Source organism: Homo sapiens, chromosome 15 (assembly GCF_000001405.40).
Source record: "Homo sapiens chromosome 15, GRCh38.p14 Primary Assembly".
NCBI lineage: Eukaryota > Metazoa > Chordata > Mammalia > Primates > Hominidae > Homo > Homo sapiens.
In genome coordinates, this window is record NC_000015.10 from 84,874,896 (window position 1) to 85,353,363 (window position 478,468).

Below are 478,468 nucleotides of genomic sequence, written 5' to 3' on the forward strand. Positions count from 1 at the left end.
ATAGGAACAGGAGTTTCAATGCTCTTCACCCTATCTTACCTCCATAACCAATTCCAAAAACCCCTCTTATTTCCTGGGAAAAGGAGAGAGTCCATGTCCTTTAACATCTTCCCTATGAATGTCACCATCAGTTACGGTTCTCTGACTGCCAGCAATAAACTGGCTCTAACTTAAGTAAGAACAAAAGGATGCCAGGGTAACCCACTGGTCTGAAAGAAGAATTGAATGACAAGCCTAGGGTACAATGGTAACCAGGGCAGCTCTGAGGACTTTGGCCTGAGGAACTTGCTGACCATCACCCTAAGTGCACCCTTCTCATGACTCAATCCCAACTGCCTTTTGTTACTGTGTGTCTCTACTCAAGAAAGAGAATCTGATTGGCCTGGCTTGAGTTACATGTATCCTTGAGGCCTGGGGCAGCAGGGGTACTGTGGGAAAGAGGGGTGATTTCTGCCCACCCACCACCAACCAAAAAACCAAAAAAAAAAACAAAAACCGGAGGGGGGTGGTAATGTTACCGGGAAAACTGTTAGCACAGAATACGAAGTAAGAGAGTCCTAGCTCATTCCGACCCCAGAGAGCAGCCACTGGAAATGTGAAAGATGGCTCTCAGCACAAGGGTTATCACCATGGAGAGGCCTTCAGGCTGGGACCCAAGAGGCCTTGATGAGTGGCACTAAATTGATAAATTTACCCCAGGGCAGGGTCTGGGTTTTAGTTTTGTAACTTGATACTTCCCATACCCCTGAGTTGATCACTCAGGGAGGCTATCTCATTCTGGTTAAATTTACAGTAAAATGGAACTTAAGCATGAAGAATTCACCTTGCTAATTTTCTTTTTTTTTAAATTATACTTTAAGTTTTACGGTACATGTGCACAACGTGAAGGTTTGTTACATATGTATACGTGTGCCATGTTGGTGTGCTGCACCCATTAACTCGTCATTTAACATTAGATCTCCTAATGCTATCCCTCCCTCCTCCCCCCTCACCTTGCTAATTTTCAGTGAGAGGATCACTTGAGCCCAGGAGTTTGAGACCCTGTCTCTATTTAAAAAATTAAATTTGGCCGGGCACGCTGGCTTATGCCTGTAATCCCAGCACTTTGGGAGGCCGAGGTGGGTGGATCACCTGAGGTCAGCAGTTTGAGAGCAGCCTGGCCAACATGGCAAAACTCCGTCTCTACTAAAAATACAAAAATTAGCAGGCCGTGCTGGCACGCACCTGTAGTCCCAGCTACTCGGGAGGCTGAGGCAGGAGAATCGCTTGAACCTGGGAGGCAGAGGTTGCAGTGAGCCAAGATTGTGCCACTGCACTCCAGCCTGGGCAAGAGAGAGAAACTCTGTCTCAAAAAAAAAAAAATTAAAATTTCTTTTCAATGAGAAATTTAATCATCCAATAGACTGGACACTGTGTTTACCTGATAGTCAATTCTCCTCTTCTTCTGAAGGGAATGGTTCAAGAAAATGCAAATTCTCAGATTTGGTGAGCTTAGGACAAGTCAGACAAGTCTCAGTTCAAATCCTGCTTTGCTGGCTGTGTGAACTTGAGCTTGTTGCTTAACCTCTCTGAACTAAGATACCTCTTTTTTTTTTTTTACAATCCTTTTTTTCTAATATTTATAGACTGCCTATTATATTTGCTGTGTTCATGAGAGTGAACAAAACAGACATAGATTCCTCCCTTATGGAGCTTACAGTCTAGTGGGGGAGACAAACATTTAAAAACACAGCAAAAATGTATTAATGGCAAATATGTAAGTATGAAGTCTTGTGAAGCAGAAGAATAGGAGATAATGCCAGCCGGGGACGGGACCTAATTTAGATGGGCTTAGGAGCCTCTCTGAGGCTTGACATTTTTTTTTTTTTGAGATGGAGTTTCGCTCTTATTGCCCAGGCTGGAGTGCGGTGGTGCGATCTCAGCTCACTACAACCTCCACCTCCCAGATTCAAGTGATTCTCCTGCCTCAACCTCTCAAGTAGCTGAGATTACAGGCGTGTGCCACCATGCCCGGCTAATTTTGTATTTTAAGTAGAGATGTGGTCTCACCATGTTGGCCAAGCTGGTCTCCAACTCCTGACCTCAAGTGATCCACCCGCCTCGGCCTCCCAAAGTGCTGGGATTACAGGCATGAGCCACTGCGCCCGGCCTTCACATTTGAGCTGAGATGGGAGGAAGGATGTTGGTGAGAGGAAGTGGAAGGAGAAGAGCATACCAGGCTGAGGAAACAACTGGTGCAAGAGCTTCCAGCCTGGTTACTGAGAGGCAAGGGATGGAAGCTCGTACCTGGGGAATAAGAGGTGTTGCAAGCCGAGGCTCAGAGGCAGGGCCAGGTCATGGAAGAACATTTGCAAAAATCGTAAGAGCAGTGTGTATCAGCCAGTATCAGCCACAACAGGAAATCACAGAGCCCTGAATGACAGTGATCTTAAATAAGACAAAGTTATTTCTTCCTCAGGATGAAGTCTGTAGGCAGTAGGAGATCTGTACCTGGTCCACCCAGGGCTGGCACGGCAGCTCCAGGATGTCATCGAAACAGGCTCCTCCAGCTCTCTGCTCTGCCCTGCCAGCCGACACAGGAGGAATAATTAATCCCCAGTGGAATATTATGAGGAGAAGAACTGAGAATAGTAATATAAAGCTAAATCTTTGTTATATAGAGAGTCAATAGATAATGTCTAAAGTTGAAAATAAAGGCTGGGTACTATGGCTCATGCCTGCAATCCTAACATTTTGGGAGGTTGAGACAGGAGGATCACTTGAGCCCAGGAGTTTGAGGCCAGCCTGGACAACATAGTGAAACCCTGTCTTTGCAAAAAATAAGTTAGCCAGGTGTGGTGGCGTGTGACTGTAGTTCCAGCTACTTGAGAGGCTGAGGCAGGAGGATCACTTGGGCCCAGGAGATTCAGGCTGCAATGAGCCATAATCACGCCACTGCACTCCAGCCTGGGCAACAGTAAATGAATACATGATAGATAGATAGATAGATAGATAGATAGATAGATAGATAGATAGATAGATAGATAGATAGAAGATAAGTAAATTAATAAAAATAGTACCTATATTGATATTTTAAGATCTATCATCTATGTATCTATTATCTATTTTATGTATAGAAGTTGCTACCAGAGGCCAGGCACAGTGGCTCATGCCTGTAATCCCAGCACTTTGGGAGGTTAAGGCAGGAGGATCACGAGGTCAGGAGTTCGAGACCAGCGTGGCCAGCATGGGGAAACAGTCTCTACCAAAAATACAAAAAATTAGCTGGGTATGGTGGCACGTGCCTGTAGTCCCAGCTACTCGGGAGGCTGAGGCAGGAGAATTGCTTGAACTCAGCAGGCGGAGGTTGCAGTGAGCCAAGATCGCACCACTGCACTCCAGCCTGGGTGACAGAGTGACACTCCGTCTCAAAAAAGAAAAAAAAAAAAAAAAAAGAAGTTGCTACCAGAAGTGGAAAAACAAGAATGACTTGTTTGTAATTGGTGGGATTTGAGGGACAACGGGGTTGGCCTCTGGCTTCCTGGGCTCTGGTCTCCCCAAGCCTGTCTAGTGGTGAGCTTCTGTTCAACTTCCTTTGCTGGTCCATTATTTGGACCTTTCTTAAAATGGAAAGGCCAGCAGAGCGACTCCAACCACCTCCTTCTGCTTCAGGAGCTGCCTTAGTGGATTGGGTCCCTCTCAACCAAGGCAAATCTGAGCTGCGTTGTTAAGTTTCAGTGGCGGATGCAAGATGTCTGGAATTCAGTGGGATGGCAGTGTCTGTCTTGAAGAGGCTCTTGGTGTTTGGGCTGGAGCTACCTCTGGACAGGAGGCGCCCCCTACTGACACCCAGAGGCCCTGGAAACTCACTTCCCATGAGGCACTGTCTGATCTCAGAACTGATGGGGTTCAGAGATGGCCCTTTCTCATTATTTCCAAAGGGCCTCAGGGGACACAGCACACACAAGGGTGAAGGACCCTCAACCTGGAATTTGAGACACATTCCTCATGGTAGAGTTTCAACAGGACATGACCACATGGATTTCTGGGCTGAGGTAGTGTCCAGTCAACCGCTCTGGCCACTGGACTTTTTTTTTTTTTTACGAGATTGAGTTTCGCTTTGTCACCCAGGCTGGAGTGCACTGGCACAATCTCGGCTCACTGCAACCTCCACTTCCAGGGTTCAAGCAACTCTCCTGCCTCAGCCTCCCGAGTACCTGGGATTACAGGCATGTGCCACAATGCCTGGCTAATTATTGTATGTTTAGTAGAGACAGGGTTTCGCCATGTCGGCCAGGCTGGTCTTGAACTCCTAACCTGAAGTGATCCTCCCACCTCAGCCTCCCAAAGTGCTAGGATGACAGGCGTAAGCCACCGTGCTCGGCCTGGCCACTGGCTTTTGAGTGGTTGGAGTAGTTCATCCAGGCCCAGCTTGGGACACTTTCCCGTGGAGTCCAGCCAGCTGACAGTTCTAACCAAATTAAATACTCTGGTTTCACACTAAACTGCCTTGGTTCCACCAAACCCCTGATAAAGATTCTCATCGGAATGAAGCTGTGGACAAAGCCAGGGTCCTCCCTAAGACTCACCCACTTTAAGGCAGGCAGAATGCCTATGGGGGAGAAGCCCTGCCTGGTCATGGGCCCATGCCTGCAGTGGTCCACAGGAGCCTGCACCTGGCTTCCAGCCAACAGAAGCAATCTATTCCTACCTGTAGTGGATGCTGCTGGTGCCCTGCCCAGATGCCCTTTACCGCGGGGAACCCATCCCCCAGGCGCTGTTAGTTGGTAGCAACTCACAGCTGCCCCTTCTCTGAAGCATGCTGGGGTCGCTCAGAGAATAAGAATCAACTGCTCCAAAAACATACATTTTGAAGCATTGTCCTGAGCCAAATGGAAGCCACCTCACCCGGGAGGCAATCCCCACTTCCACTCTTAATCCTTGCCCCCATCCTTGGCCCATGACTAGCACTGCTACGAAAGGCTGTCCTTGCTTCACCTCAAAGTGGAACTAACTCCATGGGAGAGTTTGGGCTCTAGGGTGTCTCTGTGGGATCAGACTAAAGCCAAGCCCCAGCCGAGACCACACTGCTGCTTCTTCCCTTGGCCCTATTCTGCCTCCCTTATCCCCTTCTCCCAAGAACACTCCCCCAATAAATCACTTGAACAGAATCCCCATCTCAGGCTAAGGAATCTGCATAAGATCCATCAGGCATCCTGCTGTGTTGGCTCTCGCTGACAGAGAAATTTCACTGGGACTCTTCTTTTCTTCGCTTTCTTTCTCTTTTTCTTTCCCTCTCTCTCTCTCTTTCTTTCCTTTCTTTCCTCTCTTTCTCTCTCTCTCTCTCTCTCTGTCTTCTTTTTTTCAGGATCTTGCTGTATTGCCCAGGTTGGAGTGCAGTGGTGTTATCATGGCTTACTGCAGCCTCGAACTCCTGGGCTCAAGCAATTCTCCCACCTCAGCCTCCCAAGTAGCCAGGACCACAGGCATGTGCTACCATGCTGGTGGCTCATCTTTTCTTTCCTTTCTTTTTCTTTTCTTTCTTTCTTTCTTTTTTTTTTTTTTTTTTTGGAAATAGAGCCTCGCTCTGTCACCCAGGCTGCAGTACAGTGGCATGATCTTGGTTCACGATAACCTGTGCCTCCTGGGCTCAAGCAATTCTCCTGCCTTAGCCTCCCGAGTAGCTGGGACTACGGGCATGCACCATCATGCCCACCTAATTTTTATATTTTTAGTAGAGACTGGGTTTCACCATGTTGATCAGGCTGGTCTCGAACTCCTGACCTCAAGTGATCTGCCCGCCTCAGCCTCCCAAAGTGCTGGGATTACAGGCGTGAGCCACTGTATGAGGGCTCATCTTTTCTATCATGGCAAAATGTATATCCTTGGAGCAGTTGGATTCTTATTCAGGATATGGGGCTGACTGCCCAGTAAATCAATCCTTGCAGAATTCACACTGGGTCTTACCCAGGAAGTCATTCAGAGACACCATAACCCTGATGACACAGAGTCTGGCCAGAGAACACAGTCCCCAGCAGTAGAGTCCAAGCGGGGGTCCAGAATCCATCCTGCCTGTCAGGCAGCCGATGAGATGGTCACATGGGGCAGACACCTCAAGAGCTAGCTCAGATCTTCCAAATACTAGCACGCAGCGCGGTGGCCCCTGGCTTTACCTCAGGTTGGCCAGCTTCTCAATAGTTGCTCCCTTTCTGGTACTGGCTGCCCCGTCATACTCCCCCATGGAGGACAGGTAGGGGAAACAGTGGCCAATGCCTACCTCACTGGGTTATTGTGAGGGTTCCTTGAGATAGTGCATGTAAGGCTCTTATCACAGAGCCTGGCATCTGCCAAGCTCTTAAGTGTGCCAGCTGGTACCATTGTTGTCACCATCTCCTGGAACTACAGGATCCATCTCAGGGCCCCTCACACACTGCTCTTCCCCTCCAACCTGGGAGCTCCAGTGCCTCTCCGTTTCCTGAGGTTGGGGTGGTTAAAAAAGCTCTCTGCCCAAGCCCCTGAGTACTACCTTTCCAGCTCTCATCCCTGTGGGGACCAGCACTGCCCTGGGGAAGGAGACTGATGGGAACCAACAGGAAATGCTACAGCTGAGGCTCCCGGCCCATGAGCTGGCCAGTATTGAGCTTCTGTGATGGGTCAGGTCTCCACGGCCACAGAACTGAGGGAATTGGACGCAGCCCTTGGAATCAGGAACCTTGCTTCTACAGGTGTAGTGAAATGGAAAGGAGTGTTTCCAAGTGAGTCATGGCGTCTGATTGGCAGGCCCATCCAGGAACAACAGTGAGAGTACCAGTGAGAGTAGAGTGAAAGACACAGCCACGCCTTTGACTCCATGGCAGGACACTAGTGGTGGAATTCCACCTGGGGGGTAGGGGACGAGATATGCTTGGAGAGTTTCAATGTCTGAATATGGGACGTGACATTCACAGGTGTCCGTTTTTGTTCTACCTAACAATTGTATTTAATTTGTGGTGCCCTACTTGTCAGCACTTCTCTATGGACCCTGCTGGTCTTTGGTAGATTTGTTTTCCTGGCTCCTGCCAGGAGGCCTTAAGTCCTCTTCATGATTACTCCTGTAAAAATATCTGGCTTCGCCCTAAGTCTCAGTGAGGGCCACATCAGACCACTTCTATGACAGGGGGAGAAGATGGAACAATCAAGGAATTATTTTTGTCTGTATAGCGAATCGGCTTATCAACTGTGACTTGATCAATAAGGCAATGGAGATCCAAATTAATAGTCTCCACAGCCCCTGCCAATAGCTGGAGGAAGTGTACTTTAGAAGGAAGATATAGCCTTTAGTATAAAACCTATAATAGACAGGGACATCACCCCTGAACCCAATAGCATAACATGAATTAAGACCCTTGGTTTGCAGAACATCTTGATCTGGATCAAACTGAAAAGGAACTATCTCAATTTCTCACTATATGAAAAGCTGATATGAGGCTGGGCACAGTGGCTCACACTTGTAATCCCAGCACTTTGGGAGACCGGGGCAGGAGGATCACTTGAGCCCAGGAGTTCTAGACCTGGGCAACATGGTAAGACCCTGTCTCTACAAAATAGGTAAATAAATAAATATTAGAACAACCAGGATGAAATTTTTTAAAAAAGAAAAAAAAATTAGCTGGCGTATGGTGCACATCTGTAGTCCCAACTACTCTGGAGGCTGAGGTGGGAGGATTGGTGGGAGGTCGAGGCTGTAGTGAGCTGAGATTGCGCCACTGCACGCCAGCCAGGGAGACAGAGTGAGACCCTGTCTCAAAAAAATAAATGAATAAATAAAATGCTAATATGAGCTGGAGAGGCAAGAGGAATAGAAGGTAAAAAGAACAACAAGGGAAATACACTTTTTAAGTACAATCAATTAAATATTAAATATTTGGGAACAGTGAGCTCTGAACTGCTTGGGTAAAATTCGCCCTGCCTGGTGGCCTTAAGCACTCCTGCAGGTGGGACCCGGCATCCTAATTCTACCAGGCCTCTTGTTGCTGCCGTAGATGAGCCCCAGACTCGGCCTTCCATTTTGTATTGGATGATGACCACATGTGCCCAGATGTTCTCAGTGAGTAGAGTGGGTCAAGGAGTAAACTATATCGGAAACCGTTGGATAATCATGCCAAGCAGGCTGGGGGCTTCCAGCCTTTGGGGTACTGGAATGCTTTCTTCCCCTGGGACCAGCTGAACTAGCTCTGTAGTTGCCGGGAGAGCAGTGTGCTCTAACACTTGGGCTAGTCCGTTCCCACAGGAAAACTAGAAGAGTCACAAGCAAAGAGTATAAAAGCCCAAGATATTTCTTTAGTCTTTGTATTTAGCTCTATGTCATCAATTTTTTTTTTTACAGGGTCTCACTCCTGTCGCCCAGGCTGGAGTGCAGTGGTGTGATTATGGTTCACTGCAGCCTTGACTTCCCAGGCTTAAATGATCCTCCCACCTCAGCCTCCTGAGTAGCTGGGATTACAGGTGCACGCCACCACACCTGTCTAATTTTTTCTATTTTTTGTAGAGACAGGGTCTCCCTGTGTTGCCCAGGCTGGTCTTGAAGTCCTGGGCTCAAGCGATCTACCTGCCTTGGCCTCCCAAAGTGCTAGGATTATTGCTACTTTCCAATATTTCTACTACAGACTACGGGAAGTCCATTTTTCAATGCCAAATGCAGAAGAAAAAGTTGTATGGATGCCCTTTCTGCCAATCATCCCAGGTTTAGGAGAGAAGAATGATGAGGTCATGTTCATGGAACTTGACGAGTGATAAGCCTCTTTATTTGTCCAGTGCTTGGATACACGAATCGATGCAATGAAAGAGACCTCGCCTGTGAAGAGCTAAGAAATGAGTGTGGGCAGAATCATGAGAAGAAAATAAAGAGATTGCTGAGCAACTCTTCTGACAGTTCTTGTGCTTTTTGAATGTTTCACTCACTACTTATAAAATAACCTATTATGTCAGAGCCTGGCGAGAAGGGATCCTCTCCAACTCTTTGACTAATAATTCCCTAAAACAGGAGGTGGCCTGCAGAAGAACTAAAACCAGAAAAGTTAGGTGGTTGCCTCTGAGGAATGGGATAGAGTTGGAGGGGTGGAGCAGCCCCTTTACTGTCAACCCTTCTGAGCTCTGCTGGATGGTGAGGGAAATTATCTATGTATATTTATGTGGTCCTCTCCCCACTCTGCCCTGGCCTGGCTCAGCTCTAGGTCTCACTCAGCGGGCGTCTGCGGGTGTGCCGGGCCTCAGAGGCTGTCTCCTTAGGAAACAGGCCACCAAGAAGCCCAAGGACATGCTGAGGTCCCACAGCTGGAGGGGCACAGCCGGGACACCTGAGGTCCTCCAGCTGTTGGTCTTTCCCTGGGGTCTCCACCCCAATCTATCCAGCCTCCCAACTCCCCAGCCTGTGGCTTTTTGCCACATTCCACCTGAAAAGACCGCTTGGCTTCTGGGGTCTGGGATCCCTGCTGGCCATGCCTCCTTGAGAGGAGGAGCAGGGGAGAAGCCCGGAGTCTCCTGGCCTGGAGGAGGGGAGCAGTGTGTCAGGACACCCCGGATGGGACCTGTGACAGCAATGACACCTGCCAGCCTGATGCCGCTTGACTCCCTGCCAGGTACTTCCTAAGCAGGAGCACGCTGACTCCTCATGTGCTCTATTACCCACCACCAGATGAGGCAGCAAGTTAACTTTGGCAGTCAGGAGTGGAGACCTTTGGGCTCCAAGCTCAAGGTCCACCCCAAGACACACAGCCCATTAAATCCTTGTTGTAGAGATTAGGGCCCACAACGATGTGAAGGTTATAAGCTGCACTGCATGGTTGCTGCTGGATGTGTTGTGTTCCTGGCTTCCCTCTGGATGCTGACAGAAACAAGGGTGAGAGAAAAGGACAGTAGGAGAGGAGGGAAGGCGGGACTGAAGAAAGGAGGGGAAGGGGGTAGCACAGGGCAAAGTGGAAAAGCAGGTAGCGTCCTTTTTTTCTTCACTAGGGCTTGGCGAAGACCCCTTCGAGGACAGCTCCAGGCCCATCCCTGTGGTGGCCACCCATGGAGACAGTAGTGCTGCTCAGAGGCATTTAGTTTTTGTTTCTTTTCTGTTTTTGAGGTAGAGTCTCGCTCTGTTGCCGAGGCTGGAGTGCAGTGGTGTGATCTCTGCTCACTGCAGCCTCCACCTCTCGGGTTCAAGCAATTCTCCTGCCTCAGCCTCCCGAGTAGCTGGGACTACAGGCACCTGCCACCATGCCTGGCTAATTTTTGTATTTTTAGTAGAGACGGGGTTTCACCATGTTGGCCAGGCTGGTCTCGAACTCCTGGCTTCAAGTGATCTGCCCACCTTGGCCTCCCAAAGTGCTGGGAGTGCAGGCATGAGCCACCGTGCCCCCCCTCTTTTTTTTTTTTAAAGGTAGAGTCTTGCTCTGTGGCTAGTTTTCAATCAAGGTAACACATGGGCTCTCAACAGTGTGCGGAACTCTGCTAGAAAAATCAAATTATGAGAACACTGTTACTGTGTGATCCCCTATTGGAAAATGAATAACATAAAATAACATACATTTAGGAAAAAAAAAGTGGAGAAAAGGCCAGGCGCGGTGGCTCATGCCTGTAATCCCAGCACTTTGGGAGGCCAAGGTGGGTGGACCACCTGAGGTTGGAAGTTCGAGACCAGCCTGACCAACATGGAGAAACCCCATCTCTACTAAAAATACAAAATTAGCCAGGTGTGGTGGCGCATGCCTGTAATCACAGCTACTTGGGAGGCTGAGGCAGGAGAATCGCTTGAACTTGGGAGGCGGAGGTTGCAGTGAACCGAGCTCGCACCACTGTACTCCAGCCTGGGCAACAAGAGTGAAACTCCGTCTCAAAAAAAAAAAAAAAAAGGAGGAAAATGCCACACAAACTCAATAGTGGTCATCCCTGAGGGCTCAGATTCCGGGGACTTTAACTTCCCTCATTCTGTATATTTCTCTAATGTTTAAATGTTTAATGATACACTTGTAATGCTTTGGTAATTCAAATGACAGATGAAGAAAAAATGTTTTCAAAAAGAGGGGGTGTCCATCCACCATCCTCTCCAAACTTCCAAAACAACCAGGAGGTGCCGGTACTAGCAAGTATTTATGCATCATAGAGGATTTTGTCCTGAGCGCGTACCATTAATTATTAAAGAGATGTTGTGAATCCCGTCAGATGAGTTTAATGTTTAGTGTGAGGACTGGAAAACTAAAGCATTCAGCCCTTCGCTTTGCACACCGTTGGCTTAGGTATTCATTTAACAAAGATGAAATGAAGGGGAAATGGTGTGATTTGGTTTTGTTTTCTTGACAGACCTGAAACACTTTTACTATTTCTCACAGCTACACTGCTTTCCTCATTTTCCAGCACAGGAAAATTGGTTGCTGTTATAATAAATCCCCATCTAGTGAGAAAGGGAGATAGAGAAAGATGCAAAATGAAAGATAAAATGCAAAAAGCTAACAGCCTGGCTGGGGAAAGGAGGCCATGGGAAGGAAGGAGGGGGAGGGAAATAATCACATAGGTGGCTTCCTGGAAGAAGCGGCCCTAATAGGCCTGGAAGAGGTCAGTTTGGGAACTGGGGAGAGGGCAGAGGAGGGCATCTCTGATGGAGAAGCAGCAGCCAGTGGGCAGGAGCTGCAGGGAGCCAGGTTGCAAGTGGGCCTGCTTCCTGTATCCCTGAGACCGTGTTGGGGTCCCCACCCTGGCTGTGGCCCTGGCCTCTGGGGAGGCGCTGGGCAGAACTGGGTGGCAGGCCCAACCTACTCCGACCCTGGACTCTGCCCAGGAATTTCTGCTGAAGTGACAAGGCAAGCCAGAGCCAAAGCAGGTTGGACCCAGCTTGTCCCCACAGAGACGTGTGCTTCCCTCTCTCTCTGAGAGCGACCTGTTAACCGCAAATACGTGAGTAGAAACAGGGCCCCGCTTCTGTGTGCGCTGCTGTGCGTCTGTGTGTGAGCCAGGGCATTCCCAGGCTCTGCCTGTGTGTGTGCACGCACATGCACGGGTCTCTGAGTATGTCAGCCTAACTGGGCTGGCATTTGGATGGAGTAGGGCACCACCCAAGGGGAGAAAAAGGAGCGGGAACAAGAGAAGGGAGAGAGGAGGTGTTAGTTACCACTCTTATTTACAGATGAGCTTAAGCCTACGAACTGAGCTTCAGCAAAAAATGAACTATATTGATTCTTGCAATGGAAAGTCCAGGAGTAGGATTGGTTTCAGGTATAGTTGGATCCAGGAACTGGAATGATGCCTTTAAGGATGTTGCACCTCCATCTTTCAGAGATGGAAAAGTAGAATACACTGAAGATCTCACTTAATGGTAATAGTTTTAACCAGTTGTAGGGAGTGATGAAAGCTAGGTCCTCTCTTCAGAAAAATGCCTGTATCAGATACATATGCAGGCTGTATATAATTCTTTACTTTCCTTCCCTATGAAGTGGGCAGAATTTGCTGTTTCTGCCTGGAACTCCCAGAGTTCACAAGGACTTGCCTCTTACAGGTTCAGATGTGGGTGCAGGCTGGGGTGGTGGCGCACGCCTGTAATCCCAACACTTTGGGAGGCTGAGGTGGGAGGACTGCTTGAGCCCAGGAGTTGGAGGCCAGCCTGTGCAACACAGGGAGACCCAGTCTCTAGAAAAAGGAAGAGGTACCTCCTCCATGTGCTGAGAAGTCAAGGTTGCAGTCCCAGTCACAAGGAGGGGTGAGCTCTGGGATGGCATAGGTGGCCCCCAGGCAGGGCTCTGGCTGTGCCAGGCATCTGCTCCCCCCACTCAGTCCTCTCCCCTTTCCCCGGGCCCCTAAACTGGGCCCTGCCCGGCCTCCCTTTCAGCGTTGGGCGCTCCCTGATTTGTCTTTCAGCTGGAAGGTCTGGGACATGGAGAACGACCCCTCGAGACGAAGAGAGTCCATCTCTCTCACACCTGTGGCCAAGGGTCTGGAGAACATGGGGGCTGATTTCTTGGAAAGCCTGGTCTGTACCCTTCCCCATCAGTCATCCTGACCCCTCAGCCTCTTTGGCTTGAGCCCGGCTGCCGAGGTGATGAGGCTTTTGCTCACCACCTTCCCTCATACCCCATTCTTCTGCCCCCTTCTCACCTCTTTGCTGGCACAGTTATGAACCTCCCAGTGTGTTGGCCTCCTCAACACAAGGCAGACCCCTTTATTTCACTCATTAAACATTGACTGAGCACGTACTGTGTGCACTATAGTCTGAAAGTCCTAGTCTGAAAGGGCAGGGCAGGCCCCAGTGAGGAAGTGACATTAGAGCTGTGACCTACAGAATGAGAATCAAAACCAGATGATGGGGGAGGGGGGTCTCTAAGGAAATCTCAGCCTTCAAGGAGCCTTGTCCTTGCTTTCAAGTGGCCAGGTCAGGTCGAGGCACACCACCCAGAACTCGGAGCCTGGTAGGATACCCTGCACGCTCCCAGGCTCCTCTGACAAAGCCCCCTCCCCTTCACTGCCCTTGTCTCTTGGGGTGCTCCTTTCACGCTGTCATATGCAAGAATACCCACCCCCCACCCAAAACAGCTCCACAGACGGTGGGTGCATGGTGCCCTGAGGTCATGTGATGAGGTAGCCCTGCCTGGGGCCTCCCTTACAGGCCTCCCCTCGGCCCCTCTCAGTCACAGCTGGGCCGCAGGTGTCTGTCCCTGCGCAGACCATGAGCTCGCTGAGGGCAAGATGTGTCTGGCAGAGCCCTGCACACAGTAGGTGCTCAGTGCCTGCCTTGCAGAATCCAGTTTAGTAGCCTTCTAATTCCTCCCTGTGCCCCAGCCCAGTCCCCTCCTCAGCCAGGGTCTCACCGTGGCCCCCGACCCCCAGCTGTAAGTTCCTGGGGGTGGGTAAGGGGCAGGCCGACCTGACGGCTCCCTGCGGGCTGTAGGAGGAAGGCCAGCTCCCTAGGAGTGACTTGAGCCCCGCAGAGATCAGGAGCAGCTGGAGCGAGGCGGCGCCGAAGCCCTTCTCCAGATGGTAGGTGATCTCTGGAGAGACAAGGGCGGGCCTGGGGTGGAGGCTGCTTGGGAACAGGATGGGGAGCCGGGCCTCCTGGCGGATGGGAGTTGGGGGGACGTGAACCTTTGTTGAAGGGAGGAATAAAGGCGCTTTAGCCAACACGCACAGGCACATGAGCCTCGAGGGTGAGCCAAGTCACAGGCTCCCCACCTGCTTTTGAACAGCTGAAACGAAATCCCATCAGGAACCCCAGTATGTACCGTGGGGCCTGCCCTGAACCAGCCAGGCCTCCCTCTCAACCTCCCCCTTCTGCCTTCTACCCCCATTCAGTCTCTGGGGTACCTCGGGGAGTCTGAAGACTCCGGTTAAAAATCCTGAACTGGGCAAGGTCCCTGATTTTACACAGGGAGGTAGAAGCCCAGAGAGGGGAAGGGACCAGCCAGGATGGCATAGGCAGCGAGTGTCTGAGGTGAGCATAGAACTCCACCTCCTGATGCCTGGGCCATCTGGGTCCTTGTTGGCCAGATCCGGAGCTGAGGACACCGTGATGGGCAGGGGGTGGTGGTGGGGGAGGGATTCCGTCTCTCTGCCTGGGCAGGGGATATGGGAAGAATGCCTCCTCCACCCTCTCAGGAGGAGGTGGGAGGTGGGGACTGAGAGGAGGTGAGGCTCCTTAAAATGGCAGCTGGTGGGTGGATTCCAATTAGCATTGAGTGGGCGTCTACTCAATGTGTGTCCCATGGGCAGGTGGATGAACGACAGGGGAGGGGAGGCAGCCATCCATGTTTTTCTTTTCTTTTCTTTTCCTTTTTCTTTTCTTTCCTTCCTTCCTTCTTTCCTTCCTTCCTTCTTTCCTTCCTTCCTTCTTTCCTTCCTTCCTTCCTTCCTTCCTTCCTTCCTTCCTTCCTTCCTTCCTTCCTTCCTTTTCTTTCTCTCTTCCTTCCTTCTTTCTTTTCTTTTTTCTTTCTTTCTCTTTCTTTCTTGCTTGCTTGCTTTCTCTTCCTTCCTTCCTTTCTCTCTTTTTTTTTTTTTAGGCAGGTCTCACTCTGTTGCCTGGGCTGGAGTGCAGTGGCACGAACCCTTCCTGGGCTCAAGAGATTCTCCTGCCTCAGCTTCTTGAGCAGCTGGGATTACAGGCGCACGCCACCATGCCTGGCTAATTTTTGTGTTTTTGGTAGAGAAGGGGTTTGTCATGTTGCCCAGGCTAGTCTTGAACTCCTGGGCTCAAGTGATCCACGCTCCTGGGCCTCCCAAAGTGCTGGGATTACTGGTGTGAGCCACCGCGCCCCCCCACCGGCCACATTTCTGTATGTTGATGAGGTTCTGCCTTTTCAGTGAACTTCCTCCTGAGCCCTGGAGGCAGGGACTATCACTGGGGTAGTGGGGCCTGTGGGTGCTGCCACAGAGGCAGGAAGGCCTGAACCATTTCTACATTTGCCCTGGGCTGGGGTTGCCCTGCAGCCCTGTGGGGATGTCAAGGCAAGCCCTGGCTTGCCCCTGTTGCCACTTTACTGGGGACATACCTGAGTGGAGGTGCTGAGGATCTCCCCCAGATGGGGTCTGCTCATGCACTCATGGACCCTGCTGGTCTTGTTCCCAGGAGGAACCTGCAGCCAGCCCTGAGAGCCAGAAGCTTCTGCAGGGAGCACATGCAGCTGTTTCGATGGATCGGCACAGGCCTGCTCTGCACTGGTGAGCCTGGGGCCCAGCACTACCCAGGACACAATGACTCCTGCCTCAGCTATCCATGTCTCAGGGCAGGGTCATTCACTCACCCAGTCATTCAACAAATGGTTGTTGAGCACCAACTCAGGTCCAGCTCCCTTGCTGGGTACTGAGGCATCTGTTAAGCCAGGCCAGATCTTGTTCCCAAGGCACTCCCTCATCAGTAAGGGAGGCGGAAGAAATAGTCCCACATAATGCAGCATGTCATCTGGGAACACCAAGGAGGAATGGGGGATGATCAGGGAGGACTTCCAGGAGGAGGTGACATTGGAGTCTCACAGGCTAAGTAGGAGTTAGCCAGGTGGAGGTGATAGATACTAAGGAGGGCAAAGGCACTCCACACAGAGGAGTCACAGGAGCAAAGGTGAAAACTGGCAGGGTGTGGGTTTCGATAAAGTTCGACGTCTGCACTGTAAGGTCTGGAGGGTAAAGTTCTAGACAAGGAGTGTCAGGGGATGGGGCTGGAGAGATAGGAAAGGGCCCAGGATGGGGAGTGGGTAGGGATATGGGAGGATGCTCAAGGACTTGGATTTTACCCTCAAGGCCAGAGAGAGCCACTGAAGGTTTTGAACAGGGAAGCGTCAAGGTGGAATTCACACGGTGGGACCCTGGAAGGAGGGCAGGAAAGAGGGGGAGATGGAGACATTGAGGACTGCAATGCCTGTGTGAGAATGAAGCTGTGGAAGGTGGGCGGGGGCAATGGGAGAGGTCCTTGGGAAGCAATGCTAGCTGTACTTGGCAATGACTGGGTGTGCAGCATGAAGGAAACCCTGAATTAGGGCTGCCCCAGGGGCCTGCTCGGGTGATAGGAGGATGATGGTGTCTTCCACAGAGCTAGAGAACATGCGTGCAGAGGGAGTCTTGGCAGGAAGGGGGATAATTAGGATAGTTTGTTGGAGGTACCACTGCCAGGCCATCTGAGGGAGAGAGGAGGCTCCCCAGGCACACTTGGAGAATGAATTGAGAAGTGGGTCAAGGACAGAAGCCTGGAGACCAGCCACACAGAAGGGGTTGGCGGCAGCCAAAGGAGCAAGGGTTTCAAGGAGGGAAAGATCAGCAGCATCTCTGCAAGACCCGCAGGACAAAAACTGAGCCATGTCCACCGATTTAGGGACAAGGAGGCCACTGGTGACTTAGGGTGTAGGTGCAAAAACTGAATTGGAGCGGATGGCAGATGAGGCTGTGCAGACAGCAAGTGTAAATGGCTTTTTGGATCAATTTTTATGAGATCAGGCGGGGAGGCTGAATGGGCAGGGTGTGACCCAGTGTCAAGGATGGGCATGAGTTTGGGGTGGGAGACACTTTGTTTGTACGAGCTGAGGTGGGGAGTTTGTAGAAGGAATATGAAGGAATGGGAGATGAAGAGATGTCCGATGGAGCAAGGTCCCCTGGCACGGAGTAGAAAAGCTCCCCACCCCACCGGGAGGGGTGGGTCTTTGCAGGAGCAAGCTCACCTCATTCTGACAGGTTGGAATTAAAGAGGGGCCAGGCATGGCAGGTGGTTCATGCCTGTAATCCCAGCACTTTGGGAGGATGTAGTGGGAGGCTGTAGTGGGAGGATTGTTTGAGCCCAGGAGTTTGAGACCAGCCTGGGCCACACAGCAAGACCCCACCTCTACAAAAAATTTTAAAAATAAAAATAAATTTTAAAAAAAGAAAAAGGAGGATGGGTACAGATGCAGAGTCATTATAGGTGCTCTGGAGGGGAGGGGCAGTGAGAGAGGCGACAGCAATGACCTGGTCTGCTTGGTGAACTTGAAAGTAGGGTCATCTGCTGAGATGGGGTGGGTCCATGTCCCTCACAGCTTCCTTCTAGAGATGGTGATGTCCACCTTTGGCAGGGTCTGAAGCCAGGGCCATCTCTGTTTCCTTGGCTGCCTCCTTCACTCAGATCTGATTTGTTTCTCTTGAAGAACAATTGAATTCTCTCCAGTAGAGAATGAAAATTACCCCACTCATCCTATTTCCATGTTTGCCATGGCTGTCAGGAATGCAATCTGAATCATTGAATGATCCCTTGCAATGGTCAGCAGTGACTTTCTCTGTTTCTGGGTGACTTTGATTTCTCTGGCTTTTCAATATCTTTATTACATCACCTCTTTCCTGGGGAGGCTGTTCACAGACGTTCTGGGAATAGCTGTGATAGAGAAATGAGGCTCATATTCTCAGGACTTGGCTCCTGAGCTGCGACAGTGGCTTGCTTGCCTTAGGTAGGCCTTCTCCATGGGTGCAGCGACAGCGCTGGCACCATCAGACTAACAAGGATGGCCTTGGTGTCCCCAGTCTTAGAAGAAGGAGGTGCCTCTTGCCCGCTCTCCCAGCCAAAGCCCAGGGAGGTCTTCAAGGAGCTTAGCTCAGGTCCTGCCCGTCCCCAAACCAATCCCTGTGAATGGATCCTAGATGAATAAAATACTTCCAAAAGCACTTCTGTCCTTGTGCCCCTCCTGGAGGACCCCTCCACACTGCCCCCTCTCCCTGAGTCCCCATCCTGGCCTGCCCAGACCCCCCCAGCCTTCCTGGCCCGCCCCGACCACAAAGCACAGGCCCTGAGGCGCACAGACCTTCTTGGCCTCCTAGCCCCATGCCCTCCCTGTGTGAGGCACTCATCTCGGCTGGCCTCAGAGGCCTCCCTCTCCAAGTGGGCATCACTGTAGACCCCACCTTGTAGGGGTCTTGTGAGGATTCATTGTGAAAATGCATCTGAAGTGCCAAGCTCACCTCCTGGCGACCACGGAGCCTCTCCCTGGCCAGGTCCCCCTCCCCTGAACCCCCATGGCCGGTGCCAGCAGCCCCAGCACCGCTCTGTGGGGCTCCACCCGTGTGTCTCAATGACACCCGTTCAGGTAGGAACTCCAGCCCACAAGCTTCCATGTGAGAGAAAGGTCATTTTATTTTTTATAACTCAACTTATCTTCTCCCTCAATGTTATCATTCCAGTGAGTGACGGGAACTCAATTTCTGTCCATTTGGAACCTCCCTTCATCCCTTCCTCTGGGGGTCACCGGGGGGGCTTATCTATCATTACTCCTCAAGTGTCTCCTGACCTGTCCACTTCTCCAGCTGGTCCTGGGTCCTCTATCCTTGCAGGTGGCCATGGCGACCCCCTCTTCTCCATGGTGGGCTCATTCTGGTCTCCCGCCTCTCTTCTCTTCAGGCCTCTCGTGGAGACTAGTTCCGCTGTTTTGGTGCCTGCAGAGCCTCACTGGCTTTCTAGGGCCCTGCTTGCCACGCACCACACGGGCATTCCTCTCTCTGCAGTCCTGGGACCTCCCTGGGACTCGACCAGGAAGCCAGTCACAGGGCTTCACTGCTTGCAATGCTGCAAACACACCTGGCTTGGCGGCCTTGCCAGGCTCAGGCGCTTTCTCTGTGATACCAGTGTCCTTGTTATTGCCTGTACCAGAGGGGTTGGGTAGAACTTACCTTTATTCGTGATGTTTCAGATCACATTTTTTATCCATGGCTATGAGTCCTTTCCATTCTTCGAAGATCCTGGATTCTGAAATTCAAAAGCCAGGGAGAGGCCGGGCGCGGTGGCTTACGCTTGTAATCGCAGCACTTTGGGAGGCTGAGGTGGGCGGATCACTTGAGCCCAGGAGTTCAACACCAGCCTGAGCAATATGGCGAAACCCTGTCTCTACCAAAAATACAAAAATTAGCCAGCCATGGCGGTGGGCAACTGTAATCCCAGCTACTCGGGAGGCTGAGGCAGAAGGGTTGCTTGGACCCAGGAGGCAGAGTTTGCAGTCAGCCGAGATCATGCCACTGTACTCCAGCCTGGGCAACAAAGTGAGACCCTATCTCCAAAAAAAAAAAAAAAAATCTAGGGAGAGACATCTCCCCCTCTGCTATCCATTCTTATGTGTCTTTCCTGATGGACTGGCTGAGTGGCTCAAAGAAGAGAAGGGCAAAAGGGGAAAGGAAACTCCAGGAAGCATGCTCATTGATGAACATTTCAGAACGCAGTCCGAGCACACATGTGTAAACTCCTTCACGGAGTAGCTGATGGGCTCGTCTCCTTCCTCCGTGGGGCCTAGCATGGCGCTGGACCACAGCAGATGCTCCACTGATGCCCAGCGCCTCTTGCTGTTTGGCTTCACGGCCTCCTTACACATCTCCCTCACATTTGGTAAGCACTTTACAGTTTGCAAGGCCCTTTCACAACACTTTCTGCCAGTACCTCCTAACTACTTTTTGGCACAGTAGCGGTGGTTGTTTTCATTTCCAGATGAGGAAACAGGCTCAGTGAGGTTGGGTGACTTTCCTGCCCTCCACGCTCTGGGTGGAGTAAGGTGGAGTCCGCGGGCGGGGCTGCAGGGTTCTGAAGAGGTGGTGTCCTGGCTGTTGACCCCTCCTCTGTCTCATCCCCCAGGGCTCTCTGCCTTCCTGCTGGTGGCCTGCCTCCTGGATTTCCAGAGGGCCCTGGCTCTGTTTGTCCTCACCTGTGTGGTCCTCACCTTCCTGGGCCACCGCCTGCTGAAACGGCTTCTGGGGCCAAAGCTGAGGAGGTTTCTCAAGCCTCAGGGCCATCCCCGCCTGCTGCTCTGGTTTAAGAGGTGAGTGAGCTCACAGCCCCGAGGCAGGGCAGGGGAGGGCCCATGAGCTGAGGGGTTGGCTCCAGGGTTATGGCCAGGGCTGGAGGAGGAGGAAGGCTCTGTGTCATGGAGAACTCTCTGGCGCCCCAGGGCAGGAGCCAGTGGGTGGCTTCAAACAAAGCAGCATCTTTGTGGTGTTTCACCAGTTCTTAGTCCCAGTTACAGCAGGTGACTGTGGTGGACGAAAACTGGACTCAACAGTTTCCTCCATTCAGGGATCCCAGGCCATGGAGCAAGGAGGGCCCGAATCAGTACCTCCCTCAGATCACCTGGACAGTGTGAGACAAAAAGCCGCAGGGACCATCCCTGGAGGGGGATTCAGCAGGCTCGATCGGGGTCCAGGTGCTGGTATTTTTCATTAGCCTCCAGGGGATTCTGATGTAGCCAGCAGCGTCCTTGGACAACAGTTTGAGATCTGCTGCTTTTCAAACTGGATTCCTTGGAGCGCTGGAAATCTCAGCGATGTCACAGGGCAGGAGAGGGAGGTTGTGGAGGGAAAATTCAGACTTCCCGCCCAGCCCACCATTTCACCAGGCAGCTCTAAATTTATGTGTTTTATAAGCCAAGGTTCACACAAAAAAGAAAATTCGCTGGGGGAAAAAAACAGTTTCTATGGCTTAAAAAAAAGTCTGAAGACCACCAGTCTATTTCAATACTCTATTTTGTTGATGAAGAAGCTGGTGACCAAAGATACCCAAAGACTAAGTCAGGGGGATGCAGGGGTACAGGGGTGCCTCTCACTTTCCCAAAGTGAGATCCACATACCACAGCAAAATGATTTGAGCCAGCCTGTGGATGAACACATTTAAAATTTTATTTATAAATACATTTACTGTTACATTTGACTTCTCTTTATTAAATACATTTGTGATTTATTTTTGCAATGGTCTTCTGTGACAAGTCATTGATAATGGTTTTCCGCTTGAGGGACTGATAGGAAGTTTCCTTTAAAAAATGCATGCAGATAAACTGGACTTCATAAAAGCTAAAAACTTTCTGATGCAACACACACTATCAAAAAAGTGAAAAGACAACTCACGGAATGAGAGAAAAGATGTACAAATCATATGTCTGCATAAAGAAACTGTATGCAGAATTACAACTCAACCATAAAAAGACAACCCATTTGATGAATGATAAAAGGTTTTGCTTTAGCCAAAAAGCTCATGCAAATGTGCTCAACATCAGTAGCCATCATGGAAATGCAAAGCAAAGCCACAATAAGATACCACTTCATATTCAGTCAGATGGCCATAATCAATAAGACAGATGATAACAAGTGATGGCAAAGATATGGAGAAATTGAAACCCTTAGACACTGCTGGTGGAAATGCGAAACAGTGCAGTTGCTTTAGAAAATGGTTAGGCTGGCCGGGCACGGTGGCTCATGCCCGTAATCCCAGCACTTTGGGAGGCCGAGGTGGGTGGATCATGAGGTCAGGAGTTTGAGACCAGCCTGGCCAACATGGCGAAACCCTGTCTCTACTAAAAATACAAAAATTAGCCAGGCATGGTGTTGGGCGCCTGTAATCCCAGCTACTCTGTAGTGAAAACTACCCATATGTCTATAAACTGAAAAATGGATAAAGAAAATCTATATATCCATACAATAGAATATTATTCAGTCATGAAAAGGAATGTAGTATTGATAAATACTGCAATAATGATAAACCTTGGGAACATCATGCTCAGTGAAAGAAACCAGTCTTAAAGAACCATATACGGCATGATTCCATTTATATGAAATGTCCAGAATGGGCAAATCTGTGGAGACAGAGAGTTGATTAGTGACTGCTAGGGCGGATGGGAAGAGGAGGTGGTGACCACCAGTGGTTTGGGGTTTCTCTTTGGGCTGATGAAAATATCCTAGGATTATGGTAATGGTTGCACAAATCTGTAACTATACTAAAAACCATTAAACCATACACTTTTGGCCAGGCACGGTGGCTCACGCCTGTAATCCCAGCACTTTGGGAGGCTGAGGTGGGTGGATCATGAGGTCAGGAGATGGAGACCATCCTGGCTAACACGGTGAAACCCTGTCTCTACTAAAAATAGCAAAAAAAAAAAAAAAATGGCTGAGTGTGGTGGTACGCGCCTGTAATTGCAGCTACTCAGGAGGCAGAGGCAAGAGAATCACTTGAACCCGGGAGGCAGAGGTTGCAGTGAGCCAACATTGCACCACTGCACTCCAGCCTGGGTGACAGAGCGAGACTCCGTCTCAGAAAAAAAAAATCCAAACCAAACAAACAAACAAACAAAAATACACTTTTAAAAATTGCTGCATAGTATTATTAGATTGGTGCAGAAGTAATTGTGGTTTTGCCATTATGCAAAAAATTTTGCACCAGCCTAATAAATGTGCATAGTTTCAGGGTATATGTGATAATTTAATACATTCATATAATTTGTAAAGATCAAATCAGTGTACTTGGGATATCCATCAACTTAAATATTTGTCTTTCTTTATGTTAGAACTATTCAAATTCTCCTAGCTATTTTGAAATATGCAATACATTATTGTACACTGTAGCCACCTTACTGATCTATCTGTCACTAGGTCTTATTTCTTCTCTCAAACTGTATATTTGTACCCATTAATCAACTACTCGTCATCCCGCCTCCCTCCTCCCCTTCAGAGTCTCTGGTAACCACCAAACTACTGTCTATCTTCATAAGATGTACTTTTTAAGCTCCCACACATGAGTGGGAACACACAGTATTTGTCTTTCTGTGCTTGGCTTATTTCACTTAACATAATGACCTCCAATTCCATCCATGTTGCTGCAAATAACAGGATTTCATTGTTTTTTTATGGCTGAATAATATTCCATTGTGTATATACACCACATTTTCTTTATCCATTCATCTGTTGATGAGCACCTAGGTTGATTCCATAGTTTGGCTATTGGGAATCATGCTGCAATAAACATGGAGTGCAGGTGTCTTTTCAATATATTGATTTCCTTTTTTTTTTTTTCATATATACCCAGTAGTGGAATTACCGAATCATATGGTAGTCCTATTTTTAGTTTTGTGAGGAACTTCTATCCTTGAACCATGCACTGTAAATGGGCAAATTGTATGACATGTAAATTTTGTCTCAATAAAGCTGTTAGAAGATGCATGCATTTGGTCGGGTGCGGTGGCTCACGCCTGTAATCCCAACACTTTGGGAGGGCGAGGTGGGTAGATCACGAGGTCAGGAGATCCTGACCATCCTGGCTAACATGGTGAAACCACATCTCTACTAAAAATACAAAAAAATTAGCCAGGCGTGGTGGCGGGCGCCTGTAGTCCCAGCTACTCAGGAAGCTGAGGCAGGAGAATGGTGTGAACCCAGGAGGCAGAGCTTGCAGTGAGCTGAGATCTCGCCACTGCACTCCAGCCTGGGCGACAGAGCAAGACTCCATCACCAAAAAAAAAAAAAAAATACATGCATTTGATTTTGGCTCCCAGTTAAGATGTGGTAACAGAGACCAGGTTTATCCTCCCAGTTGAAACAGCTAAAAAACTGGAATGAATACATGAGACAAGAGCTCTTAGATGTTGGACATCAGGCAATAAAGGACACTGATCCTTGAGGATTAGGAAACAAATGAGTTTAGCCCTACGGTCTCCCCAGCTGACTGCCTGGAGAGCGTTTCCAGACCACAGCACAGGGAAGGAAAACTGAGGTGGGACCAGGAGATTCCCTAAGTTGAAGAGACAGAGCTGGAAATCCAGGGAAGCCATGGCAGGCAGGGTTCACGTTGCAGAGCACAGAGACACAGTTGAGAGATCACAGAGCAAAGCCCAGAGGTATGCAGAGAATCCTTGAACATGCAGTTGAGTTCTGCTCAGAGAATACAGACAAGGAAACTACCCTAGGGCTAGGAAAGAACCACCCAAAAGGAGAAGAGGGAATCATACCTGGAATCACACAGGGCCAGGAATAGTGTCTATTCCTGACAGGTGAATAAACCTCAGAATTCACAGGGCATTGTTTAGCGTACTAAGAAGGTTTTGGCTCAGTAGCAGAGAAAAAAAAAATCAACTCTAGAATAAATGCTTCTCAGGCCCTGCCTAACACATCTTAAAGACAAAACCTGAAAAAATTCAAACAGAGCATCAGTTAACCACGGCACAACTTCAGTGGCAAATATACACAATTGAAGTCTCCAGAGGAGAAGGAGGGCAGAAAAAAAATATTTGACGAAATTATGTCCAAAAAAAAAATCCAAATAGGATGACAATTGGACACCCAAAGATTAAAGAAATTTCATGAACCCCCAGCACAAGAAACATGAAGACTATACCAAGGCAATAATCAAATTACTTAAAATCAGTGATAAAACCTTAACAGCAACTAGAGAAAAAAGACGTGCAGAGGAGCAGAAATGGATTACTAGCAGATTTCTTGTCAAAAATGAGTGAGAAAATAATGGAACAGTAAACAATAGCAAATACCCAAAAGGCTGTCAACCTAGAATTCTTTACCAGTGAAATGTATTTCAAAAAAGAAGAGGAAATAAGAACTCTTTCAGTCATACAAAAGCTGAAATAATTTTTCAGACATAAAAAGCAGATTTACGCTACAAGAAATGCTAAAGGAGTGGCTCACACCTGTAGTCCCAGCTGCTTGGGAAGCTGAGAAAGGAGGATCGCTTCAGCTTGGGAGACATAGGCTGCAGTGAGCCATGATCGCGCCACTGACTGCTGCCTGGGCGATAGAGGGAGATACTAAGGCAGAAAGAAAGAAAGAAAGAGAAAGAGGGAAAGAGGGAAAGAAAGAAAGAAAGGAAGGAAGGAAGGAAGGAAGGAAAGAAGGAAGGAAGGAAGGAAGGAAAAGAAAAAGGCAGGCAGGCAGGCAGGCAGGCAAGCAAGCCTGCCGGCCAGGTGTGGTAGCTCGTGTCTATAATCCCAGCAATTTGGGAGGCCGAGTTGGACAGATCACTTAAGCCCAGGAGTTCAAGACCAGCCTGAGCAATATGGTGAAACCCTGTCTCTAATAAAAATATATATATAAAAAAATTAGCCAGGCATGGTGGCATGCGCCTGTAGTATCAGCTATTACACTTGGGTGGCTGAGGGACAAGAATTGCTTGAACCTGGGAGGTGGAGGTTGCAGTGAGCCGAGATCACGCCACTGCACTCCAGCCTGGGAGACAGAGTGAGACACTGTCTCAAAAAAAAGGAAAAAAGGAAGAAAGAAATGCCACTGCACTTCAGCCTGGGAGACAGAGTGAGACACTGTCTCAAAAAAAAAAAAAAAAAAAAAAAGAAGAAGAAGAAAGAAAGAAATGTTAAAGGAAATTCTTCGAAGAGAAGGAAAATGCTACTAGACAGAAACCTGGTTCTACAAAAAGAAATGGGGTCAGGCGCAGTGGCTAATCCCTGTAATTTCAGCACTTTGTGAGGCTGAGCTAGGAGGACTGCTTAAGCCCAGGAGTTTGAGACCAGCCCGAGTAACATCATAAGACCCCATCTCTACAAAAAAATAGATAAATAAATTAGCCAGGTATGGTGGTGTGCACCTGTGATCCCAGTTACTTGAGAGGCTAAGGTAGGAGGATCACCTGAGCACAGAAGGTCGAGACTGCAGTGAGCTATGCACAATATGCCTATATGTCACTGCACTCCAGCCTGGGCAACAAAGCAGACCCTGCCTCAAAAAAGACAGACAGAAAGGGAAGGGGAAGGGGAAAGGGAAGGGGAAGGGTGAAAGGCAAGGAAGGAAGGAAGGAAGGAAGGAAGGAAGGAAGGAAGGAAGTTAGTTGATTAAAATTTAATTAACTTAGGCCAGGTGTGGTGGCTCACGCCTGTAATCCCAGCACTTTGGGAGGCTGAGGCAGGCAGATCACGAGGTCAAGAGATTGGGACCAGCCTGACCAACAGAGTGAAACCCTGTCTCTACTAAAAATACAAAAATTAGCTGGGCGTAGTGGCGCACACCTGTAGTCCCAGCTACTCAGGAGGCTGAGGCAGAAGAATCGCTTGAACGTGGGAGGCAGAGCCACGGTGCCTGGCCTTGTCATAAATCTTTAATAAGAAAAATAACCTAATTTTAAAATGAGCTCAAGGCCAAGAGCAGTGGCTCACGCCTATAACCCCAGCACTTTGGGAGGCCAAGGGTGGGTGGATCCCCTGAGGTCAGGAGTTCAAAACCAGCCTGGCCAATATGGTGAAACCCCATCTCTACTAAAAATACAAAAATTAGCCAGATATGGTGACGGGCACCTGTAGTCCCAGCCACTTGGGAGACTGAGGCAGGAGAATTGCTCGAACCCAGGAGGTGGAAGTTGTAGTGAGCCAGGATCTTGTGCCTCTGCACTCCAGCCTGTGTGACAGAGCGATACTCCATCTCAAAAAAACAAAAAACAAACAAACAAACAAAAAACAAAAAAAGGCTCAAGATATGAACAGACATTTAAAGAAGATGCCTAAGTGGCAAATAAGTACATGGTAAGATGCTCAACATCATTTATCAGTAGAGAAATGCAAGTTAAAAGCAGAAAGAGATATTACCATATGCTGATTAGAATGGGTAGAATTCAGAAGACTAACCATATCAAGTGTTGGCAAGGATATAGAGGAACTGAAATTTTTATATACTGCTGGTGGGAATATAAAATTGCACAATTGCTGTAGAAAACAGATTGGCACTTTCCAGGCCTATCATGTAATCTACCTATTTCACTTATAGGCATTTACCCAAGAGAAATAAAAGCATATATCCACACAAAGACTTGCACATGAAGTTTTGAATGTTCATAGCGGCTTTATCTGCAATAGCCGAAAACTGGAAATCACCAAAATGTCCATCAATAGGTGAACTGATAAGCAAAGTGTGGTATATCCATATAATGGAATACTACTCAGCAATAAGATGAAACAGACTAGTGAATCATGCAGAAACCTAGATAAATCTCAAAATAATTACACTAAGTGAAAGAAGTCAAACAAAAAAGGACACGTACTGTATGGTTCTATTTATATAAACTTCTTTCTTTTCTTTTTTAAAAATTTATATAAAATTCTTAAAAATGCAAAGTAGGCAGGGTGCGGTGGCTCACACCTATAATCCCAGCACTTTGGGAGGCTGAGGCGGGCAGATCACTTGAGGTCAGAAATTCAAGACCAGCCTGGCCAACATGGTGAAATCCCATCTCTTCTAAAAATACAAAAATTAGCTGGGCATGGGGGTGCATCCCTGTAGTCCCAGCTACTTGGGAAGCTGAGGCAGGAAAAGCGCTTAAACCCCGGAGGTGGAGGTTGCAGTGAGCCGAGATCGTGCCACTGCACTGCAGCTTGAGCAATGGAATGAGACTTTGTCTCAAAAAAAAAAAAATGCAGACTAATCTAGTGGCAGAAAACATATCAACTGTTACCTGGGAACGGGGAGGGAGGCAAGGATTACTAAAGGTGTGATGGATACGTTCACTCTCTTGATTGCGGTGATGGTTTCAAGGAGTATACGTATGCCAAAACGTATCAAATTGAACACCTCCAATATGTGCAATTGATTATATATCAACCATACCTCTAATAAAGCTGTTAAAAATAAAAAATCTGAGACAAGCATTTAAGTTTTTTTTTTTTTTTTGAGATGGCGTCTTGCTCTGTCACCCAGGCTGGAGTGCCGTAGTGCGATCTTGGCTCACTGCAACCTCTGCCTCCCAGATTCAAGTGATTCTCCTGCCTCAGCCTCCCAAGTAGCTGGGACTACAGGCACCCACTGCCACGCTCGGCTAATTTTTGAATTTTTAGTAGAGATGGGGTTTCACCATGGTGGCCAGGCTGGTCTCGAATGCCTGACCTCAGGTGATCCACCCACCTTGGCCTCCTAAAGTACTGGGATTACAGGCATGAGCCACTGCGCCCAGCCACATTTGAGTTCTTATAAAGTCAGTTAACCTCAAGAGAAATAGTAAGTAAAGAGAGGTACAGTTGGCACAAAAACAAGGCAAAGATTGTGCATGTTGAACTGGAATGAGAAGAGTTTAAAAATATGAGCAGAAAGAAAAGCAGTAGGCTCTGGAATTAGCCTGCTTGAGTTCAGCTCTTCGATCTCCTGCTTATCAGCTAGGACCGGCCTGGATAAAACTGTAGTTAAGTGAATAGACCTTGCTTCCAGAGTGCCTGGGTTGAAATCTCAGCTCTGCCACTTTCTAGATGAGTGGCCTTGGGCCAGTTATTTAACCTCTCTGTGCCTCAGTTTCCTCATCTCTATCAAAAGAACATGTCTCTCGCATCGGTATAGTACCTGGCATATAATAGGTGCTCAATGAACGTTAACTGTCATTAGTAGTACCCAGTGAATTGATGACCGGATTGGGGTGAGATCTTGAGTACCTGATGCCAAAACCTGAATTCTCCCACCCTTCAGGGTGCATCCTGGACAAACAAATCCCAGCCCCAGGGAGGGAAGTGTTGCTGTTAAGGTAGGATCCGTTCCTTGGTCTCAGGTGCTCAGCTTGGAGGTCCAAACTCACATCACATGCTTCTAGGCATTTTGCAGTCATGGCTGGTAGTGTTGAGTCCTGGGTGGCACAGGTCCTTTCTCCCCCAAGGTCAGAGGCTGAGCTGAGCATCACTGCAGCGGTGAGATTCCTGTAGCTGGATGGAGCCAGGTGCTTGTCACTATGCTCAGCTTGGTACATATATCCCCTTATATAATCCTCTCAACAACCTTGAGAAATGAGGGGTCTCTGGCTTCATTTGACCCATGAGGAAACTAGACTCAGAGAGGCAAGGTGATCTGCCTGAGGTCACACAGCGAGGTCAGCCCTTCCCAGCATGTGGTTCCAGAGCTGGTGCTCTTTCCACTCTGCTGTGCTGTTTCTCCTCCTCCCAGCCCTGAGCACCCTTTCTCTGGGTCCCCGGGTGCTATTGTGTGTGGGTGGGGTGGGGGTGCAATGCTGAGGGTAATGGCTTTCTGTCTCTTGCCTGCAGGGGTCTAGCTCTTGCTGCTTTCCTGGGCCTGGTCCTGTGGCTGTCTCTGGACACCTCCCAGCGGCCTGAGCAACTGGTGTCCTTCGCAGGAATCTGCGTGTTCGTCGCTCTCCTCTTTGCCTGCTCAAAGCATCATTGCGCAGTGAGTGCTAGTTGTGGGGCCCAGGGCTGGAAGTGTTTGCCTCTCTCTTCTGCCCCTAGGCTGGATCTGGGAGCTGGGGTATAGGCAGATGTTCCTGTTGGGAGAGCCCTGGAGGCTCAGGGCCTGGAGAAGGCCTGTGTGTATCAGGATAGGCTTCCTGTGAAGAAGAAGTCTTCAAAATCCCCAGCAGGGATGTCTTTCCAGACTCAGAGGCCACCAGGACATTTGTTTCCTTGGTGACATGTCCTCTGGTCAGTCTAATCCTGGTCTTCAGGTCTGTAGGCTCAGGAACCACCTCCACCCCCAACCACAGAAAACACAGGCCAGAACTCCAGCCTGTCTGCAGAGCCAAGGGTTTCCTGGAATCATTAGCTTAAAATAGTGCTTCTCAAAGTCTGCTCCCCAGTCCAGCAACAGCGGCGCCTCCATGGAACTTGCCAGAAATGTAACTTCTTAGGCCCCACCCTAGGCCCACTGCATTAGAAACTCAGGGGCAAGGGCAGCAATCATCCTGTCAGCAAGCACAATTCTGATGTGTACTAAATTCTGATGTGTACTAAATTCTGATGTGTACTAAATTCTGATGTACACTCAGGCAGCCACGCACCCATTTGGGAGGGCCCTGCCATAGGCAGATGGAATCTTCTCTCTCTCTGCCTCCATAGCATAAGATCCCTCCCTGTTTCACAGTGTGGCTACCACCTTCCCCAGGCTACAGCCAAGCCTCCCAGGAGCTTATGATACACACCTGAGCTTGGACTCACTGCTAAGGAATTATTAAATGCTCATCAAGGAACAGCAACCTGAGGAGCCCAGCTCTTGTCTGCTAGGAGGGGCGTGGGGTGTGGGCATGGAGAGAGTCGGGGTCGAGGCGGCTGGGAGTCCAGCCTATTGGAGGAGAGATTGGAGACGGTCAGGCAGACAGGGTTCACACGAGCTGGGAGGAGCTGGGCCCAGAGTAGTCTGGTGCTGATCCTGAGGCCAGACCCCCAGGCCACATCTCTGGCAGTGATGACCAGGAGACGAAGTGCCATGGCATGCCCAAGGCTGGTCCGGTTTCACCTGAGTTCTTGGTTAGAATCTTGGCCCACCCCTCCTCACTGCCCAGGCCCATTCCTACCAAGCACATGGCCTGTTCTGAATCCCAGGGAGGGTGTGACCACTGGCAACAGGCCTAGTACTCTGCCTGGCTCCAGCCCCATCCTCTGGGCAGGGCAATGCCCCCTGCTCTCACCCCCACCCGGCTCCCTGCCCATCCCTCAAGGAACTGAACTCAGCTTTCTGTTGGGTGGGGTGGTAGGTGTCCTGGAGGGCCGTGTCTTGGGGACTTGGACTGCAGTTTGTACTTGGACTCCTCGTCATCAGAACAGAACCAGGATTCATTGCGTTCGAGTGGCTGGGCGAGCAGATCCGGGTAGGTATGTGGGGTCTGGCTGCCCAGAGCATCTTAGATTACTGGGAGTAGGGGAGAAGCCACTTGGCAGGGGGAAAAGTGGGTGGTGAGGCCATAGAGAAGGCTTGGGACCTGGAGGGTGGGGTGGACTGGGGCCCCAGACCAGGTGGGCAGCTGGGGACCAGGCAGTGCAGCTGCCACTTCCCTCATGCCTGGTACTGAGGTCCCAATAGAGTAGTCTTTCCAGAGGCTGGGTCTGCAATCAGCAGTAACTTGGAAATTGTAATAGTTAAAAGTGCTAAAAAAAAAAACCCAAATCTGCAAATGATTTACTTCTGTGTGTGTGTGTTTAAAAATAACGTTTATTGAAGTTATACATTTTTGTTCTTTTTTTTTTTTTTCTTTCAAGAAGGAGTCTCGCTTTGTCACCCAGGCTGGAGTGCAGTGGTGCAATCTTGGCTTGCTGCAACCTCCACCTCCCTGGTTCAAGCAATTCTCCTGCCTCAGCCTGCCCAGTAGCTGGGATTACAGGCTCCCACCACCATGCCTGGCTAATGTTTATATTTTTAGTACAGACAGGGTTTCACCATGTTGGCCAGGCTGGTCTCGAACTCCTGACCTCAGACGATTCGCTTGCCTCGGCCTCCCAAAGTGCTGGGATTACAGGTGTAAGCCACCACACCTGGGCCCATTTTGTTTTGTTTTGAGACAGTCTTGCTTTGACATCCAGGCTGAGTGCAGTGGTGTGGATATGGCTCACTGCAGCGTTGACATCCTGGGCTCAAGTGATCCTCCCACCTCAGCCTCCCCAGTATTGAGTAGCTGGGACTACAGGTGTAAGCCACCATGCCAAGCTAATTAAAACATGGTTTGTTTGTTTGTTTGTTTGTTTGTTTGTTTCTTTCTTTCTTTCTTTCTTTCTTTCTTTCTTTCTCTTTCTTTCTTCCTTCCTTCCTTCCTTCCTTCCTTCCTTCCTTCCTTCCTTCCTTCCTTCCCTCCTTCCTTTCTTCCTTCCTTCCTTTCTTTTTTTTTTTTAGGTACAGGGTCTCCCTATGTTGCCCAGGCTGGTCTCAAACTCCTGGGCTCAAGTGATCTCACCTTGAGCCACGGTGCCCAGCCAATTCTGTTTTTTATTTTGGTAAAATATACATAACATAAAATCAACCATTTTAACCCCTTTAAGTATCATTAAATTCATGCACACTTGTTTTGCAACTATCATGATTTACTTTTGTCAAAAGAAAATTAGAACAAATTTAGTTTAAAGATCTTAATTGGCTTTTATTTGTGATTTTAGAATTAGGCAACACCTCATTCTATAAAAATAGAGTGGGTGTTCCGATGAGTTGAGTGGAGGAGGTTGGCTTTATAGACAGAGAAAGGCTGAAGAAAGCAGAAACAGAAAATAAATAGCAGATTGGTTGTTTCAAGGTCACTTTCCTTATAAAGGTCACAGCTGAGGGGACTGCCTGTCATGCTGCATTTGGGGATTTGGCTATCTGTCTCATTCTCCTGATTTTTTGGAAGGTCAGAAGACAGCTTAGTTTTGACTTGTGATGTGGAACTTTATAGCATGAGTGATTCCATTGTGGTTTGGTCTGTTGGGAGTAGTGCAGGAGCTCAGTCTAAACTAATGGTCTCCTTTATTTAACACTTAGAATTTTTTTTAAATCTATTTATTTGTTTATTTATTTTGAAACCAGGTTATGAGACTAGCTAATTTTTCTATTTTTGGTAGAGATGGGGTTTTACCATGTTGCCAAGGCTGGTCTTGAAGTCCTGGGCTCAAGTAATCTGCCCGCCTTGGCCTCCCAAAGTGCTGGGATTATAGGCATAAGCCACCATGCTGGCCTTTTTTTAATTTTAGTTTAGTTTAGTTTAGTTTAGTTTTGAGACAGGATTTCACTTCCATCACTCAGGCTGGAGTGCAGTGGCGTGATCTTAGCTCATTGCAGCCTCGACCTCCTGGAATCAAGGGAACTTCCCACCTCAGCCTCCCAAGTAGCTGGGACTCTAGGCATGAGCCACTACACCTGGCTAATTTTTGTATTTTTACCACTTTAAAAAATATAAATCATCAAGGACATAGGTTAAATATGTTAATCTACTCACCTCCCTCTCACCAGCTTGCAGTTCCCTGTGCTCTGTGCAGGGTGGAGCATGAGAACCCTGCCGGTCCAGGAATGTGCACACCTGCTGGCCTCACTGACAGTAACTGTACAGGGTGTGGAGGAAAAGACAGAGAGTTTCTTTTCTGGTCATGTCCCCATTTTATAGATGGGAACACTGAGGCCTGAACAAGAGAAATGACTTGCTGCCCCTGCAGTCACATTGCAAGTTCAGGATATAACACAGGTCTCCTGTAGAAGCATGGCTGGGCTCAGACTCCAAGGCCACAAGCCCGGGATGGGGACAAGATGAGGGGAGACTTTGCCGTTGGTTGTCAGGGGCCTGAGCGGCACAAGAGGCACTGCCTTCTTCACATGTCTCATGGTTACTTCTTCTGTTATCTCTTCTTTATTGTCCTAATAACTCCCAGAGCATTTCTTTTTTTTTTTTTTTTTTTTTTTGAGACAGAGTCTCGCTCTGTTGCCCAGGCTGCAGTGCAGTGGCGCAATCTTGGCTCACTGCAACCTCTGCCTCCCGGGTTCAAGCGATTCTCCTGCCTCAGCCTCCCAAGTAGCTGGGATTACAGGTGCCCACCACCATGCTCAGGTAATTTTTGTATTTTTAGCAGATATGGGGTTTCACCATGTTTGCCAAGCTGGTTTCGAACTCCTGACCTCAGGTGATCCGCCTGCCTCAGCCTCCCAAAGTGCTGAGATTACAGGTGTGAGCCACTGCACCCAGCCTGCAGAGCATATCTTTAAAATTGACCAAAAAGGTGTCTCTTTGGCAAATATGCTTAGGAGTGAGTGCCCGTGACAGCAGCTTTAACGCACCTTGCCAGGTGGTGCCCCCCCCCGGATAAGGGCCTGGGGGGACTACGTCCCTGGGCCAACCCGCCTGTCTCTGGCCGCTGCTTCCTCCCTCCTCCCTTCCCAGCCTCACTGCCTGTTTTTGTTTGTTTTGCTTTTTTCTTTCAGATCTTCCTGAGCTACACGAAGGCTGGCTCCAGCTTCGTGTTTGGGGAGGCGCTGGTCAAGGATGTCTTTGCCTTTCAGGTCAGCTTGACTCAGGGTCCCAGAGGCCTTTAGCAGCCACCGCCCAGCGACTCCAGCTAGAGGGGAGTCTGGGCATGGTGGGGGCCCAGGTGGAGGGGAGGAGTCCTGTGGGCAGAGGTCGCCGTACTGGGAAGTTAGTGAACCTTAAGCCTGGGGCCCGGGAGGAGCCCAGCAATGTTCACCTCATGAGATGTTTTTGCTATATTTTGTAAAATTTGCAAAAGTAAGATATTTCTGTATGTTTTTTTTTTTAGAGATGAACCTCCAAATTATAGAATTACTGAGTAGCTGAGGACAAGAAGTGGGGGTAGGGGTCATGGGGACAGCTCCTGCTGAGACCTTAGTCCCTGATGTGCTGCAGAGACTCTGGGCCCAGAAAGAGCAGTTTCCAGGAAGGCTTAGGCTCAAATGATCCTCTCAGGCGCTCCTCCTTCAGGGCCCCTCACAGGCCACCTCTGCCAGGAAGCCAGCCCTTACTAGTCCCGCTGCAATAGCTCCCTCCTTTGTGACCTCCTCAACCTACGATCCCACTTTCCCTCCCTCCCAGCCTCCATCCATCCTTCCTTTCTTTCTTCCAACAAAAATCTATTGTACATTTACTGCACTGCAAAATATTATAGGGGAAATGGAGATAAAGGCACTGTTCTGTTTCAAAGACCTTATTGTCTAATGGTGGAGCCCCAACCCTAATTTAAAAACAGGTCAGCCTGTGCGGAGGATGAGGATGCTACTGGTGGGACTGCTTCACTGTTCTGGGTGGAGCTGTGGTTGTATTCTTTTTTCCCTAGTTCATTGTTTAAGCACCGAAATGGCTTGTTTAGTAAGAACTCTAGTGTAGCCCTCCTCTGCCTGTCTTACACTCCAACTGTCTAAGACCAGCTTGCTCTAGGCTTAAGCTCCCTTGCCAGGCAGAAGAGAGAGACCTGGGCCCCACTCACCCAGTAGTTGGCCCCAGTTTTCTGCCACTGATGCGTGGCACTGAGAGGGAAATCAGGGCTGCCCACTCTGGTACATCCGGGACCGCCATCACCATGGAGCTGCTATGCAAGACCCCATGTGCAGGTTCCAGAGGTTTCTTCTGTTTTTCATTATGCTGGCCACTGTTCCCAGAGTCTCCCCACCCTGCTGGGGGTCTTGGACCCAGGAGACTTTTGGCCCAAGCCATGGACTTAGCTATGGACTTCTGGGCTGGCGTTGAGCCAGATCATGAGTTCAGACCCTCCTGCCTACCCCTGACCCTGACCCTGACCTCTGGTGAGCTCCCCTTGGAGCCTTAGCATCTCTTGTGCCAGCAGACTCCTAGGGAATGTCCAGTCTAACATCGTCAGCCCTAGGAGGAAAGGGAGGGGCCCAGGTTCCTATCTTCTCTGAAGTCTTCTTGCCCCCTGGGCAAATTTGCCCATCATGTTTTCTGAGACCAGTTCTGCATAGGGAGAATATTGGGAGGGGGAGCCTATGTCAGCCCCGCAAAGGCCCCTAATACCATATTCCTTTAGGGTAACGAGCAGCTGCTCCCTTACCTTTGCATAACCAATGCGGGGGTACCCGAAGTTTCAGAAAAGACAAGTAAGGTCTGCTTCAGGGTGACCTCTGGCGTCCACCCAGGCAGGGAGGCTCCCGCAGCTTCTTACACTTTAAAACACACACACTCAGCTGGGCGCGGTGGCTCATGCCTGTAATCCTAGCACTTTGGGAGGCTGAGGCAGGCGGATCACTTGAGGTTGGGAGTTTGAGACCAGCCTGACCAACATGGAGAAACCCCATCTCTACTAAAAATACAAAATTAGCCAAGTGTGGTGGTGCATGCCTGTAATCCCAGCTACTTGGGAGGCTGAGGCAGGAGAATCGCTTGAACCCAGGAGGCAGAGGTTGCAGTGAGCTGAGATCATGCCATTGCACTCCAGCCTGGGCAACAAGAGCGAAACTGCATCTCAACAAAACAAAACAAAACAAAACAAAAACACACACACCCGACACTCTGCAGTTCAACCTCCCCAGGCAGCTGCGTTCAAGTGCAGTAACGGAGGGGCCTGAGGAGTGCGTATAAGGAGAGATTCTTCTAATAAGAGACCGTGAGGGAGACTCCTTGAGGAGGCAGCATTTGACATGGAGTTTAGGACAGAAGAGATTTGGACAGACTGAGCTAGGCAGGAAGAGGAAATGGCATGGGCAAAGCATGGAGGTGAGAATGTGCTGGCGTGTCCACAGTGCAGGGCAGAGTTCAGTGGATAGGCAGGTAAGCTGTTTCCCAAAGGGAAATTAAAGCCTCGTTAGCCAAAAAGCAGGGGAAGAGGTGCCCGGCGGGCCACGCAGCTGCTGTCCGCCAGAGCGCCTTCCCCCGCCCACCACTGGCCCGCGTCTCTCCTGCGTCATTGCTGGGCTTGCCTCTGTGTCTGCCCCCTGGCCACATTAGCTATGTCTCCTCCCAGCCTGCCTCCCTCTCTGGAAGGATGTGTACACACCTGCTGCTTGCATCTCTCCCTGAATCACCCTTTAGAATCATGGATTCCTTGACCATTGGTACCAGGAGGGAGCTCAGTGGTGTTGCGGCCTCCCTTTTGTATTACTGATGGTCCAGCCAAGCTCCAGACAGGAGCAGTGTGTTGGCCGCAATGGCACAGTGAGTTGGCGCAGAGCCAGAGCTAGAACCCCTCCACTGGACTTCTGGTTAAGGGATGTATTCTTCCTCATACTATCAGCAGAAATCAACGGCCTCATGTCTCTCCTCCAAATACAAAAAGCACTCTGAATAACAAAAATGATCATTTAAAAATGTATCCATTAGGCTGGGCGTGGTGGCTCACGCCTGTAATCCCAGTACTTTGGGAGGCTGAAGTGGTTCGATCGCTTGAGTTCAGGAGTTCGAGACCAGCCTGGCCAATATGAAACCCCATCTCTACTAAAAATACAAAAATTAGCCAGGCATGGTGGCGGGCGCTTGTAATTCCAGCTACCCAGGAGGCTGAGGCAGGAGAATGACTTGAACCTGGGAGACGGAGGTTGCAGTGAGCGGAGACTGCACCACTGCACTCCAGGCCAGGCAACAGAGTGAGACTCCATCTCAAAAAAAAAAAAAAAAAAAGAAGAAGAAGAAGAAAATAAAAATGTATCAGTGGTGGCAAAAAACTTTGAAGTTGAATGTTCGGTTAAGACAAAAATGATAGTGAGGTGGGTTTATCATTAACCAGCCTCAGCATTTCCCAGCGAAACACCAGCAGTTTCCTGGCCCCTGGTAGGCCCTGTCCTCTGGACAAATTCCTGGACCGTGTATTGGCTGATGCACCATCCATAGCAATGCCAGGAAAGAGGAAGGAGGACTAGGATAAATGCTCTGTGGCCACAGAATTCTCTTTCTCACTAATCACAACATTTTATTCAGCCTCCCCCTCTCCCCTATATCACACACATATTATTGGGATTTGCCCTCAAGGTAGGGGTGGTTTTGTTGAATGCTGAGCTGAACAGAAGACTCAGGAAGTTCTCTCTATTCTTTCTATGAATCATACAGACCTAGTCCAAGGCCTTTGGCCAGTTTCAGTCTGGGGAAGTCTTCTCTGAGCTCACTCAGATTTTCAGAATCCAAGCTGCTTCCTGCTGGGCCATGGTCCAGCTGCTCTCTTCTGGGGGGAAGTAAAGTCTCTCCCTAGGGCTTCTTCAGCCCTCAGCTTGCCCTGGACCTGGAGTCCAGCACAGTGGACGTGGCAGTCACCCCTTGGCTGTATCAGCTGGATTAGTCATTCCACCTTGGCTCTGTCTCCCTTCTAGTAACTTTCCACCCGCATGATCATACTCCCCTGGGTCTGGCTGACCCGGGAGCAGACTCTCATTCTTTCACTATTGTTCTAGCCTCTGGAACAAGCACCCACTGCTAAGCTTAGCAGTGCTGCTCAGATTTTCTCTGGAGGAACCCCTAGGGTCAAGGAAAATGTCTTCATCTCCTGAGAGTTTCGGGATGTCTGATATAGACTCTGCAGTCCCCAGTGGTCAACAGTGCCAAATTTTGCGCGCGCGCACACACACACACACACACACACACACACACACACACACACAGATCAAATAAGGACCAAAAGGTATCATTGGATTTGGTAGTTAAGGGGTAACTGGTAACCTTAGTGAGCATGGTTTTCGGTGAAGGGAATGGGAAGTAAATGAAGCCTGGGGTGGGATGGCTGAAAGAAGGGAGATGGGACAGCCGAGGCAGGAGGCATCTTGTTGAAAACCCAGGATCCAGGCAGAAATGGGAATGAGGGGCAAAATGCTGAGGCCATTCTGGGCAAAGGGATGGCACAAACAGGAAATCAGGAGGCGTAGCTAGGTTACAGCCAGAAATGCAGCTACTCTGGACTTGGAGATGAGTCCCTTCCACTTTCTGGCGGTGGTACTGGTACAGTGTGCACCACAGCTGCTGCCCCGAGCATCTTCCAGCTTTGGGTTTTAGTGGCTCACTGTGGCCTGGGGCTGGTGACAGGGCACTGTCGACAGTGCTCAAGCCTTGGGGTCTGGAGACATGAGGGTTTGCCCAGACAGCCTTAGAAAGTCAGCAGGAGCCCTGGCTCAGCTTCCTCCAGGGAGAGGAGGGGGCAGGCCATGTCCTTAGTGGGGTTTATCTGGCCTTCAAAGCCTGTTTCTTGGCCCAGGTGATGAAGTTTGCTCAGAGCGTCTAATCTAGTCTCCAGGGCTGTGGTTGTCAGAGTGTGGTGTCCAGGTCAGCTGCACCAGCAGCATCTGGAAAGGCCAAACATCAGGCCCCACTGTAGACCTATTAAATCCAAAATATTTTTAGCAAATTCTCAAAGGATGCTGCTGGTCCACGTGCTGAGAACCACTGGCCTAGAAGAGCTAGAATTTCCTTCTTCCTTGAGTTATGGTACTAGCAGGACCAGCCTCCAAAGCCATTTCTACAAGGCAGTGGTCAGGACTTACTTGGCTCTTCCTTGAAGGGGACTGCCTTAGTCCATCCAGGAGGCCATAAACTGGGTGGTTACAAGCAACAGAAATTTATTTCTCACACTTCTAGAGGCTGGAAGTCTGAGATCAGTGTCCCTGCAAGGTTGAATTCTGTTGAGGCCCACTTTGCTCTCTGCCTACTTGGTCGTCTGTGTCCTCACATGGTAAAAGAGGTGAGGGAGCTCTCTGGAGCCTCTTTTATTTTTTATTTTTATTTTTTTGAGACAGGATCTCACTCTGTTGCCCAGGCTGGAGTGCAGTAGTGTGATCACTGCTCACTGCAGCCTCCATCTCCTTGGCTCAAGTGATCCTCCTGCCTCAGCCTCCAGAATAGCTGGGACTGCAGGCACATGCCACCATGCCCAGCTAATTTTTTTGAATTTTGGTAGATACAGGGTCTCACTATATTGCCGAGGCTGGTCTTGAACTCCTGAACTCAAGGGATCCTCTGGCCTCAGCCTCCCAAAATGCTGGGATTACAGGCGTGAGCCACTGTGCCTCTTTTACAACGGCACTAATCCCATTCATGAGGGCTCCACCCTCATAACCTAATCACCCCCAAAGGCTCCACCTCCTAATACCATCACCTAGGGAATTTGGTTTCAATATATGAATTTAGGGGGACACAGACATTCAGTTTCCAGCAGGGATGCATGCTGCCCCTGAAGGCAGAGAAACAAGCCTCCAGGACTGTTCCCAGGGCAAACCTCCCAAGGGGCATGGCAGGACCTTGGCAATCTGCATGGTGGCTGGGAAATGCATCTGCCTCTTTGCAGGTGTGTGACCTCGGGTGGGTAGCCAAGATCTCACAGCCTCCGTGTGCCCATTTGTGAAGTGGCGACAGTTACATCCACCACAGATGCTATGAGGATTCATGAGTCCCCACATATTAGGGACCTGGCCCAGGACAAGCCCTCGTGGTTGGCACACAGTGGAATTTAATGGCACTTGCCTCCCCTTTCCACAGCAGCACTGCCTCGAGCTGCTGCCCTGTTCTGCCACCTCACATCCTGCAGGCCCCAGAGGTGTTTCCTGGGCTGTAAGATGATATTGGCCACAGGGACCTTATTTAATATTCTATCCTACCTTAGAAAATTGGGGCCACCTCTTTTCTCTTTCATTCCCCTCCCCTCCCTAGACAGGCCCCACTTAATCCAAAACATAGCTTCTCTTCTACCATTCTCCGTCTCACAGATAGAAAATCTTTTGATTGCTGGCAGGAGAAAGTCCCAATGCTGCAGTGGGGTCCTGATGCCCCGGGCACTCTCCTTCCTGGCGTGGGCCCATCCCTGCAGGCCTGCTAGCTGCCCTGCAGTCCCTCTCAGGATCCACTGGACAAGCAGTCTAGACAGTACGTGACTCTCTCTGCATCTCAGTCCCAGGAGTGTGGGATGATGTCATCCTACCCGTGCTGGAGGTGTTTCTAGCCCCAGGCGGGAGGAGGAGTCACGGGGCACAGTTCTGGTGTTCTCTGTCGGGTGACTTCCCCACCACAGGGAAGTTGGTGACAGATGACAGCAGAGCAAGTCCAGATACAACCTGCAGCATTGGTCTGGGAAGGGACAGGAGAAAGAAAAGGCCTCAGCAGGGCTTGCCTCCCAGCTGCCCGGGCAGAATCTCCATTCTCTTCAGGGTCCATTCTGTAATCCCAGTTCACTTTGAACTAGAGCCTAAATTTGGTTGCTCAAGACTCTCCCTCCTTAAAAAATAAAAGCAGCCCTTGCCGGGCCCTCACCAGTCTCCGGCAGTGAGCACAGTGCTGCTTCTTGCAAGGGCTGTCCATTCTTGTGGTCTCCCCTTCTTCATGTCTCACTTCCACCTTGGCTCACTGACATCAGCCTCAGTCCCCACGCTTCCTCTGACACTGCTCTCACCTAGATCATGGGTGCCTCCAAGTTGCTAAGTCCCAGGGGTCTGGCTCAGTCCTTACCGTTCCAGAGTTCTCTGATGCCCCTGACACAGTGCTAGTGACTATCCCTTCTTGAAAAGCTGCCCCTCGGTTTCCATCCTGCCTCTCTTCTGGCCGTCCTCCAGCCCTTGGCTATTTCTTTGTCTCCTTCACAGGCTCCTCCTTCCCCTCTCACCCTTTAATGACACACTGACCACAGGGCCCTGTCCTTAGCTCCTGTTCTTCTCACTCAGGGCTATTTCTGCAGTGAATTGCATCCACCAGCCACCTCAACCTGTTGTTGTTGTTGTTGTTGTTGTTCTTCTTCTTATTATTATTATTATTTTAGACAGGGTCTCACTCTGTCACCCCAGGCTGGAGTGCAGTCGGATGATCTCGGCTCACTGCAACCTCTGCCTCCCGGGTTCAAGCGATTCTCATGCCTCAGCCTTCCGAGTAGCTGGGATTACAGGCACCCGCCACTACCCCTGGCTTATTTTTTTCTATTTTTAGTAGAGATGGGGTTTCACCATGTTGGCCAGGCTGGTCTCGAACTCCTGACCTCAAATGATCCACCTGCCTCGGCCTCCCAAAGTGCTGGGATTACTTTTTTTTTTTTTTTTTCAAACATGGGGTCTTACTCTGTTGTCTGGGCTGTAGTGCAGTGGCATGATCATGACTTACTGCAGCCTCGAACTCCTGGAATCCAGTAATCCTCCCACTTCAGCCTCCAGAGCAGTTGGAACCACATGTGTGTGCCACCATACATAGCTGTTAAAAAAAAATTTGTTTATGTAGAGATGGGGGCCTTGCTTTGTTTCCTAGGCTGGTCTCAAACTCCTGAGCTCAAGCAATCCTCCTGCCTCGGCCTCCCAAAGTGCTGGGATTACAGGCATGAACCACCATGCTGGGCCAACCTGTACTTCTTATGAAAGAGCCCCAAGCCAAAGCCTGGCCCAGATGTCCCTAACCCTTTTATCCAGCTGCCCACTTGGTATTCCACAGGCATCTCAAATTCAAAGTTCAAAGCCAAACTGATCTTCCCACAAACCTCTCCTGCCTATGCTCCTTCCCTTGAGAAATGTCCACCTATTATTGAAAATTCTAGGAACAACTGGGCACAGTGGCTCACGCCTGTAATCTCAGCACTTTGGGAGAATGGGGTGGGCAGATCACTTGAGGTCAGGAGCTCGAGACCAGCCTGGCCAACATGGTGAAACCTTGTCTCTACTAAAAATACAAAAATTAGCTGGGTGTGGCAGCAAGCGCCTGTAATCCCAGCTACTTGGGAGGCTGAGGCAGGAGAATCACTTGAACCCAGGAGGCGGAGGCTGTAGTGAGCCGAGATCGTACCACTGTACTCCAGCCTGGGCAACAGAGTGAGATTCTGTCTCAAAAAAAAAAAAATAAATAAAAAAGGTAGGAACAGATGAGAAATTCAGAAATAAAGAAAAAAGAAAACAACATTTCCATAGCCCCAGCACATAGAAACAAATCCTTTGGCTATTTGGGAGTGCTTCTTTCTATAATTTTAATATTCCAATTTTCCCATTTAACATTGTAGCATAAGACTGCTCCCATGCTATTACCAGTTCTACATGACTATTTTAAACTGTTGGGAACACAGGACACAGAATAGAGCAAACATTCCAACACAAAAGGGTATAAGGTAAAAAAGAAAACTTCCTTTCATCCCTGGCCCCCAAGGCACTCAGTTCCCTCCCCAAGGCACCTGCTGTTGCTGGCCTCTTGCACATCCTTCTAATGATTCCTGTGCCTATACAAGATCACACACAACGCCCCTCACACACATGCTTTTGGAGAGGTAGGGGACCTTACGATGTTGCCCAGCCTGGCCTTGAACTCCTGGGCTCAAGCAATCCTCTTGCCTCAGCCTCCTGAGTAGCTGGGACTATAGACATGTGCCATCATGCATGGCTACCCCCCACCCCCTTCTTAAACCCACATAACAGCATAGCATACACTCTTGTGGTACACCTTCTCTTTTTTCATTTAACAACATATCTTGGAAATCAGTCCACAGCTGCCCATAGAGAGCTTCTGCATTCTTGTTTCCTGACCTTTAGTGCACTAGGGTATGTCTGTATCCTAGGTGATGAAACTAGTCTTCCACTAAAAGACCTCTCCATTTTTTGCCAGTTTGTTACTAAACATCAGACTACAGTAAAGAAAGACTAGGGTGCAGAAAAGCAACCTCCTTTTCCATGGGCCTGGAAAAGAGGGAATGGGTGTGAGAGAAATTCTAAAGGGAGAATGGGTGAGCTTGGAGTGAAGGAAGAGGAGTGTTAAGCCTGGTACTAATAATAGGAAATGGGGTGATGGGAGGAGATGCTGGCTCAGGTCCGGGATAAGCCTAATTCTGAGCATGTTGGTGCTGAGCAGAAGTGGAGCACCAAAATGATGAGGGTCCCCTCATTCAGGCCCAAAGCATGAGAGGGAGGTTAAGGCCAGAGTCTGAGGCCAAGGATTGAGCTCATGGAGAAGGGTGCACACTGCCACCTTCACAACGACCCTCAGATGTGGGCATTTTACTCCCCTTTTAGAGACAAAGAAGCAGGAGATAAAAGTGGTACACTCAGGCCCCACCCTACCACAGCACAGGCCTACCTGTGCTGAGGAGAGGGGGTGGTCTGGCGGCTGGTCACTATTTAGAGGGGAGCCGAGAGGACAAGGCTGCCTCCAAAGAGGCCCTGCATGTGGAACCCTGGGACTTCATGCACTGATCTCAGAGCATCTTCCCGGATCCTGTCAGGCATCTGAGTGGCAAGGCCTGGGATGGAGTGGGCTGTCTGGGGTCTCCTGGGCCCCGCCTGGCACCCTGCATCCTGCCTGCCTCTAACCTGCGGTCCTATGATCTCCTTCCCGGCAGGTTCTGCCCATCATTGTCTTTTTCAGCTGTGTCATATCCGTTCTCTACCACGTGGGCCTCATGCAGTGGGTGATCCTGAAGGTAAGTTCCCAGTGCCCATGGCCAGGGCTCTCCCAGAGTCACCAGCTCACAGGGTTCACACTGTCCCAGAATGCCTTGCTCCCAGAGCCCAAACCTCCCCAGACACACTGCTCCCCAAGCCCACACCCTTCCAGAGTCCCCTGTTCCCAGTGCCTCCACCTTCCCAGAATCCCCAGCTGCCAAGTTCCACACCTTTCTGGAATCCTTTGCTCCTGAGGCCCATACCTTCCCAGAATCCCCAACTCTTAGAGTTCACACCTTCCTAGAATCCCTTGCTTCTGAAGTCCATATCTTCCCTGAACCCCTGGCTCTTAGAGTTCACACCTTCCTAGAATCCTTTGCTCCTGAGGCCCATACCTTCCCTGAATCCCCTGCTTCCAGGATCTTCACCCTCACAGAATCTAGTGCTGACCAAATGTCCTTTCCCAGGGTCTCCTGTCATGATACTAAAGAGAAATAGCACCAAAGTCTAATGTGGTCCTTGCTAGAGGAAAGGTTGCAGTTTTGAGGCGGCACTGAAAAGGTGTAGAGGGAAGAAAATAATTTATACCGAAAAGATATTGAGAGACTGTAGCAGTGGACCATGTTGGCCAGACTTAGCTGGTATAAATGTCAGATCCTGTGCTTATGTTCATAAAATATGCTGCACAAAACTAGGATGTAGGAGATAGCATTGGACAGCAACAGATAGCATTGGACTTGGCAAAAGATTCCAAGGTTTTAGCTGATTGAGCTCAGAATAAATCAGCAACATCAGATGGCTTCCAGAAATGCAAAAACAACCTGTGGTTATTATCTTTGTTCATTTTCTGTTGCTATAACAGAATATCACAGACTGGGTAATTTATAAAGAAAAGAGATTTATTTGGCTCATGGCCAAATAGAGGGTATGGTTTCAAGATTGAAACCTTGGCTGGGAAGGCCAAGAGCATGGCACTGACATCTGGTAAGGGCCTTCTTGCTGTGTCATAACATGGTGGAAGGGCAGAAGGCAGAAGTGAGCACACAAGACACAGAGAGATCAGGGCCAAACTTATCCTTTTTATCAGGAGTTCACTCCCATGATAACCAAACTACTCCTGCAATAACAGCATTAATCCATTCATGAGGGCAGAGCCTTCATGCCCTAATCACCTCCTCAAGGTCATGCCTCTCAACATCGTTACAATGGCAATCAAATATATATATATTTTTATTTGGCAATCAAATTTCAACATGAGTTTAGGTGGGGATATTCAAACCATAGCAGTTATGTTAAGAGCACACACAGCATAGCATAAAGGAGGTGATTCTCCCCAGACCTGGAGACTGTGTTCAACCAAGAGGCTATGACAAACTGAACTATAAGCAGGATAGTGAAAGGGATTGAAACCATGCCCTCCACAAAATGGTTGAAGGAATAGGGAATGAGGAGCTTGGAGAAGAGGAAGTTAGGGGAGGATAGCTGTCTCCAAATACTTACAGAAGAGAGATTAGGCAAAGGGCAACCTGAGAGGCACCAGCAGTGGAGAGAATTCCAGGGAAGCAGATTTCATCTTGATTAAAAAGAAGAGCTTTCTAGTTGGGCGTGGTGGCTCATGCCTGTAATCCCAGCACTTTGGGAGGCCAAGGCAGACGGATCACCTGAGGTCAGGAGTTCGAGACCAGTCTGGCCAACATAGTGAAACCTCATCTCTACTAAAAATACAAAAATTAGCCGGGCATGGTGGCGAGTGCCTGTAGTCCCAACTACTCAGGAGGCTGAGGCAGGAGAGTTGCTTGAACCTGGGAGGCAGAGGTTGCAGTGAGCCAAGATTGTGCCACCGCACTCCAGCCTGGGTGACAGAACGAGGCTCTGTCTTGGAAAGGAAAGGAAAGGAAAGGGGAAGGGGAAGGGGAAGGGGAAGGGCTTTCTAATAGAATGTTTCCCAAAACCTTTTCCACAAAACTCTAGTTCCACAGCATGTTAGTAAATGTTACCAGGTAAAGGTAGCCTAATCCCATGGTCAAATAATTTAGGGAAACTAGGCTAGACATTATGCTATGAAAATTTAAATAGGCTTAATGCAGGACTTCTCAGAGGCTTTACTAAGCTAATGTGTATTGGTAATCTCCAAGGGGTGTGTGTGTGTGTGTGTGTGCATTTCACAATTCTCAAATATATTGGGCCAGGAAATCCTTTCTGCATTCCTACGGTGAAATGAATGGCCTTGGGAAGGGGTAAGCCCCCATCAATGAAGGTGTGGAAGAAGAAGATGAATGGACCTTTTGGGAAAATGTAGATGAAGGGGTCCTACACTGGGCTGGGAGTTGGGAGGAAACTGTGTAAGGTCTTCCACTCCAGCCCCCTCTGACTCTGGGGTTTGCTGATGTCAGCCCACAAAGAACATTCTGCTTCCTTCTAGATTGCCTGGCTGATGCAAGTCACCATGGGCACCACAGCCACTGAGACCCTGAGTGTGGCTGGAAACATCTTTGTGAGCCAGGTGGGTATGGAAGCCTCCTACCCTCATGCTCATCAGCAGCTTCCCCAAAGAGGGCAGTTTCCCTGGATCCCCAGAGCTCTGATTCAGTCCAAGGAAGAGCCATTTGAACCTTCTCCCAGGGTCATCAAATTCTGCTGCTCCAGGGATACTCTGTTTGGGGGATGCCTGGGTCATGCCAGGGAGGATGTCATCTGTCTGGCTTCTCTTACCACTCTAGCCCTAGGCGGTCTTCATCAGCCCAAAGACTCACAAATCCTCCAGATGGATCCAGTTTCTCATTTTACACATGAGGAAACAGGCTCAGGGGATGGGAATCCCTTGACCAAGATTCCACACATATAAGCCACGGCTTCAAATCCAGGTTTTCTTCTTTCTGGTCAGAGTTTTTTCCACTGCATCATTTTGTCTTTTCTTTTCTCCCTCTTTCTTAAAATGTGTTTTCCAAAGTAAATGTGACTCTGAAAGTACCCTTGGTGCCGAGTCCCTTTCAGAAAGCCTGATCCCCCTGAGGATGGCCCTCTGGAGACTCTGCCAAGGCCTGTCCTGGCCCATCTGCCTAATGTTTGAGTCACCAAGAGACACACTGGTTAGAAGATGCCATATTTCACTGGACAGTTTAGGAAACTTTGGAGAATATTTTTATCTTTTTTGCTACGGTGCATGTGTGTTGATTTGAAAGTTTTTGTTCTGGTTATTTTTTGTTTAGTTTTGTCTTGTTTTTAGCCGATGAAGATAGACGTGCTCTCAGATAAACTGTCAAAAAAATCCCTTAAGGTGTTCAAAATGAGGCAAAAGAGGAAAACACTATTAAAATGCAAAGCAGTTATTCTATATGAAAGGCTGCAAATGTGTTCCATGTGTTTTGCTGGGAAAATATGTAGGTGAAAGTGACATTGGGCGATGTGAAGCGCTGCCAAGGTGAATTCACTTTGGACAAGCTGTTGATTAAGCTGACCTAGATGCCGGGGTCTACGCCTCATTTCCCCCAAGAGGGAGGGATGGGGAGCCTTCAGGGATCAGTGGCATCATTTGAACCTCTCTACTTGTGGCAGGCCTGGGCCCTCTGCTCTTGTCCATCCACACTCCCTCCCTGCAGGATCACATTAGCCCCATGGCTTTAAACACTTTAAATGTCTCTCAGGTCCTGCTCTGCAGTCCTGATCTCCCATGAACTCAGGACTGACAGGTCAACTGGCCCCTTGACCGTCCACTTGGAGATCTAAGGGGTGTCGCACATTAAGACGCTAAGTCCAAACAACCTGAACTGTTGCTCCCCTCCCTCATCACCCCTGCCCCTCTCAAGCCCTTCCCCTCTTGGCAAGTGGGAACATCTTCCACAGGATGGTTCAGGCGGAGCTGGAAGAGCTGCCCTGCCTTCCTCCGCTTCCCCCACTGCGGCATCCAATCTATCAGCATTCCCACAGCGCTGCCTCTGTGGCCCATCTACAACCCCCCGCTGCCCGGGCCACCTGCCTCTCACCTGGACACTGCCGTCTCCTCCTACCTCTTCTTCCTTCCCGTACTATCCGTCCTTCACTCATACACCCGAGTGACCCTTCAAACACACAAAGCGGATCATTCCACTCCTGCCTAAGCAAGCGTGCCCCTCACCGTGGCTTCCTAGCCCCTCTGTGGCCCACCTGCCCCCTCTGCCTCTGTCTCAGGCGGCTCCCCCGCGCCCATCTGCAGCAGACATGCTGACTGCTATGGCTTTTGGACCTTGCAGAGCTTCTTGCTGCCTTAGGGCCTCTGCTATTCGCTTGCCTGGAATGCTATGCTATCAAACCATGTCACTGGCTCCTTCAGGTCTCAGCCAACCCTAACCTAATGTCACCTCCTCAGAGAGGGCTTTGCCGATTTCTCAGTTTCTTTGTTTTTGTTTTCTGAGATGGAGTCTCGCTCTGTCACCTAGGCTGGAGCGCAGTGGCACAATCTTGGGCTCACTGCAACCTCCGCCTCCCGGGTTCAAGCGATTCTCGTGCCTAAGCCTCCCTAGTAGCTGGGATTACTGACATGTGTCAGCATGCCCGGCTAATTTTTGTATTTTTAGTTGAGACAGGGTTTCACCATGTTGGCCAGGCTGGTCTGGAACTCCTGACCTCAGCCAATCCTACCACCTCAGCCTCCCAAAGTGCTGGGATTGCAGGCGTGAGCCACTGTGCCTGGCCTACTCAGTTTTAAACACCCCTAACCAGTAGGCATTATCACACATATCTTCATAGCTTTCATCACCATCTAAAATGACATTGCTTACCTGCTTGGTTGCTTGTTGATTATCTATATCCTCCCACCCTCCACGGCTCCCAGGATATAAGCCCTATGAAGGCAGGGACTTTATCCTGTCGACGCCATGTTCCTATTCTATATAACAGTGCCTGGAACACAGTAGGCGCTCAACAACTAGATACTGAATGAGTAATGAAGGGCTTCGGGCTGCCCAGATGCCCAGAAATGCACCCCTCATCCAATGCCCAAGCTCCTTTCTTTTTGGCCACCGCTGTGGCTGCAGGAGAGCTTGGGCCTGCAGCAGGACCTGCTTCACATCCTTTTACATGAGCAGGGGTCATTCCTGGAACCCCACCGAACCTCTGTTGCTCTCCTGGAAAACGGAGATACCCAATTCTATCTCAGAAGGTTGTGAGTAACAAAGGTGACGTGCTTAGCGGGGTGCCTGGCACGTGGCAGGACATCAACACAGGGGAGCATTGTCAGGCCGGGAGGGAGGGATGGGGGTCCTTCTGTAGAGGTAGGCAATGCTGAGGTTCAGAGAAGCTCAGCCAAGTACAGACCCTGGTCCTTACCCCATCCTGCTGCCTCTTACCGTGGGACTCCCAGCTGCTCACTGTGACCTGTGAAGGGAGAGGATGTGCCCAATCACCCCCACCCTGCTTGTCTGACATCTTTCCTGTTTGCAGACCGAGGCTCCATTACTGATCCGGCCCTACTTGGCAGACATGACACTCTCTGAAGTCCACGTTGTCATGACCGGAGGTTACGCCACCATTGCTGGCAGCCTGCTGGGTGCCTACATCTCCTTTGGGGTAGGTAGAGCCCTCCTTCTGCTTGGCTATGTTGAGGACCTGAAGCCCATCTTTGTGGGAGCCCCACACAGCTCCTGGCCAGAGCAGCCCTCAGATCTTCTCTCTTGGGCCTGCTGTGCTGGCAAGAGGAGTGGCTTCCCCTGAGCCCAGTGGGCTGGACCATTTGCTCGGGCTTTGCGCATGGCCACCTGGGGCAAAGCTTCCTGGTGTTCCATTTACTGAGTGCATGCTAGGTACCAGGCAGTATGCTAGGTGTTTTAATATCCCCATTTTCCAGATGAGAAAATTGAGGCTCCAGAGTAAGTGAGATGCCCAAACCCAGATCTGTCTGACTCCAAAATTTGTGCTCATTTCTCCAGTCTCACACCTGGGCTGTCCCTAGAGATCCGTCCTACTCCTTCCCTCCTCCCTTTCCCCACACTCTCTCTGGGCTCAAGTCCTGCCTCTGCTCCTAAATTATTGCCTGTGCAGTTTACACAGCACAAAGAATTTGTAGGTCAAATTCCAGTGGTGTGAATTAGGCCCTAAAAGCAATCACAATGCTACTGCATGGTGGGCAGAGGGAAATTCTCAAATGCATCCCTCACATAATGCCCGGTAATAATGCTTTACATTCATAAAACACCTTATGCTTTCACATTTGTGCTTTCACAGGCAAATCTTCAAAGGTCTCAATTTTATTTCCTTAATGATCAAAGAAATTCTTGCTTATTGCAGAAACAAATAAGTTTTTAAATCTCTTTCTTAACCCCACTTCCCATGGGTAACTGATTTTATTTTTTATTAATTTTTTTTGTTTGTTTGTTTTTGAGACGGAGTCTTGCTCTGTTGCCAGGCTGGAGTGCAGTGGCGCAATCTTGGCTGACTGCAACCTCTAGCTCCCTGGTTCAAGCGTTTCTCCTGCCTCAGCGTCCTGAGTAGCTAGGATTACAGGCACGCCCCACCGCGCCCAGCTAGTTTTTTTTTTTTTTTTTTTTTTTTTGTATTTTTAGTAGAGACAGGGTTTCACCATGTTGGCCAGGATGGTCTCGATCTCCTGACCTTGTGATCTGCCCACCTCAGCCTCCCAAAGTGCTGGTATTACAGGCATGAGCCACGGTGCCTGGCCTGGTAATTGCTTTTAATAGCGTAGAACAGCTATTCTGAAAGTGGGGTCCATGGACCAGCATTGTCAGCATCACCTGCGAACTTGTTAGAAATGCAAATTCTTGGGCCCACCCTAGACCTGCTGAATCAGAAACGATGGGGGATGCCAAGGCGGGTGGATCATCTGAGGTCAGGAATTTGAGAGCAGCCCGGCCAACATGGTGAAATCTCATCTCTACTAAAAATACAAAAAAATAGCTGGCCGTGGTGGTGGGTGCTTGTAATCCTAGCTATTTGGGAGGCTGAAGCAGGAGAATCACTTGAAACTGGGAGGCGGAGGTTGCAGTGAACTGAGATCGCACCACTGCACAGTAGCCTGGGCAACAGAGTGAGACTGTGTTTCAAAAAAAGAAAAGAAATGATGGGGGTGGAACCAGCATACTGCGTTGCAACAGGCCTCACAGGTGATTCTGATGCCCGCCCAATTTGAGACCACTGACCTAAAATGTCATTCCAAATCTTTCTGTGTAAGTAGGCTTTTAGGTATATACACCTGAGTACTCACATACTTTCTCTCTCTTTTTTTTTTAATAAAAGTTGAGAATCATTGATCAGGAGAAAATAGTTCACAAATTATAAAAAGATATTCAAGCTCACTGATGTTCAAAGGAATTAAGACGATAATAACTTATCTTTCTTCTAAGTGATATGAAACCCTTTACGTGCCCCCAAATGGCAAGTGTGTGGTACTCACCCACTCATGGTAACAGTTTAATTTACTGTAACCTTTTTTGGTGAAGGCCTATCAGTCTATTTATTTTTTATTTATTTTATTCTATATATAATATTTTGTTTTTTTATTTTATTCTATATATAATATTTTATTATTTTATCATATATCACTTTTAATTTTTTTATTTATATAATAAAATATTGTATTTTATTATATAGAGCAATTAAAAATATTTATTTTTTGTTTTTTAACTCCCCACATGACACCAACATGTATTTATATAGAGAGAGACAGAGTTTCCCTCTGTTACTCAAGCTGGAGCACAGTGGTGCAATTACAGCTCACCATAGCCTCAAACTCCTGGACTCAAGCAATTCTCCCACCTCAGCCTCCTGAGTAGCTGGGACTACATACGTGCGCCACCACCCCTGGCTATTTTTTTTTTTTTTTTTTGGTAGAGACGGGATCTTGCTATGTTGCTCAGGCTGGTCTTGAACTCCTGGGCTCAAGCAATCCTCCTGCCTTGGCCTCCCAAAATATTAGGATTACAGGCATGAGCCATTGCATCCAGCTTCAATCACTTTAAAAATATTCTTTCCCTTTGATCCAGCTAGAAAAATTGTGATATAGGGATATTCTCACAAGTGTTCAAGAAATGCAAAATTCCAACATTTGCAAAAGCAAGAAAACTGGACAGCCTAAATGCCCAGCAGTACAGTCATAAGCTGGGTAAGTTGCCCCACACAAGGTGGTAGCATTCAGCATGAGAGTGAGGTGGCCTGTATGTGCTGATTTGGAGATTGACCCTGCCCTGCCTTCTGGCTCTCTGCCCCTGCCCCAGGCTCTCTGGATGCTGTGTGGGGGGTGGGGGGAGGGGGGGGGTGGTGGTAGGCGGTGACCAGAAAATGACCTACATTGTCCCCTTCTTTAATCCCAAATTCCACCTGTCTCTCTCATCTCTGTCCCTGGGGATGATGAGAGATGGGTGAACAAACAGCCAGCCTGCCCCTCCATCTCTCCTTCACTCCGGATGCCTGGACCACACCAATAAGCTCAGCTCTACATGCCACAGAGCTGTCTGGGCAGGGCCAGCTGTTGCGTGACTTTTCAAGAAGTCCCCTTGGGCTCAGGGGCTTTGGTTTCTGGCCTGGTACCCTCCCATCTAGAATTCTAGAGACTGTCATCTGGTTTGCACCTGTCTTGCTGAGGCCTAGAAAAGGGCTCATTAAAACTGGTGCACCCACCCACCCCACCACCAATTGTTTTTGGAAGTGTGGAGGCCAAGGGAAAATTTCCCCTACGTCCTCTGAAGGTTCACTGAAAAATCAGCTCACAAAAGGGAGATTAACAGGAGAAAGGCACACAAATTTATTTAATGCATACACACGGGGGCCTTCAGAAGGAAGACCCAAAGATACAGGGAAAATTGTCCATTTTTACGCTCAGGTTCAACAAAGTATGGATAGCCACATAGAAATAGAATTGGACAAACAGAGTGTGATCTAATACTAATCGACTGAGTGGAGGAAAAACAGCAAAGCCTGTCTGTGTAGACTCTTCTTGGGCTCTCTGAGCATTTTTTCCTTCTGGGTATGGGGCAAGATCCTCTCTGGAAGGGGGGGTCTTATGACCTACACTCAAACAAAGTAGGTCAGATAATTTCTTTATTGCCACTTTTTACCCAGAAAGGCAGAGGGAAGTTAAAGCAATGTTTTTAGGCTTTATGGCTGGCTTTGGGGAAAAGGGCTTCTGGTCTCCGTGCCCTGCCTTGGAGAAGGGGAATTCTAGTTTTTATGGCTAGCCTTGAAGGAGAATTGGACTGATAAATGGGAGGGCAGGACAGAAAAACTTCTTCTGAGGCTACTTCTGAGCCCTTTATTCTAGGTTTTGTTTTAAGAGTCCCAGCAGAAGGAATTTGATATTTCAAAAATGGAAACCCAAAACTTTGTTCCTGAAACTTTTTTTCATGGCAGGATATTGGGGGAGGGGGATGCCATAATATTTTCAGAACTTAGGGCTTTAAATGTCTTAACCTTGTTCTGGTCCCCTTAGACAACGAAAAGAATAACGCTGGTGTTCCTCCTAGTCATTACTTAGAACTTAAACACTGGAAGAATGCTCGCCCATTTCCACAATCTGGCTTAAAACTCAGCCCTCTTTTCTTCCCTTTCTCAGGCAAAAGTCCAGGCCCAGCCCTGGGCAGTCTGGCTTCCCCATTGACAGGGCCTGGGTACCCACTTCCCTTTAGCTGCACAGAATGGGCAGAGGCAGCCAGGATCATCCCTAGGTGCCCTTGAGCCTCCATTTTACAGTCTCTGGTTTGAAAGCCCCAGACTACAACTATAGCTGGCCCAGAGGAAAAGCACCTAACAAACAAACCTTCCTTCCCTTCAATCTCTGGGTCTGCCCCAGTCTTTTCTCCAGAGCAGCTCTCTTTTGCCCCCACCTGGCTCATGACAGTCACTGCACCAGCCCTGTACTGCACGCCCTCTAACTTCCTTCCCCAGTCAGTTCCTCAGTATCTTTGGCTCTGCCCTCAGCCTCTGAATCCCAGAAAGGTCTCTCTTGCCCTTTCCTTCAAGCTCCCAGGTTCGTTCGTTCTTTCTTTCTTTCTTTCTTTCTTTCTTTCTTTCTTTCTTTCTTTCTTTCTTTCTTTCTTTCTTTCTTTCTTTCTTTTCTTTCTTTCTTTTCTTTCTTTCTTTCTTTTTTTTTGAGACAGAGTCTCCCTCTGTCGCCCAGGCTGGAGTGCAGTGGCTCAATCTCGGCTCACTACAACCTCCACCTCCCAGGTTCAAGCAATTCTCCTGCCTCAGCCTCCCAAGTAGCTGGGATTACAGGCATGCGCCACCAACCCAGCTAATTTGTGTATTTTTAGTAGAGACAGGGTTTCACCATGTTGGCCAGGCTGGCCTTGAACTCCTCACCTCAGGTGATCCACCCGCCTCGGCCTCCCAAACTGCTGGGATTACAGGCATGAGCCACTGCGCCCAGCCTCCAAGCTCCCAGATTCTTAAAACCACTTTGTTGCTCAATCTCTGGCTCCCTTCTCCGCACATCCCTCCTATTGCTAATATCTGGATATTTCTAGATCTCCACGGTCCAGTACAGTAGCCACCAAACACACATAGCTATTGAGCACTTGAAATGAGGCTAGTCGTATTGAAAAACTTTTAAGATGTTTTATTAATTTTAAATTTTTATTTTGTCATCCATATTGATAGTTTTATATTGATTACATGGGTGGAAAGAAAATATTTTGGATATATTGAGTTAAATAAGACATTATTAAAATTAATTTAACCTATTTCTTTTTCCTTTTTAAAATGTGGCTATGGCCGGGCGCGGTGGCTCACACCTGTAATTCCAGCACTTTGGGAGGCCGAGGCGGGTGGATCACCTGAGGTCAGGAGTTCAAGACCAGCCTGGGCAACATGGAGAAACCCTGTCTCTACAAAAATACAAAAATTAGCCAGGTATGATGTCAGGTGCCTGTAACCCCAGCTACTCAGGAGTCTGAGGTGGGAGAATTGCTTGAACCCGGGAGGCAGAGGTTGCAGTGAGCCGAGATCGCCCCATTGCACTCCAGCCTGAGCAACACAGCAAGACTCTGTTTCAAAAAAAAAAAAAAAAATGTGGCTTCTAGGCTGGGTGCAGTGGCTCATGCCTGTCATTTCAGTACTTTGGGAGGCCAAGGCAGGAGGATGGCTGAGACCAGGAGCTTGAGACCAGCATGGGCAACATAGGGAGACCCCTATCTCCACAAAAAATTTAAAAAATAAAAAATTACTTGGGCATGGTGGCACACATCTATAGTCCCAGGTACTGGGGAGGCTGAAGTGGGAGGATCACTTGAGCCCAGGAGGTCAAGGCTATAGTGAGCCATGATCATGCCATTACACTCCAGCCTGGGTGACAGAGCGAGACCCTTTGGGTCAGAGAGAGAAGGGTTATGGGCAGGCGTGGGCCCTGGGATGCTAGGATGGAAGGCTCTCCTGACCAGGTGCCTGGGAGGCAGGGCTGGGGAATGTCACAGCCCTGCAGAGTAGCTGGCAGTGGGGAGGTGGGTGTGGGCTGGCCCAGTGCCCAGGGAGCCCTGCCTGTGCAGGACTCAGCCCTTTCCATGATGAGCTGGAAACTAGCAACTGCAGCATTTGAGGCTGTGACCACAACTGGGTCACCCAGGGGACAGTGTGCAGGAATGTGACAACTGCAGGGTGTGTTCTCTGCCGTGACTCAGGTTTACAAACCAGATGTAATCTACAAGTCAGAGGAAGGGTCAGGGTCCTGCCTGGTGGAGGGAAAATCCCAAGATTCCAGGTGTGGCACCATCCCAGCTGGGGCTGAGCAACTGAGGAGGAAGCAGGGGAAGTCCCAAAGCCCAGCCCAGAAAGTCCAGAGAGGACACCTGCCCCAAGTGGGTTTCATCCAGCAAGGGGCAGGGGCCCAGGCTTGCACACCCAGTGTCCACACAGGGCCCTGGGGAGGTATCAGGCTGCTGCCAATTCTTGTTCACATTTTAAGAAGTTTTGTCGATCTTTAAAAAGAAACAACTGGGGTTTAGAAAAAGAAGAAGGACACAATACCTGGGATTCAGAGCCTGAGAGGGTCTCCAGCCTGGCTTCTCAGCAGCAGGCCTGGCACTTCCCTGAGATGGTAATGAGGGGTGCCCACGATCTGCCCTCTGCTTTTTTTTTTTTTTTTTTTTTGAGATGGAGTCTCACTCTGTCGCCCGGGCTGGAGTGCTCAGCTCACTGCAACCTCTGCCTCCTGGGTTCTACCCATTCTCGTGCCTCAGCCTCCCAAATAGCTAGGATTACAGGCACCCACCACCACACCAGGCTAATTTTTGTTTTTTTTTGAGATGGAGTCTCGCACTATTGCCTGGGCTGGAGTGCAATAGTGCGATCTCGGCTCATTGCAACCTCCGCCTCCTGGGTTTAAGTGATTCTCCTGCCTCAGCCTCCCGAGTAGCTGGGATTACAGGCACACACCACCACACCCGGATAATTTTTCTCTATTTTTATTAGAGATGGGGGTTTCACTAAGTTGGCCAGACTGGTCTCGAACTCCTGACCTTGTGATCCTCCCACCTCGGCCTCCCAAAGTGCTAGGATAACAGGTGTGAGCCCCACGCCCGGCCTAATTTTTGTATTCTTAGTAGAGATGGGGTTTCACCATGTTGGCTAGGCTGGTCTCAAACTCCTGACCTCAAGTGATCTGCCCGCCTTGGCCTCCCAAAATGCTGGGATTACAGGCGTGAGCCACTGTGCCTGGCCTGCCCTCTGCTTTTATCAGCCTGAGTGTCTGTCTTCAACTTACCTCCCTCCTCCTTTTTATTTTTATTTAACACTTTAGAATGCAGTTGGCTTATTACAAACTTTAAGAAGAAACATCTATTTTGCTTTTTGTTTATTAAAAAAAATATTGTTGTGGACATTTTGAGAGATACCAAAACACCTGTAATCCCAGCACTTTGGGAGGCCAAGGCAGGCAGATCACAAGGTCAGGAGATTGAGACCATCCTGGCTAACACAGTGAAACCCCGTCTTTACTGAAAATACAAAAAAAAAAAATTAGCTGGGCGTGGTGGTGGGCGCCTGTAGTCCCAGCTACTTGGGAGGCTGAGGCAGGAGAATGGTGTGAACCTGGGAGGTAGAGTTTGCAGTGAGCCAAGATGGCGCCACTACACTCCAGACTGGGCGACAGAGTGAGACTCCATCTCAAAAAAAAAAAAAAAAAAAAAAAAAATGAAAGAAAAGAAAGATACCAAAATGCAGAAAGAAAAGAAAATCGGCCGGGGATGGTGGCTCATGCCTGTAATCCCAGCACTTTGGGAGGCCCAGGTGGGCAGATCACGAGGTCAGGAGTTCGAGACTAGCCTGGCCAACACGGTGAAACGCCATCTCTACTAAAAATACAAAAATTAGCCGGGCGTGGTGGTGCACACCTGTAACCCCAGCTACTCTGGAGGCTGAGGGAGGAGAATTGCTTAAACCCAGGAGGCGGAGGTTACAGTGAGCCAAGATTGTACCGCTGCACTCCAGCCTGGGCAACAGAGCAAGACTCTGTCTTGGAAAAAAAAATAAAGCAAGAAAGAAAATCACCCCTGGCCCCAGCAGCCAGGGACAGTCAATTCATTGCCATTTTGGTGTATTTCTTTCTAATCTTTTCATGCGCCATTTTGGAGTTTGTTTCCCCACTGCCCCTAGTTTTGGTTCTTCTCTACCTGCAATGTTGTGGGCCCTTTCCCACTTCACTGTGAGGCCTTGATGACCATCATTTTCAATGACAGCCTGACGACGCTTAGCCGGTCTCCCATTGTTAGATGTCTGAGTTGGTTCTGATTTCCCTGCTTGGTAAATGACACAGTGATAGGGGGAAACGTGTCATATTTCTCTGTGGAAAAGAACAGAGAAGCAAAGGGTTTGGGGTCCCAGTGAAGATAAAACTTCAGGAAGGGAGAATCCCAGGGGCTGACATTGCTCTGCCATCTTGCTGGGAGTGGTTTTCACAGCGTGGCTCCCAGAAGGAGACTGAGGGTCAAACGGTGGCTGTCATAGAGGCAGATTTCCTGAGAAGGAGTTCTCAAACTGCAGGACTGGATGTGATGGGTTGGCTTGCAGTGGTGAGTTCCCCGTCACAGTAAGCATTCAAAGAGAGAGCCTAGAGAGGGAGTACCTTCCTACGCTAGTACATACCTACACTAAGGTGGAATTGGTTTAGCTCTTAAATCCATTTCATTTCAACTCTTAGGTTCTAGAGCTTTGTCTGAAAGCATTACAAATTCCTCCACTAAGGGGGAAACCTCAGCTAACGGGGATTAGTGGTCAACAGTGACAGCCTAAAAAGGAAGAAAGAACCTTGAACTTGGAGCCAAAAGATGTGATAGGCTCTAATTCCTTCTCTTCCTTTATTTTGGGAAGCCATATTTAATCCTTTGGAGTCTCAGTTTTCTTGTCTGTAAAATGAAGATAACAATATTTGTCATTCCTAACTTAGGGAGCACCAGGAAGAAATAGAAGGTCCTATACATATAGCCTGTGACCTTCTACACATAAAAGGTATTATTATTATTAGTGATGACAGCAGTTATGACAATGAGGACATATCAGTGGGACAGACTACACATGTGCCCTTGCTGCCCTGGGCCGCACTCCTTGGTCGCCAGCATTTCTTCTGACTGTCCACCTAGAACCTGCACTCTCACTCTTGCAGATCGATGCCACCTCGTTGATTGCAGCCTCTGTGATGGCTGCCCCTTGTGCCTTGGCCCTCTCCAAGCTGGTCTACCCGGAGGTGGAGGAGTCCAAGTTTAGGAGGGAGGAAGGAGTGAAACTGACCTATGGGTGAGCACAGCAGGAGGTCCTGCAGACAGGGTAGTGGTACAAGGTGGGGGGAGCAAAGCAGAGGGTCCCGTTCTCTCTGTCCATCACTGTCTTCCACTAGCCTGGGCCCATCTCTCCACTTTTCCTGCTCTGGTTTGGGCTTCATTTGCTGTCTTAGTCCATTTTCTGTTGCTTATAACAGAAATCCTGAAACTGGGTACTTTATAAAGAATAAGAATTTATTTCTTACAGTTATGGAGGCTGAGAAGTCCAAGGTCGAGGGGTTGTATCTGGCGAGAGCCTTCTTGCTGCTGGGGATTCTGCAGAGTCCCAAGTTGGCACAGGGCATCACATGGCGAGGGGTTGAGGGGTGCCAGGCAGGGAACTGAGCATGCTAGCTCAGATCTCTCTTCTTCTTCTTAAGAAGCCACCAGTCAAGTCCAGGTGCGATGGTTCATGCCTGTAATCCCAGCACTTTGGGAGGCTGAGGCAGGCAAATCACTTAAGGTCAGGAGTTCAAGACCAGCCTGGCCAACATGGTGAAACCCCATCTCTATTTAAAATACAAAAGTTAGCCAGGCATAAAGGCTCACGCCTGTAATTCCAGCAACTTAGGGGGCTGAGGCACGAGAATTGCTTGAATCCGGGAGGTGGAGGTTGCAGTAAGCCTAGATCGCACCACTGTACTCCAGCCTGGGCAACAGAGCGAAACTCCGTCTCAAAAACAAAACAAAAAGCCACCAGTCCTACTCCCATGATAACCCATTATCCCATTAATCCAACATTCAGGAATGGATTCATCCATTCAGGAGGGCAGAGCCCTCATGACCCAATCACCTCTTAAAGGCCCCACCTGTCAATACTGCCACATTGAGGATTAAGTTTCAAAATGAGTTTCCGAAGGACAAACATTCAGACCATAGCATTTGCAAAAATGCGCACTCCAGTTCTCACATCTTAATGTCCAGTCTCTGACCAGCAGGAAACAATGGACCAGGCAAGGCTTGGGAGTGTGGCCTGGTTCTTGGTCTGTGGCCTGGTGTGTGTACATGTTGAGGAGGGTCATAGAAAGGCCCCATGCCCCCATCTCTATGTGCCTGAGCTCTGACTGCCAGGGTGTCAACCACACATTGACATGCTGAGTGCCATCTTTGATTTCACTCACCTCCTAACATCCCGTCATAGTCTTAATAACTGTTAGGTAACTTTTAAACCTTAAACAATGTTGAAAAGGCACCACATTGGACACATGTGCTTGGGCACAGCGGATGACCCCAACCTCACAACTTTCTGAGGCACTGGAGCAGCGCTGTCCCATGGAAATGTAATGTGAGGCGCCTGTCATTTTCTAGTAGTTGTCTTTTAAAAAGTGAAAAGAAATGGGTGATTTTAATAACCGATTTTACTTAACCCTGTATACCCCAAAGTATTGTCATTTCAACATGTAACCAGTATAATAATTATTGAGGTATTTTGCATTTTTTGGTACTAAATCCTCAGAATCTGCTCTGTATTTTGTACAACACAACTCAATTCAGACAGCCTCCTGTCATGTGTGGCTGATGGCTTCCATCTTGGACAGTTCAGCGTTAGAAACCTGGATCTTATCCCGGTGCTTTGACCAGCCCCTTTTTCTCTCTGGGTCTCAGGGAAAATTAGGATTTCCCGCTCTGAAATGCTCTTCCAGGGTTCCTATTTGAGCCTATAGGATAGGGACCCTTGCTGGTTGTGGAGACAGGCCAGTAATGATCATTCTTGATCCCAACAACAGAGATGCTCAGAACCTCATAGAAGCAGCCAGCACTGGGGCCGCCATCTCCGTGAAGGTGGTCGCCAACATCGCTGCCAACCTGATTGCGTTCCTGGCTGTGCTGGACTTTATCAATGCTGCCCTCTCCTGGCTGGGAGACATGGTGGACATCCAAGGGCTCAGCTTCCAGGTGCGTTTCTGGCCACCACACTCAGTCTGTAGAGAGGATGGCCCCAGGTGGGTGGTGAGTGGTGGCTGGAGACCTAGCAGAGCCCAGGCCCAGCCCTCGGTGCCAGCCATACCGTTGTGCCCTCAGCTCATCTGCTCCTACATCCTGCGGCCTGTAGCCTTCTTGATGGGTGTGGCGTGGGAGGACTGCCCAGTGGTAGCTGAGCTGCTGGGGATCAAGCTGTTTCTGAACGAGTTTGTGGCCTATCAAGACCTCTCCAAGTACAAGCAACGCCGCCTGGCAGGGGCCGAGGAGTGGGTCGGCGACAGGAAGCAGTGGATCTCCGTGAGTGTCCCAGTCCCTTCCCTGCAGCAGGGGGATGACACGGCACAGCCACTCCTCAGGGCCCCTGGCAGCTGCTCTCCCGCTCCCTGGGCCTGGCTGAGACACACTGAAGTGGTGCTTCACCTCCTACATCCTGTAGTCCTGGGAGACAGGACAGCTTCAGGCTTCGCTGCCATCTTTCTCAAGGCCTTTTAGGAGGCTGAGGTGCGGGGAGAGAGCATTGTTTGGGATGTCTGAAAGCTGGCTCTAGATGGGTCGTTTTTCACTGTGGCCTTAGGCCAGCCACAGTACCTTGCCTCTTCTGTTGGAAAACGGGGTGAGATGACTGCCACATCTACTCCAAAGGCATACACATGTGCACCCAATGAGCTGGGAGAGTGAGATAAGGAGGCTTCACTAACACCCTCACTGTTTTGTTTTGGTTTGGTTTTTGTTTTTTTTTTTTTTTTTTTTTGAGACGGAGTCTCACTCTGTCGCCCAGGCTGGAGTGCAGTGGCTCGATCTCGGCTCACTGCAAGCTCCGCCTCCCGGGTTCACGCCATTCTCCTGCCTCAGCCTCTCCAAGTAGCTGGGACTACAGGCGCCCACCACCGCGCCCGGCTAATTTTTTGTATTTTTAGTAGAGACGGGGTTTCATCGTGGTCTTGATCTCCTGACCTCGTGATCTGCCCACCTCGGCCTCCCAAAGTGCTGGGATTACAAGCGTGAGCCACTGCGCCCGGCTGTTTTGGTTTGGTTTGGTTTGGTTTGGTTTTCTGAGATGGAGTCTCCCTCTGTCACCCAGGCTGGAGTGCAGTGGCACATTCTTAGCTCACTGCAACTTCCACCTCCCGGGTTCGAGTGATTCTCGTGTCTCAGCCTCCCAAGTAGCTGGGACTACAGATGCCTGCCACCACGCTCAGCTAATTTTTGGATTTTTAGTAGAGACGGGGTTCACCATGTTGGCCAGTCTGGTCTTGAAATCCTGACCTCAAATAATCCACCCGCCTTGGCCTCCCAAAGTGCTGGGATTACAGGTGTGAGCCACCATACCCGGCCATCACCTTCACTGTTAGTATAGTGGATTCAGTGCAGGGGTTGGCTCTTTCTGTTAAAATTTATTTTTAAAAACTATAAAAGTTCTATAAAATTAACCTTTCTAAAAGAATAGTAACATTATTGAGAATGAAAAAATTACCTACAATCTCACCATCCCAGATAATAGTTATTGTTGTTTCTTACATTTTCTTCCATTCTTTTAAGAGAGAGTTTAGGTCAGGTGCAATGGCTCATGCCTGTATTCCCAGCACTTTGGGAGGTCAAGGTGGGAGGATCACTTGAGGCCAGGAGTTCAAGACTAGCCTGGGCAACATAATGAGCCCCTGTCTTTACTAAAAATTTTAAAAATTGCGGGGTGCAGTGGTGCATGCCTGTAGTCCCAGCTACTTGGGAGGCTGAGGCAGGAAGATGGCTTGAGCCCAGGAGTTTGAGGCTGTAGTGAGCTAGGATTGCATCACTGCACTCCAGCCTGGGCAACAGAGCAAGACCCTGTCTTTAAAAAAAAAAAAAGGGAAAGCAAGAGAGAGTTTACATAGTTTCTGTCGTAGCAGCCAAACCGTGCTGTAGCCATTTTTGTTTTTTTGTTTTTTTTTTTACTTAGTATTACAACATAAGCATCATTTTGTATATGTGTCCTAACATATTTACCCAATCCCCTGCTGTTGGGCCATTCAGACAATTCTATTATTTGATTTTTATCCACATGTTGAAATGAGTATCTTTGTGCATATAGCTCTTCCTTCCTCTCAGATCATTTCTGCAGCGTTCCCAGGTGTGGGCTGACTGACTCCCACATGAGTCTTCACGTGGCTGCAGCAGCTGAAATCAGCAGCACCAGCTGTGCCTGCGAGCATTTATTTCGCCACACAACTAAACAGCATCGGGTAGCTTCTTTTTAAAAACAAGGTTCACTACTTCAATAAGCAAATAATAGCTCATTGTTTTCATTTGCATTACTTGGGTGACTGGAAACTTTCAATGGGAAGCCCTTTCTCTTGTCTTTTTAATTATGTTTTAAATTGTAAAGGAAGGGACTCTAGGTTTTTTAAAAAAGAAAGTTTGTGGCCAGGCACGGTGGCTCACACCTGTAATCCCAGCACTTTGGGAGGCTGAGGTGGGTGGATCACTTGAGGTCAGGAGTTTGAGACCAGCCTGACCAACATAGCGAAACCCCTTCTCTACTAAAAATACAAAAATCAGTGGTTGTGTTGGAATGTGTCTGTAGTCCCAGTCCTTGTGCTGAGGCACGAGAATTTCTTGAACCTGGGAGGAGGAGGTTACAGTGAGACAAGATTGTGCCACTGCACTCCAGCTTGGGCAACAGAGTGAGACTCTGTCTCAAAAAACAAAACAAAACAAAAAACCAGGCATGGTGGCTCACACCTGTAATCCCAGCACTTTTGGAGGCAGAGACTGGAGGATCACCTGAGGTCAGGAGTTTGAGACCAACCTGACCAACATGGAGAAACCCCGTCTCTACTAAAACTACAAAAATTAGCCAGGTGTGGTGGCAGGCGCATGTAATCCCAGCTACTCAGGAGGCTGGGGCAAGAGACTCTCTTGAACCCAGGAGGGGGAGGTTGCAGTGAGCCAAGATTACACCATTGTACTCCAGCCTGGGCAACAAGAGTGAAACTCCATCTCAAAAAAAAAAAAAAAAGGTTTCTATAGAGTAAAAAGCACAAGTTTCCCCTCACTGCTTACTGTCACCTCTGGTCTCACCCCCTCCTCAGAGATTAATAGAGGGCACGCCCCTTCCTGTTCTTTTTTTTTCTTATTTATTTTGAATTTCTGTGAGTACATAGTAGGTGTATAGATTTATGGGGTACATGAGGTGTTTAGATGCAGGCACACAGTGTAAAAATATAGAATGCTTCATGAATTTGCACATCATCCTTGCACAGGGGCCGTGCTAATCTTCTCCGTATCGTTCTGATTTTAGTATGTATGCTGCCGAAGCAAGCACTTCATGATCTTTTTTTAATGAACTTCATTCCTTCAGCAAGTATTTGTTGAGACCATTTAGGTGCCAGGCATTCTGCTAGGCACTGGGGATAAAAAGGAGAATTACACAGACATGGCTCTGGTCTCATGGAACCGACATGTAGTGAGAGACACAGGCAAAACACAAGAAAGCAAAGGAACAAAAATTAAAATAACCACAATTCGTGGTAAGTTCTATGAAGAAAACAACAAGAAAAAAAAAAACAGGGCAGGGTCTTCCTTGGCTGGACTGGTCAGAAAAAATATCCCTGAGGTGTGGCATTTAAGCCAAGACTTGGAGAACGGATGAGCTAGGACAAGCTGGGAAAAACATTCCAAAGGAAGAGGCATGTGCAAAGGCCCTGAGGTTGAAAAGCACTTGGTGTGCTTAGAGAGCAGAGGCAATGGATACAGCTAGAGCAGGTGGTAATCACAGGCCAAGGAACAGTTGGAAATCACTGAAGATTTGACATTTTGAATTTTAAGAAGATGACTGGAGGCTGGGTGTGGTGGCTCATACCTGTAACCCCAGCACTTTGGGAGGCTAAGGCAGGAGGCTCACTTAAGACCAGGAGTTCAAGACCAGCCCTGGAAACAAAGCAAGACCCTGGCTTTACAAAAAATTTAAAAATTAGCCAGGTGTAGTGGTGCACGCCTGTGGTCTCAGCTACTTGGGACACTGAGGCAGGAGGATCGCTTGGACCCAGGAGACTGGGGCTGCAGTGAGCTATGATTTTGCCACTGCACTCTAGCCTAGGTGACAGAGTGAGACCCTGTCTGAAAACAAAAGACAGAGAGAAGGAAGCAAGAAAGGAAAGAAGGAAGGGACAGAGGGAGGGAGGGAAAAAGACAGCGAGACCGAAGGAAGGGAGGGAGCCTGGGGCTGCTCTGTGGAACACAACTGTAGGTGGGCAAGCAGAGATGCAGGTACCTTCATATTTTTTCCAATAATATTTGTATCAATGCTTTATGTTATAAAGGCATTAACTTTTTTCTGATATATTTTCTACATATACTTTTCCTAGCCTTTTCTGTTATTGCCCTTTATGTTGTATAAGGAAATTTATTTTTTGGTTTTTAAATGTAGAACGCTTCATGAATTTGTGCGTCATCCTCAGGTAGGGGCCATGCTAATCTTCTTTGTATCATTGAAGTTTTAATATATGTGCACAAGAAGCAAGCACAGGAATGTGTTTTTTTTTTAATTAAAAAAATTGTATTTACTTAGAAGCATTCAGAATGTCAACAAAACAGCTGTAACTTTTGAGTGGTATATATGTATGTATTTATTTATTTATTTTTGGAGACTGGGTCTCACTTTGTCACCCAGGCTGGAGTGCAGTGGTGCAATCACAGCTCACTGTAGCCTCTGCCTCCTAGGCTCAAGTGATCCTCCTGCCTCAGCCCCTGTGTAGCTGGGATTACAGACGTGTGCCACCACACCTGGCTAACTAACCTTCGCATTTTTTGTAGAGACGGGGTCTCGCCGTATTGCCCAAGTTGGTCTCAAACTCCTGACCTCAAGCAATCCTTCTGCCCTGGCCTCCTAAATTGCTGGGATTACAGGCATGAGCCACCACGCCCGGCTCCAGTGGTGTTTAGTTAACAAAACAGCAACTATTTTGTGTAAGCTGCATCAGAGACAACTAAAGATGAAGGCACTACCATCCACATACATAACTAATGTGTGCTGTGTGCCAACAAGAGCCTGCTTTAAATTTCCATGCCAATTTATAACCCCCATACTGCACCAGGCAAGGTTGGTGGCTATTGAAAATACCACCAGGACAGAGTTATCTAAAGACACATTGGGTAGTATGTAACTATGCAAAAAAAAGGACACTGTACAGTTTAAAAACAAATCTTACATGGCCTTACATTTTAATTTATTTCTTTAAAAGGAATGAATTTAGTGTGGGGGGGTTAAATACATTATATACAAAAAAAAAGCTACTAGAACTAGCTTATTCATCATCTTCATCTTCCCCATCTTTCCTTCCCCCTCATCCTCTTCCTCTTTCTCATGTTTCTCCTATTCTTTCTTTTTCTTTCTTTTTCAGCCTTGACAGCTCCCTTATTTTTGCTACATCAGGCTTTCCTTTAGCTCGGTATGCAGCAATATCCCTTTTGTATTTTTCTTCCAGCTTTGCAGGTGTCTTTTTCTAAGGCTGCTTATTCTCCACAGCGGTTTTATAACCACATCTCTCCTACTTTCTTTGCAACATCAACAACGGATAGGCTGGGATGTTCTCCTTTGATTTTTGGGTGATGCTTGGAATAGAACAAGAAGAGGCCAAAGGAGGCCTCTTGGGCGCATTGGGATGCTGGAACTTCTTTTTTGTTTTCCCTTTAGGAAGGATGTAAGTTTTCATTTCTCTTTCCTAGCCAGCCTTGTCCGCCTTTGCCACATCTTCAAATTTTCTTTTCTGTTTAGTTGACATGGTCATCTGCCTCTCTGGCACTTCTTTGAAAGCTCTGAGGAGTTGCCTGAAGCATCTGGGTGCTTCTTCTCGTGTCCCTCCCAACAAGCTTGGACAGGGAGTGCATATAATCACATTTTGCCTCTTGGCTTCTTAGGGTCTCTTCTGCCCATGTTTAGTTATTTTTCCTCAGTGAGGCACAGAGTCACCCAGTGCCTGTCAGCTCTCACTTGACCCAGCATTTGGGATTTGTTTTTTTTTTTTGAGACGGAGTCTCGCTCTGTTGCCTAGGCTGGAGTGCAGTGGTGTGATCTCGGCTCACTGCAAGCTCTGCCTCCTGGGTTCACGCCATTCTCCTGCCTCAGCCTCCCAAGTAGCTGGGACTACAGGCACCCGCCACTGTGCCCGGCTAATTTTTTGTATTTTTAGTAGAAATGGGGTTTCACCATGTTAGCCAGGATGGTCTCGGTCTCCTGAACTTGTGATCTGCCCACCTTGGCTTCCCAAAGTGCTGGGATTACAGGCGTGACCCACTGCACCCGGCCGGGATTTGTTTTTTTTTTAACATAGATTTTATACCAAATATTTTCTTTTGTGATTTCTTCTGTTATTTCTAAACTTATAACGTTATCTGGAAAGTGCGGCTGGGCACGGTGGCTCATGCCTGTAATTCCAACACTTTGGGAGGCCAAGGAGGGTGGGTCACTTGATGCCCGGAGTTTGAGACCAGCCTGGCCAACATGGCAAACAGGAAATAGAAAACTTAGCCAGGTGTGGTAACACACACCTGTAATCCCAGCTACTTGGGAGGCTGAAGCATGAGAATCGCTTGAACCCAGGAGGCAGAAGTTTTCAAAAAAAGGAAAGAAAGAAAAAGAAAGTTATCTGGAAAGTGTTAAATTCGTGAAATAACGTGATGAGATAATTCAGACCATGAGCTTTGGAGTCAGAACTGAGTTCAAATTCTGATACAGCTACCTTCTTGCTGTGTGAACTTCCTTAGTTACTTAACCTCTCTGAGCCTCGGTTTACTCCTCTCCAAAATAAGAGTAATAATAGTACCTTGTAACTATATTTATTATCCTATATTTTCTATCATTCTATACTTAAAATATTAATATTTATCTAGAATTAATTTTTATATAGTGTGAGGGGAGGCTCTATACCAATTTTTTAAATAATTTTTAATTTTTGTGGGTATATAGTAGGTGTAAATATTTATGAGGTACATGAGATGCTTTGATACTGGCATGCAATGTGAAATAAGCACATCATGGAGAATGGGGTATCCATCCCCTCGAGCATTTATCCTTTGTGTTACAAACAATCCAATTATACTCTTAGTTATTTTTAAATGTACAATTAAGTCATTACTGACTATAGTCACCCTGTTGTGCTATAAAATATTAGCTCTTATTCATTTATTCTAACTATTTTTTTGTACCCATAAACCAATTTTGTTTTCAAATTATTTCATTTTGGCTCTTAAAACTTCTTTCTGGGAAATAGGACAGTTGTTAAGAACAAAAGCAAATAACTATTGTGTTTGAACACTTACTGTCTGCCTGGTGTTTCCCATACATTATATAATCCTTTTTACAGCCCTCCCAGGCAACTACTATTATTCCCCTATTCCAGACAGGAAAACTGACACTGAAAGAAGTGACTGACTTCTCAAGCTGATCATTGGTGAGACAATCCTAGAAGCCAGGCTGGCTGGGCTCCAAATCCCTTACTCTTTCCTGTGGGCCATACTCCCTCTCTCAGCCTGAGAGCATTCACAGGAGTGCTGTGAACTGGAAGCCCAGGACTGCGGGGTCAGGGAAGGGGCTGTCCACCAAATGGCCCCAGGACAGAGCTTAGTAGGGCCAAAGCGACAGGACTAACAAAGGCTGAACCCCATCCAGAAAGGCTGGTAATGAAGATTAAAAGGTTGAAGGACAGGCTGGGTGTGGTGGCTCACACCTGTAATCCCAGCACTTTGGGAGGCTGAGGTGGGCAGATCATCTAAGGTCAGGAGTTTGAGACCAGCCTGCCCAACATGGCGAAACCCCATCTCCGCTAAAAATACAAAAAGTTAGCCGGGCGTGGTGGCGGGCACCTATAATCCCAGCTACTCGGGAGGCTGAGGCAGGAGAATGGCTTGAACCCAGGAGGCACAGGTTGCAGTGGGCTGAGATTGTGCCACTGCACTCCAGCCTGGGTGACAAGAGTAAAACTCCGTCTCAAACAAAAACAAAAACAAAAAAAGAAACAAAAAAAGTTGAAGGACAGATAAGAGAGGGGGGCTATGTTTTTGATGTGGTGCAGTTTGAGCCAACTTAGAGGTGGGATTGCAAGGCTGGGGAAGCGGCAGCACAGAGGACTCAAAGGTCAATTACATGTAAGAAGTGGGTAAAATTAAGGCCAGGGAGCCTGGGTGTTATAGGGGTGCCCCAGGCCCATCTGAGGGGAGCCCCTCCTCATGCATCTTCTGTATTTTCAGGTCAGAGCTGAAGTCCTCACGACGTTTGCCCTCTGTGGATTTGCCAATTTCAGCTCCATTGGGATCATGCTGGGAGGCTTGAGTGAGTCTAATCAGGGCCTCACCAGTGTCTAGGAGAGTCTGGGACTTGAACTTGCTCGGGACATGTAGGCCTCAGTTGTCTCATTTGTCTAAAGCAGGACCCAAACAAGATGGCCATAGAGGCCAGGTGTGGTGGCTCATGCCTGTAATCCCAGCACTTTGGGAGGCCCAGGTGGGTGGATCATTTGAGGCCAGGAGTTTGAGGCCAACCTGGCCAACATGGCAAAACTCTATCTCTACTAAAAATACAAAAATTAGCCAGGCGTGGTGGTGCACGCCTGTGATCCCAGCTACTCAGGAAGCTGAACCCAGGCACGAGGATGAGCTGAGATCGCACCACTGCACTCCAGCCTGGGCTACAGAGCGAGACTCTGTCTCAAAAAAAAAAAAAGAAAAAAGAAAAAGATGTTCATAGAGTTTCCTCCTAGCCCTAGAATTCCGATTCTCTGCTGCTGCTGGTGGCCCAGGAAGTTAGCACCTGGGCCTTGAAGGCCAAGCCTGGCTCAGGGGTGGGAGGTGTGGTGCTTGCCTGTCCCCAAGGCTTTGGCCTGCCTGTTCCCACACCCACAGTGGACAGGCAGGCAGGCCTGGTGGGGCCTAAGGTCGAAGGGTCTGCACAGTTCTCAGTTCTTTACAAATAACATTTCCAGTCCTGGCAGCTACACTGCCTGGTGGTATAATCACCCCATTTTACAAAGAAGGAAACTGAGTCTTCATGAAGTGAAGTGGTGGCCCAAGTCACTCAGCTAGTGAGTGGCTGAGCTTGTATTTAATCCCAGGTCTGCCTGACTCCAAACTCACATTCTTTTCCTGCATCTGCCACTCATGGTGTGTAGGGAGATGTGGGGCATTGCCTAGGGGTCCAAGCCAGGCCAAAGAGAACTCCTGAGCTCAGCAAGCTGTCAGGAGGACAACATCTGTCCCTCTGGCCATCTATTAATAGAAGAGGAAGGGAGGTCAGCAGATGCAGCCCGAGCTGCGGAACGCGGGCAGAGAGGGACACAGCTTCCCAGGCCCTGAGCACTTCTGTCCCCTTGCAGCCTCCATGGTCCCCCAACGGAAGAGCGACTTCTCCCAGATAGTGCTCCGGGCGCTCTTCACGGGAGCCTGTGTGTCCCTGGTGAACGCCTGTATGGCAGGTGAGTGCAGGCCTGGCAGGCTCAGAAGGTGGAACCCTGACTTTCTGGCTAGCCCGGGGGCCCTGCCCCACCCACCACTTTCCCTCTACAGGGATCCTCTACATGCCCAGGGGGGCTGAAGTTGACTGCATGTCCCTCTTGAACACGACCCTCAGCAGCAGTAGCTTTGAGATTTACCAGTGCTGCCGTGAGGCCTTCCAGAGGTGAGGGCCTGGGCTGTGGGACCTGCAGGGCACCCACAGTGATAGACAGAATGCCTGAGCGCTGGGGGGGATGCCTTTGGTACCAGGGTGAGGGTAGAAATGTTACGGCTGCAGCTAATGGGGAGGTGAAGGCTCGAGGACCAATGGAGGAAGGGTGGACCAGAGACTTGAAACAGTGTTCCCGGTGTTGCACAGCCTGGTGGTGGCCCGCAGAACCAGGCCTGGAGCTCCCACTGCGATCTTTGCTTTCTTTTTAGCGTCAATCCAGAGTTCAGCCCAGAGGCCCTGGACAACTGCTGTCGGTTTTACAACCACACGATCTGTGCACAGTGAGGACAGAACATGCTTGTGCTTCTGCGCTTCTGAGGGCTGTTCTCCCCCGGGAACCATCTGTCCCCACCTTCCCTTTCCCAGAGCCCTCTTCAGGGAAGCCACAGGACTTAGACCCAGCTCAATCCCACAATTGGGAAGGGTTCATGGAGTGAGTGTGCAGAGAGTGAGTGAGGACATAAGGAAGGACATGTCCCACTCCATCCCCCTTCCTGCTCCCCCATTTCCTAACTCCCCCAGTGTGAATTCTCAGGGTCACTTCTGCCTCCTCCCGTTTCCCCTCCACATCCAAACAGCACCCTGGTCCTCTCTATCCCCCCTCTCCTGGGGTCCCTCACATGCCCCTTCCCTTCTGTTGTGGGCTGCACACCAAAGCCTCCTCCCCTCCCCACTTCCTAGGCACTAGGATCTCTCTGTGGCTTCCCCTGCTGGGTGGTGTCACCTCTTTCTCTGCTTTCAGAGAAACCCTTCCCGCCTTTCCTCAGAGTGCTTCCCAAACTGAGGTCCCATGGCACACTGTCCTGGGAGGCGTTCAGAGGGTTCCATGATGGACTAGGTTTGGAACCACTGGGTTAAATAAACTTAGAGAGGGCTGTTTAGACTTTTGTTTGTTTATTTTTTTGTTTTTTTAACTGTGAACTTGTCAGAGCTTGGTGGTTTTTTCCACATTTACTTGACCATAAAAACCTTTTCACTCTGTCACCCAGGCTAGAGTACAGTGAGGTGATCATGGCTCACTGCAGCGTCAACCTCTCAGGCTCAAGTGATCCTCCCACCTCAGCCTCCTAAGTAGCTAGGATCATAGGCATGTACCACCATGTCCAGCTAATTTATATATAAATACACACATATATATACATACATATATATATATGTGTGTGTATGTTCATATATATATATATATATATATATATATTTTTTTTTTTTTTTTTTTTTTGGTAGAGATGAGGTCTTGCTATGTTGCCCAGGCTAGTCTCAGACTCCTGGACTCAAGTAGTCTGCCCACCTTGGCTTCCCAATGTGTTGGGATTATAAGCATAAGTCACTGTATCTGGCCCATAAGAACCTTTTTGATGGAAGTGTCTCAGTTGAAGATTTTGTGGAATACAACTTGGGAAATATTGGCTAATGTTCAAACTGCTTTACTCTAGGCAACTGTAATGTTAGCAAATGCTTATGTGGCACTGTGTGCCAGGCACTGTTCTCAGCGCTTTATATATTTTAACTCAATCCTTACAACAACTTCATGCAGTAGGTGTTATTATTGTCACTAGTTGAGGAATCGGAGTCGCGGACAGGTTAAGTTATGTGCCTAAAGGGACAGAGCTGGGAAGAGGCAGAGGCAGGATTTGAGCCAGGCCACCTAGTTCTGGGTGGTATAGGGGTGCCCCGAGCCCATCTGAGGGGAGCCCCTCCTCATGCATCTTCTGTATTTTCAGGTCATAACACAAACTGCGATGTGGGGCCTCTCTGTTGGGCTGCTGGTGTTCAGGGAACCCTGATGGGTGGCCCGCCCTCACCTCCCTCGCTGCCTTTCCTCCCCACCCCAAGCCCTCTGTGCCACTAGGTGAGGCCCGATGTCCCTCCCCTGCCTTCATTTCTGGAGTTCCTATCACCAGCATGCCCTCTCCATCTCCCTGCCGCCTGCCCTGCTCCCATCTCAGTTCTCATTTTCCCCAGCAGCTTTGGCTTCCAGGACCTGCGATGCACCCTGCCCTTGTGGCTGCTGGGGCCCTACACCCTCACCCCTACCTGCCAGGTCCAACTTCTTTCCTAGCTGGGGCTGACCCTGACCTAGGGCAGTGGGAGGGTGGAGCCCTGGCCAGCAGTTATTCAGCTCAGCCCCAGTGAGCCAGGTCCTGTTTCTGTTCTGCCACAGACTTTGGTTCCAGTGGGCAGCAGCCTTGCTCCTTGTGAGCCCCACAGGCTGACCTGGGTCCCCATCCTCAGGGCCTGTGTCCTTCCCTTAGCTCCACAGAGTGGAGGCTTGGCCTGACTCCTGTAGCTCCAGCTAGGCTCTTGCCTTCTCTCTGCAGCCCTCCCTCAGTCCTTGCTACCTGCTCCAGCTGCCCTTGGGCTGTGGGCAGGGTGCCCTGTTGATATGGACAACACAGTCCTCTCCCAGGATTGGCCCTCCGCCCCTTCCCTGCCCATATGTTGGCCTCAGCTCCACTAGCTGGGTCATGGAACAGCCCAAGGACTGCCCTTGACCCCCTTCTCTGGACTCCCTGCACGCTCATTCTGTGGCCAGTGGCCTTCCCTAGAAGACTGCAGGCCACTTGAATATAGGGCTCACACTGTACCCTTCTGTCTTAGTCAGTTTTGGCTGATAACAAAATACCATAAATGGGATAGCTTATAAACAACAGAAATGTATTTCTCACAGCTCTTGAGGCTGGGAAGTCCAAAATCAAGGTGCTAGAAGATGCTGTGCCTGGTGAGAGCCAGTTTCTCATAGGTGGCACCTTCTCCCTGTGTCCTCACATGGCAGAAGAGGCTAATGAGATCCCTGGGGCCTCTTGCATAAGGACACTAATCCCATTCATGTGGGCTTTACTCTCATGACCTTATCACCTCCCAAAGACCCCCCCTCCTAATACCTTCACCTTGGGGGCTAGGATTTCAGCATATGAACTTTGAGGAGACATGAACATTCAGACCATAGCAAATAGTAGTGTAAGCTATTAACAAGAGGGGAAAATGGGTGTGGGATATATGGGAGCTCGGTAGTATTGGTGCAACATTTTGTAAGTCTAAACTATTCTAAAATTTAATAGTTTATTTTTTAAATGGCATGGGGAAAAAAAAACTGCGTGGACACAGATGCTGTATAACTTGTAATTCAGCCCATGGGTAACTCTGTCCTAGACAATGCATGTCCCAATAGGCAACATGCCAAGGTCTGTGAGTTGACTAATGGGCTACATTGACCCCCCTTCTGCCCCTTTCTTCCCATGGCCCTGCCCTCACCTCTGCTGCCCCCTCAATTTAATTCAAGCTCATGCCTTCAGCTGAATGTTAATTAGTCCTGACCTCTTTGCAACCACATGAAGAATATCATCTGCTTGAAATTACTTTTGACTTGGGATTAGTGAGCCCTGAGGTTGGACAGGACCTTAAACATCATTTTGAGGGTGTCTACCTCCCCATCCAGCTTTTCTGAGAATGTTTATACCCACTGTATGGATGGCCTCTGTCAACATGTTTTTATGTTTGAGTCATGAGACTCCATTCCCATGAGTGATTTGCTATTGAACCAGGATTGAATGCCTGACTCAGGGCAGGCCAAATCTGTACTCTTGCCAATGGCCTTTTGGATTCTTGGGAAGGAATATGAATTATAAAACCCAGAAACAGAGCTGGGAGCTGAGTCACCACGGTGGGGCTATGGCTTGGAGCTGACCTCATTCCCTCCCTTACTGCAGCCCAGTTGTTCTGCTTTTCCTTGGATTCCATGACAGCCAAATTCTTTCCAGAAATCCCCTCTAACCTAAACTAATTGAGAAGGTTCCTCTTTGTAATGAGAAGGACATTGCCTAGGATAGTCACTTTGTTAACCCCCGATTCTGCTTGAAATCAAGCAGTCATTCATCATTTGCTTAAACCTCATCAAGATAATAACCTCACGCCTCTCATTGCTACTCCACATTGGAGAGCTCCACTTCTGAGAAGGTTCTTTTTTGATTTTGCATCAAAAAGTGTTTTGCTTTGATCCATCCCAGTTTTGCCATTCTGGGCCACTCTGAATGGGTCTCATCTCATATGTATATCTTTGTTGTCCTTTTTCCTACTTACCAAAGTAATACTTGCCCATTAGTTTTAAAAAGTCAAATCTTAAAACTTATAGAAATGGTTTAATCCCTTTTCCACATGACAATCCATCAAGTATTTGAAGATGATGCCCATCCAGGCTTCCCTTCTCTGAGCCAGGCACCCTTAGTTCTTTCAGCTGTTCCTCACATAACACATAGCAGGGTTTCAAAATTTGCTCCAGACCTGATTCGAAGCTGTTCTGAATTTGTGTGCAGACAGTGCATGAGTCAAGAGCAAGTCGAAGATGAAGCCAGAACACAGCATGGTAAATATGATCTCATGGGTGGAACCAAGATGCTGTGATGAGACTAAAGATTGGATATGGTCTTAGGAGGATATTTGAAAGAGGCAGACTTATTAGGAAGGGTGTTTTGCTTTGTTGTTTGTTTTGTTTGAGATGGGGCCTCTGTTGCCTGGGCTGCTGTGCAGTAGTGCAAAAATCCTGGCTTGCTGCAGCCTGGACCTCCTGTGCTCAAGGGGTCCTCCCACCTCAGCCTCCCACCTCAGCCTCCCAAGTAGCTGAGACTACAGGTGTGTGCCACCATGCCCGGCTAATTTTTTTTTTTTTTTTTTTTTTTAGAGATGGCGGGGACTCTCTCTATGTTGCCCAGGCTGGTCGTGAACTCCTGGCCTCAAGTGATTCACCCATCTCTGCCTCCCAAAGTGCTTGGATTACAGGTTTGAGCCACTGTGCCCAGCCTTAGGAAGGGTGTTAAGAAGCTACATGCCTGCTTCAGAAATCCTCAAATCCGAGGGCTTGCATGTTGAGGGTATAATTTGAAGAGCAGTTGTCATTTAGGAGAGAATGAGAGAAAGTCCTGGCCTGGATCATAAAGGCACTATCTCTAGGACACAGCAGGAATGGGGTGGGAAGGACTTATCTACAGGGGTATCCTAATTGCCCACCACCAAGGAGTGCAACAAGTTCCTACCTTGCCTGGAGGTTGCTTTCCATTTCCTGAGTGAGAGAAACTGCAGCTTTGGATGAAGTTCTGACAAAGATATGGAATGGTGGAATGGGGACAATTTGCCAACAGAGACTTTGTCACTGGCAGGGATGGGGAGGCAGCACAGCCAGGCGATTGTCCCACACTTGAGAATAAAGCCATTTAGGAAAGAGACTCTGCAAGGAAAGGCAGCGCTTGGATTGAACCCTGTCTCTGCTGGGCAAAATATCCTAATGAGGAAGGAAAGGCAGAGGCAACAAAAGAAATCAACGTGGCTATGAGTGAATAGCAAGGATCTCATTCATAAACTCAAAATTTTAAAATATCAGGCACCAACATCAGGCTGAAGAACACTTGACCCGTGTAGAAAGACAGCTGGCTGTCCTCCAGTCGCCAGTCTCCTTTTTTTTTTTTTTTTTTTTTTTAGTAAAAACTGACAATCCAGCTGGGCATGTGGCCACTTACAATAAAAACTACATTTCTCAGCTAGGCGCGGTAGCTCAGGCCTGTAATCCCAACACTTTGGGAGGCTGAGGTGGGAAGAGTTCAAGATCAGCCTGTGCAACATAGTGAGACCCTGTCTCCATAAAAAATAAAAAATTAGCTGGGCATGACGGTGTGTGCAAGCAGTCCTAGATACTCACGAGGTTGAGGTGGGAGGATCACTTGAGCCTGGGAGATTGAGACTGCAGTAAGCTGATAGCACCACTGCACTCCAGCCTGGGTGACAAGAGTGACTCTGTCTTAAAAGAAAAAGAAAAAGGACTACATTTCTCAACCTTCCTGGGTTAGGGGTGGCCATGGTCTGGCCAGTGGGGTGTGAGCAGAAGTCCAGTAGGCAGCCTCCCATCATGCCCTTGGAAGAGGGTTCTGTTGACTTTTTCTTAAGGGTCAGATAGTAAATATTTCAGCTTTCGTGGGCCATATTGCCGTGTTACGACTACTCAACTCTGCACTTGTAGTTGAAAGCAGCCATAGACAAACAGAGTGGCTGTGTTCCGATAAAGCCTGTTTACAAAAACAGGAGGCCAACCTGCAGGCTGTGGTTGCTGACCCCTGCCTTAGATAAATGGGGGCATCCCACACGTTCTTGGTATATTTCACATTTTTGCTCCATGCTAGTTGGAATGCAGATGGGAAGGTGAGCAAGCTTGGACCATGAAGACAAAGGCAACACCCGAGAGATGGAGCAGCTTCAAGTTGAAGGGAGCCTGAGGCCGTGGCTCGCCTCTGTAGTCCCAGCACTTTGGAAGGCCAAGGTGGGCAGATCTCTTGAGCCCTGGAGTTTGAGACCAGCCTGGGCAAAATGGTGAAACCCCTTCGAGAAAAATTAGCTGGGAATGGTGGTGGGCACCTGTAGTCCCAGCTGCTTGGGAGGCTGAGACAGGCTTGAGCCTGGGAGGTGGAGGCTACAGTGAGCCATGACCCACTGCACTCCAGCTCAGGTGACAGAGCGAGACCCTGTCTTAAAAAAAAATAATTAAAAAAAAAAAAAAGAAGGAGTCTGGGGTCCTGATGTCTTTGCAGAGCAAGACTGCCACGACAGCACAAACTTTATGTGAGAGGGGAATAAGTTTCTATCTCCTTTATGTTATTATTTGGGATCTCTTATATGAGCCTGCTAGTAGACAGGAAGAATAAGATAGGTGGCAAGAAGGAGCAGATTTGCCTCTTTCCTGCGGGGATCCTGATGAACAAATGGGAACAAGCTATTATTAACAAAGTGCCCATCATCCCTGCCTGGCACTCCTGGTTCTCTGGTAACATGGGGCTGGTACATTCACCTGGAGTCCTAAATGGGCCCGCTCCTTCTGACAAAGTCTAAATCTGAAACATACCTCCCACTGGCCACCAAGACTTCAGAGAAAAAAGAGAGACTCCTGATACATATCCGAGGGGAAGTGGAAAGAGAGCCAGATGGCCAAACTGCAAAGTTTTCCAATTTAGCTTCATGATGGGAAAACACCAGAGACAGAAGGCAAGGCGAGGCAAGGGAGGCTCACAGCAGTTTCCAGCCTCAGGCTTACAGAAGCAGGAGTCGGCAGAGGTCCATGTGCTGTGTATAACCTTTCAACACACAGTGACCTGATCCACTGGTAAGTGTGGCCCAGTCTACCCACTAAGATCCGTGTTCCCTCCCCTTGAAGAACAGCAAGGAACTAGAACAGGAGCTAGAAGAAGGACAGGCTTCTCAGGTCCCCATCCTGCTCCCCTCCCACCTGCCAAACACTGCAAATTATGTTGAGAGCAAAAAAGAACAAGGAAGAGATGATCCCACAAGGACTGCTTGGAGCAGTTTTCTCATCCTCACACAGGCTGTGTGGCTATCTGCTCTCTATACAGACATCTTTCCTATCTTTCCAAGGTGGGACTCATTTCTCATCTACAAGTAAGAAGGCAGTAACCCACAGATCAAGACTGCCAACCAGATGGACACACGAAATGCTGCTACACACTCTCCTACACGTCAGTAAATTCCTTGCATCCAATGACTCCATGTGCTTCAGTGACGGACCATGAGTGAGCCTGACCAGGCTGGAGATGCCACCACGCAGGTTACTTCCTCCACTCAGCCCCAACTGACAAAGGACACATTTTTATCCCAGCAAAACTTCTGTTTTTCTTTTTCCAAGAAAACAGAAAAGTCGCCGGGCACGGTGGCTTACGCCTGTAATCCCAGCACTTTGGGAGGCCGAGGCAGGAGAATCGCTTGAGCCCGGGAGTTTGAGACCAGCCTGGGCAACATGGTGAAACCAAGTCTCTACAAAAAAATACAAAAAAATTAGCCAGGTGTCGTGGTGCACGTCTGTAGTCCCAGCCACTCCTGGGAGGTCGAGGCTGCAGTGAGCTGTGATCGTGCCACTGCACTCCAGCCTGGAGAACAGAGTGAGACCCCGTCTCAAAAAATAAAAAAAATTTTTAATAATAAAGTATAAAGAAAAGTTATTTAAAGATAGAAAATTCACTTTATAAACAAAAGATTGCTTTTATCCCTTGAAACTTCCTTCCTCAATAAGATTCTTTTCTACTTTTAGAGGAGTCCATTGTTTATATTACCAAACTATTCTTTTCAATGCCATCGCATCAATTAGAAGACAAATAAGCTCCATCAAAGCATACAGCTTTCAAGGGATCTTTTCTTGGGCAGTGCCCAGAGGGCAGATATTTCTAATCTCTAATCCTTTTTGGATCTGGGGCATGTCATTATTTCAGTGTCAGCTGCTCTGAGCCAGAGTGTGGCCCGATGCTGCAGTCTGGGACCAGGGTCCTCCAGGTAGGCCCAGAACCCAGAGGTGAGAAAGTCTAATGGCTGGTATGGAAAAGACAGGGCCTCCTTCTGAAAAGTTCCGTAACTCGGTGAATCATCTTCAATGACTTAAACTGTTAGGAGTCTCAGGAAGTTCATGTCAAGAGCTCTCAACAGCTGGTGGGTTTTATCACTTAGAGGTGTGTCACTGTAATTAATTGATTCCTTTATAACAGTGGAAAGCCTGAGCCAGGTGGCTCACACCTGTAATCCCAGCACTTTGGGAGACTGAGGCTGGAAGATTGCTTTGAGCCCATGAGTTCAAGACCGGCCTGGGCAAGATAGCGAGACCTTGTCTCCACTAAAAATTTAAAAATTAGCCCAGCATGGTGACAAGCACCTGCAGTCCTAGGAGTCTGAGACAGGAGGATTGCTTGAGCTCAGGAATGTGAGGCTACAGTGAGCTGTGATCACACCACTGCACTCCAGCCTGGGTGACAGAGCAAGATGCAGTTTCAAAAATAAATAAGAAAAGTAGAAAAATATAATAGTGAAAGTACTGGAGTTTATGAATGATTTACCTCATTTGTAAAAAATGTATAAATCAGAGGGGTATATTACTTAGGATTCTTTTGGTTGCAAATGACAGACAACAAATCAAATAGCTTAGGAGAAGAGGAATGTATGGGCACCAGGAGGGATGAGGGTGTAGCTGCAGGCAGCTGGGCCTGGGGACTTCATGACTCTAGGGCTCTGCCTACCGCTGAGTTCCTGCTTTTGTTGTGTTTGTGTCTTCCTGCACTGTGACCTCCTTCTACTGAATTGGATTTCTCCATAAGACTGGACCATGGCCATCAGAAAATCATGGGTTCATATATTAGCTTGTTTTCCTGATAGCTAGTTGTGGCAAAGAAAGCAAACCTCCAAGAATGTGATTGATCTGTCAGGGACGTGTGCCCTCCTCCAGACCCATTGTTGAGGCCTAGAAAATGGGATAGGGTGATCAGTGTGGCCTGGCTCTTCTGCCCACCCCTGAAGCAATCACTGTGACCAGGGAGGTAGAAGCTGGCAGCTCCTATTTGAACAGAAAGGGAAGGAGGAGCAGTTTCCCACGAGATCGGGGGTGTTGTTTCCTGATGAAAGCAACCATTCTTTCCATTTATCTATAAAGATTTCAAATGATAGCATATCTTCAAAAATCTGAGATAATAGAAATAATGGAAATGTAGCGCTTGAAATAATTTAGGGAAAAAGGGACTAACGTTTTCTGAATGCTTATTGTGAGACAAGTTATTTGCATATGCTGTCCGTGTAATCCTTAAAAACAAACAAACTATGTGAGGTAGATATTATTATCCCCATTTTACCAACAAGGCAACTGAGACGTGGAGAAGTGAAGTGGTTTGCTCAAGGGCACACAGTTCAGCGGCTGAGCCAGGTTTTGAACCCAGTTCTGTTTGGTTTTAATGCCAGATACTTAACCATTGTAGCACGTTGGCTTCCTCATTGATCTGCCTAGTAAACAGGTATATGATATGTGTAAAATACTTTACATTATTTTTATTTTAATTAATAATACTGAGTCATTGTGGTATTTTTATGACATGGCTGCAAATTTTCTAACACTCCTCCCATGAAGCAGTCAGATCTATGTCCTCTCCCTGTTAATCTGGGCAGGCTTGTGACTGCTTTGAGAAAGACGGCATGGTAGGAATGATGCCATGTGACTTCTGAGGCTGGGTCATGAAAGCCCAGGCAGTTTTGGTCTTGTTCGCTGGGACACTCACTCTTAGCACTCTGACCCACCACAAAGAAAGAGTTCTCCCTGCTCTGTGGCTGCCACGCTGTGAGGAACCCAAGTCATCTGGAGGAGTAACATGTAGGCACCAGGTCAACTGTCCCAGCTGAGCCCAGCCTGCAAGTCATCATAGCCCAAGTGCCAGACACGAGCGAAAAAGCCTCTGGGTGGTTCCAGCCCACAGCCATTCGAATCTTCCCCACTGAGGCCTCAGACATCATGGAACTGAGACAAGCCATCCCCTTTGGTGCCCATCTAAATTCCTGAGACAGTGAATCCGAGAGCATAATGGATGGTAGTGGTTTTATGCAACGGGTTTGGGATGTTTATTCCATAGCAACAGATAACTGGAAGAGCCTCAGAACAGCAATCAAAGATGTCTGACCGTGAAGCATCTGGAATACAAGAAGATGAAACTGAGGAACGCTTTGCATCAGTAAAGTAGCAAAGTCATGATTTTTCCCAATACAGAAGCTCTTGGAACACTCGCGCTGCAGTCTCCCTTCTTCCACCAGGTGGGGTGGATGCATTGGTGGCTGCCTCCACAGCAGTTCCTCACGGAGCAGTGGAAGACTGGGTTTCTTTGGTTCAGCGGGACTGTGGCTGACCCCACCCCAGCTGGGATCCCTGGCTGCGAGGCTGCAGAGCACAGAGCCCCAGGAGGGCTTCGTTTTGGCTGCTGCTGGGAGCCTCTCCCTTTTGTGGGGGAGGTCGGTGCCTCTGAAGGAGGATAGAATCTGAAAACATATTCTCCTGGCAGGCTCTACCATCCCACTGCACTCCTATCAGGGTTGTGGACAGGAGGAGTCACTCTCTGTGTAATGCAGCCCCCTAGGTGCGGCTCAATTTTCCCTCCCATTGGACCTGAGGTAGGGGCATTGACCCCAGCCTTCCTGATCAAGGGATAGGATCCACAGCGAACCCCCAACTTCCTCCTTCCCTCTCCACATTTCCTTTTTCCCTTCCATTCAAATCAAAGTACAACAGATACTTGATTTTTAAAGTCAAATGGTACCATAGTTATATCAGCAACAATAACAGGAAAACATTTCGGTAATTCCCTCCCCATCCCTGACTTCTCCCCTTCAAACTCTTTCAGTCATTTCTGTTACTTACATCCATATTTCTAAGTAATGCATCCATACTGCTATTTTCTCAAATTAGTGATTTTAGATAGTGCCTTTTTACTCCCCATTACAGAAGATGAAGCATTAACTCTTTCATACCACCCCATATTCCATTTGTCCTCCCTTTCTCCTCCCAACATGGTAATATACAACTTTCAGAAAAAGCTGTATTCCATTAATGTGTTTCTGTCTGATTATGGCTATAAGACTTGTGCATTGGTGAGCCATGGAGCATATTATCATTACATTTCCTATCTTGCGCATTTTTCTCTCTCCCTTCCTTCCTTCCTTCCTTCTTTCTCTTCCTTCCTTCCTTTCTTTCTTTCTTTCTTTCTTTCCTTCTTTCTTTCTTTCTTTCTTTGTTTCTCTTTCCTTTTTCTTTCGACAGGGTCTCACTTTGTCACCCAGGCTGGAGTGCAGTGGCACAATCATGGCTCACTGCAGCCTCAACCTCCCAGGCTCAAGAGATCCTCCCACCTCAGCCTCCTGAGTAGCTGGGACTACAGGCGCACACCACCACACCTGACTAATTTTTACTTTTTTTTTTTTTTTTTTAATAGAGATAAGGTCTTCCTGTGTTGCTAAGGCTGATTTCAAACTTCTGAGCTCAAGCAATTTTCCTGCCATGGCCTCCCAAAGTGCTGGGATTACAGACGTGAGCTACTGCACCTGGCCTCTTGCACATCTTGTTCCTTCTGAACATATCACCATAATTCTTCTAATTTAAGACAGTAAGATGTGCCATTTTTTATGTACCACTAAGAAAGAACACTCCCAACTAAACTGTGACACTCCATTGTTTGTAGGATGCATCTCCATATCAGAAATGTTAAAATGTGAAAAATTTATGCATTTTCAAATCCATATACCTTGTTTTTTTGTTTTTGTTGCTTAGATTTCTTTTTAACTGTCATTATTTCTTCCCAAATTTGTTAAGAAAATTATTTTTAATTTTTAAACAACTTTATTGACATATAATGATATACTATAAAATTACCCTATAGTGTAAAATTCAATGGTTTTTAGTATATTTAGTTGTACAGCCCATCACCAGAATCTATTTAAGAATATTGTCATCACCCGAGAAGTCATTCCCCAACTCCATTCTTTTGCACGTAGTTTTTTGTTTGTTTGTTTTGTTTTGTTTTGTTTTTTGAGACAGAGTCTCACTCTGTTGCCCAGACTGGAGTGCAGTGGCGCAGTCTCCACTCACTGCAACCTCTGCCTCCTGGGTTCAAGCGATTCTTGTGCCTCAGCCTCCTGAGTGGCTGGGAGTACAGGCGAACGCCACCACGCCCAGCTAATTTTTGTATTTTTAGTAAAGACAGCATTTTGCCACATTGGCCAGGCTGGTCTCAAACTCCTGGCCTCAAGTGATCCACCCATCTATGCCTCCCAAATTTCTGGGATTACAGGCATGAGCCACCATGCCTGGCCGACAACACTATTCTCTCTGATTGAATTGTTTTGGCACCGTTGTCAAAAATCAATTGACCATAATATGAGGGTTTATTTTTGAGCTCTTAATTCTATTCCATTTATCTGTAGTCTATCCTCATGCCACTACCACACTATTTTGATTACTGTAGCTTTGTAGGAAGGTTTGGAATCAGGAAGTATGAGTCTTCCATCTTTGTTATTCTTTTTAAAGATTGTTTAAGCTATTCTAGTTCCCTTGCATTTCCATATGAATTTTAAAATCACCTCATCAATTTCTGCAAAAAACCCAGCTGAGATTTTGATAGAGATTGCATTGAATATGTAGATCAATTTGAGGGGTACATCCAGTTTAAAATATTAAGTCCTCTGATCCATGAACATGGGATGCCTCTCCGTTTGCTTAGATCTTCTTTAATTTCTTTCAACAATGTTTTGTAGTTTTCATTGTACAAGTCTTGCACTTCATTTATTAAATTTATTCCTAAGTACTTAGAATTTCTGAAGAAAACAGAATTGTTTTCTTCATTTTGTCATTGGATTGCCCATTGTAGAAATATACTTGATTTTTGTATATTGGTCTTATATCCAGAGAAAATTGTTTATATATATAAATCCGCAAGCTCTGAGAGCTATTTTCTATAAGGTCCTATATCTGATTCCCTCTTTTCCCGAGATGTTCCTTCTGGAACCCTGTGTTATCTTATTCCACCTGGTTCTCTTCAGGCCTGCTGCTGCTCAGCTGTCACCCTGGGACTTGCTTACACCTCTCTTGGGTGGATGTCCTATTTTTGGAACCCTTGTCTTTCTCTTTCTTGGGTTATTCCCTCATTTTGGTAGAACACCTGAGAAAGTATACACAAGAGATCAAATTTTGTGAAAAATTGCATATCTGAAAATGTCTTTATTCTACCATCACACTTGGTTAATAGCTTAGTAGGGAATATAATCTAGGTTTGGAAATCACTTCCTCTTACAGTTTTTTGTTTGTTTGTTTGTTTGTTTGAGGCAGGGTCTCATTCTATTACCCAGCCTGGAGTACAGTGGTGCAACCGTAGCTTACTGAAGCTTTGGTCTCTCAGACTCAAGCCATCCTCCCACCTCAGCCTCCCAAATAGCTGGGACTACAGGAAGGCACCACCAAACCTGGTTAATTTTAAAATTTCTTTTATAGAGATGAGATATCATTATGTTGCCCAGGATGGTCTCAAAATTTTTTTTATTTTATTTTTATTTTTTGAGATGGGGTCTTGCTGGGCATGGTGGCTCATGCCTGTAATCCCAGCACTTTGAGAGGCTAAGGTGGGTGGATCACTTGAGGCCAAGAGTTCAAGACCAGCTTGGCCAACATGGTGAAACCTCATCTCTACTAAAAATACAAAAATTAGCAGGGTTGAGTGGTGCACACCTGTAGTCCTAGCTACTCGGGAGGCTGAGGCAGGAGAATCGTTTGAACCCAGGAGGTGGGGGTTGCAGTGAGCCGAGATTGCGCCATTGCACTCCAGCCTGGGTGACAGAGTGAGGCTTCATCTCAAAAAAAAAAAAAAAAAAAAAAGAGATGAGGTCTCACTCTGTCACCCAGGCTGGAGTGCAGTGGCATGATCACAGCTCATTGCAGCCTCGACCATCCCAGGCCTAGGTGATCCTCCCACCTCTGCCTCCCAAGTAGCTGGGATTACAGGCCTTTGCCACCATGCCCAGCTAATTTTTGTATTTTTTATAGAGATGGGGTTTTGCCATGTTGGCCAGGCTGGTCTCAAACTCCTGGCCTCAAGTGATCTGCCCACCTCGGTCTTCCAAAGTGCTGGGATTACAGGCATGAGCCACCATGACCAGTCAGGGAAGTTTTATATCCTTTCTTTGTTAATTTTCTCTCTTTCATTTTCTCTATTTTCTCTTTCTGAAACTCCTTTTTTTTTTGTAATGTTAGACCCTCCGAATTTATCTTCGAATTTTTTTACCTCTCTTCTCTTATTGTTCTTTCTTTATAATTTTGTTTGCTTTCTGAAAATTGTCCTTAAGCTTGTCTTCCAACTTTTCTATCAACTTGTTTCCTGCTATCATAATTTTAACTTTCCAAAGCTCTTTCCTCATGGTTGGGTTTTCTTTGTTTCTAATATGCCCTTCCTGTTTCATGTGAGTAATATCATTTCCTGTGTCTCTGAGAATATTAATAGTTTCAAGGCATTTTTCTTTGTCCATGTGCATTGTCTCTGGACCCTCCATTCCTTTTTGTTTTGTTTGTTTTGATCTCTGTCTTCCATATTAGATTCTGTCCTCAAATCTATGGTGATCCTTTGTTTTACGTTCATACGTAACAATGAGTCCCTGAAGAGTTGCTTAAACACTGAGGAGTTGGGGAGGGATAAGGCTTATCAACTAGTGTATCTTACTGTGAGATAACTGGGCTGAGACCATCTATTTCAATGGGGGGAACTCTTGGATTTCAGTACCTATAAATCTATTTTCTGGGGTCATGATATTTCTCCAGAGAAGAATCTTCCAGTCTCCTGCCTGGAGAGGGCACACATAGGGTAGAGAAAATTCCAGGAATACAGTGGCACAAAGAGGGAGGAGGTGGTGCTGAACATTCAGTTTATAAACTCTCCCGTAATCTTTCTTTAAAATACAGAACATTTTCCACTCCCCTGTGCCTGCCTGCTTTTTTTTTTTTTTTTTTTTTTTTTTTTTTTTTTTTTTTTTTTTTGAGACAAGGTCTTGCTCTGTCGCCCAGGCTGGAGTACAGTGGCGCAATCTCAGCTCACTGCAACCTCCGCCCCTGCTGAATTCAAGAGATTCTCCTGCCTCAGCCTCCCAAGTAACTTGGATTATGGGCATGTGCCACCATGCCCGGCTAATTTTTGCATTTTTAGTAGAAACAGGGTTGCACTATGTTGCCCAGGCTGGCCTCGAACCCCTGTACTCAAGCGATCCACCTGACTCGGCCGGCCAAAGTGCTGGGATTACAGGCATGATCCACTGTGCCTGGCCTGTGCCTGCTTTTCTGATTCAATATCTCCATAGGATAAAACTCCAGTTTCCTGTCAGAGAAGAAAGAGCCACCTGGATGTGGGTGATGGGCAGGTGGGCCTGGGGCTCTAGGCTTTCAACTCCGCTTCCTGTTTTCAGCCCCACCTTCGCCCTCGCTTTTGCAGTAATAGGTGCCTCCAGTTCCTGAGCTTCACAGTTCAGCTTTATCAGCTCTGCTTCCAAAACTGTGTTAACATTCCTTATCTCTCCTGTTGCTGCTCTCACTCTCTTAGTCCTTATTGCTTTATAAATCTTTTCTTTCTTTCCCCTTTTTTTAGTGGAGTTTTGAGCGACAACAGTGCTAACTACAGGTGCTCTCAATTCAGCATGTTTAACTGGCTGATCCTGAATTGGCTTTGCAGGGACAGAATAGCAGGGTGAGGGAAAGCCTGGGCTTTAGAGCCAGACACATACATGGTTGAGTTCCGGCTCCACTTCTTCACATCCCTGTGTGTCCTCGGGCAAGATAATTTCAGGTTTCTCATCTGTAAAATGAGAATATCACCTCCGAACTCGTAGGGGTGTTGTAAGCATTAACTCTGATAATGCAGGCATTTTTGCCTAGCCTTATCTGAATGCAAGGCCGTGCTCTGAACCATCCAAGCAGCCTGCCTCTTTTGAGAACAGCGTGACTCAGAAAGGGGCTTCTCTTTTCAGCCTGGATTTCAGGATAAAGAAATGCATGGAATAGAGCCGCAGCAACCTCAGGTGACTCATTCTGTGAGTGAGAGAGAATTTTTTTTTTTTTTTTTAGAGACAGGGTATCACTCTGTTGCCCAAGCTGGGGTACAGTGATATAATCATGGCTCACTGTAGCCTCAACCTCCTGGGCTCAAGGGATCTTCCTACCTCAGTCTCCCAAGCAGCTGGGACTACATGTATGTGCCGTCACACCTGGCTAATATTTTATTTTATTTTATTTTTTGTAGAGACGAGGTCTTGCTATGTTGACCAGGCTGGTCTTGAACTCCTGGCCTTAAATGATCCTACTGCCTTGGCTTCCCAAAGTGCTGGGATTACAGGTATGAGCCACTTTGCCTGGCTGAGAGATAAATCTTGATGGTCGTAAGACACTAAGATTCCGAGACTGTTACGGCAGCATCATTTAATGACAGTTAATTAATACAGCAGCAGTTTAAGGTGGTCCAAGTACTCCAAGATGTTGGGTGAGAGAAGCTCATGCCAGGTAAAGTCACTAACTAGGTGAGACAGCCAGGAAGAGTTTGGGATTCACAACGGCAGCACCTACGACAGAGATACTGCCCTTCATCAAACCACTGGGGCAAGATGATTCATTGAAATGTTACCCTGTGCTCATTTGGTTTACATTTGCTCCTCCCCTGGCTCTTTCAAGCAGAGAGTGAGTCCCTTGGTGTTTCCTTGCCTTGGGTATTTCTGGTGGTCAGAGCATAAAAGCTATCGGAAGTTGGTGGGTCTTTCTGTCTTTTGCAATAATCTTGACCTAAATTTTTTTTTAAATTTCTTAATTATTTTTAGAGACAGGGTCTCACTCTGCCACCCAGGCTGGAGTGCAATGGTGTGATCATAGCTCACTGAAGCCTCCAACTCCTGAGCTCAGGTGATCCTCCCGCCTAAGCCTCCAGAGTAGCTGAGACTACAAGTGCTCACCACCATGCCCGGCTAATTTTTCTTTTTTGTAGAGACAGAGATCTCGCTATGTTGCCCAGGCTTGTCTCGAACTCCTGGCCTCAGGTGATCTTCCCTTCTCAGCCTCTCAAAGTATTAGGATTATAGGTGTGAGCCACTGCACCCAGCCTTCGTTGACTCTTTATAGAGACTCTGTAAGGTGTCCTGGAAAGAGAAGAAAGAAAGGGTGGGCCTATGATTTTTTGTTTTTTGAGATAGAGTCTTGCTCCGTCGCCCAGGCTGGAGTATGGTGACATGATCAGGGCTCACTGCAACCTCCATCTCCTGGGCTCGGGTGATCCTTCCACCTCAGCCTCTGGAGTAGCTGGAACTATAGGTGCATGCCACCATGCCTGGCCAATGTTTTGTATTTTTAGTAGAGATGGGGTTTCACCATGTTGCCCAGGCTGGTCTCAAACTCCTAGTGCTGGGATTACAGATGTGAGTCACTGCACCAGGCCAAGGGTGGGCCTTTGAGAGCAGGAAGAAGGGAGAGGAAAAGATTTTTACCCCAGAAGGGAAAGGGGCAGAGTGTGACTAGGGCTGGGGGTAGGGAGGAAAGGTCTCAAACCTTGACTCTAGGCAGTGTCCAAAGGTGACAAGGCCTTAGAGGACATGGCTGCCTGGTACACTCAGGGAGAGTGGATCTGAGCACAGAGCTTTCGCCCCTCCCTCACAATTCCCACATTCCAAGGGTGACTCCAAATCAGCAGAGCCACCAAGCCTGAGGTGCCACAAGGCTGGGATGATGGATGTTCTGCATTTGCTAGTGTGACCAGTGGAGCCAGCCTGACGCCTCAGCACTGCCTAAGACCCTGGGACCTTGGCAAAATCTTGAGAATGGGGGAGGGAGACTCAACGATATGCCTGAGATTGAATTTCTTGCCAGCTCAGTGGGATAGTGGCTTAGAGTCAGATTTAAATTGAATTAGAAAAAATCAAGAAACAGGCCAAACCACTCCAGCCTTGCAATCCCTCGGGCTATCCCTAGCCACACCCCTTACTCTCATGCTCACCAACAAGCAGTGCCTACCACCACTGGATGCCCCATGTGACCCATAGCTGAGGATCTTTATACACCCTCTCCCCAGGAGTGGGCATCCACTTGTGTTTCCCTGGACAGGGAGCTTCCAATCTTCCATCCTGAGGTCCTGCTAGAATGGGCTGTTAGAATATTCCCTCACTAGATAGAGGGGTGGGGAAGCAGGAGTCCAGTTTCAGAAGCAGGGAAGGGACTACAGTCATAGCGAGTGGTGGACACGTGGCGGAGGGTGGGACACCCTTTCACAAAGTGGCCCATCACACCACAACACAGTATGGGACAGGGCTGGCTTCTCTTCAGCTCTGGCATGGCCAGGGAGGGTACCTACCTGGGGTCCAGCTGCCCCCCCGAGCCTGTCTATCAGCCATTGTACACCAGGCCAGTCCATGATGGGGTTCACCCAGGATGAGACCTGGACAGCAGCTGAGCCATGCAGAGCAAGTGGGTGGTTAAGAGGCAGATGGTCCAGTTGGTGCTTTCAGGCAAAGTGCCAGCTCCTCATCATGGCTCATGAGGATGCTTAGATCCAGCCCCTGATGACCCCCTATTTCACCTCTAGCCATTTCCTAGCACAGCGCCTCCTCTGTCCTAGCTCCAGCCTCACTGAGCTGCTTTCAGTCCCTTGAAGGAGTTGCACTCTCCTTCCTCTCGGCTCTTCCACAGGCTGCTCCAGACGCTTGACCACTCCTTTCTTTCATGTACCTAATTCCTACTCATCCCTCAGGACCCAATGTGGCTGTCTTCTCTAGGAAGCCATCTGAACTTATAAGTTGAGTTAGGAGTCTGTTCTGGACCTCCCACAGCACCCTGATTCTCCTGTCTTGGCCCCTGTCATACCTTGTGAAGTCTTGTTTAATCATCTATCTCATACATGTCAGTATGCTTCTGGGGGAAGGAAATGTGTCCATCTTGTTTAAAACAGTATCTTTAGGGCTTGATGTCTAGTGAGGGAGGAAGGGAAGGGGAAGGAAACGATAAGGGCATGGGAAGGAAGGATGGAAGGAAGGAGGGAAGGAAGAAGAAAAGAAGAGAAACAGGGAAGGAGGCAAGGAAGACATTGAAGGAAGATTGCCCACTCCTTTCAGGGCACTCATTGCCCCAACAGATCTTCCCAGCAGGAGCAGCTGCACAGAGATCACCTATTCCTTCCTCTCACTCAGTAGGAGACATGCTCTTTATTGGTTAGAATGATTGACATTACCCAATATCAATTGCAAGTAACAGTGCATTCAATAGAAAATGGTTTACATGATGTGAGATTTTTAATATCTCACATAGTAGCAACTCCAGGGGTAAGTGGCTCCAGGGTTAATCCAGGCATCAATGATGGTACCAGGGACCCTGGCTCTTGCCACCTCTCTGCTCTGTTATTTTGATTTTATCCTTGGATTGACCCCTTGTGGTCACAAGATGGCTGCTGAAGTTCTGGACATTACACCCAGACAGGGCCATGACTAGTAGAAAAGGCTTTTCCTCCCATGCATTCATTAGATGGGAAGAATCTTTCCACAGAAGCCCCAGCAGATATTTCTTTCTATCCTGGGATTAAGCCAGAGGCCCATGCTGTAGCTGCAAGGGAGGCTGGAAAAGCAAGTGCGTCTGCAGCTGGAAGCAGACTGCCAACATAGGAGCAGGAGGGAATGATTGATGCTTCCCTCTTTGTCTTACCTGTAAGGCTTGAGACTTCCTTGCCTTTGAAGATCCTCAGTATGGAATGCCAGTGCTTGGACCTTGATATGGTTTGGCTGTGTCCCCACACCCAAATCTCATCTTGAATTATAGTTCCCATAACCCCACGTGTCATGGGAGGGACCTGGTGGAAGGTAATTGAGTATTGGGGGTGGTTACCCCCATGCTGTTCTCATGATAGTGAGTTGAGTGAGTTCTCACAAAATCTGATGGTTTTATAAAGGGCCTTTCCCCCTTTGCTTGGCACTTCTCCTTCCTCCCACCATGTACAGAAAAATGTGTTTGCTTCCCCTTCTGCCATGATTGTAAGTTTCCTGAGGCCTCCCCAGCCCTGCAGAACTGTGAGTCAATTAAACCTCTTCCCTTTATAAATTACCCAGTCTCAAGTATTTCTTCATAGCAGTATGAGAATGGACTAATACAGACCTGCAAGGCAGTTTTTTGGTGGCAATACATGGAAGTCTCCTCTCTGGATTTAGGCTGGAGACTGCTTGTTGATTCCAATAGCCATTTTCCCTTCTTTTCTTATAAGTGTATAGTTGGATATATGGCCACCCAGAATAAAATCAACATGTCCTGGCCTCCTTTGCGGTGGATGGGGGCACATAACTAAGTTTTGGCCAATGAGATGAAAGCAACATGCTATATAACTTCCAAAGTATACCTAAGAGAGGGCCATGCACTTCTTCTAGGATGACCAACTTGTCCTGGTTTGCCTGAGACTTTACTGGTTTTAGCACTAAGAGTCCTGTATCCTAGGAAATCTCTCGGTCCTGGGCAAGCCAGGATAGTTGGTCACATTCTCCATCCCTTCCTCTTTCCTTCTGGCTAGAATGTAAGTGTGATAGAGGCCATTGTGGAGCCCCAAGTGGAAGCCACATACTGAGGATCTCACAAGATTAGGCTGTTAAGCTGGAGGGAGGCGGGGAGGGGGGGGAAATATTAGGCTGCTGGAATGGTGCAGGCACATTGATTTTAGGTTACTCAAATTGTTTCTATAGAGAGGGGTCCTGAGCCTAGATCTCTGATTAATCCCTTTAGGTGTCAGTGATCTGAGAGAAAAACAAACTTCTATGTTGTTGGTATTTTTTAAATGTAATTTTATTCATTTATTTATTTTTGAGACAGAGTCTTGCTCTGTCACCCACACTGAAGTGCAGTGGTGCAGTCTTGGCTCCCTGCAACCTCCACCTCCCAGGTTGAAGCGATTCTTCTGCCTCAGCCTCCTGAGTAGCTGGGATTACAGATGCCCACCACCATGCCCAGCTAATTTTTGTATTTTTAGTTTCACCATGTTGGCCAGGCTGGTCTTGAAATCCTGACCTCAAGTGATCTGCCCGCCTCAGCCTCCCAAAGTGCTGGGATTACAGGTGTGAGCCACTGTGCCCAGCTTATTTATTTTTTCTTTAGAGTCAAAGTCTTGCTCTGTCACTCAGGCTGGTGTGTGCAATGGCATGATCACAGGTCACTGCAGCCTCGAATTTCTGGGCTCAAGCAGTCCTCCTGGGGGTCTTGCTATGTTGCCTAGGCTGGTCTTGAGCTCCTGGTTTCAAGCAATCCACCTGAATTAGTCTGTTTTCATGCTGCTGCTAAAGACTTACCTGAGACTGGGCAATTTACAAAAGAAAGAGGTTTAAAGGATTTACAGTTCATATGGCTGGGGAGGCCTCACAATCATGGCAGAAGGTGAAAGGCACATCTCACATGGCAGCAGACAAGAGAAGAGAGCTTGTGCAGGGAAACTCCTTTCTAAAACCATCAGATCGTGTGAGTCTTATTCACTATCACGAGAACAGCACAGGAAAGACCTGCCCCATGATTCAATTACCTCCCACCAGGTCCCTCCCACAACGTGTGGGAATTCAAGATGAGATTTGGGTGGGGACACAACCAAACCATATCACCACCTGTCTCAACCTCTTGAGCACCTGGGACTACAGGAACATGCCACCATGCCCAGCTAAGTTTTTTATTTTTATTTTTTTTAAGAGATGGGGGGTCTTGCTATGTTGCCCAGGTTGGTCTTGAACTGCTAGTTTCAAGTGATCCTCCTGCCTCAGCCTCCTGAGTAGCTGGGATTATAGGCATGAGCCACCATACCCAGCCCTTCTATGTCATTTTAGCTTCTGTTATTTTGGATTATCTACGACCTGCAGCTGCAGCAAATCCTAACAGATAGAGAAACAGGTCTAAAGCCTTGGAGGATGCTGGGGTGTTGGAGATCCGCTTTGTTACGTTGCTACTTGTGCACATTGGGGAGCAGGTGTTAGTCCTGAAAAGTTAAATTGTTTTCCACACAGGTGCTTCAGGGGCTGCCTTGGGGGATGAGTGGCTGACATTATGGTAAACTTTCTACCCCCCACCTCACCAAAGGCTTCAGCCTGAGTGGTTCCTGCTCTCGCTTCTTTTAGCAAAAGGGTTTCCTTCCTAAAAAACAATTTGAAAGCCACTGGTTCTTAAAGGAATAGTGATGGCCTGACCCCCTGTCATGCTCTGACCCTCCCCTCCCAGCTATTTTGCCACTTCTTGCCAATTTACATATGAACTGCACAAATTCATTCAGACACAGACATAATAGTGAACTTAGAAACCAAAAAGAAACAGGAAGTTAAATCCTAGAAAAAGTTGCATCAGCCTAAATCCCTAGGAGAGACTTGGCAGCAGACGTTGTCCCTTGTAGCAGCCCCGTATGGGACTTGCTGCTACAGGGACCTCTCTGGGGGCCATCACCTTGGAAAGGGAACCTACGAGGCCCTGGGGTGTTGCATTATGTCCCAGGTGACTGTTGTTTCTAAGAAAGTGTCACTGTTCCTGGAAATACTGGCTTCAGGTGCACCTGTGCAACCCAGGAATTGTCTGGGTTTGTGGGTGAGTCTGAGGGTAGGCTGCCAGGCTAGGGAATGAATATGCAGGCAGGGTTAGGGACAGACGCACTAGACGCACTTCAGAGGCTCGGGCAAAAGAAGGGCTAAGATTTAGTGAATCTTGGAGTCAGGATTTCCTATCTGGTCCACTGTTGGTTGGTATGGAAGATACAAGCAGAGCCCTGTACTTGAGGAATCACTGGGGACCAAGACACCCAGGACAAGGGGCATAGTTTAGGGGATTTCTGAAGCCTGTACAGGTAAGCAGGGCTGGGCTATCTCTCCCAAACTCATCTGGCTAGAACCCATGTGGCCCATCTAACCCTTGAAGAGAGGACTTGTTGTTTCCCATCTCTGCCACTTCCTGGTTGAGCCTCAGTTTCCTCTTCTGCAGCATGGGGTAATAATAAAGCTTGCTTGATGGGTGTTGTGAGGGTGGGATGCAAAAATTCAGTCTGATGCCTGGTTTGGTGTGGCTTAGCTGGTTGTTCTGGCTCAGGGTCTCTCACGCTGCAGTCATCTGAAGGCCTGACTGGGGCTGGAAGATCTACTTCCAAGATGGCTCACTCACAAGGCTGTTGACAGAGGCCTCAGCTCCTCTCTACATGGGCCTCTCCTTAGAGCTGCTTAAGTGTCTTCACGACATGGCAGCTGGCTTCCTCCACAATGGGTGACCCAAGGGAGAGAACAAAGTGGAAGCCACGATGTCTTTTATGGCCTAGCCTTGAAAGTCACATGCTGTCACTTCTGCAGTCTCCTATTGGTTACATGAGCCAACACTTTCTAACATGGGAGGCAAGGCTACCAGGAGGTAGGCAGCATTGGTGCCATCTTGGAGGCTGCTACCACAATGACCTAATTGAGCTGTGGAACCAATCTTGAGAACGATCTGTTGCCTTCTTGTTAAGTGATGTAAGAAGTCCTGCTGTTATGTTACTTGTAACTGAGAACATTCTGATATCTCATCCCCAAAGTTCTTTTTCTTGGTTAAGGTAGCCAGAGTCAGATTGTGTGACTTACAACCAAAGCCCCTGACTGATCCCAGAGAGTAAGCCCAGCCCATCAGCCCGGGTAAGGGGAGAGGGAAAGGAGGATCCTGAGCTGGGGCACCCTCTGGGACACTCACTTTGAACCTGAAAAACCTGACCTGGTCTTCTAGGATCCAAGAACAGGCACTGTGAAGGGAGAGAAAATGTGGCTTTTATATGCACAAATGGTCATGGTTAGTTAAAAAGAAAAAGAAAAATGCTTGTATAGTAATGATATGACTCTGGTTCTGCCAGCTTCTACAGCTGGCTCTGTGGCTGAGTCTCTGCGGAAGGACAGAATCCTTCTCCTTTCTGATTCCCTGCTTAACTTTGGTATTGGACTAGTTCCAGCAGAGATTCCTAGCAACCAGGAGAATTGCTGAGGTTGCCACCACGGGCCAGGAGAGCACCGAATTTATACAAGTCAGGTCTCCTACCAAAGATAGGCCAGAAAATCAGGATTCACTCAGTCCTCCATCGCCTTCATGTGGGCCCTGGCAAGCCTTCACGCTGAAGAAGGAAGAGAAGCCTGTGTGAACTCAGCCCTCTCTGATCTTCTGGATCAGCTGCAGCTGGGAGCACAGTGGCTGGGTTGTCCACAGATGCTGGCATCACCATTGCTGCCAGGTCTGGTAATTATGTGCTGGGAAAGGGAGCACCCTGCCCCCCGACTCGGACTTCTGTAATTTGCTGGATCCCAAGAGCACACATGTAGGGGGCAGACTGCAGGGTCCCAAGCACAACATGCAGAGGGGCAGGCTGCAGGAAATGACCCAGGGTCATCTTCATCCAATACTGTAATCTTTTGTATCTGTGAGAAGCTGTAGGCGGGTGAGACACTGAAGCATTTCTTAGAAACAATAACTATTTAGCAATAATCTCCATCGCTATGTAAAGGGCTTGGGCAAAGGGGTGTAGTGGGAGAGAATGCAGGATCCCAGGGGTCCTGGCTATGCCACACATGTATGGCATAGCCTTCAATTATTTCTCTCTCGTCGAGCCTTGATTTCTTTCTTTGAAAACAGAAGAAGTTGAATCACAAAATGTTACATGTAATAAGGACAGAGGGATTTGACTAATGGCCTAATATGTAAAGTACAATGCTTCTGGCTGCAAGTGACAGAGGACCTAACTAGAAATAGCTTAAACAACAAAGATGTATTACACCAAGTAGCAAAGAGTTCAAATGTTGGATGGTTCTAGGGTTGGTGAATTTCAGCAGCTCTGTGATTACACTTGGGACAGGGACGCAAGTTCTTTCCATCTTTCCATTCTGCCATCCCCAGGTGCTAGCAGCTTTGCTCATGGATGGCTGAAACAGCTCCAGGTATTGCTTTCTCACCCAGTCATTCCAGAGGCAGAAAATGGTTAGGTATCTTTCTCGAGTCTCTTTTTTAGAAGGAAGGAGACTTTCTCAGAAGCCCCTCTCCACACCATCCTCCAAGACCACCCCATACATCTCATTGGCCATGGTTGCGTCACATGCCCGTGACTAACCAATCTCTCACATGTGGAAAGGAGTGACCACAGTTGGTTGAAACCAATCAACCTTGACCCTTTGTGCATGGGAAGGGTCTATACAGGACAGGAAGAAAAGTGGGAAGTAGGTGAGGGGGGAATAGATGTTGGTTGGACAGAAAACGAACTGTGTCTTTTACGGCTCAGCTCCTCCCCTCACAGATGGGGACCTGAGCTTGAGCGAGATTTCCTCAAGTCAAGTGCCACAGGACTTGGTGGCAGTCGGGGGTAAATTTGGTTCTCACCTTTTGCTTATGGCCTAGAGCAACTCGAGCATGGAACTAAGAATCTGATTCTCTGTGAAAACTTTCCCTTCTAAAATCATCTTAAGGGTCGGGCACAATGGCTCACATCTATAATCCCAACACTTTGGGAGGCAGAGGCAGGAGGATTGCTTGAACCCAGGAGTTTTAGACCAGCCTGAGCAACATGGTGAGACCTCATATCTACAAAAAAAAACAAAAACAAAAAACAAAACAAAACAAAAAAATATAAAATCACCTTAAGTCCATGGCCAGTCTGAGATGTAATTTTCAGAGCTGACTCAAGCCTTTGACGTCTGTTATGCCTCCAGCCCCAGTGGAATGCCAATGAGAAGTTCAAGGGCACAGTGGGCAAGTGCTCTCCTGGCCGGCTGCAGGTTCAAATGCCATCACTGCCTTATCTGCTGTTTGTTGATCTCAGCGAACTATTCTGGCAGCAGCTGGCAGTGATACCATCTGCAAATGACAGTAGCAACCCCTATCAGGCATCCCTGTCAATGAGACTGTATCAGTCAGTGGCCAGCCAGGAAAATGGAAACCACAGAGATATTTCAAGTTTTAATGAAGAGGATTGGTTACAAAGCTGTTGAAAGGGCTAGAGAACAAAAATATGATAAGGGGTGCCATAGTCTGAATGTTTGTCCCCCTCAAACCTCATGTCAAAATTTGATCCCCAGTGTTGGAGGTGGGACTGAAAAGGAGGTGTTTTAGTCACAGGGAAAGATCCCTCATGAATGTGTTGGTGCCATCCTCATCCTCAATGAGCGAGCTCTTGCTTTATTAGAGTGTTCTCACAAGAGCTGGTTAAAAAGAGCCTGGTCCATCCCCATCTCTTTTACTCCCTCTCTCACCATGTGATCTGCACACACCGGTTCTCCTTCCCCTTCCACCATGAGAGGAAGCAGCCTGTGGCCCTCACCAGAACCAGATGCTGGTGCCATGCTTCTTGTACAGCCTGCAGAATGTACACCAAATATACCCCACCCCTCCCCTCCCCTCCCTTGTTCTTCTCTTTTCTTTTTGACAGGGTGTCACTCTGTCACCCAGGCTGGAGTACACTGGCACGATCTCAGCTCACTGCAACCTCCACCTCCCAGGCTCAAGCGATCCTCCCACTTCAGCCCCTCAAGTAGCTGGGACGCCAGGCACGTGCCTCCATACCCGGCTAATTTTTGTATTTTTATAGAGACGGGGTTTCATCATGTTGCCCAGGCTGGTGTCGAACTTCTGGGCTCAAAATCATCCCGCCTCAGCTTCCCAAAGTGCTGGGATTACAGGCATGAGCCACCACACCCAGCCCTCTTTTCTTTATAAATTAGCCAGCTTCAGGTATTCTTTTACAGCAATACAAATGGACTAAGACATGGATGTTTCCCAGGGATTAGGAAGCTGCTTTATTCCAGGCACCCATACATGTCATTGCTGAGCTGCTAGAGGGGCTGCCCCCACCCTACACAATAATCCAGCCCCTAATCCAGCCAGAACCACTGGCACTGCCAGAGCCAGAATGGCTTTTCCCTTCCTCCAGCCTTCTCATCTCTTCAGTACTTCCACTGGCCAGACCCAATTAAAAACCAATTGGTTGGAGGAAAGGGATGGAAAGAAATGGATTGAGGCCCCAACAGATCATATGTGGAACAGAAACATGTGAGATGATGATCAATAGCATAGATTTCAGACTCAGAGAGGCCTGGGTTTGGGTCTTCACCCTGTGACCATGGGCAAGTCACCTCCCTGGTGTAAGACCTAGTTTACTCATCTATAAAATAGGAATGATGATATACCCATTTCAGAGTATTGTTGTAAAGGCTCAAGAAGAAAATTATTATAAAGGACTTTAGCAGTGTCCAGCATCTTAGAAGGGGCTAAACAAATGTCAGCTGCAATTGTGTTCATTACCATCTTCATCATTATCATCATCACCTTCACAATAATCTCAATACTTCTAGCCACAGCCTTTGCAACAAGCTCCTAGGCCCCCTTGCATCAGGGTCCCACTGTACCCTTCTAGGGGTAGCCAGGGCTTTCAAAGAACTTTTACTAAGACTCCTTTGGACTTTCAAGACATTCTCCAATTTCCACGGAGCTACATTGGTAGCTATGCTTCTATTCTCCCAACTGAGAAAATGTGAAATAACAAATGCCCCCATGAATTCAATAACACCTTTGAATGACCACGTAATTTACCAAACACAAAGGTGTATACACACATTTGAAAAATAGATCTCTCTTTTTCTGTGGGAGGGGTTATTTTTCTTGTCAGCCAATGATGAGGATGAATGGACTCCTCCCAGGAGCCTCCTCTCTGACCTGGGGCTACCTCCTTCACACTTAGAGCCTGTCTGCTTGAGTGTGGACTCGTATTACTCCAAGGCTAAGGACCAAAGTCCTTGTCATGGCTGACAAGGCCCTGCATGGTCTGACTTTATGCCTTGTCCACCTCTTCCACCTCATTTTTCCACTTAGCCCCTTGTTTTCTGTTCTTAGCTATCCTGGCCCTCTTTCAGTCCCTGAATATGCCCTGCTCCTTCCTCCCATTTCAAGGCCTTTGTACTTTCTTTTACCTCTGCCTGGAATGTTCTTTCCCCTATTTTTTAATCTCATTACTTCAGACTTATCCCCCTAGTCCAGGCGGGATATTTTTGGTTGCAAGAGACTAAAAACCAGACCCAAAGTGACTTAAGCAAAAGCAGAAATTAAAAGTCCAAGCATAGTTAGTTCTGACTTCAGGTATGTCTCTATCCGGGGCTCAACCATTGACATCAACACCCATTAACTCTAGATTGGCTCATGTGTCCATCTCCAAGCCAATTGCCATGGCCAGGGAAGCGGCACATGCTAAATATCCCACTCATGAGTTGAAGAAAAATCAGATACAGTTCTAAGAAGGATGAGTGGGTGCTGGGCATGCAGACAGTGATCCACTCATGTCTTACTCAGTTCAGGGAAGTGCTCTTGGTGCCCACCCTCCACCCTCCAAGATTAAGTCAGTCCCTACTGCGATACACACTCAGAGCTTCCTGTACATCACAGCACTCATCATCTTGTAATTATACGCTCGCGTAGTTGCATGATGTCTGCTTCCTGCACCAGATTATGAGCTCCGTGAAGTCAGGGGCTGTTTTGTCATCACTGTATTCTCAGTGATGAAAAAGGCATTCAATAAAGAGTACGCATTTTAAGAGATTCATCTGCGACCCTGGGTGTGTCTAGGCCCAGCCTACTGCCTTGACTTTTCCAGCCGCACCACCATTAAGGTCAGAATCTTCCCCTCCACAGTCTTCTCTTCAAGCAGGCTTGGGGACGCTCACACAGGACACATCTCCCCTGACAAGAGAATGACAATTTTCCCATGGGACCTGGCAGGCCTGTGTCCTAGAACTTGGAGTGAATGATTCAGGCCAGCAGAGGGGACTTGAATCAGGAGGGGAGCCAGGGAGAAAAGGAGGGTCACTTTGGATTAAGAACTTTAAAAAGAGTGATTCACGATCGTTGCGGCTGACATTTAAAAAGCCTCACATACTTTTGGTAACCAGTGTGCTGCTTTGCATTTTGCCTCACATTTACCCTGGGAATGAAGCAGCCCTCAGTTGCTCTGAGGTAGATCGTATTTCGTTTTCTGCTTCTCAAGTATCGGTGATGTTTGGCTCCTCAGTTTCCCATATTTAACTTATTGCCAAAGCTTATTTTCATGGGAGCTCTTGCACAGTGGAGACATTCTGGGCTTTGGTGTCAGGCAGGCCACGGTTGGCAACCCAACTTTGCCATCTGCTGCATGACCAAGGACAAATTACTTAACCTCTCTGTCTCCATTTCCTCTCCAATCAAGTAACGATGCTAATGCCAACCTGGCAGGGGTTTGGGGAGGTGTAGATGGGGATGATTCTGTGCAACCTCCAGCTTTAGCCAAAGCTATGGTGGGATTGTGGAAGGCAGGGGGAGAAGCATGTCTTGTGTGAGGGAGGAGAATGGGGATGCCAGCAGGGCTCAGGTTTTGCTCTGTCCTACCCTGGTGCAAGTGTTAGTCTGAGTCCTCAAGAGAAAGTCTTGGGCTCCTTGTCCAGATATGGATTCCATAAGACACAGGGCACAAATGGTGTAGCTTTAGGATGCAGGAGACAGTGTGGAATGCTCGGTGTGTTGGGGAGTCGGGGATTGTGAGGGAGGTCTTGGAAAAACCAAGACTCGGTTCCCTGGACGTGTGCTATTTCCCCACTGAGGCCTGAAACCCAGAGGAACTTCTGGGGCCTCAGCATTTCCCATACCAGGAGTCAGTGCCTGGGGCTCAGCCATTAACATGGTACAGGGCATCAGGGTAGGGATAGTGATGGGGTGATCTCACTACCTCCCCTTAGACACCCCCAGATATAACAGGGTGAAACCTTGTTGGAGGCTGGAGGCCTGTGTTAAGTAGATAGAGGAAGAACCAGAAAAATATGGGTTCTGACTACTCCAGTAATCCCAGGTGAGGCCTGGGTGACTTAGGTTCCATATGAGGGCCAACATAGTACTCAGCACTTACTGTGATTTTTGTTATTTTATTTCCCAATTGAGTATTTCTAGAATACAGTAGCAGTGACACATACTTTTTTACTTCAAATCTGGCCACTTTAAAGAACTGTTTCGTCTTAATGACTTTTGAGTTGATTCCCAGGCATCTTTGACATAAAGTCATGTCACCTGCAACTAATGATGTTATCTCCAGCCCCAACATCTGCGTTCCAGTTTCTAACTCATGTCTTATTGCACTTCTCAGAACATCTCGACAACATTAGATAATAGCAGCGATGGTTGTTGCCCCTCATTTTATTTCTAGTTCCATTAGTTATGTTCCAGTAACGTGTTTCTTGCTCTTAGGATATTCAAAAGTACACCTGCCGAGTCCCAGCCCTGAGGAGTGTTTTCGTGCTTCATTGTTAAGTATCTTGGAGGCTCTCAGCTGGAAATAAATGCTCTTCATTTATTAAAGAAGCATCCTTATATTTTTAAGAGTCTTTGAAAAGAATGAGTTTTGTGTTTTATTAAGGACATCAGCTCTGGTTCTAAAACAAAACAAAACAAACCAACCTGTGTCTTTATCTGTAAAATGAGCTAAGAGGTATGGAGGAGCAGCAAAGGTAATAGTAACCACAGACATGTTGAGGGTTAAATGAGCTAACACGTGCCAAGTGCCTGGCAGGGAGTCCAGTAGCATCAGGCTGGCAGGTGTCATCGCTGTCACAGGTCCCATCCGGGGCTGTCCTGACACACTGCTCCCCTCCTCCAGGCCAGGAGGCCCCAGGCTTCTCCCTTGCTCCTCCCCTAAAATGACATGGCCAGCAGGGATCCCAGGGGCCATTAGCCAAGTGCTCTTTTGGAATTTGGCTGAAAGCCACAGGCTGGGCAGTTGGGAGGCTGGATAGACTGGGATGAAGACCCCCAGGGAAAGGCCAAAAGCTGGAGGACCTTGGGTGTCCTGGCTGTGCCCATCCAGCTGTGGGACCTCAGCATGTCCCTGGGCCCCTGGGCAGCCTGTTTCCTGAGGAGATAGTCTCTGAGGCCTGGCCTACCCGCTGGGACCCGCTGAGTGAGACGCAGGGCTGAGCTGGCCCAGAGCACAGTGGGGAGAGGACTCTTGTTATATAATAGATAACGACATGGCTTGCTTGAGCAGATCCTGTGAATTTCTCCAGAGCCACCATATTACTCCAACACACTCCCACACTGCTTCTTTCCTCTACATGCACCTAAATGGTGTGCTTTTTAGGGGGACAGGGATGGGCAGGACTAGCTGAATAACGTGTGGGACCCATTGCAAAATGAAGTGTGTGGGGGCCCTTTGTTCACCAATGATTAATAATTTCAGGCAGGGCGCCATGGCTCACGCCTATAATCCCTGCACTTTGGGAGGCTGAGGTGGGAGGATTGCTTGAGGCCAGGAGTTTGAGACCAGCCTGGACAACATAGTGAGACCTCATGTCTATTTTTTAAAAAATTTGGCTGGGCACGGTGGCTCACGCCTGTAATCCTAGCACTCTGGGAGGCCGAGGCGGGTGGATCACCTGAGGTCAGGAGTTCAAGACCAGCCTGACCAGTATGGTGATACCCCGTCTCTACTAAAAATACAAAAATTAGCTGGGCGTGATGGCACACATGCCTGTTATCCCAGCTACTCAGGAGGCTGAGGCAGGAGAATCGCTTGACATGGGAGGCACAGGTTACAGAGAGCTGAGATCACACCACTGCACTCCAGCATGGGTCACAGAGCGCGACCTCTGTCTTAAGAAAAAAAAATCAAAATGGTGGCCTCAGAGCATTAAACCAAGAGTGAGACCCTTGTAGACACAGGCCCTGTGACTGCAGAGGTTTCACACTCACGAAGCCAGCCCTTAGGGTACGAACAGACACCCCCCAGAACACTACCTATTAAGAACTTCGGACAAGAAACTTCCTTGCTGTCGTAGAAACCAACAGTGCAGTCATGCGGCTGTGAAGGTGGAAGGTGGGGAATCCCAAAGGCCTTGGTTTCATCATCACAGAAAACCTCATCAGGAAGGTCAAGTTGTCGGGACTGTGAGAGTGCTAGTGGCATCTGGGTCCATGTTGCTGAGTTCATCTTGACCTTCCTGTATTTTGGGTAGGTGAACCCCTAAGCCCCTAAGTACCTACCTTTGCTAAGCTCAGTGAAATTGGATTTCTGACATTTAAAAATATAGCAGTGTTGAGAATCCTGGACTTTATCCAGTAATTGGGAGAGGATTTGACTCCCTTGCCTGGTGGGAAGCAGGGTGGAGTCAAGAGGAGAGGGCATGCGGGGTGAGTATTGGGGACAGAGCCATTTGTTGGAAGATAAGTCTGAGACTGTGGCAGTTAATAAGGTCATTTTGAGAAAGGGAGTCCATACTGAGGTGTTAATCCAGGGCTCCAGCTGAACTACAAAAACCAAGGTCTGGAGGGAGATGGATACAGGTGCACACCTGAACTCTGGAGGTAGAACGAGGGTCCTCCCGGGGTTTTACTCCTTTACTATTCTGGCCCCAGAGGTGCTGCTCCCTCTAAACTTACAGTTTTCCCTTAAGGGTGGTCACTTGGTCCCCCCCTTATCTAAAAAAGGCTGGAACATTCAAGAACACTTTACTAAAGGCTTGGAAGTACCAAGAGAAATAAAGATAAGGGTGCCCATGAATCTGGAGATGACCGAGAGGCCTTTATCTGGAGATGGCTGGACCCCCCTTTTCTAGGAGCAGAGAGGGGATCCAGGGAGTTCTCCGTTTTAGTCTCTCAGCTTCTGGTGGCCTCTCTCTCTTTCATTTCCCCTCATCCATTCTGGAGCTGAGGGGGTGAAGGGGATAAAATACCTTTAGATCAAGCAATTCCACTTTTAGTTCATCCTACAGAAAAAGTTACATTCAAGGATGTTCACTGTAGCTGTAATATTGTAATAGCTGTGCGTGTGCAAGTGTGTGTGTGTGTGTGTGTGTGTGTGTAATATATTTTATGTAGAAACAGGTCTGGAAGCATACAGTCCAAACTGTTAACAATAGTTACCTCTACGGAAGGAAGGGAGTGGGGAAGGAAGAGAGACTTTCCTTTGCCTCTGTACACTTTATATACTTCTGCTTACTTCGGATTTTTTTTTTTTTTTTTTACCATTTTTCCATTATGTATTCATGTGTATAATTATAAAATGTGTAATTTAAAAATAATGAAACTTAAAAATCATATTATACAAAATTTTGAAAGTTCGAGGAAAGAACATGAAGTCAGATACCATAGATTTGTAGGGCTGTTAATCCCCATGGTAATTTCATTTTTTCCACCAGTTTTCAGCAGTCTGGGGGCAGGACTGGAGGAAGGTGATGTTAAATGGACCCGGGAGAAGGCAGCTAAGGCACAGGGGCCTAGTTGTTGTTCTAGGCATTTGACATCAGTGAGCCCATTTACTCTCTGAGGTAGATAGTAGTCCTAGATTTACAGTGGAGGACAGTGGCTGGGAGAGATGAAGTCAGGAGCTCAAGGTCTAATAGATGGCAGAGCTGGGATTCAGACCTCAGGGTGTGGAGCTCTCTCACTTGTGGCTGCCTCCAGCATGGTTCAATGGGGGAAGGCAAGGAAAGGAAGACAAAGAACTGGGTGCAGGTGGCACAGTCTTTGAATGGCTGACCCCTGGGTGGAGACGGAGATCAAGCCAGGAGGGAGAACTGGCTGTACAGAGGCTCAGGTTTAGTAGAAGAGGTGTGGAAGCAGAATAGGTTTGGATTTTAGACAGGCAAAGCTGTGAGGGACCCGGCATCTGCATGCCTTTAATGAACAGGTGAGGGGGGCCATGAGGGCTAAGGAGTCTCCTGGGAATGGACTGACCTATAACCCACAAATCTGTGCCAGTCACAGGGGTAGGAGGGAGGCTGGGCCTAGGTCCTTTGGTTTATCTCCTTTCCCAGCCCCATTGACCTCATGCTCAAGTCCTGGAGTAAGAATTGAAGCAGACATTCAGCTACAAGTCTGAGTCTTGTGGAAGTCAAGCAGTTCGGGCTGGGGGTCCCTATACCCGGGCAAAATGGATTGGGGCAGCTGGTGAAGCGTGTTCCACTTTGTGCCACGGAATAGTGAGGCTGAACATGGCTGGTGTGGTGGAGGCAGCCTACCTTCCAGCAGTACTGGGATTGTTCATGAGCCCTCTAGACACCTGGTAGGGATAGGATTCTTTGCAGGGGCCTGGGAGTCTTGGGTGACTTTGTGGGTGGCACACGCCAGTGAGGTTTGGGTTACTTCTGTCAGTGTGACCCATTTTCAGTCCACTGTCACAGGGTACAGAAGTGTTCAGGGACCTCAAGGTGCAGGTTAGAGCCAGGGGAGGAGGGGTGGGGTGGAATTGATGTTAGGTGGTTGGAGCTGAGAGGAAGCCTGTGACTTCCTGGAGTGTCCCAGGCTGAGGTTCTGTGTATGGGAAAAAGTGGGCTGAGACTCCAGAAGCAGGCAGATGACTCCTATTTTTCCTATCTGCTTCTGCATCATTCATAGCCCCAGGTCTCTAAGTCTAGGGTCCCAAAATTGCAGAACTGGAAATTAGTTACAGCTTTCCGGGAACAGAGAGGGTAAGTGACCAGCTCAGGACAGCACAAGGCAGTCCGGGCAGTCAGCAAGGTGTGGGGCGGTGCACACGGGGCTTTTCAGGCCAGCTGATCCCCCAGCCCTAGTCCCCAACTCCTTCATTTAGTGCATGGCCCAAGGACCAACAAGGGAGGCGGGACGCCGAGGTCCTGCCTAGGAGGGGAGGGCCGAGAGGACTAGAGCTGCTTGGAGCCCCAGAAGCGGCAAGGTCAGCGCCGGGAGTCGTCAAGGCCGTACTTCTCTGCAGGGCGGGGAGGAGAGGTCGCGCTTTAAACTTCCATGAACTCTGTTGGTTCCAAGCATTTTCTCCATGAAGTATCCTTTATTTACAAGAGCTCCAGATTCTACCTGGAAAAAAGACCTCTTAAAATTGCAGAGCAAAGGCAGAAAAAAATTATACGATTTAGGCGGAATAAAGAGTGATGTTTAAAAATCTTTTCCTTTGTTTTTTAAGACATCTTCACCAAGCCAGTAGTACTTTTATAAGGCAGAGAAGCATAAATATTAATATTGCTTAATGGGCTTAAACTTGGTAATAGAGCCACGTGCCAGTGGTTCGGGGCAGTTTCGCCAGTAACGTGCTCTCGGGTTACCCTGCTCGGGCCAGAGATCGAGGCTCCGGGGACCCGGCACCTGAACCTGTGCTGCAGTCCCAGCGCGACAGCAGGGAATCCAGCCCGCAGCACGCCTCCGGGTCTTTGCAGTAGCCGGGCCAAGGCGGGAGCGGCTGCCTCTCAGGGTCGCTCCAGGGCCGCGCTAGGAAAGGTGTGGACGGTCGGAGAGGACAGGAAGGAGCCGGCTGCACCGCGCCAGGGTCTCCGCAAACCGGGAGCCCAGGGAGGGCGGGAAGACTGGCGGGGGTCCGAGGCAGCCCGCTACAGGATACGTGATGGACGCCCAGAGACACCGCCCTCCAGCTGGTGGGGGAGGAGCCCCAGCCACCAAGAAGTTAAGTGACTGGCCCAGTTCACACAGCAAGCTAGTGGCTGTGTGCGTGTCCGGGGTCCTCATGGGCCCCAGGCCTGCAATGCGTACGCCCCTTCCCCTGGCTCTGCCTTTGGGGTCTCGGACGCCCGACTAGCACTTTGGTTAAAATGAGAGGAGGACGGGCGCCTGCAGCCTGCCCGGTGCTGTAGCTTTGCGGCCGCCCCGGCGCCTGTGTAATCCGAGGCGTGGCGCGCCAGGTTTTGGCCTGCGAGGGAGCGCACGTGGGCTGCGGCTTCTCGCGGACGCCCAGGCCCCACCCACCCGGGACCCGGCGCGCGGCGCCCCAGTTTGACTTTCACTACCCCCAAAGGAGGTCTTTCCACCGGCCTCTTTTCTGGGTAACAGCTCCAGGGCTCACACTTGGTGACCCCACCGAGGTCAAGTAGCCGCTAAGTTACGGAGCCGGAATTCGAATTTGGCGGTCGGGCTTCTGGTGGCCTCGGGACGGAGGTGGCTGTGTGTCCCTGGGCAAGTCTCTTTCCTTCTCTGGGTAGCCCAGTCGGGCGCCCCGCCTGTCGTCGCCGCGCATGCTCAGTTGCGGGCGGCGTCCGGAGGAGGTGGCGGGCGCCCCAGCTGCTTTGCATTGACGCCAGCACCCGCTGGAGGTCACCGCTGGGGGCTCGGCGCGGCACGCTGCCGGCAAAACCCGGCCCGGATCACGGAGCCGGAGCCGGAGCCGTACCGCCAGCAACTCCTGGGTGCGCGCAGCCGTTTCTGCGCTTCTCGACGGTGCGGCCCCAGGCCCCGCTGGAGCCGAGCTGCTCCCCTCCCTACCCTGGCGGACGTGGCCCGGCCGCTCCGAGGGGTTTCCCTCGGACCCCGCGCCTAAACCCCGGCCAGCGGGAGCGTCTAAGGCTAGCCTTGTACCCCACCGGCACTCGGCCTGGGGGGGCTTTTCCGCGAGGCGGCGGCCCAGCGGGCGGAGCGGCGTGGGTGTCCACATCTAGGCGGAGTCTGGAGCCGGGGAGGCGGCGGCGGCGGCGGCGGGAGCGGGGCCGGGCGCGGCCGGGAGCTCGCCTCCCCCGGGGGTCGTGCCGCAGCTCGGCGAGGGCAGCGTGGCTCGCGCGGCGTGGACTCAGCCGCTCCTGGGTAAGGAGAGCGCAAATCTCCTCCCCCTATTTCCCCGGAAGCGCGGCCGAGGCGAGCCCGGCGATGTGAGAGGCGGCCGTCGGCTCCTGCCTCAGGAAGGGCATGTTCGGAGGGGCGGCCTCGGCACGCCACCCGCCTAAGCGCCCCCTTCCCACCGCAGCCGCCGCCGCCGCAGCGCCCGCACCGCGATAAAAGGGGCGGCCGCGTTTCCTGACGCGAGATCCGCGCTCGCCGCCGCCCGCCCAGGCGGCGATGACACGGCGCCCGCGGCGGCCCGGAGGCGCCGGGTGGGCCGTTTGCTGACCGGATCGCGGCTACCCGCCAGCGTGTCCGCGGCGCCGCCGCCAGCATGGGCTGTGCCCCGAGCATCCACATTTCCGAGCGCCTGGTGGCCGAGGACGCGCCTAGCCCCGCGGCACCGCCGCTGTCGTCCGGCGGGCCGCGCCTCCCGCAGGGCCAGAAGACGGCCGCCTTGCCCCGGACCCGCGGCGCCGGCCTCTTGGAGTCGGAGCTTCGCGACGGCAGCGGCAAGAAGGTAAGGGGCGCCGGGCACTCTGGGGCCGCCGCGAAACTCGGGCCCGGCCAGTAAGCAACTTTCCCGCAGGGGCCGGGCGGGGTCCCCCCCACCCGGCCTCGGTGCCCTCTTGTCCCGCTTTGGATGGTTCTGATTGACGCCAGTCTCCCGCCTTGCCGGGGCAGCGTTCAGAGAAGGACCGACCCAGGTCCCGCGACCCTGATTTCCTAGGGTTGCGATTAGGACGCCGCCTGTGTCGCGGCGTCGGTTTTTTGGACACATCCGACTCCCGGAGCGGCGGGGCCCGATGTGAAGTTGACTGAGGCGCTTGCATCAATTTCCTCTCCAAGAGCGGGTGTTTGAGGGAAACCCCCAGGATATTCTGGCGCGCCCCTGCAATGTTAAATCAGTGTGAACTTTGTTCTTTTCCTGTGGTAGAAAGGGAAGGGCGACTGGCCTCACCACTCTTTTCCCTCTGTCAGCTTTGCACATGCAGTTGCAGGTTACCATTTTCTTCGGGACTGCTAGAATGTAATCTGGAACATCAGCTTTGCTTCATTGCACATGTATTTGAGGTCCACGTTTATTAGCATACATACTGTATTTAAAGCATATGTAATTAGAAAATACTGTGAAACGCGATTTTTGAAGCATTCAGCAGAACAAAGTTAATCTTTTATTAAGCCGACTTACTGGGACATTTTGTGACTGGGGTTTTTTGTTTTTTTACATTGCGTGTCTTCTCCAGCGCATGTTGCCTTGGCTTATGTTTTGTCAAAGTTTCTGGGCTTAGTCTTTGTTGAGGTTTTCTAAAGGAAAGTTAAAAAGGAAAAAGAAAAACGTGATCATTAAGGCACACAGCAGCAGCTTTCCAGTTCTCTCATTTCAGAATTTAAAGCTGGAACTCATGCGTTGGTTTATGTTTTGTTAAACCAGTAAAAGACAACAACAACAAAATTCGTGCATGGCTGCAGATTGTTGGCTGTCATCCCTCTCATCACGACCAGTTTTTGAAAGAGTAATTTGCAAAATTTGTTTGATTTTTCCTTGCTTGCTGAGAACTGCTGAACCTCCGAAGTTTGAGGGATATAGTTTGATGTACTTTCTGTCTTACATTTCTAGCAGTCGTCATGATACTTTTTCTGTACGAAAGGGGAAAGTCTTTTTCAGTGTTGCATAACAGTTGATTTCCCCACCATTCCCATACCCTAAGTGAAAATTCAACTTTGTTCTGATTATCAGAAATTGAATTCCTTCTCCTATAGATTCTTTAAAGAAACCTCTGATGGTTTAGGCTTACTAACTCAAGGTGCTCTTAATATCAGTGTTAAGCTGTGTGTTAAGCCTACTTGGCTTTAAAAAAGTGTTACACAGGTGCATATGGAAACTTTAACAGCTTTCAAGTTTTCAGTCCAAATCTAACATTTTGCAGACTAATGTGATAATTTCAGATTACCAAAGTAGCCCTTTTATAGTGAGGGGCCTTTGTGTCTTACAGGCTTTTTTTGTGGTGGATTGGGTGTCCTAAAATTCACCTAGGTGTCTTGTAAGCCTCCCCAGTGCAGCAGCAGCTTGCTCTTGTGCTATCGCAGTGCCGTTAGGTCCCTGAGTTTTTAAGTACTTACTTCAACCATTCTTCTGTATTGGCAGACCATTGTCTTGTGTTGGGGGCTCAGAAAATACTTTCATCCTTAAAGTGCCTAACCCAGTGGCATACACATAGTAGGTACTAAATAAATGTTTACTGATTTCTTAAAAAATTGTTAACTGATTGATGAAACTTTTTCAGTCATTGGAATTTGATTTCATAAAGCCTCCTATGTAGACTTCAAAATAATAGTATTTCCAGAGCAGGAGTCAAATTATAAATTATAACACCACAACCACAGAAATAATAGCCCCATACTTGTTATTCATGAACTGTACATGTTGATATCTCATTTACAGTTATTTGCATTTAGGCATGTCAGATAGTAGAGCAGAGGTAAATGTCAGCATTTTTTCTAGTCTAATATTTTTTCTTTGAAAATGAATCTTTTTAAATTTTAAGATATTAACTATGCTCTGGAAATTCATGTTAGAGAAGGCAAACTGCTAGCAATTTAGCAAAATTAAATCATAAAATTAGTTTCTTTGTATTATCTCAAGATGCAATTTAATTCATTACAAAATTTCTTATTAAAACTGTAAGTCAGCATATCTTTAAGTGAATTTCAACAAGAAATTCATTGGGGGATGCTTTTATAGTCCTACAGCATTTAGTAAATACCAGTTTATCAGTGTGGGTGGGAGATTGATAACTAATTGCATTTTTAGGTTAAGCAGTATGTACTTTGCGTTAAAGTGTATCCTGCATGTGTTCTATGGAACAATATGTGGACTGTTAGTATTGTATGAGAAAAGAGTTCCGTGGTCTGGTAAGTTTTTGGGAAATACAGGTTGAATATCCCTAATCAGAAAATGAGAAATGTTCCAAAGTCTGTTTTGAGTGCTGACATGATGCTCAAAGGAAGTGCTCAATGGAGCATTTCAGAGTTTGGATTTTCAGATTAGGGATGCTGAACTGGTAAATATAATGCAGATATTCCAAAAGCCAAAAAAAAAAAATCCAAAACACTTCTGGTCTCAAGCATTTGGGATAAGAGATATGCGGCCTATACTGGCTCAGACTAAGTTCAACAGAGTTCTTTTATGTAGGGCTTGTCAGAGAACCTAATTTCTGAAAGTAATCTGTGAGTCTCCAAGTGGTTTTTAGAGTGTGCATCATTTCCTAAACTAGTTGATTGTGGAGCCCTTTTCTTGAGGTGTATGTCAGGCAGGCCACATGTTAAGACCTGATTCTTTATGTGAGATACCAATATTCAAAGTACAAGAAATATAATTAACAGTAAAACTCAACGAATGTAATTTGCTTCTTAATGATTCCAAAGGTACTTTAGATCTTGCAATATATTAGGCTGGGTTGTCTGTATGAACTTATTTAAGTATTACTAAAAATACCCTCTGTCTGTTTATTCCTTTCGGGAGTTTAAGTTTATGTGGTTACAGATAATGAATGCTGTGTTCAGTTTGAACACTTAGAGTTTTGTTTATTTTTAATCAGTGTGAGTGAGCCTTAACTGTAACATTTTAATATTTTCTTGCCAGTCTTTGGATTTACCCCATTTCCACTTTCCCTAGCCAGGACTTGAGTTGCCCTTGAAAGATTTGCATGTAGTGTTAGAGACCCTATGCTCACCCCCTATCTTCCTTTTTGCAAACACCCACTGCACTGCTAATGATTGATGCTCCCCACACCCCAACTAATCAACTCTGTGAGATGGCAGTCATGTTTGTTTTGTTCACTGCTGTATCCCCCAGGCCTGATGCACAGTAGGCCTTCCGTAAACGTATGTTGAATTAGAGAATTTTGTGAACCAGGCTGTCAAGTTGAAAATCCACCCAGGCCAGGTAAGTAGAAATAGAAGCCAGTTTTAACCAGAGTAGAGGCTGTAAAGTTTGGATTTGGTTTTGTGGAAATCTCTGGTTATTGCTCTTCAGAGCACTGTACCCAGGGAATAATATATTTCTACCCTGTTGAGCAGAGTAGATTTCCCTGTAAAGAAAGATTAAAGAGGCTGGGCGCGGTGGCTCATGTCTATAGTCCCAGCACTTTGGGAGGCCAAGGCAGAAGGATTGCTAGAGCCCAGGAGTTTGAGACCAGCCTGGACAACATCTCAAGACTCTGTCTCTACCAAAAAATAAAAAAAATTAGCTGGGCATGGCACCGCACACCTTTAGTCCCAGATACTTGGGAGGCTGAGGTGGGAGGATCACCTGAGGTAAGAAGTTCAAGGTTGCTGTGAGCCGAGAGTGCGTCCCTGCACTCCAGCCTGGGCAACAGACAGAAACCCTATCTCAAAAATAAATAATAAATAAAAGATGTAAGGATTAGTGCAGCTAAGGTGATAGATAATAGTACAGCTGCAAGCCAACCTCTAATCGAGTGTTACTGCTGTCAGCACTCACTTAAAATCTCAGACATTCTCTAGTTGGTCCATTTCTGTTTCCCTTTGCTTCTGTCATTCACTTCCTTCAACCTCTTTTCTCTTACTTTGCATCACCTCCCGTCCCACTTCCATCTTCCTCCTTGCTTTTTTCTGCTAGCCCACCTTCCTGCACAAAACTGGCCACTCTTGCCATCTTAGTCAACTAAAGTTTAGTGGTTTCCAAATGTTACTTAAGTAACATTTGGAATGGAATAAAATTTATTGCCTGCTCCTAGTTTACAAAGTGGATTAGTCAAAACTTTTTTTTTTTTTTTAAGACAGCGTCTTGCTTTGTTACCCAGGCTGGAGTGCAGTGGCACAACCATGGCTCACTCAGCCTTGACCTCCTGGGCTCAAGTGATCCCCCCACCTCAGCCTCCCAAGTAACTGGGACTACAGGTGCGCACCATGCATGGCCAGTTTTTTAAACTTTTTTTTTGTCGAGACGAGATCTTGCTGTGCTGCCCAGGCTAGGCTCAAACTCCTGGGCTCCTGTGATTCCCCCAGCCTCAGCCTACCAAAGTGCTGGGATTACAGGTGTGGGTTACTGTGCCCAACTGATTACTCAAAATTTTACATTTGGCTAAACTAAAGCAATTTTCTCTTTGTGTGTGACCTGACTGATTTTTTTCCTCCAGTAGGGGTCTTTGACCCTTGCTAGATTATATGGAATTACTGAAAGTTTCCTTTGAAAGTGTAGTTGAGAAAAATGAGACCAAACTTTCTGCTGCCATAGTAAGTGACTACAGTTTATCTCTAGAGCTCAGGGGTTGTGAGTTCCCTCATTGTGTTCTTGTGCTTTTCAGTATATAGAAAGATATTTCTTTATTCATTTTCTTGAATTCCTTTTACATACATAAAATACTTTGCATTTATAGCATATGTTTTTTAGTACTTACTGTCATTGCCACCATAACTTTAAGTGTGATTCTTAAGATAGACATTGTCACAATTCTGTTACCTGAAACCTGTCCCTGACCAGCTTTGACCCTCGCCTTGCTGAGGTAAGGTTTATGATAGGGCCTGTGGTCCCTTCTGGCGCAAATGTTTCCTGTGAAGTGGCTTATGACTGGTTTTCCCTTGGATAGCTTACCCATTTGGATTGGTTCCTTTTTTTTTTTTTTTTTTTTTTAAAGACAGTTTTTTGCTCTTGTTGCCCAGGCTGGAGTGTAATGGTGCGATCTCAGCTTACCACAACCTCCGCCTCCCGGGTCGAAGCAATTCGCATGCCTTAGCCTCCCGAGTAGCTGGGATTACAGGCTTGCACCACCATGCCCGGCTAATTTTTTTTTTGTATATTTAGTAGAGATGGGGTTTCTCCATATTGGTCAGGCTGGTTTTGAACTCCTGATCTCAGGTGATCTGCCCACCTCGGCCTCCCAGAGTGCTGGGATTACAGGTGTGAGCCACCGCGCCCGGCCTTGGATTGGTTCTTAAATAGGAGAAGGTTCATGATGTGAGGACACAGGGTGAGGCAGACATCCCAGAGTAACCTTAAAGGACAGAATATTTTAAAAAATTTTAAAAAAAAGAACAGAGGGATAAGTACTTAGGACATGAGTAAGCCCTCAGTCTTACCCAAGCTTAGTGGCTTCATCCTGGTTTCTCAGTACACTGAGGCAGTAGGAGGTGATGGATTCTGCAGTTCTTAGAGTGCAAACTATTCATATTAATAATAGCCACCATTTCTTGGATGCCCTCTGTGTTGCAAGCACCATGTTAGATGCTTTAAAGATGTTATCTCATTTAATCCTTTCAACCCTGTGAGGTGGCAGGTATCATTTCCCTTTAGCAGATAAGACACCAGAGGTTAGAAACTTGTCCGAGGTCATACATTTAAGCTGAGATTCAAATCCACTGGTCCTGGCTCTCACCTGTTAGGTTGTTGCTCTCTGTTAACTAGCTATGTTCATTGCATTTCCCATTCTTTGGTCTTCTGCTAAGCTACAGATTTCACAGGACAACTGGGTTTTAAGCAGGCATCTTGAATCTGCATTATCAGGATTTTGTTAAGTTTCGACTTACTGTGGAAGTTGGTTACAGCTCTACCTTAGGTTCCTGTGTTTGAGGAAGTTGAAGTCATCTTCAGCCCTGTGCCAGTTAACTCCTGAAGCTAGATATTTTGTGACGCCCTCTGAATCTGCCCTCTTTGCTGTCTGAAATGAGTTGGGAGGGCATCCCTTGGGAGTTTTTTTCCTTTCCCCTTTCTCCTGCTCAGGTTTCAGGCAGCCTGCCCTACCAAGAGTTCCCCAGGAGCTGGTTCTTTCCATTGCCCTTTGCCTAGAGTGCTGTTCCCCCACCAGTGCTGCATGTACCTATCTTCTCAGGAGTTAGTCAAGGCCCAGCTGAAAGCTTCCTTGAGCCCTTGGCTGGCTTGCACTCTTTTCTCTGCTCTTGGGACCTGCTCCTGTATCCGTGTGAGCCTAGGATTTCTGTCTTCAGCCTTCTGCTGGATTATATGCTGCTTGAGGGCAAGCACTGTGTCCTAGTTTCCTTATAGTTCCCAAAGTGCTTGGCACACTTGGTAAATATTTGGATAAGTACACCAGTCTCTAAGGCTGAAAGGGCTTTTATTCATGTTCCACGAGTCTATCTCACCTTGTTTAGATTTAACAAAAGTTGTTGGGGTGTATTCTGTGTTTTAACAGAAAGCTAAAATACCCTTAAGCCAGTGATTAATCTGTGGGGTGATTAGTAAAGCTTTTGCCTCCAATTTTGTCTGAGTTAGGGTTAAGCAATGTTCCTGAGTCCCCTCCTTCTGTTCTACTTTTGTTCTGCTCTGTGTGGTAAAGAGTGGTAGAGTATCATGTCAGAGAGCTGTTTTGACAAGTTTATATTGCATGTCTTAGCTACAGGCACCATGTGTAGTTTGCCCATCCACACAGGAAGGATGTTGCAGATTTCCCAGAACTTTGAGGGTGACCTCCAATAATTTGGGATGGGGGGCTTTGCCAGTGCTTTTATTCTGTATTGGTTGGAAATAGACCTTTGCTGTTTTGAATTCATCCTCTTTCACTGCTTGCCTTCTCCCTTTCATGTCCTATTAGGGAGTACAGGAGCTGCTTCACTTCCTCTTACTCTGCTTATAGGATAACCCAAAGCGCTGGTGGCACATCAGCAGTTCCCAGGTTGTCTGCAAAGGTTTGGTGTTGATGGCAGCTCCCTAGTGAGGTGTTAAAAGACTATAGGAGGAGGAGCCAGAAGATGTGTGTTTTGGGTCCAGCTCCATCAGGCTTTGGCTATGTGATACTTGGCAACTCCTGATCCTGAGTTTTCTCAAGTACAGAGTGAAGCTAGAATACCTGGGTTCTGGTAAGGATAACTAAAAATAATCTGTGTGAAAGTGTTTTGTAAACTCCAAGACACTATCGCATGTAAGGATTGACCATTTTCTTATGAGAACCTTTCTCAAAGGCAAACTTGGTTCAAATATATCTATTTTTTAACGCAGATCTCATTTTTAATATAGTTTTTCTCCAATATTTTGTGAAAATTTTCATAGAGCAAAGTTGAGAGAATTATGCACTCATATGCCTGCCATCTGGATTCTGCAGTTAACAGTTTTCTATATTTGTCTTATATCTGTCCACTCCTTTATCCATCCATCAACCCATTTTATTTTTGGATTCATTTCAAAGTAAGTTCCACACATCAGTATACTCAACCCCTAAATATTGCAGTATGTATATCAAGTACTAGAGCGCAAAATTTGAACTTTGGGCATGGTAACACACACCTGTAGTCCCATCTACTCAGGAGCTGAGGCAGAAGGATTGCTCGAGCCCAGGTGTTCGAGACCAGCCTGGGCAATATAGCAAGACCTCATCTCAAAAAAAAATTAATTCAAAATTAAATAAATTCAAAGTTTACATTTTTAAATGTGAAATGCCATAAAGTAAAATGTGTAAATTTTATGTGTACCATTTGTGAGATATGACAAATGTATATGTCTATGTACTATGAATCTCTGTCAAGATACAGAATTACACAATATTATAATCACCCCCAAAAGTTCTATTGTGCTCCCTTTCCATTCTTACCCCCAGCCACCAGCAACCACTGTTCTGAATTTTTTCCATTATAAATTATTTTTGCCTATTCTAGATTTCATGTAAATAGAACCTTACAGTCTATTCTTTTTTTATAAGGCTTATTTCACTCAGCATAATGTTTTTGAGATTCTTCTATGCTGCACGAGTCAGTAGTTTGTTCTTTTTTCTAATTAAAGTAGTCTGTTACATGAAGAAACCACAGTTCACTTATCTATTCTTTTGTTATTGGATACTAGGGCTGTTTCTAATTTTTGGCTATTATGACTAAAGCTACTATGAATATTCTAGTACACATTATTTTGTGGACATGTGCTTTCATTCCCCTTGGTTAAATACCAAGAGGTGAAATTGCTGGGTCATAGGATAGGTATATGTGTAGCTTTTTAAGAAACTGCTTGACCTTTTCCCAAAATAGTTATCCAATATTACACTCATGCCAACAATGTATAATAAAAGTTCAGTTGCTCTACATCCTTCCCATCATTTGGTGTTAATCAGTATTTTAATTTTAGCCATTCTGGTGGGTGTGTAGTGGTATCTCATTGTGGTTTTGATTTGTATTTCCTTGATGGCTGATGATTTTGAGTACTTTTTCCGTGTGCTTGTTGTTCATTTACTGTATTGCTGTCTTTTTAAAGTTTTTATTTTAATACTTTTTTATTAAAAGGAAATATAAACATTATGACCTCTGGGTAGGGAAGGACTGATTAAGCAAGTTACACAAGGCATTTACATAAAGGAAATGGTTGATAAATTCAACTACGTTAAAATAAAGAACTTCTCATCAAAAGAGAGTGAAAAGGAAAGCGGCAGACTGGAAGAAGACATTTGCAATGCATAGTACCAATAAAGGATTAGTATTCAGAGAGGTCCTAAAAGTCAATAAGAAAACAACCGCCCAGTTGAAAAATTGGAAAAGGTTGGGACAGGCACAGCACTAAGAGGAAACCAAATAGCTAATAACTATATGAAAAGGTTTTCAACCTCATTGGGGAAATGCAAATTAAACCCACAATGAAATAACATTTTATACTCATCAAATTGGCAGACATTTAAAAGGTTGGCAGTATTTTGAGGAACTGCTCAACATTAAGTAGAGGTGTAAATTAGTTCAACTACTAGGGAAAAACCCATTGTCATTGCCAGGTAGAGTTGAATATGTGACCCTGTGACATAGCAGCTTCTCTTCTAGAAACTCTTATATATCTTTACTGGAAACATGTACGAGAATTTTCAGAGCAGCATTACTTTTAATTCCAAACTTTCCTGTAAAACCCAAATGTCCATTAACAACATAATGGATAAAAAAGTTATGATATGTTCAAAGAAAGGAATACTTCACAGCTGTGAAAAATGGATTATAGTTTTAGATATTAACTTTGATAAATCTCAGTGGAGAGAAAGAAGAAGCCATCAAAAAATCTGTAAGTTATGATTCTTTTTATTTAAAGATTGATAGGCTGGGAGTGGTGGCTCACACCTGTAATCCCAGCACTTTGGGAGGCCGAGGCAGGAGGATTACTTGAGGCCAGGAGTTTGAGATCAGCCTGGACAACATAGCAAGACCCCATCTCTAACAACAAAAAAAAGATTAATAGCTAAACAATATATAGTAATACACACATAGGTGTTAAAACTTACCATAAAATCAGTTCAGGCAAATAAAGTTTATTTTAAGGACTTAAATGTTTAGCATGTTAATTTGAGTGCCTAATATAGAGGCTGTAGGAGGATAACAGGCCCTGCTCTCAGGGAACAATTAGTCCTTTCTGGAAAGGTGGGGTAGGTCTCTGACCTGGAAGTGATGATGGCACCTTGGGGGATGGATTGTGGAGGCAAGAGCTTGGTCTGGATTGGTCATAAGGTATAGAAAGAGGAAAGGAGGGAGAGGTTTGACCTGGGCTTAAAAGACTGGGAGGATGTGGATAAGTGGAAAATATATCTCTGGATAAGGGGAAGGAAGGGTACGGGGGTTGGGTGCATGTTCCAATTATGAGGAGGCTGACCAGAGATAGGACGGGAGGTCTAAAAGCCAGGTTGAGGAGTTTGAAGTCCATCCTATAAACCTCAGAGAACTCCCAAAGGCATTTCATTTTCAGCGGGGTAGTCAAAGGATAAACATGTTTCATGAAGATTAGGTTTCAGGCAAAAATTGCAGTAGGTGGGGTGAGGGACAGCTAGAGGTGGGGCACTATGCAGGACCTATTGCAGTGGTTCAGGCACAAGGTATGACCAGGTATGACTAACTTAGTGCAGTAGTTTGGGAGAGGAGGGAATGAGAGAAGGAAAAACTGACTAGTGACAAATTGGACTTGGTGAGTGAAAGGGCGGAGAGTGGAGGGTGACTCAGAGGTTGGGGTTTACCAGCTTAGAAGGACTGTGATAACATGCCACAATTTGTACAGTGCTTTATGGTTTACCAAATGCTATTTTTGTACCTCATCTCATTTGATGTTCCCCAAACCATGGGGAGGTGGAAAGGAGGGATTTTATTTTCCCTGTTTAAGGCCTAAAGAAGCAGAAATTCAGAGATTGAATGACTTGTTCAAGTTTGTGGTGACCACTTACAGAAACAGGTTCACTGTAATAGCATAAGGGAGAAGTCACAGGAAAGCGAATTTAGGGAGTTTTTAAAAAACCTTTCTTGTCTTTTGGTTCTGAGTTCATCTTATAAAAATAAACTTTTACTTTTCCTGATTGTAAAAGTCATATTCATTGTAGAAAACTTGAAACATATAGAAAAGAACAAGGATCGGCTGGGCGTGGTGGCTCATGCCTGTAATCCCAGCACTTTGGGAGGCCAAGGCGGGCGGATCACAAGGTCAGGAGATCAAGACCATCCTGGCTAACACGGTGAAACCCCGTCTCTTCTAAAAATACAAAAAATTAGCCGGGTGTGGTGGCAGGTGCCTGTAGTCCCAGCTACTTGGGAGGCTGAGGCAGGAGAATGGCATGAACCCAGGAGGCAGAGTTTGTAGTGAGCCGAAATCGCGCCACTGCAGTCCAGCCTGGGCGACAGAGCGAGACTCCATCTCAAAAAAAAAAAAAAAAAAAAAAAGAACAAGGATCACTTAAATTGTACAATCACTTAAATTGCACAGTCAGGAGATAATGTCTCTTAAAATGGTGGTGTGTTTCCTTCCATCCATGTAGATTGCTTTAAATAACTATAATTAAAAACTTTTTTGGGCTGGGCGTAGTGGCTCATGCCTGTAAATCCCAGCACTTTTGGGAGGACAAGATGGGAGAATCACGTGAGGCCAGGAGTTTGAGAACAGCTTGGGAAACATAGTAAGACCCCCATTCTCTATAAAAAAAAATAATAATAAATAAATTAGCTGGGCATGGTGGTGCACACCTGTAATCCCAGCTACTTAGACTGAGGTGGGAGGATTGCTTGAGGCTGGGAGTTTGAGGTTGCAGTGAGCTATGATTGTGCCACTGCACTCCAACCTGGGTGACAGAGTGAGACCCTGTCTCTTAAAAAGCAAAAAACAAAAATATTTTTTAAGCAGTTTTGTTTTTTAGTTCTAGGAAACATTTAACTATTATTTATTTAAATGTTGTCCCCTTAAGTTTTCTCATTTTCTCTTCTGCAGCTCCCTCCAAAAGATAGATTGAGACGCATCTTGATCTGTCCTCCGTGTCTCTTCACTTTTCTTTTACTTCCCCTCTCTGTGCTATCTTCTGGGAGGATTTTTTAGCTCAATATTTTAAGTCACGAATTCATTCCTCAAGGTCTACTCAGCTCTTTAGCCCACTGAGTTTTTAAATTTGAGTTTTTGTCTTCAGTCTATGGTTTGCTCTTTTTTCTTAATTGCTTATTCATGTTTTATGGTTGCAGCATACTTCCTTATCTCTTTGAGGATATTAATTACACTCACTTTAAAGTCCTATTCTGATTGCTGTATTAAAAACACTTTTTATTGAGTTATAAATGTAATCAGCCAAGGTGTACAAAATCCCTAAGTGTACAGCTTGATGAATTTTCCTCATGCTCCCATGTAATCACCAGCCAAATCAAGACAGAACATTTCCAGCATTCCAGAAGGCTGCCTTGTGGCTGTTTACTGTTTTTTAGTATTTTTAACATTTTATGAAAAATCTCAAAATACAGCAATCTTGAAGGATTTTTCACAGGGTACCCCTGTGTACCCAATGCCTGTATTTTACATTAGCATTTTACTGTACTTGCTTTATCACATATATCCATGTATCCATTCTTCTACCTATCATACTCCTTTTTCTTTGATATATTTTAAAGTAATTGCAAGTGAGGACGGGAGCGGTGGCTCACGCCTGTAATCCCAGCACTTTGGGAGGCTGAGGCAGGTGGATCACCTGAGGTCAGGAGTTCAAGACCTGACCAACATGGTGAAACCCTGTCTCTACTAAAAATACAAAAAATTAGCTGGGCATGGTGGCAGGTGCCTATAATCCTAGCTACTAGAGGCTGAGGCAGGAGAATCGCTTGAACCCAGGAGGCAGAGGCTGCAGTGAGCTGAGATCACACCATTGCACTCCAGCCTGGGCAACAAGGGCGAAACTCTGTCTCAAAAAAAAAAAAGAGAGAAAAAGCAATTGTAAATGTTAGTATACTATACTTCCCCTTAAATATTTCAGCATGAATTTGATATTTGCTTAGGTTTTTTCCTTTTGAAGCAACATTTACACACAGTGAAATGCACAAATATTTAGTGTATATTTGCTGAGTTTTGACAAACGCATACATATATCTGCGTAATCCAAACCTCTATGAAGTTATAGAACATTATTTTCATTCCAGAAAGTTTCATTATGCTCCTTATTGGACAATCTCTTCTTGCAACCACCCTTCTGATTTTTTTCTTACCACAGATTAGTTTTGCCTGTTCTAATTTTAATATAAGTGGAGTTACACAGTATGTACCTTTTTTTTTTTTTCTGAGGCAGGGTCTCCCTCTGTTGCCTAGACTGGAGTGCAGTGCTGTGATCATAGTTAACTGCAGCCTTGACTTCCCTGGCTCAACTGATCCTCCTCCCACCTCAACCTCCTGGGTAGCTGGGACTACAGGTACGCACCACCACTCCTGGCTAATTAAAAAAATTTTTTTTGTAGAGACAGGGTCTCATTATATTGCTCAGGCTGGTCTCAAACTCCTGGGCTCAAGCAGTCCTCCTGCCTCAGCTTCCCAAAGTGTTGGGATTACAGGTGTGAGCTACCACGCCCAGTGTATGTACTTTTATATAAGACTTCTTTCCCTAAGCGTTATGTTTTTGGGATTCATCTATGTTTCATGTCTCAGTAGTTCATAATATTACACGATTAACTTTTAAAAGCTCACGATAAATATTGTTAAATTGCCCTCCAGGAAAATGTGATGAAATTTTGTAATTAAAAAATCCCTGAGTGGCTGGGATTATAGGCATGCACTACTTTACCCTGCCTTGTGGTCAGATTTTTATTTCATAAGGAGCATGTGAGAGTGCTTTGTGGTGCATTCATCAATCTGACTGTGAGAGGTGGTATTTTATTGGTATTTTAGTTTAAACTTACTTCATTTATTATTTGTTACTCTTTATTTCTCCCTAGTATGTTTTGGACATTTGAATGTCCTCTTCTGTGAATTTTTCATGTTTGTTGCCTATATCTCTATTTTGGTTTTAGAAGTTAAATTATTACTTAAAAGAACTTTTTAATAAGTTTGAATGTTAAATTTTGACCTCTCATGTGCATTGCAAATTTTTTTCCTCAAGTATCTTTTTCTTTTTTTTAGATAGTGTTTTTAAAATTTTTTTTAATTTAATTATTTTTAGAGCCAGGGTCTTGCTCTGTTGCCCAGGCTGGAGTGCAGTGGCAGCCTCACTGCAGCCTCAAACTTTTGGACTCAAGTGATCCTCCCACCTTAGCCTCCTGAGTAGCTGGGGCTATAGATGTATGCCACCATGCCTGGCCGATTTTTAAAATTTTTAAAAAAGAGACAAGGTCTCCCCATGTTGTCCAAGTGGTCTTGAACTCCTGGGCTCAGAGGATACTCCTGCCTTAGCCTCTCAAAATGCTGAGATTACAGGCATGAGCTACCGTGCTTGGCAGGTATTTGTGTATCTAAACATAGAAAAAGTATAATAAAAATACAGTATAAAAGATAAAAAATGGGCTGGGCATGGTGGCTCATGCCTGTAATCCCAGCACTTTGGGCGGCTGAGGCGGGCAAACCACCTGAGGTCGTAAGTTCAAGACCAGCCTTGCCAACATGGTGAGACCCCATTTCTACTTAAAAATACAAAAATTAGGCGGGTATAGTGGCACATGCCTGTAATCGCAGCTACTCAGGAGGCTGAGGCAGGAAAGTCGCTTGAACCCAGGAGGCAGAGATTGCAGTGAGCCGAGATCGCACCACTGCACTCCATCCTGGACAACAGAGCAAGACTCTCTCAAAAAAAAAAAAAAAAAAAAAAAAAAAGGTGGTACACTTATATAAGGCACTTAGCATGAATGGGCCTTACAGGACTGGAAGCTGCTGAGTGAGTCAGTGAATGAGTGGTGAGTGAATGTGAAGGCCTACGATATTACTGTGTACTACTGTAGACCTTATAAACACTGTACACTTAGGCTACACTAAATTTGTTTTAAAAATTTTTATTTCTTCGATAATCTCAGCTTACTGTAACTTTTTTACTTTATAAAGTTTTTTTAACTTTCTGACACATTTGAAGTAATACTTAGCTTAAAACGTGAACATATTGTATAGCTGTAGCTAAGTATTTTTTTTCTTCACATACTTACTCTATAAGCTTTTCTCCATTATGTTTTTTTTTCTTTTTGAGACAGGGTCTCACTCTGTCACCCAGGCTGTAATGCAGTGGTGCGATCTTGGCTTACTGCAACCTCTGTCTCCTGGGCTCAAGTGATCCTCCCACCTTAGCCTCCTAAGTAGCTGGGACTGCAGGTGTGCACCACCATGCCTGGCTAATTTTTTGTATTTTTTTGTAGAGATGGGGTCTTGCTATATTGTCCAGGCTGGCCTTGAACTCCTGGGCTCAAGCAATCCACCCACTTTGGCCTCCCAAAGTGCTGGGATTACAGATATGAGCCAACGCACCCAGCCTTGATTTTTAAATTTAATAATAAATTGCAGCCATTTTCCCGTTTTATTAATTTCTTCAGAACATTTATATGATGGTACTAATGCTGCCATGTACATCTTTTTTTGTTTTTTTTTGAGACAGAGTTTTGCTCTCGTTGCCCAGGCCGGAGTGCAATGGTGCGATCTTGGCTCACCGCAATCCCTGCCTCCCAGGTTCAAGCAATTCTCCTGCCTCAGCCTTCCGAGTAACTGGGATTACAGGTGCATGCCACCATGCCAGGCTAATTTTTTTGTGTTTTTAGTAGAGACGGGGTTTCTCCATGTTGGTCAGGCTGGTCTTGAACTCCCAACCTCAGGTGATCTGCCTGCCTCGGCCTCCCAAAGTGCTGGGATTGACAGGCATGAGCCACTGCGCCCAGCCATGTATATCTTCTTACAACAGGTTTAAGATGGGTACAATTTTATAAGGCTTTGTGCACAAAGACTTGGATTTATTCTTAGAATCTACTTTTAAGTCTTAATTTCAGGTTTTAAAACATTTTAGGGTAGTCTGTAATGAAAAAGCCCTAAATTAAAAATTTTTTATGTATAAACTTGGCTTTAGATAAGTTACATTTACTTATTGAAATCTTCCATTTTCTTAAGAAATCATTCCTGAGTGGGACCTTTGACTTTACCATATCCAACTTACTTTCTCAATTTATGGAGGAGGAAATCGAAACCCTAAGGCAGTTGTGAGACAGGTGCAAGATCACACTGCAAGTATTGGTGAAGCTGGGACAAGAACCCCAAGCTAACTCTTGTCCTTTATCTCATGGCACCTTTTATATTCATGGGAAGTGAACCAGTTACTTCACTCCCTTTGGTCACTGAGATGGCCTGGCCTCAGACTCTGCATGCTCTTCTAATTCAGGTTTGCAAAGTGTAGCCTTGTCCAGCAGGCTTTACTATATCAGAAGCAATAAAGAAGTTGAACACTTGGAATTTCTAAACTTGGATGTCATTAGAGGAGTTGCTAGATTACTGCAAAATGGCTCTGTTTTCATTTTGAATGCATGTACAGATACCTATTTTTTCATCTCAGTTTGTAACCCATGCATTTGGGGTTGGAGTTGGCATGCAGTGAAACCTACAGTATTTATCAATATGTAGTCAGTAACTGTATTTTTGATCAGCTTCCTTTACTTCCCTAACATTTTTAGGTAAAAACAGGAAGTCTTGTTCCTTTTTTCTCCCCAAATCATTATGCCCTGTCTTTTTGTTATTCTAGAATTAAGAAATAGGGTCTTAAAAAGCCAAAAACTTCCCATGAGGTGAATTATAGTAAAGGCTTTCCTTGGGATGAAGAAGTCAGGGTTAAAACCTGTGGGCCAGCAGTATTTTCAAAAGGCACAGAACACCTCTATGGAGATAATTGATAGTTGACTATATGAGCAAACATATACTCGTTTTCAATATTGCTAAAAATCAGTTCTTCCATTAGACACTAATCTCTAATGAGATTAGTTTTCAGACACTATGAGTTAGAAATTATTTTAGTGGTTTTCTAGTCTGACTTCTTGAACTCCATAGTAGGTATTCTCTTGTCAATTCTCCCATCTACACAGAGAACTCCAGTTTGGTAAATTTTCCTGATAGGTCACATTCTTTTTTTTTTTTTTTTTGAGACGGAATCTTGCTCTGTCACCTAGGCTGGATTTCAGTGGTGCAATCTTGACTCACTGCAACCTCTGCCTCCTGGGTTCAGGCGATTCTCCTGCCTCAGCCTCCCAAGCAGCTGGGATTATAGGCACCTGCCACCATGCCTAGCTAATTTTTGTATTTTTAGTAGAGATGGGGTTTCACCATGTTGGCCAGGCCTGGTCTTTGAACTCCTGACCTCAGGTGATCTGCCTGCCTCGGCCTCCCAGTGTACTGGGATTACAGGCGTGAGCCACCGCGCCTGGCCCATATTCCTTATTGAACAATAAAATATTCCCTCATTCATTCAGCAAACCTTTGGTGCTTACCATGGGCTAGGAACTGCACTGGACACTTGCTGGTAATGTGATGATGAATAAGACATGGCCTCCCTTTTTTGTTGTTGTTGTTGTTGTTGTTGCTGTTTTTTGTTGTTTTTGAGACGGAGTCTCGCTCTGTCGCCAGGCTGGAGTTCAGTGGTGCAATCTTGGCTCACTGCAACCTCTGCCTCCCGGGTTCAAGCGATTCTCCTTCCTCAGCCTCCTGAGCAGCTAGGACTACTGGCGGGCACCAGTACACCCAGCTAATTTTTTGTATTTTTGGTAGAGACGGGCTTTCACCATGTTAGCCAGGATGGTCTCCATCTCTTGACCTTGTGATTCACCTGCCTCGGCCTCCCAAAGTGCTGGGATTACAGGCATGAGCTACTGCGCCCGGCTGGCCTCCCTTTTAAGATGATAAGCTCACAAGACCACAGGCTTGCCTCTAATTGTGTGTGTTTCCACTGCCCCCTTGATTTTATAAAACCTGTATAGAAATCTAAACATATTGTTGCTGCAATACAGTTAAAAAGAGCGGGGGAATTGAAATCTGAAAACTTGCGTTCAAATTCTGGGCTTTCTCTTTGGCTTTGGTACTTATTTAGCTGTGTGAGCTGGAGCAAATTGAATAACTTGTCTGTGAGCCACGGTTCCTTGTATATAAAATGTGGACATGAGAGAAGGTATAGGAAGATACCTTCTAATCTGTTAATGCACCTTAGAAGTGACAGACTTTTCTTGTTTTTCTTTGCCTATTAACCAGAATTTTGTTTTCTCACCAGTGGGTCACTGGAGAAGGAAGCTGTGTTATAATCCTTTCAGTGCTGCTGAATATACTGATAATGGAAAAATAAACAGGGGTGCACTGGTTTTCTGGCCTGTAAACCAAAAAACAGTTTTCAGTGCCAAAAGCTGTGTTTGTCTTGCAAGGCCAAGAATGTTTCTGCAGTGTAGGACAGCTTCAGATCCCACTGAATCTCTTGGGTAATCACATGGTTTTGGTTTAGGTTCAGTTGTTTATAGGGCTAGCTTTGCTTACTGTGCTCAGTTTCTGCTGTAGTAAAATAATGTAGGCTGGCTGGAGGTGGTCTCTGTTCAGGGTTATTATGAACTGGCCTTGTTCTTCCAGTGTGCAGGCCCTGGCTAATCAGAGAAGTGTACCTGTCCCATAGCTAGGCTCTGGAAAGACCTTCAAGCATGGCATGTGAACTGGGCCCTGGCTCCTCCCCACCAGGTCCATTTGGAGTCAGTGGTTTCTAAATGGTGGCAGTGAGTGCTTTGCTCTGGCCCTCAGCCTTCTTAGCTTTCTTTACCACTGTAGAGCCAGGTAGCTAAAATAATCTGCCCTGTTTTTCTTCCTTATGAGGACATTTTCTGGAATTTTTATCCCACCTTATCCATTCTTCTGAAAAACTTGTCTTCAGACCTCATTTTTCTAACTCCCAGATAACCAGAACCTACATGCAGAGGTCTAGGAGATCTCTACCCTGCAAGCAGAGGTTCAGAAAAGGAGCAGAGTGAGCAAATGCAGATACCATTGTTCTGTTCCCCTGTCTAACACCCCCTGTAACTCCCAGTTGCCAAATTCAGACTCCTTTCTTTGGTCTGTAAAGCCCAGCCTGATGGGTTCCTGCGCCCTCTCCAGCTTCTTCCTGTGCCTCACACACTGAATGCCTCGAGTACTCACATTTCCAGGGACTTGATAACCTCTGGACTTTTGACGGTGCAGTTTCCTTGCCAATGCTCCGCAAGAATTTCTTCCCAATTTAATCAGTGTAATTAACCAAAAAAACCTCGATGAAGGTAGAGCACTAAGAAGGAAGTAGGTAACTGTTAAAAGATTTTATGTCTGGAAAAAATGCCCCCTTTTTTTTGTATTTGCAATATTCCATTACAAAAACAAAAACAAAAAAAGGCAAGACTAAGATATGATAAAGGGTTCCAACTGTCAAAGTCATGCATGCTCAGAGGATGGAGAGGTTCCTGTGGTCTGCTGTAGGACAGTTTTTCCCTCCTGACTGTTTCACTATGGCCTTGAGGACCCAGAGAGTGGAAGAAGGTCACGGAGAATGGATGGATATCCTAGGGACTGGAAGAGCATGGTGGCTGGTACTGGGTATCCTTGTTGAACTCCAGGAGGGATCTGAGGTTGTTGAAGTGGCTTCACCTTGTTGGGCACCTGAAGACGTCATTACAAATCAAAGATCTTCTGGATTTGATGGTGCACTGCTGAGTGTTGGATTATGAGATCACAGTGAGTGTGTGGCACAAACACACTTTCTATGATCAGCTTGATACGTTTCTAGCTGTGACACCTTATTAAAGCGTGGGTCACTAGCCTGGAAATAACTAAGACTGGTATAACAATAAAGCTGTCATGTATTGACTGTTTACTGCATACCAGGCACTGTTCTAAGTACTTTGTGCATGAACTAAGTTAATCTTATGACAATCCAGGGGGCTTGAGGTTACCTTAAAGGTTCACCTTTTCAAAATTCTACCTTTTTTTTTAAGAGATGGGGTCTCGCTATGTTGCCCATGCTGGTCTTGAATTCCTGGCCTCAAGTGATCCTCCTGCATTGGCCTCCTAAAAAACTCCCACACACGTAAAGCAGCTTTTCAGTTTGTGGACACCAGCTTGGGTGCCCTAAAGTTCAATTCAATTCTGACTGGAATTAGTGTAGACCCCCCAGGTTAAGGAGGCTGCCCCCCCAGTTCAGATGCCAATCGAAAGTAGTAGGTCTTTAGGTTGCCCCTAATTGTTGTCTGACTTGGCTACGAATTGGAAGTTCTCATGACCACCCTCTTGGGATTGATGATTTGCTAGACTGGCTCACAGTTTACTTACTAGATTACCAGTTTATTAGGAAGGATATATTTATTAAAGGATACAAATGAACAGACAGACAAAGAGGTGATACACAGGGCTAGGTCTAGAGGGTCCCAAGCACAGGAGCTTCAGTGCCTGTAGAGTTGGGTGCGCCACCCTCTGGCATGTGGATGTGTTCTTGTTCACCAACCTGGATGGTCCCTGAACACATCTTTCTGGATTTTTATGGAGGCTTCATTACATAGGCATGGTTGATTAAATCATCGGCCATTGGTTATCAGCTCAACTCTCAACCCATTTCCTCTCCACTTGATCTTAGCCAAAAGGCCGAGAAGCGATTCCCATTTCCTCTCATCTTTCCTGGGGGAGGTGGGGGAGGTATGCTGAAAATCCCAACCCTTTAATCCTGTGGTTGCTTGCTGTGGTAACCAGCACCCCATCTTGTGGTTATCTAGGGGCTTTCCACAAATCACCTCATTAGCATAAACTCCGGTGTTGTGGAAGGGGCTTGTTAGGAATAACAGAAGTCACTTCTTTCACCTTTATTGGCCTGGAGCTGCTCCAGAGCTGTTTCAGGACAAAAGACCAAATATTTTAACAAAAGATAAGCTATGAGTGAGGAATTGTGGAAGAAGACCAAAATATGTATTTCTTATTATATCACAACTATACTTTGGTATTTCTGTGTTTTTCATTTTACTTCTTTGAGTTTAGTGAGATGTCATGAATTTTTTTTTTTCAGTCAAGTTTCCTGATTATATTGGTCAGGTTTCTTTTGACTGTAAGTGACATAATGCATTCTAAACTAGCTGAAGCCAGAAGTGGAATTTGTGGATCACCATATTCTGGCTTACATAACCAGACCAAGGGAAGGACATGGGTATGCTGGCCTCTGGTACAAATGAAACCAGGACTTTTTTTCCATCTTTCCCTGTCATTGGTGCCATCTTTGTTTCCTTGGGCTACTTTTTGCTGTTCAACAGGAAACAATGTCCATCAGTAGCTCCTGGCCTCACATTTTATAACTTCATCAGTAGAGAGCTTCTTCCCTTAATTCCAATTTGAAAATCCTGGGGAAAAACCAAGATGGGCCTGGCTTGGAAACACCTGCCCACCCCAGCAGCCAGTGGACGACCTCTGCGATGGGCAACAACTTTCACAGAACAGGATAGTTGCAATGAGGGGGAGCGCCCCTCAGAGGAGGTGAGGGTACTGATCAGAACAATAGCTGTCCCTGCACTGGGGTTCAGCCAAGGCCCCAAAACGCTTTTTCAGCATAAGAATTAATACTACTTTTATATGTAATGATAGTTTTTATTCCTAATCTTACCCTGAGGCAGTTTGTATTCTGAATTGTTAGAGAACTTTTCCACTTACTCTGTTTGCTAAGAGAAGAATAGGTAATTTGTAGGAAAATTTCAACAAGGCTTCCCAGTTGACGTTCTCCCTTACTTCGTGTAGCCTGCCTAAGAGATATTTAATTACCCTGCATTGCTCATCACTTCTCATTTTACCCTGTCCTTAGAGAAGAGTGGAAGACTGTTCTCAAAGCAGTGATTCAGGGACTAAGGCTCCTTCTATCTGTGGCTCTTTTATCTTCAACATATGGTTGCCAAGGTTGCCATGCTTGTCTATATGGACAAGCTCCCAAAAGGAGAAAAGAGCATGGAGGGTCATGAGTGAGAGGTTTTTAACGGCCAGGTCTAGAAGTGGTCCATGTCAGATTACTTACTTTCCATTGGCCACATGGCCACACTTCACTGAAGGCTGGGAAATATGATCTAGCTGTGTGCCCAATAAGAAGAGGAACTGAGTTTCAGTAGCCAGCAAGCCAGCCTCTGCCACAGCTTCTTTGGTAACATTTGTTGCTTCCCCTTTTCCCCTTTGCCATGCATAATAGTTGTGTAGTTTGGGTGGGATTGAGCTCATTTCCAGCTCTAGGGTGGGCCCCAGCAACATCCTTGCCTCATTTATTGGTTCAGTAATAGATACATAACCCAGGCCCAAGCTGAGCAGGACATGGAATTCATCTGGTCCCAGTTACTAATTCAGGGGCAGGCATGTCATAGAAACTGTCCCAATCAGACTATGGAGTGGTTGGGGGAAGATGTTCCTCCCACCTCCCTCACAGCCCCCCACAGTGAGGACAAAGCCAACTCCTGGGTGAGAATAGGCTTAGAGAATTGCAAACCCGTATTGTGAAGTCCTACCAAACCTTTCCTGAAGCTCGCAAGAGCTGACCCTGGACTCTGCGTTAGCATGAGGCAGTAAATCCACTCTATCGCCTAATACTTTAAGATTAATTTTCTTGACTTGCAACCACAAGCATCCTGGCTGATACAACCAATGAAATGGAAGAGGAATAGGGAGAGAGAAAGGATACAATCTGAATCTCTAAGTTCTGCTTCCGTTCATTGCTGTCAGTTCTATGATGTTTCTTTGAATACTTGAACACAACCAAGTTGGGTCTGAATGGATGTATCTTAGTTTCACTTCCCCATTCTCTGGAATTAGAGTGGGGATAATTACATTTTTTAATATTCTTTTTTTTTTTTTTTTACCTTTAGACAATGTTTTCTCTCTGGATTGAATGATACATAGTTTCTTTGAAGAATACATTATGACATTTTATTTCTCTTCCACCATAATGGAATCATATGGACTCAACATAGTCCATATGATTTTTTTTCCTGTTTTGTTTTAGTGACTTTTCTAAAGTTTGTCTTTTCATCTAGGAAGTATATAGAATACATTTATCTTACACATTGCAGTATGCATTTGTTTTATAGCTGGGTATTATCTCTATATTACTATAGGACTTTTTTTTGTTTTTTGTTTTGAAACAGGGTCTTGCTGTGTCACCCAGACTGGAGTATAGTGGCATGATCACAGCTTGAGCTCCTGGGCTCAAATGATCCTCTCACCTCAGCCCCCTGAGTAGCTGGGACTGCTGCCATGCACCACCACATCTGGCTAATGTTTTAATTTTTTTGTAGAGAAAGGTTCTCACTATATTGCCCAGGCTGGTCTTGAACTCCCGGACTCAAGCAATCTTCCTGCCTTGGCCTCCCAAAGTGTTGGGATTACAAGTATGTGCCACTGTGCCCAGCTGTTATTACAGGAACTTTTAATATTTTGAGTTAAATATTCCAGGCCATTTTAGAATTTGAATAGCTTGTCAAATTTGTTGATTTTATAGCACCTCCGTCTTGAAAAATATGCCCCCTGGTGTTCCTAAAAGAACATTTTGAGAGAATTATATGGTATTTAGTAAGGCAATTAGAAATCACCAAGTATTTAGGGACTATTGCTTAAGAAGCTAATTTGCACAATCAGAATTCATTAGCCCAGGACACAGACACCTTATACACCTGTGGTGACAAATGAAAACTGTGAAAGTCCAATCTGATTCATTCCTCTCAGAATATGGAGGACAGGAGAGTGGGGACAACCTCAGCATTAGGACTGCCCTCTCTCGTTTTGTTTCAAAAAGAGTTTAAGTAACTTAAAAAATACATATAATAAGTTTAAAAAAAAAAGGAAATTGGGCCAAGGGAACATGGCGAGAACTGACCAATTAAGTCAGGAGTGAGGTCAGTATGTGGAAACACATGCCACAGGGGCATGCATGATTGCCATGGGGCTGGGTCACACGTTCGGCTCTGAGCTTCCACAGCCTCACCAAATACGAAAACAGTTGCAGAATTCTGGAGATTTAAAAATGGCAAATGACTCAGGAGAAGTACAGTTTCTGAGCTCAGACCTAAAGAAATTATTCTCTCAGGAAGGGGAACATCACACTCTGGGGACTGTTGTGAGGTGGGGGGAGGGATAGCATTAGGAGACATACCTAATGCTAAATGACGAGTTAATGGGTGCAGCACACCAGCATGGCACATGTATACATATGTAACTAACCGGCACATTGTGCACATGTACCCTAAAACTTAAAGTATTATTATTATAATAATAATAATAAAAGAAAGTATTCTCATGGGTCCTTTCAGAGGGACAAGGTTCTGAACAATGTTGCCATCATAAATGTGGTGGTGAATGTCTCTCAGTGCAAGCTGAGGGCAGGATGCCATACACAGATTCCAGGTGGGGCTAAAGTACATGGTCCAGGCACTCAGTTAGTTTGATTTGGGAATTAACATTTAGTCTACCTGGAAGAATGTGGTATTACCCATTTTTAATCTTGGCCAATTTTATTTGCATTAAGTTGATTTGAAACGGATATCAGTCTTTGTCCATATGTTTATCAACCATTTGTAATTTTTTTTATATTGTCTATTACTTTGGCTGTTTTCCTATTGGAGAAATAGAGTTTTTCTTCTTGTGTAGATTTTTTAAAAGTTAAGAATGTTAATCTTTTTGTCATGTGTGGTGAATAACTTTTTTTTTTTCCCTGGTTTGCCTTTTAAACTTACCCCTGGTAAACATTTTTAGGATTGCTCACTGAAATAGGAGGGAATTAGGCTACTGTATTGCGAGTGGGAGGATGAGATTAGGGCATGTATATGATGTCCCTTCTGGCATTAGAGACTTTTGACATGTACTTGAGAAGAGGGAATATTTGGAATTTGGACTAGTCCCTACGAAGAGGAGAGGAGGAGTGGTTGGGGACATGGAGAAAGCACCTTCGGCAGCACTTGGTGTCCAGCTGTGGTGGGACATTGTGCATTTAATTACCATTCTGCAAGCTGTGTGATCTTCAGCAGTGTTTGGCCATTCTTCTGTACATGGGTGAAAGATAGACAGTTAGATTGATCTGGAATTGGAGTTTTGCATTTCGCAGAATGTCCAGTAGCTACTGATGAGAGAGCAAAAGTGTGGGATGTGGGTTTGGGTTTGATAGAAGGGAAAAGCATTAGAGGGGGACTAGGAGAACAGATGATATAGGGCCAGGCAGTGTCAGTTAAAGGGGCCAAATGATTATATGCTTAGAGCAGTGCCTAATAGGTGGAGCTTCTCAACACGATTCAGCATGGGTGGTGGTGGTAAGTGAAGACTGAAGAAGCAGCCAGCCACAGTAGCACAAAAGCAGGCAAAACAGATCTGTGCTGTTAGAATTCAGCACAGTGGTACTGGGAGGGGACACAGGGCGGCTTCTAGTATGCCGGTAATGTTGCTTCTTGATCTGGGTGCTGGTTATACAGGTACGTTCAGTTTGCAAAAATAAATCTATTAGTACAGTTACGCTATATGTACTTTCTGTGTATGTTCAATAAAATGTAAAAAATAATGAAAGAGAGCACATACTTCGGTGCCCCACCACATTGTTTTCAGATCTCAGCTCTGCAACTTTATAGCTGTGAGACCTTGGGCAAATTACTTAACCTGTTTGTGCCTCAGATTTCAAGTCATATAAAATGAGAATAATACGTACATCACAGGAGTGCTGGGAGGATTAAATGAGTCTCCCAATAGTGTTGAGTACATAGTAAATACTCCCAGAGTGTTGCGTATTATTATTTTTTAAATAATTATTATAAATGCGAATATGTATGAGGGAGAACTGATGAATTGGAAATTTGTGGTCAGAGAGAGCTCTTGGACATTCTGCCAAATGACATTCCTAAGTATGGCCATACAGTGGTGCCTGTAGTGGAGTGGGGTTGGACTGCAGCTCATAGTCAGAATTAAAGGGAAGGGTGAGGTGGTTGTGTTGCCATATGAACCTTGACCTTGCCCAGGGTGATGGTAGTACTTGGAGTGAGCTTGAAGCACTGAGGTCCTTAATGTATGTGAGTGACTTAGAGGTCAAGAGAAGGTGGCAGGGGTGGCATTGCTGTGTGTTATGAGCCTCAGGGTATCTAGGAGTGACAGTGGGAGAGTCAGAAGCTGGCTCCCTCTAATAGGGAGTGGTCTGGGCAGCTGTGGCCTTTGCAGAAAGTCCTATTCCAGGACTTTCCCTACAGTGTCTGTGCCTGCATAGTCAGTGGCTCAGGGAGGGATCAGAAGCCAGGGAACTTTGCAATGTTGTGATGGTGAAATATGGGTTAATTATATTTGCTTCAATATATTTTCAGAATTCCACGTGCTGATACCCGTAATACTCTGTCAGACCCCATTACTGCCTTTCTCCTTGAACCTTAGCTATATCTGCTTCCCCTCACCAGACCCTTCCTCCATACTGTGTAACTCATCCCCCACCCCCAGTTCAGTTGGAGAAAGTTGAAGTCATTCTAGTTCCACACTCTGGGCCCCATTTTTAATAACCGGACCCTGTGGCTGTGGACACATTCCCATTTTAAATTCTGCTACCAGGTATAGGTCTTGCTCTTATACCTTATCCTGGCTACCTGCCAGTACTCCAGCTTCCCCACAGCTGAGGTCTTCTTTGCATTCGGCCAAACCCTTTTCTGACTCCAGGCCCCAAGGGTGCGAGCCTATCACCTGATATGAACTTCCTCCCTCCTCTAGTCTGCCTGAATCCTCCATTACCACCTTCATCCCACCCTATTCCACCTTGCCCCTGTCTGCTGAGCCATCTGCATTTGCTGAACCTCGCTAAGGCATAGTCTGCCAACATTGTCTGCTGGGGGTACAGAGAGAGCCTCCCTCTCCCTGTGTCTCGAGTTCAGCACCTATTCCACCTTAGTAAGCCTGTGAGGCTTTCCAGGCATCTCTCCCAAGCTGGTCTGTCCCTTGTCTTCAGGGCTCCTGTTCTGACACTGGGCCCATGGGAGGTACAAGTTTTGAGTCCTGTAAAAAGAAAAAAGAAGGAAGTGTCCTTCACACAACTTCTGACCTTTTTCTTCACTTCCTGGTGTGTTAGTGTGTGAGAGAGAGAGAGAGAGAGAGTGTGTGTGTGTGTGTGTGTGTGTGTGTGTGTGTGATGTTTAGGGTCTGAGGATATTCAAAGTGGAAAAGGGTATAAGAGCTAGGTAATTTTTATTTTGTGACTAGGCAAAGGCAGTCTAAAAAACTGACCTATGGAGACAATTTTAGTTCTCTTCTACCTGTTAATGTAAGAGATGTAAAAACTAAAGTCTTTCTTTTCAAAGTGACTACTAGAAAATCCTTTTGGACTGTAGGTAATACAGAATGTTTATAATCAGACCAACAAAATACTATTCCTACACATTGTTTTCTATGACCTAGAAATAAGGATGTTACAGATCCTTCTTTGTAATGGAATTTGTTGTCCTAAGATCATACCCATTGTAAAATTTAGGACTTTTCGTTGGTAAATAATAAAATTTGTGGAAAGAAGTACTCACAAGGATTTCAGGCTGGAGAAGGGACTATTGGCCATTGTATTTTTCCTGGCCAGTTTTCATCAAAAGTTTAGATTTTCTCCGGACTGTGGTAGGTTATCTTGTCTGTTATGACAAAAACTAACCAAACAAAAAACAAATGTCACATGCTGTTAGCAGGAATGTAAATTAGCAAGATTACTTTGGAAAACTGTTGGCAATATTTACTGAAGTTGAAAATATGCATGTTCTCTCACCACCAGTTCTACTTCCAGTTATATAGCCAGCAGAAATGTGTAGATATGTTCACCAAAAGTCACTACTAGAATGTCCATTGTAGTATTAGTCGTACTAGCTAAAAACTAGAAATAACCCCATAGTTCATCAGAAGAATAAGCTGTAATATAAGCATATAATGAAACACTTTATAGCAATGGAAATGAAAGATCATTGCTACATGCAACACCATGCATGAATTTCATAAGCATCGTGTTGAGTGAATGAAGCCAGACAAAAAAAGATTACATGCTATATGATTTAGTTTATACAAAGTTCAAAATCAGGCAGAACTATGGTGTTGGCAGTTAGGACAGGGCTCACCTTTGAGGAAGGGGAGGGGTAGTGATTTGGAGAAGGCTTGAGGGCTTTTGAATGTTCTATTTTTGACCTAGGTGGTAATTATATGGGTGAGTTCACTTTGTGATAATTAACCAAGCTGCACACTTAGGGTTTATATTCTTTTCTGTAAGTATGTTAACCTTCAATAAAAATGTCCATCAAAAAAACTTTCAGTGTTTATTATACTTGAGCCACATGTTCATATGCACCTGTCCCTTCTGGTCTTAGGGACTTAGCATGTGCTTTAGCCTCAGTCTCAAACAGTTTGACTTCCTTTTTGCAAAATAATACTCATCATTTTGGAAACCTTATCTGATAAGCTGCTTCCCTCTCTTCCTTACACACAGAAGGGAGTGTGTAGTTTCCCTGTTATATCCTCTGTGGGCACCATGTCCTGAACCACAGCTAGGAGTTCACATGTCTGTATGTATTTGATTGCCTCTCCTGATGTTTAAACTTGAGGACGCTGGGCCTATTTATGCCAGTCATTATGTCTCTAGGGACCACTACAGTGCCTACACTCATTGGTATTTGTCAAATGAATGAACTGACTTCAAAGGGAACAGTCTTTTTTTCTGTCACCCATTTCAACTTTTAATTAGGGTTAGTAGGAGGTTGGAGCCCCTGTGAGGTTGCATGGAACATTTTTGAGATAATAGTGACTTTAATAGCCTTAAAGTATGACCTGTAGGAAAACTCAGCTGAAGGAGGGGAGCAGTTATTGGCTAATCAGTGTCCCTTAACCTAGTTCTGTGTTTCCCCCAGTCGTGTTCCTGAGAGTGAAGTTTATATATGATGACTTCATTTGTTCTGGCTTTTCTCATGACAATCCTAAGGTCAAGTCTATTTTAAGTCTGAGAAATATGTCCTGGAAGTTAGTTTCAGAGTCCCTATTTCCTTTTTCTCTCCTTTGTATTGAAATCTTGGCTGTCCTCCCCATTCCCTCCTTCCAAACTGTTCTTAGAAACGACTTTGCAAGTATCATAAATATCCTCTATGTTGATTTTTCTCTGAACTTTAGCTGTTCTTTTTCAGTTAGATATGGGGAAGTGGCACGTTCTCACTCACCATTCTAACCTGACAGAATTAAGCCAAAAGCAATGTTCAGATTGGCCCAGTAGGAAGACGAATTGAAGATGAGACATTTACATTACACTTTATTTGCTGGATGATTTTTGTAGGGTTTTTTTCTTCTTGTGTAATGTTGTTAGAAGACAGGTTTGGAGCCAGAGAGTACTGGTCCAAAACTCAACCCTGTCTCTCCCTGCTTTTTGACCTTTGGCAAGTTTCATAACCTTTCGGGGCCCTAGCTTTTTCTTATTTGTAAAGTGGTGGTAGTTGTCCAGTTTTAATTAAATTTTGAATGTAAAATGGTCTGTCAATGTGTAAAAAATTATAAAACACTCAATAAATTGCAGTTGCCTAAAAGGGAAGCTTCAACTTTATTGTTAGAAAAATAATGGTTTTCCTAGAAGAAAACCTAGGCATTACCATTCAGGACATAGGCATGGGCAAGGACTTTATGTCTAAAACACCAAAAGCAATGGCAACAAAAGCCAAAATTGACACATGGGATCTAATTAAACTAAAGAGCTTCTGCACAGCAAAAGAAACTACCATCAGAGTGAACAGGCAACCTACAAAATGGGAGAAAATTTTCGCAACCTGCTCATCTGACAAAGGGCTAATATCCAGAATCTACAATGAACTCAAACAAATTTACAAGAAAAAAAACAAACAACCCCATCAAAAAGTGGGCGAAGGACATGAACAGACACTTCTCAAATTAAGACATTTATGCAGCCAAAAAACACATGAAAAAATGCTCACCATCACTGGCCATCAGAGAAATGCAAATCAAAACCACAATGAGATACCATCTCACACCAGTTAGAAAGGCAATCATTAAAAAGTCAGGAAACAGCAGGTGCTGGAGAGGATGTGGAGAAATAGGAACACTTTTACACTGTTGGTGGGACTGTAAACTAGTTCAACCATTGTGGAAGTCAGTGTGGTGATTCCTCAGGGATCTAGAACTAGAAATACCATTTGACCCAGCCATCTCATTACTGGGTGTATACCCAAAGGACTATAAATCATGCTGCTATAAAGACACATGCACACGTATGTTTATTGCAGCACTATTCACAATAGCAAAGACTTGGAGCCAACCCAAATATCCAACAATGATAGACTGGATTAAGAAAATGTGGCACATATACACCATGGAATACTATGCAGCCATAAAAAATGATGAGTTCATGTCCTTTGTAGGGACCTGGATGAAATTGGAAATCATCATTCTCAGTAAACTATCACAAGGACAAAAAACCAAACACCGCATGTTCTCACTCATAGGTGGGAATTGAACAATGAGAACACATGGACACAGGAAGGGGAACATCACACTCTGGGGGCTGTTGTGGGTTGGGGGGAGGGGGGAGGGATGGCATTAGGAGATATACCTAATGCTAAATGACGAGTTAATGGGTGCAGCACACCAGCATGGCACATGTATACATATGTAACTAACCTGCACATTGTGCACATGTACCCTAAAACTTAAAGTATAATAATAATAGAATAAAAAAAAAAGAAGAAAATAATGGTTTTAACATACAGTATTGTTAGACTCCGAAAAGTAGATTAGGGCTTTCTTTTTAAGAATTTATTTGGAAATTAATTTTGATGATTTATAAATGATTATATAATACCCAGTTATACAATTTACCCTTGGGAACAAAGAAGGAAATATAATATTATATTGGCTTGTATAATCACCCTCTTACTTTGGAAACAAAAGAGTGGGAGTGGGAGAATTTTGGAGAACCTGATCCACTGTTAACTCTAATAATCGTTTCCTGAAGAACAGCCCCATCCACAGTTAAACAGAAATCTGGGGATATTAAATGGAGCTTTGTACTCTTGTCACTTTTTTCTTTCTTCATCAATTTCTAGTTGCTTAGAATTAAGGGCTACACTAAATGACCCTGCATTTGTTGGTGAGAACAGGGGAAGCAGAGAGATGTTTTGTAAGGGATGGAAGGTAGTATTTACATACAAAATTCACAGATTTGGACCTTAGCAACTTTGATCCTGATGGGCTTGATAGAGAAATTACAAGGTTAAAAGGGCTTTGAGATGTGGTGGAAAGAACAGAGACTTCCTATACCCTGCCTCTACCACTGTGCACTTTTAACAAGTTATTATCTTCTCTGAGCATCACTTTTCTTATCTGCAAAATGGGAATAATGAATTCTATCTTTTAGAGTTTTTGAGATTAACTGAGATAATGTGATAAATGATACTTTTCTTAAGGCAGTGAGGTAGAAAAGCAACAAATTTTTATTAGCTCTTTCTTCCTCTCCTTCAATTTAATCTATTATATGTGTTTGCCAGAATAAAGGAATTGTGTTTAAAGGATTGTCTGTAATTACTCAACTTAGTATTTTGAAATATTTTATTGTGGAGAATTTATAACATGTACAAAAGTAGAATTATGTTGTATTTGTTGCATAACAAATTACCCCAAAGTTTACTGGCTTAAAACAGTAATAAGCATTTATTTCTCACTGTTTCTTTGGTTCAGGAATTTGAGAGAAGCGGGGCTCAATAGTTCTGGCTCATAGTCTCTCTTGAGGTTGCAGTCAGGTGTTGGCTGGGTCTTTGGTCATCCAAAACCTTTAGTGGGCCAGCGGATTCACTTCCAAGGTGCTTCACTCATATGATTGGCCAAGTTAGTGCAGGATGTTTTGGGGTTTGAGGAAAGGCCCAATTCCTCTCCATGTGTGTCAGCTTCACAGGGCTGCTCAGGTACCCGCTGGCTTCCCGCAGAGAAGTGATCCAGGAAGTCAAAGCAGAAGCTACAATGCCCTGTTTGACCTAGCCTAGACTACATATTGTCAGTTCCACTGTATTTTATGCATTACATATACCAGCCTTGATTCAGGGTGGAGATGATACACGATCTTGTGATGATAATCACATCTTTCTTTCTTCCTTTCTTTTTCTTTTTCTTTTTCTTTTTTTTTAAAGTCAGGGTCTTGCTCTGTCCCCCAGGCTACCAGGCTGGAGTGCAGTGGCATGATAATAGCTTAATGCAGCCTCGAACTCCTGGGCTAAAGCTATTCTCCTGCTTCAGCCTCCCGAGGAGTTGGAAGTACAGGTGCGGGCCACTAGTCCTGGCCACAGTCATCACATATTTCATTCATTAGTGGTGATATGGCGGCAAATGGTGATATTCTAATTCTCTCATTACTTTTTCATTTAATACTGAATACCTCTATAAAGAGAAGCTCCTCTCATTAACTATGTGATAAAGTTTGAATAGCATAGGCAGGATAAATGCTTGTTTCTTGTTCTCCATTTATTATACCAGTTTTCAGAATAATGGTTTGACTTCCTAATATCCTCCAAAGGGGACCTGTTAAATGTTATTTGTATTACTATGAAGTTAAGTATTTTAATGTATTTGATATGTTTCAGTCAATTGCTCTTATTACCTATATTGATGTTCATATATTTATACCCCTTTTAGAGAAATGGTGGCATACTGTACATAGTACTCTTGATTTGCTTTTCTCGCTTCACAGCATATCCTTGGGATCACTCCATAGTTGTCTATGGAGGAATTGTTCATTCTTAAAAAAATTGAAATATAATTCATATACTCGCCCTTATAAAGTAGACAATTCATTGGTTTTTTAGTATAATCAAAGTTGTGCAACCATTACCACTAATCCTAGAATGTTTTCATCAAAGAAACCCTGTACCTAATAACAGTCCCTCCCCATTGCCTCCTGCCCCTTTACCCGCTACACCCCCAGCCTCTGGCAACCACTAATCTATTTTCTGTCTCTCTGAATTTACCAATGAACGTTTGATTTAAGTAAAATCATATAATTTCTGGCCTTTGTGTCTGGTTTCTTTCAGTTAGCATAATGTTTTCAAGGTTCATCCATGTTTTATTAATAGTTTGAATCAGTTCCTCCTTCCTTTTTTAGCAGCACAGTGCTCCACCGGCTTGATCTGTCTATACCTTAGCTAACCAGCTCATGTTGGTGAACATTTGAACATTTGAGTTGTTTCCCTACATTATTATATGACCTTGTGCATAAGTCTTTTTTTTTTTGGACAGGGTTGCCCAGGCTAGAGAGCAGTGGTGCAATCACAGCTCACCGGAGCCTCGACCTCCCGGGCTCAGGTGATCCTCCTGCCTCAGCCTCCTGAGTAGCTGGGACCACATCACGCCTGGCTAATTTTTGTAAAGATGGAGTCTCACTATGGTGCCCAGGCAGGTCTCAAAACTACTGGGCTCAAGCAACCCACCTGCCTCAGCCTCCCAAAGTGCTGAGAGTCATCTTTTTTGTTTTTTAATGTGAATTTTGCTAGGTGTTGTTCAATTTCCCTCTATAAGGGTTGTACCATTCTGAATTTTTACCAGCAGTGTATCAGAAAGTATTATTTCTCTACTGCCTTGCCATAGAATATTTTGTGATATCTCACTATGGTTTTTAGTTATCATTTTACTTCTCATATCGTGATTGAGATTGAGCATCTTTTCACATGTTTAAACTCTGCATTCCTTTTTTTGTTAACTATCTGTCCATATCACTCTAGACTCTCTCCAAAGGGTCGTTTGTATTTTCCTTCCATTTTTGGCATCTCTTTCTATATTGCAAATATTCTTTCCATTTCTTTATTTCTCCTTTTGTTTTAAGATGACTTGTCGGCTGGGCGTGGCGGCTCACACTTGTAATCCCAGCACTTTGGGAGGGTGAGGTGGGCAATCACTCGAGGCCAGGAATTGGAGACCAGCCTGGCCAACATGGCAAAACCTCGTCTCTATTAAAAATACAAAAATGTGCTGAGTGTGTTGGTGCACATCCGTAATCCCAGCTACTTGGGAGGCTGAGGCATAACAATCACTTGAACCCGGGAAGTGGAGGTTGCAGTGAGCTGAGGTCGCGCCACTCACTGTACTTCAGCCTGGGTGACCAAGCAAGACTTGGTCTCAAAATAAATAAATAAATAAAATTTAAAAAATGACTTGTCATTGCAAATTTAAATTTTTATGTAATTAATTCTAACAATATTTCCCCTAATATCTTCTGGAGTTTGAGTCATAATGGGAAAGCTTTCCATACTCCATGTTATAAAATATTTACCCATGTACTCAATGGTTTTATTTTTCACATTTAAATCTTCAATCCATTTGGAATTTATCTTGGTGTATGATATGAGGAATAAATTCAGTTTAATCTTTTTTTCCATATGGCTATGGAATTATTCCCAGCACCACTTATTTTGTTCATTCCCCCACACTAATTTGAGATAAATTCCATTCATAATTGAGTTCATTTCTGGATTCTCTGTACTGTTCCATTAGTCTCTCTTTAATTATGTGCCACTACCACACTGTTTTAATTATAGAGCTGTATAAGAATTATCTTGCAAGGCTATTCCTCTCTCTTTTCTTTCCCTTTTCAGGGTCTTCTGGCTGTTCTTGCTTGTTTGTTTTTACAGATGAACTTTATAATTAGCTTGTCTAGCTGTGGGAAGAAAACTCAAAGGTTTTTTCTTTTTATTGAGGTTGTATTATATTTACAAATTAGTATAGGGAGAACTGACATCATTGTGATGTTGTATCTTCTTATACAAGAACATGGTATGTCTTTTTACTTGTTTAAATCTCTTGTGGTTTTTTGGGAGTGTTTTTATGACTCTCCTCATAGAGTTCCTTATTGAGTTTATGCCAGATGTTCTATTATTTTTTGCTTTCATAAGTAGGATTTTCTCTTCCATTATGTTTCTAACTGAATTTCCCTTTTTTTTTTTTTTAATAAATGAAGCCTGGGCCGGGCGCGGTGGCTCACGCCTGTAATCCCAGCACTTTGGGAGGCCGAGGCGGGTGGATCATGAGGTCAGGAGATCGAGACCATCCTGGCTAACAAGGTGAAACCCCGTCTCTACTAAAAATACAAAAAATTAGCCGGGCGCGGTGGCGGGCGCCTGTAGTCCCAGCTACTCGGGAGGCTGAGGCAGGAGAATGGCGTGAACCCGGGAAGCAGAGCTTGCAGTGAGCCGAGATTGCGCCACTGCAGTCCGCAGTCCGGCCTGGGCGACAGAGCGAGACTCCAAAAAAAAAAAAAATAAATAAATGAAGCCTGTTGATTTTGATATGTTTCTTATATAGCCTGCTAAGTTCTCTGATTTGTAATACATAGCACATAAATTCTTTGGGGTTTTCCAGACATATCATTATATTATTTGTAAATAGAGTTTTACCTCTTTTCCAATTTTTAGACCACTAATTGCAGTCTCTTATTGCATTGGATAGTATCTTTAATACAGTGTTAAAATAATAAAGAAGATAATGTTTTATACAAAATAGTGTGTCTTGTTTCTAACTTTGTCAGGAAAGTTCTAGTTTTTCCCCATTAATATTTAGCAGACTTTTACACTTTTATTAAAGGAATAAGACCGGACACGGTGGCTCACGCCTGTAATCCCAACACTTTGGGAGGCTGAGGCGGGTGGATTACTTGAGGTCAGGAGTTCAAGACCAGCCTGGCCAACATGGTGAAACCCTGTCTCTACTAAAAATATAAATATTAGCCGGGTGTGGTGGTGGGCACCTGTAATCCCAGCTACTAGGGAGGCTGAGGCAGGGGAATTATTTGAACCTGGGAGACAGAGGTTGCAGTGAGCCGAGATCGCGCCATTGCACTCCAGCCTGAGCAACAGGAGCGAAACTCCGTCTCAAAAAAAAAAAAGCAATAGTGGGAGGAAATTATGTGGAGAAAGTTTTTGTGTTTTTTGCTTCTTTTCAAAGTATGGATGAGATATGCCCAGGATGGTGGTGGTAGATATTGTGATTATTTCTACTCTCAATTCTGTAGTTATAATATCCAGAATAAGTATGGTTTGATGAGCGTTTCAAAACAACCACTTTGGCTATCAAGTGAAAAGTAGATTGTAGAGCAACAGAAGTGGCAGTAGGCTAACTACAGGACTTTTGCAGCTCTTCAGAGAAGTAGTTTGGATTTCATGGTAGCAGTAGATGTAGAGGGATATAGGCAAACTTGGGATATATTTTGGAAGTAGAGTCTGTAGTGGTACTAATTAAAATAGTCATGTAGATAAACTGTTTCTTACTGTTTCAGGACAAGATGAGTCTATGCCAGATGTAAGTCACCACACTCATTTACTGATTTCTTCCTTGAGGATTTTTTGTTGTTAAAAAATTTTTGTGGTTGATCTGCATTCTGTCTTAAACTCTTTATTTCATTGTGGATTATTAACAGTTGGTCCACGGGCCACACTTTAAGCAACGTCAATCTCTAGTATCCATCTTAGGGGCAAACCATGATCTATTTAACCAGTCTCTTACTATTGGGTAGATGGTTAACCCTCACATCATCTTTTTTTTAGTATTAGGAATAAGTAACATTGCCATGAAATGCTTGTTTCTATAATTATGTGTATATATCTTATGCTTTCTTTAGGATAATTCCTGGAAATAGAGTAAGGATTTTGGAACATAATGACAAATTGTTCTCCATTTTACACACTTGCAGAGCCACATTTTTACCAGTATGAATTCTTTTTTCAAAAAAATCTTTGCTAATTTGGATGACAAATAGCAAGTTGTTATATGAATATGTACTTATTTGATTACTAGTAAGAATATTTTAAATGTATTTTTTGGAATTGATACATCCACCTTTGCCATTTTTAATGCTCTTGGATCATTTTTACTTTGGGGTGTAAGTACCATTTACATTAAGGTTATTTACTCTTTGTATAATGAAAATATTTTTCCTCTGTTTTAAAAATGGATTTTGGTATTTTTGCATCATGTAGAAATTGTCCTTTTTTATAGACTCTCCTAGCAGTATAGTTACTTGGGAGGTGTAGTTGGTCAAGCCTTGCTGCCTCCCTGCTTCCATCTCTAAAGAGGTTGCCCTTTGGTGGTAAGGGCAGTTCACTATTGTGAACTTGCTGGGGTAAAAGGTTTTGGTGTGAGGAACTTAGGAGTTAAAAACTCTTCTGTAAGGGAAATGTATATGAGTGATGGATGATATTAAGAGGTTATTTTTAAATTTTGTTAGGTGTGAAAATGGAATTGTGGTTGAGTAGAAAAATCTGCATACACACATAGATGTATTTAGGGGTGAAAAATGTGAGGGATTTTCTTGAAAATACTACAGTCAAAAAGATAGACATAGCAAATGTATCAACATTTAAAAAATTTTTGATTTGAGTGATGGGTTTATGAGTGTTCTTAACACTTTTAAAATTTTATTTTAAAGAAATGGGGTCTCGCTGTGTTGCCCAGGCTGGACTAGAACTCCTGGGCTCAAACGATCCACGTATGTCAGCCCCTACCGAATAGCTGGCATTACAGGAGCACTGTGCTTGGCTTCTTAATACTATTCATTATTTTTGTGGGGTTTTTTTTGTTTTGTTTTGGAGTCAGAGTTTCGCTCTTGTCACCCAGGCTGGTGTGCAATGGCATGATCTTGGCTCTGCAACCTCTACCTCCCAGGTTCAAGTGATCCTCCTGCCTCAGCCTCCCAAGTAGCTGGGACTACAGGCACCCACCACCACACCTGGCTAATTTTTGTATTTTTAGTAGAGACGAGGTTTCACTATGTTGGCCAGGCTGGTCTCAAACTCCTGACCTCAAGTGATCTGCCCACCTTGGCCTCACAAAGTGCTGGAATTACAGGCATATGAGCCACTATGCGTGGCCAGTGTGTATGTTTCGAAAAGGCTCTTGGGTCTCTGGAGAACTTTGGGGGAGTTTTTTTTTGGTTTTTTTTTTTTTTTTTTTTTTTTTTTGGCTTCCTGTGACTAGGATTCTCTTCTTAGTCTCTCTTCTGGCACTTTGCAGGCCGGGTGGTTGGTGATCTACATTACAAATGGAGCCACCAGTAAAGTCAGAAATGAGTCAAAGAAGGAGGTTTATGGTTGCCCCTTTATTTAAATGATCATGGTCATTGGCAAATAATAGGTATTCTTTCTTAGGCACAAGATTACTAATCTTCTCAATTCTCTGTCTGTGTTTATTTTTTATGTGATCTGTCTGCCAAAGAAGGAGAGTAGTGTTTTGAAGTCCTTCAGTCACAGTTGTGGTTTTGGCGAGTTTTTCCTCATACTTCTCACAGCTCTGGGCATTAAGAAAACAACAAGGGCCCGGCGCAGTGGCTCATGCCTGTAATCCCAGCACTTTGGGAAGCCAAGGCGGGTGGATTACCTGAGGTCAGGAGTTTGAGACCAGCCTGGCCAACACGGCGAAACCCTGTCTCTACTAAAAATACAAAAGTTAGCCGGGCATGGTGGCGCGTGCCTGTAATCCCAGCTACTTGGCAGGCTGAGGCACGGGAAGTGCTTGAACACGGGAGGTGGAGGTTGCAGTGAGCCAAAATTGTACCACTGCACTCTAGCCTGAGCGAGACTGTGTCTCAAAACAAACAAACAAAACAACAACAAAAAGTTTTTTTAATTTTGAAATAATTTTAGACTTAGAGAAAATTTACCAAAAAAAGTACAAAGAATTCCTGCGTAGTCTCTACCCAGATTGCCCAAATGTTACTAATATTTTACCATGGGCTTCTATTTATTGCCTGTATGTATCCATATTATTATTATTTTCTTAATCATTTAAAGTAAGTTGCATACCCGATGCCCCTTTACATCCCTTCAGTGTGTTAATTCCTAAAAATAAGGACATTCTCTATTATCAATACTGTTACCAAGATCATCAAATTAACATTGTTACAGTATTGTTAGTACCACAGACCTTATTCATGTTGTCCCACTAATTTCCTTTGTAGCTGCTATGGTCTCAATGTTCGTATTCTCCCAAAATTCTTGTTGAAACCTAATCACTAATGCAATGGTATTAAGAGGTGGGGCCTTTGGGAGATGATTAGGTCATGGGGGCAGAGACCTTGTAAATGGGATTAGTTCCCTTAAAAAAGAAGATTGAGGGAGCTTGTTCTCCTGTCCGCCTTGTAAGAACACATAGCAGGTGCCATCTATGAAGAGTAGGCCCTCACCAGACACTGATCTTGGACCTCCCACCCTCCAGAACTGTGAGAAATAAATTTCTGTTTATAAATTGTCCAAGCCTGGTGTGGTGGCTCACACCTGTAGTCTCAGCAATTTGGGAAGCTGAGGTGGGAGGATTGCTTGAAGCCAGGAGTTCAAGACCAGCCTAGGTGACATAATGTGACCCCGTCTCTAAAGACAAATTAAAAATTTAGCTGGGCATGGTGGCCTTTGCCCGTAGTCCTAGCTACTGGGGTTGGGGGTGGTGGTAGTGCAGAGGTGGGAGGATTGCTTGTGCCCAGGAATTCAAGGATGCAGTGAGCTATGATCGTGCCACTGCACTCCAGCCTAGGCAACTGAGCAGTACCCTGGCTCTTAAAAAAAAAAAGTTACCTAGTCTAAGGTATTTTGTTATAGCAGCTCAAACTGACTAAGACAACAGCAGAAGAAAAAAAAATACTGTTACTTTCTGATCTCATATCCAATCCAGGATCACACATTAAATTATCATGTCTCTCTAGTCTTCAGCCTGAGGCAATTCTTAAGTACCTGTCCATTGAGATCTAGATGTTTTTGAAGAGTACGGAACAGTTATTTTGTAGGATTTTCCTTATGTTTGCTTTGTCTCCTGTTTTCTTGTGATAGATTCAGGCTGTGCACGTTTGGCGGGAATACCACAAAAGGGAGGTTGCGTGTCCTCCTTACTGCATCATATCAGAAGGCACATTCCATCTGTTTGTTCCATTACTGGTGATTTTCACTGTGATCACTTAAGGTGGTGCCTGCCAGGTTTCCTTAGTATTTTCTGCTTTGAAATGAATAAATATCTTATGGGGAAGTATTTTAAGACTATATACAAATTCTCTTAATCATTAAGCTTTCACCAACTAGTTTTAACATTCATTGGTCATTTTTGTCTGAAATAGCTAATACCACGGATAGTTGCCAAATGGTGAATTTTAACTCATGGGTAGCATGTTTTGACAGCTTGTTATTCAGCCATTTGGGGTTTGTCTTAGTTCTTTTCAGCTGAGATGTACAGCAGCTTTGTAGAAAAGGGCAGCTAGATCTCAGCATTGGTCCAAAGACATGGGTGCTTCACATTTTGTTATATCTGTTTGGACAGGACCTGGATGGGTCGAGTTCTCACCCATGCTGGACGGGGCACCCTGCCTCTGCCTGTCTGCTCTTCTCTAGCTCTAGCACCAGTCCACCCAGGCAGCTTTGTCTGGGTATTGGAAGTGTTTTTTTTTTTTTTTTTGTAATGTCTGACATAGATCATATTAACTAGAATAAACCAGGCAAGGCGGCATTTTTCAGAAGGGGCTATGGCATGGTAGTGTCATATATATGCAAAATTTTTTTTTTTTTTTTTGAGATGGAGTCTTGTTCTGTCACCCCTGTCGCCCAGGCTGGGGTGCAGTGGCGTGATCTCAGCTCACTGCAACCTCTGCCTCCCGGGTTGAAGCAATTCTCCTGCCCCAGCCTCCGGAGTAGCTGGGATTACAGGTGCATGCCACCACACCTGGCTATTTTTTTTTTGTATTTTTGGTAGAGACAGGGTTTCACCATGTTGGCCAGGCTAGTTTCGAACTCCTGACCTCTGATGATCTGCCCACCTTGGCCTCCCTAAGTGCTGGGATTACAGGCGTGAGCCACCGGACCTAGCCAGATTTATATCTAATGGGATCAAGAGAATATTTATTTTGTTGAATGGAAGATGAAGATATATGAACATGTTTACATGCTAAAGGGACAGAGTCAGTAGGAGAGATTAACGATCAAGACAGAGGGGACTGTTAAGGGAGTTTCCCTGAAAAGGTAGACCTAGGTAATGGGGTTAGCTCTTGGCAAGAGAACGGACACTCAGGAGGAAGTTGGAAGGAATGAAGGGAAGGGAACAGTACTGTTTTTCAGGTTATGAGTAGGCAAACATTTGAAGGAGTTGTTCCCTAATTGCCTCATTTTGCTTTGTGAAATAGGAGTGAGATTATGTCCTAAGAGTTAGCAGGTACACGTCTTGAGGACGTCGCTGAATAGGGAAAGTGTTGTGGGGAATAAGAGCATTGTCTGGGGTTCACCAAAGGATTTCTAGGCTTCTGGTGGTAGAGACCATGAATTCTTGGTGGCCTCAGTCTGCAAGGCTCTGTTATTTTTCTCCCGCAGTGGTTATCAGCTCAGGTGGAGAAGCATAGGAAATAATTGGGTTGGTTGGGGATGGGGCTTTGCCACATATTGTGGTGGGAAGGCCAGGGAGGTAGGAGAACAGAGAGTGGGACAAGAGGGTTGGACTTTGTTTGGAGACGTGGTTTATGACTCCATGGTGGTCTATACAGAACTGGGGAGGTGGGATTGGAGAGAGGGTAAAAGAGTGAATGTCTTGAGAAGGTCAGAGAATTATTGGAGGAGGAATTAGGTTCAAGATTGCTAGCAGCATAGGAATATTAGAGAGTAGAATATTGGAGTTTAGCATTTTCATCATGGGACAGTTCTGGCTGATGAGGGGCTGGAGTGGAGCAGGGTAAGGTGAAGATCACTGGGTTGTGAGAAAACTTGAAATTGGTGGATGGGTTATTTATGTGGACATTGACACCACCAGGTTGATGGGAGGACATTGGTGGAGGGGGGATGACAGTGTTCCAAGTGTTCAGGGAAGGAGGGAGAGTTGAGCAGGAATGAAGTATTGAGGCCAGATGGCATGAACACACTTAAAAGATGGCATTTTGGTTGCCAAGGGATCAGGGATGGTTTGGACCTGGAGGTTTGGTGGAACTGGCTGTCCACAGCCTCCAAAGATGTCTTGATGCTACGAAGAGTGGAATTTGCTCAGATTTCCAAAAAAAAGTTGGTCATTGGGCCTTTGCTTGTATTTCTTCTTCCTGTAGCTCCCTTGCCTACCTTCTCTACCTGGCTAACTCCTGCTGGCCCTTTAAGACTGAGCTCTGAGATCACCTCTTCCGGGAAATCTTTCTTGAACCCTCTGATCCGTCTATCTGTCCCTATGTTCCTTATGCTTATCTCTAACTTAGCAGGTATCATACCATATCATCGTCTGCTGTCCTTCCCTCCCCTAGACCATAACTTCCTTGATGAAAGCAGGGACTGTATCTTTGCATCCCTGGCACAGTACCTGGCATATATTTGGTTGAACTATATGAAATTGCCATTTAAGAAGTGAATTTGGTCTAGTTTGTAATTTCTCTCCTTAATAGGTGACTTTCTTTTGTCAGCTCATCTTGAATCTTTTTCTGAAGTTACAAGCCCCTTTCTTAGTTTGGCCTTAGCCAAGTTCCATGCAGGTTGTTTCTCTTTTAGTGACCAACTAATTTCTATGTGGGCCAGTCAGTCTTTCATCTTGCTTAGGCTTTTTTTTTTTCTTTTCACCCTCTATTACTCCTACTGCGTAGGCTTTTTGTTACATTAACTTCCCTTTTGCTTTTCTCTACCCTCAGCAGAGGGGGTCAAAAGAAACTTCTTTGTTCTTAGTCTTCCTTAGCTGCCCAAAATTTCCCAGTAGTTTGCCCATGCATTTCATTCCCCTATTGACTCTTACTGAGTGACCTATGTGCCAGGCAAAAATTCGGACTTGTTCATTCTAGTTTCTCTGCTTCTAGTGTGTCTCATGCTGGTGTTTGTTGGCTCAGATGTGTTAATGGGGCTGCCGCTGCTGTTGTGGTTGTTAGTCATTCTTTTGAACAGCGGCTTTAGCTTACCAATGCTCCAGATACAGTTTTTCAGAAACTCAATGATCTGTGTGCATTACACATTAAAAAGTGCATTGAACAACAGCATATCCAGATTAAAAACAAACAAATTAGATTTATCTGGTGTTTTTCCATTATGGGTTGGAGCAAACATGCTGTGTATAAATCAGATAAACCTTTTCTTTCACTGTTTCAGACTGAGAATTGTTTGTTCTTGCTTTTGTGGTCACCAAGAATGTAATATAACTATGCTCTTCACATCCTAAGGCCACCATAAGTCCTGGATCAGACCTGTTTTTTTGAAGTCACCTGAATTTTGACTTGAGGCTCCCCCAACCCTTACTCCCACTACCCCTTTGAACTGGATCACTTTGCTTTTAAGGGGCACTCCCTTGAAGCCAGTTCCCTGAAGTGACCTACTTTCTTGAGGTGCTTGAAGAGCTTCCCTTTCATTTGGGAGGCTTCCTCAGTGCCCCCATTCCCAGGCGTTTTTTCCTGGGAGTCCTGTCCTATTCATGAATTTCCTGTTTTTTCCAGGGGGGTGGGTAGGGGGTGTGGGGGCAGGCAGTACTATGTTATTATCGTAACTAGTGACATTTAAAGAAAGAAACCCAAAGCCCAGTTAACCAATTACACTTAAATTCTCTGGGCCCAGGCCTGCTGGATGCTCTCCATCTACCAGAAATGCTTCTTATCATCCCCCCTCTTTTTTAGACTGCTAATCCTTAACAGATTAATCTGAGTTTATATTTAGATGAAAGTTATTCATTAATAGAAAAACCTGAAACTGTAGTGAGGGCTGACAGTGTTGAAGTGGATAGAGGTACATAGGCCACCTTTAGACCAAAAAGTCTTTGTAAGGCACTGGAGTCTTTAAGTGTCTGCTTTGGCACAAGGACATCAGGTTATCCTTAGGAAGCCAGGAACACCTTGAGACTCGGGCCAGAACAATGTGGCCCACCTTTGAGCTTCAGGTTTGGTCCCAGTGAGTCTCACGCCTTTTTGATGCTGACCATATATATGGGGCAAAACACTCTGTAATCTGCTTTACCCCACTACACCCATCCCATCCATCCCTAGTTGCAAAAATTTCAACTTGTATGAATATGCACAGATTCAATAGTGGAAACTCAGCACTGTTGAGTGCCAGGCTTCAAATATGGAATTAGTGACCTCTGAACCCGTGTTTGTCAAACTGCCTGCTAATGGGTCATGACATCAGTTTAGCAGATTATGCCTAGCACTATTGTTCCAGTTAAATTGCTGTGAAACAAACCACCCCAAACTTAGTGACATTAAACAGTAACCGTTTATTATGCTCATGGATTCTGTGGCTCAGGAATTGGACAGGGTACAATGGGAGGTGGCTTGTCTTTGTTCCATGATGGCTGGGGGTTGGGATCATTTGGAGGCTCTTTTACTCCACATCTGATGTCTGGGCTGGGGTGCCTTGAAGGCTAGTGGAATCAGCTGGGACCAATGACCAGAACACCTACATGTAGACTCTCCATGTGGTCTGGGCTTCTCACAGTGTGGTGGCTGGGTTCCAAGAGAGAGGTTCCCCAGAGGAAGCATTTAGAGAGCCAGTGTTCCAAAAGAACAAGGACATTTGATAACCTTGCCTCTGAAGTTACATGGCATCACTTCTGTTCCGGATTTGTGGATGCTATCTCAAGCCTGCACAGATTCAAGGGAGGTGGAGATAGAGAGATGGAGATCTATATCCCCATCTCTCAATGGGTAGAGAGTCAAAAGATTTGTGGCTGTTTTTAAAACTACTACAAGTTCATTTTAAAACAAGATAGATGCTTGAGCCCAAAAGTTTGAGGCTGCAGTGAACTGTGATCATACCACTGCATTCCAGCCTGGCCCTGTCTCAAAACAAAAAACAAAACAAAACAAAAAAACTAAATTTAAAAAATAAAACAAGTTAGAATATAGAACAACAGAGTGCCTCATGTAGTCAAAAAAGGCATTGTGAAACTTGTGTTTCAGTTATGTGTGTCTGTGTGTTCTGGTTTATGAGGTAACGTTTTTCTTTCTGTGGTCTACAAAAACATTTTTTAAAACACTGCTTAACTGTAGTAACATCTAATTTGGTTTATGAACACCAAATTTTATCTCTTAATACCTCAGTTAATAGGTTACTATTGTGTGGTTCTTTGTTATAAAGATGAGAACCTAAGGAATTGATTGTCCTTTGCCTGTAAGAACAAAAAGTCCTTTGGGACCTGTTTTCTTTGCCCTCCAGGACTCCCTGAAGGCCTTGTTGGACTGTGGACCAGACTTGGAGAGTCAGTGTGCTGCAGAATGGGCTGTGGTCTGGGCCAGGAGTCAAAACTTCCTTAAAGTTTTAGTCCAATCTTTGCCAGTCAGTTTCCTAGAGTAGCAAACAAATGTGAAATGAAGAGGACATACTTCTTTTTAGAGACAGTCAGAAAATATTTAGCCATCTGGAAGCCCAAGAACTATTCATAATAATAAAGAGACAGCTACCTCGCCTGAGCAAGGTGGTGTCTGTGGTAAAGCAATCTCAGGAAAGGCTTTCTACCTTCAGTGTTGAAATCAAAAGGAAATACTGAGATTGGGGTCTGCAAGAAAAGACATGCTATGTGTGTTGCCAAAACAATCTGCCTTCCTCCCCTTGCTGTGACTTACTGCGTTTAGTTATTCCTACCCTTTCAAGGAAATGTGCAAAGATGACTGAGCAATGGCATTTACTGTCATCTTATAAAACACTGCATTGCAAAACAATTTTTGGGAATAGTGCGATTAAATGGTAAATTTTGCTCACGTATGTTAGGAAATTTACACAATTCTGTGCTTTTATTTCTTCTTATTAAAATGAGACATGTTTATTCTAGAAAACTAGAAAATACAGATAACTGTTATTTTACCACGTAGAGGAGGGTATTATTTACCACTGATTTTTTTTTGGTTGCATATCCTTCCTGTCATTTTTCTGATATGTATACATTTTAAAAAACAAATGGGCTGTTGCAGTACACTGTTCTGAAATCTACTTTTTAAACTTAGATGAACACATTCCATGTCAATTAATGTACTTCTATTATAAAAACTTCATAGTGTTACATTGTATAGAGATAGTATTTGAACGCTTAACGTTGCTGGCAACATTTAACTGTGGTAAACGATGCTGTGGTGAACATCTATTAATATATAACTAAATCTTTTTTGTAATCATGATTCCTAAAATTTTTTAAAAATCTTTTTTGAATATATATGTACATGGTACACAATGTTATGATTTTCCTTAGGAGATACCTATGTAATTTGATCTGCTAAATCACAGAGCATGAACCTATTTTATTTATTATTTTATTAGAGACAGAGTCTTGCTCTTATCACTCAGGCTGGAGTGTAGTGGTGTGATTATAGCTCACTGCAGCCTGGAACTCCTGGGCTCAAATGATCCTCCCTCCTAAGCCTCACAAGTAGCTGGGACTACAGGTGTGTGCCGGCACAACTGGCTAATTATTTTATTTTTTGTAGAGACAAGATCTTGCTTTGTTGCCCAGGCTGGTCTTGAGCTCCTGGCCTCAAGTGATCCTCCTTCCTCAGCCTCGCCAAGTGCTGGGATTACAGGTGTGAGCCACCACGCCCGCCCAGCATGGACATTTTGAAAACAAAAAATTTTTGTGCTGCTAAATTGTCCTTCCCAAATGTACCAGTTTATACTCCTACAAAAGTGTTATCTATTCCTTGTATTTCGCAATTTGATAGAGAAAAAAGTCACTTGCTTTCTTAGTTGGGTGATTTATTTGCATTTTAACTTCTTTAGCATTTTACCTCTGAAAATCTTGCCTGTTTTTTAATCCTCATCTCAAATACCTCCCACCCGACCCCTCCCGAGCACCTCCCAGCACAATGAAGACTTCCCATCTGCTCTGTCTTGTGGATTTTTCTTGTCCTTTCCAATCACCTGTGGTTTACTTGAGAGCATTAAGCACTGTGTCTAACTCACTTTTTAATCTTCTTTTGCATGCAGCATATTTCATTGCATATGTTTAAGACTCAGTAAATATTGAGTTAAATTGCAGTCCAACAAAAAGGATTGATGGCAGCACAAAGTAATCTGTCGAGAGAGAGAAATGTAAAGAAAAGAAATGTTCGTCAAGCTGAAGACCATGTGAAGCTACTTTGGAGAGGGCATTTAGTATTTCATTTAGGAATTCTTATTTGCCTGTAGTAAAAAAAGAAAGGCCTCTCCTTTTTTTTGAACCATTTTTATTTATAGCTAATACTTCCATTAGGCAGCCCAGCCCTGAAATTCTTGTTTAATAATAGCCGATGTTTTGTCAATATTCTTATGTTAACCGTAGGTAGTAGGATCCTCTGAAGCCAGGACTATTTTTTTAATGACCCAACTTATTGTTAAAATATATTTTCTCAATAAGTTAGTGTTGGCTACCGTCGGAAACTTACATCTCTTTCCTGTTTTCAATGCCTTTCCCTTCTGCCATTGTATTTGGTTCAGACCCCTTCAGATCTGTTTTGTCCTCACGGGTCTTTTTTTTTTTTTTAATGACTTTATTTAAACTTGGAGCATCAGTCACAAATTTGCAGAGACAATGCTATTTTCTACTGAAGGCTTTTGTCTGAGCTTATTACCTCTCTTATGTTTGCCTTATATCCATCTTCTTCCCAAATATACATTTTACTTCTATTTATTTCTTTTCTACATGAATTTGTATATATGTGGCGCTGAGTGAAATTACAAGAAAATGCAATGGTAACACACAGTTTATAAAACCCTGGAGATAGAAACATTTTCTGGTGCCTGACACTGCTGGACTGGACCCTTTTCTGAAGCTGCACATTCTGCCATTATTCATCTCTGAGTGTTAGATGGTATCAGTTAGGACCCTTCAGCTGCAACTAACAGCATTCAGAACTAAAAAGCAACTTACTTTTCTCACATAAGAAGTCTAGAGTCTGGAAGTCAAGTGTCACTCATATGACAATGTCTAAGGCAGGTGGGAAGGGGGACACTCTTTTAACTGGGAGAAAGAAGTCTCCACCTCTCCCCAGCGGGCTTCCCCTCAGGTCCCACTGACCAGGGGTTCTGTGTGCGTCTGCTCTGTTCTAAAGAGGGTTGCAGAAGGAACATCTAGTGGCTTCCACTGCTGTCAAGGGAAAAATGATGTTGAGAATGTGACCAACAGGTGCTGTTAGAGGCATAATTCTCACTTGCATTGAGCTCCAACCTCCCTTTGGTTACTTCCATAGGTCAGCTCTAGCTGTACTCTAAATTAGAGTCCCACAACCATTTTATTTCTCTTTCTTTTTGTAAATTCCTAGAAGTGTTGAAAACAGAGGGTATGATTCTGCCTGAGTTTTGTCTCCTGCTTGTGGAATATCTTCAGTTCCTGGAACCTGAGGTTGTGTCTTGCCCCCGTAGCCTCCATTGAATCTGGCCCAGTTTGGTATGATCTCCTAGCCACAGCCTCTTTGTCTCCCAGCCACAGTCACTAGTTTCCTTTTCCTGTGAGAAGTGAGAATTAGTCACTCACTTCCAGTGCTAAGCATAATCAGAGTGAGGAATGTAGGAGCAGCTCTAAAAACCTGAGAGCTATTGGTGTCTGGAATTAGTTTTATTGTTTTTACCTGGTATTTGTTCCTGGGCACTTAAGTGCTTGCCTGGCTGCAGCACTGTTAATTGATGAGACCCAACTAGGCCCTCTGTCATCTGACCCTGACCCCTCTGCAGCCTCATCTACTGTGGAATCCTCCATTTCAACCATACTTAGTCATTTACTATTCCTTAACATGCTTGGTGGCTTCACACTTCCATGCCTTTTTGCACATAATATTTTCTCTTTCTAGAATGTTCATGTCCCTCTTCTTATCTGGCAGAGCCCTACTTTTCCTTCAAGATTTAACCTCAGCAGGCATCACTCCACTCCTTTGGAAAACTTTTGTGATTTTTCCCTTGGACAGAGTTAATCAGTTACTTTTCAGTCACACTCTCTACAAGTTCCTGTTGTTAAACATTCACAAAGTGTTGTAATTATCTGTTTATATTTTTATATCCTTCTATATTTAGCTTCTGGAAGATGGGATTTATGTTTTTATTTCTATAACATCAGTACTCAGTATACGTTTAGCGCATAAAAGGTGCTTTGTAAATGTTGAAATGAATAAATGACAATTTTACATCTAAACCTGCTGATTAATACCAACTTCATATCCTTCTTGTAAGAAATCTGTATATATTAGAAGATTATAAATTATAAAATACACAAGCTACTATGTTATCTAAAACTGAATCTGATAGCCCATCACATTTCTTATTTGGCAGACTAGACTGAGGCCTGGAGTGGATAAGTGACTAGCCTAGGCCACATAATGATGAGAGGCAGAGATAAGACTAGACTTCTATGTCTTTGTCTCTCACATAGCTTGTCTTGTAGTTTCTATAACACCATCTTACCAGATAGGTGAGGGAGATTTGGGATTAGCATCATCTGTGTGCCGTCAAAAACCCTGCCATTGCTCTCCTCGCCTGTATGCTTTTGTTCACGTGGACCTTTGGCTCTCTGCTTGCCTGAGTCCTGCCCTGTTGCTCCAGACCTACCCTGATTCTTGCCTTTTCTGACCATCTCAGTCAGAATCACTTAAACCATCTTCTGAGTTTCCATAGCTGTTTATAGCACACGCAGCAATACCATGCAGTGACTGAGTACAGCCCTCAGTCCACACCCCTGCTTCCTAGCTGTGTGACTGACAAGTAGATTAACCTCTCTGTTTCCAAATCTATAATTAGGAATAATAATAACAGTTCCTACTTTATAGAGTTGATGTGTGAGGATTAAGATGTTCTGTGGTACATAGTAAACATCCAAATGTTACATGCTGTTATTGGTGGTGACGGCCTGATTACTATTCATAAATCGCTAGAGGCTGATTACTGGCTGCCTCTAGTTTCAGCTCTTCCTGTGTCTGACTGCTTATTGCTGAATCCAGGGTTGCCCAGTTTTGTAAGGGGTATATCCTAACCTGCAGGTTACCCTCAGACACTTGTTGGAATATTTTTGCGAATAACATTCACTTAGGAGTTTTGTTCCCTGGCACACACCAGTGCTTTGTCATGTAGAGGTTCGCTCATTTGTATAGGTGATGTTACTTTGAAAAAGTTGTCTCTAAGGTCTGCTCAGTGAAAGAACAGGATGTTTTCTCTCTTTACTTCACAGCCATAGCCAGCTTTGAGGTTCAGTGTTTGTATAGCTCTAAGTCTCTGTTAATTAAGGAAATGGACTAGAAAAGACAGTTTAATGAAAACTCACAGACAGTAGACAATTTGCACACATTCCATTGTTTGACACCATAGTAGAAGCTCACCTCTAGATGTAAAGGAGCAGTCTGTAATTCTCTTGACCCTTTTCCTGATTAATAACCTGTAGATATTGTCCATCCATGGTATAAGAGTTGGATAGTTTTGTTTGGATTTTCTCTATCTTGTAAATGAGAAACCAGGGAAAGAAAATACAGTGTATTTATTATACTGGGAACAAAGGTCATGGAAACAGTAACTTTTAAAAAGAACCCTTGGTTACCTAGTTTTTAAAGACCTAGACTTCCTTGTTCTATTTCTAAAAGTCTGTGGAATAAACCCCTCATTTTCTCTGATTTACAAGGAAACTAAAATGTGGAAAATTTGATCTTTAAGGGGCATGACTTCTGGTTTATGGGATTGTTTATTTTAAAGTTTAAACATTTCAGTGTCTTATGATACTCTTAGTTAAAAGGAAGTTCTCTTGAGTATCATATAACTATTAAAATTATAATTTAGATCTGTATTTTCAAGAAAATACTCAGTTTTAAGTGGAAAAATGCATGGGAAAAGGTCAATTTAAATGCATTTTAAAAAATCAAAGAATATGTGCTTATGTTAATAAGGATTACTTTAGGGTAATGAGATTTCGGGTAATCACTTTTTACTTTTTTCCTCTGCAGCCTTTCTATATTGTCTGGATTTTGGAGTGACCATGTGTTACTCCATATTCAAAAAAATTTTTTAAGCCATTTTGTTTATGGAGGAAAAAAGTGCAACTTAAGATTTGAACATGGTAAAGTCAGCCTTTTTCTATCTTCCCCAGGGAAGTTATCCCCAGCAGCTAGGAGAGAAAGAAACAGAAATGAAAACTCCATCTTTGAAGAAATTGGGAGATATCTGAAACCCCAAACCAGAAAATGAGTAGAATAAGTTCTTCAAAGATTGAACCAGGGTATGAGAGGAAGTAGACTGAAGGCACTTGGGACTACAGATCTCAGGAAAAGAGAGAGACATTTTCCAACGTAAGGGACACACCCTGGGATTCAAAACCAAATGCTTCATTTGAAATAGTGGAAATGAGCACACAAGCTGATGGCAGGAGCTTCCCTGCAGTTAGTTTGATTCCAGGATGCAGAAGAGGCTGGATTGAATGAGGACTTAGACAAGTAGTACTTGTAGGGAGAGGTCTGACCTTGTAGCAGGAAGGAGAGACTACACTGTGAACAGCTCCACAGCTGCCTTTTGCTTTTGGTTGATGGGGGAGAGAGGCTCAAGAATACCTTCCCCAACCCTGTGTGCATATATACACACAGGCTTGCAAGTAAAAGAAAGAAGACTTCTACTCTCCTGAATATGGCCCTGGCTCCTCTCCCAAATGAATCTTCAAATAGCTGGTCCAAGCCAGGCGTGGTGGCTCACACTTGTAATCCCAGCACTTTGGGAGACTGAGATGGGCAGATCACTTGAGGTCAGGAGCTCGAGACTAGCCTGGCCAATATGGTGAAACCCCGTCTCTACTAAAAATACAAAAATTAGCTGGGCGTGGTGGCGGGCGCCTGTAATCCCAGCTGTTCGGGAGGCTGAGGCAGGAGAATCGCTTGAACCTGGGAGGCAGAGGTTGCAGTGAGCCAAGATTGTGCCGCTGCACTCCAGCCTGGGCGATAGAGCAAGACGTGGTCTCAAAAAAAGAAAAACAAAAACACAAAAATTCCCTAAAGAAGGAAACAAATAGTGGAGAAAACAAAAGTTTTGTAGTACAAATCAAGAAGTTTCCAGAAATAAGAGAAAGCTTGAATCTACAGTTTGAAAAGACACACTGTGTTCTGGAAAAATTAACATAGAGTGGCCAGCCTTGCAACATCTCCCAGTAGGGTTATTAGATTTTAAATGTAAAGAATCATTCAGGCAGCCAGGCCAAAAGATCAAGTCACTTAGTAAAGGAGAAATTTTGACTCCTCCGTATTATTAACGATCATGGGAGGACACTGGAGCAACAGTGAGAAACTCCGTAAGGAAAGTCAGTGTGACTCAAGGATTTTATATTCAATGAAATTGTTTTTTAAATATAAAAACAACAAATGCATTTTTCTATGTTAGAAATCAAGAAAGAATATTCTCGTGAACGCTTCTTGGAATCTAGTCGAAGATAAACTTCAGTCCACCAAGAGATAACTGGAAAAACTACAGCAAAGTAGATGGCAATGAGTGTTGACCCTCTAACTGTAGGTTAAAACAAATGTGGAGATTGATACAGTAGAACAGAATGTAAAGGTTATATGACCTGACGGTGTGTGGTCATATAACTAACCACCTGTGGGAGGAGAGGGGAAAGAAGATTGTAGGTAAAGTAAGAGTGCTGTTCCCTCATCGTTAATAGCTAAGGTTCAAAGGGTACCATGTAAAGCTGACAATGAACTAATAGAGGTATAGGGTCTATTTACAGCTACAAAGCTAAACAGTAAGAGTTAATATAACTGACTAAAATAGGTTAGCAAAAGAATGGTGCAGGAGAAGAAAATATTTTATTTATTTAGTTTTACTAATTTTAGAGACAGGGTCTCACTATGTTGCCTAGGCTGGTCTTGAACTCCTCCTGGGTTCAAGTGAACCTCTCACCTTGGCTTCCCAAAGTGTTGGGATTACAGGCATGAGCCATGAAACCTGGCCCAGAAATATTTTAATTTCATCATTTTCATGGGGGTTAAATAGATACTATCTAAATAAATAAAGGTTGATAGATATTTATAAATAAGTGACCATTAGACAAAATATCAGTTATCTTAAATATCAAAATACATGCACAAAGGAAAGTAGCCTCTACAAGGGGTAACAGAAACAATGGACAGATACCTGACATACCAATAAATATAAATGGGAGTTGGGGTTACAACAGTCTTGGTCATCAAGAAGTCGGACCTTATATTCCACTAATATGTTTCTCTGAGCAACTCAAAACCTGGTATTTCAGAAGCTTTGGGGTCAGCAGGAGCAGGACCTCACCTCTGGGTATTTCCTTTTTTTTTTTTTTTTTTTTTTTTTTTTGAGACAGTGTTTCCCTCTTGTCACCCAGGCTGGAGTGCAATGGCACAATCTCAGCTCACTGCAACCTCCGCCTACCAGGTTCAACCGATTCTCCTGCCTCAGCCTCCCAAGTAGCTTGGATTACAGGCGCCCGCCACCACGCCCAGCTAATTTTTTGTATTTTTAGTAGAGATGGGGTTTCAACATGTTAGCCAGGCTGGTCTCAAGCTCCTGACCTCAGGTGATCCGCCCACCTCGGCCTCCCTAAGTGCTGGGATTACAGGCGTGAGCCACCGCGCCGGGCCCTGAGTATTAACTTTAAAGTGATTTTCTTTTTCCACTCAGCCAACTATAGTGAAGGTACTTAGTGTTTTGTTTAAGGTGATTAGTTTCACTCCTCTGAAAAAATTAAAAATTCAAAACTAATAAATAAATGAATGAAACTAAAAAAGGAAAGACCAAATTATTATTTATTTTGAATAGTTATGTTGGAGTTTTTGATGGAAGTTCTTTTCTCAAGAGCTATTCTCAAGGACCAGGAAAATATATTTTGTTTTTGGAAGTTCTTGGAATATAAACAGACCAACTTTCTGAAGTGTCATAATATGTGGTCCCCTAATATGTGTATTTAATGTTCTCCTTTGTTTCACCCTCAGAACCAAAGCTGCCTTCATTCCTTGGTTTCATGGAAATAGTGTGCATATGTAACAGACAATAATAGCACACATGGAGATTCTAGTTTAAATGACATCTAGCAGTTGCTAATGCCACCTTTCCAAATTTTCAGCAGATCTGAGGTTGAAACTGACAACACCAAAAAACAGTCCTAGTGGGGCACATATTTAGAAGTTATGGAACTGGATTGAAAAACATATTTTAAAACAGGAATATCACCCTTGGCAATTTGATAGAAAATGGGAAGACTTAACTGCCTTCCTCATGGTCCACTCCTCATTAACCCTGGCAGCCATCCAAATTCCTCTGTTTATGTGGATGCTACTTTTAACAGCAGTCAGGTACTGCATTCCCTGTCTTCTTCCTGCTTCCTCTTGGTACTACTCTATTCTACATCAATTCAAAGACCCTGGCTGCCAGCATATATCTGAGCAGTGAATGTGATGCTGTCTCAGAGGCTCCCATGATTAAAATGGGGGCATAAACAGGAAACACCCCAGTAGTTGACCGTGTTAGAGACATTGAAGGACAGAGTACATACGCCAGGAAGCAGAGCCACTTTATTCCTAAAGCCTAGTGGACTTGAACCTGTATACATCAACCCTTCCCTCCCACCAAACAAAACATTAGTGCTCAGAGAGTAAAGCTATGAGCCCACATACACTTTGGCTATGGGCAGATGCAGGATCCAGGTAGAATGTTGACCTGGGGTCATTCTTAAGGAGTTCCTGCCCAAGATGTTAGCTCATCAGGCTGAGAGGACTCCAGCAGTAAAGGTTGTGGGATCTATACTTTGGTAGAAAAGGAGAAAGGACCAAGAAAAGCCAGCTGAGGCACTGCCTCAGCTGCCCATCTAAAGGAAGTTGCAGCAGGAGGGACACAGTAGAAGAATCTCTAGAGACATCACAAAAATGCTTTTTTAGAGAAAGAGCTTTAAACATCCATCAGGCCCCAAGAATGAGAAGTCGTCTTCTAACAGCACTGGTCAGGGACTTCTCTGACCCTTTCCTGTCCTCCCTGCCTCAGAAACAGCAGCTAGCAGATTGGGGAGGAAGTGAGGGAGATAGAACAGTCCCCACCCCCAGCTTCTTCCCCAGTGGCAGGCTGCCCCTGCAACTGGTCCTGCTATTAGAGAGAGGTCTTTTCTTCAAATGAAGGTTGCAGTGCTCTTAAGATACTGGACTAATTTTTTTTTTTTTTTTGGAGACGGAGTTTCTCTCTTGTCGCCCAGGCTGGAGTGCAATGGCGCAATCTTGGCTCACTGCAACCTCTCCCTCCCGGGTTCAAGGGATTCCCTTGCCTCAGCCTCCCAAGTAGCTGGGATTACAGGTGCCCACGACCACGCCCAGCTAATTTTGTATTTTTAGTAGAGACAGGGTTTCTCTATGTTGGTCACACTGGTCTCAAACTCCCAACCTCAGGTGATCTGCCCGCCTCTGCCTCCCGAAGTGCTGGGATTACAGGCGTGAGCCACAGCACCCAGCCTGATCACTTTCTTTTTGCAAATGTAACCATCCAGATTAAAAAAGAGCATTCCAGGACCCCATGAGATGCCCTTGTATTCCCTTTTGATTACCTCTCACCCCACAAAATATACTATAGATTAGTTTTGCCTGATTTGAACTTTATTTAAATTGATCATTTTTAATTACTGAACTGAGCCTTAATTATAATGTGAAATGAGCAGAAAGATATTTCAAAATGTTTCATGATGGTTCTTTATGGCCAGTATTTTTGTATATCCTGTAGAAATATGTCATTCCCTTTATTTTCAAACCTCATTTGTGAGATTTTAGGGATACGAATGCCTTTTTGGGACTGGTGTGGCTGTGTTCTTCTTATTAATTATTACTGAAGTAAAGAGGAAATGATATCAGCAGATGTGCAGAGCTTTTATTTGCACTGAATACACTATTCATTTAGACAAAAAGATCATTTCTCAATTCAAATCAGAATATTCTAATTTAAGGCTGAAATCAGTTGTGTCATAATCTCTATGGAAACAAAGCTTTCTACTGTGTAGTAGTTGCATAAGTAACTCATTTCCCCTTGTAGATATACAAATTGTAGATGCAAACACTTCTTTTTCCATTTTCTCCCAACAATACTCTTGAAATAGAAGATACTTTAGTCATATTTGTTACGTTTTACAAAATTTAAAATATCTGTTCAAATTTCCTGCTGACATACATTTTAATAAAATTGTTAAAACTTAAAAATTGTTGATGAGCTCACTTTCTTTTGCTAGTTGAATTCAGAAAAAGAAGATTGAGTTATCCTTCTTAGCTCTTGCGTATTAGTGTCATCTAACTCTGCAAGGCTCTCTCCAATTGGGGGGTGTGTGTGTGTGTGTGTGTGTGTGTGTGTGTGTGTGTTTTACTAATCTGCAGGCATTCTTCGTATATTGTGGGTATGAGCTCTTTGTCAGTTTTACGTTTTGCAGATACTTTCTCCAACTTCGTGGCTTACTTTTTCATTCCTTTACATGGGTCTTTTGATGACCCAAAGTTCTTAATTTTGAAATCTAACTTATCAGTCTTTTCCTTTATGATTAGTGCTTTTCGTATCTGGTTAAGAAATCTTTGCCTCAATGAAAGCAAAAATAGAAAAATGAAATTGCATCAAACTAAAAAGCTTCTGTACTCGGCAAAGGAAACAATTAGCAGCATGGAGAGACAAGCTGCAGACTGGGAGAAAAGATTTGCAAATCACACATCAGATAAGGGGCCAATATCCAAAATATATAAGAACCGCAAACTACTAATAACAAGAAAACACGTAACTTAAAAAATGGCCAAAGGACCTGAATAGACATTTCTCAGAAGATATACAGATGGCTAACAGATAAATGGAAAAAAATGCTCAACACCTCTAATCATCAGAGAAATGCAAATTAAACCATAATGAAATATATCACCTCATACCTTTGGATTGGCTGTTATCAAAAAGGTGAAAGATAAGGCTGAGGCCGGTGGCTCACACCTGTAATCCCAGCACTTTGGGAGACTGAGGCAGGCAGATCACCTGAGGTTAGGAGTTTGAGACCAGCCTGACCAACATGGAGAAACCCCGTCTCTACTAAAGATACAAAATTAGCCAGGCGTGGTGGTTCATGCCTGTAATCCTAGCTACTTGGGAGGCTGAGGCAGGAGAATTGCTTGAACTCGGGAGGCAGAGGTTGCAGTGAGCCGAGATTGTGCCATTGCACTCCAGCCTTAGTAACAAGAGCGAAACTCCATCTCAAGAAAAAAAAAAAAAAGAAAAGAGTGGGTACAGTGGCTCATGCCTATAAGCCCATCACTTTGGGAGGCTGAGACGGGAGGATCGCTTGAGCTCAGGAGTTCCAGACCAGCCTGAGCAACCTAGTAAGACCTCATTTCTATAGAACACAAAGTAAAAATTAGCTAGGAATAGTGGCACATGCCTGTAGTCCCAGCTACTTGGGAATCTGAGGTGGGAGGATTGCTTGAGCCCGGGAGGTTGAGACTGCAGTGAGCTGTGATCGCACCACTGTCTCCCAGCCTGGGTGACAGAGTGAGATCTTGTCTAAAAAAAAAAAAAGATGGAAAATAAACGTTGGTGAGGATGTGGAGGAGAGAAGGGAACTTCACACGCTGTTAGTAGTATTGTAAATATATACAGTCACTTTGGAAAACAGTATGGAGGTTCCTAAAAAAAAAACTAAAAATAGACTTAGCATGCCATCTAGCAATCCCACTTCTGAGTGTATATCCAAAGGAATTGAAGTCAGTGTGTTGAAGAGATGTCTGTCTGTACTCCTGTGTTCGTTGCAGTTTTATTCACAACAGCCAAGATGTAGAAACAATCGATGTGCTGATCCACAGACAAATGGATTAAAAAATGCAATATATACATGCAGTGGAATACTATTCAGCCTGTCATTTGTGACAACATGGATAAACTTAGAGGACTTTCTGCTAAGTCAAATAAGCCAGGCACAGAGAGACAAATACCCTATGATTTCACTTATGTGGAATATACAAAAGTTGAACTTAGAAGTAAAGAGTAGAATGATAATTACCAGAGGCTGGAGGGTAGGGGAGTGGTAGATGGGAAAAGAGGATACACTGGTCAGAGGGCACAAAGTTTCATTTAGATAGGAGGAATAAGTTCTGGTGGTTCATTGTATAGCAAGGAGATTGCAGTTAATAATAATGTATATTTCAAAATAGCTAAGAGATAGCATTTTAAATGTTCTCACCATAAAGAAATGATAAATATTTGGGGTGATGGATATGTTAAAGAAAAAAAAGAAAAAGAAGCTGAGTGTGATGGTGTGCGCCTATAGTCCTAGCTACTTGGGAGGCTGAGGCAGGAGGATCACTTGAGCCCAGGAGTTCCAGGCCAGCCTGGGCAATATAGCAAGACCTCTTCTCAACTCCTGACCTCAGGTGATCTGCCCACCTTGGCGCCTCCCAAAGTGCTGGGATTACGGCGTGAGCCACCATGCCCAGCCAAGACCTCTTCTCTAAAAAAAAAAAAAAAAAAAAGAAAAGAAAAGAAAAAACATTTTTGCCTTAAGTCTCCTCTTTTTGTTTTATTTCTGATTATGTACACCCTTTTCCTTTCTGTCTTCTCTAGGCACCTGTTCTAGTGTGTTTAATGTATGTAGTTTTGTTTTTCTGTGTTCATTTAAAGTATATATTGTTATGTGCTTATGTATTTTTTTTTTTTTTTTGAGACGGAGTCTGGGTCTGTCGTCCAGGCAGGAGTGCAGTGGTGCAATCTTGGCTCACTGCAAGCTCTGCCTCCCGGGTTCACGCCATTCTCCTGACTCAGCCTCCTGAGTAGTTGGGACTACAGGCGCCCACCATCATACCCGGCTAATGTTTCTATTTTTAGTAGAGACAGGGTTTCACCGTGTTAGCCAGGATGGTCTCGATCTCCTGACCTTGTGATCCGCCTGCCTTGGCCTCCCAAAATGCTGGGATTACAGGCGTGAACCACCACACCCGGCCTTGCTTATGTATTTTTAATTTATGTAAATGGTATTGTATTGTAGATCTCATTGTCTTTATTTTTTTAATTTGGCATGTTTTTAAGATTCATCATATTATTATCCCCTAGTTAGATATACTGAGAATGCTCGTAACCCCCTGCCACCACACATAACCCTAGACAGACATCTTTTCATATGTCCCCTTACAGATCTTTGTGAATAGGCCCAGGCTCATCACTTCTGGGTTGTAGGGTAATGCAAGTGCAGGCATTTTAGGCCAAACCTCAGTAATTGGTTCCTGAACATCAGATGCTATACATGAAAATGTCAACCAGAAGCAATTTCTTGTTACTTTTAATGGGAAAAAATACGATTCATTACAAGTCAACTCAACCCCAAACCTATTTCCTACAGCATGACTGAAACTTAGTAAAGTAGTAGTCTAGTCTGGTAGGATGTAAAATGCTTAAAACATCATTTTCTGTTATCAGACATTGCTTATTAGCAAGTGTTTGCTTTGAACGCACCAACAAGAACCGTTTGCCTGCTCTCTCGTGACCTGCCATAGGAAGGCCAAGAGCAGCCCCACAGAGGATGGTGCTGGATGTCCTCTGCACCAGCAGCTGTGGAGATGCACATCCTCTTTGACAGTCTGTGCTTTTCAAAATGTTTATGCACTTATGACTACTACGATGTTCTAACAAGTGTATTTGGATTATAATTTGAGACTTTCCGCCCACCATTTTGTTAAAAATGTATTCATTTTGGGGCACATAAATACACATTTTTTTCTTATATAAACACCAGACAACTTCTGGTCAAGATTTTGCCTTTAAACCCTTAGGAAGATGCACCCCTAGGAAGAGACGGTCTCCCTTACAAGAGGTTTAGGTTTCCTAAACCTTCAGCCTGGGCTGTTGCTGCTATTTGCAATGAAGGGGCAGGCGATGATTGTCCAAGGCTGGGGCCTCACCTCCATCCCCATCCTAATGTCCCCCATCCTTGATCTGAAGGCCTTCATCTGCCCCAGGAGTTCTCACATTCTTTGTTGATGTTGTTAGTTCCTTTACTATATACTTACCTCTCGTTCCAGTAGTTTCTCCTCTGAAACCCCAAGTTCCGTTTTCTTTTGAACGTAAGCAAATGACTTCCTTGATTTTTCTGAGATGATTATTTGAAATTTAGAATTAGACATAATTAGTAGTAAAATTCCAAAAAGAAACTTTAAAGAAACCAATTTTTTTTTTTTAATAAAAAATAGTATAGGCCAGTTGCTAGTTGCTGAGATACTTGTATAGCCCTCTTAAAAGAAGACTCAGAGGTTTGTTTTTTGTTTTTTTGTTTTTTGTTTTGAGGGGACAGGGTCTTGTTCTGTCACCCAGGCTGGAGTGCAGTGGTGCAATAATAGCTCACTGCAGCCTCAAACTCCTTGGCTCAATTGATCCTCTCACTTCAGCCTCTCTGGTCTTAGACTACAGGTATGTACCACCGTGCCCAGCTAATTTTTTGTAGAGACAGCATCTCGCTATGGCTGGTCTTGAACTCCTGGGCTCAAGTGATGCTCCTGCCTCAGCCTCTCAAAGTGTTGAGATTACAAGCATGAGCCACCATGCCCAGCCAAGAGATGGTTTTAACAGTACAGCCTCAGGTTGAGGACAGCATTCAGAAGGTCCGATGGTTTAATACAAGAAGGAGGCTGGGGTTAACAATTTACTCTTTGTTGCAGATTTTTTTCAGATAGCTTTCAGTCTCAAAACTCACTTTCTACCCAAAGCTATGACAGAGATAGCATGTTTAGCTTCCCTACCTGGTCAAGGATGCCTTCTTTGTTCTAGAACCAAAGTAGGGGCTTTATGAATGGTTGTGCATCCACTTCCAGTAGTAATGGCTATACATTATGGAGCACTTAACTGTGTGGCGGGTACTGCACAGAGTGCTTCATATCTGTTACTCATTTAATCTTCACAATCACTATTTTCCAAGTGAAGCTTAGCAAAGTGAAGAAACTCACAGTTTTTCAGAAAGGGTCACAGTTCAAACCCCATATCTGTCTAACCTCCAGAATACGGGTTATGGGAACTGTGGGTGATTCTAGATAATTCGATTGTGTGGATTGTCATTCTCATTGTAATCTCCTTAAATCTCATTAAAGCTCATTAGCCAACCCAATAAAACCTAGGCTGGCCTTTGCAGTCAGGATGCTAGTAGTGATCAGGTATGCAGGCAAACAGCTGTAGAACCTCCAGACAAGGCTCTCTGTCTGAATATACAGTGTGTTACAGAAACATGATTGACAAATGTAAATATTCCTGAAATAGATTCATCTGAGAGAGAGGCATGCTGCTAATTTGTTAATCAATTGATTTGGTATCCATATCACCCATGCCTGCTGAATTCAGTTTTTCTTTAGAAGGGAGTTAAATAAATAGCACTGAGTTCTCAACCTTTGGCTCCCTGCTCCCTGGGGCAGCCTGTAGACCCCCCTTTTCATTCTGACAGATGAATAGGCAAGTGATCAGTTTTGTCTTTTGGGAGGGTGGAGGGAAGAGGTAGATTCTAGTCTGGCCTCCATGATTTTATACCTCAGATTGCCACATTGGATTTGAGGATCCTCAGATCTCAGTGACATGTTTGAAGAAGATCTCGGATTGGGTTATCTCTCCTATAGTTGACTATTCTCATTTTTCTATGGGTTAATTCTTACTAGTTTTACTTTCAAAGGTAATTTTAACATTTCGGGAAAACTTACATTTGTCCCCTGTATTTAATACGTTAATACGATATTTAAGAACTAGATCCTACTTTGTACAGTATTTCAAGGTATCATGAAATTAATGGTTTTTTGTTTGTTTGTTTGTTTGTTTGTTTGTTTTTTTGAGGCAGGGTCTTACTCTGTCGCCCAGGCTGGAGTGCAGTCGTGTGATCTTGGCACACTGCAACCTCTGCCTCCCGGGTTCAGGTGATTCTCCTGCCTCAGCCTCCTGAGTAGCTGGGACTACAGGTGCCCACCACCACGCCAAGCTAATTTTTGGTATTTTTAGTAGAGACAGGGTTTCACCATATTGGCCAGGCTGGTCTCGAACTCCTGACCTTGTGATCCACCCACCTTGGCCTCCCAAAGTGCTGGGATTACAGGCGTGAGGCACCACACCCAGCCAGTGTGTTCTGAAAGAAATAGTGCTTTGGAAAAATACAGTTTAAAAAAATGCCTTGTAATATGTATGTGCATTATAGAATTATAATTTCATAGCAAAAGCTTCTTGGAAAATATTTGCTGTAGATATTTAGAATTTATTGGGCATTTACTCATTGTCAGGCATTGTGGTAACTACTTGAAATAGCTTATTTAATCTGGATATCATTTTTTGCCCAACACTACGGGTTTGGGAAAAAAGGATGTGCATGATTTCACCCCAGTATATAACTAGAATTTGCAATCAGTCAGGGTAACATACACAAGGTTCACAGTAAATATTTACTGTTTAAATCGACTGATGGGAAAATCAGGAACAGGTAGGGGGAGGAAAGAGACTATGACAGTGGGGGACAGATAAAGAGTCTGGGAGAAGAACCAGGGAAAGCAGCTGAGAACTTTGCCTCAAGAGTAGACCTTGGTGCCATCTTGTGGGTGGATCTGGAAAGGACCAAGCAGATGCACATCAGTTGCTACTAAGATGCCTTGCAGAGCCCCAAATTTCCATGCCACAATGATAGAAAACTGCAAATCAGATAATCAGAACTCTGGTCTAGGAATCAGTGGATCTTAGTGATGGAATCAGTGTCCTGTCCATCAGCAAGTCCTGATCACTCTCTCCAAAACACATCCTAAATCTGTTTATCTCTGTGGCCGGCCCCAGGCCAAGCCACCATCTTCTCTTGTTTGGACTACTGCAGAAGCTTCCTTATTGGCCTTGCCTCTACTCTCATCCTCCCGTAGTTCATTCTCCATTGGCAGCCAAAGACATCTTTTTTAGAAAGAAGAATCAGATTATGTCACTTCTTTGTATAAAACCTTTAAGCGGCTTTTCATGAAATTTAGAATAAAATTCAAATGTCTTGTCCTGCCTTAGAAAACTCTGCATCGTATGACCCCTGCTTAGCTGTAACTTCATCTCATGACCTTCTTTGTATGGCCCCTGCTTAGCTGTAACCTCATCTCTTGACCTTCTTCCTCTTTGTTTCCTCCAGTGTCCCACCTTATTTCCACTGTAGGTCCTGTGCACTAGCTGTTCCTCTGCCTGGTACTCCTTCCTCCACCTCTTGCATGGTTGGCTACTTCCTGTCATTCAGATCTCACCTCCTGCATTGCTGCCTCAGAGGGGCCTTCCTTGACTCTGATTCAGTTACTCTCCATCACATCTTTCCCTGTTGTTAATCAGAGATATTGTCTGTCTTGCTGTCTATTGAATCCTCAATGCCTAGGAGACCATTTGGCACATAGTGGATGTTCAGTAAAGATCTGTCAGAAGGATAAATGCTGTTTTCCAGTTTCTTGATCTTTTTCCAGCTAGATACAGATTACGGCCAGGTTATTTTAGACTTTTCCTAATAGAGCATGAAAAGATCACAGGAATTAAATTCAGACAGAACTGGGTCCCATTCCTGCAACTACTGCTTACCAACTATTTGACCATACTTCTCTGAGTGTCAGCTTCTTCATCAATAAAATGGAGTTAATGAGCTTACCTTGCTCATAAGGTAAGAACTAAATTGGACTTAAATATGATTGGATCCAAAGTATTTACGTGTTAGATACTTTTTTCTATTAAAACTGACTGGACCATGTTGTTATTTGCATTTTCCTCTCCTGCTACCCAAGGGACAGGATTAGGTTCTTTGTACTCCTAGTATCTAGCACTGCACTTGTCTTACAGTAATAGGTGGTCCACAAGTGTCTGGATTTAGACTCTTCCACACCTAAGAACTGGTATCTCCTGACTCTTTCCAGGCTGTGTCCCTTTGATCACATTATTTCTCTTTGTCCAGAGAGAGAAACAGATGGTCACTGGTTGTACATGGAAAGCCTGAAGGGATAGTATGGTTCAGACCAAAATTGGATTTATGTCTTTACTGCAGTTCCTGGGTTTTGTATACAATTAATGTAAATTGACCCCAGGATAACTTTCTGTTTCTAATAAAAGGATGAAGGAAAAAAAGAGATCGATCATATGATTGTTTTGTAGTTCCTAGGACTTAGGCTCTTCGTAAGATTCTTCTTTCTGTTTCTTTTTTTTTTTTTTTTTTTTAAGACAGAGTCTCGCCCTGTCACCCAGGCTGGAGTACAGTGGCTCTGTCTCAGCTCAGTGCAATCTCTGCCTCCCAGGTTCAATCCCTCCTGAGTAGCTGGGATTACAGGCACCCACCACACCTGGCTAATTTTTGTATTTTTAGTAGAGACAGGGTTTTACTATGTTGGCTAGGCTGGTCTTGAGCTCCTGACCTCAGGTGATCTGCCCGCCTCGGCCTCCCAAAGTGCTGGGATTACAGGCGTGAGGCACCACGCCCAGCCATTCTTTCTGTTTCTTAATGGAATAAAGTACCTATGAAATTACTCTGAAAACTACAAGTCCTGTATTACATACATATATTTATGTAATAAGCTGGTATGAGTATAATTTCTAGATAAATGATTGGTTTAAAAAGATTAGCTGTTGACTGCACATTAATTCCAAAATATTTTTTGAATACCATGTACTAGACACTGTTTTGGGTGTTGGGAATATAGTAATGAATAAAGCAGGTAAATCCCTGTTGTTATAGAACTCTGTATTCCAGTGGGAGAAACAGACAAAAAAGAAGATAGATAATAAAATATGTAGTATACCAAATGGTGATTGGGAGCTAAGAAATAAAAACAAAGCAGGCAAGGGATAGGGAGGGTAGAGGGGAGTAGAAATTTTACAGAGGTTGGAATTATATATCTATTTTCTTTCTCACCCACCCCTAATCAAGATTTGTAACATAATAACTTTGCCTTCTAATACCACATCTAAATGATGTTAGATCAGTTAGGCAAACGAAATCAAAACTTCTAATAATTTGTTTCATATATCTGTAAACCATATTTACAAAAAGTTTTACTTTTCAATATTAAAATGCAAATCAACACCATCATATTGTCTGATATCCTAATATTATAACCTTTTTAAATAATCTTAATACATTCACAAATATTTAAAAGTATAAAAGATTAAGAACGTGTATAATTACTGATATCAGCTATTGAACATACTTTTGTTTCTATATTGCTTAAAAATGTCAGTTGCTTTTAAAGCTGAAAGATAAAATCAAAGCTATGCTATTTAAATTTATTTGAAATGATTATTCCCTTGTAAATATTAATGTGAAAAATAAATTATTATTAAGAGGGCTGTGACCTGAAACCTTAGGTCAGTTTGATTATGATTTCCATACATAAAGAAAGGATGGATACAAGAATTCCAGAAGTTCCAGTCCTCTTTTCTAGAGCAGTCAGGAAGTTGTTTACTCTTTGAGGGCCCACTGCTGACGTCTGCTCACTGAGTAATGTCATCAGATTTCCTGGTGGTGGTTATTTTGGGGGGAGCAGTGGCAAGTAGTTGTCCGGCTGTTAGGAGACTCTGCTCCATAGAGGTCCTGAGAGCCGGATATACCCCGTAGACAGGATGTAAGGTTAAATGCAATCTAGTTAAGTAAATAAAGTAAGCGTTCAGTGGTAAAAAGGAATTGCTGAAACATGAATGTTTTAAAATGATATTGCTAAAATTTTTACGTGGCAAAATTCATAGTCTTAAATCTTTTAAAAGTGAACCCATAGCTGCCTTTATTTCTTAAAATAAATCCAAAGGTGAGTTACTTTTATAAGTTCACATCATAAATTTATGCTGTCCTTTGTCTGTACAAATCAAGTTATTTCACCAGCTTTTGGTGTAGACCACATATTCAGGATTGTTTACCTAGGAGGGATGAGCCTTTTGCCCTGAGCTATCCAGACTTTTATCTTTTCCCTCAGCTTGTGACCAACACTATGTAAATATGTATATACATACTTTTTACTCATGCTGGTCATTAATATTTAAACAATTCATTATTGTCTTTATATTTATTTTCCTTACCGGTTTCCTTAAGTTTGTACTGTTGATTTTCTCAAACTTAATGATTTGAAAGCTTAGTGTACTTATTTTGTGACAAAAAGGTTTTAGACTATAGATTTTGCCTCTCATTATAATTTAGCAGTAGTATCCTGTAAGTCTTACTACATAATATTCACTTTTATTTTCCAAGTTAACTGTAGGCATAGTTTGCATATCTCTCTTTGATTCATTACTTTTGTGAGTTAATATTTTTAAGTTTTCTAAGGAGGCAGGATTTTTTGTTGTCGCTTAAACTTAAGTTTTTAATTCCTAGTTTGCTTCGTTGAAGGATAAAAACTGTACAGTTTTTACTTTAGGAATATATTTTAAGGGTTTTTTTCTGGTAACCTAGTATATCATGTTTTTCTAATATTTATAAATATTTTCTTTCTTTCCATTCAGACTTTATTTTTTATCTATTTGATCCTTCTTAGTAAATTTCATGAGTATTCTGTCAGAGACTGAGACACCAATTCATATAAAGGACCCAGGTGGCTCTCTGACCCTGCTTTATTGTGGCAGTAGCAGCATCCCTCCAGTTTATGCTTTTTCTGCTTTCTCTTACGAAACTGTGCCCCATACTGTAGGACATAAGCAAAATGATTTTCTTTCTCTTCTTCCTGTCATTTTCTTCCTTTCTTCTTCCTGAGCAGTTCCACTGCATTCTCCAAGCAATAGGTCAGTCTCATTCATTTGCTCATTGCTTTAAACTTGTTCATTAAGTGCTGGTGCCACAAACAAAAAACTCATCGTTCAAACTGGTCTCTCAGAGCCTCTTGCTTTCCTTCTTCCTGTACCGTGAGAGTATGATGATTATACAGACCATTTCAAGCACTTGAAAGTTGATTTTAAAAAATAACAAAACAAAGCCGGGCGCGGTGGCTCACGCCTATAATTCCAGTACTTTGGGAGGCCAAGGCAGACAGATCACTTGAGGTCAGGAGTTCGAGACCACCCTGGCCAATATGGCAAAACCCCGTCTCTACTAAAAATAACAAAAATTAGCCAGGCGTGGTGGCTCATGCCTGTAGTCCTGGCTACTCGGGAGGCTGAGGCAGGAGAATTGCTTGAATCTGGGAAGTGGAGGTTGCAGTGAGCTGAGATCGCGCCACTGCACTCTAGCCTGGGCGACAGAGTGAGACTCCATCTCAAAAAATAAAAAATAAAATAAAAAAGAAAATGATTATACAGACCAGATGTCTCCTTTTTTCCTGATTTTAAAAAATATGGTAAAATACACATAACGTAAAATATACCATCTTAACCAGTTTTAAGTGTACGGTTGAATGGTATTAAATACATTCATAATGTTGTGCAACTGTGATCACCATCTATCTCCAGAACTCTTTTCATTTTGTAAAACTAAAACAATATATCAATTAAACAAGAGCTTCCCCATTCTTCCCTTCCCCTTGTCCCTAGCAAACACATTCTGCTTTCTCTCTATATATTTTGACTACTCCAAGTACCTCATGTAAGTGGAATCATATAGAATTTGTCTTTTTGTGACTGGCTTATTTCACTTAGCATAATGTTCTTACAGTTCATCTGTTCCATAGCATATATGTCAGAATTTCCTTTTTATGGCTGAATAATATTCCATTTTATGCATATACCACATTTTAAAATACATTTATTCTTTATTTTTTAAAGGAAGAAATAGGATCTCACTGTGTTGAGCTCACTCCCAGGCCCGAGTGATTCTCCTGCCTTAGCCTCCCAAGTACCTGGGACTGCAGGCACACGCCACCACTCCTGGCTTTGTTTATTTGTTCATCTGTCATTAGACACTTGGGCTGTTTTCATGTTTTAGAAATTATGAATAATGCTGTTATGAACATGTGCATACAGATATCTGTCTGAATCACTGCTTTTTATTCTTTTGAATATATACCCAAAAGGGGATTGTTGGATCATATGTTAATTCTATTTTTTTAATTTTTTGAGGAATTGCCATTCTGTTTTCTGCAGCAGCTATACCATTTAATATTTCCATCAACAGGGCACAGAGGTTCCAGTTTTTCCATGTTCTCATCAGCACTTGTTATTTTCTGGTAGTAGTGTGAGGTGGTGTCTCATTGTGGTTTTGATTTTCATTTCCCTACTGGTTATTGATATTGAGCATCTTTTCATGTGCTTATTGGCCCTTTCTTTTATTAATATATCTTCTTTGGAGAAGAATGTGTATGTTCAAGTCCTTTGCCCATTTTTGAATTGGGTTGTTGTTGGATTATAGGGGTTCTCTATATATTGTAGATATTACTCTCTTATCAGATATATGATTGGCAATTACTTTTTCCAGTTCTGTGGATTGCATTTTTACTCTGTTGATGTTGTCTTTTTATGCACAAAATTTTAAAATTTTGATGAAGTTTAATTTGTCTCTTTTTTCTTTTGCTGCCTGTGCCATTGATATCATACCCAAAAAAATCATTGCCAAGTCTAGTGTTGTGAAGATTTTGCCCTATATTCTCTTTTAGGAATTCTGTGTATTAGGTCTTACATTTAGGTCTTCAATCCATTTTGAATAAATTTTTTTATATGGTGTTAGATAAGGGTCCAACTTCATTCTTTGGATGTGGTTATCCAGTTTTCCCAGCACCATTTGTTGAAAACACTCTCCTTTCACCATTGAATGTTCTTGGCTCCCTTGTTAAAAATTATTTGACCCTATACACAAGGGTTTATTTCTGGGCCCTTTATTCTAGTTCGTTGGTCTGTATGTCTGTCTTTATGCTAGTACCACATTATTTTGATCACTGTAGCTTTGTAGTAAGTCACAAAATCAGGAAGTGTGAGTTCTTCAGTTATGTTCTTTTCAGGATTGTTTTGGCTATTCGAGATCCCTTGAGATTCCATATGAATTTTAGAATGGGTTTTTCTGTTTCTTCAAAAAACATATTTGGGATTTTGGTAAGGATTGCATTGAATCTATAGATTGCTCTGAGTAGTATTGACATCTTAACAATATTAAGTATTGTAATTTGTGAATGTGGGATATGTTTCCATTTATTAAATCTTTTTAATTTTTCAGCAATATTTTGTAGTTTCACTTGTACAAATCTTTCACCTCCTTGGTTAAATCAATTCTTAAGTGCCTTATTCTTTTTGATGCTATTGTAATTGGAATTGTTTTTTGTAATTTCCTTTTCAGATTGGTCATTGTTAGTGTATAGAAATGCAGCTTGTTTGGTGTGTTGCCTTTGTGTCCTGATACTTTGCTGACTTTATTAGTTCTAACAGGCTTTTGTGTATGTGTGTGTGGAATCTTTAGGGTTTTCTTACCTATAAGATCATACAAATGAATAAAGATAATTTTACTTCTTATTTTCTATTTCGACTGTCTTTTCTTTTTCTTACCTAATTGCTCCGGCTAGGACTTTCTATGTTGAATAGAAGAAGTAGGCATCCTTGCTTTGTTCCTGATCTTAGAGGAAAAGTCCTTTACCATTCATTATGATGTTTGCTGTGGGTTTTGTTCATACATGGCTTTTTAAAAAATTTGTTTAAAAAAATTTTTTTTCTTCAATTTTTAAGTCCCGGGGTACTTAGGGATGTGCAGGTTTGTTACATAGGTAAATGTGTGCCATGGTGTTTTGCTGCACAGATCAACCCATCACCCAGGTATTAAGCCCAGCACCTATTAGCTATTCTTCCTGATGCTGTCCCTCCCTCCGCCTGCCACAGGCCTCAGTGTGTGTTGTTCCCCCCACATGTCCATGTGTTCTCATCATTCAGCTCCTGCTTAGAGAACACACAGTGTTTGGTTTTCTGTGCCTGTTAGTTTGCTGAGGATAATGCTTCCAGCTCCATCCGTGTTTGTGCAAAGGACGTGATCGTTTTCCTTTTTATGGCTGCACATACATGGCTTTTTAAAATTATTATTATACTTTAAGTTCTAGGGTACATGTGCACAATGTGCAGGTTTGTTACATATGTATACATGTGCCGTGCTGGTGTGCTGCACCCGTTAACTCATCATTTACATTAGATATATCTCCTAATGCTATCCCCTCCCCCCTCCCCACACCCCACAGCAGGCCCCGGTGTGTGATGTTCCTCACCCTGTGTCCAAGTGTTCTCATTGTTCAATTCCCACCTATGAGTGAGAACATGCAGTGTTTGGTTTTCTGTCCTTGCAATAGTTTGCTCAGAATGATGGTTTCCAGCTTCATCCATGTCCCTACAAAGGACATGAACTCATCCTTTTTTATGGCTGCATGGCATTCCATGGTGTATATGTACCACATTTGCTTAATCCAGTCTATCATTGATGGGCATTTGCGTTGGTTCCAAGTCTTTGCTATTGTGAATAGCGCCGCAATAAACATATGTGTGCATGTGTCTTTATAGCAGCATGATTTATAATCCTTTGGGTATATACCCAGTAATGGGAGGGCTGGGTCAAATGGTATTTCTAGTTCTAGATCCTTGAGGAATTGGCACACTGTCTTCCACAGTGGTTGAACTAGTTTACAGTCCCACCAACAGTGTAAAAGTGTTCCTATTTCTCCACATCCTCTCCAGCGCCTGTTGTTTCCTGACTTTTTAATGATCGCCATTGTAACTGGTGTGAGATGGTATCTCATTGTGGTTTTGATTTGCATTTCTCTGACGGCCAGTGATGATGAGCATTTTTTCATGTGTCTGTTGGCTGCATAAATGTCTTCTTTTGAGAAGTGTCTGTTCATATCCTTTGCCCACTTGTTGATAGGGTTGTTTGATTTTTTCTTGTAAATTTGTTTAAGTTCTTTGTAGATTCTGGATATTAGCCCTTTGTCAGATGGGTAGATTGTAAAAATTTTCTCCCATTTTGTAGGTTGCCTGTTCACTCTGATGGTAGTTTCTTTTGCTGTGCAGAAGCTCTTTAGTTTAATTAGATCCCATTTGTCAATTTTGGCTTTTGTTGCCATTGCTTTTGGTATTTTAGTCATGAAGTCCTTGCCCATGCCTATGTCCCGAATGATATTGCCTAGGTTTTCTTCCTGGGGTTTTTATGGTTTTAGGTCTAACATTTAAGTCTTTAATCCATCTTGAATTTTTGCGTAAGGTGTAAGGAAGTGATCCAGTTTCAGCTTTCTACATATGGCTAGCCAGTTTTCCCAGCACTATTTATTAAATAGGGAATCCTTTCCCCATTTCTTGTTTTTGTCAGGTTTGTCAAAGATCAGATGGTTGTAGATGTATGGTATTATTTCTGAGGGCTCTGTTCTGTTCCATTGGTCTATATCTCTGTTTTGGTACCAGTACCATGCTGTTTTGGTTACTGTAGCCTTGCAGTATAGTTTGAAGTCAGGTAGCGTGATGCCTCCAACTTTGTTCTTTTGGCTTAGGATTGTCTTGGCAATGCAGGCTCTTTTATGGTTCCATATGAACTTTAAAGTAGTCTTTTCCAATTCTGTGAAGAAAGTCATTGGTAGCTTGATGGAGATGGCATTTAATCTATAAGTTGCCTTGGGCAGTGTGGCCATTTTCACGATATTGATTCTTCCTATCTGTGAGCATGGAATGTTCTTCCATTTGTTTGTGTCCTCTTTTATTTTGTTGAGCAGTGGTTTGTAGTTCTCCTTGAAGAGGTCCTTCACATCCCTTGTAAGTTGGATTCCTAGGTATTCTATTCTCTTGGAAGCAATTGTGAATGGGAGTTCACTCATGATTTGGCTGTCTGTCTGTTATTGGTGTATAGGAATGCTTGTGATTTTTGCACATTGATTTTGTATCCTGAGACTTTGCTGAAGTTGCTTATCAGCTTAAGGAGATTTTGGGCTGAGACAATGGGGTTTTCTAAATATACAATCATGTCATCTGCAAACAGGGACAATTTGACTTCCTCTTTTCCTAATTGAATACCCTCTATTTCTTTCTCTTGCCTGATTGCCCTGGCCAGAACTTCCAACACTATGTTGAATAGGAGTGGTGAGAGAGGGCATCCCTGTCTTGTGCCAGTTTTCAAAGGGAATGCTTCCAGTTTTTGCCCATTCAGTATGATATTGGCTGTGGGTTTGTCATAAATAGCCCTTATTATTTTGAGATATGTCCCATCAATACCTAGTTTATCGAGAGTTTTTAGCATGAAGGGCTGTTGAATTTTGTCAAAGGCCTTTTCTGCATCTATTGAGATAATCATGTGGTTTTTGTCTTTGGTTCTGTTTATATGCTGGATTACGTTTATTGGTTTTTGTATGTTGAACCAGTCTTGCATCCCAGAGATGAAGCCAACTTGATCATGGTAGATAAGCTTTTTGATGTGCTGCTGGATTCAGTTTGCCAGTATTTTATTCAGGATTTTTGCATCGATGTTCATCAGGGATATTGGTCTAAAATTCTCTTTTTTTTGTTGTGTCTCTGCCAGGCTTTGGTATCAGGATGATGCTGGCCTCATAAAATGAGTTATGGAGGATTCCCTCTTTTTCTATTGATCGGAATAGTTTCAGAAGGAATGGTACCAGCTCCTCTTTGTACGTCTGGTAGAATTCAGCTGTGAATCCATCAGGTACGGGACTTTTTTTGGTTGGTAGGCTATTATTGCCTCAACTTCAGAGCCTGTTATTGGTCTATTCAGGGATTCAGCTTCTTCCTGGTTTAACCTTTGGAGGGTGTATGTGTCCAGGAATTCATCCATTTCTTCTAGATTTTCTAGTTTATTTGTGTAGAGGTGTTTATAGTATTCTCTGACGGTAGTTTGTATTTCTGTGGGATCGGTGGTTATATTCCCTTCATCATTTTCTATTGTGTCTATTTGATTCTTCTCTCTTCTTTGTTAGTCTTGCTAGCGGTCTGTCGATTTTGTTGATCTTTTCAAACAACCAGCTCCTGGATTCATTGATTTTTTGAAGAGTTTTTTGTGTCGCTATCTCCTTCAGTTCTGCTCTGATCTTAGTTATTTCTTGCCTTCTGCTAGCTTTTGAATGTGTTTGCTCTTGCTTCTCTAATTCTTCTATTTGTGATGTTAGGGTGTCAGTTTTAGATCTTTTCCTGCTTTCTCTTGTGGGCATTTACTGCTATAAATTTCCCTCTACACACTGCTTTAAATGTGTCCCAGAGATTCTGGTATGTTGTGTCTTTGTTCTCGTTGGTTTCAAAGAACCTCTTTATTTCTGCCTTCATTTCGTTATGTATCCAGTAGTCATTCGGGAGCAGGTTGTTTAGTTTCCATGTAGTTGGGTGGTTTTGAGTGAGTTTCTTAATCCTGAGTTCTAGTTTGACTGCACTGTGGTCTGAGAGACAGTTTGTTATAATTTCTGTTCTTTTACATTTGCTGAGGAGTGCTTTACTTCCAACTGTGGTCAATTTTGGAATAAGTGTGATGTGGTGGTGAGAAGAATGTATATTTTGTTGATTTGGGGTGGAGAGTTCTGTAGATGTCTATTAGGTCTGCTTGGTGCAGAGCTGAGTTCAATTCCTGGATATCCTTGTTAACTTTCTGTCTTGTTGATCTGTCTAATGTTGACAGTGGGATGTTAAAGTCTCCCATTATTATTGTGTGGGAGTCTAAGTCTCTTTGTAGGTCTCTAAGGACTTGCCTTATGAATCTGGGTGCTCCTGTATTGGGTGCATATATATTTAGGATAGTTAGCTCTTCTTGTTGAATTGATCCCTTTACCATTATGTAATGGCTTTCTTGGTCTCTTTTGATCTTTGTTGGTTTAAAGTCTGTTTTATCAGAGACTAGGATTGCAACCCCTACTATTTTTTGTTTTCCATTTGCTTGGTAGATCTTCCTCCATCCCTTTATTTTGAGCCTGTGTGTGTCTCTGCATGTGAGTTGGGTCTCCTGAATACAGCACACTGATGGGTCTTGACTCTATCCAATTTGCCAGTCTGTGTCTTTTAATTGGAGCATTTAGCCCATTTACATTTAAGGTTAATATTGTTATGTGTGAATTTGATCCTGTCATTATGATGTTAGCTGGTTATTTTGCTCGTTAGTTGATGCAGTTTCTTCCTAGCCTTGATGGTCTTTACAATTTGGCATGTTTTTGCAGTGGCTGGTACTGGTTGTTCCTTTCCATGTTTAGTGCTTTTTTCAGGAGCTCTTGTAAGGCAGGCCTGGTGGTGACAAAATCTCTCAGCATTTGCTTGTCTGTAAAGGATTTTATTTCTCCTTCACTTATGAAGCTTAGTTTGGCTGGATATGAAATTCTGGGTTGAAAATTCTTTTCTTTAAGAATGTTGAATATTGGCCCCCACCCTCTTCTGGCTTGTAGAGTTTCTGCTGAGATATCAGCTGTTAGTCTGATGGGCTTCCCTTTGTGGGTAACCCGACCTTTCTCTCTGGCTGCCCTTAACATTTTTTCCTTCATTTCAACTTTGGTGAATCTGACAATTACGTGTCTTGGAGTTGCTCTTCTCGAGGAGTATCTTTGTGGCGTTCTCTGTATTTCCTGAATTTGAATGTTGGCCTGCCTTGGTAGGTTGGAGAAGTTTTCCTGGATAATATCCTGCAGAGTGTTTTCCAACTTGGTTCCATTCTCCCCATCAATTTCAGGTACACCAATCAGACGTAGATTTGATCTTTTTACATAGTCCCACATTTCTTGGAGGCTTTGTTCGTTTCTTTTTACTCATTTTTCTCTAAACTTCTCTTCTCACTTCATTTCATTCATTTGATCTTCAGTCACTGATACCCCTTCTTCCACTTGATCAAATTGGCTACTGAAGCTTGTGCATGTGTCACATAGTTCTCATGTCATGGTTTTCAGCTCCATCAGGTCATTTAAGGTATTCTCTATGCTGTTTATTCTAGTTAGCCATTCGTCTAATATTTTTTCAAGGTTTTTAGCTTCTTTGCAGTGGGTTCAGACATCCTCCTTTAGCTCGGAGAAGTTCGTTATTACCGATTGTCTGAAGCCTTCTTCTCTCAACTCGTCAAAGTCATTCTCCGTCCAGCTTTGTTCCATTGCTGGCGAGGAGCTGCGTTCCTTTGGAGGAGAAGAGGCACTCCGATTTTTAGAATGTTCAGCTTTTCTGCTCTGGTTTCTCCCCATCTTTGTGGTTTTATCTACCTTTGGTCTTTGATGCTGGTGACCTACAGATGGGGTTTTGGTGTGGATGTCCTTTCTGTTTGTTAGTTTTCCTTCTAACAGTCAGGACCCTCAACTGCAGGCCTGTTGGAGTTTGCTGGAGGTCCACTCCAGACCCTGTTTGCCTGGGTATCACCAGCGGAGAACCACAAATACTGCAGAACGGCAAATGTTGCTGCCTGATCATCCCCTGGAAGCTTCGTCTCAGAGGTGCACCCAGCCGTATGAGGTGTCAGTTGGCCCCTACTGGAAGATGTCTTCCAGTTAGGCTACTTGGGGGTCAGGGATCCGCTTGAGGAGGCAGACTGTCTGTTCTCAGATCTCGAACTCCGTGCTGGGAGGACCACTACTCTCTTCAAAGCTGTCAGACAGGGACGTTTAAGTCTGCAGAAGTTTCTGCTGCCTTTTGTTCAGCTATGCCCTGCCCCCAGAGGTGGAGTCTATAGAGGCAGGCAGGCCTCCTTGAGCTGTGGTGGGCTCCACCCAGGAATTCCCTGACCCCTTGTGCTTCCCGGGTGAGGCGATGCCCCTCCCTGCTCTGGCTCATGCTCCATGGGCTGCACTTACTGTCCGACAAGCCCCAGTGAGATGAAGCCGGTACCTCAGTTGGAAATGCAGAAATCACCCGTCTTCCATGTCGCGCACGCTGGGAGCTGTAGACTGGAGCTGTTCCTATTCGGCCATCTTGGAACCTCCTGTGCTCGTACATGGCTTTTTAAATGTTGAGGTAGTTCCCTTCTATTTCTATTTTGTTGAGTGTTTTTATCATGAAAGGATATTGAATTTTGTTAAATGCCTTTTCTGCATTATTTGAGGTATAATGAATGAGGCTTTTGTCCTTTATTCTGTACAATAATGTATTACACTGATCAATTTTCATATGTCAATACATCCTTGCATTTCAGGAATACATCCCACTTAGTCATGGTGTATAATCCTTTTATTATGCTGCTGAATTCAGTTTTCTAGTATTTTGTTGAGGATTTTTGCATCAGTGTTTATAAGGGATATTGGCCTGTAATTTTCTTTTAGTGTCTTTTGTTGTTGTCGTTGTTTTGTTTTTGAGATAGAGTCTCACTTTGTTACCTAGGCTGGAATGCAGTGGCATGATTGTTTTGTTTTAAGGGATAGGGTCTTGCTCTGTTGCCCAAGTTGGAATGTAGTGGCACAGTCTTGTCTCACTGCAGCCTCGACTTCCTGGGCTCAAATGATCCTCTTCCCTTAGCCTCCTGAGTAGCTACGATTATAGGTGCATACCACCATGACCAGCTTTTTCTTCTTCTTCTCTTTTTTATAGAGTTAGGGTCTCGTTATTTTGCCTAGGCTTGTCTTGACTCCTGGCCTCAAACAGTCCTCCCACCTTAGCCTCTCAAAAGCGCTGGGATTACAGGTGTGAGCTACCACATCTGGCCCTAACTTTGGTATCAAGGTAATACTGGCGTCATAGAATGAGTTAGGAAGTGTTTCTTTCTCTTCAATTTTTTGTAAAAGTTTGAGAAGGATTGTATTAGTTCTTTAAATGCTTGGTAGAATTCACCTGTGAAGCTATTGGGTCCAGGGGTTTTCTTTGTTGGGGGATTTTTGATTACTGATTCAGTCTCCTTACTAGTAATAGATCTATTCAGGTTTTCTGTTTCTTTATGATTTGGTCTTCGTACTTTTTGCGCTTCTAGGAATTTGTCCATTTTATCCAGATTATCCAATTTGTTGGTGTATAAGTGTTAATAGTACTCTCTTAGAATCCTTTTTATTGCTGTAGAATTGGTAGCAATGTCCCTACTTTCATTTCTAATTTTGGTAATTTGAGTCATTTTTATTTTTTTCTCCATCTTGCTAAAGGTTTGTCAATTTTGTTGATCATTTCAAAGAACCAGCTTTTGGTTTCCTTGATTTTTCTGTATTATCTATTCTCTATTGTATTAATCTTTGCTCTAATCGTTATTTCCATCTGCTAGCTTTGGGTTTAGTTTTCTCTTTTTCTAGTTCCCTAAATTATAAAGTTATGTTGTTGATTTGAGATCTTATTTTCTAGTGTATTTATAGCTATTAATGTTCCCCTTAGCCTGTTTTTGCTGCTACATCCCATAAGTTTTAGTATGTTGCGTTTTTGTTTTCATTCATCTCCAAGTATTTTCTAATTTATCTTGTGTATTCTTCTTTGATCTGTTAGTTAAGATTGTGTTGTTTAATTTCCACAATTTTGTGAATTTTCCAGTTTTACTTTTGTTATTGATTTCTCACTTTATCCTTAAGATACTTTGTGTTACATCTATCTTTTAAAATCTATTGAGTTTTGATTTGTGGCCTAATATGTAGTCTGTCCTTGAGAATGTCCCATGTGCACTTGAGGAAAATATATATGTTGTTATTGGGTAGCACATTCTGTATATGTCTATTAGATCTTGTTGGTTTATTGTGTTGCTTAAGTCTAGCCATTATTGAGAGGGGGGTGTTGAAGTCTTCAACTATAATTTTAGAACTGTCTCTTCCTTCAATTCTGTCAGTTTTTACTTTATATATTTTAATGGTCTGTCATTGGGTAGATAATTGCTTATAATTGTTACATCTTGTTACTCTGTTGAATGTTTAACATATAGTGTCCTCCTTTGTCTCTTATAGCCTTTTTTGGTTTAAAGTCTATTTTGTCTGCTGTTAGTATAACTTCCCCTGCTCTTTTTTGATTACTATTAGAGTATCTTTTTCCATCCTTTCACTTTCTATTTTTGTCTTTGGATCTAAAGTGAATGTCTTATAGACCACATATAGATGGGTTCATTCTGCCAATCTCTGTCTTTTGATTGGAGAGTTTAATCCATTTATATTTAAAGTAATTACTGAGCTTGCACAACAAAGCAAGGCTGTGTCTCTACAAAACATTTAAAAATTAACCAGATGAGGTGGCATATACCTGTAGTCTCAGCTACTCGGGAGACTGAAGTGGGACGATCTCTTGAGCCCAGGAGTTCAAGGCTACAGTGAGCTATGATCATGCCATTGCACTCCAGCCTGGGTGATAGAGCAGGACCCTGTCCCTAAAAATAAATAAATAATTACTGATAAAGGTGGACTTAACTTCTGTCATTTTGCTATTTGTTTTTCTGTATGTCACATAGCTTTTCTGTCTTCCATTTCTTTAATTACTGTCTTCTTTTGTGTTCAGTTGATTTTTTGTAATGCAATATTTAAATTCCTTTCTCATTTCCCTTTGTGTATATTCTGTAGCTACTTTCTTTATGGTTAGCATGGGGATTATAGTTAACATCCTAATGTTATATAAATATTTAATTTGAATTATGCCAGCTTAACTTCAATAACATACAAAAATTCTACTCCTATACTGCTTTATTCCCACCCTTTTCAGTTATTGATGTCACAAAATTAAAGCTTTATGTAGTTGGTCCTCCATATTGGTGGGTTCCACGTCCATGGATTCAGCCAACTGAAGATTGAAAATATTTAGGAAAATAAAAATAAAACATGTAAAATAATACAGCATTAAGAACTGTTTACATAGCATTACATTGTATTAGGTATTATAAGTAAGTAGAGACAATTTAAAGCGTAGAGGAGAATGGGAATATGTTATATAAGGTACTTGAGCATCCATAGATTTTCATATATATGGGTGTTCCTGGAACCAATTCCCTGCAGATAACAAGGGACAACTGTACATTGTGTGCCCAAAAGCGTACACTAATACTTTCAAATGTCTCTTATTTAGGAAATAAAATGCAAAATGTAGTTACCCACAAAAGTTACAATAATACTTCCTTTTAGACCAATGATTTTTTTTTTCCACCAAACTGTATTCATCTCTTAAATCATGTAGGAAACAAACAAAAGGAGTTATAAGCCATTTATACAATAGCAATAGCTTTTATAATTATCCATGGTTTCACTTTTATTGAGATCTTTATTTCTTCAGACAGCTTTGAGTTACTGTCTAGTGTCCTTTTATTTTACCCTGCAGGACTCCCTTGAACATTTCTTGCAGGGCATATCTAGTGGTAATGAACTCCCTTAGTTTTTTTGGTTTGTTTTATTTTGTTTTTGTTTTTGTTTTTGTTTTTCATTCTGGAGATGTCTTAATTCCTCCCTCACTTTTGAATGAAGTTTTGCCAAATATAGGATCTTTGATTGACGATTAGCTGACCTCCAAAGTTTCTGATGAGAGATCTATTGATAATCTTATTGAGGATTTCTTGTGTGTGACCAGTTGCTTCTTTCTTGCTGCTTTCTTTTTTATTTTTCTTCTTTTTTATTTATTTATTTTTTTTGAGATGGCATCTTGCTCTGTTGTCCAGGCTGGAGTGCAATGGTGCAGTCTCGGCTCACTGCAACTTCTGCCTCCCAGGTTCAAGCAATTCTCCTGCCTCAGCCTCCTGAGTAGCTGGGATTACAGGCACCCGCCACCACACCCAGCTAATTTTTTTTTTTGTATTTTTAGTAGAGACGGGGTTTCACCATGTTGGCCAGGCTGGTTTCGAATTCCTGGCCTCAGGTGATCTGTCTGTCTCAGCCTCCCAAAGTGCTGGGATTACAGGCGTGAGCCACCACGCCCAGTTCTTGCTGCTTTCAAGATTCTCTTTTTGTCTTTGAGCAGTTTCATTATAATGTGTCTTGATATGGGTCTCTTTGAGTTCATCTTACTTATTGTTTGTTGAGCTTCTTTATGTCCTACATCAAGTTTGGGATATTTTCTTCATACATTTTTTCTTTCCCTTTCTCTTCAGCATCTGGGACTCCCGTGATGCATATATTAGCTTGTTTCATGGTGTCCTTCAGGCACTGTAAGCTCTGTTCACTATTTTTTTAAAGGTTTTTTCTCTTTCCCAGACTCGATAATTTCAATTGTCCCCTCTCTAAGTGTGCTCATTCTTTCTTTTGCCTGCCCAAATTTGCCTTTGAATCTCTTTAGTGAATTTTTCATTCCAGTTATTGTACTTTTCAGCTCCAGAAATTATTTTTGGTTTCTTTTTAGTTTTTTTCATCTCTTTACTTAGATTTTCATGTTGTTCGTACATCATTTTCTTGACTTTCTCCACATCTTTCTTTAGTTCTTTTAGCATCTTGAAGTTGTTGTAAAGTCTTTGTCTAGTAGATCTGCCATTAGGTATCTTTCAGGGATGGTTGCTGTTGATTTAGTTTTTTTCATTTGAATTGGCTGTACTTTCCTGTTTGTGTGCTTTGTGAATTTGTGTTGAAAACTGGACATTTGAATGTAATAATGTGGTAACTCTGGAAATCATTCTCCGTCTTCCCCAGGATTTGCTGTTATTGTTTTGTTTTGTTTTGTTTTTAATTGTGGTAGGCCATCTCTGTGCCAAGGATCAGTCTAATGTGTAAACTCAAGGTCTTCTCAGGCATTTTCTAAGCCTTTCCCTAGGCTTGCATAATCACTTTCTAGTTTTCCCTGTATATGCCATTGCTTTTCAATGCCTTAGTCCCTAATGTCTGACTCTCAAAGGGGATAAAAGAGAAAAATGAAAGGAGAGGAAGGGCACTAGCCCTTTAAATCTCCTAGAAGTCTCTTCAACTGGAGGGGGAATGGCTTGCAACAATGGGAGAAAGTGCAACAATGCACCCCTTCTTTGTCTGCACCTCTGTATCAGTGATCAGAGCACAGATCCCTGATATTTGGAGGACATGGTTGTTTTTGCCTTCCCTGGGTCCTGCAAGTTGTGTTCAGGTTGCTTTAGGAACACATGCACAGCTGCCCACCATGGGCCTGGGTACCTGCTATGTGCTAAGAGCTAAAATTAACTGCGGTTTACCATCCAAGCCTTCCCCTGGAAGTTGCACGTCTTCAATTGTTCCTAAAATAGTTGCATCAGACATATTCTGCCAGTGCAATATTGTCTAGGTGGGGAAACAGATTCCTGGTGCTTCTTACTCTACTGTCTTCTCTAAATCCATCTTTTAAGACTCTCCTGTGGACCTCTTGGACCATCTTCCCTCATAAAAATTCTGGCTTTGGCATCCAGTTACACCAGTATGAGACTGGCCCATAGTTACACAACTCAAGAGAATAGGTAATAACCATGCACTGTCTGTTCTGACTCTTTCACCCTACTGAAGAATCTTCCTCCTCAGTCTTTGGTCTAGAATATTAGGGACCCTCATTCTTTTTATGCCTTCTGAGAGATAAAATTATTGCAGAGCAATGCAGAAACTGAGCCAGTGGCCCATAATTACTAGACATCAGCTTCTCATGGTTAAAAATATATGTGGATTTTTCTCCCATCACTAAGCAAACTTCGTAATGTGTTTACTAGAATAGGTCACTGTTTGAGGGGAGAGATTGGAGGAGGGCAGTCAGTTGGGAAACATTTTGTAGGAAGTCTTATGGATCTAGTTCTTCTGTTGCTGTGACGAATCATACCATCACACAGAGGCCCAGATTGGGATCTCATCAACACCTACAGAGTCACTGGGCAAATTACAAAATGTGTCTCTTCCCCTGGGTAGCAGCCCAGTGCCAGAATTCATCACCTGGAGCTGGTTTTCAGTCCCACCTTCTCCCTTCCTTGGGCCCCTTTGTGTTGTATACAGGCTATTCAAATCTTCTGGTGGTCCTGAGTTTACAGCACAGTGTATGGAGCTAAACAAACCTGGGTGGAATCCCAGCACTACCACTTGCTGTGTGGTCTTAATGCAGGGTACTTAGAACTTCAGTTTTCTAGCTATAAACTCTCACCACATTACTATCAGATTCAGTGAAATAACATGTGCAGCCCTTAGCACAGTAACCAGAACACACTAAGTCTTCCATTGGTGCTGTGATTGTTATTACTCACTGGGGTTTGGTTATGATATTACATTTATCTTTGATTTAGCATTACATTCTCAAATGGATAAGTACTTACAGTAAGTGCTATTATGCTCCTCTGTAAAATAGAAAGTGTCAACCATTTTTCAATGACATTCCATGGTTCTGACTGCTGGATTGCATTATTCATGTGCCATTTGGGTGTAAGATTTCATTGTCCATCAGGAAAAAAATGGAAATAGGCACAGAGGGAATCAGCGTTTATTTAGTATCTATTATTGGGGGGCTCTCTATATTGTCATCTCATTTGGCCTTTAACAAATGAGAAGTTGAGGCTGAGGAAGATTAATTCACTTAAAGTCACATGTAGCTAGTAAAAGGCAAAGCCAGAATCACATTCATTTTATTTGTTCATTTTATTTCTCCTTTCCTGCTCCCCACTTTTCCTGGGGGCTATAAGGAGATCCTTAGGATTCCTCATAATCATTTCATTTATCTACTATTTACTTTATTTGCCTCTAGAATAGAAATTTTGCTTTCATTTTTGGCACTGTTTAGAGAGAGAAAAAGTTAAGCTTCTCTTTCTCCGTTGTCTTTTCATTTTTAAGCCAATCTCTTTCTTACAGGTAGCAGTAGCTGATGTGCAGTTTGGCCCCATGAGATTTCATCAAGATCAACTTCAGGTAATAATGAACGATGCTGTATTTTTCACATGCTGATTTTCTTTAAAAAGGGTGGAGGTGGAGCTAAATTTACACATTTAAAATAGTCTTTCATTTAGATAATAGTGTTTGGACCAATGTTAAATTCCCTGAACTCTGTAACAGTATTATAGTTATATAAGAGAATATCCTGTTCTTAGAAATACACATTGTGGTGTTTAGAGATGAAGAAGTGTTTGTAGCCTACTTTCATTGGTTCAGCAATAGGTCAGGCACGGTGGCTCATGCCTATAATCCCAGCACTTTGGGAGGCTGAGGCAGTAGGATCTCTTGAGCTTGAGGAGTCCTTGAGGAGTTTGAAACCAGCCTGGGCAACATAGGGAGACCCAGTTTCTGCAACAACAGCAACAATAAATTAGATGGACATGGGGGTGTGTGTGCCTGTGGTCCCAGCTACTTGGAAGGCTGAGATGGGAGAATCACCTGAGCCCGGGAGGTCAAGGCTGCAGTGAGTCATGATCACACCATTGCACTGCAGCCTGGGCAACAGAGTGAGACCCTGTCTCAAACAAACAAAAGAAAAAAAATTGGTTCAGCAATAAATAAAAAATGTGTATAATTGTATGTATGTACATGTATGTGTTTAGAGAGAGAGAGAAAGCAAAGCAAAGGTGGCAAAATGTTAATTGATGAATGTAGAGAAAGGGCATGTTTAGTGTTCATTTTCATTCACGTTTCTGTAGATTTGAAATTTTCCAATATAAAAAGTAAAAAGATTGTCTTTTCAATGTTGCTGAATCAGCTCTGTCAGAGAGAAGATATCTGTAATTTATCTAATTCAAAATATGAGACAGAAAACAACCAATTGATGAACAATGAGATCACATGGACACAGGAAGGGGAATATCACACTCTGGGGACTGTGGTGGGGAGGGGGGAGGGGGGAGGGATAGCATTGGGAGATATACCTAATGCTAGATGACGAGTTAGTGGGTGCAGCGCACCAGCATGGCACATGTATACATATGTAACTAACCTGCACAATGTGCACATGTACCCTAAAACTTAAAGTATAATTAAAAAAAAAAAAAAGAAAACAACCAATTGAAATTCAGCGAAGTTATCCATGCTCCCCGCACATGAACATGTTTCATTCACTATTACATTTAAAAATATATGAGAAGTGCTGACAGAAATGTGTGCTCTTAGTTCTTTGCATGTATGGTCTTTGTGTAGTTGAGTAAACTCGGAAGAAATAAGCCTTAGGAGGGTTTCTGATAGCTTTGCAGTCTGTTTCACAGGCTGCCCATCTCCTCCTTACCACTGTTGCCCCATTTTCAGTCTGCTTCTGAAGGGATGGAGCACGGGTGCTCCTGAACCAGATTGGGAGTGGGAATAGCAGGGAGAGAGAGGGAAGGAGGCTGGCTGGATAAGGAAGACGCTATGGATACAGGCCTCGCTTGCTCCAGGCCAGGACTGACGTGATTGGGGCAGCCAGCCACTGTCCTGGGCAGAGGCACAGATGCTACCTCTTGCACCTGGTGACTGTGTCACTTAACTGATAGGCTTTGAAGTGTCACATTTTGGTCTACTTTAAATCTTTCTTCTTTTAATCAAAGCAATTTTTTTTTTAACTTGGAGGAATTACATAAAATCTTGAGTCAAACATTTCAATACATTATTTATAGGATTAAGTATTCTAATAATTTCACCAAGATATTAGCATTCACCATCTGAGAACTTACCCAGTTAACTTTCTTTCAGCTAAAATAAATATTAATGTGTTTTAATTCTTTTAGTTTCAAGATAAAATGCTTAACTAAATCTTTGTTGAGTTCTGCCAGTGGGTTTCTTAGCAAAAAAGTAGGCATATGGCCAGGTGCAGTGGCTCACACCTGCAATCCCAGCACTTTGGGAGGCCACAGCAGGTGGATCACTTGAGTCCAGGAGTTCTAGACTAGCCTGGGCAACATGGAGGGACCCCATCTCTACTGAAAATACAAAAATTAGCCGGGCATGTGGTGGCGCACACCTGTAATCTCCCAGCCACTGGGGGCTCTGAGGTACAAGAACACTGGAACCCTGGAGGTGGAGGTTGCAGTGAGCTGACATCACACCACTGTACACCAGCCCATGCAACAGAGGAAGACCCTGTTGCCCACCCACCATCCCCCCAAAACACACACACACACACACACACACACACACACACACACACACACACACACACACACACAGAAATGACGATTCTGACCAGGCGCGGTGGCTCACGCCTGTAATCCCAACACTTTGGGAGGCTGAGGTGGGAGGATTACTTGAAGCCAGGAGTTCGAAATCAGCCTGGCCAACATGGCAAAACCCCGTCTCTACTAAAAATACAAAAATTAGCTGGGCATGGTGGCATGTGCCTGTGGCCCAACTACTCGGCAGGGCTGAGGTGGGAGAATCACTTGAACCTGGGAGGCAGAGGTTGCAGTGAGCCAAGATCATGCCATTACACTCCAGCCTGAGCAACAGAGCAAGACTCTGTCTCAAGAAAAAAAAAGTGTAAGAAATGACAATTCTAACATCTTTTTTTAAAAAAAGTGTTTGTGCTCTTTTGATTCAGGTACTTTTAGTGTTTACCAAAGAAGATAACCAATGTAATGGATTCTGCAGGGCATGTGAAAAAGCAGGGTTTAAGTGTACAGTTACCAAGGAGGCTCAGGCTGTCCTTGCCTGTTTCCTGGACAAACATCATGACATTATCATCATAGACCACAGAAATCCTCGACAGCTGGATGCAGAGGCACTGTGCAGGTAAGCCCAAGACTCGGGCCTAAATAGTCCCATTGGCCTTTCTGACAATACATGCAGCCTAGAAATAGATTAAATTAGACTCACTCTCTTTTAAGTTGCTTTCCATGCATGTGAAATAAACAAAATATTAGAACCTCACTATTTATAGGACTGATGCATATCTCTTTTGTTTTGTCTTGCTTCACTTTACTTGAAACAGTAAGAAAATGTGAATAATAAGAATTATTAAGGGTCAAAGTGAAACCCAAAATGTAATTAACCACAAGTATCACTTGTATATTAGTGCAGTAAGAATTATAATTTTTCAGATTGTTTTCAAAGTTTTAAAAATTTTGAAAATTGTCTTTTAATGTTCGATGAATGGGCTTTATTTATTATACTTGCACCTTGTCAATATTATGAGAGAATTCTCTGTAGTGACCTAAACCTAAAAAATGCCTTTTAAAGAAAGTTATTTGTTGCTGATGGAAGCAAGGCAAATATAAAATTTTATGACATATTAATTTTAAGGACATTTAAAATCTTGACTTTTAAGAGAGAGAAAAGATATAAGCTAAGTAGATTAAAAACCCATGGGTTAAAAACCGAGGTGACAAGCAAATGACAACATATTAAAAGATTATTTATGGGGTATGTGGTGACGTCAACATGGGTTTGTTTCCTTGGTGTTGAGAACTCTACACTCCTGGTAGTCAGACTAGGTAGCGTTTACCCTTCCATGACTTGCCTCCAGTAGTTTCTCCTGTGGCCTTGATCTAGTGCCTGAAATGTGCCTGTGTTCCTCATCTGTTTCAATCTGCATGACTTCACAATAAGCCATCATCATTGTAGCCCAGATTTCTTTTTTTTTTTCTTGTGACGGAGTCTCACTCTGTAACCCAGTCTGGAGTGCAAGGCTCGATCTCAGCTCACTGCAACCTCCACCTCCAGGGTTCAAGGGATTCTCCTGCCTCAGCCTCCCAAGTAGCTGGGATTACAGGCGCACACCACCATGCCTGGCTAATTTTGTATTTTTAATAGAGACGGTGTTTGACCATATTGGCCAGGCTGGTCTTGAACTCCTGACCCCAAGTGATCCATCTGCCTCAGCCTCCCAAAGTGCTGGGATTACAGGTGTGAGCCACCGCACTGTGCCCGCCCTACCCCAGATTTCTTGACATGTCATTTGGCCAGTCACCCAGCACATTCATGGGGGATTGCAGCCCAAAAGAAATGGAGAGAGCTCCGGCCAGGAAAAAGGGAGGTCCAGGTCCTTGTTTGGCTCTTCCTGGATAGCTGCTTGTCTCTGGGTAACTCTGCCTTCTCTGGGGATGTTTTAGCTCAGCTGTAAATTTGGAACACTTGGTTTCCAGTATCCCTTTTATCCCTAACATTGAATAGATACCACTCAGAGGAAGGGAAGATGATATCTAAATTACATGGTGCTTGGTAGTCATGGTGGAATGTTGCAAGGCAGTAGAGGTGTCTAAGGTGGGCCAAATGGCTGCCGAGATAGAAGAGGGAGGACAGGGTGAGGGGCTGGAGAAAATTTGGCCTCTTTCCTAGTCTTGTCCAGGCCCAAGCCTAGCCACAGGTATGTGCTAGGCAATGAAAGTTCATACTTTTAAAGGTGACTACTAGAGCATCTTGTATTGTAAAAGAAAATTTAAATTGTGTTGGTTACGCTCCACTGTTAAAAATTGTGGTAAAAGAAACATAACATTAACTTTATGTTCCACTTTTTAAGGGAAGAAAATGTACTATTGCTGTACATTTTAGGAATATTCTAAACAAATAGGGTTAATTCATTCAGCAGATTTTTATTGAGCTATGTACAAGAGAATGTTTTAGACTGAAAGTTATAAAATGAAGTTCTTGTCTTCTATGAGCTTATAGACTAGAGGAGCTGAAATATTTCAATGAAAAAAAGTAATGTTACGTGCTCAGTTAAAAACTCACACAAATACCAAATTCCATAAGCACTATAGTTAATCAGAGTTCTTTCGTCATGTAAATAACAATTTTATATAGTTTTAAAGTAAAGAATGGGAACTGGATTGCTTTAATATATGGTTTTAGAGAAGCAGAGAATGTCAGATGTGCCTCTCCTCTATGAAGTGCCTAGCACTCTCCATCCAGCCTCTCCTCAGGACCTGGGGCTCACTAAGTGAAACCCTGAGATTTAGAAGCTTTGCTTTATATTGAACCCAACTTTGTCCACAGTTGGCGCACAGGATTGCTAGAACAGAGCTATTATTCCTCTTCCCCAGAATGGACTTCCAACACTGGAGGACAGGAATTGTGTCCCCCCACCCCAGACATCTTTCCTTTTCTGAACTGAGCACACCCTTACTGCTATGAGTGGCTCCTAACAGATCCTGGTTTCATATTCCCACCACATCAAGGGTGCTTCCCCTGAGTACCCTTTTCTGATTGATAGACCTTGTAAGCATGGCTCCAGAACCGAAAAGCTCACACTAGGTTTAGGGGAACCAGTGACAAGTAAGCAGAACAGTCCCCTCCACTGTGCTAGCCAGAGAGAGCAGGCCTTTACAAATGTAATCCCCGATCACATTTATTTCCTGATGGCCACATCACAGCCTTGGTCAAGAATCTCAAGTGTTTCTCACAAGCTGTTTTCTACCACGTCATCTCCATCTTGTTGGGTGAGGATTTGGGGTAGGGATGGGTCCTTGTGCTAATCGTAGTGAGTTTTCTAGAGGCAAGAGCAGACCCTGATTTATTTTCCTAATCAGTTTTGTCTTCATTCTGGCCCTTACCTGGCTTATCTCCCTTAAGATCATCCCTTTAAGGATGCCCGCCCACTTTGGACTGTTCAAGAAATCTTTCCAGGCTCCCCACCCCCGAACCAGCTTGCCCTGTCTCTGAGCTGACTTACATGGCTCTTGAGACCTTAGCCCTGCAGAATTCTGTCCTTCCCTTCATCTTCCCTTTTGGGATACCTAATCAACACTGCCTATGGAGAGCTTTTCATCGGTTGTTGACCTGTCTAAATGACTAGCATTCACCTGTATCTCTCTGTTGGGGGCATTTGGAACTCCTTACACTCCTTATGAGATGCCTTGCTAACAGCAAATATTCTATGTCTATTATATTTCCAAATCTACCAGTTTAGGAACCCTACGTTGTAAGTCTCCTCAGGTCTGGGCACTGCATTTGGTACTAGAGCTACATAGATGAGTAAGATGTGCTTCTTGTCTCTGAGGAGCTAATACTTTAGTTAGCAGGGAAAGTGAGTGATTTCGGTATAGGCTTGTAAGTGCCCGCAGAAGAGGTTTACGCAGAGTGTTGTGGGTGCCTGTGTCAAAGAGGGCTTCGCAAGAGGATACTTGAGTTGCATCTTAAAGGATGAGCAGGAGTTTTGAAAGGAAAAAAGGTGGAGAAAATGTTCCAGGTAGAGGGAGCGGCATGTGTAGAAACAGGCAGGACATCCGGGCACCTCTGCTCAGTGCTAGATGGCTGCTGGTCAGGCAGATGTGGAGTAGGTGTCAGGGGAGGTTGGAACAGCAGACGTGAACCAAATGATGAAGGCCTTGTGTGCTAAGCCAAAGGCTGTGGACTCTACCCCGTAGGTAGTTGAAACACTGATAGATTCTGCGCAGGAAAGTGTTGAGCAGGATAGAAAAATAACTTGGCTGCCAAGTGGAGAATGGAGTAGAAAACTGGAGGAGATGAGGCAAATCAATCAGTTGTGAGGCTGCTAGAGGCCATCCAGTAGTTCCTAACAGAGTATAGCTTCATATTCCCACTGTAGCACTTGATATCAATGTCTCCTCCCAACTTCCTATCAAAAAACCCATGAAGAGGGAAAAAGAGACAAAAATTGACCATAGCAATAATAAATAAAAACCCACAAAGATAAGATGATAGGTCAGAAGCTGAGAGAACAGAAAAGGATAGGAATCTCTACTGTATCTGTCGTACCGTGGAGACTAATAAAGAAGCCTGTTTCTGAACTGTGCCTCAAGCACTTCAGTCTTTGAAGCTGAAATACCAGTGGCCATAAAGGAAGGCAGTGGAAACAGGCTTTGCTTTACTCCCACTGTGTTCTGCCAAGCCTGGGATGCTGGAGTTGCTCTAACCAGAGAAACAGATGACTGAGCCCCAGCAGAGCAGCAAGGCTTTATGAGCTGGGCAGAGGCCTGCACTCTTGCCCCTGCCATCCCTGCTGCCCCTGATTCTTTACTTTCTGCATCTACTCAGAAACCCAAGGTAAGGAAGAGAGGGATATGGACAGAGACATGGTTTTTCCTACTATGTTTTAAGAAGGGACAGAGGTATAAGGAACCTGAAGACAGTTCTCCACATACTGCAGTTTCAAAACAACAAATTGCATCAGTTCTCAGGTTCAGTTTGAGAATCAGAGAGAACAGGCCAGGAGCCCCGCTCTGCAGCAGACCTGTGCATGCCTGCTGGCAGTGTTCTCCAAGCCCGAACTGTGCTTGTTGATGTGATCTACCGCCCAGACCTAAGAGGAGGACAGCTGCTGACACCAAGGGTTCAGTGAAGAGGTGCTAAGGAAACTCTTGTGACCCTCTTTGTTGGCAAACTCTTAGCCTGCATAGATGCGAATTGCATTCAGGGGTGTGTAAACAGGATGAGAAGGGGGGCCTGTGAAAAGTGCCACCACATAATGAGGGGGGAAAGAACAGCCCTGAAGACTAAGAAAATTATTTTTTATAAGACACTGTAGAACCTTTTGAAGACATATGCTTAGTGGACTCAGAAGAGGTGCAGCAGTATTTCTTGGTGCAACAGGAGTAGGTCTCTGTAATAAAAGGGAAGATCTCATAAAGGGATATAGAGGAAATAAAAAAAGTACTACTTGAAAACCCAAAACGCATTAACAGAATTAAAATCTATGTTGAATGCAGAAGCAAGATTGAACTCAGAGCACCAGATGCTTTTATACAATTTCTTGATTCACCTTGGTGTGCAGATCCTTTATACCATTATAAATCCCATTCTTTTTCATCTGAAACTCATTCCACATGGCAGAGAAAAATAGCAAAGCACAAGTAATGGAGTTGTGCTTTTGTGAAACTTAACTCATTAAAGGGCTGGGCTATGTTCTTATAGTGAGCCTCCATTATGTGGCCTTTTTTCCAGTGTTGTGTTGAGACCATTATCAGAATTATTTGTAGTTGCCTAGAGTAGCTTGAGTCTGGTAGTTGCCCCCAGTATCCATTTCTATTCTTTTCCTAATAACAGAATCTCTGATGTGTAGCTGGGCATATGGCTACCTAGAAAATAGATTGCATTCCCTAGTTTTTCTTACAGCTGGCCAATGGACCTATCATGTGTATCTTCTGGAAAGTATACTTAGGGAAGGAGCATTCCCTTTTTCCTGCTATCTGGAATGTGGACATTATGGCTAGTGTTCAGTATCTGTCTTGGACCATGAGGAAGAAACCTCATGTACAGACAATAGTAGAGAAACACTGGTAGGAGCTAGGTTCCTGATCCTGCAGAGTCCATGGCAGCCCTGGACTGTCTCCTCTGCACATTTTTGATGTGTGAGACAGATACTGTTTAAACCACTCTTCTCTGGTGTTTTCTATCTTGTGTGGCCAAAAGGATTCCTAATGGTAAACCAAGTAGCATGCTTTTAAGACTTTCCCAGTGAGGCCGGGCTTGGTGGCTCACACCTCTAATCCCAGCACTTTGGGAGGCCAAGGCAGGCAGATTGCTTGAGCCCAGGAGTTCGAGACCAGCTTGAGCCACATGGTGAAACCCTATCTTTACAAAACATCAAAAAATAAACCAAGCATGGTTGGCACTTGCCTGTAGTCCCAGCTACTTGAGAGGCCGATGTGAGAGGATCACTTGAGCCCAGGAGGTCAAAGCTGCAGTGTGCCATGATCACACCACTACACTTGAGCCTGGCCGACAGAGCAAGACCTTGTCTCAAAAAAAAAGTGGGGTGGGTGGGGACTTCCCTGAGTACTTAACACTGCTTTCAGAATCTCATTCTACAGGATCGCACTCCATCTTTTTCGTGACCTTCTTGAATTCTGACTTCCTGAACATTCAGGTATACATTTCAATAATGCCAAGTAATTTCTTTCCTAGTTTTCATGAATTCCAATGCAAGGATGTTATTTTTCAACTCAGTTTCCTGACATTTCTGTTTTCTAGCCCGTTCTTCCTTCATATGCACCAGAAAAGGTCCCAGTATGTCTCTACCTTTTTATACAGTTTTAGAGCTGTTTTTAAGGGCTTATCTCCAGGTAAACAAGGTCCTCCCTTCCACTTTATCCTTAATCCAGTGCTTCTCATTCTTGTGTCTCCAGATAGGAGTAGTTCATTCAAAGCTCCTTAGTGAGATCACCTACCTACTTGCCTACTTGCCATTACATCACTCCCATCTTGATTTTTCTTCTAAAAAGCTGAAAGCTGGTTTGAAATGGCTACATACTTAAATTTGCCCTTTCTCCTTCCAAATCTCTGTGATATGATGGAAATGTAAACACAGGACAGATACAGTGTCACTAGAAGTGATGAAAATACCATTTGTGAGTCACGCCTTATTCCCTGTTTGAGATCAGTGTTAGGATGAGTATTAGTCAGCAGGTGTGATGAGTGCACTAGCTGTGTCTGTGAGTGTCTGTTGTGCCAGTGACCCCTCCAGGCCTAAGCAGCCTTTCCCATAGCTCTTCCCCAGGAAGCTGAGCCTGCCTGCTCTCCCCAGTCAGGGGGACCAGGGTTGAACTGGGGATTGACACCTGGCCAGTAAGCCCTGAGGTGGCGTGTCTGCAAGGGGTCTTCCAGCAGAGCCATGCAGCACCCTTAGGTTGGCTCCCTCTGGAGAGGATAGGCAGGTGGATGCTAGAGGAGTACAGAGTGAACACAGAAAAGCAGGGATGTTGAGGGGGTGGGGAAGAAGTGAACATGAGAGAGACTGGCTGGTCGCTAGAGCTGCTTTTCCATTCCTGAGCAACTTCCCTACCCCTGGCCTATTCTGCATGTGTTGTTAGATTCAGCCTTTCTCAACCTGGATTCCATAAGAAAATGAAGCCCGAATCCCTACAGGCAAGAATGGGCAAAGGAGAACACAGTCTTGCCCATTCATTTGTGTATTATGTGTGACTGCCTTTGTGCTACAGTGGTAGAGTTGAGTAGTTGTGACAAGAGTCCATATGGCCTGCAAAGCCTAAAATATTTATTCCCTGACCCTTTACAGAAAAGTTTGCTAAGACTGGGGCGGGGGCATTTGGCTGAGTGTGCTGGCTCACGCCTGTAATCCCAGCACTTTGGGAGGCCAAGGCAGGAGACTGCTTGAATGCAGGAGTTTGAGACCAGCCTGGGCAATGTAGTGAGACCTCGTCTCTACAAAAAATAAAAAAATTAGCCAGTGGCATGTGCCAGCTGGTCGCAGCTACTCATAGCTGGAGCCCAGGAGGTCAAGACTGCAGTGAGCTGTGATTGCACCACTGTACTCCAGCCTGGTGACAAATAGGAACCTGTCTCAAAAAGATGGGGGCATCCATCGTGCATGATGAATCTCTTACGCATCTGGAATGGTTATGTTGTATACCATCTTTGAGAGACTTGAGAACTAGTCACTCAAATTATTTTCTGGATTTTGTGATTCAGAAGTGGCTCTATACCTTGAACTAACAGCTGAAGCAAATGCAGTCAGTCTTGACTGGTTTCTGTGCCATCCTAGACACATTCTCCAGGAGGCCAGCTCACCTTTGACTTGACTAGGGCAGTCTGGTTATGTTCCTCTACATTCTCCTCCTTTTAGAGTCCCTCTCCAACATAAGTCGTCTTCCTCTGGGTCTGGGGTGAGTTCCTTTCTTCTCCAGTGGAGTTGTTCTTCTCTAGAGTCTGCTCGCTTCTCCCAGTGTAGGATGAGTTCAAAGCTGTTGCATATCTCCAGTGGAGCACTTCTTTTCTTTCTTTTACTCTATGTCACATTTATTTCTGCTCTGATATTTTGGCTGTATTTTCATTCCCCATGGCCTCTAAAGCTGCTTCTGCAAAAGGGTTGAATTTACTCTGTATGGGAAGTCTTGTACTCTTTGGGTAACTTTAGTCGAACAGTCTCTTGTACTTTTCTAGACCAGTCCTCTGTTCTTAACCTTTTCATGAGGTGTTGATGCTCTTCTTTCTGACCGATTACAATATCTTGCATTTCCTAGTTTTGGATTATTTTTGGTTATTTAGCCTCCATTTTACCTAGTAACTCTTCATCCTTTGTGCTCCTTAGAATGCAGTGGAGCCAGCCCTTGGGCTCCTTTATCCCCGTTGTAAGCATAGCCATCATCTTGTGGTAATAGACATAAACTTGCATTTTCCTTTGGAAGAAGAGACCAACGGCTTCTTTCATGTAAGCACAAAGCAGGGAAAATACTCCGCCTGAAACAATGCAGGTTAACAAAGATCAGAACAAGTAGAATACATGTCATCTTAGTTAGCTGTTAATTCATACTCCATAATCATTACAGTTAACACAGTCCACTGAGTGGGAGTTTGCCCCCAAAAGAGAGAAAGATCAAGTAGTCAAGAAGGTGAGTGAATTCAGAGAGTGAGGGGATCATTTACTCTCCCTTCTACCCCTCTTCCAACTTTAATTGTTGTAATTGTTTAAGTATATTTGGTTTTTAAGGATTATTTTTATATTTATTTTAAAGTTTTGTGTTTTTTTTAAGGTCTATCAGATCATCAAAACTCTCAGAAAACACAGTTATTGTTGGTGTAGTACGCAGGTAAACTTTCATTTTTTTAATGTTGAAATTGAGGTACCAGTGTAATACTTGCTCTTAACAGATGGCCAAATAACAGCTTGCATGCTGTGTCAGGCATGCCCCTTTGTAGTGTGGCCTTCTCTTCTTTATTCTTTATTTTATTTTGCTGCTTCAGTTAACTTCCTGGAAGGACTTTGTGCTCTCATGCTAGATTTTTGTGATTTTTAAACTGCCTTTCACTTTAGAAACAGGCGAACTATGAGAGAATTCCATTCCTAAAAGTATGAATGTTTTCCAGGGGTATCTTCCTAGGGCCTTCTAACTCCAAATATCTCTGAGGGGGGAATCTTAGGTTTTGTCTTTAAATTGGAGGTAAGGAAAGAAGAGAAATATATTAGGAGAAGGGCAAGTATTCAAATTAATGTTATTTAGCTTATATGTTTTTATACATAGAAGAAATGTTTCTATGTACTTTAAAGTTTTTTCCTGAGCTGTAGGGGAGAAAGGAATTAAAAAAAAAACCTGGAAGTAGAAGAAAATAGGAGTAGTTTAAATTAAAAATTTTATATATTAAAAAGATATATGAACACTCCTGTATTCCTGCTATTAATGTAGTTTGTGTATTTCAAGTATTATAATATATAATTCCAAAAAGCTAAATGTGAAATTGAAACAGAAAACAGTTTTCAACTTTATCCTTTAAATTTGTATATTAATCTGATTCATCTAAAAGTACTCATTACATAACGAAGTATTATTTAAATTAGTAGAGTAAAAGAGGTGAGATGTAATTGATAAAAACTATGTCTATGTTCTTTACTGTGTTATTTTGAAGGGTGGATAGAGAAGAGTTGTCCGTAATGCCTTTCATTTCTGCTGGATTTACAAGGGTATGTACTCACTTATTTGTTATACAAGTATAATTCAATTTGAGAAATTATTTTATCTCAGTTCAGTACCCAGCAAAAGCTTTGTATTAATTTGAAGAAAAAAAATTGTCTGGCCAGGCGTGGTGGCTCATACCTGTAATCCCAGCACTTTGGGAGGTCGAGGTAGGAGGACCCCTTGGGCCCAGGAGTTCAAGACCAGCCTGGGCAACATAAGGAGAACCTGCCTCAATCGTACTTAAAAAAAAAATTACTGTCCTTGTTTTACAGTTTGGTTTAACTTTATAATCTGCTAATCTAATCTATAATAGTTCATAGTCTCTCAAAACTATGCCTGCTAAGGTCATCTAAACATAATAAAATCTCCTTTAATGGCATTTTCACTAAAAATTATACCACAGGATGTATTGTTATGATGCTGACATGTATACATGCAACTTTTTAAGCTAGTTCAAGGATTCTGGAAATAAGGCAGCCCAAACACAGCTCTCTTTCTCTCCACTCCCAGCTTCAATCTCTTGGTTTCCCTAAGCCAAAAGGTTGCTTGGGGCTTTGGTCAGCTGGCTGCAAATGAGGCCTTAGGAATCATACAGAGAGAACTTAAATAAGGCTGACCCTTGGGCAGATTTGTAGCCCAGGTTAGTATAAGAAAGGTAGTCAAGAAATCTCAAGCCATGAATTTAGTTTCAAGTTTTCTGGATGAGTAGGACTCCTAAGTGCCTGGCAGAAGCAAATATAAATCCTCCCCAGAGGAAGACAGCTTCATCTTTGCCCGCAGAGGATCTCCATAAATAATTGCTCAAGGGCAGCCGGCAGCAGTCAGTCAAAGCTGGAGTCAATCCACCAGGTGACAGGGCATCCCAAGGAAAAACTAGGAGGGAAAAAAGCCTAGTAACAGACCCTCACACCCCTCAGAGATTAGTTATGAGATATGAATTATAAAGCAAGTATGCTTACTATAGGTAAAGAAATAAAAGATAAACCAGGAAATATCTGCAAGGAATAGGAAACTATTAAAAGTGGCATAGCAAATTTTATGAGGAACAAAACTGAATTGTAAGAAATGAAAACACAGTAATTGAACAATTTAAAACTTAGTAAGTCACATGTAGCACAGAAATACAATGACAGGAAATAAGTTAGACAGGTGAAGAAATGTGGAGGATAGTGTGTGAAGTTTTAGTTGTGTATATGTAACTGGAGTTCCAGGAGAAGAGGAAGGATAGAACAGAGGAAATATTTGAAGAGTTACTAGCTGAAAATTTTCCAGAACTGATGAAAAACTAATTCATAGATTCATGAATTCTGACATATCCAAAGTAGAGTAAATTTTAAAAGAGGACACATCCTAGTGAAACTGCAAAAAAAAAAAAAAAGAAAAGGACTTAAAATCAGCCACAGGTAAAAGATTACCTTCAAAAGACTGACACACACACTAACAGCTAGCTTCTCAGCAGCAACAAGTGGAAAACAAGACAGTGGAATAACATTTTCAATGCAATAAAAGAAAATAACTTCCTTGGGAGGCCGAGGTGGGCAGATCACGAGGTCAGGAGATTGAGACCATCCTGGCCAACATGGTGAAACCCTGTCTTGACTAAAAATACAAAAATTAGCTGGGCATGGTGGTGCACACCTGTAATCCCAGCTACTTGGGAGGCTGAGGCAGGAGAATCGCCTGAACCAGGGATTTGGAGGTAGGTTGCAGTGAGCCGAGATTGTGCCACTGCACTCCAGCCTGGCAACAGAGCGATACTCCATCTCAAAAAAAAAAAAAAAAAAAAAAGAAAGAAAAGAAAAGAACTTCCTAGAATTTTATACCTAGCATACATATCTTTCAACAATGAAGGTGAAATAAAGACTTTCAGAAATGTGGACATTGAGAGAATTTGTAACTAGCAGATCCTCACAAGGAAATGCTAAAGGATATACTTCAACCAGAAGGAATGTGAATTCCAGGTGGAAGGTCTGAAATGCAAGAGATGAGTAAAGAAAATGGTCTGTATAGGGTAAATATAAATACATATTTACTGTATGAAACAATAATAATGTCTAGTTTGATGAGAGGATACAGGGAGAAAGAGACTACAAACTAATCATATATCTAGCCAAGTTATTGTTTAACCTTTCTTTTGGGGATATACATAAAATTCAGAGATATAGTTCCCCAAGGAAAATAATTCAGAAAAGGACTCTAACCATATAAGAAATGAACTACAACAGAAATTTGAAGAGGAGAGGAGGGAAAAGTAGTGAGCTATAAACCCTGCCATGTGCATACTCCTTCATGGTGCCTCCTGCTTTCTCTGGCTCTCTGTCTTTCTTTATAGATGTACCCACACTTATGCATATATGTATAAGATTAGTCCCAAACAGATAAACATAGACTAGAATATATAATATTCTTTTAAAAGAAGGGACATACTCAAAGAGGAATTTTAATAATAGCTCACTTTTAAATTCTAGACTATCTTAGTCAACGCTAGGTGTTTGTAAGGTTTGTGGGGAGGATGCAGGCATTCTTACAGACTTATCTAAGAGGTAGAGTGAGAATGAGCCCAAGAAGTATTCATCTTTGTGGGAAATGTTCTATGTGGGAAATACTTTATTCTGGGGGTAATTGGTATCTTGTTTTCAAATAATAGTAAAGAAATCTATGTCTGCTTTTGAGATGATGAAAAGGAGGGTAACCGCTGATAGAACAGGAAACTTAAGTAAAACTTCCAAAATAACAAGAGGAAATAGGGAGTTTACAGCAACTTGATCAAATTGAGAAGCTGAAGAAAGATGAAACAACAGTGTAAAATCAGTGAGAAACACAAAGTCAGATAGAAAGAATAGAAGCAGGCTGGGCACGGTGGCTCACGCCTGTAATCCCAACACTTTGGGAGGCTGAGGCAGGTGGATCACCTGAGGTCAAGAGTTCCAGACCAGCCTGGCCAGCATGGCGAAACCCCGTCTCTACTAAAAATCCAAAAATTACCCGGGCATGGTGGCGCACACCTGTAATCCCAGCTACTCAGGAGGCTGAAGAAGGAGAATCCCTTGAACCCAGGAGGTGGAGGTTGCAGTGAGCTGAGATTGCACCACTGCACTCCAGCCTGCACAGTGGGAGCAAGACTCCATCTCAAAAAAAAAAAGAAAGAATAAAAGCAAATGTATATGAATGGGCTGAATTCTTCCTTTAAAAGATAGGCTGTTAGATTGGGTTGAAAAAGTACAATTCTATAACAGTTACAAGACACTTAACATGATAAAAGGAGCTTAAGTAAAAGAACATAGAGGTAGCAAGTAAATGCAGACAAAAAGAACACAGATATTGATATTGATATTAATATCAGATGAGGTGGAATTTAAGATTTTAGTTTATATGTAAATACAGTTTTATATAAAAAGCACACATTAGGTTATTGATTATATAGCTGTGGCTTTCTTGTGTTTCCCCCTTTTTGGACAACCCCCACAACATACATACACATCAGCACCTACCTCCATTCCCTGACCTCTAGTAATTCCTGTTAAATTGTATGAGAACAGTTTACTTAGCCAGCAGTAAGGCGTCCCAGGTTGGAAGTCAGAAGTCCCCTATGGATCTTTATGTCATCCCTCCCTAAGCTGCTTGCTTTTGCAACTAAGGCCGCAAAACTGGCTATTCCTTTTAACAAGAACCTTAGAAGCTTCCACTTTCTAGTGAAACTTAGGGGATAGATTATTCCCTCTGCCTTGGGTTATTTGCTTACCTACAGCCGCATGAGGTCATTAAGGCTTGTGTTTGTTTGAGGTCTCTTTGAAAGTACATAGATGCACTGTTGGAAATTTGTGCCTGGTGACTGCCGTGTTTGAAATTCTGCCCAAGAAGTCTATCAGCATAGTTCTGTGGACCAGAAAGAGCATCCTGGTAGAAGGTCAAGTAAATCATGGTCCTTATATTTTCTTAGTATTACTGTGTTATCATGGAGCTAACTTGAAAAGTAACTGACACACACACTCTTGCTGCCTCAAGCCTGCACACCTTAATCAAAATCAAGGAACCCCCTGAAGACTTCAATGGAACCACTTTTAGGTGCACGCCCCTGTGAGGACACGTCCATGCAAAAAGCCCAAAAAGCTTTACAGTAGTCACTTTAGAAGCACCTGACTTAGGAAATGTAGAGGTAGTGGCAGGCTCTCCATTTTGTAGGTGAGGAATTCATGCGGTCAACCAGTCCTCAGAGACCACTAACTAATTAGTGCTAACTAATCTCATCCAGAGTCTCTTACTTTTGTGTGACAAAAGGATGCTCAGGTTACTGAGAAGAAGAGTTAGACCTGGAGGAAGGGGATTCTCCCAGTCATGGCTGTAGGCGGTGGTGCCAAGGCTTGAATCTGAAAGCTAACACCATAATGATATCTCTGGTACAGGGGATGGGGCATAGGAAAGGCCATGAGCTATTTTGTGTTTTAGCCATGTTTCAGGATTGAAAAGTAGGTGGAGGACCTGCTAGCTTCCTCAATTGGATTTGGCCATTGAGTCGGTAGACTCACTGCTGGGTGCACATTAGAATCACCTGAATAACATCCCTAGGGAGTCTGTTTCAGTTGGTCTGGGGAGGGGCCTGCATGCTGGTGTTTTTTCAAATTGCAGATAATTCTAATATGCAGCTGAGAGTTGAGAACCACTGGGAGAGGCCTAGCAAAGATGGGCTCAGGTCCTAGCCGTGGGTGTGATATGCTTTGGAGAAAGTGAGGTTAAGTTAGCTTAGAAGTCTAGGATTTGTAGTCCCAGCCCCTTTCGTGGAAGAAGGTTAAGGGAGAGGAGACTAACCGCTGTTTAAGCAGAGGGAATAAGCTTGCTTTCTGAGGATCCCTGGACCTGATTCTTCACCCTCCATGCCCTGTGGGATCCTTGGGACAGAAACAAAAGTTGGCAAGGGGCAGGAAAGATGAGATGTTTAGATAAAGAGAACAGTGTTTAAACACGCATAGCAAAACAAAAGTTTTGAGGGAGGGGGCAAACAGGAGCAAGATGCTGTACATTTGGTCACATGCTAGTTTTTTTTACCTTGATTTCTGCCTTTGGGGTAAAAAAGTTTGGTGGATACATAACATTCAGACCAATTAAAAAGTCTGATTGCATGCATGGGAATCCATTTGTGGAAATGGATAAATACACATTCCCTCCACAGCCCTCACATCCCCTCCACAGCCCTCACATCCCAGAATCTTACCTGCGGAGGAACTGAGGACCCCTGTCTATCTCAAGGCCCCGATTCCATGTCTCCTGGAGTGGCACAAGCACTATGTCAAGAAATCTCTTTTCCCTGTCCCTGCCCAATCAGAAGTGGGTTCCTGTCCAGTGTTTTTGGGTGTTCCCATGGGGTCTTGGCTGATGGAGGTGTGGACAGCAGGTCTAGCATACTCCTCCCTTCTCAGTCGGTGGGAGCTGGCAGGCATGTCACCTCTGTCAGACCTCTGGGTAAGAAAGGGGCTCTGTTTTGGCCTATAGGTATAAGGTTTATCATGCTCCTGGTCAACAGGTCTTGCCTTCCCCTGTGGGGGTGACAGTAGCTGTTCTTTACATTTATGCAGCAGTTTGTACTTAAAATGCTTTCTCCCATCATGTCTTTTTATTCTCGGTGACCTTCATTGGGTAGGAACAGTATTATTTTTCTTGCTTTACAGTTGAGGAAACAGGCTCAGGAATGTTAGGTGCCTCATATACAATCATACAGCTTTTAAGGCACGAACCAAGGGCTAGATTTTTAGGTTGCTTGACACCCAGACAAGACCCTGATCACAGTTCAGACGGGTCATTTGCGTTCACCGTGGTAGTAGAAGGAACTCTTTAAGGGGACCCCTGTCCCAGATTGGTCTGGCTGGGGCTTATAGATAGTGATATGCAGAGGCTCTGCCTCTTAGGCATCAGCTTCCTCTTCAGCCAGGTAGAGTATTGTCCACTTATTGTGCAGGTAAAAAGCAAGGAGCTCTTTAGAAATGGGGGAGTAATGTTCACAAATATTTTTACATTTGAATAGAACTATATGACAGAACACAGTGGCTGCTAAGATGTCTTTATGGAGTATTTAATTTGATGGTGGAATGGGTCCATCTTCTCAGAACTATGTAATTCACTTTGTCGTGAGATATTTCCACTATGTAAAGGTTATACAAAATACTTAATGTCCACGGCTATAAGAGACACTGGGCAAATCCATCCATGGCTTCTGCCAGTGCCTCTGCTGTGGAAGATAATCCTCTGTCGGCTTCACTGAGCCACTGTTGGAGGTTAGTTCAGGAAAATGTTGCCCATGTTGGGGTTCCCCCTGTGAAATACAGGCGCAAATAGAAATGCAAGTATATTTTCGCTTATTGTAAACTTACATGACTTTAAAGCGGACCAAATACTGTTGTTGAATATACTCTGAAAGCCTAATATAAGTAGGACTTTAGTTAATGAATTTCCTCCTCCACATGTTCTAGCCTTGCTTTGTCAGTGACATGAAAACAACCAAAATGCTCTTAACGGAAGATGCTGAAAGAAAAGCCTTTTTTTTTTTTAAAAAAATGAAAGGCTACTAAATGATAGAAGGAAAAGCATTCTTAAACCCTATTTTTTAAAAAGCTAATCTGGTGCCCATAAAGTTTCTCTCTTACCTTCTGTTCATCATTAATGATAAAGTATTTTTTAGATTTCAGTTGCCAAGTTGAGAAGTTTGTTTAAAGAGTTATTTTTATTGGCACAAATAAAGAAGCACTTTTGTTTATCCACAAAATTCCTCTTTCTGTTTGTAGAGGTATGTAGAAAACCCCAACATCATGGCCTGCTACAATGAACTGCTCCAGCTGGAGTTTGGAGAGGTGCGATCACAACTGAAACTCAGGTAATTCTACCACTTCTGGAAAGCCCTCCAGGCCATACAGGGCAGCATGGCAAGTGAGAACTTTGGTTGTGGGGAATACTTTTGAAATGGCCTCTTGCAGAAATGGGATTGGAGAGAATGGAGTGGCAACTCCCCTCGTACAGACTTTCTGGAGTCTGCCTGGATGTCTAATAAGGGGTCATTTTAGTGATTAGAGACTCACATTTAAAGATGGAGCCCCCAAATAATAGTAAGTTTAAAAAGCAGAATACAAACTGCATATGCTGGATTATCTGTTTTGTTTTCTAAGGGGACAAAAACGGTTTTAATATACACCCCCCCAATCTATTAACATTAGTTATCTCTGGTAGGTGACATTTTTTTCTTCTCTACAATAAGCATTTTATCTGCTCTTGATAAACAGGGTTTTTTGGTTTTTTTTTTTAAGTGACATGAGTAGAGGCCTCATTCTTTGTAGAGTAAGAAAAGCAGAAAAATTAATATAATTTTATCAGCTTGACAAAAGAAAAATAAAGTCAGCAGCTTCCTATCATTTTAGGTTTCTTCCTTGGGTGTTCAACTATTCTTTAACATTTCCTTTACTAGGGATCAAAGAGAGAATTGGATCATTTCATTTGTATGTGCCCAAGACAGTCAAAGGGGATCGGAATGAGAGTACCAAGATTAATAAGGACCAGTACAGGGTTCCACGTGTAGGGAAGATAGGTACTTTATAGACAAAATGAAATGAATGATTAGCGGGCAGAGTGTGAGTTAGCAGAGAAGTGCTGCTGAGCAGAGGTGTTTGAAGGCTGGTGTGGTATACAAAAGAGATTTTTACGCTGCTAGATTTTGCAAGGAAACTTAAGGTAGATGGTTGCCCTTGGGCCTGCTTTTTTCCCACTCCTGGGTCATCTCAGCCTGGCTGCAGCACTCCCACAGTGAATTAGGCTACTACCCTCTCTCAGAGGAGAGTAGAATTTTGGAGCAGTAGGTGATGTTGGAGCTTATTTTATCCAATCAAGAATCAGAAACTGAGACCCAAGGAAGTTAACTGACTTACACCCAAGATCTTGTAAGCAGCAAATGGCAAAAATAGTGCTTTAAACTGAAATCTGCATTTTCGAAACTGCATTCATTCTTTCTTCCATCTCTAAATCTGACTGTAACCTCAAACCTTTTCCTCCTGTGTACCTTAGCTGTCATCTACCTTGTGGTCCTAAACTAAAACCCCTGTCTCTTCTACATACGTCCCTAAATCCAGTCACTGACCAAGTCCAATTGATCTTACTAATTTTTGGAATCTGTCCACTTAATCTTCATCTCTACTGCTACTCTTAGTCTAGGTCCCTCTCTTTTTACCTGGATTATTGAAACCACCAGTTAGTCTCCCTATGTCTAGTCTTGACTCCTTCTTCATTCTCCACACAGACGTAACACAATTCCATTTGTGTTCCTGTTCTATGACACCCCAGATAGGCACCCACTGCGTTCAAGATGAAGTCCAAACTCCAAAATGTAGCCTACAAGGGTCTCCATGGTCTGTACACTGCTTACCTCTCTGTCCTCATCTCCCATCATGCCCTGCTTTGTTCTCTGTGCTCCAGCTGGCAGCCAAATTATGATGTCCATTATACAGGGAGATATAAAAATATAAAGGGAAAGGAAATGTGAGGCTAGAGAATTGGGAGAAATAGAGTCTTGTTCTTTCAGATACTAAAATGCACTAAAAAGCTGTAACAAGCAGGGGTGTTACTGCTAGATTGGTAAACTAGAATATAAAAACCAGAAACAGGCCGGGCACGGTGGCTCATGCCTGTAATCCCACCACTTTGGGAGACTGAGGCGGGCGGATCACAAGGTCAGGAGTTCGAGACAAGCCTGGCCAACATGGCGAAACCCTGTCTCTATTAAAAATACTAAAATTAGCCGGGCATGGTGGTGAGCACCTGTAATCCCAGCTACTCAGGAGGCTGAGACAGGAGAGGTTGCAGTGAGCTGAGATCGTGCCATTGCACTCCAGCCTGGGCAACAAGAGCAAGACTCTGTCTCAAAAAAAAAAAAAACAGACTTGGATATATTTAAGAATTTAGTAGATGATCGGCTGGGCAGGGTGGCTCACGCCTGTAATCTCTGCACTTTGGGAGGCTGAGGTTGGTGGATCACCTGAGGTCAGGAGTTCGAGACCAGCCTGGCCAACATGATGAAACCCCGTCTCTACTAAAAAAAATACAAAAAATTAGCTGGGCGTGGTGGCGCATGCCTGTCATCCCAGCTACTTGGGAGGCTGAGGCAGGATAATCACTGGAACCCGGGAGGCGAAGGTTGCAGTGAGCTGAGATCGAGCCACTGCACTCCAGCCTGGGCAACAAGAGCAAAACTCCATCTCAAAAAGTAAAAAAAAAAAAAAAAGAATTTAGCATATGATTACATGGCATTTTAAATCAACACGGGAAAAAGTGGACTTTTCAGTGACTAGAGTTGTGATAGTTGGTTGACTAGCTGGAAAGAAAGTTAAGCTACGTTCCAATCTCATGTCCTACCCGCAAAATGAACTCCAATGAATTAAAGACTTAAATGTGAAAAAGTAGGGCTACGTAAGTACTAAAAAATAAAAGTGGACATACATAATTGGATGACGAAGTCATTATAAACTAACACTTATAAAAGCCACATTTTATAAAGGAAGATAATCAGATTAGACAACATAAAAATGTTAAGCTTATCTACAGTTAAAATAAACCTTAAATAATGTTCAAAATTTAGACAAATGACTAACTGGGAAAAATATGTTTGTAACATATAGGACAGACATTAGGTTAATATCCTCATAAATACATGAAGAGCTTTGATTAATCAATTGAAAAATGATCAATTAAAAATTAGAAAAATATTAAAAGACATGTTCAAGTGGTTCACAAGAGATATTAATGGCCAATAAATGTGAAAAGATGTTCAACCTCACTAATAAAGACATGCAAATGATTTAACATTTTTTTATTTACCGTATCTGCGAAAGTTAAAAAAAAGTATGATAAAACCCAGTAGGGCTTCTCACAGATCCATCTCCGCCAAGCTTGTTATATTGGAGGTGAGAACTTCTTACTGTTTTTTGCTTTTTTTATTTTTTATTTTTTTATTTTTTGAGATAGAGTCTCACTCCGTTGCCCAGGCTGGAGTGCAGTGGCATGATCTCTGCTCACTGCAACCTTCACCTCCCAGGTTCAAGCGATTCTCCTGCCTCAGCCTCCCAAGTAGCTGGTATTACAGAGGTATGTGCCACCAGGTCTGGCTAATTTTTTGTTGTTATTGTATTTTTTAGTAGATACGGGGTTTCACCATTTTGGTCAGGCCGGTCTCAAACTCTGACTAGTGCTAGGATTACAGGTGTGAGCCACCATGCCCAGCATGTTTTTTGCTTTTTTTTTTTTTTTTAATAACAACTTTATTGAGCTATAAATTTACATATTATCTCCTGGTTTTTTTTACATGCTAAAAATGAGCTAATTTTTATTGGCTAAGCTATTGTCTTTAGTGAGACAGTTTAGTAATACCAGCAATAATGTAAAGGCATTGTTTTTTTTATTTACTTATTTAGAGACAGGGTCTCACTCTGTTGCCTGGGCTGGAGTGCAGTTGTGTGATCACTGCTCACTGCATCCTTGACCTCTTGGGCTCAAGCAGTCCTCCCACCTCAGCTTCTCAAGTAGCTAGGACTACAGATGTATACCACCAGGCCAGCTAATTTTTTATTTTTTGTAGAGACAGGGTTTTGCCATGTTGCCCAGCTGGTCTTGAACACCTGGACTCAAGCGATCTGCCTACTTCTGCCTCCCAGAGTGCTGGCATTACAGGTGTGATCCACCGTGCCTGGCCAGCATTGTTATTTTTAGAGTTTACTTAGTAGTATCTCTGCACTTTATAAGCAGGCAGTTTTCTTTTTTTTCATCTTCTGAGGCCAGAGAATCTTAAAATCATTCTTTGGGAGATTACTTATACAAGGAAAAAACCTGGAAGCAACCTAAATGTCTAGTGATAGGGGATTTATTGAATAAATCATAATATAATCTTAGAATATTATATAGTTATTTAAAGTGATGATAAAGAATGAAAATTATTGATATGGAAAGATTAATGTATAGTGTGCCAGTGAGAAAAGCAGATTATAAAACTGTAGAGTATGATCTTGTTTTTGTATGCATATTACATATGCATTTGTACAAGTTAATGCCTAGAACATTTTTCAATGCTTATTGAAAATAATTAGATTTTTTTCTATAAAATAGAATGTTGAGACGTCTGGGTATTGGGATTTCAGGTTATTTGATCTTATTATTTTTAAACAGCCTTATTAAGGTATAGTCAAAGGATTTTAGTATATTCATAGAGTTGTGCTTCAGTCATCACAATTTTAGAACATTTTTATTATCCCCAGCCCAGGCTGTAGTGCAGTGATGCAATCTCGGCTCACTGCAACCTCTGCTTCCTGGGTTCAAGAGATTCTCCTGCCTCAGGTTCCTGAAGTAGCTGGGATTACAGGCGCCTGCCACCATGCCTTGCTAATCTTTTTTTTGTATTTTTAGTAGAGACGGGGTTTCACCACGTTGGCCAGGCTGGTCTTGAACTGCTGACCTCAGGTGATCCACCCGCCTCAGCCTCCCAAAGTGTTGGGATTAGGGGCATGAGCCACTACCCCCAGCCCAATCTACTTTCTGTCTCTGCAGATTTGCGTATTCTGGACATTTCATACACTGTGTGATCCTTGTGACTGGCTTACGGTTTTCAAGGTTCATTCATGTTAGGGCATATATCAAGACTTCGTGTCCTTTTATGTCTGCATAATATTCCATTGTATGGATATACCACATTTTGTTTATCCATTCATCAGTTGATGGACATTTGGGTTTTTTCCATTTTTTGGCTTTTCTGAGTAATACTGCTATGAACATTTGCGTATAAGTTTTTGTGTGGACATAATGGGGCTGTTTCCCAAAAAGGGGCTGCACTTTTTTACATTCCCACCAGCAGTGTAGGAGGGTTCCTCACTAATACATGTTATCGACTGTCTTTTTTATTATTCAAGTGGGTGTGATATAGTGTTCCACTTATTTTTGTTAATGTTTATTTTCTAATTTTTTTCAATAAACATTGTCACTTGTATAATTTTAAAAATGTTTTCAAACACGAAGGATGTGAGAAAATGCTCACAGAAGAAGGCTAAGTGAAGAAAGCAGGAAGCAAAGCTAGTCTTTCCAGATGCCCTCAATTTTGTGAAAATAATTTGTTTAAAATAATAGGTAGAAATGATTGCCTTCTCTTTGCCAGGCTCTGTGCAGTATTCTTGACTCTATTCTCTTATTTAGTCTTCATGAAGACTCTAAGGTGGTGAAAGGGAAGGCTTGATGGGGTTCAGTCACTTGCCCAGGGTCCCACAGCTGCTGAAGAGCTGTGATTTGACCGTGGTATGTGGCCACCCTGGCTCACTGGCCCAATGTGTCTTTCCTTCATATTGGAAGGAAAGATACCGCAGTGTGTACATAGTGGTGATTCCAGTGGAGGGGCTTGCAGGGGGGTGTTTATTTCTTTTTATGTTTTAAAATATTTTCTCCCTTCCTTATAAATCGGACAAAAAATACATTTAAATAATGTAATAACCCAAGATTTTATTTTGTAGTATTTACATTAATCATTCCTTTTTTTGTTTACTCATAAAGGGCTTGTAACTCAGTATTCACTGCATTAGAAAACAGTGAAGATGCAATTGAAATTACAAGCGAAGACCGTTTTATACAGGTTTGTTATTTTGGAAATCTGTCTTTCTGGATTTCTTGTTTTGCTTTTTCCAACTTTTAGGATTGAACCTCTCCAATATGATTTTTTTTTTTCTTTTTGAAGTTTAGGAGACCAGTTTTTCCTTCGAGGATTATCAGAACAAAATCAAATATGTAATTTAAAATAAGCTCTCTATAGATTAGAAAACATACTAATAATTAAGGTGCTAGAAAATGCCTGTAGAAATGCCACATTTGCATTCATTATTTCCACTAGTTTGTTTATTTAACAAGGAGAGACTCACTGAAAAGGATGATTGCTGGGGGCTTGGGGGTAGTGCTGTTGTACGAAGGGGAATGCCCTGACCATAGGTCTGCAAGTACAAGTCTTTCACCTTTCTCACTGTTTTTGAAGATAATTTGCACTTACAGAAATATACTAGAAACAACTAAAAGTTTCAGAAATAACATACCTAGTAAGTGCTGAATAAATTACACATTATTAGCAAAGTGGGTTTATATGAGTGACTTAAGGCAACATAGCTTAATGTTTTCAGATAACAGCAAAAAAGGGAGTTGCACCAGAAAAAGACATTCATTTTGTCTGAGAATTAGCTCCACTTTGGAGCTCTCCAGTCTTTCTTACTTCTGGGCTCTCCAGTCTTTCACTTTAATATGACTTGTGACTTCCTTGTTGAAGAGGTGATGGTGTTGACTTTGAGTTGGTGCCCTGAGAGGCAGCGTGGGCCAGTGTTTGAGGGCACAGGCTTTGGTGTCAGACGGGCCTGGGCTCCATCCTGCTTCAGCTGAACAACTTTGGGCAAGTTGTTTAATCCAGCTGAATCTGCTTTCTCATCTGTGGAAATGGAAATAATATTAGTAAGAACAACAGCCTGCCTTTTGTAAGGATGTCATGAGGACTAAATGAATTAATGTATGTGAAGTGTTTACTATAGTGCCCAGTGAGGAAAATGGACCCTGACAGATAGTATCAATTATTGTTTTATCATCATCATCATTAGCACGTGCACAGTTTTCCCATGTATTTTCTGCTTATCTTACAGTCATATCTGAAACTTAACCATAAAGCCTTACATTTGTAATTACTTCTTAGTTCATAGCCTGCTTTCCATACACATCATTTATTCGAACCATATGAAAGAGACAAGAGAACTGTTTCATTCCCATATCCGGATAAGAGTCTCAGAGGGATTAAGTGACTTGCTGAGGTCAATGTGTGGAGGGGGAGGACAGCCTGAGTGTTTTGCACTCTACCTGGTGCTTTATTCCATCATCCCCCCACCCCCACCCCCATCTAAACAGCCCTGTTGTAGCAGCTCCTGGTTTGGCGCTGTGCACATCCCTTCCTCTGCCCCTGTTGAAGTGGGAGTGGGCCTGCTGCCCTCCTGGAGCCTCAGGAGAACATAGCAGAAAGCCCAGCCGGGTATCACCCAAGCAGAAGCTCGTCTGGGCTCCAGAATTCTTCGTGGGTTATGTGCTTATGGCTTCACAACTGCCACGGTGAGGTCCAGGCTCCTGAGCTTTTTCTGGGGAAAAACCTGAAGGGCTTAGGTCGAAGACCTTTGATTGTCCTCTTTTTCAAAATGACTTTTAATTCACTTTATGTTTTTTCTTTTGTCTCCCTTCAGTATGCAAATCCTGCATTTGAAACAACAATGGGCTATCAGTCAGGTGAATTAATAGGGAAGGAGTTAGGAGAAGTGCCTATAAATGAAAAAAAGGCTGACTTGCTCGATACTATAAATTCATGCATCAGGATAGGCAAGGTAAGTAAGAGGTCAGTGCCTTTTTTAACTTTCACAACACAGAGAGAAGGAAGACTTAGTGTTCATTGAGTACTACCAGGTAATCTTAATCTTACTCCTCCCAGCAGCCCAGGGAAGTATAGGGAATGTTATCCCTGTTATATCCATTTTGCAGGTGAGGAAACTGGGGCCAAGAAAATATATAATATGATTAGCCAATAAGCAAAGTAACTTGAATTGACACTTAACAATCATTGTTTTTATCTTTGTAGTAAGTTAATAACTTGATATTTCTAATAATTGGTCTTCTTAGTTGTAGATGTTGGCAAATGGTTCTGGGTAAAGAATTGCCAGTAAGGCAACACATTCTCAGAAAACATCTGAGCCCAAGATTTCTCCAAGCCTCGTTAATTCATTGAGCATTTTAAAAATGCCTTCTGTTAGCCAGACACTGTGCTAGATTCTGGTATGGAAAGAAGAGCAAAACAAAAATTCCTGCCTTAGAGAGCTCATATTCAGGGGTTGGAAACAGACAAATAAAAGTAACTATTATTCAATAATGTAAGAAGTCACATAATCATGGTGCTGAAGGAACAGGCAGAAGAAAGGCAGGCTCAGTCTGAAAGGTTATTTCTGTGAACCACAGCCTCTGATAGTGCCTCACTGTGACAGATTTTAAAATATGATGAGAAGGAAAAGGCTACTGCTTTTCACAATCATTCATGGTCCTTTCTGCTGGACTTTTTTTTTTTTTTTTTTTTGCTTTTGGAAGTTGGGTAGAGACTATTAATCTGATTATTTCAAACATTTGAAAAATTGGTGACTTGTGCAGCCTGCTCTGTGGAGGCACTGATGGAAGTGATACTGTCTCCCCTATGGCATTTGGCTAGTTCCTATCTTGTAGCACAAAACAGCAGCTTACCACAGGGGCAGGGTGCTGTGCAAAGCTTATACTCCGCTCATCTTGGACCCCATGAAGACACCATGAATGGGCCTGTTTTTCTTGCCTTTCCTATGCCTCTGAGCACACAACATTGCCTTGAAGTGAGAACAAGGAAATAATAGGCCAGCTGCAGGGGCCCAGTGAAGCCCTGCCAGGGGAATGACAAAAGTAGGCACTGCTCTATTTTGCCTTCAACTTTTCTGTCAAGGATTTTTTTTGTTGTTGTTTTTTTTTGTTTTGTTTCGTTTTTTTACTAGAGGGAGTGGAAGGTCCTCTAGAAAGAGAGGTATGAAGGCTGAGATGGATGAAGAGACCCTCAGGTGCTCAGGTGCACCATGTAGGTGAGGGCAAGTATTCCTTTCCATGGTTGAGAAGAGCATACTCAGAAGGAGGCCACAGAGCAGCAGTCATCCGAGACCACAGCAGCCATGGTGGGGGTGTTACCATGACCACCTCAATCCTGGCATTTAGGTTCCTTGCTGCTACTGGATGAGCCAGTGGTTTTGTTGTGAGGTTCAACTGGGTATGAACCAGGATGGGCCTTGTACACCTTGATGTGGCAGAACTTCCACTGAGGCATTCCATGTCCCTCTCACTGAGGAGGCAAGTAGAGGTAAGGAAGGGATGTGCTATAAGTGCTGGGCTCCATCCAGTTCTGTGTGAACTGTGTCTCACCTTTGCTGGGGTTGTGCTCTTGGGCACCAGGTAACAAAAGCCCTCAAACTTGAATAGCAAGAGACCTGCTCTCTAAAATTATACTTATTGTGAGCAAGGAATAGGAAACATCATCAAATTATTGACCCCTATACTGCTTTCCTTTTTTTTTTTTTTTTCTTGAGACAGGGTCTCATTCTGTCACCCAAGCCGGAATGCAGAGGTGCAACAGCCTTGACCTCCTGGGCTCAGGCAGTCCTCCCACCTCAGCCTCCTGAGTTGCTGGGACCACGGGCACATGCCGTCATGCCTAATTTTTTAATTATTTGTAGAGACGGGTTCTCTGTATGTTGTCCAGGTTGGTCTCGAACTCCTGGGCTCAAGCAGTCCGATAATCGGCCACCCAAAGTTTTGGGATTACAGGTGTGAGCCACTGCAGCTGGCCTGTACTGCTTTATTTCTAAAAAGAGCCTGGGTATTTGTTTCGTTTTTCACAGTTTTTGGGGAGCATGGAAAAGCAACCTTTGTCCTTTGTCAGGAACCTGCTGGTCTATGGGCAACATGGCAGCAGGGCAGGCCGCTGAGCTGGCCTGTGTTTTGAGGTGAAAGAATCCATAATTCCATCTCCGGGGAACAGGGCTTGTTGAGGGGTCAGCAGGCCTTATGGAACAGTGGCACTGTGATCAGGAAGGGGAATTCAGGCATCTGCTGGAGACCAGCATTGCAGAATGGAGACTTAGGAAATGGCCAGATGGCTAGGAGTTGGGACCTTGGAGTGTCAGATGCTAGGTGTTGGATATTGAAGTTTGACCTTGGGGCAGAAGAGAAATTTTGCTGATGTTCAAGCAGGGAATATTATAAACATTTTCCATCTCCACAAACCCTGCTGCCCATTGTTGTCAGTGGCTCCTCTTTTGGGTAAAAATAACAGGTATGTTGATTTCCAGCCCCCGCACTTAGGCTTCTTTGCATCCTATATGTATATCCACCTGACTCTTCTCTTTTTTCTTCTTCCCCAAGACTTGTCTATCAGGGCTTTAGAACCCATAGTCTCCCATCTTCTCAGATACCTAAACTTTATATTGTCAATTCTCTTTTAGAGATCTTTTTTTTTTTTCTTGAGACATGGACTTGATCTGTCACCCAGGCTGGAGTGCGGTGGCACGATCTTGGCTCACTGCAGCCTTGATCTCCCAGGCTCAAGCGATTTTCCCACTTCAGCCTCCCAAGTAGCTGGGACCACACGTGTCTACCATCACACCTGGCTAATTTTTTAAGCATATTTTTTAGAAATGGGGTCTCACTGTGTTGCCCAGGCTGGTCTCAAACTCCTAGGCTCAAGCAGTCCTACTCCCTCAGCTTCCCAAAGTACTGGGATTACAGGCGTGAGCCACCATGCTTGGCCTCTTTTAAAAATCTTGATTTTTTTTTTCCCTCCCTCAGAAACTGTGTGTTCTTCTTTTGTCATTTAATGGGTACCAAGTAAATGGTGGCTACTTAGATGCCTAAGATGATGATGTGCAGCTGCAGAAATCTTCAGCATTTCAAAACTTTTACCTTCATTAGCTCCTGTGCCTTTGCTTTCCTCTCACTGTCTCCCCTTTTCCTACTCTTCTTCCATTTCCTCCCAGATTTACCAGAACTCTGGCCTTTGCCCCCTACTGTTGTCCCTCAGAATGTTCCTTTGTTGTTGAAGTATCTTTTCTGCTCTGTGTAGAAATCTCACACTTCTCTGGTTTTAGTGTCAGCCTCTTTTCCAAGGTCTGGTTCAGCATCCTACTATCATCTTAATTGTCTAGCAATGGTTTTCTCTCATCTCCCAAAAACCCAATCTCTCTTCCAAATCCTGCTGTCTCTGCTCATGGACCTACCTCACAGTTGCTTTGACTTAGATTCCTGAAATGGTTTTGATCCCTTCCTCCCCGTTGGTCCCCTCCATCAAATCCACAAGCATTGATGGCTGTTAAACCCCTGTTTTGAGGGTCCATTGCCTGGGCCTGACCTTGCTCAGGGCCTTCTTCCCACACTCTGGAGTTACAGTGTGTAACTCTGTCTCCTTGTCCGGAATCCTCCATCTCCACTCGGTCCACCATACACTACTGCCTGATTAGTCTTACTGAGTCATCATTTTGTCATGTTGCTTCCTCAGCATAGAGCTCATAGTCCTCAGCTTGGCTGCCAGGATTCTATAGTTGAACCTCAGCCTACCTTTCCCATTCAGTAACAAAAGCCCCAAGTGTTCTTTGACAGTTTATCATGTGCACACACTGTGCCCACCCTGGGGATAGGATGGCTGGATGATGATGATTTAATTCTCAAGACAGCGGGTGCCAAGAGGGACTGCATCAATAGCTTGGTGCATAGCTTGTAGCAGACAGAAGGGAGGTAATAGTCTTACTCCTGTTCTGAGGGGAGCTTGGCCTGGAGAAAGAGGCCTATGCAAACCACCTGCACCCAAACCAGCTCATTTACTGAATGTTTACTGTTATGTCAGGACTTTGCTAAGAGTTTATGTGAATTACCCAACCTAATCTTCATGGTAGTACTCTAAGGTTGTACTATTATTATTCTCAGGAACTAAATATATATATATTTTTTTTCCTCAAGACAGAGTCTCACTCTGTTGCCCAGGCTGGAGTGCAGTGGGGTGATATCGGCTCACTGCAACCTCTGCCTCTCGGGTTGAAGCAATTCTCCTGCCCCAGCCTCCTGAGTAGCTGGGATTACAGGCGCCTACCAGCACGCCTGGCTAATTTTTGTACTTTTAGCAGATACGAGGTTTCACCATGTTGGCCAGGCTGGTCTCTCAAACTCCTGACCTCGTGATCTGCCTGCCTCGGCCTCCAGAAGTGCTGGGATTACAGGCGTGAGCCACTGTGCCCAGCTGGAACTAAATCTTATATGATATTTATGTAAGTAAATATTTTTTGTTTCCTCTGGTGACTGGAAAACTTATTGACTCTGTTACCCTAGCCAAGCCATTGCCTAAATTGTCCTGCTCCTTTAGATGGACTGTGGAACTTTGCCTGGAATGGCCTGTTAGCCTTGACTTGGGATCGCTCAGTCACCCAAGTCTATTCAGAAAGGACAAGAAGATCCTGAATATATATATATATATTTTTTTTATATATATATTTTTTGTTTTTGTTTTTGTTTTTTGAGACGGAGTCTCGCTCTGTCACCAGGCTGCTCACTGCAACCTCTGCCTCCTAGGTTCAAGCGATTCTCCTGCCTCAGCCTCCCGAGTAGCTGGGACTACAGGCACATGCCACTACACCCAGCTAATTTTTTGTATTTTTAGTAGAGACAGGGTTTCACCACGTTGGCCAGGGTGGTCTCAATCTCTTGACCTCGTGATCCACTCGCCTCAGCCTCCCAAAGTGCTGGGATCACAGGCGTGAGCCACTGTGCCTGGCCTGAATATATTTTTTTAAATGCTGACTGATTGAATTGGTCCCTGTAATTTTTTTCTCTCTCTTTTTTTAATGTAACAGTTTTATTGAGATGTAATTTCTATGCCATACAAGTCACCCATTGAAAGTATACTATTTGATAGCTGGGCATGGTGGTATGTGCCTGTGGTCCCAGCTACTTGGGAGGCTGAGGTAGGAGGATCACTTGAGCCTGGGAGGTTGAGGCTGCAACAAGCCATGGTTGTGCCACTGCACTCCAGCCTGGGTGAATGGCGAGAACCTGTCTCAAAAGATAAAGAAAGTATACTATTTGGTGGTTCTTAGTATATTCACAGTTTTGCAAATGTCACAATTAATTTCCCATATTCCCCTTGATAGTGAGCTTTAGAAGTAACCCTTAGACCTGTCTGCTGAAGCCTTCCTTCTAAGGTAGACATGCAAGTTGTGGACATGGAGGACAACCCACTTATTTCTGCCTAGGGAACCCTGTTTAGTCCTTGGTGGCTTTGGACTACAAGCCTCGTCCTGTGGGCTGAGCTCCCCCTCAGAACTGTACCAAGGCCCATACCTCCCTTCTACTCCAGTGTGACCTAAGGACTCAGCTGGGCTTTCTGGCTGTTTTTTGATATAGCCCTTTTTTGGTGCCCATTGTTTTCAGAATTATATCAGTAAGCATCAGTAATCATCCTTTGATTCTATCGGAGTATTCTGGTTTCTTTTTGATCTGCTTTCCCAGAGGAGTCTGAAGATGAGCTCTTATCATTGGTATTTGGATGCAGGTTGCCATGTACCAAACAAGAATATTTCAGAATTGACCTGGAGTAGGGCTCTGGATAGCAAACCTCAGCTAAGCCAACAAGGCTGCCATGGTGCTTAACACCCAGCCTGGGTCAACTCTAGGTCCTGAGGGACTCTGGAAGGCTAAGAAAGGTTATGGAATACCCTAGGGGTTCAGTGTCCTGTTGTGGGTTTTAGGGATTTCCATAGTTTAAGGGCCTTGGTGATTTTCTTGGAGGAATTCATAACATTTTAGGACGGTGACAAAACCCAGCTCCATCCTGGCTTTCCCTACCACCCCAAGATAAAGGGAGTCACCACAGCCCGGTTCTCTTGCTGTGGTCTTGTTCTGTGTAGCCCTCTTTCCCCAGGCTGCACTTCCTGTCTGAAAGAATCCCCACGTTCTGTGTCTGATCAGGAGAGCACAGCTAATGTGATTTCAGCCCTGGGTTTTGAGGTCTCGTCGTTTGTTTTACTTGAGCTTGGTCCTGGCTGTTATCTCATCCTCCACACCCTATATACAGGGGGTGAAGCCTTCACACATCCCAGAAGGGCCTCAAGCCATTTAGTTCACCTCAGAAGCCGGTAGTGGCCACATAATGGTCCCTTCTGGCCCCCAGTCTGGCTATTCTTCCCCTCCCAAACACAGGGGCAGAGGCTAAGCCCCCTCTTCCACTTCAGCAGGTGGGAGTTATGAGAGGAGGAAGTAAGGGGGAGTGCCCTTTATTTGGGGGTCCAGGACCCCTCTTGTCTGCAGATGGCCACTGAAAATATATGACCACTTAGACTATGGTGACCTGACTTTTGTCAGCAACTCAGAAGGAGGTGGACTTTGGAAGTTAAGAAAGAATTGTCCTATTACCTGAAATCAGTTTGGGGTTGGGATCATTTTTTATCTTAATTGCTTTAGCAATGTAAGTGAATCAGAACTGAAGTGGAAAATGTTCTTGGGTTTATGTTTTCAACACAAAGTATGACGATGCTTACATTCCATTTATAGGAGTGGCAAGGAATTTACTATGCCAAAAAGAAAAACGGAGATAATATACAACAAAATGTGAAGATAATACCTGTCATTGGACAGGGAGGGTAAGTGGAAAAAACAAGTACATCAATCAACATACAGTGTTTTGGGTTATTGCAGAATTTGCTTTGAATATTTAAGTTAAGGACTGCTGACAGAAGTGTCAAGGTCAGGTGTCATCACAGAATGGCCTTCCAGCATAGTGTTTTCTTGGTGACTTCCTCATGGCTACAGTCTGACCCTCTACTTGCAGCCCAGAGCCAACATACTCTGGGCAGTCTTGTTTAAGCTGCGTGGATACACAAGAAACTGAAGTATTTGTTTAAGTCAGAATGTCACTTTAGTAAGTTGTGTGATAATACTGACTGGTAGACTCCCTATATTGAAAAGATTTTTTATCTAATTTGATAGGCTATGTATTATTTCTGCAGAGACCTATCAAATTAGATAAAAATATTTTAAATACTAACAGTTATGGACATTCCTATATAAAACAGATGTGACTGTAGATTGGAAACCAGTATATATCAGGAGCCTAAAACTTTCAGACAGTTTATCTCAGAAACCTATCTTAAAGAAATAATATGGTAAGATGAAAATTATGAATATGAATTATAGAACACCTAAAATATTGCAGCCATTAGAAATGATGATCATATTCACAGGTTCTAAGATGAGGGCCAAAAAAAGTAGAAATGATGATCATAGAAAATTAAATTACCTCATGCCTGTAATCCCAGCACTTTGGGAGGCCAAGGTGGGAAAATCCCTTGAGCCCAGGAGTTTGGGATCCGCCTGAGCAATATAGTGAGACCCCCATCCCTACAAAAAATGTAAAAATTAGCTAGGTGTGGTGACACACACCTATCAGTTACTTCAGGGGGCCGATGTGGGAGAATCGCTTGATCTTGGGAGGTCGAGGCTGCAGTGAGCTATGATCATGCCACTGTACTCCAGCCTGGGCAACAAAGTAAGACACTGTCTCAAAAGGAAAAAAAAAAATAAAATATGAGAAAGGTTATGATACAATGTTAAATGCAAAAAGTAAAATGTAAAATGATAGCTAGTGTTTAATCTCAATCATGTAAAGAAAAGAAGGAAAAAAGAACAGGAGAAAGTATGGCAGTGGCCGTTGTAGTAACCGCTGTTGTTTAATTGAGCCCCTCCCTTCCTGGCCAGTTCTCAATGTGTGGTAAATGCCACTTCATTCCATCCTAACTGCAGCCCTGTGAGGTTGGGACTGTGATCGTCTCCACTTTACAGATGAGGAAACTGAGGCTTAGAGAGGTCAGGTTTCTAGCCCAGGGGTCCAGCTGCCAGCGTGAGGCGCAGCCAGGCTGCAGACCTCAGCACTGACTGCACAGCTCACGTGCTTTGTCACCAGGCTTTGCTGCCAGTTGGTGATCGCCTCAGGGAGATGGATCTGTGTGGGTTCTCTGTTCTGATTCTTTGCCCTTTTATGTCCTTTCCAATTTTTTTGTGGTAAGTATATAGGGATTTGATTATCAAGGGGAAAAAGTGAAAAAACTGAAGGAACAATAAATAAATGAGAAGAGTCAGCAGCCTCTGAGCTAAGCCCTCGTTGCTTTGTTTTAGACATCTAGCTAACCACGTTCAGTGTGAACCTCAACTCCCAGTGTGGCCCGCGGCTGTGGCCACCAGTGACCGTGAGCAGATTGTTTGTTGGAACTTGAAGAAAAGCATCAATGTAAAGGGTTGTGAAAATAAAAACATGTTAAGGAACTAAAGGCTCTCAGTTGGTTAACATGCAGTTCATTTTAAAAAATATGTATATTTGATTGTCTCATGATTAATTGGGAAGAATTTTGTCATTTTTACTGAAGTCACTTGTACAGAGACGCCAAAGGATGTTTGTGATCTCTTCTTTATTTATTGGTGGCCTTGGTCACAGTGAGAAGAAATGTTCTCAGAGCGTTTTGTGTATTGCAAAAGGGAGGTGCCATTTTCGTAATGAAAAATTAACGACATATCCATCAAATTAGAGACTCAGAAGAGAAATAATGCATTGTTTTTTACTTGCAGAAAAATTAGACACTATGTGTCCATTATCAGAGTGTGCAATGGCAACAATAAGGTACGTAAGGAGAGCCCCCCGGGGCCCCAGGAACACCCCAGCAAGATTTTCAGCAATCAGAACTAATGGCTTTTAAAATTCACTTTTAGGCTGAGAAAATATCCGAATGTGTTCAGTCTGACACTCATACAGGTACGGTGCCCCGTATTTATTCTTAGAGTTCATTGAGTTTTTGGAGAAAAAAAATAAAAACAGATCTTTAACTAGCTTGCCTGGTGTAATGGTGGGATTTTCCTCAGACTGTGGCAACATTTCTCTCCTTGACTCCCCAGGCTGGCTTATGAGTCACTTGTACAGAGGACTTGAGCGCTTGTGAGCATTCTGATGGGTGCCCTGGGGCGGGTCTCTGAGCCTGCGAGGGAAAGAAATGGTCAACTGAAATGCATGAACTCATGTGAAGTGTGGTTTTATAACCTGATTTATACTTTAAGAGGGTTGAGTGTTTATCCCACAGTCCTTTAACAGGGATGTCTTCATCTGTCCTGACACTTACCACTGCCAGCCTGCAGGGAGGTAGCCAGGCCCCTCGCACTTGCCTCACCTCTATGTTTCTTAACCATGCCTTGGACACCATCTGTTCTTCCCCATAGCTTTCTTACTGCAAATGCATTTCCCTGGTTTGGAGTCACCTGTTTCCTTCAAACGTGTCATGACTTCAGCAAGCCACTTCCTGTTCTGGCCCTCACAGATGAAGGGGCTGGGCTGGGATGGTGAAGCGCCACTCCAGCTTCAGGCAGGAGGTGCTCCGTCAAGTGTCTGTGTAGACACTTGGCGTGCCACCCTGCCTTGCCTGAGTAGTGTGCTCTGCTTGCCCATGTGGTCTGTAAGAGCCTCTAAGGAGAAGACTTCCCTTCATGCTGTTGGTGACATGCTTTCTGCCTTACCAGAACAGTTCATTCTTTCATTCTAGAAACACTTACTACATATTTTTGTGAGCACTTAATGTGTACAAGATACCTGTCCTAAGTGCTTTAGGTACAGCTTATTTTAATGAAGCCTTAGAATAACTCAAGGAGGTAAGCATTTTTAGGTGAAATTCTCTTTACAGGTAAGGAAACTGAAAGTTTAAGTAATCTGCCCAAGGATCTCCATTTAGGAAGTGGCAGAGCTAGCACCTGAATCCAGGAGGACTGACACTAGGGCTCTGAAGCACAGTTTTTATGGGTGCCCCAGGAGCAATCAGAGATTTAGTCTGAAAAGAGAGACACATTGACACAAAGGAACACAGCAAGTGATAAGAAGTGATCCCCAGGAATGAGAAAGGGCAGTGGGTAGTCTTCTAGACAGGGAGAGGTGGATTTGAATAGAAAAGAAATGTGAGCGGGAAAGCATTCCAGCAATAAAAACAGGCATAGAAGGGGGAAAGTACAGGGCATGTTCCAGAAAAAGCAAGTACTAAATTTTGACTTGTATAAAAGGTCAATGGGGAAAGAGGTATTTGGGTCAATAAGAATCCTTAAATGCTAGGTGGGAAGTTTCCATTTTCATCTGTGGACAGTGGGAGTCTGAGGATTTGTGAGTCAGGGAGCAGCGTGATGACATCTGAGCTTTGAGAAGCTCTTAGAGCATGTATGTAAGATTACATGGAAGGAGACACCAGAGAGAAGAATACCAGCATTGCCATGGTCGAGAGGAAAGAAAACAATGGCCAGGGAATAATAAGGTGATGACAGTAGGAAGAGAGAAGAGAGACCAGATGTGATGATGGTGTGGGACTAGAGAGAGAAAAGCAAGAAAGTCCTTGAAAAGGTTGTTTCTGAGCCTGGAGATTCAGGCAGTAGCAGTAGGGCTGGGGAGGATGAATGTGGAGAGCTCTACCTGTGAGGTCCTGGTGGGCAGTCAGGTGGGTTTGTTTGTTCACCCCTTTGCCCATTTATTCTACAGATTTCTGTTGAGTACCTGCTGAGTGCTGGCTTCTGTGTTCTGCAAAGAGGTTAGGTCTAGAGATGAAAATGTTTCTGGCCAGCCAAGCATTAGCAAGTAGCACAGATGTGGAAGTGATGGAAACCAGGGATGGTAAAGGGGAATGGAAACTTTGAGATTACAGTGGAAGAGAACAGCAAGAAAAGGAGAGGAGGGGTGAGGTGGATTCCTAGAGACCACCCACCTCCAGAGAAGGAGGAAACAGAAGCAGGAAAAGAGGGGTTAGAGGGACGAGGGAGTCTGGAGAGCGTTGCTGAAGCTGAAGGCGGGGAGAACGGGAAGCATCAAGACTGGTCAGGGCTGAAGCACACATAGGGAGGGAGGGGGATATGGAGCCAGAGATGGATAAAAACTTGTGCTTTGCATTCAAGAGCTCGTGTGTGACCTGCAGACATGCAGTTTCAGGAGAATGGCGAGGGCAGAAGCCAGATTGCAGGGGCTGGAGGAGTCAGAGTAGAAAGCAGCATGTGTGGGCCTGTTATGGAGAGTCCTACACCACAAGTTCACAGGGGGCTTTTACTTGGTTGTAAGCATTTTTTTTTTTTTAACTCTTAAGAAGAGTACCATAGGGCTGGACGCAGTGGCTCACACCTGTAATCCCACCACTTTGGGAGGCTGAGGCAGGCAGATCACCTGAGGTCGGGAGTTGAGAGCAGCCTGACCAACATGGAGAAACCTCGTCTCTACTAAAAATACAAAATTAGCCAGGCGTCGTGGCGCATGCCTGTCATCCCAGCTACTCAGGAGGCTGAGGCAGGAGAATCACTTGAACCCGGGAGGCTGAGGTTGTGGTGAGCCGAGATCGCGCCATTGTACTCCAGCCTGGGCTACAAGAGTGAAACTCCATCTCAAAAAAAAAAAAAAAAGAATACCACTGTAAAGTAGGTATGACTATTATTTATATTCCTTTATTACAGAGGAAGAAACTGAGGCTCAGAAAAGTTCAATGAGCCAGGTGTGGTGGCTCACACCTCTAATCCTAGCACTTTGGGAGGCCAAGGCAGGTGGATCGCTTGAGCCCAGGAGTTTGAGACCAGCCTAGGCAACATGGTGAAAACCTGTCTGTACCAAACATACAAAAAATTAGCCGGGTGTGGTGACACGCGCCAGTAGTCCCAGCTACAGGGGAGGCTGAGGCACGAGAATTGCTTGAACCTAGGAGGCAGAGGCTGCAGTGAGCTGAGATCGCGCCACTGCACTCCAGCCTGGGCGACAGCAAGACTCTGTCTAAAAAAAGAAAAAAGTTGAAAGACAGCCTAGAGTTGGGCAGCCGGGATATGGCAGAGCTGGGACTGAGAGGCAGAGTCAGTGATGCAGTCAGAGGAAATGTTCGGCAGGGGGAGCATCTCCCAAACTGCATTTGTACCAGGGCATTTGGTCGTTTTACTTGGTCACCGTTGACTTAGGAGTTTTACCCATCCCACCCAGGTGAGCCACTTGCCCATCCTACCTACCCCCTTAGCAGCATAACCACCTTTATGTCCAAAGGTCTCAACTGGCCATCTTCACTTGAGAAGGCAGGGTGGAGCTGTTATAGGCCATGGGCCAGCCAAAGTCCTTGGTTATACACAACAGAAATCAATTCTTCAGCAGAAAAGGAGTTTTTTCTGGAAGGAAATAGGGTTGCTTATAGATTGGACAACAAAGCTCTAGAACTAGTTTTGGAAAAGGAAGCAAGAACCTGGGGAAGCTGAGCAATTGTCCCCACTGCCGTAGGCATGCCATAGGAGCACTGTGCTTAGGGGGCCACTGCTGTCACTACTGAGCTTTGAGCACCACTGGCCCTGTTGAGATCTGGTTATAGGGTGTTGCTGTTCTCACCACGGGTAGCATAGCTTCTTCACACCTCGCTTCCTTACCTCACTCAAAAGCAGACTCTTGGAAGGAAGCACTCATTTGTCTGGGCCTGTGTCACCTACTCTGTCACTAACTGGGTATGGAGCAGTGGAGTCTCTGGCCTTCTCCCTCCCCTACTGAGAGGACTTAGTACTCCCAGACATGGGAAGGAAGGTTCAGGGTCTGGGCATCCAAAAGAGTAATAAAATCCCAATACATGCTCCCTTTTCCCTGGCCCATGTGTTGTTTTCACGTGACACTGTCTCACTGAGGACACCAAATTGTAGTGACAACTGTCCAGTCTATTGACTTGTTCTAGGTCAGGCCCTGAGCCTGACTGTAAGCATACAGAAATGAACATGAGTTTCGCTGTCTGGTGGCAGGAGAAAATAATTTGAATATGCTGTGGTTTGTAGTACCACACTGGAGAAAAGCTGGGGAATGCTTCCCAGCAATGATGATGATGATGGTTGACCTGGTGTCTGAAGAGAAGTAGGGGTCATGCAGAGGACAAGATGGGAGAAGCAGCACCCATAAAGGCATCGCGAAGCGAGGCTGGGGCAGGCCAGTTTGGATTCATCCTGTAGGCAGAGGAAGACCAAGGGAATCTTTATAAATAGGTAAATGGGAAAGGGTCAGGTCTTAGGAAGACAGTCATGGAGAAAAGAGATTGAAGACAAAGTAACTCCTGAATCCAGCCTCAGGAGCCCAATCAGAGACTGGATTCAGGAGTTACTTAAGTATAATCAGTAGGATTTGGGAACCAGCTTACTGTGTGGGATAAAGAGAAGACTTCAGAATGACACCAAGATATCTAGCTTGGCCACTGGATAACATTAGTTAAAATAACAAGTGCAAATAAGATCGTAAGAAAGAGCAGGTTTGTACAGGGAGTGGATAGTAAGTTTAGATTTGAACTTACCACATCTGAAGTGATAAGCCAAAACTTTTGGCCCTGGGCCAACTATTCTGAAGAGAGAAAGTGAGGCAGGAAGACTGAGTACCAAGAAAGGAGTCCAGCAATAATAGACGTGAATAATGGCCAGGGGAGCACTGAGGAGCAGGATGAATTCATTCATTCATCATTCATCCAAACTCAGTGCAGTTGTGTCTCTGCTTGCAAGATATGTTTCTATCTGGGGGTGAGGTAAACAGTAAGCAAATAAACATACAGTATATCAGATGGTGCTAAGTTCTGTGGAGAAGAATAAAGCCAGGGGATTGGGCATGCAGGGGATGAGGAGGTGGTCAGGACATGCCTTGCCAGTAATGTGACAGGCTCTGGTTCTTGTTCAGGTGGTATGGAATGGAACCCAGGCCTCATACTTTGCAGGTGTTCTCATGGGCTACCAGGGTTGGGGCCATTGTTAGAGGCCTCATAGATGATTGAAAAGAGTTGGGAGATTTGGTCTGTGCCTGGAGAAAGTGAGCTTTCTTGGGAGGAAGAGGTAGTTACCAGAGGCCCATGTGCAGAGAGTCCTGTGGGCTTGGCAGTTTGGAGGTGGCCCTGTTGCAGAGTAAGTGCTCTGCAAATGCTTGTTGATAGTGCCTGAGGAGATGTTCCGACAGTCAGCTGTGGTCCCGGCAGAATGACTTTTGGGCAAGTCACATAAAATACTGGGGTCTGGACTTCCTCATATCCAAACTGGAACTCATACTTCCAGGCTGCAGGGCTAATGCGAGTTGGAGGAAGCTGCTGTTTTTGAGGGGTACTGATTGGTTATCCTCTCTCATCACCCCCACTGTTTTTCCAGGGTTTCCTGGATTTACCCAGCAGGTCAAGGAAATGCTATTAATTTTTCTGTATTGAAAGGGTGGGCAGAGTTTATGGACCCTATTTTACAGAACAGGAAGCCAAGAGCAGAGACATGAAGTTGCAGGTGATCCTGAGCCCAAGCCCTGGCTATGGAGGCCTAGTTAGTGTTCTCTCCACTGGCAGGCCGGATACCTCAGGATGAGTATGTGTTTTCTGAGCACCCAGTAAGCATGAGGCCCTGGGCGCAGCACGCCTTCAGGAGCTGGTAGTCTCATTGGGATGTAAGCCTCACACTTCATCTTCAACCTCTTGGTGTTCCCTGAGGAGAGCTTCTGAGAGCTGGGTGCTGGGGTGACAGGGTGGAGACGTGGTCCATCTCTACCCACTGGGCGAAAATTGCTAGAATCATCTATAACGTGCTACAGGGACTAGGGGAGCAGTGAGCTTAGCAGGGCTTTTGGGAACAAGAGGATCTTGTATTTACATAAAGTAACTTTGAAACAGTCAAGTAGAAATTAAAGCCTGGTTAGTCTCCCTCCACTTTTCACAGTGCGTCCTTCATACACCCTCTGCTGCTTGCTCCTCTCCAGCCACACTGCTCCATCTGCACAAGCAGTTTCCTCCTCCTGGAAATGCTGTCGTCCTCCTCCTCATCTTGGCTGCAGCTACAAGACTCCATCCATCTCCTTTCTGCCCCCACTCCCTTGAGAATCTGCCACTTCCCCCTCCAGGCTCCTCCTGAACTTCAGAATTATTACTGTAACTCCTAGTTTACCCACCCTTTTCCCCACTGACCATCTCCTTTCGAGTTCATGGACTATACCTCATTCATTTTCACCTCCCTAATGCCTAGCTTAGGGCATCACACATGGTGGGTGAAGGTTTGTTGAGTGGAATAAAAGAGAGAAGAATGAAGGAACAAATAATCATAAGTTCTCAGTCCAGGCTCATCAGGTGGCTATGTGGACATTACTCATCATGAAGCTCAGAGGAAGGAGACACATTTCCAGCTCCATGTGGTTGAGAAGAGGGGAAATTTGAAGGAATGAACACTTGGAGAGGGTGCAGTGTTGTGTCTCAGACAGAAGGAGCCGGTGTCAAGGCTGTTCCAGAGATGGAAGGCGGAGCAGTTGTGCTGATGCAGTACATTCATGGGAAACAGTGAGAGATGAAAGGCAGGCTGCTGCAGGCCATCCTTACCTGCCCTTGAATGCCAGGAAGTTCTTTATCTCTGAGACGCTGAAGGATTTTGAGCAGGGGAGCCACAGAATCAGAGTGGCTGATTTAACAGAACTTTGATTTGTGCACAGGAAGGTGCAGGTTTTTGGTGAAGCAGATGTGTATTTATTGAGCTTCTATACACATATGCTTCTTCCAGCAGATGGTAGGCACAGAGCTGGTCACCTAGGAAAGACAGGAAAAACTGTCCCTGCCCTCAAGTCATTCATGTTAGCAAGGAAGGCAAGAAGGCAAGACAATAAAGCAGGCTGTTACCCAGCACTGTTGGGGTGGTGTGGAGAGACTTTAAGGGAAGGTTTCCCAAAAGTTAGGATACCTGAACTGCATCTTCAAAGAAGATCAGAGGTAACCAGGCGAAGAAGGTGGCAGGGGAGAGGCACATTTCCAAGTAGGTGGTTTGTACCAAATCATAGAGGTTTGGGAGGCAAATTAACAAATCATAAATAGTTCAAGGTGGATAGAGATAGGAGGTGCAGACCTCATAGGACTCTGGGTGCCACACTGAGGAGTTTGAATCTTATCCTAAAGACAAGGATGAGCCATTGAAGTGTTTTGATTGAGAGATCTGGTTGGATTTTTGTTTTACAACGATCGCTTGGCTGCCTGCAGAGAATAAGTTGAAAGGGATAAGGTTGGTGTTTTAGAACCAATCTGGGAGGCCATTAATCCAGGGAGGATGACAAATGTCTGAGCTTGGACAGGGATAGAGCAGGGGATAGACTGGAGGTGTTTAGGAGGTAGAATCCTTAGATTTGGCTGACCCAGTGGAAGGAGAGGGGAGGGGGAGAAGTGATGGATGACTTCTGTCTACCTTATGGTACATGCTGTTCAGTGATCTGGGTTAAAGAGCAGATTTGGAGAAAGATAAGGACTTCATGGTGGATAATGAATTCATTTGCAGTGCCTGAGGAGTGTCTAAGTGAGGTGGTAAATGGTAAGTTAAGATGTAAGTCTGGAGCTCAGGAGAGAGGCCTGGGGTAAGATGGCAACATAGGAATTAATTAAAACTATAGGAAGAATGAGATCTCCCAAGGAGGTTTTGTTGACTGAGAAGGGCTAAGGATAGAACCTTTTGAAAAACCACCTTTGGAAACACCAGGGGTACTGAGGAAGGAGGAAATCATGAAAGAAACTAGAAAGGAGTAGTAAGAAGTGGAAGGAAAACCAGGAGAGTGTGGACTCTGCAAACAGAAGTGTCCAGAAAGGGATCAGTTGTGTCTAGTACCACAATCAAGTCAGGTCAGGTAAGGATTGAGTTGTAGCCTTCAGATTTAGCAAAAAGGAGGTCGTTGGTGACCTTGACACATTCACTCTTTAGTGCCCACAGAGAAGAGGATTTAGTTTAATTGGGCAAAGAAGCAAAGAGCAAGTGAAGAGCCTTTTCGATGGTGCAAAGGAAGTGCTAAGGGCCTACATTCGGATCCTGTACATGAGCAGGGAGAGAAGTTCCAAGTGAGGAAGCCAAGACAAGGCAGAGAAGCTACTCCATGGCTGTGGGAAGAGCTGAGCTCAGCGCCCACCCTGCTATGCACTCATCTGCAAAGCAGCTCCTAGTTTCCTTGTCTGTGAAATGGGGATGCATGGTACCCAGCAGGTGCACAGAGAAGGGGTCAGGAAGGTAAGTCAGAGTTGCCTTGTCAGTGATTGGTTTGGGGGTCAGGATTAGAGAAGAGTCAAAGACAGTCCCCGTTTGAAGCCTAGGAGAGTAGTGTGTCCTTCGTAGAGAAGAGGGGGTGAAAGGGAGGCAGATGAGCTATCATTTGAAATATACCTCAAACAGTGTTCACCATACTACCCTAGGAAAGAGAAGAATGTTTTCCCTGGGATATTGTAGTCCTTATTTTGTAGAGAAAATAAAAGATTTTTTTTCTTTGGGGCAAGATGAGTGGGGATCAAAATTTTCCCATCATTTTATTCAATTATATAGAAATATAATAGGAGAAATTCTCCTGAGGTCATTTCTATCAGTTGTCACTTTATGTCTTGGGACTCTGTAATTACATAATCTGGAACTGTAAAGCCCTTGTTTATCTGTGCACCTGGTGGGACATTTTGAGAAACTCTACCCCCATAAAACTGGTTTCTCATAGTCTTCATCTCTGTACTGTGTTTACTTTTGTGGCATTTAAAACATTTAAAGTTGAGAGTTTTAAAAAAATTTTAGATTGGTAACCTTCCTTAATATGTTGTTTAAATATCTTTGAAGAGGTGATTTATCATTTGTTTCTACAGATAATCAGACAGGCAAACATAAAGACAGGAGAAAAGGCTCACTAGACGTCAAAGCTGTTGCCTCCCGTGCAACTGAAGGTGAGTGACAAAGACAAGAGAAAAAAATGTGATCAAATCACTGTTGAACACATGGAGCCCTGCCCTGCCTTGCCCAGGCTCATCCTGTCTACCTCCAATTCTTGGGAGAGGAGGGAACCCTCTGGAAACTAGTGTTCCCTTTCTCCCTCTCTGTGGACTCCTGCCAATGGGCTCCATTCTGAGCCTTTTAATGGAATCAGAAAATAAAGAAAAGGAAGAAGATACATTTCCCATATATTCTATAGTTGCTTTTCTAAACTGTAACAGCAGAAGATGTCAGTTCATCTGCTATAATTGTTTGAATTTGATAATTCTTAAAGATCTATCCCATCGTGGTTTGCAGTTTGCCATGGAAACTTTTAGAGAGAGGTGAGCTCGATTTTGGAATTGTGAAAGACCCTTATTCAGCAAATATTTAAGTTCTAATTGAAATATACTTTTTAAAAAGAATATGTAAGTGCATGGTCTGAATGACTTAGTTTTTGAAATGTAGTCAACATTGTTTATACAGAGTGTGGAGGCAGGTATTGCTGCTAGCTGTATACATTCTTTGGCCCAAAAATGAATACAGAAGGATACAGAGCTGGTTGTACTGGTTCAAAAGACAAACTTTTCCAAGGTGATATCAGCTAAGATTATACAGTAGGGATCAAATGCTACCCTCTCATCCCTCACAGATTTGTGGTAAGGCCCAGATGACATGCTGTGTACTCCTTGCACTGGAAAGACCATACAGATTACACCCCTGCTTTGAGGGCAGGATTGGGGTGGTGCCAGTGAGGAAGCGGTATGGGGTTATGGGAAGACTGTAAGCTTTGGTGTCAGAATGACCTCAGTCCAAGTCCCAGCTTCATCTACTCTCTGTGTAGCCTTGAGGGTGGACTTCTGTGTTTCCATTGCCTTATCTGTAAAGTGGGGATAATTTGCTGTCTGCAGAGGATTGTGTGAGGATTCAATGAGTGTGTATGGTGCCTGGTAAGTAAGGGTAGGGACTCAGTTAGTGTTAGCTGCCATCGTCATCTTCATTGTAGCTGTCGTGATTACAGTCCCAGACCCTCTGCAGTCCTGGAGCAGCACAGAGCAGGGCTGAGGTCCCTGCCCAGAACAGTCTTCACTCACCACATGCTAATGTTTGTTGATCCTTTGGATTCCTTGGTATATTTCTGTGTTTTAATAAACATCTTTTTCTTATAACTTTTTATGATTTTTGAGTTATAATTTATATACAATGAAATTCACTTAAGTTTCATTTCAGTGAGTTTTGACAATTCTGTATGCTCATGTAGTCACCACCCAAAATAGATATAGAAAATCCACACACACAAACACATTATTAACCATGCAGAAGCAACCATTGATGGCTAGCACCGTAAATTAATTCGGCCTCTCCTTGTGCCTCATAGAATTGGAATCGTACAGTATGGCTTGTTTGTGTCTAGCTTCTTGCACTTTCATGTTTTCGAGGTTCTTCCATGTTGTTAGGTATGTCATAGTTCCTTCCTTATTGCTCAGTAGTATTCCGTTACAGGAATATACCACAATTTGTGTGCACATCTTCTTCTTGTTTCCATTTTGAGGCTGCTAAGAATAAGAATGCCATGAACATTTTTATGCAGGTCATTTTTTGTGGATGTATATGCTCATCTTCTCCCTAGAAGTGGGATTGCTAGGCCTTAGAGCAGCTGCAAATGGTGCTCTCCAGTTTTATTCTCCAATAATAGCTCCAACATATGGCACCATGTTACTCTCCTCACTCATCTGTGAGAGTTCCAGTTGTTCCATGTTTTCCCACACTTGGTAATACCAGAATTTAAAATGTTAGCCACTCCAGTGGTTTTAATTTTAATTTTCCTTATGACTGAAGTTGAGCACCTTTTTATTGGTCATTTGGATAATCCTCTTCTGAAGTGTCATTCAGGTCTTTTGCCCATTTTTATAATTGGGTTGTATATCTTGTTGGTTTGTAGGGATTCTGTATATTGTCTAGATATGGGTTATCTGTGTATCACAAATATATTTTTTTAGTCTGTTGTTTGCCTTCTCCCCTCTAAATCATATCTTTTGATTCTTAATCAAAGAGCAGAGGTTCTTAAGGAAATTTATTTTATCAGGTTTTCTATTATTACTTGCGCTTTTTATGTCCTATTTAAGAAATCGTTCTTTATCCCAAGATCGTGAAAATATTCTCCCTTGTTTTCTTCTAGGAGTTTTATTGTTTTATCTTTTGTTTTAGGTCTTTGATCCATTTAAAATTATTTATATCTGGTGAGGGTAGAGATCAAGGATGACTGCCCCTGACCCTAGGGAAATCCAACTCGTCTATCACCATATTGAATAACCATCTTTTGCAGTAGCACCATTATTATAAATCAGCTTACTACGAATATGTGATCTGTTCCTGGACTCTATTCTGTTCCACTGTTCTGTTTGTTTACGCTTGTACCAATATCACAATCAGTTACTTATATAGTAAGTGTTGATATCTGATACCTGGTAGTAGGTAGCTGTTCTTCTTCAGTGCCTTGGCCGTTCTAGGTCCTTTGCATTTCCATGTGACGCTTAGAATGAGCTTCTTAGTTTATACACACATCCTCCTGGGATTTGTTTTCAGAGTGCCTTAAATCTGTAGATCACTTCAGGGAAAATTGAAATCTCAATAATGGTGAGTCTTTCAAATCATGAACATGCTATGTCTCCATTTATTTAGGCTGTCTTTGTTTTCTCTCAGCAGTGTTTTACATTTTTGTTGTAGAAATCATACAAATCTTTAATTAGATTTATTCTTAGGTATTGATGGTTTTTTATGCTATTGTAGTGGTGTTACTTGTTTAAATTTCCAATTGCTTATTGTATATAGTTATAGAAATACAACTGATTTTTGTATATTGACTTTGTATATCTAGGAGCTTGGGTAAACTTACTCACTGTAAAAGAAGAGGAGTGCATTTATAGATTCTTCTGGGCTTTCTGTATACACAGTCATGACAATCTTTATACTTTTTTTCTTACCTTATTGCTCTGTTTGATTTTTTTCTAATTCCTTTATTTTTAATTGACAAGAATTATGTGTATTTATCATGTATATGATGTTTTGACCTATCTGTACATTGTGAAATGACTAAATCAGGCTAATTAACGTGTATTACCTCATACACTTTCATTTTTTTGTGGTGAGAACACTTAAAATCTACCTTTAGCAATTTTCAAGAATACCTTGTTATTAATTGTAGTTACCATGTTGTACAATAGATCTCTGTTGTTTGTTACAAGCATATATCAATTATTTTTAAATGAAAACAAGTCCTTTTATGACAGTGATAAAATAGGAGTTTTTATTTTTGGTTTAATGACCTTGTTGGGTAAAATGGAAAGTTGGCAATCCTATAATCACCAAAATTTTAAGAAGTTTAGTTGGGCCCCCAAATTTAAAACATTTGAGACCCCCTGAATTGGTTAACTTTGGACGGTGTCTCTCCTTGGGCCTCAGTTTCTTCATTGGTAAAATGAGGTTGACACATCAGTCTCTGGGACAGCCCCTGGTCCTGTAACGTCTTTGGGAAGCAGCATTTAGCCTGATAGGATTGTTCGTGGAGATACCCAGGACTGGATGTTAACGTTTTTTCTGCCTATATTGCCTGGGCTTCTCCTCACCCCAAAGGAACCATATCTTGACAGGAACAACAGAAATTAACAAACTTTAGAGCCTAAGAATTGCTGCCTGCCTCATTGAAGATATTTACCTAATCAGTCCAGATTAAACATAACAGTGGGAAGCACCAGAGGGTACCTTGAAAAATTTAACCAGAAATTTGTGTATTTCAGTTATTGGTGAGTTGAATGTATTGCTCCTGCCATATATGAAACAAAGAGCATTGTGTGGCATTGTCTTCCGGAACATTTTTACTCCTAGAGAATGGCAAGCTAAGTAATTATAAAGGCTTATTGTCATAGACACAAAAAGAGGCTGTTTGACTTGGGCTTGCTAGATTGTTTCCTCTGTTTTCTCTCTGGCCTGTGACATCAGAAGTTCAGTCCATGGGGGCATATGTGCATTCTAGTGCCTAGAACTGAAGGAAACAGAATTGGTTATGCCAGAACCCCAGGCTTGTTAGGATGGGAAGGAAGCTCAGCAAACTCAGTTCTATCCTGCCCCTTCATCATGCAGCCGAGCACACTGAGCCCTCTGCTGTCAAGACAGGTGCCCAGAGTTGTGCATGCCCTGATTTGTGCATCCCTTTCTCCACAGTTTCCAGCCAGAGACGACACTCTTCCATGGCCCGGATACATTCCATGACAATTGAGGCGCCCATCACCAAGGTGAAGCAGTTTGTGGTCTGTCTCCATTGAGCACACATACTCCTTGTTCTCCCCAAGGATCATTTCCAATGAGAAGAAACAGGGACCCGCAGTAATGAGCATGCTGTCATAGTTGTGTGGTGCTAGTAGCCTCCTCTGAAGAGAGAGGATGTGTGACATGGGCATTTTAACTAGTCTTAAGTTAGTATTAAGTACTATGGCCAGACTGAGTCCTGTTGGGTTTTGTTTTGTTTTTGCTGTTATTTGTTTTTTAGAGATGTGCTCTCTCATTTCTGTTGCCCAGGCTAGTCTCAAACTCCTGGGCTCAAGTAATTCTCCCACCTCAGCCTCCTGAGTAGCTGGAATTACAGACACGTACTGCCATGCCTGGCTCTCCCACTGTTTTTAAGGTTATGAAACTCAAGTATTTTCTTTCCATAATGTAGGTAATCAATATTATCAATGCTGCCCAGGAAAGTAGTCCCATGCCTGTGACAGAAGCCCTAGACCGTGTGCTGGAAATTCTAAGAACCACTGAGTTATATTCACCACAGTTTGGTGCTAAAGATGATGATCCCCATGCCAATGACCTTGTTGGGGGCTTAATGTCTGTAAGTATATTTGACTAGACTCTTGGCTAGAGCCTGTCTGTTCTTGGTTGTTTTCTCAGAGGTTATTCACTTAAACAGATATTGAAGAGGCAGGCAGGGCTCTGTAGGGTTCAGTCAAGACCTAAACTCTCCTCCATTGCCTGGGTTCTGCTATTCTCTGGCCAAGCACCCACCTGCTGCCTGCCTCCTAGGGAGAGCTTAGCTTGGAGCAGAGCAGGGAGGAATGTAATCCTGACAGTCTGCTGAGCACCAGTTCTCCAGTGTTGCTTAGGGCTTCTACAGTAGTTTATCTAAATAAAGCTTGTTTAGTTGTATTAAAGATCTTCAAAACTGGGACAGTGTAGAACAGAAAGATTGTCTTTCTCCCGCCATATGTATTTAAAATGGTGCCGGGGGTGCAACAGTTTGGCCTTCAAAGCATCCCACACACATTTAGATGACTGTAGGAAAGAGGGATTTGGGAATCTTTCACTAGAAGGGGGCTTTGTGTCATAGACTCTTGAGGGGTCCTGGATGCCTCCTTCAGCATGTCTGGTGTAGAGCTCTCACAAGAGAGGGACAACTTTGTGCAGCACAGATTATTCCATTGCTCTCTGTCAGCTTTTGTCTTGGTCAGAAGCAAAATCCACCTCCCTCCCAATTACTGCTTTCTGAAGTCACTGGATTTTATAAAAATAAGGTTCCAGGCAGAAATCTAGAAGGTAGAGTGTTTACAATGCTGATAATATCTCACTGTGGTCTTGCCTATTTGAGACAGGGTCTCCTCCAGACTGCAGGTAAGAGGTGAAAATGATGAGGGATGGGGGTAGGATAGTGTCCTGGAGGCGAGCAGATGAGAATAGCCACAGGACTGGAGAAAAGGGGCTGCTGAGAGTACGGGTTTGGGCCAGGTGGTCTGGAAGCAGTGGTGAGGAGCCCAGGAGAGTCAACTGTGGGGAATGAGGTCACTTATGAGGTGAGAGAGGAGCTAATGTTTCCAGGAAAGCCTCGTGTCCTCAGAGTGAGGAGGGTTGCACGAAAATGGAGGAGAAGGACTGAGGGCAGAGCACAGTTGTCCCTAAGAAACCAAATGGTCCTGGAGTGCAAGCAAGAATGCTGGGCTTAAAGACCACCCACCCCTCAAAAGATGCAGGCTCACCTCCCGGGTGTTGACCTTGCTCCTGAGTTTAGCTTCCAACAGGGCCAGGACCATCCTTCCCAGCATTAGCCTGTTGTGCTCTCCAGTAAGTGACTGAGGTCAGTGGTCAATCACAGGGGTGGACCTGCTGGGCCCAGGGCAGCCTTGAGTGCATTGGTGGAGAGGGCTGCCCTGAGTTGTCCTGTGGGAGGACCACCTGGAGTTTCCAGGAAGGAAAGAATAGTTGTGACTTTTCTTTTTCTTGTTTCCTTGATTTTTATCAGGATGGTTTGCGAAGACTATCAGGGAATGAATATGTTCTTTCAACAAAAAGTAAGTTTTTCCTTTTTAATTTCTTAGATCACTGTCTATAATACTGCAGTCTAGCTTAAGTGATGAAAATAATTTTTCACCTCATTAAGAAGTTTCTTGGTATGTCATAAAGCCTCAGAAACAAAGCAGCTGTCCCTGAGGCGGTACTGTCCTCCCTAAGAAACAGTTAATCCTGGCCGGGAGCGGTGGCTCACACCGCCGAGATGGGCAGATCACAAGGTCAGGAGTTCAAGACCAGCCTGGCCAACATGGCAAAATCCTGTCTCTACTGAAAATACAAAAAATTAGCCAGGCATGGTGGCAGGTGCCTGTAATCCCACTACTCAGGAGGCTGAGGCAGGAGAATCACTTGAACCCGGGAGGCGGAGGTTGCAGTGAGCTGAGACTGTACCACAACACTCCAGCCTGGGCAACAGAGTGAGATTCCGTCTCAAAAAAAAAAAAAAAAGTTAATCCTTTAAAGCCTATTTGTTCTCCAAATTACATCACTTTACAGACACTCAAATGGTTTCAAGCAATATAATCACTCCCATCTCCCTTGATGATGTCCCACCACGGATAGCTCGGGCCATGGAAAATGAGGAATACTGGGACTTTGATATTTTTGAACTGGAGGCTGCCACCCACAATAGGTGAGTTCATGCAGAGCTCAGCAGCGGGAGAACTAGATTCCCAGGGCCTGTGTGAGGAGGCTACCTGAGGAGTATGGATTGTGCACAAGCCTGGTACCTGGTCAGGGTGGGGCCCTAAGGAAGGAGTAACAGGGCACCAGGTGGCTCTGAGTCACCAGGGCCTGGGGGAGAGTCTGCTGGCCACAGTGATGGCACATTCATGGAAAGCATGCAACTGAGCCAGTGACTTCTCCAAGTAGCACAGGACTTTTTTCTGTGAAATAAAGGTATTTCTCCTGTAGGTGGTAATATGTTAAGATTGCTGTAAGAGATCTGCTCAGAGCCTAGAACCAAAATTTATTAGAAACACATACACATGTGATAAGAGCTGCTCCCAGCTTTTGGTTGTTCTGTTGGTGATAGGCATAGGGACACCCAAAGCCCCAGTCATCCTCATCTGGGTGTGATCACAGAGAGTGGGAGCAGGAATGGGGTTTTGCCTTGAGTTTTTTCCCTTGCGGGAGAAGAGCTGTTAACCAAAGGTGGTAGTTGGCTGGGCACACAAGAAAGGGAGGTCCACAGAGCTGATTCCAGCCAGGACTGCCCACTAGGGTGTCTAGGCAGAGGTGTGCTCGGTTGGGCCATGGGATGGCTCCTCAGGTCTCATCTCAGTCTGGGTGACCTGTCCCCAAGATAACTCCCTGACTTTTTCAGGCTCCCCTTGAGTTAACCTTCTGATACGTTCTACTTCCCTATCTCCCAGCACAGCCAAGGAGAGTTGAAAAGAATACTCCCTGGGCACATGAGTCTTTGAGCATCTGGTTTACATGCTAGTGACATTACATCCATGTGAATTGGGCTAAGGCAGGTCAGTTTAAGTCCTGTGATCACTTCTGGATACTGCCTCAACACAGCCAGTTTCTTGGCCTTCACAGGCAAGGGCCAGATGCTGGGTCAAGGTGATTTCTCAAGTAAGAACCTAACTTGGTGGCCAGCTGGAAACCTCAGGGGAAATCCCCTCATACTTTTAACGCCCACCTCCAGAAAGGTGGGTGTTGAGAAAATTCCATTGCATACGGCAGTGTCTGGCTTATATGACATTTTCAGGAAATGTTTTCTTATAGGCAGGATGTCTGGCCAATGGCATGGGTCCAGCAAGTCCAAAGGAGAGGATAGTGTTCAAGGTGGTACAAGCTTAGCCTGGAGAAAGGGTTATTTTGAGGAACCCACTAGTGCAAGTAGGAAGCTGAACCTGGAAGGACAGAATGAGCAAACTCCCCCCAACAAATCGGGAGCCCCAACGAGGCTGAGGTCAGAGCTGCTGTGGGCAGCCAGCTCTCACCCGTGCATCATGGTCCCCTGAGGGCAAGAAGTGGAACCAGAGTTGGTTGGCCCCACCAGAGAGAGGCCAGCACAGCCCAAGCAATCTCCACTTTGCTGCCCTGCACTCTCTGAAATTTGGCTTGGAACCTATTCAGGCCTTAAACACTTGGCCTGTTTGTTTGCTTTGTTCTAATATTGTGGGGTTTTTTCTGTCTATAGGCCTTTGATTTATCTTGGTCTCAAAATGTTTGCTCGCTTTGGAATCTGTGAATTCTTACACTGCTCCGAGTCAACGCTAAGATCATGGTTACAAATTATCGAAGCCAATTATCATTCCTCCAATCCCTACCACAATTCTACACATTCTGCTGATGTGCTTCATGCCACTGCCTATTTTCTCTCCAAGGAGAGGATAAAGGTGAGCTGTTGTTTACCTGCCACATTTAATGGGCAGGAGCAGTGGGGAGAGTCTAGTGCTTCTGCCTCCACTAAGATACATAGCATGACTGCTCACGTGTGCAGCCTGGCACAGGAAGGGCAAGGTCATACGAGGAATCAGGCAGGAGGCCACATTAGCTTTGGGAAATTGATGTGTTAATTCATGACATAATCCCAGCTATTCCATGAGGGTACAAGAGGCAGAATTTGGTCCCGGAGGAGAAACCTAACAAGGACAGGATAGGGCTATTCTTCTGGGGGTCTCACTCCAAGCCTGTACACTAGTAGAGCCAAGTAACTGTTGGATATCCCCACTTTAGGGCCTCCATCTGTACATGAAAGTCTGCAGGGCTCTAAGGTCAGGTTCATCATCTCTGTTCCCAGCACTGCTCCCACCCAGGGTTATCTACCTAATCCAGGGTTCCATTATCCAACCGGATACCCAGATTAGAAACCGAGAGTCATCCTTGGTTCTTTCCACTCCTCAACCCCCCACATCTGGTTGATCATCTGACCTTGCCTCCTGTCACACCTAAATGTTCTCAGATTCATCTCCTGCTGCTGTCCCAGTGAGGCCCCCCGCAATCCTTTCGCATCTGGGCAGTTCCAAACTAGAATTCTTGCCTGCCCTGCCTCCCATGGAATGCCCTTACCCTACTGCCAATGTGATCTTTCTGAAACAGCATACCTGATATTGTCATTCCCAGGAGCAGCTTCCCACCTCCCTCAGGATTTAAACTTTAAACTCTACAGCTCTCCACACTCACCTCAACAATGAGCTCCTCTCATCATTTCTTCTCCTTTGTCCCAGTCACAGGCCACTTTTGGGCCATGCCAAACCACTTTAGTTTCTGAAGCTTCTGCCCTTGACCTGTTGCTCCCTTGACTGGGGCCTAAGATGACTGCAGTCATGCAGGGCCAGGGCAAGTGGCTCCTGGCTGCATTTCCTCCTCTGTATCACGGGACTAGCATTTGGCAGAGAGCAAAGCAGAAGATGACATCTGGCACACACAGGGAGTGAACAAGTGTTCATTCCTCACCTTGAAGGGTAAACCTTCTCAGAACTTTCCGTGCTCCCTCTGGTTCTTATTTCTGTTTTTGTTTTTTGTTTTTTTCCAGAAAAAATCAAATCAGACTGTAGGTAAAATAGGGTGTCCAGAGAAGGGGACTGTTTTCTAAATTATGAAAACAAGTAACAACAGAGGGACATCTGTGTCAATATGGCTCAGCATATAAAGAACCCAATTTTTGCTGTATTGCTTTTAAACTACTCTATAGACAACATACAAATATATATTTAGAGAGCTAACTGAAAACAGTTTATTAGAGCATTTATTGAAATGTCATGGTGGCTCACACCTGTAATCCCAGTACTTTGGGATACCAAGGCAGATGGATCAGGAATTCGAGACCAGCCTAGCCAACATGGTGAAACACCATCTCTACTAAAAATAGAAAAATTAGCTGGGCATGGTGGTGCAGGCCTATAATCCAGCTACTTGAGAGGCTGAGGCAGGAGAATCACTTGAACCCAGGAGGTGGAGGTTGCAGTGAGCCAAGATCATGCTATTGCATTGCAGCCTGGGTGACAGAGCAAGACTCTCGTCTCAAAAAAAAAAAAACATTTATTGAAATGTAATTCACATACCATACTATTTGCGCACTTAAAATTTAAATTATTGAATTTTAATTTAAATCAATTTAAATAAATTTGCAAGGCTGATTTATTAGCTATACATCTCAAGAGTCTGTAGGGTATTTCCAAAAATGATCTTATACTGGGACATAATGTGTTGAACTTCTAAACTTCATAGGCTATATTTTCTAACCACAACACAACAAAATAGAATAACTAATGGTTAAATTTAAAATATCAGCTACAACAAATGAGAAAATATTCTGAATAATTTGGGAATCAACAAAGAAATAAAACCAAAAATGACATTAGTTAGAAAATAACAAAAATGAGAAGCTTATCTGTCAAAACCTATAGAATGAAGCCAATTATATAGTTAAAGGTTTATGTTTTAAATGCCTTAATTACTTTTAAAAGGGAAGAAAAAAAACATGGGAAAAGCAAAATGATAATCCAGTGTGGCTCTTGGAAATAACCAAGAAAATAGGTGAAGTTCTAGCCAAACTAGTTAAGATATAAAGACACAAAAATATACAAATTTACAGCAGAAAATAGAAGTACTGCACACATATGTACTAAATCAAAAGCTTTAAAATAGTTTTAATGGAATGTTTTAAATTAAATTGATGTAAGAAGTAAAAAAACAAAAAAAAAAAACAAAAGAGGCCAATAACATGGAAGTAATTTTAGTAATTTTTAAATTATTATTTAATTTCTTCAAAAGTTGGCTCCTGACCCAGATGGACAGGTGAATTCTTTAGCCCTTTAAGGAATTTTTCCATGTTACATAAAACTTTTCAGAGTCTTGAAAAAGATGGAAAACTTCCAGATCATTTTGTCAAACTCACAAAACTCTGACATCAACCTGACAAAGATAGCACTAAAAGGGGGAAGAAAACTAAATCAATTCCCAGTTAATGTAAGTGGTGCCTATTTTAAATTTTATTTAAAATTGTTTCTCTCCTTTATTAATATTAGTTTATGCTGGTCTAAGTCAATATCTCAGACTAAGGACTTTTTTGGTGATGGGTCTAGAGAAAGACTGGCTGAGGAGGTGACTCCTATCTGTTGAGAACACCTGTATTTTGGTAAGTCCTTAACTTGTGTGAGACTAACAAATATGCAGAAATATAACTGTTTCAGGGTGGAGATAGGAAAACTAGATTTGCTCACGTAGTATGCTTTTCTTAGAAATCTGAAATATTCTTACCTGAAAGTAATAGGGGAGAAAGAAAACTATACAGAAGGCTTCCTTGCCTTCAGTGTCATACCCCAGTTTTTAAAAGCTCTCTTGTTTTCAGGAAACTTTAGATCCAATTGATGAGGTCGCTGCACTCATCGCAGCCACCATTCATGATGTGGATCACCCTGGGAGAACCAACTCCTTCCTGTGTAATGCTGGAAGTGAGCTGGCCATTTTGTACAATGACACTGCTGTGCTGGAGAGCCACCATGCGGCCTTGGCCTTCCAGCTGACCACTGGAGATGATAAATGCAATATATTTAAAAACATGGAGAGGTAAGAACAATGATTGGGAAGTGTGTTGATCCCTCTCTTTCTTTTTTAAACAGCTATATTGAGATATAATTCACATCTTATACAGTTCACCCATTTAAAGTGCACAAAGTATACAGTGGGCCGGACATAGTGGCTCATGCCTATAATCCCAGCACTTTGGGAGGCTGAGACAGGAGAAATCACTTGAGCCCAGGAGTTTGAGACCAGCCTGGGCAACGTAGGGAGACCCTGTCTCTACAAAAGGAAAAAAAAAATTAGCCAGGCTCGGTGGTTGTGTCTGTAGTCCCAGCTACTCGGGAGGCTAAGGTGGGAGGATTGCTTGAGCCCAGGAGGCTGAGGCTGCGGCTGCAGTGAACCGTGATCACACCACTGCACTCCAGCTTGAGCAACAGAGCCTTCCCTGATCTCTCATGCTAAGTTAAACCCTCTAATTATTCAATCCCAGATTTCTTCATAGCACGTATCACATTTCTTATTTAATAATTACTTTTTAATTATTTGCGTAATGTCTGATTAGATTCTTAAGCTCTGTAAGGTCACAAGGGTCATATGTCACTGTGCCCTCGGTGCCCTCAGTGCCACAGTGCTTGGTACATACTAGAGCGAGACCCTGTCTCAAAATAATAATAACATGTACAGTGGTTTTTAGTATATTCATAGTGGTTTTAGTATATTCATAGAGTTGTGCAACTCATAGTATATTCAATTTTAGAATATTACCCCTTCGATAGAACCTCAAATTTATGAGCAGTTCCTTTCCATTCCCCCTCAACTCCCCTAGTCCTAGACAACTACTGTGATCTACTTTCTGTCTCTATAGATTTGCCATTTCTGGACATTTTATGTAAATGGAATCATACACAATATGTGATCTTTTGTAACTAGCTTTTTTCACTTAGCACAATGTTTTTAAGATTCAGCCGCTTTGTGTCTGGATGTTTCAAGGTGAAGTATAATGCTGATATCTTGAGCTCTTAGAGACTCAAAGAAGCAGTCATCTATCTCTCTCCCTGAAGCACTCCACTCTGCCCTCCTGTGCTCAGCATACATCTCCTTGGCATTGTCTCTGTTTACATGTCACTTCCTTGGGGAAGCCTTCCCTGATCTCTCATGCTAAGTTTAACCCTCTAATTATTCAATCCCAGATTTCTTCGTAGCACGTATCACATTTCTTATTTAATAATTATTTTTAATGATTTGTGTAATGTCTGATTAGATTCTTAAGCTCTGTAAGGTCACAAGGGTCATATGTCACTGTGTCCTCAGTGCCACAGTGCTTGGTACATACTAGGAACTTAGTGAATATCAGTTGAAGAAAGAAAAAACATTGTGTCATGAAGAATACTTATTAATATGGATTTTTAAAGAAGAGGATTTTTGATTTTGTAAAACTCCTTTCTGCCATGTTCTAGGATTTCAGAGGTGGAGTTAAAGTAGTTTCTATTCATATTTGCTTATAGTTACATCAGTTATCAATGGAAAACTACATGAGACCCTATTAACTTTCCAGAGAAAGTTTTCTACTCAACTGCAGAAAAGGGATTGAATAGAGACTTTGTTTCATATTCATACCCCTTCAAATTTTGAATTACATGGATTACCCCTTCAAGAAATGAATTTTTTAAAGTACTAAAATAAAAGCAAGGGTTAGAGGTGGAGGTATCAAGTACTCCCTATGATTTCGCAGCTTTCAGAAGATCGGTCCTCACATTCTATGGGCACTAAAATGGTTGGGCCTCAAGACACCTCCATGTGGGGTATATTCTTTCTAACCACAGATTTCTATCTTCATTGACAAGATAAACACTGCAACTATAAGTTTTGCCTATAGCTTTTGGTTTTAACTTCTTTTGAGGTTCTCCTTGCTAACGATCTAGGCACTAACCCCTAACTTCCATGTCTTTTTAAAATGTGCCTTGTGGCTTTCAGTGGCATTAGATTTATAGCTGCAGAGGACACATACCTGGATAACAGATTGTTTTCAGGAGTACCTGTCTGGTCTGGATCAGTAATTTGTAGCAGCCTCTAATTTGTCATCGAAAACAGGAATGATTATCGGACACTGCGCCAGGGGATTATCGACATGGTCTTAGCCACAGAAATGACAAAGCACTTTGAGCATGTCAACAAATTTGTCAACAGCATCAACAAACCCTTGGCAACACTAGAAGAAAATGGGGTAAGGGAAACTTATTGCAAAGAGAACCTGTGTTTGGGGTCCTTGTACTGTTGTGTTATGGAGACACATGGGCTATGATATCAGCCACAGAAGGGTTCCCTCAGTGAGTCTATTAGACTCTTACAGGGACAGAACTAATGGGATACACACACACACACACACACACACACACACACACACACACACACACACAAAGGGGAGTTTATTAAGTAATAACTTACACGATCACAAGGTCCCACAATAGGCTGTCTGCAAGCTGAGGAGCAAGGAGAGCCAGTCTGAGTCCCAAAACTGGAGAACTTGGAGTCTGATGTTCAAGGGCAGAGAGCATCCAGCATGGGAGAAATGTAGGCTGGGAGGCTAGGTCCATCTCTCCTTTTCATGTTTTTCTGCCTGCTTTATATTTGATGGCAATTGATTTGATTGTGCCCACCAGATTAAGGGTGGATCTGCCTTCCCCAGCCCACTGACTCAAATGTTAATCTCTTTTGGCAACACTCTCACAGAAACACCCAGGATCAATACTTTGTATTCTTCAATCCAATCAAGTTGACACTCAGTATTAACCATCACAGTGGGCTCACTGAATTTAGTTTTTATTGGTTAAAAAATTATTTAAAGTGCAAAAACTTGGCAGGAAAAAAATTAGCACATCCAACTAGATGGGAAAACTCGAAAGGAAGGTCAGATTTTAGATAAGCTAACTTTAGACAGACTATTCCTGCACCCTTCCTCACTAATATCCCCCTCCCTTCTTCTCCATTCTGTGATCAGTTGGAGCCCTTGATATATCTTTCTAGCCACTCCCACTGGGCACATATCATGGTAGCAGCAGCTATCCTCTCTTGGTCCTCACTTAGAGGAGCATGTGGATTGAGAAAGACACTGTATTTGTGTCACAAGGGTGACATTATTGTTGCCCCTGTTTCTACATTTGAGGCATGGAGTCCACAACAACTGCTGGGCAAGGATAACATTAACCCTCTCACCAGGCAGGAGTCTCCAGCTGAGGAAGCATACAGGCCCAAGTTCCCATCATTTGCTTATCTGTAGAATGGGGATAAGAAGTCTCAAGGCATAGGACTGATGAGCATGGTACATGGTAGGCACTTAAGAACTGGTGCCTATTATACTAGATTCATTGTGTCATCAGCAACTTAAAGAATATGTTCTTTCATGAACCTCTTCCTTTGAGGCCCACATTTACTGAACATGTTGGCAGCAGCTCACAGTCTTCTCTCCCACCCTCCTCCCCAGCTCCTATCACCATCCTGAGATATTTGCCACACACAGGGATGACTTATCCTCGCAGGCTAGGATCATAATTCCTTGACTTCTAACTCCATTTTACTTCTGCAATTCATTTGTTTGGCCATGGCCTTTGTCTGCCCCCTGGTTTTCTAGCATATTACCCCATGACACTTACTTTGGTTTAACCTGATGTTGAGAACTGTTTCTTCACCCTTTCCTGTTCTCTCAATTTGTCAGCCTGCCCCTGACTTCACTCTCTTTCCAAAGACTTTTAACAGAGGTGCCTGTACCAGCCTGTTTTATTGGCTCCTGCCCTGCCATTCTGGATAGGGCTCATTGTCACCTGGCCACCACTCCTGGCTGACCTCATGCCACAGAAGGAAACCATACACCCAGCAGACTTGGTTTCCTCTGTCTAGTCTGGACAGCCCCTAGAGCTGAGTTCTCTGCTCCACTTAACATTATGGTTCTCATCTCTGTTGTCGGTACATGGGGTTACTTCTGAGAGACTGAAAATCAATATCCAGTGGGTCAGAGCAGGAGAAAGGAAGATGAAAGAGAATAGTTTCCAGGCTGGCAGTATGAAACTATAGTCACACTGCAGGTATTAACGGATCTGAAGAAAGAAGGGTCAGCACAGAGCTGGTCACAGTGGAAACCTGGAGTGAGGAGAGCTACTGAAGTGTCACCGGTGTAGTATTCATTTTGGCACTCTCCAGGAAGTGTGGGAAGCCTAGAGTCAGGATGCCACCCGTCCATCTTGATGGCAGTCTGTTCCCTCTGAGCTGGGACCATCAGGGCTTCTTAGGCTACTGCTATTGCATATTGAAATATATGACTAACTCCTTTGGAATGTTGCTTGATGGGCACAGAATCAGACTGAGGAGACCTGCTTGCCTTTAGTCTTTTTCATTGCTCTCTGCCCCAATACCCTCTAACCTGAATTCTCTTCAGAGAGCCTACAAATAGTGGTTCTATTACATCATAAATTGATCCATATCCAGTGGGGATCCTTGGATGCAGACAGCATGTGGTACTGTGAGTGGAAGGCATGCTGGGACTAAAGGCAGAACTGAAGTTCTTATCCTGGCTCGGCTGGTTGCTTTGGACAAGTCACTTCACCTCCCTGAGTCTCAGTGTCCTCATTTGTAAAATGTAATAAATAATACTTTTCATGCTTACCATTAGATCTTCTTGTGAGTGCAGATCAACAGAGAATGACTGTTAAGTCCTTTATCCATCAAATATGTTAGGTGTTATCTTGGGAATCTGCCCTATCACAGGACTGGGTTGAGAAGTACGGAGGCTGTTGGGCTGCAAGAGCCCATTTGTTGTGAGGGCAGAGAAATTTATTTTTTTCAGCTCATACTCTTTTTTAATAAATATAATAAAAGACAAAACCAGTCTTTGAGTTCTTACCAAGGGGGAGAGAGAGAGTGGAACAGAAAAAAAGGCAACTGTGAGAAAGATTTAGTGAGAGGAAGAGAAGAAAGAGGCAAGGAAAAGGGGAAGGGCAGATATACCAACCCCTAGTGCTACCCTCCACTTCTAGGTCCTGTTGCAATCTCACTGAGCCTCGGTTTTCTCCTGGGTAAAATGAGAGGCCAAGCTCAATGCTCACAGTATCCTTGGCACTGTTTTGTGAGATCCTTATAGATCCTGACTAGTGCTCTTTTTATGCTTACAGTGGGACAGACCAGTAAGAGAGGGCTTGGCACCAAGGGATCCATTTTGATTGCTTTGAATTCCACTCATGTTTCAGGAAACTGATAAAAACCAGGAAGTGATAAACACTATGCTTAGGACTCCAGAGAACCGGACCCTAATCAAACGAATGCTGATTAAATGTGCTGATGTGTCCAATCCCTGCCGACCCCTGCAGTACTGCATCGAGTGGGCTGCACGCATTTCGGAAGAATATTTTTCTCAGGTAAGTTGCTGCCTCTTTTAAGTTTCTAGAGAGAGAGAGAGTTAAAACCCATAAAATCATACGAGATAATGGACTTAACACTAGGAAATAGGGTTCTAAAAAAATTCTGTCCTTGTTTTGCAAGGTAACAAATGGTAACTGGTAACAAATTTTTTTTTTCTTAAGAATATTTTATTTTCCCTTTATTCTTGCAGGATATTTTTGTTAGATATAGCATCCTGGGTTGATGATTTTTTTCCTGAAAGTACTTTTAAGGAGTCATCTGGTCTTCATATTCTTTCTGAGTAGAAAAAACCTCTCTTGGGGCAGAAAAAAATATTAGGAAATATACTGGCTAAGATTTTTCCAGATTTGGTGGAGGGCATATGCACATGCATATGCATACAGATTCAAGAAGCCCAGTGAACCTTAGCCCATGTCAGATGTGTCATAGTCAAGCAGCTAACAGGCTAAAGATAAATCTTGCAATCAGCCAGAGGAAAAGCGACACATTACTTATAAGAAAACAGTGATTCTCATGTCCTCTGACTTCCCATCAAAAACTATGAAGGCCAGAAGACACGGGAACATCTTTAAAGTGCTGTTAGCTTTGGGAGGATCACTTGAGCCCAGGAGTCTTAAGAGCAGCCTGGGCAACATGGTGAGACCTTGTCTCTACAAAAAAATTAAAAGTTAGCCGGGCATAGTGATGCACTCCTGTAGTCCCAAGCTACTTGGGAGGCTGAGGCAGGAGGATCGCTTGAAGCCCAGGAGGTTGAGGCTGCAGTGAGCCATGATCATGTCACTGCACTCCAACCTGAGCGACAAAGTGAGACCCTGTCTCAAAGAAAACATACAGCTAACATTATATTTAATGGCATGAGATATTGAATACATTCTTAAGATTGGAAACAAGGTAAGGGTGCCCATTCTTACCTCTTCTGTTCAACCTTGTATTGGTGTTCCTCATCATTGCAATAGACAAAGGAGAGAGAGGTTTAAAGAACAAAAAGTAAGACATACATTTGCTTCTGTTTGCAGATGACATGATTTTATGCAGAAAATTCTAAGGAATATACAAACAATTATTAGCACTAATAAGTGGATTTGATTTACCAATGTCATAGGACACAGCTCAATATACAAAAGTGAGTTGTATTTTATGTACTAGCAACCAACAATTGGAAAATGAAACCAAAAGCCCAGTCCCATTTACAGTAGGAAATAAAATTTAAAAATTAAAATTAGGAAAAAATTTAATAAGAGATGACCAGAACTTTACAGTGAAAACCATAAAACATTGCTGAAAATTTTAATGAACACTTGAATAAATGGTGAGGCATATCATGTTCACATACTGGAAGGCTCAGTGTTAACATTCACTTCTACCCAAATTGGTGTTTCAATTCAAAAATTTCAGCAGGTTTTTTTTCTGTGGAAGTCTACAGACTGTTTCTAAATTATATATGAAAATGAGAAGGACCTTGAATAAGCAAAGCAAACTTTAAAAAGTTGGAAGATATGCCCTGTTTGGCTTCAAAACTTAAAATAATCAAGAAAGTGTGGTGCTGGCATAAAGATAACAAGTACAACCATGGGACAGAATAGAAATCCAAGAAACAGATCACATTTATATGATCAGTGGCTAATGTGAAATTTTTGCAGTAAGTGGTGTTAGGATAATTGGATATTCCTATGCAAAAAAAAAAAAAAAAAAAAAGAACCACAACTCCTATCTCATACCATAGAGAAATTCATAGACCTACATACAACAGCTAAAACCATAAAGCTTTTAGAGAGAAACATACCAGAATATCCTCAATGACTTGAAAGTGGACAAAGATTTCTTAGATGCAGAAAGCAACAACCAGCCAGGTGCAGTGGCTTATACATGTCATCTCAGCACTTTGGGAGGCCAAGGTGGGAGGATTACTTGAGTCCAGGAGTTCAAGACCAGCCTCAGCAAGATAATGAGACCGCATCACTAGAAAAAAAAATTTTTTTAATTAGTTGCCTGTGGTGGTGGCACGTGCCTGTGGTCCCAGTTGCAGGAGGATTGCTTGAGCCTCAGAGGTTGAGGCTGCAGTGAGCCATGATTGTACACTGCACTCCAACCTGGGTGACAGAGCAAGACTGTGTCTTAATAAAAAGAAAAGAGCAACAACCATAAGAAGAAAATTTGATAAATTAGACTTCTTCAAAATTTACAAAGTTTGCTCATTCAAAACACAGCTAAGAAAATGAGCAGGCAAGCCATACTGGAGGAAAATATTTACAAATTATATTTGAAAGGACTGTATCCATAGATATATAAAGAACTATAACTCAGTAGTAAAAGATAAACCACCCAATTTATTATAGGCAAGTATTTGTCCAGACACTTCCCCAAAGAAGCTATTATGAAAAGCCAATAAGCACATGAAAAAAGTGCTGAACATCATTAGTCATCTGGGAAATTCAAATTAAAACCACAGTGAAATACCACTACACACCCAATGGGATGGCTAAAAATGGGAAAGGCTGACAACACCAAATGTTGAAGATGTGGAGCAACTAGAATGCATGCATTTGTGATAGATGTGTAGAATGCTACAGTCACTTTGGGAAGCAGTTTAGCAGTTTCTTTTTTCTTCCTTTTTTATGGTAAAATTTACCATTTTAGATCTGGGTTTTCTTCCCTTCATTCTCTTCATATGGTATATCACACTGATCTTCATGTGCGGAACCAATCTTGCATTTCAGAAATAGATTCCACATAGTCATTGTGTATAATCCTTTAATATGCTGCTGAGTTTGGATTGCTAGTATTTTATTAAGGATTTGTGCATCAGTATTTACAGGGGATATTGGCCTGCAATTTTCTTGTAGTGTCTTTGTCTGGCTTTATTAGGATAATGCTGGCCTCATGGAATGAGTTAGGAAGTACTTCCTTCCTTTTCAGTTTTTCTGGAAGAGTTTGAGAAGGATTGATATTAATTCTTCTCAAAATGTTTGGTAGAATTTAACCAGTGAAACCATCCTTTCTTGGGAGGTTTTTGATTACTGATTCAATCTCCTTGCTAGTCATTGGTCTATTCAGATTCTGTTTCTTTATGATTCAGTCCTGGTAGGTTGCATGTTTCTAGGAGTTTATCCATTGTGTTGGCATTCAGTTGTTCATGGTACTCTCTTATAATCCTTTTTATTTCTATGAAACCTGGAGTAATGTTCCCACTTTCATTCTGATTTTGGTAATTTGGGTCTTGTCTTTTTTTCTTAGTCCATCTAGCCAAAGATTTGTCAATCTTGTTGATCTTTTCAAAAAATTATCTTTTGGTTTTGTTTTTTTCTGTTCTCTATATACCTCTGTTCTTTATTATTTCCTTCCTTTTGCTAGCGTTAGGTTTAGTTTATTCTTTCTGTAGCTCCATAACATGTTAAGTTAGGTTGTTGATTTAAAATCTTGTAGGCATTTACAGCTGTTAATTTCCCCCTTATCACTGTTTTTGCTGCATCTAATAACTTTTGGCATAGTGTGCTTCATTTTCATTTGTCTCAAAGTATTTTCTAATTTCCCTTATGATTTCTTCTTTGACCCCTTGGTTGTTTAAGCGTATATTAGTCCATTTGCATTGCTATAAAAGAATACCTGAGGCTGGGTAATTTATAAAGAAAAGTTTATTTTGGCTCATGGTTCTGCAGGCTGTGCAAGCATAGAACTAACATCTGCTCAGCTTCCGGTGAGGGCTCAGGAAGCTTATGATCAGAGCAAAGGAAGGGGGAAGCAGATGTATCACATGGCAGGAGAGCAGGGGGAATTGCCACACTTTTAACCAGATTACCTGTAAACTCAGAGCAAGATCTCTCATTACCATGGGGAGGCCACTAAGCCATTCACGAAGGATCTGCCCCCATGACCCAAACACATCCCACCAGACCCCACCTCCAGCACTGGGGATTATTTTTCAACATGTGATTTGGAGGGGACAGACATTCAAACCATATCAAAGCATATGCTATTTAATTTCCAGATACTTGTGAGTTTCCCGGTTTTCCTTCCATTACTGAGTTTTGGTTCATTTCACTGTTATTAGAAAAGGTACTTTGTATGACCTTACCTTTTAAAATATATACTGTTTGTTTTGTGGCCTATCATATGTTGTATCCTGGAGAATGTTCCATTTGCACTTGAGAAAAAAATGTATACTCTACTGTTGTTGGGTGGATGTTCTATACATTCTGTTAGGTCCAGTTGGCCTAGAGCATTGTTCAAACTCTATTGTCTCATTGTTCTATTCATTATAAAAATGTAGTATTGAAGTCTCCAGCCATTATTTTAGAAGTATCTGTTTCTTCCTTCAGTTCTATAAATGTTTGCTTCATATATTTTGGAACTCTGGTATTTGATGCTTATATGCTTATAATCATTATATCTTCCTGATGAATTGACCCTTTTATTAATGTCCTTCCAGGCTGGAGTGCAGTGGCACAATCTTGGCTCACTGCAACCTCTGCCTCCCAGGTTCAAGCAATTCTCCTGCCTCAGCCTCCTGAGTAGCTGGGATTATAGGCACGTACCACCATGCCTGGCTAATTTTTGTGTTTTTAGTAGAGACGGGGTTTCATGTTGGTCAGGCTGGTCTCTAACTCCTGACCTCAGGTGATCCGCTCACCTCAACCTCCCAAAGTGCTGAGATTACAGGCCTGAGCCACCGCGCCTGGCCTGTAACAGTTTTTGACATAAAGTTTATTTTGTCTTTTAGGATACCCACCCCAGCTCTCTCTTGGATATTATTTTCATGAGATATCTTTTTCCATCCTTTCATTTTCAACATATGTATGTCTTGAGAGCTAAAGTGATTTTCTTGTAGATAGAATGTAGTTGGATCATGTTTTCTTATCCATTCTGACAGTCTGTGGCTTTTGAGTTGAATCTATTTACACTTAAAATAATTACTGATAGGGAAAGACTTTTGCCACTTTGTTAGTTTCCTGTATGTCTTACAGCTTTTTTGTCCCTCTTCCTCCATTACTGCCTCCTGTTGTGCTTATTTGATATTTTGTAATGGCACATTTTGATTCCCTTTTTCTATAGATAGTTGCATTGTGGATACCATAGAGATTGCATAGGACAACCTAAAGTTACAACAGTTGGTTTTGATGTCAACTTAACATTAATTGCATACATGAACTCTTATATAGCTCTACCACCCCACTCCATTTTGTAAATGTCACAAGTAATATCTTTATACATTATATGTCCATTAACATTTAAAATTATTTTTATGCATTTTTAAAAGTAAAGTTACAAAACAAAATTGTAATAATGCTGCTTTTTATATTTTCCCATGTATTTACCATTATCAGAGATCTTTATATCAAGTTACTGTCTAGCTTCCTTTTATTTCAACCTAAAGGATTTCCTTTAGCATTTTTTGTAGGTCAGGTCTAATGGTAATGAATTCCCTTGGCTTATGTTTATCTAGGAATGTCTTAATTCCTCTTTTTTGCAGGACAGTTTGCCTGAATCAGAATTTTCAGTTGACAGTTTTTTATCTTTTAGCACTTCATATATATAATTTCACTGCCTTCTGGCCTTCAAGGTTTCTGCTGAGAAATGAGCAGATCATCTTATTATCTCCTATATGTGATGAGTCTTTTCTTTTGCTGCTTTCGAGATCCTCTGTCTTTTGACTGTTTGGTTATAGTGTGTCTCAGATAGATCTCTTTGGGTTTATCCTACTTGGAGTTTATTTAGCTTCTTGGATTTGTAGATTCATATCTTTCCCCAGATTATGGCATTTTTTGGCCAAGATTTTTTCAAATATGGGGTCTCACTATGTTGCCCAAGCTGGTCTTGAACTCCTGGGTTCAAGAAACCCTCCTGCCTTAGCCTCTCAAGTAGCTGAGGTTACAAATACTGTGCCTGTTGGCTATTATTTCTTCAAATAATCTCTGTCCTTCTCTTCTCCTCTTCTTTTTGCTGAACTCATAAGATGTGTATTGGTCCATTTGATGGTTTCCCATAAATTCATTAGGTTCTATTCACTTTTCTTCATTCTTTTTTCTTTCTTCTGTCTGCCCATATCTGATACTGAACCCCTCTGGTGAAGTTTAATTTGTTTTTTGTATTTTTCAGCCTTCAAATTTGAGATGGAGTTTTTGCTCTGTCGCCCAAGCTGGAGTGCAATGGTGCCATCTTGGCTCACTGCAACCTCTGCCTCTTGGGTTTAAGTGATTCTCCTGCCTCAGCCTCCCAAGTAGCTGGGATTACAGGTGCCCGCCACCATGCCCAGCTAATTTTTGTATTTTTAGTAGAGATGAGGTTTCGCCAGGCTGGTCTCAAACTCTTGACCTCAGGTGATCCACCCACCTCAGCTTCCCAAAATGCTAGGATTACAGGTGTGAACCACCGCACCTGGCTTGTTAGGTTACTTTTCATAATTTCTCTCTTTGCTGATATTCTCACTGTGGTGTTCACCTGTCATTTCCTATAGTTCCTGGTCTGTGTGTGTGTGTGTGTGTGTGTTTTTAGGTCTTTGAGCATATTTAAGACAGTTGTTTTCAAGTCTTTGTCCAGTGCCTGTACATCTTTAGGGACAGTTTCTTTTCTTCCTTTGAGTGTACCATATTTTCTAGTTTCTTTGTATGCCTTGTGATTTTTGTTGAAAATTAGGCATTTTAAAAAACAGCCACCTCTCCTAGTCTTTGAAAACTGTCTCTCAGCCTTACAATTAACCCATCATGAAAGTTTAAAGTTTTCTCAAACATTTTCTGAGCATGTCTTGTCTGGGTCTGCATATACATACTCTTCTTAATTCCCCTATATACACAGCTGCTTTCAGATGTCTTAATTTCCTGAAGTGTCTTGTCTGAGGTTATCCTCAGGGCCTTAGATGATCTGTTGTTGGTCTCCGCTCATAATCTCTTGTCTTCAGGCATCCATATTGGTCATCCCCCTGCAGCTTTCCTGAGCAGTAGTCATTGCTTTTCTACCTGGGAGCTAAGTGAAACAGAGACCAATCCTTCAGGCAGCCCACAGACTTGTCAGAATGTTGCAAATAAGGTCTGCTCTGCTCCCTCCGGTTCAAGGGACACAGCTGGAAACTGGGCCGCTGCCTCCTCCAGACCAAGATTGTACCACACTGGGGAAGTGTGGTGCAAGGTTGAGTGAAAATACCCTTAAGTTTCCTGCTGTTTTGAATGTGGCTTTTCTTGAGTGGGCATTCACTTGGTTGCTGTAGACTTTTGACTGTTTTCCAGAGTTCCTGTAAGGTTATTTTAGCCAGTCTCTCATTTCATGGAGAAATGAGGACTTGGAGCTTCCTAGTCCCCCATATTACTGATGTTACTCCGGTGCTCAGGCTTTGATTTTAAAGTCATTAAGACATTAAGATACAGTTGCTTCTTGTATTCAGTGGGGTTAGGTTTGCAAGTTCACCCCTTATAGCCACCCTGTCTCTTGAATAGCATGGATACTAAGAGTGCCAGGGCCTGAAGCAAGGTGAAGAGGCATCTCTGGTTTGTCTCTGGCTGGGGCTGCTTGACTTCATGGGGAGTGGGGCTTGAGTACCACTTGCCTGGCTCTGTGCCAGGTGTTGTACAGTCTTTTATTTTCGCTTGGGGCACAGCGGTGAAATGTGAAACTTGTAGACCCTGCCTTGCAGGTGGGGTCACAGAAAGGAAGCATCTACAGGTGTGGAGTTCTCACTGGTGACTTAGATGAGGGCATGGGCCACAGTTTGCTGGTCTCCAGGAGGGAACGGGGGCCCCTGGACGTTCCATGCACTTGTCACATTGGGCCAAAGAGAAGAAATCTAAGCACGAGGGTCTTCACTGACCTTCAGCCAGCCAGCTGCTTACATGTGAATAGGGAGGGCAGGCCCTGAGAGCAGAAAGACAGAACAGCCTCTGGATGACTGAGTGGCTGAGCTAACGGAGCCTTTGCCATGGCTGCCCAGAGAGAGCTGGCTTAGGGTCTAGCGTGACCAAGGGAGGGCACATCAGGAGAGCGCCCCGCCCAGGGCACTGCTGTTTGAGCTGGACAGGCCCATGGGGTGTGAACCCAAGGCCCTCCCTGCGCCCCCACCCCTTCCTCTCTATACCATGGCAGAGACTCGTGTAGGGCTGACTGCTTTTCTTAGACAGCAGTGGGGCTGCCAACAGCAGGGCCTTCACCACAGCCAGCGGATGCTGGGCCAGCGTTCCCCACTCCTCTTACCAAAGCACGTGAATCCCATATGCTGAACCACCAGAACAGCAGGAACTCTTCTGACTTTTGCTCAGTCCCACAGTCTAGCACTGTTCACCTGACTTTCTTGGCACTTGTCCCCAGCACCGTCAACACTTACCTAGCATACACGCACCTCTGGGCACTGTGCTAGGTATGGTGCCATCCTAGGAAAACCTCCAGAGGTTCGCCTGCTTCTCTCAAGTAGAGAGCCCATATGGAGAGCCGGAGTGAGTTGTTGTGCACAGGGCAAGGTGCAGAAATACTTGGTAGAGCCAGGCCTCTGGGTGTCACTCTGGGAGAGCCTGAGGTGCTGGGCCAGGTGTAGTAAGGAAGATGGGAGAAGGGTGACTGAGTGCACAGAAAAAAGGCAATGGAGTCAGCGACTTTAGGGAGCTCCACGCAAGTGCCGGAGCTGGTGCCGTAGAGCTGCGGTGGGGGGAGAGAGATGCTGGGACGAGAGAACTTTCTGACCTGGCATCCCCTGGAGGGCCTGTGAGTGCAAGCATGGGAACGTTCTGGGCGAGGTGCTGCAGCCATGGTGAGGCCCTGTGGAGCAAGGGCTAAGGGGAGGAGCTGCGAGTGAGTTCTGCCAGCTACCAGAGCCTGGCTGTGATGGGGTGAGCTCTGCTGGCCATTTGGGAGCTGGAAGTTCGGCTGTGAGTGTAGAAGACACGTCTTGTGAGTGGCCAACAGTGGGACGAGACTTCAGTGGTTAGCAAGTGGTTAGCCTTTCTTCTGTGCACTCAGCTACCCTTCTCCCTTACCACACCTGGCCCAACACCTCCTCAGGCCCTCCCAGAGTGACCCCCAGAGGGCTGGCTCTACCCCCTCCAGCCCTGGCACTGGGGAGAAAGGCTAGTGTTCAATACAACAGCCACCATCCCTTCACCCGGCCCCACACATGTACTAGGGTCCCATCTAGAAGAGCTGCTCCCCCCAGCCCACTCCTACCTCACTCCATCTGCGCTCACCCTGTTCTCATCCTGCCCCACTGTTTGACTTGACTCCCAGCACAGGCGCCCTGGCACAGCAGGGATCTTGCAGCGATTCCGGTTGCACATCCACAGGGGCTTCTAAAGAATGCACTCAGGACTTCTGGCCTCATTCCCACCCCATGGACCTTACCTCACCCTTTTCTCCAGCACCATTGGGCCAAAATGAGACCTTATCAAAGAAAGAACAGGACGCTTGCCTTTTTCCTCAGGTTCTTAATTATGTTTTTAGTTTTTTGCGAGTCTCTCTGAAATCCTGAAGATGTGGAAGAGTTTGACTAAAGTACATAAATACTCAGAGCTCTTTTTTTTTTTAAACATCCAGGATCTCAAGGGTGTTCAGAACCTTTTCAAAAAAATAATTTAGCCATAGATGAGAAGCAGCCACTAGGCCCTTCCTTGTAAAGTGGCCCCTGTGTGGGGATGCTTCAAGCCAGGTGGAAGGACGGCTGGACTGTGATAGGAGTGAGAAAAGAACAGATCTTTTTCTTTGAGGGATGTGAGCCCCCTTAGTTGTCAGACCCAGAGAGGCATTGAAATGTGACAGCAGTTACGTCTCACTCCCCACCCTGACCTAAGTAATCGCCTGCTCTGTGGACTCTAGGCCAGTAGCCTGTAAACTCTGTATATTAATTTTGCCTCAGTTTCTTTAGGTCAATACGAACAACAGAGCGGTGGCTGACTACACATAATGTTTGGGATCTTACCTGAAGAGCTTCTGCAAGGAGGCTTCCAGATGTTTAAAGTTTGGCTTGAGTTGGGGTGTCCTCAGACCCCACTGACATGGAGTAGTCCTCATTCTGAGAACTTGGTATCTGTTATGAGACATGGTTTGGCTGCGTGAGGTGGTGATTGGCTTCTCACCATGACAAGCCACCTTAGGCTGCCAGGAGAAGCTCTTCCTGGGGGAGGGGCTGCCCCTAGGTGGAGTGGAACCAGATGTTGGGGTCTCCTGATCACATTTTCTGCTTTACAGACTGATGAAGAGAAGCAGCAGGGCTTACCTGTGGTGATGCCAGTGTTTGACAGAAATACCTGCAGCATCCCCAAATCCCAAATCTCTTTCATTGATTACTTCATCACAGACATGTTTGATGCTTGGGATGGTAAGAAATCTTCCTTAAAATAGCATATTTTCCTCTAAATAATGGGGAACCGCGTATGAAAGAGCAGAGTGCATTTGACTGTAGAATATGATTTGGGGCCTGGGCTTTCAAGAACAAGAGCGAAGTGAACCATCACCGAGGGCCCCTGAGGGCTAGGTGTTCTTTCTTAACACTCCCCGCAGGCATAGGTGTCTTTATGCCTGTTTTATAGATGACGGGATTGAACTTGGGGCCCCACAGCTTGTAGTAGAGCAGCTAGGGTTCAAAACCAATCGTGCTGGCTCCAAAACCCATGGTGTTTCTACAGCAGCCCTTTGCCCTCCACTGTCCCCTGCTTCTCCCAGCCTCACTCTACACAAGACCAGAAGGACTGGTCTGTCTCTGACTGATGCATGTCACCCTCCTTTAACTTCAGGTGGGGCACAGGAGTCTGTCAAATAAAAGAATATCGGAGAACTGATATTCCACGTGCATCTTCGTCCTGAGGGCTGCACCTTGAAGGAGGGGCTACAGGGCTGATAAATGTCCAGATCCAGTCAGGAAATAAACCCATGTCTCAAGAAGGCCGTAGAACAGGGGTAGGCGGCTGGGGAGAAGGACTGAAGCAGTGGAGCTAGATAGCTGCAGCTTTGGGGGACACTGCATACTCTGCAGCTCACTGCTTCTGGGACTGAGACCAGACGCGTGTGTCCCCAGGCTGCACGTTCTTCATGTGGTGCAGGTGAAAGGAGATGCTGGTGTATGTGAAGCATGCGTGAAGGGACAGTGAGCACACAAGGGCCAGGCCATCGGTTGGGGCGGGGGGGCAGGGGCACACTACATACTGCTTTCTGACACCCCAGGCCCAAAGGTGCTGCTGGTTTAATGGTAATTAAGCAGATTAGCCACCTTCTGTTTTATTTACCACAGTTACCAGCTCAGCAGGTGGTCACAGAGGAGGTGCTGGCATTGAGGACAGGGTTTAACTTCAGTCAGCCACGGCTCGTTGAAGCTGCTGGGTGTGTTTGCCCGGGTCTGTTTAGCCTCACGCAGATGCCTGCTCCCATCTGTCACTCTTTAAAATGCTCTTAGTGAAAGCCTAAAATGTAAACAGAGGCTGTGAAAGCATATCACATTCCTATCTTTCTCTCCAGCCTTTGTAGACCTGCCTGATTTAATGCAGCATCTTGACAACAACTTTAAATACTGGAAAGGACTGGACGAAATGAAGCTGCGGAACCTCCGACCACCTCCTGAATAGTGGGAGACACCACCCAGAGCCCTGAAGCTTTGTTCCTTCGGTCATTTGGAATTCCTGAGGGCAGCCAGAGCTCCTTGGTCCTTTCAGTACTAGGCAGAACAGCCCCCGATCTGCATAGCCTGTGAAAGCCCACGGGGACATCAGTAACCTTCTGCAGCCACCATCCAATGCCATTACTGTCAAGTGAGACTTGGCCACTGTAGCCTGGGCCTGCTGCAGGAGCTCTTCAGAAAGGCACATGAGGACCACGGTTTGCCTCAGTTTCTGGTAAAACACAAGGTCTGGAGTGCCCCTGCAAAGGGTATTGATGGACTTCCTGCCAGTGACAGAGCATGTCTATTGCAAACAATTCTCTCAGTTACGTTCAGCACTTAAGAACGGCTAATGGCAATAGGATCTTTAGCAACTTTTTCACATCATAGAAGGTGCAATCGCTCACTTGGGAACACTACTGAGAGTGACTTCTCTTTTAAAATTGAGTAGCAGATGAAAAATTAAAATTTGAACTTGATTATTAATATCAATTAAAATGTTTTATTTATTTTATTAAAAGCTCAATATTTTCTATGAATTCAAAAATACTTCAGAGCCAAAGCCAACTTCAAATACCGTGACCAAATTTACATGATTCATATTCATTATGCATTACTTGGTATACAGACTTATTTTCATAATGCAAATTAATAAAATGACACTTTTACTGCACTATAGAAATATTCATGTATGTTAAACTTTTCTGATTGAGGCTAACTGGAAAAAGCTGGGGTCGTATTCTAAGTGCTAAAGAAGGCTGCTTCTACTGTATAGAACCCAGGGCTCTGAAACAGCTCTAGCCGCCTAATGCACTTCACAGGTAACTCCCCAAGGTAAAACTAGACTCTCTTGTTGGTTCGCAAAGAAAAGTTAGGACTTAACACTTTTTTCTAAAATTTTATAATTCAATTTCCAAAAGTCTACTCTATTTTATACTGTTTCTACAAAATATTCCTTATAAAAACAAAGAACAAAAATTGAATATTTAATGAATTGACATTTTATAACCAACCTGTTTTTATCTACGGTGGGAATCTTTGATGCCAGAAATTTATAAAGAGGTTCTGTATCTTCACACCTTGAATAAGCATAATACCATAAAAAATGACACTTGACATGTCAATGTATTTGTCATTTCATTTTAAACTCGTATTTGTGGTTTTTTTCCCAGATAAAAATGAAATTAAACCATTTCTTTTTAAGAAATCATGTTTTATCATCTTTTTGGAGAGTTCTTTGTCTCATAATACTTATAATATTTTTTTTTTTAAATAAAGGTCAGGCACAGTGGCTTATGACCGTAATCTCAGCACATTGTGAGCCTAAGAGTTCAAGACCAGCCTGGGCAACGTAGCAAGACCTCATCTCTACAAAAAATTTAGCATGCACCTGTGATCTCTGCTGCTTAGGAGCTGAGGTGGGAGGACTGCCTGAGCCCAGGAGTTCAGTGCTGCAGTGAGCTATGATCATGCCACTATACTCCAGCCTCGGCAGCAAAGCAAGACCCTGTCTCTAAATCATAAAGAAAAGAAAGAATATTCCTTACTTTACAGAAAAGACTGGTAGTTAAATGACTTTTTCAAGGTCACACAGGGCCAGATGAGTATGTTGAGAAGTTCTCAGAATTAACCTTAGTTCACTGCCTGGTACCTCTGAATGGGAATTGAGAGATAAGAGGCACACTGGAGAACTGACAGGGCTCTCAGAGATGGGTCCTGGGCACGAGGTGCCCATTCAGAGATGTCAGGGCACTGGAGGGCTGACAGGGCAAGCCCTTTGGAGTTTCTGTTTAAGGAAACAAAGGCTTTGTCCTGTGTTAAGATATTTGGCCTGAGATGGTAATTGTGGACTGAGCGGGGAAGACAGTTCTGTCCCCTCCCCAGGTGCAAAGAAAAAAGGAAACAAACCACACGAAGAACTCGACCATCTTGAGGCAGAGATAGCAGTGTGTGCAATATATGGAATTTGCATCACCAAGAGCTGGTAATAATTATCAAATAATCTGAAAGAGACTTTAAGATGAGTAGGCTTAACATGCTTAAACAGATAAGCGAAAAAGAAACTAAACCAGGCCAGGCTCAGTGGCTCATGCCTGTAATCCCAGCACTTTGGGAGGCCGAGGTGGGCGGATCACGAGGTCAGGAGATTGAGACCATCCTGGCCAACACGGTGAAACCCCATCTCTACTAAAAATAGAAAAAATTAGCCGGGCGTGATGGTGGGTTCCTGGAGTCCCCAGCTACTCGGGAGGCTAAGGCAGGAGAATGGCATCAACCCGGAAGGCAGAGCTTGCAGTGAGCCGAGATGGCGCCACTGCACTCCAGCCTGGGCGACAGAGCAAGACTCCGTCTCAAAAAAAAAAAAAAAAAAAAAAAAAAACACACAAAAACCTAAACCAAGACAGACAGTTTAAAAATAAAATAATAGATTTGACAAAAAAACATATTAATAGACATTCTAGAGATGATGACTATAGTCACTGAAACAGACAAAAAACTTCAATGTCTAGGTGTCACAGAAGACCAGACGTAACTAGAGGGAATTAGTAAATTGGAAGACAATGAAGGGACTCAATTAGAATACAGCACAGAGAGAAAAATGGAAAAGAAAATATGAGAGCAGAAAGAAACACTTCAAAATATGTCCAATTAGGAGATCCAGAAGGGAGAGCAGGAAGAAGCACCATCTGGAGGAGTGCAGAGTCCTCCAGGATTTGATAGACGCAAGTCCGCAGATTTAAAGGCACAGCGAATCCTAGGCAATATGAATAAATCCATACAAGTGAAACTAGACCAGTGAGCACAAAGAGAAATACAAAGCTGAGAAAAAACAGTCCGGGCACAGTGGCTCACGCCTGTAATCCCAGCACTTTGGGAGGCTGAGGTGGGCAGATCACGAGGTCAGGAGTTCGAGACCAGCCTGGCCAATGTGGTGAAACCCCCGTCTCTACTAAAAATAGAAAAGTTAGCCAGGCGTGGTCACGGGTACCTGTAGTCCCAGCTACGTAGGAGGCTGAGGCAGGAGAATCGCTTGAACCTGGGAGGCAGAGGTTGTGGTGAGCCAAGATCGCACCATTGCTCTCCAGCCTGGGCAACAAGAGTGAAACTGTGTCCAAAAAAAAAAAAAAAAATCACAGGAAAGCAAAGAAGAAATAAAGTGCAACTAATGCAACCAATAAAAGACAAATGGAAAAAGAAAATGCATGAGTTAGAAAAGACAGTGGCAGAAATAAGTATAAACTCATACACAAAATCAATTGTAAAGATCTACATGTAAAAAAAAGTAGCATATGGTGAAACCCCATCTCTACTAAAAATACAAAAATTAGCTGGGCTTGGTGGCGTGTGCCTATAGTCCCAGTTACTTAGGAGGCTGAGGCAGGAGAATCGCTTGAACCCAGAAGGCGGAGGTTGCAGTGAGCTGAGATCGTGCCACTGCACCCCAGCCTGAATGACAGAGCAAGATTCCATCTCAAAAAAGAAAACAAAACAAAAGTAACATATGACAAAAGATACAAATCAAACTAGGTAGCTCAAATCAATGTAAATTTATTGTCTTATGTTTCCTGGGACTGTAAGGCTGGAGGTCAAGGTGTCCACAGGGTTGGTTCCTTCTGTAGGCCCAGAGAGAAAAACCATGCTGTGCTGCTGACATGTTCCTTAGCTAGCAGATGCATTGTCCCAATCTCTGCCTCCATCTTCACATTGCCTAATGTGGGACTTGTGTCCTCCCTTCTATTTATAAAAACACTGGTCCATGCTAAATCCAGGCTGGTTTCACTTCAAAATCCTTAACTAATTACATCTGGAAGGACCCTATTTCCACATGAAGTCACATTTTGAGGTTTCAGGGGGACACTGTTCTACCCATGACAGATGGTGATACCACATTCTTGTTTGCTTACTCTGATGAAGCAAGCTGCCATATTGTGAGCTGCCTTGTGAGACACACATGGCAAGGAACTAATGTTAGCCTGCAGCTCACAACCAGCAAGGAACTGAATCCTCCCAGCAACCACGTGAGTAAGGTGGAAGTAGATCCTGCCCTAGTCAAGTCTTTAGATGAGACCACTCTCCCAGGAGACACCTTGATTACAGCCTTACAAGAGAATCTGAGCCGGAGGGCCCAGCTAAGCTACACCTGGAATCCTGACTCACAGAAACTGAGATAACACATGTTTTAAGCCATTACATTTTAATGCAATTTGTTACACAGCAACAAATAACTAATGTGTAAACTGTAGAGCACTGAAAAAGACTGAAGCAGAGCTACAGATGTTGACGGGGAAAAATTAATAATATTGGATGAAAAGGCAAAATTGCACTAAGATGTAGTTTATGTAAATTTTTTGAATACCCAAAACAATACACTAATGCTCATGTAAAAATAAATAGTAGGAACATTAAAATTCAAATATTCAGGAAGTTTACAAATACTGTGAACTGGCTTGTACAATACTGCCTAGCTTCCTGGTGAACACACAAAGTAGAGAGTGAAAAGCCTTTCTTCCAAACTCCTTTGCACCAAGGTTTTTATATCTAATTTAGGTTCACTTGTCAGATGGCATTTGTCCAAGACTCTGATTTAGAACTGAGTCATAAATGGAAAAAAGCAAAGGTCCGCATTGGGGCATCAATTTTGAATGTCAGAAATGCCATTCTAGACCCAGCAGCTATAATGACAGCTTCCTGATTGTGGTAGAAACAAGGCTCTGGAGGCACGGCAATAACCATGGCAGCCCAGCCTGAGGTGTGATCTTAAGGAGACTTTCCAGGAAACACAGTCAAGGGTCTTATTTCTTCAGCTCTTGCACTGATAAATCCCTTCAGCTTAAACCAGCTAGAGGAGTTCTCCAGTCTCAAAATTAAGGACTCTGATCAAGACCAGAAGTATATACTCCAACTTGACAATGGCAGTTACCTATGGAGGCTGGGGAGGGGTCTGGTGCTGGGAAAACATTCAGAGGGAACTATGTGTATTTTCTATTTTTGAAATAATACATAAAGCAGAAGCAGGGCATGGTGGCTCATGCCTGTAATCCCACTACTTTCGGAGGCCGAGGCAGGCGGGTCACCTGAGGTCAGGAGTTCAAGACCAGCCTGGCCAATATGGTGAAATCCCGTCTCTACTAAAAATACAAAAAAAAAGTAGCTGGGCATAGTGGCGGGCGCCTGTGATCCCACTTACTTGGGAGACCGAGGTGGGAGAATCGCTTGAACCCGGGAGGCAGAGGTTGCAGTGAGCTGAGATCGTACCACTGCACTCCAGCCTGGTGACAGAGCAAGACTCCATCTCAAAAAAAAAAAAAAAAAAAAAAAAGGTAGACACAGAAAAATGTTAATATTTATTAAGTCTAGTGGTGAAGTACATTGATTTTTTAAAGGCAGCTAGGGCCAAGGCAGCTAGGATATTTTTTCTTCTTTTGAGACAGGTCTCTGTTGCCCAGGCTGGAGTGCAGTGGCGCAATCAGGCTCACTGCAGCCTCTACCTCCCAGGCTCAAACAGTTCTCCCACCTCAGCCTCCTTGAGTAGCTGGGACTATAGGCACATATTTTAAGCAGAGAAAGTAGTACACAAAACAGAAGCCATATGAAAACACAATTAAAAAATCAACAATAAAAATCAAAATATTTTATGTGACAAATGACAATATGTCAAAAGCAAGGAAATGTTTATAATTCATTTTATAAAAGCTTACTTCCATAATACTGATTTTTAAAATTTTTATATGAGAAAATGAACAGTACGGTAGAAAAAATTTAAAAATGTTATGAACAGAAAGTTTGTAGAAAAACAAAAGGTTCTTAAAGTTTATACTACACTGATAGTAATCAAATGCAAATTAGAACCAATTTGAGATATTTTTCACCTTTAAGATGAGTAAAGAATAAAAAGTTTGATAATATAGTATGTTAATAAGAATGTGTGGGCCGGTTGCAGTGGCTCACGCCTGTAATCCCAGCACTTTAGGAGGCCAAGGCAGGCAGATCATAAGGTCAGGAGTTTGAGACCAGCCTGTCCAACATAGTGAAACCCTGTCTCTACTAAAAATATAAAAATTAGCCAGGCGTGGTGGCGGGCACCTATAATCACAGCTACTCCAGAGACTGAGGCAGAAGAATTGCTTAAACCCAGGGGGCAGAGGTTGCAGTGAGCCGAGATGGCGCCACTGCACTCCAGCCTGGGTGACAGAGCAAGACTCTCTCGGGGAGGGGGCGGGGGTGGGTGGTAAAAAAAAGAAGAATGAGTGGAAATGACATGGCAGGTGAGTATAATTAGTACAACCTAATTACAAATTTGCCAAATCTATCCAAATTGCAAATGTACATGCAGTGTGACCTGGCAATTCTACTTCCAGGATTTTAGCCTAAAGATATTTACACGTGGGAAATAATAGTCTACAAAATTATTTATTATTTACTACTTATATTAGTAAAAGACTGGAAACAAATTGTCTATCATTTAAGAAGAGTAAGTAAACAAGTTACAGGTATGACCATACAACAGAATACTATGCAACTGTAAAAAAGAATGAGGAGACTTATTTTCCAGATCCGCATGTAAGGAACTTGAAAGTCGCCACTTCATTCTAACAAGTAAAAAGCTAAACAGCCTGAAAAATCAACAGCTCTTCCTAGATCTGTAAGAAAGGTGAGGATACAAGTCAAACTGCTGCCCCTAAGATAGGAGAGACCAGCAGGCAAATACAGGAAATTATATCTTACTGGAGCAGAGATTCATGAGTGGAAACCACCATGGGAACCAGTGCCAGGGTAGAAGAACCTGTCAGTAATTGAAGAATTGGTGGAGGCTCAATGTGGACAGTCTAAGAATTAAAACTCCTGGGGAACCCAGTTATAAGGGGTGCCCCCCGCCTGCACTTTCGTGAATTTTACCTCCAAGAGCTTCACAGTTCTCACAGTAAATATAACAGGAAAATTCCCTCATACTTCCAGCAAAGAGAGGAGGAAAGCACTGTTTTGTTTATAGCAAAAACACTGCGAATGAATGAAAAGTGCTTTTGATGGGCTCATTAATAGGCTGGACATGAATTAGGAGTGAATCTCTCAGCTTGAAGACATGTCAAATAGAAACCTACAAAACTGAAAATTAAAGAGAATAGGACTGAGCAAAATATCCAAGGACTATGGAGCTAAAAAGTTGTAATATACATGTTATAAGAATAGCAGAGGGAAAATACAGAAAGAAAAGAACAGAAGAAATATTTGAGGCCAAATGTGGTGGCTCATGCCTGTAGTCCCAGGGCTTTGGGAGGCCAAGGTGGGAGGATCACTTGAGGCCAGGAGTTTGAGACCAGCCTGGGCAACATAGTGAGAGCCACACCCATTTTTAAAAAAAAGCCAGGCCGGGCACGGTGGCTCAGGTCTGTAATCCTATCACTTTGGGAGGTAGAGGCAGGTGGATCACCTGAGGTCAGGAGTTCGAGACCAGCCTGACCAACATGGAAAAACTCTGTCTCTACTAAAAGTACAAAATTAGCAGGGTGTGGTGACACATGCCTGTAATCCCAGCTACTCGAGAGGCTGAGGCAGGAGAATCGCTTGAACCCAGGAGGCAGAGGTTGTTGAACCAAGATTATGCCATTGCACTCCAGCCTGGGCAACAAGAGCGAAACTCTGTCTCAAAAAAAAAAAAAAAAAAAAAAAAACCCAAAAAATGAAAAACACATAGATTAAATGGATGGAGAAAATATACCACACTAACACTAATCAAAAGAAAGCAAGACCATCCTAGACAACATGGTGAAACCCTGTCTCTACTAAAAATACAAAAATTAGCTGGGCGTGGTGTTGCACACCTGTAGTCCCAGCTACTCAGGGGGACTAAGGCAGGAGAATCGCTTGAACCTGGGAGGCAGAGGTTGCAGTGAGCCAAGAACGCGCCACAGCACTCTAGCCTCATGACAGAGCGAGACTCTGTCTCAAAAAAAAAAAAAGAAAGGAGTAGTTACATTAATTGCAAACAGAGGAGACTTAAAAGCAAGGAAAGTTATCAAGGATAAAGAAGGTCATTAGATTATGATAAAGAGATCATTTCTCCAAGACATAATAATCCCTAACATGTATACACCAAACAACATAATATCAAACTACATGAGCCCCAAACTGATAGAACTGTAAGGAGAAAAGATTAATCCACTATTACACTGGGAGATTGCAACACTCTTTTATCAGAAGTAAACAGATTCAGCTGGCAGAAAATTTAGTAAGGACATAGTTGAATCCTACAACACTATCAGTCAACTGGATATAACTGACATCTATAGACTAGTTCAGCCAACAACAGCAGATTACCCTTTCTCCTCAACCCCACATGGAACATTCACCAAGACAGACCATATCCTGGGTTATAAAACACACTTTAACACATTTAAAAAAGGAAATTAGGCCAGGCGCAGTGGCTCACGCCTGTAAACCCAGCACTTTGGGAGGCCGAGGCGGGCAGATCACGAGGTCAGGAGATCAAAACCATCCTGGCTAACACGGTGAAACCCTGTCCCTACTAAAAATACAAAAAAATTAGCTGGGTGTGGTGGCGGGCACCTGTAATCCCAGCTACTTGGGAGGTTGAGGCAGGAGAATGGTGAGAACCCGGGAGGCAGAGCTTGCAGTGAGCCGAGATGGTGCCACTGCACTCCAGCCTGGGTGACAGAGTGAGACTCCGTCTCAAAAAAAAGAAAAGAAAACAAAAAACAAAAAAAACAAATTAGGCCAGGTGCAGTTGCTCATTCCTGTAATACCAGCACTTTGGGAAGCCAAGGTAGGAGGGTCAACTTGAGCCCAGGAGTTCAAGACCAGCTTGAGCAACATGGTGAGACCCTGTCTCTACAAAAAATTCTAAAAATGACTGGGTGTGGAGGTACACACCTGTGGTCCCAGCTACTTGGGAGGCTGAGGTAGTAGAATCACATGAGCCCAGGAGTTCGAGACTGTAAGAAGCCACGATTGCACCACTGCACACCAGCTTGGGTAACAGAGCAAAACCCTGTTTCCTAATTAATTAATTAAAAATAAAAATCAGACAGTATCTTCTCTCAGAAGACAATGGAATTAACCTGTAATCAATAACAGAAAGACAATTGGAAATATTCAAAATATGTGGAGATTAATGAACATACTTCTAGGGCCGGGCACCATGGCTCACATCTATAATCCCAGCACTTTGGGAGGCCGAGGCAGGAGGATCACCTGAGACCAGGAGTTCAAGACTAGCCTGAGAAACACAGTGGGACCCTGTCTCAGCAAAAAATACAAAAATTAGCCAGGCATGATGGCATGCATCTGTAGTCCCAGCTACTCAGGGGGCTGAGGTGAGAGGAACTCTTGAGCCTGGGAAGTCAAGGCTGCAGTCGGTCATGATGGCACCACTGCATTCCAGCCTGGGCAACAGAGTGAGACCCTGTGTCAAAAACAAAAACAAAAAAACACACATAATTAACACATGGGCCAAAGAAGAAACCTCAAGAAATTTTCAAATATTTTAAACTAAATGAAAATTAAAACACAACTTACCAAAATTTGTGGCATACAGTGAAAGCAGTGTTTAGAGGGAAGTTTATAGCATTTAATGTGTGTATTAGAAAAGAATACAGTATACAATTAATTATCTAAGCTTCTACCTTAGGAAACTGGAAAAAGAACAAATGAAATCCAAAATAAACAGAAGAAATAGTAAAAAATTAGACCAGAAATCAATGATATTAAAAACAGGAAATAAAGTCAATGAAACCAAAAGCTGGTTCTTGGAGAAGACCACAAAATTGATAAGGCTTTAGCCAGGTTTACTGAGAATAAAAGAAGACACAAATTACTAATATCAGAAACAAAAGAGAGGATATCACTACAGATCTCATAGACATTAAAAAGATAAAGGAATACTATGAATAACTCCACACCCACAAATTTGATAACCTAGATGAAAAGGACCAATTCGGCCGGGCATGGTGGCTCATGCCTGTAATCCCAACACTTTGGGAGGCCGAGGCAGGTGGATCACTTGAGGTCAGGAGTTCAAGACCAGCCTGGCCAACATGGTAAAACCCTGTCTCTACTAAAAATATAAAAATTAGCCAGGTGTGGTGGCAGGCACCTACAATCCCAGCTACTCAGGAGGCTGAGGCAGGAGAATCGCTTGAATCTGGGAGGCGGAGGTTGCAGTGAGCCGAGATCATGCCACTGCACTCCAGCCTGGGCAGCAGAGTGAGACTCAGTGTCAAAAAAAAGAAAGAAAGAAAAGGACCAATTCTTTGAAAGACACAATCTGCCAAAACTCACAAGAAACAATCAATCTGAATAAGCCTATATCTATTAAAGAAATCAATAATTAATAACTTTTCAAAACAGAAAATGCCAGGCTCAAATGGGTTCACTTGTGAATTCTGTTAGACATATAAGGAAGAAATTATACCCTTATTTTACAATCTGGTTCAGAAGATCAAAGCAGAAGGGATACTTTATAACTCATTATATGGGGCCAGACTCATACACATACCAGACAAAGACATGGCAAGCAAATGACAGACCAATATCTTTCATGAACCTAGATACAAAAATCCTCAACAAAATATTAGCAAATAGAATCCAGCAATGTGTAAAAAGAATTACACTTCACAACCAGATAGGATTTATCCCAAGTATGAAAAACCACAGTTATCATACTGAATAGTGAGAAACTAGAAGCTTTCCTGCTAACAACAGGAGCAATGCAAGGAGGTCCCTGTCACCATTCCTTTTCAACACTGGACTGCAGTCCAGTGCAGAGAAAGGATATACTGAATAAGAAGGAAGAAATAAAACTGTGTTCGCAGATGACATGATTACCTATGTAGAAAATCCAAAAGAATAAAAAAACCTGGAATAAGCCATTATGGCAAGGTTACAGAGTACAATGTTAAAAAACAAAAGTCAGTCACTTTCCTATACCAACAATAAGTAGAATTTGAAATTAAAAACACAATAGTATTTATGTTAGCCCCCCCACCTCAAAATGAAATACTTATATATAAATCTAACAAAATATATACAAGATCTTTATAAGGGAAACTACAAATCTTATATGAAAGAAATCAAAGAAGAGCTGAATAAATGAAGAGCTATTCCATGTTCATAGATAGGAAGACTCAATATTGCCAAGATGTAATTTCTTCACAGCTTCATCTAGATTCAATGTAACCACAATCAAAATCCCAGCAAGCTATTTTGTGGATCTTAACAAACTGATTTTACAGTTTACTGGAGAGGCAAAAGACCCAGAATAGCCAACAGGATACTAAGGGAGAAGAACAAAGTTGGAAGACTGATACTACCTGACTTCAAGACTTACTATAAAGCCACAGTATTCAAAAAGATGCAGTAGGGCGAAAGAATAAATAGATCAATGGAACAAAATAGAGTGCCAGAAATAATGGACCCCACATAAATATAGTCAACTGATATTTGACAAGGGAGCAAAGCAACACAATGAAACAAAGACAGTTTTGTGTTTTTGTTTTTGTTTTTTTTTACTAAATTGTGCTAGAATTGAACATCCACATACAAAAAAAAAAAAAAAAAGAATCTAGACACAGACCTTACAACCTTCACACAGATTAACTCAAATTGGCTCATAGGCCCAAATATAAAATGTAAAACTCCTAGAAGACAGCATAAGAGAAAACCTAGGTGAGCATGGGTATACTGAAAACTTTTTAGATACCACAACAAAGGCACATTCTGTGACGGAAATAACTGATCAGCTGGATTCCATTAAAGTTAAAAACCTGCTCTGTAAGAGAATGTGAAGAGGATGAGAAGAAAAGCCACAGACTGGGACAAAATATTTGCAAAATGCACATAAAGATCCAAAATATACAAAGCACTCTTAAAACTCAGCAATAAGAAAACAATCTGATATTAAAATGGGTCAAAGATCTTCACAAAGACTTCACCAGAGAAGATCTACAGATGGCAAATAAGGATATAAAAAGATGCACCACACCATATGTCATCGGGGAAGCACAAGCTAAAACAACAGTGAGATACCACTACACACCTGTTAGAATGGCCAGACTCGAGAACACAGACAACACCAAATGCTGATGAGGATGTGAAGCAACAGGACGTCTCATTCATTGCTGGTGGGAAGGCAAAAATGATACAGCCGCATTGGAAGACAGTTTGGTAGTTTTTCACAAAACTAAATGCAATCTTACCAAATGATCCAATAATCATGTCCTTGGTATATACCCAAAGGAGCTGAAATTTTATGTTCACATAAAATCCTTCACATGAATGTTTACAATGGCCTTATTCATAATTGCTCAAGCTTGGAAACAACCAAGATATCCTTCAGTTAGTGAATGGATAAACTGTGATGCATCCAGACAATGGAATTTTATTCAGCACTAAAAAGAATTGAGCTATCAAGGAATGAAGAGACACAGAGGAACCTTTAATGCATATTACTAAGTGAATGAAGCCGATCTGAAAGGGCTACATACTGTACGATTCCAACTATTGACAGCCTGGAAAAGGCAAAAGTGTAGAGACAGTAAACAGCTTAGTAGTTGCCATGGGGTAAGGGGACACAGAAGCAAAGCACAGCAGATTTTTAGGGCAGTGAAAATACTCTATAATGGTAGATGCATGTCATTATACATTCGTCCATACCCACAGAATGTACAACAGCAGAGTGAATCCTAATGTAAACTAGGGGCTCTGGGTGATAACGATGTGTCAATGTAGGTTCATCAGCTGTAACCAATGTGCCACTCTGCTGGGGGAGTTGCTAATGGGGGACGGCAGAGGGTATGGGGAACACCCATAGTTCAAAAACTTTTGAAAAGCTTCTTCTCAATTTTGTTGTAAACCTAAAAACTGCCCTTAAAAATCAAGTTTTGTTTGTTTGTTTGTTTTTGAGATGGAGTCTCACTCTGTCACTCAGGCTGGAGTGCAATGGCGTGATCTTGGCTCAATGCAACCTCCACCTCGCAGGTTCAAGTGATTCTCCTGCCTCAGCCTCCTGAATAGCTGGGACTACAGGCACCCGCCACCATGCCCAGCTAATTTTTGTACTTTTAGTAGAGATGGGGTTTCACTATGTTGGCCAGGCTGGTCTCGAACTCCCGACCTCATGATCCACCTGCCTTGGCCTCCCACAAGTGCTGGGATTACAGGCATGAGTCACTGCACCTGGCCTCCAAAATCAACTATTTTTAAAAACCCACAAGCCATGTATCATTTTTACAAAATGAGGAAACTCGTGTAGATATGAAAAAAATTACCAAGATATATTTATAAGTGAAAAAGCATAAGCATAATGCAAAATAAGATACACATAGGCAAGCATTTGTTTAAGTGCTAAATTAGCTTAAAATCATGGAATGTATGCACAAGAAACCAGTAACACAGATTGCCTGTGGGAAGGAAACAGTGACTAGGAAACATAGTCCCTGTTCCCTACAACAGCGGGGAAACTTTTCCCATATGCTCATTTGTTCCTTTTGAATTTTGAACAGTGCTCCTGAGGAACTTAAAGATGTAAACAGCCGGGCGCGGTGGCTCACGCCTGCAATCCCAGCACTTTGGGAGGCCAAGGCGGGCAGATCACAAGGTCAGGAGATCGAGACCATCCTGGCTAACACGGTGAAACCCCGTCTCTACTAAAAATACAAAAACAAAACTAGCCGGGCTTGGTGGTGGGCGCCTGTAGTCCCAGCTACTCAAGAGGCTGAGGCAGGAGAATGGCGTGAACTCGGGAGGCGGAGCTTGCAATGAGCCGAGATCGCGCCACTGCACTCCAGCCTGGGCGACAGAGCGAGACTCCGTCTCAAAAAAAAAAAAAAAAAAAAAAAAAAGGTATAAATAAATGTAAAGGTATACCTTATTTTGGGGGTGAATTAATTCTGTAAAAACGTCACTTTTTACCTAAATTGCTCCATGAATTTAGCATGAATCCCAATCGAAGAAAAAAATTTAGTCAAGTGATTCTAAAGTTCATATACTACGTGATGGTGTGATGCAGTAAGAAATGTATATTTGGTCTTTGTCCCCAGTTGCTAACACAGAGCTCCTAAATACTTGCAATTTCCTGGGTGATAGGAGCATCTTTTGTTCTAATGAGTCAGCCCCTCATGAGGAGAGAGCCTTAGATAGTTTCAGGATGAGGCTGCTTGCCAGAAATATCAAGCCATGATTAGAGGGGTAGAACTTTCAGCCCTACCCCTGACCTCCAGGACTGGGAGAAGAGCTGGAGTTTGAGTTAATTACCAGTGGCCAATTATTTAATCAATCACGCCTAGGTAAGGAGTCCTCCATAAAACTCTTAAAAAACAGGGTTGGAAGAGCTTCTGGACTGATAAACACATCAAGGTACTGGGAGGGTGGGTTCCTGGAGAGGGCATGGAGGCTCCACACCCACCTCATGCCTTGTCCTGTGCATCTCTTCCATTTGACTATTCCAGAGGTGTATCCTTCATAATAAACTGGTAATGGTAAGTAAAGTGTTTTCGTGAGTTTTGTGAGCTATTCTAGCAAATTATCGAATCTGAGGAGGGGGTTGTGGGAAGCCTCTGACTTTATTCCAGTCATTCAGAAATATAGGAGACCCAGGTGGGCACGGTGGCTCACGCCTATAATCCCAGCACTTTGGGAGGCTGAGGCGGGCAGGTCACTAGGTCAAGAGATTGAGAGCATCCTGGCCAACATGGTGAAACTCCCTCTCTACTAAAAATACAAAAATTAGCTGGGTGTGGTGGCAGGTGCCTGTAATCCCAGCTACTCAGGAGGCTGAGGCAGGAGAATCACTTAAACCCGGGAGGCGGAGACTGCAGTGAGCTGAGATTGCTCTACTGCACTTCAGCCTGGGTAACAGAGCGAGACTCCATCTCAAAAAAAAAAAAAAAAAAAAAAAAAAAAAGTATGGGAGACTCAAACTTGCAATTGGCACCTGAAGTGGAGACAGTCTTGTAGAACTGAACCCTTCATTTAAGAGTCTGCACTCCAAATAGCGTCAGAACTGAATAGAATTTGGGATATCCAGTTGGTATCCAAAGAGTTGGAAAATTGGTTGATGTGAGGAAAAAAAACCCACACCAAGAAGTGTGAGTTGAAACAGTTCAGAGAAGAAGAGCTAAGAAAATTCTGGAAGTAAAGAGTGATATGGTTTGGCTGTGTGTCCCCACCCAAATCTCATGTTGGATTAAAATCCCATGTGTCCGGGGAAGGACCTGGTGGGAAGTGATTGGATCATGGGGTGGATTTCTCCCTCGCTGTTCTCGTGATAGTGGCTGTCACAAGATCTGATGGTGGAAAAGCGTGTGGCATTTCTCCCTTCACTGTCTCTCCCCTGCTCCGCTATGGTAAGATGTGCTTGCTTCCCCTTCACCTTCCACCATGATTATAAGTTTCCTGAGGCCTCCCACTCATGCTTCCTGTTAAGCCTGCAGAACTGTGAGTCAATTAAACCTCTTTTTTTTATAAATTACCCAGTCTCATGTAGTTCTTTGTAGCGGTGTGAGAATGAACTAATACAAAGGGTAAAAAGAAAGGACTGGCCCTAAGATATGAAAATATAAAGCTGCCATGATTAAAACTGTGAGGCACTGACTTTTTTAGATGAAAAAGTGAAACTGAACAGAGCCCAGAAATAAATCAAAACACACAGGAAATCAGTATGTGATCAACATACTGATATTCAGTGATATTTCACATCACTGAAAAAAAGATGGATTACTCAATAAATGGTGTTGGGATGACTGGGTAGGTGTCTAGGAAGTAAATTTTTTTTTTTGAGGCAGGGTCTTGCTCTGTCGCCCAGGCTGGAGTGCAGTGGTGCAATCACAGCTCACTGCAGCCTTGACCTGGGGCTCAAGCCATCCTCCCATCTCAGCTTCCCAAGTAGTTGAGATTACAGGTGCATACCACCACACCTGGCTCATTTTTTTGTATTTTATAGAGACAGGGTTTCACCATGTTGCTCAGGTTGGTCTCCAACTGCTGGGCTCAAGTGATCCGCCTGCCTCAGTCTCCCAAAGTGCTGGGATTACAGAAGTGAGCCACCATGCCTGGCCAGAAATAAATTCTTAATGTGCCAATGCTTTAAAAGTGAAAGATTAAACATAAAAATATGAGAAGAAACCATGAAGAAAATATTTTTATCATCTCAGAGTAGAAAAGGCATGACATAAAACCCAAAGTTCATATAAGAAAAACCTGCTGATTTCACCTATCGTAAAAGAAAAAAATCTGTTCCAGGCTAGGGCTTGCTTGGGAGGGGAAGGAGGTGTGACATCAGTTGGAGCCCAACAGTAATTCAAATGACAAACAGCAGGGTGGGGATGACAGCACAGATTTATGCGTGCTGCTCACAGCAGTGCTGAATCAGGTTGAGAAATTGGAAACAACCACAATACCCAACAATAGGTGAAGAAAGACTCAGTATGGTTAAGAAGAAAAATTCAAGATGATTTCCAAAAGGGGTGCTTTTTGCAGCCACTAAAAATAATGATTTAGAAAAACCAATCAGTGAAATGGAGAAACGTCAAGACTGTGTTATTCAGTGAAAACACGTCGAACACATATTTCCTTCCACTTTTTTTCCTAATCACATATTGCTTCTGAAGTGTGGAAGGGGAAGCAATGTGTGATTAGGAAAAGAAGTGGAAGGAAATACCCTCAGGCATTTTCAGTGGTTCTCTCTGGAGGCTGGGATTACAGGTGATTTATTTCCTACCTTGTGCTTTTCTGGCTTTCCCCAAACTTTAATCCATTTGATTACTTTTGCAGTTTGTTCTAAGGTTTTTTGTTTGTTTGTTTGTTTGTTTGAGGTGGAGTCTTGCTCTGTTGCCCAGGCTGAAGTGCAGTGACATGATCTCAGCTCACTGCAACCCCTGCTTCCCGAGTTCCAGCAACTCTTCTGCAGCCTCCCGAGTAGCTGGGATTCCAGGCACACCACCACACCTTGCTAATTGTTGTATTTTTAATAGAGACAGGGTTTCACCATATTGGTCAGGCTAATCTCGAACTCCTGACCTCAGGTGATCCACCCGCCTCAGCCTCCCAAAGTGCTGGGATTACAGGCATGAGCCACTGCACCCAGCCTGTTCTAAGGTTTAAAATCAGAATGATGGCCACGCGCGGTGGCTCACACCTGTAATCCCAACATTTTGGGAGGCCAAGGCGGGCAGATCATGAGGTCAGGAGATCGAGACCATCCTGGCTAATATGGTGAAACCCTGTCTCTACTAAAAATACCAAAAATTAGCCGGGCGTGGTGGCACGTGCCTGTAGTCCCAGCTACTCGGGAGGCTGAGGCAGGAAAATCACTTGAACCCGGGAGGCGGAGGTTGCAGTGAGCCGAGATCGCACCACTGCACTCCAGCCTGGGCGATAGAGCGAGATTCCATCTCAAAAAAATAGATAAATAAAATAAAATCAGAATGACTGAGAAGGTAGTGTGAGTCACATGACTAGGAAATGCGAGAGACAGAATCGGACTTTCCAGGGAAGACAACCCTTGGATTTGGACATAATGAGTGTCAGGGCCTGTGGACATCCAGGGAGCAGAGCCTGCTGGAACTGGACTCTAGGGTGCCCCTGGGGTCTGTGCTGCGTCTGGCTCCATGCACAGGACACAGGCCTTGAAATAATCAAGGATGGAGAGGAAGAAGGGGAGAGCCGCACAGCGCAGCAGTACCCTGGGCTGTCAGAGTCCACGCGGCAGCCCTGGAGGAGGTCCAGGACCCCCAGGACCACCTGGGGCTGGAAAGCAACAGAGCAACAGTGTCCAGACTTCCCGCCTCCTGGCCCGCACCCTCATCTAGAGCTTCTCATCTTCCACTGTGAAGGACAAGGTGAGTGTGCCAGCTAGTGTGTCCCTCAGGGACTTAGGCAGAAAAATGAAATTTTAAATAGAGGCAAAAGTTACCAACCTGGAAAAAGACCAAGGTTTGTATGCCCACCTCATTTTAGCTGAACCTCAGGAAAAGGTCAAAGAAAAGTAGGAAGCAGTTTTGCTCCCCCATCTTCTTCAAAGAAAGAAGTAGATGTGGAAGAACTGGCTTCTGTGTCACAAGGAAGCCTTTTCCCCAAGGAATAGGATCAGAAACAATGAGGAAAGGAATTAGTAAAGTCATCAGCTCACAGCAAGCTCAGGAAGAAGCTGAATAAACTTTTGAACAATTTGTCTCATCCTGCTATAAAAAGAGGAAATTTCAAAAAGTTAAGAACTATCGTGTGTATAGAGTTCCACTCTTGTTTACTCCACTTAGATGATCTCAAGTCACCAAGGAAAGAAGCCCATGAATAAGAAAGCAAAGCCCTCCAGCCCCTCACCTAACAGAGTCTGCAGACCAGCAGCTTTGGTGCCTCCAGGAACTGGCCAGAAACACAGCACCTCATACCCGTGCACACTCATGTCTGAGAAGCGTGGCTTAATGAACGTCTTCTTTGCAAAATACACAGGCCCTGCAATGAGGTATTTTCACAAGTCACCCTTCCCATTTCTTCCCATCCCCATTTCACCAAAGCCTGAAACCCCACCTGAAAGGCCCCATTTTTGACTAATAGAAAAGAGGCTAGACTAATAAAAAAGAGAGAAGACTGAAATTGCTAAAAGCATGAATAAGAGGACATCACTACCAACCTTACAAAAATAAAAAGGATTACAAGAGAATATTATAAATAATTGTATGCTAAATATTAGATAACCCAGATAACATAGAAATTCCTAGAAAGATACGAATTAATGAAAAGGACTCAATAAGAAATGCTAAACTTGAATAGACCTATAACAAGTGAAGATGGAATTAGTAATAGAAAAATTTCCCATAAAGTAAAGCCCAGGACCAGGTGGCTTCACCACTGAATTTTATTAAACATTTAAAAAAGAATTAACACCAATCCTTCTCAACATCTTCCTAAAAACAGAAGAGGAGGAAACACCTTCCAACTCATTTTGTGAGGCCAGTATTACCCTGATACCAAAATCAGACAAAAATATCACAAGAAAACTACAGATCAATATCTCTCTTATTAATTGAACATAAAAGTCCTCTATAATATACTAGCAAACTGAATGTAGCAACATGTAAAAATGATTGTACATCACAGCGAGGTGGAACTTAGGAATGCAACATCAGTTAAGCATACAATAATCAATCAATGTAATACACCACATTGATAAAAAAACAAAACCACACGGTTATCTCAACAGAAAGAATAAAGGCATTTGACAAAATTTAACACTCTTTCATGATAAAAATTAATAAATAAGCAAATAAATAAGAGGGAACTTCCTCAGCCTGATAAGGAGCATCCAGCTGTTTGGGAGCTCTACATAGGGATGACTGATTAAATCATTGGCCACTGGTGGTCAACTTAACCTTCAGCTTCTCTCCTCTCCCCGCAGGTTGGTGGGTGGAGCTAAAAGCCTCAACCCTCTAATCATGCCTTGGTCTTTCCTGTAACCAGCCCCTATTTGGAAGCTATAAGGGCCCCAGCCACCAGTCATCTCATTAGCATAGAAGAGACACTCATAACTCCAGAGATTCCAAGTGTTTTACAAGTTATATGTCAGGAAACAGGGATGAAGACCATTATATGTATTTCACAATATCACACAAGGGTTCCATCAACCCAAAGAAACACTGTACACTGCAAGCCAGAACCCCAAAAAGCTAGTCACATCCTTCCTTCAAATGAGAAATGGTTTGTGATAATGAACATACAGAATGAAAAAACAAATCTATTATGAGCCAACCCAGATTACAACCCTTTGATTATTCATAAGAAATGAAAAAAGTGTTTAACTTCTTCTACAAAAGTATTCATTATGTTTAATTTATATTTAAAATATTTAAACCATAGTGTTACAGGACAGGAAAATATGTTACAGGAAAGGGGTCCCAATCCAGACCCCAGGAGAGGGTTTGGATCTCATGCAAGAAAGAATTCAGGGTGAGTCCACAGTGCAAAGTGAAAGCAAGTTTATTAAGAAAGTAAAGGAATAAAAGAATGTCTACTCCATAGACAGACCAGCCCCGAGGGCTGCTGTTCATCCATTTTTATGGTTATTTCTTGATGATACGCTAAACAAGGGGTGGACTATTCATTCCTCCCCTTTTTAGACCACATAGAGTAACTTCCTGATGTTGCCATGGCATTTGTAAACTGTCATGGTGCTGGTGGAGTGTAGCAGTGAGGACAACCAGAGGTCACTCTCATTGCCATTTTGGTTTTGGTGGGTTTTGGCCGGCTCCTTTACTGCAAACTGTTTTATCAGCAAGGTCTTTATGACCTGTATTTTGTGCTGACCTCCTGTCTCACCCTGTGACTTAAAATGCCTTAACCATCTGGGAATGCAGTCCAGTAGGTTTCAGCCTCATTTTGTCCAGCTCCTATTTAAGATGGAATTGCTCTGGTTCACACGCCTGTGACAATAGGGCCCCAAACCTCAAAGAAACCCCTAAAGATTTTCCACTGAAAATAAAATATAAATAAACAAAAATAAAAACAGATAAATTAAAAAGCCCTGGGCTGGATTTGATAAAAGACATGAATCTGCAAAACCAAGAGGCTCACCAAATTTCAAGTAAGATAAAAATCAAAGAGACCCACACTCAAACCCATCATAATCAAACTGTTGAAAGCCAAAGACAACCTTGAAAGCACCAAGAAGCACCTCATCATGTACAAATTATGCTCAATAAGATTACTCCCAATTTCTCATCAGATATCATGGAGTCCAGAGGCAACAGGATGACATATTTTAAAGTGCTTAAAGAAACAACTCTACTGACATTTTGGTCTCCAACTTCTAGCCTCCAGAATAGTGAGAAAATAAATTTTCTGTTGTTTAAACCACCCAGTCTACAGTATTTTGTTATGGCAGCCCTAGCAAACTAATACTGATGGAAAATGTAAGCCCCACAGTAAAATTTGATTTTACTGTAGTCTTCTTCACAAAGAAAATACCAGCAGACTATACACAAAGGAAATGAAAAGGGAATCACAATGGTTCACTACTGAAAATTAACAAAATACAAAAGGAAAACAAGGGACAAAAAATTATAAGATATATAGAAAACAAATAGCAAAGTGGCAGAAGTCTTTTCTTATCAGTAATTACTTTAAATGTAAATAGACGAAACTTTCCAATCAAGACAGAGAATGACAAAATGGGTTTTTAAAAACATGAACCAACTATATGCTGTCTACAAGAAACACACTTTAAATTAAAACACACAGGTTGAAAGTGAAAGGATAGAAAAAGATATTCCATGCAGATAGTTCCCAAAAGGGAGCTGGGGTTGCTATACTAATATTGGACAAAACAGGCTTTATGCCAAAAACTATTACAAGGGACAAGGACATTATATATCAATAAATAATTAATTTATTAATAAGTTGATCATCAAGATTATATAATTATAAGTATATATTATATATAATTATATAGTTATAAGCATATATTCACCAAACATCAGAGTTCCAAATGTATGAAGCAAATATTGACAGGAGTGAAGGGAGAAATCATTCTACAATAATAGCTGTAGACTTCAATGTCCCACTTTTTGTTATGTTTTATGTTTAGAGACAGGGTTTTGCTCTGTTGTCCAGGCTAGAGTACTATGGTGTGATCATAGCACAGCTTCCAACTCCTGGGCTTAAGCAATCCCCCTGCCTCAAACCCCCCGGGTAACTAGGAATACAGGTGCATACCACCACTTGACTTTTTTTTTTTTTTTCCAGAAACGGAGTCTTGCTATGTTGCCCAGGCCAATCTCAAACTTCTGGCCTCAAATGATCCTCCTGCCTCAGCTTCCCAAAGTGGTGGGATTACAGGCATAAGCCACTATACCTAGCCAACGTCCCACTTTTAATAACAGATAGAAAATCTAGGCAGAAGATTAAGGATATAGAAAGCATGAACAACACCATAAACCAACTAGACCTAAAGACATATATAGAACACTCCACCCAGTAACAGCAGAATATACATTCTTCTCAAGTGTACACAGAAGATTCTCCAAGATAGACCATATGTTAGAATACAAATCAAGTCCCAATAAATTTAAAAAGTTTGAAATCATACAAAGTATCTTTTCTGACCACAATGGAATAAATCTAAAAATCAATAATAGGCGAAAAAATCCACAAATATATGGTCATTAACCAACAATTTTTTTTTTTTTTTTTTTTTTTTTTTTAGACAGGGTCTTATTGTATCTCCCAGGCTGGAAGGCAGTGGCATGATCTTGGCTCACTGCAACCTCCACTTCCTGGGCTCAAGTGATCCATCTACCTCAGTCCCCCAAATAGCTGGGACTACAAGTACACACCACTATGGCCGACTAATTTTTGTATTTTTTTGTAGAGATGAGGTTTCACCATGTTGCCCAGGCTGTCTCAAACTCCTGAGCTCAAGCAATCCACCCACCTTGGCCTCCCAAAATGCTAGGATTACAGGTGTGAGCTACCATGCCTGGCCAACAACACATTCTTTTTTTCTTGATGGAGTCTCACTCTGTCGCCCAGGCTGGAGTGCAATGGCATGGGCTCGGCTCACTGCAACCTCTGCCTCCCAGGTTCAAGCGATTCTCCTGTCTCGGCCTCCCAAGTAGCTGGGATTACAGGTGTCTGCCACCATGCCCGACTAATTTTTGTATTTTTAGTAGAGATAGGGTTTCACCATGTTGGCCAGGCTGCTCTCAAACTCCTGACCTCAGGTGATCCACCCATCTCGGCCTCCCAAAGTGTTGGGATTACAGGCCTGAGCCACCACGCCTGGCCAACAACACATTCTTAAATAAATTATAAGTTTAAGAAATAAGAGAAATTAGAAAACACTTAGAGACAAATGAAAATGAAAACACAACATACCAAAACTTATAGGATGCAATAAAGGCAGTACTCAGAGGGAAATGTATAGCTGTAAATGCCTACATAAAAAAAAAGAAAATATATCTCAAATCAATAAACTAACTTCATACGTTAAGGCTCAAGAAAAAGAAGAGCAAACTAAACCAAAAGCTAACACAAAGAGGGAAACAAAGATCAGAGTAGAAATAAATAAAAATAGATCATGGAAAAACAATAGTGAGATCAATGAAACCAAAAGTTAGTTTATTGAAAAAAATCAATTTTGACAAACCTTTAGCTTGACTGACACACACATACACATGAATATGCAAATAATCAAAATCAGAAATGAAAGCAGGTACATTATTTCTGAACAAACAGTAATAAAAAGCATTATAAAAGAATCCTATGAACAATTATACACCAAAAATTGGATAACCTAGATGAAATGGACAAATACCTAGAAACACATAAATTACATAAATTGACTCAAAAAAGGAATTGAAAGTCTTACCAGACATATAACAAGTAACATCCTTTAATCAAAACTTCTCAACAAAGAAAAGCCTAGAACCAGATGGATTCACTGGTGAAGTCTTCTAAAGATTTAAAGAAAAATTAGTATCAATCTTTCTCAAACACTTCCAAAAAAATTCAAAGAGGAGGGAATACTTCCTAACTTATTCAGATGCCAGCATTACCCTATAACAAAGGTATATTAAGACATAAAAAAGAAAAAAATAAAAATCAATATCGCTTATGAATATCAATACAAACATCTTCAACAAAACACTAGCAAACCAAATACAGCACATTATATATCATGACCAAGTGGAATTTGTAACAGGAATGCAAAAGTTGTTCAACATAAGAAAATCAAATTAATGTAACACATCACATTAGTAGAATGATTATGTTAATCGGTACAGAAAAGGCATTTACAAAAGCCAACACTTTTTCATGATAAAAACTCTCAGAATTAAAAACAGAACTTTATTTAACAATTCTTAGAAAACTAGGAATAGAGGGAAGATTCTTCAGCATAATAAAGGCACTTATGAAAAGCCCACAGCTAACATCATACTCAATGGTAATAGACTGAAAGTTTTTCCCATAATTTCACAAACAAGTCAAAAATGCCTGCTTTCACCAGTGCTATTCAACATTGTATTGGAAGTTTCTATCTTTTTGTTGTTGTTGTTGTTGTTTGCCAGGGTCTCACTCTGTTATACAGGCTGGAGTACAGTTGTACCATCATAGCTCACTGCAGCCTTGACCTCCTGGGCTGAAGCGACCCTCTCATCTCAGCCTCCTGAAGCTGAGACCACAGGCAAGTGCCACCACACCTGGGTTAATTTTTGTTTTTATAGAGACAGGGTTTTGCTATGTTGCTCAGGCTTGTCTCAAACCCCTGGGCTCAAGTGATCCACCTGCCTCTGCCTCCCAAAGTGTTGGGATTACAGGTGCGAGCCACTGCACCAGGCCTGTACTAGGAAGTTCTAGCCAGAGCAATTAGACAAGAAAAAGAAATAAAAGGCATTCAAACTGAAAAGGAAGTAAAACTATATTCACAGACAATATGATCTTATACACAGAAAATCCCAAAGAATGTAAGGCAACTCCTAGAGCAAATAAATGATTCAGCAAAATTTCAGGGTACAAGATCAACACACAAAAACTAGTTATGTTTCTATATACCAGTATTGAACAATCAGAAAAGGAAATTTTAAAAGCAATTCCATGTACACTATCATCTAAAAGCATGAAATATCTGGGAATAAATTTAACCAAGGAGTGAAAGACTTGTACACTGAAAATTACAAAACATTCCTGAAAGTCCTAAATAAAGAAAGGCCTAAATAAATGGAAAGACATCTTGTGTTAACGAATGGAAAGAATTAATATCAGTACTACCCACAGCCATCTACAGATTCAAGGCAACTTCTAACAAAATTTCAAAAGCCTTTTTTGCAGAAATGGAAAATCTGATCTTCAATTCATATGAAATTGCAAGGAGCTTATGTTATGGGCTGAATTGTGTCCTCCTGCCCTCTCAATTCACATGAATCTGTAACCCCCTAGTACCTCAGAATATGACTGTATTTGGAGATAGGACCTTTACAGAAGTGATTGAGGGCCGGGCACAGTGGCTCATGCCTGTAATCCCAGCACCTTGGGAGGCTGAGGTCAGGAGTTCAAGACCAGCCTGACCAACATGGTAAAACCCCATCTCTACTAAAAGTACAAAAATTAGCCAGGTGTGGTGGTGGGCGCCTGTAATCCCAGCTACTTGGGAGGCTGAGGCAGGAGAATTGCTTAAACCCGGGAGGTGGAGGTTGCAGTGAGTCAAGATTGTGCCATTGTGCTCCAGGCTGGGCAACAAGAGCAAAACTTCGTCTCAAAAAAAAAAAAGAAAGTGATTGAGTTAAAATAAGGCTGTTAGGTGTCACTCAATGGACACATTGAGTGATATCAGTGATGCAAGTACACAAAGAAAACACCATTTGAGGATGTAGCAAGAAAGTAGCCATCTGCAAGCCAAGGAGAGAGGCCTCAAGAGAAACCATACCTGCTGACACCTTGATCTTAGACTTCCGGCCTCCAGAACTGTAAGAAAATAAAATTATGTTGTTTAAGCAACCCAGTTTGTGGTATTTTGGTGTTTTTGTTTTTGTTTTTTTTGAGATGGAGTCTCACTCTGTCACCCAGGCTAGAATGCAGTGGCAAGATCTCGGCTCACTGCAACCTCTGCCTCCCAGGTTCAAGTGATCCTCCTGTCTTAGCCTCCCAAGTAGCTGGGACCACAAGCTCACGTCACCACACCTGGCGAGTTTTTGTATTTTTAGTAGAGACGGGGTTTCACCATGCTGGCCAGGCTGGTGTGAAGTTCTGACCTCAGGTGATCCACTTGCCTTGGCCTCTCAAAGTGTTGGGATTACAGGTGTGAGCCACTGCACCAAGCCAGTTTGTGGTATTTTTTTAATGGCAACCCTAGAAAACTAATATAGCTCAAACGGCCAAAAAAAAAAAATCTTGTAAAAGAACTTGAGGGGATTCACAGTTTCCAACTTCAAAACTTATTACAAACCTACAGTAATCAAAACAGTGTGGTACTGGCATAAGGACAGATATATAGACCAATGGAATAGAACTGAGAGTTCAGAAATAAACTTGTACATCTGTGGCCAATTGACTTTTGACAAGGGTGCCAAGTCTGTTCAATGTGGAAAGAACAGTCCCTTCAACAAATCGTGCTGGGTTAACTGGAGTTCCACATGTAAAAGAATGAAGCTGGGCCTCTACCTCATACCATACACTAAAATTTTAAAAATGGATTAAAGACCTAAATATAAAAGCTAAAACTATAAAACTCTTAAAAGAAAACATGAGTAATTCTTCATGACCTTGGACTTGGCAATGAGTTCTTAGATATGACACCAAAAGTACAGGCAACAAAAGAAAAAATAGGCAAACTCAACTTCATCAAAATAAACTTATCTGTTGCGGGAAGTCAGGGACCCCAAATGGAGGGACCGGCTGAAGCCGTGGCAGAAGAACATAAATTGTGAAGATTTAATGGACATTTATCAGTTCCCAAAATACTTTTATAATTTCTTATGCCTGTCTTTACTGCAATCTCTGAACATAAATTGTGAAGATTTCGTGGACATTTATCACTTCCCCAATCAATACTCTTATAATTTCTTACACCTGTCTTTAATCTTTCAATCCCATCATCTTTGTAAGCTGAGGATGTATGTTGCCTCAGGACCCTGTGATGATTGTGTTAACTGTACAAATTGTTTGTAAAACATGTGTGTTTGAACAATATGAAATCTGATTGTAAAACATGGGTGTTTGAACAATATGAAATCAGGGCACCCTGAAAAAGAACAGAATAGCAGCGATTTTCAGGCAACAAGGAAAGATAACCATAAGGTCTGACTGCCTGGGGGGTCAGGCAGAATAGAGCCATATTTTACTTCTTGCAGGGAGCCTATAGACAGATGTGTGAGTAGGAGAAATATTGCTGAATTCTTTTCCCAGCAAGGAATATTAATAATTGATAACCCTGGGAAGGAATGCATTCCCAGGGGTAGGTCTATAGACGGCCACGATGACAGTGTCTGTCTTATGTGATTGAGATAAGGGATGAAATACGCCCTGGTCTCCTGGAGTGCCCTCAGGCTTTCTAGGATTGGAAATTCCAGCCTGGTGAATTCTAGTCAGACCGGTTGTCTGCTCTTGAACTCTGTTTCCTGTTAAAATGTTTATCAAGACAATGCGTGCACAGTGGGACACAGACCCTCATCAGTAATTCTAATTTTGCCTCCATCTTGTGATCTTTATGGCCCTTTGAATCATGTGATCCTTGTGACCTACTCCCTGTTTGTATACCCCTCCCCTTTCAAAATCCCTAATAAAAACTTGCTGGTTTTGCGGCTCAGGTTGACATCACAGAACCTGCCAATATGTGATGTCACCCCCAGAGGCCCAGCTGTAAAACTTCTCTTTGTACTCTTTCTCTTTATTTCTCAGATCAGCTGACACTTAGGGAAAACAGAAAAGAACCTATGTTGAAATACTGGGAGCTGGTTCCCCTGATAGCTATCAAAGAACACTATCAACAGCGTTAAAGGCAACACACAGAGTGAGAGAAAATACTTGCAAGTCACATATTTCATAAGGGATTAACATCCAGAATATATAAAGAACTCCTACAACTCAAGAAAACAAACCACTTGATTCAAAAATGGGCAAAGGATTTGAATGGACATTTCTCCAAAGACGACACACAAATGGTCAATAAGCACATGAAAAGATGCTCAACATCACTAACCATTAGGGAAATGCAAGTCAAAAACACAGCGAAATATCTTCACTTCACACCCATTAGGATAAGTACTATTTTTTTAATGGAAAATAACATGTTGGCAAGGATGTGGAAAAAATCAGAAGTCTTGCACATTGCTGGTGAGAATGTAAAATGGTGCAGCTCCTGTGGAAGATATTATGCATGGTATTTCCTCAAAAACTTAAACAGAATTACTAGATGACCCAGCAATTCCACTTCTGGGAATATAACCCAGAAAATTACAAAACATTATTGAAAGTCCTAAATAAAGAAAGGCCTAAATAAATAGAAAGACATCTTGTGCTAATGAATGGTTAGCAAAGCAATGATTCCAACAGATATTTGTACACTCATGTTTACAGCAGCATTATTCATAATAGCCCAAAGATAGAAACAACCCACATGTCCTTCAACAGATGAATGGATAAACAAAATGTGGTATATACACACAACAGAACATTATTCAGCCACAAAAGGAATATAATTTTGCTATATGCTACAATAAGGATGGACCTTGAAAATATTACGCTTAGTGAAAGCAGCCAGGCATAGGAGGACAAATATTGATGATTTCACTTATATGAGGTACCTAGAAAAGGCAAATTCATAGAGACAGAAAATGGAACTGAAGTTACTTGGGGTTTGGGGAAAGGGGGAATGGGGAGTTATTTAATGAGTGCAGAGTTTTTATTGGGGATGATGAAAAAGTTTTTTGAGTACACACAATGATCATACATAACATGAATGCATTTAACATCACTGAATTGTACACTTATGGGTGGTTAAAATGATAAATATTAAATTTTATCACACTTTAAAAACAACACTTTACCAAATTTCATAGAATTGATGATAGTTAAATGAGAGGAAATGAAGTTCACTTCCATTATCCATAACATAGATATTTTCCACAAGGCATCTGATGAATAATATAATGACAACCATGAGTTTTAAACACTACATTTTTGCCAGCTTTGGAATTTCTCCAAATGAGCCTTTTTGTGCTCCACACATACTTTTGCTACAACCATCTGTACCAGAGCTCAGCAGATTCCCACCTCAGGTTACACCGAATTAGTGATTTCTAGTCTTCTTTAAAAATATTCTTACCTATAGTTGTTCTATGTAGATTACTCATAAAGCCAAATTCTCAGTCTCTTCAAACTTGGCATTGACACTTTGAGCAGTACTGGTAACATCTCTTGACTCATCAAAAGCCAAGGAAAACCACTCAAAATCATTTCCCTTCCTTCTTTCTGTTGGTAAATTAGAGACAGGGTCTCACTCTGTTACCGATGCTGGAGTGCAGTGGAGCCATCATAGCTTACCGCAGCCTTGAACTCCTGGGCTCAAATGATCCTTCCACCTCAGCCTCTCAAGTAGCTGGGACTTTAAAATTAGTGTGCCACCACACATGGCTAATTTTTTTTTTTTTTAACTTTTAGTAGAGACAGATCCTCGTTATGTTGCCCAGGCTGGTCTTGAACTCCTAGCCTCAAGCAATCCTCCTGCCTCGGCCTCCCAAAGTGCTGAGCCACCATGCCTTACATTTCTAAATGTTTAAAAGATGAAGAAGAATATGGCCAGTGAAAATTCAAATTTCAGTGCCCATAACGTTTTATTGGAACACAGCCATATTGAAACACACCCTAGCACCACTGCTCTCCAGCCTGGGTGACAAGGTGAGACCTTGTCTCAAAAAAAAAAAAAAAAAAAAAAAAAGTAAAAGACATTTTTATACACCTGCTGGAGGGTGGTCTTAAAAATAATAAAAACTAACATTAAAAAGCCATTTTTAGTTTCTGGCTCACACACAAACAAGCAGCTGGCTATCATTTGCCAAACTCTGCAGTTGAAGAGAGAAAATAAGCATTATTCATATTTCTCACAAGTTCTAATGGGAAAAAGAGACAACCTCAAGTAAAGAGGAAGGAAGGGAGGAAGAACTCCGAATGCTGGTTCTTTGAAACTATCGGTAAAATAGTCAAACACATGACATGTTTAATTCAGAAAATGAAGACTATTAAATATGAGACATAATAGATTTGGAATCTTCCTAGTTACAAGGGAAAACTATGCATAATTACATACTAATAAAATGGAAAATATTGATGACATAGGCAATACAGGAAACATATATGAATTTACAGATATGGGGGGAAATGTGTGCTTCAGTGAAACACTATGCACTGACTGATAAGAGCAATAACCCGGGTTCTGATTCAGATTCTACAAGGGCTCTGAACCTTCCACTGCCTTCAAGCGATTTTGCAACTTTGTAAGTTACAGATACCTGAGAGCATGCAGAAAATTCCTGTCTAGAGACTTGCAAATAAGATTGTTCCAATAGAGCTTCAGTTGACTTCCCCACTGTAGAAGGAAGAGGCTAGTTTTGTGTCCATTTATAAATTCCTCTCAATGTTACTTTACTCCAAATTAATTTGTCCTTCTTTGACTTCTCCTTTGAACTGATTATAACATCTCAGTTCCCCCAATTGAGTTTTTTAAAAAAAATCTTTGGCCGGGCGCGGTGACTCAGGCCTGTAATCCCAGTACTTTGGGAGACCGAGGCGGGCGGATCATTTGAGGTCAGGAGTTCGAGAGCAGCCTGGCCAACATGGTGAACCCCGTCTCTACTAAAAGTACAAAAATTAGCCAGGCGTGGTGGCGGGCGCCTGTAATCCCAGCTACTCGGGAAGTTGAGGCAGGAAAATCGCTTGAACCTAGGAGGTGGAGGTTGCTGTAAGCCGAGATCACACCACTGCACTCCAGCCTGGGAGACAGGAAGACTCCGTCTCAAAAAATAAAAATAAATTTTAAAAATCTTTAACATGTACTCATTTTATATAAGTATTTAACTTCTGTTAGTTGAAAATAACGAAGGAAGATATGGGAAAAAAGAATTACCTCCAAAAGTTTCTGAGGGCACTTTCAATCTTCAGCAAGCACTGTATCCATGACACAGAAAGCAGAAGACAGCCTAGTTTATGCCAACAGCATTACTCCGACGCATAGAATTTGAGAGGATACCCCCGAGGGTACCCGGCAGAGCACGGCACTGCCCGGAGAGCTCACTCGGAACACCTGTGCTGGGCCCGCCCCAAACTGAAACACAAATCACAGCCCCTGGGGGCGGGGGTGGGGGCGGGGCCTGACCATTTGCGTTTAATGAGATCCTCAGGTAGCTCTAATGAGCACTATGATTGGTCGTGTTTTAGAGGAAAGAACCAAAGCCTAGAGAGGTTACCCAGCACAGCTGGAGCACTGTCACAGCTGCTTCCCGCAGTCCCCGTGCAGCCTCCCGTCCCTGCCCCTCCCTTACTTCGTATCTAAGTTACCTAGGGCAGGTTTCCTAGGTGGGCGAGCTGGGAAGATGAAAATAATGACATCGCCCCCCAGTGGAGGAGTGTGGGAAGTATCACAGCAAGCTGCCCAGTTTTATTATTATTGGTAATTTTTCTCAGTTTGGGCTTTGTGTAAGCTCCCCCTTGTCTCAGCTCCCCGCCCCGCCATACTTACATAAAGCCCAATCCTTTCCTCACCATTAACATCAGACCTAGGGGAGGGGCTTCTTTATGCAGAGCTGTATTTAGAAGGTAAGAGTATTTGTTGAGAATGCTCTACCCCCCCTCCACATACAAATACAAACGTTTGCTGGGAATAAATAATCTCTTCCTTAGAGTAGAATACGAATAAATATAAAAGGAATGATGGATTTTGAATATCAACAATAGATGCTAAAGCTAGTGGGCAAAAAGTTGATGAGGAACAGATATTTTGCCTCAAAATATCTGCTCACAATTACAAAGGGGAAAGTTTACAGTAGAGAAATTTGACAGATGTACCTTAATCCAAGGTGCTCAAAGTAAACATCGGGAGGCTGAAGTGGGAGGATCACCTGAGCCTGAGAGGTCAAGGCTGCAGTGAGCTGTGATTGTGCCACTGCACTCCGGCCTGGGGGACAGAGTGAGACCCTGACTGTAAAAATAAAATAAAATAAATAAATAAATAAATAAATAAATATATATATATATATATATACGTATATATATATATGTATATATATATGTGTATATATATATATATATATATATATATATATATATATATATATATATAGTTAGGAGGAAAAGTTCTAGTGTCTTTAGCACTATACGGTGACAATTTATTATATATTTTCAAATCGCTAGAAGGGTGGATTTTGAATGCTCCCAGAACAAAGAAATGGTGAATGCTTGAGGTGGTGGAGGCACTAATTGCCATGATTTGATCATTGCACATTGTATACATGTATAAAAATATTATACTACACCCCATAAATATGTACAACTGTTCTGTGTCAGTTAAAAATTATAATAAAAGCAAAAAATCTACTCTTTTAGAAAATTTCAAGTATACATTATTAACTATAGTCATCATTCTGTACAACAGATCTCCAGAACTTACTAACATTATATTTAATTCTGATCAAATTACTAGATACACAAAGTTACGAACAAAATGGTATCTGGAGCAAGAAATGCTCAGTAAAACGAACAAAAAGAAAACGAGAAGAAAAGGACAAAATGGTGACAAAAGGCTTATATCAAAAACCATTTCTTGTGCCCTTTCCTTTCTTGCCTTTGAGTGCTAATTCCCAGAGGCCATCACTTTAAACTCATTTTGCTACGTCATCTGGTATTTATAATCATATTTCTAAATAACGTTTATGTTGCCATTTCTTGATTTGTTTTCCTCAGTATCTGTTGACTTCCTGGCATAGCACAGTATAGGGATTTACCTCCCTTATGAGATCTTAACAATTTCCTTGCCTTCATTCTACCAATTTGATTGGATCACAATCTTATGAAATCAAAAATATTTACATTCTTGTAGACACCTAAATATTCTTCCCTCAGCCAAGTCCTGCACTAAAATCGTTTCATTTCTTTCTTCCCCTGGAGTTAATAATTGCTTCAGATATTTTCCCTTCATTTGCTTATATGTTTTTGTACCTACCTATTACCTACCTTTTTTTTTTCAGATGCTCCAACTGATCTATCAAATGTCTAGTGATAATTATCCAAAAACTAAGAAACACTGGATACTGTATCAGCCCTATTATTTTCCTGGAGGCTTCCCTCTCTCCCTTGCCCTCCATCCTGCTCCAAACTGGACTCAGCTCTCTCAGCCTGTGGCACGACTGGCATCCTGGCATGTCTCTGCATCATCGTGTGAATTTCCTGCTGCCGCTTCTGTGTGCATCCTTCATCCTGCTCCAAACTGGACTCAGCTCTCTCAGCCTGTGGCACCACTGGCATCCTGGCATGTCTCTGCATCATCGTGTGAATTTCCTACTGCCGCTTCTGTGTGCATCTCCTGTTCCCTGGCCCCAGATCTTCTTTTTCCTTGGTTTATCCTCTCATTGTGTTGCAGCACATCTTCCAGTGGCTTCCTGAGACAGAGTGAATGGAAGCCAAGCTTTCTGACCCCATATATTTTAAAATGTCATTGTTCTACCTCAACTCCTGATTACTAGTTTGGCTGGATGCAATGCTGTAGTTTAAACAGAACTTCTCCTCACATTGGGAAATATTGCTCTATTATTTTTATTTTCTAGTTCCCAGTGTTGTTGGGAAGAAGTCAGTGTCATGCAAAGTCTTGGCTCTTTACATACAACCTGTCTTTTCTCTCTGGAAGATTTTAGGAATTTCTCTCTATCCTTGGTTTTCTAGAATTTCTCAGTGATGTGCCTTATTGCAGGTCTTTCTTCATTCACTGTGCTAGTCACTTGGTAGATGCTTTTTGTTGGTGTAAGAGCTGAGGCAGGACTGGCTTGTCAGTCATAATATAAAAGAGTCTTGGAACATGTCCAGGGTCCAGGGTCCAGGTTCTAAAACCCCTCGTGGCCTTTGGAACACCAAGTTCTGTGCCAAAGGGTGGAAGGCTGCCCTGCCGCACCACAATCTAAGCCCAGGGCATAAAATCCCTTGTGGCTTTGATGGAATCCAGGGCTCAGGGCATAAAACCCCTCATAGCCTCTGGAGTGTGCACAGACTTGTTGGTTGCTCTCCCAGGCTCAGAAACATGTTCCCCATTATCTCAAGCAGCAGAGCATATTCTATATGCATCAAAGAAAATGCAAAACCATCACAGCTACACTTGATGCACCGGTACCTTTCTACCACCACGTCCCCACACCCTCACCTGTTTACCCCCACATCCACATGTCCTCACCACCTGCTTGCTTGTTTGATCACCAGTAAATAGTGTGGGCTCCCAGAGCTCAGGGCCTTCACAGCCTCCAATCTAGCATTGGCCCCCTGGACCCACTTTATGCACTCTTGTCTTTTCTCATTCCTTTGACCCCGCTGGACTTTGGAGCCTCCATGGCCTGGTGTTGGGCCTGATCACCCCAACACTTTTGAACTAGAAAATTATGTCCTTCTGGCTGGGTGTGGTGGCTCATGCCTGTTCCCAGCACTTTGGGAGGCCGAGGTGGCAGATCATAAGGTCAGGAGATTGAGACCATCCTGGCTAACATGGTGAAACCCCATCTCTACTAAAAATACAAAAAATTAGCCAGGTGTGGTGGCACGCACCTGTAGCCCCAGCTACTCAGGAGGCTGAGGCAGGAGAATCGCTTGAATCAGAGAGGCAGAGGTTACAGTGAGCCAAAATTGCGCCATTGCACTCCAGGCTGGGTGAAAGAGTGAGACTGCATCTCAAAAAAAAAAAAGAAAAAGAAAGAAAATAAGAAAATTATGTCCTTCTATTGTGGGAAGCTACCAGCAGGTTCATGTGAGCTGGGTAATCTCATTCTTTTCTTCCAAGGACAGAGGTAACAAGGCCCTGGGAACCTTATAAGTGGATGGGGGGAAAGGGGGCCTGAGGTGAATCCAACAAAGCTGCAGCACCCACTGAGCTCATGTCCCAGGGCTAGGCTCTGCCTGAGGACAGGAGACATGGGTAAGACCCACTTCCTGCCCAGTCCCATGGTGGGGCTCAGGACACACATGGTCCAGGAGGCCCCCAGTTCCGGGCTGCATTTACATGCACCTACCTGCATGTAGCATTCTGTTCGCCACAGGACAACTTAGGGGAAGGAGTAGCTCCACAGAGCAGGACAGGAGGGAGGTAAATAATCATGGGGTGGGGAGTGGCCTTGTGGGGAAGGGGCAAAGGCAGGGTTGTGTGTGTATGTGTATTGGGGGAAATGGGGAGAGCATCTGAAGTTTTATCTGCCCCCTTTTTCTGGCCACTGCACCCCTTTTTTCCTGAATAGTTTTTTCTTCCCATTATGGACTGAATGTCTCTGACTCCTCCAAATTCACACTGAAGCCCTAATCCTCCGTGTTGCTGCATTTGGAGATAAGTCCTCTCAGGAAGTCATTAAGGTTAAATGAGGTCCTAAGTGTGGGGCCCTGATTCAGTAGGATTAGTGTCCTTATAAGATGAGACGCCAGAGAGTGCACGCACTCTCTCTCCATGTGCATACAAAGAAGTGGTCATGTGAGCACACAATATGGCAGCCACCTACGGGACAAGAGAAGAGGCCTCAGAATGAAACCTACCTTGCTGGCACTTTGGTCTAGGATTTCCCAGCCTCCAGAACTGTGAGAAATAAATGTTTGTGATTTAAGCCACCCAGTCTGTGGTATTTTGGCATGGCACCCTGAAGTGACTAATACATCTCCCCGCCCTACTTCAACCACATGACACTAGAGGGCTTGGCAGTTCTAGTGTCCCAGCTACCCAGCCAATCCAGACCAGACCAAGCAGAAACTTTCTTCTGGAAGTTTCTGAATAGGAACTAATGGAGAGGAGCCCCATCCTTTCTTGCGGGAAAAGCCAGGAAGATGGAAGCCTCATGCTGCCAACAGCCTGATTCCAACCTTGTGAAGAAAGTTGCTCTGAGAGCACAAAACTGATCTGCGGACTGAGGTGGAGACAGAGACAAGGGAAGGAGCCTGCAAATCTTGACAGTGCTGGTGACTCTGAGTCCAGGTATTCCTGAGGCCCAGCTGTTCCCTGCCCTGCCCGTGGCTAACTTACTGAGCAATGAACTTCCCTTCTTGCCTAAGCCAACTCGAGTGAATTTTCTGTCACTCACACCCAAAGAGCCCTGACTGCAATGGCAGGGCATGGCAGGGCTGGGCTGGCCGGGGCAGAGGACAGTGTGGGTGGAATCAGCTGTGACACGCACACAGGAAGTACAGTTATCACGTGGACTCCATGAGGTCTTCCTCTGGCCCCAGCTGGGAGCAGGGCTGGGTTCATATGCTCAGTAGGTCAGAGTGAGGGATTTGGTCAGAGGTGCCATGCTCAAGGCCATCTTTCTATGGGCCAGGCTCTTCAGCATCAAAGGCTTTGCCATCAGAGATAGTTTTAGTCACATCTTGGGTTCACTTGATAATTGCTGTTCTCCTAGTTTCAGAATCTTCCAATTAGCCTTCCCCACATGGATGATAGGAAGCAATAGGCATCCTTGCCAGAAGCCCAGACCAAGAAAAGGGTTCCTGCCAGCCTGCCCAGGGTTCCAGAGGGCAGGACCAAGGGGTGGTGGGAGGACCCCAGCCTGGGCAGCTGTGACATGTACACCACTCTTGATCCATCTCCAGGAACTTTTCACCCCTCAAGGGTGGGCCCCCAGTGGGGCACACATGAGAAAGACAATGCCCATGTTTCCCACTAGCTCCCCCATCAAAATTGGTCATTGCACCAAGCTCCCTCCTCCATTAAAACTAGACAGACCAAGAGTCACTTTCCTAATGGATGGGTCTTCTTGGTCCATCTCATGCTCCCAACAGAGCTCCCTCCTGGGATGGGAATGTGCTGTTCCGGGGCAACCATTTTGACCCAGCCTCCAGCCAAAGCCAGTTCCCCTGCCAAGCAGGACCTAGAGTTACACTGGAGGGTGACAGGCCTCATCTGGAAATTTCTTGCTGAAAATTATCAGTTTCTCACACAAGTACACCCTGACAGTTTAATTCAAATTAAACCCAGAAGGAGACTGCTGCTTCAGTCTCAACTGCTATGTAGAGCTTCTGTGTGCTGGAAATTGTGCAGTCAGACACTGCAGATTGACTCAGTAGATACAGCAAGTCCACACATAGGGCGCCAACCAAGGATGAGCACGTACACACACCCACGTGCACACACCCACGTGCACATGCACAGCAGAAAATCTAGAAACAAACTGTCTTAATTTCAAGTGTCATGGAAGTTTTGTGTCATTTCCCCAAAAAACACAAATTTTATTTTATGATTTAGTCTTGTTTTTATTTAGAATTACTTAAGGAAAAGGAGAGCTGAGTGTAGTGGCTCATACCTGTAATCCCAGCACTTTGGGAAGCTGAGGCAGGAGGATCACTTGAGCCCGGGAGTTTGAGACCAGGCTGGGCAACACGGTAAAACCCCGTTTTATCTATAAAAAATACAAAAATTAGCCAGATGTGGTAGTGTGTGCCTGTGGTCCCAGCTACCCAGGAAACTGAGGTGGGAGGATCACTTGAGCCTGGGAGGCAGAGGTTTCAGTGAACTGAGATCATGTCACTGCACTCCAGCCTGGGCGACAGAGTGAGATCCCATCTCAAAGAGAAAAAAAAAGAGAAAGAGAAAGGAAAAGAAAGAGGAGAGGAAAGGAGGGGAGGGAGAAGAGGAGAGGAATGGAGAGGAGAGTAGAGGAATGATATCTGCTATGGGAAAACTTAAGTGGATACATCTGAGAACTTTGAGCTTCCAGTTTCCACTGAATGCTCTGGTCTAAAAGAAGCAGCCCCCTTTCCTTGCTAAGAGAAGGGCAGCTGCCCCTTGCCTGGAGACTAGGCAAAGAGCCTCCAACAAGCCCTCACAGCAGGATGAGGCATGTCATAATTGCTGCCCCACATTGACACCAGACTATGGTCATTCCTCATCATGGCCCAAGGTCACAAGCACAACCTGCTCTGGGAAAATGATTTTTTTGCCAAAAATGTTGCAGGGGCTGCCTAGTGTGTACTGGCAGAATCTGGGAGAGGAGGTGGAGAAGTGAACATAAGGGTGTTGGACCAAGGGGAGACTAAAGGCTGTACACATGAGAATACACTGACCTGGGAGCACTCTCAGGATTTAATGGCTTGGCAAGGACACCGGAGGATCTAACACACTGCTGGAGTGGCTCCTTGAAATGTGGACGTAACAGTTGCTGCAGTGAATTAGGTGGAGATTATACAACTGCATTCCCAAAGCATCAAAGAAGCTGGAAAGTACAGGGAGGTAGGAATGTTGGGATGGTTCGTTATATGCCAGCAGATTCGGAATCCACCACTTGACCATGTGCCCTTGGAGGGCTCACAGGAACTCCCTTCTCTAGGCTAACAAGAAAGGCACTACGGAGAAAGGCACCTGAATCTTTCAGAGACTCAGTGGCACTATCCTTTGTAGGCCAAGATCGACAACAGGAGATGCTGCCATGAGACCAGGCTTTTGGTGTCAGTGGGAATGGTGGAAGGTGAGAACAGCAGATGCCAGGTGGTGGCACTTCACCATCAACAACAATGTGGATGTAATTAACTTAATTGGTAGGAAGGCCAGAGTGATAAGCAGGATCCCTTGACCTCCAGGGATCTGTTGTATTGGCTAAAAACTGCTGGCATTCCTGCATACCGCTGCACTCCAGCCTGGGCAACAGAGTGAGACCCTGTCTCAAAAACAAAACAAAACAAAAAAAGTGTTGTTAAAATGGCACCAATTGTATATGAAGTTCCTGAAATTCTGAGTTCCACTAATATTCTTTGTGTGATTTTTAAAAATCCATACTTAAAAGCAACACACCAATAGAGGCAAGCAAACCATGTTTTGCAAAAAACAACTATCAATGGTGATGGCACATGGATCTCCCCTTTCAGAACCCTGAGATTCTCAGTGCCGTTACCCTAATGTCTTTCTGCAGAGGAGGTAACTATCAGAATCACATGGAGAAGATCAGAGCCTGGAAGGAAACGAGATTTTTTAATTTCAACCTTCTTCATTTACACAGAGACAAAACTGAAATTCAGAGAGTTCTGGTTTCTCAAGGCACACCACTAGTCAATAAACACACAGAGCCAGAAGCTAGATCTAGCTCAGTGTTCTTTCAAAGCTTTAAAATTTCCTCTCTGCTAGTAAAGCTTACAGCCTGGCAAGAATATAATATATACACACAAATACAGTTATAATGGTGAAAACTTGGAAACAACTTAAATGTCCAACAATACAGGCATTAATTCTCTATAAAGTGAATATCAAGTAGCCATAGAAAAGACATTAAAGACCCAGAAGTGTTGCTAATTGAGCAAAAATACACCATTTCAGGTCAGATGCAGTGGCTCACACCTGTAATCCCAGCACTTGGAGGCTGAAGCGGGCAGATCACTTGAGTTCAGGAGTTTGAGACCAGCCTGGCCAACATACAAAACCACATAGTAAGGCACATGGATGTGCTTTGGTCAAGGAATAGGCCGAGGTGGATATCCAGGCCTGCATGACTCACGAGTTTGGCGTGCAAGCACACAGCTCCACTTGTAATATAACCTGTTTGTGTAAGTTCATTCCTGGCTTTATGCCACTATTGTCTGTAAAAGGTATAACTGCCCTGTTGATGCTGTCCATAAGAGACATGGCTCTTCGGGGCTTGGCTCAGTTTGGCTTAACATGGCTTGACATGACGAGCGCACTGGCACCCAGAGAGAACCAAAGCTGTCCATCTTGCAGGCAGATGGGAGGGAGCCAGGACACAGCTGGGCTTGCTCATGCCCAGAGAGAGAAGGAGTTAAGCCACTTACCCTGAAGGCAAGGGAGAGCTGGCTGCGTAGCTGTGTGTGGGGGCAGCTGGCTCAAGCAGCTGAGACAGGCGAACAGTGGAAGAGTAAGCTGCTAATAAGAGAGCTAGTGTAAGAAAGCTGTTAATGAGAGCTGCCGCTGAATAAAACTATCTTTCACCTGCCTATGGCCCCCTGATTGTTCTTTCTGCTCACCCACCCACTCCCCTCAGACTTCACCATGGGCTGGACCTGGACCCTGGGATCTGACACACATCTCTACTAAAAATACAAAAATTAGCCAGTATGGTGGCACATGTAATTCCAACTACTAGGATGGCTGAGGCACGATGATCACTTGAACCCAGGAGGCACAGGTTGCAGTGAGCCAAGGTCGCACCACTGCACTCTAGCCTGTGCAACAGAGTGTGACCCTGTCTCAAAAAAAAAAAAAGTGAAAGACCTTTTGTCCAGTATAAACTCTTTCAAAATATATACTCAAGCACAGAAAAGTCTAGAAATGTCTTCAATGGTAATTTCAGGAAAGAATTTTAAAGTGACTTTTTTTTGGTTATCTGCATTTTTTTTTCTTTTATTGTTTTGAGATAGGGTCTTGCTGTGCCACCCAGGCTGGAGTGCAGTGACGTGCAGCCTCGACCTCCCAGGCTTAATCGATCCTCCCACCTCCATCTCCTGAGTAGCTGGGACTATAGGTGCATGCCACCACACCTGGCTAATTTTTGTATTCTTGTATTTTTTGCAAAGATGGGGTTTTGCCATGTTGCCCAAGCTAGTCTCAAGCCATTTGCCCACCTCAGCCTCCCAGAGGGCTGGGATTACAAGTGTGAGCCATGTGTGCCAGGCCTACATTTCCTTTTCTATAATGACCATGACCATGCATTTCATGTACCAACATTTTTCTAACAATAATATTTACAAAGCATGCTATGAAAAATGTTCAGAGAAAAAGAATACAAAATTGTAAAAATCATATATAATTAGTTTTTTGTTTGTTTGTTTTTACGGCAAGAAAGAAAGTAGATTGTCCGGGAAGATGGTTTCTTCCACTTTGCATTTCTCTGGTGAACTCATTAGGAACTCTAAAAAGTTCCAGGAGTAGAATTACAGGGTCAAAGTACCCTGGCTATAACTTCTGATTCAGAGAATCCTAACAACTTACATTGTCACCAGCAAGGTCTTTGACTATATGAGCAACTCTCACCTTAAAGCATTTCTCATCTGACATTAGCTGCTCGGCTTTCTGCGGATACATTGACTCCAGGAGGCTTCTTGAGTTCTGTGTGTTCAGCTGGCCTCCGGTGGCCCCATTATTATTTTCTGCCAGGTAAAGTTCAGTCACCTACACACAGGTCTCATCACTCACGATATGCTGCAGCTAGAATCAAACAAAGGCAAACTGTCAGTGAACACAGAAAACATTTCTCCATTACACAGTCAACGTTCCTTTGACTGATCCAGTCACTCAACTCAAAAGAGGTTTTGGTTTTATTTGGCTGGCAATTTTAGAAAATTCATCGCACAAACAACTGTATCATTTTCTTGGAGAATAATCAAGCTAAGATTTTCTACCATATCAGTGGTTCATTGTAAAACTTTCATATCTATTTAAAATAAAAACCATAGAGAACTCAGGTTAATGTACTCTTTATTTAAAATTCTAAGGATCTTTAAATAATTTTCCATGGGTCATATTTTTATTGCATTTTAAAATCATTTACAATTTGCTTTCACACATATTCTCCCTCATTTGATCCTTACAACTTCCCTGGGAAGCAGGTTGGAGAGAGAGTTGGGACCTGTTAGGAGACAAATTTACACAATACATAAGAAAGCTCACTGAGAGCTGGGGTGAGGAGGGGAGCCTTGGAGAATCATGAAAGCAATATCTATGTCTTTATTCCCAGCCCAACTACAAAGCCTGAAACTCATTAGGTATTTAAGAAATAGCTGCTGAATTATTGCCTAGGGGTGCTGAGCTGAAGAAGCAGGGTTGGGACTAACAGTCAAGCTTCCTGACTCCTAGCCCAATACTTTTCCAAACACAGCACCAATTTTTCTGTATCTGATAGAAAGTACAGTGCTTAAGTTGTACATAATGTTAACTCACTTTCAATACAGGCCAATCATGATTGACTATCAGTAGCTTTTGTGACAATCTTAGGAAACTAATGACTAGAAAGTTGAACCTTTCTAGTTCAACCATTCCCATGTCATATGCTATTTCTATTTTGAAAAAAAAAATCCTTTCAAATGAAACTATCCATCAAAATGACAGAGAAGTGAAAAATAGATAAAAGAAGAAAGCAAAAAGTTAATTTCAATATCAATTTGTCTATTTTACTTTAAAATTATCATAACCACCTAGCCATTCTATTTTTAGGAAGCTACGTTCTTTTTGAAGTGTTAGGAACTATGATAATTATTTATTCTTAAGTTGAAGTCCTAAATGACCAGCATGTGTATTAGTAGATAACCGGACACAGAGCAAGGTCAGAAGGGTGACTGAGTGTGGCAGAAAGGACAGTATCTCCAGCAACTGCAGATGGATAACGACAATGAGTCTAGATAATGGATCTGATACAACCATTCAAATAATGCTTATGAGTACTTGATAACCTAGGGAAAAGCTTCAGATACAGTGTTGTAGAGAAAAAAAGGGCAAGGTGGAAAAAAATATGGAAAACATGACTTCAATCATGCATACAGATGCTTCAATCATGCATACAGATGCTTCAATCATGCATACAGATCCTTCCACTTTATACTTTCTTTTTTTTTTTTTTGAGACAGGGTCTCGCTTTATCACCCAGGCTGGAGGGCAGTGGCATCACAATCTTGGTTCACTGTAGCCTCGACTTCCTGGGCTCAAGCAAGCCTCCCACCTCAGCCTCCTAAGTAGCCAGGACTACAGGCATGTGCCACCACACCTAGCTAATTTTTTGTATTTTTAGTAGAGATGGGGTTTTGCCATGTTGCTCAGTCTGGTCTCAAACTCCTGAGCTCAAGTAATCTGCCTTCCTTGGCCTCCTAAAGTGCTGGGATTACAGGCGTGAGCCACCGCCTCTACTTTATACTTTCTTGTTGAAGTAGACTGTATTACTGATTCCCCACCCACATCCTCTCTTTGGATATCCGGACCCTCCTCGAGTCTCTGGAAAGGGCAGCACTACAAATCCAGGGACAACTAGGGAACTCCCACCCCCACTGCTAGGCAGATCAGATTCTCTATCCTGCTCATTGGAAATGACACAGAGAGTGTTCGATAGATTTTTTGCAGAGGAGCATCTGTATGGAAAGGTCCAGTAACACTGGGACCAGGGGTACTGCCAGGGCAAGCCAAAGCCTCAGCGGCTGGAGGAGCCTGGAGCACGTGCCGAACGTCCATCTGCAGAGCAAAGCACAAGCATGGAGCAGAAGTCCAGAGTGAAGGCATGCAGGAGAGGAAAATCACCTCCCAGCACAGTCCTTCCATGGTGTGGTCACATGCTGAGTTCTGTATTTAGATGTCTGTGAGATTGCCTATTGTATTCTTAATACAGATCCCACTTAAGCCAGTCAGAAAAGGCTAAGATAAATGTAATTTTACTTGGCTGGAGTGCAGTGGCGCAATCATGGCTCACTGTAGCTTCAACTTCCTAGGTTCAGGTGATCCTGCCACTTCAGCCTCCCAAGTAGCTGGGACTACAGCCATGATCCACCACGCCCAGCTAATTTTTTGTATTTTTCTCATAAAAACATTATATTTTTCAGAAGAAATCTTATATATAATATATTGAAAATCACTGAATGCTTTGTCTTTTTTTCTGTGAATGTGTAGGTGTTTGAGTCTCTTGTATTTCTTCTTTTACACAGGATATGGGCTTTTCAAAAACTATTTCATTATCTTCATCATCATCATTCATTTCAGCCACTTCAGATTTTTGTCTCTCCAAAAATGTTGATGTACAAACCGGTGTGGGGCCCTGGGTATCCACAGTCTTCTCAGGAGTGTCAGGAATGCCTAAAACCTTTTTCTTCTTCTTACGTAAAACGTGGCCTTTTGTAGACATCAGATGATTCGTTTTTGAAATACTTTCCATTTTCTGTAAAATCAAAGAAGGAAAATCATAATCAATTCCTTTATAAGCTAATTTCTTCCTGAGTAATCTTTCTTTCTTTTTAAATCGTCCCTCTATTCGCAGCTTTTGTGTAAGTGCCGATTCTGATTATGCTGTTTCACTGACAGATATGATGGCTGCTTAAATGGAATATCCCAGTCTTTAAAGAGTTCTTTTTGAATTTTTCAGGTGGCATAAAATGACACTCTGAGAGTCTTTCACCAAACAGGTAGTTGTTCATCGTTTCAGCAACTATCTTGGCAATATCCTCAGACTCACACTCCACACATGCATAGCCTTTGCTATTTCCAGTCCTTTTCTTTCTGGATAGTCTGAACCTTGTAACAGTGCCACACTGGGAGAAATAGGAAAGGATCTGGGTTTTGTTCAGTAGGTTAGGTAGGTGGCACACATAGACTACTCCAGGAGTAAGCTGTTCTTGTTTTTTTCACTGGGTTATGTGCTTGCGAACCTGTGCCACTTTCTTCTGAAACTTGGCATCTTCCTTCAGGTTCAGTGACTGGATTGGCCCAGCCAGGTTGGAAAAGGCCACCATGCCAAAAGCGGGGACACCAACTCCAGGCAGCGCTCCCGGAAATGCCCATTTTTTTGTATTTTTAATACAAGCAGGGTTTCACCATGTTGCCCAGGCTGGTCTAGAACTCCTGGACTCAAGCGATCTGCCTGCCCTGACTCCCAAAGCACTGGGATTATAGGTGTGAGCCACCGCACCCAGCCTTGACTTTGAAATACATGTTGTACATCCAGTCAGCAGTGAACTCTGGCGGAACACCAAAGATGAGGACAATAAGAGAAGAGATACGTCCAATTAAAGGAGTTAAGAAGAGATGCTTGAACTTATGTTTTAAAAAGTCACTGCAGGTTGGGCACGGTGGCCCACGCCTGTAGTCACAGCATTTTGGGAGGCTGAAGTGGGTGAATGACTTGAGCCTAGAAGTTTGAGACCACCCTGGGCAACACGGCAATTCCCCATCTGTACAAAAAATACAATAAGTTAGCCGGGCACAGTGGCGCCTGTGGTCCCAGCTACTCGCAAGGCTGAGGTGGGGGGTTGAGGCTGCAGTGAGCTGAGAGCCACCACTCCACTACAGCCTGGGAGACATAGTGACACCCTGTCTAAAAAAAAAATTCACTGTTTTGGGGTTTTCTGGATGAAACCTCTGTTTCCTTTAAAAAAAAAAAAGGGTGTAGACAGTATGTATTACTGATTCAAAATCATAACCAGATGCTTAGAGTAAATAATTGTATCTATTGTTTCAAAAACCAACCTCAGGATTATTAAAAGTTAGTTTTATTGGATTTTTTTAAGCTGTGCTGATTCACTCAGGTCTGTCACTTCCAAGCCCATGTTTTAATACTTTGTAACCCTATTTGGAAGGAAAACTGCAGCTAAGATTATGATCCATCCTGAGATGTTATAAATGTTTCTATGAAAAGAACATTTCTAAACCCAAAGTAGTACAATCTTACATCTTTTGCAAATTTCTTTGATGTTTGGTATGTCATTTGCATCTGCATCCAATTTACTGTGTGATATTTGCTTGAGAAAATGTGAACAAAGCCCAGTCTTATACAGATAGGCATTTTAGATCATTGTGGATATTTCTTTTTCTTTTTTTTTTCTTTTTGAGATGGGGTCTTGCTCTGTCTCCCAGGCTGGAATGCAGTGCTATGATCATGGCTCACTGGACCCTCAGTCTCTGGGGACTCAGGTGATCCTGCCAACTCAGCCTCCAGAGTAGTTGGGACTACAGGTGTGTACTACCACACATAGGTAATTTTTTGTATTTTTTGTAGAGACAAGGTTTTGCCATGTTGCCTTGGCTTCTTATTTGATACTCCATCAAAACTTGATTTTTCTTGAACTTTGGATCTTTTACCTTTGCATGATATTATAACATCATGCATTGGTCATTTTGAAAATAATAGTTCACCGAGATCTTCTATATGTTGATACCTTTGATTATATGGTATCAAAATACACTCATCAATATCACCATCAGTCTCATCAGAATACTTTTGGAAAGCAATGGTGGATATAAGTTTTCTAAAATTCTAATTTTTTGTTTAAAAGCTTGAGTTTTATTATTAGCAATTTTATTGTTGAATTTTATTATGGCCTGTCTGTTGTTTTGCTTGAAATAACAGAATCTCCTTTTTTGAGAAAATGTCTCTCAAAACCCAAGCTGAAATAATATTTTTTTGTCAGTCATCCTTTGAAGTAAAAATGATATTACACTAAAGTGGCTAATTCACTTCATGACTTAGTCACACGAAGGTTTTTTCTAAGGCAGTCTGTAGGAATGCTCATGTATACTTCCCATTTCATCACTTGAAATATTAAAAAGACATATTCAAGGATTAAGATGTAGTAAAATTTTCACTGCTTCATCATAGACATTCTTTTTATTTTTGAGACAGGGCCTTGTTCTGTCACCCAGGCTGGAGTGCAGTAGCATGATCACAGCTCACTGTAGCCTCAACTTTCTGGGCTCAATCAATCCTCCTGCCTCAGCCTGCCAAGTAGCTGGGACTACAAGCATGCAACCACCATGTCCGGCTAAGTTTTATATTTTTAGTAGAGACGGGATTTCACCGTGTTGGCCAGGCTGCTCTCAAACTCTTGACCTCAGGTGATCTGCCCACCTTGGCCTTCCAAAGTGCTGGGATTACAGGCATGAGACACCATGCCCGGCCCTCCCTTCCTTTTTACACCTTTAAACCTTTCCCGTGCACAGTAGTCATACCATGACTACTAGTAGTTTGGTGTTACTGCCTTTATTTATGCTAAAGTACCAGCATTTTTACCCACCATTGCATCTGCACCCTTACAGCAAATGTCACCATGTTAGTATTCCTGTCAAAACAGTTTGGACCTGGGGGTCTGAGGGCCAGACTTTGTGAACCATTGAAATAGGTACTTAAACCTACTATATATCATATCTTTTCATCTACAAGATTTTTAAAAACTTGATTTCAGTTAATGTTTTTGTAATTTTTAAAATTTGGTTTTGAGGGGTTTCACTCCAGAGCAACAACATGTATTTTATTTTGCTTATGCTGAAGTTTAGTAGACAGATACTAACCTAATAGAATGAGGTCCTAAATCTAGTTGCAGTTTCTTTAGCCACAAACAAACAAACAAATAAAACACCCAAAACTAAAAATGTAAAAATGGTCCATATGGTGTATTCCCAATGTATGCTGAAGAATTTGGAGAAGAAAATGCAGTACTCAGTAAGTGGTATTCTTCAAGAATAGGATTGGGCCAGGCATGGTGGCTCACACCTGTAATCCCAGCACTTTGGGAGGCCAAGGCAGGCGGTTCACGAGATCAGGAGATCGAGACCACCCTGGCTAATATGGTGAAACCCCGTCTCTACTAAAAATACAAAAAATTAGCCGGGCGTGTTGACAGGCGCCTGTAGTCCCAGCTACTTCGGAGGCTGATGCAGGAGAATGGTGTGAACCCTGGAGGCATAGCTTGCAGTGAACCAAGATCGCACGACTGCATCCAGCCTGGGTGACAGAACAAGACTCCGTTTCAAAAAAAAAAAAAAAAGAATAGGATTAATTCTGAAAAGTTTCTTTTAGCCTGTAAAGAGATTTGGGACACTGTGAGAGAGGAATGAGAATAGTAACATAAATCATTATTGAAGAGATATACTGTTAATGATGTCCTCCTTCAATACAAATTGTTTTTCTTTTCTTTTCTTTTTTTTTTTTTTTTTTTTTTTGAGATGGGGTCTTGCTCTCTCTCCAGGCTGGAGTGCAGTGGCACATCTCAGCTCACTGAAACCTCTGCCTCCTGGGTTCAAGCGATTCCCCTCTCTCAGCCTCCTGAGTAGCTGGGACTACAGGCACGTGCCACCACACCTGGCTAATTGTTTTTATTTTGGTAGAGAAGGGGTTTCACCATGTTGGCCAGGATGTCTCGATCTCCTAACCTCGTGATCCACCCACCTTGGACTCCCAAAGTGCCGGGATTACAGGCGTGAGCCACCGCGCCCGGCCAACTTGTTTTTCTGGTTTTCCACGGTGTTCATGGATTTCCGTGACTTGAACCTAGTTCTTCTGAAGCTAATATATAATAATAATGGCTTTTCTCCAATTTATAATGGAAAATCCTACAACAGAGTAAATGTCTATTAGTGGGTGAAAGCACATAATGCTTAGTTCATTAGCTTTTCAAAAAAAATCACATGTAATTGTGTTCCAAAAATATATGTATAGTAATGGCATTTATTGGTATTACTTGGTTTGTGTGATAGAATAAAATGTTAGAATTTTATGGTGTTTGAATTAGTTATCTATTGCTCTGTAACAAATTTAGCAGCTTAAAACAACAAACATTATCTCACAGTTTCTGTGGGTCAGAATTCTGTGCAGTTTATCTTGGGTTCACTGGCTTGGTCTCTCACCAGGCAGTGAAGGTGTTGATGGCGGCTGTGATCATCCCAAGGCAGGATAGGGAGAGAATCTGTCTCCAAGCTCACATTGGCAGGAATCATCTCAGAGGCTGCTGGACTGGGCCTCCGTTTCTAGATGGCTATTGGTCAGAGGCCTTTTACAATACCTTGTCACGTGGGCCTCTCCATAGGGCACCTCATCACATGGCAACTGGCTTCCATCAGAGGGAGCAATGGAAAGAGCAGGAGAAGGGTGACCAAGGCAGGCATCGTAGTCTCCTTGTAGCCTCACCTCAGAAGCGATGTTACTTTTGCTGTATTCTCTTTGTTAGAAGTGAGTCACTAGGTCCAGGGGTGGAATTTTACAAGGGTGTGAATGGCAGGAGGTGAGGGTGATCAGGGCCATTTAGAGGCTGCCTACCAGTGTTGAAGAAAATTGTTGACTTCTATGAGCTGTAGCAGCAGACAGTGCTATGCAAGGAGAATGGCTGTCTCAGAAGTCCAGCTCCTCACATGGGTTTAAACGTGTTGCCTTTTCCCCCTGATACATTTTGTTTAAATCCATGGTCATCTTGCCATTTAGTGGTGTGGTTTAATTGCATATTTGGGTTAGTCTGTATGTAAACATTTAACATAGGTGTCTCTGGGTTAAACAGGAATCCTATTCATCTTCTTCACCGATATGGTCTGTGGACTCTGATGAGCCAAATCTGACATCAGTTCTGGAATGTCTAGAAGATACTAAGGACAACAGTTTGGTGAGGAAAGAAACCAAGCTATTTTCTCTTTTCCTCATGAACATTATATTTAGAATTTAAATGTTAAGAGATAATATTATATAAAAACATGATTCATAACTATAATCTTAGAGGAATTAAAGTCTGGGTATTTTAAGTCCTCCAAATCTTATTTACTACCTGGTTTCTCTTTATTATTTCCCACATGTATAATCTTAGTTTAGATTAGCAATTCGGGATCTCTTTTTCCCTGAATTCTAACCATTAAGCCAAGCAAGCATTTTGGGTGGAGACCACTAGCCAAGGTGGGAAGTAGAAAGAAGACCAAGGTGGAAGTGAAGGGAGAGATGGGGAGAATGACACCAAAACTAGTGGGAGGGGATTGCCTTTTCTTTCAAGGGTCTGTAAGTCTGCAGTAAAAGTCAAAGGTATTCAAATAGGAAGTTTTGTTTTTGTCTTTAGTATATAAAGAAGCATAACTTTCCATTTTGCAAAAACTTTAGAAACCTTTCTTTCTTGATTATAAAACTTATAAGCAACCATTATTGAGAAGATTAGTAAAATATAAAAAAATAAAAATCTCACATAATTTCTCTACCTAATATAACTACTGTTGACATGATAGCTAGTTTCTATCAGTATGTATTGCTTCTTTGTTATCAAAGTACTTATACCCTTACAGATATGTTTAAATAGTTGAGGTCATATTCTATAAATATCTATAAATAGCTGGGTGCTGTGGCTCACACCTGTAATCCCAGCACTTTGGGAGGCCGAGGCAGGCAGATCACAAGGTCAGGAGTTTGAGACCAGCCTGGCCAATATGGTGAAACCTCATCTCTACTAAAAATACAAAAATTAGCCCGGTGTGGTGGCAGGTGACTGTAGTCCCAGCTACTCGGCAGGCTGAGGCAGGAGAATTGCTTGAACCCAGGAGGCAGAGGTTTCAGTGAGTCGAGATCGCACCACTGAGGTCCAGCCTGGGTGACAGAGCAAGACTCCATCTAAATAAATAATGTATATACACACATACACACACCCTCATATATATATACACATATGTGTGTGTATATAGACACACACACCCACACACACACACACATACACCTACACATGACCGATTGCCTCGCCTCTAGCATTGGGAATCAGTCACCGTGCTGTCCTTGTGGAGTCTTGTGGCCCAACAAGAGGAAGCTCTCCCCTGACATTGCCCCTCCAAAGTGCGCCACTTCCAGTGCGCCCCACTGTCATGCCCGGCCTGTGGACAGCCAGACCCTGCCATCCCTCCCACCCCCGACCAAGCATGGGGGTGCTCTGTAGGTAGCTGTGTGGCCTGACAGTCTCTACCAGTCCTGCTGTCCCTCAGCTGAGAATCAAACCCATTTCTGGATGACAGGGAATGTGTCTTCTGCTGGCTGTGTTCTCTGTGGAGCTCAGGGGAGGGAAAAGACCAAGCCATTTCTAGGGTGCTGTCAGGACCGATGAAAAGGTCACACCCTTTCCAAGAGACACTTTTCCTGGAAAGCCCCTGAAGCTTAGCTGGCTTTTATCCTGTGATAAGCCAGAGGCTCTGCGGGGTGAGGGAGCAGAAACCCTCTTCACCCCACCCAGCGGGGACCTGTATACCTCTGCCAGTCTCTCACTTGGCCTTGCTGCTGTCCTCTGAGACTGCCTATTCCTCCCTCTCTGTGACTCTACACCACCATCACCTCCTCCAGGAAGTCCTCTGGATTGACTCCTAGCTTATTACATCTTTATTGTGCAGACCCTCTCCATTCAAAGCCCCTCTTCAACTGCCCACCCCCCACTACCTCCAAGACAGAGATTCTGGGTTCTTGCAACTGCAGCCCCTCAGAGAGTGTAAGAGGGGCAGAAAAAGGAGATCAAGAGGTGAGGGAAGCAGCGCTGTCAGAGTTTCCAAAGCCCCGGCCAGCAAGGCCTCAGAGGCCTCTGTTGGAGTGGGGGCCTCCCTGGCTATGCGCTCCAGCTGCACAAGGCAGCCTCTGTGAGCCTCTCCCACTCAGCCCTACAGGAAGCAGCAGGGCCCAGCCTCAATGGACCCATTCAGACCCCAGCGCTCCGGAAAGTACCTCTGCTTCCTGCCACCATTCCACTCTGGCCAAACAGGCTCTACTCTCTTCTGATGGGAGGAGGCCGCAGGCAGGTGGTTCAGTGGTTAGGGCCAACCATCTACTTCAGTTCCTGTCTGGCCCAGATCTCTGACGTTGACCATGCCCTAGTGGGTGTATGTATACCTTTAGTGCAAGGGTGGTGTGACAGTTAATACTGAGTGTCAACTTGATTGGGGTGAAGGCTGCAAAGTATTGACCTACTGGAAGTGTCTGTGAGGGCATTGTAAAAGGAGATAAACATTTGAGTCAGTGGGCTGGGGAAGGCAGACCCACCTTTAATACTGGTGGGTACCATCTTTCTAATCAGCTGCTAGCGAATATAAAGCAGGCAGAAAAACATGAAAAGGTAAGATTGGCCTAGCTTCCCAGCCTACATCTTTCTCCCATGCTGGACACTTCCTGCCCTCTAACATCGGACTCCAGGTTCTTCAGTTTTGAGACTCGGATTGGCTCTCCTTGCTCCTCAAACTTGCAGACAGCCTATTGTGGGACCTTGTGATTATGTAAGTTAATACTTCATAAACTCCCCTTTATATATCTATCTATATCTATATCTATATCTATTATCTATATCTATATCTGTCTATATCTCCTATTAGTTCTGTCCCTCTAGGGAACCCTGATTAACACAGGTGGGTAGGTACAGGGAGATGTGCCCCCTTCCCCGTGGGTGCTGGGTAGGTAAATGTTTCGCAAAGGGCTTTCTTGGGGAGAGGGAACCCTGATTTTCAGTATTTGCCTCTTTTCCTGGTATAAATATTCCCACTGTGGGCAGTATCACCTGCCTCTCAAAATTCCTGAAAATTCAACAGTTGGCTCCTGGCAGCTGCTGTGAGCCGTTCCAGCCGGTGACTGTGGTGGCTCCATCCTGCAGGGCCATGTGCCCCCACCCCTTGTGCTATGGCCTCCCTCACTTTAGTGTGCTGTGTTTTGCTCTTAGGAATCAATGTCTTTGCAGATAAGGCACCCCAGTAGCTGGCCGCCACCTGCAGTTCCCTGGTCTGTCTCTTGCTGGCACCAAGCTGTGCTGTGCCTGCTGAGACTGCTGGGCCACCCCCGTGCAGATGGTCTGCGGGGCTTGCTTGATTCCCTTAGCTTCCCAGCCAAGGTGCTGGTGTTGCCAGCAGTGCTAGCAGGAGGAGGGGATAACTAGAGGGGATTTAACTCAACCCGAGGGGCTCTTACGGGATCTTTCCTGGATATCCCTCCAGGTAGGACTGGCTGCCCTGAGGGTATACAAACCTCCAACTCCTCCAATGGCTGAAGCTACTTCCTCGAGCAGATGGCAGCTGGCTCAGGCTGGCTAGGGACCAGTGCATGTGAGGTCGGTGCTGGATCACCCCATCAAGGCCATCAGCCTGTGCTTGTTCTTGGGGTTTGAGGGAAACCCAACAGGGATGAATCACAGTTTTTAACCTGTGTTTGTCTGCCCCCCAGCCCTGGACATCTGCAGGCAAAGTTAAAGTTATATTTGGCTCTTATCACCGCAAAAGGCATAGACCAGAAATTATGGCATCGGGTTGGAAGTCAGGGAGGCTAATTTGGGGAAACTGCCTGGAGGAAGCAGCAACTCAAAAGAGGAGGAGTCCCAGTGTGGGACAGAACAGGCCCTGCATAAGAACCACTAATCCCAGGCAAGCCCAGACATGGCCTTCTGCCTGGGGAGGCCCTCTTTGGCCTGCTCAGCAGACCCTCAGCCCCTTCTAGGCCCTGTCTTCAGCCTCAGACTGAGTGGTGGCCTGGGGAGGTTGGGAGCTGAGCTGTTCTCATCCCTGGTTCCTTGGCCACGGTGGAAACAATGGGGCCGGATCTGACTGCTCAGCGGGGACTGTGAATAGCTCTCTAGCAGGAAGCAACAGCAGGGGTAGTGGAGGAAGTGTGGGCCCACTTTGGTTTGACACTGCATATGGTCCCCATCTGGCCTGAGAGCCTTTACTCCTTGGCAAACTCAGGCCAATAAGCTCCTGCCCCCACCCTCAATGGCAGCTGGAAGAATGGCCTGAGGGAGAAGCAGGGATAGGTGGGCTGCACTGACATCACCCCCAGATCCCAGCCGTGGCCCCAGCCAACCCATGGAGGTGGGGCATGGCACGGCAGGTGCTGCACAGGAGCCCAAGCACAAGGGCACTTAGGAGAAGGAATCTGAGCAGGGATCGATCTGGCCTGGTGGTGATTCTCCAGAAACTCCATTCCTCAGGGCTGTGACCACCAAGCCAGGTGATCAGGCCAGTGATGTTTCCCTTTGGGCCAGGTCGGGGAGCCAGACCTGGGAGGGAGACTCCTCTGGGGCCCAGGGGAGGTGAGTCAGAGCTGGCAGAGGCCTCTGGCTCCAGGAACCTCCAAGGAGGAGACCTGAGTTGCTGGGAATTTCTGGGTCTGACCTCCTGCCAAGTCAAGGTCTGGGCTGGACACAAGGTGAGGCTGTGCTTTCTGGTGCCAGGACCAAGGAAATGCTGGGATCTGGGCAGTGCTCAGAGGCAGCACCGTATGGCAGAACCATGAGGGTGCACCAGCACGGACCCCTTTCTGCAACCCACCCATCCCTCCCTGCAGCACCTCGCCTCCTCCAGGCAAGAATCTGAGCCTTGACCACAGCTCCCTCTCTCACACAGCTTCCTTCTTTGGTTAGAACCACCCGGAGGTGACTGTGGCCATGGCTCTGACTGACATAGACCTGCAGCTGCAGTTCTCCATGTCCCAACCCGAAGCCCTCCTTCTCCTGGCAGCAGGCCCAGCTGACCACCTCCTGCTGCAGCTCTACTCTGGACACCTGCAGGTGAGTGACGTCCCCCTGGGATTGGGGCGAGATTCCTTGTCTAGCTTTGAGTGAACCCCAGCTGGCTGTTGACCTTGTGTAAGTCACTTTTCTTGGGGTCTCAAGTTCTCCACTGTGGGATGGGCAGCAGCAGCTCAGAAATGGTAAATCCTTCATGAACTGGCTCTGCCCACCGGCTCCTTCCAACCATGTTTCCCACCACAAGCCCTCACTGGCCCTTTGTGCTCTGACTGCACTGAACTGCTTTCAGTTCCTGGCCATCTTATGGTCACTTGCTGCCAGGCCTTTGGTCATCACACTCCTCCTGCCAGGTGTGTGACCCACCCATTCCCTGTACCTGCCGAACTCTAGTCTCTCCTTGAAGTTTCAGTGTGGGCATCCCCTCCTCCTCGGCGAGACCCCCTCCTGGGCCCCCATGACCCCTGCGCATCCTGGTGGCACTGCACCAATTTATCTGCAGCACCACTGTCTGTCCATGAGAGTAACAGCACCAGTACTGCCTCAGCTTCATTTTTCCATTTCATCCTTCAAGACACCACAAGCTTTATTATCAAGGAGTCTTGTGGCTCCTACTTGAGTCTTACCCCATACCAGGAAGAGTTTAAGAACCCAGGGTCTTAGTCCAAATTTGGGGCAGGCTGGGTGCAGTGGCTTATGCCTATAATCCCACCACTTTGGGAGACCAAGGTGGAAAGATCACTTGAGCCTAGGAGTTCAAGACTGGCCTGAGCCACACAATGAGACCCCATCTCTATTTTAGAAGGAAAAAAAAAACAAATTAACAAATTTGGGGCAGCCATCTCTTTCCACACCCCAGTGGGAAGAGGACTAGGGCTTGGTCAGTCTGCTGCTGTCATTGCTGCTCATTGCCACAAGGTGTCACTGTTGAACACCTATGTGGTGCAGTCTGGTGCTGATGGCTGTTGAGCTCTGCAGGTAGTGATGCCACATCCCTACAGAGATGCACCATACCAGGACTCCAAGATCATGGTTCTTAGTGTTCTGCCTCTGCAGTTCCCATACTCTGCCATCACCTATTCTAGCATCTGGGAGCACCATACCAGAGCCATTTCTTGTGTCAATGTCATGGTGACAGAACTATGTCCTTCATCTCTCCTTGAGATATTCCTCCACCACAGGTCAGGCAGCTTTTTTTTTTTTTTTTTTCCCAGAACACAGAGCATCTGCCTGGGCTCCCTGTCCCTGAACAGTTAGCCTGGCTTCCTTCAGTGACCTCGAGAAACTTTGCCAAACTTAGGGGGACTGATCAACGGATTCTCAGTTACCCATTATTCCAGGGGTGAAATCTAGATTCCAAGACAATATTTCTGGTGCTTTTCACTCAAGGAAAGAGGAGGAGAATTTAAAAATACAGGTTGGGTTTCTAGAAGAGCATCTTGCTATATGTCAGTTCCTTGTGGGCAAGGACCACATCTGATTCACACCAGGGTCCCCAGAGCCCATCCAGGCCTGGCCCAGAGTTTCCTTTGGTGAGTGTTTGGAGGATGAATAAAGAGATGGCAGGAAGGCAAGAGGAGTGGCACCAGAGGCCCTTGTCCTAGGTTTTCTGCTCTGGGGCCCCCTGTGGGGAACCCACTGTGCTTTTATAAGGGAAATGATGGATTCAAAGTGCTGCCCCCCATCTCCCATTCCCCGTCTCTCCTCAGGTCAGGCTTGTCCTGGGCCAGGAGGAGCTGAGGCTGCAGACCCCAGCAGAAATTCTACTGAGTGGCTCCGTCCCCCACACCACAGTTCTGACTGTCTCAGAGGACTGGCCCACATTGTCAGTCAATGGGTTTCTGAATGCCTCCTCTGTAGTCCTGGGAGCCCCCCTAGAAGTCCCCTATGGGCTCTTTGTTGGGAGCACTGGGAGACTTGGCCTGCCCTACCTGAGGGGAACCAGCCATCCCCTGAGGGGTTGCCTCCATGCAGCCGCTCTCAATGGCCGCAGACTCCTCCAGCCTCTGACCCCCAATAAGCATGAGGGCTGTGCTGAAGAGTTTTCTGCCAATGATGATGTGGCCCTGGGCTTCTCTGGGTCCCACTCTCTGGCTGCCTTGCCTGCCTGGGGCACTCAGGATGAAGGAACCCTGGAGTTTACACTCACCACACAGAGCTGGCAGGCACCCTTGGCCTTCCAGGCAGCAGGCTGGCATGGGGACTTCATCCATGTGGACATATTTGAGGGCCACCTGTGGTCCATGGTTGAGAAGGGCCAGGGTACTGTATTGCTCCTCAACAGTGTGCCTGTGACTGACGCACAGCCCCACAAGGTCAGCATCCACATCAACATTCACCAGCTAGAAATCTCCATGGACCAGTACCCCACACGAACTGAGGAGTCCTCAGCTACCTGGAGCCACGTGACAGTCTCCTTCTTGGGGAGCTGGTTGCAGAGGCCTCTCATCACCTCCAGGAACACCGCTCAGGCCTGACACCAGGGGCTGCCAATGCCTCCCTGCTGGGCTGGCTGCATGGAAGACCTCAGTGTCAATGGCTAGAGGCAGGGGCTGTGGGAAGCCTTGCTGACGCACAACATGGTGGCTGGCTGCAGACTGGAGGAGGTAGACAATGCCTATGGCCATTATGAAGCTTTCTCCACCCTGGCTCCCAAGGCTTGGCTGTCCGTGGAGCTAGCTGAGCCATGCGTGCCTGAGCCAGGGCTACCTCCTGTCTTTGCCAATTTCATCCAGCTGCTATCAGCACAGTGGTGGTGACCGAGGGTGGCACAGCCTGGCTTGAGTGGTGGCATGTGCAGCCCATGCTGGCACTGATGGAGGCTGAACTGCGTAAATCCCAGGTGCTGTTCAGCGTGACCTGAGGGGCACACTACAGCGAGCTCGAGCTGGATGTCCTGGGTGCCCAGGCATGAAAAATGTTCACCCTCCTGGACGTGGTGAACTGCAAGGCCCGCTTCATCCACGATGGCCCTGAGGACACCTCTGACCAGCTGGTGCTGGAGGTGTCAGTGATGGCTTGGTTGCCCATGCCCTCATGCCTGCGGAGGGGCCAAACAGACCTCCTGCCCATCCAGGTCAACCCTGTCAATGACCCACCCCACATCATCTTCCCACATGGCAGCCTTATGGTGATCCTGGAACACACACAGAAGCCTCTGGGGCCTGAGGTTCTCCAGGCCTATGACCTGGACTCTGCCTGTGAGGGCCTCGCCTTCCAGCTCCTTGGCACCCCCTCTGGCCTCCCCATGGAGCACCGAGACCAGCCTGGGGAGCCGGTGACTGAGTTCTCCTGCTGGGAGTTGGAGGCCGGCAGCCTAGTCTATGTCCACTGTGGTGGCCCTACACAGGACTTGACATTCCGGGTCAGCAATGGACTGCAGGCCAGCCCCCCGGCCATGCTGAAGGTGGTGGCTGTCCAGCTGGCCATACAAATCCACCGCAGCACAGGGCTGCATCTGGCCCAGGGCTCTGCCATGCCCATCTTGCCTACCAACCTGTTGGTGGAGACCAGCGCCGTGGGGCAGGATGTGACCGTGCTGTTCCGTGTCACCGGAGGCCTGCCGTTCAGGGAGCTGCAGAAGCAGGGGGCTGGTGGGGTGGAGGATGCTGAGTGGTGGGTCACACAGGCGTTCCACCAGCAGGATGTGGAGCAGGGCCACGTGAGGTACCTGAGCACTGACCCACAGCACTACACCGAGGACACCGTGGAGAACCTGGATCTGCAGGTGCAGGTGAGCTGGGAAATCCTGAGCAATCTGTCCTTCCTAGTGACCATCCAGAGAGCCACTGTGTGGATGCTGCAGCTGGAGCCACTGCACACTCAGAACACCCAGCAGGAGGCCCTCACCACAGCCCACCTGGAGGCCACCCTGGAGGAGGCAGGCCCAAGCCCCCCAACCTTCCACTGTGAGGTGGTTCAGGCTCCCAGGAAAGGCAACTTTCAACTACAGGGCACGATGCTGTCAGACGGTCAGGGCTTCACCCAGGATGACGTACAGGCTGCAGAGGTGACCTATGGGGCCATGGCACGTGCCTCAGTGGCAGTGGAGGACACCTTCTGTTTCCATGTCACAGCTCCACCATATTTCTCCCCACTCTGTACCTTCTCCATCCATATTGGCGGTGACCCAGACATGCCTGTCCTCGTGGTGCCCGAGGGTGGTGGGTGTGTCCTCTCTGCTGACCAGCTCTTCATCAAGAGTCTCAACAGTGCCAGGTACCTCTATGAGGTCATGGAGCAGCCCCGCCATGGGAGGTTGACTTGGCGTGGGACACAGGACAAGATCACTATGGTGACATCCTTCACCAATGGAGACCTGATGCATGGCCAGCTGGTCTAGCAGCATGATGACTCTGAGATCACTAGAAGATGATATCCCATTTCCTGCTGCCATCAGGACCAGAGCAGTGGTGACGTGGCCTGGGAGGAGGTATGGGGTGTCTTCTGAGTGGCCATCCAGCCTGTGAATGACCACGCCCCTATGCAGACCATCAGCTGCGTCTTCCACGTGGCCTGGGGTAGGTGGCGGCTGCTGACTACAGACAACATGGCCTTCAGCAATGCTGATTCGGGCTTTGCTGAGGCCCAGCTGGTGCTGACCCACCAGGACCTCCTCTCTGGCAGTATCATGGCCACGGATGAGCCCATGCAGCCCATCTGCCGCTTCATCCAGGAGGGGCCTCAGGAAGAGGCGAGTCCTGTTCACACACTCAGGCTGACCACGGCTGGATCCCGCTGCAGGTGTCCGATGGGCAGCACCAGGCCATCACGGTGCTGGAGGTGCAGGCCTTGGAGCCTTACCTCTGTGTGGCCAATGGCTCCGGCCTCATGGTTCCTCAAGGAGGCCAGGGTACCATCAACATGGCCGAGCTCCACCTGGGCACCAACCTCAACATCTGCAGTAGGGATGAGGCCCACTACCACGTCACAGACAGCCCTCACTGGGGACAGTTGCTCCAAGCCACTCAGCCAGCCACAGCCTTCTCTCAGCAGGACCTGCTGGTTGGGGCTGTTTTCTATGGCCACAATGGCAGCCTCAGCTCCCGCAACACCCTGGCCTTCTCAATGGATGTGGGACCAGTGCACACAGATGCCACCCTACAAGTGACCATTGCCCTAGAGGGCCCAGTAGCCCCACTGAAGCTGGCCCAGCACAAGGAGATCTACATCTTCCAGGGAGAGGCAGCTGAGATCAGAAGGGACCAGCTGGAGGTGAGGAGCTGGAGGTGGTGAGCGGGGTGTGGACCAGGTAGAGGGCCTTCCTCCCAGCCTCCATGCCGGGAACACATGTGACTTGGGCTGTACCTGTGGTGGTCCCAGCTTGTGTGTGTGCACGTGCCTCAGATGTGCTCCCATATATGTTGTGTTCCCAAGAGTTTCTGGGGAGCTTGCTGTACACCCATCCTCCTGGGAGTGGTGTGTGCCTCTAGAGCTGGTGTCCACTCATGTCCATGGCATGGCTGAGCATGCAGATTCCTGGACGCCACCCAGCCCTACAGAATCTCTGAAGTGGAGCCCGAGAATCTGCATTGCAGTCAGTTCCCTGGGAGGGCATCACGGGTCCTGAACTTTTGGGATTGCTGGCCGTGGAGACAGGCCGCTGCCTCTCAGACCCCTGTGTACCCCGCTCTCTTCTCAGAGCCCAGACCAGGACCAGGAGGGTCTGTCAAGGGCTTCTGCTCACCCAGGAACCCCACAGAGCAGCCACGGGCCTTCCAGAGATCTGACATGCCCTGTGACCTCAGGCCAGTCCTTGCCCGCTCTCAGCCTTACTCTTCCACACTGCTTATTTCGGAGACCCTTCTGGTCTGCATCTGGAGCTTGGGGCCCATGGTGAGCCAGCAGATCTGGCATCAGGAAGGCCTCATGGGAGGAGGCAGTGTTTGGGCCGGGCTCTGAAGAGTACAGGCCATTAGGAGCAGAGAATGGGGAGTGGTATTCCACGCAAAAGGAACATTCCGGCCGAAGGCACAAAACAGGAATGTGAGTTTGGAGGCAGTTTAGCCTCTTGTGGATGGCCCATCAGGTGAGGGAGCCCATGTGGCCTTTGGGGTGTGAGCTCTGTAGGGCCTGTGCTGGGGGTGCCTGTGCCTCTAGGAGGGGTGGGGTGGGGTGGGGCAGGGCACCCTCTGATGGTCCTGGGTGGTAATAGCAGGGGTTGGGGAGGATGCTGCCAGCAAACCAGCCACAGGCCTGAACAGATCCTGAGCAGGGGGCCTGTGTGCGTGTGCACACACGCATGTGTACCTGTACCTGTGTGACTGCGTCAGCATCTGATGAACTCATATGTCTGTGTCACTGAGTCTGGGGACATGTGATTATGCACCTCCCTGAGGGAGTGCATCTCAAGCTGTTGACCGACACCCCGTAACCATGTGTGGGGTGGGTATTAACATGTGACCAGCTGGGGCAACCCAGTGAAACCCCATCTCTACACAAAACATTTAAAAATTAGCCAGGCATGGTGGCACATGACTGTGGTCCCAGCTACTTGGGAGGCTGAGCCCTTGAGCCTAGGACGTTGAGGCTGCAGGGAGCTGTGATCACACCACAGCACTCCAGCCTGGGTGACAGAGTGGGACCCTGTCTCAAAAAAACAAAAAATGTGACCAGCTGCATGTCTGGCTGCTGTGTGTGTGAACCCACATGTGTGTGTGTCACTAAATGAGCAGTGGTATCTGGGGAAATAAGTGGAGCAAGATCAAGGCTGTTCTGGCTGCTTAGGGCCACAGTGGGCCCCTCTGAGACCCCTCTGCATTCCCTTGTGAGTCCTCATGACCTCTGTTAACCAGGTAGCCCAGGAGGCAGTGCCGCCAGCAGACATCGTTTTCTCAGTGAAGAGCCCACCGAGTGCCGGCTACCTGGTGATGGTGCTGCGTGGCATCTTGGCAGATGAGCCACCCAGCCTGGACCCCGTGCAGAGCTTCTCCCAAGAGGCAGTGGACACAGGCAGGATCCTCTACCTGCACTCCCGCCCTGAGGCCCGGAGCCATGCCTTCTCGCTGGATGTGGCCTCGGCCTGGGTGCTCCCCTTGAGGACGTCACGTGGAGCTGGAGGTGCTGCCTGCTGTCATCCCCACTGGGGGCACAAAACTTCAGCAGTAGAGGGGGCACAGTCGCAGCTGCACCCTGGCCCCTCCACTGCTCCGCGTTGCCAGGTCCTACTTCCCCACTCTCCCGGGCCTTGGCCTGCAGGTGCTGGAGCCACCCCGGCATGGGGCCCTGCAGAAGGAGGATGGGCCTCAAGCCAGGACCCTCAGCACCTTCTGCTGGAGAGAGGTACGGCTGTGAGAGAGGCCCAGGGGCTGCAGCCCAGCTCTGGGGGCAGAGTGGAGGGAGCCCCGGGGACTCCCAGTCCAGGGGTTATACAGAGAGGAGACAGGGAGTCACATTTCAGAAAGACCTATGCTTTAGATGCTGTATCTCGGGCTGGGCGCTGTGGCTCATGCCTGTAATTCCAGGACTTTGGGAGGCCGAGGTGGGCAGATCAGGAGGTCAGGAGATCAAGACCATCCTGGCTAACACGGTGAAACCCTGTTTCTACTAAAAATACAAAAAATTAGCCGGGTGTGGTGGCCCGCACCTGTAGTCCCAGCTACTCAGGAGGCTGAGGCAGGAGAATCGCTTGAATCTGGGAGGCAGAGGTTGCAGTGAGCCGAGATCACACCACTGCACTCCAGCCTGGGCAACAGAGCGAGAGACTCTGTCTCAAAATAAAATAAAATATCCCCTTTCTTCCTCACAACTCCTCTGGGAACCAGAACTTATGGTCCCCATTTTCCACCAATGGAAGCTGAGGCCCTAAAAGGGTCAGTCTCTTCCTGCACCCAAAGGCAGAACATGAAGGGTACTGCTGGGGCCTGACTGCCAGCCCTGGGCCTGCCCCTAGGTGGAAGAGCATCTGATCCAGTACCTGCACGATGGGAGCAAGACACTGACGGTTTTGTCCTGATGGCTAATGCCTCTGAGATGGACCGCCAGAGCCATCCTGTGGCCTTCACTGTCACCATCCTGCCTGTCAATGGCCAACCCCCGACCTCATACAAACTCAGGCCTGCAGGTGAGCATATTCCTGGGACCACCCCCCATGTCTGCTTTGAGAAAGAGGCCAATGTCCCCTACTTCCCGGCACAGATCTCCCCCCCTCTGAGCCTCAGTTTCCTCCTCTGCAAAATGAGGACACTACTGTGTGCCTCACGCAGTTGTTGGAAGGAGAGATGTGAGATTGTGCTGAAATAGAACACAGGTGGGAGGTTTTGTTATTGGACATTTGCAAGTACGGTAGGCAGACTTCTGAGCAGCCATGGGTGGCTCTGCTGTTCCTTCTCCTGTGGCTTAGGACCAGAACACCTGAAAGAATCACTTACAAGCCCTTAAGGGCTGGCGTCAGGGTGGGACCGTTAAGCTTCCCACCTTCACCCCAGCAAGTGGAGGCCTCAGCTTGGCTTCCCAAACTCCTGCCCCTTGTCCACAGCAGAGCAGGGCCCCCATTTGGCAAAGGTGGAAGTTGAGGCCCAGAGATGGGATGGAACTTCTCCATGATTGCAAAAGTAGTTCTGGTGGAACAGAAAGGGCATGGCTTTACTAAGCCCACGTGGCAGGGCTTTGAACCCCAGCTTCTGGGGCGCGTCCTCCCCAGTCAGCAGAAGCCACTGAAGGTTCCGCAAGAGGGCTGACTTGGGCTGTCTCTGACATGGGGCACCGGGGGGCTTTGGTGGTCTAGGATGTGCCTGTAGGGGGTGGCCTCATGGTGTGGACGCCACAGAAGAGTGGGACACAGCACCCTGGAACCACAGGCTGGGATGGCTGTGTGGCAGTGCGGCCACCAGGTGGTGCCATCTACCCGTGTTTGTTCCGGGAGCCCAGTGATGGGGCCCTGCCTCCCACAGTATGGCCCCTCTTGCCAAGGCTCGGCCTGAGGGCTCCCTGCGGCCAGGGGAGGAAGCCCAGGAATGCCAGAGGGCTGTTTTCTGGGCATGTGAGTCCCACTGCAGCACTGCCCACAAGTAATTGACCCAGCAAGAGTGGTACCAGGACCTCAGGAACGGGTGCCTGTTCTGCTTGCTAGTGGGAGGCCTGAAAAGGGGCCCCCTTTGCCCAACACGAGGAGGGCCCGTAACTGCTCTGGAAGCACCTGGGCCCATCCCAGCACTGCTTCTGTGCTGCAGGACAGTGCCAACCATCAGGCTTCAGCTCTCTGCGCCTCCCACCCCTCCCTTAGCTGGAAGGAGTGCTCGTTTCTAAAATCACTGTTCCCACCTGTGCCCAGCCCCTGCCAGGCACACATGGAGGGTCTGAAAGGAGACTGCTGCCCCACCAGTGAGCTAGATTAAGGAGCACTGTTGGTCAGCGCTGGGGGTTTCTGGGGGTGAGAACTTGGTGACGGTAAGAGCTAGGGCCTTCCTGGGTTGGGTACACAAGCTGGTCTTGAGGGACACACAGGACTAGGACAGATGAAGAGCAGGGATGCTGGGCCTGGAGGGTGGCCTTCCCTGGGGTGACAGGGAAGGTGAATGCAGGGAGGCCATTTGTGCAGGGGAGCCACAGCAGCGCCAGCCTTGATGCCACCTGAGGGCCTGAGCCTCAGTGGGGTTGGAGCCCTGGTGGCAGCCCAGGGCCGGGGAGGAAGGGGTGGGTAAGTGTGGCAGGGCAGAACCTTCACAGGCCTGTGTCCCCAGATGTGGGAGGGGGCCACCGTGCCCATCCCTACAGAGGCTCTGAGGAGCATGGATGGTTACTCTGGGCCCAAGGACCTGGTGTACACCATTAAGCAGCCCAGCAATGGGTGGGTAGTGCAGTGGGCGGTGCCGGGCACTGAGGTGCGCAGCTTCATGCAGACCCAGCTGGATGGTGGGCTCGTGCTGTTCTCACACAGAGGTGGGTGCTGAGGGCCGAGCCCCAGGTTTCTGCTGCCCACGGGGGCACCCTGAGGTGGGGAGCCAGTTCAGGCCAGCTGGACCCAACACCCTTGTCCCCAGGGGCCCTGGACGGAGGCATCCACTTTGGCCTCTCTGACGGTGAACATACTTCCTCCAGACACTTAGTTTCTGAGTGACGGCCCAGAAGCAAGTGCTTCACTCGCTGGAGGGCAGCCGGACACTGACTGCCCAGGTGGGTGTGCTGATTGTGGGCGTTCCTGGGTGCGGGGGGCTGGGGCAGAGCTGAGGGTGGCATGCCAGGGTCACACTGCCTCTCTGCAGCCACAGGCCTCGGCCTGGATCACAAAGGCTGATGGCCCCTTTTGCCTCTGGCAGAGTCCGTCCAGCCACTCAGCAGCCAGAGCCTCAGAGCCAGCAGGCACCGACCCCCAGCTCCTGCTCTACCATGTGGTGCGGGGCCTCCAGCTAGGCCGGCTCTTCCACGCCCAGCATGACAGCACAGGGGAGGACCTGGTGAACTTCACTCAGGGAGAGGTAAGGGCCCCACTCTGCAGCCACCACTCAGATGCGCCCAGCCTCAGGTGGCCACTGTGCCATGGACATCATGTGGACATGGGCACCAGCTCCAGCATCACCGGCAGCAGACACTCCCAGGCCTGCCATGGTCCAGGACCTGGTGTCCTGCCCTCTAGGAGTCATCAGGCTGGCAGGGCAAGTTCATGTTCCCAGAAGGAGGGAGAAGAATGCAGGAAGTCGGGGATACAGGGCCCCAGAGCAGGGCTGGGGTCTTGGGGTGTGGCTTCCCGAAGGAAGCTAGAGCTGGACCCAAGGGTCTGGAGAGGGAGAACCATGTAGGGGCACTAGTGGCACCCCAGCAGCTGGTGAGGGGCAGTGCTTGGTGGGGGATGGAGTCGGAGGTGAAGCAGCTGCTGGGGCCTGTGGGCAGAGGTGTGAGCCTCGGGCTCAGATCAGGTGCCAGCCAGAGGAAGAGTGGATCCTAGGAGCAGATGAGCTGATGAAAGGCAGCTGAGTCGGCCAAAAGGGGGAAGCCACTGTTCATCTGTCCTGGTGGCTTCAGAGAAGAACTAGAGCTCTCAGCCATGGGTAGTGGCAGACTCTCTGTGGTAACTGTGCCATGGGGGCCAGCCCACTCATGGTTTAAATGAACACCTCTCCCCAAAGGCAGAATGGGAGTTGTTCCATAGCAGAGCAGGGCAGGGCAGGGCAGACTCTTGTGGGCCGCCCTGGGCAGGCAGCACACCTGATGCTCCCATCAGGAGGCTGCGTGAGCATCTGGACCCAGCACATGATCACAGTGAGTTCTCGGCAGGGAGCGGTCTTGTGGGGCGCAGAGCTGACTCTGTCACTCAGGAGCCACGGCACGCAGCACTGCCCCAAGTACCTCCAGAGGGGATCCCTGTCAGCCCTTGAAAATGGCAGAGCCCACCCCAGCCCCCTTTTCAAGCTCCCTTGCTTCGGCAAGGACCTCCTGAGCCTGGCGCTCTCCCTCCTGAGAGGTGCAGATGGTACTCAGCAAGTGCAAAGCCGAGGTTTCTTGGGCCTCTCACATCAGCACCTCCCAGACCTCGGTTCTGTATTTCCCTGGAGCTCCACTCCTGCTATGGTGCCCTTCCCACAATGAGATATTCATCAGGCTGGTGTCTACAGCTGCTGCGTACCCTCAGTTGCTGGGAGCCTTTGTCAAGAATGCCCAGGAATGAGGAGGGCACAGGACCCAGACCATCAGCAACCCTCTTGCACTCTATAGTCCCATGTTACTCAGAGCTTCCCCATGCTCCAGCAAGATGAAGGACTAGATTGAATGGGCACCAGGCTGGCAGTGCCACCCAGGAAAGCTGGGAAGAGGCTACATGGGCTACCTGGCCCACTCAGGGAGGAGGGCAGGACTGGGTATTGTCTTGACAGCAACCCTGTCCCACAACACTGAACTGGGCAGGGAAGGGGTCAGGTGTCCTCATTTTTCAGATAAGAAAACTGAAGCTCCCAGAGGGCAGGTAAATGTATTCAGAGCACATGGCGAGTAAGAGGCAAATCTTCTGCCAGCAAGTCCAGGATTTTTTTCACCAGAGGACATTGCTTGGTCCCCAGAGCTCAGGACCCTGTGTTTTGTCTCACTCCCACCCACAGAGCTCCTGTATCCAGGCATCAACTCCAACTCCCACTCCTGGAGGCCGAGGCAGGAGGATCACTTGAGCCCAGGAGTTCGAGACCAGCCTGGGCCACATAGTGAGACCTTGTCTCCACACAAAAATTTTAAAAATAGCTGGGCTTGGTGGTGGCATGTGCCTGTAGTCCTAGCTACTCGAGAGGCTGACGTTGGAGGATCACTTTGAGCCCAGGAGGTGGAGGCTGCAGTGAGCAGTCATCACTGTACTCCAGCCTGGTGACAGAGCGAGACCCTATCACCGCCCCCCGCCCCACCAAAAAAAAACTGAGTAGACAGGTGTCCTCTTGGCATGATAGGTCTTAAGTCCCCTCCCAGATCTGTGACATTTGACAGGTGTCTTTTCCTCTGGACCTCGGTGTCCCCATCTGAGTGAGAAAAGGCAGTGGGGAGGTGGATCTTCCAGTCGAAGCGGTATAGAAGCCCGTGTGAAAAGCCATACTCCAAGGGGCTCCAAGTCCAGCGCACAGTCCCAGAAGGGCCCAGCAAGGCAGCCAGGGCGGCACAGGCACCAGGTCCCAACCTTCTTCCCTGTTTGCCCACTCTCAGACCCCGGAGTTCATCATCTCGGAGCCGCTGGCCAATATGTACTCATGTGGGAACCAGAACACACTGATGGAGGAGTTGGCAGAGCAGGCACAGCAGCACGACGAGATGCTGCACATGCACCACGCGCTGAAGGAGGCGCTCAGCATCATCGGTGACATCAACAGGACCACTGTCACCATGCCCATGCCCCCGCCCGTGGACGACACCTGGTTGCAGGTGCAGAGCATCCCTGACGCACACAGGTACCAGAGACTGCCCCCCACGGCCCCAAAATCCCCCACCCGGGATGCCCAGAGGAGTGCCCTGGGGGCAAGTGGCACACCCCCTCACCGGGGTGGCTCCCACCTGGAGTGACGGGGGGAGCTTGACAAGGAGCACTGGCTGCAGGGGGGTGGGGGGTGGGATGTTCTCGCTGCTGGGGGCGGGGCTTAAGCTCCGGCAACCGCCTTGGGGTGTGGCAGGGAGGAGCTTCGGTGCATGGGTGTGGCCGGCACTGCGCTGGGGCGGGGCCGCCCATCTCTCCCCTCCCTGTGCCTCCCAGGTCGCCCAAGTCCAGCGCCAGGATGCCCAGGCCCTGCCATGTCCCTAGCCCGGCCTGGGTGGCAGGGCCCAGCTCCTGGGCGGCAGGACCCAGCTCCTGGGCTTCCTCCTGCTGGGTCCGCCCTTGGGGAAGTGTGCCCCATACCCTCCAGGCCAGAGGCTTCCCCTGATCCCTTTGGGCCCTACCCCCCTGGTGCTCTTGTGCCCCAGCCGGGGTCCCCAGGTAAGTAGGGGCTGAATGCAGCCAAAGAGGCCGCTGGACAGGCGTGGCCAGGAAGGAAATGGGACTGGATTCCAGAGCACCACATCTGGCCGCCAGAACTGGCCGTCTCCATCCAAGGCACTGGGACCATGGGTGCCGGAGCCACGTGTGGCCGAGGGCTGGCAGAGCCTGCCCCCCAGGGATCACTGAGTCCTGGAGGTGGTCGTTTTTGAGGAGGGGGCTGTGGGGCTCGTCCCACCTGCCGCCTTCTGTCCAGCACTTGCATGACACTTCCCTCTATTTTCACTCTTGGCGGCTGCCCACACTTTGCATTTCTCTTCCTTTCTTCTCGCTGTCCTCCATCCTCCATTCCGTCCAACTCCTAGCCCAGTCCCGGGGGCGCCTACTTCAGGTCTGAGAGTCTGAACTCCGAGATGCTCTGGGTGTGTGGATTTCCTTCAGCTACCCTGATGTCCCCAATTCCAAGTCCTGACTCCTTTGAGCCATCCCAGGGGGTGTCCGGCCACTGGACCACAGGAGCAGAGGCGAGTCTGTGACTGTGTGACCAGCAAGGTGTGTGATGTGTGCGTGAGCGAGCACACGAGTGTAAAGAATGGCACCCAGACCTGAGCTAGGACAGAGGGAGCCTGGGGGCCACAGGCAAGCTCATTTCTTCTCCACACCCCTCCCCGCCCGACCCTGTCTAAACTAATGGGGTAGTGGTAGCCGCAAGGGCAGGGATGGGAGTGGCTGAAGCCTACTTCACTCCCAAAGATTTCTAAGGAAAATGGTTCTACTGCATCCTTTGGCTGGGCCTTGTTGACCCGTGACCCTCTTTCAAGAACATTCACTCTGATTTCCAGTGTGCCGTCTCCACTGGCCACGTTCTCTAAGGAAGAACAATAGCATCTGTTTTTGTTTCCAAATGGCTGGAGAGTGGGGCTGTGGGACCAGCGCCCATATATAAAAATGAAGCAGGGATTGGGGCTTGCCCTGTGATGTGCTGTTGACCAAGTTAGAGGGGTATAGGCAAGCAGCAAAGTATTGGGCAAGATCACTGGACTGGGAGTCCAGAGATGCTGCTTCACCCTGGGGCTTTAGGCAAGTCCCTTTCCCTCCCAGAGCCTCAGCATCCCTTTTAGCAAATTATGACATTCTGCCTTTCTCCTAGAATGGCTGTGGGGATCAAGGGAGACAGTGGCCATAGGGATGCTATGTTAACCGTAGATGCGTCTGTAGGAGCACTTTCCTAACTGCCAACGTGAGTTCAGACTCTTCAGGCTATTTGGCACCCAGGTCTATGGTGAGGTGTGACATATGGGATGTAAAGTTTGATGCCTGCTCTGACTCCAGTCTTGCTAACACACACACGAAACCTTTGGCAAATCATGACCCTGCCTTGGGGAAAAGGGCAGTCTGGGAGAGCTTCTTCAAGGCAGCCTGGCTTCAATGCAGTCCGGGGCATGACGGAGATAGGCATACGTTGTGAGGAACTGGAGGGTAACTGGGTAAAGAGCTGCAGTGTGGGCAGAGGTGTAGTGTGGGTCACAATGAGGATAGCCACTGGCCAAAGCAGGGAACAGAGACAGAATGAAGAGCTCTGTGGGGAGGGTGGGGCACAGGGTGGAGAACCTTCAAAGTCCAAAGAGTATGACTTGTTGGGATTCAATGCTGTAGGCAGTAGGGAGCCATGGAAGGCTCTTAGGTGGAGAAATGACAGCCGGACATTAGTGAGCAAGCCCTGTCTCCCTGAGCAGCATGGGTGGTCCTCTGAGCACGCCAGGCACGAGTGTGCAGGGAGCTGGTGCAAATGCCTCTGTGTGCGGGTGAGCATCTGTGTTGTGACTCTGCCCACGCATGTGCTTCAGTGTGCCGAGTGGCTGCACGCCCCAGATCCATGCGGCACGTGCCGGCCGGTGAGGGTGCTGGGCACCGGGAGGTGGCGGAGAGGGCGACGTATGCGTGTTGTTTGTGGGCATGTGTTAGAGTGTGCATGCGGGCCGTGGGGCCTCACAGCATGTGTGTGCACAATCTGGCGTGTGCGTGTGTCCGCCACCCCCAGGCCTGCCCCACCCATGCATGGGACCTGCCATGTGATTTGATGCTGTCTTTCAGAATCACTATCAGTGGCCCCTGAGGAGCATCAGCCATGGTAGGTACATGCCTCACTGCCTGCTGCATGAATGGTCTGCCTGCCCCGCTGCCCCAGCTCCACACAGGGGGCATACCTGGAGCCTCAGAGCCAGGCTGCCTGCCCCTCCCTTCTAGAGCTGCAGACTTGCTCTTTCCTCTTTCTGTCCTTGTGCTGCTGGCTGTCTCACTTCCCTCCCTGCCAGCCACAGGACTCAGTGCCACTGCTCAAGGTCTCCATGGCTGAGCCTGGGGGCTCTTACAACAGGCTCCATGCCCAAGGTGGCAGATGTGGAACCATCAGAGAGGGCACAGAGCTCATGGTTTATGGTGTAGGGGCTGGGAGCTTGGAGGGGGTTGTGTGGGGGGCTGGACTCAGGCGGCCAGAGGCCTGGGCACATCATCCTGGGCACGCCGTACCTGTCATGCAGTCTGAGCCATGCTGCCAGGGCAGGTATCCAGCTCCCAGCCTGGGAGTGCCGAGAGCCAAATCCACTGCAGATTAGGGGTGATAGTCAGGGTCCCACCTCCTCTATCTGTCAGCAATCCAGTGGTGATCTAGGATAAAAGCCTGAGAGTTCAATACACACGGTTATCCCACAACACACTTCATAGGCCATGCAAGGACACACAGCCCCCTTCCCTCCTTCCCAGGTACCATCACAGCTGCTAGCGTGTGACTGAAGGCTGGGTCCCTGGCCAGCGCTACTGAAGCACTACTGCCAGCCAGCAGACTCACGGACCTTGGCCTGTTGCTCCTAGGGGTCACCTGTGCTATTCAGCCAAGGAGACCACAGTGCTTGCTGGCCCAGCTGAGCTCCGCCTAGCGAGCCCACCTGCCTTTCCTGCCACGGAGTCTCCCTCTTCTGCTTTTCCCAGCAGGAAGGGCCCAGCCTCACCTATGCAACCTGCAGCCCCCCGCCAACCAGTTGAGGCTCCCCTCTTAGACTTATAAGTCTACGGGCAGTGGCATCTAGCTACCTGCCCTCCCTGCCTTCCCCAGGGTCCCTTCAGTGGACCCTGGGCTTTCTGACTGCCCAGAGAGGGGCCTCTGGCGCTCACTCCAGCCCGCCATCCCTTATAGCTTCACCATTTTGGTTCAAGCAGTGTTCCTTCTGTCAGGCTTGGTGGCTGTTGGGTGGGGCTCCCCAAGCAAGAGGTGGCCCTGGGCCAGTGGGTTGGAAGATGGGGTGACCACAGAAGAGGGAAGCCGGGGGGGTTGAGCATTGGTCTGAACTGTGGGTGGACTGCCTGGGTGCCATGAGAGAGGCCAGTGTGTGTGGGGTGGGGAGGGCTGCCACAGCCCCCAGGCACTACCTATGAAGCTCTAGCTTCTCCCTCCATCTTCCTCCCCTTTCCCTTCCAGCCCCTCTTTTCCAGGAACCTTGCCACGCCCACACCTACGCCTTCCCCTTCCCGGCTCTCAGATGATGGTGGTGTTTATCTCCCTGTTCTCGGGAGCCCAAAAAGAATGGCATGCAGGGGTTGCTGCCCATGCCTGGGTGCTCCTGGGGAGTCCTGCATTACAGGAAGCAGCTGCTGGATCTGCTGTGCAGTGGGGTTGTCGTGGGGAGAACCCTCCCTGTCCTCTCCTGGTGCAGCCTCCACGCTATCAGTGAGGCTCACCTCACAAAGATCTTCAGAGAGAGGGAGGGGGGTGGGAATCTGAGCACAGTGCGAGCCTCCCCTGCTCCTGCCTGCCCACCCCACCTGAGGGCTCTACTCACCACCCTGCTCGTCAGCACACCCAAGCTCCTGGGCTACTGGGGCTCCTAGAGTGGGCTCATCAGCAGGGTTCTGGGCAATGGTCAAAATTTGCCATGCCCCTCCTTGTGGTCGCCCACAAGCTGCAACACCTGCCCCGCAGCTCCTGCAGGTTCACCTGGAGGAAAGGGGTGTTAGCTGCCATGCCGGTGCCGGCACGCACGTTCACCCCCACCTCCACCCCCACCCCCACCGAGATGTTGCACACCCTACCTTCATCTCCTCCTGGTCCTGGGCCAGCCTGACGATGTCCTCCTCTCCCAGTGCTGCGTCTCTGACACTGCCCCCTGGCTGATGTACTTTCCTGCAGGAGGACATGGCTCAGATGCTGGGGCCCCTCGGATGGCCTGGCAGCTCCCCCCAGCGGTGCCCTAGCCTCTCGCTCACTATGGTGTCTGTCTGTCCTGAGAGGTGGATGAATTGAAGCTCTAGTTTCTCTACCCGCTCCTTCAGGTCCACCTTCTCCTTCCATAAAGTCGCTGTGGAGCCAAAATAATGGGGTCACATGTCAGGAGTCACCTGCCTTGTCCTGCCCCACCGCCCCCCTTGTTGGCCCATGCCAGGACCTACTCACCTGCAGCTTCTCCATGGCCCCCTGCAGGGCCCGGTGGGTCTCCCCAAACACAGACTCACCCCCACTCTCTGGGGCTGGGGCCGCTACCTCTGGCTTCTTCTGGGACGAGGCCACTGGGTGAGCCAGGGGCTGGCAGCACACCCTTTGTTCCTCCTGGGCACTGGCTCCAGCGGAGTTGAAAAATGCCACCTGAAGACAAGAGGTGAGTATTCTTGTAGGGGTATACACATAACAACTGGGGCAGGCAGATGGAGCATAGCCCCTTCCTTTCGGGCCTCACAGAGTGCACCTGTTGGTCACAGGTGAAATGGTGTCTGACCACTGGCTCCCAGGAGGAGTGAAAGTCCACAGAAGTCAGAAGGCGGGGAAACCAAGAACATAAGGGGGTTTCGGAGGGACCACAGAGGAAGGTGGCAAAGTAGGGGCAGGGAAAGTCAGGCTCACCATGGCCTCCCGGCTCTCCAGGTCCCCTGGGATGTTCGGCATGGGCCGAGGCGCCTCCTGCTCACTGTCCAGATGTCCTCCTCCATCTCCTGTGGGGGGTGGCCAGAGGGGTCCTCAGACAACCCAACAAGGGAGGTACAGTGGGCCCGCCTCTGCCCCCACACTCACTGTGTAACCTTGAGCCAGCCCCTCCCCAGAGGGGAATGAGCTGTTCTTTATTTTGAATTTTAAGAACCAAGATCTTGCTATATTGCCCAGGCACAGTCCCACTACCGATTGGCGCAGGAATTCTGACCTGCTCCCCTTCTGACCTGAGCCAGTTCTCCCATCCTTAGGCAACCCGATGGCCCCCTGTTCCCAGGAGGTCACCATACTGATACTGAACTTAGTGCGGACACCTTGTCGGCATAATGACCGACACAAAATGCTTAAAAGGTAACCTGACTCTTTGTTCAGGGCTCAGTCCTTTAGATGTTAATCTGACTGGGCCGGTGCACCTAATAATATATATCCTCCTCAGTCTCTCTGATTCCTAAATTATGCTGCTGTACGGGGAGAGAGGCAGCAGGGTAGTGGAGTCATACCAAGCAACAAGACAGGGTAGTGGCCAGGCATGGTGGCTCACACCTGTAATCCCAGCAATTTGGGAGGCCAAGGCGGGTGGATCACCTGAGGTCAGGAGTTCGAGACCAGCCTGGCCAACATGATGAAACCCCATCTCTACTAAAAACACAAAAATTAGCTGGGCATGGTGGCAGGTGCCTGTAATCCCAGCTACTCAGGAGGCTGAGGCAGGAGAATTGCTTGAACCCAGGAGATGGAGGTTGCAGTAAGCCAAGATTGTGCCATTGCACTCCAGCCAGGGGGACAAGAGGGAGACTTCACCTCGAAAGACAGACAGACAGGCTAGTACGTTTTCCACAAATTTCAATTTTACTCTCTTCCCCCACCACACACACACACAAAGCATTTGAGGGATGGGAGGAAGAAACTGAGATCACAGGAAAAATTGTAAGAGACATTCAGAAGGACAGGTCTTAGAAATTTACTAGTTTTGGGGGGAGGTCAGAACAGGTGTATATAAAAGAATATTAAGACAGTTCCCAGGTTTAGGCATATGTGACTAGATAGAGTGCTAGGAGATGGATACGTGAAAATTTAAATATCATCATTTTGAACACCCATGTCACTCCAAGTGAGATTCCCTAAATATATGATATACAGACAGATATATGGGTTTGAAACTCTGGAGATGAATACAAATTTAGGAGTCCCTGGAACACAGGTCATGACTTAAGTAATGGGAGTCAAAGATTACTCAGAGAAAGCACAGAATGAGAAGAGAAGAAGTAGGACAAGGAAGAAGAGATCGGAGGAGACCAAGAAAGGGTGATAAGATCAAAACAGGAGAAAAGAATCCGACAGAAGTCTCATTTGATTATCATGTCCCTTCCCAGAGGACAGGGACATGTCTTTTTTGTCTTTTATACCCAATTATCACAGGTCCTGGTGCAGCAGACACACAGTTTTTTTTTTTTTAATTGTGTTGTACTATTCACAGTTTCCTGTATTCACCAGGGGAGAAAAAAGTAAGTATAAAGCAGCACAGACACAGATGTTTTTACACTGTGTACTAAAGGGGTCAGATTATACACAATATTTTATGCCTTACTTTTTTACTTAATATATCTTAGAAGTTTGCACGTGCTCTTATGGAAAGACTGGCTGCATTTTTTGGTCCACAACAGAACAACAGAATATTCTATTATAAAACGGTACACTATAATTTTTATTTAACCAACTCTTTATTGGTGGACATTAAGAATGGAGGAATGTTTCAACAAAGGAACAATCAACAGTATCAAAATACTGCAGAGGGGTCAATTTGGGGACTAAGAGGGGAGCCACTGGATTTGACAACTAGGAGATAAATTTTAGTGCAACGATGAAGGCAGAATCCAGAGTATAATGAGCTCAGTGAAAAAAGGTGAAGACATGTAGCTTATTCTCTCAAGAAACTAGGCTATGATAAACTGGCAGAGGCTCTAAGAGTGGGAGGTGAGTTGTTTTCTCCTTCATGTAAATATATTTACCTTTTAAACACTAGGCCCAATTTTATATCCTATTTCATTTAACTTTATGAACATATTTATGTATGTATGCATGTATGTATGTATCTCATGTGATGTTTTAGACACTGAAAAATAACTCATTTCTATTATAAAACTGATATCTTTAGATGTTCAGAAGCAACTTCCTAAAAGGAGGTAGCAGTAATGGAGCTATGTCTATCATTCTTTCCCATCAACCCCCTTGATGGAGATGTAAACATGTGTCCATCAAGCCTTTAATTTTTACCTCTTATCTTCATGGCTCTCCATACAAAACTTAACTCTTTTTTTTTTCTATTTGTATACGTATATTTATATGTATATCTATATCGAGAGAGAGAGAGAGAGAAAGAGTCTTGCTGTGTTGCCCAGGCTGATCTCAAACTCCTGGGCTCAAGCAATCCTCCCACCTTGGCCTCGCAAAGTGCTGGGATTACAGGCGTGAACCACTGTGCCCAGCCTCAGCCTTAACTCTTAAAATATCTTCAAACCAATATTCTTCTGTTCTAATTTTTAAGAATAGATGTGTTTAAACCAACTAACTTATTTTGACAAAAATTGGAGTTAAGACTCAGACTTCCTCAAATAGTTCTCCTAAAACCATTTACAGAATAATCTATCTTTTCAGTATTAAGTTAAAATACCACCTTTTCCTTATACTAAATTCTCGTTTGCATGACTCTGGTTCTAAACTTCCATTGCCTTTATCTGTCTGGCCCAGGGATAGTCCACAATATTTTATTTACTATCTGGTTGAAAGAGTCTATACTTTATTACTTTTTATTACTTATTCTTCTAAACAAATTTTAGAGTCGTTTTGTCAAGTGTCAAAAATAAATCTGCCAGAATTTGTACTGAAATTTGTGTGTGTGTATATATATAATACACACACACTATATATAAAATATAAAATGTATATATACAATTTATATATATAAATATTTATAAAATATGAAATATATATATATATACACACACACTTTTCTAGTTCTTTTTTTTTTTTTTTGAGACAGGGTCTCACTCTGTCACCTAGGCTGGAGTTCAGAGGCATGATCTCGGCTCACTGCAACCTCTGCCTCCCAGGCTCAAGTGCTCCTCCCACCTCAGCCTCAGAAGTAGTTGGAAATACAAGTGTGTGCCACAGACACCCAGCTAATTGTCATCTACCCGCCTCAGCTTCCCAAACTGTTTGGATTACAGGTATGAGCCACTGTGCCCAGCAGAAATTACATTTACAAATTAATATGAAGACATGGTGATAACTAACATATTTATAACATGAAATCTGCTCATCCAGGAACATAGAATGCAAATCTTTCATTCCACTCAGCAAAATTTTGTCCTGTCCTTGATAAAAGTCCTGCACATCTAAGTTTATTCCTAGGTATTTAATTTTTGCTGAAATACCTGAAAAAATACTTCATCACTATATCTTCTATGTGATTATAGCTAACACTGGGGAAGGCTATTGATTTTTATATAAAAGAACTTTTAACCAGTAATCTTAAAAATTGTTTTTCTCAGTTGGTTCCTTTGGATATTTTTAGGTAAACAATCATGTCAACTGAAAATAATGATAAATTTTCTATAAAGACTATGACATCACAGGAAAATACAGTAAATACTTTTTAAAAGAATATAAAAGGGCCAGGCACAGTGGCTCACGCCTGTAATCCCAGCACTTTGGGAGGCCAAGGTGGGCAGACCATGAGGTCAGGAGATCGAGACCATCCTGGCTAACACGGTGAAACCCCATCTCTACTAAAAAATACAAAAAATTAGCCGGGAATGGTGGCGGGCGCCTGTAGTCCCAGCTACTGGGGAGGCTGAGGCAGGAGAATGGTGGGAACCCAGGAGGTGGAGCTTGCAGTGAGCCGAGATCACGGCACTGCACTCCAGCCTGGGTGACAGAGCAAGACTCTGTCTCAAAAAAAAAAAAAAAAAAAAAAAAAAAAAAAAAAAAAAGAATTTTAAACTTTAGAGAATATGACCTCAACTATTAAGCATATGTGTAAGGGTTATGTATTTTAATAGCAAAGAAAAACTATATACTGGTAGAAAATGACCATCATGTCAACAGTCAATAGTGGTTATATTAGATAGAGAAATTATGGGAGACTTTAATTTTTTTCTTTTATCTTTTCTGTACTTTACCAATTTTCTCAACAATGGTTGCTTATGAGTTTTAAAATTAAAAAAAGGTTTTAAAAATTTTTCCAACATGGAAAGTTATATTTCTTTATATACTAAAACAAAAACAAAACTTTCTATTTGAATACCTATGGCAAAACCCTATCTCTACAAAAAATACAAAAAATTAGCAAGGTGGGGTAGTACACACCTGTAGTCCCAGCTACTCTGGAGGCTGAGGTGGGAGGATCACCTGAGTCCCCAGAGAATGAGGCTCCAGTGAGCCATGATCATAGCACTGCATTCCAGCCTGGGAGACAGAGAAAGACCCCATCTCAAAAAAAAAAAAAAGAAAGAAAGCAAAAAGAAATATCCATAATGATCTGAAATGCCTATCTGTATGAGACTGTCCTTTGTTCACATTTTTTCAAGCAAATATCACACAATAAATTGAATGCAGGTACAAATGACATATCAAACATCAAAGAAATTTGCAAAAGACGTAAGACTGTACTACCTTGGGTTTAGAAATTTTCTTATCATAAAAGCATTTATAACAATATTTTGTGAGCTTTTAAGGAATATTTTAAGTATTTCTGATTTAATTTCTAGTGATAAATACCAATAGATATAACCTACATACACAAAAGCTCCTTGGGCCCTCAATATACTTTTAAGAGTGTAAAGGAATCCTGACCCCAAAACTTTGAGAACTGCTGCCTTCCCCTCCACTTTATTCCTTCCCTAGAATTTCTTCCTTGGAAGAAACATTCCTTTGCCATTCTATGTTAACTTACATAGTTCCATTGAGGCCAGTTTTGCTACCTCTCTCCCATCTTTCCACATCCCTCTCTTGACACAAAACCTGACCAAAGGACTCTACCGGCCCACCCCATTTCCAGTGATTAGCTGTCAGGTGGGCTAAGCCAAGAAAATCTGGGTTTTCCCTGACACTAGACCTCTCTTTCTGGGAGATACGGAATCACAGGGACAAGGCTGGCCCTGTCAGAACTCATCTTGTCTAAATGGGAAGAGGTTAGGCAAGTTTCTAGAATGCCAGACTGCTTTCTAGAAAGTCAAAGATAATTATACTTTCTGCCACGACTGTGAAAATGCCCATTTCATTGCACGCTTTCTAACATTTATACCAATCTGATAAATAAAAGCTGGTACCTAGAAGAAAAAAAGGCTGGGTATGGTGGCTCATGCCTGTAATCCCAGTACTTTGGGAGACCAAGGTGAGTGGATCACCTGAGGTCAGGAGTTCGAGACAAGCCTGGCCAACATGATGAAACCCCATCTCTAGTAAAAACACAAACATTAGCCGGGCATGGTGGCAGGCCCCTGTAATCCCAACTACTCGGGAGGCTGAGGCAAGAGAATCACTTGAACCTGGGAGGTGGAGGTTTTAGTGAGCCAAGATCATGCCATTGCCCTCCAGCCTGGGTGACAAGGTGAGACTTTGTCTCAAAAAAAAAAAAAAAGTTTCCATACAATATAATTTGTTCCATCTCTAAAAACCAATTCAGCAATAACTGAAAGCCACCACTTGGAAGGTTTCAAGGATTTAGCTCTACCTGTTGATGATGTCCAAAGCATTAGTTAAGGTAGAAAAAAAATATACACACACACACACACACACACACACACACACACACACACACACACACTCACCCCTATGTAGTCAGTACCAGGAAACACGAAAGACTAGATGGTACAGTCATCCAACACAAAGCACACAATAACTGAAGGCACTGTAGAGGAGTAACTTATGACACAGATCTACAATATTGAGTGAAAATGCAGATTACAAAAAAAAATCTGATTTTTTAAGGGAGAGGGAACACATACAAGCAAAGGAGAAAAGAGATGAGCAGATGACTGAAAGATACAAAATTCTGATAGTGGTACATTCTGAGTGGTAGAATTATCAGTATTATTTTCTAGTTTTGCCTAAAAATTTTCTAAATTTCTTAAGAACTTTTTGTTATCCATATTATCAAATATCCATCACCCCAGGAAACTTAACCTTGAGCACAAACTCTACAACAAGTTCAATGTTTGTTCAGTTTAATATTTAAGAGACAACCTATTTTGAAAGACATCTAAAATGATGACCAATATTTAAACCTATGCATTAATATTTTTCAATCATATCCTTCACATTTTGTAATTTTGATAAGGTTAAGCTTTAGATCCATCTTGAAAAGATAAGTTTTCTGTTTGTCTTTAAAATATGACCCACAATATGCCTGTTTTTAAACAGTGAATGATGCTCTAAAATCACAATATAAATTCAGGCAGTGCTCCTTACATGGAAAGTTTAAGTACTTCTAACACTGCTCTTTTTCACTTGTTATGAAAACACAGAACAATTATCTAAGCATCTAATTATTCAGGTCCTTTGTTTCTCCTCCAATCTATTAGTTTTATAGTAATTTTAGGGCCTGTGAGGATGAAGCTGTCTGTGACAGCTACCACAAAGGTTACTATAGGTGGACAAATTTCAAACAAGTTTATCACCACTACCATCCCCACCATAAAACTGTCTCAATCAAGGGCAACACAATTCAATATTAGCCAAGACAACCTCTTTACCTGTCACTGCTTAAGGAAAGGATTTTTGGTCTTATTTAGAAATAACTTTCTGTACCTATTTTTCTCCATAAATCCACTGAGACCAATGTGTGGCTCTATCTCAAGCACCAGCAAGCAAAACTGCCTGCTAGAAGGTTCAGTTTTTGTATCTTTCCAAATGTAGAACACAGCTATCTTCAAGGATTTCATAATTTTTTGAAAATTGATGCACAAACTTCTTGAAAGTTCAGAGACACAGCAGCTGTAATTCTTCTGAAGGCTGGTTATGGGACGCATTACCTTCATACTTTGCTGTTTAAGAAATGTGGGGTGGAGAATCAAGTAAACTGATAGAATTTCCATATAAAATTCTAAGTGCTCTGAGAACAAAAGAAACTTAAAATACACACACACACACACACACACACACACACACACACACGGTTTTCCCTACTAATCATTTTACAACTAAACAACCAAGTTGCTAAACCAGAGCCCACAAAAGCAGAGTCAAAGTTCTAACACTTGGTAAAAGAAAAATGCACACATACCCCTGTGAGCTAAAAAAAAATGCTTAAGTATTCAAAGACAGCAATTACAGCTACTGAGAACATCACTGTAAGCAAACTGAGGCAGAGAAAACAAACGTGCTGATGAGGATTTGAACCACCTAAGCTGCAGAAACCCACTGGATGGTTTCCTAGGTTCCGAGTTGGCATTATCTTTCAGAACAATCTTCTAGAAGAGATCACATAACACTGTTACAAAGGATCTGGAGAAAGGGACCCTGGCTTCATCACTGTGGCTCTCCAGTCATGCTTTACATTTGGCAGTGACTATCTCCATTCAACTCAATTCCCTAACCCTAAACTAGCTGACATTTATCAAATACTGCCCTTTACCAGGTCTAAGTAAGTTTAACTCCCCCCACCCCCACCAAAAAAAATTCAAGATACTAAGGGATATACTATTCACAAAAGGGAAACCTGTCTCCTCTTCATATACCTGTTCCTTTCAAGGAAGGGTATAAAAATGGGGATGAGGGAGGATAACCACTAGGAATTTGACCCTATATTATAAATTGGTCAGATAAATGAAAATAATTCCTCTGGACTCAAAGTGATATGGCTCTGAAAACGGGAGAAACATCGGGGTCCTTTGTCTCACGCCAGTTAAACGACATGGACACACAGGAGTGGTTTTAAGGAGCAGAAAGTTTAATAGACAAGAAAGAAGAAAGGCTCCCTGCGGTACAGAAAAAGGGGGTCTGAACAGAGAAAAAGCCCCGTGTGTGGCAGAACAGTACTCGGTTATATTGGGAGGCTGGAGGAGGTGGTGTCTGATTTGCACAGGGCCCAGGGCATTGGTTTGACCAGGCAGGTCATTCATGTAGCCCGAGAAAAACGTGGCCCTCCCACCCTAGCCTTTTAATATGCAAATGTAGGTCACCATGTTGTCCTGCACACATGGGGTCATCTGGAGGTGTCACCTTGAGGTGGTGACTAGAAGAAGAGGGTGGGAATCTCCATGTTGAATGGACACAGTTTCTAAGTGCTGGCATTTGCATATCAAAGCTTGGCAGCCTGTAGTCCCAGCTACTCAGGAGGCTGAGGCAGGAGATTCACTTGAACCTGGGAGGCAGAGGCTGCAGTGAGCTGAGATCACACCACTGCACTCCAGCCTGGGTGACAGAGCAAGATTCCGTCTCCAAAAAAAAGATAAAAAGAAAAGAAAAAGAAATGTTTCTGGAGTTGTTTCTATTAAAAGGGAAAGCCTTACTGAGGCCTCCTTACCCTCTCTATCTGCCTAGTATAATTTCTGAATAACTCCTCTATTAAAAGTACCACTGAGGTGCTTAATATGACATTTCTGATATTTCCCAATGCTCCTCCACAAATTCAATTTGGAAAGGTAATCTGTTCCAGGAGGGCAAACCAAAGAAAAAGTCCTAGGCTCCTGAGTCAAGGCTTGTTTCTTTCCTTTGTACAAGCTGACTACTTTTTAATCATAGTAAAAATGAGAAAAATGCAAGATGAAGTTAACAGCATTGCTTTATTTCCCATGAAAAGCTGTTATAAAGCATTCTCAAAATAAACTGTTATTCAGCCACAAATGACACCATCACTTTTTTATTCATAGGGCACAGTATCGCTGCCAAAGAGCTTTCCTCTATATGCTCTCTTGCAGGGCAAAAAATATTATCTATGTTATACAGAAACACAGTAAAAAAAGTGATTTACTTAAGGTCCTAACTACTAAATAAAAGCTAAACTACTCACTTCCTCCTAGATTCAGAGAGAGCTCCAACATTTTCTAAAATTTGGTATCTTGTTGTTGGGGTAGGCACTTTTTGGCAATAATGAATAGACATTTAATTAGCCAATCAAAAAAACTTATTAGGTACAGTAAGTTCCTCTTCAAAGGTTTAACCTGTTCAACTTCCTTGTTCTTTGTTCCTAAGAACAATTTCCCTGTACCTTCTCACCCCTATTTACCTGCTTAGTTATCTGCTCAGTTACCTGCCTTGTAAACAACTCTTCCCATCAGTCCCAACCTGTAACTCACATTCCCTCTCCCTTCCTTATTAGGGAGAATATTCGCGATAGCAAATCAAGTCTGCTTAGATTGTGTAGTCCGACTCCAGCCCATGTGGGAATGACAGAGAGGTAGGGACTGCGTTAGGGATATAAACTCCTGCTCTATCCTGCTCGGTGTGCTCTTGCATTCGTGACTAATGCAAACAGCACTCTTTTGCAGAAGTAAGTTGTCTTGCTGAGAAAACTTTTTTTCCTGAGTGCTGGTTCTTCCTTGCAGCACTGATCATTTGTTTCTTTTTTCTTTCTTTTTTTTTTTTTTTTTTTGAGACAGAGTTTCGCTCTGTTGCCCAGGGTGGAGCACAGTGGCTTGATCTCAGCTCACTGCAAGCTCCACCTCCCAGGTTCACGCCATTCTCCTGCCTCAGCCTCCTGAGTAGCTGGGACTACAGGCACCCACCACTGCGCCCAGCTAATTTTTTTGTATTTTTTTTTTTTTAGTAGAGACGGCATTTCACCATGTTAGCCAGGATGGTCTCGATCTCCTGACTTCATGATCCGCCCACCTCGGCCTCCCAAAGTGCTGGGATTACAGGGGCGAGCCACTGCGCCCAGCCTGATCATTTGTTTCTAACAATCTGGGGGCTCGTCCGGAATTCCCATTCTCCTCTGAGAAAAGGGTCTCCAGTCACCAATAGTGAGGAGAAGCATCCCACTGCCTCATTGAGGTGGCCTCATGGTGAGGGATCAGGACCCACCCAGTGTGATGAATAAACCCGGACTCTCAGCAGTCTGGAAAGGAACAGACCAACAACTTAAGAGAAAAGGATCCTCACATACCATGGTGACCAGGTAACTATGTGCACAGACCAACGTAAGAAACATCACAAGAGCGACAAAGTATTTTCTTGGTGGTTGGGATATCTTGGAGATTGAAAGTGTGTGTTGAGACTCACAATTGAGTGCAAAGCAAGTGTTCAGTCCAGATCTGCAGTTCTGTGGTCACCTTATACAGCTTAAGGTAGCCTTTCTGTAAAGGAGTCTGGGTCAGGGGTTTCTACTGAAACAGCCATTGCTAAGAGGAAACCAACGTTCCCGTGAGGGAAGCAGCCAGAGAAGGATGAAGCGAAAGGAGAAAAGTGCAAGAAACCTCCAGCAGGGGGGTTGAGCCTCTAGGAAAGGAAAGGAAAGGAAAGGAAAGGTGAGAAATCTCCAGTAGGAGAGGTTGAGCCTTATACAAACCTCTCGTAACTGGGAAGAAATTTCTAGTAGGGGAAATTGAGCCTCACCCCAATCCCTTTTCAAGATGGGAAATACCTCAAGTAATGCAGGGGAGAAAAAGGATAAAGCTAGCAACAATAACATTCCTCCTGATAGTCCCCTAGGGCTTATGCTAAAATATTGGAAAGAGAGTGAAAGGACTAAATACAAGAAAAAGCAGCAAATGATAAAATATTGTTGTTTCATTTGGACTCAGGAATCAATCCTGAAAAGCAAGTCAGAAATTAACTCCTCTGAGAAAGATAAGGTCCCTGTTCCTAGACAGCTCACCAACACATGGAACTTCCTCCACCACCTTCCCCCGTCCAATACCCCTAACCTCCCTCCCCCTCAAGCAGAGGCAGTTGTCCCAGACCCTTCTCCTACCCACATTGTTCCCCCTCTTTATAACCCTGCCTCTTGGGAATTGTCCCAACAGCCTGCTCACTATCACCCTAAGTACTCTTCCCTGAAAGGACTTCAATGTGAGATAGAGCAATGTAAAAGGGATATTCAGAACTTCCCCTTCCCCTCTACCTCGGGAGAATTAGCTCCACCTCTCTTCCCCTGAAGAGAGGTGTCCCTACGAGGAGGAGGTATTCACTTTGTAAATGCTCCTTTAACCAGCTCGGAGGTCCAAAACCTAAAAACAGAGTTCAAGCCACACTATTAGACAACTCCAGTGGAATAGCAGATCGAATTAACCAATTTCTAGGACCACAGTTATATATACTTGGGCTGAGTTAATGTCCATCCTAGGCATCCTTTTCTCAGGGGAAGAAAGAAGCATCATCTGTAGAGCTGCTATGGTAGCCTGGGAACATGAACACCCTCCTGGCCAAAACATTCATGCAGCGGATCAAAAATTCCCCAACCAAGACCCCTGCTGGGACAATAATAACGCAGCCCACTGAAGAGGATACGCAAGAACTTAGGGAAATGATAATAAAAGGGATTCGGGAGTCAGTACTCCGAACCCAAAATCTTACTCGAGCATTCGACATACAACAAAGGAAAGATGAAGGGCCTATCGAACTTTTAGACAGGTTGAAAGAACAAATGAGAAAATATGCTGGCCTAGATTTAGAAGATCCTCTTAGGCAGTGAATGTTAAAGCTTCATTTTGTTACTAACAGCCAGATATCACAAGGAAATTACAAAAGATAGGAAATTGGAAGGACCATCCCACGAACGAGCTTCTTAGAGAAGCTCAGAAAGTGTGTGTAAGGAGGGATGAGGAGAAGCAAAAAGAAAAAATGAAAATTATGTTATCCACCTTCCAACAGGGGGCCCCAAAGGATAAAACACACCAGTATTACTCTCTGTTACCCAGAGACCCACACACTCCCAAACAAAGCCTCCCGAGAGCCAAAACCTATAAAGATCCTAGGCCCCCACTTCCTAAGCCATATAAAGAACATAAGGAGGCAAAGCCGAGAAACCCAAAAATAGAGAGAAGAGACAGAATCAATGCTTCAATTGTGAGAAAGTAGGCCACTTCAAGAGGTATTGTCCCAAATTAAAATCAGAAAGAGAAGTCATCCCACTTACGACCTTTGAGGAGGAATAGGGGGGTTAGGGGCTCTGTCTCTTTTACCTTGAATCCCACCAAGAGCCCTTGATAAATTTAGAAGTGGAACCCAAATCTGAGCTTATGACCTTTTTAGTAGACTCAGGAGCAGCCTGCTCCTCTGTTTGTTACCTTCCCCCACAATATAACCTGGTCCTCAGAGGAGCTTGTAGTCTCAGGGGTAAAAGGAGAGGGAATCAAACTAAAAATTTTAAAAGAAACAGAAATTAGATGTAAAAACTGCTCAGCTAATGTTGAATTTTTGTTAATTTCAGAGGCAGGAACTAATCTATTAGGAAGAAACTTAATGTTAAAATTAGGTATAGGTTTACGTATTGGCTCAGAAGGATTCTACACTTCATTAAACCTGCTCACCACTGCAGAAGAAACATACATTCATCCTGATGTTTGGGCAAGGGAAGGAAATTGGGGAAAACTCCAAATTCCCCCTATACATATAAAGTTAAAAACCCCTGGAGAAATAGTAAGAAGAAAGCAATATCCTATTCCTTTAGAAGGCAGAATAGGCCTGAAACCTGTAATTGAAAGCCTCATCAAGGATGGGCTCCTTGAACCCTGTATGTCCCCTTATAACACCCCAATACTGCCTGTGAAGAAACCAGATAGGTCATGTCGACTAGCATAAGACCTCTGGGCCATCAACCAGACAGTCTAGACTACCCATCCTGTTGTCCCTAATCCTTAAACCATTCTCAGTAAAATTCCATATGAACATCAATGGTTTACAGTAATAGGTTTAAAAGATGCCTTTTGAGCATGCTCCTTGGATGAGGAGAGCTGAGACATTTTTGCTTTCGAATGGGAAGATCCCCATTCTGGATGACAGCAACAGTATCGATAGACAGCTCTACCCCCGGGCTTCACAGATTCCCCTAATCTCTTTGGTCAAATTCTAGAACAAGTGTTAGAACAAGTTTATACCCCAAAATGTATATGTCTGCTCCAGTACGTAGATGACTTATTAATATCCGGTTAGGCTATAGAAAAGGTATCTGCTTTCTCCATCCATATCCTTAACCATTTGTAAGGAGAGGGGCTATGGGTTTCAAAGAGAAAGCTTCAATTCATAGAGCCTGAAGTTAAATACCTAGGACACTTAATAAGTAACGGCAAACGAAGGATAGGGCCTGAGAGGGTTGAAGGGATTGTATCCATACCTTTGCCTAAGACTAAACAAGAACTCAGAAAATTCCTAGGGATAGCCGGATATTGCCGCTTATGGATTGACTCATATGCCCTTGTCATAAAGCCTCTCTACCTAAAAATCACCCAAGAAAAGCCTGACCCTCTCCTCTGGACTTCTGAAGAACTCCACCAGGTTGAGGAGCTAAAACATCTGCTTATAACTGCCTCTGTTTTAGCTTTGCCTTCCCTAGAAAAGCCATTTCACCTTTCTGTTAACATAAATAAGGGGGTAGCTTTAGGGGTCCTTACCCAAGAACACGGAGGTCACCAGCAACCCATGGATCTCCTATCAAAAGTTTTAGATCCAGTAACCTGTGGATGGCCTGAATGTTTCAATCCATTGCAGCTACCGCCTTGTTAACTAAAGAAAGCAGAAAACTAACCTTTGGGGGAAAGTTAGTTGTAAACATGCCCCATCAGGTTAGAGCCATCTTAAATTAAAAGGCAGGAAGGTGGCTTACTGACTTGAGAATTTTAAAGTATGAAGCTATCCTGTTAGAAAGAGATGATTTAACACTAACCACTGATAATTCACTTAACCCAGAGGTTTCCTGACTGGAGATTCAAATCTAAAGAGACCTGAGCATGAGTGTTTAGATTTAATGATCATACAAAAGTTAGGCCTGATTTAAGAGAGACCCCTTACAAAACGGGGCAGGGCTTCTTTATAGATGGCTCTTCCCAAGTAATTGAAGGAAAAAGGCGTAATAGGTACTCAGTAGTAGATGGGGAGGCACTTGAAGAAGTAGAGTCAGGAAGCCTGCCAAATAATTGGTCTGCCCAAACATGTGAATGAATTGTTTGCATTAAATCAAGCCTTAAAGCACTTGCAAAACCAAGAACGGACTATTTATACTGATTCCAAGTATGCCTTTGGGGCAGCTCACACCTTTGGAAAAATTTGGACTGAACGAGATCTTATTAATAGCAAAGGCCAAGACCTGGGCCACAAAGAATTAATCACCCAAGTATTAGATAACCTGCAGCTGCCAGAATAGCTATTGTCCATGTTCCAGGACATCAGAAAGGTCTTTCTTTTCAAAGCGGAAGGAATAACCTAGCAGATCAAATAGCCAAACACACTGCCGTTTCCTCTGAAAATGCCTGTTTTTCACTTAGCCCCTTGCCTTCCTCCCTCGACTGCAGTCCCCATCTTTTCTCCCGCTGAAAAGGAAAAATTAATAAAAATAGGAGCCAAAGAAAATTCAGAAGGGAAATGGGTGTCACCAGACCAAAGAGAAATGTTATCCAAACCCCTCATGAGGGAAATCCTCTTTCATCTGCATCAAGGGACTCATTAGGGACCTCAAGCTAAGTGTGATGCAGTCCTCGGGGTCTACAGATGTATAGGAATTTACATTTTGGCAAGACAAGTTACAGATAGTTGCCTAGTATGTAAGAAGACTAATAAGCAGATCCTCAGAAAACCACCTGTTGGAGGGAGAAATCCAGGATTAAGGCTGTTCCAAAGTGTCCAAATTGATTATGCCGAAATGCCCCCAATTGGTCACTTAAAATATTTATTAGTGATAGATCACCTTACTCATTGGGTAGAAGCTATTCCCTTTTCAAGTGCAACTGCTAGTAATGTACTCAAGGCATTAGTTGAAAATATTATACCCAGGTTTGGATTAATAGAAAATGCTGATTCAGACAACAGGACTCATTTCACTGCACATGTTCTTAAGAAACTAGCCCAAGTACTAGATATAACATGGGACTACCATAACCCCTGGCACCCACCTTCATCAGGAAGAGTAGAAAGAATGAATCAGACTCTGAAAAACCACCTAACCAAATTAGTCCTAGAGACTCGGTTGCCATGGACTAAATGCCTCCCCATGGCCTTGTGAAGATTCCAAACTGCCCCTAGGAAAGATGTCAGCTCACCTCCTTATGAAATGCTGTATGAGTTGCCTTATCTACACTCCACTGCTGACATTCCTCGTTCGAAACAAAAGATCTGTTTCTCAAGAACTATATACTTGGTCTATCCTCCACTTTCTCTTTCCTTAGGACTAAAGGCCTCTTGGCACATACACCACCCCTTGAATTTCCAGTTCACCACCACCAGCCCGGACAGTGATCACATTCTCATCAGAGGTCAGAAAGAAAGGAAGCTCAAGCCCACCTGGGAGGGACATTATCTAGTGTTTCTAATGACTGAGACAGCCGTCCACACCACTGAAAAAGAATGGACTCACCATACCTGAGTCAAAAGAGCACCACCCACTCCAGAATCATGGACAGCTATTTCAGGGCCAATTCCAACCAAGTTAAAGCTAAAACGGGTTTGATCCTCTTATGCTATATTTCTTTTCCCCTTCTATTGCTAGTCCTCTCGTTATTAATGTAACTAGGTCGAGCTCACCCCAAACTATTACCTTTGATGCTTGCCTTGTTATATCCTGTGGAGATCTCCAAAGTCAAAAGCAACTCTCAGCCTCAGAGAAGTATCTCCGTCCCTTTCAGACAAAAGCCTCCCCCATTACGACTCTTGTTCCTTAAGAAATGTAGGGAAACAGGCCTGCCACAGCTGGAATGATATTATGTGGACAACTGAACATCAGGGCTTTGTCAACAGGCAGTTGTAAGTCTCTAAAACCATGTTTGCTTTGTTAAAGGAAACATTCCCCACCCCGACTGCCAGTATAACCAATGTAATCCAGTGCAAATTTCTATTCTTATCCCCACTTCTGCCAACCCTAAACCTACTTTAAGTCGCTTATACGGCATAGGAGCCAAAATAGCAGGGACACATCTTATAGAATCCTTTGAAATGCATTTCATTACTTTCTCACCTCCTCCACCTCCTTCTACACTCTCTCTCAACGAAACCACTGTTCTTCCTTCAACCAAGGATAAAATCAAGGTAAGCCATTGTAGAAGTTAAAAATTTGAAACAAACCATAGCAACTGAGACAGGGTACCAAGATGCAAATGCTTGGTTAGAATGGATTAAATATTCTGTCCGCACTCTAAACAAAAGCAACTGTTACACTTGTGCGCACAGTAGGCCAGAGGCCCAGGTTGTCCCCTTTCCACTCGGATGGTCTTCCAGCCAACTGGGCATGAGCTGTATGGTAGCTCTTCTCCAAGACCCCACAGCCTGGGGTAATGAATCTTGCCAAGCTCTCTCTCTGCTATTCCCTAAAGTCCAACACCCTGCAGGTCAGTCCCTGAGGGCCATCCAGCCTCCATCTATTGACACCAATTTTTACCTCGGGTCTCTCACAACAAGGGGAAAACTTGGCATTTCATGAAGACCTAAAGGGATGCGGTGAACTTAAACTCTCCCAAGAGCTTACCAGTCAGTCTGCCCTTGTTCATCCTCGAGCATACGTATGGTGGTATTGTGGTGGACCCTTACTGGACACTCTGCCAAGTAACTGGAGTGGTACTTGTGCTCTAGTCCAACTGGCCATCCCTTTCACCCTAGCATTCCATTAACATAATAGAAGAGAAAATCAGAAGAGAAGAAGTGACCTTCATGGGTCCTTTGACTCCCACGTTTATAAAGATGCTACTGGAGTTCCACGAGGGGTACCAGATAAATTTAAGGCCCGAAATCAAACAGCTTCAGGATTTGAATCTGTGCTGTTTTGGTGGTCAACTGTAAATAAAAATGTAGATTGGATAAACTACATTTATTACAACCAACAAAGGTTTGTTAACTACACAAGACATGCCATTAAGGGAACAGCCTCCCAATTAGGTCCCATTAACTAAATAGTCTGGGAAAACAGGATAGCCCTAGATACGATGCTAGCAGAAAAAGGTGGTGTCTGTGTCATGATTGGAGTCCAATGATGTACTTTTATTCCTAATAACACAGCCCCTGACGGAACAGTAACAAAAGCTTTGCAGGACCTAACCTCCTTATCCAATGAGTTAGCAAGCAATTCTGGAATAAATGATCCCTTTACAAGTTTAATGGAGAAATGGTCTGGAAAATGGAAAGGCTCAATGTCCTCAATATTTACTTCTCTTGCAATCGTTATAGGTGTGCTTATTCTTGTTGGATGCTGTATCATACCATACATTTGTGGACTACTGCAAAGACTCATAGACACAGAACTTACCAAAACCTCTCTTAGCTCTCCTCCACCCTATTCAGATAAGCTTTTCCTTCTAGAAAACCAAGCAGAACAGCAAAGCAAAGACATGCTAAAAAAGTTTGAAGAGGAAGAATTACAAAAATTAAGAGGGGGGAATTGTTAGGTACAGTAAGTTCCTCTTCAAAGGTTTAACTTGTTCAACTTCCTTGTTCTCTGTTCCTAAGAACAATTTCCCTGTACCTTCTCGACCCTACTTACCAGCTTAGTTACCTGCTTAGTAACCTGCCTTGTAAACAACTCTTCCTACCAGCCCCAATCTGTAACTCACATTCCCCCTCCCTTTCTTATTAGAGAAAATATTCACAATATCCAGCTGAGTCAGCTAAGATTGTGCAGTCCTACCCCAGCCCATGTTGGAATGACACAGAGGTAGGGAGTGCATTAGGGATAAGAACCCCTGCTCCACCCCGTTTGGTGTGCTCTTGCAATCATGACTAATGCAAGCAGCATACTTGCAGAAGCAAATTGTCTTGCTGAGAAAACTTTTTTGCCTGAGTGCTGCTTCTTCCTCACAGCACCAATCATTTGTTTCTAACAATCTCGCTAAAAGCAGCCTAGAAAGCAGCCACTTATGCAGAAAGAGTAATAATTTATGCTCTACAAGTCATATAAAAAATGAAGTTTCATTTGTTTACCGGCTAATTTACTTCCTGGGAGACATTTTTCATTCTAAAACAGTGATTCCCTACCAAGAGTTCATAGATGCCAAGAAGTCCATAAAAGGCGTAATGGAATTGCCAAATTATGTTAAATACTTCAAAAGGACTCAAAGCCATATACTAGTTCCCAATAGGCCTGCACAAGTTATTAGAACAAGCTGCTTTGCATTCTTGTGTGATCAGAACCAGTAACTAGATGGCAATCAGGTCTGTTACTGAAGATGGAAAAACTATACTTAAGTTTGTATAACAATCTTTCATAACATGGCTTCACAGAAAAGAAGTATAAAAAGGATTCCTTGGTTGAAAAAGAGTGCTCTTTTCCCTTCATTATTTAAGATTAGGGCAAATTTATAAAACAGGAAAAAAATAGCACAAATCCCTTGGCAAACAGAGTAAAACATCTACTCTGTTTTGCTTTTTTTCACTTCTTACACTCTCTTTCATAGGAAGTCAATTTACAGACTTCCATCAAGCCCTTAGAGACCTTTTTGTACTATCCATGACAAGCTCTTGATGTTATCTCTGCACTTTTGACAAATTCTTAGCAGTTAACTTACAAGGCAGTTAAGATTTTTGTTCAAGCACAATATAGCTAGAATAGGCTCATACATTCAATAAAACAAATATTTACCAAGCATTTATTGAGTGGAAGATAAAAAGCACAAAGCATAATTATAAAATATTTTCCCCTGCCACCATAAAAAAATTAAACAGGCTTACAGAATACAGTGTAAGAAAACATGACCAAAGCAAAAATAGTAAGGACTAAAGAAGGGAGGAAGGGGAAATATCAACATGGACTGAATATGACCCAAAAGAGCCTTGATGGATGGTCAGACATGTAAAGGCAAATTGGTTAGGGTTAAGGGGTGGAGGTCAGGGCACGTTCTATAGGGAAACGGCAGCTGATACAGAAGCCTGAAAGGAAAAGCGGGCAGAGCACCTGGACAGGACTCTTCAGGAACGAGCACGCACGTGCGTGAAAAACAACTTAGTGAGGTACCGTTCACCCAAACATTAGAGAAACCGCGTAAAAATGCTTCTTGGTAAGCATGAAGAAGGCAGGGCTCGCCCTGTAGAAGAACTCAATAAACATTTGAACTGTCTAAAGAGTAAAAGTTAATGAATAGGCCAAACTCACTCCTTTCTTTGTTTTAAGAGCTACAACTTTAGAGAATAACAAATCACAAACCCAGTAGACAGGTCCTGGCATTTCAAATCCAACCCCATTTTTCCCTTAATCTTTCCCCTCTGAGCAAATGGTATCGACATGAACAAGCCATGTTGATTTGATCAAGACACTCATCCATGGTTAAAAGAGTCTTTACTTTCAAGAGATACAAACAGAAATATTTACATGGGCTAATTTACTGGGCAACAAGAGAGAAACTCCGTCTCAAAAAAAAAAAAGGAAATAAAAGCATACAAAGTGAAAACAAAGAAATTAAACTGCCCTTATTTGCCAGTGACATTACTGTCTATGCACAAAATTCCAAAAATCTACAAAAAAGCTTCTAGTACTAAAAATGAGTTTAGCAAGGTTGTAGAATCCAAGGTCAGCATATAACATAAAATCACCTTCCTATATACTAGCAATCACCAACTGGAAATTGAGAAGTATCATTCACAACAGTACCACAAACATGAAATAAATGTGTAAGATTACAAAATACAAGCAAGATCCAACTGCTAAAAACTACAAAACACTGACGAAAAATCTAAGAAGGTCTAAATAAATAGATATACCATGTTCATGGCTCATTATTAAAATGTCAGTTGCCTCCTAACTGATTTCCAGTTTCAATGCAATGTCAATCAAAAACCCCAGCAGGCTCTCACGCCTGTAAGCCCTACACTTTGGGAGACCATGGTGGGAGGATTGCTTCATCCCGGGAGTTTGAGACCAGGCTGGGCAACATAGAAAGACCCTGTCTCTACAAAAATAAAAAAATTAGCCAGGCATGGCGGTGCATGCATGTGATCCCAGCTACTTGGGAGGCTGAGGTGGGATAATCGCTTGGTTCAAGGCTGCAGTGAGCAGTGATCCTGCCACTGCGTTTCAGCCTGGGCAACTGAGTGGGACACTTTTTTTTTTTTTTTTTTTTTTTTTTTTGAGACAAGGTCTCGCTCTGTCGACCAGGCTGGAGTGAAGTGGTGCAATCTCGGCTCACTGCAACCTCCATCTCCTGGGTTCAAGTGATTCTCCTGCCTCAGCCTCCCAAGTAGCTGGGATTACAGGTGCCCGCCACCATGCCCAGCTAATTTTTCTGTTTTTAGTAGAAACGGGGTTTCACCATGTTGGCCAGGCTGGTCTTGAACTCCTGAACTCAAGTGATCCACCCGCCTCGGCCTCCCAAAGTGCTGGGATTACAGGCATGAGCCACCGCACCAGGCCATGAAACACTTTCTTCCACCCACGGCTTTCTCTTCTCTCCCCATTTACAGCAGTAAGACAGCCTAACCTGGGAAAGAGAGAGAGAGGGAAGCTACTTCCAAATGGATGCCTGTCCCCATCAGTAATAACCAAGTCTATTCAAGTGCTAGATGTTAACTTTAAAAGAAGGAAACATCAAAAGTCCAAGTTTCAGCCGGGTGCAGTGGCTCATGCCTGTAATCCCAGCACTTTAGGAGGCTGAGGCGGGTGGATCACGAGGTCAGGAGTTCAAGACCAGCCTGGTCAATATGGTGAAACCCCGTCTCTACTAAAAATAAAAAATTAGTCAGGCATGGTGGCGTGTGCCTGTAGTCCCAGCTACTCGGGAGAGGCAGAAGATTCGCTTCAACCGGGGAAGCAGAGGTTGCAGTGAGCCAAGATCGTGCTACTGCACTCCAGCCTGGGTGACAGAGCGAGACTCCGTCTCAAAAAAAAAAAAAAAGTCCAGGTGTCTTCGCCTAGCTTTGTCAGGAATGTTTTTACCCTCAGTCTGTAAGTGTGACCAAATATATTTTTTAAAGGTTTACCCTCAATCTGTTAAGTTCAAAGGTTTACTATAATCTCTTCATAAGAAAACTATTGGAAAGATGGAATAAAATACACAGAAATGTCCTTAACAGGTAAATATTTATTTTTCTTTCTTATTATTATACTTTAAGTTCTGGGGTATATGTGCAGAACGTGCAGGTTTGTTGCATAGGTACACACGTGCCATGGTGGTTTGCTGCACCCATCAACTCGTCATCTACACTAGGTATTTCTCCTAATGCTATCCCTCCCCTAGCCCCCCAACCCCCAACAGGCCCCAGTGTGTGATGTTCCCCCCTCCCTGTGTCCGTGTGTTCTCACTGTTCAACTCCCACTACAGGTGAATATTTCTAGAATGTATCTACTCCATCAGCTAGTGTAAGTATTCTAAACTGTGCTAGTATAGCTGCTTTAAATCACTGCTTTCTTCTGCAAATGGTGGCACCTTTAAAGTGTTATCTTGAAGGGGAAGTGAGTGATTTGCTCATGTCTCTACTGAACTAACACTGTTAACACCCAGTCCAGTTCTACCTTAAACAAGTCGGAGAAATACAGACATAATCCATACTTGTTATTTGTCAAGACTAAGGTAAAATAAGGAAAGTTGGAACTCACTCATATCCTCTTATGACTGATGTACTGAAAACAATCCATCTCTCACCATTTCCTAAATAGCATAGTCACAAAGAGCTCTACCCTACCAAGTACTCTGCAAGTCCCACTCTCAAAGGAAGACTCACAGGTGACTGAGAAGATAAATTTGCTATTGTTTCCATTATCCTTCAGTTCATCTGACACCTTTGAAGAAACGCATTTGGATAAGACTCACAAGTCTCAGGGCCCCTTCTTTATGAAAGAAATAGCTAAGCCTCCATACTCAGAAGCATCAGACTTTTCAGAATGCTTAAGTCATGTAAAAACGTATCAAAATTATTATCATTACAGCTACCAGGAAATAGCTACCTACTCCATGTTAGATACTGCAGTTAAGTATCTCACACAGTTTCACTGATTCCTAACAACACTGCAAAGCATGTTACTAACCCTTAAGGAGTAGGAAGCTGAAGCTCTGAGAGGCTATGCAACTACTCAATGGAAATGTGGGGATCTGAACTCTACCTAGCTCCAAAGGGCGTACTTTTTTCTAAAATTTCTAATTTTTTTCCAATTTCACAATGGAGGCAGAGTTTTCACTACAATTTTAATAATTTCACCAGCTGGGTGGGGTGGCTCACGCCTGTAATTCCAGTACTGTGGGAGGCTGAGGTGGGAGGACGGCTTGGGTCCCAGGAAGACAACTGGGCAACAGTGAAGATTCTGACTCTAAAAAAAATAAGAATTTCACCAAAAGGGGGGACAGATTTCTAAATCGGAATCTCTTGTTAAAATCCTTAGAGCACTAGTTAAGCCCCACTTCTTTTCAAAAAATAACCGACAGATTAAAAAAAAGGTTAGAAGTCCTTTTAAAGTAAATTTCATCAGAGATCTGCAAGTGAATTGTCATTTTGGACAAGTCCCCAGAGTTGGTGGCCCTCTCCTGTGTACACCAGCTACCACTAGGCAGTAAAAGTAATTTACCCAATTCAAACACATACCGTGCCTGCACTATGTTAAGACCACTGGCAAAGAGGGTACAAAGTTAAATAAGGTCTATCACAGCCCTCAAGGAGTTAAAGGACTAGAGGAGGAGTCCATTTATAGTATAGTATGTGTGCAGTTACCATTTAGTCAAGGCAAACGAACTGTGAGAAATCCTACAACAATAGTACCTACAGTATAACATGCCATCACCGCCCACAGAAGGAAAGCAACTGGTGCCCTCGTCACGTTATGTTGTTAGTACTTGCTTACATGATGTCCCTCCCTGACAATCCCTTCCAACCTCTGTCAGCCTCCTTCCCCACAATCACACACACACACAAAACCACACTGCCAGGAAGGGAAGCCATTGAGTGAGTATTGTGAATCCTACAAGTGGCTCTGTAGTTTAAAAGGGCAATGCCTGTGCCTGAAGAAAATTTGTCTTTAGCTTCATCAGGTGAAGAAAATTGGTTTTATAACACAAGGCCCACCAAACCAGAAAAGCCCAGGAACGCTTCTCCACAGGACTCACTTAGCACGAGAAATCACTCAGAGCAAACTGACGCACACAGTATTTGTCAAATTTTTCTTTTTCATTTAGCAGAAGGTAAGGTAAAGGACTACAACTGAAGTTAATAAATGACACTCTAGCCATTTGGATCATTTGTCACTATAAATGATAGACATTTAAGCTAGTTCCATCTGGGGAAGTGAAACAGAATCATGTTCATATAATAAGCCAGACGAACCAAATTCAGTGGAATACGTGCACCCAAAACTGGACCAGACTTGTACTTAATGCAGCCTGCAAATCCCCAAGAGTCCACGACAGAATACAAGAACAGTAACACTGGTTTATCTCAACTCATCTTAGCTCCCTCACAAACTTGCCAATAATGACCTTTCAAGAACTGCACCGTTGGTCCTCATCTGGGCAATCCCGTGGCTTAGAAAAACTGAATAAAGTGCTTCTTCGAAAAATAAAACAATGCGGGGAGGGGGGAGTAGTAACAAAAAAAAAGGCACACTGGTTTTTACTGTACTGAAGCAATAAATTCTCCAACTAACTTCATTAATGAGTATCAGCAAAGAATGAACACCAAAATACCGCTCAATCCAACTTTCATCGTGAATTCTTGAATTCACAGTAGGATCATTAAATGTGACGGTATCACTCTGCTATAAAAACTATTTCCAAAACAAAACAAACCTATCTACCCCCTTTCTTGATTTAAAAAAAAAAAAAAAGAAGGAAAATTTGAGGGTTTTTGATTTTTTCAACTTCACATACCGGTTTGCCTTTGCAAAAAAAAAAAAAATTGTTTAGTCTCAAAGTATAGCTGCAAGGTGGACCGGCTGCACGGGTCCCAGAGGGCCGCTCGCCTCCGACGGTCGCAGTTTCAGCCGGGCCGCGCCCGCGAGAAACAGCGGAGAGGCCCCAGCAGACGGGCGCCGCCGGACAGGTTTACCGTCCGCGTCGGCCCCGGGGAACCGCTCCCTCGCGCCCGCAGCACTTGTTCGCGGCGCGGACTCCACACCGCGGCCGCCCGCCCCAGGGGAGGAGTGAGTCCGCCCCAGCGGCGCCAACCCGGGGACCCGGGGCAAGGGTTCGGGGCCATCCGCGGCCGGGCGCGCCCCCCATCCGGAAAGCGGCGACGGCCCCCAAGTTGGGCTGCGGAGTGGGAGGCGCGCCGAGCCCCAAGCAGACAATGCGGGAGAAGGGTGATGCGCAGGGAGGAGGGGTCCGCAAAGCTGAGGTCCCCGCGCCGCCCGGCTACCCATCCGTGCCGCCCGCCCCTGAAGCCCCGCGCAGCCCCCGACCCTCCTCTGGGGCCCGCCCCACCGAGCGGCCGCAGGGGACGGGCCGCGCTCCGCACCCCGACCCCTCCTCAAATCACAAAACTTCCCCCAACTCCGCCAACTAAGTTGCGCTCTCACCGTGCGGCTCCCGGGGCTCCCCCGCGGGCCGAGCCGAGACAGCTCCTCACCTTCGCCGCGGAGAAAGACAATAGGCTGCCTCTCCCCCGGCGGCGGCAGCAGCGGCTGCGGCTAAAGCGGCGGCAACCGAGGCGAGCAGTGGGCACGGCGGTCTCGGCCGAGCCGAGGGCCTTCACCGCTGCTGCTCCGGCTCCGCGACAGCTCTGCACGTAGCCCCAGCCACCCCGCGCACCGGCTACAAGCCGCCCGGGGGTGGCCGGGGCACGCAAGAGGGCAGTAACGTCTGCGAGTCCTCCCGTGAGTACACGCGGAGCAAGGGCTGCGAGCTGGGATTGCACGGCAGAGCTGCCCATCCCGCTCCACGAGACCAATAGTAAGGCACCTGGGCGGGGCGCTCAGGTTGCTAAGGGAGGCTGAGGTTGACCGCCGGGGCTGCTCTGTGGCAAAGTGATCACAGCAGGGTGGCTGGCAGAGACTGCTCTGGGAAATGCCCACTCACGGTCTCCTCTCCGCCCTGTTTCCAGAAACTGCCCTTTCTCTGTGTGCTCGTGGTTACCTGAGCTGTAGCATTTAACCACACATCGTGAAATGATTTACTCCTCTATTTCCCCCACTTCAACTCAGGAAGTGGGGTTTAGTCTTCTGTGTCCACAGCCTAGGACAGTCTAAGGTATTAGGTATTAAATATAGGTATTAAACAAGTGTTGGATGGATGCACGGCGCTATGGCGGAATCACAATTGTGACAGTGCATTCCCGTGAACTTTTGGCTACTCTATCACCACAGTCGTTCCGTGTTCAAGCTGCAAAGGACCTCAGAAATCATCGGATTGCTTTGAGAAACAAAATGTGGTCCGTGTACCAACGGCGGCCGAGGAGAATATATTAGTTGGTACACGGAGAAACTTCTTTTTTCAAATAGTTAAGTGTTTTAGTGCTCATTAGGAGGGAAATGCCTATCACGTCAAATCATTGTTTCATTAATGTTACTTCTTAGGTCAAATAAAAAGTGGCAAAAAACAAGTGTATTTCAAGAAAAGTGTTAAGTGAAACTTGAGACACTTTATATGCAGTTCAAGAATGTAAAATACTAGTTGACAGTGATTGAAGTAAGAACAGTTGGTTAGGTAGGAGGAGAAGATTATTGGCTGGGAAGGAGGAGGAGGGAACCCTCTGTGGTGCTGATTCTGTATTTTGACCTGGGTGATGGATAACAAAAGTATGTACATCAATAAAAAATACATCCAGTGCACTTTAGATTAGTGCACTTTACACATTTTATTCATGTATTTTTAATGTCAATTTTTTAAAAATCTGGTATGGAATATACCCCCACAACCCCCCCCTCCAAAAAAAAATGCAAAGATGCAAATGACTGCCATTTGGGAAACACTGATCCAGGCAGGCTCACTAGCAGTGACCAAACACCTGAGAAAGGGTATTGTGAATACCTGATGTATGTGCCAGGAACTTCCATGGTCGAATAGCTCCAAATCTCAGAAATGCTCCTAACCTAGTGTTGAGCTCTGGTGCATAGATATATTTTCTTTTCTTTCTTTCCTTTTTTTTTTTTTTTTGAGGCAGAGTTTCACTCTTGTTGCCCAGGCTGGAGTGCAATGGCACGATATCAGCTCACTGCAACCTCCGCCTCCCAGGTTCAAGCGATTCTCCTGCCTCAGCTGCCCGAGTAGCTGGAATTACAGGCACATGCCACCAATTCCAGCTAATTTTTTGTATTTTTAGTAGAGACAGGGTTTCACCATGTTGGCCAGGCTGGTCTCGAACTCCTGACTTCAGGTGATCCACCCACCTCGGCCTCCCAAAGTGCTGGGATTACAGGCTTACAGGTGTGAGCCTCAGCACCCAACCCAGAATGGCTTTAAAAAAAAAAAAAAAAAAAAAGGCCAAGCATGCCCAGTTCTTCGTGTGAAATTATTTCTGTATCACCTCATCATGCTGCTCACCCTCTTCCACTGTTCTCTAATCTGTCCTTGTTGATATTTAAAAGCTGGCACAAGGCTGGGCGCAGTGGCTCACACCTGTAATCCCAGCACTTTGGGAGGCTGAGGAGGGTAGATCACTAGAGCCCAGGAGTTCGAGACCAGCCTGGGCTACAGGTGAAACCCCAGCTGTACTAAAAGATACAAAAATTAGCCAAACGTGGTAGCCCAAATCCCAGCTACTTGGGAGACCGATGTAGAAGGATCGCTTGAGCCCAGGAGGAGAGGTTGCATGAGCCAAATCAGCAGGGCAGCTGCAGAGTGGGGTGCAAGGTCCTCAACCCAGAGGTTCCCTAGGCCCCACTTGCCCCAGCTCATGAGAGCCTGGTTCTGAGCTCTGCCAGGACCGGGGCTCAGCACTGCCCATGAAAACAGGCGTGGCAGGGAAGAAAATCATAACCAAATATTTGTAGTCACCTCTCTCCTCCCTTCTGGAAAGGGAGGTTCCCAGGTTTGTGGGCTCTTTGCCTCCTGGACATTATTGTGTAGTGAAGGGAGAAAGGTTGAGATGCAGAGTTGGAGAAACTAAGAGAGGCCAAACTGGTCCATTTGAGGAAAGATGACTGATCCCAGAAGGGGAGGAGGGGACACCCTGGGGAAGCAGGGGGCTTCCCAGGTGGTCCAAGAAGGGGAGGGCAGGATATAGAAAGTCAGAGCATGGTTTTGAGTTTTGGAGACAACAAGAGAAAAGAGGGAGGGATTTGGACAACTATGGAGAGGACTGGGCTGTGGAGAGAAATGTTTAGAGATTTGGAAGATGGTGTGTCATGCGATGTACTGTGAAAACCCCTTCTTCATATCCCTAAAAGACCACCGCTGATGGTGATTCATGGTACAATTGATGATTGTATCATGATATAATTCAGTGCTTTTGCAGAGGGATTGGTGCCTTTTTAAAATAATAATGATGCTTTGGCTTGGCTCCATCTGAATTAGTAGAGACAGACATCTTGAGCAGGTTTTATCAGAGTTCCATTAGCTAAATATTGGGTTTCCTATTTTGTGGCTTGCTTTAAACCGCTTTGTAGGCCCTTCTGCACTGAAAGCCACTACAGAAATCACCTCTTTGGTCTGCAGCTCCATGTCCCCAAGCTCTGGGCTTTCCTGAATGAGTGGCCTCATTCAGAAGATAATACAGCATCCCTCATCCGAAAATCCAAAATCTGAAATGCTTCAAAATCCAAAACTGTTTGAGTGCCGACATGATGTTCGAAGGCCAGATTCAAAGGAAATGCTCATTGGAGCATTTTGGATTTCAGATTTTCGAATTCCAAAATCTGAAAAAAATCCAAAATCTGAAATACTTCTGTAATTTAACCTGTAATAGACATTGGGTCCTGACCTTCCAGCTGAGGCAGCAAGCAGTCAACAGAGGCTCACCATGCATCCCTCCTGCTCCTCACCCTCCCACTGGCTTGTGCCTCACCCCCCAGCCTCCCTTGCACCTGCTGGGAAGGGGACAGGATGCTCCTGCCCTGCCTTCTTGGATCTCAGGCTACTGTGATAATTGCAGGATTCCAGCCAGGGAAAATGCTACAGGTAGAAGTACTTGGTACTCTCCATAGAGAAGTTTCCAGCAATGGCACAGCAGCCCCGGGAAGTGTGCTGCCACACCCAGCTAATTTTAAAAACTTTCTGTAGAGGTGTGAATTCACTATGCTGCCAAGGCTGGTCTTGAATTCCTGGCTTCAAGTAATCCTCCCACCTTTGCTTGCCAAAGTGCTGGGATTACGGCATGAACTAGAGCTCCCAGCCGAGAGTTTAGTTTTGTTTGCTAGTGGTGTTCTTGGTATCTTTTCATATTTGAGGCTTTGGTGCTAGTGCTGAAGTATTACACTCACCATCCGAGGTTGGCAGGACTTTTGTTTCAGTATTGAACAGATGGAACTGTTTAGTTCTTCATCTTTGCAGGTATACCAAATGTGCCTACCAGGAGTCTGCTTTATAGCCATTGAAAAGCAAGAAGTAATATAGTAAAATTTTGCCTGGCTAGAGGCTTTGGAAGACAAGTATTTTGGCTTAATTCTATTAACTTGGAAGGATGAAGGTGAAAAAAAATTCAAAACTTTAATTTCCTGTTTATTGCCATTTGAAAATATAGCCAATGATTCCACTTTTCTTCTCCAGTAAGTTTGGACATTCTGATCTACTTGGTGTTTTATTATAGAACTCCTAGTGTGCCTGAGTCTTACATTGTGAAGATCCTTCTCTAAAACTTCACATGTAAGAGAATATAAATGATATTGGATAAGATCAGGCTGGATGAGAACTGATACCTGTAAATATGCGATTTAGACGAAATCTCTGATTGTTTTCTTATTTAACTCATAAAAATAAAACTCATTGGCTGGAAGGTGGGAGCAGGAAGGAGATTTATGTCTTTTAATTGCACGTCATTGTTTCATATAGAGACAGAACATATAGTATCCCTGGTTTTGGACCTACAGAAGGAAACACATTTTTCTACCTGCTGTATGCCAGAGGTTCTTGAACACCTGGAGGGATTACTGCAGCACAGATTGCTGAGCCCTACTCCAGAGTTTCTGATTCATCAGGTCCAGGGTGGGGCCTGAGAATGTGTATTTATAAGAAGTTCCCAGGTGCTGCTGGAGCTGCTAGTCCAGAGACTACATTTTTGAGAACTGCTCTCATATACTAACTGTAAGTTGCAGAGCTCTAGAAAAAAAGCTTAGTTTGGTGTGGGATAAGAAGCACACAGGTTATGGAGAAAATCATGAAAGATTCAACCCTTGATCCCAGCCTAGTGTGGATTTCAGGTAACAAGCAATACACAGTGACATAACAAATTCTTGGTTTTCATGACTGCAAGTGATAGCCAAGTATCAAGTGAGAAATTCAGTTTCATTTGCAAGGCTTAGAGAGTCCAGGTGATTCTAGAAAAATGGGCCTTGTATTTCTCTTAAACCAGTAAAGAGCTTTAAGTGGTTATTAAATTGAAAGCTTTGTGTTCTTACTTATTTTGTATTTTATTTTATTTCTTTTGAGATGGAGTCTTGCTCTGTCGCCCAGGCTGGAGTGCAGTGGCGTGAGCTTGGCTCACTGCAACCTCCATCTCCTGGGTTCCAGTGATTCTCCTGCCTCAGCCTCCCAAATAGCTGGGATTACAGGCACCCGCAACCACGCCTGGCTAGTTTTTGTATTTTTAGTAGAGGCAGGGTTTCTTCATGTTGGCCAGGCTGGTCTCGAACTCCTGACCTCAGGCAATCCACCCACCTCGGCCTCCCAAAGTGATGGCATTACAGGCGTGAGCCACCGCACCCGGCCCAAAAGCTTTGTGTTTTTAAAGATATTAGACATGTTTCTTGTTTTTAAAAGAAATCTTAACAATAATGGAGAATAAGACAAACATTTTTCCAAAAAAGAGAAATTGTTGTGATTATTTTGTCTTATTGGAATGTTGGATACTATAGTCGGCTTCATTAATCATCAAGCATGCTATGGATTTTCCATTTTTATAGGATCTATATCTCAGTTAAGGTAATACTGGTAATTCTTGTACTCCATTTGAAGATGAAAAATATAGGCCAAAATCACAGACTTTGCACAGAAGCTGCATAATGAAGACAGCTCTGGAGGAACACATAGATACACACACACAGACACACATATATATAAAGTATATACACATATATTTTTTAAAGTTTATTTTTTACAGTTTTAAAAGTTTTAAAGCAAAACCCAGCCCTTCTCCTCTCCCAGAGTGGGCGGCCCCTCCCCTTTCTCTGAGTGGGCGGGGACAGCGGTTGCATGGGCAGCTTTCCTTATGATGCCACAGGTCCCTCTGGACATGCTGCTGCCTGGCCACGCCTCCTTTCCCTTTCATCTTTCTCACTGACCAATGGGCTTGGAGCATTAAGGCCACGCCCCTATTCTGCGTTCCATTGGTGCCCTGGTTACGCCACCTGTGGCTCAGTTGCACAGCTGCCTGGTAGGTGACTGGAGGCATTGAGCAGTGCTCACTGGTATTTCGCTGATGTGGCCCCAACCCCGCCTCCCTCCCCACCCCGCGATGTCAGAAAAAACACAACAGGGGAAATTGGCCGCAGCCAAGAAAAAGGTAAAACACACCAGGTCACGGCCCCCAACCCAGCCACAGATCCCCTCCGATGACAAGACCGGTGCCAGAGTCCATACCACTCCTGAGGCATACCAGATGGGGCCCCCCAACCCCAGCCCTCTGGGCTCCCCCAACCAAAGCCTAGTCAGTCAGCCCCACCCCTTCAGCAAGCAGCCCAGTCCCTGCCCTTGCCAATCACCCCAGGGTGACTTTGGGCAGGTGACTCCTGGGGCTCCCTGCTCCATAATCAGCCCTCACCTCCTGCCACCCCAAGCCCAACCTCCCTGGGCTCTTTGGGCTTGCGTCTCCCAGGACCTGGGTCCCCCAGCCCCAGGCCCTGCCCTCACCAGTCATCCCTGGGTGGCTTTGGGCTGGTGACTCCCGGGGCTCCCTACTGCAGACTCTGCCCTCCCCTCCTGCTGCCCCAAGCTCGACCTCCCTAGGCTTCTTGGGCTGGCGTCTCTGAGGACCTGGGTCGAAACCGTGTGTTTCCCTCCCCCATCGTGGAGCAGCGACTCGGGCATCGCGCTGATGTGGTCCCCTCCCCTGGGAGGAGTGGAATGCAATGATGTCACAGTGCCCCTAGGAACTGTCATTACTGCTGCAAGACCAGCCTTTGATCTTACAACCCAGTCCCCTAAGTTTTCTCACCCCATTTCTGGTTCCTCTGGTTGCAGCACAAATTTCCAGCTGGAAGGGGAGTGGAGACTATGGGACCTAGGAGCAAGAGGTTTCAGGCTGCCTTACTCCCTCAACATAGACATTGACAGTGGGAAAAAGCCTACACTTCCCCTGTGAGCTCAAAATGTTCACAGTATCTCTGGGTGGCAATGGGAGAATGGGTTTGGTTTGGTTTTTTCCCAGGCTTCTACTTTCCAGAGAGACTTTAACATTTTTTTCTGAGTTCTCCACGGTTCTGGGACCAGACTGCCCTTCAGTCAGTGGCCTCTGAAGTGAGATTTGCTCATCTTCTGTGGAATAGATCTTGGGAAACTGAACTTGACAGCTTGAATCTTCCTCATATCGTCTCAACCTGGGGTACTTTGAGTGCCACAGGATAAATGTGGGACATCTTTCTGAAGCATCATTTTCCCTTGATTCTCTTGAGAAAATGCATTAATGTACTTAGGGATGACAGACACATAGGTTTCCAAGCGTATACCAGACTTCGCTCTGAAATGAGGCTTGGGTTGTCCTCTTTCTGATAAATTCCCAGATTTAATAGAAAAGCTGCCTTCTGCCATGAGGACACATTGATATGAAAGTGTGAGAGGTACTGGTACGCTTCTTCACGCTAGCAGACCTGTGAGGATGTATGACTCTAAACCACACGGCCTACAGTTCCTGCCTGCTTAATGTGTGCTTTTCTACCTCTGCCCCTGGTTTTGGTCCCTGGAAGCTGCTGATTCATGGCAAAACCCCAGAGCTTGGAGTCAGAGGACTGAGTTTAAGTTCCAGTATTGCCTTTTTTGATCTTTCTTTTTTTTTTTCTATCCATGATATCAATCCCTCTCAGTCACTAAGTGATTGTGACAACACCTTGTACAGTTGTTGGTGGCATTACATCAGATGGTATATAAGGGTATTTTGTCAAAACTGTAAAGGAGGATGTGGCTGTAGGGGCTGATCATTCTCATGAGTGTTACCGCTCTTCTTTCCCACAGTTAAAAGCATATTGGCAGAGGAAGAGCCCTGGCATTCCAGCAGGAGCTAACAGGAAAAAGAAAATCAATGGCAGTAGCCCTGACACAGCCACTTCTGGTGGTTACCACTCACCTGGGGATGTGAGTCTCGGCGGGCCAGGGTCCTGGCGACAGGGGGCCCAAGGGGCAGTAGAGGGTAATTGTTAAGATTGTAGATGGACTGTTGGGTACTGGTTAAGAATTCTGGATTTGAATCCTGCCTCTCCATCTGCTAAGAATTGATTAGGGATTGATTAGCATATGATTTAGGGCAAGTTGCTTGAGGTCTTTGGGCCTCTCTTTTCACATCTGTATAATAGAGGTGGTATTTTTTGACTTCCATTTGTGAAGTTTAAATGAGATTCGTTATTGTTGCTTTTATGTGAATCCTTAGTACATGGCCTGCTGCAAACACCCAGGACACCGAGGAAATGGTCGTTGCTGTTTGATTTTCCTCATCCCCAGTCTCAAGGGGAAGCCAGGCCAATGAGAAGAGCCACTTGCCATCAGGCTGTCCCTTTAGGAGTCACTGAAAGGGCCCCAGGGTGGGATGGTGGGGAGATAAGAACCACGAGAGAAGTTGGCACAAAGGAGTTATGGGAAAAAGGGTCCAAGATAGGCAGAAAAGAAGCTTTTGCCAGTTGATGGGGGAAGAAAGGAAGTCAGAGGGCTTAGACAGTGAGGGGGGACAGAACATCTCCATGTGCACTCTCATCTCTTGCAGTCAGCAACAGGTATCTACGGGGAGGGCCGTGCATCCTCTACTACCCTGGAGGATCTGGAGGTAAGAGGCCCTGGGCTGAGGTGCAGTGACCCTGCAGGCCAGCCCTCCAACCTCCTCCCACAGCAGGGGCTTGTTGCCCCTCTGCCAGCTGAGGCAGCCCACACACCCCCACCAGCCCTAATGATTATTCTCTCTACCCCTCCCCACAATCTTCCTCCAACTCCTTCTCTCTGCATGCACCTCAGAGCCAGTACCAAGAACTAGCAGTGGCCCTGGATTCAAGCTCCGCAATAATCAGTCAACTCACTGAAAACATCAATTCACTGGTAAGAGTCCAGTGGGGTCCCCTGATTACAGCTGGTCAATCCTGGACTCCAGTTTCCTCTTGGGGCCCTGAAGAAAGGGGCTAGGGGCCCCTGATGCCAAGGGCAAATGGGGAGCTGGGCACCCAGGTCTCACCTGGAGGGACCCCAGAGCACAGAACATGCAGCATGGCTCTTCTGCACTGCCCTCTTTGCTGACTCTCTCTTCTCCAGACACCCCTGCTCTAGTCCTTGCCACACATGCCCTGGGGTTGTCACCTCTCTGGGAAGCACTAGCCTGACTGGTTGTCAGGGGTCCATATTTCTGCCCTGCCTCAGTCCCTAATTTGCTTTTTGAGTCTGGAGAAGCCATCTCTCCTCTTTATGCTCGTGTTTCTGGAGGAGGTAGAGAGTATCAAAGGTCTCGGTTAGCTCTGAAAGTCAGAGATTTAAAGGCCCCTAGAATGGAAACCTCAGGGCCAAGGGCTCCTGTCTGTCCTTTGCTGTTTTATATCTCTGCTATGAAGAACTGTACCTGGCCTGTACATGCTCAGTAAATGTTTGTTGAATGAATGCACGTTTCTAAATCACAAACTGGCAGAAGGGGGGTGGGCCCTTCTCAAACTCTGTCTCTAGAGGTTCACCAGCCCCTCCCTCCAGGGCCCTTTTCCCCCTTTGCTTTGGGCAGGTTCGCACATCTAAGGAGGAGAAGAAGCATGAGATACATCTGGTACAGAAGCTTGGGAGGAGCTTGTTCAAACTCAAAAACCAGACGGGTAAGATGGGGCTGGCATGACCTGGCAGCTGGACTGGCATTAGAGGGCTGTGGGGGTGACTTAGAATGCCCCAGGGAGGTGGGTGGATGGAAGGACTTTGAGGCAGAGGGAAAGAGGTCTGTGCCAGGGGAGGACAAGTCTTGTCATCTCCATGAGCCTCAGTGTCCCCATCAGTAAAGAGGGAGGAGTGCCCATTGTCAGCCACCCACAGTGCTCTCTATCTGAAAGTGACTTGGAAGACTGGCTACCATCCAGGTGTGAGGAGTCATTAGCAGTGAGGCCAAGTTTGGGAAGCCTGAGAGGAGGAGCTGTGCACCGAAGGGAGGATTTTTTTTTTTTTTTTTTGAGAATCCAGAGGCCCTTATTGTCTGCTTCCTTTCTCAGCTGAACCCCTGGCCCCAGAGCCCCCAGCAGGGCCATCTAAGGTAGAGCAGCTACAAGATGAGACCAACCACCTAAGGAAGGAGCTAGAGAGTGTGGGAAGACAGCTCCAGGCTGAGGTGGAAAACAATCAGATGTTGAGTCTCCTGAACAGGAGACAGGAGGAGAGGCTACGTGAACAGGAGGAGAGGCTACGTGAACAGGAGGAGAGGCTACGTGAACAGGAGGAGAGGCTGTGTGAACAGGAGGAGAGGCTACGTGAACAGGAGGAGAGGCTACGTGAACAGGAGGAGAGGCTGTGTGAACAGGAGGAGAGGCTACGTGAACATGAGGAGAGGCTGTGTGAACAGGAGGAGAGGCTGTGTGAACAGGAGGAGAGGCTACGTGAACAGGAGGAGAGGCTACATGAACAGGAGGAGAGGCTGTGTGAACAGGAGGAGAGGCTACGTGAACAGGAGGAGAGGCTGTGTGAACAGGAGGAGAGGCTACGTGAACAGGAGGAGAGGCTGTGTGAACAGGAGGAGAGGCTACGTGAACAGGAGGAGAGGCTGTGTGAACAGGAGAAGCTGCCAGGGCAGGAGAGGCTGCTGGAAGAGGTGGAGAAGCTGTTAGAACAGGAGAGGCGGCAGGAGGAGCAGGAGAGGCTGCTGGAGAGGGAGAGGCTGCTGGAAGAGGTGGAGAAGCTGTTAGAACAGGAGAGGCGGCAGGAGGAGCAGGAGAGGCTGCTGGAGAGGGGGAGAGGGAGAGGCTGCTGGACGAGGTGGAGGAGCTCCTGGACGAGGTGGAGGAGCTCCTGGAGCAGGAGAGGCTTCGGCAACAGGATGAGAGGCTGTGGCAGCAGGAGACTCTGCAGGAGCTGGAGAGGCTGCGGGAGCTGGAGAGGATGCTGGAGCTGGGGTGGGAAGCCCTGTACGAGCAGCGGGCCGAGCCACGCAGCGGCTTCGAGGAGCTGGTGCGTTGCCCCACCTGGGGAGGCTGCCCTCTTCCCTAGCCCTCAAGGCCTTTGTTTCCCCACCTGTAAAATGGGGCATTGTAGCCTTCACATGAAATGGTACTTCTAAAGGCATCTGTGAGCCAGAGCCCTGCTCTGATGGCTGTGGGAGAGAGGGGATATTTTTCTAACCTGCCTCCACCCTTCCCGGTGCCATGGGAGGCAGACACTAAGTTCTGGGGTCTCCAGTTTTAGTGGGTGGCCACTGATTGCTTCTCTCTGTCCAGAACAACGAGAACAAGAGCACACTGCAGTTGGAGCAGCAAGTAAAGGAGCTGAAGAAGTCGGGTGAGCTGAAAGAGACTGTAACCTCCGACCCATCCAAGAAGATGTGGGAGGCGGGCACCAGCCTCTGGGGAGGGGAGGTACCAGGCCACAGGCAGCTGCAGCCTGGGGACAGGTGACCCCAGCACCCTCCGGGGCAGTCCTATGACTGTTTCTTGCTTCCTGCCCTCTGACTTTTAGAGGTGGGTAGCCCTGGGGTCCTCCCAGGTCTGGACATCATCATCCCAGCTAGAGGCATGGAGCCCCCCAATCACAGAGCAGAGGAAGAGACAGTGGTATAAGAGGCTCCTTATGTCGGGTGTGGTGGCTCACGCCTGCAATCCCAGCACTTTGGGAGGCTGAGGCAGGACAATCACTTGAGGTCAGGAGTTTGAGACCAACATGGCCAACATGGTGAAAGCTCATCTCTACTAAAATTAAAAAAAATAATAATAATTAGCCGGGCCTGGTGGTGCATGCCTGTAATCCCAGCTACTCAGGAGGCTGAGACACGAGAATCACTTGAGCCCGGGAGGTGAAGGTTGCAGTGAGCTGAGATTGCACCACTGCACTGCAGCCTGGGACACAGAGTGACACTCTCTCAAAACAAAACAAAACAGACAAACAAAAAAGACTCCTTAGATTCAAACTGGATTCCGGCCTCGGTTCCACTGGTCATAATTCAACTACTTTGCATCTCTAAGTCTCTGTTTCTTTAACTTCAAAAGGAAGTTAGCCTTTTCCTTGCAGAGGTGCTGAGGATTAAATGAGATAATACGTGGAAACATTAGGCATGTAGCACACTTAGCAGATGGTGGTTGGCTCCGCCTGCTTTTCCACCAGTCTGTGGCCTACAGTTTAAATGCTGGGAAAAAGGACGTGAGATTTGATGCTAGGGAAGGAGGCATGGGGTTCTAGGCAAGGGAGACAGTCTCTTAGGCCTGGAGCAAGGGGCCAGGGGCCTGGGCAGGCCACAGAGCCCCACAGTGCCCTCGCTACCCTATTAATGGGCCAGGAATCTGGAAGCCAGCCACCACATGTCCTCATGAGGTGGAGCTGAAGAGCCAAGAGGCTCCGAGTCTGCAGCAGCAGCCAGACCAGTAGCTGGAGCCCCAGTCCCACAAGGAGCTTGGATGTGCGGACAAGCAGGGTGGTGAGTAGAGCCCTCAGGCGGGGTGGGCAGGCAGGAGCAGGGGAGGCTCGCACTGTGCCCAGATTCCCACCCCCTCCCTCTCTCTGAAGATCTTAGTGAGCTGAGCCTCACTGATAGCATGGAGGCTGCACCGGGACAGGACAGGGAGGGTTCTCCCCCATGACAACCCCACTGCACAGCAGATCCAGCAGCTGCTTCCTCTAATGCAGGACTCCCCAGGAGCACCCAGGCTTGGGTGGAGAAGCTGTTGGTACAGGAGAGGCGGCAGGAGGAGCAGGAGAGGCTGCATGCCATTCTTTTCGGGCTGCCGAGAACAGGGAGCTAAACATCACCATCATCTAAGAGCGGGTCAAGGAATTAAAAAAAAACAACAAAACGTTTAAGGGGTTAATATCCTACACAATTCATTTACTTCATTTGAATGTTAGAGCCACTTATGTTTATTTGTGTTTCTAATTTATAGTTTAAATTTATTTGTGTTTCTAATTTATAGTTTAAATTTATTTGTTTCTAATTTATAGTTTAAATTTATTTGTGTTTCTAATTTATAGTTTAAATTTATTTGTGTTTCTAATTTATAGTTTAAATTTATTTGTAAAAAGTCAAATGACAGTGGGTCTTTCTCTCATGTTCACTCTGGCATCTTTTAGCATTTTTTTAATTTGATAATTATAGGACGTTAGCATGCATATCGAGTTTGCCCTTATGTGGTGGGAGTTCAAACACACAAAGACCCACTGTATGCACACAACTGTTCTTGCTGGTTTGGGATAGGCTGCCATGCTTTTTGAATGTTAGTACAGCATGTATATTCATTACGGAATTCAGATAAAATTTCCTTATGTTCTGCTATTATGTTTGATCGAATCCTAATCACAGTGAGCTCTTCATTAGCTCAATATGCGGTTTGCCCTCAAGTGCGCGGTCTATTACTTTGTAATATGCCACTGTGAGTACTGACATTTACAGTTGTTTAAAGGTGGAGCACTGGAAACAGCCTTTCCCCCTTTTTCTGTGTATTGGGGATGGGAGTAATAACATTTTGGGGAGGTTTTTAAATCTCCCAGAAGAGGAAAGTGGCCTGCTCTGGCAGGTGTGTGCAGGATAGAATATGTTTCATTTGTTCCGGTGCCAAGAATGAGCGCTGTACTATGGTAGTTCCCTTAGGATTTGTATGTGCTCTGGGCTCATGAAGATACTGCCTCATGAGCTGTGGCAGTTGTACTCTTTTTTGATGACCTGAAAAGGGATTATTTCTGAGGAATGAAAGGCTCCCATCATGACTGTGGATGTGGAAAACCTTTTCTAGCTGAGAGCATTTATATCTACAATACATTTTAAAGTCAGAGTTCATGTTCCCTGTTTTAATCACATGACTACATGTCCCAGTACACAAAAGGGCACTGGTTGGCATTCTCCTTAATGTGTTTAGTAAAGATCAGAAGAAATCCTTTAAGAGTTTAAATGCCCCTGGAACAGGCATATACAGGCTCTAGTCAAGAATGAATTCGAGTGAAGGAAAGCTGTGGGACACCTGGCATTCCTCTATGTTCATGGAGCTTATTTGAGGCTAGAAGATGGATTTTACCATCTAGACCTCTCTGGCTAATAGCTAGTCTTCAACCATCTGACATAGGAATTTACTTCTTTTCCTTGAATGGAGAACACTTTAAAAATAATAACAATTATTATAAACTAATATATGTGAGAGTACTTAGTTGAAACAAAAAGGAATTTTAGTAGACAGTATTATACTACATTTGAAAATCAAGGAGCAGTTTATGCAACTTAAAATGTTTACAAACGGCAGCGCAATCTACTGTTTGTGACTGTCAAAGTGTCATGAGGAAAGTGTCTATACAATCACAGACTTATATTTCCTCACAAAATTCTTTACGTAGAGTGAAATATGTTTTTATACCTCTCAGTTTCAGTTAGAGGCATATTTTGTGTAATATTTATGGCTTAAAATGGACTAAAGGTCCTGTTCTTGCCTTTTCTGAACTTGCCGCTTTTGCATTCTTTGAGTTCAGTTTAAAGACACTTACTTTAACTCCATTTTAAACCCTCGGGCTAGAAATCGTACCACTGTTAATTAGCCACATTATTTGGTCTAACAGTTTATCATTCTGAAACTGAGCTTATCTAATACATTGATAAATTATTTCAAAGGTATTTTTATAGTTCAAATCGCTTCACTTTTACCCTGACACGTATAAATGACTAGGAATGACCTTCAGATAGCGTTTAGCAACTGTAACCAATCTGACAATAATGTGTTCATCAGGTACCTGTGGATTAAATCACATACTGGCATATTTAAGCTGAATGTCAGTCTGAAAAATAAATGTACTATATTAACTCAAATACCACTCTCTGTGTAGGTATTTTGTCATATGTTTAAGAAAAAGCTAAAGAGAATGGAAATCCTATGACAATAACTCAAGTCTTTCTTCAAAGTGCATGCAGTCTCTTGCAGTACCTCATTCAGCCAAGTATTTGTTCTCTTCCTCATTCAGTATAAGGCAGCCTTTAATTTGCTTAGAAGGCAATATTAGAAGGTTAGAGTTCAGCAGAAAGATAGAATTTTAAAATGTGAGTTCGACTGAATAAATTTGAATTTCTGTAGGAAGTAAAGAATGAAAATACCTATTTAAAGACTGCAATATATGATAATTATTTTTAAAGTAATAGATTAAACCTGATAGTTTTTCCTGAAATGAAAAACAATCAGTTCTAAAACCAAAGCTGATTTTTAGAAAATGTGAAAATGTAAATCAACCCTATCCAAAATAGATTCCCTAAAACTTTATCTTACAGTCACTTTCAAATAACTATTCAAAAATGTAACTGTTATATTAACGTCTTAAAATAATTTAAAACATTTTAAAATACGAATACTGTAGCTTAAAACAAAGAATCTAGGGGAAGGAAAAGTAGAGAAAGAAATGCCAATTCCAGTCCAAAGCTGTATTTGCCAAGTTTTCTTAGAACGACTTTTACCGATTTATGAATTCTTATACACAGAATGCATGATGGAAATACTGATTTTTGTCTAAAGTGGCATTATTGACTGCTTCTGTGATGCTACTGTAATGTAATAGATTATTAGATTATTTCAAGGTGCTGTTTTGCCTAAAAATTTTGTGTGTCTTGAAAACTATAGTATTAAAGGTATTGAGACTGTGCAAATGCTGGGCATGCTTGGCATGAGATAATCGGTTTTTATTCTTACAAAATTGTAACCATATAAGTGTGTTTATTAAAAGAACACAAACTAAAAAATTACAGGAATTAAAGTTGTGGGATGAAAAAGTTACGGGATAAAAAATACTGTGGAAAAGTTGTGGCAAAAAAAGATGTGGGAAAAAAGTAAAAAAAAAAAGTTTTATGAAAAGTTTTTTTAAAAAGTTCTGAAAAAGAAGTTACGGGATTTAAAAAAACATCATGGGATAAAAATAAAAATAAATAAAAGCAGGCCCCTGTCAGCATAAGCCTGGAGAAGTGGGTCTGGAGTCTTCACCCCCACCATGTCCCTACAACCCCTCCCCAGTCAGCCCTTTACCATTAGGGTAGCAAGACAAGACCCTTGTCTAATGGAGGGAGACAAACAGACCCTTTACCACCTTGACCAAGGCTGAGTCCTTACATTTCTGGATGATGATGTTATTTAAGAGCCAGAGGTTGGTGGAGTTGGTTTGTTTGGAGGAGGTCTGACGGCCTTCTTACTCTCACCAAAGCAACTTTTCCCTCAGGGGGGCTCCCATCTTCTTACTCAGAGAGGCAGCTGAGGCGGGACAGTGGAGTTAACTGTAGACCAGGCCAGGGCACAGGCTGCTGGGGGTGGCCCCCCTTCCCCCGTGTACATACTGTAGCTGTGTAACATTCTGTATCGTACCTAGCGGAGGTTGCAGCTGGCATATGAGGAAGAGGTTCTTATAATTATTCACGGCTGGGAAACTTATTCATTGTTAGCATAGGAGCGATGATGGGGGTGGGGATGGCGTCATGGCTCCCTGGTGATGGGACCCCTTTTTTGTTTTGTTTTGTTTTTTTGTTTTTGTTTTGGTTCGCTTTTGATTTTGGAATAAATGGATTTAGCCATACTGCTCGGCCTGGCATGTTCCTGTTTCCCTCACTGGGTCCTGCAGTTTTTCCCACTCAACGAGGAGCCCCAGAGTGTCTCAGCATGTCCAGCTGGGCTGTGGGGAATCTTCCAGGCCTGTTACCTGTATGCTGCCTGGTGACACCTGGTGGATTTCACGAGGACTGCCATGGCGCCTATGGAGTATAGTCCGGCCCTGACAGCCAACAGGTTGAGAAGCCTGATCTAGCTGTGGTCAGGAAGACAGATACCAGTGCCCAAGGGCACTGACTTCCACCCACCCCAGGTGTCTTCCATTCCATCCCCCTGCCTCCCTCTCCTGTCTGCACCGGGTGGCCTGTCTGTCCCTCCAGAGTGCCGGCTGCCCCACAGGCTCCTTCCAGGCTGAGTTCAGGGCCCTGTGCCCTAGTGGCCAGAGCCGGCTTCATAGGATAAGAGCCAGCTAAGCTCCAGGGACTTTCCAGGAAAAGTGTCCCTTGAAAAGGGTGTGACCTTTTCACTGCTGCCAACAGCACCCTAAAAATGGCTTGGCCTCTTCCCTCCCCTGAGCTCCATAGAGAACACAGCCAGCAGAGGACACATTCTCTGTCATTCAGAAATGGGTTTCTCAGCCGAGGGACAGCAGGACTGGTAGAGACTGTCAGGCCACACAGCTGCCTGCACAGCACCGCCATGCTTGGCCAGAAGGGCGGGAGGGATGGCGGGGGCTGGCTGTCCACAGGCCGCGCATGTCCCGGAAGCTCACTGGAGGTGGTGCACTTTGGAGGGGCGATGTCAGGAGACAGCTTCCTCTTGCTGGGCTACAAGACTCCACAAGCACAGCACGGGGACTGGTTCCCAGTTCTAGAGGCGAGGCAGTCGACCACATGTATATATGTATATATATATATGTGTGTGTGTGTGTGTGTGTATGTGTGTGTGTGTGTTTGTGTATGTGTATATATATGAGAATTTATAGCTATTTATAGAACAGGGCAGGGGCATACTACAGAGGGGGCACAAGTTTCAGCAATGGTCACACCTGGACGTGTCAGCTCACCGCTACAACAGACTTAAGTCACAGAAGAAGGGGGCTGGCTTTGGGGCTGGGGGAGCCACTGTCAAGTCACAGGACACCCGCCCAGGCAGGCTTGGAAAGGGAGGTCTCTGAGAAGAGGAGGAATCTTTTTAGAGGTCGAAGTGGGGCCTGGGGCTCTCAGGACGGGATGGACTTGCCTGACCCGATCAGCTGGCAGTTGGAGAGAAAGCAGAGAGAAAACGGGTTAGAGAAAAGCCAGAGCTGGTTGAGGCAAGTGCAGAGTATGGATGCGCTGCAGCAGCTGTGGAGGGCCGGGGAGGGGAGGGCGTAGGTGTGGGCATGGCAAGGTTCCTGGAAAAGAGGGGCTGGAAGGGAAAGGGGAGGGAGATGGAGGGAGAAGCCGGAGCTTCATAGGTAGTGCCTGGGGGCTGCGGCGGCCCTCCCCACCCCACACACGCTGGCCTCTTTCATGGCACCCAGGCAGTCCACCCATAGTTCAGATGAATGCTCAGCCCCCTCGGGCTTCTCTCTTCTCTGGTCACCCTGTCTTCCAACTCACGGCCCAGGGCCACCTCTTGCTTGGGGAGCCCCACCCAACAGCCACCAGGCCTGATAGAAAGGGAACACTGCTTGAACCAAAAATGGTGAAGCTATAAGGGATGGATGACTGGAGTGAGTGCCAGAGGCCCCTCTGGGTGGTCCGAAATCCCAGGGTCCTCTGAAGGGACCCTGGGGAAGGCAGGGAGGGCAGGTAGCCGGATGCCACTGGCCATAGACTTATAAGTCTAAGAGGGGAGCCTCAACTGGTTGGCGGGGGTGGGGCTGCAGGTTGCATAGGTGAGGCTGGGCCCTTCCTGCTGGGAAAAGCAGAAGAGGGAGAGTCCATGGCAGGAGAGGCAGGTGGGCTCGCTAGGCGGAGCTCAGCTGGGCCAGCAGGCACTGTGGTCCCCTTGGCTGAATAGCACAGGCGACCCCTAGGAGCAACAGGCCAAGGTGTGTGAGCCTGCTGGTCGGCGATAGTGCTTCAGCGGGGGCCAGGGACCCTGCCTTCGGTCACACACTAGCAGCTATGGTGGTACCTGGGAGGGAGGGAAGGGGGCTGTGTGTCCCCGCCTGGCCTGTGGAGTGTGGAGTGTGTTGTGGGATGACCGTGTGCATGGGACTCTCACCTAGATACCACTGGATTGCCGACAGATAGATGAGGTGGGACCCTGACTATCAGCCCTGCTTTGCAGTGGATTTGGCTCTCAGCACTCCCAGGCTGGGAGCTGGATACCTGCCCTGGCAGCATGACTCAGACTGCACGACAGGTACGGCATGCCCAGGATGATGTTCTTAGGGACTGGTTCAGTGTGTGGGTCAGGAGCAAGTCGACAGGCCCTGCTCCTTACCCCTTGGAAGGGACTGCCACCAGGGGCAGTTCTGACTAAGGCCTGGGAACCCATGACTCAGAGCGTGGGTCCCCAGGTCTTGCTGGGCCAGCCTGGCTGCTGCAGACAGACAGGAAGCACGCCTGACGCTCCTCCACCCTCGGTCAGCACAGCGGGGCTGGGACTCACGCTAGCCTTCCCAGCAACTTGCTTTCCTGCGTGAACTCTGGCAGGCTGCCCTCTCTGTGCAAAGCCATAGCTGGGGCCTGCTCGGGGCCCTCTCCCTCTTCCACCTGCTCAGGGTGGCCTGGAACTTGGAGGTGGGCAGTCGGCACCTAGGATGGGCCTGTGTCACTAGGGCATGTGTCCTTGGGCCAGTTACTTCCTCTTAGAGCCTTGGGCTCCTCCTCTGAGAATGGGGCGTGTTGGTGTGAAATGAGGTGAGCATGTTGAGTTGAGGAGCAGCAGGACAGGCACCTGCAGGCAGCCCCCCTGGCCACGTTCCCCTCCCTCCCTTCCAAGTCCTGGGACAGACGCTCTTCACCAAGGGGTTCAGCTTCTGATGCTCTTTCTTGGTCTCAGTCCCTAAGGAGTAATTTTTTTTCTTTTCTCTTCTTTTCTTTGAGACGCAGTCTCCTCCCTCTGTCGCCTAGGCTGGAGTGCAAAGGCGTGATCTCAGTTCACTGCAACCTCTGCCTCCCAGGTTCAAGCGATTCTTCTTCCTCAGCCTCCCAAGTAGCTGGGATTACGGGTGCCCACCACTGCACCCGGCTAATTTTTGTATTTTTAGTAGAGATGGGGTTTCGCCACATTGGCCAGGCTGGTTTCAAACTCCTGACCTTAGGTGATCCGCCCACCTCAGCCTCCCAAAGTGCTGGGATTACAGGTGTGAGCCACCGCGCCCAGCCAGGAGTGATTTTCAGTGGTGTCCTCTCCATCCCCAGCATACACCCAGCCCTGAGCGGCCGCGGCTGCCACATGCAGGCTCCAGGGCTACATTTGCCTTTCGTCCAGGGTTGTCATACGCTGGAGAGTAGAATGTGAGAGGTGACCCCTGTAGGCTGCAGGGTGGCCCCTCTGAACCTTAGTGTCCCCCACCTGTAGAAGGGGCGTAACACCTTCCAGGGGGAGGGCTGAGGAGGAAATTGTCAACGGCTGAGTCTAAGGCTCACAGCCAGAGGCCAGGGTCGGATCCAGGGCTGGGCCTGGGCCTGGGAGGACAGTGTCCGCCCCTTCTCCAGCCTCCCGCCCCTGGTCAGGCCAGGACCCTCTTCAAAGCACCTTTATGCCCATCTGTTCCCTGCTGTGGGCACTACTGTCTGGCTCCATGGGACTAGATTTTATGGGAGGGGAAGGGGCTGTGGGTAGGCAGGTGCCAAGGTGCTGGACCATAGATCAGCATGGTAGGAACCTGTTGCTTGGGCTGGTGGTGGGAAAGGGGCCACCCCCAAGGCAGTGGCAATTAGCCCAGCCCTATCTCTGGGCACAGAGATGAAGGGACACGTGGGGACACAGTAGGGCAAAATTGGCCAGCCTGCTCTTCCCCTCTCTGCCCGCTTTTTTGCAGAAGAGTCAACAGATAGAACAGACAGAGCCAGGGAGGTGCCCCTGGGGGCCCCAGTCCCCACCACTCCAGGGGGCAGTCCCTGCAAGTGACAAGGTGGGCTCAATCCCTGTGGAACAGGTCTCTGAGGACCACAGAGAGGGGCCCCAGGGAAGGCTGGGAGCCTGAGCTGAAGGCAGGCAGCAAGTAAGGGCCAAGCTGTGCCCCTGCCCAGAAGACCTTCCTGCCCCCAGAACCCCACCCTCTGCAGACAGGCCTCCCTGGGCAGCAGCCCCCCGGCTTCCGAGGCCTTCCGTGCCTCACCAGATGCCATGCTCTCAGGGACTCGTTTGCTACGCTGCCCCCTGCAGATCTGCCCCAGAGGAGCAGGTGAAAAGCCGCACCTGCCGAGGTGCTGCAGCGGTGGAGTTTTGGGCAGAGGGGTCGGGGGAAGAGTTTCTCACTTTTAAGATTCCCCAAATCCAAGATGAAGTCACACTGTGCTTTAGAATGGTAGATGCTCATTTATGTAAAATCATAATAAATGTTACACAAACTGTTAGAATAAAAAAATACCTTTTTCGAGGGGGAGGAGCTCCCCAGCCTGCCGCTGGGTAGTGAGAGGGGGTTAGCACCATTAGGGCGTAGGGGTCGGGAGCTCCGCCACAGCCCGTGGTGGGCACTGAGGTCTGTCGGTCGGTCTGTGCATCCTGGCACTGTCAGTGGCGGGTGACCCGCTGATGGCCTCGGGAGGGGGCGCCGTGGCTGGGCGGAGAGCACGAGCGGCAGCACTGGGTGCGGACGGTGGGCAGCTGGCAGCGGCCCAGTAGGCGCAGTGTCTCACAGAACCCGAAGGACAGGCGGTCCCGCTCACAGCCTGGAGTGGGGGGTCAGAGAGGCATCAGAACCAGTGGTTTGGGGTACCCAGAACCTGGCTCCCCACCCCAACCACCTTAAGGAGGCTCCAGCAGCTCCCCACCAAGCAGAGAGCCCCGGTTTTTGGAGCGGCTCCCAAACCGGAGTTGCAGGTCTCCAACTGTTGGTGTCTCTGTCCCACCTACTCACGGCCGACCCCAGGACTCGAGAACGGGCGCTGCTGGGCTGAGGTTTCTGGAGGAAAGGTCCTGAGACCCCACCCTGACCCCCTCACATGACTGTTAAAGAGCCTGCCCAGGGCGACGCCCTGCCATCCCATCTCCATCCTTGCTCACCCCTGGTGTTCCCCGACAGATCCTGGCACAGAACTGCGGTCCCGGGGCCTCCTGCCAACCTGCAGCGGCCTCTGCCCCCGACTCCCGCCACCGCCCCCTGCCCCAGTGCATCTGTCCTGCCAGACCTCCGTGACCACCTCCAGCCACAGGGGCTGTACACAGCCTCGGGTTCTGAGTCACAGGTCGCATCTCCCAGGCCAGCCTCCCACTTCCCAGGTGGGCCAGGAAGCCTAGAGAGAGTGGGCCCTACAGGCTGTCAGCGGAAACCAGGGACTAAGCCCAGGCCCAGTGGGGAGGGAGGCCGGCTGCAGGCTGTGCTTGTCAGGGCTGAGGCTTGGCTGGGCCCTCCTGCCCCGTGGTTATCAGAGCTATTTTGGGAAGTGGCTTGTTTCCAGCCTCCTGGCCTTGCTCCTGATGCCACTGCCACTGCTGACAGCCCCCACCTGCCCCCTGGGCCCTGCTTACTCCAGCAGACCTCCCTGGGGAGGAAGAGCGGGAGGACAGCAGCCAGCCCTGTGCCAGGGACACCCCTCAGGCCCGGCAGAGGGCACGAGGCCGCAGGCAGGCTCCTCCACCCCAGCTCCAGGCAGAGCTCCAAAGTGCACATCTGCAGGCCTGCATCCTGGTCGCCCGGGGTGACCTCAGACAAGCTGCTTCACCTCTTGGGCCTCGGTTCCCTCCTCTGTCAACCCCACCTCCACAGCAAATGGATGTGGCCATGCTGTGTCACTGCAGCGACTGCACACTCTGGAGTTTCCCGGCTTTCCCCCTGTCCCGCCAACTGTCCCACAGACCAGCAAAACATCCTGGGAATTCCAGGTCTCAAAGTCCAAGACACCTTCCCAGCTGCCCCTCCACTGTTCACTGGTGGCAGAAAACTCCTCACTTGGGACAGCTTCTAGTTCAGCCACCTAACCAGCCCCCATAGCCCACTCCCTGCAGCCCACTCATACCCGCCCCTGGGAGACCTTGCAAGCCCAGAGCCTCCTGGGCCATCCGTCCTTGGTTCTAGGCCCCCAGGGGCCTCAGTTCCTGTTCTCTGCCCCATCTGGTCCTCATCCCCTGGGATCATAACCACCCCACTCCCTGTGGCCAGCTCTAGCCATGAAGGCGAGAGATGTGATGCCAGCACCCAGCTCAGGCAGCACACAGGAGTGCTCTGAGATGCTGGCTGGGTGCGTGCTGAGGGCAGGCAGGACAGGGTGGGGGCACTGCCACTTGGCCTTGAGGTAATGGGGTTTGTGGCAGGAAGGCCACCCCTGCCAGAGGCAGGGTAGCAAGGCATGGCAGCGAGGCATGGCAGGGGCCACTCTGAGCCCAAATGAGGGCTGCCCAGGAGCCAGCGCAGGTAGAGAAGGCTGCATTGGACAAGGGGAGAAGGCAGACTGGGGAGATTGCAGGGGGCCCCGAATGCCAGCTTGAGGGCCGTGGCTGAGGACTCTGTCCTAGGGTCAGGGGGCAGACAGCCAATAGCACAGGGGCCGCAGCTCTTCAGGCCACAGCTCCTGGATTCCTTAGACTGGCAGGGTCAGCCCCAGGCCCTCTCCCTGACCTTGCAATTGGGGATGACAGTGGCTTTGGGGGAGGGGAAAAAGCCGCCTTCCCTGAGCACCACCTGGATCCCCACGCAGTGCTGTGCCCTTCATGCCCAGACCTCACTTATGCAAGGATGGGGCTTGGCAGCCCCTTTATTCAGCACATGAAGGCCCTGAGAGGGAAATGGAGCCCAAGGCCACACAGCTGGTGAGGGGAGCCCAGGTGACACTCCAGGGCCACCCCATTTCCTGCCCTCAGCACTGCTGAGAGCAGCTGGGGCTGCAGGAAGTGTGTGAGTGTGTGTGTGTGTGTGTGTGTGTGTGTGTGTGTGTGTGTGTTGGAGGTGGGGGGTTGGGATATCCAGAACCACCTCTAGCTCAGGCCCTTCCACCAGGACCCAGCTGGCCAGGAAACCCCCCACCACTGGGATTAGCAGGACCCTGGAAGGGAGGCCCTTCCTGTGGTTCCATTGCTCACTCTAGGCAGTCCTCTGGCCAGGGAATGGACAGGCCAGGGCTGGGGAGGGGACAGGGACTCACCCAGGCCCAGTTTTCACACAGCTTCAGGGACATCCCCGGTCTCACTGTGGGAAGACTGAGACCCAGAGGGGAAAGAGCTTACCCAGGTTCACACAGCAAATCAGGGGCCAAGGCCACTCCCTCTACTCACTGGAGGTCAGAAAGCTGCCTGCGGGATGTTGTGTAGCTGGGACTTCTCTTGACTGACTCCCAGCACAGCCCAGCCTCCAGCATGGGATCCTGTGGCATCAGGATTTTCAGTGGCTCCTGAGCCCAGACTACAGATGGAGCCAGCCGGTGCCGTGGGTGCAATGGTTTGAAGACCCAATTTCCCCATCACCCTTCCCGCCCCACCTCACTTCAGCAGAGAGCTTGGGGTCGGGGGACTCACGGGGAGGCTCGACGGGCTCACAATCCTCGGTGCCACACAGCCGGGAGCTCACAAGGCCAGGCCTCGTGGCCACACTGGTCACTGTCTTCCTCGGGTAGCCCCGTCTGGGTGTTGACACACTTGACCAGTGTGTGACCACTGGATGCCACCACCACAGGGGCCTGAGCACTGGGGGGGAGCAGGGGAGGAATGAGTGTCTCCAGGGCCAGCCCTAGCAGTGGGGGCAGGGACACCTCCTCTGGGAAGCCGTCCCTGCGCCCTGTGCCTGACTGGTCTGCCCTTGCTCCCAGCCGCCCTCTCAGTGCCTCCTGGAGGACCTGTTCCCATTCCTAGAGCCCACTTGGTGCTGGAACCCCACTCTCACTTGTGGGATCGGCTGCTGCAGAGGGAAGGGGCATGAGAACCATGGGACAGCCCTTGGGGCGGCAGGGCAGTGAGCCCCTCACACGGGACATGCCTGAGAGGCCTGGGCAGGGGCCCCGGGATGGAGCCCTGATGCAGCAGTGAGCAGAGACGTGGGCGAGACACCGCTGTGCCCGAGGGACAGGGCAGAGGACCTGCCGCAGCCCATGGGCAGGAGGGGTGGAGACAATTTCACAGCCGGGGCCCAGCCCGCCAGGCTTTGTTGTTAACAGGTGCAGGTCTGAAAGCCCTAAACATGTGCTGAGTCTGTGCCAGTGTCGTGCTGTGCCCGGCCCTGTGCTTTGTTGCGTTCCTCCATTTAATCCTCCTGACCCTCCTCTCCCAAAGCGTCCCAATTTTACAGATGAGAAAACTGACCCAGCAAAGCAAAGCAACCTGCCCAGAGTCACTCAGCAGCCAGTCGGACAGACTCAAACGCTGGCCCAGCTGACTCCCGGACCCAGCTCAGGGCCCAAATCTGAGATTTCTGAACCCCTCAGTTCCAAACAGGCCCAGCAGAAGGTGTCCTGCCCATACGAGGCCCCTCTTCTGCCCCCTTCTGCCGCTGGCCTTTGCTGGGCTCCCTGATCTCCCCAAGCTCATCATTCCTGCCTCAGACTTCACACCTGCTGTCCCCTCGATCCCTGTCCTTGGCATCACTGACTCCTCCCTCGGGTCTCAACCCCAGACCCCTCCTCGGAAGGCCTTCCCTGACATCACAGCACACATGCCCTTTCCTTGTCTGTTTCTCCCTGTCAGGTGTGAGCACCAGCATGGCAGGGCTTTGTCCAGTGACTGCTGCATGTGCAGGGGCCACAGACAGCCTGGCTCACAGCACACACTCCACAGCTCCTTCACCCAACCCAGGACTGACCAGGCGCTACCAAGCACTTGCTCCCTGCTCCCCCCCGCAGCCTGGCTCACCTGGCCCCAGGGCCCCACCACCCACTGTGTGCAGGGGTGGGTGTTGCAGGGCCGGGTGGTGTTGGGTCTCAGTGCCTCCTCGCAGAGGTCTGGCTCTGGGCAGGTCACCAGACGCTGCTGCTCACCACCGCCACAGGCCTCGGAGCACTGGGTGGGCAGGGAAGGAGTCAGGGCACAGCCAGGGTCTGAGGGTGTCCCCTCCCCCCAACTCAACGCCCAGGCCTCACCTCCCTCCAGGAAGACATGTACCAGCTGAGGCAGGGCTGGGCCCCGCAGGGCCAGTGCACAGGCAGCTTGGCAGGTCCAGGCTGACAATGGAAGGGCCACAGTGGCCAGAGGGCCCATGTGTCCACATGCTGCATGTCCCACACTGAGGAACCTCTGCCACAGCTGTGGGAGCACTGGGGACCGAGAGACTTGTGTGGACACATCCCCACGTGCAGGCCCACAGGCGTGACCCCGTGAGGCGTGTGGCAGGAAAGGCATCAGACCCACGCCCCAGCCGGGGGCAAATCCCTGAAGAGCCCCAGCGAGAGGCCAAGGCTGGCAGGCCCCAGGCAAAAGGTGGCATGGCCAGGGGCTGCCATGGGCTGGGACAGACAGAGAAAGGGAGGAACAAGTCCAGATGGGGTCAAAGATACAGAGGAAAGGAGACAGGCCAAGCCAGACAAAGATGAGATGACTCCCAAGAGATTCGGAATCCGGTGCGATCAGGCACATAGACATGCAGCCTGGAGCCCTCCCCTTCCCTGCCGCTCTCGGAACACAGGCCGTGGGGAACCAGGGCTCCACCCCATGCCCTGGGGATGCCTGTCCTGGCTCCATCCTCATGCACCTTACTCCAGTTGCCTGAGTGCCAGGTGGCACAGGGCCACAGGTGGCAGCGGCGGGCAGGCTGGGGCCGGCCAGCGGGGTCGCAGTCCTCATCCCGGCTGGAGCTACAGCGCACCGGCCTCCAGAGGGCACCCAGGCCACAGGTGGTGGAGCACTGCGGGGCACAGACCCGTGAAAGCCAGGCAGAGCCCATCCTCGCCAGGCCTCCACAGCCAGGAAACTACCCACCTAGGCTAGCAAGACCTCAGCAAGACAGGGGCCCTCTTCTGGGCCTCAGTTTCCTTATTTGCAAAATAGGCTCCTCCACCCACCTCCCAGGAAGACCATGAGAATGAAAAGTCAAATCCCCCCAGCAACCAGCCGTCCCTGCTCACATGGGACAAAGGGCCTGTGTGCCAGTGTCATTGGTGCAGAGGTTCGGGGGAGGAGACCCTGTGGGCACCCCTGACCAGCTATCCTGACCAGCCTCGTCGCTTCCCAGAGGCACCAGGGAAGGAAGGCTGGGTCCTGGTACCAGCAGCCAAATCGCTGCCTGTCCCCGCGCAAAACAAGCCCTGTGGGCCTCAGCCTGCCCCTTCCCACCCCAAAATTAGGAATCTGAACAGAAGCTTGCTTCTCCTGCAGTGACCATCTGGGGACCCAGGGAGGGGGCACTAGCCAGCTTCTTTCATGCAGCTCAGACGTCTGCAGGTCACTGCCAAAGGAGGGTGGAGCCACTGAGGGCAGAGCCAGGTAGCAGTGGGCTGAGTCCAGCCTGGAGGAGCCAGGCAGAGCCTCAGGGAAGCTGCTGCCTGCTGGGCAGGACTGGGCCTGGTGGCCACACAGGGACCCTCCCCACTGCACAGCTGTCTGAGCCAGCTCCATCCTGGGGCATGCTGTGCTGCCAGAGTGTGCCTGCCCCTGCCTTCCCTGAGGCCCCCTGTGCTGCCCAGGAATGGGCCCCAGGTCCCCTCATTCCCCTAATCCTGGGAACCCCCGCCCCAAGGAAGGCGAGACAGACGGCGCCTGCGTCCCACTCTGCTCATTTTCAGATGAGGAAATAGTCACCAAGGTCCTGCGCAAACTCCCTGCCCGCCCAGCCCACACCACTTGCCTCGCTCCAGTTTCCCACTTGTCAGCCGGCGTTCCTGACAACCAACGGGTCCGTGGGGGGCCCCGCTTCAGCCAGGCTGGGAGGCAGTGGCTGGGTCTCAGGGGCTCTGTGGCTGTTGGCGGGGCTGTCCCAAGCTGGCATGGACAGCAGCCTAGAGCTCAGGGGCACCTCAGGGCTGAGGGACTCAGGCTGACCCTTGGGTCCTGGGTTCAGGGCAGGCTCAGGCGTGTGCCCGAGGTCAGTCAGGGTTGTGGGGAGGAAGGTCCCCCACACTGCCACAGTCTGAAGGTCCCATAAGCCTGGTCCTGGGGTTGGGAAGGTGGGAGTCCCCGGCTGCAGGGGACTGTCGTTGCCCTTCATCTCTGGCAGAGGGGCTATGGGAGGAGGAGGGAGAGAAGCCACCCCAACAGTGGGCCACAGTTCACTATCCACAGGCCCCAGGCCACCCTCCAGAGCTGACTCCCAGGCTACTGTCCCTCCTGTCCACAGCTCCGCCACGTCAGGACTAGGAGAGGAGTGGGTGCTGCTGACCGGGTACAAAGTGGGCAGCGTGGGGCTGGGTCTCGGGGGCAGGTGGGGTGCTCCGCAGCCCTCGGGTTCCTCATCATTTGAAAACCTCATTGGTCCTGTCCTGCCATGGAGAGGGCAGCTGGCTCTGGCTGTCCTTGCCAACTGGGAAATCATTTTGGCTCTCAGGGGCGGCAGGCATCTGCAGGCCATCAGTGGAAACCCTGGGCCAGGGCAGGCTGGGGAGCCCAAGATCTGGGGCCCCTATGGGGGTGTCTCCCTCAGGCAGGAAATGATCAAAGGGTTCCCAGGGGTCTGCTCTGAGGGTGGGGGTGGGGAGCGGCTGGCCTGGCTAGGCCAAGGGCTCGGGGACCAAGGTCCCGTTGCCCCTTCCTCCTTGGCTGCAGGAGGCTCTGTGGCAGGCACGGGGCTACCCGTGGAGGGCGCAGCAGGACGGCTGTGTGGTGGGGGCGTCCGATCCCCTGTCCCCGCCAGGTCTAGATCGGGCTCCTCAGAGGGCCCGTAGGACAGAGCCTCGTGGAAGCTGATGAAATTGTAGTCGTAGTAGAAGTCGTCCACAAACACGGGCCCCGGCAGGTCCAGCTCTGGAGCCTCCTCCTCAATGGCGTTGCCCATGGTGCCTGGCTTGGGTGATGAGGCGGGTGAAGGGCGTGGGGCCAGGTGGCACGGGATGAAGTCAGCCTCGTTGAAGAGCTCGTGGCTGGAGGAGCCGCTGCCTGAGCCTTCAGGGCCCAGTGTGTCCAGGGGCCACCGACAGGGTGGCAGAGAGCAGGCGACTTCGCTGGCTGGCTGCTGGGCCTCGTCACAGGGGACACCGGTGTCACTGATGCAGAGGACATTTCGGTGCTGAGTCCCTTCCTCATATGTCACTGAGCACTGCAGGGGAAGCCAGGGTGAGGGGCTTAGCCTGGGAGGCAGGCTGCCAGGGGACACTGGGGCAAGGCTGGGTAACCTGTCCACTGCCTGATGTCAGAGTGGCAGAGACCCCAGCCAGCCCTCTCTGGCCCTTCCCAGCTCAAGGCCATGACTGTGGCCATGCTTGCCAGGGGCTTCCTGATCCCTGAGGCTTTAGAGTCAGGGGCTGGACCCTGGAATGCCCAGGTTCCCTCCCACCCACAAGGTCTCCAGGAAGGCTGTCTGCCTCCCTGTAGCTGAAGACCAAGGGTGGGGCTGGAGGCGGGCACCTTCCCATCCCACACTCACCTGAGACCAGTTCCCCACAGCCTAGGTGGCCGGACAGGGCACATGGTGGTTGCAAGGGGTTTCAGTAGGGGGCCGGGGAAGGTGTTCACAGGCGGGTGGCTTCAGGGCGCTCTGCTCATCCAGCCCCACGCTGCGGATGCAGAGCACAGCCTGGCAGGAGAGGCCCCCAGGCCCGCAGGAGCTGGAGCACAGCTGCCACTCACCTGCCCACCACCTGCTGAGGGCACACAGGTGTCATCAGTATGGCATCAGACAGGTGGCATTGGCAGGCTCACCAGCAGGGAGGGCCAGGCTGGGTTTCCAGGCCCTCGGGGTTTGGGCAGTGCCAGAAGCCAGTGGATGATTCTCCAGAGCTCCAAGCTCAGGTAAGTGTCCTGCCCTCAAAGTCTGGTGACAAGGCACAGCCCCTCCACTCCTGCCACCCTCCCCTCAGGGAAACTGAGCATGACCTGAGGCCTATTTCCACATCCAGGGACCCCAAGAGGAGGACCATAGGTGTCCAGGCTGGCCCAGGCTGGGGTGAGGGGTGACCGGGGGTTGGGGCTTCAGCCTTGGGAAGAGAATGAAAGCCCGGCTCCCTCTGCTCCTCCCCAGGGCCTCCGGGGACCCAGATGTAGGGGCCTGTGGCAGACCCAGGATGCCTGGGGGTGGGGAGTTGGTGGGGGATGGGGGCGGGCTCACCTGGCAGGGCAGGGCTGCTGGCTGCACTTCCGCTGGCAGTCATCGGGCCGGCCCAGGGGGTCACAGTGCTCCTCGTCCACGGGCCCTGCCTGCCGCTCCGAGCAGTACACACTCTGCCTCTGCACACCTAGGGGCCATGGTGCTCAGCCTGGGACTGGCACCCAGGTGCCCACCGCCCAAGACCCAAAGACACCCTCTCTGCCAGAACCCTCCCAGAACAGCGCCTTACTGCCCATGTCAGGATGCCTTACTGCCCATGTCAGGATGAAGGCAGACCTCCACCGTCGCCTCCTTGCTGTCCTCCCGGTTCTCACCCACCCCCTCTCCTATGTAGCTTCCCCTCTGACTGCCCCTGGAGGGGTGGCAGAGTGTGGAGGTTTAGTGGGTTGGGTGCCCAGACCCTCTGCATCCTAGCTGAGATGCCTGGGCAGCTCATTTGGCCTCTCTGAACCTCAGCGTCCTCCTCTGTGAAGTGGGAGCGACAATCCTGCCTCCTCCATGTCCTGGAGGGAGGACTGCATGTGTTCTTGCATGTGCAGGCTCGGCCCGTGCCCGGCACATCCTAAGAGCTCGATCCATGCCAGCTGCTGCTAGCATGCAAACCCAGCCGTGGCTCCTGCCACCTTCCCCTCAGGGAAACTGAACGTGACCTGAGGCCTATTTCCACATCCAGGGACCCAAAGAGGAGGACCATAAGTGTCCAGGGTGGCCCAGGCTGGAGTGAGGGGTGACCGGGGGCTGGGGCTTCAGCCTTGGGAAGAGAATGAAAGACCAGCTCCCTCTGCTCCTTCCTGGGGTTGGCTTGGGTGATGAGGCGGGTGAAGGGCATGGGGCCAGGTGGCGCAGGATGAAGTCAGCCTCATTGAAGAGCTCATGGCTGGAGGAGCCGCTGCCTGAGCCTTCAGGGCCCAGTGTGTCCAGGGGCCACTGACACACGGTCCCACCATCCACACCCTTCCCAACGGCTCAGAGAATGTCTGGACAAGAAATGGGGCATCAATGGACAGCCCCTGCTCTCCATCCCCACACCAGCCTTGGCACTGCTCCAGTCCTTTACATCCTCTGCCACTGTCCAACCTGGGGACTTTGCACAGCCACGTTCCTCACCTTGGACACTCACTTCCATACTGCCTGTTGAGGCCCAGCTGCAGGACCCCGTCTGCTGGTGGCTCTGCCTTCTCTGCTCCACCCCCTGCCCCGTGGTCCCGAGAGTAAGTTGTCCCTCCCCTGAGCTGCCAGTCCCAAATCCATCCCCCTCTTTCCTCACCAACAGAGTCTGATTTTGTTCAAGGCAGCAGTGGGACCTGCTGAAAACACACCCCACTGCCGCTCCCTTGCAACTAGGGGGGTCTGGGACACAGTCCTGGCTCAGGAGAAAAAGGCACAAGTCCCTCGCTGGGAGTCAGCCCTTTCCTCTCTCCTTCTTGCCTAGAATACTGCAAGAGCCCTGGAAGGGAGGACACCATCTGTGGCAAGCAGGAGTGGAGGGGAGGCTGCTATGGCAAGGATGGTGTGGCTGAGGGCCAGTCAGCTCCAGGTCCCGCCAGCTTGGACTGTGCACCTGGGACTTCCTGCCTGAGACAAAGAACCCCTGTCTCTTCCAGCCACCACAGGGCACTTGCCTCTGCAGACGCTCCTAAGTGGTCCACCTGCGAAGCAGCCAATTTGCTGAAAGGCAATTCCCCAAATGTCTAGTGCTGCAAATGTATTTGTTGGTTTTCACGTTTGTCCAATTAAAGACACCTGTATTAGGCCAGGCACAGTGGCTCACGCCTGTAATCCCAGCACTATGGGAGGCCAAGGCGGGCGAATCACCTGAGGTCAGCAGTTCAAGACCAGCCTGGCCAACATGGTGAAACCCCATCTCTACCACTAATAAAAAATTAGCCAGGCATGGTGGTGCGTGCCTGTAAATCCCAGCTACTCGGGAGGCTGAGGAAGGAGAATTGCTGGAACCTGGGAGGCGGAGGCTGCAGTGAGCCAAGATCGCGCCACTGCACTCCAGCCTGGGCGACAGAGTGAGACTCCATCTCAAATAAAATAAAATAAAACAAAATAAAATAAAATAAAGACAGCTGTATTAGATAAAATGGGTTTCCTAGCTTTGGAAGGTAACTGCCCAGTTCTCCATTTTCACTTTGTCATCATAATAGCATTTGAAGGAATGCTCAAACGTCTGTATATCAGATTCCCGATTCTGAGACCCTGAGGATACTGAGTGTCAACGATGGGAAGACTGAGGGGGAAAGGGGAGGACTAAGAGACAAAGGGGGAGACTGAGGTGTGGGGAGATCGAGGAACAGCAGGGCAGACCGAGCAGGGGGAGGAAGACCAAGGGGCGTCGGGGAGGACTGGGGGGCTGGGGGGAGACCAAGGAATGGCGGGGGAGACCGAGCCGGGGGAGGAAGACTGAGGGGCGTGGCGGGGGTACTGGAGGGCCGGAGGGAAACTGAGGGATATTGGGGGGAGACCGAGGGGTATGGGGGCAGACCGAGGGGTATGGGGGGAGACCGAGGGGTATGGGGGGAGACTGAGAGGCATGGGGGGAGACTGAGGAGTATGGGAGGAGACCGAGGGGCAGAGGGGAGACTGAGGAGCAGTGGGGAGGAGACAAAGAGACAGAGAGGGGAGACTGAGGAGCATGGGGGGAGACTGAGGGAAATATGGGGAGGAAGAGTCGGAGTTAATGAAATTGCCCTACTTTTCATAAATAGTTCAGGGAAATAAGTCATGTGGTGAGGGGCCTGGGCTGGTCTCCGGGACGCAGCAGAAATGCAGGCACAAAACCTGCCGGAGCTGAGCAAGGACAAAATCAAGGGGGAGCTGTGTCCACTGGAGGGAGAACGCCAAGAGCTGCAGCACACTGAGCACACGCCGCGAGCCAGCACCCACCTGCCTCATCCATTTACCCTCCCAGTGGGCCTGGGACATGGGGCGGTTGCTAGCCTCATCTCACAGATGGGGAACTGAGGCTCAGAGAAGCAAACTTCTAAACCCATGGTGGCCCAGCAGTGAGCTGGGAGCTGAAGCCGGTGTCCCTGTCCAGAGATGAAGCCCCTGCTGGCGGGGCTGTGCCTGCCCCACTTCTCACCTCTGCCACAGGTGACTGTACACTTGGTCCAGGGCCCACAGTGCCAGGAGAACTCGGGCGGCGGGACCTCGCCGTGGCCACCTGCCTCCCTGTGGATGGTGTACTCGTAGTGCACCCCAGGGTTGCTCTCCTGGAACAGCAGCTGGGTGGGCAGGCGGGGGCCCGTGAGCACGAGGTGTCTTCTCCATCCACCCAGTCTTAAAGGAGCTGACCCCAGCCACCTCTGTGAACTGCAGCTACACAGTTGGGCCATCTTAAAGATGGGGAAACCGAGGTAGAGGCCTCAGCAGGAGGGTCTGGCTCAGAGCCAGGCTCTGTGACTAACCCAGGGCTCACTCCTCCAGGACGAGACCTACCATGGGAGGTGCTGGGCCTGGGGACTCCGCCTCTGCTCCCCACGCCTGGGCCTCGGGAGGCAGGCACCTGGATCCAGACAGGCTCCTTGGTGGGACCCGGGGACGTGAGGTTCTCCCAGTTGCCCCTGCGTGCGTATGTGACGGTGGTCCCTGCCACCTGGTAGTCCCCGTTCTACTGGATGGTCCAGCCACCATTGAGGAAGTACTTCTCCGGGTCCTCGCTCTGCAGTGCCAGGAAGTTGGCAGCCTCAGCCACCTCCTGGATGCGGACCTCACGTGTGCTGGCTGGGATCAGCCCCACGTCCACATACCCTGTCAGGCAAGGGTTGTGCCTGGGGTGAGAAGCTTGCTTATCCCCACCTGCTCCCCTCACATCTCTCCCCACTTGCCTCCGCCTGCTGATGCCAAAGATTTTGCCATTAGCTTTAAAGTCTGAGCTCCCCAAATTGCTCGGATCTGTCATGGGTCACCAAAACCTTGCGGAGGTGCCACAAATCCTGACCCCGTGGCCATGCCCCGTCACTCCTCTCTTGGGGACCTAAACTGGTCTCATCATAAGGCTGGATCCATCCCCTACTCTAAGGGCCGGCTGGCATTCTCTTTCTAAAAAAAACCAAAGTGCCCAGGCCTTTCTCCTGGGACACCCTCCTCATCCCCACGCAGCCTGCTTTTATTCATTCACTTCCATCACACCCATCACGTGCCGGGCACTACTCTCAGCACTTCACATGTGTAAGCTCATGGGTGACGGCCCTATAGCATGGTACTATTGTTAACCCCATTTTACAGATGAGCAAAGTGAGGCAGACAGGGAGAGTAACGTGCATGAGCATCCTGCTGCAATATAAGCAGCCTCCAGGGCCAGTGCTTTATCCACCACACTGCACTGCATCTCTGGGATGAAATCTAAGCTTCTCAGCCTGGCACTCAAGGCCCCATAGCTGGCCCTGCCTTCCCTTCTTGCCTCCAGGGCTCTGGCGCAAGCTCTTTCCTCCATTTGGAATGCCCCTTCCATCTCTTCTGAGTTTTATGATTCAGCTCAACTTCCGCCTCCTGCAGGAAACCTTCCCTGACTTCCCCAGGCCAGGACCTTCTTCCTCAGTGCTCCCACAGCCCTCTGGGCCTCCCTCCACTGCACTGATCACACCAGAAGGTTCTGTCCCCCTTCAGGACTGAGCGCTTCACCTGCATGTCCTCATCACCTAGCACACAGTCAGTACTTCAGCAACATGTGCAAAACAGACCAGAGGTGAGGGCATGGAGCTGGGGGTCTCAGAAGATTCAGGAGGAGACGACCATTCTTTGAAAGGCCCAGGGGCCACACACAAGTCGGGATGGCCCTGCCTGGGGTCTCTGGGACAGGAAGACTCCCCATGGGGACAGGTCTCTGCGTGTGGGCCAGGGGTCCCCTGACTCCTGCAAGAATCCACCCCAGCAAGCCCTCCCTGCTTAGCCATCTCTAGGCTGGGTGGGGGCCACGAGGCCAAGGACAGGGGCCCGGGGGAGATGGGGAAGGGGCCACCAGGTGAAGAGCACACCCCTCCCCACAGTGGTCCCACCCCATACCCAGGCCCTCGGCCTCCTCGAAGGTCCCACTCACGGTGTGGCAGGTGGAGCCGTTGCCGTGGCACACGCCACAGCGGTCCTCCATAGTGCCAGAGTCAATCTCAAAGTCACAGCCCCACGTTCTGCAACACACGAGGAGGGGAGGCCCCTGGTGCTGGCGGCCAGCCCTCTGTGGCCCCAGCCCCGGGGGCCAGCCAGGGTCAGGAGAAGAAAGCTGGGAGTGGGGGTCGGGAGGCCTCTCTCTGGCCCTGCCCCACCCCAGCTGTGCCTCTGACCCAGGTGAACTTCTCTACCTCCCTGAGCCTCAGTTTCCTCAGATGTGAGACAGGGAGACCCACCCCTCCCTTAAAGGCATGTTATGAGCATCACAAGAGACAAGAGAAGGGAAGAGTTCTGCAAAGCCTGCGGGCAGGCAGGGGATCTGACACGCCACGGGCTCCTGAGCAGCGCGTGCAGGGAATTTCAACGTCAAAGGCACTGGGGGTTGGCACCTCCCTCCTGGTCCTCCTCGGAGCCCAGGCCTTGATACCCCAGTGGTTTAGAGGGCAAGAAGCAAGGACAAGTAGGTGGCTGGAGACATGGGCAAAGAGGAGAGGCCATCGTTGTTATTAAAAATAAGAATATAAATTGTTACCAAACACTGAGGGCTACTCTTCGGGGCTCAGAGCCCTTCATGTCACCTGTGCCACCTCATTTAACCCCTCTATCAGGGAGCAAACCACTGCCTGGGGTCAGCCAGCCAGCAAGAGGTCAAGCCACTGCCTGGGCTCCGGTTTCCTGGCTGGGGCGGTGCTGGTGCAGGCATCCAAGGAGACGCAGTGGGGCGAGGCCTGACTTGGGGGGGGTCCCCAGTGCCAGGAGGCGTGGTAGGGGCTTTGCCTTAGAGGTCATAGAGGGTAGGGGCTGGGAAGCCCAATGGTAGAGCATGGGGAGGGTGGCCCGAGGAGGACCAGGAGAGAACCTGGGGCCCGCCAGTGGGGCTGGGGGCAGGCAGTGCTGGGAGAGCCTCTTCCTAACCAGGCACACCTTACAGATGCCGTTGATGCAGAGGTCCCGGCTGGCTCGGACCTGGTAGCAGGGGGTGCCATCAACCACGGCGTCCCGCAGCTTCTCGGCAAAGTACTCATTCGCGGGCCGGCAGTGCAGCTCACAGGGGTTCACTGGGGGCCCAAGTAGAAGAGTCATCAGCAACAGCTGGAGCGGGAGTATGGAGGCCACCAGGAAGACCCCTCCGTGACACACATCCATGGCAGGCTGGAGGCTCCCAAGCAGCACAAACATGCTGGAGGCTCCGGCTGGGCTGGTAGCTATCTGCAAGGCTGCAGACTGGGGAGCTAGGGGCGAGCAGCAGCCCCAGGGGACAGTGGGAGTGGCCCAGGCTTGGGGTGGAGACTGGGTCTCCTGCTTGCATCACAGGGTAACCTTGGACCCACACCCCGCTCGCCGCCCTCTGAGTCTCAATGTTTCCATGGGAGGCAGCACTCACCGTCATTGACCATGGGCACCCATGTGTGCAGCTGGCCCTCGTAGAGCATAGCGTCAAAGTGGCTGCACTGGACGTGGCGGAAGGAGGGGCGGCCAGCGGGGCAGGCCTGCAGGTTGCAGAGGCGGAAGCGCTTCCGCTTACCCACACAGTATCTGCCTTTGTATCTGGGCCTGTGGGGAGAACCGGGGTGGACCCCAGTGAGGGCCCAGTGAGTGCTACTGCATGGCCACAGCCCAGAGCAAGCAGCTTCCTCCTGCACCCACACCCCAAGATCCCTGCTGCCCAGCTTTGTGCACGCTGCTTCCCTCCCTTGGGTTGCCCACCCTGTGGCCCAGACACACCCTCCCTGTCTGTAGGGACCTGTGGGGAGGTGGCAGCAGGAAGCCTGAGCTCTGCCCCCAACCTGCTGTGTGATCGTGGACAAGTCTTCGGCCACCCTCTGGGCCTCAGTTTCCTCATGTATAAAGTGGGGTTGGGGCTGCCCCTGCAGAGGGCTGTTGAGAAGCTGGGACAAGCTGCAGGCATGACTGGCACTGGCTGGAGGGACTAATCCGAGTCTCCAGCCCATGACACCAGCATCCTAACGAGCCCTTGAGTCCTCAGCCTTCCTCCTGGTGGCAGTACCCCCAGCCTGGGTCTAAAGGAAGCGCCCAGGGCCCCAGCCAGCTGAAAGGTCTGACGGAGCACAGCTCCTGAAATCCTCCACATTTAGGCCAGGGTCGCTGGCCCCCACCCAGCTCAGACCTGGAGGCCAGGAGGCAGGGAGGGGCACAGGCCAGTCTTGGGTAAGCGCAGGGCCCTGGGTGGGGCCGGCTGTGAACCCCATGCCTGCCCCGGGTGGCCACCTGAAGTGAAGATCAGCCGGGTAGTGCCTCGGTCTACAGTACCACTGGCCTCTGCTTCTCACCAGATCTTCACACCCCCTGCGCCCCCCCCATTTAGATGGGGAAACAGAGATCCAGAGAGGTGAAGTCACTCACCTCAGGCCACCCCTTCAGTGCTGTCCCATCCTCCCAGCTGCTCCATCTCATCTCAGGCCCTTGTTGTGCCTCTGAGGCCACCAAGCCCCTCCTGCTGAGTGCCCACTACAGATGAGCTGCAGGGCTGAGGGGCTGGCCTGCATAAACTGCATTTGCCCCTGACTACAACTTTACTGGATGGGCACTGCTATTATACAGGTGGGGAAACGGAGGCCCAGAGAAGGGGTGAAGAGGGGATTCGAACCCTGAGCCATCTAAGGTCCAGGGCCCATGCTCTTCCCCACTGCCCTCTCCTGCCTCCTTCCAGCCAGCAGCTGCTTTGCCACGTGGCCTCTGCTGAGTCTCTCCAGTCTCTGGGCCTCAGTGTCCCCCTCTCTGCAAAGGGGTCAGCAGTGGGGACCCTGTCAGCCCTCAGAACACTCCTTGAAAGTGACTCAAGGTGGCCTGGACACTCAGACTGACCATTATGAGGACACTTCTAAGAGCCAGGGGCTGGGACAGAGCCAAGCTCCTGCAATCGGCTGACTGCCTGGGTCCCTCTGTCCCATTGCCCAGGGCACCCTGGGCCCCACACTCACATAGGCAGCATGCACTGCTGCTTGGCTCTCTGTATGCCACGCCACAGCTGGTCTTGAACTCCTGACCTCAAGTGATCTGCCCTCTTCGGTCTCCCAAAGTGCTGGGATTACAGGTGTGAGCCACCACGTGTAGTCCAGTGAAGACCTTTTTAAGATTCGCAGTTCAGATTGTGGAAAATTTGAGCAATGAATTAGCAAGAGTTTACTCTTCACATGAATGTTGTCAGATTCATCTTTTAATAATTGATGTTTATATTTTCATTTAATGTCATCCACTTTTCTACAGGGTATGGACAGTGGATTTGCAGGTGTAGAAGATGAAATTTATAATGTTTATGATCAAGCCTAGAGAGGTGGTAAAGATATGGTCCAGAGTTTTTATAGGTCCAGTAAAAATCTGGACAAGGGCATGTATGGTGATGACCTAGAAACCAGAATAAAGACCAACAGGTATCAAGCTGTACAACTCCTTTTCAGTGTTTACACCAGTGAAAACAAAATAGTTCATAGTCTTTTCTCTTGTTTCCTAGATTTGTTCCTGACAAGGAGTTTTCTGGTTCAGACCATAGGCAGAGAGGCCGAGAGGCTGAGAAGGACCATTCAGTTTGAAGAAGATTCTTCTGATTTGGACAACTTTTTGGAAGAAGCCAGGCAGCATGGTGGCTCTCAAAGACCCTCAGCAGCCGCCCCAAAGAACATAAGCATGAAGGCAAGAAGAGGAGGAAGGAGTAGACACACGTCTCTTCAAAGCAAATGAACTGTGATTATCCATAACCCTAATGATGCAAGTCCCATGGGGCAACACTTTGTGAATGGTCAGGATACAAACCAAATCTCGATGCTACATTTTATTATTGGAGAAGGCGGGGGTGGGGGGTGGGGGGTGGGGGCGGGGATAGAACGTTTTACTTTGAATTGTTTAGTTTTTTTAAAGAGTGGGTTGTATTTGTGCTTCTCCCACCTTTCAGCATTTGTAGAACATGCTGGCCCACATACACAGTCAAGACCACTTCTTTTTGTGTGACACTAGCAGTTCGGGTTAATATTTTGTGTAAGAACAGCTGCTTATGAGTCAAGTCACCCCAATGGCAGTGAGGAGGAGGATGTTCACATATTGGAACTGTCCTGCCAAATAAATGTGGCCCCTGTTGCGCTGTGTTTTAATTTGGAGTGGGGAAAAGAAGCTCTTGCTTGGTGCAAATATTTGTTTCAAATAAAAACCTTTAGACAAAATTCTTGGTTATGTTTCCTTTATGTAATAGGCTGGGACAGTCTCAAAAATCTTCTTCTTCTTCAGATGTTTGGAAAACTTTAGGCCTTTGAGCTTGAACCTGGAGCTGAAAAAAATAAGCACTGTAGGGAAGGAAAGGCAATGTCTGCAAAAACATTCGATCTGAAAATCTCCTTTTTATGAGGGAGTCAGTAGAAAGAACTCAGGCAGTTTTTATTTGTACCTTGTTGTTTTATTTGTTTTCTCCTCAAATTCCCTTTACCATCTTTTTTGTTCTTATGACTCCCTCACCCTCCATTAAAAATTGTAAATTGGGCAAGTCACAGTGGCTCAGTCCTATAACCCCAGCACTGTGGGAGGCTGAGGCAAGAGGACAGCTTGAGGCTAGGAGTTCAAAACTAACCTGCAGCATAGAAAGGCCCAGGCTCAATGAAAACAAATAAAAAATAAAATAGTAAATCAATCTGGCCCAAGATCACATAATAAGTGGGAAAGGCAAGATTTCAGCCCCAGATTACCTGACTTGAGAAGTGTGCTGCTATGTCCACTGTGTTCTGTATATCTTGCTAACCATTACGGGTCTTCTTGTACTTCTCCTTCAAAACTGGGAACTCTTCCACCCCACCATTCTAACAAGCATGAAGGCAGCTTCAGTTACAAATCTCTCAAAGTCCCCATCATTCCACATTTATGATCTATTTAATTGACACATAATCAGATAGTAGCTACATGTATATCACAGATATATCTGATATATAAACAGATTGACTTGACTCCATCTAGAATACGACTTTCCTGTTGTAGTGCATTCTGAAGTTCTTCTGAAGAAAACTGAATTCAACCCAAACCTCTGTGAAAGCCAGTCTCCTTGCTCTAGAAATTCAAAATCTGGGAAAAGATTAATTGAAAGTTTCCATGAGCTCCAAATCAAACTGCCAAGTTTTTCATCTGCCACAGTCGGGTTGATCGATCGATTGATTTTTTGAGACAGCGTCTCGCTCTGTGGCCCAGGCTGGACTGCAGTGGTGTGAACATGACTCACTGCAGCTTCAACTTCCTGGGTTCATGCGATCCTCCCACCTCAGCCTCTTCAGCAGCTGGGATCATAGGTGCGCACCACCATGCCTGGCTAATGTTTTGTATTTTTTACAGAGACGGGGTCTTGCCATGTTGCCCGGGCTGGTTTCAAACTGCTGGGCTCGAGCAATCCTCCCACCTGGGCCTCCCAAAGTGCTGGAATTACAGGTATGAGCCACCGTGCCCAGCCTCAAATCGGATTCCAGACATTTAGAAATGTCAGTAACCTTGCTTCATACCCTTCCTCGTTACCCAAGGCTAAATCCCTGTGTTCATGAACTTACTCTGTTTTCCTCACTGCCGTAGAAAAGATGTGGGTAATGAGCTTTCTGTGTCATTCTAGATGCAAACCATATTAACAGTAATAGCCAAGGGAGATTTTGATCAGTACTCTTGTTTCTAACCTCATTTCCAGAAACAAGAAAATTAGGCCTCAAAACCTAGGTGTACCTATGATCATTTCTGAGCCCAGTCACCCTCATCACCAGCACTACCATCATCACGTGTTCCTAACGATAAACAAGAAACGACAACATTTAGCCTTTACTTAACCTCGTTACAGACTTCTGGTTAATTTAAACAATTTTGTTACTTTCCGTTTGTGCAAATGGAAGACTGCTTTTCAACCTGTACATCACACATGGAAAACAGATTCCAGAGTGCTTGGATGTACCCTGCCCCTCCAGCCCTCCAACAGAAAACAGATATTAAGATGTCTAGTCCCTGTACATGACAACCTGGTCCTCATTAGTCTTATTAAAGCTACATTGTGCTTTGCCAAAAATCCCAAAATGTTAGAAATTGCTCCTGTACTTCAAGATAACTTTATAAGGATTTTCCTGTATTCTATATAGAATACAGGAAAAGTTTCTTGTGATGTCCCAATGATCCATGCATTGTAGATATGACAATTTCTAAAGCATTCTTTTACTGTCATGTGACCCCTTCCACAGTGAAATTAAGAAATATGTTTATATTAAAACTTGGAGGCTGGGTATGGTGGCTCAAACCTATAATCACAGCACTTTGGGAGGCCAAGGTGGGCAGATCACTTGAGTCCAGGAATTGGAGGCCAGCCTGGGCAACATAGCGAAACGCCATCTCTACAAAGAATACAAAATGTTAGGTGGCACATGCCTATAGTCCCAGCTACTGAGGAGGCTGAGGTGGGAGGATCCACTGAATTCAGGAGGTCAAGGCTGCAGTGAGCATGATTGCACCACTGCACTCCAGCCTGAGCAACAGAGTGAGATCCTGTCTCAACAACAACAACTTAAAATTAGATAGTATGTATCTAAGAAAGGAGCCAGGATTTCCAACTTGAGTACAATGAATTTAACAAAAAATTAATTTTTTCCTTGTCATATTTTATTTTGTATTAACACAATCAAAGCCTTGTTTTGTTTAAATATAAGATCTAGTCTTTCCAGGTCGTATTTTCTTTATGGACCAGGAAAAAGCTGTTACTTTATTTACAAGGAAATTTTTCTTTTAATGCTCTTGAAAAAATTGAAGTTTTCAAACTTACAGAAAACTTTTCGTGGCCATAATACATGTGCTTCATTCTTTTTTTTTTTTTTTTTTTTTTTTTTTTTTTTTTAGATGGAATTTTGCTCTCTTGTTGCCCAGGCTGGAGTACAATGGTGCAATCTTGGCTCTCCACATCCTCCCCATCCCGGGTTAAAGTGATTCTCCTGCCTCAGCCTTCTGAGTAGCTGGGGTTACAGGCATAGGCCACCATGCTCTACCAAAAATTTTGTATTTTTGGTAGAGACAGGGTTTCTCCATGTTGGTCAGGCTGGTCTCGAACTCCCGACCTCAGGTGATCCTCCTACCTCGGCCTCCCAAAGTGTTAGGATTACAGGCGTGAGCCACTGCACCCAGCCATGCCTCATTCTTTTAATCAACTATGTAAAATTCCGTTGCATCAGTGACTTGATATCTAATCGATAGCACTGATGAAAATTTAGGTTTCTTCTACTTACTTGACATTAAACAATTCTGCTTTGAATATTCTTAACCACATATTTCTGTAGGATAAATCCTTATAAATGGAATTGCTAGATCAAAGCAAATGCAAATTCTTAATTTTGATATGCTGCCAAACTACACATCGGAACTGAAAGTACCAGTTAAACTTAACAACTTGAGTGCCAGTTTCCCCATACCTGCACCGGCACTATATATGACTAATCTGTTAGTCTTTGGAAGTCAAGTAACATTAAACCAAGAGTTAAGAATTTAAGTCCCTTTATGTTGTTTGTTTGTTTGTTTCATTATTATTATTATTATTTATTTTAGACCAAGTCTCGCTGTGTCACCCAGGAGTTTAGTGGCACGATCTCAGCTCAATGCAACCTCTACCTCCTGGGTTCGAGCAATTCTCCTGCCTCAACCTCTGAGTAGCTGGGACTATAGGCATACACCACCACGCCCAGCTAATTTTTGTACTTTTATAGTAGAGACGGGGTTTCACAATGTTGCCCAGGCTGGTCTCAAACTCTTCGCCTCAAGTGATCTGCCTGCTTCGGCCTCCCAGAGTGCTGGGATTACAGGTGTGAGTCACCGTGTCCAGCCTATGTTACCACAGCCCTTACAGTGCTGCAAGGGAAAAAAACGGTTTCAGTGAGGTGGGTGTAAACTCTGTGTACACACATCACACCCTAGAAAGCCCACAGAAAAATACAGCCCAGGATAAATGTATAGACTAATTTCTAAACCCTCACAAGAAAGCGAAGGAAATGTAATTAATATAAAAATAATGTTTTATTAGTTATAAATCTAAAAAAATGGTACTCAATGAAGATAAAACTGAAAATATTCTCTGCTGATTATTAGACATCTATTAGAGATTACTGGACATCTATTAGAGATTATTAGAATACTATAGTATGCAGAATTCTAAGATGGGCCCCGTGATCTTCATGCATCACCCGTTATACCCTATACAATCCCCTTACCTTGAGAGTAGGCAAGACCTGACTTCTTTTCGTTGTTGCTGTTGTTGTTGTTGTCGTTGAGATGAAGTGTCACTTTGTCACACAGGCTGGAGTGCAGTGGCACGATCTTAGCTCGCTGTAGCCTCCACCTCCTAGGTTCAAGTGATTCTCTTGCCTCAGCCTTCCTAGTAGCTGGGATTACAGGTGGTGGGATTAGCCACCACGCCTGGGTAATTTTTTTGTGTTTTTAGTTGAGATGGGGGCTCACCATGTTGGCCGGGCTAGTCTCGAACTCCTGACCTCAAGTGATCCGCCCACCTCGGCCTCCCAAAGTGCTGGGATGGGAGACCTGACCTGTTTCTAACCAAAAGAATATAGCACAAGCGATGGGATGTCACTCCTGTGTTATGTTCTATATAAGATACTATCTTAGCAGACTGGAGAAGCCCTTGCTGGCTTTAAAGAAGCAAACTGCCATGTTGTAAGACAGTCTACAGATAAGCCAGGCAACAAGGAGCTTCAGGCAGTCCCTAGGTGAGAGCAGCTCCCAATTCAGAGCCAAAGGTCATCAAGGAAATAGACCTCAGTCCTACAGTTAAAGATGAATTCTGCCAGCCACGTTGAGGGAGCTTGGAAGTCAGTCTTTTTCCCCAGTTGGCCCTTTGATGAGACACACTGCAGCCCCAGCTGACACCTGGATTATAGCAATGTGAAACCCTAAGAAGAGGACCCAGCTAAACTGTGTGCAGCTGTGAGATATGTGTTATTTTTCAGCCTTTATGCTGTGGTATTTTGTTATACAACAATAAAAAAGCTAACGCAAATATCTATGGTAAAACTTTTTTATATTTTAATCAGTATCACTCAAAATGTTATCAATAAAGACTTTAGACCAGACACAGTAGCTCATGCCTGTAATCCCAGCACTTTGGGAGGCCAAAGCAGGAAGATTGCTTGAAGCCAGGAGTTCAAGACCAGCCTGGGCAACATGGCAAGACTCCTGTCTCTATAAAAACAGGCTGGGCGCAGTGGCTCACACCTGTAATGCTAGAAGTTTGGGAGGCCAAGGTGGGCGGATCACTTGAGTCCAGGAGTTTGAGACCAGCCTGGACAACACGGCAAGAACTTGTGTCTATAAAAATAGGTCAGGCATGGGCCAGGAGCGGTGGCTCACGCCTGTAATCTCCCAGCACTTTGGGAGGCTGAGGTGGGCGGATCACGAGGTCAGCAGATCGAGACCATCTTGGCTAACATGGCAAAACCCTGTCTCTACTAAAAATACAAAAAATTAGCCGGGCGTGATGGTGGGTGCCTGTAGTCCCAGCTACCTGGGAGGCTAGCAAGAGAATGGTGTGAGCCCAGGAGGCAGAGCTTGCAGTGAGCCAAGATCGTGCCACTGCACTCCAGCCTGGGTGACAGAGCGAGACTCCATCTCAAAAAAAAAAAAAAAAAAAAGTCCAGTCATGGTGGCCCACAGCAGTAATCCCAGCATTTTGGGAGGCCAAGAACAGCATGGGCAACATAGTGAAACCCTGTCTCTACAAAAAATACAAAAATTAGCCAGGTACGGCAGCGCGGCTGTAGTTCCAGCTACTTGGGAGGCTGAGGTGGGAGGATCACTTGAGGCTGGGAGGCAGAGGCTGCAGTGAGCCAACAAGATTGGGCCACAGCACTCCAGCCTCAGGGACAGAGCTAGACTTTGACTCCAAGTAAATAAATAAATAAATAATTAAAAACAAATTTTAATACTTTTTTTCTTTTAAAAAAATTTTTTGGGAACATAGTAGGTACATATTTTTATGGGGTACATGAGATATTTTGATACAGGCATGCAATGTGAAATAAGCAAATCATGGAGAATGGGGTATCCATCCCCTTAGGCATTTATCCTTTGAGTTACAAACAACCCAATCTCACTCTTTGAGTTATTTTAAAATGTACAATGTACTCCATGGAGCACTCAGTAGGTGTGAGTCACCCTATTTACCACATTATATGCACTTTTATTTTAATTTTCAGAAAAGCTTGATGAGTTAACTATTATTAACATGCCTAACTTTTATATGAGAAAAGTGAAGCTTAAAAAGTAGGTGGTTTGTCTAAGGTCACTCAACTCAAAATTAGTAGTGTCAGAACCAACTCTGAGATTTCATAGACAATTTTATACTGGGAGAAATGGTGTAGTGACTTCAGAAAGGATAGAATTCAATTGATATTATAAAGAGGCATAAAACATGTACATAGAGACATTTTACTATTTCATTTGAACATTGCATGTCAGAGGTAAATATCTGATCTTTGCTGTTGGTTACCCAGCAAATGACATCGATGGGACATGAGATTCTGGATACCACCCCACTTATTTAATCCTAAGGAAGCGAATAGGAAACAAAATACAGCAATGTCTTCTCAAAAACCCATTGTCATGAGAGGCCAACACAGACTCAAGAGCTAGGTAGCAGTGTCATGGTGACTTCTGTTAGACCGCAAATTTTTGTAGGTCAAGAGAGGTTGGATATTGGCAATTTCATAGTTTCCCACTTAATACAACTAGATCTTCTTATTGAAAGGTAACTGATATGGTTTGGATCTGTGTCCCCATCAAATCTCATGTTCAGTTATAATCCCCAATGTTGGAGGTGGGGGCTGGCAGGAGGTAATTGGATCATGGGGGCAGTTTCCCATGGTTTACCACCATCCCCTTTTGGTACCGCATAGTGAGTGAGTTCTCACGAGATCTGTTTATTTAAAAGTGTGTAGCATGCCCCCCACCTTCCTCTGGCTCTGGCCATGTAAAGGTATTTCTTTATAGCAGTGCAAGACAGACTAATACAGCAGCCTCAGCAAAGTGTGCAGAATGAAGGGGAAATGGAAAAAGAAACCAAGCTAGAACTTTTGTGGTGACACAGGCAAGGAAGAATGACTGTTTTCATAAAAGCAGCATTTACAAGTAGTGGTTGAGTAGGTTCCCGAATCATTTCCAAACTAAAACGTCAGATTACCAAGTGGACACGAGAGGCGAGAACGTGAGAATCACCAGGAAGAAGCTGGGGTTTGCAGTAAAAGACACTGAGAGCATTCCATGAGGTTTGACTTCTTCCAATGTCAAGAATTTTGAAAAAAGAAGGGTTTCTTTACATTTCTATAGACTTTATTCTATATGCCAGAATTGGGTCCACGCTAATTCAAAAAAATGCATTTCTGTTTTAAAAACAAATGCTCGGCCGGGTGCAGTGGCTCACGCCTGCAATCCTAGCACTTTGGGGGGCCGAGGCGGGCGGATTATGAGGTTAGGAGATGGAGACCATCCTGGCCAACATGGTGAAACCCCATCTCTACTAAAAATATAAAAATTAGCTGGGTGTGGTGGCCCGTGCCTGTAACCCCAGCTACTCAGGAGGCTGAGGCAGGAGAATCGCTTGAACCAGGGAGTCAGAGGTTGCAGTGAGCCGAGATTGCACCACTGCACTCCAGCTTGGCGACAGAGAGAGACTCCGTCTCAAAAAAACAAAAAAAGAAAACCAATGCTCAAAAACCAAGTGACAAAACCTAGACTGCCCATGTTGCAAAATGGAACTTAGCACGTCTGGTGAGGAAGGTGGTGAGATGAGAACTGCCCGCCATGCACACTAACTGTCCCCCATCCCATCAGTGTGGGGTGCAGTTCCACTGCTCTGCAGACACTGAGCTAGCACTTACCAGGAGGCAGGCTCAGGGCTGGGTGTGCAGCTGAAGAACACACTGCCGCCCCCTCCCCCGGCCCTCCTAGGAGAGGAGGCGGTCAGTTCAATGGGAATCTACAGTAAGAACCACAGAGGTTGTAACAGGGAAGTAAAGGCCAAGGCTGCAGGAGAAGAGTAAAGGGCTCTTATCTTATCTAGTGTGTTTTGATGTCCCCATACACACACACACACACACACGTGCACACAGAGGCACATACACACATGGACACCCACATACATATGCACACACACACCCATACCCAGCAACGCATATGCAAATGCAGATATGCACACATGTACACACTCACATCCACACCCACTCACATCCACACACATGCACACATGCACACAATTCATATCTGCACACACACAAATGCATGTGCACGTGTGTATGCACACACAATCACTGCCACATACACGTACCAACCCTGTGCATACCTAGGCACACAGGACCACCCCCAAGCTCACTCCTTCTCACTGGGAACCTTCTTACTACTATTGAGACTCTGAGAGTTAATACTGAGTGTCAACTTGATTGGATTGAAGGATGGAAAGTATTGATCGTGGATCGTGGGTGTGTTTGTGAGGGTGTTGCCAAAGGAGATTAACATCTGAGTCAGTGGGCTGGGAAGGCAGATCCACCCTTAATCTGGACGGCCACAATCTAATCAGCTGCCAGTGAATATAAAGCAGGCAGAAAAACATGAAAAGGTTAGATGGGCCTAGCCTCTCAGCCTACATCTTTCTCCCATGCTGGATGCCTCCTGCCCTCAAACATCGGACTCCAAGTTTTTCAGTTTTGGAACTCGGACTGGCTCCCCTTGCTCCTCAGCCTAGACAGCCTATTCCGCGACCTTGTGATCATGTGAGTTAATACTTAAGAAACTCCCCTATATATATGTGTGTATACATATATACATACGTATATATACGTATGTATATACGTATATATATGTGTGTGTGTGTATATATATTCCATTAATTCTGTCCCTCTAGAGAACCCTGACTAATACAAACTCAAAGAATGTTTTTTCCTGTCAGCCTTCCTTGGCCCCCCTGACATAAACAATTGTAGCTAAACTTCTCCATCCTTGCTGCATGCCTGGGATGTTTACAACTTTGCTCCCTGTTTCCTCTTTTATCCTGATGATTTTATTAACAGTTATGAATAGCATTTCACATGAATGGCAGCTTCCGGCGAAGGGTCTGCAACTCTGAGGCTATGAGTCCTGTAAATGAGTGAATTTCTTACTTTATCACTGACATAATTTTATACTGTGCTTTTCAAATGCATTTAGGTCAAGGAAAGCTTTTATTGGTACCTAAAGCTGAGATTCAGCAAACTCTGATATTCCATTGTCTGTTGATAGTGAACAAAAAGCAAGAAAAGAAGAATGTAAATGTCTGCTCTGGGTTTCTTCTCTGACAGGCACTGTTGCTGAGGAACGCTCTAGTGATCCATCACTTAACAGGACTCCACTAGTCTCAGGCCAAGGTTAACACGTTGCTTCTCTTCCCTTTTTAAACATCTCCTGCATCTGCTATTTGCTTTCCATTACCTGGCCTCCCAGGTTTTGCCCAAGGACACTGAAGTTTCTCTTGGTGGTGGAACGACAAGACACGGGCCAATGGGTATTCTGGCAACATCCCCTATAGTGGCAAAAGATGATGTGGCTGCTGCCCAGAGCCCTGGCACGGAGCCTGTGGCCACCTCTGACAAACACCCACAAACATGCAGCAGAGCTAAATAGCCGCTTCGTGAGCGTCCCTGGCAGGGATGAGCAATACTCTTTCTCTGCCTCCTCAGAAAACAGTTTTTTTTTGTTTTGTGTTTTGATTTTAGACGGAGTTTCGCTCTTGTTGCCCAGGTTGGAGTGCAATGGTGTGATCTCAGCTCACCGCAACCTCTGCCTCCTGGGTTCAAGCGATTCTCCTGCCTCAGCCTCTTGTGTAGCTGGGATTACAGGCATGTGCCACCATGCCCGGCTAATTTGTATTTTTAGTAGAGACAGGGTTTCTCTATGTTGGTCAGGCTGATCTCGAACTCCCGACCTCAGGTGATCCGCCCACCTCTGCCTCCCAAAGTGTTGGGATTACAGGCATGAGCAGAAAACAGTTTGCTGGAACATCAAGCCAAAGGAAAGGTGTAATTTATTGTGGGGATTGCGTATTAGATAATTAGTTTTCAGGAGTTCCTTCGGTAATTACAATCTGTAACATTTGTAATTGATTTGGTCAGATTAAAAATGGATGTGTTGGTACATCTGTGAAACTAGCAAGAGGGTAAGGAGGAGTGGGAGGGGGAGATGTCTCACCGAAGGAGACCAAGAGCAACATGGACTCAGGCCAAGCCCCAGATGACACCCTTTCTGAAGCCAAAATTACAGCAGGCCTCTAAGATGCACACCCAGCAGATAAGTTCTTTCCCAAAAAAGACCATGTCGGGAGGCCCAACATCTCCTGAGCGGCTCTTTATAACCATCAGAAGAGCTGCTGCCACAGGGGCTTGTGAAGTCAGACACTTACCTTAGCCCTGCGTCGACCCGGGTCTGTCAACTAGATTGGCATAAATGAAAATCAGTCACTTTGCAAAACAGGAGGAAGGAATCCTTCTCTTGGAAGAGATGAGGGCCAAAGAGAGGATGAATGGGGCAAGAGTGTAGAAAGGAAGCTGCCACCTGCCAGACATCCTCTTGGGTGGATCACCTCTGACCCGAGCCCTATGAAAAGACTTCTGCCTTCTGGGACCTTCACCAAAAGGCTTTCGCCCCCTCTCGGTCTGACTCATGCTCCTGCCAGGGCTCCTCTGTTCTCCTGTCACAGCCAGGTGTGCTGTGAACTGGAACAGCAGCTCTCTCTTCAGGCGGGGACCAGCTGCTGAAGGTTCTTGGACTCAGAGAATCCCATCCCAGTGGCTGTTCCTCCAACACTGAGAGCTCCGAACAGAGAGGAGGAGCTGCTCCTGAAACACAGCTGCTGTGGAGGTTATGGGAGGAAGACCAGGTATTCAGGAAAAGGAGTAAAATATCCCAGTTGAGCAGGCTGATTAGCTAACATTGAACGAGCACCTACTGCCTATAAAGCATTGCGGGAAAACTACAAACTCTCAGAAACAGAGCCTTAAGGAAGTCCAGTAGAGGACAGATCTGGGTGCAGATGATTACATTACAATGTGGTGGGCAAGTGCTTTACGAGAAAAACGGTAAGGGATTGAAGATATAGAAGAGAGAAACAAAAAAGGAGCAGAGAAAGAAAAGCGAAGGAGAAAGGAGGAAAATAGAAGTACCGAGGAGCACCTGCATTGGGCCGTGAACAAGAAGCCTGATGGATAGGAGGGATGGCCTTGTGGAGAAAAGAGTATTTTTCTCCAGAACAGGTGTCAGCCAACTACATTCTGCAACACAAATCTGGCCCACTGCCTGTTTTTGTAAATAAAGGTTTTGTTTCGGGGGGGTGGGAAATGCAGCCGTGCCCATTTTTTGCATATTGTCTGTGGCTGCTTCTGTGCTACAAGGGCAGAACTGAGTGACAGCAAGACAGAGCCTATGGCCTGCAAAGCTAAAAATATTTACTACTCTTGGCCAGGCATGGTGGCTCACGCCTGTAATCTCAGCACTTTGGAAGGCTGAGGGAGGCAGATTACTTGAGGCCAGGAATTAGAGACCAGCCTGGCCAACATGGTGAAACCCTGTTTCTACTAAAAATACAAAAAATTAGTAGAGCGTGGTGTTGCACGCCTGTCATCCCAGCTACTAGGGAGGCTGAGGCAGGAGAATCATTTGAACCTGGGAGGCAAAGGCTGCAGTGAGCTAAGATCACACCACTGCACTCCAGCCTGGGCAACAGAGCAAGACTCTCTCTAAATATATAAATATATATAAATAAAAATAAAAATATTTACTACTCTTTGCAGAAGAACTTTGCCAAGCCCAGCTCAGGAACAAAGCCCTACTCAGGCTGGTCAGCCACAGTCTAATCTCCCTCTGACCCGGAACCCATGGAAGCAACCATTCCCAAGAGGAACTTGTTCCCACAGGAGAGGGAGTTCCTGAGGAGTCAGTTTTCTTTTATCAGACGCATCTGGTCTGAACATCTTGAGGAGTCTGCAGCAGCATCACCTCCAGTCCCCTGGCTCCCAATTCTGAGTGCACTCCATTGGTGCGTCTTTCCCTCCACCCAGCCTCTGGTTTCTAAGGCCCTCTCTATTCATGGGTCTGGAGTCCTGCCCTGAAGCACGGACCAAGTTACTGGGTTGTGATCTTCCCACTCAACCCCCACCTTCTCTTGTGGTTGAGACTCTCGTTGTTCTCTTCTGCTTGGAGGGGCCTCCTGGGCTAGGGCCTCAGAGTCCCTGGTATCCAAGATGGCAGCTGCCTAGAAACTGAATTTATATGCTCCACCCTTCAATATTTTGAGCATGAATATTGGCCTGGATCAAACTGGAGGTGGCTACACTGTCTTATTCTTAGTGACAAAAGGACCCCAGCATTTATGATAAATGAAATTCTGCTACCTGCCTGACAAAGCTGTTTGGATGTTTGTGAGTCAAGGGATCACTTTGTTTCCTTCTTTACCAAGTACCTGCTAGTCCATATGGATTACCTGATGCTTGAGGATTCAGCAATGGGGAGGAAGTCGGGTCTCACACTGAGGTGAGGTGATATCTCAGCCTTAGTCCCCTAGTCTAGCTTTCATTGATCTCTACCCCATTCTTAATGGTAACCCCCTTAGGGGCCCCTTTGTAATCTGTATCTTTAATCCAGCCTTTGAACATGGAGGCCAGAAAGTTGGAGGAAAGCCAGGGCTTCAATATCCTACACGAGCATTAATTTCTTTCTTATGGAAAACAATCTATATGTCAGTGCTGTGCTAACATTGCATCTTTAATATTATGGCTATAGCTTTAGGCCAGTAAGCATTAATAAAACAGACCTACTTGAACAGATGCAAGTCAGACACTAAAGAGATAGTTATGAGGCTCACACTGATCCCAACCGCTCACTCTTCTGTTCCTCTTCTATGGAATCTTCTGTTAAAAAGTTTTTTTAAAAACTCCAATTATACTGCAGCAAGGAATATGCTGTGTGTCTAAGGGAAACTGGCACATTTGTCAACCACGTTCTGGATAGTGAGATGTGATTTGGCTCTGGGCTTGTCCCGGGTAGCAGACACATTTGTAAGACCTAGATCTTATTTATGGCGACTTATTTATGGTTATTGACAGCGGCATGCTGGAATAATTTATTTCTCCCTCATAAGAACTTGGTCAATTTTTTCCTGCTCTTAAGATACCATCTTGCCAAAAAAAAAAAAAGAAACCCCTGGGAGTCATTCATACATGTAGTTGTTTGCACTATTTGGTTGTCCAGGGTTGCTGATTGGGAAATAAATCCTCATCAGTGATACAGATGGGGCTGGGCACAGTGGCTCACACCTGTAATCCCAGCACTTTGGGAGGCCGAGGCGGGTGGATCATGAAGTCAGGAGATTGAGACCATCCTGGCCAACATGGTGAAACCCCGTCTCTACAAAAAACACAAAAATTAGCTGGGTGTGGTGGCACATGCCTGTAGTTCCAGCTACTTGGGAGGCTGAGGCAGAAGAATCGCTTGAACCCAGGAGGCGGAGGTTGCAGTGAGCCGAGATTGCGCCACTGCACTCCTGCCTGGGCAACAGAACAAGACTCCATCTAAGGAAAAAAAAATTGTTGACAGATAGATATGCTTCTGCCTGCCCTCTGACCAACTTGCTGAGGAGATACCAGGTCTGGAGATAGACTGCTTGTGCAAATACAAACAGGAAGCTCCAGGATGCCTGATCTGAATCTCAACCTTCTCTCTAAGTAGACTCCAAATGACCTCTTTCTTGCCATTTTCACTGCTGAAGTTGGAAAGTGACTTTGAGGACATCAAATATTACATTTTTCCAGAATCATTGATTGGAGTCATGCGTATACCCGTGGTAGAAAGGATCGGCTGACCATCAAAGATAAGTGATCCTTTCCACCGTGCACAGTCGTTGTGCGAAGGGGCTGCCCAGCCCCAGTTCTAGGCAGGACTAGTTCTCACCAAGGAAATGATGCTGTGCTGTTGTCTCCTCTAGGTCAAAGTGACTAAGAAACATGTGTGTCTTCCACACAATCGCTCTCCCTGACCCATCCACTGAATGAAAAGAACTCTGGGGACCGAGCAGAGGGCAGAGCCACAGGATAGAAGGCTCCTGGGCTCTGAGTAGCCATACTGAACACTTCCCAACCAGTATGGACCAGGAAACTAACAGAGAAATATGTTTGTTCGTGTTAATCCACTGAGAAGTGGTGTTAATCTGCTACAGCAGCTAACATCACCCAATTAATACAGAAAACATATGCAGCTAAAATAGACTTGAATATATATTTGGAAAAATTTGAATTCTTCCCTTCCATAAAGGAGTATACATATTTGCAATTCCCACATTCATAGATGCAGGATCCAAGGACCAAGTGTCTTGAAAAGCCAGCAGCTTGGCCGGGCGCGGTAGCTCATGCTTATAATCCCAGCACTTTGGGAGGCCGAGGCGGGCAGATCATGAGGTCAGGAGATCAAGACCGTCCTGGCTATGGTGAAACCCCGTCTCTACTAATACAAAAAATTAGCCGGGCATGTGGCGGGCGCCTGTAGTCCCAGCTACATGGGAGGCTGAGGCAGGAGAACGGTGTGAACCCGGGAGGCAGAGCTTGCAGTGAGCCGAGATCGCACCACTGCGCTCCAGCCTGGGTAGCAAACAAGACTCTGTCTCAAAAATAAAAAATAGAAATAAAAAATAAATAAAAAAATAAAAAAGAAAAGCCAGCACCTTTGAATTTGCTCTTAAACCCTCTTGGACATAGGCTTCTTAGCCACGAAGGCAGTAAAGTCACTCGCCCAGTGCTCAGTACTAGTTGGTATCCATTAAATGTCAATTTCCCTCATCTCCTCAGTTTTTAATCTCTCTAACTGAATAGAGGGATGCTGCTCAGACACTCTATATTGTGGAGGCATAATCAAATATAAAGAATATAGCCACTAACCGCTCGATCAAAAGTAAAAACAGAAGAAAGAAGCCTACATGAAAGGAAGGCATAGAAATCTTTCTTGGCCACAAGGAGACAGAAACACCATCTGCTCTTGCCTGATTCTGCTGTTGTCCTTAGTGTGTGGTTACTGTTAGACTTTGATAGGGATGTTTTGTTTTGTTTGAGATAGGGTCTTGCTTTGTCACTCAGACTGGAGTGCACTGGCACAATCTTGGCTCACTGCAGCTTGGACCTCCCAGGCTTCAAGTGATCCTCCTGCCTCAGCCTCCCAAGTAGCTGGGATTACAGGCATGCACTACCATGCCCAGCTGATTTTTTAAATTTTTGTAGAGATGGGGTCCTACTATGTTGCCCAGGCTGGTCTCAAACTCCTGGGCCTCCCAAAGTGCTGAGATTACAGGCATGAGCCACTGCACCTGGCCCTTGAAATTGTTTTGATCTCTTTAGAAATCATTTTAAGGAAGCAAAGGCCGGCTCACAATATAGTTTTATATTACCTTATGAATTTTATTTTGTGCTCATTTAAACAATAATTTTGTCCCAGCTATTCAGGAGGCTGGGGCAGGAGAATTGCTTGAACTCGGGAGGTGGAGGTTGCAGTGAGCTGAGATTGCACCACTGCACTCCAGCCTGGGTGACGGAGTGAAACTCAGTCTCAAAAATAAATTTAAAAATATTAAAATAATTTTGATTCTGGATTATATAATGCTAGAAGCAAATAATTTTGATTTTTCAGTTTTTCCAAAAGCAATCGTGATAAAGGCACCACATTATCCCCCTACTTTTTTCTTTCAGTTGAAGCCTCTATTTCCAACCAACTTGCTGGCAGAATAGGGTGGTTTTTAAAATCTTTATCATTTTTTACTATGTGTAAAACTAATTCACACTCTTTATAACTGTACATTAAATTCAGACAATAGAGAAGTACAAAAGAAAAAACAGGGAAATAGGATCATGTTATACACCTAGTTTGCCAATTTGTTTTCCCGATTAAACCATTTATCTTGGATATCTCTTCATGCCCCTCCTTCTCATGGCAAACGCCCTCAATACATTTAAAGTCCTGAGATTTGGCTTAAAAGGCGAAAGTGAACAAGTGATGTTAATTCCAACATTCCCTCAGCACTGACAGCTTTCTAATTCCAGCCCAGGTCTCATGAGTGTGGGCAGAAACATCCAGGTCCAAGGAACTCATCTGGGCAGAGAAGTGCCCAGAGAGGTGTGAGCTTTCCAAGCTTTATTCAGAGCTGGTTCCCTACAAGGGCGTCTTTGTGGCAGGAACCTGCAAGTGAATACTGCCAGGGAGAAGAATGCTCATTACTTGAGTCTGGTGGTAGCTGCATGGAGAGAAATCACTTGTCATGGAGGTTCTGGATGTGTCAACTCAAAGTTCATAGTAATTAAACAGGGGAGCAGGACTGAGCCTCAGACACAGGCAGGGCACACCAGGGTGAGGATCCCTCCTGCACACATGATAGTCATCACAAGCCGTACTTAAATAAAAGTTGTCTCTCCACGAGGCTGTGATGGGCTATAGCAGCTGCTGCCAGATCTCTATATTCCACGGAGGTGCCTATCTGGTTCTCTAAGATCTCTGGGCATTGGACCAGGAGGTTGGCACCCAGTGGCAAGATTGTTTGTTTCAACAGCGCCACTGTGTGTTAGGATAAGCAAAAACAGCCAAAAATCCTAGACACCCTTGTTTTCCGGTTTTCTCTGCTGGAAGAGACAGCATCCAAGAATCAAGGAATATCCCGGAGGGAGGAGAGATCTTGGAGTTATCACAGAAGAAAGGATATCAGGGGGGAAAGTACATTATCACTGTAAATTGTATGGGATAATAAAGTGAGCTAAGTTAAATATGAAGATAAATATGTGTCCCAAGGTGATGAATAATAATAGTAAGAATAAAAGCAGCTACCTTTTGTGATGTTCTATGACTCAAGCATATGATATGCTTGGCTCATTCACTCTTCACAGCAGAACCTATTCAGCATTTATTTATTTTCCTTATTTGAGGGAACTGAAGATCAGAAACATTAAGGAACTTGCCCAAGTTCCACTTGCCAAGCCATGGTAAAGCAGCTGCTCAAATGTAAAACTGTCTACTCCCAAATCCAGGTTCTTTTCATGATTCCAGCAAATATGGGAGAAATAAAGGAACCAATGTCCACAGAAGGGAAAAGTCCCTCATTACACTCTCTGAACCATGGAGGTGTGGATGGGTCAGGAAAGATCTGAGCTTCCTCAAACCCAAGGATAGCATTCCTACCAATTGATAATTTCAGTTCCAACATCACCATCTCCAGCCTAAACCTTACAAAATATCTACTCATTTTCATCTCCAAATTTTTTAATTTTATCTGGTAAAAAATTTATGGCAAAGTGTATCAACCGAGAATATCCTTCTTGTTAAATGCCACACTGACTTCCTGGGCACAATGCCCAACTTGGTTTAATTGATCTTTACTAATTAAGACAGAGCTTTGTAAAGGACAGTTGTTACATTTAATTGATGTGTGCTATCTGCTACTAGCACAAATGTTTGTGACAGCAGAAAGAGTTGTCAGAGAGGAAACATCCCAGGGTTATATTACCACTGCTAAAACTCAATTGATGAGACTTCAATGCAAAGAAGTCTCATCCTGCCATTCAGTCTTCCTACTGCTTACATTTCGGTCCCAGGAGATTTGATGGGACTGAGGGTGTATTAATCTGGGATCATTTGATTGCAAGAAAGAGAAACACATTAAACTAGCTCATGGGAAATTGTAGGTTTGCTGTAAAAGAGTATCTTGTCAGTTTTCCTCCATAGAAACCTGATGGACTTAGAAAGCCCCAAGTGTTTGAAAGTTCTATTACAAACAAAATGTTAGTGAAATCAAACATCTCTGTGTAAAAGCTAAGCTGTAGCTGATGGAAAGCAGTTGTTGGAAAGTGGTGAGTGGAGTGGAAGGAAGAAGAGTGAAAATAAACTTATGATACCAAATGGGGGCCGGGTACACTGGCTCACACCTGTCATCCCAGCACTTTGGGAGGCCAAGGTGGGCAGATCACTTAAGGTCAGGAGTTCAAGACTAGCCTGGCCAACACGGTGAAACCCCGTCTCTACTAAAAACACAAAAATTAGCTGGGTGTGGTGGCAGGCACCTGTAATCCCAGCCACTCAGGAGGTTGAGGCAGGAGAATCGCTTGAACCCAGAAGGCAGAGGTTGTAGTGAGCCGAGACCACACCATTGCACTCCAGCCTAGGCAACAAGAGTGAGACTCCATCTCAAAAAAAAAAAAAAAAAAAAATGGGGAGAGAAGTGATACCATTAATAATTAATGAAATGAGAAAGGTTAAACTGATAACAATTGAGGAACAAAAATGGTGATATAACTGGAGAAGGAGGAGGGGGACTGGGAAGGTAGATCAAGGTATGTATTAGTTAGCTTCTGCTGCATAACAAACTACCCCAAAACTCAGTGGCTTTATACAATAATCATTTATGATTGTTCACCCATCTACAGATGTGCTAGAATTCACTTGATCTAGCTGGGCTGGCCAGATTGCTTTGCTCCTTGTCTGCAAGTCTACAATTCACTGGGATGGTGTTGCCCTACATCTTCTATCCTTCTCCCAAGACCAGCAGGCTAGCCAGATGATGACAGAGGTACAACAGAACACAGCCTACTGCACAAGCATCTTTCTCTCTTCCTTCCTTCCTTCCTTCCTCTCTCTCTCTCTCTCTTTCTCTCTTTTTTGATGGAGTCTTGCTCTGTCACCCAGGCTGGAGTGCAGTGGCACTATCTCGGCTCACTGCAACTTCTGCCTCCCAGGTTCAAGCAATTCTCCCCGCTCAGCCTCCTGAGTAGCTGGGATTACAGGTCTACACTACCACACCCTGCTAATTTTTTGTATTTTTAGTAGACACGGGGTCTCATCATGTTGGCCAGGCTGGTCTCGAGCTCCTGGCCTCAAGTGATCTGCCCACCTCAGCCTCCCAAAGTGCTGGGATTACAGGCGTGAGCCACTGTGCCCAGAACCACAAGCATTTTTCTAACCCCTACTTACATCATGCCTGCAAACATCCCATTATCCAAAGCACATGATATGGCTGAACCCAAAGTAAAAAACAGGATATGTAAGTGGGCCGAACTGCAAAGCCACAAGGAAACGGGCCTGGAGATGGGCGTGGACGGGGTGAAGGCTTGAAATCAATGGGGGCAGGCAAGGTGGCTGGTGGTACAGGTGAACTAAATTCTCATCAACCAAAGCAGAAGCCAATAGATTGTCTCCTACAGGGTTGGTGGCATAGTGGTTCAAGTTTACTACTTAGAGAAGCTGATTACCACTCAGAGGACTGAAAATTGAAACAGACATGTTTCTTTCTGAAGTGTAGCACAAAGATAGGGAGGGGGAAGTTAACATTTACCAACCTTTTATTTGTTCTTTGAATTTTTTTTTTTTTTTTTTTGAGACGAAGTCCTGCTCTGTCACCCAGGCTGGAGTGTGCAGTGGCGCGATCTTGGCTCATTGCAACATCCACCTCCTGGGTTTAAGTGATTCTCCTGCCTCAGCCTCTGGAGTAGCTGGGATTACAGGCACACGCCACCATGCCCAGCTAATTTTTTTTATTTTAATTTTTAGTAGAGATGGGGTTTCACCGTGTTGGTCAAGCTGGTCTTGAACTCCTAACCTTGTGATCCTCCCTCCTCAGCCTCCCAGAGTGCTGGGATTACAGGCATGAGCCACTGCGCCTGGCCTGAATTTTTTTTTTTTTTTTTTTTTTTTTTGAGATAGAGTTTCACTCTTGTTGCCCAGGCTGGAGTGCAGTGATGCAATCTCAGCTCACTGCAACCTCTGCCTCCTGGGTTCAAGTGATTCCCCTGCCTCAGCCTCCCCAGTAGCTGGGATTACAAGCACCGGCTACTATGCCCAGCTATTTTTTGTATTTTTAGTAGAGACGGGGTTTCGCCATTTTGGTCGGGCTGGTCTTGAACTCCTGACCTCAAGTGATCCACCAGCCTCGGCCTCCCAAAATGCTGGGATTACAGGTGTGAGCCACTGCGTCCGGTCCTGAATTTTTTAACTGTATATAATTATTAAAGATGTTTTTCAAATTAATTAAAAATTTAAAAGTAGACACTGTCCACTGTGTACAATACAGCAGATCAAAGACTGAAAAGGCACAATCTTCTCCCTCAAGGAGTTCCCAGGATCCTGAGGAAGATGGGACTCTAAACAAAGAGCAGCAACACTGCGCTGGTAAATAAGAGAGCACAGTGCGACTGCAGTGAAAAGGAGAAGGGCACTCAGTCCCTAGATTGATCGGGGAAGATAACAGAGGCTGGGACATTCGAACTGAGTCTTACAGTACAGGAGCCTGAGAACAACTTCTTTCTCCTGCCCCAAATCTTTACAAATGGAGAACGACTTGTTTAAGCCTATAGCTACCCTAGAAAGGAAAAAGGAGTGCCCTTGGTGGGTGGGTATATTAGTCCATTTTTGCACTGCGATAAAGAAACACTTGAGACTGGGAAATTTATAAAGAAAAGAGGTTTAATTGGCTCATGGTTCTGCAGGCTGTATAGGAAGCACAGCGGCTTCTGCTTCTGGGGAGCCTTCAGGAAGCTTCCAATCATGGCGGAAGGTGAAGGGAGACAGAGGCACTTCAAATGGCCGGAGCAGGAGGGAGACAGCGGGGAGGTGCTACATACCTTTAAACAACCAGATCTCGTGAGAATTCTGTCACGAATACAGCACCAAAGGAATGGTGCTAAACCATTTATGAAGGATCCACTCCCGTGATCCAGTCACCTTCCACCAGGCCCCACCTCCAACACTGGGGATTACAATTTGATACAAGACTTTTGCAGGGGGATAAATCCAAACTACATCAGTGGGTAACTATGGTAAACAGCCCAAATGCAAGGGGTATTCAAGTGAAGAAGACACCCACAGCCTGAAATGTACTCAGAAAGCTGCTGCAGCACTTATGGGCATATACCCCAAAGAATGGAAAGCGGGAATTCAAAGAGATACTTGTACACCTATGTTCATGGCGGACTTACTCACAATAGCCCACAGGGTGGAAGCAAACTGAGTGTCCACCAACAGAAGAATGGATAAACCAAACGTGGTACATGCATACAATGGAATATTATGCAGCTTAAGAAAGAAATCCTGGCACAGGCTACCACATGGAAGAATCTTCGAAACATGATGCTAAGTGAAATAAGCCAGTCAGAAAAGGACAAATACTGTGTGATTTCACTTACATGAAGCACCTACAGTAGTTGAATTCATAAGACAGAAAGTAGAAGATGGTTTCCAGAGGCCTGGGGAGGGGAATGGGGAACAAGATCCCATTCATGTAAGGGAGATAAAACACTAAACAAGACTATGCTCCCATAGGAACACCCATATTTCCTAGAAGATCTGGAAGCATACTCCTGACTGAGGTTGTCTTTGGGGAAAAGCTTGAAACCTGTAGTAAAAGGAATGTTTAGCATTACCTGAGTGTCTGGATTTTTTAATACCAAGAATGTATTTGGGCATTCATACAAGAATAACTTCAGTTTAAATGAGAAAAGTTGGCTAGGTGCAGTGGCTCACACCTGTAATCGCTGTGCTTTGGGAGGGTGAGACAGGAGGATTCCTTGCAACATAGCAAGACTTTGTCTCCACAAAAATAAAAAATAATTAGCCAGATGTGGTGGCACATGCCTGTAGTCCCAGCTACTTGGGAGGTTGAGGCAGGAGGATTGCTTCAGCCCAGCTTTTCAAGGCTGCAGTGAGCTATGATCTCACTACTGCACTCCAGCCTGGGCGACAGAGTGAGACCCTGTCTCAAAAAAAAAAAAAAAAAAAAAAAAAAAACAGAGAGAGAGAGAGAGAAAAGGATGGCACAATAGTTTCTTAGTCTTAACCACACGCGTTAACAAAAATAGTAGGGTCTATTTTATTTGACAACACCCACCAAAAGTTCAAGTTCTATTAGTTTTCATATACTTAAAAAAAATGTTTCCCTCGGAAACATCACCTTGACATATCTTGGGGGAAACATAGAACGTGGAGAATTGTTTCTGTTGCTCTCCCCCACCCCACTCCATGCCAACATTCTGCATCTCTGTGCTGAACATCAGGGAGCCACCGGCCTTGTCAGCCTTCACATTAGGCCTGCCCTCTCCCTGCTGCAGATCAGCAGCCTGTCTCGGCCTGTTGGAACTCTCCCTTAGTGTGTTGGAGACGTTGAGACATTGTGACAAAAGTATGGAACCAGGAGTCAAGGAAGCTTCAGTCCTGGCTCGGGCTACTTATTTTTTGTTCAAAGTTAGCTTTTCATTTAAATGTCTGTGTTTCTGTTTCCTTGTTTAAAAAATGTTATAATATATGGCTATCGTAAAGTTGTTGCAAAAACTCAAAGGAGAATACAGACATTTAAGATAGTCTGCATGGGCCGGCATGACGGCTCACGCCTGAAATCTCAGCACTTTGGGAGGCTGAGGTGGGAGGATTTCTCGAACCCAGGAGGAGGCTAGGCTACACTGAGCCATGTTCATGCCACTGCACCCCAGCCTGGAGCCTGGGTGACAAGGCAAGACTTTATCTCAAAAAAAAAAAAAGACTTTTTTTTTTTTAAGTTCTGGGATACATGTGCAGAACCTGCATGTTTGTTACATAAGTATCCATGTGCGGCCGGGCGCGGTGGCTCACGCCTGTAATCCCAGCACTTTGGGAGGCCGAGGCGGGTGGATCACGAGGTCAGGAGATCGAGACCATCCTGGCTAACACGGTGAAACCTCGTCTCTACTAAAAATACAAAAAGAAATTAGCCGGGCGTGGTGGCGGGCACCTGTAGTCCCAGCTACTCGGAAGGCTGAGGCAGGAGAATGGCGTGAACCCGGGAGGCGGAGCTTGCAGTGAGCCGAGTTTGCGCCACTGCACTCCAGAGCCTGGGAGACAGAGCGAGACTCTGTATCAGAAAAAAAAAAAAAAAAAAAAAAAGTATCCTTGTGCTATGGTGGTTTGCTGCACCTATCAACCTGTCATCTTGGTTTTAATTCCCGTATACATTAGGTATTTGTCCTAATGCTCTCCCTCCTCTTGCCCCCTACCCCCCAACAGGCCCGTGTGTGATGTTTTCCTCCCTGTGTCCATGTGTTCTCATTGTTCAACTCCCGCTTATGAGTGAGAACACACAGTGTCTGGTTTTCTGTTCCTGTCTTAGTTTGCTGAGGATGATGGTTTCCAGCTTCATCCACGTCCCTGCAAAGGACATGAACTCATTCTTATAAAAAAGACATTTAGTCTTTGGGAAATAAATACTGAAGATTAGCTTCAAATGGACAGTGGTTTGGATGTGATTCTTGCATCTCTGACTAAATCGTAAACTTATCCAAGTCATTGTCCACTGTGGCTCCCACAAAGCTTTCAGGCCTGTCTTCCTTGGTGATCTTGCTTTGATGTGCTATGAAAGACTGTCCCAGCAGATGGCAGAAGAGAACTGAGTCAGGAAAAACCAGCCTGGGTATTTCAGTGTGCACTGTGCACTGGGTAAAGCTTCTGCACCTTAATGTCCCTGCCGCGGTAGCGCTACACGTCGACTTCACAATCGCTGCTGAACTTCCCTAATAAAGGTGGGTCAGCAAAGGCGTGAGGGTTACCACTCTATCCAAACACCATGTCACTGAGACTCACTTAGGAAGAACATTCATTTCCTGAGTACTTCCGTAGTACTGGAAACGGGGATGAATACAAAATAGTCCCTGTCCCCACAGAATTCATAGTCCAGCTGAGATCAAATAAGGACAGAACAATTTGCATTTTGCCGGGCTGTCCTCTAATGACAATAATTTCCTGAATGTTTTCAGGTTGCCTGTTTTAGCCATATGTTCTTCTCTGGCCGCTTCTCTCCAGCCCCAGCCTCAAGTCCAACTCATGATCTCTGGCCTAGGATACAGCAACAACCTCCTAAGGGAGCTGCCTCTGCTCTTATCCACCTCCAGTTTATTCTCACCGCATAGACAAGATAATGTTTTAAAAATGCAAATGCGATTACACTGTATACCACCTACTCAAAAGATCTAATGGCTTTGTATTGACCTCATAATAATACCCCTGCCCTTAATCTTACTTAAAAGGCTTTTTGTGATCCGATCCCTGTTTTTCTTCTCCTAACTTATCTCACCCTCTCCTCCTGCAATCAACTCAAGAGGCTGACTTTCAGTTTCCCAAATGATTTTTATCCCCTACCAGATTTGCCCAAATTGCTTTTCTCTCTACCTAGAATGCCTTAAAACTAAAACTCACTCCCTCCCATCTACCCATCCTCCTTAACTTGGCTAACTAGTATTTATTCTTCTGCTCTCAGGTTAGATATCCTTTCTTTTGGGAAACTATCCCTGACAGTATAAGGCTGGGCTGAATAATCCTCCTGAGTACTCCAGAGCACCCTCTGCTTCCATTCCCCTCGCATTTACCGTATTTCTTCGTAATGAGTTTGCGTATCTTCCCCTGTCTACTGTAAATTCCTGGCACATGAGGACTTCCTCTCGCACAACAATGTATCCCCATTTCTTGACACAGTTCTTGGTACAGAGCCGCACTCGATCAAAACTTATCAAGTAAATGAATAAATCAATCATAAAACACAATTGATACCATCCAAGAAGTCATAAAATTCTTGGGGCACAAGGTCTTAGGAGAGTAGATCTTTCTGTGTGTATCAGCCATATCCCTTTTTTTTTTTTTTTTTTTGAGATGGATTCTCTCTCTGTCACCCAGGCTGGACTGCAGTGGCACTATCTCGGCTCACTGCATCCTCCACCTCCCGGGTTCAAGCGATTCTCCTGCCTCAACCTCCTGAGTAGCTGGGACTACAGCCACCCCCCACCACACCCAGCTAATTTTTCAATTTTTAGTAGAGATGGGGTTTCGCCATGTTGGCCAGGTTGGTCTTGAACTCCTGACCTCATGATCTGCCCACCTTGGCCTTCCAATGTGCTGGGATTACAGGTGTGAGCCACCATGCCTGGCCAGCCATATCCCTTTTCATCAAGATGTTGTCAACCATACGCTCTCAAATCAAGTTGTGACCAGGTGCGGTGGCTCACGCCTGTAACCTCAGCACTTTGGAAGGCCAAGGCAGGAGGATTGCTTGGGCTCAGGAGTTCAAGACCAGCCTGGGCAGCATAGGGAGATCCCATCTCTACAAAAATCATTTAAAAATACTAGCTGGGCGTGATAGCATGCACCTGTGGTCCCAGCTACTCAGGCGGCTGAGGGGGGAGAATCATCTGACCCCAGGAGGTCAAGGCTACAGTGAGCCATGATTGCACCACTGCCCTCCAACCTGAATGACAGAGCAAGACCCTGTCTCAAAATAACCAAACAGAACAAAGACAAGTCGTTGTTGTTTTATGCAAACAGGCTTTGAACTTGGAGCAAGTCACCTAGTCAATCTTCTTATCCACAGCAAAGGAGTTCTGAAACAAACAAACAAACAAACAAAAGCAATTTTTACCTTTCACAGTGTTTCTTGTGTCATCCCAGATGGTTAAAATGAAAAGGCTTTAATGAAGGGACTATTCACAGAGTTTCTGGACTGGATAAGGTAACAAACAAGGTATGGTAGGACACCTAGAGACTAGCAATGGTGAGAAGCTATTACTACCCTCCCCGCTTCCAGGGCCTATTGAGACAAGGGAAGGAAACACTTATCAGAGCCCAGTGAGTAAGAGTTGTACCTAGGATGCAGCTACAGTTAGATATAGCATGCCAAAGCAGGAAGAGAGCTGGAAAGAGCTACCCTGACCTCTGCTGAATCCCACCCTCCCATCTTCCCACAGAGCCTCCCACTGGCTGAACCCCAAAAGCCAGCTAGGAAGAAAGCCTGGACAGTGCAGTCCACTGGATTCAGTGGAGCAGGGAAGAGCATGAAACTGGGAGGGACCCTAGGCCCACAAATAACCAGCATCACACATTACGCATTGTCTTCCTGCTATGACAGATGAGGACTCAGCTCCCTTACCTGCAACCCCCCACTCAATATAGTTCTGGCACTATTTTTAGTAGCTGTATTTTAATAAGCACCTCAGCCAGCACCTGTGAAAGCAGGACTGCATCCTCTCTATGTCCTTAGAAAAATGTAATTAAGAAATAGAAAATACAGAGATTTAATTATCAAATAATTTAAATGCACAGAAAAATCCAGAAATAAATATAACAGACACCCATTTGTGGTCAACCCAGATGTAACACATTAACTTTTAGTTATGTGTTGTTTCAGAATTGTTATTTTCTGTTTTTTAAGGAAAAAATTGCAGATACAGTTAAGATCACTCTCATAGGCCGGGTGCAGTGGCTCATTCCTATAATCCCAGCAGTTAGGGAGGCCGAGGCAGGCAGATCACTTGAGGCTGGGAGCTCAAGACCAGCCTGGCCAACATGGTGAAACCCTGTCTTCACTTAAAAAAAAAAATACAAAAATTAATCAGGAGTGGTGGCACACACCTGTAATTCCAGTTACTTGGGAGCCTGAGGCACAAGAATCACTTGAACCTGGGAGGTGGAGGTTGCAGTGAGCTAAGATTGTGCCACTGCACTCCAGCCGGGGCGACGGTGTGAGACCCTGTCTCAAAAAAAAAAAATTTACTCTCATCTCTTTCTCCCATTCCTGCCCTCTCTCATCTCCAGAAATAAACACTATCATTAAGTTGGTGTGTATTATTGCATCTATAATTTTGCTACATATATTTGTATCTATAAACAATATACAACGTTGTTTTATGTCATTTTTTAAATTTACAAACGGGTCCCTTACTATGATATCTTTTTGGATCTTATTTTATAAACGCAGTACAATGTGTCTGAGACTTGTTTGTGTTGATACATATAGATCTGATTAGTTTGTTTTGACTTCTATATGGTTTTATATTTTATACATACTTATATTCCCTGCGATTGGCAATATAGTGAAATATATTTTCACTATTTATTTTGTGTATTTCTACTTTTATGCTTTTCGTTTCCTTGCCCTTTTTTGGAAAAGGGAGGGTATCTTGTTTTCTTTATTCCCTCTCTTTTCCCCTAACCATTTAAGAAGTTATAGATTTTTTTTTTCTTATCTTAAATTTTAGAATGGGCTTGGTGGCTCATGCCTATAAACCCAGCACTTTGGGAGGCTGAGGTGGCCAGATGGTTTGAGCCCAGGAGTTCGAGACCAGTGTGAGCAACATGACAAAACACCATCTCTACAAAAAAAAAAAAAAAAACAAACCACAAAAATTAGCTAGGTGTGATGGTGCACACCTGTAGTCCCAGCTACTCAGGAGGCTGAGGCAGGAGGATCTCTTAAGCCTTACAGGCTGCAGTGAGCCAAAATCTCACCACTGCACTCCAGCCTGGGCAACAGATTAAGACCCTATCTCTAAATAAATAAATAAATAAATAATAACACAAATTTAAAAATAAAAATAATCTTAACATTTTAACATGCATGAATTACAAAGAAAATATTAGGATATTAAAATGTTATAGTTCTGCAGCTGGGCACGGTAGCTCATGACTGTAGTACTATCGCTTTGGGAGGCTGAGGCAGGTGGATCATTTGAGGTCAGGAGTTCACGACCAGCCTGACTAACACGGTGAAACCCCGTCTCTACTAAAAACACAAAAAATCAGCGGGGCATGGTGGCCAGCGCCTGTAATCACAGCTACTCGGGAGGCTGAGGCAGGAGAATCGCTTGAACCTGGGAGGCAGAGGTTGCAGTGAGCCTAGATTGCACCACTACACTCCAGCCTGGGCAACAAGAGCAACACTCTATCTCAAAAAAAAAAAAAATTATTTCTGAACCACTTGAGGATATGGTATGCATACTGTGCTCTTTACCCCTAAATACTTCAGTGTGCATTTCTTAAGAGTACAGACACTCTCTTGTATAACCCTCAGCTCAGTTATCAACTTTAATAAATTTAACAATGATACATTTTTATTAATCTTCCATTCTTCTCCTGGTTTCATCAGCTGGCCTGGTAATGTCCTTTATTACATTCTTCCCCCATCTCCCCACCTCAAGTACACAACCCAGTCTCTTCTCAGGCATTGCATTTAGTTGTTATATATTTTAAGCCTTCCTGAATCTGGACTATTTATGTAGCTTTTGCCTTTTATTACATGGACAGTTTTATTATACTCCTTTCCCCCAAATTTTTAAATACAATGTTTCTCATTTTGTTTGTCTGATATTTCTTTATTAGATTCCGGTTATTCATTTTTGCCCAGAATATCACACAGGTGATGTTGGATCCTCAGAGTATCACACATTTAGAGTCACATGATATTCTCAGAGGGGTTGGGAGGGGCAGGCAGGAATTTAAAAAATATATTCTCTTTGTGACTTTACCTAATGTTTATTTTATCTTAGTTGTGACTTGTTATGATCCCCCAATCTGAAGATTCATATATATATATATATAATATATATATTATACACACACACACACACATACATATGCATATATATACACACACATATACATATATACATTTTTTTTTTTGAGATGGAGTCTCGCTTTGTTGCCCAGGCTGGAGTGCAGTGGCAGGATCTCTGCTCACTGGGACCTCCACCTCCTGGATTCAAGCCATTCTCCTGCCTCAGCCTCCTGAGTAGCTAGGATTACAGGTGCGCACTACCATGCCTGGCTAATTTTTGTATTTTTAATAGAGACGAATTTTCACTGTGTTGGCCAGTCTTGTCTCGAACTCCTGGCCTCAGGTGATCCACCCGCCTTGGCCTCCCAAAGTGCTGGGATCACAGGTGTGAACAACTGCACCTGACCTGAAGATTCATTTTTAACTAGTGTTTTCATTAAGCAGGACCCAAAGGAGTATAAGAAAAAAAAACTAACTTGATTATTTCTCCCCACCCCTTCAAACTTTCTCTGCAGTTTCTTCCCTATTCCTGCATAAAATTTCAAATAACCTAATAATTACACAATTTGGGACTAGTCCAATGTAATATGAATAATATAAATTTATTCCAGTTCAAATCTTCCTTTCCACAGCTCTAAAAACAGGCATCTTTGCCCATTATTAGTGAAAGTGTGGCTCAGGGTACAGCCATCACCTGTCACTCTGCTGCCAGGCAGGAACATCTCCAACCATGGCCTCCTGATTTTAGACTTTTCAGGTATGAGTCATAGAGCTGCCCTAGACCCTCCAACTTCAGAAGACAAATGTCAAGCGAGCCAGGGAGTATTAGTGAAATCACTTTCTTCTGACTTAAAATGACTCTTGCTCTTCCTCCACAACTGTCCTAAGAACACAGTACATCAGTATAACAAACTTCTTAAAATTCCATCTGGGCGACCTGTACTAGAGGATCTCAAAGATTTCTTCCACCTTCACTTTTTATTACCTTATGAGAAAAAAGCGGGGAACATTTGTGTTTCTTTAAAACAATTCCCTACTCTGGTACGTAAGTATGTTGCCTCTTCCACCAGAAGGTTTAATTTTTAATAATCTAAGCTATGGTAAGAATTTCAATAATTCAAATAAACTTTCAGGTGAAAGAATATGGGACGAGAACAGGCTGAAGTTCCCCTTTCCTTTTCCCCAAAGCCTGTCATCACACTTACAGCGCCAGCCATGTGGCTTGCTCATCATATTTAATGAGAGCAGTGATCCAGAGGGTTTTGGAGTAGTCACTGGTTCTCCAGTCTATGCCCAGTAAGCTCATCAAGAATCATAATTCCTCAAAATTAGCCTGATTTGCTCATTCCACAACGCATACATGTATTGACATATCACATTATACCCTACAAATATATACAATTATCATTTGTCAATTAAAAATAAAGCCCCAAAAGGAAGAAAAATAAACACTCTAGTTCTTACAGCTGTTCTCTCAGTGGTCCAGACACTGTTGGCCACCTCTAAATTTCCTCATATATTCCCATGAAATAATGTTAAGTGAAGAAAATAGAAGAGGCACCAAGACAGAAAAACAGGCCAAGAGAACAGAATAAGAAGCCTAAAAGCAGACCCACCCACATATAAGTGGCAACTTGAAACTTGACAACAGTGATATTTGAAAACACTGGGGAAAGAAAGCATAATTAAAAATATAGTACCAGGACAATTGGCTTCATGAAGAAAATGATAAATGAGACCCTATCTCACATATAACAACTTGCAAATGTGAAAAACAATATTTCTAGCACTTGGGAAGAAAATAGAGGAAAATGTAATTTTATGATATTACAGTAAAAAAGCACTTCATAAGGCAGCAAAAACACAAAGAGAACAATTGTTAAATTTTACAAATTAAAATTCTAATATCTGTATAAAAAGGAGCTCATAACAAAAATAAAAGGCCAGCCACAGATAAGCATATAATAAACAAAGACTAATCAACTGGGATAAAGGTATCTTGCAAAATAATAGGAAAAAGACAAACAATGCCATTAAAAATGGGCAAATAATATGATCATGGAATTTACATAAACAGAAACATAAATGTCCAATAAAGGTACAAAAAGATATTCAGGGCTGGACACAGTGGCTCATGCCTATAATCTCAGCACTTTGGGAGGTCAAGGTGAGCAGATCACTTGAGGCCAGGAGTTCGAGACCAGCCTGGCCAACATGGCAAAACCCTGTCTCTACTAAAAATATAAAAGAAATTAGCCAGGTGTGGTGGCGGATGCCTGTAATCTCAGCTTCTTGGGAGGATGAGGCATGAGAATTGCTTGAACCCAAGAGGTGGAGGTTGCAGTGAGCCAAGATGGCACCACTGCAGTCCGACGTGAGTGACAGAGCAAGACTGTCTCAAAAAAAAAAAAAAAAAAAGATGTTCAGGGAAAATGCAAATTAAAACAACAATAATTTTACACCTATAATTTGGCAGCAATTAAGAGTCTGATAATACTAAGTGTTTATGAAAATGTCAAGAATTAGAAATATTATTCACTGCTAGTGGAGGTGTAAATCAGTTTAACCACTTTAATGAACAATTTGGCCATAGTAATATTGAAAATTGCTTTTTCTTGTGGGGCGCGGTGGTCATGCCTATAATCTCAGGACTCTGGGAGGCAGAGACAGATCAGCTGAGGTCAGGAGTTCGAGAGCAGCCTGGCCAACCTGGTGAGACCCCATCTCTACTAAAAATACAAAAATTAGCCAGGTATAGTGGTGGGCACCAATAATCCCAGCTACTTGGGAGGGTGAGGCAGGAGAATTACTTGAAGGGAGGTGGAGGTTGCAGTGATCTGAGATGACACCACTGCACTCCAGCCTGGGTGACAGAGCGAGACTCTTCTAAAAAAAAAAAAACTGCTTTTTCTCAACTCAGAATTGCACACTGCGGAATACATTATGAAATTCACATGTTCACAATGTCATGTGTAAATATATTTATTGCAGAATTGCAATAATTTTATATTAGTAAAAACTAATTATATATAATAATATATTATATATTATTATATTATATATATAATAATATATTATATATTATTATATTATATATATAATAATATATTATATATTATTATATTATATATATAATAATATATTATATATTATTATATTATATATATAATAATATATTATGTATTATTATATTATATATATAATTTTATAATAGTAAAAACTAAAATAAACCAGTTTTTCTATCATTTGGGGAATAAGTAAACTATATAATGGGATACTATCCAGTAAAACTTAATGAATGTTCATTTTTAATTTAAAAAAGTAAATTACAAAAACGATACATGATGCCATTTATATACATTTAAAAACAAAAGCAACTCCATTGTTTCAAATCCATTCAGGTCTGAACATATACACATATTTGGTGGTACATTTAGCTATACTAAAAAGTATTAAAACAGGATGGAAGTAATACACACTCACTTTAGGATAAGTGGTTAGCTTTAAGAAGAAAAAATGGGGTGAGTAATATAGTTTATGTCTCCTACCTCACTGTTTCTCTCTTCTTCTTCTGGTACTCTAATTACACTTATGTTAGACCATTCGATATTGTCTCACAGCTTTTGGGTGCTCTGGGGTTTTTACTTTTTTTTCTCTTTGGGTTTTGGTTTGCATAATTTTTAACGACCTGTCTTCAGGTTCATATATTCTTTCCTCAGCAATGTAAAGTCTCCTGAACTGCTCATTGACATAATTCATATCTGTTACCTTGTTTTTTATTTCTATCAATTAAATTTGACTCTTTCATATATTTTATCTCTCTACTGAAATCCGTCTATTCATACATGTTGTTTCCATTTTCCAATGGAGCCTTTAACATATTAATCATAGTTATTTTAAGTTCCCAGATAGTCTCAACATCTAGGTAGTCTTTAGGATTGCTTTTATTCTCCAAGATGACAGATTGGAGGTAGTGTTCACATGTCACTCCCACTTGGAAAGACAAAATAGCCTGTATATATTCACCCTGTGACTTTATTCCCAAGGAACACTGCAGGAACTAAACAGGAAAACTAAAATCCACAGATTATTTTTATTTTATTTGTCTGAGATGGAGTCTCACTCTGTCACCCAGGCTGGAGTGGAGTGGCACAATCTCAGTTCACTGCAACTCCGCCTCCCGGGTTCAAGCAATTCTCCTGCCTCAGCCTTCCGAGTGGCTGGGACTACAGACATGCATCACCACCAGTTAATTTTTGTATTTTTAGTAGAGACGGGGTTTCACCATGTTGCCCAGGCTGGTCTCAAATTCCTGACCTCAAGTGATCCACCTGCCTTGGGCTCCCAAAGTGCTGGGATTACAGGCATAAGCCACCACACCTGGCCCACAGATTATTTTTTTAAAGTAGCAGGCTGCAGCCTATGGCACCAGCCAGGTTAAAAACAAAACAAAACAACAACAACAACAAAAAAAAAAACTGTAAGTCCCCAGAATGTGAGAGGGGAAGTGACTGCCTCCAGGGTATACACCCCCACCAGGGAACCTGGTAATCTAGGCCACAGGGAAAGGCCTTAACCAACACTGGAACTGATTTTGAGAGTGGAGAGGAATATTAAAGCACAAACGGCAGCAGGAAGAACTCTGCATGCACTCCCAGTCTCCAGCATCGACCAAGGGAAGCCATTCCTTATTCTGCCACACAGGAGACCTCACAAAAGTCTGCCAACTTACTCAGGCAGCAGCCATTGCCTGAGTTAATTAAAAGAAGCTCCCAACTGAATTTCACGATATAACCTCGAGTGGGGAAGAACTCCCTTGGCCAGAACCCGGGAGCGAATGGGAAGTGTGCTGCAGGCATGAGCAAATGAGCCGGGTGCCCCGGCTGTGCAGGCAGACTGGCAGGGGCATGGCCTGAAAGCCATGGTTCTTGTCTCCACAGGGGAAGGCTTATGGCCCAAGGAAGTTTTGAGTTCTAAGCATAGATGGCCAGGAACTTAGCTGGCTGCTGCTAGCAGAATACTGCAGGTAAGAGATCTGCCTTGCCAAGTGCACGGGAGCTGGGTGGGGCTTACTGCTGCCTGTTACTCCCCACTCCCTACGTGAACTCTTCTATGCAGCAGATGCAGTTATGCTCCTCTCTGGAACATGATCCCAATGGCCAAAGAACCACCTCCACAACTCCCACAGGGGCCACTGCTAGCACCACATGTGAAGAGTCAAAACATGGACCTGCCTGACCCAGCCCCCACCTGCTTTGCCCACCACCTGCCCTGGTAGCTTAACACGAAAGACAGAAACTTTTAGGAGCACAAAAAACAGAAACTTTTCAGAGCTTTATGGCCCCACCCCTTGCCTGATTATCCAAAGTACCAGCCCTGGGTAGCATAAGGCAAGCACAAATCCCATCACTTCTGCTATAGCTGGTGCTCTTTGGCAAGCATCACTTCCTGGCTGGAGGCCAACTCACACCGTCCATTACAGCATCTGCAGGTAGAATAACACTGTGCCCAGGAAGGAGAAAACTTGTGTGTGAACCCAGCCATCACCATTGCCTGCACCACTCTGGCTAACCAGGAGGTCCTGAATCTGCCCATGTGACCTACTTATTACTACCCAAATGGGCATTTGAGGAAGCCAATACACGAAGACTTTCTATAACCAAGGAATCTCTGAGTCTATGTCACTCCCCTGCCACTCCTGTTAGAGCTGGTGCTGGTACCTGCTACTGGGAGACTTGAGAGCAGGTCATAAATCTGGATCCCTTGCAGATATTCCCTAGTACCAGGCTACAGTGTGGCAGCCGCATTGGGTGGCTAGACTCAGAGGAGTAACAGCATTCACAGTAGTCTGGCTCTCAGGGCCTCCCACTCCTAAAGGAAGGGGGAATGCACCCCATCAAGGGAACACCCTGTGGGACAAAAGAACCCAGGTGGCAAGCCTTGAGTCTCGGGTCTTTCTGCTGGTGGGAAGTTTCCTTCAGCAGAGGCACAATTGCAGTGGTGGGATCAGCAGGGAAAATCTGTAGCTCTCCCCCGACAAGTCAGGCAGTGTTGGTGTTTGTGAAGGGCCTTGGAGAGGGGGATTTCTTTTCTACCTCATTCACCACTGCAAACACAGCTGGGGCTTTTCCCATGGGAACTCAGTGTGGGTGCACCTCTAGACAGCCTCTCTGGAACACTTCAGGGTGACTGCATCCCTACTGGAGGAGCACCCTCCAGGTGCAGGCTTGCACAAGAGACAGAGTCACAATTCCTCTCTGCTTGGAACATCAACATTCCTGCAGATGAGTAGAGGTGCTTATCTGCTCTAAATAGCCAGAACACTGGATCAAGAGTTTGTCTGGGAGGTGGATCGCTCTCCTGCTGGCCTGGCAGAAGAGCTGAGGTGGCTCCAGTCCTTCCTTCTGATAAGACCTCAGCATGCTTCACTGAGAGTTCCCCCAGCCATCTCTGTCAAGGCAGGGACCTCTGTCCATCATTGGTTATTGCATTTACCCACCTGCTTTAGCCACAGCTGGTTTTCACCCATGGCCTAGCTCCCCTTTTGGTCTGAAGCCTGGACTATTCAACCCAGTAAATAAAATACTTGGGGACAAATAAATAAAGAAGTGCATAATATGGGGGAATGAGATAAGCTTCAAGAGACCTCTGTCATTCCAATCCTATGGGAGACAGTGAACTTGCTCACGCACTGAGCACAGTGCTACTACAACCAGCATCTGAATAAGCCATCATCCAAAGACTCTACAACCAAGGAACTCATACAGAGCCTTCACCCCTGAAAGCACCCCTGAAAGCATACAAAGCCTTCACTCCTGAATTAGGTTACAATAAACTATAAACATTTAAGTCACATCCTTAAGGGGGGGAAAAGAAATTTAAAAAAAACACAGTTAGGCTGGACACAGTGGCTCACACCTGTAATCCCAGAACTCTGGGGAGGCCGAGGACAGCAGGTCACTTGAAGTCAGGAGTTCGAGACCAGCCTGGCCAACATGGTGAAATCCCATATCTACTAAAAATACAAAAATTAGCCAGGCATGATGATGAGTGCCTATAATCCTAGCTACTCAGGAGGCTGAGGCACGAGAATCACTTGAACCCAGGAAGTGGAGGTTGCAGTGAACCAAGACCATGCCACTGCACGGCAGCCTGAATGACAGAGTAAGACTCTGTCTCAAAAAATGAAGAAGAAGAAAACAAGAAGAAGAAGAAGAAGAGGAGGAGGAAGAAGAAGAAGAAGAAGAAGAAGAAGAAGAAGAAGAAGAAGAAGAAGAAAAGAAATAACAAAGATGAGAGCAGAACTAAATGAAATTGAAACCAAAAAAATACAAAAGATCAATGAAACAAAAAGCTGATTCTTTGAAAAGATAAACAAAACTGATAGACCATTAGCTAGATTAACCAAGAAAAGAAGAGAGAAGATTCAAATAGGCTCAATTAGAAATGAAACCGGAGACATACAACCAACACTACAGAAATACAAAATGTTATTGGAGACTACTCTGAACACCTCTATGCACACAAAACAGAAAACCTAGAGGAAATGGATACATTCCTGGAAGCATACAACCCTCCTAGATTAGATCAGGAAGAAACAGAAACCCTGAACAGACCACTAACAAGCAATGAGATTGAATCAGTACGTTTTTTAAAATGCCAACAAAAAAAAAATTCCAGGGCCAGATGGATTCATAGCTGAATTCTACCAGACATTCAAGGAAGAGTTGGTACTAATACTACTGAAACTATTCCAAAAGAATGAGAAAGAGGGAATCCTCTTTAAATCATTCTATGAAGCTAGTATCACCCTGATACCAAAACCAAGAAAGGACATAACAAAAAAAAGAAAACTCCAGACCAATATTCCTGATGAATACACATGCAAAAACCTCAATAAAACACTAGCTAACCAAATCCAACAGCACATCAAAAAGACAACACACTGTAATCAAGTTGGTTTCATCCCAGGGGTGCAGGGATGGTTTAACATATGCAAGTCAATAAATGTAATACATCACATAAATAGAATTAAAAACAAAAACTATATTATCATCTCAGTAGATGCAGAGAAAGGATTTGATAAAATTCAGCATCACTTTATGATTTAAAAAACCCTCAACAAACTAGGCATAGAAAGTACTTAATAAATTTTCAAGTTAATAAAGTACCCAAATTAATAAAAACCATATATGACAAATCCACAGCCAAAACCATATTGAATAAGAAAAGGTTGAAAGCATTCCCCCTGAGAGCTGGAACAAGACAAGGATGCCCACTTTCACCACTTCTATTCAATATATTACTGGAAGTCCTGGCCAGAGCAATCAGACAGGAGGAAGAAATATAGGGCAACCAAATTGGAAAAGAGGAACTCAAACTATAACTGTTCACTGATGGTATTATCATATACCTAGAAAGCCCTAAAGACTTCTCCAAAAGACTCCTAGATTTGATAAATTAATTCAGTAAAGTCCCAGATTACCAAATCAGTGTACACAAATCAGTAGCGCTGTTATACACCAACAATGGCCAAGCTAAGAATCAAATCCAGAACTCAATCTCTTTTACAACAGCTGCAAAAAAAAAACAAACAAACAAACAAACAAAAAACAAAAAACCTAGGAATTTACCTAACCAAGGAAATGAAAGGTACCTGCAAGGAGAACTACAAAACACTGTTGGAAGAAATCATAGATGACACAAATGGAAACACATCCCATGTTTGTGGGTTGGAAGAATCAATCTTGTGAAAATGAACATACTGCCCAAAGCAATCTATGGATTCAATGCAATTTCATCAAAATACCAATATCATTTTTCACAGAATTAGAAAAACAATCCTAAAATTCATATGGAACAAAAAAGAGCCAGAATAGTCAAAGCAATCCTAAACAAAAAGAACAAATCTGGAGGCATCCCATTACCAGACTTCAAGTTATACTACAAGGCTATAGATACCAAAACAGCGTGGTACTGGTATAAAAGCAGGCACTTAGGCAAATGCAACAGAATAGAGGACCTAGAAATGAAGGCAAATATTTACAGCCAACTGATCTTCAACAAAGCATACAAAAACATAAATTGGAGAAAGATTACCCTACTTAATAAAAGGTGCTGGGAAAACTGGCTAGCCACATTTAGAAGAATGAAACTGGATCCCTATTGCTCACATTATACAAAAATTAACTCAAGGTGAATCAAAGACTTAAATCTAAAACTCAAAACCATAAAAATCCTAGAAGGTAACCTTAAGAAAACTCTTCTGGACATTGGCTTAGGCAAAGAATTTATAACTAAAACCCCAAAAGCAACTGCAACTGCGACAAAAATAAATAAATGAGACCTGATTAAATTTAAAAGCCTCTGCACAGCACAAAAAATAATCAGCAGAGTAAACAGATAACCCATAGATTAGGAGAAAATATTTGCACGCTGTGTATCTGAGAAAGGACTAGTATCCAGAATCTACAAGGAACTCAAACGAGTCAGCAAGAAAAAAAAATAGCCCCATCAAAAAGTGGGCAAAAAATATGAATAATATTTCTCAAAAGAAGATATACAAATGGCCAACAAACATATGAAAAAATGCTCAACATCAGTAATCATCAGGGGACTGCAAATTAATGCCAAAATGAGATATCACCTTACTTCTGCCAGAATGGTCATTATTAAAAAGTCAAAAAAATAGATGTTGGTGTGGAAGTAGTGAAAAGGGAATGCTTATACACTGCTGCTGGGAATGTAAATTATTACAACCTCTATGGAAAACAGTGTGGAGATTTCTTAAAGAAATCTAGATCTAAAAGTAGATCTACCATTTGATCCATCAATCCCACTCCAGGGTATCTATCCAAAGGAAAGTAAGTCATTATATGAAAAAATAATGTACGTGTATGTTTATTGCAGCCCAATTCACAATTGCAAAGATATGGAACCAACCTAAGTGCCCATCGACTAATGAGTCAATAAAGAAAATGTGATATACACCATAGAATACTACTCAGCCATAAAAAGGAACAAAATAATGCTTGCAACAACTTGGATGAAATTCGAGGCTATTATTCTAAGTGAAGTAACTCAGAAATGGAAAATCAAACATGGTACATTCTCACTTATAAGTGGGAGCTAAGCTATGAGGACACAAAGGCATACAGAATGATATACTGCACTATGGAGCCTCTGAACAGGGAGAGTAAGAAGCGGTTGTGGGACAAAAAAACTACATATTGGGTTCAGTGTACACTACTCAGGTGATGGGTGCACTAAAATCTCAGAACTCACCACCATATAATTCTTCCATTAGCCCAAAACCATCTGTACCTCAAAAGCTATTGAAATTTTTTAAAAACTAAAACTAAAAATAGATAAATTGGTTTTATTCATCCTTAATCAGGCTTTTTTTCTTATGTGTATATCTTGTAATTTTTTTTTTTTTTACTGACTGCTGGACAGTGTGTGTAGAATAAAGATGAAGATAAATAGCACTTGTGCCTGAAAATGGATACACATTTTTTTTTTTTTTTGAGACAGAGTCTTGCTCTGTCACCCAGGCTGGAATGCAATGGCGCAATCTCGGCTCACTGCAACCTCTGCCTCCCGGGTTCAAGTGATTCTCATGCCTCAGCCTCCCGAGTAGCTGGGATTACAGACGCGCACCACCACACCTGGCTAATTTTTGTATTTTCAGTAGAGACAGGGTTTCATCATGTTGTCCAGGCTGGTCTCAAACTCCTGATCTCAGGTGATCCACCTGCCCCAGCCTCCCAAAGTGCTGGGATTACAGGCATGAGCCACTGCACCCCGCCACATTTACAAGTTTTTAAAATTAGCTTATTAGTGGGGCAGGGAGGGTGAGTCAATCTGGTCAGGAACTGAGAAGGGGATTTTGTTGCTATAGTTACCTTCAGTGTAACTAGTGAACCAGTGGCTTCAGATTCCTCTAGTGTGACCTTGTGCTTGGTACGGGGGCTGGATGCCGGAGGGTTTTTCTAAACATCTCTACTCCACGCTTAGCTTTCAGCCTTCCCATGTGTGTGCACTACACAGAGGATCTCCTCCCATGCTCTTGTCTCTTCCGCAGTAGTAAGCTGAAATGCTTGAAACTCAGTGCTTGCTCACCTGATTTTGTGGGGCAGGGGGAGGGACAGAAGGGGGAATTCTCTGTTGGAAAGAAGAGGATTTTCTGTTAAACTGGTAAGCTGTTTGTGCCTGGGTCTCAGAGGTATGACTTTCTTACTGATCCTGCCTTTCTTCCCCACTGTAAGCCAAATTCTGCTTTCTTCTTTAGCTCTTGTGCAAGACATAACTTCCTGCACTTTCCCCACCAGTAGGAGGCTGCTAGTTGTATTGGTATAGCATTCATACTTAGAATGTTTTCCTACCCCTTTCCCTGGCATAGAAAGAATGTTGTCTTTGACCTTTCCCCCAGCTCCCTGTGGTGCTCCCTCAATGTGGTGCTACCTCTCAGTTGGCCGCTTCTCCTTCAATAGCTCATGGCTTTGGTTCCATAGGGGAGGAGTCTCCTGTGGCAGGGACCAATTTCCTCCATCCTTCAGTTCTTAACCAACTAGAGAACTTTCTGTTCTCCCTCCGTGACTCAATCTTTCTTGTGAGCAATCAACAGAAGTCCATGGAGAAGAAACTACTACTAAGTGTGAACTTCCCTGGTGTCTGGGATCCCAAGGTTTCTATACTGTCACTGTAGCCCATACTCAGCTTTTACCAAATCATTACAAATTTTAGTTGACTTCTTACCTACTAATATGGTACCCAATGTTTCTACCACCCATGCTCTGCCCAAAGGGGAGCTAATGTGTGGATCTTCTCTCTTCTCAGAGGGGCCGGTCTTTGCTTGGATTTCAGGCTGCTTAGTCACCCTCCAAACTGAATTCTCAGATGGGTTTAAGAAAAGTTATAATGTTGCAGTTTATCTGGCTTTTTCTTGTTATGTGGGAGTAATACTTTTTTAGCTTTCTATATCCTTGGTGAAAGTAGAGTCTATCTATATCTTTAACTCTTATTTCTTTTTTTTTTTATTTTGAGATAGGGTTTCACTCTGTCACCCAGGCTAGAGTACTGTGGGGCTATCACAGCTCACTGCAACCTCAAACTCTCTGGGCTCAGGAGATCCTTCCATCTCAGCCTCCCAAGCAGCTGGGATTACAGACACATGCCACCACACCTGGCTAATTTTTTGTGTTTTTAGTAGAGACAGGGTTTTGTCATGTTGCCCAGGCTGGTATCAAACTCCTGGGCTCAAGCGATCTACCTTCCTCAGCCTCCCAAAGTTCTGGGATTACAGGCATGAGCCACTGCACCTGGCCTAACTCTTCATTTCTTAATTTAAAAAATTTTTAAAGAGATCCAAATTATATCAATAAAAAAATAAATTAAAAAAAAAAAAAAAAAGAGATCCAAATTAGTGAAGTGACATCATATGTTAAATCTGGTTGTTGGTTCCACGGCCTGGCAAAGAATTTTTTAGCTGGCCACATCATCTTGAATTAAAACTTCATTTCCCACCTATCACGCAATTAGATGTGGCCACGTTACTACATTTTAGCCAACAAGATATGAATGAAAGTGTGGTATAAACATTCTTGGGAGTTTCTTTAGAGAGAAAGAGGAATTCCTATGGGGTAGGATGTGGGTGAGATTTCTGGAGTTCCAACAACCATCTTGCAAATGCAAAGGCATCCCAAGAATGGCACACCAGAGAGGTGGAGGTTGCATCCCCAGTGCTGATGATATAGAACTGCCAAACCAGCCCTGGATTGACCATCTACAGACACAGTTTAGGTGACAGAAAAATAAATGTCTTTCTTGTCTAAGCCCATGTTATTGCCTGGAATGAAGAGGAACTCATTCTATTGCCACCCATCTTAATCCAAACTGCCACACTTGGTGACATATTGTTTTGGTATGTTTGAATTATTTCATAATCTAAATGTTTAATTAAAGCAAAATTGCACAGACAGTAAAAATATCAACAATATATAAATATGCATTGAGGAAGAGAAATATGTCAACATTGCTTCTCTCTGGGTAGTGAGATTATGTGTACGTTCTTTTCTTTTATCCTCAGCCATGTCTATTCGACTTTTCCACATTGAGCATGATTCATTGAAGTTTTTGTTATACTGAAGCGTGGTTCTCCTCCTCTGCTGGCACTGGTATGTCATCGCCTCTGGGCTGCTTAGAAGACTCCTTTAGCATGTGCTATTTCCATAGCACCTCTCTGCAACCTTCATCTTTCTTTGTGAGTCTCTTCCTCCTGACCATGTGGTAGCTCCATTCTGAAACCAGAATTATAAATAAATAAAGACTTGGATTTGCCTCTGTCTTTCCCCACACTTAATACTTCCTGCTCCTGTTCACCAAGGAGGAGATTTTCTCCCAACCAGTGACTTCAGCTTCAATTAGGAGTTCCAAAGCAATCCTGGCACTCTTGGCTTTAGCATCCTTTCTCAAATGTCTTGGAATAACTGCCAAGCACTGTATTGGAGACCATAACATTACCTAGGATCTCCCAGGGACCAAGAACCACTGTCTCCTTGAATTCTGGATGATCTGCTACTTCACAATAAGTTCCAAACTCATAAAGAGTATCCAAAGCCCCAGAGTTTGAGGGTAATCTTTGTTTCCCTCCTTGTTCAAGACAGTACATTTTACTGACCTGGTATATTCTTTATCTATTGCTGCATTGAAAATTACTCCAGTTGGGCTACAGTCAACACAAGGTTCAACTGGGACAAGATATACTTCCAAACTCATCCGGTGGCTGTTGGCAGGTTTCACTTCCTTTTGGGCCGTTGGGCTGAGGACCCAGTTCTCTGCTGGATGCTGACTAGAAGCTGCCCTGGATTTCTTGCCTTGCAGGTTCCTCCAACATGGCAGCTGGTTTCAGCATCAAAGCACACAAGCCAAGAAGTCAATAGAGAGGAGAAAGCAGCAGCAAGAGAGATTCCTAGCAAAGTAGAAATCACAACCTCTTGCAACCTCATCATGAAAGTGACATCCCATTGCTTTTGTCATATTCCATTCATGAGAAGCAGGTCAATAGGTCTGGCCTGAACACAAGGGGAGGAGCTTACCTAAAGAGGTAAGGACCAGGAGTTAGAGAGCACTGCAATATATCTTAGGAGTCTGCCTACCGCACGAGGCCTCACCATCAGTCCAAAAGTCCCCTTCAGTTTTTCCCAGGAGATCTAGCAGGACCTCAGGCAACCTGGACTTCAAATGACCCCTTCTGCTATCCCTAGTTCTATATGTAGCAGCCCAGACACATTAATTTCTACTTTCCAAAGTTGTTCTTCTGTCCTCTACTTGTCACACCATCAAATTTAGTTTGGGCTTTCAGAGAATGAAAATGGCAGACAGACAAAAGGAAAGCTTATCTGAAGTTTAAGATTTTAAGGATGCTGCCAGTTTCCAAAAGCAATTCTACCCTGGTAAAATAAAATCCTTATTCTGCTCGTCCAGGACACTTGACCCAGAGCCCAACAAGGCGGTATTCCCGTTCACACTCACTGAAGCCACTCTGTCTTCCTGCAAGAGTTATCTTGGCCCTAGTCTGTAGCTCATCTCCTACAGGGGCACTTAAAAGGAAACAACAGTTCTTGGTCCAAAGCAATAAAGAGACAAGTGAGTCATAACAGTCTGGGTTCTTCACCAGCATAAGCGCTTCCATGAATCGCCTCTATAAAAACCCTGCCCTTCTAGCCCAAGCCGTGTTCCAAGTTCCAAAACCTTCCATTCAAGGGTTTTATAACTCAGCCCTGTGCTCAGAAATGTCACTGCACATAAGAGGGCCTTTGATCTCTGGCCATACCCAAGCCCATAGTCTGCAGCGAAGCGTGCTTTGATAACTATCTAAAGAGAAAAGCACTTTGGTTTCCTCTCATCTATTTCTATTCTACTTTTAATAAGCTGCTTAGCTTCAGGCGTCTGCCCTCTGCCCTCCAAGCTTCATCTCAACCAGAAGTAAAACAGGCTTGTGGTTGTGTGCTTTGAGAGCTCATGAAATAACAATAGTGGTAGCAAACACCAATAAAGGGCTTACTACGTGCCAGGCACCATCCTAAGTAGTTTCTGTAGGTTATCCTATGTAGGTTTTCACAGATGAGGAAATGGAAGCATAGAAAGGCACTGAGTGACTAGCTTTCTGATGAAGTCACAGTCAGAGAAACAGAGCCAGAAGTTAAAATCAAGCAACGCATCTCCAAAATGCATCTTACCCCTGTGCAATGAAAGAGAATACAAGCCCCCTCAGAGAAGGGAAAATATGAAGTCAGAAATACGAGTATTTCTTTAATAAGAGAGAAGATTTGCAGCAAACTCCTTCAATCTAGAAACACTTTCTTTTTCCAGGTACTGTGTTAGAAATCCCTTCAGTAGGAAAACTAAATGGGCAAGTCTTTAAACCAAACCAAAATGTTTCCTGAGCTTTCAATGAATCAAATTGAACTCAAGGCCCCAAGTCTGAATAAATTATGCCCTAAGATCTGTCAGAAGCAGTAGATTTCTTCTATTGGGTTTTTCTTCCATTCGATATAAAGACATAAGCGCTCTGTTGCTGCCCAATTGCTTTATTAAAAAAAAAACATATATATATATATATATATATATATATATATATATTTGAGACGGAGTCTCGCTCAGTCGACCGGGCTGGAATGCAGTGGCAGGATGTTGGCTAAGTGCAACCTCTGCCTCCCACGTTCAAGTGATTCTTCTGCCTCAGTCTCCCAGGTAGCTGGGATTACAGGCTCCCACGACCACGCCCAGCTAATTTTTGTATTTTTAGTAGAGATGAGGTTTCACCATGTTGTCCAGGCTGGTCGCAAACTCCTGACCTCAAGTGATCTGCCCACCTCAGCCTCCCAAAGTACTGGGATTACAGGCATGAGCCACCATGCCCGGTACAGAAACTTTCTTACTCATTTGAATTGAAAACTTCTATGTTTTTAAAGCATATTTTCATTAAGTGTGGAAATTCATAAAATACGGTTAGGTAGGAAGACGATGTTCACAAATTAGGTTTATAATCTATCATTTCAAACTTCGCTGTATTCAAAAATTAGTTATCTAAAATTAACTCCAGAGAAGTTTGTATGTACAAATAGTTGTTATAACAAAAGCTACCTTTCTTTTCTCAATCCGTGTCATGTGGATCTAAGCCCCTGCCTCAGAAATGGGGTGGGCATGTGTGTCCTCTTGGTGAGACCACTCTACCGCCCTAGCCAATGTGATTGCTTCAGAGATGGTTACATAGCCCTAGCTGGACCATTAAAAGTCTCCAAACCTTTGCTGGAATTATTGAGAGAGAGAGCATTCAAAAAGAACTCAGTATATAAAAAATACTGGAGTTAATAAGCAAGTAAAATATTAACAGAAGACTGTATATGCCCCAGGCCACCAGATGGGGGAGAGTGCACCTGAAAAGAGGCCAATACAGAAGAAAGCAGATAGAAATAGCTTCCAATGATCCTGTGGGGGCCTGGATCCAGCTGTACCTGAATCTCCTCCAATGCTATGCAGTTACATATGCCAGTAAGTCTTTTTTGCCTTTAAATCTGTGCATTGGGTTTCTGCTCCTTGTAACCTAGGGAGTCCTGACTAGTTCCTAGGAGCAGGTGTGCTTCCAGATCCTGTTCAGTTGCTACTGACCACAGCAGGTAGTGTGAAATGACACCCCAGAGAGCTGTGTATTTCAATGCCACACCCACATTCTGGGTGTGCCTGTGAAAGCAATCCAGCAGCAGTGTGCACAGCTGGAGCTGACTTAAGAGCTCCTAGGAAGGCCCAACCCTACAGCTAAAGGTCATGTAAAGACGTTGTGGAGAGATAATAAACAACACACACATACGCACCCATTAGGCAAAAATACCACATATTTTCTTCTCAGAGGAAATAACCATGAGCAAAGTATGGATATGAGTCAGTAACTGACTATAATTAGGGGCTTCCCTCCCACCCCAGTAACATCTGAATCAAGGCAGAGGACATTCCAGCAGTCCAGCAGTTGGTAAAGAACTAACCACATCTTTCTTGATGTTTCCTGTGACTCGATCCTTGCAGAACAGGGCACTGCAAGTCAGAAAATAGCTTCCTAGGAGAATTTAATACTAAGGAATTGGGAGTTTCCTCCGTCTATCAGAACCAAAATCATTCTACCTTAAGCCTTGGGGTTTGGAGCTCAACATAACCCAAGCATCCACTCTAGGAATCCCCCATCTGCTGCATAACTTTGGGTCCATTTGTATTTCAAAACTCTATTATGACTAGATATCCATATGCAGAAGAATGAAACTAGGCCCCTATCTCTCACCATATATAAAAATCAAATCAGCCAATTGCAGTGGCTCATGCCTGTAATCCCAGCACTTTGGGAGGCCGAGGCGGGCGGATCACCTGAGGTCGGGAGTTCGAGACTAGCTTGACCAACATGGAGAAACCCTGTCTCTACTAAAAATGCAAAACTAGCTGGGCGTGGTGGCACATGCCTGTAATCCCAGCTATGCAGGAGGCTGAGGCAGGAGAATCGCTTGAACCCAGGAGGCAGAGGTTGCGGTGAGCCGAGATCATGCCATTGCACTCCAGCCTAGGCAACAAGAGCGAAACTCAGTCTCAAAAAAAAAAAAAAATCAAATGAAAATGGATTAAAGACTTACATCTAAGACCTGAAGCCATAAAACTACTAAAAGAAAACACTGGGGAAATGTTCCAGGACATTGCTCTGGGCAAATGTTTCCTGAGTAAGACCTTAAAAGCACAGGCAACCAAAGCAAAAGTGGACAACTGGGAACATCTCAAGCTAAAAAGTTTCTGCACAGCAAAAGAAACAATCAACAAAGTGAAGAGACAACTCACAGAGGGGAGAAAATATCTGCAAACTACCCATCTGACAAAGGATTAATAACCACAATATATAAGGAGCTCAAACAACTCTATAGCAAAAAAAGAAAAATCCAATTTAAAAATGGGCAAAAGATCGGAATAGACATCTCTCGAAAGAAGACATACAAACGAGGCTGGGCACCATGGTTCACGCCTGTAATCCCAGCACTTTAGGACGTCAGGGCGGGCAGATCGCTTGAGGTCAGGGGTTCGAGACCAGCCTGGCCAATATGGCAAAATCCCCATCTCTACTAAAAATACAAAAATTACCTGGGCGTGGTGGCATGTGCCTGTAATCCCAGCCACTCAGGAGGCTGAGGCAGGAGAATTGCCTGAACCTGGGAGGTGAAGGTTGCAATGAGTTGAGATCACACCACTGCTCTCCAACCTGGGCAATGGAGCAAGACCCTGTCTCAAAAAAAAAAAAAAAAAAGACATATAAATGACCAACAGTTATATGAAAAAATCCTCAATCTCATTACTCATAAGAGAAATGCATATCAAAACTACAATGAGATATCACCTCACCCCAGTTAAAATAGCTCTTATCCAAAAGACAGGCAGTAATGAATGTTGGCAAGGATGTGGAGAAAGGGAAACCCTCATTCACTGGTGGTGAGAATGCAAATTAGTACAGACAAGGTGGAGAACAGTATGAAGGTTTCACAAAAAATCTAAAAATATAATTACCATACGATCCAGCAATCCCACTGTTGGGTATACACCCAAAGAAAGGAAAGCAATATATCGAAGAGATATCTACACTCTTATGCGCTCTTATCTGCACTTACGTTTATCGCAGCACTATTCACAGCCAAGGTAGAGAATCAACCTAAATGTTCACCAACAAATGAATGGATCAAAAAATGTGATACATATACACAATGGAATATTATTTGGCCATGAAAAAAGAATGAGATACTGTCATCTGCAACAATACGGATGGAACTGGAGGACATTATGTTAGGTGAGATAAGCTAGGCACAAAAAGACAAATATCACATGTTATCACTCATATGGGGGAGCAGAAAAAAAATTGAACTCTTGGAGATAGAGAGTAGAAGGATGGTTACCAGAGGCTGGGAAGGGTAGTGGGGTCAGGGACAAAGATGAGTTGGTCAATGGGTAAAAAATACAGTTAGGTAAAAAAAATGAGATCTAGTGTTTGACATCACAATAGGGAAACAATAGCTAACAATAATTATTTCATATTTCAAAATCAATGAAAGAGTAGAATTGGAATGTTCCTAACACAAAGAAATGATAAATGTTTGAAGTGATGGATATCCCAGTTACCCTGATTTGATCATTACACATTATATGCTTGTATCAAAATATCACATGTATCCCCGTAAATACATACAGCTATTATGTATCCATAAAAATTAAAAATAATTTTTAAAAACTGTATTACAATATAGATAATAGACAAAAATGTATTAAATGTATATGTACACTTTCATTTGAGACAGGGTCTCAGTTGCCCAGGCTGCAGTGCAGTGATGCAATCTTGGCTCACTTGCAGCCTCAACTTTCTGTGCTCAAGCGACCCTCCCACCTCAGCCTCCCAAGTAGCTGGGACTACAGGCACATGCCACCACACCCAGCTAATTTTTGCATTTTTTGTAGAAATGGGATTTTTCCATGTTGCTCAGGCTGGTCTCAAACACCTGAACTCAAGCGATCTGCCGGCTCCGGCCTCCCAAAGTGTTGGGATTACAGGCGTGAGCCACCAGGCCCAACCTACACTTTCAAAATAGTACGAATTACACAACAATGTACCCATCACCTAGGCTGAGAAATATTAATACATTATAAGTCATTTTAAAGTCTACTCCCTGCCCTTCCCTAATTACACCCTGTTCTCCCTCACTCCCCAGAGAATTAACCACTGTTCTGACTTTAATGTTAAGCATTCCTTTGCATTTTATTAAGTTGTAGCACAAATGTATGTATCCCTAAAAAATAATTGTTTCATTTTGAAAAACTCAGTAGTCAGCACAACCCTAGCCCTGTAAAGAACAGATAATATCGGCTGGGTGCGGTGGCTCACGGCTGTAATCCCAGCACTTTGGGAGGCTGAGGCGGGCGGACGACGAAGTCAGGAGATGGAGACCATCCTGGCCAACACGGTGAAACCCCATCTCTACCAAAAATGCAAAAAACGTTAGCCAGGCGCGGTGGCGGGCGCCTGTAGTCCCAGCTACTCGGGAGGCTGAGGCAGGACAATGGCGTGAACCCGGGAGGCGGAGCTTGCAGTGAGCCGAGATCGCACCACTGCACTCCAGCCTGGGACACAGAGCGAGACTCTGTCTCAAAAACAAAACAAAACAAAAAAAACAGATAATATCACCACTTTTAGATGAAGGCTTCCAAGAAAAGAAAAGCTGAAGAAGTCTCCAGGTCACGCTCTGTCTCCAGCTGCCCTGAATGTTTATGAGAGCCCCTTCCGGTGAAGTCGTAGGGCCAGGCATACCAGTGAGTCCTCAGTAACAGGGCTTGCCACAATTGGGCCATCAGACAGGACTGTCCTGTGGGTCAGGCAAAGGATGTCTAGCATTCTGAATGGATGGACTGTACTCTGAATTGAGTATTTTCTGCTTCTAAACCTGCCGTGACCTGACCCCAGTACTTGCCAACTAGCCTTCAGGAGTCAGTGAAAACAGAAAAATTCTGTGGGGTGAAATAAATGACCTTAGAAGGTCTAAGCAGCAGTGATGTAGGAATTTCATCAATATGTGGTCAAGACAAGATTAGAAGCTAATATGAAACCCAGGCATGCTTTCCTAAATTGAAAAAAAAGTAAATGTCAGCAGGGGAATTGTGGATGACAGCACTCAATCTGTCTCTCTAGTCTACTCTTCTAATCTGCACCACTGGCACAGCCCTCATTCTGGGATCTTCTCATCCTCCAGGGGACTCTCTTCTAACTGGATCTCCTAATTCCTCTTAAGAAAGGTTGCCTAAGACCCAGTTTTACAGATTTTACACACCTGAAAAAGTAGTTTTTCACCTCTCAAATTGAAGTGATAGTTTACATATAGAATTCTAGAATGGAAATAATTTTCCTTCTGAATTTGGAAGGCACTGCTCTATTATTTTCTTATCTTCAAGGTTGTGATTAAAAAGTTCAAAGCCACTTTTGTTACCAATCCTTTGTATGATAAATACAAAAAAAGATAAAGTTTTTTCCTTTCAAAGATTGTAGAAACTTATTTGTTCCCAGTGTTCTGAAACTTCACAACAGGTGCATTGTTGTAAATCTCTCTTTACTCATTTTGTTGTAAATTCAACAGATCCTTCCAATCTGACAACTCATGTCTTTTAATGCAGAGAAATTTTCTTGAACTATTTCTTTGATGATTTCCTCCCCTTTGTGTTCTCTGTTCTTTTACTCTGGAAACTCACATTATTCAGATATTAGATCTCCTGATCCTTTAACTTTCTTACATTTTTAGCTTAGTTTCTATTTCTATATATTTTATTCTACTTTCTAGCTGATTTCCTTTTGTTCTACTGAGTTTCTAATTTCTAGTATCATGTTTTTAATTTCCAGAAGCACATTTTTGTCCTCCAAATATTTCTTTTTATAGATAGCATCTTGGTTTTTTTTCCATAGATGGAGTATCCTTTCCTTTCCTTCTGAGGGTTTTAATAATAGGTTATTTTCTATTACTTTCTTTTCTTCCTGTCTTGCCTGTGTATTCTTTAAGCTGTTGTGGGTTTTTTGCTTGTTTCATCCCAACCTATCATGTTAGAGACTTTCTCAGATAACTAGCACTTCTTGGCCATCTACTTATACTACCCAGTAGAGAAGAAAACCTGATTTGAAACTCTGAGCATATGATGAGCTTTGTTGACTTTGAACTTCATTATAGGATTGTATAGATGGTACCTGTTGGGGTAAAACACTGATGTCAGTATATGTAGGCATTTTTTTCTTGATCTGGTCAATTTCTTAAAGAAAAGCCTTCTATCCTCCTGCCTAGAGGTAATGTCCTTGGTACCAATGTTCTGGTTGGAGGAACAAGACAATGAGTCCCTTCATTTTGGGTTTTTTTTTTTTTTTTTGACAGAGTCTCCCTCTGTCACCCAGAATGGAGTGCAGTGGTGCAATCTCAGCTCAATGCAACCTCCACCTCCCAGGCTTAAACGATTTTCATGTCTCAGCCTCCCAAGTAGCTGGGATTATAGGTATGTCCCACCACACCCAACTAATTTTTGTATTTTTAGTAGAGACAGAGTTTTGCCATGTTGGCCAGGCTGGTTTCCAACTCCTGGCCTCAAGTGATCTGCCCTCCCAAAGTGCTGGGATTACAGGCGTGAGCCACCATGCCTGGCCTTCATTCTGAATTGAGTGTGCATATAGCCATTCAATCCCTGTTTTTGGCATGGCATTCACTGGTATTGTGCTCACATCCACAAATAAGTCTCGAGCATCCCATCCAGAGGCTTCTCTGTTTGATCCCTTCAGAGACTAAATCTTCAGACCTCGGGACGGGTAAGCACAGTCATGAGTGACAGGACAAACATAACTTTACTGTTTCACTAGGTTCACTTTTGTATGGCTTTGCCGTTTACAGTTTTTCAAGGTCAGATTCTTCAACTGTATTTCTACTGCCCTAATTTATTCCCACTAACTGTTGAAAAGTTCCATACAAATGCCCTCTGCAGAAACTCCCCTAAAAGTACCTGTGAGAAATATACATGAACACCTTCTCCAGCTATGAAAAGTCATTGGCTGTAAGCAGGAAAAAGGGTTAAATGTTGGCTGGAAAAAATCTCTCTCATTATGCAAGTCCATTCCATCTGTGGTTACTTCCTGTTCATTCTGCTATCAAAAGAGCCCCCTGTGGTCGAAAAAGCTCCACTTGATGGCTTTCTAGGTTTTTTTCCTAGATAAATATTCCATGTCCGTATAGACTGGTTAAGATGTTAACATACATCATCTTATTTCTTCCTTACAACAATAGCCCTGGGAATTAGGAAGGTTGAGTATCATTAATATTATTATTACTCCTTTACAGATGTGAAAACTTAGGCTGAAAGAGGTTACATAACTTGTCAAAGATCAGATTATGTCAGGCACGGTGGCTCACGCCTGTAATCCCAGCACTTTGGGAGGCCGAGGCAGGTGGATCACCTGAGGTCAGGAGTTTGAGACCAGCCTAGCCAACGTGGTGAAACCCCATCTCTATTAAAAATACAAAAGTTAGCTGGGCATGGTGGCATACACCTGTATTCCCAGCTACTCTGGAGGCTGAGGCAGGAGAATCGCTTGAACCCAGGAGGTGGAGGTTGGAGTGAGCCAAGATCACACCACTGCACTCCAGCTTGGGCAACAGAACGAGACTCCATCTCAAAAAAAAAAAAAAAAATTAGATTATGTGCAAGAAATAAGGCCAGGGTTACTCAGATCCTCTGCCTCTCATGCACACACTACCTACTAAACCACACTGCTTCACACAAATTAGCAGTCTTCATTTACATTTTCACAGACCAATTTTGTTATTGTTGTTGTTAGAGACAACATCTTGCTCTGTCACCCAGGCTGGAGTGCAGCAGTGTGATCATAGCTCACTGCAGCCTAAAACTCCTGGGCTCAAGCCGTCCTCCTGCCTCAGCCTCCCGACTAGCTGGGACTACAGGTCCCTCCCGACTAGCTGGGACCACGCCTGGCTCAGGCCAATTTTAAAGAGGAGAAAACTTACAGATCTGGAACAAAAGCTGAGATCTCTTCTCACCATTTGTGCATTTCCTCTTAGAAAAAAAAAAATATATATATGGGCCGGGCGCGGTGGCTCACGCCTGTAATCTCAGCACTTTGGGAGGCCAAGGCGGGCGGGTCACCAGGTCAGGAGATCGAGACCATCCTGGCTAACATGGTGAAACCCCATCTCTACTAAAAATACAAAAAGAAATTAGCCGGGCGTGGTGGAGGGCACCTGTAGTCCCAGCTACCTGAGAGGCTGAGGCAGGAGAATGGCGTGAACCCGGGAGGCGGAGCTTGCAGTGAGCTGAGATCGCGCCACTGCACTCCAGCCTGGGCGACAGACCGAGACTCCGTCTCAAAAAAAAAAAAAAAGATATGAGTGGTTCATTTCAAAAGTCTAGAGCTCTTGCCCTTGAATTACAGCATTGAAGTCACCTTATGATGTGGTGGCTAAGGTGCTAGGAGGCTCAGTGAGAACTTACCCTAGAGACAATGGACGTGGCTTCATGGCCAAACAGGTGCCCAAACTCTGTGTTTCCATTTTCTTCCATGCCTCAGTCAGCCCAGGTTTGCCCTAATGTCTTATTCTTCGTTTTCAGCTGAGCGTAGTCAGTAGTGAAAACAAGTCACAGCTTTTGAGTTTTACTTAGTTACAAAGACTATTTACTAGTATTGAGGAAAGATACTCATTTTGTGGAGCTTCCAAATCCCTGCTCCTTGAGTTTGACTATCTGGATTACATTAAAGATATAATGGATGCATAGAGACATCAAATGGACAGAGCATGTCACAAAAGTTATGTATAAATTATATTTTTGGAACTTGGAATATATTTCACCATAGGGAAATTGTATTGTGCTTTTTAAAAGGCATGACTAAATGATGAAATAAATGGATAATAAAGTTCCCAAGCCAGCACACAAAAGCCTGTTAAGTGTGTTTTTAACCCATAATATACCTAAAGTATAAAGCCAAGTTAGTATTTCAGATACATTTGGTTCTGGGCACCAAATATGGTTTTCATAGGAAGACACATTTTTCCAAGTGGAAACACTTCTAGTGCCTAAACAACATAAGGGCAAGAGAACTAACATTTAGCTTCTGCAAAGCATTAAGGACACTGAGTCACAAAATGGTTAATAACATTTTAGGGTGTATTAATGCTATGCTCAAAGACATGTAGGCAGAGCCAGAATTTAAGCCAAGGTTTATCTCAGCCTGTGCTGTTTCTACTAAGCTTAGTTATCTCTGTAGGTTTATATTCCAAATATTCTGAACTGAGGACAACTTGTCTCCCCAACCCCTACTCCACTTCCTTTGGTACAGTAAGAGGTGAGATGAAGGATGGTACTCCAGAACAGCCAATCTCAAACCTGACCAGGCATCAGAATCACCTGGCAGGCTTGTTAACCAAGATTGCTGGGCCCCATTCCTTGTGTTTCTAATTCAGTAGGTCTGAGTGGGGCCTGAAAATTTGCATTTCTGACAAGCTTCCAAGTGATTCTAATGCTGCTTGTCCAGGGACCATGCTCTCAGAATTCATTAGGGCTTCCCTAATAAGTCTTCTCAACAAATAGCCAATCCTTGAAACGATCAATGATTTTCATAGCTGGTAACAAGGAATGATGAAATTCACTGAATCTTCAAGCACTATAATTATGATTAGTACCTGAAGGGAGCGAGCAGGGCATGGAGAGACAATATAGAAAGGAAACAAATTGTTCTCAGCAAGATTGCACTCCATGCATAGATTTCATTTTCTGCAAAGAAGAAAAGAAGCAAACAATACAGAAATCAGCAGGGAACATTGGGCTTTGAAGATAAAAGCAATAATCAGGCATTGTGGCAACAGCATGATAACTATAAAACAATTGAGTTTACCCCCTTTTTTTCCCAATGCCCAGAGGGAAGCTTAATCAACCAACACATATTTATTGAGTTCTTACAGTGTGGTCAAACAGGAGTGGGTAAAAGTATGGGAAATAGCACTTGACCTCAACAAGTTACAGTGATGCCTCATTGATCAGTTTCTTGGGGGAAGGAAGCATGCCACAAAGTGAAATTCCCAAATAAGTAAAGCTAACTCCTTAAAGTACTCAAATGTTATTTGAAGTATATTTTTTATTTTAAAAAAGTCTTCTGGCCGGGTGCAGTGGCTCACGCCTGTAATCCCAGCACTTTGGGAGGCCGAGACGGGCAGATCACCTGAGGTCAGGAGTTTGGGACCAGCCTGACCCACATGGTGAAACCCCATCTCTACTAAAAATACAAAAATTAGCTGGGTGTGGTGGCACATGCCTGTAATCCCAGCTACTCGGGAGGCTGAGACAAGAGAATCTCTTAAACCTGGGAGGCGGAGGTTGCAGTGAGCCAAGAATGCGCCATTGCACTCCAGCCTGGGCAAGAAAAGTGAATCTCTATCTAAAAAAAAAAAAAAAAAAAAAAGTCTTTCTGAAATCCATACCATCCTACCATTTTAAACAGAACACAAAAACATGGTTTAAGTTTTTCTTGATGATTCTAGGCCAGCACTACAGATATCTCCCTTTAGAATATTAAGTAATGACCATAGGCTATTGAGGAAGTATGTTGCTGTTTACCTACATTTAAAGAGCTTAAGTCTGGACTTAGTATTTGAATTTTCTCCATCGATTGCCATCTTATCTCTGCCTTTATTGGTCCACCTTCTAATAGCTCCACTTCACTTCCTATTTGCTGTTTTTTCTCTGCTATGGATTAAAAGCATCTGATAAGAACCAAGCCTATGAGCGAGGGCCTGAGTATTTTACCTACAAATCGATTGAGTTTTAGGAGCTGGCCTTTGTCATTTCATTCCTGACAAGTTCTCATGTGATGCTGATGCTGATCAAGGAGCCACACTGTGAGAACTTATTAGAGCTTCCCTAATAAGTCATCTCTACAAATGCAAATATTTCTTCCCTTAGTGCAGGAAGCCAGTTTGAAGGCTTCTAAATATACCTTCGCTTTGAGAGGATGTTTGACCTAAAGGAAAGGATGCTTCCTTTCTCCTGAACAAACCCCTTTAGGGCCCTATTTTCATCTTTGGAAATTTTCTAAGTATTCAGTACAGTATCATATTCCCTGCCCCCAGATTTATGTCACCTACTTATTGGATGGATAAATAAATAAGGGTTGTATAAATGCACATAAATGATTGAGCACTCCCCATAAGCTGGATACTAAGTAGATGTTTTCATCTGTCATCTCCTCTAATCCTCACACACACCTTATGAGCTGGGAATGAATAGCTCATAGTCCAAGCTCAGGAGGGGAGAGTCAATGACCCACTCATTCAAGGTCATAGTAAGTGGCATAGCTGAGATTCCAGCTCAGATCTTCAGACCCCGAGGCCAACGTGCTTTCCATTAGACCACAGTTACCGCCTTATTAAGAGCAAACCAAATGTTGGGGTGCAAGGAAAGATAGCAATTCAGTTTTTAAAAAGACAAATCCACAGCAAGCATAATGGCACCTCCACCCTACACCCAAACCCATGGTAGACGATGTTCTTTCCTGCTGCATATGAACAATCTCAGATCTTTTTCTCTAGAAGCCGGAAAGAATTAGAAGAAGCACAGAATATAAACCCACATGACTTAGCTTCACTTATCTGGAAATTTCACTTGGTGGTGTCTCACTGAGAAACAGTTCACTAAGGGCCAGGTGTGGTGGCTCATGCCCGTAATCCTAACCCTTTGGGAGGCTGAGGCGGATGGATCACCTGAGGTCAGGAGTTCCAGACCAGCCTGGACAACATGGTGAAACCCCGTCTCTACTAAAAATACAAAAATTAGGTGGGCACGGTGGCAGGTGTCTATAATCCCAGCTACTCAGGAGGCTGAGGGAGGAGAATTGCTTGAACCCAGGAGGCAGAGTTTGCAGTGAGCCGAGATCGCGCCACTGGACTCCAGCCTGGTAGAGGGAGACTCTGTCTCAAAATACGTATATATATATATATTTTTTTCTAGCATGAGAATGATGAAACTCTTCTTAAAACATTTTATTTTCTTTTTCCAAATAGTTGTTTCTAACTATAAAAGTAAAACATGTTTATTACAGAAACGTTTGGAAATTACCACAAGTATGAAGAAAAAACTTTCTTTCCCTATGGGGAAGGTAGACATTCTGTAGAACTGACAGATTCTACCTTATCTATCCTACACCAGTAATTCTCAACCAGGGGGCAATTTTGCCCCTCAAGTTGACATCTGGCAATGTCTGGAGGTATTTTGGGTTGTCATAGCTTGGGAGTGCTGCTGGCATCTTGTGGGTAGAGTCCAGGGATGCTGCCAAACAGCCTGCAGTGCACAGGACACTCGGCCTCCTGGTCAGCAAACTGTTAGGCAGCCCAAGATGTCAGCGGCACCACGGTTGAGAAACTGTTTTAGATTACAGCACACGTAAAGGAAGGATTTCTGGTTCCTTGCAGATGTTTGCTGCCTCTCTATCACATTAGTAAAATTAAGTTGAGGGAACTGAAACTGCTGGCTTTGGGTCTGTTTCTGGGTGCGCACACACGAGCTGCAGAAGTCTCACTGGTTTCAGTTATCTCTGGCTGCAGAACTTTTTTGTTTTCTTCCAGCCCAGACGACCTGAAGAAGCATAGATGCTACCCATAGATGAACGTGGCCTTTGGCTCTGCTCACACAGTTTCTCTTTAATCAAAGAAAGACCACAGTAAAGGATATTTACAAGGAAAGGGAAAGTGAAAGGGCGCGGAGAGAAGAGCAGAATCACCAAGGAAAACTCCTCCTACCATGGTCTCTGCAGCCAGCCTCCTTCTCACTGATGTCGGTGTTCTCACGATCCTTTTGCTCCTATTATTTAGTGACCTCGCCACTCTAAGTGTGGTGTCCAGTGCAGCAGAATTAGCACCACCTGGCATCTCCTTAGAAGTGCACAATCTCAGCCCTCCCCAGACCCTCGACTCAAAACTCTGCATTTTAACAAGATGCCCACGTGATTCATCGTATGCACGTTAACATTTGAGAAGCACTGCTCTGAGGTTTCCAAAAGGCAAAATAAAACTGCAGAGTGAACAGCTGCAAAACAGATGCAAAGTTAATCACGTGGGATCACATACGACTCCTCCAGGGGATTTATGACTCTCTGTGGATGGTAGCTGGTAATACAGAAAACAGAAATTTGAAGGAATATGTGGAAAAAAGTAAATGCTGTGCTGCAGCCCTTTGAGTGCCCTAAAGGGATTCACCTTGAGTTAGAGGAAATGCCGTGCCTAACCCCTGAAATAGTTTCATGTACCCTATGAGAGCTCAAGTGTTTGGTGCTTTTGTTTGGGGGGTTTGTTTGTTTTCATTAGGGAACAGAGAATTTATACTGGTGTTCCATGAAAGAAGAGAGATCTATTTGATTAGTATTTCCAACATAGCATTCCACAATACCAAAATTTGTAAGAGGAGTTGATATACGTTTTTAAATAACCTAGAAAATAAGTTAAGGCGAATGGGTCCGGTTCAACTTCAGGTCTGCTTTCAACCTACTCAAATTGGATTGATGTTGTTCATTCAACAAATATCAAGTCTCAGGATCTGTGCAAAGAAGAACTTCAAGGAAAGCAGCCACTAACAGCTGCAAACCCCTGCCATCGCTGCAGACAGCCCATGACAATCGAGGTGGGGAACAGATCTGCTGGGGAGGAGGGTAGGGCCGAGGGCGCAGCTACAGGAAGGAGCAAGGGGGAGTTCTGCACGCCCTTGTGGGTTAGGAAGCTGAGCTCACTGCAGAAATCAGCCTGGTCCTGAACCCTGGACCTGAGCTGCGTGGGGTACAGGTTCAGTCTGACTCATGCACTGGCCTGCGGAACAGACCACAACTCTGCCTGGTGAAGGTTTTCAAAGAACCATGTCAGCAAGTCCTGCTGCCTCCTCAGGCTCCGGAGCTGTGGCCCAGTTTAAGGTGAACAAGTCCCACAAGTCCCACAGGTCTGACTCCCATGACCATGTCCGGAAGCAGCCGCTAGAGGCTGCACTTGGTCCCTTCAAGGAAGAAACGAAAGGGCCTGAGCAAATTTGCAGCTGGCTTTGTTCTGCCTGGAACACTCTGTTCTTTCCTCACATCCTCCCGCCCCGCTGAGGGCTCTCTACACAGGCCTGCAGGAGATCACATGCCAGCCTGGAAGTTAGAGCACCCCGGGGCCTCTAAGTTACCAAGGGAGAGCTGGATGTGCCAAGTGGCCTCCTAAGGGACACTGCCTGGGGGCAGAAGGTTTTGGTTCTCTGATGAGAGGCAACTGTCCTCTGACTTCACTAGGATTCTGAAGCCCAGAGAACCGATTCAGAGAGAGGGCAATCGAGCGAGATGGAGACAGAATGGACCCAAATACTGTCCAAATGTTCAGTGTTCAGTGAGCCGGCTTCTGTCACAGTGAGGTACCTGAGGCGGGGACTGCTCCCCGGGAGGGTGAGTGGGAGTTGACTCTGCAGGGGGAGCTGAGTGGGGAGAAATCAATCAAGCAGAAAAGTGAAGCAGAAGTTTCTAGAGGCTTGCCCCACCTACCAGAGGAGTGTTCAGAGGTGCTTGAACTCTTAAGGTCACTGGACATTTTTAACTGGGGTGAGGACTCGGACAGATTCACAACAAGGCAAGCAGCAGAAAGTGGCTCCTGAAGTGCTTCTTGAGAAATGTGAGCCAACACATGACAATCACACACAACACCTGAGAGATGCTGGCATTGCTATAGGGAAGGGGTATGACCCACCCTTTGGGAGCACCCATTCCCCCTACCCCGCCCCGCTCTGTGTTTAGTGCTTTCTACGTTCCATTGTTAGTGATGTTCAGTGACCTCACAGCCCGGTGGGGCAAATATAAATATCCCCATTTCTCTAATGTGGAAAGTAGGACTGGAAGAGGTTAAGTAACTTGCCAGGGTCAGCTGGTAACAATGACAGAGCTATGATGCTTGTTTGTTTGATTTGGCTTGTAATCAGGTAATATAGTCATATGATTCAAAAATCAAAACCGTAGAAAGGGGGCCAGGCGCGGGGGCTCATGCCTGTAATCCCAGCACTTTGGCAGGCCAAGGTGGGCAGATCACCTGAGGTCAGGAGTTTGAGACCAGCGTGACCGACATGGTGAAACCCCATCTCCATTAAAAATACAAAAATCAGCCCGGCGTGGTGGCATGTGCCTATAATCCCAGCTACTGGGGAGGCTGAGGTAGGAGAATCTTTTGAGCCCAGGAGGTAGAGGTTGCAGTGAACCAAGATCATGCCACTGCATTCCAGCCTGGGTGACAGAGCATGACTCTGGCTCAAAAAAAAAAAAAAATCAAAACTGTAGAAAGGTATACAATACAAAGTCTCCTGTCTGCTGACCCCCGGATTGTCAGTTTCCCCCATCTGTCTCCTTGCCACAAACACAGGTAACCACCATTTGTTCCTTGTATACTTTTAGGATTTCTTTTTTGTTTGTTTGTTTGAGACAGAGTCTCTCTCTGTCGCCCAGGCTGGAGAGTAGTGGCACTATCTCAGCTCACTGCAAGCTCCACCTCCTGGGTTCACGCCATTCTTCTGCCTCAGCCTCCCAAGTAGCTGGGACTACAGGCACGTGCCACCACGCCTGGCTAATTTTTTGTACTTTTAGTAGAGACGGGGTTTCACCGTGTTAGCCAGGATGGTCTCGATCTCCCGACGTCGTGATCCGCCCGCCTCGGCCTCCCAAAGTGCTGGGATTACAGGCATGAGCCACCGCGCCCGGCCACTTTTAGCATTTCTTTATGCATATTCCAGTTAATAGAGTACAAAGTCTTATTTTTCTCCATTTTTACACAAAACATGGCATACCGTGCATACCGTTCCATGCCTTGCTTTTTTTTCTTTCAGCACATAAAGAGCTTGAGATCAACAAAATATCTTGAGATCTTTTCATTACCAGCACATAAAGAGCTTCCTCATTCTTTTCATTTTGCAGCTGCACAATATTCCATTGCATGGACATACCGTAATTTAATGGAGCAGTCTTCTGTTGGTGGACATAGGGTTGTTTCCCGTCTTTTGCTACTATAAACAATGTTGCAGTGAATAACCTTGTACCAGCATCATCATGCACATGCCAGAGCCAGGAGCCCACATCTATCTGGATCTAAATCGTCTAGGTTCTCTCTACCCCAAAGCTGACACAGGACTGATCATATGCCAGCTTTGGTAGATAAATGCTCATATCTCTCTTCCCACTCCCACCCTCTATCTTCCTATTTTCTTTTCCTGTCTGTTCATATTTGAAACAACTACAAAGACTCCAGACGGAGAGTTCTTGCCATTTTATCTCTTTCTGTGGTTGCTTTGCTTCATTCTTTAAATACCGAGTCTGACTGTAACTGGGCTGTACCAGAGACAAAATCTACAGATGTTCTTCTGCATAAACATGGAATTTCAGCTACCAATGGGATCACAGTGTCTCATCCATGTGCCAGGGAAGTGCAAATCCTGCATACTGTAGCCCACAACAGGCTTGGATCCCAGCTTAGAACTGGAAAAAGACCTGCTAGAGGCAGCCTGCTGCTACGGAAGCCAGCATTTGTCTCCGTTTCTGGCTGTTGACCTAAAGGGACATTAAATGAATAGTGACAACATTAGGCAGGTCCAAGAAAGTCTATCTCTGGGAAAGAGAAAATCCATCACCCAAACTTTCATCCTTGTCATCTGTGGTCATTTTGTCATTATCTATCTATCTATCTATCTATCTATCTATCTATCTATCTATCTATCTATATTTTTTGAGTCAGAATCTTGCTCTATTGCCCAGGCTGGAGTGCAGTGGCACAATCTCTTCTCACTGCAAACTCCACCTCCCGGGTTCTAGCAATTCTCCTGCCTCAGCCTCCCTAGTAGCTGGGAGTACAGGCACCCCCCACGCCCAGTTAATTTTTGTAGTTTTTTTAGTAGAGACGGGGTTTCACCATATTGGCCAGGCTGGTCTCGAACTCCTGACCTTGTGATCTGCCCGCCTTGGCGTCCCAAAGTGCTGGGATTACAAGTGTCAGCCACCGCACCTGGCTTATCTATATTTATACCTAGATTTTCAGACTCACCTTTTTGGCTTTTTATCCCTCAAAATAAGATTTGGCAATTAGAGAACTCTAAAATAAATAAATAAATAAATAAATAAATAAATAAATAAAACTGGACGTAGGTTGTTTTTAGTCATGTGATTCTGACTATCGCCTGCATGGTGGACTGAGAGATGGGTTCACTCTGTTTTGGAGACATTTCCACTGGACTGCTCTTTCTTGAGCACTTACTGCATACCAGTTGCTCTGTTGATGAAGGATATAAGGCCCAGGTGCTCCTCTCCAAAAGCAGATTCAGACACTTACCAAATATTTTCAAGGCAGAAAGAGACATCACTTCAAAGTAATATGGGCTATGATATAGGTAGAGAAGCATGCCCGGGATCTCCTTGAGAGGGGGTACTTAGCCTAGACTGGGGAGAGAGAGGAGGAGAAGCAAGCAGTTCAGGGAGGCTTAAGATGCTTGAGGCCGGGCACGGTGGCTCATGCCTGTAATCTCTAGCACTTTGGGAGGCCAAGGCAGGTGGGTCACAAGGTCAGGGGTTCGAGATCAGCCTGATCAACATGGTGAAACCCCCTCTCTACTAAAAATACAAAAATAAGCCAGGTGCGGGGCCGGGCGTGGTGGCTCACACCTGTAATCCCAGCATTTTGGGAGGCCGAGCTGGGCAGATCACGAGGTCAGGAGATCGAGACCATCCTGGCTAACACGGTGAAACCCTGCCTCTACTAAAAATACAAAAAATTAGCCAGGCATGGTGGCGGGCACCTGTAGTGCCAGCTACTCGGGAGGCTGAGGAAGGAGAATGGCATGAACCAGGGAGGTGGAGCTTGCAGTGAGTCAAGATTGAGCCACTGCACTCCAGCCTGGGCGACAGACTGAGACTTCATCTCAAAAAAAAAAAAAGTGGGGTGTGGTGGCGCATGCCTGTAATCCCAGCTACTCAGGAGGCTGAGGCGGGAGAATTGCTTGAACCTGGGAGGCAGAGGTTGCAGTGAGCCGAGATTGTGCCACTGGAAAAAAAAAAAGATTCTTGAGTAAGCCCTGAGGAGCCAGCAGGAGGTGCTCAGGCAGGAAAGGTAAACAGCATGGCCAAGAGCAAGGGCCAGAGCAAGGAAATAGTCGCCAAAATGTAACTTATTTTTCTAAACACCGGAAAAATGAAATAGCAAACTAGTAGCCCACATGAAGCAAATTTCAAGGGGGAAAATGGAGATAAAAATTCCTTAAATATCAGCCGTTCCTCTGATCTTTTAGACAGGTCGTCAGTAAGAAGCTCACCCTGATCCTCTCCACCAACCTCGGGAATGCTTTAGCAGAGAGGGTTCCAGACGAGCTTCCCACAACGGACTCAGCCCTTCTGTTTCTTATCTCTGACCTTTGACTGTTTTCTGCTAATTACAAGGAAGGCCTGAGCTTGCATTTTTACAACTGCCGCCAGCACTCAGAACTCATACAATCCCTCTGTATTTCCTTCCAGCTGTTGACTATCAAAAGACAAGTCAATAGCCTCCTGGAATCCTGTAGGATGGTCCGTTTTCCCTAGGAATGGGGATACCATGGAAAGACTGCAAAGCCCAAATCACTGTGTAAATGTAACCTGCCAGTGTTGCCATCAGAATAATGATCACTGTCATATCTCCAGGTATTCATTCGTCTGCCAGATGTGGTTGAAAATTAATACATCAGAGATTCTCTTTAAAATGTGGTCTTTGGTTGGGTGTGGTTATACACCTATAATCCTAGCACTTTGGGAGGCAGAGGCAGGAGGATCACTTCAGCCCAAGAGTTCAAGACCAGCCTGGGCAACATAACGAGACCTCATCCCTACAAAACATTTTTAAAAAATTAGCCGGGCATGGCGACATGCTTCTGTAGTCCCAGCTACTCAGAAGGCTGAGGTGGGAGGATCGCTTGAGCCCAGGAGGTCGAGGCTGCAGTGAGCTGCAATTGCACCACTGCACTTCAGCCTGGATGACAGAGCCAAACCCTGTCTCAAAATTTTTTTTAAAAATTTTAAGGTGGTCTTACAGATCATCTTTCAATAATAATAACACCAGTAGCGATACTTAACATTTATTTAAAGCTTACTATGTCCCAGATATTGTCCTAAGCTCCTTAAATGTTTTTTCTATTTTAATCCCAAGACTTCCTTCTTAAAGCCTGACATGTTGCCTAGTCAAGATTCAAGTGTCCTTGGGTTCAAATCCCAGCTCTGACCACCTACTATTTTGGTAATGTCTCTGAACCTCAGTTTCGTTCTCTATGAAGTGGCCATAGTAATACCTTCCCCCTAGAAGTAAAGGAAATCATCTAGATTAAAGCACCTGATACAAACAGGCTCACAGTGAATATTAGTTACTTTCCCCTATACAGCCATTTTTATTAAAAATGCTTCTATTTTCAAATAATTTAAGATGAAAGATGTAATTAAATGTTTTAACAAAGATAGAAATCAATTGTATCACATCATTCCTCCAAATAATAGAAGGAAAATCTATTGAGTGTGTTCATCTTCTGGGGTCTATATTTCTTAAATAAGTCTATGAATATAAGGAAAGAAATATATGAGCACACGCCTTAGGGCCAGTTAAGGAAATATTTCCTAATCTGGACTCTATCCGCTCAGGGCTCCCTGCCCCCACACCCCATGAAATCATCAGAAAAGGAAAGAGATGCCTGGGCCCTGAGATCCTACCCAATTATAGCTCTAGGTGTTAGGGTCATGTGGAAGTGGCAGGTTTTTGAAATGCTGACATGCTGACACTTAAGCTCATGGCTGGATCCTGTTATAGCTCAGAGAAAGTATATAAAGAAGTTGGCACTAGGTGAGATTTCAAAAAATGAAACGATGCCCAGCATGACGTAAGTGGTGAGGCTTGAGGACAGAAAGGCTGGGGTTTGAATCCCAGCTTCACACTTTCTCACGTGTGACCTTGAGCAGGGATGAATAATGTATTGTCACTGTATACTCCATCTCTTTGCTCACCTGCAAAATGGAGGTAAGAGCATCCTCTTCACAGCATTATTGTGCTCAACAAATGTGCATTCTCTTCTCCTTTTGGTCAAAGGCTTGGTCCATTTGAATCTATCGAGACTCCCAGCTCAGCTCGGCTGCAACCCTGAACCCCTAGTCAGTTGCTGGAAATGTACCTCCAGGCACTGTTTTGTGGGCTTTTAAAAAGGGATCTGCACTGGGATGATTTCCAGGCTCTGCAGCATGTGTCTGTCCACGTGGAGGATGTTTCCCTTCTCAGCTCCTGCTCCGGGGATGTTACCTCGGCTGGCATCTAGCTCATGAACCACGGCAGGGCAGTCACACCACTGTGCTCTCTGCTTCCAACATCCTTTTTGTTTCTAAAGGTAATAATGGGCTTTAATCTTTCTGGAAAATGCTGCCGTCTCCAACTGAGACTACCCCAGTCCCTTTAGTGCTCATGCTTAGGACTCTCAGTCTCTATCTATTTCCTACCCCACAGCCTTTGCTTTCTCTTGCATTTCCTGAGGCGTTTCCCTCTCCTTTCAATGACTGTCTGGATTTCTCATTCTCTTTGTGTTGTTTTTCCTTTGCTGCCTCTTGGGGGCCAAGGTTAAAACCCCGCTCCCTCCTTTTTCCATTGCTCATTCTGCTATTTTCATTCCCTTATCCTTTCTCTCAAAGCAACACAAGAAAGAAGTACCTTGAAAACACCTCACAACCACTCAGCTGGTGGCATTAAGGTTAAGAACTACTGAGCAACTGGATCTGCAGCTACCTTTGTGTTTTACACCAACTGGTATGCAAACATCAAACAGAATAATGGAATTATTAGTATTAAAGATTTCAAGCTGGGCACAGTGGCTCACACCTGTAATCTCAGCACTTTGGGAAGGCCAAGGATGGCAGGTCACTTGAAGTCAGGAGTTTGAGACCAGCCTGGCCAACATGGTGAAACCCCATCTCTACTGAAAATACAAAAATTAGCCAGGCATGGTGGTGCAGGCCTGTAGTCCCAGCTACTTGGGAGGCTGAAATGGCACCACTGCACTCTAGCCTGGGTGACAGAGTAAGACTCTGTCAAAAAAAAAAAAAAAAAAAAAAAAAGATTTCAATTGAATCACATCTTGATAACATTTACAAACAATAAACATACTAATACTATTTTATGCCATTGACACTCCAGAATGGTCCACCCTGGTCAACACTTTAAAAATGCCACGTTGCAGTGAGCCAAGATCGTGCCATTGCACTCCAGCCTGGGCAACAAGAGCGAAAACTCCCTCTCAAAAAAAAAAAAAAAAAAAAAGCCATGCCCACCTCTGCAGTGCCTACCGGGAATCATACAGGATGAGCCTTTTTCTTGGTCTTAGGATGAGCCTTTTTCTTGGTCTTAGTTCTTCATCACTGTCTTTTTTTTTTTTTTTTTTTGAGATGGAGTCTGGCTCTGTCGTCCGGGCTGGAGTGCAGTGGCACAATCTCGGCTCACTGCAAGCTCCGCCTTCTGAGTTCACGCCATTCTCCTGCCTCAGCCTCCCGAGTACCTAGGGCTACAGGTGCCAGCCATAATGCCCGGCTAATATTTTGTATTTTTAGTAGAGACAGGGTTTCACCGTGTTAGCCAGGATGGTCTCGATCTCCTGACCTTGTGATCCACCCGCCTCGGCCTCCCAAAGTGCTGGGATTACAGGTGTGAGCCACCACATCCCGCCTAGTTCTTAATCACTGTCTTTGACTCCTTCTTTATGCTTCATTTCATCCAGGCCCAAGATTACATCTACAGGAATAAGGATCCACAGGAAGTAGTATAAGAACAGAAACAAGCTTTATGAAACCTGGGATTCAGAGGCTGGAACAAGAGAGGTTAGGTTCAGTTTATTTTGAATGACCAGAAGCTAACTCTTCCACTTTCACCGTCTAATAAGTCTCTGAGTTAGGAAGCCTTTCACTTTCCTATTCTCAAGGGCAAGAGTGAAGGATTCTAGATTATTACTAGAAAGGTGTTGATGGACTGGGCATGGCTCACGCCTGTAATCCCAGCACTTTGGGAGGCCAAAGCGGGCCGATCACTTGAGCCGAGGAATTCAAGACTGACCTGGGCAACATGGTGAAACCTTGTCTCTACTAAAAATACAAAACTAGCTGGGTGTGGTGGTGCATGCCTATCGTCCCAGCTACAGGAGGATCACCTGACCCCAGGAGGTCAAGGCTACAAAGAGCCATGTTCATGCCACTGCACTGTAGCCTATGCTACAAAGTGAGATCCTGTCTCAAAAAGAAAAGGTATTAATGCATCCAGGACTAGCCTTACCAATAAATGTGTGGTGCGTGGATAGGCCAGCTGGTTTAAAGGAACAAGATCAAGGTGGACATCGCTTGATTTCATATGCGTTGCCTTGAACCACCCTTCAGATTAAATACCTACTGTGACCATGGCTCACACCTAGAATCTTTGTACTCTAACTAGACATATTGCCTGTAGTCCTTCCCCGTATTTCCTGGACCCTAAACCCCACTATTTTCCCACACCCTATCCCATGGATGGTGTTCTCACTCAACTTGCCTCCCAAGTGGGACCCTGACACCAATCACAAAACACACTCACACTCCACCACACACACACACACAGACACACACACACACACACACACACACACACACACACACTTCCCTCTTTCCCCTCTGAATCCCTTGTACTGCATCGACAGCTATTTCATTCACTTTGTACCTAAATACTGCCTTATGACAATCTTCTGTTGTTAAATGAAAATTATTTATGAGCTGTTGTGCTCCTTACCTCATCACAAAGCTGTGTCATGATAACCTTCCCGTCCTCCACAACATCAACATAGCATTCCTTGCACATGGCAAGTAATTGATGGATATTTGTGGCTAGTCACCTCTTCATCTGATGAATGACTCTCTGGCTCCTCTGAGTTTGGCCTGTCATCTTCAGAGAGGGTCTGGCAGTCTCTAAAGAGGTAGCTGACACTTGGAAAAAGAAAGAGATGCAACTAACTAAGGCTTTAGGACTCCTGTCATCTGGGGGAGGTGAGGGCCTGGTGGCAGAGCCTCCACAAGAGTAACTCCCTGTTTATCCACTGTGTACCAGGAGGCTACAGAAACAGGAGAAGAAAACAGGAAAGGACATCATCACATACTGTAACTCCAAAATATTTATTTACTCAGACAGGCCTCCTCTCTTATCCTACAGACCAGAAGGGAAGTTCCTCCTCCCTTTGGAAAACAAGACTCCAGAGTGGGAAGAAACCCATGGCCTTGGCACAAAGCTCTGCAAGACGTAAATGTACTCTGTGTAGAAGGCCTTACACACTGAAGGCTGCCCATAAAGGGTGAATGAATGAATGAATGAGAGACAGAGAATTTGTGTGTGTATGTGTGTGTGCCTCTCTGTGTGTGTGTGTGTGTGTGTGTGACAGAGAGATAGAGATTGAGACTGGCAAGTATTCTCTAAATAGATCATAGGTCATAAACTTCCAGCTTGTAGACAAGTTGGATTTCCCTAGAGAACTATAATAATAATGTTAGAAACTGCAAATATTTGTTCTTTTTATGTGCAAGGCAGTTATAAATGCTATACATGCACTAATTGATTTCACTGGCACAGTTTTTTGATGTTGATTCTTTTATTACCTTCATTTTGTAAATGAGAAAATTTAAACACAGAGAGGTTAAGTGACTTCCCCAAGGCCACACAGCTAGTGAGTGGTGAACCTGGGAATATGGTGGGAGAGATGTGGAAATTAAAGTCAGAGAAATTTGGGTTGGAAGCTTGGCCCTATCATCTATTAACTGTGTGACCTTTTGCAAGTTATTTAAATTCCCTGAATCACATTTGCCTCATTGGAAAAATCAAGTTAATTGTATCTACATCATAGGGTTGTTGTGAAAGTTGGATGAGTCTTGGGACTTTGAGTTTCCTGTAGTTGAAGGACTAGTAATTTAGACCAACTCTCCTGCTGAAAATAACTAAGCATGCTGGATAATTCTCTTTTCATATTTGTAAAAGCATCAAATTGCTGACAGGATGGTAAGAAATTCCAGCCTCAAGTCTAAGAGAAAGCAAGAACCCAGAGAAATAAGTGGAACATCAAAGCCACCTTTCCTGTGAAGGCATTTGTCCATCTGAATTCTCCAAGCTGCAAAACTGAGCTGTGGTTCTGATGGACTCTGGAAGCAAGAACACAGAAGTCAAGGCTAGGGATTACCAGGAATTCCACAGTCACCTCCTCAAGTCCGTGTGAAGCAGAAGTAAACTGGCCCCTCCCACAACACCCCATGGGGTGATGGAAAGTGAGGTCTTGGCACCAATCAGAGTCAGGGAGAAAGAAAAGAAAAAAGGCCAGGCACAGTGGCTCACGCCTGTAATCCCAGCACTATGGGAGGCTGAGGCGGGCGGATCACGAGGTCAGGAGATCGAGACCATCCTGGCGAACACGGTGAAACTCCGTCTCTACTAAAAATACAAAAAATTAGCCAGGCAAGGTGGCGCACGCCTGTAGTTCCAGCTACTCGGGAGGCCGAGGCAGCAGAATGGCGTGAACCCGGGAGGCGGAGCTTGCAGTGAGCAGAGATCGTGCCATTGCACTCCAGCCTGGGCGACAGAGCGAGACTCCGTCTCAAAAAAAAAAAAAAAAAGAAAGAAAAGAAAAAACACTGATCTCTAAGAGGTTATAACCATGGGCTAGCATTTTTTCAGATTTGGAGCCCAAGTCTGCATCTGTAGTGTGGTTCAAAAGCTCAAGCTATGTATTTAAAATAGTACTGCATAGAGAGAATGATGAGAAAGCAGGAGAAGAGGCACAGAGATTGGGAGAGCCACTGAGGTAGACACATTTATATACCATGTTCCAGCCGCACTGAAATAATCTCAATCCTTCACATAAACACCCATGCATACGTTCTCATCTTTGTACTGGTTGTTCCTTCCATTATCAACCATATGATCTCTGGAACCAGATGGCACAATTTCATATCCTGACTCTGGGTGACTTTGGGTAAGCCACTTAATCTCTCTCGTCATTTTCCTCATCTGAAAAATCGGGGACAATTACAATACCTCCTTGTGGTTTGCTGAGAGGATCAAATGAGTTAATGTACACAGAAGGCTTAGTAGATTGTCTGGCACATAGGAGGTAATTATAGAGTGACGGTGGTTGTACTGATGATGATGGTGGTGATGATGACGACTTTCTCAAATGATCATGTACCCTTTATTTATTTGGCAATTTTTATTAATTGTTTACACTTCAGGTAAAATATGACTGCTTCAGGCTGGGTGTGGTGGCTCATGCTTGTAATCCCAGCACTTTGGGAGGCTGAGGAGGGAGGATAACTTGAGGTCAGGAGTTGGAGACCAGCCTGGCCAACATGGTGAAAACTCATCTTTACTAAAAGTACAGAAATTAGCTAGGTGTGGCATGCACCTGTAGTCCCAGCTACTCAGGAGGCTGAGGTGGGAGAATCGCTTGAACCCGTGAGGTGGAAGTTGCAGTGAGCCATAATTGCACCACTGCACTCCAGCCTGGGCAACACAGTGAGACCCTGTCTCAAAAAAAAATTACCTCTTCTGTTAAGCCTTCTCTGCCTCTATGTGCTACAAAACTTTGTGTCTTTCCTGGGGCCCTTATTACACTCCATTGCAATGACGTATTGACATCTCTACCTACCCCTGAGAACTGTTAAGTTACCTAGTCGGGACTAAGTGGTTCTTAGTTGCTAGTACAGAGCTTGACACATAACAGATGCTTAGCAAATACTTGGCGAATTAAAGAATGTATTGGCCGGGCACGGTGGCTCACGCTTGTAATCCCAGCACTTTGGGAGGCAGAGGCGGGCGGATCACGAGGTCAGGAGATCGAGACCCTCCTGGCTAACATGGTGAAACCCCGTCTCTACTAAAAATACAAAAAATTAGCTGGGCGTGGTGGCGGGCGCCTGTAGTCCCAGTTACTCGGGAGCCTGAGGCAGGAGAATGGTGTGAACCCGGGAGGCGGAGCTTGCAGTGAGCCGAGATTGTGCCACTGCACTCCAGCCCGGGTGACAAAGCACGACTCTGTCTCAAAAAAAAAAAAAAAAGTATTGATGATTTTAACTTGCGTTAGTGAACTAATTTTTCCATAGGAAGTTTTTTTTTTTAGTCTCTTAACCCTTATTCTGCACTGACTTTAAACCAAAATCATAAAACGCTGTTCTCCCATCTGAATTGTTTCTCTGGAATGTAAACTTCTCAAGAGCAGCTCCAATATCTTATCTGATTAATTTTGTTGCGCATGAGCCATACTGTGTCAGGAAAATGACTAAACGGCTATAAAAATGATATTGTCAAGAAAACTGGGCTGATGAATCACGAGATCATTGACCAAGAAGTATTCACAGAGTTCTTCCTGCTTATATGGGGATGTAGATTTGAATGGACTTCCTGGTTCTGTTGTATTGATGGTAAAAGCACTGAATTCAGGGTCAGAAGACTTGAGTTAAGGTCCCAGACTCACTCTTTATCTGTTGTGTGACTTTGGGCAAAAATTAGTCTTCCTAAACTTCACTTTCCTCATTGGAAAATAGGTTTAATAATACCTATCATTACAATGAGCCATGATTGCACTGCTGCACTCCAGCCTGGGTGACAGAGTGAGACCCTGTCTCTCCAAAAAGAAAAAAAAAAAAAGGCTGGGTGCAGTAACTCACGCCTGTAATCCCAGCACTTTGGGAGGCCAAGGCAGGCAGATCACCTGAGGTCAGGAGTTCAAGACCAGCCTGAGCAACATGGTGAAACCCCATCTCTACTAAAAATTACAAAAATGAGCTGGGCGTGGTGGCTGGTGCCTGTAGTCCCAGCTACTCAGGAGGCTGAGGCAGGAGAATAGCTTGAACCTAGGAGGTGGAGGTTGCAGTGAGCTGAGATCATGCCACTATACTCCAGCCTGGGCAACAGAGCAAGACTTCATCTCAAAAATAATAATAATTAATTAATTAATTTAAAAATAATACTACCTACTACATAGAGTTGTGGTGAGGCCAATACGTTGGTGCAAAGCATGCAAAAGGGCTTCATCAATGGCCAAGGGCTTTACAAATGTAGCAATGGCAATTATACTTGCTTGTGCTAGTAAGTGCCCAGTTATATTCTTGGTGGCCAGTTCTCATCACTCAATGGGTGGCTTTTCTCAGAAGAGACTTTCTATCCACTTTATGTTTACCACCAAATAAGGTACTTTGCCTGGGAACAAACAGTCCTGGAATTTTAGAGACATCTCTGTTTTGAGAGTTTGGCAAGTGACTAAGCTTGGTTCCAGAGAAAATAGCCCTGGAGGGACCTGCCTGGGGAGCAGGTAGGAGAGCTCATGCCTTTCCCATGACTCAACTTGCTCTGACACATTCATCCACAGTAACATGTGGAGAGAGGGTGTGAGCTGCCTCTGCTGGGTGCCTGAGAACCGAGGAGAGTCTCTCTGGAATGACAGACACTTGAAAACCAGCTCTGAAATCCAATAGAATAACCTCGCCAAAGAGTAAGAGCAATTCCTCCCAACCAGGAGCCCTGTGTTGGACCGCTGGGGTGGGTGTGTTAGAGAGAGCAGAGGGCATTGCCTCCAAGTTATTAAAGACCAGACTCTGCATCCTGGATTTAGAAACATGTTTGCTTATCATTATTCATCTGGCTGAATCCCGCCCTACTCCTTTTAGAAAGCCAAAGAAATTGCATAACGGAATGAGGCGATTTCATTTTGGCATTGCCTTTGTCTAGTATGATCATGTTCTTCAGCTAGAAAGTAAGTTATACATTCGTAGAATAATGAGATACTAGAACTTGGAAAGAATGTAGAGAACATCAGTTTGAACCCACGGAAGTTGAGACTCAGAGATGAAGTGATGTGCCCATGGGCAAGTGGTGAGTGGGACCAGAATCCAGGTGTCTTCACTCTCAGCCCAGATCTCCACCCTCTCCTCCTCCCAGACCAGTGAACCTGGAGAATCCAGATGTTTCTCTTTATCAGCTGTGGTCCAGAGAGAGAGGGTGGATCTAGGTCAGAAGTACAATCTCCTAAGCAAACAACCTAGCACTGCTGCAGAGGAAATTTATTTTGAAACCTCCTACCATGACAAGCTGCATGACTACCATCATCTGTCTAAAGGAGGTTTAGGTTGCCATTACACATATTGGAGTTGCATCAAGGATCAAATATGTCCACCCAACCAGTTCTCCTCCTCATCAAGTCTTCCCCAAGCAGGCTGTCTCTTATGTATAATTTCTTCCAAACTATCCCAGAGAGTAAATGAGTGGGTAAGAAACCAAGATTTTGATGACAATAATCCATATCTCCATTAAACTCTCATTTAACATCTGTGGGCCAGGCACACTTCATTTGGTATCTCGTTTAATCCTCACGATAAGCCTCTGAGTTTGATAATAATAACAATTTACAATTGAGGAAACTGAGCTGGGGGTTAAATAACTTTCTCCAGATCACACATTTAGTCTGTGGTAAAGCCGTGCTGAGTCTTTCTGTCTTCAGCGGCATCAGATCCATCATACTGAAAATTAACAAACTTACTTATATATATAAAACTATATATATATTTATTTATATTTTCATTTATGCATAACTTACACACACACATGTCCATTTCTAAGCAATGCCCTGAAAAAGTTACTGTACTTTGCATACTCAAAAAAAAAAAAAGCATACACACACTCCACTGAGTCTTTCCATTAACCTTCCCACCAAAGAGTGCTTCAAATATTCCAATATGCTGAAAGAGTAAAGGTAGAAGATTCTCCACTCTACCATGCTAGAATCACCTCTGGGTTTAGATCCATTCCTAATGAATGGAGCTCCCCTCCATTCTGGGTCACATAAATCTGCCCTTTCTGCTCTAGAGAAAAATAGTGTCCAAACTTCAAGCTAGTTTAAGATAATAAGTACTATTTAGTAAGTGATTACTGTGTGCCAGACACTATGCTAAGCCTTTTAAATTAATTACCTCCCAATTAATTACAATTGCAGGAAAGAATTACCATTAGTATTATCATCCTCCTAGTTAGCTGGCTAAGTTTCACACAGCCAGTGAGAAACAGAGCCAGCTCATAGCCATCACGCCACAATGACACCCAGCTGTAGAGAGGAGCATGGAGGAGGGTTTTATTCAGACACTAAGGTGGGCTTGGGAGCGTAGACCAGCATCCTCTGCCCTTAATTGTGGAGGTGGGAAGATCCAGTGATTTAAGCTCCAGTAAGAGGTGGCACCATTACTATACTGACATGTGGCACCTGATGGAGTTTCAGGTCTTGTTCAGTGCAACACTACACAGAGATGTGTAGTTTTACTTCTATGTAAGAATTGCCAGGAAGTTCAGATTTACATAAAAAAGTCATAAGAGGAATGGTCCCCACCTTATAGTGGATGAAAGTTTCAGCTCTTCTTCCAACCAGTCAATTTGGGAGACTGGATTTGTTTGTGTTACCAGCACTAGTAACAGGTAATAACATAGACTTGTGATTGACCTCATTTGATTGCTCAAGAGCCTCTTGACTTGTTATCTCATGACCTCTACACAATGCCTTCCTGGTGTGCAGATAAGTCAATGAGGTCACCATCCCACAGGCAGGAGGTTTTTCATTCCACCTCTAGGCTTCTGCTGGGGGTTCTCCTCCCTGCTAATCTCTGTCCTTAGAAACCCTCCTGACTTTTCACATCCAAACCTGGTCACTCCTTCATGGTCTACCTTGGCATTTGGTCAGCAGGCTATTCATAAGCATTTTAAATAACCTCTTTTGCATGTTTTATTTCCCCCAATTAGGTCAAACCTTCTCAAGGACAAGGATTATGTCTGATTTGGTTTCCCATCCATAACACATAGTATTCTCTTCGGGCATGACGGGTTGTCAGTACGGCTTTGTTGACTGACTTTTATTTCCCAGCCTCCAACATAAGGGGAAAAAATTGCACAAGCAAAAAGGGAGGAGAACAAGCAAAAGTCTGGATGTTTGAGCCTTCAGGAAAATAATTTTCTCTGGGTATTTTTGTGTGTAAGTGTCTTGATTGTCAATCACTTTCACCCAAGGATTAAATTACTTTTGCAAACAAAGAGAACTAGGACTCATCGAAGGCCTACTGTGTGCCAGGTTACATTATTTCAACTAACCCTCACAGCCTCTGTAAACAGCAGTAATTGTTTTCTCATTGTGGGTATTGGGACTCTGGAATATTAACTAATTTTCCCAAGGCCTTCTATCTAACAAGGGATGGGGCCTGTATTTAAAATTCAGTTTTATTCCGAAGTCTATGATTTTCCACTCAACTACACATCCCCCAGCTCTGCCCCAGGGTTCATTTACCCATCCCTTTCATTCCTTTCCTTTTTATTTGACAGGTTTATCTGCAAGTTGCATAACATGGACTCCAGGGAAGCCTGGTAATGGCCTCATGGAAAAAGGGAGCAGGGAAGTGGAAAAAAATGAAACAAATTTTCTGAGCTCCCGCTGTATGCCAGGCTGTTACTAGATTCTTTATACTTGGTCATTTATTTACTCATTTTAATGACCTCATTATGCAAATATGAAACCTGAGACTCAAGAAGTCAGTCACATGACTTGTTCAGGGTCCCCCAGCAGGTAAGTGATAGTCAAAATCTAGCCCCAGGGCTGTCTAACATCAAAGCGTGAAAACGCAGTTTCCTAGAAAAACACCAAGATTCTACTCAAGTAGTGGACTAGGTTTTCAGAATTTAGGACCATGTCTCTAGAATGTTGTCAGTCCCCATAGGTAACAGGTCAGCCTAAGTGGAACAAGACTCTAAAAGCCTTGAGCTTCTGACACTGGGGATGTCAGGCACTTGTGATGTGGCTCACTAAAGCCCACGGAGGAAGCACAAGAGGTCACAGTATAAAACCAAACATCCAGCCACCCTTGAAGCTCTGAGAGCTTGTGAATGCGCTGCTCACATGTCCTGTGTAGCGACAGGGGACCTCAATCCAGGACTCCCACTGAAGGAGCTTACGCTGTCCGTAGATTGTCTCTTAGGGAGAAATCTGTAATCTGTTATTAACCACCCTTTGGGCATGGAGCAAACTGCATCAACAATTTATGCAATATCATAAAAGAAATTATTTTTAGATCAGTGATATCATGGATACTTGCTGCTTTCTCTACTCTGCAGTCAACACCCCATATTTCCTCGGGGCCCCACCTTCCACTACTGTCAGTATGTTAACTCTCCCTGTGACTCCAGGGTTAGGCAGGTGACTGAGCCCAGCCGTTCAGAGCCATATGTTCCCGATCATAGTCAAGTGTTCAGATGAGCCCAGATGAGCCTGTGACCCAATAAGATGCACTGAGTCTTTTGCTTGGCCTGCTGGTAAAGAGGCACTCTTTCTTCCATTCTAGGTTTGAACTCTGCAGGATGTTGGCCTGGGGTTGCTGATAGCCATTCTACCTCCACATGGAACTAGAAAATAAACCACCACAGAAAAAGCAGAAATGCACAATGAACTAGGTCGTGTCCCAATGACGTCGTTTGACCCCTGACTCCAGCCTGACCTGGACTTTTCAATTCCTTGAACTAATACATTCCCTCTTCTTGCTGAAGTCACGGTGAGCCTATTTTCCTATCATTTACAACAAAAAGAGTCCTGACACAATGACTTTTCAAAAATCGTCACTCTCCCATGAACCTTTGGAGCGTCAGGGTTAATGATATTCTGATACAATTTACTGTTTCCATGTCTTTGCTTAACTATCTCTTTCTCAGTAAGGTCTTTCCTGACGACTGTATTTTAAATTGTGATTCCTTCCAGCCCAGTCAGCCTAGTCCCCGTCCCTTGTTTTTTTTTTTTTTTTGGTTGTTGGCTCTGTGTGTGTGTGTGTGTGTATGTGTGTGTGTGTGTGTGTTGATCCTGGGTCTCACTCTGTCACCCAGCTGGCATGCAGTGGTGCAATCATAGCTCACTGTAACCTTGAACTCCTGGGCTCAAGTGATCTTCCTGCTTCAACTTTCCGAGTAGCTGGGACTACAGGCATGCACCACCATGCACAGGTAATTTTTAAATGTTTTTGTAGAGATGGCATCTCACTATGTTGCCCTGGCTTGTTTCAAACTCCTGGGTTCGAACAATTCTCTTGCCTCAGCTTCCCAAATTGCTGGGATTACAGGCACAAACCATTGCACCCCACCCCACTGCCCTGCTTTTTCTTTTACTTATCACTATATGATATGCTACTTATTTTACTTACTTGTTTTGTTTATTATCTGTCTCCTGTAAGTAAGTCATAAGGGCAGGAATTTTTTTTTTTTTTAGGCAGAGACTCTTTGTGTCACCCAGGCTGGAGTGCAGTGGCATGATCTTGGCTCACTGCAACCTCTACCTCCCAGGTTCAAGCAATTCTCGTGCCTCAGCCTCCTGAGTAGCTGGGATTAGAGGCTCCTGCCGCCACGCCCGGCTAATTTTTGTATTTTTGGTAGAGACGGGCTTTCACCATATTGGCCAGGGTGGTCTCGAACTCCTGACCTCAGGTGATCCACCTGCCTCGGCCTCCCAAAGTGCTGGGATTTCAGGAATGAGCCACCGTGCCCGGCCTGGAATTTTGTTGTTGTTGTTGTTGTTGTTGTTGTTGTTGTTCTATTTTATTCATTGCTATTGCCTACATAAAGCCTGGCACATGTCAGGAAGTTCAATGAGTGAATGAACATTTGGCGAGTAATACATCTAAGTCCTCTCGTGGCCTTTATATTCAGACTGACTCGGGTTCAGATCTGAGCTCCTCAATTATAGGTTGCTTAATGCTATGCACATTACTTAATCTTATTGAGACTTAATTTCTCACCCCAAAACACAGTGCAATAATTTCTGTCAGAATTGTGAGATTAGATGAGGTCATAACATCCTACACTTGCCTGCCACGTTGTAGGCTCTCATTTTATACACTTGGGGTGACCAACTAGAGTGAGGAAGAGAACCCACTAAATTGATATGTCAGGAGATCTTGCTTATCTTTTGTGAATCAGTGATGGCTGATGAACAACTAGGGATATAAAGGATATACACGTGGCTCCATGTGAGAACCAATATTTGTGGCCTGTTGTTAGCACACTTGCCTAGTTTTACAATGACTGATCCAAGAAAGAAGACATTTCTTTGGATGGTCTGGAAATTCTGGTGGGACACAGATGATAAATTGCTGGCTCTTGGCAAAAGATGACATGACTCTTATTATCTGATTATTTACTTAGTGTCATGGCCTGTATGTTGTAGCCTTCCAAAATTCATATGTTGAAACTCCAACCCCCAGTGTGATGGTATTTGGAGACGGGGCCTTTGGGAGGTGATTAGGATGAGATGAGATCATGACGGTGGGGAGATCATGACGGTGGGGGGATCATGATGGGATTAGTGCCTTTATAAGAGACAGTAGGGGGCTTACACTTGACATCCTCCAACTGCCAAGCCATGTGAGGACAAAGCAAGAAGGCAGCCATCTGCAAGCCGAGAAAAGAGCCCTCATCAGAATCTGACCATATGGACACACTGATCTTGGGGTTCCAGCCTCCAGAACTGTGAGAAAATTAATTTGCACTGTTAAGCAGTTTGGTTATGTCAGCCTGAGCTGACTAAGACATTTAGGTACTCTCCCTTTTGCATTGGACCTATACAAAATGGGAATCTGGGCCAGGCACGGTGGCTCACGCCTATAATCCCAGCACTTTGGGAGGCCAAGGGGAGAGGATTGCTTGAGCCCATGAGTTCAGGACCAGCCTGGCCAATATAGTGAGACAGGTCTCTATATTAAAAAAAAAAATGTTAATGGGAATCTGTATAATACAATGGCAAAGTGAGAATAAAAAATACCAGGACCAAGGAAAGTGCACTTTAGCATAGGAGTATAGGTGAAGGGGAAGAGCAAGTGGTTGATAAGGTGATACAGATTTCTAGAAGTGAGCTGTGAATTTAGTTTTAAGCTTTGAGTTGACCAAGGAAAAGAGATAGAGAGAGAGAGAGGGAGAGAGAGATTATAAAGGTCAGTAAGGGACAGAATCTCATGGCTTAATGTCTATGAGTTGATAAACTCTTAGAGTTCAAGGTAGCGCCAGTTATTTTAGCATCCTATAAGGTATAACTATCTGACTCCTTCATTCTGTGATTGGTCCCTTAACAAACATGCCCAAGTGAATACATTCAAAGGAATACCTTGAATGTAATATCCAGCTGCCACCTTATGCTCATCATGCTTAATGAAATGTCCCTGGTTTTCCCTTTCAAACTGTGGCAACTTTTTTCTTTCCTTTTTTTTTTTTTTTTTTTGAGATGGAGTCTTGTACTGTCACCCGGGCTGGAGTGCAGTGGTCTGATCTCTGCTCACTGCAACCTCTGCCTCCCGGGTTAAAGCAATTCTCTTTCCTCAGTCTGCTGAGTAGCTGGGATTACAAGTGCATGCCACCACGCCTGGCTAATTTTTTTTTTTTTTTTTTGTATTTTTAGTAGAGACAGGATTTCACTATGTTGGCTAGGATGGTCTCGAACTCCTGACCTCGTGATCCGCCCGCCTCGGCCTCCCAAAGTGCTGGGATTACAGGCTTGAGCCACCGTACCTAGCCAAGCTGTGGCAACTTTTAAAATGTAGACTCAATATCCTTGTCCTATAAGAGTGGTTCTAATTTTTAAAAAATTCTCACTATGAAGCCCTTTAGGTACGGTGCTGAGTACCCATGAACCTTATCTCTGATCACCACTGCAACTCACTCTTATGGCATGGATCAGCAAGCAGGGCTCAGAGAAGGTAAGTCACTTGCCCACAGGCTCCCGGATAATAAGTAAAATAACTGGAGCCCCAGAGCCTCTGCTCCTTTCATTCCACAGGTGTTTCTCACACCTTAGTCATTTATATGCCCCCTTCACAATCTTCATCTCATCCTCATAACCTGGGTTACTGCTTAGTATCTCTCAGCAATTTAACTCACTGTATTTTTACTTAAATAAGTTTTTCGTTAAGCAATATAGCTTTTCCGTAAGCAATATGCATTAAATTATGGGTTCAACGTGCTTGTCATATATATACAGTTAATGCATTTAAAGTAATTATGTAACTATTACTTTTTAAATTAAAAAATGTGTGCTACCTAACATATCTGATTTCCAACTAATGATATGCATGTTCAACACTGTTTCCAGAAGTTAAATAAGGTGGATATTTTATTGGGCAATAGTATTTGTTGCTATAGTTTTGGGTTTTAAAGTAACAAAACCACTCTTCAAACAAGGATCACCAACTCTCTGTGACGGCAAAAATAAAAAGTAGAGAACCAAAACTATTTCAAATAGCCACAATATTATCTCAGGAGAGATGGCTAGGCTGGGCATGGTGGCTTACGCTTGTAACCCCAGTCTTTTGGGAGGCCAAGGTGGCCAGATCACCTGAGGTCAGGAGTTCAAGACCAGCCTGGCCAACATGGTGAAACCCTGTATCTACTAAAAAAACTAAAATTAGCCAGATGTGGTGGCAGGCACCTGTAATCCCAGCTACTCAGGAGGCTGAGACAGGAGAATCGCTTGAATTCAGGAGGCAGAGTTTGCAGTGAGCCGAGATCGTGCCACTGCACTCCCACCTGGGCGACAGAGCAAGTCTCCGTCTCAAGGGAAAAAAAAAAAAAAAAAAAGCAAAGACACGTGGCTAGATTTGCAAGGGGTCTATGGTGAGGGAAACAGTCATTTAGATAAATATGTTTTTGTACTTTCACTTAAAATAGACATTTCTGGCCAGGTGCAGTGGCTTACACCTATAATCCCAGCACTTTGGGAGGCCAAGGCAGGTGGATCACCTGAGGTCAGGAGTTCGAGACCAGCCTGACCAACATGGTAAAACCCCGTCTCTACTAAAAATACAAAAATTAGCTGGGCGTGGTGGCAGCTGCCTGTAATCCCAGCTACTCGGGAGGCTGAGGCAGGAGATCACTTGAACCCGGGAGGCGGAGGTTGCAGTTAGCTGAGATCATGCCACTGCACTCCAGCCTAGACAACAG

At 45.2% G+C, this 478,468-nt stretch overlaps 2 protein-coding genes, 2 long non-coding RNA genes and 11 pseudogenes across 42 annotated transcripts, besides 48 other annotated features; 5 read left to right on the top strand and 10 right to left on the bottom strand.

Annotated features, from left to right (window-relative positions):
- Positions 8,846 to 9,346: an enhancer, noted in NCBI's record as "H3K4me1 hESC enhancer chr15:85426972-85427472 (GRCh37/hg19 assembly coordinates)". NCBI's record gives its function as "activates a minimal SCP1, AML or CMV promoter by ChIP-STARR-seq in naive H9 embryonic stem cells {active_cell/tissue: H9 hESC(naive)}" and the evidence as "EXISTENCE:reporter gene assay evidence [ECO:0000049][PMID:30033119]".
- Positions 9,347 to 9,847: an enhancer, noted in NCBI's record as "H3K4me1 hESC enhancer chr15:85427473-85427973 (GRCh37/hg19 assembly coordinates)". NCBI's record gives its function as "activates a minimal SCP1, AML or CMV promoter by ChIP-STARR-seq in naive H9 embryonic stem cells {active_cell/tissue: H9 hESC(naive)}" and the evidence as "EXISTENCE:reporter gene assay evidence [ECO:0000049][PMID:30033119]".
- On the top strand, positions 9,767 to 100,754 carry SLC28A1 (solute carrier family 28 member 1). 23 transcript variants are annotated; one of them, XM_011522204.4, is made up of 21 exons: positions 9,767 to 9,856; positions 11,777 to 11,892; positions 12,491 to 12,691; positions 12,850 to 12,961; positions 13,877 to 13,965; positions 15,548 to 15,639; positions 20,045 to 20,228; positions 29,202 to 29,343; positions 30,644 to 30,757; positions 33,823 to 33,900; positions 43,629 to 43,709; positions 46,094 to 46,174; positions 49,090 to 49,215; positions 58,250 to 58,380; positions 60,131 to 60,299; positions 60,426 to 60,623; positions 68,550 to 68,631; positions 69,671 to 69,769; positions 69,861 to 69,972; positions 74,331 to 74,380; positions 77,428 to 77,747. In XM_011522204.4, exons 4-21 carry the CDS (start codon positions 12,866 to 12,868, stop codon positions 77,580 to 77,582), a joined length of 2,079 nt encoding a protein of 692 aa, XP_011520506.1. In that variant the 5' UTR covers positions 9,767 to 9,856; positions 11,777 to 11,892; positions 12,491 to 12,691; positions 12,850 to 12,865; the 3' UTR covers positions 77,583 to 77,747. The 23 variants fall into 23 exon arrangements, 22 of the variants coding, with proteins under 22 accessions (XP_011520506.1, XP_011520505.1, XP_011520507.1 ...); XM_011522203.3 differs by lacking the exon at positions 12,491 to 12,691; XM_011522205.4 differs by lacking the exon at positions 11,777 to 11,892.
- Positions 14,782 to 15,350: an enhancer, noted in NCBI's record as "H3K27ac-H3K4me1 hESC enhancer chr15:85432908-85433476 (GRCh37/hg19 assembly coordinates)". NCBI's record gives its function as "activates a minimal SCP1, AML or CMV promoter by ChIP-STARR-seq in primed H9 embryonic stem cells {active_cell/tissue: H9 hESC(primed)}" and the evidence as "EXISTENCE:reporter gene assay evidence [ECO:0000049][PMID:30033119]".
- Positions 40,423 to 40,622: an enhancer, noted in NCBI's record as "active region_9994". NCBI's record gives its function as "activates an Ori minimal core promoter by ATAC-STARR-seq in GM12878 lymphoblastoid cells {active_cell/tissue: GM12878}" and the evidence as "EXISTENCE:reporter gene assay evidence [ECO:0000049][PMID:35858748]".
- Positions 49,259 to 49,759: an enhancer, noted in NCBI's record as "H3K4me1 hESC enhancer chr15:85467385-85467885 (GRCh37/hg19 assembly coordinates)". NCBI's record gives its function as "activates a minimal SCP1, AML or CMV promoter by ChIP-STARR-seq in naive H9 embryonic stem cells {active_cell/tissue: H9 hESC(naive)}" and the evidence as "EXISTENCE:reporter gene assay evidence [ECO:0000049][PMID:30033119]".
- Positions 53,172 to 53,231: an enhancer, noted in NCBI's record as "active region_9995". NCBI's record gives its function as "activates an Ori minimal core promoter by ATAC-STARR-seq in GM12878 lymphoblastoid cells {active_cell/tissue: GM12878}" and the evidence as "EXISTENCE:reporter gene assay evidence [ECO:0000049][PMID:35858748]".
- On the bottom strand, positions 63,521 to 63,627 carry RNU6-339P (RNA, U6 small nuclear 339, pseudogene; annotated as a pseudogene).
- Positions 64,722 to 64,828, bottom strand: RNU6-796P (RNA, U6 small nuclear 796, pseudogene; annotated as a pseudogene).
- On the bottom strand, positions 65,612 to 66,237 carry HMGB1P43 (high mobility group box 1 pseudogene 43; annotated as a pseudogene).
- Positions 102,118 to 102,287: an enhancer, noted in NCBI's record as "experimental_41947 CRE fragment used in MPRA reporter constructs". NCBI's record gives its function as "activates a minimal promoter by MPRAs in K562 erythroleukemia cells, with activity observed for both the introgressed and non-introgressed 15:85520329 variant alleles {active_cell/tissue: K562}" and the evidence as "EXISTENCE:reporter gene assay evidence [ECO:0000049][PMID:34662402]".
- Positions 104,459 to 104,960: an enhancer, noted in NCBI's record as "H3K4me1 hESC enhancer chr15:85522585-85523086 (GRCh37/hg19 assembly coordinates)". NCBI's record gives its function as "activates a minimal SCP1, AML or CMV promoter by ChIP-STARR-seq in naive H9 embryonic stem cells {active_cell/tissue: H9 hESC(naive)}" and the evidence as "EXISTENCE:reporter gene assay evidence [ECO:0000049][PMID:30033119]".
- Positions 104,961 to 105,460: an enhancer, noted in NCBI's record as "H3K4me1 hESC enhancer chr15:85523087-85523586 (GRCh37/hg19 assembly coordinates)". NCBI's record gives its function as "activates a minimal SCP1, AML or CMV promoter by ChIP-STARR-seq in naive H9 embryonic stem cells {active_cell/tissue: H9 hESC(naive)}" and the evidence as "EXISTENCE:reporter gene assay evidence [ECO:0000049][PMID:30033119]".
- Positions 104,961 to 105,462: a biological region, named in NCBI's record as "H3K4me1 hESC enhancer GRCh37_chr15:85523087-85523586".
- Positions 105,413 to 105,462: a silencer, noted in NCBI's record as "silent region_6774". NCBI's record gives its function as "represses an Ori minimal core promoter by ATAC-STARR-seq in GM12878 lymphoblastoid cells {active_cell/tissue: GM12878}" and the evidence as "EXISTENCE:reporter gene assay evidence [ECO:0000049][PMID:35858748]".
- Positions 105,572 to 264,247, top strand: PDE8A (phosphodiesterase 8A). 12 transcript variants are annotated; one of them, NM_001243137.2, is made up of 22 exons: positions 105,572 to 105,790; positions 189,475 to 189,531; positions 192,119 to 192,309; positions 200,967 to 201,023; positions 201,838 to 201,892; positions 208,661 to 208,749; positions 214,443 to 214,521; positions 216,149 to 216,286; positions 223,053 to 223,141; positions 225,120 to 225,171; positions 225,261 to 225,303; positions 234,158 to 234,235; positions 238,482 to 238,552; positions 238,978 to 239,142; positions 240,544 to 240,592; positions 241,089 to 241,224; positions 242,746 to 242,944; positions 245,902 to 246,119; positions 248,166 to 248,298; positions 251,312 to 251,479; positions 261,639 to 261,768; positions 262,902 to 264,247. In NM_001243137.2, the coding sequence occupies exons 2-22, from the start codon at positions 189,505 to 189,507 to the stop codon at positions 263,006 to 263,008; spliced, it is 2,274 nt and encodes a 757-aa protein (NP_001230066.1). In that variant the 5' UTR covers positions 105,572 to 105,790; positions 189,475 to 189,504; the 3' UTR covers positions 263,009 to 264,247. The 12 variants fall into 12 exon arrangements, 11 of the variants coding, with proteins under 11 accessions (NP_001230066.1, XP_047288613.1, NP_002596.1 ...); NM_002605.3 differs by lacking the exon at positions 105,572 to 105,790 and adding an exon at positions 106,961 to 107,453; XM_047432656.1 differs by lacking the exon at positions 105,572 to 105,790 and adding an exon at positions 179,531 to 179,549.
- Positions 106,023 to 106,072: a silencer, noted in NCBI's record as "silent region_6775". NCBI's record gives its function as "represses an Ori minimal core promoter by ATAC-STARR-seq in GM12878 lymphoblastoid cells {active_cell/tissue: GM12878}" and the evidence as "EXISTENCE:reporter gene assay evidence [ECO:0000049][PMID:35858748]".
- Positions 106,393 to 106,882: a silencer, noted in NCBI's record as "silent region_6776". NCBI's record gives its function as "represses an Ori minimal core promoter by ATAC-STARR-seq in GM12878 lymphoblastoid cells {active_cell/tissue: GM12878}" and the evidence as "EXISTENCE:reporter gene assay evidence [ECO:0000049][PMID:35858748]".
- Positions 106,393 to 107,142: a biological region, named in NCBI's record as "H3K27ac hESC enhancer GRCh37_chr15:85524736-85525268".
- Positions 106,610 to 107,142: an enhancer, noted in NCBI's record as "H3K27ac hESC enhancer chr15:85524736-85525268 (GRCh37/hg19 assembly coordinates)". NCBI's record gives its function as "activates a minimal SCP1, AML or CMV promoter by ChIP-STARR-seq in naive H9 embryonic stem cells {active_cell/tissue: H9 hESC(naive)}" and the evidence as "EXISTENCE:reporter gene assay evidence [ECO:0000049][PMID:30033119]".
- Positions 113,033 to 113,122: an enhancer, noted in NCBI's record as "active region_9996". NCBI's record gives its function as "activates an Ori minimal core promoter by ATAC-STARR-seq in GM12878 lymphoblastoid cells {active_cell/tissue: GM12878}" and the evidence as "EXISTENCE:reporter gene assay evidence [ECO:0000049][PMID:35858748]".
- Positions 113,153 to 113,242: an enhancer, noted in NCBI's record as "active region_9997". NCBI's record gives its function as "activates an Ori minimal core promoter by ATAC-STARR-seq in GM12878 lymphoblastoid cells {active_cell/tissue: GM12878}" and the evidence as "EXISTENCE:reporter gene assay evidence [ECO:0000049][PMID:35858748]".
- Positions 117,703 to 117,997: a silencer, noted in NCBI's record as "tiled region #10787; K562 Repressive DNase unmatched - State 8:EnhW". NCBI's record gives its function as "represses a minimal TATA promoter and a strong SV40 promoter by Sharpr-MPRA in K562 cells {active_cell/tissue: K562}" and the evidence as "EXISTENCE:reporter gene assay evidence [ECO:0000049][PMID:27701403]".
- Positions 133,832 to 133,881: a silencer, noted in NCBI's record as "silent region_6777". NCBI's record gives its function as "represses an Ori minimal core promoter by ATAC-STARR-seq in GM12878 lymphoblastoid cells {active_cell/tissue: GM12878}" and the evidence as "EXISTENCE:reporter gene assay evidence [ECO:0000049][PMID:35858748]".
- Positions 155,364 to 155,433: an enhancer, noted in NCBI's record as "active region_9998". NCBI's record gives its function as "activates an Ori minimal core promoter by ATAC-STARR-seq in GM12878 lymphoblastoid cells {active_cell/tissue: GM12878}" and the evidence as "EXISTENCE:reporter gene assay evidence [ECO:0000049][PMID:35858748]".
- Positions 156,557 to 156,626: an enhancer, noted in NCBI's record as "active region_9999". NCBI's record gives its function as "activates an Ori minimal core promoter by ATAC-STARR-seq in GM12878 lymphoblastoid cells {active_cell/tissue: GM12878}" and the evidence as "EXISTENCE:reporter gene assay evidence [ECO:0000049][PMID:35858748]".
- Positions 161,810 to 161,869: an enhancer, noted in NCBI's record as "active region_10000". NCBI's record gives its function as "activates an Ori minimal core promoter by ATAC-STARR-seq in GM12878 lymphoblastoid cells {active_cell/tissue: GM12878}" and the evidence as "EXISTENCE:reporter gene assay evidence [ECO:0000049][PMID:35858748]".
- Positions 169,562 to 169,641: an enhancer, noted in NCBI's record as "active region_10001". NCBI's record gives its function as "activates an Ori minimal core promoter by ATAC-STARR-seq in GM12878 lymphoblastoid cells {active_cell/tissue: GM12878}" and the evidence as "EXISTENCE:reporter gene assay evidence [ECO:0000049][PMID:35858748]".
- Positions 172,290 to 172,459: an enhancer, noted in NCBI's record as "experimental_41972 CRE fragment used in MPRA reporter constructs". NCBI's record gives its function as "activates a minimal promoter by MPRAs in K562 erythroleukemia cells, with activity observed for both the introgressed and non-introgressed 15:85590501 variant alleles {active_cell/tissue: K562}" and the evidence as "EXISTENCE:reporter gene assay evidence [ECO:0000049][PMID:34662402]".
- Positions 243,295 to 243,464: an enhancer, noted in NCBI's record as "experimental_42025 CRE fragment used in MPRA reporter constructs". NCBI's record gives its function as "activates a minimal promoter by MPRAs in K562 erythroleukemia cells, with activity observed for both the introgressed and non-introgressed 15:85661506 or rs10520585 variant alleles {active_cell/tissue: K562}" and the evidence as "EXISTENCE:reporter gene assay evidence [ECO:0000049][PMID:34662402]".
- Position 243,380: a transcriptional cis regulatory region, noted in NCBI's record as "Neanderthal adaptively introgressed variant 15:85661506 (GRCh37/hg19 assembly coordinates) or rs10520585 in the experimental_42025 CRE". NCBI's record gives its function as "modulates activity of the experimental_42025 enhancer by MPRAs in K562 erythroleukemia cells {active_cell/tissue: K562}" and the evidence as "EXISTENCE:reporter gene assay evidence [ECO:0000049][PMID:34662402]".
- Positions 250,135 to 250,685: an enhancer, noted in NCBI's record as "OCT4-NANOG hESC enhancer chr15:85668261-85668811 (GRCh37/hg19 assembly coordinates)". NCBI's record gives its function as "activates a minimal SCP1, AML or CMV promoter by ChIP-STARR-seq in naive H9 embryonic stem cells {active_cell/tissue: H9 hESC(naive)}" and the evidence as "EXISTENCE:reporter gene assay evidence [ECO:0000049][PMID:30033119]".
- Positions 261,636 to 264,617, bottom strand: LOC124903545 (uncharacterized). Its single transcript, XR_007064746.1, has 2 exons — positions 264,431 to 264,617; positions 261,636 to 262,846 (listed from the first exon to the last, which is right to left on the bottom strand). It is a non-coding gene; the product is annotated as an uncharacterized LOC124903545 (long non-coding RNA).
- Positions 274,805 to 274,974: an enhancer, noted in NCBI's record as "experimental_42032 CRE fragment used in MPRA reporter constructs". NCBI's record gives its function as "activates a minimal promoter by MPRAs in K562 erythroleukemia cells, with activity observed for both the introgressed and non-introgressed 15:85693016 variant alleles {active_cell/tissue: K562}" and the evidence as "EXISTENCE:reporter gene assay evidence [ECO:0000049][PMID:34662402]".
- Positions 289,913 to 290,449: an enhancer, noted in NCBI's record as "OCT4-NANOG hESC enhancer chr15:85708039-85708575 (GRCh37/hg19 assembly coordinates)". NCBI's record gives its function as "activates a minimal SCP1, AML or CMV promoter by ChIP-STARR-seq in naive H9 embryonic stem cells {active_cell/tissue: H9 hESC(naive)}" and the evidence as "EXISTENCE:reporter gene assay evidence [ECO:0000049][PMID:30033119]".
- Positions 293,816 to 293,955: a silencer, noted in NCBI's record as "silent region_6778". NCBI's record gives its function as "represses an Ori minimal core promoter by ATAC-STARR-seq in GM12878 lymphoblastoid cells {active_cell/tissue: GM12878}" and the evidence as "EXISTENCE:reporter gene assay evidence [ECO:0000049][PMID:35858748]".
- NIFKP8 (NIFK pseudogene 8) lies at positions 306,260 to 307,209 on the bottom strand (annotated as a pseudogene).
- On the top strand, positions 316,539 to 326,779 carry CSPG4P12 (chondroitin sulfate proteoglycan 4 pseudogene 12; annotated as a pseudogene).
- Positions 323,775 to 324,275: an enhancer, noted in NCBI's record as "H3K4me1 hESC enhancer chr15:85741901-85742401 (GRCh37/hg19 assembly coordinates)". NCBI's record gives its function as "activates a minimal SCP1, AML or CMV promoter by ChIP-STARR-seq in naive H9 embryonic stem cells {active_cell/tissue: H9 hESC(naive)}" and the evidence as "EXISTENCE:reporter gene assay evidence [ECO:0000049][PMID:30033119]".
- LOC727751 (golgin A2 pseudogene) lies at positions 328,554 to 359,913 on the bottom strand (annotated as a pseudogene). Of its 2 annotated transcripts, none has more exon segments than NR_102748.1 (7): positions 328,554 to 329,739; positions 329,769 to 330,579; positions 332,573 to 332,710; positions 333,880 to 334,034; positions 334,130 to 334,220; positions 334,491 to 334,679; positions 359,634 to 359,913. The product of NR_102748.1 is annotated as a golgin A2 pseudogene, transcript variant 2 (transcript).
- Positions 330,112 to 359,900, bottom strand: LOC101929479 (golgin A2 pseudogene; annotated as a pseudogene). 2 transcript variants are annotated; one of them, NR_158179.1, is made up of 8 exons: positions 359,584 to 359,886; positions 334,935 to 335,023; positions 334,491 to 334,679; positions 334,304 to 334,395; positions 334,130 to 334,220; positions 333,880 to 334,034; positions 332,573 to 332,723; positions 330,112 to 330,573 (listed from the first exon to the last, which is right to left on the bottom strand). The product of NR_158179.1 is annotated as a golgin A2 pseudogene, transcript variant 1 (transcript). The 2 variants fall into 2 exon arrangements; NR_160936.1 differs by lacking the exons at positions 330,112 to 330,573; positions 333,880 to 334,034; positions 334,935 to 335,023 and having other exon boundaries at positions 331,419 to 332,723; positions 359,584 to 359,900.
- Positions 332,443 to 332,944: an enhancer, noted in NCBI's record as "H3K4me1 hESC enhancer chr15:85750569-85751070 (GRCh37/hg19 assembly coordinates)". NCBI's record gives its function as "activates a minimal SCP1, AML or CMV promoter by ChIP-STARR-seq in naive H9 embryonic stem cells {active_cell/tissue: H9 hESC(naive)}" and the evidence as "EXISTENCE:reporter gene assay evidence [ECO:0000049][PMID:30033119]".
- On the bottom strand, positions 335,158 to 335,404 carry RN7SL428P (RNA, 7SL, cytoplasmic 428, pseudogene; annotated as a pseudogene).
- Positions 344,810 to 351,966, top strand: LOC105370948 (uncharacterized). Its single transcript, XR_932566.3, has 2 exons — positions 344,810 to 345,138; positions 350,339 to 351,966. It is a non-coding gene; the product is annotated as an uncharacterized LOC105370948 (long non-coding RNA).
- Positions 355,058 to 355,280: a silencer, noted in NCBI's record as "fragment chr15:85773184-85773406 (GRCh37/hg19 assembly coordinates)". NCBI's record gives its function as "represses an EF-1alpha promoter that drives an FKBP-Casp9 reporter gene in an ReSE screen in K562 erythroleukemia cells {active_cell/tissue: K562}" and the evidence as "EXISTENCE:reporter gene assay evidence [ECO:0000049][PMID:32094911]".
- A 5,542-nt stretch (positions 359,914 to 365,455) lies between the features above and the next one.
- GOLGA6L3P (golgin A6 family like 3, pseudogene) lies at positions 365,456 to 372,292 on the top strand (annotated as a pseudogene). The gene is made up of 9 exons (NR_171665.1): positions 365,456 to 365,660; positions 367,325 to 367,444; positions 368,067 to 368,126; positions 368,312 to 368,392; positions 369,057 to 369,144; positions 369,529 to 370,477; positions 370,744 to 370,804; positions 371,831 to 371,933; positions 372,143 to 372,292. The product of NR_171665.1 is annotated as a golgin A6 family like 3, pseudogene (transcript).
- DNM1P45 (dynamin 1 pseudogene 45) lies at positions 376,620 to 377,911 on the bottom strand (annotated as a pseudogene).
- Positions 378,548 to 378,887: an enhancer, noted in NCBI's record as "active region_10002". NCBI's record gives its function as "activates an Ori minimal core promoter by ATAC-STARR-seq in GM12878 lymphoblastoid cells {active_cell/tissue: GM12878}" and the evidence as "EXISTENCE:reporter gene assay evidence [ECO:0000049][PMID:35858748]".
- Positions 380,474 to 395,959, bottom strand: ADAMTS7P4 (ADAMTS7 pseudogene 4; annotated as a pseudogene).
- Positions 384,726 to 385,226: an enhancer, noted in NCBI's record as "H3K27ac-H3K4me1 hESC enhancer chr15:85802852-85803352 (GRCh37/hg19 assembly coordinates)". NCBI's record gives its function as "activates a minimal SCP1, AML or CMV promoter by ChIP-STARR-seq in primed H9 embryonic stem cells {active_cell/tissue: H9 hESC(primed)}" and the evidence as "EXISTENCE:reporter gene assay evidence [ECO:0000049][PMID:30033119]".
- Positions 385,227 to 385,727: an enhancer, noted in NCBI's record as "H3K27ac-H3K4me1 hESC enhancer chr15:85803353-85803853 (GRCh37/hg19 assembly coordinates)". NCBI's record gives its function as "activates a minimal SCP1, AML or CMV promoter by ChIP-STARR-seq in primed H9 embryonic stem cells {active_cell/tissue: H9 hESC(primed)}" and the evidence as "EXISTENCE:reporter gene assay evidence [ECO:0000049][PMID:30033119]".
- Positions 387,337 to 387,894: an enhancer, noted in NCBI's record as "H3K27ac-H3K4me1 hESC enhancer chr15:85805463-85806020 (GRCh37/hg19 assembly coordinates)". NCBI's record gives its function as "activates a minimal SCP1, AML or CMV promoter by ChIP-STARR-seq in primed H9 embryonic stem cells {active_cell/tissue: H9 hESC(primed)}" and the evidence as "EXISTENCE:reporter gene assay evidence [ECO:0000049][PMID:30033119]".
- Positions 427,631 to 427,710: an enhancer, noted in NCBI's record as "active region_10003". NCBI's record gives its function as "activates an Ori minimal core promoter by ATAC-STARR-seq in GM12878 lymphoblastoid cells {active_cell/tissue: GM12878}" and the evidence as "EXISTENCE:reporter gene assay evidence [ECO:0000049][PMID:35858748]".
- Positions 437,776 to 437,955: an enhancer, noted in NCBI's record as "active region_10004". NCBI's record gives its function as "activates an Ori minimal core promoter by ATAC-STARR-seq in GM12878 lymphoblastoid cells {active_cell/tissue: GM12878}" and the evidence as "EXISTENCE:reporter gene assay evidence [ECO:0000049][PMID:35858748]".
- Positions 437,976 to 438,055: an enhancer, noted in NCBI's record as "active region_10005". NCBI's record gives its function as "activates an Ori minimal core promoter by ATAC-STARR-seq in GM12878 lymphoblastoid cells {active_cell/tissue: GM12878}" and the evidence as "EXISTENCE:reporter gene assay evidence [ECO:0000049][PMID:35858748]".
- Positions 443,610 to 443,709: an enhancer, noted in NCBI's record as "active region_10006". NCBI's record gives its function as "activates an Ori minimal core promoter by ATAC-STARR-seq in GM12878 lymphoblastoid cells {active_cell/tissue: GM12878}" and the evidence as "EXISTENCE:reporter gene assay evidence [ECO:0000049][PMID:35858748]".
- Positions 454,692 to 454,881: an enhancer, noted in NCBI's record as "active region_10007". NCBI's record gives its function as "activates an Ori minimal core promoter by ATAC-STARR-seq in GM12878 lymphoblastoid cells {active_cell/tissue: GM12878}" and the evidence as "EXISTENCE:reporter gene assay evidence [ECO:0000049][PMID:35858748]".
- Positions 454,942 to 455,271: an enhancer, noted in NCBI's record as "active region_10008". NCBI's record gives its function as "activates an Ori minimal core promoter by ATAC-STARR-seq in GM12878 lymphoblastoid cells {active_cell/tissue: GM12878}" and the evidence as "EXISTENCE:reporter gene assay evidence [ECO:0000049][PMID:35858748]".
- Positions 455,473 to 455,642: an enhancer, noted in NCBI's record as "experimental_42066 CRE fragment used in MPRA reporter constructs". NCBI's record gives its function as "activates a minimal promoter by MPRAs in K562 erythroleukemia cells, with activity observed for the introgressed 15:85873684 variant allele {active_cell/tissue: K562}" and the evidence as "EXISTENCE:reporter gene assay evidence [ECO:0000049][PMID:34662402]".
- Positions 456,325 to 456,404: an enhancer, noted in NCBI's record as "active region_10009". NCBI's record gives its function as "activates an Ori minimal core promoter by ATAC-STARR-seq in GM12878 lymphoblastoid cells {active_cell/tissue: GM12878}" and the evidence as "EXISTENCE:reporter gene assay evidence [ECO:0000049][PMID:35858748]".
- Positions 456,495 to 456,804: an enhancer, noted in NCBI's record as "active region_10010". NCBI's record gives its function as "activates an Ori minimal core promoter by ATAC-STARR-seq in GM12878 lymphoblastoid cells {active_cell/tissue: GM12878}" and the evidence as "EXISTENCE:reporter gene assay evidence [ECO:0000049][PMID:35858748]".
- Positions 461,931 to 463,130: an enhancer, noted in NCBI's record as "CDK7 strongly-dependent group 2 enhancer chr15:85880057-85881256 (GRCh37/hg19 assembly coordinates)". NCBI's record gives its function as "activates an origin of replication core promoter dependent on BRD2, BRD4, P300/CBP, MED14 and CDK7 cofactors, with strong dependence on CDK7, by STARR-seq in HCT116 cells {active_cell/tissue: HCT116}" and the evidence as "EXISTENCE:reporter gene assay evidence [ECO:0000049][PMID:35650434]".
- Positions 462,221 to 462,722: an enhancer, noted in NCBI's record as "H3K27ac hESC enhancer chr15:85880347-85880848 (GRCh37/hg19 assembly coordinates)". NCBI's record gives its function as "activates a minimal SCP1, AML or CMV promoter by ChIP-STARR-seq in primed H9 embryonic stem cells {active_cell/tissue: H9 hESC(primed)}" and the evidence as "EXISTENCE:reporter gene assay evidence [ECO:0000049][PMID:30033119]".

Coding starts and splice junctions, on each gene's coding strand:
- SLC28A1 (XM_011522204.4), top strand. CDS start 12,866: ATGGAGAACGACCCCTCGAGACGAAGAGAGTCCATCTCTCTCACACCT. Junction 20,229..29,201: donor CTGCTGCTCTGGTTTAAGAG/GTGAGTGAGCTC, acceptor TCTTGCCTGCAG/GGGTCTAGCTCTTGCTGCTT. Junction 30,758..33,822: donor GGCTGGGCGAGCAGATCCGG/GTAGGTATGTGG, acceptor TTTTTCTTTCAG/ATCTTCCTGAGCTACACGAA.
- PDE8A (NM_002605.3), top strand. CDS start 107,268: ATGGGCTGTGCCCCGAGCATCCACATTTCCGAGCGCCTGGTGGCCGAG. Junction 189,532..192,118: donor TTCATCAAGATCAACTTCAG/GTAATAATGAAC, acceptor CTTTTGATTCAG/GTACTTTTAGTGTTTACCAA. Junction 214,522..216,148: donor GCGAAGACCGTTTTATACAG/GTTTGTTATTTT, acceptor GTCTCCCTTCAG/TATGCAAATCCTGCATTTGA.